Below are 576,716 nucleotides of genomic sequence, written 5' to 3'. Positions count from 1 at the left end.
GTTATTTATCCAAATAAATATTGAAAAAAAATACTAGCAAAGATGGGAAAAATAGAAGATAGTTCCCTATCCTAACATCTTCAAGGTAGTGACAAGAAGACTGAATTTGCCTTTCTTCTTTAATTATTTCCTTTTCTCCCCTATAGAATTATGACAATATTTAAATTTGTGCCTAGCCTTTGTAAAAGAACTCAGAATACTTGGATTAATGTCAAAATTCTTGCTTTCTCTTGAAAAGTTAGGAGATCTGGCAAATCTGGACCCATACTTCTTTCCAGCAATAATCAATTACACATTACTTATGGCTGCTATATTTAAATATGTCATATGCTCTCCAATTTACCACAGTCTTACCATTTCCTATATTAACACTCAAGTTTTCCTTGGTACATTGGTTTACTTTCCTATTCCAGGTAAATAAGGGAAGGTTTTTTTTTTTTTTTCCTAACATTTCAGCCCTTGAATTGAATGTTTAATTTAAACATCCCAAGCCTATTTGTGTTGTCAATCAATATGGCAATGGAAACAATATGCTGATGTTTGAAATAGAGGCAAAACTAACTTTTTTTTGCCACTTCCTTGTTTACTAGCAATTGGAACATCAATTATAAAACATATTTAACCTGAAAAATGAGCAACTGGTCATTTTGTTTGGCAGCTTTCCAGTTCTTCATGAACTGGCAGAAACAAAAACTCAAGAAGTCACTCAGATTAGGAAGTACGTATCTGCTGTCACCTCATCTTCAGAGTCTTTGTCCCTGGGTTCTATCCTTGTGGATGGAGAAAGTCAGATAATCAAGAACTGTCCAGAATAGTTGAAAAGGTTCTGAATGGTGACAGCCTGATAGTCTGCTGAGATCACTTAAAATGTTGTTCTCTCTTGGTGGATGTGTGCTGCATTCTTTTAATTCTATGAGAATCTTTTTAGTTAAATGTAACTAATCTCTTACTTTCTAAATGACAAGTACCAGAATTGCTATTTTTTTATGTCTCCAAGCACATAAAAAAGAAAAGACAACAGCATAGCACATGTAATTAGGACCTAATTACTTATTAGGTTGTCAGGACCTAAGGAAAGAAGTTCATGCTGGGCAAAACCTTCCTGTACCCCGACCTTATGTAGGAATGAATAAGAATAATGTAAATACTACATTTTATAGGTAGGTAACTCAGAGAAGCTAAGTGACGTTTCCAAGATTACACAGTGGTAGTAAGTAGTTAATTTGTTAATTTACTAATGTTTCTATAATATTATTATTCAGACCTCTTTTTTCTTGAGTAAATCAATTACTAGGCCCAAGAAGCTATGATTGTATATATACGATAGAGAATGGCACTTATGCATGTGCATATAAAATTTAAAGCTAAAACTAAAACCAAATGGACAAACAAGAAACCACCAAGTTCAAATTTATTTCTACTAGGCTGATAAAGCAGCACTTGAGCTCATTTGGAGACATATTGTCCAGATGCCAACACTGAGGCTCCTACATAAAACTGTTAAGTGAAAACGAGAGAAATCCTTCAATGGCCTGGTGTACTGCTATACGCTCTGTCTGCTATCTTAATACAACACAACAGATGGTAGCATTACAAAATGCCAAAATGTGTGTGCCTGTATGCTTATGTTAGTGTCGGAAGCTTATATATATCATCACATCTCACTGTGCTGTGGCAAAAAAATATCCATGAGAAACATAGAGTTATTCAAAAATGACCATATTAATATTAAAAAATACTTTATGAAAATGGTAAATAAGTGTTAAACTATCCTGATAGCAGATCATACAGCAAATGTAATTTTGTATTTTGTCAATTCAATGAAATCCTGAATCAATAGTCACCAATTTTGGAGGAGATTTATTATGGATTATCAAAATGAGATATAACACTATCTTGATAAATTAGATATCAAAAGAAAAAATAAAAATCTATATGAAATATATGGAATAGCTAAGTGGTTTTTATAGCACATGCTGTTTATTCATCCAAGTACTATGGATCTATTCTTTCAGTAAATATGTTTGTTAACCTACTATCTGCCTGTTTCAGTCTCTGGAGACAAATTAGTGAAAACAGGGTCTCTGCCCAAATAGAAGAACTTAGACAGGGATGCCTGGATGGCTCAGTGGTTGAGCGTCTGCCTTTGGATCAGGGTGTGATCCCAGGATCTGGGATCCAGTCCCACATCAGGCTCCTTTCATGGAGCCTGCTTCTCCTTCTGCCTATTTCTGCCTCTCTCTCTCTCTCTCTCTCTCTCTCATGAATAAATAAATAAAATCTTAAAAAAATAAAACTTAGACAACAACTAAATGCTTAAATATGTAACATTATTTCAGGATAAAGAGATAAAGACTGATGGGCAGAACTATTTTGATAGGGTGGTTTTGGAAGAGATAGTATCTAAGTGGAGATAAATAATGTGAGAGGAAGAACAATGCAAATATCCAGGTTAAAAGTATTCTAGAAAGTGTAAAGGAGAAGTAATGAAGCTGCTTTGAGTAGCACAAGTGACAAAGAGAATACGAGATGGGGTCAGGAGATTAGGTGAGGTGACTTGTATCTAGTCTTTGAAATTATGGTGTTTATATTTCACTCTAATGTGATAGGGAGTGATTGGAGGTATGTAAGCATAAAATATAAAGTGATAAATTTTATAGGTATAGACTATAATGTGAGGACTGACACAGAACATCATATTGCTTCCTTTTTTAAAAGATTTTATTTATTTATTCATGAGACACACAGAGAGAGAGAGAGAGAGAGAGAGAGAGGCAGAGACATAGGCAGAGAGAGAAGCAGGCTCCATGTAGGGACCCCGATGTGGGACTCAATCGCGGGACTCCAGGATCATGCCCTGAGCCAAAGGCAGGTGCTCAACCCCTGAGCCACCCAGGCATCCCATTTCTTAATTCTAAATATAAACCTAAATATACCAAGTCCTAGGGTGCCTAAAAGAACTAGTTTAGGGGATCCCTGGGTATGTAGGGGAACCTCTACATTTTTATTAAACTATCTATGAAAGAGGGATGCCTGGTGGTGAAGTATCCAACTCTTGATTTCAGCTCAGGTTATGGTCTCAGGGTCATGAGATCAAGACCTCTGTTTGGTTCCATGCTCAGCATAGAGTCCGCTTGAGATTGTCTCTCTCCCTCTGCCTCTATTTTCCCCTTGCTCTCTGTCTCTCTCAAAATAAATTAATAAAATCGTAAAACAAAACAAAACAAAACAGGAATGCAGAGCAAAGCCAAGGGGAAGAGGATGCAACCCTGTATGTTTTAAAATTTAAATTGCTATTAATGTTGCAAGTTTAAATGGTGCCACAAATATTGCTTCCATTTGCAGATCTTTAATTGACTTTTCATATGTTTAGGATTTTTACTTTTTTTTCCTTTTAAAATCATTCTCCAGACATTTTATTCAGTTTTATTTTCAGTTTATTTTTATTTACCTTTCGTTTCTTGCTTTATGAGTACTCTTTATATTAACAAAATAGAGATTTACTTATAATATGTTGTCTTTTACAGTACTACATTATGAGGAGAGCAAAGAACTGTCTTCTTCCATTTGTCTCTACTGATCATTCAGATATTGAAATATCTAAAAAAATTAAAGAAATTAGAATTGACCCTTCATTTTGGAACGAGAGATTTACAAAAGTAAATTTCTCTCAGAAAACCCAGTATCAGGGAGCACTCTTGTACTATTCTACACAGCACCATAATTTTATTTGAACAAATTTTCAGGGGAAAAGAAAGAGTAATGTTGTAGAACCTTGTCTATCATGATTGTACTTGATGAATATCTTTTGGACATGAAACTAGTCTAAGAGTTGCATATACCTCAGGCTGCTTACAAGCAGTGGAACTGAATGAGGAATTCCAAAATAATCAAGAAAATGAATCCATGACATACACATAAGATATAGGTAAATACTGTATTTGGATATGTCTTCCTCACTGTAGAAAAGGGGAAAAGAAAAAAAACCTAAATTTGAGGTCTGTTGGAAATACAATCAAAACCTTTTAACAAAGGGAAGAGGAATACATTCTACTTATCTTTCAGAAAATCATTCATTGAAATCATTTAAAAAGACAAAAATAGCTTGGCATCCTCAATGCATAAAAGAAATATGATCACTATAGGAAGTAAAAGCCACCTATATTTTCACAAAATTATTTTTTGGGTGCCTACAATATATCCAAGACTCCACTTTGGTAGAGGGCATCTGATTACAAAGGTAAACAAAGACAGACAGGCAGCTCCCGCTTGCTTTCTTTCTTTCTTTCTTTCTTTCTTTCTTTCTTTCTTTTTCTTTCTTTATAAAATATTTTATTTATTTATTTATTTGAAAGAGAGAGAGAGAAAGCAGGGGGAAGGGCAGAGGCAGAGGGAGCAGCAGACTCTTCACTGAGCACGGAGCCCAATGCTGGGTTCCATCCCCAGACCCTGAGATCCTGACCTGAGCCGAGGGTAGCTGCTTAACCTATTGAGCCACCCAGGTGTCCTAGGGAGCTCCTGCTTTCATGATTTACACAAGAAGAATAACAATGACTAAGTTGTCAAAAAGAAAAATGAAATTAAATTAAATCTTTAATCAGTAGATGGTACTTGATTAATAATTGTATTCTTAATCAGTTCTTTAGTTCTCTATATTATTTCGTTAATATTAACTACAAAATTTAGTGTATGTGTATAAATACTTCCCCAGAAAAGCAATAATTGAGTCAGGAATGTGTGAGAGTGGGAAGTAGCCAGGTAAGTAATGTTTAAGAAAAACAATATGGGTAAAGACACTATTACAAAATTCACATGATATGTTTAAGGAACCAAAAAAGGGCTAGTGAGATGAATGCACAGAAATGAGAGCAGAATGGAGAAGGTATTATATCCAATGACCAGGAAGAAGTAGTTAAGATTAGATCATGCCAGATATTAAAGAACACATTGATAATTTTAATTATTATTCCATGAGCAAAACTGACACCATTTAAGTACAAAACAGATATGCTGAGATATATTTTTGAAAATTATCACTGCCTAATAGAAAAGATGACAGAATGGTGGATGGATGATGGACTACAGTGAAAGCAGGGAAACCATTCAGGAAGTCATGTCAAAAGCTTATGTGAGGAGATTAGTGGAAAGATGAAGAGAAATTTAAAAAAAATAAAAGACATTTTGGATGCCAAAATAACTTGATTTATGGTAGATTAGATGTGGGTTAAAAAAGGGAAAAGTCTTATCTGGTATGAGTCTTAGATTACTGGTTTGCATAAATGGATGAATGTTACCATTTACTGACAGTGATTATAGTAAAAGAAAACACTGCCATAAATGTTATTTTAATAGGGAAAAGCCTTTAGTCCGTTATAGGACATAATGATTCTAAACCATATTTAAGATAATTAAATGCCAATGTCAGGTGGGCTTTTAGATATACTGTTCTGAAGCTCAGAAGAAATGCCTCAGTTAGAAGTTTAAATTTACATATAATCAGCATATAGGAGATCACTAACACTGTGAAATGAATGAAATAATCTAAGGAAGGACATTGAAGGAGAAGGGAAGGGAAAAGAACATGAGATTAAGGACTGAGAATGTCCAAAATTAAGTGGCTGAGTAGAAGAAGACAGTAAAAGAAAGTGTTTGGAGAAAAAGGTAAGAGAAAATTAAAGAGAACACGGGGTCCTGAAACTTAAAGGAAGAATTTTCAAAAACACCAAATTATAAACAAAATTGATTGTTACTAAAAAGGACAGAAAATTTGTGGACTGAGAAATGGCCTTAAAATTTAACAACATGAAAAAAATAAATTTAACAACGTGGAGATTATAGAATATTTTTTTATTACAGAAGAATTTTACAAGTGTTACTCGAGAGGAGTAGGAGTTATGAAAAAATAAACTCAATTAGAGTGAGTTGTGTATACATGGGTGCTAAGAGTTACAGAACAGAAATAATGAGCTCAGACAAAAAATATTAAAGAGAATAACTGCAGGGAAAGTAAGAGATAACCTAACTAAGGTTTTAGAGAGAATTTAGAGAGAAGGTATGTATGTGTGTGTATGTGTGTGTGTAAATCTTTTTCTTTTATCTTTTAGATTTTAGATTTTGTAAAAGCTATGAAAAGGATCCACTCCACAAAGGACAAATATTGAAGAGAGCAGAAGGAAGAGAGAGGTAGTCGGGAGGAGGGAGAGATAGGGGCAAAGATAATAGTGTTAAAGCTTAACAAGAAAACAGGATAGGATGAAATCCAAAAGCTTCTGTAGTGAGGTGAGTTAAGGGGAGGAGTCATGAGTAGAAGGGAGGTGAGATAGAACTCATTCAGATATCAATGGATGGGGCCTTTGCTCTATCTTTAATTGAGAGGTCAATGGCTTAAAGAATTATTGGAGGAATAGTTGAAGCAAGATGTAGGAATAGGATGCTGTGGTTTAGGGTAAAAACTTCTTTAGTAAAGTAGTTAAGATTAGATCATGCCAGATACTAAAAAACACAGTGATAATTTTAATTATTATTCCATGAGCAAAACTGACACCATTTAATTACAAAACAGATATGCTGAGATATATTTTTGTGCTGCCTGATTACAACAAACTTGAGTGTGTGATTTTGGAACTAATTGAGATGAAGTTAGTATACTTAGTTTGGTGCAGAAGAGTCAATGAAGAAATTGAGAAGCTCTTACATTGAAGGATTTGTCCACAGAAATGAGATCACCCATTGTGATAGAAAGGAAAACAGGGAGCTGAGGTAGGGAATATGAGTAATAAGGAAATGGAATTGATGGCAGACCTAAAGCAGAGGCCATAAAAGAACACAGTTTATCAATGAGTAAATGAACCACAGACTGTAATCAACAATGGTACCAAAAAAGAGGTATCCCTCCTCATTCCTACAAAAACATAGTATCTGAGACAGCGAATACTAATCTCTTGAGATCAGATTCTAGATTGGCTGTGCTCACTTCGGCAGCACATACACTAAAACAGATTCTAGATTGGTGTAATCCAAGGAAGTGAAAAAAATTTCACACTAGAGGATGAAAATAAGGAGGGTTTTGCTGATTATTGGATACCAGTAACAGAAAGCACTGAAATGTCTCAGGGTTTGGGAGGAGAAAAGTTATATATGGTAGCAGTAATGGGATACAGAATATTGTGGATGACGCTGGAGTCGAATAGACAGTGGCTAGATGTGGAATAAGGCTGATAATGTGTGTGTATGTGTTTGTACGTGCTAATTATTGAAAACCTGGATGAAATACAGGTGGATTTTGTCTCATAGAAGGGGAAGATATTGTGCCTAATGGCTAGGAAGCTCTCTTTCTTGACAAGGTAATAGCAGATCCCCAAACTGCCAACTCCGTAAAGAAACACCAATGGAAGAGAAAAAGAGAGTATACAAAAAGAAACAAAGACAACAGCCTTAGATGGAAACAAAACCAGGAAATAGAATTTAGGGTATCTGGAGTGATAAAAAAAGAGAAGCAGAATATTCACAACATAATAAATAAGAAAAGCCAAAGCCTTATGGATTTTTTTCAAATTCCACTATAATAGAATGTCAAAGGTAAAGCAAATATTTTTCAACTTAGCTATATGTTTTTAATATATAGGAAAATAAATCAGAGTTCAGAAAAGTCCAAGGAAGACTTCCACATTATTAGTTGTAATGCTAATCCTAAAAGACCACCTGAGAGACAAAATGCTTTCTTTTAAAAACTAAAACGTTTTAAACAATAGTGAATAGTATGAATTTCATTTTGTCTCTTGAGATATAATTGACATATTAACACAAGAAGAGAACATATTCAACTGTTAACAAGTCATCTTAGTGAGGATGGCGATTTTTATGTTTTATTTATAAATATGTGTATTATCTCAAAATACTGCAACCAGAAAAAGAGCTCTTAAAAGATACTATATGTGTATATTGTGTGCAGAAAGAGAAATTTTATATAATTTTATCTAACATGTAAATTCCCCAAATCTTTATTTTAACAAAATGATATACCTATGCAATGCTTATTAATGCTTGTATTTATTTGTGTGTCCTTTTCATGCAGAGGACAGTTACAGCCAACCTTACTCATTAGTGCTTGTTAACACAACTGCCACCGTCTGCCCACCTGGACTCTGGTGCTTCCTAGTTATGCAGGTCACTCATGGCTTGCCTAAGAAACAGATGGTCTCTTTCAAGTCTATGCCCTATTTAGGTGTTAAAAAAATAAAATAATAAAAGAAAAGGATATAACAGACATTGCACCACTCCAAGGAAATTGGTATGTAGATTTGGAAAGATGTGCACAAAGCAAGTTGCTAAAGTCTATATTTGGAGATACTGCACACATACGTATAAAGTACTATGCATTAGAGTATACTTATGTGTGGATGTATATGTCCATCTACATACACACATACAATGCACATGTAAATGTGTACAGACATACTAATGATGTGTGTATGTACAGATATGCTTCTATATGCCTAAAGATGCACAAATCTATTAGCAGTTTATTTCTCTGTGTAGGGCATTTGGCCTGGGAATCAACTTTCATTTCTTCATTATATAAGATTTAACATTTAATTGAAATTTTCCACTGTGGGACCATGACACAGTTGATATGAAATTCCAAACAAAGTATTCAAATACAAGTGTTTGAAACAATTATCAGGCTCTGGGTCATTTTTTAAAAGTTCAGTGAAGAGATTCTGTGTGCAATGAACTGCTGAATATCAGTAGCAGCAGCCTCTGGAAAATTACAACTGGGGGATGCCAGCTAAGGAATCCTATAGGACCCAGCAAAATGCCAATGAGAAGGATCTGCTTCAAGCATATCCAGGTCCAGAGTGGAAACCTAACTTGGAAATAAGCGCAATAACATTAGGGGAAGAGCTTTATTATTCCTTGAATTCTACTCCCTGTGGTTTGAAGAGCTAAGCCAAAACTATAAGAGATGATTAAAATGAGATTTAGTTTAACTAAATGCAAAGACGATGCCTGCAATGAGCAGCACTACATTCAAGAGAAGAGGAAAAAGTTTACCTTGGAATGAAAAGTGTTGATTAATATATCAAAATGGATGCTCTAAGAATTGAGACCGCGTTGTTCCACTTTAAGCAATTGCTTACTTTTTGTTACCTAAGAACAACCGGAAGAGGTACCTGGTCTCTCAGAGTTTTTTATGCACTGGAAGTAGAAAAATTTACCCCATTCAGCAGCTTAAAAAGGCAAGTAGAAGGCAATAAATAAATAAATAAATAAATAAATAAATAAAGGCTTTGATTAAATTAAAAGCAGCAACTCTTTTCAACACATGTTACATTCACTTCTGTTTTAAATATTTTATCAGAAGCAATCACTACTAGTAATTAAAAGGTACATACAAATAGTGAAATATTAGCAGAGCATGTATTCTCTATTAAGCTATAGAGTAGGTAAAAATGACAGAGTTTGGAACTCAATGACTGAGTCTAACTCTAAAATAGTCATTGTAAAATATAATAAAGATATGTTCAAATATGTTACATATACGTATATACAATGTGTGTATATAGATCAAATAAGTGATATATTGCATCGTATCCTTTATATATCTCATGATACATTTTGTAAGAAAAAACAAATAACGGTTTTTGCCTTGAAAGGTGGAAAGCATCATAGAAGAACTATTTGACCTGAGTATTCACAAATGAGACACTGGCCCCAAACGGTGCATAAAAGCATTTTACTGCACAAATGTATAAGAGATATCTTGATTATGTTCTGGAAATTAGCTATATTAGTGTAATTGGCATAGAAAGAGAGGACAGACATGGGAACGGATGGGATATGCGGCTGGCTTGCTTGGTTGAGGAAAGATGGTGTAGTTGTTAATGTCATGATAAAGAATGCAGATCTAATTATATAACTAATGTGGAAGTGAAGAACCATTTTAACGGAATCAAAAAGTTGGATTAATACCTGTTAAAAGTATGTCCTCATTATATTTATTGTACCATTTATTGCGCTTTACTGACATTTCTAACTGCACTTACAAAGTTATATACTAACCCTCAGGCCTCTTTCTCTTCTGCTGGACTGTTGAATTCCTGGAGCCATGGGCTATTTTCCTTGCAAAAGGAAAAGTAGGCTTTGGAAGATGAAGGAACACAATAAACTAGAGTTTGGCTGTTATTTGGGAATAGAGGTGAATCTATATAGGAGAGACATTGGACATTAGGGATGTTTTGGGGATAGTAATCATCACAAAATTGATCTTGATGTTACAAAATTAGCCAATATTTCTCAAAAAAAATGTGAAAGGCAAATAAATGGATCAGGAATGGACCTTTGGGGTCTACAAAATTTTTAAATAAGTCATAATTTAAAGAAAATATTTTATTGTTTTTGTTTATTCATTTGTTTTGTTTTTAATATTTCACATATGGTATTTATCTTCCTCAGCTGACTTATTTCACTTAGCATAATGTACTCTAGGTCCATCCATGTTGTAACAAATAGCAAGATTTTGTCCTTTTTATGGCTGCATAATATTCTACAGACTGTGTGTGTGTGTGAATGTGCAATACATCTTATCTATCCATTCATCTATGCATAGGTACTTAGGTTGCTTCCATATCTTAGCTATTATAAGTAATGGTGCAATACACATAGGGGTGCATGATTTTCCACATTAAAATTTTATTTTTTCGGGGGGGGGGTAAGTACCCAGTAATGGAACTATTGGATCATATTGAATTTCTATTTTTAGTTTTTTGAGGAAACTCCATACTATTTTCTACAGTGGCTGCACCAATTTACACTCCTACCAGAAATGCACAAGTGTTTCTTTTTCCACATATTCTTGTTAACACTTGTTATTTTTTTCTCTTTTTGATTTTAGCCATTCTGAATTCCCATTGTGGTTTTGATTGCATTTCCCCGATGATTAGCGATTTCGAAGTTCTTTTCATGGGTCCTTTAGCTATCTGTACATCTTCTTTGATAAAGTGTCTATTCAGGTGCCTTGCCCATTTTTCAATCAGATCATTTTTGTTTTGGACATTGAGTTATAGGAGTTCTTTATATATTTTGACAAGCAAATATCCAAATATCCTTAATATCCTTTTTAAAGAGCCCAAACACCTAAATTCATATATTTTATAGAATGGTTCTTTCTATCACTCAATAACTGTCTGTGTGGGAAAGTTAGGTACACTAGAGACATATTATAAAACTGAAATTTTACCAGTTTGATGGCTATTCCTATATCATTTCACATCTGGCCAGAAGTAATACATGTCTACCTGGATTAAGGGTTTGAGTGTAAAAATGAGTTCATTTGTGTAGGATCTTGTTTTTATCCCTTGGTTCAATGTATGCACCATAAATTTACAAGCCATAAGCTTCTGGCTTAGAGCTATTGTGCAGTTGGAGAAATCTAGCATCGCATATATACCCCAGTAGATACAGTTTGAACTACTGAGCAGTTCACATTTTTCTGGTTTGACATTTGTTTCCTGCTTCTGTAGCTAAAATTAGAAGACACCATTCTGAGAACAACTAGGTGGCTCAGTGCTTGAGTGTTTGTCTTCACACTCAGGGCCTGATCCCAAGGTCCTGGGATCAAGTCCCACATCACTTCCCCTCAGGGAGCCTGTTTTTCCCACTGCATATGTCTCTACCTCTCTCTGTGTCTTTCATGAATAACTAAATAAAATCTTTAAAAAAAAGAGAGAGAGGGATAAGACACCAGTCTGTGTGAGTATAACAAAGGTAATGAAAGTGAAGAACAAAACTCTTTTTGAATGTGTTATATTATACTCCTCTAAAGATAAGGGTTGAAGTCTACTGAGCCAAGAGAGGAGGCACCATCTGTAGTGACCGCTAGATGGAAAAGAGGGTAGCCACTCAAAGCAAGGAAACACTAATAGCCTGAGGATGATGCTGACGCAGCAAGTTCAGCACACCCAAATGTAGTAGGATCTGGTTTTTAGCAACATATAGTTATCAATTTTTTAAGATATCCAACATCACTGGTACTCGCTGTCATTTTTTTAGGTATTACTCTCCTTTTCTTATTTTCTCTTTCCAGCTTTTATTTGCTCCCTTGGTTTTTGCATGTAGTAGCAACATTTATTTCCTTTTTTTTTTTTTTAAGATTTTATTTATTTATACATGAGAGATACGGAGAGAAAAAGACAGAGAGAGAAGGAGGCTCCATGCAGGGAGCCTGATGTGGGACTTGATCCCAGGACTTCAGGATTATGCTGTGGGCCGAAGGCAGGCGCTGAGCCACCCAGGGATCCCTGCAACATTTATTTCCATATATAATATACAGAAAGGTATCTATTTTCGAACTAATCTTTTTTAAGTGAGCTTATTAATACAATCATATAATTATGCACAAAGGAGACTGTGATGTTTATCCACTTCAAAATAAAAGTTACGTTAATCTTTGGGGAGATTCAATCCTTTTTCCTTTTTATAAATGCTCTCACCTTAACCTAAAATTAAATTATTCTACCTTTATCCACAACATAAAGAAGATAAACTGTTACACCCTACAGAGTAAAGGTGCTGTTAAAAATAAAATAGATAAACATCATTTTTACTTTTATCATCAAGAAAGCATTTGATCAAAACATTTTAAAGGTTATTTAGTACTATTCTATGGAAGCTAAAGTATCCTAATCAGTAATTTAAAATGTTTTCTTGAATAACTATAGATCTGTTTCACATTCAAATTAAAGGCTTAAATTTACTTATTTTCATTTATCTAAGCAAAATATCCATATTCCTAGAAAATTCAGGAAAAAGTACAAACAAAAAAAAATGATGTGTATGATGTCTCTGATGATTAAACCAAAACTATATTAAGACTAAAGATTATATGCAAGTTGAGGATGAAATTTAATATCAGCAGCTAGTGTAGATCTTATTAGCTACTCAAATTTTTATTTTCAGGAATGAAAATACAAACTATAATAAGACTTTGGATAGGAAGAGGAAAAAGAATACCTGCACAAGATAATTTTTTATTAAGGCCTTTGTTAGTTTGTACTCAGAAATTTAAAAATAAATAAATGAATTAGAAGAAAGAAATGCAAATGTAAAAAAATTAACTTTATTTTTCCAGTTTTGCTTTCAGCACTGCTTAGTTAATAACTCTTTAAAAATTATAATTCAACCTCTCTTTGTAACTGTATTTAGACATAAGTATGGATTATTTAAATAAAGATACTAGTAAGTATCTGTCTATATGATCCTACATTCTCCACTTGTCAATCCACTTTTTTTAGCGAAGTAAGGATAAAGATTAGGGGCAAATGGTAACATATTAACACTTTTACACATGTTCAGTGAAGCTGTGGCAGTGACAGACCCATGTTAGAGCAAAGAATGGGGGTAGCTCAAAGCCACATCTTCCTTTTATCTCTTGCCTGCTTCTGTGGGTCTTTTCTAGATGTCAAGAATAAAGTAGGGAGAAAGATTAAAAACAGACATGACATTTTCTCTGGTACCGTTGACATTTTAAAAAACATATCCAAATGCTTCCTTAGTCAGAAAGATCTATTCTAAAATTAATGCACAAAGTGCCACTTTCTAAGTGACTATACAAAGATTATAGGTTCTGGTTTTCTTCATATGCAAAATTTCATTGAATGTTGTGTATAATTTACAGCATTCTTAAATTTTACACTTTCTATAAATCCATGTCCTCAGAGTAGGATGGTTTTCCACAGTGAGGTACGTGAACATTGAAGTTATTTTTAAATTATTAGTATTAAGTATGATTTCCATTAATTCATGCTGAGTATCTTTTATTTGCCAGACATTGTGCTAATTGGGAATATTTAATACATAACATACAATTGCTCTCTTCAAAAAGCTCATTACTAATGTTGGAAAGAGACAAAAATAAAAAAAAATACTAAAATGAGATAAGCATTTATAGATTAGCTGATTATTCCTTAGAGGAAGATAAAAATTTGGAAGATTACTATACTTATTTATTTACTGAACTGTTTATTCTACTGAGTGTAGAAGGCAGCATTCTAAATGGCCCCCAACATTGCTAGCTCTTGTTAGGACACATTGTCTCCCAAAGCTAATCTATATGCTGCTTGAAAGAATTTTGTAGATGGAATTAATGTCTCAAAAGAGTTGACCTTAAAATAGGGAAGTTATCTGAGTAAGCTCGACCTAATTACATGAGCTCTTTTAAGGCACAGAGTTTTCTCTGGCTGGTCACAGAAGAAGACGTCAAAGAACTGCAGTTTTGCTGGATAAGAGAAAACAATCACTCATGTGGTAAACTGCCTACAGGGTCACATGGCAAGGAGTGAAGATGGTTTCTAGATGCTGATAGTGATCCCTCGCTCAGAGCTAGCAGTAAAATGGAAACTCCAGTCCTATAGGCACAATGAAATTAATTTTGTCAATAATCAATAAGATTGGTAGGGAGCCACAAGCCCCAGATAACTGTACCTTTTGCCTTGTTTTCAGCTTAATGATACTGTTGGGGGAGTTTTTCTAGAGGATGTGACCACTAGTGGGCCCGTGAGCTAAATCCAGGCAACTGAAGGCTCTTTAACTCCTTCCTGGTCACTGTCATGTACATTCTGCTCTCTAATCCCATAGTAGGAGCCATTTTCAAGCATGAAGCTTTGAGAAAGCAATGTGTTGATGAAGCCACTTGGCCTGAATATGAGACTAACCCTAGTTAAAGCCTCTATGAATTTTTAAGATTCTGGTGGGGCAAGATAGAGATCCACTCATCTTGCAGCCATCCAAGAGAAGCCTTGGGATAAGTTTCCTTCATTTATAAGTCTGGACTGGCCTGCTTCTTTCTTTGGTCTCTCCCACCCTTTGTGTAAAGGGTCCAGTTTCACATTTCTCTCAGGAAGCTCTCAAAATTCTGAACCAAAGGGTAACTGAGCAGAGAATCTAGCCACATTGTGCCTAGAGTTTGTGACCAACAGAATTCTGGGGAAAACTTGCTTTACTATATGGTCATGATTTGGAGTCTCAATTTCTTTTCTTTCTACCACATTTCTCTATCATGAATTTTTAAATTCTCTTAGAATAAAAAAAATGTGACTTAGCTGATCAAGAAATAAATGAGTTGGTATTTTAGGCAGTGGAGTTTAAGTGGAAAAGTCATGAGTTTTGGTGTTGGGAGGATTGAAATTGAAATAATTAAATTTCTATAAGTTCCAGTTTTCCTATGTTAAAAAAAAAACCTGCTGAAAAAAATTCTCATTTATTTGGATTAGTCCTAAGACTTTATATGTTAATGAACACGAGATTACTCAACATATGAAATGAAAACACACTGGCTAAACTATGACATGAATTACCTTTAAATTTTTAACTTAATTTTTAAAAATATAAAAATATATAATAATTTAAAAATATAAAAAATATATAAAAAGATCCTATGGATCCTTCCTTCTTGAATCTGACATCCATTCATTCCTTTCCATTCTTACTTTCATCATCCTAATAATCTATTAACTCATACCTGAATTGCTAGAGCCCTATATCTTATCTCTACTTCAGTCCATACCAAATGTATTCTAGTCTATTAAAAAAAATCATTAACTTAGGTTCTAAATATCTGTGAATTCTCATAACATAAGCAAAAACTTGTTACATAAATGCATATAGTTATGTTGAGAATAAACATTCCTTATCTTTCATAAAGTCTCAAAATTTCAAGTGAGTCCTTGACCTAAAATGTAACCACAAGTTCTGCCTTCTTAAATATTATTCATCATGCCATTTCTCTGATCTAAAACTTGGGACAGGGGATCCCTGGGTGGCTCAGCGGTTTGGCACCTGCCTTCGGCCCAGGGCGTGATCCTGGAGTCCTGGGATCGAGTCCCACATCAGGCTCCCTGCATGGAGCCTGTTTCTCCCTCTGCCTGTGTCTCTGCCTCTCTCTCTCTCTCTGTGTCTCTAATGAATAAATAAATAAAATCTCAAAAAAAATAAAAAATAAAACTTGGGACAATTCTTCACTGCTGAAAGATTAAATATTTTGATCTGACCTTCTTTTTAGCCTCTCTATGGCTTATGATGACCTATCTGTTCTCAGGTCTTCTTCCCCTTCAGCTAGAACTATGGGTAGGTTCAGATCTAGTATCTGTAACAGTGTTGTGTAGATAGTATAATCTGACTTATTTATTGAAACTGCTTGTAAATCCTTAATGTAGATATATTTCATACTTTAATTCAATAAATGTTGATTGAGCCTTTATTTTGTATCAGGCATTAAGCAGTGGCTTATTCTCCTTCACTTCTATTCAGCACCCCTCTCGATAAATACTTGGACAGTCCAAAGACAGTCTTGCTTCTTCTCATAGCCATCTCACTCAAAATATAACCCCATCCTCTTTATCAATTTGAATCCCACACATTATTTCAGAATTTAATTTATAGTTGCTTCATTTATGTTTGTTCTATTATCATGCAGTAATGTTACCTTCTACCAAATTTCTAGAGCATTTATAGTTAATCCTACCTTTTTCAACATAATGAAATCCTACTTTGTATTGTCGCTTTAAAAAAATACATATATATATATGTCTTACCACAATAACACATAAATAAACTTGAGTTTGAGTCATGTGTATCTAAGTTTATATAAATAGAATGTTTGGTATTTACAAATTTGCCTAAACATAGTAAAAACAAATATTCCTCCTGCTTAATCACTGCATTTGTTTAGACATAGTTTCTTTCATTATAAACCAAAGTAAATCTCTAGGGCCCACTGTTTCTCTTTTCTTTTATTCCTTTATCTATAGCTTTATCATTAAAGTTAGTATCTCCTATCTCCATACATTAAAATAATCAATAAGAAAGCTGTTTGGATACACTTAACTTGTGACTATAGAGACAGCTTTGACAGTTGCTAACTGTACAAGCTTTGGTATTAGACAACCTGGGTATAAATTCTGTCCCCTGCCTTTCAGGTTTTTGAGCTGGATCAAGTCTCTAGCAAGGCTATGATTTAATTAGGTCATCTAGTTAGTTCAAAAACAAAATCTTTTTGCTCTGTGGTTTAACATTAATGTCTATTAATGTCTACAATGCAATTCCATAAGCATTAATTCTTCTTATTTATCATTTTACATAGGTATCTTGAATGGCTTCACTGAGCTCAGTTTTGTTTATTTGTTTATGAAAAGGCTCCACTCACACAACACTTGTATAAAAGAAAATTTTTATTTCAAAAAAAATTAGAAAGCAAAATTCATTCAACAAGGATAGCTCTTCTTATTATTTTTCAAATCCAGGAGGCTAAGAATTCTGAAATATAACTTTCATTATTACTATATGGAGTGTTCTCATTTTAGTTATTACAGCATTTGAAAGATATTGTTTGATTTTCCATAATCCTCTGCATCTTCCATTTCTGATTATTAGTTTTGGAGTGTATCCAAGATTCTAGCCAGCTTGTTTTAAGTTTGGTGGAGATCTTGCAAACCAAATAGAGCATACCTATTCTACCTTAATAAAATCTCAAGGCCGGATTATACTTCCACTAACTCTACCAACACTTATTTTCCCATGCTTTGTTTTCATACAGATGTACAAAATCTGTATCTTGAAAGAAGTAAGTGTAAGAGCCATTAAAATAACTCTGCAATTTATTTTATAAAATAAATATTCAAGTCCATATCAAGAATACATTTATTATTAAATATTTAATTGATAAACTATAAGAAGAAAATGAACACTATTTTAAAAAGTAACACCTGGGAATAAATTCCTATATAATTATTGCTTTTAGAATAAATATGGCTTCTAAATATATATTAATATAATATTTTATTTGTGGTGATTTAGCAATGGTAGAATTTTAAGCTGTCAAAGCCACAAAGCCAATTTGTGTCCGTGTATTGGAGAACACCTTGCATTGAGTAGAGATAATGTTAGTTTAAAAAAACTATCATTTTTTTAGTCTATTGAATCCTATAACTTTTATTACATCCTTTATTATACTAATGGTGCTATGAGGAAAATGATCTCCTACGTGGAAACATGAGTTAGATGATCTCCAAGTGCAAACATGTTCAATGAGTTTAAAGCTCATATACAAAATCACATACACAGTAAGTGCTAGAGTTCAGACATGAGTTCAGCATATGTCACTTGCAGTCTTTTCATTACCCAGTGCTCAGCATTAGATTCTTCTCTGGTTGGAGAATCACTTTTATTTATATTTTATTACATTGAATAAACTATTGCTTAAAATGTACTATGTAGGCACATCTTTAAGGAATATATTGTATATACAAAATATAGGCATATACTTACAATTGAAATTACAATTCATTGACTCCATTAAACAAAGTAGTCTATTGGATTTCAATTCCTCCCTATTATCTTGGAAAATACGAACATAAGTGCATATAGATTGTTGAAAATAAGTTTAAGGGCTTACAATGAGATTTATTCATCTTAGGATGCAAGTTATTAAGATCCTAAGAAAAATATTGCTTGAATGGGTATGGTATTATAACCATGCAGCTACCTGGCTTCTCAATATGTGTTTTCTCATTTGCCTAAGACTTTCTGTTGGAATAAGCATTGGAAAGGGAGTTCAATCAAAATGTTGAAATCATATCAAATGTAGACCCATTTTCCTTGTTCAAATTTCAACCAGATGTTCTTTTTCTGATCTCCATTTCTGCTGATACTCCATTTAGCCAATGTTTGGAGTTGCCTTAACTGATACTTGAATGATACTTGTGCATGCTTAATGACTTTTGCTTTATGGTTGGGTCAATCTCATATAAGCATCTTCTACTTCTCACAAGAGTTTGGAGTACAGTAAATGTTGAGAAAACTAATCGTTACTCAGGAAAATTAAAGGGCTTTCGAACCTATAAAATGCTGCCTTGTTCAATGCCTAAGAAACTCAAAAGTAAAAATCAGTGGTGTTCTGAGATGTTTTTCAAAGTTTACTGTTCTCTGAAAAGAATGTTAAAAAAATAAATCTATCAAAGCTTGTATAAAAGTCACCTATCAAAAACACAGCTATTTTTCCACTGAATATCTCTTGTTCACAAACATATCCTTAAAGTCACTAGTTAAAGTCATGTCAATGAAAAGCATTTTGTCTACACATTCAGCAAAAGGAAAAAATATATACTGCAATCATTATTAAATTTTTAAACTAAAAGGGAAAAGAAAGAGAGACAATATGGATGATTATGATCAGACATGGAGAGAGAGAGATAAAGAAGTAGAGACTTGGCATTAAGCACTGAAGATATTTTTCCTATTAGGTCCAACTTGTCAGGAATATTGTCTATTATAAAAGAAGTGTTTGTTGACATTTTAATTACAGCACTGAACAGCAGGTGAGGAAGTGCGATGCAAGAGAACAACACACAAAATATCTCAATGTAAAGGAGAAATACTGAGCTATGTATCAATACTGTATCTATCAAAGTACTAAAATATAGCTTCAGTCAACTTTCTACAAAGGTATAGGTAGGACTGGCATCTTAAAAACCTGAACTAGTAGGAGAAAATGCTGACTTCTAAGATGGAGGTGGGAGGTTATAGATGCTATTGGAGAAGATCCTAAAGGCAAGGTTCTCAAACCTAAATTTTAATGAGATATACGATGTGTCTTGGTAATGAGATAGATGACCGAAATCAGTTGTGAGTTCAAGCACACTTTTATTCATATTGCTTTTCTCTTTGCTTTTGTAGAGGGGACTATTCCAAAATGCCATTTTTTAGTGTGCATTAGCACTGATCTTGAATTCGATAAAACTCTTAATTACAGACTCTACAGTCTCAATTTTTTTATTTGTAAAAATAAAAAAAAACAGGATAATAATAATAACCTTTAAAGTAATTGTACAAATCTGGTGCCTGTTGAACAAATGTTGAAGATGTTGTATTAGTCAGCATCCACCTAGGGAAAGAGAAATTTCTTTCAAAATGCTTTAAATAGAAGAAGCTTGACACAGTAGTAATGGAAGAGCTGTGAAGAGAAACTAAGGATGGTGTATTAATAGCAACAGCAGATCACACTACAAACTCTAAATGTATTATAATGTAAGGATGTGGTAACATGGACACCTAGGGAATGGGTAAGCTAAAGGCTACTGGCACAAGTTAGAGCCTATTTATTAGAACGGGGACATAGAGGGAATATAGGCACTGCCAGAGAAAGGAGGAAGAATACCTGGTTCACCACTGCTTCCTATTGGTTTAAATCAGCCATAGGAACCTGGCAAATGAGCCTATAATCAGTTCCCCTTATACAGAGCCCAGCACCCAATAGGCAAGGAATGCACTTGAGAAAAAACACACAAGGAACCAGTTGGTTATTCACATACGTGTTTGGTAGATGGTACATTTCTGATACCTGCCATTCACTTATGAAATATTTTTAGTATCCTGCATGTTCCAAAAAGTATGTCTTTTGGTAAATTAGTTTTCATAGAATGTTTGCATATTATAAAAATATAAAGTTATATATAACATATATACGCTCAAACAAGTGAATTTAACAGTTAAACAAGATTGTCTATTTCAGAATTTTAAGAACCTCACTCTGAATGCAATTCTTGTCAAAGGCAATTTAGTATTTAGTCTCCCAAACTTAATGACCTTGGAATTTCTTATCCTTGATTGAACATTTTGATGAAACAGGAATCTTTCCCTTACTCCTATAAACTCTATCAAATTTATATAATTTTGATCTTCATTGCTTATTTTGATATTATTATTAGACTATATCACGGCTGGGCAGCCCGGGTGGCCCAGTGGTTTAGCGCTGCCTTTGGCCTAGGGTGTGATCCTGGAGTTCGGGGATCAAGTCCTGCGCCGGGCTCCCTGCATGGAGCCTGCTTCTCCCTCTGCCTTTCTCTCCCTCTCTGTGTTTCTCATGAATAAATAAATAAAATCTTTTTTTAAAAAAAAAAGAATATATCACAGCTAATAATACAAAACAGGAATTACAGGATCAGGAAGTAATTTAAAATCATATTTTAATTTGAAATTCTCAAAATATTCACAGGTATTCAATAGTAGCTGTTTTGAACAATTAATGAACATACATAAATTGTTTCAGGAATCATCATTGGCCCCAGATCGTTAGAGACTAGTGTAGGCTATTTCTGCAAAGACAAATTTAAGCAGAAACTGATCCTGACATCTTATTTTCACAGCTTCATATCTTGCCATTTCCCAGTACTTCTCCAGACCTTCCTTATCTTCATCCTAATCATTTATCAAGAATTTCCCTGACCCAATGATTTTTACCTTTAGGGCTGCCCCTCCTAAAATGCCCTGACATCTCTTTGCATCTGCCACAAATCAACCAAGTGCTTAATTCTCAATTTAAATGTTGCATGTATTACGAAACCTGTCCAGCTGTCCTTCTATGCAAAATAATTGCTTTTTCCATTTGTTATGATTGTACTTATTAATGTCTCTTTTATGTCACTTATCACACTGCATCATAGTTAGCTAGAAACTTCTCTTTCTCCTCTGATATGATATAAACCCCAAAGTTAAAGATTACATTTCATACTTACCTATATCCTCAGTTATTTGCACAACAACTGGGCCCTTGTAGTCATTTAATGAATATGAGTATTTATTAAAACGACTTGAACTTTGACTCATAAAAGTATACAAATAACAAAAAAAAAACACATAGATCAGAAATTACTATTTGCTATATTGTCTGGGAAGCTACCTGAGTATTTAATTCACATTGTATGTGAAGGCATAACATTGATCTATATATCCTATTAAAATATTATTCCATGGGCAAACTTTCTTAGTCCTCAATCTCCACTAAACAAATTTATTATGTACCCCAACACCTCCATTTTGGTATTCATCTAAGTACTTTCCCTCCTGTGTACAAATGGATAGCCCTCTATTTTACCCCCAAGGCATATTCAAGCTTGAAAAGGGCTGTAGTAATCCAAAAAGAGTAGTGTACGCTGTTCATTCCAGCAAACCATGACTATCAAAGAGAATGCCAAAGGGTATTATTCATTAAGAAATGAATTAACAAGGCTTTCTGCAATTTTGCTGCAGATTTTGCTTTAACAAAAGACTAAAAGAATGCATGATGCAGTGGATCCAAAAGCAAAAAATACATTCTGGCAACTATTCAAATGCAAATTCAGCTATGCTGAGTGTTCAGGTGACAGCCCGGGTTGTTTATGTATTGTCTATCATTGTAACAGTGAAGCACTCAGACAATCTAATTAGGTTATTAAAATTACCTGTTTGAGAAAGACTAGATTTCTCTGAAAGCTTCTATATAAAGCTATTTTTGGATGGCACAGAGAGGTGTACTAGGATCTTTTATGCAAAAGGAAAAAAACCATGAAAAAATCAAAATAGACAAAACAAACAAAATGAAAACCAAAACACACACACACACACACACACACAAACACACACAGTTTCTTAAGTCAGGAATTATTTACGGTTTCTGTATAATTATTACATATGAGTTCAAATTGTTTCACTTTATCCCACATATTATGTTTCAAGTTTTTGACTCTCCCTTACTATGCATTAGTAGTTTGAAGCATTCCTTCATTACCAATTCACCTGATCTATCATGTGTATCTTTCCTATGCCTACATCATTATCCTTTAGTGACTCTTGGTTTTGCCATTGTCTTTAATCCTCTCTACTATAAACAACTCTAGAAATTTTAATGGTGTCAGCAGAAAGTAGAAGCAAAATCTTAAGAGGACTGGGCACTGCCTGCTGCCTGAATTTCAGAGTAAAAGCTATGATGCCAAAGTAATCTCTTAGCAACTAATACCCTTAACAAATTAATACCCTCTGTAGGTTCTGCCCAGAGGTATTTCTAATTGTCTATCCTAAAATGCTCAGTTAAATGAACTTTAAATACAATTTTAATTCTAGTAAAACGGACCTCTCTAGTTCAAACACTCTTAAAGAATGTCTTCTGTTTCCATTTGTTAATATTATATAAACCATATGAATGACAACAATGATCCAGTAATACTTTCGAGTTAATTATTATAGCTGAGATGGTTCCTTTCATTTCCAGCCTAGGCAATGTGAAAATAAGCACTTGAGTTGTCCACCCAACTAGATTTAAAGAGTCAGCAACAAGTTAAAAAATAAAAAATATATAATGTATCTAGTATAATTTGGACAACAAAAACAAAATGATAATTATATTTTATGTGTTTTTTTTTCTTATTTTCTGTACAAAGAGAAATATAGATTTGGGCAAAAAAAATCTAACAATAATAAATAATAAAATAATAATTCTAACATTTTCTACATGATTTGGTGTTATTATCTTTGTCTAGTTACATATAGGATGGTAGGAACATTTCATTTGTCAATGTGAAAATAAGTGGAATAAATCTCTATGGATCTAATGTATACTTAGAGTAAGTTGAATTCAGGGATCATTATATTTTATAAAAATTTTAGTCATAATTTCAGCAATTCTCACAGCATAATGTATTGGACATTTACCTTTGCACAGTTGGCACAGGGAAAATTGTTGAATAAATGAAATTTAAAGAATGGTAATTAACAGAAATACCTAACCCATTTAAAAAAGGAAAGAAAAGAAAAGTAATGTTCTTAAAACTTGAGACTGATCATCAAAGTAGCAATCTACATTATGGCCCAATCTGTTTTTGCAGATGTAACTCTACTAGATCCCTACACCTATTTCCTCTTCAGTCATTGCAAATATTTGCAATTTTCAGGACACAATATGCGTGTAATCACATTTACCTTTTTTGACTTTGTTTTCTCTCTCCACAATGCCCTTTTTGCTATGCGCAAGATACTACTGGTTAGACTTCTGTTTCGAGGCATTTCAAAATGTTGTTCTATTATTGAAAAATAGATAAAGGTTCTATATCTCTTAAAAGTGTATAAGTGTTGTACAGTTAAGTGACCAATAGAGCTGAAAGGCAAAAATATAAGGATTTGCATCTCTCAGAAGACCTAAGAAGAAACAGACCTCCTAGATTAATACTGGGTTTGAGCCCAGGTGTTCAGGATTCTCTGCATCGTTGACTGTTATATACCAAGTGTCTAAAATAGTGCCTGACAAATAATAGGCTCTCAAATATTTGTGGAAGGAAGGTAGGGAGGAAGAAAGGAGAAAATAAGGGGGGGAGGGCGGAGAAAGTAGAGAGGAAAGAAGGAGTCCTATGCATGATTTCACATATATATATGAAATTTTATATCCTAGGAGAATTTTTATTACTCTTTACTCTTGAGGGCATTTTATCAAAAACCTCTTCTTTTCCTTCCAAAATTATAAGCCTCTATCCCCTACCTATACTATAACCCTGCCAAGTAGTCATATGAAGATTAAAGATGTTAACTGCAGTACTATTTGCCAGTTAAAAATAAATAAATAAAAATAAAAAAAAACTAGAAACAGGAACTTCTTGGGAACATAGTAAAGTGAGAGGACCCTAAATGCAACTCGCCTGAGGGATACAACTAGATAACACTCACATCAGTGTAAAAAAATCCTGGTAAGGGACTCAAAGAGTTGCAGAACAAAATCCACAACTAAATGTACAGAGAAGACAACACTGAAGACGGTAGAAGGGCAAAGATGTAGTGAGCTAAACTCCATGGGTCTGGCCACCAGAAGGAAGGAGCCACAGGTATGGAGAGGTGTGAAAACAGATTATCATACTGGGCAACTGCACAGGGAAGATGAATCCCCATACCATGTGGCTAAGAAAATCAGACATGCCAAATTATCTAAGTTCTTACAACCAGCTGGACTTAGAGTCTGGAACTTTAAAAATCATAGGGTTTGGTTCTGAGAGAGCCTGGAGGGTGGTAGGAAGCAGAGTCCCTGCCCTTAAAGAGAAAGCACCACAAACTGCCTTCAGAAATACAGCACAGAAGCAACAGTTTGAATATCACCTGGGACATACATACAGGAGGGAGAGCTATTTATACATCTCAGAGTTTCCTGTGGGACTTCTCCAGGAACACAGGAGCTCCAGGTACCATTTCCCTCCCCCACTCTGCAGAATAAAGAAACGGCCACCTCCAGGAACCAGTGCGATGTTGAAATTCATTATCTGACATGCTTGCACAGCACCATACCCCCTCCAAAGTGGTCTGCCTCAATCCTGGTGCTGTAGGTCTCCTTTCCCAGAAGACCTGCATGAATTTTGCCAACACTGAGTCCCCTAACTACACGAGTTGCAGGACCTCAGTCCCATGGTGGTGGCTGGTCACCTCCTACAGAAAATGTACACACCTTTTTAAAACTGAAGCCCTATCCATTGCACCCTTTGCTGACATGCTCTGGCTACCTTGTTTTCAGCAGTGGCTACACATTGCCTGTTGAAACAGAACAGCACCATCTTTTTAAAAGTGTGCAGCCTGCCTACTACTTTCAGGAGCAAGAGATGTAGCTAACTTTCCTTACACAGAGAAAGAGAGTTACACAAAATGAGGAGAGAGAGAAATAGGTCCCAAATGAAAGAATAGGACAAAATCACAGCAAGAAACCTAAGCAAAATGGAGATAAGTAATCTGTCTGATACAAAATTTAAAGTAATGATCATAAAGATACTCATTGGACTTGAGACAAGTGGAGGGCATCAGTGACTCCCTTACTCTACTCCCTTAGAGATAAAAAAGTAACCAATCAGTGATAAAGAACACAATGAGAGAAATTAAAAATATACTAGATGGAATAAATAGCAGTCTAGAAAAGGTAGAACGAATCAGTGACCTGGAGGACAGAGTAAAAGAAAGTATTCAAACTGAGTAGGTAAGAGAAAAAAATATATTTATGCAAAATGAGAATAGACATAGGGAACTCAGTGACTACATCAAGCTTAAAAACACTCACATCATAGGAATCCCAGAAGAAGAAAAATGAAAAGGGGGACAAAATATTTATTTGAAGAAATAGTAGCTCAAAACTTCCTGAATTTGGAGGAGGAAACAGAAAATCAGATCCAGGAAGCACAGAAATCAACTCAAGTAGGTCCACACCAAGACACATATGAATTAAAACGACAAAAAGGAGTGACAAACAATTTTAAAACAGTAAGAGAAAATAAAATTTTTATGTATAAGGGAAACCTCACAAGCCCACCAGCAGATTTTTATATAAAAACTTTGCTGGTCAGAAGACAGTGGCTTGATATATTCAAAGTGCTGAAAGGGAAAAAAAAAATCTTCAGCCAAGCATACAATATCTAGTAAGGCTATGATTTAGAATAGGAGAGATAGAGTTTCTAAGGCAAACAAAAGTTAAAGGGATTTATGACTCCTAAACTAGCTCTGCAAGAAATATTAAAGGGGTTTCTTTGAATGGAAAGGAAAGACCATAAGTAAAAGTAAGAAAAGAAGGAAGTGCCAAAGCATTAAAAATAAGTATATCTATAAAAATCAGTTAAGGGATGCATAAAATAAAAAATAAATAATAATACACCATGTACCCAAACTATGGGGGGAAGAGAAGAATGGGTTCAACTTTAAGCAATCATCAACTTAAGATAGAAGACATTATATACAAACCTACAGTAACCACAAATAAAAAAACAGTAATATATATGCAAAAAAGTAAGAGAAAGGAATCCAAGTATATCACTAAAGACAGCCAAAGTATGGTGAGAGAAGAGAGTAAGGGAAGCAAGGGACAGAGAAGATCCACAAAAACAAATGCAGAACAAATAACAAAATGACAAGAAACACATACTTATCAATAATTACTCTGAATGTAAATGGAATAAATATTCCAATCATAAGACACAGTGTGACAGAATGGTTAAAAAAAAAAAAAAAATGACTCGGGGCAGCCAGGGTAGCTCAGCAGTTTTAGATCCGCCTTGGGCCCAGGGTGTGGTCCTGGAGACCTGGGATTGAGTCCCACTTCAGGCTCCCTGAATGGAATGTAGCCAACTTCTTTCTTTGCCTGTGTCTGTGCCTCTCTCTCTTTCTCTGTGTCTCTCAGGAATAAATAAATAAAATCTTAAAAAAAAAAAAGACTCATCCATATACTGTGTACAAGAGACTCCCTTTATACCTAAAGTCACATGCAGATTGAAAGTGCGGGAATCAGGGATCCCTGGGTGGCTCAGTAGTTTAGCGCCTATCTTCGGAGCAGGGTGTGATCCAGAAGTCTCAGATGGATTCCCACATCAGGCTCCCTGCCTGGATCCTGCTTCTCTCTCTGTTTCTGCCTCTCTCTCTCCCTCTCTCTCTGTGCCTCTCATGAATAAATAAATAAAATCTTAAAAAAAAAAAAAAATGAGGGAATGGAGAAACATTTATCATGCAAATGAATGTGGAAAGAAAGCCAGAAAGCAATATTTACATCAGACAAAATTGACTTTAAAGACTGTAACAAGAGACAAAGGACATTATATAATCATTAAGAGGACAATCCAGCAAGATGATATAACAATTGTAAATATTCACACACCCAACAAGGGCACACCCAAATACATAAAACAGTTAGTAACAAATATAAAGGGCCTAACTGATAGTAATACAATAATAGTAGAGGAATTTAGCACCCCACTTATATCAATGGGCAGATCATCCAAACAGAAAAGGAACATGGAAACAGTGGCATTAAATGACACATTGGACCAAATGTGTTTAATAGATGTATTCAGACCATTCCAACCTAAAACAGCAGAATACATATTCTTTTCAAGTGCCCTTGGAATATTCTCCAGAATATATCATATTTTAGATCACGAAAGAAGTCTCAACAATTTCAGACAGATCAAAGTCATCACATGCATCTTTTCTGACCACAGAGCAATGAAACTAGAAATCAATCACAAGAAAAAATCAGGGAAAAGTACAAATACATGGAAGTCAAATAACATTCTACTAAACAATCAATGGGTCAACCAAGAAACAAAAAAGAAAGTTAAAAAAATACATAGAGACAAATGGAAATGAAAACACAATGATCCAAAATCTTTGGGATGCAGCAAATGTGGTTCTATGAGGTGAATTTATAGCAATATAGGCCTATCTGAAGAAGAAAAAAAAAAAAATCCCAAATAAACAACTTAATCTTACAACCAAAGGAGCTAAAAGAAGAACACACAAAACCCAAATCCAACCAAAAGAAGGAAATAATAAAGATTAGAACAGAAATAGAAGTTTTGTTATGGAAACAAAACAAACAAAGGAACAGATCAATGAAACAAGATCTGGTACTTTGAAAAGATCAACAAAACTGATAAACCTCTAGCCTGACTCAAAAAAAAAAAAAAAAAAAAAGGGATCCCTGGGTGGCACAACTGTTTAGCGCCTGCCTTTGGCCCAGGGCGCGTTCCTGGAGACCCGGGATCGAATCCCACGTCGGGCTCCCGGTGTATGGAGCCTGCTTCTCCCTCTGCCTATGTCTCTGCCTCTCTCTCTCTCTCTCTCTCTCTCTCTGTGTGACTATCATAAATAAATAAATAAATAAAAAATTAAAAAAAAAAAGGGAAGGAAGAGAAAGAACAAACAGAACAAAGAAACAAATGAACACAACAAAATAAGAGAACTACAAGCCAATATCTCTTATGAACATAGATGCAAAGATCTTCAACAAAAAATTAGCAAACCAAATCCAAAAATATATTTTAAAAAATCACTCACCACCATCAAGTGTGATTTATTCCCAGGATGCAAAGGTGGTTCAATATTGGTAAATCAATTAACATGATACCTTCCATCAGTCAGAGAAATTATAAAAACCATATGATCATTTTGATAGATGCAGAAAAAGCATTTGACAAAATACAACATGCATTCATTATAAAAACTCTCAAAACAGTAGGTTTAGAGAACACACCTCAACATAATAAAGGCTATATATGAAAAACTGACAACTAATATTATTCTTAATGATAAAAAACTGAGAGCTTTTCCCCTAAGGTCAGTAGGAACATTTGTTCTTTTGACCTCTTTCACTGATGAAAGAAATTGAAGAGAAAACAAAGTAATGGACATAAAGTAATTCCATGCTCATGGATTAGAGGAACAAATGTTGTAAAATATCCATACTATCCAAAGAAGTCCACATACTTGATGTAATCCTTGTCAAAATAACAACAGCATCTTTTACAGAACTAGAAAAATCATGCAATCCTAAAATTTGTATGGAACCACAAAAGATTCCAAATAGCCAAAGCAATCTTGGAAGAGAAAAACAAAATGGAGGTATCACAATCCCAGACTTTTAGTTGTATTACAAAGCTGTAGTAATGAAACAGTATGATACTAGCACAAAAATAGAATAAAATAAAATAAAAATAATTTTTAAAAAAGGATGCACAGATCACTAGAACAGAATAGAAAGCCCGGAAATAAACCCCCAATATGGCCAATTAATCTTTGATAAAGGAGGAAAGGATACCCAATGGAAAGACATTCTCTTCAAGATATGTTGCTGGGATGAAAGTCTCCTAACTCTGGGAAATAAAAAAAAGGTCGTGTAAAGGGAAGTAGGTGGGAGGTTGTGGTAACTGAGTGACCGGCAATGAGGAGGGCACTTGATGGGATGAACACTGGGTGTTATACTTACTATATGTTGGCAGATTGAACTTCAGTGAAAACAAAACAAAACAAAAAGATATGGTGCTAGGAAAACTGGATTACATGCAAAAGAATGAAACTGGACCACTCTCTTACATCAAACACAAAAATAAACTCATGGATTAAGGATCTAAATGTGTGACCTGAAACTATAAAAAACCAGAAGACAGCGTAGGCAGTAATTTTTCTGACACTGGCAATAACATCATTTTTCTAGACATTTCTCTTGATGCAAGGGACACAAAATAAAAAATAAACTATTGGAACTACATCAAAATAATAAGCTTCTGCACAGCAAAGGAAACAACCAACAAAACTAAAAGACAACCTACTGAAAGGGAGAAGATACTTGCAAAAGACATATCAGATAATGGGTTAATATCCAAAATGTATATTGAACTTGTCAAACTCAACACCCAAAAGATGAATAATCCAATTTAAAAATGGGCGGAAGACAAGAACAACCATTTCTCCAAAGACATATAGATGGACAACATACACATGAAAAGATGCTCAACATCACTCTTCATCAGGGAAATACAAACCAAAAGTACAATGAGATATCACTTCACACCTGTCAGTCTGCTTAAAATCAACAATATAAAAAGCAATAAGTGATTGCAAGGATGTGGAGAAAATGGAATCATCTTGCACTGTTGGTGGGAATGCAAACTGGTGCAGCCATGGTGGACGACAGTATGGAGGGTCCACAAAAAAATAAAAATAGAATGACCATATGATCCTGTAATTGTAGTATAAGGTGTTTACCCAAAGAATACAAAAACATTAATTCAAAGGGATACATGCACCCTTATATTTATTGTAGCATGAGTTACAATAGCCAAATTATGGAAACAGCCTGAGTGTATACTGATAGATGGATAAAGATTTCTTATGTATGTATATATACACACATATACACACACAAATATATATAATATATACAAATATGTATATAAAATATGTACATATATAGAAATGCATTCATATATATGTATTTAGCCATAAAAAGAATGAAATATTTCCATTTGCCACAATATGGATGCATCTACAGATAATACTGCTAAGCAAAATAAGCCAAAAAAAGACAAATACCATGATTTCAGTCATATGTGGTATTTAACAAATGAACAAAGGAAAAAAAAGAGGGGGAGACAAACTAAAAAACAGACTCTTAACTATAGAACACAAACAGATAGTTACCAGAGGGGCAGTGGGTGGGGGCATGTGTGAAATAGGTGAAAGAGTTAAGAGGGCACTTATCTTGATGAGCACTGAGCAATAAATGGAATTGTTGAATCACTATATTGTACACCTGAAACAAACATAACACTGCAAGTTAAGCATGCAGAATCATTTTTTTAATTAAAGAACTATGTTAAATAACTATGTTATTCAGAATAGGAAATAAAATCTGATTTAATAATACAATGGAATTTTGAACATAATGAAGTATATCAAACAGAGAAGACTACAGGAATCAATGTAGATAAATCTCAAAATCACAGTTGTGGGGCACCTGGCTGGTTCTGGTAGAGCATGTGACTCAACTCAGGATTCTAAGCTTGAGCACCATAGTAGATGTAGAGACTACTTAAAAATAAAATATTTTTAAAAAGTCATGAAGTGGAGCTAATATAGGAAAGTTATAAATCTATATATGTACTATATAATACTAAATATTTAAATATTTTAAAACCCCCATAAAATAACAGAATATAGGATTTTTAGATATTTAAAGACAAAAAACTTAAGAACACATCCAAATGCATAAGAGTTACTATTACTTTAGGTATAGAGGTTGTTAGAAGGGGCAGAAGGTGGGGCTTTAGTTTTTGGTACTGTATTTTACATTTGAGGAAAAATAAGCACATATTCAGAGTGAAAATGTTAATGAAGCATTGCATAAAGTTGTTAATATCTATTCAACCTTTGTAATGTATTTATAGGTATACCTACTATATCATTTTCTACTACTTTTTGTGGTTCAACACTAGTGACAATGAGAAACAATTTGTACACTTTACAGCAAAGCAGCCCATTTGTCTTTCTCATTTCCTTTGTAAGAGCAGTATTTAACTATGGTATAGTTATGGTACCTTCAATAAATACAGAATAAGCTTTGTTATGTAAAAATCAAATTAGTGTATTATTTACTCAGAAAGGTAAACACCAAATGATCCAGGTAAAAAGTATATCAAGATTTCCTTATTGAAATTATAAGTCTGTTTTTATGGGATCCCTGGGTGGCGCAGTGGTTTAGCGCCTGCCTTTGGCCCAGGGCGGGATCCTGGAGACCCGGGATCGAATCCCATGTCGGGCTCCCGGTGCATGGAGCCTGCTTCTCCCTCTGCCTGTGTCTCTGCCTCTCTCTCTCTCTCTCTCACTGTGTGCCTATCATAAATAAAAAATAAAAAAAATTTAAAAAAAAAATGAAATTATAAGTCTGTTTTATAGATTATTAACTATTTTCAGCAGTTTAAGAGGAAAGAATCTTAAGAATCACATAAGGAAAATCATGCTAAAATGTGCCCAAAGGGGCATAAATTGATGATTAAATATTTGCAAAGCTTGATTGAAAGTTAAATTTATCTCTATGTCAAAATTGCAACTATTGCCAAATTTCAATGTTGTATTTTTTCTTCCATTTGATAAGAATGTTGCTTAAGTGCTTTAATTAGCCTCTTAAATTACTTCTTAAAATATCTGGTGATAGGGAAATAAGGATATATTTTTAAATTTAAGCATTCTTATGAGAAATTGATATATTTAGTTTACCCCAAAATGCCAAGGCAGTTACTAAAATGATTTATCTATTATTCAAATAAATATCTGAGCAACTCCAATCATAGAAACTTTACCAAAAATGTTTTATTTTGTTATTTTATGACTTTCAATTTTTTTAAATATTTTTATTTATTTATTCATGAGAGACACACACAGAGAGGCAGAGACATAGGCAGAGGGAGAAGCCTCTATCAATGTGGGACTCGATCCCAGGACCCTGGAACCACGAACTGAGCCAAAGACAGAAAGAAGCTCAAACACTGTGCCACCTAGGCATCCCAACTTTAAATTTTTGAAGTGTAAATAGATATACCAGAATTCTATTCTTAAAAAAATAGATTATATGCCAAAGTTAAATAGGTAAAAGAAATTAGGTGCTTCAAGATCTCAGAGTGAGTGATCTCATTTCTCAAGAATGAATTCCTCAAACACTGACATTGGGCTTTATGTCCCCTAATATTATGGAAGAATAGTATCTGTGCAAATTTCTTGGTGATGAGACCTTCATGTATTCCAAGATTGTGTAGTAACACTCGAGTCAAATTCCAGTCTCAGAAAGTATTCATGTCCATGCTCCTGAAATACCCTGGGAAAGAGAATGTCTCACCAACTTTGCTATTCCAGTCATCCCACTTTTCATTCCAAGTTTCCTGGTATAATAAATAACTAAACCATTCAGAATTATGTTTATCATCTTTCCAAATTATGGCAAGTAAAGTCTTTTTCTTTCTTTCATTCATTCTTTCTTTCTTTCTTTCTTTCTTTCTTTCTTTCTTTCTTTCTTTCTTTCCTCCTAAAATTGTTTTAGTATTTAAACTATGAACTTATTTGCCTTCAGAATCCACTAAAAGATGATCCTTATCAACCATGCGTTTGACTGCGACACATTATTTAACCTGTTTCTTCATCTGTGTGATGGGGTTAATAATAGGACCAATGCAGAAAAACTTTATTTGTAATGAGAACTACATAGTTAATATCTGCAAAATACTTGAAAAAGTGCCCAGCATTTAGTCAAATCTAAATTAGTGCTTGCTAAATTTAAAAGATGAGGGGGATTGATGGGTATTTTATCAATTGCTCTGGCAAATGATGTTTGCTATTGTAACTTTTTAAGTAATGCATCATCAGAAAGTTGAAACACAGCAACATTTTCAAGGCTATAATCCAATGATCACCTCTGACATGATCACCTTTGGTGATTTTTTTCAGTGGTGATGAGAGGCAAAAATTACAACTCTCCACTCCATTTGGATCTGTATTATATCCACAAATCATCCAGCAGCCTCTGACACTAAGTTTTACTATTTAAACAAAAAGTTTCTTCATCTAGTCTGCCTTTTAAATACAAACATAACTAACATTAGTATTATGAACTATTAGTTCATAGTGTGAAGAAGTTTATCTGATTGTTTTTCTCCATAAAATTTAGGAATCCACCATCTGTAAGACATGGATTACAGAGAAAATAGAGATACTGGTGCTACTGAAAAGCTTGAGGTTGCAAAAGAAAAAATATGTACTGTTTTTATCAAAGGATTTGTTTTATTTTTCAAAACCTCATACAGGAAAATTGACAAGAGTAAGAAATAATTTTCCAAGGCCTGTGATCTATTATTCCATTTCCCTGGGGAAAGTCCATGAAAAACACTAAGAGAAATGGTTGAATAGGAGTCAAAATGTGAAAAAGAATGCCAGACTCTGCTTCATATCTATCACTGGACAAATTAAGCTTTTGGCAGCAATAGGCTGGATAACATATATTTCTACCCCTTTCCTAAATTGACCTCTAAATTATAATTTTTCATATTGAAAAGCTTCGCACAACACTGATTTGTGCTGAAGAAAAGGAATGTCAGTAAAATTGATGTATTAATAAAGCTATTATGAGGTAGAGAATAAAAATTCTAGCAACCTAAATGTGTGCTTTGAGAAAATTAGAATTTCTTGTAGACTTAGTTTCCTAAAACATAAAACAAAATAACTGGGGCAAAATTTCAGTATCTATGTGAGTTTCAAGATCCTCAATTCAATGAGTGATCTTCTGGTTCACCTTTAAAGCAGTGTCCATATTGGCTTTAGAGAGGGTCTAAGGATAGACCTTTCTTTCAAAAACAAGAGGTCACTACCATTGACATCAATAAAAATTTCCTTTGTCTTTAAGCCTGCATTGCTCACATATCATATCTTCTGAATTATTCCAAGAACAGAAGGAACAGTTTGATGTGAACAAGAGGGTAAATGCTAGTGCCATAATTCTCAGATGCCTGTCACAAAAATTGGAGACAGAGCTCATTGCAATCAGCGATGATTTCGGTAAAGGAATAATAAAGAGAAAAGCTGTCACTGAAAGTGGTTTTGAATAAAGGAGGAATCTAGAAGAAAGAAATAATTATTATTTTGAAATCTGACATCTTTTTATATCCTGAAATTCCAATATATATTGACTGATTTTTTAGTTTACTTGTTACATGTAGGCAGAATAATGAAAGCTATAATGTCAAAGACTAAAGTGAAGTACACATATGACTGTCACATCATCATCATCATCATCATCAATTATATTGTTGAAAACCTACAGGGTATATGATACTATGCTATGAATAATTGGTTTTCTTCTCCCCAGTTTAGCTTAGAATGTTTTTCCCCAATTGTTTCAGAGAAAGGAAAACTCTCAATCTATCTCCATTCCTGAGACTCTATCTTTCAGATTAGGCGAATATAGCCTGAAAGTGATCTACCATCACGAGAAAGAAAAACATATAAGTAAATGTTTCCTGCTCTTGAATGTCCCTTTATTTTCTGATATATGATTTTCTCCTTCCCTTTGTATTGTGAACACAAAACTAGGACAAAATTTAAAACCATACAAAGAACTTCATCCCCCTCAGATATGTGAAGCTATAAAACTGATTGACAAATTTAAAAGTTATAATTATGTAAGCACAAAGAGATAACAGACCAATTTACAGAATTAGTGAAAGGCATGATTTTTATTATACCTCTCATATATTTCTTATATATATTCTTCATATCAAGAAGGATAAATACGAAAAGACATATCTAGATATACTATAGTAAAACTGCAGGGAAAAAAGTAAAAACAAAAAAAACAAGAGTTAGAATAAAAGACAAATTGTCTATATGTAAAAATATTTAGACTAATGTCCAACTTCTTGATGCACCAATGGAAGCTGGAAATCAGTGAAAGATCTTTAAAATGTTTGGGAGAAAATGAATGTAAACCTTAAATTGTGCACTAGTGAAGCTATATTTCAAAAATGATTAAATGAAAAATACTTCAAACATAATCTGTACTTATTATCAATAAATTCAAGTAAAGAAGGAGTATATTCCCTAAAAATGCTTTAGTGAAACCAATAAGATGGTCTGAAATGCAAGAAATAATAATAAGCAAACAAAATGTCTTTAAACTTTCTTTTTAGGAATTCTAAACAGAAATTACAAATAAGAAATCAGAGCTCTTGGGTGGTTCAGTGGCTTAAGCATGGGACTCTTGGGCTCAGCTCAAGTTATGATATCATAGGTCGTGGAATCAACCATGCGATGGGCTCCCAGCTCAGCAAGGAGTCTGCTTGAAGATTCTCTCCCTGTACCCTTCCCCCACTCACCTGTGTATGTGTGCAGGTGCTTTCTCTGTCTCTCTCTCTCTCTCAAATAGATAGATCTCTTTTTTAAAAAAGCAAATAGTAAAAATAAAAAATCTCTAACTTATGGACTCAGAAAAACACCAGATATAATAAACTAGAAAATAAGAGCAGAAAAATGAGAAGAGGGTAAAGCATCCGGATGTGAAACACCCTAAGATCTTTGTATTGTTCGTTACAAAAAGATATTGATTGAGAAAGACCCCCTCAGCCTAGGATGTAGATTGCTAGAAATAGTATCACTCTAAACCTAACAACAAGAAAAAGCTCTCTGAAGTCATCAGAAGTCTGAGATCATAGGACAACCAAGTAGCCTGAAATCTAAGACCTTAGAAGAAGAGAAACCGCCTGAGTCCCGGCTGACGTGTGACTATGCAGAGGAGGAAACCATTGCAGAAATTATATGAGAGTAAAAGAATATAGCTTTCTTATTTACAAATTGCTAGTGACTAAGTATGAGTTAGGATGAGAATATAGAAACTATGGCAGTCACAGCTACAATAAGAGGAGTTTATACTGATGAAATAAAACTTTCACAGGCTCTACCAAGGTCATAAAAGAGGACTGTTACAGGCAGGAAACTAGAGAAAAATTCCCTTATTGATGAGATCTCCTCAAGATGGATGAAGGCATCAATTCCAGTGAGGAATGGGCCTCCACCCAATCTATTATCACTATAGAAGAAAAGTCTTCTGGTGCCGGAGAGCAAACCTCATTGTTGGCAAGGGACAGATGAAGAGAGAAGGTGATAGGGTAACATCTTTCAAGTACTGTAAACATTTAGAAACTGTCACCAAAAATGTGTTTCAAAAATTAAGATGATGAAATAAAGGTTTTATAAATGGAAAAATACCTACGGGAATACATTTTCAGTAGCCATATCCTAAAATGAAACTCAAAGGAAGTTCTTAAGGCAAAAGAAGCATGATATGAAAGAGTAGCTTAGATCTACAAAAAGAAATAGAAATCTCCGGAAATGGTGAAAATAAAGGAATATATTTTAAAAACTTAATTATTCTAAAATTAGTATGTTAGGCAAAAATACCAACAATATATTATGTGATTTATAACATATGTAATATTGAAATGTATGGCGACAACAAAACAAAAAATGAAAGTGCAGAACTGGAAGGATGAGGTTTAAGTGTCCAGGAGTAGGCATAAAGAAGATATTACTTGAAGGGGGATATGACTGAAGATTTATCACTTAAACCCTAGAGAATACAAATATACATAATAATCTAAAATCATTCGATTTGGGGAATAAATTGAAAAAATACAATGTTAAAATCCATGTAGCTCATTCTATCTTTATATCTGGTAAGGTAAGACCTCCAAAGTTGTCCTCCAAGATTGTCTTGACCTTCACATTGCCATAGAATTTAAGAGTAACCCTATCAGTGTTCACACACACAAACACACACACATACATTAAAATGTTGATTGAAATTGCATTACGTATTGACAAGAGTATAATATCTAAATGTTATTATATTTTATGAATATAATATCTAATCTTTCAGTCCAAAATGATGAAAAATCCTTCAATTATTTGGTTTCTTTTTTTATTGGAGTTCAATTTGCCAACAGAAAGCATAACACCCAGTACTCATCCCATCAAGTGCCCCCCTCAGTACCTATCACCCAGTTACCCCAACACCCCACCCACCACCCCTTCCACCACCCCTTGTTTGTTTCCCAAAGTTAGGAGTCTCTCATGTTCTGTCACCCTCACTGATTTTTCCCAGTCATTTTCTCTCCTTTCCCCTTTATTCCCTTTCACTATTTTTTATATTCCCCATATAATGTTTGTCCGTCTCCGATTGACTTAGTTCACTCAGCATAATACCCTTCAGTTCCATCCATGTTGAAGCAAATGGTGGGTATTTGTCGTTTCTAATGGCTGAGGAATATTCCATTGTATACATAGACCACATCTTTATCCATTCATCTGTCGACGGACACCGAGGCTCCTTCCACAGTTTGACTATTGTGGACATTGCTGCCATAAACATCGGGGTGCAGGTGTCCAGCCGGTTCACTACATCTATATCTTTGGGGTAAATCCCCAGCAGTGCAATTGCTGGGTCTTAGGGCAGGTCTATTTTTAACTCTTTGAGGAATCTCCACAGTTTTCCAGAGTGGCTGCACCAGTTCACATTCCCACCAACAGTGCAAGAGGGTTCCCCTTTCTCCACATCTCTCCAACACTTGTTGTTTCCTGTCTTGTTAATTTTCCCCATTCTCACTGGTGTGAGGTGGGATCTCATTGTGGTTTTGATTTCTGTTTCCCTGATGGCAAGTGATGGGGAGCATTTTCTCATGTGCTTGTTGGCCATGTCTATGTCTTCTTTGGTAAAATTTCTGTTCATGTCTTCTGCCCATTTCATGATTGGATGCTTGTTTCTTTGCTGTTGAGTTTAATAAGTTCTTTATAGATCTTGGATACTAGCCCTTTATCTGATATGTCATTTGCAAATATCTTCTTCCATTCTGTAGGTTGTCTTTTAGTTTTGTTAACTGTTTCTTTTGCTGTGCAGAAGATTTTTATCTTGATGAAGTCCCAATAATTCATTTTTGCTTTGTTTCCTTTGCCTTCATAGATGTTATCTTGCAAGAAGTTGCTGTGGCCAAGTTCAAAAAGGATGTTGCCTCTGTTCTCTAGGATTTTGATGGATTCTCATCTCACATTTAGATCTTTTATCCATTTTGAGTTTATCTTTGTGTATAGTGTAAGAGAATGGTCTAGTTTCATTCTTCTGCATGTGGCGGTCCAATTTTCCCAGCACCATTTATTGAAGAGACTGTCCTTTTTCCAGTGGATAATCTTTCCTGCTTTGTCGAATATTAGTTGACCATAAAGTTAAGGGTCCACTTCTGGAATCTCTATTCTGTTCCATTGATCTATGTGTCATTTTTGTGCCCGTACCACACTGTCTTGATGATCACAGCTTTGTAGTACAACCTGAAATAAGACATTGTGATGTACCTGGCTCTGGTTTTGTTTTTCAATATTCCCTTAGCTATTCGGGGTCTTTTCTGATTCCATACCAATCTTAAGAAGATTTGTTCCAACTCTCTGAAGAAAGTCCATGGTATTTTGATAGGGATTGCATTAAACGTGTAAATTGCCCTGGGTAACACTGACATTTTTACAATGGTTATTCTTCTAATCCATGAGCATAGAATATTTTCCATCTCTTTGTGTCCTCCTCAATTTCTTTCAGAAGTGTTCTGTAAGTTTTAGGATATAGATCCTTTACCTTTTTGGTTAGGTTTATTCCTAGGTATCTTAAGCTTTGGGGTGCAATTGTAAATGGAATTGACTCCTTAATTTCTCTTTCTTCAGTCTCATTGTTAGTGTATAGAAATGCCATTGATTTCTGAGCATTGATTTTGTATCCTGCCACACTGCCAAATTGCTGTATGAGTCCTAGCAATCTTGGGGAGGAGTCTTTTGGGTTTTCTAGGTACAGTATCATGTCATCTGCAAGGAGGGAGAGTTTGACTTCTTCTTTGCCAATTTGGATGCCTTTTATTTCTTTCTGTTGCCTGATTGCTGAGGCTAGGACTTCCAGTACTATGTTGAATAGCGGTGGTGAGAGTGGACATCCCTGCCATGTTCCTGATCTTAGGGGAAAGGCTCCCAGTGTTTCCCCATTGAGAATGATATTTGCTGTGGGCTTTCCATAGATGGCTTTTAAGATGTTGAGGAATGTTCTCTCTAGCCCTACACTCTGGAGAGTTTGGATCAGGAATGGATGCTGTATTTTGTCAAATGCTTTCTCTGCATCTTGAGAGGATTATATGGTTCTTGATTTTTCTCTTGTTGATATGATCTATCACATTGATTGCTTTATGAGTGTTGAACCAGGCTTGCATCCCAGGGATAAATCCCAGTTGGTCATGATGAATACTCTTCTTAATGTACTGTTGGATCCTACTGGTTAGTATCTTGTTGAGAATTTTTGCATCTGTGTTCATCAGGGATATTGGTCTATAATTCTCCTTTTTGGTGGGGTCTTTGGTTTTGGAATTAAGGTGATGCTGGCCTCATAGAACGAGTTTGGAAGTACTCCATCCCTTTCTATCTTTAGGAACAGCTTTAGTAGAATAAGTATTGTTTCTTCTCTAAACGTTTGATAGAATTCCCCTGGGAAGCCATCTGGCCCTGGACTTTTGTGTCTTGGGAGGTTTTGGATGACTGCTTCAATTTCCTCCCTGGTTATTGGCCTGTTCAGGCTATTTCTTCCTGTTCCAGTTTTGGTAGTTTGTGGTTTTCCAGAAATGCGTCCATTTCTTCTAGATTGCCTAATTTATTGGTGTATAGCTGTTCATAATATGTTTTTATAATCATTTGTATTTCCTTGGTATTGGTTGTGATCTCTCCTTTTTCATTCGTGAAATTATTTAGAGTCTTTTCTCTTTTGTTTTTAATAAGGCTGGCTAATGGTTTATCTATCTCATTAATTCTTTCAAAGAACCAACACCTGGTTTTGTTGATCTGTTCCACAGTTCTTCCAGTCTCTATTTCATTGAGTTCTGCTTGAATCTTTATTAACTCTTTTCTTCTGCTAGGTGTAAGTTTTATTTGCTTTTCTTTCTCCAGTTCCTTTAGGTGCAAGGTTAGCTTGTGTATTTGAGTTTTTTTCCAATTTTTTGAGGGATGCATGTATTGAGATGTGTTTCCCTCTTAGGACTGCTTTTGCTATATCGCAAAGATTTTGAATGGTTGTATCTTCATTCTCATTAGTTTCCATGAATCTTTTTTAATTCTTCTCTAATTTCCTGGTTGACCCTTCCATCTTTTTAACAGGATGGTCTTTAACCTCCATGTGTTTGAATTTCTTCCAAATTTCTTCTTGTGATTGAGTTCTAGTTCCAAAGGATTATGGTCTGAAAATATACAGGGACTGTCCCAATCTTTTGGTATCAGTTGAGACCTGATTTGTGACCCAGTATGTGGTGTATTCTGGAGAAAGTTCCATGTGCATTTGAGAAGAATGTGTATTCACTTGAGTTTGGATGTAAAGTTCTGTAAATATCTGTGATATCCATCTGGTCCAGTGTATCATTTAAAGTTCTGGTTTCTATGGAGATGTTGTGCTTAGAAGATCTGTCATTTGCAGAAAGCGCTATGTTGAATTCTCCCAGTGTAAGTTTATTATTATCTAAATATGTCTTTACTTTGGTTATTAATTGATTGATATACTTGGCAGCTCCCTTATTAGGGCCATAAATATTCAGGTTTGTTAGGTCCTCTTATTGGATAGATCCTTTAAGTATGATATACTGTCCCTCTTCATCTCTTACTACAGTCTTTGGGATAAACTTTAATTTATCTGATATGAGGATTGCTATGCCAACTTTCTTTTGAGGACCATTTGAATGGTAAAAGGTTCTCCAACCTTTCATTTTGAGGCTGTAGGTGTCCTTAGGTCTAAGATGAGTCTCTTGTAGACAGTAAATAGATGGGTCTTGCTTTTTTATCTAGTCTGAAATCCTGCATCTTTTGATGGGATCATTACGCCCATTCATGTTCAGAGTTACTACTGAAAGATATGAATTTAGTGTCATCATAATATGTACTCAGTCCCTGGTTTTGTGGTTTATTTCTTTGGACTTCCTGTTTCTTTTACAGAAAGAGTCCCCCTTAAAAATTCTTGCAGAGCTGGTTGGTGGTCACATATTCCTTCAGTTTCTGCCTATCTTGGAAGCTCATTATCTCTCCTTCTATTTTGAATGAGAGCCTTGCTGGATAAAGTATTCTTGGCTGCATGTTCTTCTCATTTAGGACCCTGAATATATCCTGCCAGACCTTTCTGGCCTGTCAGGTCTTTGGAGAGGTCTGCTGTTAATCTAATATTTCTCCCCATATAAGTTAGGGATCTTTTGTCTCTTGCTGCTTTAAGGATTTTGTCTATATCCTTGGATTTTGGAAGTTTCACTATTAAATGTCGAGGCATTGAACAGTTTTCATTGATTTTAGGGGGGATCTCTGTATCTCCTGGATCTGAATGCTTGTTCCTTCCCCAAGTTAGGGAAGTTCTCAGCTATGATTTGTTCAAATACACTTTCTGGTCCTCTGTCCCTTTCTGCGTCCTCTGGAATCCTAATTAAACGTAGATTTTTCCTTCTGAGGCTGTCATTTATTTCCCTTAACCTTTCCTCGTGGTCTTTAAATTGTTTTTCTCTTTTTTCCTAAGCTTCCCTCCTTGCCATCAACTTGTCTTCTGTGTCACTCACTGTTCTTCTACCTCATTAACCCTCGTCATTAGGACCTCCAGTTTGGATTGCATCTCACTTAATTGACTTTTAATTTCGGCCTGATTAGATCTATATTCTGCAATCATGAAGTCTCTTGAATCCTTTATGCTTTTTTCTAGAGCCAGCAGTAGCTTTATAATTATGCTTCTGAATTGGCTTTCTAACATAGAATTGTAATCCAAAATCTGTAACTCTGCGGCAGAGGATACTGTTTCTGAATTTTTTTTTTTTTTTTTTTTTTTTTTTACGGAATTCTTTCTAGTCATTTTGCTCAGTGCAGAGTTGCTAAAAACGAGTTGTACTGGAAAAAGGAAGAGAAAAAAAATAAGAGAGGTATCCTCTGGTTCTATGTACTGTAAATCCGTCGACTTCCCCTGGAGCTTCCCAGCACTGCCCAGTCCAGAACTTGCTCTTCCCCCGTCCTTCCAGCTGGTCTTCTGGGGCAGGGCCTGCTGTGCTGGTTCTCAGGTGTGTGCACCTGGGGGAGCTTCCCCCCTCCACCTCGCCAGGTGCACGGCCCAGTGGGAGCTGTTCACCCCGTGAGGCCCCTGTTCCCTGGAGGCCCCGCCCCCCCAGGCACAGGGTGACCCCAGGAGGGACATCACCACCGGCGGCGGCCAGGTCCCCAGCCCTGGAGTCAGCTCCCCAGGAACCACCGCAGTCTCCCGGTCCGCAGGGGCCTGGGTGCTCCCGGGGCGGGGGGCGCTGCCCTGCACAGCTGGGGGCCCCGGGGCAGGAGCGTCCTCGCCGTCCTGGGCCCTCCCCGCCTCCGCCTGTCCCGGGGGGAGCAGGAGCCCGGCCGTGTCCCCGGCGCCCTGGGTCGGGGCCTGCGCTGCTGGTATCATGCTCCCCGGGCCGTGGCTCCCAAAGGCAGCAGGTGCAGCACCCCCCCGCCCTCAGCCCCCCCGACCCTCGGCTTCTCCGCAAGGCCCCCCCCAGCCCCCGCCCGACCCCCGGCTTCTCCCCGAGGCCCCCCCCAGCCCCCGCCTGACCCCCGGCTTCTCCCCGAGGCCCCCCGAGCCCCCGCCCGACCCCTGGCTTCTCCCCGAGGCCCCCCCGAGCCCCCTCCCCACCCCCGGCTTCTCCCCGAGGCCCCCCGAGCCCCCGCCCGACCCCCGGCTTCTCCCTGAGGACCCCCGAGCCCCCCCCGAGCCCCGGCTTCTCCCCGAGGCCCCCCCATTCCCCCCGACCCCCGGCTTCTCCCCGAGGCCCCTCCATCCCCCCCGACCCCCGGCTTCTCCCCGAGGCCCCCCCAGCCCCCCCAACCCCCGGCTTCTCCCCGAGCCCCCCCAGCCCCTCCCGACCCCCGGCTTCTCCCCGAGGCCCCCCCAGCCCCTCCCGACCCCCGGCTTCTCCCCGAGGCCCCCCCAGCCCCTCCCGACCCCCGGCTTCTCCCCGAGGCCCCCCCCAGCCACCCCCCCGACCCCCGGCTTCTCCCCGAGGCCCCCCCCATCCCCCCCCGACCCCCGGCTTCTCCCCGAGGCCCCCCCAGCCCCCGCCCTCTCCCAGCTCGGCCGCGGGGTGCAGCCTCTCCCCGGGCCCCCTCCTCCGTGAGTGACCCTGGGAGCCTGGAGGCCCCGCGGCCCCTCCCGGTCCTGCCCGAGGTCCCTGCGAGCGCTTCTCCGCGGAGGAATCGGGGGTCGGTGAGGTTCCCGCTGCTCCGGGCGGGGCTCCCCTGTCCCGGGGGCTCTCCCGGGGCCTCAGCCCAGCCCCCGCGGGGCCTCCCCCACTGGTTCTTTTTTATTTTTATTTTTCCACCTTCCTACCTTGTTAGAAGCGCAAAACCTTCTCTCAGGAGCGTTCCCGCTGTTCTCTCTGTAAATCTCGGACGGAATTCATAGGTTTTCAGGATGATTTGAAAGTTATCCATGTGAGTTTTTGGGGCCGGGTGGGGTGAGGACCCTGCTCCTCCGCCGTCTTGCCCCGCCCCCCAATTATTTGGTTTTACTTTGATTTTGCCTCTATAGTGATTTGTAGTTGTGCATATAAATACATAAAACCTCTTACTAGTTTTGTTCTTAGTTACGTAAATTCGGTGATATGTTAAGTTTTATATTTTTATTTATATATATAACAAATGTATATTTATATTTTTATGAATTTCATATTCTACATGTTTGTATATATAAATACAATTGATTTATTTCCAGGAAAATTGCTACTTCACTTATAAACTCCAAGAATTAATCTGTTTTCTCTTTTGGGTTTTCTGAATACAAAAAGCAAGTGTTATGCACACTGACATATTTTTATTTCTTCCTTTCCAATATGTATAACATTTACTTATTTATGTTATCATATGATAGTAGCTGGAAATGATGATGAAATGTTGAATATATGTGATGGCAACAGAAATTCACACCCAGAAGAAAAACTTGATTTCAAAGGAAAATTCTTTAACTCAGTGATTATTGTGGTATTTGTTTTTCTCTTGTCATTCCTGTCACTAGGTTAAGACGTTCCTCTCCTTTTTCTAATTTGCTAATATTTTTCTATAAAAAGTGTTAACCTATTAATGTATTTTTCTGCATCTATTTAGATAGTCACATGACTTTTATTTTGTTAATGTGACGTTATTTTCATTATCTACAGTTAAGGAAATTTTATAATCTTGATTTGGAGCAGCAATATTTGCTTAGGTGTTTAGCATTAATGTTCATGCAGCTTATTGGCCAGTATTTATTTTCCTTTCTTGTAATGTCTTTGACAGTTTTAGGGATCAAAAATATATATGTCTCAAAAAAGTGATTACAGAATTATTTATCCAATAAGGCTATCTGGCCAGGATAAGCAGAAAAAGCAGAAAAAGAAGAAGGATGAGCAAAAGGGAATTTGTACATACGTATACACACACACTTATATATTTAACTCAGGGAATTAATTTTCTCTAAGAGATAGTCTTGATATTATTAAAATTTCAGATGAGGAAAAATTTTGCATAATTTTATATTACTAAAACTGCATATTAGAGACCAATTTATTTTAAGATGCACATTGCAACATCTGGTAAATCTGGCTATAACTATGCATAATTTGAGAAGGGAGTTGGACCACAGTGTACATTTTTGGTCAAATATTTAATGTGTCCTGGGGGTATACTTAATTTTAGTAATGTTCTGATAAATTTCAGATGTTTTTAGGGTAACATCTAAAAGACAATCATATATATTCTTGAAATGCTGAGCTGCCCATTCTGTTGATCGTATTTGAAACATAGGAAGAGTACCAAGAATAAGAAATGTGGTGCTATGAAGGAGTGGGCATAAGTTTTTGGAGGAAGTAATACCCTCTTCCAAGAGGAGGATGCTTTTGTCCTAAGTGCAGATCTTGAAGCGCAACAGCAGAAATTTCATGAAGAGCTTATGTGAAGTATTCTAACCTCAAGGAGGAAAGCAAGTCTTCCTCTCCTTTCTCTCACCCACAGGAAAATAATTCTCACTTGGATCAAGGTCTTAATGATTGTTCTCTAATACTAAGCCTAAGACCCACAATGAGAAGAATATGTTCCTTATTTGGTTTGAGTGGTATTTTACAATGGGATGTGACTTTGGAATGTTTTGTTTTGCTGTTCTCTTTTAGGTTCTTTCCCCAATAACACTGTGCAGTCAGATAGCCTGGTGCACCCTCTTTTACCTCTTTAAATGCTTTCTCAGGCAGCCCGGCTGGCTCAGTGGTTTGGCGCCACCTTCAGCCCAGGGCATGATCCTGGAGACCTGGGATCAAGTCCCACATCAGGCTCCCTGCATGGAGCCTGCTTCTCCCTCTGCCTGTGTCTCTGCCTCTCTTTCTCCTCTCTGTGTATTCTCATGAATAAATAAATAAAATCTTTTAAAAATAAAATAAATGCTTTCTCTGTATCCAATTAGATATGTGAGTATTAGGAAATAAGTCAAGGAAAATGGCTTAATCACATCTCAGACAAATTTACCAGAGAATGGAACAATATAAAGATTTGGGGTCAACACTCCAGGAAATAACAATTACTGAATTTAACTCAGTGCTAGAAATAAACCTCATGTGTCTAGAATGCCGGCTAGTAGCATCTTAAGCTCCTGAGACCTAAGGATATTACTCAAAGATTTTTCTAACAGAGCTAATAACTTTTATTTATTTAATCATAAAGAATTGTACAGTAGACTGAGTGCCAAAAAAGACTTAGACATAAAATTATCCATGAAATTCAAGGAAGAAGAGATCACAAGTAACAAGAATTAAAAGAGAAATCCATTTAAGAAGAAATATTCCGTGATTAACTGCATTCTGAACCCACTCAAGGTTCCTATATTATGAGAGAGACCATATTCACATAAAGGATAACTGTGTGAAAAGATTTCTTTTGGGGTGTTGGGTGGTTCAGTGAGTTGACCAATTTGATTCTTGTTTTCGGCTCAGGTCATGATCTCAGAGTGGTAGAATCCGACCATCATTCTCAGTAGGGAATCTGCTTGAGATTCCCTCTCCTTCTCCCTCTTCCCCTCCCCCTGCCCAGCTCATGTACTCTCTCAAATAAATCAACATTTTTTTTAAGATGTCTGTCTCTCTCTCTCTCTTACACACACACACAAATACAAACACACAGAAACATCTCACATTCCTGTGCCCATTTAGATTGCATTCAATTCCTCTTATGTGAGAAGATGAAAATATGAGGAATAAGAGAGATACAAGGTCACTGTCTGTGCTCATGTTATGATTTGTTCAAGTGCGCCTAGGTCTTGATGCATATTTGGACTGGATTTTTATACTGAGAACATATATTTATGACTCTCAGGAATAATTAACACATTTTTCCTTGTGTCTTTGTAGCTTTGAAAAGGAAAGATCTGGAATTATGGTAAAGAAGGGTCATCTCCCAATTCCCAATGCAAACATTTATTTGCTTGTAGGACATGACTACATTACCATTCATCTATCCTCTAAAATAGAGCTTCTTCCAAATCACTTTGTATTCCTTATTAGTAACTTCATACCCTATAATGAACAACAAAGTACTTGGAAGCACTAGATACTTATGAAATATTTTTGAACTAGGCATTGGTTAAAAGAAATAGAATGAATTAATGACACAAGAAATTACACATTATCTCTGGAAGACAATGCAATTTTTGTCTATTTTCAAATAATCAGGATAGCTTTGCTATTCTTTTCATTCATTTGTAGCCATTCTCTACTCAATAATTGACTAATTCAATATCCTCTTTACAGACTGATTAAGACCTTTTATTGCTAGTAAAAATGGATAAAAAATATATTGAAATATATTACTGCTCATAGAAATAAATGTGTTGCTTTCTGTTAATAATTACATTCTTTCTTATAATTCATATTCATAGAATATGGTCATAGAATTTTGTTAATTTAATCAGCTTCACAAAAAACAAATGGTCACTGAAAATGTCAGTCAAATCAGTTGCCTGCTTAAATTGATGAGTCCATTCAGCTAAAGTGGATATTCTACTACACAATTATTCATAGAGCTACCTTTGTAGCTATAAATGATCTGACATAAAGCAAAAGAAGTTACAAAACTTAAGAATGAATGTGTTGTTCTTCGTGTGTGAATGTAATGTTCTATTTACAATCAAATCTGATAAGATGTCAATTAGTTCCTTGACTTATTTCTGAGCTGCTTGATGCAGAATGGTGTACAATTTAATTCAGTGCTCCTGTGTCTTGGAAGATAATAGTCAAAGTATATTATTCTAAGAACTTTTATTGAAGTAATAAATAGAATTTAAAATTAAGATTTAAAAAAAAAAAAAAAAAAAAAGCTATCGGGATCCCTGGGTGGCGCAGCGGTTTGGCGCCTGCCTTTGGCCCAGGACGCGATCCTGGAGACCCGGGATCGAATCCCACGTCGGGCTCCCGGTGCATGGAGCCTGCTTCTCCCTCTGCCTCTCTCTCTGTGACTATCATAAATAAATAAAAATAAAAAAATATATTTAAAAAAAAGCTATCTAACATAGACAGTGACTCTGTCCCAGTTAAATCAGTATTGTAGGCACGGAAATATGCACTTGTGTAGATTGATGGTTCTTCAGAGAAATGACCTAAGATGTCAAGAGAAACATTAGAGAATGGAAGTCTTCAAGGAAAATGTCTCTGTGATTGCTCTCACATTGAGATCTTTGCTCATCTTTCTCAGTTGAAGCAGCTTGTGAAGATTGCTGACAGGAAAAATGTTACAGATAAGAATTCAGACCATCTGAAGAATTTGTCTTTAATACAACCATGTGCAAGGGAAAGTCCATGATATGAGTGTGTGAGTAGACAGTAGCTGTGAGTGTGCAATGTAGCAGAATTTTCATAGTACTCCTCCAAGTGTTCCTATGAAACAGATTATGATAGGTCTACCCCTGGGGAAGAAGAGAAAGTTGTGGCATAAGGACTTGCTCTATCCATAACCAGGCATCTACTTTTCACCTACAATTCAAAATGACATGAAAGAATTTATGGAAACTCTTGACACTCTAGTTCCCTGTGGGAGTGCAGAATTGCTCCACCTCCCAACCTACTACATCCATTATAACCCAGGGCAATTTTAAAACTCTTAGCTCTAGAGCCCCACTTTATTTGTTTGTTCATTTTGCTTTGCTTTAATATACTTCAGATATCATTTTCCATTATGCCAATTAGAAATGAAGAAAATGATGTATATAAGAAGTGGTTAAATATTCTATTTATTTTTATGAAATTAAATGGCATAATTTGCTTTTTAAGTTATTGCTATAAATATTTAGAATAGAGGAGAAGGTAGTAAAACTAATGTTAGGAGATAAGATGATGATGGCTTGAGGAGGACCTGTGGTCCTTATAGGAAACAGATAATAAACCATTACTGATGTTTCAGAGGTGTAAGTGAAAGGGTCCTGGGAGTTCGGACCATGTAAAATATTTTTAGACAAGTTCTTATTTTTGCATACACTGTTTTATCACTTATGAGATTCAAGATGTATCTCTTTTCTAAAGACGTTAATGACCATTAGCTCTCAATAATAAACAACTGGGCATTACTTTCATAAACAAACATTTCTCCATTATAGTACTTTTGCCATAAATCTTCTGACTCTTTAAGGGCAGGTATATTTATGTTTGCCAAATTTTTATTCCTGTAATTTAGCATGCTGCATAGAAAATAGAATATACGATTTTTGGTCATGAATGAAATTTATTTAAATAAATTTTTAAAATTAAGTATGAATGACTCAAAAAATTGAATAGGTAATGATGTTATTACTTAAAGGATCATGAAGAGAAATATGTTGTGGGGTTTTGTCTGTTATGAATATTTTGGAACATTAAAATAATGCTTTCAAGGGATGCCTGGATGGCTCAGCGATTGAGCAACTGCCTTCACTCTGGGCGTGATCTCAGAGTTCCGAGATCGAGTCTCAACATTGGGCTTCCTGCATGGAGCCTGCTTCTCCCTCTGCCTGTGTCTCTGCCTCGATCTCTCTCTCTCTGTATGTCTCTCATGAATAAATGAGTAAAATCTCCTAAAAAAATAAAAAATAAATATTTCAAATAAACCACTGTGAATGCCACCTAGAATATTTGTATTTATAGTGAAGATATGATTGGAAATCACCAATTCAAAGACAGTATTTAAAGTCATGAGGATTAAATGAAATAATCATATTAAATAAAACAATCATGGAAAGAAAAAAACATATAAATCAACAAAAATAAGAGCGCTTTCACTGGACTTGAGCAAAACTAATTCAATGAGAGACACAAGAGAAGATAGATTCAGAAGGATGAATAATAGTAACTAAAGCTAAAAGAGGACACTAGAGAGGATACTTTCACAGAAACAAGGGGAAAAAAGCTTCAGAAAAAAATGTGTAAAAAAGAAAAGGGGATGTGTGTTTTATTGCACTAAGCCTTAGGGGACAAAAACCAAATATGTATCCCACAATGAAAGACTATGGAAAATACAAGAAGATAGGAATAAAGCACAAGACAGTCATAAATTTTTATTTTATTTTTATTTTTTTTAATTTTTTTTAATTTTTATTTATTTATGATAGTCACAGAGAGACAGAGAGAGGCAGAGACACAGGCAGAGGGAGAAGCAGGCTCCATGCACCGGGAGCCCGATGTGGGATTCGATCCCGAGTCTCCAGGATCGTGCCCCGGGCCAAAGGCAGGCGCCAAACCGCTGCGCCACCCAGGGATCCCAGTCATAAATTTTTAAATGGTGATAGCTCAAAAATTAGAAGACAGAAATTATTCTAACTAGGTGAGTCATCCAAGGCGTGCCTAAAGATATATTACTAGATCATTGTGTTGAATAACCACCAATATTCCAGATAAAGTTGGATGTTTAAGATGTGAGAGTACCATGTGGAAAGAATAAGAGTAAGAACGTCAGAATTTAGAAACCCACGAGTGTTTAGAATGAATGCATCATAGAGTCTAAAAGATGGGGCTAAAAGTTAAGTGGATCCCATTAATAGGATTCCACTCATGAACAACTCCCTAATCTATGCTAAGGAGATCTGGCTTTGTCCTAAATTTTTAAGAAAGCGTTGACAGATTTTAAACAGAGGAGTTAAATGATCTGATTTTTATTTTATAAATACCATCATGTCATAAACATTGCAGTTGGAAAAATGGGAGGTAGGGAGCATCTTTAGGAAGCTGATTCTTCTCTCAAGAAGAAACCATAAAATTCAGAACTAAGATTATGAGCATATGGAAATAATGCCAGCCTGTGGAGTTATAGAAGAGAAAGCAAATTGAAAGATTTTAGGGATTTGTATACAGCCTCTGGCAAGTCTCAGCATCTCAGAGCTGTAGGGTTTTGAACAAAACTGTGAATCTTTTGCAAATAAGTCTCATACTTTAAGAAACAGATTTTGGCTTGCCTTTTGGCCCTGCATGAGAGTCTAATAACCTCCAAACTGAACTGCTTTTTATGAACTAGGTATTATCTGATCCAGAGACCCATACATATGGGATATGCAGCAGCATTCCATCATCAAGTGGAAGCAATATGATGAACAAACAGTCCTATGATGAACAAATTTTTGCATGGCTCCAGTATGTACAAATTTTAGTTGCTATAGCTTAGTTAAGTACCAGTCTCCCAACAACACAGCTCACATTCCAAGTACTATGGTATATTAACTTTGAGTAACTGCATAAAAAACAATCTTCATTGCCAGCTCTGCAATTCACAAATCACTATGTAAATAACATGTTCATCATGATCAGTGACCAATAATGTCACTTTTTCAGTCTGTTGAAGATTCGTCATGCTGTTATTTGGTTCATGCTGAGATAGGAAAGAAAGTAGTCATGTTGTCTTTCTGTGTCCCGGCTATAAACCTACAAGTCCACTCACAAAAAGTGTCATTTAAAGAGGAAATTTTCCAACAAAGATGAAACTCCAGCAAAGTAATGAAAAGTGATATTGCTGGAAGTTAAGTTTGAGTAAGACTTCCATAGAATTATAGAAGAAATAGTAATGTCAACACTACCATCATTGGAGAAACTAAGTATGTGGAACCTAGAGAATATGAAGTCATTGATATAATTGAGGAAAATAATAAAAAGGATGATGATGTCCCCAGGAAAGATCATATTAAAAGGACCTTCACAGGGATCCCTGGGTGGCGCAGCGGTTTGGCGCCTGCCTTTGGCCCAGGGCGCGATCCTGGAGACCCGGGATCGAATCCCACGTCAGGCTCCCGGTGCATGGAGCCTGCTTCTCCCTCTGCCTGTGTCTCTGCCTCTCTCTCTCTCTCTCTGTGACTATCATAAATAAATAAAATTTAAAAAAAAAAATAAATAAATAAAATAAATAAATAAAAGGACCTTCACAGATATTTCACAACATTCAAAGTGCAAAGGAAAAAATGTTCGAAGCTGATACAAACTCAGAGGTATGACAATTCATCAAGGCATAGAATAGTAAATTATATGATAGAAAGAAGGCCAGCACTCTTCAAACTATTCTTGATGAGATTTTACAAGGAAATAATACATTTTAATTTTCAATGTTTCTAATTTTTTAAATTACAATGTACTAAATATATATTAGTTTTACTATTTTTTCAGTTGCCTATACATTTATAACCAACAGTAAGTTTTCAATGCCCTGACAAAAATTTAAAAGTCACAAAATAATCATTGTTTTTCAAGCTGACACATTTGCTCAAAAAGTTATGATCATTCTGTTACCATAACATTTCTTCCATTTAAGTTTTTAGATATTTTTTAACTTAAATTTTTTATTATTCTTTTTTTTTTTTTTTCAGACTCAACTTGTCGTCACTTTTACAGTCCTGTACTACTATGCAAAAATTTGCTAAGGACTTCAGGAGTGAAGGACTTTTACTCCACCAAGTAAATAACCCTAACCAGCTTGAATACTAAGGACAAAAGCTACACGAATAGAAAATGTAAGAATGAAGTAACAAATGGCAAAGATGGCTTCATGGTCAGTTCAGAAATGGGCACTGTAGTTATATATACATATACAAACCAATTAGTCTTTCCAACCTCTTCCCTATTTTTTATTTTTTATTTTCATATACTTAATGTTGGTGTTGTTTATCTAACAACTGGGTACAAAATATGTAGAGAGGATTTTGACTGGACTTAAAGAAAAATGAACATCAGTCAGAACTGAACATGGAGGCAGTTGTACTTTGTGTCTATCCACTTGGGAAGAGGGAGATAGTGTCTATAGAAGTGATCATTGTATCATTTTATTTATTTAAAGATTTATTTATTTGAGAGAGAAAGAGAGACAGCAAGAGAGCAGAAGGAGGAGCAGAGGGAGAGAGAAATCCTAAAGCAGACTCCCTGCTGAGTGCAGAGCCCTAGGTGAGGCTAGATTCCAGGACTCTGAGATCATGACCTGATCTGAAATCAAAAGTCAGCCGCTTAACCAACTGAACCATCAAGGTGCCCCCAATTGTATCATTTTAAATGGAAACCAGATGTCATTGTTACTGCATACAATCTTGAATATGAAGAGAAAAAGTGATGTGATTAAGTAGCATAACCAGATGCTGAGTAACTGATGGTAATTTTCTGGGTAATTTACAAGATGGCTCTTGGCTTTCTGATCTCGGTTATTCTATAAAACTATTTGTCTGGGAGTGGGGTACAGGGTAGTATTTTTCTCCATAAAACTCTGAGTGAAGTCATTTTCTTTTCTTTTACTCTCCCAATTGTTTCAAACATTCTAGACTCTGCTTTCCCTGCATCCCCTAACCACTTGAGCCCTTTTCTATTATTGGAAGGGGATGGGATCCCACAAACTGCATTTTTCAAGCTTTTCAGCCAACTGGTTTCTGGTTCTATTCTGCAAATGTTAGGAGATCAGATGTAAAAAGTAGGGGAGAAGTGAATGTCTTTTTTTCTTCTGGGTTCTAGACCAGTCTGTAGCATCTGTAGTATGGGCTTCCAAGTTCTCATCAACACTGTTCAGCTCCTGGTGGCAGAATCAGAACTGACATGGGACATAGACTTCAATCAGCTACACTGGGTTCTCAGACTTTAGACCCATCTCTTTGTGCTTCTGCGTTATTGATCCAAGTAACATTGCTTTCCATTTTCTTTTTCTTCCCTCAAACTTTCTTGAACAATTTTTTTTTAAATTTTATTTTATTTATTTATGATAGGCACACAGTGAGAGAGAGAGAGAGAGGCAGAGACACAGGCAGAGGGAGAAGCAGGCTCCATGCACCGGGAGCCCGACGTGGGATTCGATCCCGGGTCTCCAGGATCGCGCCCTGGGCCAAAGGCAGGCGCCAAACCGCTGCGCCACCCAGGGATCCCTTGAACAATTTCTGTATTAAATTTTCTCTAATAAAGATGTATAGTGTATTCAGTTTTCCTAATAAGATAGGAATGGTTATTGTTGAATATTGAGCTTTGGGAGTTTGAAGAAATCAATTATTACAACAATCTTCCAGTTTAACAATTGTCTAGATGGTGAAAAATAGGTTTATTAGTGATAATGATGTGTAATCAATAATGCCAAATGTTGCCAATATTTCAAGTGAGGTGAAGACTGCAAGGGAACCATTGAACCTGCAATCAGATGCTTACTTTCAGTATATTTAACATAAACTACCCTTTTATGGGTAGTTTGGGTTTTCCTTACCCTAAAAGCAAATTTGGCATTGAATCAAGATCCCCTTTACTTGCAAAGTAAGTCTGGGTAGTATCTATGGAAAATAAAAACCCACGTTTGTGGAAAAAAGTAGTTGTAGATTACTCTTTCACAATTATATAATAAAGGGAGGAGATTTATGGAATGGCATCATAAAATGTGGAAGAGTTATTTTTTGATATTGGAAGACATGGGAAAAAATGTCAGTTTTGAAAGCAGAAGAGAAAGAATAGACAAGAGGGAGAATATTAAGATGCCAGCAGAAGGAGCAGGGAGATTAATGACCAGTTCCTAAAGGAAGACTGGATCAAGCTCAGAGACAAGAGCAACTAACCTTGGTAAAGAGAGTCTCTCATTTCTAGGACACTCATGAAAGAAGGGAGGCAGAAGTAGGACGCGGATGAAGAGGTAGAAGTACAGGTGAATTAAGAAATTCATGTAAGATTGAGTTTCCACACAACCTTTGGTTTTTGTTTTGTTTGGTTTCCATATGGAACAGATCTCAACCCAACCCTCATTGAAAAGCTAGGATAGAGTAAATGAAGGTTGGCAAAGTAAATAAGAGGATGATTGGGAAGAAAATCAAAGGACCTAACAGGGATGAAATAGGAATTTCTAGTCACAGTGAATCAAACAGCTTCTAGAACCAATCATACATACCATGAGTATGGCTTACACTAATTGTGGGCTGTATTCCTATATGTTCTTATTATATGTTATATGTGTAATTTACCACATCTTTTAACCAGTCTATCCTCAATGAGTAGTGTTTTCAAATACACAGGATAAAACCATTTAAGTATACATTACTGTGTAAAAGTTTTTTTGGAGGACTATTTTTACATTAATCTATATTTTCATATATAAACATATACACTGTATAATTCAAACAATATTTAGAAACATTATGTTATGATATGAAAGTACTAGTTTGGTAACCCATAGATCTGAAGAGTTGTTCCTGCTGTCTTTGTGAAGTTTTAGGCAAATAATTTGCCATATTAATTTTCTATCATTGCTCCACCAAATTACTACAGACTAAAAGACTTAAAACAACACTAATTTATAATCTGATTTTTCTAGGGGTCAGAAGTCTAAAATTCATTTCACTGGGCTAAGGTATTTCAAGTTGGTGGCAGGACTATACTCGCTTTAGAGGGTCTAGGGGAGACTTTGTTCCCTTGCCTTTTTAAGGCTGCCTGCATTCTGGCTCACAGCCCCTTCATACATTTTCAAAGCCAGCAGTGGACAGTCAAGTCTTTCTCACACTTAACTACTCTAACAATGACTCTCATGACTTTTCTCTTTCTTTTATAAGGGCCCTTTTGTTTATATTGAGCCTATCCAGATAATCCAGGATAACCTCCCCATCTCAAGATCCCAACTGAATCGCATTGGCAAACTTCTTTTGCCTTGCAAGATAATATTTCACAGGTTCACAGATTAAGTGTGGACATCTTTGGGGGTCAAAGGGAGCATTATTCTACCACATGTGCCTTCTTCAAATCTTTCTATCATCTGTAAAATGATATAGGTACACCAGAACACATTGAAAGGAAAACACTACCTCCCTTCTCTACTCTATAAAAAACAACATATTGAGGATGAACTAAGATCAGATATGAGAACATCTGCTTAACCATAAAGAATTTTTTAAAAACTAAGTCTTCTTATTTAACTTTTATTGGCCTTAGGTTTTTCTGGACAAAATCCAGAGAAATAAATATTGTTATTTTCATTAACGATAAAACAAATTTGGGCTATAGTTTTCAAGAACATAGTCATAAAAGAATATTTGCAAAATACAAGGTATGATGATGTCTAGGCCATAGTTAATAGTTTGCATGCTCCATGAGGTATAAACTGGCTGAGAATGGTTCAGGCTATGTGCCATATTGTTCTATTTTAATTTGCAATTTAAAGGGTCTGTGGGTACCTGGGTGGCTCACTTGGTTACACATCTACCTTCAGGGGATTCCCCGGTGGCTCCGCGGTTTAGCACCTGCCTTCGGCCCAGGGCATGATCCTGGAGTTCTAGGATCGAGTCTCACCCACATCAGGCTCTCTGCATAGAGCCTGCTTCTCCCTCTGCCTCTCTCTCTCTCTCTCTCTGACTCTCATGAATAAATAAATAAAATATTTAAAAACAAACAAACAAAAACATTTACCTTCAGTTCAGATCATGATCTCGGGGTCCTGGGATCAAACCTTGCATCGGGCTCCCTGCTCACTGAGGAGTCTGCTTCTCCCTCCCCCTCTACCCCTGCCCCCTGCTCATGCTCTCTCTCTCTCTCAAATAAATAAATATTGTTTTAAAGGGAAGGCTGCAATATAACAAAAAATGGAGCTTCTACTAGAAGTCATAGGGGATGCCACTCTTGCTTCTTTATTTTTCCTTCACTTCCCCTAAATAAAAAACATGTATTGCCTTTCAAGAATCCACCTGAAAACAATTCCCACCCTATTATATGAATAATTTCCAGTATTATCACAGCAAATGTTTGGAAACCAAATGCTTGACAAGACCATAGCAAAGGAGATAGAAATATAGTTGTCCTCCCAGAAAAATGATTGCTCCAGATGACAGCCAATATTGAAATTTTCTACAGCAATCTATTACTAACTTTTTAACTCTTTTCCCATTTAATAATAACAATGATAATAAATTGTGATTTACCATGTTCTAAGCACATAATGCAATCAAACATTTCATCATTTATTTTAATAACTCAAGACTCATTATTAATACTATTATTATCATTACATTCTACAGGTGAATAAATTGAAGCCAGAGAGATGAGGAGAATTGTCCGATACCACATGCTATAGGTGACAGACTCAGAATTGTAATACTTGCAGTCTTGCTTCAGAGCTTCATTCCTGACAGGCTCTCTACAGTTGCACAAGTAACAGCATTAGAAAAGACCACACAGCGTCCAATTTTAATTTTGATTTATGATTCTTACAAGAGAACTCCTTTAACTAGTCTTGACAGTTAAATAAAGAGGTTATAGAATATTAAGGATTGCTCTTTTGCACATTATTAGTAGACCAAAGGATAGAATTTGACTGTGAAATCTCTGATCATCTTCAATTGTCTAAATGACTTCAGAATAAACCAAGTACATATTGACTCACTGGAGAGATCAATAGTAACTGTATGGTGGAAATTACACCATTCAACGACCCATGTTACATCAATATCTGCAAAAGAGTTAGGTAATGCTGTAAACTATCTCAGAACTGTTCTGCTGCAGCCCTAGAACTGCTCTTTAACCAAATCATCTGGGAACACAGAGTCAGCAGAGATGGTAAACAGCTCATACAGCCTCTATCAGCAGATGACTTCATGTCATGTGCTAATGACACATGCAGCATAATTAGGAAATATCTGACTAAAATACTAATCTCATGAAATTGTATTAGAAATATAACCCAAATGAATGGATTAACTGTGTGAATTTGGAGACTTGAACACAAATGTTTATTTCTAGCAGCTCTTAAAGACCCACAAAAAATAATTAAGAAAAAGTATTTAAATACACAGGGTCTATAAGGATACAGAAGATGAAGTAGATGAATAATATTAATGGCATTGTTTTAAAGAAAGAAAGCAGTACTTGACTTATCAAAGCAGGGAAGCTGGAAAAAAAAAAAAAAAAAAAAGCAGGGAAGCTGGGCAGCCGGTGGCTCAGCGGTTTAGCACCGCTTCAGTCCAGGGCGTGATCCTGGAGACCCAGGATGGAGTCCCATGTCGGGCTCCCTGCATGGAGCTTGCTTCTCCCTCTGCCAATGTCTCTGCCATTCTCTTTCTCTCTCTCGCTCTCTCATGAATAAATAAAATCTTAAAAAAAAAAAAAAAAGCAGGGAAGCTGAAATCTAAGTGTATATGTTTGGGAGGGTGAGAATCTTATAAGAATTCATGTCACAAAATCCCAGGAAGACTTAGCATTGCTGTCTAAGGACTTCTTAAAGTGGGAGCAAAGGGGTGAATCTCAAAAAGATGAATTGGTTAAATATCTTCAGAATAAGAAGTTAGACACTATGGTCCTCTCTCCCTTCCCACATCGAGTCATTTGCTCCATCTGTACTCCAGTATAATATATGGAGCTTATTTCTAGAAAGCTTGAAAACAGAGAACTGGGAACTTGGTCAAGTATATTAGCGATCAGAAGTAAAACACTATAATGAACACAGATAAAATACAAGTCTGCATAACGAAGAGGGAGACCTGGTTTCCTTGCCCACCAGGCTCCTGAGCCAGCTAATATCCTCCAGGAAGATGAGTGAAGAATTATTTTCCTAGGAAAATTAATTAGCTTAAGGGAAACACTAGAAATAAAGTCAAGGTGGGAAGAGGGATTGCTAATGAAATGGTAGGCTCTCTAGCTAGCTATCAGGTGTGACGGGGATTAAGAGTTGATTTTATTTTATATTTTTTACCTACAAACACAAATCTCTTAATCTATTTTGTATGCCTTCTTAAATATCAGCAAAAATCCGAGCATGCTAAGATTAAGAAAATCCTCCAATATGGAAGTCAGAGAGCTAAAGCTTGTGTTAAAAAAGAAAAAAATTAAACTATACTCAAATAAATTAAAATAAATCAGTGGAAAAAGAGACCTCAAATTTAGCAGAAAATTATAACTATATATATATGTATTCTTAAAGCAGAATATAGATCTATATTTTTACATATATTAAAATGTATTTATTTCTATTGATGTTGATACATAATATGTAGAAAGAATAACCTTAGAGTGATTTGACAAGCTACAGTAAGAAAATTTAGAGAACAAGCAATTAAAATATTGTGAATTAAGAGGTGCCTAGCTGGCTGTCAGAGCATGTGACTTTTGATCTTGGGGTCTTAAATTTGAACCCCATAGTGAGTGTAGAGAGTCCTTAAAAAATATGTGAATTAAAATTAGGATTCTTTTTTTTTTTTTTTTTTTTTTAATTACCAAGAGGGTTCCTGGGTGGCTCAGTCAGTTAAGTGTCTGCCTTAGGCTCAGGTCATGATCCCTGGATTTCTGGGATTGAGTCCCATGTCAGGCTCCTTGATCAGCAGAGACCCAGCTTCTCCCTCTCCCTTTGCCTGCCACTCCCCTGTTTGTGCATGTTCTCTCTCTCTCTCTCTCTCTCTCTCAAATAAATAAATAAATAAATAAATAAATAAAATATTTTTTAAAAATTACCAAGAGATTAAATAATATATTTTAAAGACTAGCATAGAAAATATAACAACAAGTCAAAAGACAGAATATAATTTTTTTTAAAAAAAGTAGAGACCAGGGGTGCCTGGGTGGCTCAGTCAGTTAAGCATCTGACTCCTGGTTTCAGCGCAGGTCATGATCTCATGGGTTGTGGGATCAAGCCTGGAGTAGGATTTCACGCTCAGTGGGGAGTCTGTTTCAGATTCTCTCCCTCTCTCTCTCCCCCTCCTTCCACTTTTGTGCACACATGTATGAATATTCTCTTTCTCTAAAATAAATAAATCTTTAAAAAAAAGTAGAGATCAAATTAAGTGTCCCTAAGAGTGGTCTCATAGGAGTTTCAAAAGTGAAGAAATAAAATGTTTAAAATATTGAGAACTTTATGGAATAAATATTTCTAGAACATTCCTCAAAACCAAGAGAGTTCTGTTTATTAATTGCAGTAGCTTTTCCGATATTCAGCTTTCCTAGGCTATAGTCAGCCCTAGGTATTTAAGCACTAATCTAGGTGTTGCTGTGAAGATATTTTGAAAATCTTAAGTAAATTCTCTAGAATCACTTGATTTTAACAAAGAGAGATTATTTTGGATAATCTGAAAGAGACTGACCCAATCAGCAAGAAAGAATAGAAATTCTCCTTGTGGATTGTAGTTTATGATTTTCCTTTCCTGGCTATCTTCACTGTGGATTTTGGATTTATCTAAACCCATCAGTGAGTAAATCTATTTATAATTATATGTATGTGTGTGCATATATTTATGTGTGTACATATGCACAAATATGTCTCCTAATGCTTTTCCTTCTGTGGTTAAATTTTGACTGATACACAGATTGAAAGAGCTGACTTAAAGACTTCATTAATAGAATAATAAAAACATACATCAATACATGTCATTGGAAATTTAAAAAAAGAAAAATCAGGAAAAAAATGGAGACAGAAATGTTGTACATACACAAGTTCCTAGAAAACAAAATAGCATTGGACTTTTCAACAACAATACTAAAATGTAGACTATGATAAAGAGATGACTTCAATTATCTGAGGTAAACTTTTTTACAAACAAAAATTCCATGGTCTGTATTATGGGTTGGATTAAGTTGCTCCAAAATTCAGATGTTGAAGTTCTAACCCCTAATACCTGAGAACATAACCTTTCTTCTAGAAAGTGTTAAGATATACCTAGTTACATCTTAGCAATGAGGTCATAATTAGTACAGGGTGGGCCTCTAAGCTGACTGATGTCCTTATAAAATAAGAAAATTTGGATGCAGAGACACATGGAGCGAAAACTATATGAAAATAAAGGCATAGATCAGGATGATGTTTCTACAAGTCAAGGCACACCAAAGATTGCCAACAAACCACCAGAAGCTAGGGAAGAGATATAGAATGGATTCTTCCTCATAGACTTCAGAGGGAACCAACCCAGAGAACACCTTGGACTTGGACTTTTGGCCTCCAGAACTGTGAGACAATAAATTCCTCTTGTTTAAGCCCCTCAGATTGGGACTTTGTTAAGTCAGTTCTAACAAACTAATAAAGCATAATTAGCAAGTGAATTATGAGTAATGTAAAATATAGACACTTTCAGAAGTGCAAAAATCTCAAATATTTGCCTCTCATGTACTCTCTTTGACACATAGATATAAAGTAATACAACAGGAATAAAGGAATCACATAATGAAGAAAAAACTAGAGAATATTCCAGAATGATGCTGAAGAAATATCTGAGGATATCAGTTGTGCTGCTGGCAGGTTTCTAGCAGGTCTTGAAAATAACCAGTTTATATAGGAGCTGAAGGACAGAGGACTTCCAGAGGGAAATGGAAAATTCCCTGATGTGGTAAACCATATTAGAAGAGATTTACAATTCTTTTGGGGAAGATTTGGGTATTGAGAAGCCTAGACAGATGAAAACAAGGCAATTATTAGCCGCAAAACAATTATACAAGAATGGAAAGGAAATCATAGTACAATACAGAGTTTGTCCATGAAAAATATCAACATAATAATAATGATGTAAAACAAATATTAATTTAAGTAAAGATGTGATAAATAAATATATTTGAAGATGTGGGCAGAAAATATGTGTGAACATAGATGTAAAAAAATGAAACCTAAAACTTCACTGCTCATGGTTAAAGGTCATTCAATAATCCTAATTTTAGGTAGCAAGAAATAGTATGAAAATTAAAAATTGAATGGTAGATACCTAAGGAGACAATTTAGAGGATATTTTAATTAAAATCCTTGGAATAGTATTTCATTTTTAAAACTTTATACATTTAGTAAATGAATACCATACCATTTCATAATGATCTTGCTCAGTACATTATTCAAATCAATAAAAAATGGGAAAAGTCCATATATTTCTCAGCCGACTAACTTAAGCACATTCACTGATAAAGCAAAAGTATGTGTATAAACACAAACATGCTGATTAAATAAACTATTTCTCTATGAAGACTTCTGTAATCTTAAGAAAACATAGTATTGAGTTCTTGTGTACAACCATTAACTCAAGAGAAATAACAGTTTTACAGAAATAAATTGGGTAATCTGTATATAAATTTGATTTCAGGTCTATATACAAAAATTTCCATTGTCTGAGTCCTCTATTTTGTTTATCCACTCAATAGTTGCCTTAGTTGCAATATTATCTGCCTTATTATCTCCATGATAGGGCATTTGGGTGGCTTCTACTTTTTAGCTATTATGAATAATATTGTTATGAATATTTGTGTACACACGTTTTTAATTTTCTGAAACAGATTTGTAAAGTCATATGATAATTCTATGATTAACTTGCTTTTAAAGATTTAACTATTTATTTTAGAGAGTGTGTGTGCAAGTGAGAGGAAGGGGAAAGGGAGAGAAAATCTCAAACAGACTCTCAGCAGAGTGCAGAGCTCAACTTGGGACTCAAACTCATGACCATGAGATGATGACCTGAGCCAAAATCCAGAGTTGGATGCACAACTAACTGAGTCACCGAGGAGCCCCCTATGATTAACTTTTTGAGGAACTGCCGAATTGTTTTCTAAAATGGCTGTATCATTTTACATTCCAACTAGCAATGTATGAGTATTCCAATCTCTCAATATTCTTGCCAACACTTATTATCTGCCTTATTATATCCATGATAGTGTTTGTGAAGTAGTGCTTCTTTAGGTTTTGATTTGCATTTCCCTAATGACTGTGACGTTGAATATCTCTTTATGTGCTTATTGGCCATCTGTATATTTTCTTTAGAGAAATGTGCATGTTCATTCCTTTGATCATTTTTTAAATTGGGTTTTCTTCTTACTGTTGAGTTTTTGTTCTTAATTCTTCTCTACCTGATGATTACAATCCTCTTCCATAGATGTTGTTCTTTGAGGAGCATTTAACTGGGGCAAAAATATATTTACAGTTTCTGGTGACTTGAAGAGGTTTATCTACATAACTCTTCCCCAGACCTCGTTAGCAATTTTCCAACTATATTTCTTTTAAGTTCTGTGACCTTTTAAAACCATTAACTACTGTATATTAGTCTGTATAAATTGGTACCTCTGGCTATCTTGTTATAATTGTTGCCAATTATTTTCTTAAGTGTTTCCTAAATCCTCTATTCATCTATTACTGCCGATTTTTCTCTTAAATGGATGTTCTTTTATGTACCATTTTAGTTCCATTGTCATTTATATATGCATATTTATCTAAGTTATATATGTTTTTATATGTTTCTACTTATTTCTTATTTTCCTAACAATTATTCTAAAGTTTACAATTAATCTTGCAATTTATAACAGTCTAGAGATTAAATTAATATCATATTAATTTCAATAGTATATAATTATTTCCCTATACCTTACATTCATTTGCTCTCCTTTATGTTGTTCTAATCATGAAAATTAGATCTTGATTAATATTTTTGCTTTATGCAGATGATTTTTAAATTAGGAGAAAAAACTTGTACCCAAAAAACACACTTAGATTACATTTTATGTTTACTTTATATTATTGATATGTTAAATATATTGTGTTTATGTTAGTTATTATTGGTGCTCTATATTTTTCCATATGAATTTATATGAATTTACTGTTAGATGTCCTTTCATTTTATCATTCATCCTGAAGGATTCTCCTTAATATTTTTCATAGGGTGGGTTTGCTAGTGACAAATTTCCTCTGTTGTGTTTCATAGTGTTTTTTGTTTGTTTGTTTGTTTTAAATCTTGGAATAGTCATAATTTCTCCTACAATTTTGAAGGATAGTTTTGATGGTTACTGAATTCTTTACTGTCAATCTTTTTCTTTCAGCACATTGACTTTATCAACCCACAGCCTTTTGGCTTCATGTCTTCTGCTGAGAAATCAACTATTAATCTTAACTAAGGATCTCTGTACATGAAGAGTTACTTCTCTCTTGTTCTTTTCAAGATTTTCTCTCTGGCATTGGCTTTAGCAGTCTGATTATCATGTGTCTAGGTGTAAAACTCTTTGGATATATCCTGCTTGGATTTTGTTGAACTTCCTAGATGTACATATTCCTATTTTTCATAAAGTTTGGCAAGTTTTTGGCCATTATTTTCTAAATATTTTTTCTGCCACTTCCTATCTCCCACTTTTTTTTGAGATGTTATGCATATGTTGATCTACATAATGGTTTCCCACATTTCTCTGAGATTTTATTTACCTTCATTCTTTGTACTTTTTGTTCCTCAGACCAGATATTCTCAATTGATCTATTTTTAAGTTTGCACATTCTCAATTATGCTTCCTAAAACCTTATGGTGAACTCCATAATGAATTTTTCATCTCATATAATATATTTTTCAACTCCATAATTTCTATTTGGTTCTTTTAAAATAATTTCCATATATTTATTGATATTCTGTATTTAATGAAACATTACCTTCAGTTCCATCAGTTTTTTTCAAAATATTTCAAATAGGTGATTGAAAGTCTTTGTCTAATAAATTCAGCATGTCAGCTTCCTCAGAATAGTTTCTATTTACTGTTTGTTTATGTACTTTTATCAACTAATTATGTGAAATCTTCACTTTTTCATATGTGACCACCTAAATATATGTTCAGTTAGCTTAGTTTTTCACTAACAACTAAACAGATTTTCGTAAACACATGGAACCAATAAGTCTCCTAGTCTTCTGGGAGAGTCTCTGAATTTGGGTTAAGGCATATCTTCAACACTCAGACCAGCAGTTGAAAGCTATGCATAAGCCTTAATTTCTTCCTTATACAATGTCTCAGACAGCCAGAGGTGAGCCCAGCACAGCTCAGAACATGTGCACAGCCTTATCCATGCTGGTGGATTTCTATATTCCCAGGAATATATCAGAGTTTATCTAATTCTCCAGCCTTTCCTTTTTACCTTTTGCTTTAACTACTGCTTGCCCTAACTACTACCTACTGCCTCAGGAAGGGGTAAGTTAAACAATTGCTTCTATTTGATTTGACAAACAACATGGCACCAAAGACTATTCATGTCTTTGGATGAGCTCTACGTGAGGTCAAATAAAGACATTTCAAAAGAGGATCTTCCAAGAAAACACCAAAGTGATCAAATAATGATCGTTCTCTACAAATGGGGTTGATAAGAAGCTTTTACTTCAGTCTGTTCCCTCCAGTGACTGCCAGACTGCTGAATCTTACCTTGACTGTGAGATGTTGGTTTTTAAGGCTACTGAGGAGTTGATTGGGAGTGGGAATGCAACAAGTTACAATTTCTTAAAATTCACTTTTTTTGCTGAGATTTGATTGTCTTTGTTGCAATAATGCTCTCCAGGTTATTGTAAGAACAAGAATAATCTTCAGAGTTCTGAAAAATGGTGGTTCTGATGATTTTTTCAAGTGTTCCTATTGTTATTAGAGAGGGGAGAATTTCTGGAGGATTTTCTTATGCCATGTTCACTGATATCCTCTACACACAGAAATTTATAATTGTAAGGTGTCTATGATATCAAATGTAACAAGATGGGATCGACCTACATTCTACCATCTCAACCTAGAAACCATATGTTTGGGGGATCCCTGGTGGCTCAGTGGTTTAGCATCTGCCTTCGGCCCAGGGCCTGATCCTGGAGTCCCGGGATTGAGTCCCGTGTCAGGCTCCCTCCATGGAGCCTCCTTCTCCCTCTGCCTGTGTCTCTGCCTCTCTCTCTCTCTCTCTCTCTCTCTGTGTGTGTATTTCATGAATAAATAAATAAAATCTTTAAAAAAAGTTAAAAAAAAGAAACCATATGTTTTCCAATTTAAAACATTCCATATAAGAGCACAAAGTGTTAGGATTTATAGTTGCTAGATCCTAATGATAATACTGTTTTTTAATAAAAAGAATCAGTAAAATATTAACTTATTTACACAGTGAAACTCTTGAGGAATTGAAAACAAATCAGTGAAATACTGAAATATATTTTGGAGTTTCAAAGGAGCAAGATTAGTCTGTTTACTTTTGTGTTAAGAATGTGGGGAATTTGTCAGATGTGGGTAGTAAAGGAAAGAACTGTTATATAACTATTGGCTTGGCAAGTAAGTTATTTTGTGGGCTGCAATTGATTATACAGTAAATCAACAAGATAAGCCAAAGGTCAACAAGTTTATGTATATCAGCTATTAATGAGGAGAATAGTTCCTCGATTAGACTAGAATAATTTTTAGGGAGAAGATAGATTGTACTAATAGCTTGCATAATTTTTTTTGGCATCAGTTTGGATAAATAACATATAATGAAACTATTCCTTGAGAATAGACTATGGATTAACACAACACTGGGGTTGTAAAAATATGGCCTTTGCAGTCCAGAAAAGAATACCCTTCCCCAAAATCATCTACTGGTGGGTGATTGTGTGTAGTAACAATTTATTTTCTTTCTTTCTTTCTTTCTTTCTTTCTTTCTTTCTTTCTTTCTTTCTTTCTTTCTTCTTTTCTTCTTTCTTTCTTCTCTTTCTTTTCTTTCCTTCTTTCTCTCTCACTCTCCCCTCCCTCTCTCCTTTTTACTTGCTTCCTTGCCTTCTTTCAGCTTTAGCATTTGGGGATTTTGTTGACCCTGGAGGGACAACGAAAGGAGGGTCTCTCCTAGGGTCAGCCAATTCCTAGAGCAGTTAACAACTCACCTGGGAGGGTGCCCATATACAAACCATCTAATCCAGGGTTCATGCCCTCAATTACTACCTTTATTGGGTTTCCACATTCTAGATTACTATTTTCCTGCTCTAATCACACCAAGGTCAATATGGAACAGACTCTTTAGTCTGCTTTCCCTGACCTCCCCATTTCTTCCTACACAAACCATTATAAATGCTCTTTCTCATGTTTTTCCCCTCACTCTTTCTTTTCTTTCTTTTTTTTTTTTAAGATTTTATTTATTTACTCATGAGAGACACAGGAGGCAGAGATACAGGTAGAGGGAGAAACAGGCTTCCCATGGGGAGCTTGATGTGGGACTTGATCCCAGGACCCCAAAGGCAGATGCTCAACAATGAGCCACCCAGATCCCCCAACCCCTTTCTGACTTCTGATGCACCTTGCTCCTTCTCTGTGGCCTTGATTGGCATACAGTGCCTCTTATTTCTAGGAAACTATAAGTAAAAATTTCTTATTTCATGACAATCATTTCTGTATCAGCATGTTTTACTGACTAAAACATATCTTGTTTATATATATTCTGTGAGTTGTTTGTATATGACTCAATAGGCCAATAAATGGGAAATCAAAATTGAGATCCTTAGCTTGGAGTATATATCATCTGTTTGCATATCTTGAGTTTGCTAAAAATTTATTTTTTGTTTATATTTGAGGTATATCTGCCCTGTGAAAAATCATGCATATTCTTTGTAAAAAAGAACTGTTGCTTTTTATATTTGAAGATATATATTTTATATGAGAAAGTTTCATGGACGACAATGGGTAACATATGTTTTTTCTTGAATCATTCAGATTTTTATATTAAAAAGAAGGTATGCTGTCACTTTTTTAGATGACCTAAGAAATTAAAAAAAAAAAAAAAGACCTCCAGCAGAATCCTCACCCTTGAGGATCTCTTCAGATGAGGCAAGATTATAAATTATCAAGAACACATGGCAAGTTCAAAAGATACATATGCTGGAAAGAATCAGACCATTCTGAAATGAGAAGAACAGGACAGACATCAGGTAGAAATAAGGTCTAAATTCAAATTTGAATTAAGAGTTAAATTTTAACATGCAAATCAATATAAACAAGACATTTTAGGGGCACTGGCTGGTTCAGTAGGTAAGCATGCAACTCTTGATCTTGGGGTCATTAAGTTCAAGCTCCACATTGGGTGTGGACTTTACTTAAAACAACAACAACAAACAAACAAAAAGACATTCTACAGAGGCAGCAGCATGACCAAGAAGAAAAAGCAAGAAAATATGCACATATTTCAGCTCTGACACTGAGTGACTAAAATATTAGTCATTACTAAAGGAGAATTGGAAAAAAGAAAGATAATTAGGGGAAAATATATTTTTTGTGATTACTATTTTAAGGATGATCAAATATCACATTGTTAGATTGTTACATCAGAAAGTAATACTGAATTGGTGGCATTCATGATTTCAATTCAACTTCCCCAGGAGCCATGTTCTTTCCCAGGTAATTTTGTGGTGTGCTCAGAGACGGAAAAATATTCCATGCTCATGGATTGGAAGAATTAATATTGTGAAAATATCTATGCTACCCAGGGCAATTTATACATTCAATGCAATCCCTATCAAAATACCATGGCCTTTCTTCACAGAGTTGGAACTAACCATCTTAAGATTTGCGTGGAATCAAAAAAGACCCGGAATAGCCAGGGGAATATTGAAAAAGAAAACCAAAGCCAGGGGTATATCACAATGCTGGATTTCAAGTTGTACTATAAAGCTATGATCATCAAGATAGTGTGGTACTGGCACAAAAACAGACACATATATCAATGGAACAGAATAGAGAATCCAGAAATGGGCCCTCAACTCTATGGTCAACTAATCTTTGACAAAGCAGGAAAGACGATCCACTGGAAAAAGGACAGTCAATTTAATAAATGCTATTGGGAAAACTGAACAGCCACATGCAGAAGAATGAAACTAGGCCATTCTCTTACATCATATACGAAGATAAACTCAAAATGGATGAAAGATCTAAATGTGAGACAAGAATCCATCAAAATCCTAGAGGAGAACACAGGCAACATCCTTTTTGAACTCGGACACAGTAACTTCTTGCAAGATGCATCTATGAAGGCAAAGGAAACAAAAGCAAAAATGAACTACTGGTACTTAAGCAGGTTATAAAGCTTCTGCACAGCAAAAGAAAGTCAACAAAACTAAAAGGTAGCCTACAGAATGGAAGAAGATATTTGCAAATGACATATCAGATAAAGGGCTAATATCCAAGATCTATAAAGAACTTATTAAACTCAACATCCAAGAAACAAACAATCCAATCATGAAATGGGCAGAAGACATGAACAGAAATTTCACCAAAGAAGACATACATATGGCCAACAAGCACATGAGAAAATGCTCTGCATCACTTGCCATCAGGGAAACACAAATTAAAACCACAATGAGATCCCACCTCATACCAGTGAGAATGGTGAAAATTAACAAGACAGGAAATAACAAATGTTGGAGAGGATGTGGAGAAAGGGGAACCCTCTTGCACTGTTGATAGGAATGTGAACTGGTGCAGCCACTCTGGAAAACAGTGTGAAGGTTCTTCAAAGAGTTAAAAGCAAGCTACCCTACAATCCAGTAATTGCACTGCTGGGAATTTACCCCAAAGATACAGATGCAGTGGAATGCCGGGACACCTGCACCCCAATATTTATAGCAGCAATGTTCATGTTCACAATAGCCAAACTGTGGAAGGAGCCTTGATGTCCTTCAACAGATGAATGGATATTTCTCAGCCATCAGAAAGGACGAATACCCACCATTTGCTTCGACGTGGGTGGAATTAGAGGATATTATGCTGAGTGAAGTAAGTCAATCGGAGAAGGACAATTATCATAGTTTCACTTATGCAGGAAATATATGAAATAGTGAAAGAGATTATAAGGCAAAATGAGTGGGAAAAATTAGAGAGGGAGACAAACCATGAGAGACTCCTAACTCTGGGAAAAGAACAGGGGTAGTAGAAGGGAAGGTGGCGGGGGTATGGGGTAACTGGGTGACAGGAACTGAGGAGGGTACTTGATGGAATGAGCACTGGGTGTTGTACTATATGTTGGCAAATCGAATTTCAATTTTAAGAAAAAGGAAAAGAGAGGAAAAAAATTGTGGTGTGCTGCAGGTTGAGTTCCCTGTGATATAGATTCTGAGATGCAGATTAGTGGCAGGAAGTGAATTAGTGAAAAATCTTGGGCTCAATACTAGTTGAATGAATCGAAAGGAAGGAGAAATGGACATAAGTTGAATTGCAATGCAGTTTCCACAGAAGCCTTAGCTGATCTGAAAATGAAATTACTATTTAGAACTATTTATGTCTGGGCTAAAAGATTTTAACATTTCTGTGTCAATCAATCACTTAATACTAGCTGGAGAAGGAAGGAGGCATGATATTTGGTACGGCACTATAGCTATGGCATTTCCTAAACTAAGCTGACACCTGAAGAAGCCTTCCAGAAGCACTCACATCTACTGAGATAGCTGTTTTTTTCATTCCTGAAGGGAATCTGAACAGCTTTTGTCATGCAGTGCCTTCCCACTCAGATAGATAGCAATGTGATATGATTTGGGTTAGCCATGTGATATGATTTGGACAATGGCTGTTAGTAAATCCGACAAAAGCAGAGGTTTGAAAACACTTGAGTGATTGAGCTTGTTCCCTTTGTTCCACCTGCTGTGTAATTAATATGAGAATATGATCAGGCTGGCATGCTGAAGCTGGAGATAAAGGAATGGCTGAGTCAAGGGCTGCAAGCCATCTTAGCTGGGACCATCCTATTACAGTAGTCAGCCAGCTGACCACTCAAGCTTCTTCGTGAGCCAAGATCTACAGAGGACCTAGAAGACCCTGAGCAGATGGAGACAGATTCATAAGTGAGTCAGCCCAATCGGATGTACTATGTGGATGTGTGGGCTGAATCAATGTTTCTTGTATGCCATGGAGACTCTGTGGTTGTTTACTATTCAGCATTACCATTGCATTACATAACTGACATATTAGCTAAACACAAATCATTATGATAATAAAATTCATATCTCATAACTCATTCTGATATTAGGATTGCTGTATGCGATAAGTTTATGGCATGTATACCATTTCAGAGGGAGTCTCCTTAAGAAGTATTATAACTCAACAATAGATCTATGGATATTTGAAAATGGTAGATGAGGACAGAAATTATTATACTTGTTCAACCAGGAGGTCTGGAACTGCAACATCACACCTGCTCTATATTTCTTTTTCTTGATATAATTCAAAGAAAATGTAATTCAGAAGCAGTTAAATGTAAAGAATAGCATAAAAGTATAAAACCAAAAAAGTATTTCCTAAGAGTCCTACATTTTGGCTTGATAAGGACATAGTATGTTCAGTGAATTAATTCTCAGGCCATCACTTTATATTTTGCATTGGATATCCTTGAATTTGTTGCAACAATTACACTTTACATTTCTAGATATTTAATTAACTCAACTATTAAGTACAAGACATTATATTATTCCAGTTTCCCTTTTAATTAAAATGTCAGATTTGTTTATTCTAGATTGGGTAAAATATGAGAAAATGTTGAAAAGAGTCATAGCTCCAAAGAAAATCAGTAAGTTAGTTTCAAGGACCCTATTTCATAATTCAATATGAATCATTAAATAAGAATCAATCAATGCTTCAGTGTCTATCACCCTTTCATAATTGTATAGTAAATAACGTGGTTACGCCTTTAAGGTGCTTTACCTTTTTCTTACAAAATTCAATTAGAAGGTAATTTTAATTCTCTTGTCAATTTCAATGGAATTGGGGGTAGGGGGGTATTTAAATGACCTGTTCATTTATGAGTCTTCTTACAAAAACTAAAATTATAAAACATTCTGGTTAATTCTTCAACCTTAATGATTTTAACTACCTACAACTAAATTAGCCAGTAGGCTTTCACTCAGGTACATAAATAAAGAATTAATTAACATTTCAAGGTATTATTTCTATCATAAAAAAACAGAAGTTTATTCATTGAAATAGAATGGTAGGGACTCTTTGCCAGAGTCAACTTTTTACTTTTTACCTAACCCAATCAACCTCACAATACAATTGATTTCTTAAAATAGACATATTTATATAAACCTCAGGAACCAATAAAGAGACAAAACTATTTTTTTTCAAAACTAATTTTTAACATAAATATTACATTTGGCTTCAATTCTTTTATATTTCATAGAGTCTATTATTTTAACATTTCGAATCTTTTTATGATAATTGTGGTTAACCATTATCATAAATAGTGATTAACACAATGATAATCTTTTAACACACTACTTAACATAATTGATAATTATAGCAAATGAGAAATTCCTGTTGCCCTATGCAAGAAAAAAGTTGGCAGTTGTCAGAATTAAGAAGAAGGAGGAAGAGGAGGAGGAGGAGGGGAGATAGAAGAAGAAAGAAGCAGCAACGGTGGTGGTCAATTGGTCTGCCACATAACAGCGTCAAAGTTACTATTTTATTTTATTTCGGGCATTGTTTTTTAAAAGCTGAACAGTAACATTTCCTAACCGATAACAATTCTGATATAATCTTAATACAGGTAAAATGCCTGGTTTTGTGCTCTAGCTTTGACATTTACTGAGCTTATTTAAATTTAACAAGCAATTTTTCTTCTTCTATAAGATAAAAAATAATAGTTATCTCCAATAAATATGGTAATCATCAATTACAAAGTAAAAATATGATCACATGTTATTATAAATATATAATATATTAAATATTATAAATATTTATAATATTACCAATGTATGTATGTATGGACTGCTGAGGCAAATAATATATATGTATATATACCAAAGCAAATAGTATATACACATTCATATACATACTATACACACCCATATATACACATGTACACACATATACGTAGTGTACACACATATATATACTAGTTATAAACATATACCAAAGTAAATAGTATATATGTGTATATTTAGTAAAAATGTGTACTTTGGTAAAACTTTACTAATACCATAGGCAGTTGAGAAAACAGCTACTTTTATGTAGTCTGGAAGCCTTCATGTCAGAGTTTGCTGTTTACCAGATGCGATACTGTGCTTAAGAAATTGCTAAAAGAAACATGGCATGAAAAGATCCAAACTTTTTAATAAAGCCCTGTGTAGTCTGGGTTTCCTACCTATCCAACCTCATTTATGCCACTGTAGGATACAGTGAGGTCATCATTCTACAGAGCTCATTTTGATCTCAAGACACTCACATGGTTTTTGTATGAACACGTTTTCATTCCTTTGGTTCTAGCTTAATCATCTCGTCAGAAAACACTTCTCTGACAGCGTTATCTAAATAATATTTCCTACCACACTATGCTTTTCCCATCCACAATACTTTTTTTTCCTCGTAGCACTAATAATCATAATTCATATCTCTTTGTTAACGTTTTTATTATCGGCCTCGCCCACTGGATCTGTTTATTTACTGCTGCACTACCAGCTACTACTGTATTATATACGTAACAGATACTCATTTAATATTTGGAGAATGAATAAAAGAAATCCAAGAAGGAAGGAAAAATAAAGGATTAAATGAAGCAATGACAAAGAAAAACAGAAAATCTTCCAAAGTCAACACTAAGTCAAACAAATGCAACAATATTTTTCATCACTCTTTTCCAGAAAATAATTCATAAAGACCTGCAGTGTAAAATAGAAAGTTGTATGCCAATGAAGGACAATTTTACTTGGGTTAAAAGAAAGAAATTTAAAGGACAAGCTGGTCTCGGAACTATAGTATTTAAACAATCAAGTTTCTAGGAGTCTATTGTAAAATTTCCTAACAGTTAATGTAATACTCACTTAGGCCAGTTCACCTATTCAAACATATCGCTCAATTAATTATTCAACATTCCAAGTCACTAGTACACTCCCGATCCATTAACTCTACTATCTTGTCACCATCTATCACTCTATTCAAGTCTCTGCATCTCTATTTTACCTGTTTGGATTCATAGATCCATCTGTAGAAACTCTGTTCACCCCTGGCAAAGACACATTCTGGTCAGTTCCAACTCTCTACTTACTTTATTCTATGGTTGTCATTTACAGCTGAATATTGAAAAGTACACAGCTATGCTACCAATTCTCAATTCTAATTCACAGAATTGTAGGTCATATATCTTAAATAGACCCATCGTACTTGAAGTACAACTCCAGACTAAATGGACTTAACAAACATTTGCAGAGCATTCCATCCCACATTAGCAAAAGATACATTTTTCTCAAGTGCACATGAAGCATCCTCCAGGACAGATCATATATTGTGTCACTGAAGAAGTCTAAACAATTAAAGAAAATTTAAATCCTATCAAGCATCTTTTCTAACCACAGCAGTATGAAGCTAGAACTCAGTAACAGGGAAAAAAACTGGAAAATTCACCAATACGTGGAAATTAAACAACATGCTTTTGAACAACCACTGAGTCAAGGGAGAAATCAAAGGTATTTTAAAACAAATGGAAATGCAAACACAATGTATCAAAACATAGTGAATGCAGCAAAAGAAGTTCCAAGATGGAAGTTTAGAGTGATAAATGCCCGCATTTGATAAAAGAAAGATCTCAAATAAACAACCTAACTTTATGCCTCAAGGAACTAAAAATTAAGAACAAACTAAGCCCAAAGTTAGAAGAAGGAAGGTAAGGTAATAGTTGTGTTAATTAATCACACCACAATGTGTGTGTAATCAAATCATCATGTTGTACTCTTTATATATTTTATATATACTTTTTATGTTAATATACAACTAATGTATATTTTGTATATTATCTGTATAGTTGTACATATACGTACATATTTATATATTTATATATAGTATAAAGACGATATAGTCTATATAAATAAAATTGTGTCTACACAATTTTATACATAAATACATATATTGTGTATATACATGTGTATATTGTGTATAGAAAATATATTGTGTATATATGTATGTGTATCTTTATTTTTATAATAATCCTTTGACTTCAATTGATCTCCAGATATTATCTGCAATTCTCTTCATAAAAGAAGTTAATGAAAGAGTTGTCTATCGCTATTGTTTTACTTCATGCATCAGTCAGGGTTCAACCCAGGGAAACAGAATCAGTTGTGTGTGTGTGTGTGTGTGTGTGTGTGTGACAGAGAACTTGTTTACTGGATTTTTTTTTTAAGATTTTATTTATTTATTCATGAGAGACACAGAGAGAGAGAGAGAGAGAGGCAGAGACACAGGCAGAGGGAGAAGCAGGCTCCACGCGGGGGGCCCAAGTGGGACTCGATCCCGAGTCTCCAGGATCACACCCTGGACTGAAGGTGGTGCTAAACCGCTGAGCCACCCGGGGCTGCCCCTGTTTACTGAATTAAAGTAAACTGCGGACTGAACTGTCTCTATTTGTCTGTACTGGAACTTGAACTCCATGACAGGCAAGAAGGAAGCAAAGATCATAAGCAGGCTGAATCCTGCATGCATAAGCTAGAACCTCACAAAATCATACCGAAATCCATAAGAAAACCATGAGGTTTCCTGTTACCTCTGTTCTTGGGACACGGACTCTTGCAGAAACCAGACTCTTGTCACAAAGCTAAATACACACCAGTGGTTGGTAACTGGAGAAAGGTAGAACAGTTGTATGCCCAGTTGCTTCTTCAAACCAATGGGGAGGGTCAAAAGATCCATAATAAGTGTGTGAGCTGCAAAATGGTTTCTGTTTCCCTTCTGCCTTTCAAGCCTCCCAAGAATCTCTCGGGTTGTTCACTCTAACATAAACATATAGTAAAGAAAATTCTGGGAAATATAGTTCAGACTGGCTAGGTTGACATATTACAAAGCTCTTGCAATTCCCAATCCACATTCTACACTCAACTAGACTATATCAATTAGTTTTCCCTACTAGCACTACTCTGAGATTGATTTCTGTTATTTTTTTAAGTCCTCTCAGCAGCTTTTTGTATGGTTTTTGATTTAAATAATTGATTAGAATTGAAATTTTGGAGAGGGTCTGGAGATTAGGTTTCTTTCTGATGCTAGTATTTCCTTGCATGGGAAGAGAAATGACTGCCTGAGAGAAATTTTCAGTCATCGGTGCCAGAGGTTATGCTTCTCAACCAAGATAAACCAGGAAGCTACATGGGTCTTTTTTACTTTCCCAGAAATATGTCAGAATGATGCATAAGCATATTCTAGAAATGTAAGACAATTAATATCTTTAAAACTTCCCTGTTGGAATTCAGATATTGTACAATCCTGAGAGCTGCCCCTAATTGACAGTGAGTTGTGATTGAAGCCATAGGGATATATCTTCCATAAAGTCAATATATAGACAAGTTCAGCCTAAAATTGCTATTCAGATATTGCTAGCAGTTGGCATGAAGCTTTTTTTTTAAATCAAATTCACTTACATAAAATAGTTCAAAAATGAGCTAAGAAACATATTACATAATGAAAAGAAGGGGGTAAATTGGATTTGTCCAAGTTGCTCTGTTCAAAGAAATAATAATTACTCCAGAACATTATCTTTTAAATGAAGAGCTAACAACTTCTGAACAAATGTTTAGCTAAGAGTGTATAAAATATCTCACTCATGTTTTTTTTTTTTTTTCTTTAAGAAGTGTCTCTATACTCCATACACATGTATATAATTTGAGTTTTGGAAGCACACATTACTTTTGCATTTAAGAAATCACATTTTTAAGAAAAGTGTAGTTCAGAGGAGGAAAAGCAACAAAAATAAATAAAACTAAATTTTATAAATATATACACACACACAAATAAACCCACAACAGGGGCAGCCGGGTAGCTTAGCGGTTTAGCGCCGCCTTCAGCCCAGGGCGTGATCCTGGAGACCCGGGATGGAGTCCCGCGTCGGGCTCCCTGCATGGAGCCTGCTCCTCCCTCTGCCTGTGTCTCTGCCTCTGTCTGTCTCTCTCTGTGCCTCTCATGAATAAATAAATAAAAAACCTCATATATATGTATACGCACATATGTATGTGCATATGTATGTGTATAAATACTTGTAGTGGATTACAATGCAGTCAATAATAATACAGGATAGGGCAGCCTGGGTGGCTCAGCAGTTTAGTGCCACCTTCAGTTCAGGGCATGATCGTGGAGTCCCAGGATCGAGTCCCAAGTTGGGCTTCGTGCATGGAGCCTCCTTATCCCTCTGCCTGTCTCTCTGCCTCTCTCTGTGTGTGTGTGTGACTATGGTAGATTAAAAAAACAAAACAAAAAACAAAAAACAAAAAAAAAACCTACCGGTGGGACTCACAGGAAAATTATCTTCCCTGCTACAATCTGAAAAGATCTAGGATATATTCAAATGACATACAAAAAATAATAGTGGGGAAAAAAATAATAGTGGGATTCAAAGCAAAAGTAGACTTACTATATATATATATATATATATATATATATATATATATATATATATAACAGAAAAAACTAGATTTGGAGGCATGGGCACTTTATATATATAGGTATTTAGGTATTACATAGTATTTGTAGTAAGCATATATTATTTTGTAATAAAAATGTTCACAGAGATCCCTGGGTGGCTCAGCGGTTTAGCGCCTGCCTTCAGCTCAGGGCATGATCCTGAAGTTCCAGGATTGAGTCCCACATCGGGCTCCCTGCATGGAGCCTGCTTCTCTCTCTACCTGTGTCTCTGCCTCTGTGTGTGTGTATGTCTATCATGAATAAATAAATAAAATCTTTTAAATTTTTTTAAAAAATAAAAAATAAAAATGTTCACATTTCATGTTTATGATATATTGATATCTGTTAAATCATCTCTTACAGTCTTTAGCAGTTCCTTATTCTTCTGTATCAAATGCTTTCTTCCCATAAGTAAGTTTGTTTGGTTTAGTACTATGAAAGAGGATGTAGTAAACAGGTCAAAAAATGCACTACAATGATCATTTAATTGTATTCAAGCCAATTATAGCCCTTAAATATATATTGTCACTCAGTTGTTGGAGTACAGATTCATTGCAAATTAACTTAATTTGTAAGAATTTCCACCAAATGATAAGAAAAGATTTATACATTATAATGATGGTAATATTTTCGGTCCTGTATTACTAATAACAATAATAGGCATTGCTTATTAAATGTTCTGTAAACCAAGCACAATATTAAGCACTTTTCATAATCTATACAATCTTATCTTCAAAAAACTTAACATTTGCTCGCAGTATTAAATAAAGTATCCTGCTTTATTGGGCTAGACACAGTAGACCTCACCTCCAAACACAGGCCTCTCTTAACTCCAGTTCAATTCTGAAATTTTTTCATGGTTCACATTAATATGCATGTGAAAATATGGAAACAATCTTATTTTTTAGGAACTCTCAAATGTTGGTTGGATTTTGATTCTCTTAGATGAAACTTCTAGTATCGAGTGACAATAACCTCAGAAAACCAATATAATTAAAGGACAGGCTTCAAGATATTCACATTAGGTAGTATCTATTTCATAATTAATTTGGTGGTTTCATTGTGTATGTGATAAATCACCCAGTAAAAAAGCAGTTTTAACTCAGAATGAACATGTTACCCGCACTGTACTGTAATTATTTACTATCTTTTGGTGTCTCCTTCCTGAATAATTCTTTAAGAATCCATGTTTTACCAAGGAGTAATCCCCGCTTTTGCATTCCCACAGTCTTTTGCATGCTTTACCTCCAGAGCTCTGTTCGTTTTCTTATACGATGACATTACACAAATAATTACAACTGATCTAGACAGACAGAATTGGCATGAATCTTAGAAATCAGTTCACCTAAATCTTTCTCTTTTTTTGGAAGAAAGAGAGAAAGAGATTGATAAAATAATTTGGGAAATTCATGATATTAGAGAGAAAAAGATGGCTGGTATGCAATACACAGAGGCAATAGTTCTTTGTTGATGTGAATGACTTTGAAATTGGAAAAATGTGAGTTCAAGTCGTAGGTCTAATGGTTGGCGTTTGTGAAGCCTTAAACAGACAACCACTTCTGTGTGTATGTTTCCTCAGTTTCCTAGCTTGCTGAGTTGTAAAAGGTTCAGATCAGTGCTTTTTACATAGCAGGTACTCTGCAACTGGTACCTACAAGAATACATTATTGAATTAGTTACATACAGCTAATGAAAGAAATTATGCTAGATAATTTGCATCTGTCTCTTAGATTCTCTCAGATATCACCATTCTTCTAGTTCCTATGACAGGATATCTTGTAGTAGGTTTAAATGTTTCCTTTCTTTGATTACATCTTATTTGCAACCGTTTCATCCATTCATTTCTAAAATACTTAATGAGGAATAACCATGTCCCCATCATTTTTAAAAATTCTGTGGGTATAGGTAAGGACAAAATGCTGGAACTTCATGTTAATTAACTCTTCCCTTCCTTTAATAGGTAGAATTTTATAGAATAAAGCAACAGGTTCTGTTGTCCTCTGGTTTCTAGTTGGGTTGGCCAATGAGTAGTATCAATATTTTATCATGGGCAGTAGGGGAATTAAGTGCAAATTTTTATTGTTAGCATCCTCCCTACTGAACAACAGCTTAGTTGCATTCAGGTAAATCCATCTCCTGTTATCCCTACAGGTTTACCCATCCTAACAAGTCCCCACTGTGTTTTACCATTGTATATTGATTCTCATTAACCATGCCCACACTTTCCTCTGGTCTCTTATATAACCTATTTGAGTATGGCATTTGCTTTCTGCTTAGCCCTGAAAATATATACTTCCAATCTAGAAGGTAAATTCTCTTTTAGGCCATGAGGCCATTCTTGATCAGGGAACTCTGGGAACCTAGGACCTAGTGGGTCGAAGAAACTAAAACTGTAACTGGGGATACTTAATGAATTACCTCTCCACAATTACCTACATACACAGAGCTATGAACTCCTTAATGGGAATACAGTAAATCGTACAGTGCTCTGTACTTCTAAAACTTACATGCCAAATCAGTTGTGCTGGCCTGTGCATTTCACAGTTAATATATGACTCTCCCTTCTTCATAACCTTTCTTTCACCAAATCTGCAGTTCTATCAAAGATATCACTACTCTCCCAGTCACTCAAACAGGATATGTTATAGTAATTTTTAATCAATTTCTCTGTTTTATTGCAATCATTTATCCATTAATTTTTAAAGTGCTTAGTGAACAAGTCCTCTGTGCCAGGTAATTTTCTAGGTCCTTGGATAGAGATAAGGACAAAATAGGGGAGCTACACCTTGGAAGAAGAATAAACAAGTAAATGAACACATGAACAAGATAGATGTAGATTGTTATACTACTAAGAAGGACAAAATAATGGTGTAGAAGACATAGTTGTGATCACTGCTATAAAGATTTGTTTTTAAGTTGATATGATAGAGAATAAAATGTTAGGGGTGATGAGGCTACTGTGAACTGGCAACTAAAAGATGATCCCAAGTCTGCCACATAACAAAGCTTAAAAAAAAAAAAAAAAAAAAAAAGTTGCATTTCAGCCAGAAAGACAAGTGTGAAGTCCCAGAAATAGTAAAAAGCTTGGAATGTTCCAGAAGATTTTAAAAAGCCAGTATGGATAGAGTATAATGAGTTGTAGAATTACATGGAGCAGATAAATCGAACTTTGCACTCCATAGTAAGGAATTAGAATTTTATTGTTAGGATAATAGCAAGTCATTAATATATTTACTCTGAAGAAATATGATTTAAATGAAGTTTTTAAAAACTTCTCTCTGGCTATTTTGTGGAGATGAGCAGTGAGGGAGGAAGACAGGAATCAGGAAAAACAGCAAAGAGGCAAGGTGGTATTCTCAGAGATGAAAGCTGTAGAGAAATTAAGGATCTATTATGGAATTAATTATGCAGAATAAAGGAAAGGATGATATCTGGAATGACTCCTATAATTCACCTTCTAGAATCATGAGCTTGTTGGTGATATTAACAGATGGGGAAGACTGAGTACTGCCTTGTTCTGTGCATGCTATTTCTGAAGTCTTTCTGATATACGCCCACAACATAAGCCATTTCTCAACAATCCCCTTCATTCAAGTGAATTAAGCAATGGTTTCTCCAAACAGTCTTCTACAAAATATTCAGCAGATAGTTTATGGATTTATATTGCTGAAATAAGGTTCCAGAAATTCCCTTTCTCTCCTTCCTCAAAATACAAAAAATAAAAAACAAAAAAACAAAAAAACCCGCAAAGAATCCCTCTTAGACAAGGACAGGACTCAGGACTCATAATCATGGTTTCTAAAACTTCTCTTCTAGCCTTATAATTTATTCATCTATTTCTCTTTTTCATGTACTATAACACATTAGAACTCAATGTTCTCCATAATTACCAGCATTTTCCTATATCTGTTCTTTTTCTCCTCTTAACTCTGAATAGAATGTATTCCCCATTGTCATGTGATCTAATACTTATTATCTGGAGTCCAATGCAATTTCTATTTTTTCTATCAAGGTCTCCTTTTTTGTAAATGAACAAATCTCCCTCTCTTCTGAGAACCCATTATGCTTTGTCCCTTTTCATACCCCTTAACTCTTGCTGCCTTATATTATCATTTGATATGACTATGGAATATTCTCTATTATAATGTATGTTCATTATTAGAAAAAATCTGATTAAACTGTTCATACCCCATAGCATTTACCCATATTAGTCCCTCAAAAAATGTTAAATGACTAGATGAACAAAAGATTAGGAGATGTTTAATAAATCTAAATGTCTGTTAAATTGAAGGAAATTAACAGTGATGGGTCAAATTGATTCATGAGATACATTGAATGAGTCAATGAAATGTGACTCAGATGTTAGCCAATGTTACTCTGTTCTTCGAAATTTAAGCAAAATTGGTTACATCCATCTATCTACTTCCCATGGGAAGTACAATAACTTTCTCAATATTTTCATGCATTTGTAAAGGCCTCTAGGTAATACAAATGTTTTTGATTTGGGGTTTTTGCTCAGTCTTTCTACAGCTGTCTTTCTTCTTCTGTTTCATAAGCTAAACTGTGTAAATTGATTCGATCTCCATGATTAAAATTAAACATGTCAATAAGCACAAGAACAAAACACTAAAAATGAGCAAATATATGTCTAAAGCTTTATCCAGCTCTCATCTTCCGTGTTCCCATCTCTCAGCACCCCTTTGCCCAGAACCTGTACCCTTCACCCGAGTTTCCTACTTCCTCCATTCCCTACCCAAAGCAAACAAAATTCAGATTCCCTCATTTATTATGCTCTCCATCTCCAGCTCAGCCCCAGACCTCCCGCATAGCTAATGTCTCTGATTAAGCAACATCCACAAGTTTCACTGACAGAGAAACTAGCAGTTTTAAAACTTTAGACTTTCTTTTTCTTTTACCAGTTTCTACATGGAAGTTAAGAACCAAGTGGTTTATTTTTTCTCTGGTATAATTTACGTAAGAAAACACATATGCTAACACATGCACACACTATCATTCTCTTATACACATGTACATGTGCATGCACGCATGCACATTTCAGAAACCACAAGTGGCTATTTGGGTTTTAAGTTTAACCATTTTTTTTCCAAATTACTAAAGTTCAGGTGTTCCAAAAATATGGCCCTGCATACTGGTAACTCACCTATAATAAAACACCTTATAAATAATGTATATAAACCTACAAGAAGCAAAAGAAGTTTTGCGAGAAGCAAAATAAAGGAAACTTTTTATACATATATTCATTCTTTGGTCATTTATTCTAGCATGTTTTTTAAGTGCTTACTATAGAGTAGCCCTTATGCCTAACACTGAGATTAGAACAGTGGACCAGAGACTCACGATACTGTCCTGGTACCCGTAGTCTGACACAGAAGACAGAACAGGAACACAATATTACAAAGGTTCCTGGTGATAAAATAGTAGAATAACACTTAAGATCAATAATTAATTTATTCTGGAGAAAGTGTTATAGAATAATGAACTAGGGAGGCTATGTTACTCCAAACATGTTACATATTAAATGATTGATCTATCTCTAGATAACATCAGGAGGGTCTAAGTGACTATCATTTTCTAAGTTTTACTTTACTTTAAAAAAAAAATAATAACTGAGGTCCTTTTATGGTTCTGTTCTTTCAGTTATGAGAAAGTTGATTTTATTCTAATAAGGAAGTATTCCTTAAAATATATTTAGTTGTATTCTTTAAATGCAAATAAAATCAAAGGTGATTATTAATTACATAGAAACATAGGTGGTATATAGCTATCACAAAATAATTAATGTCATATGTGATTAAGTGGTTTGGAAATACTGATAAGAAACATTTTAAGAAGTGGGATATATGGATGGATATAATTCAGAACTTCAGCTTTTCCAAAAGATGACAGTTATTTAAGTTTGGAACTCAAAATAACTTAATATCTTAAAAATATCCATATATGAGTGTATATACATGGATATATAATGTATGTATATGTATGTATGTATAATGTATGTATAATGTATTATGTATGTATAATGTATAATACTTCCCTCTTAGGACTGCCTTTTGCTGCATCCCAAAGGTTTTGAACAAATATATATTTATAACACATAAAAATAACACAAAAATCAACATTTTTTAAAATTTAAATTCAATAAACATATAATGTATTATTGGTCCTGAAACCTCTGAAGGTAGAGATCAGTGATTCGTCAGTCTTATATAATACCCAGTGCTCATTACATCATGTGTGTCCTCCTTAATGTCCATCACCCAGTCACCCCTCCTCCTACCCCTCCCCTCCAGAGAACCTCAGTTTGTTTTCTATGATTAAGAGTCTCTTCTGGTTTGTCTCCTTCTCTGATTTCATCTTGTTTTACATTTTCTTCTCTTCCTCTGTGATCTTCTGTTTTGTTTTTTAAATTCCACATATGAATGTGATCATATAATTGCCTTTCTCTGATTCATTTACTTTGCTTAACACAATATCCTCTAGTTCCATCCACGTCATTGCAAATGGCAAGATTTCATTTTTTTTCTGATGGCTAAGTAGTACTCCATTCTATATGTACACCACAGCTTCTTTACCCATTCATCTGTCCATAGACATCTGGCTCTGTCCATAGTTTGGCTATTGTGGACATTGCTGCTTAAATATTGGGGTGTAGGTGCCCCTTTAGATTACTACCTTTGTATCTTTGGGGTAAATACCCAACAGTGCGACTGCTGGGTCATAGGGTAGCTCTATTTTTATTTTTATTTTTTTAAGATTTTATTTATTTATTCATTAGAGACACAGAGAGAGAGAGAGAAAGAGGCAGAGACACAGGCAGAGGGAGAAGCAGGCTCCATGCAGGGAGCCCAACGTGGGACTCCATCCCGGGTCTCCAGGATCATGCCTTGGGCTGAAGGCGGCGCTAAACCGCTGAGCCACTGGGGCTGCCCTAGCTCTATTTTTAAATTTTTGAGGAATCTCCATCCTATTTTTCAGAGTGGCTGATCCAGCTTGTCTTCTCAGCAACAATGTAAGAGGGTTGCCTTTTCTCTGCATCTTTGCCAACAGCTGTCATTTACGGACTTAACTTTACCATTCTGACTGGTGTGAGGTGGTATCTCATTGTGCTTTGGATTTGTATTTCCCTGATGATGAATGATGTCGAGCATTTTATCATGTGTCTTCTGGCCATCTGTATGTCTTCTTTGGAGAAATGTCTGTTCATGCCTTCTGCTCATTTCTTGGGTTATTTGTTCTTTGGGTGTTGAGCTTGATAAGGTCTGTATAGATTTTGGATACTAGTACTTTATCTGGTATGTCATTTGCAAGTGTCTTCTCCCACTCCGGCAGTTGTCTTTTGATTTTTGTCGACCATTTGCTTTGCTGTGCAGAGGCTTTTTATCTTGATGAAGTTTCAATAGTTCATTTTTCCTGTATTTCCCTTGCCTTTGTAGACATGCCTACTTAAAAGTTGCTGTGGCTGTGGTCACAAGGTTGCTGCCTGTGTTCTCTTCTAGGATTTTGATAGATTTCTGTCTCACATTTAGGTCTTTCATCCATTTTCAATCTATTTTTGTGTATGCTGTTAGGAAATGGTTCAGTTTCATTCTTCTGCATGTGGCTGTCCAATTTTCCCAGCACCATTTGTGGAAGAGACTTTTTTCCATTGGATATTCTTTCCTGCTTTATCAAAAATTAGTTGACCATAAAGCTGAGCATCCATTTCTGGGTTCTCTATTCTGTTCCATTGATCTATGTGTCCGTTTTGGTGCTAGTTCCATTCTGTCATAATGATTACAGCTTTGTAATAGAACTTGAAGTCCAGAATTATGATGCCACCAGTTCTGATTTTTTTTTAACATACCTCTGACTATTCAGGGTCTTTTCTGGTTCCATACAAATTTTAGGATTATTTGTTCCAACTCTATGAAATAAGTTGATGGTATTTTGATAGGGATTGCAATGAATGTATAAATTGCTAGGCAGCATAGATATTTTAACAATATTTGTTCTTCTAATCCATGAGCACGGAACATTTTTCCATCTCTTTGTGTCTTCCTCAATTTCTTTCATGAGTCTATAAATTTTCTGAGTACAGATCCTTTGCCTCTTTGGTTAGGTCTAGTCCTAGATAGATATTGTGTGGTTTTGGGTGCAGTATTAAATGGGATGGATTTCTTAATTTCTCTTTCCTCTGTTTCATTGTTAATGTATAGAGATACAACTGATTTCTGTGCATTGATTTTATATCCTGACACTTGGCTGAATTCCTGTATGAGTTCTAGGAATTTTGAGGTGGAGTCTTTATGCTTTTCCATATAGAGAGTCATAGACTATCATGTCATCTACAAAATGTGAGAGTTTGAATTCTTCTTTGTCGAAACAGATGCCTTTTATTTCTTTTTGTTGTCTGATTGCTGAGGGTAGGACTTCCAGTACTATGTTGAATAGCAGTAGTAAGAGTGGATATCCCTGCTAAGTTCCTGACCCTAGGGGAAAAGGTCTCAGTTTTTCCCCATTAAGAATATTTGCTGTCGACTTTTCATATATTATTTTTATGATACTAAGGTATGTTCCCTCTATGCCTATACTGTGGAGAATTTTAACCAAGAAAATATACTGTTTTTTGTCCAATTGAGAGAATTATATGGTCCTTGTCATGTCTTTTATTAATGTGATGTATCATGCTGATTGATTTACAGATGTTGAACCACTCTTGCAGCCCAGGAATAAATCCCGCTTGGTATGGTTAATAGTCCTTTTAATGTACTGTAAGATCCTCTTGGCCAATATTTTAGCAAATATTCTGCATCCATGTTCTTCAGCAATATTTGTCTGTAACTCTCCTTTTTGGTGGGGTCTTTGGTTTAGGGATCAAGGTAATGCTGGCCTCATAGAAAAAGCTTGGAAGTTTTCCTTCCATTTCTGTTTTTTTTGAAACAGCTTCAGAGGAATAGGTATCAATTCTTCTTTAAATGTTTGGTAGAATTCCCCTTGGAAGCCAATCAGCCCTGGGCACTTGTTTGTTGAGAGATTTTTGATTATTGCTTCAATTTCCTTGATGGTTATGGGTCTGTTCAAGTTTTCTACTTCCTTCCGTTTCAGTCGTGGTAGTTTATACATCTCTAGGCATGTACCCGTTTCTTCCGGATTGCCTAATATGTTGGCATATAGTCTCTCATAATACCTTCTTATAATTGAAAAATATTTCTTTGGTGTTGGTTGTAATCTCTCCTCTTTCATTCATTATTTTGTTGATTTGGTCCTTTCTCTTTTCTTTTTAATAGTCTGGCCAGGAGTTTATTGACCTTATTAATTCTTTCTAAGAACCCTCTCTTAGTTTCCTTGATCTACTGTTCTTTCGGTTTCTACACTGATTTTTGCTCTAATCTTTATTATTTCTCTTCTCTTGTTTGCTTTAGGCTTTATTTGCTGTTCTTTCTCCAGCTCTTTTATATGTAAGGTTAGATTGTATATTTGAGACCTTTCATGTTTCTTTAGAAAGGCTTGTATTGCTATATACTTCCCTCTTAGGACGGCCTTTGCTGCATCCCAAAGGTTTTGAACAGTTGTGTTTTCATTTTCATTTGTTTACATGAATTTTTTAATGCTTCTTTAATTTCCTGGTTTCTCCATTCCTTTGTAGGATGCTCTTTTGCCTGCACATATTTGAGTTCTTTCCAATTTTCCTCTTGTAATTGAGTTCCAGTTTCAAAGCATGTGGTCTGAAAATATGCATGGAATGATCCCAATCATTTGACCCCTTGAGACCTGATTTGTGATCCCATATGTGATCTGTTCTGGAGAAAGTTACATGTGCACTCAAAAAGAATGTATATTCTGCTTTAGGATGGAATATTCTGAATATATCTGTAAAGTCCACCTGGATCAGTGTGTCATTCAAAGCCCATTTTTACTTTTTGATCTTCTGCTTAGATGATCTGTCCATTGCAGTAAGGAGGTGTTAAAGTCCCTACTATTATTGTATTATTATAGATGTATTTTTTAAATTTTGTTATTAATTGGCTTATATAATTGGCTGTTCTTATGTTGGAGGTAGAAATATTTACAATTGTTAGATCTTCCAATGGGATGGATTCTTTAATTATGAAATAATGACCTTCCTCATCTCTTATTACAGTCTTTGTTTTAAAATCTAATTTTTCTGATATAAGGGTTGCCACTTCAGATTTCTTTTGATGTCCATTAGCATGATAAATGGTTTTTCACCCCCTTACTTGCAATCGAGAGTTGTCTTTGGATTTAAAATGAGTCTCTTGCAGACAGTACATTGATGGGTCTTGCTTTTTATCCAGTCTGACACCCTGCATCTTTTGATTGTGGCACTTAGCCCATTTACATTCAGAGTAACTATTGAAAGTTATGAATTTAGGGCCATTGTATTACCTGACATGTCACTGTTTTTGTATATTGTCTCTCTTCCTTTCTGGTCTATGTTTCTTTTGGGCTCCCTCTTCACTTAAAGGATCCCTTTTAATATTTCTTGTAGGGTTGGTTTGGTGTTCACTAATTATTTTAGTTTCTGTTTGTCCTGGAAGCTTTTTATCTATTTTGAATGCCATCCTAGCTCTATAAAGTATCCTTAGCTGTATATTTTTCTCCAGGATCAGGCCCTGGGCTGAAGGCAGCGCTAAACCACTGAGCCACCCGGGCTGCCCTGTCTCTTTTTTTCAGCTTCTTTATTCTCCATCATCTTCTCTTCCATATCACTAATTCTTTCTTCTGCCTCATTTATCTTAGAAGTTAGGGCCTCAATTTTTCATTGCATCTCATTAATAGCCCTTTTGATTCTGACCTGATTAGATTTTAGTTCTTTTATTTATCTAGAAAGGGAATCTTTAGGGATGCCTGGGTGGCTCAGTGGTAGAATACCTTCCTTCTGCTCAAGGGGTGACCCTGGAATCCCAGGATTGAGTCCCACATCAAGCTCCCTGCATGGAGCCTGTTTCTCCCTCTGCCTATGTGTCTCTCATGGACAACAAATAAAATCTTTAAGAAAATAAATCTCAGTCTTTTGTCACCTAACTTAAAAAAAAAAAAAAAAAGGAGTCTCTAGTGTCTTCTATGAATTTTTCAAGCCCAGCTAGTATCTTTATAATCATTATTCTGAACTCTAGTTCTGACATCTTACTTATGTCCATACTGATTATGTCCCTGCCAGTCAGTACTGCCTCTTTTGTTCACTTAAGGTGAGTTTTTGTCTTGTTATTCTGCTCAGAGAAGAAAAGATGAATGCGAGAACAAAATACTAAAATGTCAACAACGACTCCAGAGAAATATACACTAAACAAATCAGAAGACACTTGAAACCCAGAGAGAGAGAGAGAGAGAGAGAGAGGGAGGGAGGGAGAGAGAGAATATAATCAGATAGGTGAACAGAATAGAGCAATACACTGGATCCTCTGTGTATTTTTTTGTTGTTGTTAGAAAACTGGATCTCAAAATTGTAATGAAAGAAAAACTTATAGATATATAACGATGATAATAAAAAAAGCACAATAAAGGTTAGAATGTTATTGTAAAAATGAAAATTAAAAGAAAAAAAAGAAGGAATATAAACAGCCAGGTGAACAGAACAGAGCAATATACACTGTTTCCTGAGTATATTTTGGTCAATTTGTTAAAAGAAACTATATATCAAAATTGTGAAGAAATAAAAACATATATATACAAAAATAAAATTAGATACATTGAAAGGACAGAATGTAACTATAAAGATGAAAATTAAAAAAGACTTTAGCAAAACAGATAAACAAAAAAAGACAAAAAAAAAGAAAATAGGGTCAAACAGGTGAAGAGAACCATACACTAGATTCTGGGAGTATTTTGGCATGTTAGAAGACATTGCATCCCAAAGTTGTAAACAAAGAAAAATGTATATCTACACAAAAATAAAATTAAATACAGTGAAAGGATAGAATGTAACTGTAAAAATGAAAATTAAAAAAAAAGATTTAAAAAAAGAGTTGATAAAATAAGAAATTGTTTGAAAAAGAAGTAAACATTGGAGTAAACTTGGTCTTTGCTGGGTGTTCTTTTTGGTCCTCTAGGGTAGAGGCCTTTTGTGTTGATTCTCAAAAGTCTTTGCCCCCAGTGGAATTGCACAGCTTTCTAGGAGGCCAGGCTGAGTAATCTGCTCCAGATTGCTCTGGGTGGCCTTAGTTCCCTGAAGCCTTTCTGCACAGCTTTAGGGGGGGTGAGTGAAAATGGTGCCTCCCAATCTCCAGTCCCAGAGCTGAGAGCTTGGGACCCCACTCATCAGTGTCCCCTCAAGGAAGAGCAGTCAATCACTCCTGTCCCAATGCCTGGGAACTCTGCCGCATTCAGGAACCCTCAGTCTTCCTATGACCCTGAGGATCCTGAGGCCACACTGTCCTAGGATTCTGCCCTCCACCTTCGTCACCTGAGCACTTTTCAGGTAGAGACATCCCTCACCAGAGAAGGCTTCTAAAAGTTCTGAATTTGCACTCTGCTGCTCTATCATCTTCTGGTCACCAGCTTACAGAGTCTCCCTCCCTCCATGGTTTATCTTCCCATATATTGCCTCAGATTCACTTCTCTGTGCTTCCTACCTTGCTGAAAGTGGTCACTTTCGTCGGGCTCCCGGTGCATGGAGCCTGCTTCTCCTTCTGCCTATGTCTCTGCCTCTCTCTCTCTCTGTGTGTGACTATCATAAATAAATAAAAAATAAAAAAAAAAGAAAGTGGTCACTTTTCTATTTGTAGAGTTGCAGCTATTCTTTTCTTAGATCTCTGGTTGAGTTTGCAGGTGTTTAGAATGATTTAATAGCTATCTAGCTGAACTCTGGGACCAGATGAAACTAAGGTCCTCTACTCCTCTGCCATCTTGGACTCTAAGCATTCTAATGAAGTATATTTCAAGGTAATGAGATTGTGAGTTTTACTTTAAATCGTGGTTTATTAAAATTTATATCTTTATGTTTTATTTTTTTCTATTTTTATTTTTCTTGACTGATAAAGACAATAGAAGAAAAAATATAAGTATATATCTTAGCACAGAATAATATAATAATACCGTAGACTGGGTAGCTTAAAAAATTATTTTCATATAGTTCTTGAGGCTAGGAAGTTCAAGGTCAAGATGCTGGATGATTTGGTTCTTGGTGAGAGTTTTTTCCTGGCTTGCAGACAGCTACCCTCTCCCTGGAGGGAGAGAGGGAGAGAAAGAGGTATAGGAGGCAGATCTAGTGTCTTCCTCTACTTGCAAGGACACTATCATCATCAGGGGACCCACACTCATGAACTCATCTAAACCTGTTATCTCCAAAAGCCCCACCACCAAATACTGTCACAATTAGAGCTGGGACCTCAACAATAAATTTTGAGAGGATACAATCAGTCCAAACAGTATAACCATGTAACCATGTGTTCTAATGACATTGTTACAAGTATTTCAGTTTCCTTATAGTTTTCTAGGAGTGTTTCCCAAAATATATTCTTCTATGATTAACCTAAATGACTATATGATAATTCTTTATTGTTTGACGATGGCTATAAATTGCTATTTTTTGTTTTGATATTTTGTCTTATTTTAGGTAAAGTTATTGGAAATTTAGTTTTTTTCTGATGTGTTAAAATTATCAGTGAATATTTCTATCTTAGTATGTTTGGCCTGCTATAACGAGATATCATACAGTGGATAGTTTGTAAACAATAGAAACTCATTGTTCATAGCTCTGGAGACTAGGAAGTCCAAGATCAAGGTGTTGCCAGATTCGCTGTTGGGTGAAGGTCCTCCCCCTTGTTCATATAAGCTGCCTCTTCACTGTGCCCTCACTAAGCAGAAGGGGTGAGGGAGTTCTCTTGCCTGTCTTCTACTATAAGGGCACAAATTGCATTTACAAGGACTCCTCCCTCATGACCTAATCACCTCCCACAGGCCCCATCTTCAAATATCATCATATTAAGGATGAAGTTTCAATATGAATTTTGTGAGGATACATTCAGTCTATCGCAATTGCTTAATATTCAAGGATGATGGTAAAAAAATTTTGTTATGCATATTTTACACAATGCCTAACTCTAAAGAAAATGTAAGGTGCATTATACTGATGATTTATAATTCTGGCAAATGTAATATAAAAGGTATATCTGTATTATATATGCTTAATGAATATTTATTGCATTTTAAATATCAGTAAATACTCTTTCTGCTTGCCACAGATCTACTGAATGTTTGCACTTGGTAAAAAATAAACAATCTTCTGACAAATCTAAATGATTTTCCAATTCCTACATATGAAGTCAAGTACCTAATATAAAGGGAAAACTCTAAATGTTGATATTTCTGTGTGCACTGTTATATTTTATTTCAGTTTTACTTCAGGATTGTCTAACTCAATTTCTCCTCCTCCAAACAGCTTCCTCTTCCACATGACTTTCCATCTCATTTTCTATGTACTCCCTTCTTTCCATTGCGATGACAAAGCCTTCTTTAAAAGCTCACAAAAACAGTCATTTTCTTTTCTCTTGAATTCTAAACTTTCCTAGGCATATGTGTGATTTTGTTCCAATCTCTTTCTCCTCTTTTTTGCTAATTTTCAGGCTCAGTAGTAGGCACAAACTCGTTTACACCTTTTTGTTGAATTTCACTTTAATCTTTATAAAATATTTATGTTTACTTCTGGAAACTATTTTATCAGATTAAAGTCTACTTTATCAGATATTAATGTAGTGATGACTTATTTTCTTCACATATCTTCTTTTCATGACTTATTTTCCTGATGACTTATTTTCTTCACATATCTTCTTCCTAATGACTTATTTTCTTCCCATATCTTCTTTTTATAATTTCAATAACAACATGTCTGTGCTTTTAAATTTAAAGTGAATATTTTGTAACAACATACAGCTGGGTCATGCTTTTGTATCCATTCTGAAATGTTCTACTTTTCAGTTGAAATAATTAGTCATTTAAAGTTAACTCTAGGGACACCTGGGTGGCTCAGCGGTTGAGTGCCTGCCTTCCACCCAGTGCGTGATCCTGGAGTCCCGGCATCAAGTCCCACATCGGGCTCCCTTCATGGAGCCTGCTTCTCTCTCTGCCTATGTCTCTGCCTCTCTGTGTGTGTGTCTCTATGAATAAATAAATAAAATCTTTTTAAAGAATAATAAATAAATAAACTTAACTCTATAATCTTGCTAAAATTGTTTTCTATTCGTCACTGTTTTTTTTTCTGCTTTCTTCTTATCATCCTTTCTTTTGTATTAATTACATATTTTTAATATTAAATTTTATTTCCTTTATTGACTGTTCAACTATGTTTTGTACTTGGTGTTTTAGTGTTCTCCAGTGATTACAGTGTGTACACCTTATTTATCATTGTATACCTTGACTTGCTATTATGTCATTACACATATAGCCTGAGAACCTTTCAACAATATGTCCCAATATAGCTTTCTCAGTCCTTGGTAGTAGTGTACATTTATTTTTCCATGTCCTATACACCCCTCCATTCAATGTTATTAATTTTGCTCTAAATAATCAATTTTATTTTGAATAAGTTAGGAAATGAGGGGTGAATTCTGTTACATTTCCCCATATATATGCTCATGCAGTATTCACCATTCAAATAGATCCAAGCTGCCTTATAACATTTCCCATCAACATAATTAACTTACATGAATACTTTTTATAAGTCAGTTCTATTAGAGACACATCACAGAGCTTTTTTTTCAACCTGAAAATATTTTATTTTGTATTCATTTTAAAATTCCAAGGCTTTAGCAATATGAACTCCAATCTCTGTTTCTCCCACCTAGCAAGACCACTACTTTGTAAGCCTCACTTCTTGTTCTATGGTTTCAAATAGGCCTTTATTCAAAAAGCCCGGATAAATGGAGAGCTCACTTCATATGTTTCCTTTTTTCAAGAACCAAAGTCCTATGCTGTCCCTTCTTGTCCAATGCAAAAAAAAAAAATTGTACAGTTTTATAGTTGTTTATAGTAGCATATTTATTTATTTTTAAATATTTTAATTATTTATTGTTTTATTTATTATTTATTATATTATTTTTTATTATTGAGAGAGAGAGAGTGGGTGGGGAGGGGTAGAGTAGGAGAGAGAATCTTAAGCAGATTCCATACTGAACATGGAACTCACGTGGGGCTTGATCCCACAACTATTAGATCAGGACATGAGCCCAAATCAAGAGTCCACCACTTAACTGACTAAGCCACTCAGGCACCGCAGAATGTTATGTTTAATATCAACCAAGATCAGAACCAGAAATTTCAAGCTAATGCTTTGGAAACATCTGCAATAAATTTATAAGTCCTCATTCATATATAAAAATAGACCAAATTTTGACCATGAACAGATTGTGCTCACTGAAATGTGCATTTCTGCATTCAAAATTTTGTCTCTTTTTGTATAAATTAAACCTTTATAAATTGTTAATTTGGTAGAATATGAAGAATTTTAAGAAACTCTCAAGCTTTATGTCTAATTTAAATGCATTTTGTTACTATTTAGTGATATGCTTTCTATTTTAACTTGTAGTAATTTTGTGCTAATAGGTAATGCAATATAAATGTCATACTGATCAACACTGTCACTGGTCTCCATATACTTATAATTATGTTTTTATATATTCTTATCGATTCTTTGAGGGCCTGAGGGAAAATTTAAATCAATTATAATATCTCTTACTATTTGGGTACAATCAAGGTTTTTTGCCATTAAATAATATTGATCTAAATCTTGTGGAGCAAATCTCTTTGTTTTGATTTCTGCACCCCCTCCACCTCAATATTCATTTCAGGTAGATTCTATATAAAGATGAAGAACAAAGGATAAGGAAATTAACCTAGGGAAAATAAAAGTTATTGATAAACATGATACCAAAGTTAAGTTGTAAGGTTTATTCTAATACTGTTAGGCATTTGTATACCATTGTTTGATTTTTTTTTAAGATTTTATTTATTTATTCAAGAGAGACACAGAGAGAGAGGCAGAGACATGGACAGAGGGAGAAGCAGGCTCCTCGCAGGGAGCCCTATGTGGGACTCAATCCTGGGATCCAGATTATGCCCTGAGCCAAAGGCAGATGCTCAACTGCTGAGCCACCCAGGTGTCCCTACCATTGTTTGATCTTAAAGCTGAACTAACATTCTGAGCACATTTGCAAAAAGAAAAAATATATTTATTTTGAAATAAAATTCCAGATTCATTTTTGCTCCTTTTTCCAAATGATAATAAGTTGAATTTTTAATTACAGAATTTAGGAAACAAAGCAATTATAGGATTTTAATTGCTAGAAGAGGATTCATTGGCATATAGCTAGCACTGCATCACCTTCTTTATAAAATTTAAATCTAAAGTCTCTGTAACAAGCCTCGAAAGGGGAATTAATTGAGAGTGCTTCTAGGGAGAGTAAAGTAACTTGTGGAGTGGCCATATACTTATATACTTATAGTAAGCGCCATGAAGCTAAGCAATTATTTCCTCTTGATTTGTCTCCATGTACATCAGCACTGGTTTTCCAAGTAGATTATTTATTGATTCAGCTACTAGTATTGCACACTCATTTTATGACATCGTGTTAGGCACCAATAATACAAAAATGAATAAGATGTTGTCCTTGCCCCCAAAACTCAGTGCACACACTCATTTATAATAGAATGCTACAGTTACAGAAATGGCTAAACAGAGCACTGCTGAAGACAGAGGAAACTCCACCCATATATTATGTTTTAACTTAATAACTCTTATTGAATGCTCACTCTATGTCAAGCACTACACTAGAAATCATATTAAAGAAGATTGTTGAACTTGAATCTTACAACTAAATTTTATATTCAGTTCTTAGCTGAAAAATCATATACAATAATTTCATCTTTCTGAAAGTTCTTTCTTCCATCTGTACTACAGGAATAATAATATCTATTTTTTAAAAATAATTATTAAACTTTAACGTAACAAGCCTAATATCATCAGTGATACTCTCTACCCTATCTAAACCACCTCCACTCAGGTTCCAAATCCCCATACTAGTACAACTCACAAGTGGAAAGTTTCTTACATTCTTCGGGCTTTAACATCCCATGGCAGATGCTCTCAGATGCACCTCTGCCCTCACATGAGCCTTTAAAACCCCACTTTAGGCCACAGACTACTCTCACTTGCAGCAAGCTACCTTCCATGGGCTCACTTAATGACTTTTGGACAGAAAATTTCAAGAAGAGAAAGGAAGGGAAGAAAAGGGGGCATGTGGGTGGCTCAGTGGTTGAGTATCTGCCTTTGGCTTAGGTCATGATTCCAGGGTCCTAGGATCAAGTCCCACATAAGGCTCCCCAACAGAGTCCCTCTGCCTGTGTTTTTGCCTCTTTCTATGTGTCTCTCATGAGTAAATAAATAAAATATTTTAAAAAAGAAAAGAGGGAAGGAAAGGAAAGGAAGCTGTGCATAGTCTGCAATATAACATAAAATACAAAACTTTTAAAAAGTAGTTGTACCAATTTCTACTCCAATCTACAGCTCAAGTAATTTGTCCATAAAATGTATTGTTCAAAATAATATACTTTTGAAAATGAAAGAGTGGCCCTTTAAAAAAAAATATGCTGGGACAATTAACTTTAGCCAGCATTTTATTAGGTAATCCAAGATGTGTTGTCACCCAATGCATGATAATTTCTATTTCTATACATCTTCAGCCACACTTAAAATTGTGATTAATTTAAATACTAATCCATTAAGTTAGTGCAATAGTAATACCTCATTGTGATCTTAGTTTGCATTGCCCTGCATGCTAATGCCACATATTAATATTTTTTGATCACTGAGCTATCTTCTTTGGGGAGAACATATACAAGTCTCATCTATTTTTATAGAGGGCTGTCTTTATCATTAGTTTTTTTTTAAATTTTTATTTATTTATGATAGTCACACAGTGAGGGGGGGGGGGGCGCAGAGACATAGGCAGAGGGAGAAGCAGGCTCCATGCATCGGGAGCCCGACGTGGGACTCGATCCCGGGTCTCCAGGATCGCGCCCTGGGCCAAAGGCAGGAGCTAAACCGCTGCGCCACCCAGGGATCCCTATCATTAGTTTTTAAGTATTATTTCAAGTTTCTGGATTATGAATCTTTCACATTTACTTTTTCAATCAAAATAAATTTTATTCCACATAAGCACATTCCAGATAAGCGGGAAACCCATTAACCCATTTGGGTGTCTCACTCAGAATTATTATACATTCCAAGACCAGGGTGCCAGATATTCATTCAAACATCATACTCAAGTGGAGAAAACTTACTCAATAGCTCACCAATCCACCACTGACATTGTTACTACTAGAACTACTATTCTTGTTACTACTACTATTCTTCATTCACACAAATATCATGTCCACTCTGCAGTCATTCCTTACCATTCCAACTCCATGCAAGGATTTCCCTTTCTATTCACATTCTCAGGCATGTTATCTAGAGCACAGAGCTTGGGTTAGGAGAATGGGTTTGGAAGAACTTTCCGAATTAATCATAAGCTCCTTAAACCACTTTCCCACCATGATCTTGAGTTTCTTGTTTGAACCTAGGTCACTACACTATGCTAGGCCAAACCACATTTCATACAGGTAATCTGATTAAAGAAGCTGCTTTGTCTATTTTTTCCACTGAGACCCAGCTGAGGACATCCTAGCTCAGCCCCAGTAGTAACTCAAGAGAAACAAAAACTGGCAGCCGCCTCCCCTTCACGTCTGACCTTTCCAGGTGCTAGTTTCTGTATTTCTGGATCTGAGCACTTTTTGTCCCCAGCCCAGAACACTGGAGGGAGGATTTGCCTGTACTCACAGGAGACAGTAAAATACCAGTGAACTGACACCATTTCTTTCTCCCTAAGACAACCCTCATTCAGTGATCCCCAAGAAACTAGTCCGTAAATAAATAGCACAGAACCCTCACTGCTTCAGAGAGAAAATTCTGAGTCAGGAGTTAAACTGAATTGAAATGAAGTTTCTTATTGTGGTAACTGACTTCCTAACATCCACATTAACTCCTTCTCTTCCCTGTATCACTTCCTCACTCTCCTGCTGGGCGACCTGGACCTCCTCTCGCTGCAAATTACTAAGGCTGAAATCTGCCTCAGCATTAGCTTCTAGAGGACCCCAAATGAGGAATTCTAACTTCGTCTTCCAGATAAATGTAATCTGCTGAGTCTTCAGTTATCAATTTTGAGAAGAAAGATTCTCGGGGAGTGATACCTTGACAGAACCAGAAAAGGTTTTGTTATACCATAATCTAAATGCAATGATTGCCCATGTCTCTACATCTGCCTCAACAGGGGAATTTCGTAGTACATTTTCACTAGACAAACAAAGCTCAGCTGTTGAATTCAATAAAAGACCACATATCACCCCTGATTTCTGTTCCTTTTCTCAGATTTGTCCTTTAGGCCAGGTCGTTCTTACGCAGAGTTGACATTCAAATACACACTGGCACATTTGTTAAAATATTTAAATACTTCTATGCTGATTGCCAAACATCCATCTTCTGAGCTCCCCAGCTTTTCACTCCTCACGGCCTGGGCTACTTTGATACCTTCCGTGGGATTCCAAAATGCCCCATGATCAAGGAAGAAAGGAGTAAATGCCAGGCCAGAAGGACTTCTAAGATCCGTCTCTAGGATGCAGGCCTAGTTTTATAGCAGAGATATCCTCTGACTGGTCAGTGCCAGTGTGCTTGGGTAGGCAGCCGGTTAAACATTTTGACTGTCAATACAACTCTTATCTCAGCCTGCATTTGCTTAGTTAATACTCCTTTACCCTTCACCAGGACCTTACCTGTCCTCACAGAACCCCTCCATGACCAGTTTTCTAAAACAACAAAATTAACATACCTGGTGATAAGCTGCACAATGTACAAAATGAGGTAGTCTAAAAAAATCGGTAACTATCAGGCTTACCAAAATTAAACTTTTTTCTTTTTTTTTTAAATGCAGTCCTACGCTGACTTTTTAATATGCTAATTAGGTTGTGTGTATTCAAGTACGGACTTCAGCAGGCAGTGTTTCTGCAGCCTATTTAACTAGTGGTAGACATGTATTAATGTTCTACGTGCTTAACATTAGAAGGGCACTAGTATTTTGATGTAAAAAGCACAAGGTACACAGCAGCAGATACATCACAGTCTCCGGAGACACAAGTATTTTGGGTGGGGAGGGGAGGAGATGAAGAAGTAGAAGGCAAAAAATTAAAATCAATTCAATCAAGCAACGGTAACAATATAATATAGAGGTTTATAAGCCAAAATGTGTTTTTTGACAAGTTTTTTCAGAAACATAAAGAAGCAAAATTATGTAATCTGAACTGTCTATATGCACATTTCCCCAAAATAGGCTTATTGAATTTAAATTAGATGCTTCCTAAACAGGCATCATTTCAGAATGACAAGCCAGTCCCAAACAGCTAGAGAGAAACAACTCTAAAGAAAGTTCCCCCAAGTTCTTCGGAATATTCCGACCAAAGCTTATGGGGGTGACGCCAGGCGAGGTAAGGGCACTGGGGCCTCCTTAGGCTCCTTGGCCGGGAGCATCTGGGGCCCGGAGCCGGGCGTGAGGGGGCTCCTGGGGACGGCGGAGAGCAGAGCCCCGTAGGAGGAGGGACGTGGCACCCCCATCCCGGCCTGGGCAGAAGTATGGGCCGCTGCTGCCCCGGGTTGGCCCCTCGTCTCTACACCCGGTGAGCTCCCCCGCGCAGCTGCCCCCACACGGGTCGCGGGTCCCGCGGAAGACCCCGGCCTCCGCGCCTGAGCCCCGCCGCCCCCACACCCCGGCGCCTCCCCCCAGCCCTTCTCCACCCCGAGCGGTGCTCCTCGGAGGAACTGAACACCCGAGGCCTGGAGAGCAGGGAGCGCCTGTGGGGACCCCCCCCCCGCGGGACGCAGGGAGCCGCAGCGGTCGGGATGCCCAGGGCGGGCGCAGGTGCAGCCCCGGGACGGCTGGGGTCCTGGGTGCGCGCCTGGAGAGGGGGGGCTCGGGGCCTGGGGGGGGCTCGGGGCCTGGGGGCAGCTCGGGGCCTGGAGAGGGGTGCTCGGGGCCTGGGGGGAGGCTCGGGGCCTGGAGAGGGGGGCTCGGGGCCTGGAGGGGGGGGTTCGGGGCCTGGAGGGGGGTGCTCTGGGCCTGGAGGGGGGGGTTCGGGGCCTGGAGAGGGGGGGCTCGGGGCCTGGAGAGGGGGGCTCTGGGCCTGGAGGGAGGGCTCTGGGCCTGGAGAGGGGGGGCTCGGGGCCTGGAGAGGGGGCTCGGGGCCTGGGGGGGCTCGGGGCCTAGGGGGGCCTCGGGGCCTGGAGAGGGGGGGCTCGGGGCCTGGGGGGGGCTCGGGGCCTGGGGGAGAGCTCGGAGCCTGGAGGGGGGCCTCGGGGCCTGGAGAGGGGGGGCTCAGGGCCTGGGGGGCGGCTCGAGGCCTGGAGAGGGGGGCTCGGGGCCTGGCCGCCCAGCGACGCTACCCCTGAGCCCCTGGGAATCCCGGCGCACTGGTGTCGGAGATTCACCCCGCCCACCCACGCGGCCAAACCCTGAGTCAGAGTCTGGGCGCACGCCCCCCACGGCCGGAGCCGCTGCACAGGAGCCCACACCCCTCCCGCACCGAGGCGCCGCACCCGCGCGGCCGGCGGGGCCCAGAGTGACGGCGACCTTCACCCTCGGCCGCAGGGACACGGCGACGACAGTGTCACGCTCCCCGCAGGCTGCTCCGCGGGCGCGCTCCCCGGAGCCTCAGCCCTGCCATCACCCCCAGGGGAGGGCGCAGGGGACTCCCCGCCGCATCACCGAGTGCCCCAGCGGGACGCCCGCCTTGGGTCTGTAACGCCCAAATGTTAGGTGTGAACCGATGATGTCAATATAAGATAGTTCGAGGGTAAGGCACATGCAGCTCTTGCTATGCCGTTTGAATAGGAAAGCTGAAAAGTGATTTCTAGGCTGCTGCCAGCCTTAGTGTAATATAATCCACGATTATCCTTCAGCTGTCACTCATTATGGGATTTTAATTTAATTTTAATATTATGTTTTATGGACTTCTATTGTTCTCTGCTTACTTGGTGAATCCAGCAATTATTTATAACAAGAAGACTGTAGGTTTAAAAAATAACTTGTTGAATAACATTTCAGTTAATGAATGCTCCGAGGTTTGCTACATGTTATTCTTGGAGCTGGGATAGAGGATCTGGATTACAGAGGAATTCACAAGACTTCAGAAATAATGTTAAAGTTAGTGAGGCATGCTCAGATTATGATTAACTTGCCAACACCTGGCTGAAATGATGTACAACACAAGTTCATAAAAGGGTGAGGAAGAATAAATTATAATTTGTTGGGCATTTTTCCTTTTGAACAAAATGAAATTTTAATCTAATGAATGCCCGAAAGAGAATTTAGAAAATGGTGTACTTCATACCTCTAACCTATATACATCTTACATTGGTGTGTGTGTGTGTGTGTGTGTGTGTGTGTGCACTTGCATGCCTGCAAACATAATATATTAAAAGCTGGACCTGGGGTGAGTGAGACAGAATAGAACAGAATTGTAAATATCCCTTTTCCCTGTACATGATGAAATAAACAAAAAATATTAAAATAAGATTGTCATATATATATGTAATGTTGGTATAATATATAAGTGATGTATAATATAGGTATGTAATGTTGGTATATGTTTAATACCAATACTAAATAAATAAGAGGAAAATAAAGGAACTGTCAAGGGGGAAAAATGCAGCTATTAAACAAAAGACTCTTGGTCAGGTCTACTTGGTCAGGACCTCCTCTAGCCAAACAGCACTGAGATAAGCAGGTGAATGGAATTAATCTTAAGACTTCTTACCAGTGCCTTCCCACCTCAAAGTTGATTGGGATGGAGATGGGTGAGTGATGAGTAGACTGCTGTGGAAAAAATGTGGGGCAAAAACATTGAGCCTAGAAAGTGCTGCATACTAATGGTACCAGGGAGTGAAATGGCCACGGAGCATGTCACTTGACAATCATGTGAAAGACTCTGGAAAGTGAGCAGAATCTCATGAGACTAAAACCTGATGGAATGGAATAAGCCTTGATGATAGATATGTGATAGCCTCTAGAAAGAAATAGCACAGAAAGGCTGGCAGGGCTATAGCATTGTCTAACCTCAGGAATTAGGCCGTTCTCTAGAATAAAATTTGTATGCCCCCTGGAATTTTCAAAAGCTTTACTTAACCCAAACCAAATTTCTGCAGCCTATGTATTTTCAAGACATATGGTTTAAAGAAAATTGATTAGAAAACAACACTCGGCTCTAATATTATCATGCTAAAAAAGATGAATTGCTTTCACTTGATGATTCATAAATGTCTTTTTTTCATAAATGTCTTTTAAGGTATGATCTTATCTTAAAATGTATCTATCAGTCTGTTCTCCATCCATTCATCTATCCATGCATGTATGTATATGTAACCATCCTTCTCTGTATAGAAGCATACAGAAATGTCTATAATGATGTTCACCGAATGGTGACAATAGATTTACCCCAGAGATATATTTGAGTTATCAGTTGCTTTTTTTTGAGGCTCTTTTGCAATTATAGGATTTAATCATTACTATAAGAAGTAGAACAAATAAATAGAAAGCTGCATCTTTCTCAGCACTATTGAGAGAGTTCTTACAAATAATTTTTAAAAATTGCATTTCCAAATTTTTTAAAAGAGAGCAAGGAAAACTAGAATATTTCTTTCTATCTCAGCTTTATTGAAATATAATTTAATATTTCTAGCAGTAAACATAGTAGCAACATAAAAATGTAAGACTTTAAAGAGGTGATAAATAGAGAAATATACTTGGCTAAACTACTTTTAATATCTATAATTTTTGTTATTCGTTGTTTTCTCTCTTTTTTTTTTTAATTTGAATTTTCTCCTGTTCTTAGTCAAGCTTTGTTTCTGATACAAGTGCAGAAATGAAGGATTTGTGTTGAGATGCTTATGTTTGTTGCTCTCCTGCTGGTTTGTAAGATCCTGTATGTGCATATATGTGTGAATGAGTGAGTCTGTGAGCATGTGCACATGTTGTATGAAGAGAGGGAAGGGACAGAGAAGACAAAACAAATAAAAATATCGACTCAAGGGGTTTTGAAAACAATGGAGATTTACATTTATAAATCATTATCTTACAATACAATTATAGATCACAAGAAGGAAACTACCTACAACTCATGAATTAACACTTGATTTAATTAGTTTTTAATTTTTTTTAGTTTTTAAAATTATTTTTATCTGTCATTTTGCATGTTCATCCATAGACCTCACAGCTGACAATAATGCTAATGCTATTCAATTTTATAAGATCTTGTTATTCCTATCATTTTGCTTTGACAAAATATTTGCAGCATCATTTCCAAATTTCTTTTGTCTTTGAAACTCGGCTCTAAATCAAAGTAAAGTTGGATTTTACTAATATTCCGTATCAGCCAATATTTCCATTTCAATGCATATGGCTCTGCAAAATGCCTGCAACCCATCCAGAAAACAAATACCCAGAATCTTTAGTTCTTTCAGAAATAACCTTTAAATACCTGACTTCAGTGTACTATGTCAACCCATATCATCAAAGTTAAATCATTAAATTCTAAACCAAAGTGTAAATTCTAGTGATGTGTTATCATCATGTACTGGGAGAAATCACTATTTATATTTCAACCTTTGGAAAACAATTTTCTTAAAATTTGCAAATTGCCCATCAAAGGACATTAATAAATGAAATAGAGTTGAAATAACACTGAATAAACTTAGGTGTTTTTCTATACTTTTAATTTCTAAAAAAAAAATAAAAGAAAAAAAAAGAAAGAAAAGAAAAAAAAAAAAAAAACAGAATGATCCAAAGTGTTGCTGAACATTTCAACTGTGCAACATCTATTTAACTATTTATTATTATGTGGGCTGACTTTATACCTTCATATATTCCATTAAGTGTGCATATCAAGATATTAACCCATGCTGCTTTGGTAAATCCAAATTCTATGCTTTCTGAAGAAAAAGCTGTGACATTTCCTGGGGTCTTAAATGCTGGTTGTAGTATTTTTTTCAAATCTGTAGTGAGAAATAATACAATTAATTGTTAGTTGTCACTTTTGAGGAACTCAACCATCAAGAAACTTCCAATAAGCAGTAAAAATTGCCAAAAATGGTTTTGTAAAATTCTTTGGATGATTTGCATTTCCTCAAATAATGTACTGTAAGTCATCAGGCTGCTGAAATATTGTCAGCGCTACAGAATGTAATTATATCAACAAATAGAACTTTAGTTCTAGAAGGAAAACAAAGCTCATCTCCAATCACATTTTAGGTGTGAATTTAGGTCAAATGATTTTGTAAAATTATACGGTTAGTGATAGAACTTAGAAGAACTCTAGGTTTAGCACATTTTTTCACACTGCTTCTCTAATTGTTTTCAAATCTTGAAATCCTAACAATAACATAAATTAAACTTCTAGACCTCCACTTTCTTTCAAAGCTTCAGACTACATATGGATCACTGAAGTATGCATGTGCACACACACACACACACACACACACGCACAAACAGCAGAACAAGGAACTTTAAGCTAATTGTATTATTTTGTTTTTAAGAAATAATTCTGGTTTCACACTGAAGAACTGTCTAATGAGTAAAACAGACCATATAAAATGTACAATAAATTGCTTACAAATATAAAAAGTACATCATTTAAGGTTTTGATTTATAACCCATATGAATGAATCATATATATTGATATATACTTCCAAATGTACTTCCAAAATGCTGCTACTAAATAATAATTAAAAATAGAGGGCACATACAGGCTTTAGGTTAATATTGGAAATAAATGTCATTCTAGATTTGAAAAAAAACAAAGAAGAGAAAGCACATAAAATATGTTCTATTAGGAAAAAAAATTCTTATTCATCTTGGAAAATGGCATTAGGCAACTTCAGTTTGCATTCCTTGCCAATTGTTCTATGTTAGTACTCCACTGTTGATACAATTGTGAAGGGATCTATACGCATCAATTATTTTGCATTATGTTTGTAGATAGTTTATATATACTTGTATTATGCATTCTTCATAAATTAAGAAACCTATTCTGAAAACAGTACTGCTGGACAACTCATGGTATTAGCGGATTTTGCTTTATTGTTAGTGAAGTTTAGGTGCTTTGCTATACTTTATTATTACCTTTTAACCTCCATTCTAGATGGTGAGGCAAAACAAAATTTATATTAAAATATGGATTTGGTAGCAGCAATTACAATTTCAGGGACTTTCTGAAAGAATTGTAATTTCTTCGCATAAAATTGAGATTATTTTATTATTGTCATTTAATAAGAAATACTTCTGGGGGAACCTGGGTGGTTGAGTATCTGCCTTCCACTCAGGATGTGATCCAGGGATCCTGGGATCAAGTCCTCCATCAGGATCCCTGCAGGGAACCTGCTTCTCCCTCTGCCTGTGTCTCTGCCTCTCTCTCTCTCTGTCTCTCATTAATAAATAAATAAAATCTTTTAAAAATATATTTTAAAAAATAGAAATACTTCTTTGATATTACATTAAAATATATTTCATATTTAATGATTGTGACAAACTGGGCTTTTCAAACTAATGTATAGCACCTTCCAGAAAAGAGCAATGTGTAAGGGAATAATTCATTTATATTCGGAATAAATATAATGTTCCTTTTTCAAGTGTCTGTTTAGTCAGTGGTGATGTTTAATCACTTTTGTATTAAAAGTACATTGATATGGCAACTGTTTAGAAAGATTTTCATGCTTTATATGATAAAACTTATAATTAAAAAAAAAAAAAAAAAACGTGTTTCGCTCATCAAAGCTGTTTAGGTTATGTCTCCAAATAACCAGAAGGAAGCACTCCTTCTCCCCTGTCATAAGAATTTCTCTGATGAATATATTTGAGAAGTACTATATTATAATAATACAATAGTCCTAGTAGTTTTAGGATTTATAGTAAAATCTTTTCCAGTATTGAATATCAGAAAAACCTTTCGTAGTTCAGGAATATCAGTAGACATTGGCAGAGCTTTCAAGGAAAATGGCAACATTTCTCCTAATTTGTACATATGTGTGAGAACAGACAGGGTATAAAATTAGGATAAAACTACATCTGTGGCATAAACTGGGAAAACCTGTTAGACATACCATACTAACAAAAGTATGGAAAAAATATTAAAGTGAGATTTTTTACTCCTTGTGAACTAGAACACAAATAAAAGTAAAGCGTGAAAAGCACTGATACCCAATAACTGAGGGGGGGCTTGTGGCTGAGTGAATATACCGTTACACTTGAGTGAGGCTGCCCTGTGGCTAGAAAATCTTGCCAGGAAGTGGCACAGATGTCACTGGGCCATGAATCCTGTGTGAATGGCTGTGCCAGACAAAAGAAAGATATTCGTTCTGCAAAGAAGTGAAACTTTTTATTGTGACTACATGAAATCTGCCTCCTCAATACTCTATTTTAGCCACTCTGGAATAGAATCTATGGCTCATCTCAGATGCCAAGCACAAGGTTGGGATAAGTGCTGAGGACACATGGTAGCTCAAGGGAAGCATTCCATGACTGCCTGGCAAAGTTTAACATCAGAACAAGGGTGGGAAATGACATTAAGTCATTCATGTTATTTTATAACTTTACATAAATTAGTGGATTTACAAACATTATTTCAATTACTATTTTTGTCCTTTTTAAAATTTTTTTCTTTTGATTTTTGCCTCATTGCCATACTTTATAGGGTACTTTGTTTTTCTTTGTAAAGTCTTTTAGAATTTTGTCTTTCTGTGCAATGATTTATGTCTACTAACTTGTATTGAGCTGCTGATTTCTTAATTAATATTTACTTTACTTGGCACTCAGGAGGGTGAGATCATTTAAGAATTTAGATCTATTTTGGAAAACTTGTCAGCAGTTATCAATTTGAATCTTGCTTCTCCATTCCCCCATTCTTTTTTTTAAGATTAATTAATTAATTAATTAATTTATTTATTTATTCATGAGAGACACACAGAGAGAGAGAGGCAGAGACACAGGCAAAGGGAGAAGCAGGCTCCAGGTGTGGAGTCCGATGTGGGACTTGATCCCGGGACTCCAGGATCACACCCTGAGCCAAAGGCAGGTGCTCCACCACTGAGCCACCCAGGCATCTCTCCCCCATTCTTTTTACTTATTTATTTTTTCTAGAAACCTTTTTCCATTTTTCTGAGCTTCCCATTCCATCCTTCATGCCTCCTAACTACCGTTTCACATTCCTTTTTGTCTGTCTGTGCTGGACTGCTAGTTTCCCCTGCTCCATCTTCCACTACTGCAATCTTCTTCTCCACATGGACTTAGAAGGATGTAAAAGAACTGCTGAAAATTTTTATTTCAATAGCAAATTATTTCTATTTCAGCCATGTTTAGCAAAGATATTGTTAAAGATGCATACAGTGCCCTTGAGAATAAGGTTCTGTCTCTTAATTCTCCTCCAATTCCCGTACATATATAATACACTGAAATAACTACATGCTCATGATGGAGAAGTTGCATGCACATATGCATACACTTAGTGTGAGTAATCTGAACATACAAACTACTATACGCAGATAAGTTACATTCACATAACAATTCTAGAATTCAGATCATCTTATCTTTAAAGGTGAGAAATTATTATTATGGATATAGGGTTGCCTCTTCTCTGTCCTGATGATTAGGCTGTGTAAAAGAACAGTCGTTTTGTTGTTTTTGTTTTGAGAGAGAGAAAAAGAGAGAGAGCATAGAGAGGGGCAGGAGAGAGAGAGAGAGAGAGAGAGTCTCTCAAGCATGCTCAGAGCCTCGGGACAGAGGACTCAATTTCATGACCCTGAGATCATGATCTGAGCCAGAATCAAGAGTCAAAAGCTGACCTTACTGAGCCACCCAGGTGTCCCAAGAGCAGCAGATTCTTCAGGAAATTAATTATTTTTGACATTTATCCATCAACAATGTATGGTTTGATTTTCTTTCTCTCTCTCCTTTCATCCTCTCTACTTTGCTTTTTGTGTGCCATCTTGTACAAAATAAAGGAAAAAACAGAATTGACATAAGGCAGAAAAAGTAGAATGTGTGTGTGTGTGCCTGTGTATGCCTATGTATGTATTTATTTAGAAAAAATATATAATTTCTATATCATTAGATGTTGACGTGAGTGAACAAGAAGTACACAGGTATTATTAGGTTAGGCCACCAAGTTTGATACAATGGATTGATATTACTTGTTTTCATTCATTTTAATAAGATAGATTGGACCTTTTAAAAACTAAAGAGTTAAAATTTAAACATCTGTACTCCTTGAAAAATTGGAATTCTTGAAAACTGGCAATCTTGGGTCCATGATTCTATTAAGCAAAAATGTGAGTGAGTATATCAAAAAGTATCACAGCTAGATGAGTGTCATTAATTTTAGTTCTTATCACAGTGTCTACTTCATTTATTCACATTACTTATCTATCACCTGTGGCATTCAAGTCTGTAAATCCTCACAGGAATTCTTTGGAGTGGGTTCCAGGCTCTATCTTCTCCTCTCTGTAAGCTTTCTCCCTAGATTGTTCCATCTATTCCCATGATTTTTCATTTCTACCCAAATTAAAACAACCATCCTCACCCACCTGATGTGATAGTTAAAATACACTAATTTATCACACAATACCCACAGCTCAGTGGCTTGACACAGCAAAGGTTTATTTCTTGCTAATGCAAAATAGGCTCTCAATACAGGTAACTCTGTCAGACAACTGATCCATGCCACAAATTACTGATTCAGTATGTTTCTGTCTTGTGGTTCCATCATCTTACATTTTCAGGCAGTTGATTTTTATGTATCAACTTGACTATGTTAAGGGATGCCCAGATAGCTTCTAAAACATTTCTGAGTGTGTCTATGAGGGTGCTTCTAAAAGACAGTAACATTTGAATTGGTAAACTGGGTAAGGAAGACATCCTTTACCTATGCAGGTGGGCATTGTCTAATCCTTTGAGGAAGGGCCTGACTGGAACAAAAAGGCAGAATAAGTCTAAATTTGCTCTCTCTCTACTTGAGTTAGGGCACCCATCTTCTCCTGCTCTTGACTATTAGAGTTCCTGGTTTTTAGTCCTTCTATACTCAGACAGGAACTTACCTGGTTGGCTCCCTGGTTCTCACATCTTCAGGTTTTAACTAGAACTACAACTGCAACTTTTCTGGTTCTCCAGTTTGCAGATGGTAGATTATGGGATTTCTCATTCTCCACAATTATGTGAGCCAATTCCTCATAATAAATATCTTTCTATAAGGATACCCTTTATCTTTTTGGAAAACCCTGATTAATACAGTAAGCTTCCTCAATTACCTACAATTTTTTATTTTTATTTTTATTTTTTATTTTTTATTATTTATGATAGTCAGAGAGAGAGAGAGAGAGAGAGAGGCAGAGACACAGGCAGAGGGAGAAGCAGGCTCCACGCACCGGGAGCCCGAGGTGGGATTCGATCCCGGGTCTCCAGGATCACGCCCTGGGCCAAAGGCAGGCACCAAACTGCTGCACCACCCAGGGATCCCCAATTTTTGTTTTACAAAAGGAAAGATTGTTGACTGTATCCTTTGCTGTGCAGCCACTCTGGAAAACTGTGTGGAGGTTCCTCAAACAGTTAAAAATAGACCTGCCCTACGACCCAGCAATTGCACTGTTGGGGATTTACCCCAAAGATACAGATGCAATGAAACGCCGGGACACCTGCACCCCGATGTTTATAGCAGCAATGGCCACGATAGCCACACTGTGGAAGGAGCCTCGGTGTCCATCGAAAGATGAGTGGATAAAGAAGCTGTGGTCTATGTGTACAATGGAATATTCCTCAGCTATTAGAAATGACAAATACCCACCATTTGCTTCAACGTGGATGGAACTGGAGGGTATTATGCTGAGTGAAGTAAGTCAGTCGGAGAAGGACAAACATTATATGTTCTCATTCATTTGGGGAATATAAATAATAGTGAAAGGGAATATAAGGGAAGGGGGAAGAAATGTGTGGGAAATATCAGAAAGGGAGACAGAACGTAAAGACTGCTAACTCTGGGAAACGAACTAGGGGTGGTAGAAGGGGAGGAGGGCGGGGGGTGGGAGTGAATGGGTGACGGGCACTGGGGGTTATTCTGTATGTTAGTAAATTGAACACCAATAAAAAATAAATTAAAAAAAAAAAGGAAAGATTGCTATAGGATTTCAAACCAGAAATTAAATCTATCTGCAGTGGAAGGGACCTATGTTCTGCCACATTGACCAAAAACAGTCAACTGCAAGAGTCTGAGAATTAGTTTTTTGTGTATGGGCACAGGAGAGGGAAAACAGATACTGGTGGGAAAAAAATGAAGTTGCGCATCTAGAAAATTGCAGCACGTTCCTCCTGTACCCCTTTAGACTCCCTACTCCCATCTACAGTCTATTCTCTTCACAAGAACCCTGATGATACTTGAAAAAACAAAGTTTTATTTTTTAGTCACCAGCTTAAACATTCTTCAGTGGTTTCTCATTACTCTTTGGATAAATTTCAGTGCTTTAGAAATGAATTATAAACCCTGCATTATTGGTTTCATTTTATAATACTCTTCCCACTGAATACTATTTCCCAGCTGCTCTGGACCTGCGTTAGATTCTGAAACATTGCAGGTTCATTTCTACCTGAGAGCTGTGGTTGTTTTTCATCGGTGTATTTTTGAGCTAATACTATCCTTTCCCGAATTTAAATTTTGGGCTGTTAACATGCAGTGCAATATTGGTTTCTGGAGTAGAATTCAGTGATTCATCACTTACATACAACACCAAGTGCTCATCACAACAAGTGCCCTCTTTAATATCCTTCATCCATCCTGCCCATCCCCCATCTACAACCCTCCATCAACCCTGTTTATTTTCTATCATTAAGAGTCTCTTAGGACTTGTTACCCTCCCTCCTTTTTATCTCCTTCTCTTTTTCTTTTTCAATTTAATAAGTAAAGTGTAAACTTTCTGTTCCAATATTTTTTATACCTATTAAAATAAATTAGAAAATAAATACTTAAACTAATATCCTTACAAAATGTACTTCCTTGATGAGGACTTGAGTCATCCCTGGAATTCTTAATTCTTAATGGTCATTTGGAAATACCCTAATTTGATCACTAACCTATATATTAGAGTGGGTTCTTCTGCAGATGGCTAAACCATCCCCCCCCCCCCCCCCAGTGTCTGGGCATACATTCATACCTTGAAGAAATGTCTTGAATATATAAATATTTTATTAAGTAAATAATTAGCTTAGTAAATTTTCATACAAGATATTTTTACAGGGCAGCCCCAGTGGCCCATTGGTTTAGCGCCGCCTGCAGCCCGGGGTCTGATCCTGGAGACCCAGGATCCAGGCCCATGTCAGGCTCCCTGCATGGAGCCCGCTTCTCCCTCTGCCTGTGTCTCTGCCTCTCTCTCTCTCTGAATAAATAAATTAAAAAAAAAAAAGATATTTTTAAAACTGGAAAACTATCTTTAAGGGGATTTTTGCAAGAAGTATATAAGTGCCCATTACAAAATAGGTCTTTCTACTTACTCAACCACACCTCCCTACAGAAACAATGATTGGTAAGAATAATATTTAGTAATTAAAACTCTTTAACACTTGCAGTGATCCAGGTACTTTGCTAAGGGCTATACATTCATCATGTCCTGGAATCTTAGTATCTCATGTTATCAATAAGTAATTTCAGATATATTAGCAAAAGTTCCAACATCTGTATGTAGCCTAGCAACAGAAATCTTAATAGGGCAATACTGAGTTCACTAAAGTTTCAGAGACTATAATGTATGTTCTATTATTTTTCCCTTTTGTGTAGACACTGAGATATAGATAAGGTTAAATAAAAAAAAAAAAACTTCCCAAAGTTTTCTATATTTAGAATATGTTCGAATTAGATCGTATTCTAAATCTATCAAACAGCAGAACATCAGACTCAAAACTTCTACATTATCCACATCTAATTCCATTTCAAGGCAAGATATATTTAATTGGCTCTTGTCCCACAAAATCATGGTTCGATACCAAGATGACTTTGCTGCTAATTCATCCAGTAACCTAGTCCTAATAACTGAACTTATGCATTATGGATTCCATTTGAACTACACTTCTTATACTTTAATTCAACTTGTTTCAGCATACCAAGTTTATTTTACTTGATCTCAATTACACCTAAATTGTCCCAATTAAATAAATGTGCATATGAATAAAATCCATATTATTTGAAATAGCACAGAAAATGTGAGCTGTTTTAGATTTATAGCAACAACAACAAAAACCTTTTGAACAAAGAAATAGGAGGTAAGGATAAATTTTGTTGCTATTAGTTTCCATATCATAAATAGTGCATTTGTCATTTTATCTTTAGTTTTAATGTATATTAAAGCCATGTGTAATGGTGAAATATTGCTCATTGGTATTAAGTGGCAGAAAATACATTCAGAGCTGGGAAAAAAACATTTTAAAGAAATCTGATACATTAATTTCAAATATGTCAAATATTAATTTCAAATATGTTCATTTATTTCAAATGTGACAAGTAATTCTAATTTTCCATGGCTAGGAAGAACAAAATCTACCATAAAGTTGTAGGAAATTAAGAAAACATAAAATTCTATTTCTGAAAATACCAAAGCACTATTTAATTATAATTGAATAAAGATTTTAACAATAGGTCAGAACTTATCACTGGTATGATTCAATGGAATCAAATACATCACAGCTGAACCAGCTCCTGGTGTTTGAGTTGGGAGAAGCTATGGATAATAAAAAAAGAATCTTCAGGTAACATAGGAGCAAATAAGTTAGTGATAAGGAATTTTAGTAAAATAGCAGCAATCCCAACAGATGCATATAAATCAAGATTAAGATATCTTGACAGGAAATTCAATAGGTACAGGTGAAGACTTCACTACTGTGGAAAATAACTCATAAAAAGAAGGTATAGTGGTTCAGTTTTTTTGTGTGTTTTTTTTTTAAGATTTTATTCATGGAAGACACACAGAGAGAGGCAGAGACATACGCAGAGGGATGGCTCCATGTGGGGAGCTCGATGTGGGATTCAATCCCAGGATCCTGGGATCACGACCTGAGTAGAAGCAGACGTTCAACCATCGAGCCACCCAGACACCCAGTGGTTCAGGTTGAGGACAGTAGTTCCCCAGAAAAAAAAATTAAATATAAAAATTAATAAGAATCAAAGCCCATAGAGATACTTCACTCCCTAAGTCATATTACCAGAAATAATACAAAGGATTGGACCAACAGCAAAACAATTTGTGAAGCCTAAAGATTGTATGTTGTATGGCAGGAGCTAGATAGATATCTTGAGTCTATAGGAGATGAAATGGCCCAGGTATGGTGAGAGTTATAAATTAAAAGTTGGGTCAAGATAAAGTTTAATCTAATACATCTTATAAAGAAGGTGATAAAAGTATTTATTTAAAATAATGAAAAAAGACTATAATTTCTTCAGTTATATGTGTTATGCTTCATTATTCAAATTGTTAAAAATCTTTGATCCTTGAGATACTATCTAAAAAGATAGACACAAAACTTTTTTTTTTTTTTAAGATTTTATATATTTATTCATGAGAGACAGAGAGAGAGAGAGAGAGAGGCAGAGACACAGGGAGAGGGAGAAGCAGGCTCCATTTAGGGAGCCCAACATTGGCCTGGATCCTGGGACTCCAGGATCACACCACACCCTAGGCTGAAGGCGGTGTTAAACCACGGAGCCACGGGGGCTGCCCCACAAAACTTCTAAAAATGGAAAATGTCTTTCAATGAAATACAAACTCTCATCCAAGTCATTTTATATATACACAGAGTTGACTATGACAGGGTCCTTACTGTCAAGGAATTCATAGTCTGGTGGAGAAAACAGTCTAATAGAGAATAATTCTAAGGCTCAGAGAATTCTTCTATGAATTTAAGATTTACAGGCAAAAATGTAGCTGTGTTTCATATTATTAATTTAAACATTCTGTACATCCAGGATTAATAAATGACAGCTCACAAAGTGAACCCAGCCCTCCATCTGCTTTTGTAAATAAAATTTTATTAGAATGCAGTCATGCTGAATCATTTACATCCTATGACTGTTCTTATGCTTCAGTGACAAAATATAATACTAACAGAGACCAAAGGGCCTGAAAAACCCAAAATATTTACTATTTTGCCATTTACAGAAAAAGTTTGCCAACCTATGCTGTAGATTAAAACTATACATAATAATTAAAATGTAAAACATAAATATTTAACAATCTTCCAACTATTTTTCAATAAAGACTCTCGTTACCTGTGGGAAACAAACAAATTGGTCTTAGGGAATTTTACAAGAGATCTCAAGGTGATAATATTTAGTTTTGATTTTAAATTTACATGAGCACACCTAAGTTATTTGTAATATAATACAGAAAACTGAGGTTTTTGCAGGTAGAATGAAAAAAATGATTACTTTCATATATTCTTCCACTATTAAAAGTAGTTCTCTCTTTTTTTTGTTAAGATTTTGTTTATTTATTCATGAGAGACACAGAAAGAGAGGCAGACACTAGGCAGAAGAAGCAAGTTCCTTGTGAGGAGTCTGATGCTTTACTGGATCCCAGGACTGTAAAGGCAGATGCTCAACTGCTGAGCCACCCTCATGCCCCAAAAGTAGTTCTTATTAGGTAACAATTTCATAACTACCTTATTCTTAATTGATTATACTTCTACAAAGACTCTCTTTATATCTTGCAGTTAAATAGAAAAACTAGGAACAAATGAAACAGGAAGTAATTACTAATTGTCTAAATTCACCATTTTCAACAAGGTGATACTACATATAAGACTGGCTTTTCCTCTGAAGTGGCCTGGCTATGCTGAGTTACCTATAATAGCTTTCCTGGGAAAGACAGGAAAGAAATGTGTTCAAGACAAAGTACATGCAAGCAACTGAGCTTGTGCTTTTATCTGGAGCTGTTTCACCTGATGAGGCTTTTTCCAACTCCTCTCTCCCTACTCTAATGACAAAAGTACAAATTCCTCTCTAATCAGCTTATTTGTTTTGCATTCCCCCAGACTCTCTATCTCTGCTTCTGCTCCTATTGACACCAAACTAACTTTAATGCCCTATGTATTAAAACTTCCTTCTTTCTTCTCTTTGAATTTCAAAATCAAGTTATGACATAACCATTTTATTTTATGTACCATCATAGATACCAAGCCTTTGCAATGTCCCTTTTTTCACATAACTTCAAGCATGGTTATGACTAATATAGTAAATGTTGCTTATATTGTTATAGCCTGAAGACTCATTTTAAGTTATCATAATGCCCCTTAAATATGCTTTATTTTACTATGGTGTGTGAGCATCTTTTTTTTTTTTTTTTCCTTTGTGGGATGATTAGCGTAAGGGAGATGGGAGATTTATCTTAGAGATGATTTTTTATGGACTATATTTTATTCATGTGAACTAACGCTCTTAAATTGTGAGTCTTACTATAAGGGTCAGTATGAAAGACTTCATGTAAAATTACAAAAGCACTTTTAGAATCCGTGAGATTGATTGAATCATAAATATACAAGGAAATTCAGTTCATAAAACATCACTGGACTGTTAAGTTAAATCTATAAGGATTCAAATGCTAACCGTGTTAACTAGAGCTATCTGTGATAACCAAATGCAATTCTAGCTGCAATTTGAGATAATTCAAAGTGTTTCAATACTATAGAAGTAACTTAAAATATAAAATACAAATGTTTAATTAATAAAATAAAACACAATATTATAAGTTATCTAATTATTTTTTATAGTTCTTTAAGATACATTCTCTTCCAACACAAGTCTTGAAAGATAGGACTAGTATGCAGAGAAGTTAAAACATTTTCCCAAAGAAATGGAATTAGCATCAAAGCCTGAGGAGTATTACTACAGTGCTTTTTTTCAGATATCAAGCTTCTATTAAAATCTGATATGACACAATGGTGATTTATAAACAATCTATTATATAATAAATATAATGCAATATAATGCAATTTAATTATAGTATGTAATGTCTCAAACTATTTGAAGAATATTTCTGCAGCTGGAACAAAAAGTTTCCATCACTCATGAGGTAGATGGGCTGGGCATGTAACAGACAACATGATGAAACTTATATCTCTTCCTGGAAGTCTAGGGAGTTGAGGAACACCTCTGCCTCTGTGAAAGAAAGAGAGAATAATAATAGCTTGATAGTTGAGGGCAGCTTGTGTGTAATTTTTTATAGCTACTAAGAGAGAAAGAAGCAATTGCTTGCTTTTTTTTAGGGAGAAAAACTAGTTTCTATGCTTATAAGTAGTTAAAAAATATTTCTATAGTTTTTATCTATCTGACATTTTCAGGCCGTGATAGCCAACACTCTTAGAAGTAACGAGCCTGAAAAATATTATATTAGTTCTAAGTAAATTGGATTGGCAAGCCTTAAGTTGTCTGTGACCATATCAACAGGCCTATTTCTCCTCATATATCTAATAAAGCGCAACCCAATGATCACTAATATTATTAAAAGTGCTAGATATATTTGGTATCAGCAAAATAATCTTAGAAAGTGACTTTTGTTTGCTAATTTTAATATTAATATCACTGAAAGAGGGAGTGTACCAGCAATGTTAACCACATATTAAAAGAGACTGAATGAAATTCTTTCAATAGAACAGTCAAATATATACAAAAAATTACCCAAGCCATAGGTTTACAAATAAAAAAGAGGATATTACTTCAATATATCAAAACATGTGACATATATAGGCATCCAAATAAATTGGAGATATATTTTACATGCTGCTACATACTATAGATTGGGTAAGAGATATGAGTTTGTAATATTTTTTCAAGATGATGATAAATGAGAGAAGATTATTCTTAGAATTTGTCTATACCATCCAAACAAGAATGTCATCTTCTTGAATGATATATTGAATTTTCTACAATGAATAATGATTGATGTCTACCAATTTATTGTTCCACAGGAAATGTTTAGTAGTCTAAAACAATACAATGTAGCACCATAAATATATTCTATATCCCCATATAGTGAAGATGAAAATTGCCACCGTTTGATAAGAAATGTTGTTATAAAATCTATGAAGATTCAATCCAATATACCAATGAAAAAAATAGAGCATTTTGAGTTCAAAATGGAAAAAAAATACAAATACAAAAGAAATAAAACTTGTATTTTGGTATGCAGATTTCAAATACCAATAGATGCATTTTTAAATAATTCCAGTTGGAAGTATGGAATATTAGCAAACCATGTTGCAAATTTTAAGATGCCAAAAACTATGTTTAAAATCTTATAGTCATATGTCCACAGATCAATAATTCTCAAGTTTACCATGAAAGAGATACACAAAGAAGTTTGCTAGATTTCTGGGTCTATTATCCAGTTCCTTAAGTCTATGATGAAGCTCAGCAACAAGAACCTGTAGTAATTCTGGTCCAGTGAATCCACAGATCAAACTTTAGGGGAAAAGAAACAAACAAAACACACTACATTGATAATACATCTTCATGGACATTGTGTGAGTACATAAAAATAAAAATAGATATTAATGTTCAACTTGGATTTTCCTTCTATTATTTGAGAGGGATGGAATTAGAACCTTTTTGGGTTCCTTGAAGCAGGATAGATTAAACTTAGTAGGATCCTCATCATACTTTAAGGACCAAGTTACTATGGTCACCTTAAAGGATAAGGAGAAAAGTTACACAGAGATGTGACACAGAGAAAAACAGTCATCTGTGCTTCTTCTCACAAAGAAACAATTTAGAATATATATAATTAGAGTTAGGAAAAATAAACAAAATAAAACAAATAAACAAAAAGCAAACAAAAGAAAGATCCATATAATTAAAACCAGTAGCCAACCAATGGCAAGAACAATTGTATGTACCTGACCAATGTACCTCTCACCCGGATTTCAAAGCCCAAGGCCTTGGCTTCCTGAAGCAGGTAATATACTACTCTTGATGCCAGTTCTAAGTGAACCATACTAGCAAGTTACAACTCCTCTGAAGCAATCTCAAATAAAAAGTTTCAAAAGTTTAAGAAATTAAGAAACAGCTTTTCTGTATCTATCTTAGCTTTACAGCAGAATCCTAACTTGAGCCTAACCTCTGCAGGTCCTGTGATGATAAACGTCTACAAGTTGTAGAGGGTCAGTGTGTCAGGTTCCCAACTGCATTATATGATATATTCCATGGGGAAAACAAAACCAAAACCAAAACAAAAACCTCATCCAAAAAGAGGTAGTCACATCTTTGAAGGTTGAACCAAGAATGTACTTTAATGCTAGAGAAGATACGCTGAATGCCTTGAATACCTTAAATATGTTGTGAAGTCAGATAATATCCACAAGAGCTCCCATGGAACTCATTCAGCGAAGCTCTTTGTTCAGATCTTTAGTACATGTCTTACTCGTATCACATAATAGTTTACACTAGAAATGCATCCGTAAAATAAAAATGAGCAAAACAAAAAAACAAAAAACAGTCCCTCCTTTGAGGGAGCTTACATGGTTATAGGGTAGATTAGTGGTTGGTGATTTGGGTCAGATTCACCCAGACTGCCATTGTGAGGAACTGACAGTTGAACAGGGTTTAAATTAAGTAAATTTCCTGTAGGCAGAGAAAACAGATAATGCAAAGGCCTAAGGAGCAGAATATGTGAAGGGAAAAATGGATGATGCCACCAACAGCCAGATCATAAAGGTAGTCTAATGCCACTGCAGACAATTTCGGGGTTTGCTATTTTGAGATAAGGAGATTGAAGTCTGTGGAAGAGGTCAAGAACTAATAACCAAATGAGATCAAATCAATACTGCTTTATTACACATGATTAAGTGAAAGGAGAGAGATTGAGACTTTTAACGGAAAAAAGAAAAAAATGCAAAAAAGAAATGTAAAGTTTAAGAGATTGGTTTCTGGAACCATCTTCCTTGGATTCATATTCAGAATTCATCATTCACTAGCTATGACATTTGGGTAAGTTATTTAAATTTTATTTAAGTTTTCTCTACCTCAGTGACCTCCAATAATAATAGTTTATTGTGAAGAATAAGTAACTCAAAAGATCTAATGTTGTACTGCGTATATATTAAGCATACGATTAGTGTTATTTTTTCCACTGTTGTTATTATTTATTAACTTACCAAAGGTTTTGAACAAAATGCTATTAAAAGACAACTTCTTCATAATTTCAAAGCAATCGGATATAAAGCTAACACTTTAGCTAAATATTATCTATCAGGTTTGACTTTGGTTTGTAGCTTTATTCACATCTATAAAAATTTTATTTTTAAAATCTATAAAACAGGTACCTCTCAGCAGCTTCTGCATCCAGTGTAGAATTATAAGGAGTTCAGACATAGCAGACGGTTTTCTCAATATGAACACATATCAGATACATGAATGTTCATAGCAGCACTATTCTGTAGTGAAAGGTTGAAACAACCCAAATGTCCATCAACCGAGAAAATTAACTAAATGTGGTAGAGCCATACAATGAAATACTGAGCCATAAAAAGGAATGAAGTATTGATACTACAATGTGGATTAAACTTGAAAAAACTCTGCTAAGTGAAAGATGGAAGACTACATATTGTATAATTCCATGTAATGAAATATCTAGGATAGGTAAATCCATACAGAAATCAGGTCCGCGGCTCCCAGGCACCAGGAAGGAGGAGAATAGGGAGTGCCTGCTTAATGGGTATGGGGTTTCCTTTTGGGATGATGAAATGATCTGAAAGTAGAAGGAATGGTTGCACAACAATCTGAATGTGCTAAATGCCACTGAATTACACAGTTAAAATGGTTAATTTTATGTTACACATATGTTACACATATTTCACCTCCATAGAAAATCTTAAGACTGTATACCACATAAGTCCTTTTTAACTTGTTACTTAAAAAATAACATTCAAATGAATATATATATATATACACACATATATATATCAGAAAGTATGATATCGCTTATTGGTAACTGTGCAGAAATCACTGGAAATAAACAAGAAACTATGCTTTGACAAGCAATTGTAACTCAGTAAACTCCGGGTCAAGCCCATAATTGTGATAGGTTTGAATTTTAAGACAACTTTCTAGATACTAAAGGATTTAGTAGGAGGTCATGTCAGGGAGCCAGAAATTGAAATATAAGGAAAATGGCACACTTGAAATAGTGTTTGAGAGGACATAGCAGACACCAGAAGTGTGGTAGAGAATGATAATAGAGAATATCCCATCTCATGAACTAAACATTTGTGTATGTCCAAAGTTCACATGATGAAGTCCCAACTCCCAACCTGATAGAATTTGAAGGTGGAGCCTTTGGGAGGTGATTAGGTTTAGATGAGGCCATAAAAGTAGAACGCTCAAGATGGGATTAGTGCCCATATAAGAAGGAGAAGGACCAGAGCACTCTCTGTTGCTCTTCCACATGAGCACACAGTGAGAAGGTAGCCATCTATATGCCAGGAAGAGGGTTCTCACCGGGAACCAAATCTGCCTGTACCTTAACCTTGGACCGCCCAGCCTCCAGACCCGGAGAGAAATAAATGTATGTTGTTTTAAGCTACCTGGTCTATCTACGGTATTTTGTTATCACACCCCAAGCTGATTAAGACTCTAGTACACAAGCCTTCAAAGTTCTTGTTTGTTTAATCCCTAAAGGGTTTATGAAAAAGAAGTACATGACTCACATTTTAAAATTTAACAACTGTGCCTAATTGCATGTTAGCAAGTGAGCACCATATCTGCCCCTGCCCCCCTCTCATTCTCTTTGCTCCATCACAGAGGTTGGGAGCTTTAGAATTACATTTTTTTTAAAAGTATTTGGTAACAGAGTCCTGAGAAACATTCTGCCAGTAAGATCCATTTGCACAAGATGAAAAAACAGGAGGGCAGAGGCCTTTTTACTGTTTCTGTAGCAGAGATTTAGGCTGCAGTAGCCACAGGTTTTTAGGTAAATTCAACACATTTCCCTGCAAACCAACATCCTTAATACTGTAGAAAACTATAATTACTAGTGTAATTTCCTATGATTTTTGCAATTTCTTATTGCAAAAATGAATGAGTGAATCTGAATCTGAATCTGAAACCTGGTGGAGGTTTTCCTGATTTTTACATCATCTATCCCTTTTAATGGTCCTGTAAACTACTTTGCTCAATTCCAATTCTGCTTAAAATATATGGAGTGGTTTCTATTTTCTTTACAAAACTCTGCTTCATCTAAAATGTATTAGTTTCATATGTGCAAAGTATGTATTCCTGACTTTTGTGTATTACTGCCCATACAATTTACATATATTTTCATGAAAGTATTTAGAGCTACAGGTCTAGCTTGTCCAATACCTGAAAACATGCACAATTTGACCTGGTGATAAAGTAAGCCCAGTCATTAAAATAATCAACCAAGTCAGGCTTAATGTCCATCAGAAAAGTCACTCTTCCCTAATCTTATTTCTGAATATTAAGATAGGTAACAAATGGTAAATGATAGAGATAAATACATGCATACATACATACATACACACACAAATATGTAACTGTGCCAACATTTTGGCCATAGATCACCACGATGTACTCAATTTAATATCCTTACAGGCATGTTATTATCACAGGGCTCTTCTAATGGCTCAAGCTTTTTCAGTTGTCTGTGTTTGCTTTCTTAAAAGATTTTTTAGCTTTTTTTTTTCTCCCCTATGGCGATGTCTCATTGATAGATGAAAAATATTCCTTTTTTTTCTGTTAAAATGGGAAATGAGTTCTTGTGAAAGGAGAGTTTGGAAAAGAAACCGAGGATCAGAAGCAGACTAATTTAGGAAACAGCACAGATAAAAGTTGAGGATCTGGACAATTGTTCCCTTTAAATTATTCATGTCCATGCACTTCCTAGAAAACCAGAGGTGTGTGTTAAAAACTACTGCTTCAGCAGCATATCTTTATTTCCTCTGCCTCCAAAATAAAAGGTTCTGGGAGACTGAATAGTTATATATTAACATTAGATAGGATTTTCCATTCTGTATAACAATCTTAGAAAGAATTTGTGGTTTTTCAATACTTGAATGAATGTGCTTAGTGCCTACCACAGGTGAACACTTTGAAGTAACATTCATTTAGTTTGATTTATTAACTACCATAATGTTGCACTTCAATATTAAACATATTTTGAGGGCTACTATTGCGTCTTGGAGAATGTCCTCTTTTTGTCTTATTTTATATATACTTCTTTTTAATAAAAAATATTCATTAATCACTTATTATGTGATAACATTGTAGTGAATTACAGACGCAAGAATGAACTAGGCTCCCTTGCAAGAGCACTCAGTCTAGTGGTTCAATCTACTGCAGACAACGTGTCTAGAGTTAATTCCTAACACACAAATCTATTGATCTCATTCTCAGCCAGCCTTTCTGTCTACCATCAGAAAACACCATTCCCCTCCCCTCTAAAGGAAAAAGCATGGAGAGTTTCAACTAGTACGCTGCAAAAAAAAAAAAAAATACATTATAAAAATAATGTGTTAAGATTTTCTAACATTTGCCAGATAATAAACTCAGCTCTTAGCAAAAATTATGTGACTAAATACTCAAAATATACTATGAAATGTATATTTCCTCATTTTCCAGAGGAGTGGACTGTAGATTAGATAATTTTAGAAACTTACACGAAGTTCCACATTATTCAGTATACAAATTTAGTTCAACTTTGCTACTGGTTCCAGCTTATTGCCACCAATGATTCTAATCTTCTAATGCCAATTCCTACAGAAAAGGAATCCTGTTTATCTCTCCATCACATACAATTTTGCTTCAGATACAGTAATGTGCTTACTACCTCTCCTGTAATACAACAAATATGTTTTGCACTTTGACCCTAAGATATTCTTAGATTATTTTACATTGGCTAGAGTATCCATTTCACATATACATTTCAAATATAGCCCAAGCAAATTCTGTCCTTTCTATTGAAGTTAAGATAAAATCCTACTTCCTAGAAGTATTCCACATTGACTTCCTCCCTTTAGCAATTGCATGTAAAGCAGTTATAATGTATATTACACTCTTATCAATGTTGGTTCTAATACAAGGAAGTATATTAATTTATTTATATCAATTGCTATTAAGGATATTTATTTGTTTGTTTATTTATTTATTTATTTATTTATTTATTTATTTATTTATAATTACTGTATTTATTCGGATGCCTGGGTGGCTCAGTGGTTGCGCACCTACTTTTGGCCCAGGGCATGATCCTGGAGTCCTGGGATCAAGTCCCGCACTGAGCTCCCTGCATGGAGCCTGCTTCTCCCTCCCTCTGCCTATGTCTCTGCCTCTCTCTCTGTGTCTCTCATGAATAAATAAGTAATTTTTTTTAAGATTTTATTTATTTGAGAGAGAGAGAGAGCATGAGCATGAGCCAGGGGAAGCACAGAGTGAGAGGGAGAAGCAGTCTCTCTGTTAAGCAGAGAGCAGGATCCCAGGACACTGGGATCATGGCCTGAGCTGAAGGTAGACGCTTAACTGACAGCCACACAAGGTGCCCAAAGGATACACTTTTTTCTTTAATTTTACTTTGTAGCCTCTACTTACCAAAAGTTTCTTTTGCATTAATTTTCAGAATTCTCACCCTTTATTTGATTAAATCTATTTTCCTTTTCTCTGTGTATGCGTGTGTGTGTGTGTGTGTGTGCGTGTGTCCTTAATTGGTTTCAAAGTTACATGCATTTTGCTTTATTTATTTGACTGCATATAAATATCTTAGCATGAATACTTAACCTAGTAATATTCAACATTAGCTAATTTTTCTGTTCCTATCCTGAACAAAAACAATACTGCAGATATGTCTGTATTCTCCAGGGCATTATGGATATTAACTTAGAGCTATTTATTTTTTCTATAATATTTATAATCATAGTATTATTACTAAAGATCATAGTTAAATTAGTTTTGATAAATATTTTACTTGTTTACCCTTGTTTGTGTGTAACAATCTTTCTTTTTGTCTTTGATTTGTTTCTTGCTGGCAGACTCTCTTCAGTGGTTTATTTAGAAAAAAAAATAAGAGTAATAAATTCTATTAGTTTTTATAAAGATGAAAATTCACTCTTTCTTTCAATGAAAGCTTAGTTTATTATAGAATTCTGGGTTGATTCACTATATCTTCAGGTCTCTGTTGCTCATGATAAGCCTACAAGCAGTCAGAGTCTTTCCATTTTTTGGACTCTGTGTTTCCTCATTATTAAAAATATATATTTAACTTTGATATTCTGAAAATTTATTACTATGTATTTGGCCGCATGTTTGGCTTTATTTCCCCTGATTAGGATTAGAAGTGATTTTTCAATCTGAGAACACATGTCTTTTCTCTATTATAAAATGATTTAAACCATTTTATTTTTCATTTGTGCCTCTTCTCCATTCATTCCCTGTTTCTGGAATTCCTATAAAATGGATATTAAAACTTGTCTTAATAGATCTCTTATCCCTTATCTCTGAGGAAATCTTTATGAGTACCAAGTCTTCTGTAAAAGACTTCATTATTTTACTGGTCCATTTTCTTACGACTATGTTTTTCATTTCTAGAGATTCAATTATTTTCTTTCAGAGCTGCTATTTTTCCGCCAGACCCTCTTATTTTTGTTTAATTTATTCTTTTGTATTGTAACAGACCCTTTTTTTCTTAAAGATTTTATTTATTTATTTATTTATTTATTTATTTATTTATTTATTTATGAGAAACAAAGAGACAGAGAGGTAGAGATACAGGCAGAGGGAGAAGCAGGCTCCATGCAGGGAGCCCAATGTGGGATTCGATCCCAGGTCTCCAGTATCGTGCCCTGGGCCGAAGGCGGCACTAAACCGCTGAACCACTCCGGCTGCCTTGGTCCATTTTTAAAGTCTAGTCTCTGTATTGTTATATCTATTAACTCTTTCTGTCGTGTTTTTTTCTTCTATTTTTTTGTATCTTTTAATAATAAACTCATACTTAGTAGTTCTTGATTTCATGGGAGTATCACAGACCTTGGGGTATACAGGACCTTTGTAGGCATAGTTTTATTTGATTCTGCTGGAATCCCATGAAAGCCAAACTTTTTCTTTTTCTTCTTCTTCTTTTTCTTTTTCTTTCTTTCTTTCTTTCTTTCTTTCTTTCTTTCTTCTTTCTTCTTTCTTTTTTTCTTTCTTTCTTCTTTCTTTTTTTCTTTCTTTCTTTCTTTCTTTCTTTCTTTCTTTCTTTCTTTCTTTCTTTTTTCTTTCTTTCTTTCTTTCTTTCTTTCTTTCTTTCTTTCTTTCTTTCTTTCTTCTTCTTTCTTTTCTTTCAGGGTGCCAATCCCATGAGAGTAAGATTAGTTTAGAAAAAAACACATATATCCCGCAGAGTCTTAAGATTTTGATTATATAGAGATATGAACCTAGCTCGTCGAGTTGACCTTATTGGCTGAGGCCACCTATTTGTATGTTTTTATTTTCTTCATTATAACATAAACCTCTGTTACAGAAAAAAATATTTTTTTCCAATTTTCTTTCTGTCTTATACTTTGTAGATACTAAAAATATATATGATGTTTATTCAACCTGAACAAAACAAATTAATACCATGAAAGTCTTAAAGAAGACATATGAACCCACGGTTTATATTATAAATGTTATCAATGAAATAATCTTCAAACAAATATTTTTTAAAATAGAAGTTCAATTTCTCCAGTATTTTAAATGTGGTTTTCTATCATGCAAGTGAGAAAATAGTACAACTATATTTGCATAAAAGCCTCTAAGTTATTTTTCAAGTTTTTCTTTTGAATTTTATTTATTCACGAGAGACACAGAGGAGAGGCAGAGACACAGGTAGAGGGAGAAGCAGGCTCCTCGCAGGGAGCCCAAGTGCAGCACTTGATCTCTGCACCCGGGATCATGCCCTGAATTGAAGCCAGATGCCCAACCACTGAGCCACCCAGGTATCCCTTTTTCAAGTATAATGGTGGTGTTCTTCTAATCCCTCCTGCAAATATTTATTTTCCAAAAAAGCATTTACCTCCTTCCCCCCAATAACAACATGATAAGTTTATATTGAGGGAAAACTAAAATTCCTAAAGGAAAGAAGCTACATTCTAAGTACATTAATTATAAAAATAGTTTTAAATGTTAATCTATGTGCAAAACAGTACCCCAAAATGAACCTTCCCTTATATTCATCCTACAATAGAATAACACATAGAAGATGTTAGGAGGAAATCCCACTGTTGGTAATCAAGGCCTCCCGAAAGAATGGCATTTCTATAGTTTGGATCATCATAGAATATCTGTCATAAAGTAAAAGAACCAGATACATCATTAAGATATTTTATGCTCGCATATAGAAAATCCATCAGCATATAGGACAAGTTTGCAACAGGGCAATAAGATTGTTGCTTAAACTCTTTAGAGGAAATACATCTGAATTCTTTGCTATAAAGATGAAAAATTTAAATCAAAGGCATTAGCATTAGCTAGATGTGTGATCATGGACAAATCACTCACCCCTTTGTCACCTAGTTCCTTTATCTATATAATGAAAAAGAGACACTTAAATATCACTAAGGTCCATTGTAACACAAATAGCCTAGATTTCAATTGCCTAGTCCCTAAGAACTCACTAGAATATGAGATTGATGCTGGAAAGAACAAAACTACAATAATGAACCTAAAACACATTTACTGTTTATGAAAGAACTCCTCCTATCAGAATCCTGAACCCCTAATCCCTTTATTCCTTAAACATTCTATTAAAAAACAAAAGTAGGATCATTCTAGATACCTAACGAGGACTCCCCCCACCCCTAGCTGAACTGCTAGCAAGTTGTCTGCTTCCTGTAAGGGGAAAAATAATAAAATAAGTAATAAAATTAAAATAAAATAAAATAAAATAAAATAAAATAAAATAAAATAAAATAAATTGAAGACTTATTTTCATCAGAATAATTTCAGAGAAATTGAAAAGTTTCTGAGAAATTATCATCAAATTAGAAGTCTGAAATTTTGAAATAAGCAGAATTAGTTTTATCTCCAGTCCAAAGAAGTTTAATTACAAAATTGCTAGACTTGATTTTAATATAGAGCAGCAATTATTTGGGTTTTATGGGTCATTTAATCTAAAACACTAATGTATCTTCTTTAAAGAAAACAACTAAATAGTTCTTTAAAGAAATAATTTCAACTATGATGAATATTTTTTAACTAAGAAAATCTATCAAATTCTCCTCTCTTTCTCATTGCATCATTTAACTAGAAAGTTAAAGAGTAAGTTCCTCTTATAAGATATAAACAGAAGATATTTGCATAAGGTGGGTACCATTTCAAATCTCGACAAGATAACTAATGCCGTGGTATAGTGTCATAGCTCAAATTCTTCTATCCAGTTGTTACATTTCAGTAACTGCTACCACTCAGTAGCTATAGACTTTGAGAAACTTCACTTTTGTCCTTAGTTTTCTAATCTATGTAATGGCACCCATAGGAATACTAGGTACGTTCAATTGGAAGAACTATCAAGAGAGGAAGAAAGAGAAAGAGACATAGAGATAAAGAGACAGAAACAGAGAGACAGAGAAAAAGACAACAGAGAGAGAGATTATTTCATCTAATGCCTGGTCCAAACAAGTTACTTAAATACCTTTGCTATTTTTCTTCCAAAGATCATTCTTGTTATTATTTTTACTATTGTTTTGTAATGAAAGTTTAGTTTAGCTTTCAGACCCAACATTGTGAAGTAACAGATTTTTATATACATAAGTATACCAACTTAAATCCATTTTATTTTTATGGGGAAAAACACATTAATGGACAACAGTAATTTTTCTGTAACCTGGGCTAATTTCTTTGAATTATAGTTAGGGGATTAGTCATTCCTTTGATCACTCAACAAAACATGTATTGTAATTTACTATGTACCAGGTCCTGGTATGATGCTGTAAAAACAGTAGGGACCAAAACAATGTAAACACCTGCCATCACAGAATTTCTATTATTGGAGCAGGAGATAGGATAGACATATGTATATATCCATATATGCATATACAGTGTTTATCAGATAGTGAGGTTTTAGAATGTAGGAAATATAACTGGGCAAGGACACAGAGATTATAGGGTAAGTGAGGAGAGGAATTCATTTAAATAGTGTGGCCAGAAGGACTCTGACCCAAATGAAATGAGAGAGCAAGTCATGAGAATACAATGAGGGAGAAGAGCCAGCATGATAACAAAGTTAAGTTCCTGAACAAAGATTGTGTTTGACATGTTTGTTCATAATACCAAGCTAGCAACTTGATTGAACCAAATATAGTTTCGGGGATCCCTGGGTGGCTCAGCAGTTTAGCACTTGACATTTGCTCAGGGCATGATCCTGGAGTCCTGGAATTGAGTCCTGCATCAGGCCTGCTTCTCCCTCTGCCTGTGTCTCTGCTTCTCTCTCTGTGTGTATCTCTCATTAATGAATGAATGAATGAATGAATGAATGAATGAATAAAATCATTTAAAAAAAGAAACAAATGTAGTTTCATATTTCATAAAACAGTTATGTAACATCTGGCACAAAGTAGGCACTCAGCATATGATAATTACTATTATGAAATGAAAATATGGGCTACATAGCTGTATGTGGATTTGGGGGGACTAAAAATATTTAGAGAGAGAAATTCTCTATAAAAAAATGGTTGAGGGCCCTTGAAATAAAAGAAAGTACCAAGAAGAAAAACATAATTCAAAAATAAAATAAAATAAAAATAAAGAACAGACAAGGGAAACCTAAATATAAAAATAAATCATTTTACTACCTGTCCAAATGTAAGGAACAGAAATGTGTGACTTCCTAGAGATCTTTACAATTAAGGCCATCATGTCATCCCTAAATCAGTTTCCACCACTCTATTAGAATGTACATGTTAAAAACATATATAGAATCAATACCTTATATGGGCTTAAATGGATAAATCCTATACATTTGTCATTCTCTTTTGTCATGTTATAGTATTTAGACATTATCTTAGAACAAAGAATCTCAGCAGCTATTTGTTAGAAAGTGACAGTGAAAAAAATCAGGAAATATGAAGTTGAATTGAAAACATCTAATACCTTCAAAATAAACCATTAATAAGTTCACCTGCATTTAAAAGACATATATTAAAAAAAGACATGTGTTAAGCATGTAAGTGTACGATGTAGTTCTTGACACCTGGAAAAGGGTAGAGGATGAAAAGTAAATAATTTAGTTTCAAATGACAAACCATAACGGTAGCATAAAATGAATAATAGGAACATCAGCAGAAAGGAGAGGAAGGATCCATGGGCTATATTCCTTTTGACAGAACTAACATAACTAAACAAAGAACCCATCTCTCAGAGAAAAGATGGGGGAAGAAAGGGGAAAAAAAAATCAGAGGAGCAAATACCATAAGCCGATTCTCTCTGTCAACCACTGTCCAAAGGACTGAAAGTATTGGCCAAGGACTTCAGTATTAGCCCACTGGTGAGACCATCACTCTGTTGAGTTGCTGCTAATAGCACCTAATTAGGAAAGCAAGTCTAACTCCTATGAGCCCATGTTAATGAAGCCATTTTCAGACTGCAATTTCCATTACGATAAACGTTTTGCTTGTAAGTAGAAAATATCCTGGTCATCTGAATGTGACTTAATCATTCATGTGATTTTTCTATTTATCATTAATATGTTGTCATTCTATTTATCAGTCTCTGAGGTTGGATAGTGTGACTCTATCCTGAAAGACATTTGATGCTCACATGCATCAGGATACAAGATCTGCAATATTGAGTTCATATCAGGAACCCCAGTCAATTCCCCAAGGATACAGCCTTTTACAGACTTTGAAACATCAGCAAGGCTTTCCAGGAGACCCTCCACTTCATTTACATACTTTATTTAAACTCTCCTCCATTAAATGCATTTTATTCTTTTACCCGTCTTTGACAAAAATCATTTTTTTTATATTTAGAAGTTTTTTTCTCCAACCTGTTAAAATCTCATTATTGCAGGCCTTTAAAATCATTTTAAAACTACCCTCTTCCCTGGAACCGCTGGCTGAAAACTCTGCTGGTGTTTTTAGCTCTCATAACACTTTATATCTGTGTGTGTGTGTGTGTGTGTGTGTGTGTGTAACTGTTTTATCTTATTTTCTACTTGTATATATTTTTTTCTGTTTAAGTGATTGCTAGCTAGTTGAAGAAAGATAAATCTGATAAAGAACCATTATCCATAAAAAAAAAGAACCATTATCCAAAATATACAAAATACTATATTGTTGGTAAGTTTTATTATTGAAATCTGAATTCTTTTCACTCTTTAGAATACTTCATATTTTTAAAAGATTTTATTTATTTATTAATGAGAGATACAGAGAGAGAGAAGCAGAGAGAGAGAAGCAGGTTCCATGCAGGAAGCCCGACATGGGACTTGATCCCAGGACTCCAGGATCACGCCCTGGGCTGAAGGCAGGCACGAAACCACTGAGCCACCCAGGCATCCTGAAGACTTCATTTTTTAGAATAATTTTAGCTTCCCAGTAACATTGAGAAGAGGGACAGAGATACCCCATATAGCCCCTTCCCCTAACAAGGCACACATAGCCTTTCCCCGTATCAACATCCCCCATCAGAGTGGTACATTTGTTATAGTTGAGGAACCTACACTAATATATTATAATCACTCAAAGTCCATAGTTTACATTATGGTTCACTGCTGGTGTTACGTATTCTATGGTTTGGGATAAATGTGTAGTGATAACTATCCATCATTATAGTATCATAGAGAATATTTTCACAGCCCTAGTAACTTTCTGTGTTCTACCTATACATCCCTTCTGAACCCTGTCCCCAACCCCTGACAACGCATTGATCTTTTTACTCTTTCTTTAGTTTTGCTCTTTCCAAAATATCATAGAGTTGGAATCATAATATTGTAGCCTTTTGAGATTGGCTTACTTCACTTAGGAATATGGAGTTAAGTTTCCTTCATGGCTTTCCAGGGTTTGATAGCCCAATTCTTTTAGCACTGAAAAATAATCCACTATCTGAATAAACCAGTTTATTTATCTATATACCTACTAAAGAACATCTTGATTGCTTCCAAGTTTTGGCAATTATGAATAAAGCTGCCATAAACACTCATGTCCAGATTTCTGTGTGGACGTAGGTTTTCAACTCTTTTAACCAAATACCAAAGAATGTGATTGCTGGATTGTCTGATAAGGGTGTATTTAATTTTGTAATAAACCACCAAAGTGTCTTACAAAGTGGCTATACCATTTTCCATTCTTACTGGCAATGAATGAGAATTTTAGTTGTTCCAAATCCTCTTCAGCACTTGGTCTTGTCGGTGTTTTGAAGTTTGGCTATTTTAATGGGTGTGTAGTAGTATGACATTCTTTTACTTTTCATTTCCCTGATGACATATGATACATCTTTTCATATTATTTGTTTTCTTTGATGAGGTGCTTCTTAAGATCTTTGGCTCATTTTTTAGTCAGGTTGTTTTTTATTGTTAAGTTTTAGAGGGAGATTTTTGCATATTTGGGGTAATGGTTCTTTATCAGATTTGTCTTTTGGAAATATCTGTTCTCAGTCTGTGGCTTTTCTTCTCCTTCTTTTGACATTGTCTTTCACAAAGTAGAAATTTTTAATTTTAATGAATTTTACTTTATCAAATTTTTTTAATGAATTGTGCCTTTGGTGTTGTATCTAAAAAGTCATTGCCATAACCAGTTTCATCCAGGTTTTCTCCAATGTTAATCCTTTTTTTTAAAGATTTTATTTATTTATTCATGAGAGACACAGAAAGAGAGGCCGAGACACAGGCAGAGGGAGAAGCAGGCTCCCCTCAGGGAGCCCAATGTGAGACTGGATCCCCAGACCCCGGGATGATTCCCTGAGCTGAAGGCAGATGCGCAACCACTGAGCCACCCAGGCGTCCCTCCAATGTTCGTCTTCTAGGGGTTTCATACTTTTGCATTTTACATTTAGGTTTGTGATTTAAGTCATTTTAGTGAAGGATGGAAATGTATGTCTAGATTAATTTGTTTGCTTGTGGTTGTCCACTTGTTCCAGGCATCATTTTTTTTAATTTTTATTTATTTATGATAGTCACAGAGAGAGAGAGAGAGAGGCAGAGACACAGGCAGAGGGAGAAGCAGGCTCCATGCACCGGGAGCCCGACGTGGGATTCGATCCGGGGTCTCCAGGATCGCGCCCTGGGCCAAAGGCAGGCACCAAATCGCTGCGCCACCCAGGGATCCCCCAGGCATCATTTATTGAAAAAAATTATCTTTATTCCACATATTGTCTTTGCTTATTTGTCAAGATTGGTTGACTTCATTCATGTGAGTCTATTTCTGAGTTCCCTATTCTGTTCCATTGATTTGTTTGTTCTTTCACCAATACCACACTATCTTGATTACTGCAGCTTTATAGTACGTTTTGAAGTCAGATATAATCTGTCCTCCAACTTTGTCCTTCAGTATTGTTTATTCTGGGCCATTCTTGGGAAAAAATGAATTATATATCTTTACTGTATCAAAGGCTCTTTAAGCATTATATAGGCACATAGGGTTAATTGCCAACACTGTATAATTTCATTTGGGTACTATTTCTCACAGAGAAAATATCACCCTTAACATTCTTTCATGTCAAATAATAGAGAAAATTACACATTGTTCTAAAGAGACAAATTTCCACTTAATAGGAATGATTTCTCTGGAAAGGATGATAGTCTCATTCCATATAAAAGGCAGGGATTATTTCCCTTCTAGCTACTAGCTGTCTGACTGTGCTTAGCTATATGAATTTGCTTAGCATAAAGTATCAAAGGCATTATAGGTAAAATTGGTAAGGGATGCTTTCCCTGGTTAAGCTTGGCTATGTTTGTTTTAGCTCCAAAAAAACTACCATTTTACATAACAAAGAGATGGTATTGTTGAATGTGTTATTCTTCAATACTGTTTCTAAGCCCTGAATGAAATGTAAATAATTCTCAGAAGGCCCTTAGCCCAGTTTTGTAGGCAGAGCTCAGTACAGGAAGGGAGACTGGTCTGAAGCCACATTAAGAATCTACTGGAGAACTGTCATTAGAACTTGGGAGCATCTGCAAACAAGCCTGTACCCAAAACAGAAGCTTATGTCAGTCTTAATCACTATGGAGTGACACTATTAGCTACAGCAAGCATTTTTAACTAAAGGAATTTCAAGGCTAACCCCAGCATCAGGTCAAAAGAAAACCATCTTTCCTGGTAAAAAGGAAAGCATAAATGATGTACAAAGTTGACATTTTAGAATTCCTTCAAAATTAGTTTTAAGATAATTTTTTCCAATTAGAATATAAGCCACAAAAGAAGAGATAAACAAACTTTTTGTATCACCCAATCAGCTAGCATTGTGCATTTTCCATGTTGTAATTATAAGTTCTAAGCAGGAGACAATCTTGAGTCTTAGCAGTAAAGATATTCTAGGAACAGTTGGGGCAGACCTAAGAGAAGTGGCTGAGGAGCCTTCTAGGACACTCCATCATTAGCAAAAAAAAAAAAAAAAAAAAAGAAGCCAGCCGTAGGGAGTTGGACCTACTTACATACAGCCAGTTTTTCCAGTAAGGAGCTGGTGATTCTGAAATATTAATTGTTCCAATGTGTCCTCCATCCTAGTTCCTTGGAGTTCTGTGAAGACACAGATAAGTTAAAAGGTTAAAAGCTATTTGACTAAAATATTTATAGCAGTTCTTTGTCTCCAACCTGATGTAGTGTAACTCAGAGGATTACACAGTGCTCTCTCGCAGTTTCCTCCAAACCACCTAGTTCATTTGGCATTCAGACCTTTGTACATAAGCAGAGGCATTTGGCTGGGTGACCATAGCTCATGGCAAGAGATTTTGGTACCCAGTAAAAGCAGCAATACATTTCAGAGAGGCCCAAATGGAGAATGTAAAGATGAGTAGATTAGTGCCAATGCCCAGAGGGAGACAGCAGCAGTGGTGGTGGCAGTTGGTGGGAGCAGACTTGTTTGCAAGAAAATGTGAAACACTCTGTAAAATACCAGGCAGGGGCCTTTGTTGAGCACTAACGTTCTTCCATCTGCTCTAGGGATAGGCTGCCAGTGTAATTTCTTATCTGCTCACAGGCTGGTAAAACTTAGGAAGACAAGGTAAAGGTGGAGTTAGTGTAACATTTTTGGTTTCTATACGACTATTCTGTAATATTTGGAAGTTAACTGATTTTTTATGCATGCAATGGTCAAAACTTCTGATTTTAACCTTAACAAGTTTGTGCTGTATAATATATTATTAGCATGATTTTAAGGTTATAATTAAAGAGCCAGACCAAATAATCTTATCATTCTATCCGGAATCCAATCAGATATAATCTTAATGTCCCTAATATTTGTGGTGCTCACATACTAGAAAGAAAAATACGTATATGAATAGAGGATAGCATTATGCCAGAAAGATTAAGTAGGTAGAACAGAATTAACAGGGATATGAATACTCCAATGAGATGACATTGACGGTTCTCTAGAGGCAGGTGGGAAAAGACTCTAAATAACTGAAGAAAACCCCCCCAAAATTGCAAAACCAAACTGAGCAATGAAGAGAGTTCTATGAAAATTTAGAAGTGCTCGAGGGATTGTGAGAATTGGCTGAAGATGGGGTTTAAACTCAGAAGGTAGGCTCCATGAACTTCTACTTTAGGAAGTCCCTTTTTATATCACAGTATGTAGAACTTGAAATGTTCACAGATAACAATGGCAAAAGCTGCCTTCTGTGCCAAAGTCAGAGGCCTCTGGTCACCAGGAACCTCGGGGCACCAACACATAAAATGCATCTTTAATTATATTTTTGAATGACAGGAAATTCACGCATTTTATGTGCCACAAATTGTTGCAGACCTGGGATAGAATGTTAAACAATAGAGTCCATATTCTCATGGAGTCTATATTCTAGAAAAGAAGATGGAGAGTAAATCAAATAATCACACAATATATACAGTATGATAGTATATTTAATCTAATCTGAAATATTATTGATTGTAAAATGTGCTATTTTGTATTACTATGAAAAAACTAATAAACTACAATGCAATGCTTTTTTTATTATTTACATTTTTAAAAATATTTTTAAAGATTTACTTAGATTCCATCATATAAACACTCTTGGTCATACATAGAAAAATAAATACAAGTGAAATCAACTGAATAGTGTTTTCCTAGAAATGTGTTCTATTCACAATCAGCCTCCCCTTGGTGGTATTGATGTCATCACACACAGACACACACACATACACACACATACATATTGTCATTCTCTGTGTTATCAGAAATGCTAATGCTCTTAGATTTCTTACAATGCACTCTATTTTTGCTTCCAAAATTTTCTTCCAAGTCACTGAACTCCATTCTACAATTTTGGTGCCAGTAATTTCCAGCTTAGCATGTGAAAGGCAATTTCTGTGCACAGAACTCAGTAACAAAATATAACTCATCTTCATCTATTGTTAGTATCTTTCTTTTTCAGATCATAAAGAAATTCATTGTTACTTTGCAAGTAAATCTGGAGATGCAGTGAGTCCTCCATTGACTTGTACTTGCTGTACTATCAAATTCATGCCACATTGCTATTCACATGCATTTCTGCATTCACATTATTCATTTTGTTTTACTGCCAAACTAGTGTCATTTAAAAAATATTTTTAAATGGCAATTAAGTTCAACAAATGTAATGCCAAAAATGCACATAATTCTACAATTTACAAGCTCATTTTAAAGTGATAAGCCAGCAAAGGTGGCAGAAAAGTAGTCGTTAAGAAGTAGACAAGGAAACCAGTTTAGCCAAGAGAACAAAAACCTTCACTGTGTTAAAAACTACTAAGATGTCAAGATAAAAAGGATTTTTTAGAATCTTATCGTGTTTAGTGACAAAAGGGCAATAATGAACTTAGAAGTAAAATCTTTTGGAGGAGTTGCAACTACATTTGCAGCTTGGAATGTGTTTGGGAATAAATAACTCTAAAGAAAAGGTTAATAAGTGTAGTCAATTCTCTTAACAAGTTTAGCTTTCGAGAGCATGAAGAGAATGTAAAAGTTGCCTAGTTAGAAAAACAAGCGAAATAGAGGTAATTATGTATTTTGTTTTAAGATTTGGGAAGCTTTGGCACATCCAAGTTCCATTAGAAATGAGCTAGTAAATGTGGGAAAGTGGCAGACAAAGAAAAAAAAGGGATGATCAATACTGTGCCTTAGAAAACATATAGACAATGGGGTTGGGCTGAGAAGTTGTTGAGAGATCTGTCCTTTCATTTGAGATTAGGTACAGGATAATGGTTACAATCATGGACTCAGCTTTTGTGAAAATAACAGTGCTTCGTTCTGGTTGGCCTTCAGCAAGTTACTTAAGCACTGTGACTCAGTTTCTTCATCTAAAAATGGGGATAGATAATGCTACCCATTCTCACAGGATTATTATAAGGATTATACAAACTTGAAATGTCCTTGGAATAATTATTTTATTTGTAATATCCTTACAATAGAATAAAACACATGTTAAGGATTTATAAGTTTTTGTTATAGTCCTCTTATTCAGCAGATTTGAATTACTTGTATTGAGAGAACTGGCTACTTCAGATTGATGATGACTCTATATAGATCATTGGCTAAAATGAAAGATGTCAGTGATTTCCTGAAATCTGTAGCATATGTGCTATTGGTATTTTCTTTTTTAAAAAACAAAAATACTTTATTTATTTTTTATTTTTATTTTTATTTTTATTTTTTATTATTCATGAGAGATACATAGAGAGAGGCAGAGACACAGGCAAAGGGAGAAGCAGACTCCCTGTGGGAAGCCTGATGTCAGACTCCATCTTAGGATCCTGGGATCACGACCTGAGTGGAAGGCAGACGCTCAACCACTGAGCCACCCAGGTGTCCCTGTGCTACTGCTTTTGTCACCAAACTATGCCTTTCTGCATCTCAAAAAACTATTATGGATTAAAATTGAAGAAAAAAGCAAAAAAAAAAAAAAAAAAGAAAAGAGAGAATTTAATAAGTAGACTCACAATTCCAACCCTCATCTTTTGACCTCACCTTCTAGAAAATGTGGGTTTCTAAAATGTTGTATGCTCTTTGTGGTTTATAAAATGAATTTCTCTCCCTCCTTTCCTCCACCTCCTCCTCTCTCCCTCCCCCTCTCCCTCTTCTCGGCTTTCCAACCTACAGAGTAATAAATGATCCAGGATTCCAGATTCACATGTTATAGGCCCATTTGCACAGAGGAGGTTTATCAGACACAAATAAGGACACCAGAAGAAAATCTGATTGTTCTGATTTGGTCCAGGTGCATATACTGGATCCAATACTCCTGGTCAGACAGTACGATCATTTGCATCATTTACCAGTGCAATTGCTAGGGTCCTATACATGTAATGCCATAGGAAGGACATGAGTTTCCTGAGAGGACAGCTTCATTCTGAATGGCACAGACAACCCAAAACTGTCTATCACAGAATGGTATCTGTATCCCAAACTTTCACATTCTGGTGGAAACCCAATTTTCTCTCCTGATGTTTAATGGCTTAAAAACCAGGAATACTACTGAATTCCTTCAGTACTACCCATTTTGAAGTCAAAAATTATAAGGCTACAGAACTCATTGTTGAAGAAACTGAGATCCAAAGAAATGGAACTACGTTGTTTTTTATGACTGGATTTTTTTTTAAATTCAATATAGTTAACACACAGTGTTATATTAGTTTCAATATACAATATAATGATTCAACAATTCTTTACCTTACTCAGTGCTCATCAAGATAAGTGTACTCTTTCATCTCCATCACCTATTTCACCCATCGCCCCACTGCACCCCCTCTGGTAATCATCAGTTTATTCTCTGTAGTTAAGAGTCTGTGTTTAGGTTTGTCTCTTTTTTCATGGTTCATTTGTTTTGATTCTTAAATTCTGCATATGAGTGAAATCATTTCGTATTTGTCTTTCTCTGACTTAATTTGCTTAGCATTATACTCTCTAGATCCATTTATATTGTTGCAAATGGCAAGCTCTCATTCCTTTTTAAGGTTAATATTCCATGGTGTATAAATACCACTACTTCTTTATCCATTCATCTATTGATGGGCACATGGGCTGCTTCCATAACTTGGATTTTGTAAATAATGCTGCAATAAACATAGGATGTGTGTATTCCTTTGAATTAGTGTTTTTGTATTCTTTGGGTAAATATTCTGTAGTGGAATTACTGGACCATATGATAGTTCCATTTTAATTTTTTGAGAAACTTCCATTACTGTTTCTAGAGTGGCTGCATCAGTTTGCATTCCCAAAAACAGTGCAAGAGAGTTCCTTTTTCTCCACATCCTTGTCAACACTTATTTCTGGTTGTTTTGATTTTAGCTATTCTGACAAGTGTGATGTGATAATCTCATTGTGATTTTGGGTTTCATTTCTCTGATGATGAGTGATGTTAAGCATCTTTTCATGTGTTGACCATCTGTATTTCTTCTTTAGAGAAATTTCTGCTCATGTCTTAGGCCTTTTTTAATCTAATTATTTGGGTTTTTTATGTTATGTAAGTTCTTTATATATTTTGGATACTAACCTTTTGTTGGATAAGTCATTTGCAAATATCTTCTCCTATTCAGTAGGTTGCCTTTTATTTTAATTTGTTTTTACTGTTTCCTTTGCTGTGCAGAAGCTTTTTATTTTTATATAGTCACAATAGTTTATGTTTGCTTTTGTTTCTCTTTTCTCAGGAGACGTATCAAGAAAAATGTTGCTATGGCCAATGTTAGAGAAATTACTGCCTGTGCTGTCTTCTAGGATTTTTATGGTTTTAGGTCTCACATTTAGGTACCTAATCCATTGAGTTTATTTTTGTGTATGGTTTAAGAGAGTGGTACAGTTTCTTTTTTTTTTTTTTTTTTTTTTTTGCAGGTTGCTGCTCTTTTTTCCCAACACCATTTGTTGAAGAGATTGGCTTTCACATTGGATATTCTTGCCTCCTTTGTTGAAGAATAATTGACCATATAACCATGCCCCCCCCCCCCCTTGGCTATCTATTCTGTTCTATTTATTTTTTGTAAATTTATTTTTTATTGTTCAATTTGCCAACATATAGAATAACACCCAGTGCTCATCCCGTCAAGTGCCCCCCTCAGTGCCCATCACTCAGTCACCCCCATCCCCCGCCCACCTCCCCTTCCCCCACCCCTAGTTCGTTTCCCAGAGTTAGGAGTCTCTCATGTTCTGTCTCCCTTTCTGATATTTCCCACTCATTTTTTTCTACGTTCCCCATTATTCCCTGTCACTATTTTTTATATTCCCCAAATGAATGAGACCATATAATGTTTGTCCTCCGATTGACTTATTTCACTCAGCATGTTCTATTTTTTTTAAGATTTTATTTATTTATTTGACAAAGAGAGAGCACAAGCTGGGAGAGTAGCAGAGGGAGAGGGAGAAGCAGGCTCCATACTGAGCAATAAGCCCAATGCAGGGACCTGGGATCATGGCCTGAGCCAAAGGCAAGTATTTAACCAACTGAGCCACCCAGGTGCCCGTCTGTTCTATTCTATTGATCTATGTGTCACAATACTCTTGATTATTACAGCTTTGTAGTATAAATGGGATTGCTTTCTTAATTTCTCTTTTTGCTGCTTCATTATTAGTATAAAGAAATGCAATGCATTTCTATACATTGATTTTATGTCCTGTGACCTTACTGAATTCACTTATCAGTTCTAGTAGGTTTTAGGTGGTCTTTCAGATTTCTTACATAGTATCATGGGCATCTGCAAATATTAAACATTTTACTTCTTTATCAATTTGGATGCCTTATTATTCCTTCCCTTTGTCTGGTTGATGTGGCTAGGACTTCCAGTACTATGTTGGATTAAAGTGGTGAGAATGGACATCCTTGTCTTGATCTGACCTTAGGTGAAAAACTTTGTTTTTCACCACTGAGTATGATAACTGTGGGTTTTTCATATATGGCCTTTATTATGGTGAAATATATTCACTCTAAACCTACATTGTTGAGGGTTTTATCATGAATGGATGTTGTACTTTGTTAAATGTTTGTTTTGTACCTATTGAAAAAATCCTATCGTTTTTATCCTTCTCTTAATGATAAGACATATCACACTGACTGATTTGCAAATATTGAACCACCCTTAGGATCCCAGGAATAAATATCACTTGATTGTGGTGAATGATTTTTTTAATGTGTTTTGGATTTGGTTTGCTAATGCTTTATCAGAGATTTTTGCATCTATGTTTATCAGAGACATTATAGTATCTTTATATGGTTTTGGTATCAGGGCAATGGTGGTCTTATAGAATGGATTTGGAAGCTTTCTCTCCTCTTCTATTTTTTGGAAAAGTTTACAAAGGATAGGTATTAACTCTTTAAATGTTTAGAATTCAGCTGGACACTGTCTGATCCTGGAATTTTTAGGGGGAATTTTTTTTATTACTGATTCAACTCCATTGCTGGCAATCAGTTTGTTCAAATTTTCTATTTCTTCTTGATTCAGTTTTGACAGGTTATATGTCTATCCATTTCTTCCAGGTTGTACAGTTTGTAGGCATATAATTTTTCATAATATTTTCTTATAATTCTGTGCATTTCTGTGGTGTTTGCTGTTATTTCTCCTCTTCCATTTCTGTGTTTGTCCTGTTCTGGTTTTGTTTTTGTTGTTGTTTGTTTTGTTTTATTTCTCTCTCTTATGAGTCTGACTAAAGGCTTTTCAGTTTTGTTGATCATTTTGGTTTCATCAGTCTTTTCTATTATGTATGTTTGTGTGTATTTTAGTTTCTATTTTATTTATTTCTGCTCTAATCCTTACTATTCCTTTCCTTTTGGATTTACATGTTCTTTTTCTAGATCCTTTAGATATTAGGTTAGGCTGTTTATTTGAGTTGTTTTGTTTTGTTTTTGTGTGTGTGTGGTGGCTTTTGTTTCTTTGTTTCTTTTTTTTTTAAGATTATTTATTTATTTATTCATGAGAGACACAGAGAGAGAGGCAGAGACACAGGCAGAGGGAGAAGCAGGCTCCATGTAGGGAGCCCATCGTGGGACTGAATCCCGGTTCTCCAGGATCACACCCTGGGCTGAAGGCGACGCTAAACCACTGAACCACCCAGGCTGCCCTCTTTGTTTCTTCTTGAGATTAACTAGTATTGCTATAAACCTTCCTCTTAAAACTGCTTTTACTACCTCCCAAAGATTTTGGACTACTGTATTTTCATTTTCATTTGTCTCCATGTGTTTTTTTATTTCCTCTTTGTTTCTTGGTTGACCATTCATTGTTTAGTAGTATGTTATCTGATCTCCATGTATTTGTGCTCCTTCCAATTTTTTTCTTGTGGTTGATTTCTAGTTTCATATTATGTTCAGAAAAGATGCATGATATGATTTCTATCTTTTTGAATTTGTTGAGGTTTGTTCTGTGGCCTAATATATGATCTCTTCTGGAGAATGTTTCATGTGTACTTAAATAAATGTGTATGTGTATTCTACTGTTTTAGGATGGAATGTTCAGAATATGTTAGACCCATTTGGTTCACTGTGTCATTCAAAGCTATTGTTTCCTTGTTGATATTTTGTTTAGATGATCTGTTCATTGATGTAAGTAGGGCATTAAGATCCTCTACTACTATCACTCCCTTTATGTTTGTTACTAACTGCTTTATGTATTTGGGTGTTCCAATACTGGATGCATAAATATTTACAATTCTTATAGGTTCTTGTTAGATTATTCCCCTTATGATTTTTTAGAGTCTTTCTTTGTCTTGTTATATTCTTTGTTTTAAAGTCTATTTTGTCCAATATAAGAATTGCTATCTCAGTGTTCTTCACATCCATTTGCATGGTAAATGCTTTGTCATCCACTATACTCATTCTGCACATGTCTTCAGGTCTGAAATGAGTCACTTATAGGCAGCATAGAGGTGGGTCTTGCTTTTTTATCCATTCCATCATTCTGTCTTTTGATTAGAATGTTTAGGCCATTTACTATCAAAATAATTATTGACAGGCATGTAGTTTACTGCCGTTTTGTTACTTGTTCGTGGTTGTTTTGTAGTTTTTCTATGTTCCTTTCTTTTCTCGCTCTCTTCTGCCACCATTGGTTGCCTTTTTTTAGTGATACATTTGATTTCCTTTTTATTTTTTGCATATCTATTACTCATTTTGGTTTGTGGTTACCATTTGGTTGTATATATGTACATGTATCTTCATATATCAGTCTATATTAAGTTGACAGTTGATCAAGTTTGAACCCATTCTTTATTAAACTGGAAATGTTTTTCTCCAAGGTATACGGACTCTAGTGGGTATAGGATTAAAACTAATTCTACCAATTCATTAAAATCTTTTAAGTATTCCAATCATTTTACAGAAATTGACAAGCTGTTGCCAATGTTCATATGGAAATACAAAGAAAAGTGAATATTCAAACCTATGGTGAAAAATAAAATGCTACAGAGTGAAAACATGCTGATGTGTTATCTTACTCCAAAGTTCAGTAATCAAGAGAAATAGCTTATGAATAGATTCATGTAGATTAATGAAATGGAATTGACAGTGTATAGCCACAGGTAATATTAATGAAACGGAACCTCTTCCCTAAATCATATACAAAATGTGACTCAAAATGGTTCATGTGATTAAATAATACTAGAGGAATCCTCTAGAATTTAAAAACAGTTCCTCTAGTGCTCATTTAATGTTATAATTCCATTTGCAAAGTAAATCTTTCCTTATTAGACAGGAGTGGCCCCCCAGAACAAGAAGGGAAGATTATCAATTGAAAAAAGAAAACACCGCCACCAGCAAAATGCTTTCCTGCTGTCTTTCCCCCCTCAAAACCTGGATATTGCCAATAAGTAATACTAATATATTTAAATTATAGTTATACTATATTAGCAAGGATCTTGGACAGTGAACTATCCATATGCTTTATTTTGCATTTCTTGATTGTTAAATATTGTTTTTGTGCCCTTCTTTTTAAGCAATAGCTTATAGATATTATTCTGATAAAATGTGGTAAATATATCTTTAGTTATGTATAAACAATTACAAGATGCTGAAATGTATAGCTATATTTTAAAATCAATTTTATCAGAATACACATTTATTTTTACCTATTTAGATATTGAATATGGTATACTGAATATAAGTTTTTATATATACATGAAATTAATTTTGTTTGTTATTTGAACACATTGATTTATTGGTAAAAGCTTATTGCCATTGGAAGAGCCAGATAATTTTGACCAAAAAATAGAGTGAATTTTAACAAATACTTACAATAATGAGCAATTAACATGCTTTAAGTTTTAAACATCTGAGTAAGGTAATTTGAACTATTTTCTCAATTTTATGTGAATTTTCATAATATTGAAAAAAATATGTTCTATATATTTTTACCTCTGCAGAAGATTACAAATAAAGTGAAATAAAAGGGTAATTATTTTTCTTCCTTGTCTTAAACATTTGAGAGGTTTTTTGAGGTAAAATTCATATGCTATAAATTTTACTGAATGTAAGTGTACAGGATAATAATTATAAGAACTTTTTGTATGATGTTGAAGTGTTAAGAGCAGAACACCTTACTGTTTTTCCTGGTCTTATAAAGGAAGCAGTCTTTCACCTTTGACTATGATATTAGCCATAGGTTTTACGTACTTTTTGTGATTTTAATGGAATTCTCTTCTATTCCTATTTTTTTGGATATTGTCAAATGCTTTTCCTGAGCCTATTGAGGAAATCACATGGGGAATTGCATTAAATGATATTCAAAAATTAAAATAACTTTGCATTCCTAGAATAAATCCCATATGGTAGTGGTTGAGAATTTATTTTTATACATATCATGAGATTTGATATAATATTATTGTGTTAAGGGCTTTCATGTCTATATTCAAGAAGAACGTTGATCTGGTTCCCTTTTCTTTATTTCTACCTTTCTTTCCTTCTTTCCAACCTTTCCTTCTTCTTTCTTTCTTCATTTCTTTTCTCTTGGATCTTTGTTTACCCTTCATGTCATGATAAAAGTGTCCTCATAGAATGAATTAGAAAGTATTTCCTCTTCTTTAATAATTTATGAAGGGTTAGTTTTATTTCTTCCATAAATGTTTGAAAGAATTCTTTGTGTGGATATTTTTAGTTGCTTGTCTTAAATTATAAACAATATAAGCTTACAGATGATATCTTTTCATATTTAGATCCTCCAAATCACCTAAGCATGTCTTCATTAACTGAAACATTACCAAAAAAGTCAAAGACTTGAAAATTATAGTTCACAATATTCTTAGGAGGATGAGTAAACAGTTACATTGGAGCTAAGAGTAAGTAATGAGTGTCTGAAAGTACATTAATGACAATTGAAGCTCATTTTAATTGAATTAAAATTTACAGAAAATAACTATTACATCATTCCCATGCTACTTCGAGTTTTGATAATGTACAACATAAAAGTCAAAATGCATTTTTAATGCTAGTGCATTTGCTCATACTGTGTTTTGTGTGGTACATGTTTGTGTGTCTGTATGTGAACTTTAAATATGAGTTATAGTGCCACTTTTTCTTATGACCACAAAGAAGTTTAAACCTAGCTATCCTCTTTCAGTTTGCAGGATCTTTCAAGTAAGCCTTCTGTTTTTCAACTGTGGTGCTCTTATATTTGCTAATTCTTTAAATTACTTATTCATTATTTTGTGGAATACCATCTCACTAGATATCTGACATTCTCAAAGAAATATGATACAGCTCACTTGAAATAATTGTAATTTTATGTTAAAATACTGTTTTTATGTTGTGAAAGTATGTACTATATTTTTAAGAATAGATAAGCCAAAAATATGTCAGATGTTAGAGTTTTTGTTCAGTCTTAAAAAGTTATATCTGAATCAGAAATCTAATACTGTTACATATTTATTACAAAAGGTAAAAATTAACTTAATTTTTAAGACATTGAAGGTGTATCAACAAATGACATATGTGCTACATAATATTTTTTCTCACAAATTTAAGATTTCTTCCCAACAGAATCCTAAATGATACTTCAAATGCCACCTTCTTTATGTACTGCTTTGATAACATTACTCACCTTTTTAAAATTATAGCCTTTGCATCAGGACAAATTTCTTTATTCTCGTCTTCGGTTTTGCTAACTATGCTTAATCATATAAATCTCCCTAAATTACAAGTAACTTTGCTGCTTCTGCTTTAAACTATGTGACCCACTATGTTTGTAAAATGATCTGACTCCTCAGATTTAGTGTCTCAAGAACTGACATAAGGGATATTTTGTCTTATGTATTAGTGAAGAAAAGCTCCTTCTATTCAAAATTACAACTATGTATCCTTGGTTCTCACAAAACTCTAGGACTCAATTTCTCAATTGAAAATTCTTCACATAGACCACTTAGTTTATAAAGCTTCACTTCCAATTTAGACTTTGGATAGACCACAAGTAATTGAACAACAAAATAAGCCTTTCTGTAGCCCTTATTTGATGCTAATAATAAAAGTAGTTTCAATTTGTTTTGTGACAAATATATACAAAACAATACTGTTCAAGGAATTTTATTAAAATATTTCATTTAATCCTACAATTTAGTTATTATATTCATTTCACAGTAGAAGTCTTACCTAAAGCTGCACAGCTAGTAGTAACTAAGACAGTCTCAGTCTGACTATAAATCTGATTTTCTTTCCACTGTGTTATTCTTTTCTATTCTTCACCTTTGTTTCCCAAGACTAGAAGCACATATGGATTAATTCAAATAACAAATGTAAATCCTAATTTCTTACAGCTTCTTTAAGGAAGCTAGGATGATAATAAAGGGTGGGTGGCAAACTAAGGAAAACAAATTTCCTTAATATGTACTAAATTTCATATAATGTACTAAATGCTTACAATATGTTAAGGTTGCCATTTTCTCATTGCCACCTTTTGAGTTACAGATAATTAATCTCATTTTAGAGTTGAATAAACTGAAGCTCAGAAAGGTTAATTGCTTTGCACAAAGAAACAAAGCTAATAAAGAAGAACAAAAATACAAACCTGAGTCTCTGTAATGCATAAACCTCTCTGCCTTCTTACTCACACATCGATGCTCCTGCTGATTAACATTTTATAAAAAAGAAAAGCTAATAATATTATGGTCTTTTTTTTTTCCTAAGGTTTTCCAGTTTCATTCTCCATAAAGATCCTTTCCTTAGCCTCGATTTTCTGCAATAATTATGACTATCTTCCACGCCCCCACACTATACAGGTACTCTCTAGTATTGAACTCACATGCTTTAATTTTTTAAACATTTTAACATGGGCAGTTTCAAATATAGTATAATGAATCCTCATGCATCATTTACCACGCTCCAAAAAGTATCAGTATTTGTGATCAAATATCCTTGTTTAATCTGTCTCCACGTACACTTTACACTATCATTCAGCTTTTCAGATAGCATTTGAATACAGCGAAATGCACAGTATGAAATATATAATTTTGATAAATGGGAACATAGGATCCACATTGTCAATAAAGACGTAGGATATTTTCATCAGTCCAGATATTTTCTTATGTCCCTTGCTGGTCTATCAACATTGACTCCAGAGATAACCATGATTTTTTTCACTATAAATTAGTTTTTTCTGTTCTAGAATTTCATACATATTCACTCATATGTATATACTATTATGTGTGCAGATTCTTGGGTTCACCATAATATCTATGCATTTCATCCGTGCTGTTGTGTCTATCAATAAATTGTGGAGTTTTTTTTGCGTAATATTTACCCATGATATGACTATACCATACATCAATTATCTATTTTCCATTTGGGTTACTTGTTTTGGGCTGCTAAAAAACTGTTGTGAGGTGCACCTGGGTGGCTCAGTGGTTGAGCATCTGTCTTCAGCTAAGGTTGTGATCCCGGGGTCCTGGGATCAAGTTCCACATTATGCTCCCTGCAGGAAGGCTGCATCTCCCTCTGCCTGTGTCTCTGCCTCTCTCTATGTCTTTCATAAATAAATAAAATCTTAAAAAAGAAAAGAAAAGAAAAAAAAAGAAAAGAAAAGAAAAGAAGAGAAAAGAAAAGAAAAGAAAGAAAAGAAGAGAAGAAAAGAAAAGAAAAGAAAAGAAAGAAAAAAAAGAAAAGAAAAGAAAAGAAAAGAAAAGAAAAAGAAAAGAAAAGAAAAGAAAAAAAAGAAAAGAAAAGAAAAGAAAGAAAAGAAAAAAAGAAAAGAAAGAAAAAGCAACTGCTGTTAATATGTGGGTCCAGAATCTTTCAGTGGACAAATGTATTTATTTATTACCTGGAAATGGGATTGCTGGATAAAATTATTACTTTGTAAAATTTTTTTCAAATCTTTATTTCCAAATTATAATCTTTACATTCTCATCAGCAATGAATGTGAGAGTTCTGGTAGCTCCACATCATCATTGACATCTGAGTGTTGTCAGCTTTTATACATTAAGGCTGTCTAGTAGATGACTTATTACTATCTTATTGTGGCTTCAATGTATATTTCTCTGATGGCTAATGATAAAAGTCATGAAGATGTTCTTGTGGATTTTATTCTAAATGCTTTATTGTTTTAGTTTTTACAGTTAGGGATATTCTCCATCTTGAATTAATTTCTGTGAAAAAAAAAATTTCTGTGTATTTTATAAAGTAGGGTTTATAGTTTTCTTTTCATATCAGCATATATAGTGGTACCAGTACCATTTGTTTAAAAGAGCCATATAAGTATGGATATATTTCTCATTTCTCCAATCACAATTATTGGCCTCATTCCATCTATTCTTAAGCTAACACCACACTTACTTCATTTTGGCATTTTCATACTACTGCTATGTCTATCTAGCTATATAGCTATCTATCTAATATTCTTATTCTGAGGATTGTAATATATACTATTTACAAAATTAAAATTATAGTGCTCTGTGTTAAATATAGGAAAGTTGCAACAGAACAGTTTTCCAACACTTTTTATTGTGCAATTTATATCACATATTTTCTGTCTACTTATGTTGCAGTCCCCTAACTAACTAACTAATTAGTTAATTAATTTTTGCTTAGCAGTCATATGCCTTTAAAATAATTTAAGGATATATATTCTTGGTCTTTTGTTTTACCTCCTTTATTGAAGGATAATTAACATACAATCAACTACACAATCCCAGATTTTAAGCTACACTACAAACGGTGGTATTTGAAACTATATGATCCTGGCACAAAAGTATACACATAGGTGAAGGGAACCAGACAGCCCAGAAAGAAACCCAGATTAAATGATTAAGTAACCTACAAGGAAGACAAGAATATTCTGTGGCAAAAAAAAGACAGTCTCTTCTATAAATGGTGTGGTGAAAACTGGACAACCACAAGCAAAAGAATGAAACTGAACCACTTACTTACATTATACACAAAAATAAACTCAAAATGTATTAAAGACCTAAGTGTAAGACCTGAAACCATAAAACCCCTAAAAGGCAGTAATCTCTTGGACCTCACTCCTAGCAACATTTTCCAGATATATCTCTTCAGGCAAGGGAAACAAAAGCCAAAATTTAGACTACACCAAAATAAAAAGGGTTTGCACAGCAAAGGAATCTATCAATGAAATGAAAATGCAATCTATGGAATGAGAGAAGGTATTTGCAAATAATATACCTGACAAGGGATTAATTCAACGCCCCCAAAACAAATATTCTGATTTAAAAAAATGGGCAGAAAAAAAAAATAAAAAAAATAAATAAATAAAAAAATGGGCAGGGGAAATGAATAAACATTTTACAAAAAAAAGAAAAAGAGATGGCCAACAGACACATGAAAAGATGCTCAACATCACTAATCATCAGATCATCAGGGAAATGCAAATCAAAGCCACAATGAGATATCATCTCACACCAGTCAGAGTGGCTATTATAATAAAGACAAGAAACACCAAGTGTTGGTGAGGATGTGAAGAAAAAGGAACCCTTGTACATGGTTGGTGGAAATAAATATGGTGCAGCCACTATGGAAAATAGTATGACTGTTTCTTCAAAAGATTAAAAATGTAAATACCATGTGATCCTGTACTTTTACTACTGGGTATTTGCCCTAAGAAAATGAAAACACTGGTTTGAAAAGATGTATACACTACTGTTTATTGCAGCATTAGCATTATTTCCAATAGCCAAGACACCGAAGCAACCATTCATTGATAGATATGAATGAATAAAGAAGATGTGATATATATATCCACTGTGTATATATCTCTAAGCATACACATATATACAATATATATTATGTATATGTACATGTGTATGTGTATGTATATACATACAGGTGCACACACAATGCAATGTTACTTAGCCATAAAAAAGAATGAAATTATGTCATTTGTTGCAACATGGATGGATCTAGCAGGTATTATGCTAGAAGTGAAATAAGTCAGACAGAAAGACAAGTACCATATGATTTCACTTTTATGTGGAATCTAAACAACAAAACAAATGAACAAACAAAACATAAACAGACTTCTAAATACAATGAACAAACTAGTGAATGCCTGAGTGGATGTAGGTAGCAGAAAGGGCAAAATAGGTGAAGGGGATTAAGAGGTACAAATTCCTAGTTATAGAATGAATCGTTCATGGATATGAAAGGTATGGCATAGGGAATATAGTCAATAATAGTCTAATAACTTTGTAACTACATTTATCAAGGTGAGTGCTGGGTAATGTATAGAACTGTCAAATAAGTATGTTGTATCCTTGAAACTAATACAACATTGTCAACTTATTTTCAGTTAAAAAATGAGAAAAAATACAATCTACAATTTAATAAGTTTTGATACATGCATATGCTCATTAAACCATTAAAGCAATATGATAACAAGCACGTCCAACACTTCCATAGGCTTTCTTTTGCCTCTTAGTAATTCTGTCTTCACATTTGTTGCCATCCCCAAACAAGCAATCATTGAGCTGCTTTTTGATACTATAATGTGCATTTGAACGATTTTGTATAAATACAAAAATTGATACAAAATTTATCATTTGATCTGGTTTCTAACTGAATATAATTATTTTATTTTATTTTATTTTATTTTATTTTATTTTATTTTATTTTATTATTTTAAAGATTTTATTTATTTATTAATGAGAGACACAGAGAGAGAGAGAGAGAGGCAGAGACACAGGCAGAGGGAGAAGCAGGCTCCATGCAGGGACCCTGATGTGGGACTCGATCCTGGGTCTCCAGGATTACACCCCGGGCTGCAGGCGGCGATAAACCGCTGCTCCACCAGGGCTGCCCAATATAATTATTTTAATATTCATACATGTTCTACATACCAGTAACTCATTACTGAGTAGTATCCTGTTGTATGAATATTGGAAAATTGTTTAACCATTGAATTTCTGGTGGGCATTTGAGTTGTTTGAATTTTTGGCTATCACAAAAAAAATTATGTCTCCTAGACTTGAATGTCTGTTTCCTCACCCAGATTAGAGTTTACAGCTGTCATTTTATCAAATAAACCTTCTGCCCCTTGCTCCCTCTCTTCTTCTTCTGGGACTCCTATGATAGGAATGCGATTATGCTTTATGGAGTCACTGAGTTCCCTAAGTCTACATTCATGATCCAATATTTTTCTTTCTCTCTTCTTTTATGCTTTATTATTTTCCATAATCTTATCTTCAATATTACTTATTTGTTCTTCTACTTCTTTCATCCTTGTGGTCGTTTATATCCAATTGGTTTTGCATCTTGGTTATAGTATTTTTTTATTTTCGCCTGACTAGTTTTGGGATCTTTTATCTCTGTGGTAAGGGACTCCCTGATGTCTTCTATGCTCTTTTTAAAGCTCAACTAGCATCCTTATGAGTAGTGTTTTAAATTCCAGCTCAGGCATAATACTTATATCTGCTTTGATTAAATCCATGGCCGTGACCTCTTCTCATTCTTCCTTTTGGGATGAATTCTTCTGTCTTGGCATTTTGTCTAGGTCTTTCTTCTGTGTGTAAAGTCTGTTATGTTTCCTGTTCCTGAAAGCAATGGTTGTATTAAGAAGATGTCCTATACTGTCCGGGGCCTGACGCTTCAGGAAGTGCTTCTGGTGTATACTGTGTCCACTCTGCTGTTGTGTGTCCACTCTGCTGTTGTGTTTTGGTTGCTCTTTGATTCAGGTCAGACCTCTGCAGAGTTTCTTTTTTGCCTGCAGTGGAAAGTGTTTGGACCTTGTCCACTGTATGACAAGTTTTAACTAGGTATGTTTTGGACTGCTTGTTAAAAGATGCTAGATCCTATTTCCGCTAGAGCTGAGGCTTTGCATCTTTCTATGATCGGTAGACTTGGTGAGTGCAGGGGGTTTATGCTGGTCTTGCTGATGCTTTGACTCTATGGCACACTTGCCCTAATGAAAATGCACTTGCAAAACACAGAGGGGCGGAGCTTGGTGTTAGTGGCTCAAGCCTCCACTGTGAGCCCTGTACTGTTGACTGAAGTCTGTCTGTACTGATGGGCGAGGGTAAAAAATGGCATCAGCCCACTCTCTCTTACCCAGAGAGGGGAGGTCACACCCACTACTATTCAGGAAGCCATCAGAGAAGAGCAAACAATCTCCCCTCCTTTGTCCCAGGCTTCTCTTCCCTCAGAATCCTGCCTTTACCCTGTCTGTGTCCAAGCCATCTGCCACCTCAGCAAGGTCGTGCTTCCATGTAACTGGCACAGAAACAGACACATGGAGCAAGAGAACAGGAGAGAAAACCCAGAAATAGACCCACAACTATATGGTCAACTAATCTTTGACAAAGCAGCGAAGAATATCCAATGGAAAAATAGTCTCTTCAATTAACGGTGTTTGGAAAAACTGGAAAATGGCATGCGATGAATGAAACTGGATCCTTTCTTACACTACGCAGAAAAACACATTCAAAATAGATAAAAGATCTAAATGTGAGACAGGAAACCGTCAAAACCATAGAGGAGAATCACAGACAGCAACCTCTTTGACATCAGCTATAGGACTTACTAAACACATCTTACTAGACACATCTCTGGACACAAGGGAAACAAAAGCAAAAGTGAACTATTGGGACTTCATCAAGATAAAAAGCTTCAGGAGGTACTTCTCTGGGAAGAAAGGGGAACCCTCATACACTGCTGGTGGGAATGCAAACTGGTGCAGCCATGCTGGAAAACAGTATGGACATTCCTCAGAAAGTTAAAAATAGAACTACCATAGGATCTGGCAATTGCACTACTAGGTTTTTACCCAAAGGATACAAAAATACTGATTTAAAGGAACACATGTGCCCGGATATTTATTGCAGCATTATCGACAATAGCCAAAATTATGGAAAGAGTTCAAATGCCCATCAACTGATGAATGGATAAAGAAGTGGTATATAATATACCACTTCTTTACATATATATGTAAATGAATTATTCATTTTATAGGTGAGCATTATATATTATATATAATTATATATATAATGGAATATAACTCAACCACCGAAAAGAATGAAATCTTGCAAATTGGGAGGATATAGATGCAGCTAGAGTGTACTTTGATAAATGAAACAAGTCAGAGAAAGACAAATACCATATGATTTCACTCACATGTGTCATTTAAGAAACAAAACAGATGAACATAGAGGAAGGGGGAAAAAAGAGGGAGACAAACCATAAAAGACTCTGGACCATGGAGAACAGAGTTTCTGGAGGGAAGGTGGATGGAAGATGGGCTAAATAGGTGATGGGTATTAATGAGGACACTTGTTATGATGGGCACTGGGACTAGGTGTTATAGGTAAGTGATGAATCACTAACTTCTACCCCTGAAACCAATAATACACTATATGTTAACTAACTAGAATTTAAATAAAACCTTGACACAAAAAATAATTATGCTGTGAACATTTATGTATAATTCTTTGTATGGACATATATTTTCTCTTATATACATGGGAGTGGAATGGCTGCATCATATTGTAGCTGTATATCTAACAGGATAAGAAACTACCAAGCTGTTTTCTTAAGGGGTTGTACCATTTCATGTTCCTTTAACAGTATATGAGAAATCCAGTTGCTTTACATCTTCACTAATGTTGTTTCCTTCAGTCTCTTTCTCTCTTCAGCTGTAGGGATTCTAATAGTTGGGTAGTGGTATTTCACTACCACACTGTAATGTGATAGTTGGTATAATTTATCTTCCTAATAGACTGTGAATTCTTGATGTCAGGCATTGAGTCAGTCTATGAACCAATCACTTAGCATTTTATCTTCAAAAGTTGGTGCTTAAATAAATTTATTTAATTAAATTGAATTTTTAGTATGTAAAATCATATATTTTATAATTTCTCCTTGTATTTTGTAGGTCAGTGGAAAAAATGAACATTTCAGTAATTTCAGGATTGGCCTTGTAAATAGCTTTCCTTTGACTATTCTTCATCTCAAACTCCAAAAGCACTATAATATAATTTTTATGTTCTTAATTCACTCAAATCTTTGAAATTATGAAACCCACCCACACAGTTTTATTTTTAAAGTTATAAGTGAATAAAATTCCACTTAGCTCAATCTGCAGTCATATTTATTTCCTTAAAGATAAATGGGCATTTGTAACTGTTTAGTTCTTAAAAAATGTGTGTCGTTAATTTTATTTATTCCACTATTATAGGGATCAATTAAAAATATTTTTTTTTATTTTACATTTTGTTTAAAATGTATTTTGCTCTTTCTAAAATTAATTTTTCATTCTTTTGAAATGTAAAACATACAATACATACAAGACATCAATAATTGAGAAAGTCCTGAATATATTTTTCTATCAATAATACATTCTCAGGGCAGCCCTGGTGGCTCAGCGGTTTAGCATTGCCTTCAGCCCAGGGTGTGGCCCTGGAGACCTGAGATCAAGTCCCACGTCAGACTGCCTGCATGGAACCTGCTCCTCCCTCTGCCTGTGTCTCTGCCTCTCTCTCTCTCTCTCTCTCTCTCTTTCTCTCTCTCTCTCATGAATAAATAAATTAAATCTTAAAAAATAATGATAATACATTCTCAATATACTGTTTAAACAGAACTATTCAGTATTCAAAATATATTGTTAAGTGGAATCATTATTCAATATTTGTTGCTTTTACTCCTCCCCAAATTTTTACATATCATCATAATTTCCTATTACTGATAAAAGGTTTTCATTTGAATAAAAATAACATAATTAATATTAAGGATCATTTTCTGCTATAAACTGAATGTTTATGCCCCTCTCCCCCATCCCACTTGAATTTCAAATGTTGAAACCCTAACCCCAAGGTGGTGGTATCAAGAGGTATGGCTTTTTGGAATGATTAGGGCATGAGAACTGAGCCCTCACGAATGGTACTAGTACCTTTATAAAAGAGATACCGGAGGAATCTTTTTACCTTTATGCCATATGAGAACACAGTAACAGGATGGATGTCTATGAACCAGGATGGGGTCCCCGACCAGACACTGAATTTACTGGCAACTTGATGTTGGATTTCTCAACCTCCAGAACTTTGAGAAAGAACTATCAGCTGTTTATAAGTCACCTAGTCTATGACACCTTGTTAGAGTAGCCTGAGACGTTTTCTACCTGGAAAGAAAGAGCAATTTTTTCACAGAAAAAATAAAATAAGATAATTAGAAAGCCAGGCACTATAAAATAAGACCAAAAAATAGTTAATTTCTGATGGCAGAGAACTGATTCAACACATATGTATCATTAAAGATAGACTGAGATATATTTAATTCAACTGTTTTTTTAAATCTATACTTCCATATGTACACCCAATGGAATTTTGAATCCCCCTTTACAATCCAGTATTTAAACATTAAAAGAAGAACGGAAGATTTAAAAAAAAAAAAAGAAATAAAAAGCATTCATTATAGAGTAAGGTTTTTGTCTTAATGTGAACCATCTGAATTGCTACCATTTTGGAGAAGGCTGTACTGTCTGCTCAGAACACTGTGGTTTTGTTGCCTGAAACACTGCTAGCAGGTGGTAAAGATGAGGACAAGACAGAAAATGGAACACATGCCATTTGAGAAAGAATGGCCCGCTCTATCTAGTTCTAAAAATTATTAAATGACAATTCTACAATATGTTGTGTTGGAATTTGATAGCCTACTCTACGATGTCCTAATAAAAATAAAAAGTACATTTCACCAAAAGTCTGTAAATATTGGTGTTTATATTCTCTACAACACTAAGCTAGTAATATTTAATAATGATTAATGTTATTACTGAAAGCCTTTCACTCTCAGAAGCTGTATAAGCTGGCAAGGTGGATTAGTGACACATGTTTCATTTTTGTTATATTGAGACTCTATAAAATGACATATTCAATTCCTACCTGAGTTGACTCAGGTCTTCATTTTTTTTTAATATAGATAAAATTGCTTACCGTAATGTTTATTGAGGGTTCTCCTTTGAGAGATTTTTTAAATACTCAGTTGTTCCCTAATGTCCTGGGATTTTTTTTTTTTTCCTGCTCAGGAGTTCTTTCAACAAGGTTGACTGATTTCAACTCCAAGTCAAGGTTTATTTAAAGTAGAACTTAATCAATCTCCTACTTCATGGAGGGTGACCCTAAAATGTCTAAGGACGGAGTGACAGAGGAGATGACAAATTAAATTTCAGTGCTCACCACTACCTTATAATGTCGATCAGTAGACCAACTGCTCCATATCCTTTATCATCTAGGATTTTTTTTTACTGCTGCAGTCATAACTCAGAATTAAATTTTTAAATATAAATATATGAAGTCTGACATGTTTGGGAATTAAAGTGACAAAGGATGCAACAGTGACTATCAGATATCGTCCATCTGCAGAATTTTACATATGATATTATAAAGAGAGTAAATGCTAAGAAAGTTGTGGTATTAATATACTAACTTCTACGGCAACAATCTTTAATAGTTGTCAGTTGCTAGGCACTCAACAAATAGTCATTAAATGCCTATCATGTGCTAAGCATTGTTATATGTATTCCCGGGATACAACACAAACAATGATGTGCTGACTTTAAAGACATTACAAAGGCTTAGATCTACCTAGTTCTTGAACCCATCCCTGAGCAAGTATAGAGCAGGTAGCAGGAAATGGGATCTGAAATAAATTCAGCTGCAATTAGCAGAGTGAACCTCCCTTGTTGCTATGAGCCACTGTGTTGAATATATTCAAGTAAGCTCACTGTCTTCATCATCTAACCTTGACATGGACTTTTTGTTTGGATGATTTTATCCCCAGTGGGATTAGAGTCAGGCCCTGAGTTTCAGCCTGTCCTTTTCATGCAGGATTCAGAAAACCTGCCTGGACAAGGCGGATAGTTGGCTGAGAATTAAGATGTATGGTTCTATCTGATTCTGAACATCACTACTACCTAACAGTTTGACCGACTTAGTACAATGGTTTGTTCACCTTCCTGGCTCTCGTTTCTAATTTGGATATAGCTCACATTCAACCTAATCATTTAATTAAAAAAAAAATGAGCAGACTAAGCTGTGAGATCCAAATCTGACCCTCCCTTGTTTTTGTAAATTAAGTTTTTGGAACATAGTCACACCCATTCATTCACATATGGTCTATGGTTGTTTTCATGCTAGGACAGTAGACTTGAGTAGTTGCAAAGCAGACCATATGGACCACAAAGCTGGAAGTATTTATTGCCTGTCTCTTTACAGAAAAGTTTGCTGAGCCTTGCTGTAAGACTTCTATTTGAACAGTTGTTAACTATACACATTATTTTTCTGACAAGTGGATTTGCATTTTTTACTATCAGTCTAAACATTTTGGTTTTTTTTTTCTGCCCAATGTAATTTCTGTAGTTCCAGCATATCTCCCCAAGAAGCTTACCTGATGTGTAATATTAAGTTATTTCCTTATTGTTCACTGTGTAATGTTTCCTGATAGCTACTCATAGGCAAAATGATGATAAAGATAATGAGACTAATAAGAGAAAATACTTCTTTTCACAGGTACCACTTCTACTCTTTTACTTCTCTTTGAAAAAGAGACCATGAGGACTAATTAATCACCGTGTTAGATTTATAAACCCTTTAACAGAAATAACCTAATATTTGTTTTATTACTCTCTGTAGTTGGATTTCTTTTTGCTCCTTTTCTTGCATGGAAATGAAGCTGAGGATTCCGGAATTTGGACCTGAGAAGCCAGTTTAAGAGCTTAGGTGTTGAAACCAACGAGACTGAGCTTATTTCCCAGCTCCACCTCTACGCTCTGTATATAAATTATCATATTGCATTCCAAAATTGTTAATTACTAAAATTAGTTCAAAATAAATCATTATGGTGTTTTCTATATGATCAGCAACATTGACTGCAGTGAAGCTACTTAGCTTTTAATTAAAATTTTATTTTATTTTCCTTGAAAAATGATTTTATATTTTGAATATACATACATATAGATTTCATGTAGGTTTGAGTATATATGACATTTCAAAGGCTGTAAGTTGTCAGTATGTTCTTGCCACAACCAGTATCATTTGTTATATTGAGCATCCTCAAAGGGCTTGACAAATAATAACATGCTATATGAATGAAACAGGTAATGAGAGTGTTCCCTCCACGCTTGAAACCAGACAATCTTTACTGTCAGCAGTGCTTATGTAGAACATGTAAGAGTTCTTTAGAACTGTTGATCACATTTTATCTTGATTTTTGCTAGAAAAACTAGCTTTAGTATCCTCTATTTTCATGAACTACCCACAGAGGGATCAAGTATAGCTCAGTATCTCTGAAGGTGCACATCTTAAAAAACCTTTGTAAAAAAATGTATTTTAGTAGTAATTATACAGAAAAACAATTCTATCTCCAAATAGTACTGACCCTGCAGTTAGATGTTTTAATAGAATATAAAAGTTTTAAAAGATAAGCATGCAAATATTTAAAAGAAAATTCAAAACTGAAAATTATTTTTAAAAGTAAGAAAAAAACAAGTAAAGGAATACAAAGGAAAATGCTCAAATAAAATTGCAAACATTTGTCATGCTGTTTGGTATAATAAAAACAGTAATGGTGAAGAATAGTAGACCTTATTAATAGCGCACATATCTTCTGGACCCCATACATGTCCAGATTGAATGTAAACAATTCATAGTAAATATATTTACATCATAAATAAATATATCTTACATATGTAATATTTATCTTAATATATGTAATACATAAAATACTAATAAAATATATTTACCTTATTGCACTGGGAAGGAAACTGAAATTAGATAGGAAAAAGATCATCTGTGTGTGTATATGTGTATGCTGTGTTTATTCAGCAAGATGATGGGAAAGGTAGTTCTCAAGTTATTAACAAGTGGTTTAATCTGAGTTATATGTGAAAAGCTTTAATTTTTTTCTTTTTACTTTTCTATATTGTTAAATATTCTATTGAAAATATATTATTTTTGAGAATATATTATTTTTAAAATAACAAAAAGCTATTCTTTCCAAAAATTGATCTTGCCTTACCAATAACCACACATTGCTTAAAAGTATAAAGCTGAGTTCCTTGGTGCGCATATAATTTCCCTCATAGTCTGACTAGTTTTGTTCAACAATCTGATTCTTAGATTTCTCCACGTAATATATGTGTCCATAATACCAAAATATTTAAAAATCTCCAAAGGCCATTTCTTTCATGCTTCCATGTAATATGTTAATTGTTTTCCTTAGGTTTTATCCTCCATTTAATTATCCATCAAACCAGTGCTCAAGCAATATCGTCTAGCCAACTCAAGCCAAGTGAGAGCCAATCCAGAGCCCAGAGAATCTAACCAGACCAAATATAAAAAGTAACATTGACTCTTTAATGTCTCCATTTCTTTAGTTGTAATTGCTATATCTCTCTTATTCTTCAAGTCTAAATCCTGGAGATTAGAACTAAATCAAGATCAGAACTCACTTTTTTTTTTTTTACTCTTTCTTCTCTATAATCTGATAATCTCTATGAAGTGATAGCCAAGAGGACAAAAAAAGACAAATAAAAGCAACTTGTTTTGGTTATGTGCTAACTTCTTTTCCTTTGATTAGACAATCTCCTATCATGTCCATCCTTACTAATTTCCTTAGTTCAATTAATTGGAGCACCCTCTGTGTTTAAACAATATGCGATATATTGAACCACTACCTTTTATCAGTCAGGACATATTAAATTCATAAAATACAGTATTTCTGAAATTAGAGATGTCTCTTTTTTAAGACTTTATTTATTTATTTGACACAAAGAGAAAGCACAAGCATGGGGAGTGGGGGAGGGAGGAGGAGGCTCCCTGCTGAGCAGGAAACCCAATGCAGAGCTCAGTCCCAGGACTCCAGAATCATGACTTGAGATGAAGGCAGATGTTTAGCCTACTACTGAGTCATCCAGGTGCCCCAAAGATGTATCTTAATATGAATGGAATGGTGTTTTAGTGTTATAGGTAAAGTTTGATAGGAAAATTTTTAATTTTGTAGGGTTATATAAGATAATGCTATATCTTACAATCAGCATCTTAAAATTGATTGTGTGTGAGAGTGTTGTGTGTGTTTTGGTCAAATCCTGTAGAATGTAAACTTCTTAATGAGAATGAACACCATGTCTCTGGTATACTTGGCACTTACTAGTCATCCAATTATCATTAGTAAAATTATTAAATAAAATGCTGTCTGCAGCAACATATGTGGATGCATGTGGTCTCATTGGAATGCCAAGTGCCTATACTTAAATAGTCTAGTAAAACCTGGAACATGTTCCAAGATCTGCAACTAAGAAGTATATGCACATCTCCAAAACTGAGTATAAGCAGAGGAAGACAAGCCCAGCCTAAAAATTCTAATTAGAGATGCTAGTGAAAATTAGAGAAAACTCCAGTTAATCCAAATTCATGTTGTCAAGAATTTTGCAAAAAAAAAAAAAAGTATGATCAATATTACCAGAAATTATAAGTACATGGTCTAATGGCAGGTGTGTAGAAAGTGCTCTATTGTAAAGTTACCATCTTTGGTTAGTATGGAAGTAATGTCTCCATTTCTTTCTCTTTTCACTTTTCTTTTTCTCTACTTTTCTATCAGTTTTCATAAAGACTTCTCTTAGTCCATGAGTTTGTGTGTTGATGTGAGTTATAGGCTGAATAATAGTCCCCCAAGATGTCAATACCTGGGTCCCCCCCAGAACCTAAGAGTGTATTTCCTTGCATGGTAAAAAGAATTTTGCCGATGATTAAGGGTCAGGACATAGAGATGCAGAGATTATTTTCAATGATCCGGGTGAACCAAATGTAATCATAAGTGTTCATATAAGAAACAAAGTGAAGGTAGGTTTGGCTATAGAAGAGAGTGCGAGAGAGAAAAGCAGCATTAGGAGGGAAGCAGAGATTGGAGGGATCCAGCCATAAGCCAAGGAAGTAGGCAACCTCTAGAAACTGGAAGAAGCCAGGAACAAATTCTTCCTTGATACCTCCTGAAGAAAGTAGCCCTGTAGACAATTTGATTTTAACTCTATTAAGCTTGCTTCAGACTTCTGACCTCCAGAATAAACTTGTTCTTTCTTTCTTTCTTTTTTTTTTTTTTTTTTTTTAGGTTTTATGTATTTATTTGACAGAGAGAAAGTGAGAGCACACAAGTAAGGGAAGCTTCAGGGGGAAAGGGAGAATCAGGCTCCCCACTGACCAGGGAGCCCAGATGTGGGGCCCAATCCCAGGACCCTGAGATCATGACCTGAGCCAAAGGCAGGTGCATAACTGATTGAGCCACCCAGGTGCCCCCAAACTTGTTCTGTTTTAAGCCACTAAGTTTGTGATAATTTGCTACAGCAGCAATAAGTAAGCTAATACAGGGTCCTGCAAATTTAGTTTTTAGTTCTCTCCTAACTATAGTCCCTGGGAAATTTCATCTCTGCCTGAAATTGCAGTCACTATCTATAAGCAGTTGATGCCCAAACCCCTTCTCTGATGAAACACACCTATCTAGATCTTATACATGGAATTTTAATACAAAAGCCCCCATTCAAGGCAGATTCTATAATGTTTGACCAACCACTTCTTTACAGATTACATTTAATCAACCACCAAATCTAAGATTTCATATCCTAATTGTTCCTAATTTATTTATTTTAAGCTCTCCTTGTCTCTCAGAGCACCATTGTGGTAAAACTATCATGTTTCCATACTGTTGTAAGAGTGACATTTTGAAACACATTTAATTCCATCAATTCTCTTCTCCTAATTTTTTCCCTGTTCTTAATTTGTAAGAGATTCTATTATTAATAATATAAATCTTATTTGGTAAGATACATACATCCTTTTATTCCTTTATAGTCTTATGTCAATATGGAATAATCTCCACATATATGCTTTAAATGATATTGATTGTTTCAGGCTAGTTATTTTGGAGAATATCCTTTGCTCTGGATACATGTGATTGTTTCCTCATGAAGCTATTAGCCTTGTTCTTTCATCTCCTGTATTTCCTATAAGTGAACATTAGGCTTTTGGGCTGGAATAAATTCAGACGAAACATTTTAAGGATTCATATTTCCTGGGTGATTTTGGTTACTTTATATTCTTCTACACTAGGAATACCATGGTGTGAAGATACAATTCTAAAAATGATCCTCAGTTTGATCACTTCAGAAGTTGTATTTTTAAAATTTAAAATTTATAATTAATATGTAGAGTGATAATGGGCTTGTTTATATCTTTTCTAACAGTTTCATGTAATGAATATAGCATTCACTGACTATGATCAAATGGATTATAACATGGATTATTATAAAATGGTGATGTGTGTGTGTGTGTGTGTGTGTGTGTGTGTAGAGAAAGGAAGAGAGGGATTTTAAGCAATTGTCTTAGGGAATTGTGGTGACTGGCAAGTCTGAAATCTGCAGGGCAGGTCAGCAGGCTAGAGACTAGGAAAGAGCTGCCGTAGTTTCAAGTGAAAAGGAAATCTAGAGATAGAATTCCTTCTCCTCCAGGAAACCTCATCTTTTTCTCTGAAGCCCTTCAACTGATTGGATCAGACCCATCCACACTGTGGAGTATAAACTGCTTTCCTCAGAATCTACTGATTTCAACATTAGTCACATTAAAAAAACAAACAAACAAAACACACACACATCCACAGAAATACCTAGAATGGCATTTGACCCAATGGCTGTGCACCACAGCCTGGCCAAATTGACACATGAAATTGACCATTATGGTCATATTCAGAAGATATGCTAAATTTCCATTTTATATGTATATGTTTAAAGTGCCATGCTTCACACACTCAACCTCCCCAGTGACTCTGCTTTTTTTCTCATTGAAATAAATATCCACATTTAAATTATTTTTTCTTGTTTTTTATTGGTTGTGTTGTTTATAGATTCATTAAACTTTCTGTTCACCCATCCATCAATATTTTTGATATTTATTAAGATGTATGATATATTTAAACTAGACTCTATAGGAATTATAATGGCCATAAGTTAATGGCTTCAAATTTTAATCTAGAGATGGTCTTTATTGATGGTCCTCTTTGCTGGTCTTATGCACCCCCTTGTAAGACCTTAAAAATAGCATTACAATAAAAGCTATGGACAGAGTGTTCTTCTTTGAGAGTGAAAATAATCTCATCGTACTACAGACAAATACTTGACTGAACCCTATTCTCCAAGGAGCACACTAGATCCCAGAATGTTAAATATCCCATAAAGGTGTAATATCCCATTCGATCTTCATCTTCAGTCAATAAGACATATATGCTTTCAGGAAGGTTAATGTAGGCTTTCAGAAAAGTAGAAAAAGTATAGTATCCCTGAGATACTCCTTGACTACGAGTGAAATTTTGTTTTAATTCATTCATTTGGTTTCAAAATGATATCAAATACTTAAAATCCTCACATTCTTTCAAGAATTATATGGAATCTCCAAATTTTCCATCTCAGTTCTCCTGCAACTTTAAACTAAGATAATGCATCAGCATGTCCAATAACTGAGAGGAACAAGTGGTAAGCCTTCTTACCTATCATTCAGGTACCACTTCATTTATCCTGACCTATTCCAATTATTCCCTCATTTTATTATTTTTACATCTACTACACTCTGGATAACTTTGTATTTATCCTTTAAGTCTATAACTTTGACCCTCAGATTGTGGCTGAGGCTCAGCTCTTCAGCTGCTACTTGTTTTAGGTAGAATGCAGCTCTTCAAGATTTAATTTAAAGCTGCAGATTGGGGCATCTGGGTGGCTCAGTGCTTGAGCGTCTGCCTTTGGCTCAGGGTGTGATCCTGGAATCTGGGATCGAGTCCCACATCAGGCTCCCTGCATGGAGCCTGCCTCTCTCTGTGTGTGTCTCTCATGAATAAAAAAATAAAATCTTTAAAAAAGGAATTTAAAAAAATAAAATTGCGGATTAATTGGCTGGTGTTATATTGAGTCTTTTCTAATCCCTTGTTTATATGCTTTGGACACAAGACTTATTCTAAAAATAATGTAACACTCTGTGTGGACTGGCAACAATAGGAAAGGGATCATTTGGACATACATATAACATCTATACCAGAAACTCATACCTCTCATGTGTTTTTAGAAACCACTGATAACTTTTAAAAATTCTACAAGCTTTAGTCATTTCATTGGAAGCTTTAGTATTATTTAGAAATAATGATTATAAAAAAAAGGAAATAGTGATTATTCTATTGATTGTGAGGAGCATAGAAATAGCATAGTTACTTTGTTCCTTATATTATTGATACTAAAGAAAATAAATGATACAAGAAAAGTTCTATGGCTCATAGTAAATATGTATCTATTATTGGAAAGGACCCAGTAGAGTTACCTGTTTAGCTTTGGCTCTGACCTTCAATACATCCTAGAGTTTCAGAAAATATTCTTTCACTAAAAATGAATGAAACTGAAGCAGAGAATTTCAAGAAAGAACTTGAGCCACAAGGGATACGCCTGTACACAGATTAGCATGGCTGGAAGTTGAACAAAGGGGCAGCCACAAGCTTTCTCCTGACCTTTTCCCTTCACTCAGTGGCATTTATATGAGCTTAGACTGCAAGTATTTTAGAGATGGCAGAAAGCAGATCTGGACACAGCTCATGCTATACTGATTATTTTTGCTCCGAAGAAAAATGTAGCAAGTTATTTTTTTCTTTTTTTCCCCTTGACCCCTGACATAACTATAAAGAAGAAAGAAGAAGAAGAAGAAGAAGAAGAAGAAGAAGAAGAAGAAGAAGAAGAAGAAAGAAAGAAAGAAAAGAAAGAAAAGAAAAGAAAAGAAAAGAAAAGAAAAGAGAAAAGAAAAGAAGAAAGTGAAAAGGAAAAGACAAGAAAAATAAGAAAAAGAAATTAACTGTCATAAGGTAAATATTAGAAAACAAAAAGTACATTCTACATTCTATATTGGTAGATGAAAATCTAGTTTTTGATACTACAAGGCAGTTAAGTTGATTGGAATTTAATCCTGTTCATCTTATGAAGAGGAAGTTCTTCGTGCCAGTTTGTAGAGAGAAAAATTTAGGGAGCACTAGGACAAAAATAATTAAAAGGAAAACCACTGGGCACCTGGGTGGCTCAGCAGTTGAGCATCTGCCTTTGGCTCAGGTTGGGATGAGTTCCTCACTGGGCTCCCCTCAGGGAGTCTACTTTTCCCTTTGCCTATGTCTCTGACTCTGTGTGTGTGTGTCTCATGAATAAATAAATAAAATATTTTAAAAAATGGAAACCATCTTTGTATTCAGTAGTGACATTTCTACTAACGCCATTTTAGAGTTTTTTTCCTGTATAGGTATTATACAGTAAGAAGAAAATGTTAATAGTAGCAAAATTAATCTATGAGGAATTATTCTATGTTAACATTCTTGTTGAACTTAATTCCTGGAAACTTTACTAGCATTGATTTTTGACTTTTTGACAATTGTTTCTATTAAAGCAAAATTAAAGTATACATAAAGACGCACACGGATTATAATACACACACACACACAGCCATTGACCTTGATGCACAAAGAAACAAAAAGTGTCCATAGCAAATGCTATTGCTGCCCCATCCCATATACTCTCTCCCAACTGACTTTGCCACCTAGTTTTATTTAATAGTATCTACCTCACCCTCAGCTTTTCATTTTAAGGCCTTCTTTCATCCTGTCTTCTGAAAAAAATGTTTTTAACCATTTGACTAAGGTATGATTGACATGTAAAAGGGCATACAAATTTAATGTATACAATTTCTTGAATTTGGGGTAAGTATACATCCATAAAATCATCACCACTATCAAGGCCAGAGACATAGCTATTACATCCGAAGTTTACTCCCGTCTCCATTATTATTATGATGATTATTATTTTTGTCAGCATAGGTGGTAAGAACATAAAACATAAGAGCTACCCTCTTAGTAAACTTTGAGAATACAATACAGTATTGTTGAGGACGTTGTTGGTTACTGAGAACTTGCTTGGATACAATTAGGGACAACTTGTAAGTTTTAGGGAGCTGGTATTCCTCAATTAACCCTCAAACAGCGGAAACTGGGGTCATCAAAGCATCAGTGCAAGACCTCTCTTCTGGAGGGACGATTCTGAATCTTGTCCCACAGTTTCCCAGAGGATCTTTAGAGGACTGAGCCAGAACTCTAAAACAGCAATTATATTAACCCAAGCTTCTCTTCCCCGCCTTACACTCTCTTACTCGTACTTTCTGAGATCACTTCTCATATACATTACCTGTACCCAAGTTCGTATCTCTGAATCTGAGTTTTATGGCCACTTGAACCTGACATAGTGGAACAAAACAATTATAGTTGTTCATTTAAGTTACTTCTGTTGTTCAAAAAGTCAATGATAGAAATAGAAAACCCGGTGAAATTGAATTCTGACAGGATTGTAAGATGACTAAAATATACTGATTTTCAATTTAATTATTTTCCCTTTGCAGATCAAAGGACTCCCATGGTAAATGCAACTATATTAAAGCTATCTCAGTAAAAATATTTTAAGTGAATTATACATTTGCTTTTACTGATGTAGAATAAAACAATTCTCCAGTTACAAAAAAAATTGAAAGTTTCCTCCAATTAATTTTAATAAGATTTCAACTATTCATATTTGTTAGTTGTCCAAAAAAAGGAAATAACTCTAGTCAGTGTATTTATCACTATTATCACTAGTATCTTTTCTATTGAAAAAAAAATGTGTATTTGGTTTAATCTTCAAAATTACTCAACTATCTTCAAATGAATTCTATTCCAAGTAAATTTTATTTTAGTTTCTCTCTTCTTGCCATAGAGAATAAAGCACTTCCCTAAGGGGGTGGGGGAATAAACTGAGGTGATTCACAATACCTGCCTTAAGATAAATTTGTTTTATTTCCTTTTAAATTAAATTTGGATATTTATTATATCCATAATACAAGATCACTTACAATTCCTGAGAGTGAGATTGTGCATTCAAGGTTGCCCATAGCCCAGCTCATTTTGAGTAAATGTAAACAGTAATATCCATACTTTTTTATTGGCTAATGCTATAAGGTGGCATCTGTCATCGGCATCCTCATATAAACTCACCATTGCTACAGCATCTGTTCCATCACACAATGTTCTATTTCTGTGTCTCGCACATCTCACTAGAGAGGAACAAATATACTATTTTAAAATAAGTTGCCAGTGTTTCTAAATGAGAACTCAAATCATCTTGCCAGAAATGTACGTGACAGAACAGGAATAAACTGTGACTTGTGACTTGAATGATTATAAAAAATAGGTTAATTGTTTCATTTATATTTAAATATTAAGATTATACAATTAAATAATTGGAGCACAAGTTTGTGCTCCACTTTTCATCTTTTTTTCCCTAGTATGTGTAACTTAGTTTTCATTTTGGATTGTAAATCTATTAATAAATATCATGAGAGTGTGACAAATCTTCTTGAAACTTGGTAAATTCAACATAGCTAATTCTCTATGCCAAATATTCTCCTGGGACACAATGAATTAGAATTGAAACATGAATTCATTTATCTGTTCATCCATTCATTCTATAAGTATTGTTTGATCATAATATGTGCAGGGACATAGGGATAAAATAATTTAAAAAAAAAAAAGCAGTGGCAGAAAAGTGCCTGTTTTCATGAATTTTTCATCCTGGAAGAGAAAAGTGGAGAATAAGAATAAATAAATAAAACATTTAATATATATCAGATGGTGTAAGTGCTGTGAAGGGAAATAAAAGATATAGGGTAAAAGTTGCAAAACAGAGTGTTACTTTAGAAAGTGATTTGGGAAAGGTTTCTGATTCAGTGGAAAATATCTCAAGTGAAGTTAATAATTGAAATCAAAGATTCAGGAAATAGGTAGTTATTTTTCCCTTGTAGAAAAGCTGATTGTAAAACACCTTGAACTGTTAAAAGAAAGTAATACACTTGTGGCAAAAACTAGTTAGGGAAGCCATAAGAATCAACAAGATGAAGAATCTGCAATCCCAAAGCAGAGGGTAAAAATATGTAAGAAAATCTCAAACAGGCCAGTCCCTAGGAAGACTTTCTACTGTGCTTCAGTGCAAGCATGTATTTTGATGCAAACCCTCTACATAGTTTATGCAACTTAATGTAGGAGAGACTGCATTTTCTTTGTTTAAGAAGTGCAGCATAAATTATTACCATGATGTTAAATTATTCTTCTTACTGCTTTACAACTGTTTGAGAACATTTTGCATGAGAAAAATATGTCCAAATATAAATGAAGGCCACCCAATGTGTGAAAGGTAGCAGCATTCTGTGGCACATGGTGTGTTGCTCAAAGAAGGAAAGGACATGACAAATTTTCATTTAATCATGTATTTATTCCATTAATTTATTTAAACAGTATTCACTTCAAACTAAGTAGATATGCCATAGGACTAAGAGTTCAAGTTTTATTGCTGTTCACAGAACATAAACTACTGCCATTATTTCATTTTAATTGTAAAAAGGCTAAAAAATAGTTCTGAATTTGTAGAATATAAATGATCAGAAAACCATGTTGTATTTAAACCAGATTTTCAAATAATAGTGGATGTAAGCTTCTGAAAAAATAAATAAATGAGTAAATCAATGGAAAATTTGAACAAATACAACCTTTTACTATGATGTTAAGATAGGATTTCCTTTCGTCAAGCTTAGCATTTAGTTATAGCAATAGCACCTCTAAAAATAGTGGGGAAGTACCAAACAGGTAATAGTCAGTATTATAACTAAGACTCAATCTGCATATTATCTGATGGTGTGTGCATATTGTTGTGAGAATCATACACCTTCTAGGTCAAAAGATCTGGATTCCAACTCTGTCACTGCGATTTCCTAACAGGGTAATTTTGAGTTTCAGTGTGTTCATCTCTGAATAATCAACTATGCAAAACTTTCTGAAGGGAGACAGAGAAAAGGAGAGAGGCACAAATGAGGCAATGCTTGTAAAAGTTACCGAAAGTAGTTTTGGTTTTAATCACCATTAGTAACAGTATTTCTGAATGATAGTTTTATTGATTTCTTCATCTCTTTATTGAACAGATGTGAATTGACCCCCAATTATACGGCAAGTACTGTTCTGGGTGCTGCATATATAGCACATAATAGACCAGTCCTCTGCTCCTGGCAAGCTTATATTCTATGGGAGGGAACAGAAAATGAACAAATAAACAAGCATATCAACTACCAGGTAAGATTAGAAACACTGCAAAAAATAACGCAAAATAAGATGGTGCAGAGTGACAGCCTTTTGGGAGAACTATTTTATTTTATTTTGTTTTAAAGATTGATTGATTGATTCATTTTAGAGAGGCAGAGACTGGGAGAGAGAGCTGTGAGGGGCAGAGAGAGAAAATCTCAAGCAGACTCCCCACTGAGTGTGGAGTTGATTGGGGCTCGATCCTACCACCCATGAGATCAGGACCTGGGCCAAAACTGAGAGTTGGTCACTCAACCAACTGTGCCACCCAGGCGCCCCTGGGAGAACTGTTATAAACAGGCCAATCAGGGAAATCCTAAGAGATGTCACATAATGAGCGAGATGCATGAAAGAAGAGTGAAAACTATGAAAGCTTTTAGATAAGAGAGTTTCAGGAAATTGTTCAAATAAATGTAAGGGAAATAAACTCTGTGTATCGGAAAAAGCACAAGAAGACAAGGTGAGGGAGGAGCAGTATGATAGAAGGCAGGACCAGAGAGTTGTGGAGGAGGACCTAATATGGGAAAGGAGATGGGGATAATCAGAAAAGATAGAATGAAGGATTTTACCAGGATCTGAAGGAAAGTTGATTTGTGTACAGAAGAAGGCAGAGCATCCATGATGAGGGAAACATGGAAAAGGAATTGAGTAAAACAAGCATGAAAGTATTGAGGGAATTAGGATCATAATGTGAATTGTAATGGGATAGTGAGTCAAAGTCAGAGTTTAGAAACAAGCAGCTGTAAAACAGTTCTTTGATGTAAAAAATTAATTGGCAATGATAAAAAGGATGGATTGAAATGATGAGCATCTGAGGTCAAAGGTTCCCATGAGATGTAAGCCTAAGTAGGCTAACTGCTTTAAGAAATGAGCTGCTAAATCTCACTGGGTTTGCACAAATAGTTTATCTCTTGTGTAAAACACAGAGAGGGCAGACCCTCATGGGGGTGCTGCTCTACAGGGTCTTCCATTCCCCCAGAGTCCTGCCAGATGGTGGCTTCACTGGCCTCTTAAGTTCTTGAATTCCTCTCCTTTCAACCAACTGATGGGAAGAGAATAGCCTGGGGTTCAAGGGCGTTTCTTCTCTATTCTGGGAAGGGGGACTGATTGCCTCGTATTCAATTAGTTGGACCTAAGTCAAGTGGCCACACGTTACTGAAAAGGAGCCTGGAAATTACGGTTCAGGTGTATAATCAGGAAGAAAACCTAAAACAGAGAAAATATAGGCAGAGGTTCACAGACATTAGGTATAAGTAGATAGCATGAAAGAAATGTAGTCCAAAAATATACATACTAGAAAGAATAATAGCATATGTAAAATAAATAGCACAAAGGAAACTTTGATATCATAGGTGCTATCTCTCTTATTTTAACAGTCCTATTAAAATAAATATGAAAAATAATCATCAAACAGCTTTTCGATAAGTATCATTAGGGCCAACTTTTTATAACAAAGTGTTCTTTTATTAAAATATTACCTTTAGAGTTAAATTTCATATTTTCCGGCTTTCTACCCACTCTTAGAGTATATCAGTGTGGACTGTGACATTTCAATAATGGGATTATTTTTAATCATTTATTTTTCCCATGTTCTCTAAGTGAATAATTCTGGTTCATTATGTCCTCATTCTAAAATGCAATATGTGTATGCATCTGTGTGATTGTTATTTATTGAAAAACTATTTTTTCTTACCAATTAGAAACTTAAAAAGAGCTTAAAATGAGGTTTTCCTCTTAATTTAAGGCAGAAATATAAAAATAGCTACTTCGTATCTGGAACTATTTGGAAGCATCACTGAGAGCAAGATTTTAAAATATAAAATGATATTCTTTGAAGATAATGTAATAGTTGTGAACTTATCCAGAATGGTTGTTAAAATCACATTTGGCCCTACAAATCTGACCTGTAGGTACAGATTTGGCTTACAATGACCCATGAAAAATTGATCAAATTTTCCTATGCTCTAAACATCTATGTAGTAGTAGTGCTGTGGTCATTATAATAAAACAATCACATTTTTTGAAGTTCACTTTGACATTAGAAAAGTATCCTCAAGCAAGCACGTGATCCAGGTAACAATTCTCTTGATCAAGGAAACATGACATAGAATTATTGTTGATTAAATTCAGGCATAGCAGTAATTAAACCTATGTGTGTAAAATAACTCTTGGCCTTACATCTGAAGTAAAATCCTACCATTCTCTCATATTTATTCTCTCTCCTTTCTCTCATGGTATTATCTGATATCTAAAATCTGACTAAATCTTGTTATTTAAAAATATTAACTTCTGATATAAGCAGATTCTATTAATGATAGTACTTGTAGAAATCGGTGTTTTTTTAAAAGTATTTTTCCTCATATATCCCCCATGAATACATAATAAAACAGTATTTTCAAGAAAGTTACTAGGTTGACGACTAAATGGTAACAGTTTAAAATAACTAAACAGTTTGAAATTTTGAGGCATTAGATATTGGCATTTAAAAATGGACAGGTTATGTCAGCTTTTTAAATTATATCCAATGAGATCTAAATATCATAATGATTGGATACAGGACATCACTAATATAAAAGAAATACACAAACAAGTGTAATACTGCATTGCATGATTTTTGCTTCTTTAGATCATATTCAATCCCAATTCCTTCATCAAATTTTATTCACATATATACAATACGCTTAAGTCTTTGTTGAAAGCCTTTTATTATTTCTCTACAATAAAATATATTAAATATACATGTTATTTATGTATAATTATTTATGTATGCATATAGGTATTATTTATGTTTGTTTGTTTGTTTACTTATTTAAATTTAAGGGCACTTTGGTGGCTCAGTCAGTTAGGAGTTAGGAGTCTGCCTTGGGCTCAGAACATGATCCCAGGTTCCTGGGACAGAGCCTAGCATCGGGCTCCCTGCTCAGTGGAAGCCTGCTTCTCCCTCTCCTTCTGCCCCTCTGCTGCTTGTGCTCTCTCTCTCTCGTTCTCACTCTTTCTCTTTCTCTCTCTCTCTCTCTTAAATAAATACAATCTTAAAAAAATTTAAATTATTTTTAAAATGTCTTATAAGCATAAGATAGTAAATGTTAAAAATTATTTTAAACTGACACACCTTTACTATTCTATATAAATGTAATGAACAATTGATCAGATATTCTATCATGTATCCATGGATGAATACTATTTATGGTGAGAGTAATGTGGAGTTGAATTTTTTAATTAAAAAAATAGGTCTGAACATGAAACTATTTTCATAAAGTATATAGATTTGAACAGACTTTTTATAAGCCTAACTAAATTCTTTGAATCTCTTCTGAGTTTTGTGCCAAAAATCTCATGCTGATTTACCATTAAAAAATATTTCATCATCTGTCATCTGATAACTAAATTTGGTTCTCCTTCAGTTCTGTTAAAAAGTATGAATTGGAAACAACCTGAAAAACCATTTGTCTTCTAGTCATTAGTCTTTTATTTTCTCAATTTTAACGCCAAAATCTAGTTTATCCCCTGTATATATACCAGAGAGAGAAAGAGAGAGGGAGGGAGTGTGGGAGGAAGAGAAAGAGAAAGAAAGAGAGAGGTACTGAGAGACAGAATGAGGGAAACAGTGGAGAATTTTACATCCTGGAACAACATACCATAATGAGCCTTAGGATGGGTGAGAAGTGTCCCTTTTTAGTATAAAGCGTAGATAAATGTATTAGAGAGAGGAGATGTAGAAAAGAAACTGCTTCACTCAGAAACCTTATCAGTCTTAGGAAAGAATCCATATGGAAGTGAGGATCAGGAAATTAATTTTCTTAAAACCATCTGTGCTTGTATCTTATAACCCCAGGCTATGTATACCCCAGTTGGAAGACAACTGGTCTAAAGAGGCTGTCTGCAAACTGGAGACAATCCCTTGGAGAATTTGAATATGCAGACTGACACTATTTCCTTCCTTAGTCCCTTTTTGAGGGGGGTCACATGTCACAGATGACATGTGATATGTCCTGTGTAAAGAGTAGAAGTTCTACATCCTAGAATGATTGACAGTGTCACACTTAATCTTATATTTGCCTCAGCATAACTTAATGAAGTTTGCATGTGCACAGCCGAACGGACTTACACACTATATGTTTTGTAGTTTTAATTAATACAATACTTACAAAATGGACAAGTGGACTACAGAGATTTCTGCAAAACAAAGACATATTAAAGATAACATATGATTAATAATCCAAACATCAACAAACATCAGAAGATGGCAGAAATCAAGTTCAATCTTCTGGTAGACCACACTACAAGACAAAAACAGTAATGGTTTAAACTGACATGACAAGCAGACACCAAAAAATTTCTATCATGAGAAGACAATGTGAAGTGTAAGTGTACTTAATGGAATCATTAAAATACGTTTTATCATTGTTCACACCTCTGTATTTTTTGTGGCTTATAATGTACATACTTGCGTTAAGTAGGAAGTATGTGTACATAGTTTATAAATAAATAAATGTATTTTGTAATACTTTTCCAAAAAAATTTTATTTTATTTTATTTTATTTTTTTCCAAAAAAATTTTAATGATGGAATGTGGTATCAAAAAATTGGGGGGACCGTGCTCATTTTGGCAGCACATATACTAAAATCGGAATAATACAGATATTCACATGACCCCTGCACAAGGATGACATGCAAATTTAAGCATTTCATATTAAAAAACAAAAAAATTGGAGAGACCACTTGTCTAGAGAAAACACTAGGATTAACTTTCTTATATGATAAAAAAGAACAAAAGCTTAGAAGCTCCCTATCTGGAAATTTTGTCAGCTATATTTCCTTTCTCTTTTTTTGCACTAAATGACAAATATACAAATGGCAAATAGAGACTTTGGAACAGTCTATTTCCAGTGATGCTTATGACAACATAATTATGCTATTCTATATGTGTAGTGTCAATGATACTATGATTTTCACATAATTTGTATGTAAATAATTAAAGACAATGATTTTTTTGGAACAGTAGCATATAAAGATTGGAAAAAGATATGTAATTAGACGCAATTTTCTTTTAAGGTGAGTCATTGCCCAGCAACATTCTTACTTAATATAAATTCCAACGGAACTTCCAGAGTATTTGAGTCATGACCTGAATACTGCTTTGTCTGAACCTGGTGTTCCTATCACAGAGAAGCAGAAGTCTTCAAAGGAAAAAAAAAAATCAGTCTCTACCAATTTTACAAGTTGGTTATAGCTATAATAATCAATTCCTTCACAGAGACAGAGTTTGCATATAAGATTTTTTTCGTGTGTGTGTCTGTGTCCTTATAGGACCTGCCCTGGGCAGGTGTTCAATTTAGTGATAATATTACCATTAATGCATATTTTTCAGTTTAAGAAACATGGAACAAATATTTTTATTTCACTTCTGCCAAATTATAGAAACGTAATTTCTAGAAGATGCATGACTTGAAAAAAACCCTATGCTTTAATATAATCAATGAGTACCGAAAATGTCTTCCATCTAGTTCCTTATTTCAGATGTAAGAATTGCACTCCACACAAAAAGAATACAAAGAAAGTGCTAAACAACTGAAAGTAAAATTCATACAACTTAGGACACAAAAGCACCTGGAAAAGAACCAGAATGAATAAATGAATTTATCTGCACTACTCTACTTAACAGTTCTCAAGCTAGCACATGTGAACAGACTGGACAATAAGACTGAGGCTGAAACTGACTTTGAAAACAATGAAAAATCCAGGTTTAGAAATGGCTATAGGAAAACATTTTTTAAATCATGAAAATGGCCTTTTATTAGGCATTGAGCTATTTCAGCCACATGTGCAAACACAATTACAGCGATTTTACCAGTAGTTGTGTGCAAATTTGAATAGTAATTATACACATGTACACGGTTTCATTAGAATTTAATGCTTATCTTTCCAAAATATGATATTAATTAAAATTTAACTGTTTTTAGGTAAGTAAAATAAAATAATGATACTGATTTCAGTTTTCTTAACTAAAATATTGTTTTTTCTTTTTAATTTAAGCTTCTATTTAGAATTGGTACTCAGGATACCGTAAAAATTTTTCATTAAGCAAGGAGGAAGAACATATTCCACTTAAAAAATATAGCCCAACATAAACCCACAGCCAAGTACTAATCTAGATTTAATAGTTGATATCATTGTGACTTTTGTGATTTCCTTAGGGTAATGCTAAAAAGCTTTAAAGCAGTTTGCCTCAAATGGTGTCTCTCCTGAGTCTGCTACTCATCCAAAACATAACCCATTAAAAACTGTTAAGTAAGAAGACAGGAAAAATTAAAGAATAGGAAAAAATGCATTGTGCATTAATTTATAAAATCTGTATTATTTAAATATATTTTGTGTCACCAGATTGAAAATCTGTATGTCCTCTAAATGCAAAGATACTTAAAAATCAGCATTTTAGGGGTGCCTGGATGGGCCAGTTGGTTAAGCATCAACTGTTGGTTTTAGATCAGGCCATGATCTCATGGGTCATGAGATTAAGTTCTGGGATGAGCTCCGTGCTCAGCAAGGACTCTGCTTGAAACTCTCTCCCTCTGCCCCTCCCCCCACTCGCACTTTTCTTTTTCTTTCTTTCTTTCTTTCTTTCTTTCTCTTTCTTCTTTCTTTCTTTCTTTTCTTTCTTTTCTTTCTTTCTTCTTTCTTTCTTTTCTTTCTTCTTTTCTTCTTCTTTCTTCTTCTTTCTTTCTCTCTCCCAAATAAATAGATAAATCTTAAAAAAAAACAACAACAACAGCATTTTATTTTGAACATTTTGCAAGTAAATATACCATGATCTTGGAATTTAAAGATTCTTTTTTTTTTTTAGATTTTTTTATATTATTATTATTCATGAGATACACACACACACAGAAGCAGAGACATAGGCAAAGGGAGAAACAGGCTCCATGCAGGAGCCTGATGTGGGACTCGATCCAGAGATTCCAGGATCAGGCCCTGGGCACTCAACCAGTGAGCCACCCAGCCTCCCCACCACCTTCTTAGATTTTTTGGGGAATTTGAAGAGATTCTTAACGCATTTAAGGATATATGAATAATTTTAACATAGAGTAGTTATCCAAAAATCACAAAGCATGATAATTTGTGAAAAGTTATTAGCGATGAATAAGGGGGCTTAAGACATTTAAAAATCAATTTAACTAATCTTATAAACATGACTTGATTATATACACATTATTATATCTCAGATTATTCTAGACATTGACAGCAAAAATCATTAGTACAGGTTTTCTGCTACTAAAGACTTTATGTAATACAAGAGTCATTATATCACTAACCCTAATAACAAAATGCAAGAGGAGAGAGTTATTTATTCTTTAAGGTTTGGTTTATTGGCAAATACTTGAAAAAGAAGTAGTGTTTGAGAAGATCATTATAGAATAAGAAGGAATTCCGTAGGCAGAAAAGTCGAAAATATATTGCATTCCATCCCATTGCTAACACCTCATATTTTCTCATTTCTTCTTCATTTCCACATTTCAGAATTATCGAAATCATTTTAAAACATTTTTTAATCTCTCAGGTTTTGTTTGGAAGGACATTTTCTGTGAGAAACCATCCATGAATCAACAATACTAAACAGTTTTCCTCGTTATTCAGTTTGAATATCTTGACTTTTGATCAAGGAATTTAAGCTGCTCATAGTTACTCTCATAACATTATATTTGGTCCATTGCATGGTTTATTTTATGCTTTTTAATCTTATGCTTTTGGGGGGTTCCTTTTTGTTCCATCTTTTACTGACTTCTTTCTGCAGATTTAAAAATTAAGATGCTGGGATCCCTGGGTGGCGCAGCGGTTTGGCGCCTGCCTTTAGCCCAGGGCGAGATCCTGGAGACCCAGGATCGAATCCCACGTCAGGCTCCCGGTGCATGGAGCCTGCTTCTTCCCTCTGCCTATGTCTCTGCCTCTCTCTCTCTCTCTCTCTCTGTGACTATCAGAAATAAATAAAAAAAATAATAAAAATTAAAAAAAAATTAAAAATTAAGGTGCTAATTTCAGTTCACCTACTTAAAGATACTGACATCTATTTTTTAATGATCCATATTTATATTAAATAACACAGTTAATTTTTAGACTCTTTTAACTCATTTTCCTTACATTATTTCCCTAACATTTTCCCCAGTTCATATTTAATTTATTTTTAAGTCACAAGCTCCATATTTAAAACAATAAATTCAAATTCCAAGATAAAGAGAAAAATTTATCTTTCCAGATAAATAATTTTTTAGACTTAAACATTGTATTTTGGAGTTATAATAGTTATTTACATACATTAAAAACCTACCCATTCCCATAGACTTTAGTATTTTTACACATTTATATTGGTGTTTAGCTATTGAATGTTCATAGTTATTTCTTAGCTCTTGATGGTATGGAAAAATTCTTCCAAAAATTTTTGATGAAAATATATTTGAGTGTTAGTGTTTTGAAGCAAAGCAGGACTTGATGTTTCCTTCACACATGAACAATTATCTTTGCAAGGGATTCACCATTTTCAATCACAGTCATTTTCCTATTAAACCTCTATTGACTTTGCTGCACTGCCCTCCTGCATTTATTGTTGCATAGAAAAAAAACAGAACAAAACAAAACAAAAAAACCTCCATGAAGTCTTTAGAAAAAAATCACTGTAGAAGTTAACAATAAAGAAAATGAAAGTTTAATGAAAAATTAGTTGTAAAAGGAGAACAACTTCACTTTGGAGAAAGGAGGGACAACAATATTTATCCCTTGCCAAATACCTAAGTATTTCACAGTTTATCAGCTTTACAGACATTATGGAGAATATGTTGACAATATCTAGTTAAGATTAAAATCTTAATCTTACACTTACAACCCTTTGATTCCATCTACAAATATATAACTTTAGATGCATTTTAACAAAACATGTGCAAGAGTCATTACATTGCCAACAGTGGAAAAAGTGGATAATTAAAGTGTACATTAACCCATTTATCAGAATACTGTAAAACTACATAACTAACTGAAAGAGATACATCTATATATAAATTGAAAATATAATGCTAACAGTAAAAATACAAATTAAAGAATGTTATATATGGCATGGTAAATATTTGTGAATTATTTAAAACCACACAAACTATATTTTCTTCATTTAATTTAATTTTAATTTAATCAGTTTTAAATGCATATGATTCACAAAGTTCTATAAAGTTTATTAATGAAATAGTGGCTCAGTGTCTCTTCCCCTGACTTCTCTTTTTCCAAAATCAACCATTTTTGACCCTTTTGGCTGATTTTTTTTGTATATATATCCCTATATCTCTAAATAAAATACACATGCTTTAGCATATCAATTTTTAAGGTTATACATTATCTATTGATCTTGCAATAATAAAGATAATAATTTAGTTTTCTTTCATCATTCCCCTTAATTGCATTTCATCACCTCTTTCAGTCACACATATTTATCAAAATTTTTGTTAGATTTACATTCAGTATTTGCAGTTATTACTATGTGAATACTATCAGCAGGTCATTCAAGAGGTATCAGTTTATTAGTTGTCTTTTCCTTAAAATGTTGTTTTCCCTGAATAACTGTATTATTCTTTCTACCTATCACTAAAATAACCCCAAGTTATTTATGTCACGAATATTGTTGAATTAGTATGCATCAGATATTTTTTCAATTTTATCTTCTTAAAGAAATCTTTCAACAACCTTCTGATCTCTCTAATCAGGACTGTTTGGCCTCCATACCTGGAATACAGATCTCATCTTGGGATCATCCTTGACCATATTCTGAGAATTCTATTCTTCTTTACCTCTGTGCCAGGAATGTATTTTTTGAATACACATGTAATTATTTCTGGTTTCTACTCTTATTTCAGTTGAACACCTCATCCAATGTCTTCTTAAGAAAAATTGAACTGGAAGTACTAAGTAGAATAAATTTATTTGGTCCTCACACATATTGATAATTCAGCTAGATGTAAAATTTAAGGTTGGGAGTATTTTTTTCTTGCAAGTTATGCTCCATAGTGTTCTACTTACCAGTGTTACCATTCACATACTTAAAGATATTAAGCTAAGTGAGACAAGTCTGTCAGAGAAAAACAAATACCATATTTCCATTTATGTGGAATCCAAAAAAACAAAACAAATGAACAAACAGACTTTTAAATAAAGAGAACAAACTGGTGATTATTGTGGGGGGGGGGTAGGTGGGTGTATAGGTGAAATAGTTAAAGGGGATTAAGAAGTACAAACTTCCAGTTATAAAATAAGTAAGTCACAGTGATGAAAAGCACAGCATAGGGAATATAGCGAGTAATATTGCAACAACATTGTACAATGACACATAGGGACTATACTTATTGAGGTGAGCATTGAGTAATGTATAGAATTGTTGAATCACTATGTTGTACACCTGAAACTAATATAGCATCGTATGTTGATTATACATCAATTAAAAATAATTAATGATAGATACTAAATAAAGTAATTCCGATTCCTGACATTTTATGTGTATCCTTTTTTTTTTCTCTTTCTGGAAACTAATAGATCCTTCTCTTTTTCATCATTGTCCTTGAAATGTCATAACATTGTGTCTTTGCCTAAATCTATTTATTCATTTTACTGATCATTTGGTACGGGTTATGGGCTTTCAATATCCAGACTTGTGTCCTTCATTTTTATATGTTTTATATTAATTATTAATTGGGTGATTTTCTTTCATTATCTTTTCTCTCTTTCCGGAATTATTTTAGAATGTTTGACTTTCCAGCAAGGCCTCTGGATTTCTTTTTTATTTTTTTCTTTAGTCCTCTGGATTTCTTATATTCACTCTGCTACCCCATGTTTTTCCTTGTTTCATTTTCTTCACTATGTAACCAACCCTTTTGCTGAGTTTTTCATTTCAATCATATATATTTAGTTTTCAAAAGCTCTTTTTTGTACTGTTCCTTTTTTTTTTGTCTTGTTCCTGTTTCATGGGTTCAAAGCAGAGTGAGCAAAGAAGGATGGCACTTATGGAGTTCCATCTACAAAAGTCATGTATGGTGGCTGTAGTTCCCAAAATGTTGCCCTTACCTCACTTGATATTCACATTCTTGTGTAATCTCCCCCTCTTGAATGTGGGCTGACCTAGTGACTTGCTTCTAATATATTGAATGGGCAAAAGTGATGAAATATAATTCTAGAGATTAGTTTGTAAAAAATTACAACTCTTGTCTCTCTCTCACACTCTTTCACTGCTCAACTTGCTCACATTGATGAGTCAATATGTAATTTTGAAGAGACTGACATGGTAAGGAATTAAAGATAGCCTTTGACAAAGAACCTGCAAGGAACCAAATCCTGCCAACTACAAAGTAAGTGAGATCAGAAGTAAGTCCTTCACCAGTTGAAGCATTGAAATAACTACAGTTCCATCTGATACCTTGATTTCAGCCTCTGAGGACATTACCCACACATTACAGCTAAGGTTTGCCTAGTTTCCAGATCTATGGAAACTTTGAAATGACCAGTGTGGTTTCAAGCAACTGAGCATTGAGGAAATTTGTTGCCTCATATTAAACAAATAATATAACACATAAGAGGCAGGAATACTAATTCTTATCTTCATTCTGTTTGATATAAACTAGAATAAGAGCTTCTGTTTAACTTTTTTCAGAGACTAAAACTCCAGGTTTGAGGGGAGGAAGGAAGAGGGCAATATACCTAACAGCACAGATTGGGGAACAGGATCTGGGAATCTGATTCTTTTTAAAACACACTTTCAACTAAAACTCATGTTTTTATTTCATTATTCCACTATCTGAGTTACCTAATTCTACCACCTGAGTTTCAGAGGCCCTTTTCAGACTTATACCAAAAACCAGTCTGCTTAAATAAAAAAGAATGAAATCTTGCCATTTGTAATGACATGGATGGAGCTAGAGAATATCATGCTAAATGAAATAAGACAAATGTCATATGATCTCATTCCTATGTGGAACTTAAGAAACAAAACACATGAGCAAGGGCGGGGGGGGTGGGGAGAGAAAATTAGGGAGAAGCCAAGAAACAGACTTTTAACTGTTGAGAACACACTGATGATTAGCAGAGAGGAGGTGGGTGGAGGGATGGGTAGAACAGGTGATCGGGATTAGGGAGTGCACTTGTGATAAGCACTGGGTGATGTATGGAATTGTTGAATCACTATATTATACACTTAACACCAGTATAACACTATATATAAAATAAAATAAAATATAACAAAATAAAATAAAATATTGAAAGAAAAAAATCAGGCTACTTATTAGTTTTCCCCCCCCGCTGTTGATTAGGCTTCAGTTTCCTTGGGACTCTTAGATTATTTATCACTCATCCAATTAGAGTCCATCTTCCAAAATATTTTTCTGTTGTCTCCTTTTCTCTTCTCTTCCTCCTTATGACTTTGTGTTTGCATTTTTAAGTCTGTTTATTAGTAATTTTAAAAATCCCTTTACTAGTAATTTTAAGAGTTTCAGAGGCAATCTACAGTGAATACATGTATTCAATCTACTATCTTTCTTACTCTTTCCTCTTTTTTTTTTTTTTTTTTCTTTTTAAGTAGGCTCCATGCTGGGCTTCATGAATTCATGACCCTGAAATCAAGACCTGAGCCTAGATCAAGAGACATATATGCTTAACCAGCTGAGCCAATCAGGTGCCCCTCAATCTATTATGTTTATGTAATGCACAAGATCATCAGTATTTTTAATGACTTTAAGAAAATAATGGTACTGTAAATATTTATTCAGATGGAGTTAATGGTACATGAATATTATATGTGTTTTTTTTGCAATTTAAAAATATTTTTAATGTCAAATTTAGGTTTCAAAAATCCTATATTTGTCTACATTATAGAATTCTTGAATTTTCATAGTACTACATTACTGCAGTATAATAAAAGTTTTAACCCACTTAAAGTGATCAGAAAATCCAAAATGGAAAGTTATAAAAAGGGACTTCAGTTAAAATTCCTGATACAAATTAATTAAGATGGCTGAGTTTTGCTTTCCATGAGCTTTCTTTTTTCCTTTCTTTCTTTTTCTTTCTTTCTTTCTTTCTTTCTTTCTTTCTTTCTTTCTTTCTTTCTTTCTTTCTTTTCTTTCTTTCTTTCTTCTTTCTTTCATTTTTTCTTTCTTGCCTTTCTTTCTTCTTTCTTTCTTTCTTTCTTTCTTTCTTTCTTCTTTCTTTCTTTCTTCTGGAAAAGAAAGCTCTTTGTACACACACATAAATATGATATTTTTCCAACATTGTGGCTGGAGAAACCAAGTCATAATCCTATGCCCACAAGTGTGATGATGTTAAAAAAGAGATCTGTTTCCATTTTTCTCAGACCAGCCGCCTGACATTTTAAAAGATAAGAAGCACTGCTCAGCTTGAATGAACTCAAAAATATCTCTGCAAATGTATTTGAACTCATCTTTTGAAATGTCAGTTTGGGACGAAGTGATATGAGTTACTTATTCTGGTATAAGTGTTAAGAATCTAAAACAATTTTTTTTTAAGAAGAGAAAATGATGTTGAAGAATATATTTTTCAGTAAATCAAGGAAGTAAAATTTTGTGGCTATTATTTCATTAAGAAATTTAGTTACCTACTATTAAAATACTTTAAGTATAGAAATATATTATAGATCTATATATCAAGATATTAATTTGATTTTTAAAATTTTCTCCTTCAAGTATTCCTTTTTATTTATTCAACATTCCACTGGCTATTTCACTTGCTGTTTTGTGTTTATGTGAAACATTCTTGTGTGTTCTAATATTTTCTTTTTTTAGATTATACAATTGGATCTGATTCATCCTTTTTGTTGTTGTTGTTGTTGTTGTTGTTGTTGTTGGATAACATGGAGGTGTAATTGGAGTACTAATTAATCATATATCATTAAAAATCACCGGTGAAAATTGACTTATCATATTGCCCAAAGATTGCACATCTTTGGTAATTACTCTAAAGATGTGAAACTTCTTTTCTTTTCTTTTCTTTTTTTTTTTAAGATTTTATTTATTTACTCATGAGAAACAGAGAGACAGAGAGGCAGAGACACAGGCGGAGGGAGAAGCAGGCTCCGTGCAGGGAGCCTGACATGAGACTCGATTCCGGGTCTCCAGGATCAGGCCCTGGGCTGAAGGCAGCACTAAACCGCTGAGACACCCGGGCTGCCCTGAAACTTATTTTCACACAGGAATTTGTACAGGAATGTTCCTAGCAGCTTTATTTAGTAATGGCCCAAAGTTGAAAAGTACCCAAATGTCCTTCAGTGAGTAAATGGTTAAACAAATTGTGGTACATCCATGCTATAGAACACTACTCAGCAATAAAAAGGATATGTATATGTATGTATGTATGTATGTATTATGTATATGTATACATATAAATAAAATTTTGGTGAACCTCAAGGAAATTTTGCTGAATGGAAAAAAAAAAGCCAATCTCAAAAGGGTATATACTGCATCATTCCACTTCTGCAACATTGTAAAATAGCTTAAAAACATAAATGGAAAATAATTTGTTAGTGATTTCTAAGGGCTACAGGTGGAGAGACGTGCGTCTATAAAGTAGTAACATGAGGGGATATTTTAGTGATGGTACGAGTGTAAACTGCACACACACACACACACGAGTGCATCTATACCTTCTGAAATGTGAATAAGTCCTATAAATTATGCCAATGTCAATTTCTTGGTTTTAAAATCGTATTACAAATGTGTTATTATGCTAGCATTGGGAGGTTTAGGAATATAAGGAAGGGTTCATGGAATTTCTTTGTGTATTTCTTTGCAATGTCTTGTGAATCTTATTTTATTTCATTATTTCAAAATGAAATATCTACAAAATTTCACTTCTGCTAAAATAATTTTGATAGGCAGAACCTTAAGAGACAATGCAATGCTTAAAAGTTTGCATTTTGGGACTCTGTCACATTTTGTGAATACTAATGTTCACTTTTATTCACCTTCCAATGGGAGGCTTTCAAAAGCTTTGTGCTCAGACTAGTCCACTGTGTAAGTCTACAGGAAGATTACATACACATACATGCCCATGAACAAGAGCTTGGAGGTGGTTTTTAAATATTGAATGTGCATTTTCATTTTATCTTTTGGGTTATTTTTATTATTCTTTGCAAACATGAAATGGAATCTGATTCTAGGATACAATACTAGGAATATATTTTGTATAAGTAAAGGAAAATTTATACATATTTATATTGTTTTTATCTCTGTAAAAAAATTAAAACCCTTTTTAAATTAATATTTTAAATATACATTTATAAAATAATACACCCATTTTCATATTTTATTAACTTATATTTACTAAAAATTTCAAGCTTAACAATAAAAATTATTGGTAGGTTCTAAACAAATATTTCAATTAGTGATCTTGTTCATGCTTAGGCCCTTTGTTGCATTATGTTCTTCCTTAGAGGCCATCAGTACTGACAAATTCATTTTCAATTATAAGACAAAAAATGCTCATGAAATCAACTAATTTTACTACAAATATTTACTAATATTTTATATTTACCTTATATCCTTTAATCACTTAAAAGTAATTATATATATTTGTTGTATCTATATAGCTTTCATGTTTTTATAAAAGTTTTATTTATATTTTTTATAAATTTATTTTTTATTGGTGTTAAATTTTTATAAAAGTTTTAAAAAGCCAGGAGGAAACATAAAGGAAAAAGTGTTATTTCAAAAGCTAACTCAATTTTTAGCCAGTAGAACTAGGGAAATCTCTCTATGATTTTCTTTTTTTAGTTATATTTGCTGAGAATCTGTAGGCACAAGATTACTGCAGAAAATGAACTTGCAAATTTTCTGTTTAAGAAAAGATAAGAATTTAGGTACTTGAAGAAGGAAAAGATAAAGAGTGTAAAGGAGAAAGCCAGGAAAATGGATACCGGGAACAAATTTGATGAAAAATTTTGCTCCAGAGAAATTTTCAGTGACATTTCAGGCCATCCAATTTTAGAACACTGAAGTCAAATATCAATATTTAGTGATTCTGTGTTACAATCTTCATCTCCTTTTATATAGGTTAATAAAATTAGCTATTCAGAGCCTACATTTTTTTTTGTAGCAAAGGAAGAGGGACATTGCCAATTATGAGGTAAACCAGTGTGAGAAGAAAACAGGAACAGAACTGCCATCAACCAAGCAGGAGTGTTGGAGATTCCAACAGGAAATGCATTGGAAAATGAGGTACACATTAGAAATTATACCTCTCAACATTGACATAATACATGGAAGTGTCCTGGAAATGCCACAGAAATTATTATGTCCTCTCAACTGTTTTCAGAATAAAGCAGCAGCTACTTGAAAGAAAGTTATGTACTAATTTGTGGTAATATAAGGTTCTTATCACCTTATTTCAACTCTCCTCTGTCCTTTTCTCCTTCTCTTATTTTTTTTCCTGTTGTGAATCTGAGTGTGTATGTGTAAGACTATATACAAATTTTCTTCTGTTTTTTTTTACTTCTGTGTTTCCATTATTATACAAGCAATAAATGCTTATTATAGAAAATACAAAAATAAGAAGTGGAAAATAAATCCAAATGATTCCACCAGTCATATACAGACGTCATTAATGACACATAACTATAAATTCTTAAAAAATGCTTTATAGTGTGCCTTTATATTCTGATATTTTAGAGTTCTCTTTTTATGTATACGTATGTTCTTCCAAACATTTATTTTTATTTTTATTTTTTTTAAATTTTATTATTTATTTATGATAGTCACACAGAGAGAGAGAGAGAGAGAGGCAGAGACACAGGCAGAGGGAGAAGCAGGCTCCATGCACCGGGAGCCTGACGTGGGATTCGATCCCGGGTCTCCAGGATCGCGCCCTGGGCCAAAGGCAGGCGCTAAACCGCTGCGCCACCCAGGGATCCCTCTTCCAAACATTTAAATGGCTCCATGATGTTTCACTATTATACAGATGTATTTAACACTTCTCATTGAACATTAATTTCTACTTTTTACTCATTAATTATAGAAAGAAAGGAATATGGCAGTGGAGTAGGAGGACCCAAGTCTCTCTTCTTCCCATTAACACAACTTGATAACTATTAAACCACTTTAAATACCCCAGAAATAGACCTGAAGAGTGATAGAAAAACTCTACAACTAATAGAAGAAGACACATCAAAGAAGGCAGGAAGCACAGAGTTGTAGTTTAAGGGAAAAATGAATCATGAGTGCTGTGGAGGCAAGGGAGATACGGTCTCAGAAAGAGGCAAGAGAGAAGTAGGAGCACAACAGTGAATGCACAAGGAGAATGTTTCCTCAAAGCCATTGGCTTGAAAATGAGAGGGGCTGGATTTTGAGTTCTTGCAACCAGTGGGCTTAAAGTCTGGAATTTTAAAGGTCAGCTGAGTTGGCTGGGATAGAGCCCTGAGGGCACTGCACTGCTCCTGAGAGTAGTCAGGCTAACAACCTGGGGGCAGACAGTATGGAAACAGTGACCTGAAAAATGTCTGGGGCTAAAGATAGGAGATTATTTGCTGTTCTAAGAGGGCTTCCTTGATAGGTAGCATTCAGGGATACATCTCTCCAGGAACAAAGGAGCTGGCTGGGGACATTTTGCTCCCCCACCCCTTAACACAACACAGAGCAACCTGTGGGGAAACAGCACAACACCCATGCTGGTTTCCTAACTTGATTACACCAAGCCCCACCCCTGCACTCTGGTGGGACTACCCTTCTCAGTCAGGCTTGCCTCAGTCTCAATGCAGTGGGCCCCACCCACAGACCACCAAGGCAAACCCCTGCCCACACACCTCCCAACCAGAGCTCTGCAGGGTATCAGTTTTGGTGGAGATGGTGTCAGATCTCATTTCACAAGCCGACCAATGCACACTTAGTTAACACTCACCACATTCAGGCCAGAAACCAAACACTGTCCATAGCAGGCAAAGAGAGCCTCTGAAGATGATTGGCTTGAAGGATAGAGCAGCCAAAATACAACATCAGAGCACACATAGTACACACTGGAGATACACCCTGAAGCACCAGCTCTGTACACTCTGTGACCTCTTCTTCATAAGGCCATTACCTTCAGGAGCAGGAAACATAACTGGCTTTTCTAATACACAGAAGAAGGCAGAGACTTAGAAAAAATGCCAAGATGAGGAATTCATCCAAAATGAAAGAATACGGCCACAGGAAGAGATGTACATGAAAGAGACATAAGTAACATGCCTGATGGAGAATTTAAAGCAACAATCATAAAGATACTCAGGGCCTGAGAAGAGAATGGAAGATGAGTGAGACCCTTACCATAGAGATAAAAGAGTTAAAAGAGAAACAGAAATGAAGAGTGCAATAAACAAGCTTGGAAACAGGCTTGATGCAATGAACAGCATGCTGAAAGAAGCAGAAGAACAAATAAGTGACCTAGAAAACAAAGTATGGAAAGTAATCAAATGAACAAAGGAGAGAAAAAAGAATTACACAAAATGAGGATAGGCTTCGGGAACTCAGTGACTCCATCAAATCTAATAACATCTATATTATAGGTGTCCCAGAAGAAGAAGAGAAAAGGGGGCAGAAAATTTATTTAAAGAAATAATAGCAGAAAACTTCTCTAATCTGGGGAAGGAAACAGACATCCAGATCCAGGAGGTGCAGAGAACTGCCATCAAAATCAACAAAAGTAGGCCAACACCAAGACACATTGTAATTAAATTTGCAAAATACAGTGATAAAGAAAAAAAATATCTTAAAAGCAGCAAAACAACAGAAGTCCTTAACTTAGAAGGAAAAACCCATAAGGCTAGCTGGAGATTTCTCAACAGAACTTTGACAAGCCAGAAGAGAATGGCATGATACATTCAACATTCTCATTGGGAAAAATCTGTAGCCAAGAATGTTTTATCCAGCAAGGCTATCATTGAGAACAGAAGGAGAGATAAAGAGTTTCCCAGGCTAATAAAAAAGAAAGGAGTTCATGACCACTAAACCAGCCCTGCAAAAAATATTAAAGGGAACTCCTTGAGAACCAAAAATGATAAAGATAAGAAAGGATCAGAGAAAATCTCCAGAAACAATGACAAAACAAGTAATAAAATGGAAGTAAATACATAATAATAGACAATTCAGTAAGTTATAACTATAGTAAATATTATCTATCAATAATTACTTTGAATGTCAATGAACTAAACTATCTGATTAAAAGTTACAGGGTGTCAGAATGGATGAAAAAAACAAGACCAATCTATATGCACACTACAGGAGACTTATAATAGACCTAGATACATGCAGAAGCAAAGGGATGAAGAAACATTTATCATGCAAATGGATGCCAAAAGAAAGCCACAGTAGCGATATTTCTATTGGAAAAACTAGACTTTAAACCAAAGACTGGGGATCCCTGGGTGGCGCTGCGGTTTGGCGCCTGCCTTTGGCCCAGGGCGTGATCCTGGAGACCCCGGATCGAATCCCATGTCGGGCTCTCGGTGCATGGAGCCTGCTTCTCCCTCTGCCTGTGTCTCTGCCTCTCTCTCTCCCTCTGTTACTATCATAAATAAATAAAAATTAAAAAAAAAAAACTATTAAAAAAAAATTATAAAAAATAAACCAAAGACTGTAATAAGAGAGAAAGGAGGGCACTATATAATCATAAAGGGGACAATCTAAGAAGATATAACAATTACGGATATTCACGCACCGACATGGGAGCACCCAAATATGTAAAACAATTAATAAAAAACATATGTAATATAATAATAGTAAGGAATTTTAAAACCCACTTATATCAACAGACAGATCATCAAAACAAAAAATAGACAAGGAAACAATGGCTTTGAATGACACACTGAATCAGATGGACTTAACGATTATTCAGAACATTTCACCCTAAAGCAACAGAATGCACATTCTTTTTGAGTGCTTGTGGAACATTCTCCAGAATATATAACTTATTAGGTCACAAAACAAGCCTCAAGAAATACAAAAAGACTGAAGTCATAATGCACCTTTTCTGACCATAATGCAATGAACCTAGAAATCAACCATAAGAAAAAATCTGGAAAGACCACCAGTACATGCTACCAAACAATGAATGGGTCAACAAGGAAATCAAAGAAGAAATATAAAAATACATGGAAATAAATGAAAATGAAAACACAAAGGTCTAAAATCTTTGGGATGCAGCAAAAACAGTCCTAAGAGGGAAGCATATAGCAATGCAGGTCTACTTTGACAAGCAAGAAAAGTCTCAAAAAATCAACCTCATCTTATACAAAAAGGAGCTGGAAAAAGAAAAACAAATGAACAGAATGCCCGCATAAGAAAGTAAATAATAAAGATTAGAACAGAAATAAATGATATAGAAACTGAAGATGCCATAGAAGGTATCAATGAAACTAGGTTTTTCTTTAAGAAATAATTGATAAACTTCTAGTCAGACTTATCATAAAAGAAAAAAGACCAAATGAGACATAAATAAATAAGTAAATAAATAAAATCACAAATGAGAGAGGAGAAATGACGATGGATACCACAGAACTACAATTTTAAGAGAATATTATAAAAAACTATATACTGACAAATTGGATAACCCAGAAGACATGGATAAATTCCAAAAGACATATATCCTACCACAACTGAAACAGGAAGAAAAAGAAAACTTGAACAGACTGATAACCAGCAAAGAAATTGAATCAGTGATCAAAAAGCCCATAACTACATAAAAGTCTAGGACCAGATGGCTTCACAGGGGAATTCTACCAAACATTTAAAGAAGAGTTAATACCTATTCTTCTCAAACTTTTCCAATAAATAGAAAATGGAAGAAAACTTCTAAATTCATTATATGAGATCAGGATTACCTTGATATCAAAATCAGACCAAGACTCAACTAAAATAGAGAACTATAGCCCGATATCTCTGATGAACATGAATGCAAAAATTCACACTTAAAATACTAGCAAAATGAATCTAACAGTATATTTTAAAAAATCATTAACCACGATCAAGTGGAATTTATTCCTGGGTTCAAGGCTGATTCAATATTTGCAAATCAATCAATACAACACATCACATTAATAAAAGGAAGGATAAGGGCTATATGATCATTTCAATACATGTAGAAAAAGCATTTGACAATAATCATTCATGACAAAAACTCAAAAAAGTAGGCTGGGGAAAACAGGTATTAACATAATAAAGGCCATATATGAAAAACCCACAGCTAATATCATTGTCAATGGGGGAAAAACTGAAAGTTTTTCTTCTATGGTCAGAAATACAACAGGGATGTCCACTCCTACCACTGTTACTTAACATAGTACTGGAAGCCCTAGCCACAACAATCAGACAACAAAAAGAAATAAACACCTTCCAAATAATCAAGAAAGAAGTAAAATTTCACTATTTGCAGATGACAGTACTCTATACAGAAAACCTGAGAGACTCCACCAAAAAGCTACTAGAACTGATAAACAAATTTAGCAAATTCTCAGGATATAAAATCAATGTAAAGAAATCTGTCGCATTTCTATACACCAAGAATGAAGCAGCAGAAAGAGAAATTAAGGAATCCATCCCCAAACAATAAGATACCTAGGAATAAACCTAACCAAAGAGGTGAAAGACTTGTACTCTAGATACTATGAAAAACTGATGAAAGAAACTGAAGATGACCAAAGAAATGGAAAGATATCCCAGGCTTATGGATTGGAAGAAAGAAATATTGTTAAAATGTCTGTACTACTAAAAAAAAAAAATCTACACATTTAATGCAATCCCTATCAAAATACCAACAGGATTTTTCACAAAGCTAGAACAAACAATCCTACAATTTATATGAAAGCCAAAAAATTACCCCAAATAGCCAAAGCCTCCTTGGGGAAAAAAGAAAAAAAAAAAAAAACAGCTGGAAGAATCACAAATCTGGACTTCAAATTAGTTTACAAAGTTCTAGTAATCAAAATGGAATGGTATTCACAAAAATAGATATAGATCAATAGAACAGAATAGAAAATCCAGAAATTAACCCATATCTATATGGTCAATTAATCTTTGACAAAGCAAGGAAGAATATCCAATAGGAAAAAGACAGTCTCTTCAACAAATGGTGTTGAGAAAACTGAGCAGCAACATGCAAAAGAGTGAAACTAGACCATTTTCTTACATCATACACAAAAATAAATTCAAGAGGGATTAAGGACCTAAATGTGAGACCTGAAACCATGAAAATACTAGAAGACAGCTCAGGCAGTAATTTCTCTGACATTGACAATAGCAACATTTTTTAGATATGCCTCTTGAATCAATCAAGGGAAACAAAAGCAACAACAAACTATTAGGACTACATCAAAATAAAAAACAGACAAGACTTCTGCACAGCAAAGGAAACCTTCAACAAAACTAAAAAGCAACTCATGGAACAAAAGAAGATATTTGCAAATGACATATCTGATAAAGGATTAGTATCTAAAATATATAAACAACTTATAAAACGCAACATCCAAAAATGAATAGTCCAATTAAAAAACGGGCAGAAGACATGAATAGATATTTTTCCAAAGGAGACATACATATGGCTAACAGACACACGATAAGATGCTCAACATCACTCATCAGGGAAATGCAAATCAAAACTATAATGAGATATGTCACACATGTCAGAATGGCTAAAATCAAAATCACCAGAAACAAGTGTTGGCAAGAATGTGGAGAAAGGGAAATCCTCTAGTGCTATTGGTGGGAATGCAAACTGGCACAGCCACTCTTGAAAAACAGTATGGAGGTTCTTCAAAAAGTTAAAAGTAGAACTATACTATGATCCAGCAATTGCACTACTAGCTATTTATCCAAAGAATAAAAAAAATAATCAAAGGGTTATATGCACCCTGATGTTTACAGCAGCATTATCTACAGTAGCCAAATTATGGAAACAACCCATGTCCATCCACTGATGAATGGATAAAGAAGAATAGTGTATGTGTATGTGTATATATACGTGTGTGTGCATATATATAATGGTATATATAATATATAATGGTATACATATATAATGGAATATTACTCAGCCATCAAAAAGAATGAAATCTTGTCATTTGCAATAATATGAATGGAGTTAGAGAGTATTATTCTAAGTGAAATAAGTCAATCAGAAAAAGACAAATACCATCTGATTTTATTTATATGTGAAAATTAAGAAACAAAACAAACAAGCAAAGTGAAAAAAATGGGAGACAAATCAAGAAACAGACTTTTTTTTTTTAAAGATTTTATTTACTTATTCATGATAGACACACAGAGAGAGAGAGAGAGAGAGGCAGAGGGAGATGTAGGCTCCTTGCCGGGAGCCCAACGTGGGACTCGATCCCAGGACTCCAGGACTGCGCCTTGGACCAAAGGCAGGCACTAAACCACTGAGCCACCCAGGGATCCCCAAGAAACAGACTTTTAACCATATAGAACAAACTGATGGTTACCTGAATGGAGATGGGTGGGGAAGGCGAAATAGGTGATGGGAATTAAGGAGGACCCTGGTTGTGATGAGCACTGAGTGTTGTATGAGAATGTTGAATCACTGTATTGTACACCTGAAACTAATATTACACTGTATGTTAACTAATGGGAGTTTAAATAAAAACTTAAAAAATACCATTTCATTTCATCTTTAATCCATTTCTTTGCTTAATCTTTAAAGTCTATAATTGCTAGATATAAAGCCATCATATTTTTTTAATTTTTAAATATTTATGATAGTCACAGAGAGAGAGAGAGAGAGAGAGAGAGAGAGGCAGAGACACAGGCAGAGGGAGAAGCAGGCTCCATGCACCGGGAGCCTGATGTGGGATTCGATCCCGGGTCTCCAGGATCGCGCCCTGGGCCAAAGGCAGGCGCCAAACCGCTGCGCCACCCAGGGATCCCAAGCCATTATATTTTAAAGGCACTTGATGATATTGTGAAGCTACCCTACAAGAGATGTTCTAGATTCACTTCCCACCAACAAAGTATGAGAGGACATGCGATCATCATTGTTAGCTTTTACCTAGAAGTACATTCCGTGGACAACCAACAGCAGCATCGAAAGCTTGATTGCACGTGTACCCCTTATTTACTTATGCCATTGAGCAAATTGATCAGTTTTTCCCCTAGGAAAACTATAACTACTTATATTATGAAATATGTTCTTGTATGAGTGCATTATATATGAATTTCAAGTGAGTGCACTGAATTTAATAAAAAACTCCCTCAGCATATGAAAGCTGTTATGACTTATTTCTCACATAACAGCAAACACTTTTGGAATCCAGAAGATGGTTAGAATAGGTGAGTTTTAAGTGAAATGAGTTACTCTCACAATGATTCACATCAATCTTATGGCTCTTCTGAGCACAATTTTCCTACTTCTTCAGCCCCGAGAGTCCTTATTATTTCACTGTCCACATCTTCATGTGATGCCAGTTGCCCAAGATGCTGGAGGCAAACAACAAGCAAAGAACTTCATGGCAGGTCGGTTTGGTTCCTCATCAACTACAGCAGCACTGGCCTCCTGCTGCACTGAAGTGTCAGCAATCTCACACATTGATCTAGGAATGATTAGAGAATAAAGCAACCACCACCACCACCACCACCAATAAAAACCTCTTGGGCTCTCTGTAATTCATTTAAATATCTTGCTCCTATTCTTTGCTACAAAATTCTCTATTAATACTTGTTGACAGTGGAGGATTTTATCATGCTCTTGATATTCATAAAAAGACAAAAAGATTTCATAAAAAATGAGGATTGAATATGATAGAAACATATTTATTTAAATTTTTTAAGATGTAAAGGTGACATTTATTACAACTGATGAGCCAATATTGACATATTGTTATTAACTAAAGTCCATAGTTTACATTAGAGTTCACTCTTGATGTTGTACCTTATGCATTTTGACAAATACATGTTATATTCCACCATGACATCATCATACATGATAGTTTCACTACCTTAAAAAGCTGTTTTTCTCCTTAAAATTTTGCTTTTATTATAATATTTTATGTATTGTTAAGTAATGAGATAATTGATATATTTAAACCCTTATTAACTTATTAAAACTATCCCTTATTTTTAAATCAAATACTTGATAATCAATTAAATTGAAATATAACTAAATCATACATTAATAGTAAAAATGGGGGTCATTAGTAGGGAGGAGTGATTTGAGGACTTCGAAAAACTTGTTAAACAAGATTAACTATGGATAAAAATTAAAATACTATCTGTTTTATGCTAATTACATTAAAATGCAACATAAAAATAATGAATACATTAGCATTTTCTTGGTGTGAACTTTAAGAGCTATTGATTGCTTAAATATATTTTAGCCTTTTCCTTTGGGGTCAAAATAATTAACATCACCATATATGTATCCTCTTCAGGAAATCATGGACTTGACAAATTAACTTCATTAGTGTATCTTATGGTTTCATTAGGCTATCCTGTAATTTCGTATCTAAAATCTACCATGGGTTAAAATTTTGCTTTGCTTTTACTTTTTCGCCAAAATTCTCCCAAAGAGAGCATATAGCTAACTGACAAAAACATTTAAAAGAATAATGTAAAAAACAATTACCAATACTACATAATATTTTAGGAAAAAAAAATGCTCTTTGGTTTCCAAAGTCTTACTTATTTTTGTAAAGACTTGCTATGTCTCCTACCATAGTTTAATAGACTTTGGGCAATCAGTTTGTGCTAATGTTATCTGTCTACACCTTGTTCTTGATTTGGTCCATTGTCTCTCCATTGTACACAAATGGCATGCATGTTTTTGTTTATATGAGACAGTGTTTTTCCCCAAATAATGCTTATATAGGCTCCCTTGTTTTTTATTTCTCCTATTCATTGATCTGACTTGAACTATATTATTTGACTAGTTGCTTTTGGATTTAGGTGAACCTAAAGATTAGAAATTTTTTCATTAATTGTTCCCATTAATACAGAATTTGGGGGGGCAGTCCTCTATTCCTTTTTCCTTCTGAAAAACTGGTTTCAAATTTATTCTTTACTTCTGTTACAATTTTCTTACACAGAGTGAGAGCCATGGGTTAAACTGCCACATCTTAGTAGCTGTGAGACTGTGGGACTGCTCACATTGCCTAGCCTCATTTCCTCAGTCTTCTCATCATTAACATGGGGCTAATAATTATAGTGATATGGTTGAAATGTCAGCATTAAGTAAAATAAATTAATGTAAAACAACATATAATGAATGCCTCACACATAGCAATTTTTCAGTAATTACTGGCAATTCTGCTTATAATTCTGCTTATAATTGCTTTTGTTGTTCTACTCTGAATTCAGTGGATATATATTCAGGGTTATTAATATATTGAACTTATCTATAATACCTTTTTTTAGGATAATAACCTTTCAAGGTGTCTTATCAAGGTGATTCTGAGTTTTCTTCATGAAAGCTTAGTAAAAAGCCACATCCAAGGTAAAATCTAGGGAGACTTCAGCCACTTTCACCTTCTGAAGCCATAGCAGTTATCCCAAGCAAGAGAAATGCAAACAATAGGACTTCCAAGCTCCTACTGATATTTTAGCCTGTTCTGGTGCAAAGCAGTAAGTATTAAGGAAAAAGACAAATCTAGTTTTCCTGCAATGTAAGTATGCTAAGAGAGTGCTAAGAGAGTATCTACATTCCACAAAAACAACACATGACCAGATATAAGATCTCTTTAAGGCCCAAATCAAACCATCCTCATTGCCTTGTCTGATTAACTCTTTCATTGCTGTAACTGGAGATCCATTTTACAGCTGTTCATTCTTTCAAGGATATATGACAAACATCATTAAACCACGAAAAGATGGCTGCTATTTAAGGTGAAGAAAACGAAGGATTTGGTTTTCTATAGTCTTAGCCACTTAAGGTAAGGAGTTAACTATCTTGGGTAGGAGATGACATCATTACCCACCACAGTGAACAGTGTCCTGAATTTTTCTGACATACCCAGTTTAATTCTTTTTTATCCCAATATATAAACTTGGAGTTGTTTGAGAATTTGTTCCAGTTTTTCATTCAGAATATGTTGCAATTGTGTTGATTGACATAAATCATAAGCTATGGATCCTTGGAAAAGTAGAACCAAATCACTTCTTTTTGTGAAAAGATCAGTTTGGAATGCTTATTCTCTTTGGATACTGGATAGGATTTTTGATGACAGAGATGTGTATGTGTGAGTAGGTGTCCAGAGGAGGTTGTTAAATATTTTTAGGAGATGAAACTTCTGTGAGATGTAGTGACAGGCATAAAAAAACAAAGAGGTGTGAGGCAATTTAAAGGACACTGAATTCAAATTTTAAGATAAAGCAAAATAGAAATATTATTTAAGATATTGGTAGTAGAATATTTTCAATCTTAGGCTGCGGAAATCTAATAATTTTGTAATCAATAATAAATAATTGGAGATAGGTGAACAGGTTGGTGTAACAGAAATGCAAAGGATATGCAAGAAAAGGGAACTTGAAGATCATTTTCTCCAAATCCCTCATTTTTTGATGAGGATACTGAGACCTACAGAAAGAAGTAACGCGACAAGCTCAAAGTCTCATTAAACTGCTTGTATTTCATATTAGCATTATTATGTATCTGTAGGCATTAGATAACTTGGTTGATATTCTGTTTAGGTATGTTTAAGTAAATCAACTATGATTTGGAGGGAGGAGTTTACATTTTCAATGTCAATGGTCTTCAAATAGAAATATAAGATTCAACTTTGCCCGTCACCGTGAGGGTTTTTTTTTTTTTTTTTTTGCCACACTGAAAGGCTGATTTCACTGCCATTTCTTTAAATTCACCTCTTGCATTTGGAACACACTACAATAAAAGAAGCTGCTTTTAGATTTCTGGTGCCAAAAGGTTTCAGGGAAAAAAAAATCAAAGATGAGCTTCCATCTCTTTATAAAATTGCATCACTGCCTCTTTATTCTTTCATCTTTACTGCACATAGTCAAGCTGAAAATAAATGCCATCACCTAAAGATGATGAGAAATTTATTGCGGAGACAAACAGGGCTCTAGAGGTCAGAGCTGGTGAGCGGACTCCCCTTCATTAGGTGTGAATGCAAACCCCATCTTCACAGCAGTCACCATACACAAAATCGAACGAGGTACCTTTCTTCCCAACTCACACTTCGTACGCACATGCTTTAGTTGCAGCATTTGCTACAATCCCCCTCCAGATGTGCCTCTTTGGGAGCATGAATGAGCACACTGAAGAAAAATACTGAAGCAAGAGAACACAGAATAGAGGCGAAGCACAGAAAAAGTCAATTGCTTTAAACCAGGGTGTGTGTGTGTGTGTGTGTGTGTGTGTGTGTCCGGTCATTAGTTTGCAAGTCTCTCCTGCAGTGGAAAACACGAAATCAGAATAATCTTTTGGCACCCCCGGCGTCACGTGGGCCGTGCCAGCTTCCCCGGAATTCACGGCCCAGGGCTGCGAGTCTAGGAGTCCTGAAGTTCTAACACGTCCGACCAATGAGATCGATGGGCTGAATCCTCGCAGCCCAGGTAACGGGGCGCGTTCCGGGGCTCGGGAAGTCCAGTTCTGTGACTCCCCGAAAGCTTCAGCCATACTCACGGTGTCCGTATGGAGAGATCCCACACTTCACTTCTGCAGGAGACGCCGCCTGAGTAGCCACGGCAGCCGCGGGCGTCCTGGAGGCCCGGGCGGGGGTGCGGGGCGGGCACCGGCCGCGGCCCGCTGGGCTGATGCCCCCCGCCTGCGCTGGCCGCCCGCAGCGCGCCGAGCCCCGGGGCCGGCGCCTCCCAGCGCCTCCCAGCGCCGCCGTCTCCGGGGGATGCGCCGTCCGGAGCTCCCGCCCCAGCGCTCCGGGGGGCAAGACGCGCTTTCCCGGGCCGCGCCAGGCGACGCTCCCCGCGCAGCCTCCCGATCCCGGCCTCCGCGGGGGTGTGACTCGGCGTGAGCCGCTCGCACGCGCCGCGGACGCTCCCGGCGGGGCCCGAGCCGCAGAGGGCGGGGGCGGGGCGGGGGCGGGGCGGGGAGCGGGGGCGGGGCGGGGCGGGGCGGGGCGGCGGCGGGGCTCGGACGCGGAGGCGCGCTCGGTGGCGGCGCACAGCCCAGCTCGCCCTCCGCCTCGCGCGCCGCCTGCCCGGGCCGCGGGCTCCGCAGCCGCCCGGCGCCGCCGGCTCCTCCCCCGCAGCTCCCCCGCCGGCCCCCGGCCCCCGACGCCCGCAGCCGCTCCTCCGCGCGCCTCTCCCGCCTCGTGGCGCCTCCTCCCCGTGACCCTCGGCCGCGCCGTCCCTTTCCTCCTGGGTCCCCACCGAGGAGCTCCTCCTGACTTCGCCGAGAGCCTCTCGCCTCCCGCCGCGCCCGGGAGCGCATCCTAGAGACCTTCCGCCGGGCAAGCCCCGAGAGGCAGGGAAGCGGGACGCGGGAGCTTCCCGACGCCCTCGGGTCCGGTCCGCACCTGCACCGTCAGCCGGAGCGAGTGTTTCCTCGGGCCCCGAGGAGGAGGGAGACCGGAGCCGGCAGCAAACTTCGGCCGCCGCGGAGGACCCGAGCCGCGCGCCGGGACGCGGAGGACCCCGCGGGGAGCGCGCAGGACCGCGAGCCTCCCGCGCCCGCCGCCCGGGGCCGGGGCCGGGGGCCGGGGACCGAGCGGCGCGGGACAGCGGCGGCGGAGGCGGCCGGGGACAGGATGCGGGGCTCGGGGCCCCCGGGCGGCGGCGCCCCCGGCACCCCCGGCGCCCCCGGCGCGCCCGCGTCCCTGGCCGGCTGCTGCTCCGCTCCGCGCAGGGCCCCCCTGTGCACGTGCCTCCTCCTGTGCGCCGCGCTCCGGACCCTCCTGGCCAGCCCCAGCAGCGAAGGTAGGGCGGGGGCGGGGGCGGGGGCGGGGGCGGGGACCGCGGCCCGGGGCGCGCCCCGCATCCGAATTCGCAGGTGTCCGCCGCGCGTGGCTGCGGGCGCCGGGGCCCGAGCTGGTGCGGACCCGGGCTGGGAAGTTGCAGGCGGGGGGAAGCGGGGTCCGACACCCGCGCCCCAAGGCGGGGCGCGGCTGCTGCGCACTTGAAGCGCGTGGGGAAGTGACATTTCGGGCTCGCAGGAGCGGGACCTGCGGGAGGCGCAGCGGCCGCGGGGTCGGGAGGGAGCGCGGGCCTCGCGGAACCGTTCGGTGAGGCCGGTGATGGGCCGCGCCGTGGCGGTGGCTGGCTGCTGCTTTTATTTTTTTATTTTATTTTATTTTTTTTTTTGGGGGGGGGGAGTGCCTTCTGGAAGCTGTTATTTAGGGCATCCCCAGCTGCTCTTCGGGGTGGGTGGGGAGAGCTGCTATTTGTCGAGGGAGGGGAACGGCGAAGGACAAGGACGGGAGGCGCCCCACGCTGCGGGGGGCCCTTCACTTCGGGGGCTCGTGGTCGCGCTGAGAAAGTGGAAGAAGGCGGGAAGGTGGGATGCGGGAGGCGGACGGGGCGGGGAGCGTTGCTGCCGGGAAGTTGCTGCGCAGACCCGCGGGGCTGCTGTCTCGGCCGGTGTCCGCGGGAGGGAGAAGCCCCGCGCCCCCCCCCCCCACCCCGTCCTGGAGCCCCCAGGCGTCCTCCCCACCCCCAATCCTGCGCTCCGGCCCGGGGGGGGGGGTCTCCGCGTGCCCCGGGCGGCAGAGCCGGCCCCGGGGGAGCAGCACCTGCGCGGCGCCCGCTGCTCCCGCGCCGAGCTCCGCGCCTGGGCCCGCCGCCCTCGCTCCCCCCGCCCCGGCCCCAACCCCCGGAGCGCGCCGGGTCCCTGCTCGCGAGCTCCTGCCTCGAGGATGGCGCTGGGGGCTGGGGGCTGTGGCATCTGACACGCGGGGCCGGGCTGCAAGAGGCGGTGGGCTCCCCCCGGCCCGGATGCTGGGGTCTCGCTCCGAGGCTCCGCGTGCCCCGAGGAGGCACAGGACGTGCACACAGCCTTGCACTCCCAGGGCTGGGGACGCTGGCCCGGAAAGATGAAGCCGCAGCCTTCGGGTCGCGCGTGTCCCCGTGACTCGCACGGGTGGTGGGGCTGCAGCAGGACGCGCCGAGCTGGTCCAGGAGCGCTGCCAGCCCCGGGGACCGCGTGGAAGCGGGGCCGACCCCCGGCCCCACCCCATGAACTTCCCTCTTGATCCTTACGCGTGGTCGTACGTCCGACCTAGACCCTGAGTAGCTCGCTCTGCCCGTGCATCCATCCGTCCGTCCATCCATCCATCCATCCATCCATCCATCCATCCATCCATCCACCTATCCAGGCATCGAGCCGTGGCATCGCCATCTCCCAGGCTGAACCCAAGCGATTTGCATTTTCCTCCCTTCCCCAGAAAGTTGAAAAAGTGTTTTAAGTCGTAGTCCTTGGATTAACCCCGCATGTTAGATTCATTATGCGAGAAGTCCGGAGGATTATGACACGGCTTGGAGTCCTTTTCTGAACTGTCCTCTTCCACCGGAAGGGGCATCTGGTTTAGACTGAAAGAGTAACAGTAATGGTAGTGCCATTCATCCTTTCCCAGGATGAATTTCCCGTTATATTTCAGTGTTTTTTTTTTTTTTCCCCCCAGGTGTGATGAGGGAAGGGGTTTATGTAGAGATGAAAGGGAGTAGAAGCTCTGGGTTAGGGAAGGGGAGAAAAATGAAGTCTCAGGGAGGGTGACGCCGAGTGGGCACAGGGGCCGAGACTGCGTCCAGGGCAAGAGGCAGGGGGAATTGAAGGGAAGCCAGGAAATAGCACCGGCCTCTTAAGGTGATGTAAGCAGAGCTCAAATCTTCTGGAAGGTAGACTGGTTGATATCACAGACCTAACAACCACAGGTTGTATCGTCCTTATGCCAGCTACTAGAACGCAGCACAACTTGGGCTGTAGCGAGGTGGGGCTAGCGGGGGTCTATCACTATTTCACACAGTAGGAAATAAAATCGTAATGATATCTATGACTTCGTCTCATTCATTCCATCTCTACCCAACAGTTTTCCACCTTCCCATTAGTATCCTCTCAGAGCATTGCTTCTGTTCTATAAAATTTATGCTCTCCCCTTCTTTTTTGTCTCTCCATGCAAGTATTATTATGAATCGAACAATAATATATTAAGATATTGATAGCAGTTTATTTATTTAAAGATTCCAACTGGAGTTTTTGTTTGTGATTATTTCTGGGAGGTCTTTGGAAGATCAGTGGCAGAAAGATTTGATGTATGCACTGCATCCATTAATAACTTGTTCTCTTATACTTTGTCTTCTGCAACCTATGGGTACTTAGTGATTTCTCAGACTATTTGTGTGTGTGTGTGTGTGTGTGTGTATAATATGTTATATATGTGTATGATATGAATGTTCCCTTTCTGTGAGAAAAAATTCAAGGCAGATAGAAATAAAGGTGAGTTTACATTCATAATTAGGATTCTAGGCATTTTTAAAATTTAACTTTGGTAGACACAAATAAACAGAACTGAACAGAAAAAGCCAAATATATATCTAGAATGTTAAATTGAGTTGGAATAAATGTTAGGATATGTTGGATAAAAGACAGTAAGAGGAAAATGTACTCTTTAGACTGAATTCTAAGATAAGATAAATATATCTTTAGTTGTCTTTTTACGTATATTTGGCATTAATTGCATGTGGAAGAAACCTTTGAAGTACAGTGTAATACGAAACAATTTTATTATAAAATAATCCAGAGGCATATTTAGCAAGAAACTTATCTCTAAGATTGATCAAGCAGGACAAACATTAGCAAGTATATCAACAAGTGAAAATGTTAATAGATTTAATAAGTAGAGAAAGCATGTCCACTGTTATGAATATTGGAGGTGGCCCTGAACTTATTCAGTAACTGCCACTTTTTGCTGTCTGGAGATATATTTGTAAACAAGCATTATTTGACAAGTGCTTTTCGCAGCAGGGATTCTTGGCCAATTACTGCTGAACAGCTCTGCATTGAAAATGATTCACCCGCAGTGAATCAAGCTTAATTCATTGAAGCTACAGTCAGTAATGTCCCAGTAAAGTGCTTCTGACAGTTGTCAGCAGTTTGTATTTGAAAAGTCCAGTTTCTTGTCTCTGAATGTTTTGTATGTTTCAGAAAGTGGGGTGGACGGGCTCTTGGGAGAAACACACACACACACACACACACACACACACACACACAGGGCGTAAAGAATTTTAGGCTAAACTGTTAAACAATCATAAAATTGTAGATGTTTTCAATGGGAAGAAAGGAAAAAAGAGTTGGTGTTAGAGTTTTTCTTGGTTTATAATAGGACCAGGCCCATAAAACAGATTAGAGGACATAATAGATTTGTAAAACTAAATGGCTTTGTTTTGTGGCCTTGTCATCCTGTTATAATTCATCTCCTTTTAGATAAAACGGCGGGACCCCACAGAAAAGGGACAGTAAAATCATTCCCTCGCCAGGACACTACTGAACAAAACAAGAGAGCAATTATCCTTATTTGAATCTTAGGTGATTGGGAGGAGAAGAAGCCATAAAGAGTTTGGTTTTTTGCTTCATAAACCATGAAAGGGGGGCAGAGGGTTGACTCTTTAATTTTAAGCTTTTTTTTTGAGGTAGACAAAGATCTTAGGTGTTAGGGTGACAGGTAAGAGGATTTCATTTCCTCATATAAGACAGAGAAAAGGGTGGACAATACCTGTATTTACAATGGAATTTTCTTTTTTTATTGAAAATATTCTTTTTGTAATATGACCAGTTATAAATATTATTAACTCTTTATTTCAGTCTACATAGGATATAAAAGAGCTTAATTTTTTTTATTTAGAAATGCATTACTGTACTTTCCATTATTTATACAATTAATACTCGTCTCTACAAAATGTGACCATTTAGACTATTTCTACATAAGATGTCAAAATAGGTGATACAGCTATTTATAGACAAACATCCCCAAACTATTTACTTAAATATTAGACTTTATTCAGTGTTGCTACTGTTGCGAAAATGACTATGCTTTAGTTATTTTCACTACATTTTTGCTAATTGACTTGACCACTTGAATCTCCTTTGTTTGGAGTGCTTTCTTATGTATTTGCTTGAATGAGTAATTAATTTCTCTTTCATTTGGAAGAAACCTTTCTACTTTTGACTATAAAAATAGACTATGATACTCATTATTATGTTGTATTAACTAACTATAGCTACTTTTACTTGTATGAGTAAAGCTTAATGTTCTTTTTTTAAAAATTGTGCTGCTAATATCTTAAAGATATAACTGCTGTAGAAAGTATTGGTGACTCTTTATATTTCATTTTTTGCATTTAAATTACCATATATATTTCATTTTACTAATGAGTAGTTTGAATTTAAATTAGCAGAGGTAACCTGATTATTGAAACACGATTGATGCCATTTTTGACCATCTTAGAGTAGTTTTACAATTGTTTTCATAAAGCATCAAAATTAACTGAAGTTTGAATATGCAGCCTTGCTTATTATAAACCATTAAAAATTGATTGCAGTATTTGTCCATTTTTCCTTTCCGGGAAGAATAAATTTTTACTATAAAAGCAATATGGAAGCTAAAAATGTAAATTATCAACTTAGACACTCAGAATGGTTCTTGCAGTTCTAGTATCTCTGGTGAGTATGTATTTATCTGTAGAGCAGAATAGATCCTACTGGTAGCTCTACTGGGTAAATACATGTTTTGTTATTTTGGCAAAATTTATATAATCAGTTGGTTAGGTAGTGATTTCTTCAAGGGAATTATCCTAGTCTACTGTATACATAAGCACACCTAATGGTATTTTAAATTCACATTAAAAATTTTATGCTATGTTTTATTCCAGACTAGGTGGTACACTTAACGTTTCTATGAGTGTCTACAAAGGTAGCTAAAAAATAAAAATGAGTTCTAAAGGCTTTGTAAATACAGATTCAAATGTTTCATATTTTTAAGAAGCTTTATATATATATATATCTTTAAAGTAATAAACACAATGTTTTTTATTCAGTAAAGAGGTATTTGTTATAAGAAATAGATAAGAAAATCTCAGATCTATTCATAATAATTTTTAAAGAACTATATAGCAATGAGAAAACTGGAAGATTTGCCAGTTATTCATGTGAAAGTCTTTTATTGGTTCTATTAAAAGTCTTTAAATTTAAAACTAAATGATTCATTGTTAAGTATTTGGTTTGAACTTCCAAAACAATTAGTATAAGTATTTAGAACAGTCTCCCTTTATCATATATTTACTTTTCTCTTTTTAGTTTCTGACTTTCCAGACATTTCTTTATACAGAGTTATTGAAATAGATTTGAAAGTGTTTGAACAAGTCAAAAAATTTACTTAGATGAAGAAAAAAAATGTTTAAAATTTTAAATTCAAATTTTAGAGAACAGTTCATTTTTGATAATACATTTATTAACATATGCAAGTATCATAATGAAGAGCTTTCCACAAAAGCGGTAAAATCAGTAATGCCATAAATTGTGCTATGAAATTATTGTTCATAAATCAAGGTACAAATAGATAGTGGCACAGGTATTCTTGAGTATTGAAAGCTGATTGGAATTTTCATCTTCTGATGCTATAAATTTCCACAGATATAGGATTTATTTATTCCATTTATTCTGATCACATAAAATCAAGAGGTGGCTCTAATTTAAAATTTATATTACAATAATAATAGAAAACAATGAAATGATTTAAAATGTAATTCTAATCAGTGCATTTCATGAGAAATAAAGATTTTTAAATTCCCTTTTAGCTTCTTTCATTATCATCTATAAAATTCTTACTTAATATAATCTGTTAGTGAAAGCAATAAATATTTAAAAAGGAAAGGCACTGTAAGGTACATAAGGATTTGTATGGTGTCTGGTGAAATGTGTGGTAATTTATAGTCTTGTTATTTTTTTTTTCGTTTTGTAAAAGCTTAAATCTTTCAACTATCTCTAATGAGAATCTCAGGTGTTACAAAGTCATAAAATAAAACTAATGTAGTAGGTGTACCACTTGGGGTTTTTGAAAACTCTCTGGTTTAGCATGATGACATTTATTAGCTGTCTTAGTGTGAATATAATTTTTAAATGTTTTTTTTTTTTTATCTTTAGTGATTTAAAGAAACCCTAAGAAGCTATTTCTACTATTTAGAAATTGCTGGAAATTTCTTTTTGAAAATGTGTGTCAATTTCGCCTTTAGAACACCATTTATAATGTACTGCAGTTAAGGAAAACCTAGTAGGTTCTGTTTGTAATCAAGGTTTATTCCAGCTCTTCTTTTCCTGTAAGAACTACAGTCTTTAGTCTCTGATCAGCTTATGGGTTACTTTATTAGTATCATTTACATTGTTTCATAAACTATTGGAGAAGATACAAAATTTTGTTGGTCAAAAGTCAACCCTAGGACATGCATTCTTTCCTCATGTGTTCATGGCTTTAATTGTGGTATATTTGTTAAGCAGAGTGTAGTAATTTGACCAGGTGATGGTGCAGGTGCACATGGACACATTTGGGGGTGTAGAGAAAGATCACAGTGAGGCTGAAACAAAGAGTAAGGAGGAGTGTCAAGGTGGTATCACTGTGACCTTGATATTAATAAAAGTGCTTAGGTTTTATTTTGTATATTATTTTTAAAAATACCATTACCCTTCTCCCCCACACACATATTCTAATTTTATATTTTTTACTTTTACTCTGAGGATATAAATCATAACCTAATGAAAAAAAAACCTCTTTAGTTAATTTTGACATCAGTTTAGTTTTCTTTTTTTTTTTTTATTCTTCTGTTTCTCTGTAAACTCTACTGTTTTGTTGAGTCATGCCAAATACTTGTGGTGTTAGACACCCCGCAGATTAAATAATTGGGATTAAAGTGTCTGTGATGATTCTAATTCTGTTTTAGTTACTGGACTATTGCCCAGGCCATCTTCTCCATCCATCACACATGTCTTCGGTTCCAACTAAACTGGGCCCATAACTCTGTTAAGTAAATGATTCTGGTTAAAAAAAAAAAAAATCAAAAAGCCAAAACCTGAGGGTTGAAATATTTTGCATATGCTTTGTGAGAAAATGTTCCTACTTGGAAACATGTTTCGGGCTAAGTATTGGAAGATTTAGAGAAAATACAGTCTGTTCTTTTACTGAGAAATGGGTTGTGTCTTTTTTTTTTCTCTTATAATAATGTCACACTCTTATTTTTATCTGCCACATCTCTGTTCCCCTATCCCCCTTCTTCCTTCAAACCCTCCTTTCTTCCTTCACTTCCTTTCTCTCTCTCTCCAATCCTCCTTCCTCTCACCTTTCCTATCAGACACTCCATTCATATAAAGTCAAAGCAAGATAAGAGGATACTAGCTCATGCCTGTTATGTTCCAACACCCCCAAGGAAGTCATGATGTCAAACTGGGTGACAAGCAAGTGTCTTCTGTTAAATTAATCATGGGACTCAGTCTCTAAATGGAAAGAGCATATCGTGTCAAACTAAGTCATACATTGTTTATTTAATTCATACATCAGAAATACAAGAATTTAAGCTGTCTCTCTGAGTTTTGTGTTTCTTATAAGATAGCTCACTTATTTTCTTTGCACTGGCTGTAACTTCCTATTCCAAGATGCTTGTTAATGTCTTTTCTGTGGAAAGACAAACTCAGCAGGTAGATCCGGCTGGCACTGGTTTAGCCCAGCAGTCCTCAGCAGGAGCTTTCTCTGTGAGCCAAATTCTGGCTTTCACCCAGAGTCCTCCCTTGCCTTGTGTGCTCTCTGAACAGGTGAGGCTGGCCACCTGGTCTTGTGGAAGATAGCAGTGGACTCTTTTCTCCCTCAAGAGTTTTAATCTGGGCAGTGTAATGACCCTCCTACAAAAGTATACAACTAGCCCTCTGAGAAAAGCAGAAAATACTTGGAAACTGCTGTGTCTGAAGGATTTGAACCATGTCCAGTTTCAAACTATCATATATGATTTCTCTGGAACGAGGAGCAAGGCAATAATAACAGTAATAACAATAGAACTAATTAATCTTACAGAATTGGAGTCACTTTTTTTGATTTAAGCTTATGAAACAAAAATAAAAAAATGATTAAATGTTATACAATTACAGAAAAATAAGCAAATACAGAAACTTTGACTTTGAAATTCAAAAAAAAAACACTAGTCTTGTTTTTGTTTTTTTTTGTTTGTTTTTGTTTTGTTTTTGGCTGATATCCATTGCTTCCCAACCCTAATTTCTAAGTTCTGAGGACCCTCATTTAGGTTTTTTTTTTTTTTTTTTTTTTTGCTTCAGTTCATTTATTTGTAATTTGGTCCTGCCTACTTTACATGATTGTTGTAGAGAACAAACAAGATGAAACAACTTTCTAGTTAGTAGAACAGTTTGTAAATGAAAGTTTTGGGAGTGTGTCTGGTTAATACTCTGCATAGTGCATGCATGTTAACACCGTACTTCCTGGGTAAGGATCAGGATACCTGAGGGCATTGTGTGCAACAGTTTTGTTTTTAAACTTATGAGAGGAAACTTTGTTAAGAAAAGGAATATAAAAATATCTTACTTCTGCAAATCTAACAAATTATGGATTTAATGAACACTTCATCAATGCCTTAATACCATGTCCTTGAAGGCCCTGTAGTTTGATTTTAGTTAACTTCACAAAATTATACTTCTTACTGGATAGTGTAGAATGGGGAGATATAAAGCCCATGAAATGAGCTCTATCATGGATTAGTAGTATGGTGCTGAACCATCTACCTCAGATTCCACATAGTTGAAATGTTAACACACACTCATAGAGTTGTTGCAAAAATAAAGTAAAAATATATATATGTTGTTTAATAAAATTCCTAGAGCAAAGCAGGTAGACAACAGATGTAAGTTCCCGTATTTCCCCCACTACTAAATATAGGCTCTTTGAGGGAAGATTTCACAATCACAGGTCATCATATCCCTTGCACTGGATGATTAAAGGGAAATTGGGACAGGAAAACAATCTAAAAAAAGAATTGCATGTGCAAATTTTCCATAGAGCTATCTAAAATAAAATTCAATGACATGATGTTGTCTGAATTTTCTCCTGGTTTCCTCATTATTTGCTTTTAAATACTGGAGTTTGATTAGGAAAGAGAGGAAAAAACATCAATATAAGGATCATGGGTTGTAAATGTTGCATTTTATCTCATTATTCCCCAGGTAGAAGTCATATGTTGCTTATTAGCCACAAAACATATTAAGAGATAATCTTAGACCTTTTAGAAATGTAGTCCAAGCACAGTATTTTGTCAGTTTTACCTGATAGACAGATAGATAGGTGAGTAAATAGATAGTCATTGAGAGGACCCAATGGATAGTTGGGAGAATTAAATTCTTAGAAGTTTCCTTTTTTTTTTTTAATTTTTTTTACTTTTATTTTTTAAATTAATTAATTAATTTATTTATGATAGTCACAGAGAGAGAGAGAGAGAGAGAGAGAGGCAGAGACACAGGCACAGGGAGAAGTAGGCTGCATGCACTGGGAGCCTGATGTGGGATTCGATCCCAGGTCTCCAGGATCGCGCCCTGGGCCAAAGGCAGGCGCTAAACCGCTGTGCCACCCAGGGATCCCCTCTTAGAAGTTTCCTAAAAAAAATGACCGACATTATAATTTGACACCAATCTTTTAGTCTGAAATATAAAATTTTCTGGTCTGTTCAATTCAGAACTTAAAATTGTATGAGGAAGTATAACATTTTTATATTTTTAGAAAGGTTTTAATATAATTCTGTGAAGGCTTATCTTTTTTATATAGGTGAACATAAACAGGTGTAAGGAAGTTTAGAATGTACTGTTTTTAGAACTGCTTATGAAATGTATGAGTATATTTGCATACTAATGAGAGCATATACCTGTATATCATAATCATAGCTAACATTGATTATTGACATAGTGTTTCAGACATTTGTACTAAGTAGTTTATATATATATATAGATTTCTTTTCATCAAAACAAGCTCATAATAATAATGATAATTTTATTATTATATATAATTACTTATTATATATACTACTGCTACTACTAAGTCTTAGTAGTATATAATAATATATACTAATATCATAATATTAGTATATGTACTAATATATATAATATAACTATATAATAGTATTTTGGTTTTACACATGAGGAAAATGAGCAGGGAATGATTAAATAACTTACAGTTACAAATCTGAAAGTGGTAGAAATCTGCATTCAACCGCAGGTAGTCTGACTGTAACAATTCTAGACCAGGAGAGACTATTGACTAAAATCCTCCAGACATCTAAAGTTATTTTTGACCTCCTCATCTGAGTAATGGCTTATTCCGCCAACAGCAGGAAGTATAGTGAAAATACATACAAAACTTCATATACAGTTCAAAGGATGTTTTCTGCCCAGTTCACTTGTAGCCCTGACCACTTTCTGTGTAGAGTGTCCTAACATCCCAATCCAGAAGGGCTGAAGACAACTCCTGGAGGCTGTGTGGCCTGTGAGGCTGTCTCAGCTTACACTGAGATGCAGACAGGCAAAGCCAATAGTTTGCAGAACTAAGCCAGTGGCTGTGTTCAGTTAAGAGACTTTGGACCTAGGTCAGCTTGAGTTAAGATGACAAAGAGCTTTACTGGCTTTGGAGTTGTTTCTTCTACTGCACCCCAACAGGAAATCTGATTTGCGTTTCTGCTCAGTGCTGTATACCTCCCTCAACCTGTCCAACAAGGGAACCTAACAGGCACATGGGAGACTGTGTAGCCCATCCAACAGCCCTACATACAGTGGCACTTGAGCAGGGTGCACAGCCGGTGTCTTTCCCCATCTATAAAGCAAAACTGTTGGCCTTATTTGACCAAGTAATTGAAGACACTGTCATACCTGATTCAGGTATGCAAACGATGAGCTATATACATCCCTGGGTCCTGTCCTGACAAGTTAGGGAAGCAAATTAATAACCTCATTTGCTACTAAATATAGTACTCAGTCCTGACCGTCTAGTAAGTCTTACCAGAGATCAGGGCAGCTGTGGACTCCATCTAACAGCCTCACTATGTATACAACAAAGCCAGCAGTCCTATCCAGCTGTTATCAGCCAACAGTACAACCCCTGTCCCCATCCTCAGAGCTCAAACAGCTACCTGTCCCAAAATAGACCATAATAGCAGGCATTACCTGTGCAAGGACATTATCAAGAGCCACACTCAAAAATCCCAACTTAGCTGACTGATGAAGAACTGCATTTGTCAGAGCAAACCTGTGAAGTCTGGAAGAGGAGCCCCATTACTCAAATGTGCAGATACAGTGTAAGGAGTCTGGGATCACAAAAAAATCAGATAAATATGAAGTTACCAAATACATCTAATAAAGCTTTAGTAATTGACTCTAAAGAAATGGAGATCTATGAAAGGCCAGATAAGTAAATCAGAATAATCCTCTTAGGGAAGTTTAGTGAACTACAAGGAAATATGCACAATTAAATGAAATTAGGAAAACAATTCGGGAACAAGAAGTTTGACAAGGAAAAGCTGTCAATAGAAATGAAAAATACAATAACTGTACTGCAGAATTCAGTAGAAATTATCAAAAGTAGACTCAAGACTCAACCATACAAAAGAAGAAATAACTAACCTAGAGAATAGGATATTGGAAATCAGTCAGAGGAGGAAAAAAGAAAGAAGAAAACCTACGATGAAAAGAAATAATATTTACATTCACGTTATGGGAATTCTGGAAGAAGAAGACAAAAAGGGACAGAATATATATTTAAATAATAATGGATGAAAACTCTTTGAACTTGCAAAGAGAAATAGACATCCAGGTCCATGAGGCCCAAAAGACTCCAAATAGGTTGAACTGAAATAGGGTATGCTGAAACACATTATAATTAAGTTTTCAAAGATTAGGAAATAATTTTAAAAGCAGCAGGAGAAGAGAGAGATGTTTCATACTAGGGAACCCCCATAAGACCTTCACCAGTCTTCTCAGCAGAAACCTTTCAGGTCAGGAGAGATGACATATTCAAAATACAGAAAAAAAAAATACCCGTCAATTAAGAATTCTATACCTGATGAACCTGTCCTTCAGAAACAAAGGAGGGATAAAGACTTTCTCAAACGAACAAAAGCTGAGGGAGTTTATTACCACCAGACTTGCCTTACAAAAAAAGCTCAAGGGAGTTATGTGAGTCGAAGTAAAAGGGTGCTAATTAATAGTGTAAAAACACAAAAGGTTGTGCAAATTTCACTATTAATGGTAAATATATAGTCATAGTTAGATTCTGCAATATGGTAATAATGGTGCATAATTCACTTACAAGTTTAGTTTATTTTTTTAAGTAATAAAAATAACCATAACTACAGTAATCTGTTTCTAGTTACACAATTATTTTTTTAAAGATTTTATTTATTCATGAGAGACACAGAGAGATAGGCAGAGACATAGGCAGGGAGAAAGAAGCAGGCTCCATGCAGAGAGTCTGATGTAGGACTCAATCCCTGGTCTCTGGGATCACAACCTGAGCTGAAGGCAGCCGCTTTACTGCTGAGCCACCCAGGCGTTCCCCCTAGTTACACAGTTGAAAAACATGTAAATTGTAATAGCAATAATCTAAAATGTGAGGGAGAGGAAAAGTATAAAGTTTAGGGATTATATTGAAGTTGAGTTGTTATCAGTTTAGAATATGTTGTTAAACCTTAAAATTGTTTATTTAAATCTCATGTAACCTCAAGGGTTACCATGTGGTAATTTCCCAAAAGAACGTGATAATGAAGTCAGAGCATGCTGATACCAAAAGACATCAAAATACACACAAAAAAGAATGAGAAACAAGGAACAATGGAGCAATAAAGCATTCAGAAATTAACAAAATGACAGTAGTAAGCCCTTACTTACTAATATAGGCATACCTCAGAAATTCTGCTGGTTTGGCTCCAGGCCACCACAATAAAACAAATATCACAATAGAGCAAGGCAAATGAGTTTCCTAGTATATATAAAAGTTATGTTCACACTATACTGTAGTTCATTAAGTGTGCAATAGCATTATATATAAAAACTAATGTACATACTTTTATTAAAAATACTTTATTGCTAGCCATCATCCGATCTTTCAGAGAGTTATAATCTTTTTGCTGGTGGAGGATCTTGCCAAATGTTGATGGCTGATGACTGATTGGAGAGGTGGCTGCTGAAGAATGGGAAGACTATGGCAGTTTCTTAAAATAAGACAATTAAGTTTTCCACATCAATGAACTCTACTTTTCACAAATTACTTCTCTTGCATGTGATGCTGTTTGATAGCATTTTATCCTCAGTTGAACTTCTTTCATTTTTTTTTTTGTTGAACTTCTTTCAAAATCAGAACCAATTCTCTCAAATACTGCTTCTGCTTTATCAAGTAAGTTTATGTAATATTCTAAACCCTTTGTTTATTTTGGCAATTTTCACAACATCTTCACCAGGAGTAGATTGCATCCCAAGAAACCACGTTCTTTGGTCAACCATAGGAATATCTCCTCATTCCTTCGAGTTTTATTATGAGATGGCACCAATTCAGTCACAGTTTCAGACTCTACTTCTAATTCAATTCTCTTGCTATTTCTACTATATCTGCTGTGACTTCCATGACTGAAGTCTTAACTCCTCAAAGTTGTCCATGAAGGTCTGCAGTCAACTTTCTCCAAACTCCTGTGAATATATATTGATTTCTTTCCATGAATCATGAATGTTCTTAATGCATCTAGAATAATGAATCCTTTCTGGTAAACTTTCAATTTCCTTTGCCCAAATTCATCAGAGGAATCACTATCTATAGCCTTTGCAGCATTGTGAAATATATTCCTTAAATAATAAGACTTGAAAGTCAAAATTACTCCTTGATCCATGGGCTGCAGAATGGATGTTGTAGTATCATTAGGTATGAAATAGCATTGATTTCATTGTACATCTCCATCAGGTTCTTGAGTAATCTCATGCATTCTCAATGAGGAGTAATATTTTGAATTTTTTTTTTCTGTGTAGTAGATTTCAAGAGTGAGCTTAAAAGATTCAGTAAGCCATCTTATAAACAGATGTGCCTTTGTTATCCATGCTTTGTTGTTCCATTTCTAGAACACAGGCAGAGGAGATCTTAAGGGCCCTAGGATTTAGGGAATGGTAAATGAGCATTGGTTCCAACATAAGTCACCAGCTGTTTTAGTCTGTAACAAGGGAATCACCCTGTCTTTGAAGCTTTCAAGCCAGGCATTGATTTTACCTTTCTAACTATGAAGGTCCCAGATGACATCTTCAATATAAGACTGTTTGTCTACATTGAAAATTTGTTGTTTGATAGAGGCACTTCTACAGATGAACTTATTAGCTGATCTTCTGGATAACTCACTGCTGCTTCTACATCATCACTCTGATGAAGATGACAAGAAAGCAGCAAAGGTACAAAATCTGTCTAAGAATGAAGTGCTCATGGTGAACATAGGATCCCTGTCAACTGGAGGAAGAGTTAGCGCAGTCAAGGCCAATTTGGGCAAAATCGTTTTGACTAATCCTGTGTGCACAGAAGTAGGAGAAAAAATTGCCCTTAGCCGGAGAGTTGAGAAACACTGGCGTTTAATTGGTTGGGGTCAAATAAGAAGAGGAGTGACAATCAAGCCAACAGTAGATTTGTGATTTGCTTCTATGTTATGGAGAGGGTTTCTTTGCTTAAATCTCAAGAAACTATCTCTGCCAGCTTCTAACTTTTGTTCTGCAGCTTCCTTATCTCTTTCAGCCTTTGGAGAATACAAGAGAGTTATGACCTTGCTCTGGATTCTGCTTTGGTTTAAGGAACTATTGTGGGTGGTTTAATCTTCTGTCCGGACCCCTAAATTTTTTCTTTCGTATCAGTAAAAAGTCTATTTTGCTTTCTTATCATCGGTGTCTTTACTGGATAGCACTTGCTATTTCCTTCAAGAAATTTTCCTTTGTAGTCACAACTTGGCCAGCACTTTTGTGCAAAAGGCCTAGCTTTTGTCCTGTTTCCACTTTTGACATGCCTTCCTCACTGAGTTTAATAATTTTTAGCTTTTGATTTACAGTGAGAGATATACAATTCTTTCTTTCACTTGAACACTTAGAGACCACTGTAGGGTTATTAACTGGCCTAATTTCAGTATTGCTGTGCCTCAATGAATAGGGAAGCTGGAGGAGAAGGAAAGAGAGCATGTGCAGCCAGTCAGAGGAGCAGTCAGATCACACATAACATTTATCACTTAAATTTGCCATCCCCTGTGGGTGTAGTTTGTGGCATTCCAAAATAATTACAACAATAACATCAAAGATCTTTGTTCACAGATCATTGTAATAAATATAATAATGAAAAAGCTTGAGATAATGCAAGAATCACCAAAATGTGACACAAAGACACAAAATGAGCAGATGCTGTTGACAAGATGTTGCTGATAGACTTGCTTGATGCAGTTGCCACAAACCTTTGATCTATGAAATATATAATATCTACGATATACAATAAAGTGAAGTGCAATAAAATGAATTACGTCTGTATAGTGATATATGTCAATTATTTTTCAATAAAACTGGAAAAAAATATATGCTAAGAAAGAAGAAAGAAAAGAAAAAAAGAAAGAAAGAAAGAAAGAAAAAGAAAAAGAAAGAAAGAAAAAGAAAGAAAAGAGAATCCCTCTCTCACAAAGTGTTATCTATTGCTAATCATTACCCCTTGCTCTCTTAGGAATAGAAGGCAGTTTTAAAAACACAGTTTTGCCTTAACTCATAGTATTATATTTTTTAGGCAATACTACTTTTACCAAGTGAGGGGACTGAAGGCTTCAGTGAAAAATGTATTTACTTTTGTCTTTTATCCAAGCCAACCCCTTGGGTGTTGTTTTTTTTTTCTTTTTATATACAGAGTCATATTAAATATTTTATAATCGCTCTTATGTAGTTTATATTATTACTTTATAGTTTATCAAATGTTCTAAGCTATATTATTTTATAGGAATCTCATTTAAAAAAGCCTGTAGATACATTGGATAAATCATTGTCATAAACAAAGGAATCGAGAAAGGAAAGTATGATCTATTAAAAAATCAGAACTAGTTGTAAAGCAAGAGTCATATAACTGCAGAACCAGGACTCGACTTTAGAAAGCAGTATAACAAAGTTGAAAGAGTACAGGCTCTGGAGTCTGGTGGAACCATTTAGAGCTGTGTGACTTAGGGAAAGCTCGAAAACCTCCCTGGCCCTATGCTTACTTGTTTGTAAAATGGAAATATTAATACAAATGTTGGAAAAATTAAGTGAATTCACATTAATAAAGTGTTTTGTTAAAAGTTCTGATACCTCATAAACATCATATATGTTATATATTACATGTGCTAAAAAAAGTAGTGTGAGTTCGCACTCCTATATTTAGCAAGATCTAATTTTCTGCATTAGTGGGTACTGTCTAGTATTTACTGTAAATGGAAATACCAGAAGAAAAACACTTCACTTTAGTTCAATTGCTGAAGCAACCCTTGGTTTACTCCCTGGGTAAATCCTTTAGTGGCTCTCCAGTGACCTCATGCTAAAATCTAAAGTCCTTAAGCCTAAGTACAAATCTCTGTGATTTGCTTCTGGCCCACCTCTCCTGCTGCTTCTCTCCCTGTCTCCCCATTCCCAGGCTTCTTGCTCTCAGTGTAATTGAATTCTGGATACTTGGTAGGAAACACTCAGGTCTTTCCTTCACCTAAGTAATTTGATCATTATGCTGAGGTGCACACGGCAGGACCCCCCGCCCCATTTCTCTAAGATTGTGTACCAATTCTTATTCCATATGTAGCTTATCACACTGAACTGGAATTGAGTTTTTCCTTGTTTGTACAGCTCTGATATTTGATCAGAATAGAAGTCAATGTAAAAAGTAAAGGTTAATCAGAGAAAAAAATTCTTTTCTGAACTAAGAATTTCCTACTGACAGAGATAGTATGATTTGCCAACCAAAGCAAGTTAATTTCCAGATAATTGGCAGTACAGCTTTTTTTTTTCCCCTTTACCACATGCATCAATATGCAGAAAGATTTGCCTGTCTGTAAACTTAGTGACAGCAAATCCCAGTGTCTGACATTCCATATTCCATATGGAATATCAGCAAAGTATGTTACATCCTATGAATTTATTTTTAATGAATGCATTTTATTAAGTCATGTCTTTGTTTCTTTAAAGACATTGCTTTTACCCACAACCATTGTCACCTCATTACTGTTTTGTTGGTAGAGTCAATGTAACTGTTTTCCTAAATTCATAACTAAAGCATTTCGAATCTCTGGTATTATAGAGTCTTTTCTGAACTGAGAAGTTTGCCAACTAAAAGATTGTATGATTTTGCCAATCCAGACAATTTAATACCAAGGAATGTGGCATTAGAATATTTTAAATTAACCAAAAACATCAATGAGAGGAAAGTTCTGCTGATTAGAACATGACTAGAAAATAATTAGTAAGTATCCTGTGGTCCCTATTTCTTTGTTCTTTAATCAGCTATGGTTTTCTCTTCCTTTCTTCCTTATGAGAAATTGTCAGAAGTCATACGAACTGAGCCACTATCAACCAACATAAAATATATATTTTTTTACTTTCAGCATGGTTCGATTTTATCTCTTGAAAAACAATTCATATAAAACATCTGTTTCTTAATGGTTTACATTTCTTGAGAGTGGATGGATTTACTCTTCCATTTGTTCTAGATTTCCTGGATTATTTAGACTGGCACTTACTTTATGAAGCACTTCAGATTTATAACTTGGTAGAAATTCCTAGTATTGCAAGAAAAATGGGCAAGATCTACCATGTGAATAAAATTACATTAAAAAATAAACTTATTAAAGGAGAAAGTTTAGAATGTAATAATGAATGGCTTTTTAAGCAGAATTTGGTTAGTGTATTTAATTCTAACCAATATCTGGTTAGTGTACTTAATGGACTATCCCTTTTGAATGTATTTTTATTTATTATAAAAATTCTAGCAGATATATCAGAAATATCAGTGGGTTAGTATTGTATTCTACTGAGCCAAGAATCCTTCAAAGTGAATCTTTATCTAGGTTGGAGGGATACTAATGATATTTGCTATGAAGACTATTACTACATAATCTCTAATTCTCATAACAACCCTGTGAAATGTGTATTATTATTCTAGTTTATTAGTGGGAGTTTGGATTTAGGGGAGATTAAGTAACATACATTGGGTCATACACAAAATAAATTTGGGAACAGGGTAGGAACCAGGTAAGTTTGATGCTGAAGCTCTTGATTGTACCCACTACGCTAGAGATTACATTTATCTGAATGCACTTGGTATTATGATTTACACTTTATACATGCATACAATTTGTGGGGGAAGGAATCATGTTTTATTTAAAAAATAATGTTTATAAGAAATCAATATAAGAATAATATAAATATAGGCAATATATATAGAAACATGGAAAACTTATATCAAGAAAATCTCTCTACCATCAATGCTAAAGCAATTAGATAGAGATATTTACATACAAGCTTTCTGTTATAGAGTTATTTCCTGCTAGAAGACTTGTCAGTTTATATCAGGAAAAAACATTTTTTTTTTCCTGACTCTGGGATTTCAGAGAAGCTGGTCACCATGGTATTTGTGTTTGGGGTTGTTGAGAAATGGCATGAATAATAGTATTTTTTTTAAAGATTTTATTTATTTATTCATGAGAGACACAGAGAGAGAGAGAGGCAGAGACACAGGCAGAGGGAGAAGCAGGTTCCATGCAGGGAGCCCGACGTGGGACTTGATCCCGGGACTCCAGGATCACGCCCTGGGCTGAAGGCAGGTGCTAAACCACTGAGCTACCCAGGGACCCCCATGATAGTCTTAAGAATTATTCCAAAATACACGGACCTGATTTGCATTTGATAAATTCTTAATATGACATTGTTGAAAGTGAAGGACATAATATTAGTAGTGGTTTTCAAACCCCCCCCCTTTTTTTTAAAGCCGTAGAAACTCATGGAAAATAAATCACTGTGGAAGCTCAATATATGAAGCAGATAACAGACTTGTTGGGTTTCCTGGCAGTGTTTTTATTTCTCTCTCCCTTCATCTGTTTGTGCCTCTGAGATGTCTCTTTAGAACCACATTGGCCATCATGAGTTGAGTGTGAAAACCACTATGTTAAAATATAAAAGGAATGTTGCATATGAGATCAGTATACTATGATCCTGACTTGTAGCTTTCTGACAATCTAGTCAAAAAACAAGTTATAATATGTAGTAAAGTGTACTTTAAAATTTATTTATTTATTAGAGAGAGAGAGAGAGAGAGAGGGAGAACGTGTGTGCATGAGCAGGAGAGAGGCAGAGGGAGAAGGAGAGAATCCTCAAGCAGACTTCCCTTTGCGTATGGAGCTGGCCACGGGGCTCAATCCAAGGACACTGAGATCGTGACCTGAACTGACATTGAGAGTTTAACCAGCTAACTGAACCAGATACCCCATCGTGGTAAAGTTTACTTTGAGCCAAAAGTTCAAATCTAGTGTCCTAACCTAGAAGTGATCCTTACAACCAACCTCAAAACATTATTAAATGTACTACGTCTGGACCCTTCTAGACTCACTAAATGAAAATTCATTAAGGTAAATTTTGTAGAAGTCTATAAGTTTAGAACCTAGTAAGCTGTAGAACATCCATAGATAAATTCTGATTTTTGTTTCTGTTAAAGAGCCCTTACTTCAAACAGAGATACACAAAATGAGATCTGTGGCCTGGGGCTGATGGCAGCCTGCAATGGAATCAATACAAAGATTAAGTGTTAGCTTTTCCAGACTCTTATGGTGATTTGATATTGCCACAATAATCCAACTGTGCTATAGGTAAATTTGCCACATTGAATGGAGCGTAGCCAAGTTCTAATGTTTCTGACTTGAATTGAGTATAAGAATCACTTGGGTAGTGGGGATTTTCTAAGATGCAGTCTCCTGGGCTCCACCTAATATCCCGATTTTGTAACTTTTAGAAGGAGCCAATGGATTTACATTTCTAAAGGGCACTGTAGGTGATCCTAATGCTGATATAGACACACCACACTTAAAAAAAAAAACAATTAGTATATCTATTGATATATATATATATATATGGCACACATAAATGATTAACACTCAGAAAATGCTATATAAGTGTGTTTTTGTTAATAATCTCAAAAAGGAGACCATAAAAATGTGCTAAGACTAGAAGTGATGTATTTTTATAAATCAGATAAGGCCAAAAGTGACATATAAATAAAATGCAATAAGAAAATGTAAGATAGAGATAGAAGTTAGAAAGTTGTAAAAGCAAATACCAAAATGCAAAAGAAAAATATATTCTAAGTATGGTTTGCTATATAGTCAGTGATAAAGCCATTGATATCAGGACTGATCCTTGAGGTATATGATTTTTTTAAAAAAACTTTTACATTTTTAAAAATATTACACTCATTTTGAATGTGTTTATATATACCTGTAAATATCAAATTCAGATAATTATACCCTAAAAATGTCTGATTCAGAGGACATGGAAGGATTATTTCACAGGTAATACGCATTTAAGCAAGTGTCTACTCTTGGGACCAAGCAATGGAAAAGTTGAACAATCAGCAAGATACTACCTGTTTTTTTTTTTTTCACTAATGTATCCCCAGGGCCTAGAATAGTTCTTAGTATTTAAATAGAGCTTAAATAAATATTTGTTGAATGGGTGAACCCCCATTCATTGTTGGTGCCACTTTCCATAGAACTGAATAGAGGTTAAAGCCGTGAGCTAGACTTTTTCTCAGTTGTTTATATATTATTTGTATTACATAGGATTGTATTAGGTTGCAGAGAAAAACTGTTTATCAGTGATTTAAGATATAGAGGGCTTGTGTTTCAAATGTTTGGAAAAGAAATTTAAGGGTAGAAGTTTGGTGATATGGGTTCAGTGACTTATGATTTTAGGACTGGAATCATTGTGGGATTTTTGGCTTAGAAATCCCACAATGATTGTCAAGCTTATTGTCTCATGATTGCAAGAAGACTGATACATCTCCAAGCATCACATCCAGTTCAGAACAAGAAGAGAAAGAGAAGAGCCAAGAATCATTCCAGCAGCAATATTCCTTCATCCAGGACAAAACTTTCCCAGAAACTGGCAAGCGGATTTCTATTTTTATATTATTGGCCAGATCTATGTAACAGGGCCACCAGATCCAATGAAGGCTAAGATCATAGAAACGTGACTATCATTATTGGATAAGGACAATCATGACCTGTTGTATGGTGCTAGGCATATTGCTACTCCAAACATAGTAAGAATTTGATACCAAGAAAGGAGAAAGAATGTAAATATTTAATAGCCTGAAAAGCATCTTTGACAATACTACAGAAAAGTGAAAGTACTATTACTTTATTTCTTTTCTTCCTTTCTTTTTATGCCTTTGTAAAAGGAGAAATAGCCAAATTCTGAGGTTATATTTTGACCAAAAAATAGACTTAAGGACTGGGTTAACTAGGTAAAAATGACTGCTACTAGATAATCTTATAACCTGCTAAGATAGATAATTCATTGTATTTAATAAACTGACGTAAAATTTACTTTCCTTTCTTCATGTATGCTGCTAGCTATTTTGAGTTGAGTGACTATGGCTGGATACTAAAATGTTTATATTCAGCCACTTAAATTATTGGCCACAAGATTTATTTGTACTTCTGTCTGTATTGCTATTCATTTTGACTAGTTTTTCATGATAAATCATTACCCAAAGATTTTTTTTTGTAATACCATTTTTTTTCTGTTTCAGATAATAAAGAATCTTTATGTAGGCTTTACAGCAGCATTAAATTTTAATGAAGCTGGAAAGACTGGCATAAGCATAGTGACTAAAGTTGACAACAAAAATTTGGGTCACTTTTCATTTTACAAAAAAGGGGCTACTGGGCTACTCAGTTTTTTTTTTTCCTCATCTTTTTGGAAATGCCATCACTTTAAAATGCATACTGTGAATTTGTGCAAGTTCCTGTTTTAGTTCATGTTCAGATCCAATCATCATTTATCCTACCCTGAAGGCTTGAAAACTAATGATTATATAGATTGTTTTGCAGTTTGTGGTATTTCAGTCAAGCATTAGGGATAATTAGGGACTGGGATAAGGATGCCTTGAAAACAAAGATTTAGCTTTGCATATATTTTCCATTCTATTTTTATGTGTTTTTTGACGTCTAAGGACAAAGTATAGTTAAACAAATATATGCCCTGTTTTGCCCCCAATTAACATGTGTAAAGCATAATGAATAATAAAAATCTAGAAAAGAGGTTCATAATTACTTTGTTGCTTACCCTTTCACTTTCAAGAACCTTGTAACTTAGCTGAATCTTTGGAAATTTGATACCAAACTTGTAACTTACCTGAATCTTGTTGGAAACTTGATACTGAACTCTAACTTGCCCAGGAAAAACTAATGTCTCTCCTGTTTAGGTTAATATATTTGAAGATTTTCATCTTACATACAGTACTATTAAAATGTTATGGTAGATGCTGGCTTTTGTAACATACGATTCACAATTCACTGATTTAATAAAACACATTGAGATATAGGAGTTAAGAGTTTCAAAGGAGTAAACCTTTGAAACCTTTGGATTCAGCAAGCCCAACATCAGGAAAGTGTGATATAGAAGCAAAAGAAAGAGCTTTGGAGTTAGATATGACTTGGATTTATATTCCAGCTATGTGCTTATTAGCTCTGGGACCTTGGACCACTACCCTATTTAACTTTTCTCAACTTCAATTTCCTTATCTGAAAAATGGAGGAAAAACATATCAAAGGATCACTGTTAAGACTAAGTGATATACTATATATTAAGCATAGACACATATAATTTTATTAGTGTCAATCACTGATATTATAGATATAAAAATTGAATCCCTCAAAGTAAAATCATTTCTATAAGCTTACATAGTAGCAAACTGGAACCATAGAATTAATGACTATTCTCTGTGCAGCAAACCATTCAAAAAGTGAATTGTGAATAAGCACATTTATTTCAAGTGTTGAAGATTTACACTATTTTGTAAGAAATAGCTTCTTATATATACAGTGTGGTGTGGAACTAAGCAGCTATTAAATGAGTGTATTCTGTGATGTGATGATTTTCAAGCCTGTTATGTCATCTAATGTTGACTTTTCTCTTTAGAAGAAAAACAATATGTAAAATTTGACAAGTTTGGTTACCACACCTGACAAGGTAGCTGCTGAAAACCATATGGTTTTGCTCTCTTTATACCATGTGTCCTGTGAATGTAACAGACTGCTCATTAGTCATAATTTAGCTGTCAGTGGATTTCAGTGTTACTTTTGCCTAAAAACTTTGTGCGGAATCACCAATGGATACTAATTCTGAATTGCTCTCTTCCATCTCCCTGGGTTTATATTTTAGAGTATATTAACAATTCACAAATCTTTAGTATACAATTCTGATTAAGTTTTGCTCCTTTCAGAGTTTTATGCTTCATAGTCTGAAATTCTACTGTTTAATGTTCAAAGAACAGCAGCTAAAACTTCTCTTTATAATGATGAAAAATATTTTGAAACAAAATGAACAAAAAAATATAAAAGTAACAAGATGAACAGAGGAGAAACTATTTTGAAATATTTTATTTACTTATTTATGAGAGACACAGAGACACAGGCAGAGGAAGAAGCAGGCTACATGCAGGAAGTCTGATGTGGGATTCGATCCCGGGACTTCAGGATCATGCCCCAGGCCAAAGGCAGGTGCTAAACCATTGAGCCACCCAGGGATCCCAATTTTGAAGCAATTAAAGGCAATACTTGTTCTTCATGGTCCACAACTAGGCATAATAAGATTGAAAGGAACAACAAAAGTCTTTTTTTTTTTTTTAGAGAAAGGGGAAGGGAGGGGCAGAGGGAATCCCAAGCAAGCTTCACCCTCAACATGGAGCCCAAACCAGGCTCAGTTTCCTCAATCCTGAGATCATGACCTGAGTCAAAATGAAAAGTCGGACTCTTTAACTAACTGAGCCACCCAGACGCCCCAACAAAGGTCAATTTAGGTATCACTTCTAATCTGAGTTTAAGTAACTCACATGGGAATGTTATTGGAATTCTCCTAAGAGACTATTAGAAGTTTCAAGGCATGATGATAGGAGAACAGACTCTGGAATAAAAGAGACTGGAGTTTGCCTTCAAATTCTGCCATTTAGCAATTGTATCAGTAAGAATGTCTTCCCCTGCAAGTAACAGCAAATCACTTCCTCAGTGGATTAAGCAACAAAATTGATTTCTTTTCTGACATAACAGAAAGTCCTAAGAGAAGCAAGTTTCAAATTTAGATAGATTAGCTACTCTATGATATAATTTGGAACTAGATACTTCCCATCCCTTCACTCTGCCAACCTTAATCTCTAGGTTTTGCTCTTTGCTGATTCGCCTTATTTTCTCTAGATGGCTGCATTAGTTCCAGGAAATACACCCACACCCGGCAACTTTCAAAGTAGCCAGGAGTTTCCTTTTCTAATATTTTCTTCTCAAAAACTGCCTTCTCTTCAGATCACCTTCACAGCTCATTGGACAGAACTGAATCAATAGTGAGTCCACATAATGGAACTGAAAATAAGTTCAGTATTGCCAAATTGTGGATGAGGAAGGAAGGAAAAGCCTGAATGAAACTGGGAGGAAAATAGAGACCAATCCTGGAAAGATTTATATTAAAAAAAAGTGAAAACTATAAAATTTAAAGTAGGAGGGTGACATGATCATATTGGTTGCTTAGAAAGATCTTTCTAAGAGTAGTATTTTGAAGAAATTGTCAGGTATCATGTCTTTCTACTGAGACACTAGTGGAGACAAGTGAAAAATTATGGTGAGAATTTGGCTGGATTAGTTATGCTGTAGAATGAAACACAACAACCAGTTCAGGGAGTTAGATATAGTATATAGTTAGATTGGGTGGGATTTTATCATTGATTCAATGTGGGAGTGAAGGTGAAGGAATACAAAGATGATTCACTGATTTCTGAATAGAGCAAGTAGTTCTATGGCATTGCATTCACTAAAATAGGGACTATGGGAGGTGATATTTGCTTTTCTCATGCAGGATAAGTACTTTGTTCATTTGGGGATGACTACATATCATGAATGTGTTAAAAACTGGTAGGCAGTTTTATAAATTGATCAGAATTTCAAGAGGAAGAAATAGACAAAGTATATGGATTTGTGGGGTCATTAACATCTACATTATAACTGAAGACAGAAATTCCAGAGCCCCTCTACAGGGCTCCTTGTGTAAGGATATATGCTGATACCACCTTTAAAGCAAGCAACTAACCAATAAAAGATTTACTAACCATTTTCCATCCTAAATAGTCTAATTCAGTATGTACAGACTAGTGCCAAGCCATTTATTCTTTCAGAGAGCTTCTTTTATTTTTATTCCTATGTTAAGTTCTAGTCAAGAATCATTGGTATAGAGTGAGAAGTGAAAATGATCTACAAAAATAGAGTATTAATCAAAACCAAGGTTTGAAGGGTGACATAGGAAGAGTAGTTTATAATGGAAACAAATAGCCAGAGAAGTAGAAGAAAATCACAGAAATAAGTTGCCATTGAAGATAAAAGATGAGAGAGTTTGTCCATGGGTGGTGTCATGGCCAAATGCTGGCAAATTAGGAACTCAGAGCTACATGATTATCACAAATCAATTTGGTAACAGACGTTTTGGTAAAATAGTGGATTTGAATCCAAATTGCAGTCAGTTAAATAATGAAGAGAATATGCAGAAATAGATAGGAATGTTGACAACTCATTTAATAATCTGAATTTAGAAGAGGGTATTAGCTGGAAGAGAATATGAGGTGTATTTTTAAAGCTTTAACCAAAATTTTACAAAATATTTTGTGGTTAATTTATGAGAGACCTGACTTCCCAAAGGGTATATTTATTAGATAATGTTGATGACCTACTTGAGGTCACTGTTAATTTATAATATATATTTTATATTTATTTGTATAATTGATTATTAGTTTTTTCTCAAGCAGTGTTCTGCAGCCATAGTTCATGTACAAATAAAGTAAATTCATTCATAATTAGGGTTTAGATACGGCCTTTGGGTATCCAGAGAGAAAGATAGGTGTAATCAAAGTATTTTAGATCTAGGCTCTAAATAAGGGACTTGGATGCAGGAAGCCAGAAGAAGTGCTTGTGGTTGTCATTAAGACTTCAAGTATTGCTTCTTGCTTTCTTCTTTCCTTGATTTCCCTTCTGGGCTCTAAATGAGACTGGAAACTATCAGTGGGTTTTTTTTTTTATTTAATTTTTTTATTTGAGAGAGAGAGAGAGAGCACGAGTGAATGCATGAAAAGGGTGGAAGAGGCAGAGGAAGAAGCAGACTGCCCCCCTTAGCAGGGAGCCCGACACAGGGCTTGATCCCAAGGCCCTGAGATAATAACCAGAGTGAAAGGCAGACACTTAACTGACTGAGCCATCCAGGTGCCCCATCAGTGTTCTTATTGAGCCTATAGTTTTGTTGTGAAGATAAAATGAAAGAATATATATTTTACTTGATAGAATATCTGGCACATAATATGCACTGAATAAATTCCCTTCTTCATATTATTTTTTTGTAAAAGTTTATGCACATTGGTTGCTCAGAATTGAAAAAAAATTCTCACATTCATCATCTGCTGAAATACTGTTGGTTATGGATTTTTACCTTCAAGTAGAGGGGTGCCAGAAATCTACATAACACTCCTAAAGTTATAATTTTTACCAAATTTACAAATTTAGTTTTCCAATGGGAAACACATGTACTCTTTCCCTGCATTCATATTGTCAACTGTTCTTTGTTCCCTGCAGCAGTTGTCAAATTATAAAATTTAGCCTGGAAGCAAGAAATCACATCTGTGCTGATTGGGACTATGGAGAGAGGCTGGACAGCTGTACATCTGGGGTTTATTCCCACAGATCAGTAAAATGTGTGCTATAATTGAATCCAGTAGCTTTTCTGATATTGTTAAATGGAAATCAATAAGCAAGCATCAGTCAAAATTCTACTGTTGGCAACCGGACTTTGATTCACTGCCTTTGAGGAAGAGTAGTGCCGTCCTATCTGCTACTAATCTAAAGTATTCTCTCTTCATACTGTGGTAAAGGTCCAACTACCCTTACAATTGTTTTTGTTTGTTTGTGTAAAGATTATGGGAAAAACAGAAACAATGTAAGAGTATAAATATGCCACTGGCACTCTATTTTACCTTCATGTTATCAAGGATCACACATTCAAGGTCTTGTCCAACTAATGGTGCTGGGATTGAATGTCCTTGAGCTGACTTTTGACTCTTTAAAGTTTCAAAACACCTTCATCCCAATGTATTATTTTCCTAGAGAATCTAATAAATTTGTTTCTGCTTTTGATGACTAATATTAGCAAGATGTTAAGGAGGAAGATATGGAGTCACAATGATACACGGAAAGTTATGAATATTTGAAAGTTATAATCATTGAAGAGCATATTTGAATTATTAACTCAAATTAATCTTTGTTAGAATTGTGAGGTTGAGAATTTAGAAATCTTCTTATGCATATTACATTTTAGCCATTCTGTCCTTTCCTTCCCCGCCCTTGAATCCCAACCAAAAGAATGTTAGCAACTCTGTGACTGTTCTGAAAGTAAATTCTTGAAAAGCTTTTCTGTTTGTTCAAGAAAGCATTAAAATTATCAGTATGTAGTAATAAAAGTATACTTGATTATTTCTAATTAGTTTCACTTATAATCTATTATTTGGTTGGATAGATAACTTATTTTTACTTATTTAAAAGTTCCTGTATTAGTGAATTTTTTTTCCTATATTAACTTTAGGAATTTGTAATAGACTATATACTCATTGACCCCTGAAGAGTTGTTTCTCCTGGAGAATCAGTCTTCTTAATTACTGACGAGTATACCAACTAATATGCCCATCTTCATTGTAATTATAAAATAATGAGGGAAATGACCTTGAAGATTATCTTTCTGTTTAATAGTGTGGTTTTATTTTAAAATATAAATAATAGAATAAAAACATTTTCCATAAAATTTCTGATACCTAATTAATGTCTTCCAGAGTAACTGTGGTATCAAACATTCCCTCTAATTATATTCATTAGTGGCTTCTCCCAGACAAGTTTTAATTAAGTTGTACAATGAAGATCAATACTCATTGTGTATTCATTGCAATTTACAACAAGCATATATACTGTTCAGAACAATTTAATTACTGTAATTGTTGCACAGAAGATACTTAGTGACTGTGCTCCATTACTGCCAATCTCCCCTTTTAATAAATTCAGTAATGAAATCGGGTAATGAACTTCTGAAAATTCCCATTTATATATACCCTATGTCTAAACTTCTGCTTTTTTATGTAAGTAGTTTTAGTGGGGGGAATGGAGGCATTGATAATATCAGTGTCATAGTGTTTTTTCAAGCATGCTGTCATGAATGTTGACGAATTATTAGGGCATAAATAAGAATACTTATAACAACAGCTATATTAGTTATATGAAAAATGACTTAAGAGTGTTAGGTAATAAGAATAATCTATTTGCCCCTAAATACGATTTCAATTTTTATTACTCTTATTTCCTTAAATAATAGTATTTTAATTTATTAGGAATGCCTTCAAATATGCTAACTTCTATTAATGAGAATCATGCAAATGCTGTACTACACAATGAATGTGAAAGTGTATCATCATAGGGGTATACCAGGGATTCTTAACCCTGTCGTTAGTGAAATCTAAGCCAGATAATTCTCTAGTGGGGGGTGAGGGAGTTTTGCTGAGCATTGAGAAATGCTTAGCTGCATACCTGGTTTCTTCCTGTGAGAAGCCAGTAGCAAATACTCCTCCCATCCTCCAGTTTTGACAATCAGAAATGTCTCCAGACATTATCAGATGCCCATGTTGAGAGTCACTGGTGTATGTTGATACAGACACATCCTCCTGATCTGCCCACTGACCAAATGATTCATTAATAAGACAAACAGCAATTCAGCTCTTCTGAGTGCAGGCTTGGTTCATAAGGATGAGTCAAACATGGTATTCTTTTAAGTGAACAATACAATTCTGTGTATTCAGTGTTTTGGAGATCATAATTGGGTGCTAATAGACTATCTAGTAATAGTGCCTTATCTAGATTTAAGAATGAAGAAGAGAGATAGATGGCTTCTTAGAGAAAACAGTTCCTGAAATATGTTTTGTTGGACAAATGAAGTTAGCAGTTCAAAAAAGAGGAAGGACATTTAAGACAGCTAAAGTAGCATGTGCAGAACTTGGAGGTATCTGAAATCTAACATTCTCTATATTCTGATATCTGTACATCTATATATCTACATATATCCCTATATTTCTATCTCTATATTAATATCTCTACATATCTAACTATAATTTTAATTATTTTTCCTGAGGCATCAAATTCCAATTTCCTCTGAATTATATGAACAAAATTATAATATAGTAATTGGCAAGTAATTGCCTGAAACATCTAATTTTACTCTTTTTAAAATTTCCAATTTAGTAATCATATGCATAAGTATCTTCTTTGCTTTGTGAATTTTATGAAAACATCTGTTTCCAAAACAAAAACAATTTTGGACAGTTAGAGGGAAGTGACATACATGTATTTCTTATATACCTCCTAACCTATTTCTTTGAAGGAAAACGTTTGACAAGATCATCATTAGAAAGATAATGCACATTTTTATTGTATTTTCATATGTTTAGTAATATATGCCAATGTTGAAAATTCTTAATAAATGTATTAACAGCTAAGCTGGTATTTTGTATTCAGTTCATTTAATTTCACATACATATATGTGTGAAGCCAAAGAAGAGTTAAGAATAGTAATTTAGATTAAAGTTAATTCAAGTGAGGGCAACTAAATTTTAGAAAGAAAATTTTAGAAAGACATCTGGACTTCTGTTGGTAATAATGAATCTTTGAAGATGCACATGTTACTAAGAGGTCTACAAGGAATGTGGTGTTTCTCATGGCAGGCTAGTTATGAATTCCTAGAATTCCTATTCACATCAGTTTGCCACTGCAGGATTAAGTTCACTTCGACTGCCATCATAGTAAAAGGCCTTTAGCTTGCTGATTTGCTCTACTTTATCAGGTCTACACAGATATGTTGCTGCTCAATATCAAAGGTGAATCAAATGAATCATAAGGATGAATAAACATAATGATTTAGGTTCTGCACTCCCCTGGTATTTAGTCATGTCTAGACATAGCCCCAGTGTCCCAGAAAATCCAAAATGAGGACAAGGACATTTAAGTTTAATGTAGCTTTATTCCCATGGAAACTAGAAAAGCCAACAATAGAGTAAAAAGAGTATGGATCTAGATAAAAAAAAATAGATTTACTGGGATGACTGGTAGATTTGCAAGGTCAGGCAGTAATGAAACAGTTTGGTTTTTCTTTTTTTTTTTTTTTTGGTTTTCACTGTTTTAAACAATAGTTTTCAGCTAGGCCAATTTCTTCTAAAAAGAATAATCCAACAGATTATTTATTTTATTATTCTATAAAGCCACTCTGATATGTGTAGGCTAAAGATGATACAAACATTCTATAGACATGGACTGTTTTAGAGTTAAAGAGATCAGAATCTGAGTATATTAAATACACACACATCATAGAAGGCTGTCATATATATATGGTATTGAGTATATTTCTGTGTTTTCTGAAAGTTTTAAACTTGTGATTTATTTTTATGTAACCAGTATTATAGACTGTTAACGTAGTGTATGAGATATATATGTTTGCATATGTTACTTGAAATAAACCAATGGAAGGACGCCTTGGTGGCTCAGCGTTTGAGTGACTGCTTTTGGTGCAGGGTGTGATCCCAGGGTCCTGGGATTGAGTCCCATGTCGGGCCCCCTGAGGGGAGCCTTCTTCTCCCTCTGCCTATGTTTCTGCCTCTGTCTTTCTCTGTCTCTTATGAATAAATAAATAAAATCTTTTGAAAAAAAGAAATAAACCAATGGATAATGAGGCTTAAATGCATATAATTTCTATAGTAGGTAGAAAATTTTCATTTCAATTGTGATCCTAATTGCCTTGGTTGCAATAATTTTATCTTATATTTTCTTTTGGGAGTGTCGTAACACATTTCTCAGCCTATCAACTATTACGACTTTAGTACTCACTCTAGCTTTATACTTAAAGATAGAACCTTTTTTTTTTTTTTTTTTTTAAGAATTGGTAGCATTTCAAAGTAGTGGTTTTTGAATGTATGATAAGGAAGCTTCAGTAATCTCTGACTAGGGATAACCCAGTTGTTTCCCTTTTGGGTACTTACACCCTGCTCATTTATAGTGGTTTAGCTATCTGCTGGGCCAGGTAGATCACTTGGGATAGGCATAATAGGTTGGAAAAATAATGATCTGTGATCCAGGTCTGAAGCAGTTTGCCTACTCAGCATCCTATAAACTAGTTTAATTTGGGGGATGTAGGGAGGCGATCAGTAGATAAACCTGTTGAAGTATAAACAGTGTGTGTGTGTGTGTGTGTGTGTGTGTGTGTGTGTGTGTGTGACTGTGGGTGCATGTGTGTGTACACACGCTTTCATGGCTTCCTTTTGTAGTAATCATATTTAGACTTCCATTCTGGGAGTTCCAAATATTTTAGGATATCCAGCCATAGTTGAGGTTGCATTTCAAAAATGTAGCTGATAGTTCCCTAAGAAGCACATTGTGGACTATGGTTATTTGTAAGTAGAAGATATTTTTGGGAATGCAGTGGACACATAACTCTGGCAACAACCCTGAGAGCTGCTATAATTTTATTGGCTTGATGAGAGGTGTGTAAATTTATTTCTTAACTTGTAATTTGGATTACAGATTTTGGTTAATATCACAAAAAAATCTTATAAGCTTGGGGATAGTTTATTTCTATTCAATGTAAATTATTTGTTAATTGCTTCATAATACCTTTCCAGGAGAAAATATAATATATTTAGTCACAAATTTATGGCAGTTTAATCCCCAAATTGAGAGCCTTTTAAGGAGTGGCATAGTCCTTATGGTTTTCTATAGACCTTCATTTTTTTTTCTTTTCCTTTTTACTATTTTCCTTTAATTCTTGTTTGACAAAAAAGAACACTTAGAGTAATGACTTGTTTATGTATTTTTGTTGTAATTGTTCCCCAAATGTTTATTCAAAATTACTTGTTCTTCTGCATCCAAATAATGCTTTCATTAAATTATAACTCTTATGTTCATGATAATGAATACTTAATTTAATTCCAGTTATGTAAGAAATATGCACTTTAATAACGCTACAAACATAGTGATGCTTTTTTATACACTTGACTCAGTTTTGTGTTCTTTTTCTTTCAGTGAATTTATTGGATTCACGTACTGTCATGGGGGACTTGGGATGGATTGCTTTTCCAAAAAATGGGGTAAGCCTTTATGAAATTTTCCCTACAACTTAAGCTGAGTAGACATCATGTTAAATGGCACACATGAAAATTCACTGAACATATTTTGATTTGCTGTTATCCTGGGTATATTGAATAGGAAATAAAAGTTAATATGTCAATGACCAGTGTTGATTCAAACACAATTTATTTTCTATTTTATTCACTACATTGGGGAATGAAAATAATATAAGAAATTCCTTCAAATTTTCTGAGTTTAAAAGTTTCTCAGACTATCAAGTCAGTCATCAGTCAAAGGTTTTCTTTCAATTCTTGGCTTTTTCTTCACTAAAACCTTTCAGAAAAGGTGCTTCATTGGAAGAATTTTATAAACAGCAGTTGACTTTGCTAGTAGTTTATTTTACTGGTGTACATTAGAAATAAAATATTTTGGGCAAAAATTAGGTAAAGATGTTTTTAAACCAATATGCATATTAATGTATAATACTAACAATACATATTAAAAAGTATTCTATTATCTTCTGCTCAATTAAAAATACATCTATATTAGCAGATGGAAAATGAATGTAAGTAAAATATTCTGTCAGAATCATTATATCACAGAGAAAATATTAACTATATTGCATGACTATTATATTAAGAAAAATTCAGATTCTGAGAGATTTTTATTATCTGATAACTTTAATATTTAACTATCTTTTAATTTTCAGACTCATACTACCCAAATTCATTATAGAACCATTTTGTGGCAAGGACAAATAATATTCTTCAATACTCAATTTTGAAAAAAATAACTTAAGCAATTTGAATATTTAAAACTTTATAGTATAGTGTATATATTTAATTCATTTAGAAAATTAGTCACACTAATAATAGTTCATGTGACTTCCAAGGTTAATTTCGGTTTAATTAAGTAATCTAATATTGTCATGACCCAAACAGTTAAAACTTATTTTTTTTTAATTTGATGAGAAAATCAGGTATGTTATTTAGTCCCTAACAAAGAAAATTATTATGAAGGTAAAACAGATGGTATCAGTTGTTCTAATTCATAATTTATATGCTAACATCCTAATCTCAGTGTGATTTCTCTTCTTTCATAACATGGTATCTCTTTTTGGTTATCAAAAATTGTGGTTGCATTTAGATATATATCATAAATAAAGTATATTCATTTTTTAAGATATTAGGACATAACTATAAGCCAAAGGGGGAAAGAATATTACCAAGTAGATCTAGCCAGTTCAACATACTGGTGTATATTCTGTTAGTCTGGCTCTTTTTTATCCTTCTTATGTTCTTTTTTCTTTTCTGTTTACCTCCTTCCACCCTTCAGCTCACATCATTTTCTTTCTTTGATCTATCATCACCCTTGTACAGGTAGAGGGCTGGTTAATATCCATCTATGAGAACCTATAGCTATATATTGTACTCTGCATTTTTTCACATACCAAAAATGATTTGTTACATAAATATTTTAAATTGCTCTTTCTCGGAAGATGGCTAATAGGTGGGGTTAAAGTTAATTTTTAAAAAAATCATATCCCCTTTGAATTTAGTTTTGTGTGTCTCCTCTTTCTATTCAAAAGTTAGTCAGAAAAGGTTTGGTTGAATGCATCTTTGAAGGCGATTTGTAGTTGCTTTTGCAACTAAAGAAGTTTGGGGGAGATTACTCAATTTTGTACAGGAATTTCGTATAAAACAATTGCTTCCTTTATAACAACATAGTCCTTTCATATCTGGAATGAGCTCTTTTCATTCTAACAACTTTGTGCTTTTACTTTTTGTTACAATTGTTAGTACACTATTGATTTTGTTCAGTTTTATCTTTTTTAATTTTTTAAATTTAATTTTTGTTTTATTTTTGAAAAAGAGAGAGAATGTGTGAGCGTGGGGAGGTGGGTGGGCAGAGGGAAAGAGAGGATCTTAAGCATCTCCACACCTGGACACAGTGCAGAGCCTGACATAGAGCTCGATCCCATGATCCTGAGACCATGACCCGAGCCAAAATCAAAAGACCGGTGCTTAACCAACTAATCCACCTAGTGTCCCTTGTTCAGTTTTTTAAACAATGAATTTCATTTTCAACATTCTTGCAATGTTTTATGTTTCTTTTGTCATTGCTATGCCTGATGTTAATATTAAAGAAAAAAAATGTGCAACTGTCCAAGTATATACTTGTCCACACTTATCCAAGTGTACAGAACGTAGGTGTTTTTACTTTGTGTTATGTCACTCAAATACAAAATAAGGGAAATTTAGAAATTACATTTTAAAGAAAATGAATATTCGAAGTGTAATTCTAATTAGAATTAATTAATATATAATTCTATTTTTAGTAAGCTGTGCCCTTTGTAATTAGATAGGCAATCTAATTCTAAGTGAAATATAGATCAAAAGCCATGCCATCAAAAACTGTGGAGTTAAGGTTCTCCATAAAAGCCATGAGAGAACTGGCAAATATCATCAGAATCAATTTTCTAGAACTCCAGAAATTAACCAGTCTTGGAGCAATACAGGGAACATTTATTCAAGAAAAATAGTGGAATCTTATTAGAACAGCAGCACTAGCTTTAGTATTAAAAAAAAAAAAAAGGAATATATTAGGTAAAAATTTTTACTATTTATTGGAACTGGATATTTCCTTTTTTTTCCCTTTCTTTTATTTTATTTTAATAGCTTTAGCATTTTAAGGTGCCTTGTGTTCTTTCCTGCCCCTTTAGCTGTGAAGTAGCCTTGAAAAGCCAAAAACCTGCTGTCAAGGTAAAAAGCAGCAGGCTAGCAGGCACTGGAGCCATGGAGTGGGGACAGGAGAGTCTTCAAAGACCTGATCATAGGGAATTGTCATTATTTGATCTGATAGCTTCCTGGAAGACTGTTTTTGTAAGGCTATTTTGATTGATCTGACTCAGAGCTCCCCCAGTCTGAAAGCCTTTATTATATACTAAGTAAATAGGAATATTTTTTTTCAAACTTTAGGCCTTAGGAATAAATATTTTATTTATTTACCCCAAATCTGCACCTAAGAATTGGGCAAGTATTTAAGAGAAACACTGTTATCCAATCCTTAAAGTCATGCACTTCTTAGAAGCAATCATTGCTCCTATGATACTTTTTCTATGCTTGTTAGCTCCTGGGTTTTTTATAGCTACCTCATATTTACTACTCTGCAGTGTTTCTACAAGTTGGCACAGGTCCTGACATAAAAGAGAACTTCAGTAAACATGTATTGTAAGGATAATTTACTTTATTGTTTTTAAATTTATAAAATGGAGCACAACTTACTGAGATATAGTTTTGCATAAAGATTTAAAAAACAGAACTTGGCACAGTTTTGGCCCTCAATAGCTATTCTTTCTTTGACCTTCTACTACATTTCTATTCTCCTTATACCAAGAGATTATCTATTTTTCCATATAAATATATCCATTTGAATTCATTGTTAGCACTTCAAGATTGAGAAATTTCACCCGAAATCTGAATTTCCAGCTTCTTTGTGTAATTGGAAGTTTCAGAATGCTGGAACCAGCAGCCTAATACGACCTCAACAACTGAAAGCTAAATGAAGTTTGCTGTTTTGTGAGGGTACAAATTATCCTCTTTGGCTCAATTTCCATTTAATATTCTTATTTAAGTTGCCAGTCTGTAATGTTAGCAGTATTTTAGAGTCTATTTTTTAAAAGATTTTATTTATTTATTCATGAGAGACACACAGAGGGAGCGAGAAAGGCAGAGACACAAGCAGAGGGAGAAGCAGGCTCCATGCAGGGAGCCTGATGTGGGACTCAGTCGCTGGTCTCCAGGATCACACCTTGGGCTGAAGGCGGCACTAAACCACTGAGCTACCCGGGCTGCCCTAGAGTCATTTTTAAATAAGGTTAAATCATGGGGGCGCCTGGGTGGCTCAGTGGGTTAATGGACCAACTCTTGATTTCAGCCTAGGTCATGACCTCAAGGTTGTGAGATTGAGCCCAAGTCGGACTCTATTCTCACAGAATGGAGTCAGCTTGTCCCTCCCTTGCCTGTTCCCCCACATGTGTGTGTCTGCACGTATGTGCATTCTGTAAATAAATAAATAAGTAGATAAATAAATAAAATCTTTTAAAAATACTGTACAATCATCAGGGGTTTCTTTTGTTTCAGGAGGGTCTTTAAAAGAAATCTCTAATTATTACATACTGAGTTGTTTTTTTCCTAGATTTTGAGTACTTCATCTAAATCAGGACACACATTGTTTGAATTTGGATTTCAGCATGCGCTCTTTAACCACAGTATACGAGAGACACCATATGTGTATGCACATGCACTTCATGCACACACACTTCATGACAGTAATTTATACTCTCCTTCCCCTTTTTTAAAAAATCTGAACATATCTAGAAGTACTATGCTATATCGAGGTTTGCTTTTTATGCAAATTTTCCACATTCATTCATTCAACAGATATGTATTGAGCACTAAGTATGTGTCAGTGACTTTTCTAAGCACTGAGATATAGCACTGAAGAACACAGAAGTCCTTGACATCCTGGAGCTCAAGGAAGCATTATTATCTTTAGAATGAGTAATCAAAGTGTGTTAGAACAATGTGGTGGGTGAAATGCTTTCTAGTACTTTCTTTACTTTCTATAAATGTACAAAAGTGGCAGAGAGGTGACAGTATTTGCTCAAGGTGACTCTGTGTCACACTGGGAAGAGAACGTATATTATATTTGGTGCACTGTGGTGTCATATCACTGTTTCTAATTGTCTTCCTATGAAAAAAATACTTCTGCAAGTACATAAATCCATTCAGTACTAACAATGACAATGCAAAAAAGATACTTAGTATGCTTCTTGTGGATGAGGGAAAGGAGGTTCAGTAAGGGTAAGTGAATTGCCCAAGGTTAGGCAGCTGGTAAGAGACTGATTCTATTTCAAGCCCAGGTCTTCCAGGAGACTGATTATTTTAAACCAGAGGCAAAGTCCTCCAAACAGTTAGGTCTCCAGAGACATGACTAGGTTTTGGATGGTGCCCAGATTTCTAGTTTATAAAAAGAGGATTGATGCTGAAAAGGAAATTCACCTTTAAAAAGTTTTAAATGAGCCAGAGTTGGTTATGTTCTATTCATTGCCAAATCATAAGTATTTGAAAAAATGTATAGCACATAGGTGCAAAAGTATGCTGCATTTGTTATATTGTGTGTATATAAAATGTGTATATACCTATACATATATAAACACAGGTAGATCATTAAAAGGATGAATTAACTTGACTCCTAGCTATACCTGTAATCCACTATTGTTTTGAGGACCTCCATGAATCTTAGCTTTCCTAAGGGCTAGGTGGGACTGTATGGCTACTCTATCATTAGTCTCCCAGTGTTGTTTTTAGGATAATATAGGATAATCTGTTTCAATGCGCCACTTGATCCCTAAAGGATCAAAGAAATAGAGAAGACTTTGGTTAATTCAAAAGCTGCTTCTCTATTACTGCTTCCAAATATATCTAGAGGGGATCTGTTGGTGGCTCAGGGGTTTAGCGCCTGCCTTCAGCCCAGGGTGTGATCCTGGAGTCCCTGGATCGAGTCCCACATCAGGCTCCCTGCACCCTGCATGGAGCCTGCTTCTCCCTCTGCCTGTGTCTCTGCCTCTCTCACTCTGTGTCTCTCATGAATAAATAAATAAATTCTTAAAAAAAAAAAAGAAAAAAACCAAATATATCTAGAAAGCAACACTTTGGTAGTTATTATTTTTTTTATTTTTTATTTTTTTGGTAGTTAAAAGCAGTAGCCATTCACCTATCTTTGGTATTTGACTGTTGAATGAAGTCATTAGACTTCAAGGATTTTCATCTCCCAACAGCCTATATCATGAGACTCAATACTCTAATGTCACTTTGGATAAAATTAAGGGAAAGGGTTGTAAACTCAAAAAAAAAAAAAAAGTTTTTTTCCAGAATGCTTTTAATTAGAAACAGAAACAAAAATAAGCAAAACACAGATTGTTGTAAAATATACATAGTCACACTCTCAATTCTAAACTCTACTGCTTATTTGAATAAGATTTTTTTTCCTCCAGAGCACCTATCATTAATTTTCTATATTGAGGTTCTAAACCTTTTCAGTCTCAACCTATTAGGAGGACATAATTTAACTGCAACAATGATTTTTAAGAATAAGACTGAGGGATCATAAAGAGGCCTTGAGGTTTTTTTTTTTTTTTTTAATTTCATGATGGATTGGATTCTATTGTCATCCTTGTATTTTTTAGTGTTTCCATAAGATTTTATTTTAAAATACTTATAAATTTTATAACTATTTTAATTTTTTAAATGAATAGACTTTAAGAGAGAAGTTTTAGTTTTACAGAAAAATGAGCAGAAAGTATGGAGAGTTCTGGGGTACCTTGGTGGCTCAGTTGGCTAGGTGTCTGCCTTCAGCTCAGGTCATGATCTCTAGGTCCTGAGATCAAGCCCCACATCAGGCTCCCTGCTCACTGGGGAGTCTACTTCTCCCTCTGTACTCCCTCTCTTTCTTTCTAAACAAACAAACAAACAAACAAATAAATAAATAAATAAATAAAATCTTTAAAAAATGTATGGAGAGTTCCTATATACCATTTCAATATCCTCCTCACTATTTCCACTGTTATTATTGTATTGCTTTAGTGTGTTATATGTTTTACAATTGATGAACCAACATTGACACATTATTATTAGTTAAGGGCCATGGTCTCTGTTAGGGTTCACTCTGTTTTACATTTTGTTGGTTTTGACAAATACAGAATGATATACATATACAATTACACTAGCATACAGATTGGTTTCACTGCTCTATCTCCTGTGCTCCACCTATTTATTCCTAGCTCCCTTTCTCCCTCTTTCTTTTCTAACCCCTGCCAAACACTGATCTTTCTACTGTCTCCCTAATTTTGCCTTTTCCAGAATGCTGAGTAGTGGAATTACACAGCATATAGCCTATTCAGCTTTGCCTCTGTCACTCAGCAAGATGCGTTTAAGGTTCTCCCGTATCTTTTTTGTGGATTGAGAGTGATATATTTTTTATCATAGAATATCTATTTTTTGATACCCAATTTGGGACTTTTGGAATTCACATTGTCCTATAATTATAAGAACTCCCTTTTCGCAAATCTTCACTTTCCCAGAAAATGGCATGTATAGTAGCAAATTCCACATCTAGACTAGAAAAAGATAAGCAAAACCTTTAAGATTGTATTTTTTTTCTCTAAAGGTAGAAGTCATATTGTATATAAATCCCATTTCAATTAAAATCGTGAAAGTATTTAGAATAGATGAACAAACTTCATAGTAATCCGCTTATCCCAATTTTCTGATTGAATCATTTGGTTGAATAACAGTGGAACCAATGAACTCTTTCTCAAATAATTATTTTCTAGGGGCGCCTGGGTGGCTCAGTTGGTTAAGCATCTGACTCTTGGTTTCAGCTCAGGTCATGAATTCATGGTCACATGATCTCAGAATCCTGGGATCTAGTCATGTGTCAGCCTCAGCGAGGAGTTGGCTTGAGATTCTCTTTCTCTCTCTTCCTCTGCCCCTCCCCTACTCTCTTGCTGTCTCTCTCTAATATAAATAAATAAATGCAAAAAATACAATAATATAAATAAAATAGCTATTTTCTCATTTAAGACTTTCGTCCCCCCCCCCCCCCCGCTTTTTTTCTTCCCTTAAATCGTCAATCTTGTATTCATAGCTTTATCAGCCTATCTGTGCACACCCTGAAGATGTGTTTTCCTTCCTTTTAATTACATTAAATTTACTTTAGTCATCTTCTGGAGCATTTAATATTGATTAATCTATATACTCTAAGCATGGATGTAAACAACATTGTTTTCTGAAAAATTTTAGCAAGTATTTTCAGGACTTTTTCTCAGGAGAATAAAATTAATGGTCATGATGTTTGTTTAGAGCAGATTATGCTCTTACATCTTAGAAATTCCACTATTGCTCTTTTTTTTTTTTTTACATGTTTTTCTTACAAAAGTTTACAAGATACACCTGCCTCCTTTGCTTTAGTGGAGCCTGCCATTTCCCCACTGAGTTCTCTGTACTTCCTGTGGCACACAATGGGCAAGCCACCATATTCCCCTGGGCATCACTTCTGAATTGTCCTGCAAGGTCTTCTTTTATTTTTACTGTCTTCTCTTTCAGTCAAATAAACTAGACTTTACTGTGAAATATTTTCTTTTGCTGATCATAGCAGCTCTTAGAATCATTTGCAATAATTTATTCATTTGAAAAAGATTTCAGAATATTGACTTAAATCATATTTGTAATAAAATAGAGACAGGGTAATGGGCTCTCTGCCTGGGGGAGAAAGAATGAGCAATAATATTCCATACAAGATGCTTCAAAACAGGAGTTTATGGTTTTCCCTGTTTTAGTGCCACTTTGTTCTGTTTTCTGAATTTTTTGAGCTAGGGAACCTGTGTATTTACTTTTGAAGTTGAAAATAACTCAGGTTTCGATTATTCAAAGTGGCCTGTGAATATATTGTTAGTGTTTTATGTGTATTCACTTGAATCCAGAAGAACTTAAGCTGGATTTTCTGTTCTGAATCACAGATTTACCAAAAGTGTGGCAGGGGGTGGGGGAGGGTTGTGAATGATTCACTTTCCCCAAAATTAAAGGCAAAGGATGAGAGAAGTATTTGAACACTGATAATCTCTTTTATCAGGGTAAGTTTTGCCAGAATCTTATTTTGGCTTTGCTTTCCACTGAAGGAGAGGAAAGATAATGACGAGCATTGAGGCCCACACTGAGCATGGAGAGGCTAATAAAGATTAACGTAATGCTGAAGTGGGTAAAAAAGAACACATTAGTGGATATAGAAAAGTACTTTATTTGGACAGTGATAGAAAATAATTCTAAAGGGAATGGATATTATACTATATAATGCAAATGCCAGTATAATGAAGAACAATCCTGTTCCAAAGTAGCTTTGTATTCATTATTTTTTAGAAAAACAAAAAGAACACCCAACCCGTAAGGTAATTAAGATAAATAATTTAAGGAATTCAAGATCGTCATTAAGCATACACTGAAGTTTAGAAGAAGCACAATTTTGCATTTAGATTTCCCACATGGAACCTTAGCAATTATGAAGAAAGTTCTTTAAAATGTCCAGCTCTGCCTTGGCATATAAGACAAATTTAGTCTTTGACATACGCAGTTATATTGAATGAATTAGCAATAGTCACAGTATATTCCTGCAAAATGGTATTGAGACATGCTTGTAATATTTATTTATTTATTAGGTATCACTTTACTTGTTCAAAGTCGCTATAAAATAATTACAAATATTTTCTTCTTTAGAGGCTCTCGAAACACTTTCCCACATTATAAAGGATACTCACAAATATAAACTGGAGAATGGGGATCCCTGGGTGGCGCAGCGGTTTGGCGCCTGCCTTTGGCCCAGGGCGCGATCCTGGAGACCCGGGATCGAATCCCATATCAGGCTCCCGGTGCATGGAGCCTGCTTCTCCCTCTGCCTGTGTCTCTGCCCCTCTCTCTCTCTCTGTGACTATCATAAGTAAATAAATAAAAAAAATTTAAAAAAAAAATAAATAAACTGGAGAATGACCTTATCCATAAACTACTTTTGTTAATCCTTCCTCAACCTACCTGAAATCACCTAGCTAAAGGCTTCATCCTTCACACCATAGTGTAAGTCCTACTTCGGCAGAAAAGTATGGCTCTAAGATTAATTATTTTCCTCCCTGTTAGCAAATCGTGCTGTGAAATCCTTCTTCTTCCTCCATCTCAACCCCATCTCCTTTTTCCTCCAGATTGAAGTGTGTATAGCTATGTTATCCATACTCAACACCTTGTCTAGTTTTGTACTGAAACACTTAATTCTTCCCATTCATTCCTTTTTTGTTGGCTTTTTCTATTGGTCTGTATAACAAGCAGGGAGTGTAAATGTGAACAGTTTCAGATCATTTCTAAAGAGTCACATACAAGTTACTGTCACCTTGCCTGTGATGTGAGACACCTGTGCACACACTTGCATCAGTCATTTCCCAATATTGTTTCCACCTGTTTCATATTGGGTCCTCATAGTTCCCTTTTCCTCATTATGTACATGAGGATTTCTAGGTTTCTGTCTGTATTTTCTTTGCCAAATGATGTGATACATGTGAAACCTGGACCTAAAATCCTTTTCCTTCTGAAAAAAATGTTCTGCTCTCATTGCTCTTTGTACCAGTTTCCATATGTGAGTATGATGATTTTTTTTTTTACTCCCATCTTCCCATTCATTAATGAAGATGTTAAATAAAACTGGGCCTTGCAGAGGTCCCCAGGGTCCAAATATTGGGTATTTTTCTAAGTAGTTTGATTGCTGTTTATCATAATCTTCCCCCCCCACCATTCTTCAGCTGTTTTCAATTCATGTGACAGTGCTCCCATACAAGTCAATTTGAATTAATTTTGCAAGCAAAATGCTTTATGGTTCTGAGTACATAATCTCCCTCTCCCACAGAGAAAAAATATACTGTAATCATCCAGCATTCCTGTTGATTATTTCCATTAAAGGCAGCAGGGGGAGAGAGAATGCTCAAGACTCCTCTCATGTTTAAAGTTTTTGAGGCTTTTGCTATTCATTGCCTTATTCTTTCTCACCCTCCCTCTCTCTCTCTTTTTATTTTTTTTATCTTTTTTTTAATTTTATGCTATTCATTGCTTGCACTAATGCAGAATGTGATGGTCCAGACTGCTCAGCCTGGAATCTCTGTCTGCTGGAGCCTAGCCACTGCAATCCTGCAATCCTTGTGATCTTACACCCCACCACACGTTCTCCCAGATGAACTAATTTCTCTCTTTTTAACTCCTCAAAAGATTCATATAAATTTCTACCTCTAGCATTTTGCACAAATTGCTTGTATTGCTTTACCTCCCACCCTCCATATAACCCATCTTACTGCTAATCATATTCTTCAAGGCCAGCTGAAGTTATAAAACATGAAATCTTTCATTACCACTCAGGACAGTGACTACTTTCTAGCCTGAATCAATATAGCACTTATTGTGTATTGAATACACTAAAATTTAGACATTTTAGATTTGCCTATTTTTTGTGTGATATTGTAAGTTTCTTCAGTGTAAAGACTTGTCTTTACCTCTAGCATGTCACCTGATGCCTTGGATGTAACTTTAGATTAACTATATCTGTTACTGGTTGATGAATAAGTAGGCATCTGAATCTTAAGGAACTGATGGTTGTTTGGACCCAAAAGGCTGCATATTTTTGGGTAAAAATAGAATAATGGAAAGAGACATCAAAGTGTGCATTTAGGGGTTCTAATTCATTTTGTGTCATGCTAATTCACTTTGTGTCATGCAACCCTGAGCCAAGATTATTTAATTATGCAATTTATTTTACCAAAAGACTAATATATACCAAGCACTGAGATTACATTGTTAAACAGGACTCAGTTCCTCTTCTATACAAACAGACAAGTTTGAATGACATCACCTAGAGTTGGGAAATACACAGCCTGTACAAACATATGCACACTCTGGGGTCCTTTCTCTATTGGGCTCAATCCAAATTACTAATATATGTACATATTGGCCTCCTTAGAAGCAGTGTAGTTGACATGGAGACTTTGAAAACAGTTAAGCTAGATTACAAATCTGGCTCCACCCCTATTACTAATGTGTAGCAAATTGGTTAATCTCTGTATCTCTATTTCCCTCTTCTGTAGATTATGTATAAAATTTCCTACTTACCAATGTTCTTATAAGGATTAGAATGAGGTAACTGCAAAGTTTAGCACACTGCCTGGCCTTTATTAAACAGTGTGTAGGGTTGCTATTACTCTTTATCTTGGTTTCTGTTCTTTTTTGTTCTTATTTTTATTTTCCCCAGGAAATACTTATTAACTGATATGTTTATAATGTTATTATGTCTTGACCATTATCTTACTATGTATATTTGAACTAAATTTTTCTGAATACTTAAAGATGGAAAAATATACTCACTTGTTAAATAAAGCATCAAGATTCTTTATTAATGAAGACTTAAGTGGTTTTACCAAAAGTCACCTGGCCATTTATATGGTAGTACACACATAAAGTTTTCTAAAACATTTGTTTTCACTGATGAACACTTGACATTCACAAAACAAAATAGGAATGTGCACTAATTGTAGCAAGAAGCGAAAATTCACAGTGAAGGGAGAAAACAATTATCAAAAACAGAATGATCATTTTGTACATTGATGTGTAATATGTTTTGAATATTTGTGTCCTCATGAAAATTCATATGTTGACATCCCAGTGCTCCATGTGATGGTATGAGGAGGTAGGGCCTTTAGGATGTGCTTAGGCCATAAAAGTGGAGCTCACATGAATGAGATCCGTGCTCTAATAAAAGAAATGCCACAGGGATCCCTGGGTGGCGCAGCAGTTTGGCGCCTGCCTTTGGCCCAGGGCGTGATCCTGGAGACCCGGGATTGAATCCCACATCAGGCTCCCGGTGCATGGAGCCTGCTTCTCCCTCTGCCTATGTCTCTGCCTCTCTCTCTCTCTCTCTCTCTCTCTCTCTCTCTCTCTCTCTCTGTGACTATCATAAATAAATAAAAAAAAAAGAAATGCCACAGAGCTAGCAAGCCCCATTCTGTTATGTGAGGACACAGTGGGAACTCTGAGACCTGAAAGAGGTTCCTGATGTGATCATTCTGGCAACACATTCCAGACTTCCAGCCTCCAGAACTGTAAGAAGTGAAAGTCTGTTGTTTAAAACCCACCCAGCCAGTGTCTATTTTGTAATAGCATCGTGGACAGATTAATACAGCAGCCTAAAACAAATCTATGAAAATTTAACACTCTGAAAATTTAAAACTCTGAGGAAAGATATATGTATCTTTACTCTAGAGCAGGAGTACAATGATATACCGAATAAATATTCTCTATTTTCAGAACAACTTAGGTGTCGTTTTGCTTTTTCTCTTAAGTAGGATATAGGGAAAATATTTCATTTGAAAATTATTAAATAAAATATTATGCTTATAATAATAATTTCCAAAGAAGTATTTTCACTTTGTAAATTGCCCAGATAATTAAAGCTGATTCAGCTATTTATTATTCCATTGATCAAATTTTAGTTGGTTTCAAATAATATCAACAAACTTTAGCTAGTTTAAGAGAAAGAACAGAATTTATGGTTAATTCAGAAAACCCAAGGTCAATTGAATTCTTGAAATAAGGAAACCAAGTGACGGGGCAAGATCCCATGAACAGGGCAGTGGTTGCCCCCTCTTTCTCTCTGTCTCTGATTCCTGGTTCTGACCAGTTATTTCTTCATTCTATCTGTAAACCAGGTTTTTTTAGTTCACTTTGCACGTGGTTTTCCCAGAATTCTAAATTTGATCTCCTGTATTAAAAAGACAAAACTTCAGACTGGAAGTGTTCCAAATTCCACATAGAGGGAGTTTGATGGGTTCCACTTGGTTCATCTGTCCATCACTTTTGCAAACATCTCTAGCTAGGTTGAGGGAGAAGGATAAAATTGTGTAGTAAAAATGCCACTGTGGCTGTTGGTGACTATCTCTATGATAAGGAGAGTAGCTTAAAGAGTATCTGGGCTCCATCTCAATTTGTGCCTCTTAGGAATTCTGATAAGGAAGCATTTCTCTCAATATAAAGTTGTGTTTTCATTAAAAAAAAATCTGTTATAAAAAATAATCACTAATGTGAAATATTTTATTCTAAAAATTTACAGTGAAGTTAGCCATTTCAGTACATAATTTCGATCACGTCTATAAAGCCTGATTTCTACAATACACAAGAATTTTACTCAGCATTCAATATTTTGTTGGAGTGGTCTACTTGATTTATTTAAGCTCTATTAGGTATTTAGTTGGTCTATTTGATTTATTTAAAATTTTAGTGTTACTTGTCCCACTTTTCTTAAATTTGGGGCTTCATTGTAGTTACTGATTCAATATTTTTTGATTCTCATCATTCTTTATATTTTAATTTTAATTGAAGTATGGTTGACATATAGTATTAGATTAGTTTCTTGTGTGCAATGTAGTGATTCAACAGTTATATACATTTTGAAATGCTCACCCAATATGTGTATTGCAGTATTATTGACTATATTCTCTATGCTGTATGCATCATTCTTTTCTGTAACACAAATATCTCTGTGCTTCCATGCTACTTTGGCTGCATATTTTTTGTCTACATAAAATTATTATCAGTAGGCATAAACTAATAGCATCCTATTAGCTCATTGTTTCCTTAGAGCTTAAGAAAATCACCGCTCGTGATTGCTGACCTGTTTTTGAAAGTCCCTGTGCTGCAACTAAAGCCTAGTTTCTCACTTATGAGCAAGTTGCAGATACAAATTATAAAAACAAAAAACAAAAGAGTGTTCTTTAAAAATGAATTTATATTTCCTGAAACTGTGAAAACCACCACCACAAGAACAGTGGCAAGAACAATATAACAAACAATAATGGTAACAATTTGTGAGATTATCCCAACTTTAATTATCTCAGTTTACTCATGTATTAAAAAATAATTGTTGGCAGTTTTGACGATTCTTTTAATGACCACATTTTGTGCTTTTATGATTCTGAGTTTGATTTGAAATCTGCCAGAATAAGTGATAATAATATGTACAAAGATATTAGCACCAAGAATTAGTTCATTGTTGGAATTTGTGTAAATCTAATGCGATAAATCCTGTGGTTCTAGGTGGGGTAGTCAAGTCTGAGAACTGAGGTGTGAATTCGTTGAAATTTGAAAATTTAGGTACTGCTCTGTATTGAATGTTTTTGTTACCTCCCTCCCATTCATATGTTAAAATTCCTAATGTGATGATTTTAGGAGGTGATACTTTCAGGAGGTAATTAGGTTCAGAGAGTGAAGCCCTCAGGATGGTAATAGTGCCCTTATAAGACGAAGCAAGGGAGAGAAGTCTGTCTGTCTCACTTCCTATCTATATCCCCCTCTCTGTCTGCCATATGAGAATATAGCAGGAAGGTGTCTGTCCTTTTGTAAGCCAGGACGCAGGCTCTCCCATACATGATCTGCTGGAGCCTTGATCTTGCACTTTCTAGCCTCTAGAACTCTGAGAGATAAGTATTTGTTGTTAAAGCCATCTAGTCTATAGTAATTTGTTACAGAACCTGAACTAAGACAGGTGCCAATTTGTATTTATCTAAAGGAGTCATAAGGTTTTTTTTAAAAGACTTTATTTATTTATTCATGAGAGACACAGAGAGAGAGAGAGGCAGAGACACAGGCAGAGGGAGAAGCAGGCTCCATGCAGGGAGCCCGACGTGGGACTCGATCCCAGGACTGCAGGATCAGACCCTGGGCCGAAGGTGGTGCTAAACCGCTGAGCCACCCAGGCTGCCCGAAGTAATAAGTTTTAATGTGGTCAGACACAAAGAGCAATGAGAATCATGGGAGATTGATCTCTCTCTCTCTCTCTCTCTTTCTCTCACTGTCTCTCTTTCTTTCTTTTGATCAAACTACACATTCCATAAAGTGAATATGCATTTAATAAACAAGACAGACTTTTAGGCAAATAAATTAAGGGGGACTAGAACTTCTGAATTGATGCCCAGTACATCTCAAAGTAATGTTTTACTAAAGATTGAAAAAGGAAATAAATGTGTTAAGCCAAAGAAATTCTATACTCAAATAAGTTTGGGAAATATTAAATTAAATGGAATTAAACAGTTTTCTCTATAGGCTGCATTATACTAAGCCTTTAACGTATTAATGGCCATGGAGGTTATCCCACATTTGATCAGGAAACATTTTATGCGCTGTCTCAAGAACATCTTTGTGAAGGATGTTTAGTGGAACACAGTTCAGGAAACATTTTATTCAAGTAAAGAACTTCTTTTAAAACTTACCTGAATGCAGTGATACAGAGAAATAGGAGTAAGGGAATATGATTTTCTCCTTTATCATAATGCCATATGGAACAGTGCTATGAACCATTTTTCTACACATGACTGGAAATTTTGTCTAAGGCACCATAATAACAACTAGCTAGTCTGCCACTGAAAATTACAGCCTACACACAGTTGGATGGGCCACATTAGGCTTATTCTACATTCATACTAAAGAGACACAGTGAGCTTGGCATGCAAGCTACTGTTGGAGATTTCAGATCCATGGTCAGTGAAAGAAATTCCCTCTTCATTTACATAAATGAGAAACTAAATAATTTATTTAGCTCATGTTTTTAATTAAACATCTATATAATCTCATCTTTTGCTCCTTGGTAGGACAAAGAAAGAAACTGAAAAATCCCATGGAAAGTTCTATTGACTTCATGTCTTGTAAAAATAGTGTATACTGCATCACACATGCACAGGTGGATTTTCTAAATAAAATTTGGATTTGAAATTGTATGATCTTGCATATAACCTTGAAATTATGATTTTGGACTTAAGTCCAAAAGTCTTGATATAGTTGTGGGTTTATGTATTTATCAGTTTGTCCAACAAATATTTATCCAACAAATCATTTGATGTAGAATTATACTTGGTACTCAGGATGCAGACATATAACAGACATTAACTTTAAAAAAAAAAATAAGTGTTAACACTGGAGATTACATCATTCTACAATTGAATAGATAAAACAATTCAAGTCTTGTAAAGGTTTTTAACATTGAAATTTAAAACTCTAAAATCAGGGATCCCTGGATGACTCAGCGGTTTAGTGCCTGCCTTTGGCCCAGGGCATGGTCCTGGAGTCCTGGGATCAAGTCCCACATTGGGCTCCCTGCGTGGAGCCTGCTTCTCTCTCTGCCTGTGTCTCTGCCTCTCTCTCTGTGTGTCTCTCATGAATAAATAAATAAAATCTTTAGAAAAATAAAATAAAAAATAAAACTATTCAGATAAATGATATTTAAATATTCAATAAAAATAATGAAGTAGATAATAGTGCTATTTTCTATGGACTTTGGGAAACAGGGAGTTATTCTTATATTTAATGATGTATTAGATATCTACTGCAGTATTTATCAAACCTTAGATGTTCAAAAATATTTTTTGTTATTGCAGTAAATTGATGTTTTATTTCTCCCCTGCCAATGGCAAATTTAAATATCAAGTCATGTTTTACATAATGCCTCTTTTCAAAATGTAAAATTGTTGCTCAAATATAACTTAGCTATATATGATATTCAGTTAACATTTATTGAAGCACATTATTTAAATAAATATTAAAATAACTGCTAACAGATCCACATCCTAGGATCCAGATGTTGGCCATGTCAATTGGTGATTCCAAAACCAGGTTCACGTTATTTTTTCATGTAGCTACAACCACAGCAACAAGGAGATTTTTAAATTTAGCTCCTTTTTTGCAATGGCCTCCTTTTGTGAATTAGGTCAAGTAGGTCAGTTACTAAATCTTTCTAGAGATGAGAATACTGACTTACTCATAGGAGAACTGGGAGAGAAATATTAAGCACTGTTTAAGTGCTTGATATCTTAATATTTCTAAATGTCATAGTTGGCATCATTTGCTAACTGGAGAACATAACAGCTTGCTTTCTTTGTTATATACTATATGATTGCATCTGCACATGAAATGAGGTGAAAATCATTCATAGATGTGTGTTACCTATATAGTCATGTAAAAAGACAAGTGATCATTTTATATATTTTATATAATAAATTGGCAATGTCAGAAAAAAATAGATTCATAAGGGACGCTGCTCTCTATATGCCTTTCACTTGTATTATCTCAGTCTATTGATACACTTAGTGGATTTTGCCCTATAACATATCTATGTACTTTTTTTACATTTTTTATATAGGAGAGCACATATGATCAATTTTACTTAGTTCCATTATAAAGGAAAACCTTGTTTTCTTGATTATCTAAATCTTAAAACCATTAGTGCTGTACTAATCAGAATAATCATGTACATTAAACATTGAAATCTGAGGTGGTCATTTCATCTATGCCAATTACTATTTTTAAACAACAGTTATTTTTATTTTAAAAAATATTTTTTAAAATAAATATTTATTTATGTATTTGAGAGAGAGAGAGAGAATGTGTTCACACAAGGAGAAGGGGGGTAGAAACAGATTCCTCCCTGAGCAGGGAGCCCTATGTGGGGCTGCATCCCAAGGACCTTAAGATCATGACCTGAGTTGAAGACAGATGCTTTAATGACTGAGCCATCCAGGTGCCCCTAAATAACAATTGTTTTTAAATGACCATTTTGTCTTGAATATTTTAAGTTCCTTTACGGATGAAATTATTTTCAATAAATTGTGTCCTTAAAGACATCTACCTTTGAATTTATTAAAATATGAAGAGAAAGATAACAATGGGAATCTGTTCTGTTACAATTTTTAAAAGAAATGCAATTCTTAATAGAAATAAAATGAACGTCCCTGTCCCATCTATAGTCAGCAAGCTGCACATCCATTGATGTGTGACAACCACACTCCACAGTAAATTTGTAAATCACTAACATGAAAAGCATTGAATAATGACAAGTAAACTTAAAAGCTTTCAACTTTTGCTTTTGAAATGTCACCAGGATTGTCTTTGTATTTAAATTCAGTAAAATTTTTATTATGTAATTATTTTATCTCCTACTGAAATTTTCCTGAATTGGAATCATTCTTTCCACTCTACTCGTACCTCTATTATCATTAATTTCTTCAGGTTTTTCAATTGAATTCTGTTTTCTGATCTGTATTATAATTGGTAATAGTGAAATGTGAGGTTAGCTGTTAGATCATGGATTTTACTTTAATTGTCCATCATTTATTAATTACTGGTGGAACAGCATTTTTTGAAGTTTTACATGGAACTTAGTATTTTTGTCAAGTAAAACCTTAGTTTTCATTGTTAATTATAATAATCATACTGCTATCAAAGCATATGGTTATTAAAGCACATAGTTCATTTATTTCTCATAATAAAATACTCTATCACAATCATTAATGTTATTTCATTAGGAATTTTTGTATATTGTCCTATGACACTCAATAGTAGATAAGATCTATTACCATTATATGATAGGGAAGAAATAGTGCTATTCGGGCAGTTATTATGAAGCCATTTAGCCCAAAGTTTTTATGCCTCAGTCTCTATGGAGAGACGTTTTGAATATACCAAGAATTCCAAAATCCTGGAGCCTCCTTCATACAGCTTTCTTGGAAAGCTATAACAGAGACTAAATACTTCCTTTCTAGCACTTATCAGAAACTCAACATTTTATGATATAATATCTTACCATTACATACCTCCTAATAGAGTGTGTGAGGTATAAATATAATGTAAAAAACATGCAGTTGTCTTTGTTTACTGTTGTGTCTCCAGAGCATAGTACATGATCAGTATAATTGTCGGGTGAATGAACAACTACATGATTGTGTAGTTGGCAGGGGAGTTTTTCCTCATTTGCAGAAATATGGATTCAGATCCTTGGGATTATTGTAAATGAGCTGTGAGTACGAGGCATCCTTAATTATGACTTTAAGTGTGCTTCTCGTAGAAACAATATCATATATATTAATTATATAGGTTAATAGCCTTATGTGAGACCTGTGACCTGATAAAAGTGTTTTATTATAGGGATATGATTTCTAAGGTTCAGATAGGTTAGTTACAAATAATTTGGGAGTGCTACCTTTTCATAAGTTAACTGCCTCAAGTCATGTTGTACAAATCAGTTGATGATAAATTGTTGTATAAAGAATATACACCCTTAAAATTACGTGTTTGACAGAGCCTAGTGTTGCTGAATCTCTAACATGACACAGTATAACCTTGAAGTTCAAATATTGCACAGTTTTCTTCAAAAGCCAGAACAAGTTTATTCTGGGAGGCATCATTCATTACTTCTTTTTTACAGACAAAACCCAACAAGCAGTTCCTAGAATTGTAATTATGCTGTTTACCAATCAGTGATTTAAAAAGTAAACTCAGAGCACTCCCTAAATAAAAACTCATTATCACTATTATGACTAACTTCTATTATCACTATTGTTTCACTAAAAAGAGAATTCTCGGGGAACTCAAGTGACTTAGTGGGTTAAGCGTCTGACTCGTGGTTTCAGCTCAGGTCATGATCTTGGATTGTGAGATCAAGCCCTGAATCAGTAAGAAGTCTGCTTGAGATTCTCTTTCTCCCTCTTTCTCTGCCCCCCCCCACTTACTCTCTTTAATATAAATAAATCTTTTTTAAATTTAATACATAAAAATTCCAAAATAATAAGCATATAACCCCAAAAGGAAGAATATTTCATTAAATTGAAGAAATTTGTTTTATAGAAATACTTAGCACATTTTTTCTCACTTCCTTAAGAATTAGTAAAGGCTCTGTAATGTTCATTGGCTAACATTTGGGAATGAGGTGAAATTTGTGTCTTCATTTACAGACTGGAACATTTAACTTCTGTCCAGGGTTTTTCCAAATCGGCCATGTTCCCTCTGCCTTGAACACAATTTGGTTAAATTTGCCTAGGTCCGTATGTGAACAAGTAAACTAAATTAAAGCATAAGTGTTTTTCTAGAAAACTTACACTGCTATGATATTTACTATTATTTCTAACCCAGTAAGAATCTACTTGGTAGATTTAATCAAAACTGTGATAAGTTTATAGTTCATCTTTGAGGACTATACCAAATGAAATACTATTTAGAAGTGATTCTAAACCAAAATGTTACATTTTTTTTTTTTTTTTTTGTAGAATAAAGCAGTCTGAACAGAATACAATCACACAGGACTAATATAAGGGTGCCTAGAGCATGTTAGGCCTGACTGAATAATTTTAACTGTAAGATTCTTATCTGAGATTTAATCATACCGCTAAGGCTGCAGCAAAATAGAATCTAAGTGAAACTTTAATCTGAGGATTTAATGAACTGTAGCCTCTCCTTTGAAGCCAGAGTACTGATGGTAATATTTGTTGCCCAATTCACCTACCCTATGTTTTCCCAAATTTCTAAATGCTCAGAACCGCATTCACATACACACACAGAGATATTTATAACCTAGTAGTATTAGATATAGAAAATACCCAGAAGATTATTCCAGGATTATATATGTCAATGCAGTAGAAATCCTAATAAAAACATTACATGTTAGAACTCTGTGGAAGAGTTTTCTGGGAATTCCTTAATATTTGAACTCATATTCTTGTCCCTGGACACATGATTTTGTTTCTAGTTCTAGATCTTAACTTTTCTCATGGATTATGATATCTGTACCCTTTTCACTTTGTTTTTGGTGCCTCCATTCATTGTCAATGAAATAAGATTTATCATAAATCTTTTTTTTATAGCAGTACTGTGTCCATTATAAATGGAGAAATGAAAGAGAAACTTCAAGCTGCTCATAAGTCAGATGGAGAAAATAAATTGTAAATATTAATTGAAAAAGATAATCACCCATCTATTATGTTCCAGTGACTGTATTTGGCATTGGAAATCAAATATGGGTGTCTTATCCCATTGAATGGGAATTCTGTGCACATAGATATTATCTAGGAAAACCTGGCCTATTAATGAGGCTCACTTGGTACATCTCTTGCTGAATATTTAATACGGTCACCTTTAAGGTATTTTAGCTGAGGAAAAAAAATGAGTTAAGGTGGTTTAAATAGAAAAAAAAAAGTACCCCAGTCATTATTCATCTTCCATTAGAGGTACCTTTTCAAAACCAGGCTGCAGAAATCAAATTCAATTACTTAATATCAATATATAGCTTTTCTAGCTGTATATTTTTTATGGTTAGTGATTCTAACTTGGATAACATTTAATATTCTATTATTAAATACCAAAGCTCCTTTTTAAATCACTTTCTTCAAACAAAGATAGTCCAGACTTTTTTAAATGCTTAAAATTATGTATATTTCTATGTTTATCTAGTACTGGTTTATAAAACTCTGAAGAATATTAAACTTTTAAATATAATTTGCTAAAGACATAATTTTTCAGTTATGTAGAAAACATTAAACTGTTTATAATAGATTAGTGTAAATGTCTCCAAAATAAAGTATTATCAACAAATGTATGTATGTAAACAGCTGGCAGGTTGTCAGTGACATCACTGACACCACTTACTGACATCACTGACACCACTTACTGACATCACTGACATCACTTTATTTTTTCCATAGGCCTCTTTGTGGCAACATTTTGTGATTGGGACAAGTATGTATTTTATTAATTTTAAGCTCTACTTAGTTATGAATGGAATGTTTAACTATGGCAACTTTTCAGAATTATACATGCATTCATCTCATAAATATAAGTGTAAACTTTGTCGTTGAATGTGAGAAAAACATTAAACTAGCACATTTGGGGCATATTAGTTATTCTGTAAAAACCATTGCAGGAATGAACAGTGTCAGCAGTAAAGTTGTATGAAGCTGTAAAGTAACTACTTAGAGAAAAATCTTCAAGAAGAATTTCTACCTTCATGCTATGAGGTGGTTAACTCTCAAATATGGCTCTAAATTCTCCTGAGAAGTACACTGAGACCTTCAATTAAAGCAAAAAAAAAAAAAAAGTGAATATAACTATGTATATTATATTCATATATATTATATATATTGGGAGAGGATTGGGGTGAGTGAAAGGGAATCTATGTTCCAGCATTCAAACTTTACATTTTGTGTAGCCCAACTAATTAGATCTTATCACAATAGAAATTTCAGATACCGTTATGTAACTTTAACATCTTATTTTACATGAAAAGAAGCTGGTTAGAGCAAGCCTCAACATCACATGAAATACAGTGTGCTTTTCTTTGCATGAATCATTGAAGTTTTTAAATGTTATGTTTTGACCGTTTAATAAAATTTTATAATCTTCTGAGACCTCCATGGGCTTGCCAACTGTCACTTACCAGTGATAATTAGGAACAGAAATACACAGATAAATGAAATTCACAGTGATTCAGGTAGCCTCTTTCCACTGGATTCAATTCTCTTTGGTATAAAACCTTTCCTGGAGCTGCCAGCTCTTAACAACATTTGACAGAATTCAGTTTAACCTTCTCTTTCTTTCCTTGCCATTCTTCTGGTGGGAGTTATTATTGAGAGGAATAAAATAGTGGCCAGAGCAAAAGGCTGGCAACATTTCAGGGTTGACATGCCAAGTGTTCTCTGACTAAATTGCTCCTAGAAAAAGGAGAGAGAAATAACTCACTTGAAAGTTCTTTCTGTTCCCCTGCTGTAGATCCCAGCACATCACTGAGTAAAGCAGTGAGAGTAAATCAAATGGCTGTTTTTATTTTCATGCATTTATTCTTTTATTCACTTTTCCATTCTTTCATTCTTATGTACATTCACTCAATAAATATGTATTAAGTTTGTACAACTCTCCTGGCATAATTCTAAACATTGGGGATACACAAACAATTGACAACAGGTTTCTTTGTCATTGAGTGAATCTATTGGAGGATGTAGATATGTAAACTGACAATAGAATATAAATTAGGTACTACAAAAATGTATCACAGGGAGTGGCCAGAATTTAAGACATTATTTCATGGCATTCCAGTAAGTAGCTACAACAAAGCAATTAACAGTCAACACCATAACTAGTATTTCCCAAAATATGTGCTGTGGAGCATTCAGCAAAATGCTCATATGTGTTATGAATAAATGAGTTCTCTGGCAACGCAAGTGTAGAAAATAGTAAATATATAAAACTTGATGGTATACTTTACTGCATAGCTTTACTATACAGATATGTATACTATGAAATTATATATGTGCATAGAGTTCTCAAAGCTTTTGATTTTAATATCTTAAACCGGAATACACTAGGAAGAGCTCTGTCTTGTTAAAAAAAATTGTTTTTACTTACTTGAAAAGATGTATGCACCCCTGTGTTTACAGCAGCATAATTTATAATATCCAAGATATGGAAGCAGCCCAAGTGTCCATTGACAGGTGAATGGATAAAGAAGAAATTGTGTATCTATCTATCTATCTATCTATCTATCTATCTATCTATCTATCTATCATCTATCTATCTATCTACACATATAATTGTATATATATGTGTATGGCTGATATATATATATATATATATATATATATATATATATATCAGCCATAGAAAAGAATGAAATCTTGCCATTTGCAGCAACATGGATGAATTTAGAGGGTATACTGCTAAGTGAAATAAGTCAGTAAAAAATGACAGATTATTATATGATTTCACTCATATGTGAAATTTAAGAAACAAAAGGAATGAACAAGGGAAAAAAATACAAACAAAAAATAAACATAACTATAGAGAACAAACTGATGGTTTCCAGAAGAGAGGTAAGTGAGGGGATGGGTGAAATAGGTGATGAGGATTAAGAGAATACTTATTGTAATGAGCATTTAGTAATGTGTAGAATTGTTGAATCACTATTTGTGCACCTGAAACTAGTATAACAATGTATATTAATTATACTAGAATTAAAATATAAATACATAAAAATTAAGAACATTAATTTTCTATGAAATATTTAGTGGGATTCTAGTTGAATAGAAAGTACTTTGAGTGATAGTACTTTAATAACTACTTTAGCTTTAATATTTAAAGAGAAACAAAAATAACGTACAGAATAGGATTTTGGGAATAAAAAAAATATAGCTGTGTCTTGAAAAGAATACCAGAGAATGAATTTCTTTATTCCATTTATTAGTTTGCCTAGGAATGACTATTTTCACGTAAACTCTATGTTTTCCTTTGGGGGACATCATGGTGTAGTGACTTAAAATATGAACTTTGAAGTCAAAGACCTCTGAATTCCAAATGTTATTATATTGTTCACTAATTATGTAACATTTTCCCCTGATCTTTCATTCTCTGTTTCTCTCTCTCTCTCTCTTTCTCTCTTGTGCATGCATGTATTAAGTTTTATACGGATTCATAACCTATGTAGGTTTATATACTCACCACCTTTACAATACTAAACAGAGACAGTACCACCAAGATCTCTCATATTGCCCATTTGTGACCACATTCATGTGTCTCCTGCTCCTTCATGTCCCTGTCCCTATGCTCTGGCAACCACTCAGCTCTCTTCTCCACTTCTAAAATCTTATTTCAAAAATACTATATAAATGAATTTATCAAGCATTTAACATTTTGAGATTGAGTTTTCTCGCTTAGTTTAATTCCTTGGAGATTAATTCAAGTTGTTGTTTGTATCAATAGTTTGTTTCTTTATACTGCTGAGTAGTATTCCACTGTATACTTGTACCATAGTTTGTTTAACCATTCAACCACTGAAAGTCATCTAGGCTGATTCTAATTTTAGAGGTATTAAAAATAAATATTCTGTGGACATGCACATGCAGATATTTGTGTGAACATGCTTTCATTTACCTAGGACCAGTGTGGAAGAATGAACTTGCTACATTGCATGTTTAGCTTTATAAGAAACTGCTTGTTTTACAGAGTGTTGTACTATTTTACATTCTCACAATGTATAAGCAATTCAGTTTCTCTGCATCCTCAACAACATTTATGGTTTCATACACGCACAAAAATTAATACATTTCAGGTAGGTGTGTAGTGATATCTCAATATGGTTTTAATTTAAATTTCCTTGATATTTTAGTGACATTCAACATCTTTTCATGTATTTACTTGCTATCTGTGCACCCTATGCAGTAACATGTCTGTTCATGGCTTGTCTATTTTTTAATTGGATCATTTATTTTTTATTGGCAGCTTTTGAATCAGTTGCTAGATACAGAATTCTCTGCAGACAGCTTTTTTTTTTTCATTCAGCATTTTGAATACATCATTCCATTCTCTTCTGGCCTGCCTTGTTTTTGCTGAGAAGTCAGCTGATTATTATATTTCTGTTCTCTACTTGATGAGAGGTTTTCCCCTTTGCAGCTTTCAAATTTTTTTTTAAGTTTTTTTTTTTTTTTTTTTTTTTTTTTTTTTATGAGAGAGAGAGAGTGCATGCACGGGGAGAAGGGACAGAAGAAGAGTGAGAGAGAGAATCTCAAGCAGACTCCCCGCTGAGCATGGAGTCTGACACGGGGCTTGATCTAACTATCCTGAGATCATGACATGATCTGAAATCAAGAGTTGGATGCTTAACCTACTGAGCTACCCAGGCACCCGTCAATTTTTTTTTTTTTTTTTTTAATGTCTTGGCTCTCAGCAGTGTTACTATAATATGTCTAAGCATGGATCTTTGTGAATACACTCATTAGGTTCAGTGGGCATTTTGGATTTGCTCATCAATATTTTTCCTCAAATTTAGCAAAATCTTGATAAGTTATTCAAATACCATGTTTCTCATTCTATTCTCGCTTCTCTTTTGGGACTTTGATTACATATATGTCAATATGCTTTATTTTGTTCTAGAGGTCTCTGAAGCTCTGTCAGGTTTTTTAGTAAATCTTTTTCTATGTTTCATATTAGATTATTTTTATTGATCTATTCTCATAAATTTAGTGAATTTTTCTCTGTTAATTTATATTTTTATCACCATATGAGTATATGGATGTTGCAAAACATAACTTCTAGTATTGTTTTGTTTATTTTTTAGAGATTATTTATTTATTTATTTATTTATTTATTTATTTATGTTTAAAGTATAGCTTTACTGATGAAAAAAAACATTTCCTCTATCATGTTTTTGCAATTGTTACATAAAAGAATTAATGTTAACTCTTGTTCAATGATGTATAGTATGAATATAATACTTTTTATTCATTCTTATTGATGGCATGTATGTTGTTTCTAATGTTTGGCCAACAATGTTGGAGATAACATCTTGACATATATATTTCTAGTCACATGTAAACATTCTAGTTAAAAAAATAATAATTTGCAATATATTTCCAGGCAGCTCCCCAAATTTTGCTACTAATGTATACTCCCACCAGTAGCACAGAAGAGTTCCTGTGCCCAATAGCCCTTCTAAAACTTGATTCCATATCTGCTACTTTTCTCCTAATAAACACATACTTAAACGTTTAAATTTCTTCTATATTAAGTATAACTAACAAAAATTGGAATAGAGAAATATCAGCAAATTTCTTGAGATCCCCAGGAGCCCACTGAGCCATCTTTACTAGGATCTGTTAGTTATATACCATATAAAGTATTAGTTGTATAACACAAAAGAATAAATGGATGTCAGAGACAATTAACTCTTGTAATTATGAATATATTTTTTATCATATCAAAAGCTCTGTTTGTTCATCTACAAATACATATGGAAGTATCAAATAACATCTAACATTATTAGGCTAAAAAATTCTGTATTTCTGCATCATAACAAGCCTTATCTGTTATCTGTAACAGATTTACAATGTGTATTTACTCTATGTATATTTCCAATTACCAGAATATATTGGTGAAGGGGATTGTGTTGATAAGCAGAGAAAAAGACAATTAATAACTTGTTTAATTTTACAATTAACATCACACTACAAAATTAATATCATTATTCCCATTTATGGTTATTAACCTAAGAAAGAGACAATTGCTTGAGAGAGAAGAAACAATATATGAAACAAAGAGATATAAACAATATTTGAAGATAAGAAAAAAATGTAGGCAGAATCCAAGTAGAAAGAATAAACGTAAGATTATCTTCCCTACTATTGCAATTCCACAAATACTGTAAGGTTTCGTATTTGCTTAGAATCCTTAGAAAAATCTATTTTCTAAGTTATTTCCAAATTACAATGATAATAAAATTCAGTAAAAAATATTTAGATTGAATTTATAGGTAAAAATAATTTCTATAAATGTTAGTCATCACTGTCTTCAGATAGAATTCTCTGTCACTTGCCATCAGGGAAATACAAATCAAAACCACAATGAGATCCCACCTCACACCAGTGAGAATGGGGAAAATTAACAAGGCAGGAAACCACAAATGTTGGAGAGGTTTGTAAGGGAACCCTCTTACACTGTTGGAGGGAATGTGACCTGGTGCAGCCACTCTGGAAAACTGTGTGGAGGTTCCTCAAACAGTTAAAAATAGACCTGCCCTACGACCCAGCAATTGCACTGTTGGGGATTTACCCCAAAGATACAGATGCAATGAAACTCTGGGACACCTGCACCCCGATGTTTATAGCAGCAATGGCCACAATAGCCAAGCTCTGGAAGGAGCCTCGGTGTCCTTCGAAAGATGAGTGGATAAAGAAGATGTGGTTTATGTATACAATGGAATATTACTCAGCTATTAGAAATGACAAATACCCACCATTTGCTTCAACGTGGATGGAACTGGAGGGTATTACGCTGAGTGAAGTAAGTCAATCGGAGAAGGACAAACATTATATGTTCTCATTCATTTGGGGAATATAAATAATAGTGAAAGGGAATATAAGGGAAGGGAGAAGAAATGTGTGGGAAATATCAGAAAGGGAGACAGAACGTAAAGACTGCTAACTCTGGGAAACGAACTAGGGGTGGTAGAAGGGGAGGAGGGCAGGGGGTGGGAGTGAATGGGTGACGGGCACTGGGGGTTATTCTGTATGTTGGTAAATTGAACACCAATAAAAAATAAATTAAAAAAAAGAATTCTCTGTTATAAAATTCCACAGTCTAATGGAGGTAAAAATTAAATTTGCATTAAACTAATGATCAAAAGCATGAAAAAATACACACTGATCTTGAAATTATCATTTTAGAACTATCACTAAACATTTTAAATGTCCATTTTAAGTTTTTGGAAGAAATGTGTAGTTTTACTCAAAGAGCTTTTTTTTTTTTTTTTTTTTTTTTTTTTTTTGAGATCCATGTCTTGGCCAGACAAGGCTCGAAAAATACAGGAGGAGGGATTTGCAATGGACCTAAAGCTGTTCCTTCTTTTAGTTGAAAGAGAGAAGTACAGGGACTCTGAAAAAATAAACGATTGAAGTTCCAGCTCCTGATGACCACACGCTAAATGTTAGGTGGCCTCATTTTCTACAGGATTTCATTAATACAACTGTGGCAAGTAGATGCAGTGGACTTTAGTCCATATTATGGCAATATAGTCACTTTTACTTGAATAAGCTCAAAGCTCCAATGTGGCTGTTTTCCAACAAAAAATGAGATGGAAATTTGTGTTGAATAGCCACTGATTACAAGAACATGATTAATGTGAAATATGGAATTGATTTATGGGCACTGTTGTCAAGGCCTACATCACAAGTGCAATATTATCTATTGAAAAATGAGGCCAGAGTAAATACTAGAGAGGACAGACAATATTATATTTTCTGGTATCTTTTATAGGCTGGATAAATAATCCAGAGTTGCAAATGGTTTACTGAAACTTTTTTTTCTTGCCAGAATGGGAAGGACATAATTGTATCTATTTTGCCTGAAACATTAAGTGCACCAAAGGTTAATATGCTTTATTTTCATTAAATTGAATCCCAAGTAAAATAGTTTTTTTCCCCCCTCATTTACGGAAACTTTCATATTGTTTTGAAATGAAAGCTTCTCCACAGAATTTGTAGCTATGTGTAAGAGGACAGTATTTATATTAAAGAGAGTAGTAATGTCACTCTGAAATTTTAAGTGTTATTGAGGTGATATACATTTAAATAACATTAGGAGAATCTTTTCTAACATCTCACAATGACTGTCAGGGAGGAATTTTTTACAGCATGTGTGTGACCACTGTGAAATCCTGAGACATAAGAGAAACATATGACTTTTTCGACCTTAAAAAGAGTAAATTTATACTCTTGTATGGAATTGAGATCACAATCATTTCTTGAGAAAGATAGACACTCACAGACTATGTAAATTTTTATTATAAAAACTTTTTTTGTTTCAGTACATGAAAGAGTATTAATATTCCAATGGTTTTACATATTATTAAATGTTGGATTGATCATCTCTTAATATAATATGCTAGAAAATATACAGTGGTAAGCTACTATAACTTAAGCAATGTAACAGATATGGAACTAAACTAAATTAGTTGTTTATAAGTCTATTTGGTTTTAGCTGCTATTAAAATTATAATTCAAAAAAATAAAATATAAAATTATAATTATAATTCATGGCAGAAAGTCACTGACATACTAGATAACATGTATCATATTTAATGGGATTGCTTTTTGAAAAACACTAATGAAATCATTTAAGAATTTAAATTTAAATTTTTATTCATTTGTTAATTCCAAGCATACTTATCCACTTAGCTCTTGCTACCTTTGAAACTATTGACCATTTGATAAGTTTGAATTTATTTCCCTAAGTGAATTTGTCAAGGGAAAAAGCCAGATTTTAAAACTTAAATATTTATAACCTGTTTAATCATTTTATGTGAAACTATTTTATAGTGAGTATGGAATAACAATAAATGCATAAGCAATTGTGATATAGACATTTTCTTTTCTGTTTTTAGATTAAGTTCATTATAATATTTACTAGGAATTACTGTTTTTTGCTAAAGTCATGAACTTCTCTGTGCATATTTTAGCTGATATGGGCCTTTTGATTTTCCCCATGTCCAATTCATTTCATCTGCATTTGGATAATTTTTTTTTAACAAATAAAGACTTTGTTTTCTTTCTTTTCATTTATTTTCCTTTAAAAAAAATTGCTGACTGCAACACTCAAGAAAAAATAACTATAAATTGTTTTCCTAGGGCAAAAGAAATCTCCTCTTTGCCATTCATGTTTATTTAGTGTTGATTGTATATAGATGCTTGATTGTCTATGGTTCCCTGTGAAAATATTCATATAAACTTGAAAGTTTAATTTCTCTTTCTCAAGTGTTTTTGTTTCATGACTTGAATTTGAGCCCACAAATATTTGTACAATTCCACTGACAATAAAGTAATTGACTTCACCTTTATTATTCACAGAAAATTGAGTCATCTCTAGTAATATTTCTATACCATACTTGTCAATTTTAAGGATTTTTAAAAAGATTTGAAAGAAAGAGAGTGAGAGAGAATGAGTAAGCAGAGGGAGAGCGAGAAGCAAACTCCCCACTGAGTAGGGAGCCCAATTTGGCCTTAATCCTAGGATCTTGGGATCATGACCTGAGCAGAAGGCAGACACTTAACCAACTTAGCCACTCAGGTGCCCCTTAAAGATGTTTTAAGCAACTCAAATGCCTATCTGATGCAGTCTTTTTCCACTAACATATTATTGAAGAAATGGAACAAGATTGTTGATTCAAATTTTTTTTGTTGAAAGTTGATATATTTTGTCATATTTACTTTACTAAAGAACCATGACTATTAGAAAGATTGAATATCTGAAGCAGAAACTTTATACTATGTATTTTATTACTTTTAAATAATTCTGTTCTTATGGTTATACGTAAAAACCAAGAACCTTCTGGAACTCAGTGGAACATGCATGGCCTTGATCCAAAAATTAGGAAACTGATCAAGGAGGGCTGAATGCTGTGATTCTACAACAATGGCCCACAATTTTATCTTTTGAAAACAAAATTACCTAGTTTATTAGATAATGAAAAGTTTTATCTCTTGTTGGTTAAAATAATCTCAAGCACTACTATGCTTTATGCGTTATAACTTTATTCTATTATAACTTTAACCACCTTTAATAGGAGAAAACAGGGACACCTGAGTAGCTCAGCAGTTGAGCGTCTGCCTTTGGCTTAGGGCGTGATCCTGGAGTCCCGGGATCGAGTCCCACATCAGGCTCCCTGCATGGAGCCTGCTTCTCCCTCTGCTTATGTCTCTGCCTCTCTCTCTGTCTCTCTGTGTCACTCATGAATAAACAAAATATTTAAAAAAAAATAGGAGAAAACAGTGTCAGAGAGTTTTGACCAGATATTAATTTGGCATTAATGAGTATATCAATCACTCTAAGCTTCAGTTTACTTATCTGCAAAATAATTTGGTTGTATTCTTTATGATTATTCATGCACATAGTACCTAATAAGAATATTAATCTCAAATGAGGGTTGACTAGCTCTAGCTATAGACTACTTTTCCTGTACTATATTAGTTGTGAGGTTTTCACATCTCCCAGGATCACATTTGATTTATATAACAAAATGTCTTTCAAAGTATTATGATCCAAGGTGAAGTTTGCTCTTCTTGACTCAGTGCTTAAGCATTTGGGCGGCCACTAGATAGGCCGGCAGACTTGGAATTCATATTTGCACTCAACATGTACTAGTCATAATAATACAGTATTTCTTCGTGATGAGGAATGGCTTCTACTTGACAGTAACACACCAAAGGTAGTAATAATAAACAGATAAAAAAAAAGTTTGTCCTGATAATAACAGGATTCCTCCACCTTTTCTGCCATTAATCATGTTCCCAAGTCACTTAACTTTGAGGATTTTCAGGCTCAGTTTCTCTCAGAGCAAATGTCCTGGATTGAATGTCTTAAATTAAGACTGACTTTTCATGCACACAGACAAGTGAGATCAATTGTACATCCATCAGAAAGGAAAAACATAATAATTTTATGTAAGCATAGTAAGTCTTACAAAATGTTATGGGGAAGAGTATTAGTATTGTTTATCATGTACCTGGGGAAAACAAAAAAATAAGCAATTCATTTAGATCTTTATTTCAATGTATTTTACCCAATTTTAATCAGTATAGCAAAATCGAAAAAAAATAAGATGAAGTAATGAAGATCTTTGATTAGTTTGAAGATTCTGATTTTTTATACTGTATTTCATCTGGTTTTTACATAGCAAGAAGCTTCTAGAAATTCTAGACTTTAGGTAAACATATTATGGGGTGACAATTGGAATGTGTTGTTCATTGGTTAAAATGGTTAAAGTGCCTTACTTCAAATTTGAGCATATTGCCACACTATTTCCTGGGCATTTTCTAAGGTCATGGAGAAGTAGTGCTCTTTTAAAAACAGCAGTTAATTAGTAATTTGAAATCAGGACATCCTCAATGAAATTAGGAAATATACAGTATACACAGATAACAAGCACACACATATGCACACACTGCAGATCATAATAAATGACATCTAAAAGTATTTTAAATATAATGGGAAGCCCAGAATTAATTTTTTGGAGCATTTCAAAGGCATTATACGAAATATTGTAACATAAAGGATAATGGGCAGTTATCCATATATTCAAAGAAGCATTTATGTGGTAAACAAGGTCTTGCTACAAAGTTATGCTTTGGGCATATCACAGTAAAAGTGAAAATAATTGATTCTTAGCTATATTTTTATATCTCTCTGCCAAAAAAAAATCACTAAGATAGTCCTAATGTTATTTGACTGAAATATGAAATAAAGTGCAGTGTCACTGACTCATATGATATATTCTGGGCTTTTACTCTGAATAGTGAAGAAGATTAGTGAGTGAAAAGTGAAAAGAATATTTTTAAGTATATCATAGAAAAAAATAACATTTAAACTAAGCTATAAGTTAAAACTGTTAAAATATAATGCTAATGAAAAATAGTTCCATAGGTTAATACACAAAAGTGAAAGCCAAACAATTGTAGTCCAATTGAATTATTGGACTAAGAGAAAATGTCTTAAATGCTTACAGCTTTTAAAAAAAATATTTTATTTATTTATTCATGAGAGAGAGAGAGAGAGGCAGAGACACAGGCAGAGGGAGAAGCAGGCTATATGCAGGGAGCCTGACGTGGGACTCAATCCCCTATCTCCAGGATCAGGCTCTGAGCTGAAGGTGGTGCTAAACTGCTGAGCCACCTGGGCTGCCCTGCTTACAGCTTTTTATTGAAGACTAATTTAAAAGACCCATGAATTTATAAACTCTCCTTTTCAAATTTATGAAATTCAGACAGGTTACACAGAACAAAATTTATCTTTGTGTGAAACAACCCAAAAGACAAATCATACAATTGTTTATTTACCATGATTGAATTATTTCATATTTTGAATTGGCAGATCTCTGCACTAAGGAGGAATGTGTATATATTTGATATTAATTCAGTCATACAAAATATAGAAGTGCCCTAATCTGTGCCCTTGTGCTGTCAGACTCTGAGATACAGTAGAGAATAAGAAATCATGTCTCTACTCTCATATCTGTGATTCAGAGTATTAAAAAATATATATGTGTATATATATATATATATATATATAGAGAGAGAGAGAGAGAGAGAAAGGAGGGGGAGAAGGAAAGAAAGAGAAATGGGAAGGGGGGAAGGAGAAAGGAAGGAAAGAAGGGAAGCAAGGAAGTTAGGAAAGAAGGAAGGAAAAGAAAGAAAGAAGAAAAGTTTAGTGAGGTGATGCCAAAAAAAAAAAAAAGTGAATTTTGTTTTGACAGAGTGGGGTAGCAGTTGATGGCAGTGAATCAAGGAATCCCACACACATATACATCAAGGACAGAGATGTGCCAACAAGAAAACAGAGGTAGACACAGGCAGAGGGGACGCTCAGATGGAAAGGGTGGTCCTCTGAGAGTTTGGAATTTTGTCAGGTATTCAACTTCCTCATTTCTAAAATGAATGGTAGGGCCAGATCTTTTAAGACCCCTTCTAATATTTTATACTGGACATTAAATGACTGGAATAGAGGGTTTGAGTTATGGGTAGTTCTGCTTTGTATGGGAAAGGTTGGTAACTCTAACATTTGTATGTTTATCATGATTCACACATGTTTATGAAAATAAGTCCTTTTTTGTTTGCCACAACTCTCATGACTGTAGCTGGCTTGAGATACCTGGTCAGGCATAGGATTTGAATCCAACTGACTTAGAGTTTTCAGTGCCCATCAGGCAAAGGAACTAGCCCAAGCTGACTGTGTAAAACCAGTTCTTTAATCTTAAAGTAATAGGAGTAAGGAGGAAAGAAACGTAGCAAAAAGCACGGGCTCAGAGGGTGGACCTTGAGGAGTGGCTAGACTTGCATTCAGTGTCCACCTTTTCAAAATGCCTTCAAAATGCCCAGGTACGGGATCCCTGGGTAGCGCAGGGGTTTGGCACCTGCCTTTGGCCCAGGGCACGATCCTGGAGACCCGGGATCGAATCCCACGTCGGGCTCCCGGTGCATGGAGCCTGCTTCTCCCTCTGCCTATGTCTCTGCCTCTCTCTCTCTCTCTCTCTCTCTCTCTGTGTGACTATCATGAAAAAAAAAAAATGCCCAGGTACGTTGCTTGCAGTAATAAAGGAACAGCAAATACTTTTATTAAACCATGGGATCGGGACTCCTGGGTAGCTTAGTGGTTGAGTGTCTGCCTTTGACTCAGGGTGTGATTCTGGAGTTCTGGGATCAAGTTCTGCATCAGGCTACTCACAGGGAGTCTGCTTCTCCCTCTGCCTATGTCTCTGCCTCTCTCACTCTCTCTGTCTCTCATGAATAAATAAATAACATCTTTAAGAAAATAAAAATAATAAACCATGGGATCATAGGAAACCCAACAAAATTGAACCAAAAATGTTGTGTTTTCAATTTGTGGGCTTCATTATATGGCTATAATTTCCTTAACATGACATTTGCAAAGATGTACCTGCCACATTCTTAAATTTTTGGTATTCTTTCTTTTTATCCCCTTTGTTTCTTCTACATCAGTATTATCTTTGCTGAGGACATCAAGATGCACACTTTGTATTAAAAAGGAAGAAAACTTGGAAGAATTCAAAGTTTTAGTTCAACTAGCAAATCCAAAATAGATGATTTTTTTCGTCTATTTCTTAGCATATTCATCTACATAGCAGCAGATATTTATGGGAAATTGTATGTATTTTCTAGTTGATTCTCTGAATGGCTTATGGCTATAATTATTTAAATTAAAGTATTTCTGTTCATTCATTAAAAACAGAAAATGTGAGCCTTCATTTATATTTTGGACACTTGAAAAGAAAAATAAATAAAATCCCACCATGATGGATTCTAACATCAAAGAAAATTATAGTTTTTCTCTTCTTAATTGAGAATATTCAGAGAAGTAAGATGCTTACGCACATACTTTGAAATTATCACCTGAAGCAGTAACTATTAAGCTGTCTTGTTGAGTGCTGCTTGGCTTGCATTTTTAATAATATTTGTGGTACCTTGGACTTTGTACAGACAAAGACTGTGAATTGCTTGCCTTATAATCTTGGAAGATGCTGTTGCTCTGATTCATTTTACTTGTCTGAGTCCTCTACTTGCTAGCAGTGTCCTATTGGAATATATGATGCAGAGATAGTTTTTGCATAAATTATTTAAGGGCAAGGATTTGAAATTCTGTTTGTGTTTTGTATTGGAAGATATAAAATAGTCTAAAACAGAGATAATGTAGCATTTTAATTTTGTTTTCCTAGAGAAGAAAGTTTTTGATGCTTTTTTCCATTTTACTAATTCAAAGAATATGTATTTAACTTTGATATGTGAAGTTACTTGTATGATTTTCATTTGGTTAGTTGAGGTATTCTTTTGCATGAAATATTAATAATGGCATTCAGTAATATAATAAAGAGATTGATAGCTGGATCACTTCAGGAAGATAATGTAAATAGTTTAGTGACGGACTGCTGAAAAAGAAAGCTGTTTTGGAAATCTGAAGCTAAGTAGAGTTTATGTACATTTTGAGGGAAGACAAAAGTGAGATTAAATGAAAGAACTAAGGCTTCACATAACACCACGATGTGAAAGTGGTTCAGATAAAATCTTGATGTCTCTCTCTCTTGTGAATTTCAGGAGCTCAGCAGTTTTCTCTCATTAGCACCTTTTACTTCTGTCTGTCTGATGGCAGCTAGAATTTTGAGAGGGACCATCTGAGGTACACGATTTATGTGTGTCCCTTGTGACTCCACATTTTTCACATCTCTGTCAGTTGAACAGAACCAAGAAACAATGCTCTATTTAATTTCATGTCTAAAGAGATGAAGTTCTATGAAGTTTATTATAATATTTAATGTCTGAAATCACATTCTGGATTTATTGAAAGCCAGTGTGATTTCATTGCTCTGTTTCAGGGTCTTTTTTTAAAGATTTAAAACAAATATATATATAGTTTTATGCACGCAGATTCTATACAAATTTAAACAACTTCTTAAATTATAATAATAATGTTTTTATGGAGAATAAGAAATTTGGTTCTTTGCTGTTCAGAAAATGATTATGGTTACATCACAGTATTAAGACTGAAATATTTTATTGGGTAAGAGATCGGTTTATTTTATTTTTATTTTTTAAGATTTTACTTATTTATTCATGAGAGAGAGAGACTGAGAGAGAGAGGCAGACACAAAGGCAGAAGGAGAAGCAGGCTTCATGCAGGGAGCCTGACATGGGACTCAATCCCAGGATCACACCCTGGAGTGAAGGCGGCGCTAAACTGCTGAGCCACCCAGGCTGCCCAAGAGATTGGTTTGGATCTCTTTGACCTAATACTTTGGCAGCTACATAAATCATACTAATTTTTTTCTGTATCTTGTATATATTCAGAACTCTTAAGGTCATTACACATAAAATAACATGTTGGTTAAAATAATTAATGCATTCCCAGAATATAACAAAAACTCAGTATTCAAAATGACAAGGCTTTTTCATATATACTTTTTATCCCTATTTTATATCTGTCTCTTAGTTTATGCTTCATTGATAAATCTATGAATAAACATTTAGCTATCCCATTTGCAAAAGAATCCTAAATAGGTTGAGTCAATGAAATAAGTATCTACTATTAGTTTTAAACTAATGAAATTTCTTTCAAGTATTATTATAGTGATGAGTTATTTATAATAGGACACAATAAAATAAATGTGGATTCAAGTTACATTTTTCTACCTTCTTTTCCACATTTATTGCTTTTTATTCACTGTTATCTTTAAAAAATGTACTGCCTTTTTCTGTCACTCTTTATCTACTCTGTTAGTTTACATACTTAAAAATCTTTCAAATATACGTACTTTCCTTTCAGTTCTCCTTCTTGATAACAGCACTCACATTCTATTTACTTTTGCCTTTTCTATGGAACATATGCCTTTTTTCTTTTTTTCCACTCAAATTCATATGTATTAACTTTTGAGTTAGCGCAGACAATGAACAATGTGCTATTAATTTACCTAATTTAAAAAGGTATTTAATAAAAAGTTATCATCGTAGAATTCCTTCCCCCAATACCGCAGATTAAGGCTGCAAAAATTTCTACATATGAAATAGTTTTTGATACTTTTTGCTAGTTATTTTCTAAATATTAAAAATTGTCTATTTTATGTTATACAGTGGGAAGAGATTGGTGAAGTTGATGAAAATTATGCCCCTATCCACACATACCAAGTATGCAAAGTTATGGAGCAGAATCAGAATAACTGGCTTTTGACCAGTTGGATTTCCAATGAAGGTGCTTCCAGAATCTTTATAGAACTCAAGTTTACTCTGCGGGACTGCAACAGCCTTCCTGGAGGACTGGGAACCTGTAAGGAAACCTTTAACATGTATTACTTTGAGTCAGATGATGAGAACGGGAGAAACATCAAGGAAAATCAGTACATCAAAATTGATACCATTGCTGCCGATGAAAGCTTTACAGAGCTTGATCTTGGTGACCGGGTTATGAAACTGAATACAGAGGTCAGAGATGTAGGACCTCTAAGCAAAAAGGGATTTTATCTTGCTTTTCAAGATGTTGGTGCTTGCATTGCTCTGGTTTCTGTGCGTGTATACTATAAAAAATGTCCTTCTGTGGTACGACACTTGGCTGTGTTCCCTGACACAATCACTGGAGCTGATTCTTCGCAGTTGCTTGAAGTGTCGGGCTCCTGTGTCAACCATTCTGTGACAGATGAACCACCCAAAATGCACTGCAGTGCTGAAGGGGAGTGGCTGGTGCCCATCGGGAAATGCATGTGCAAGGCAGGATATGAAGAGAAAAATGGCACCTGTCAAGGTAAGAATTTGCCTGCAGACTGGCAGGTGCTGTCTGCTTCAGCTAGATCATATATATGTATTTTCTCCAATGATTATGAGCAGATGACCTTTTACTTTGCTAATTTATGGAGATTATTTCTCTTGAAGTTTGATTTCTCTCAGAATTTTAAAGTTTCTGGCAACAATTTAAGATTTAATGTAATATTTTGCTGAATATATATAATTAACACTCAGAAAGTCTTACTTGCAGTGTAGTATTTCATATTCATTTTGTTTTCAGAAGTTTTATTTTTGAGCAACTCAACCCAAAGGATTTTTTGATTGTATGAGTATTGTCTGCTACTCTACTGCTATTTTCTCCCCATGAAGAGAAAATAGTACCCTTACCTTGCTGCATAAAATTCAAATGCAAACACTAGATGAGACTTGTTTGGCATGCTTTTAACTGCCTTTAAAAGATTCCTCAGAAATAAGTTTGACCGTATAAACTCCATATGATAATATTTGTCAGCTAACAGCACTTAGTTTACTGTATTGTTTACATATAATTCCTATTGGATGTTTGTTTTTAAATAAAATACGTAGCACTCAAAAGAATAACTTTTGGAGATAGAGCCAATACAAAAAAAATTATTTCAAAAAAATTTACACATGGGGATTTTTTTTCCTGTTTTAATTTTTCTTTTAAATTGAAACTTGAAATGGGTGACGGGCACTGGGGGTTATTCTGTATGTTAGTAAATTGAACACCAATAAAAAATAAATTAAAAAAAATAAATAAATAAATTGAAACTTGATCATGTATACTTCCCTCTTCATCATGTATCCTTCCCTCTGCATTTGAAAATATCCTCATTTTGCCCACAGTGTGGTGAGTTAAATTTAGATATTTAACAATGGCTTTTTGGAATAGGTTAGCACTTTATGTCAAAGTAAAGAACAGCTTATGTGGAAGAAAACATTTTTACTTAAAAAAATTCATTCGTCCTTGTAAACCTTCATTTGTTTTCACCATGCTGTGCACAGGCTAAATAGATAATGAGAGTTACTGTTAACTGAAGAGAAAACTAAATGCTGAAAAGTACCCTAATCCAACCTGGTAGCTTCAGGTGCATTTTTCCCCCTAAATCCACTATATAATGTGAATCAAACTTGCTCAAGTTTGTTCAGGCCTGAGTGTAGATTGATTATAGAACCAGGGAATCAAAACTGGGGAAATGATCAGTAAAAAATAGTGACTTTGCTGAATTATTTCTCTCTAGAAATACATTGCACCATCTTTAAAGTTCTTATTTTGTCTTCCTACAATATCCTCTACAATTAAGGTTATCGTTATCTTTTTATGTAGTCTACAACTCTCTATACCTTTGTATATGTATATACATATATATGAAATTTTATTAAATCAAACATGTTTTGTAAATAATTTTAAACTTTTCAGGAAAATGAATTATCTTTTATTTGGGATTGGATATAAGGAAAGTTCTAACTAACATTATCTTAATTTGTCTTCTTGAACTGTCCTTTTAGTGTAAGATGATGACATATATAATTATAGAATCAGAAACAGGAGATTATAATCTGTTGAATTCATTTCATTATTTTGTCTAAAATATTTGCAATATAAATCTTACTGTTAAAAATTTTGTTTACTAGTATTATAAAACAATTGTTCTATTTGATTATTTGTTTATGTCACTTTAGAGGATGGTATATGGGCCCTTTAGGTCAGATCACAATGACCTTTGCCTTCATCCAAATGGACAGATAGTCCTCTGTATGTTTAGAGGATATTTTTTTATTGTTACCAGGATTAAAGGATTCTGTATATGCTTATTCTGAAAGTGTTTTAGAGAAGTAGGTTTTTTGACAGAATGTTTCTTAGTCTGGGCACTCAGTGGGTATCTTTCTCTTCTCATACTTTCAATAATTGAAGAGTAGAAACCTAACTGGAAGACAGTGGAGTGAACTAGAGAGATTACATTGTAGAAAACTTCACTTAGCTGGACTGTCTAAATTCATTCATTACCCCATCCTGCTAGTAAGAATAAATAAATGTTGTGGGGTCATGAAGGCTATGAGATTCACAGTCCCAGAGGGTATTCCACACAATGTAGTCCATATAAATGGTGCCTCTTTTTTTTTCCCAAAAATACAGATGGTATGTGGCCACTCTATGAGGAATTTCAAATGTTTATTCTAGAAATAATTTACATCATTGAATGAATAAATAAATATTGAAAGTCTTGTTTTGGACAATTAAGGTATCAACGATATTCCCCAGGCACTTATATCTACGTGTAATATGAAGATGCAGATGAAATATTTGTGTTCTGTGTGTATCATAAACAAGTCAACCGTAACTTTAAATCACTCTGTGGTCTTAACATACTATCCCCAAACTGTTAAGTGAGGATCTTGTTGTTTTTAAACTAGAAATCTAGGAATCATCCTTAACATCTCTTCCTACTCACTACCTGGTTTCTACCTGTCACAAAATATTCATAGATATTACCACTAGGCCGTCTCTTAAACTCATCCACTTTTCTCTATTTCTTTTCCTCCAATCTATAAGCATATCTTACTGGAACTTTACTTTCAAATATAATGAAAGATTTGATATAATAATATTTTGATTTTTGAGGCATGTGAATGTATCGCCTCTACAAAAACACAAATCTGGTTGTCTCACACACCCATCCTTCTCTGTCCCCACTTTACCCCCACCTCAAACTTTAAATACATCAATGATTTCTTTTAAGATAAAAGTTTTTACAGTAGCTTAAGATCCTGCATGATTTTGCTCCAGACACATCTTAAACTGTGCTTCCTCCTCTTCTCTCAGCCCTAGTCACACTGGCTTTCTTTCACTTTCTCATAAGCAATATGCCCACTTTCCCTGTGATTCTGTTCCTTTTCCTATGATTCTGTTCCATTGCCTGAAACATTCTCTATTTCATACCTGATTAGCTCATACTAATCCTTCAGTTCTCTCTTCCAGCACCCCTTCTTCTGGGAAGCTATCCCTGACTCTTCAAGATCAGGCCTATCTATTATATACTTATATGTCTTCCCTTCATAGAACCATTTAGAGTTATGATTTTGCATCTTTTTGTTAATTTATTACTTGATTAATGATTCTCTTCACCCCCACTAGATCACACACTCCTTGATGGCCGGGGTGGTGAATGTTACCTTAAGAAACGAGAAAGAAATCAAAAGGCAAGAAGAGATGAAATGAATCTAAACATAGAGTAGAATGGACAAAGTTATAAAAGAATATTGTGCTTTAAAATTGCAGTAGTCTTCCCTTATTGGAGGGGGTTACATTCTAAGATCCCCAGGGATGGATGAAATAGTACCAAACCCAATATATACTATAGCCTTTTTCCTATAGTAAAGTCTAATATATAAATGAGGCATGATAAGAGATTAACAACAAGGAATAATAAAATATAACAATTATAATAATATACTGCAATAAGGGTAATGTGAATGAGGTCTCTATTATACTCTTTCTCTCAAAATATCTTGTGCTCACCCTTCTTGTGATGATGCGAGGTCATAAAATGCCTACATGATGAGATGAAGTGAAGGGAATGACATAGGCACCGTGACCTATCATTTGGCTACTATTGAGCTTCTGACAATATGTCAGGAGAATCATCTCTTTCTGTTCTGCGATTGACTACAGGTAACTGAAACCACCGAAAACAGAAGAGTGGGTAAGGGAAAACTACTGTATTGATTTCTTTTTTACCTTTGTATTTATCTGTAGAAAGTTTGAGCACAAAATTGACAAATGTGTCTCTTAAACCAGTCATTTCTTAGTCCTAAGATTCTCAGGGCAAATACTCAGGTTCTTTGTGTTAAGCCATATATGGTTGGCATATGATGTATGAACTGTTATAGAGACTATCTTAGTAATTTAGACCTCAGAACATCACATCCTAAAATATATTTGTAATATATGCTTATTAGACATTTACATTTAATTACTGTTTCTTTGATAATCAAAATATGTTGGGATTTAATTACGGATATGACTATATAAAGAAGCTGAAGTTTGAGTCAATCCATTGTAGTGATTATCCTATGTTAATATTTGGTAAGTCTGTGCTAGGATTTGATCAGGTGTTGGTGTCAGATCATGCTCATGTGACTTGATGTAAGGCATGATGTACTTGACCCAAGGTCTTCTAGAGACTACATTCAGGATTCAGAATGCTAGGCAGCTCATTAACACGTGGCTTCAAACCCAGAAGACAATCAAGTGATTCAGGAATCCCTGTCCATTTAGCAATTCATGATCTATCATCTTCACATCCCCTTATTTAACCTCCTTTAAGGGAAATTGACAACCTTTCCCATAATAACCTGGTTTTAATGAGGTAACAAAATACTCTGGTTCCCATTGTATTAACTTAAATTATAGAATGCATTTATTTTTCCAAGGCTTACTTATATGCTCAAATTTTCAACTATAAACTGTTTTAAGGATACGATTTATTTCTTTGAAATGTTATTTTCAGAAACTAATAATGTATTAAGTCCATTTATATAAGTATGTTTTCCTACTTGTTATTTCTTATTATTTCTGATAAAATCTGGGCAATTTTTTTTCCCTTAAGAGTCATATGAATTTTTTTTGAATACGAAATTATTAGCAAAAACCCATTTTGGAAGTTTTTGCTTTTTATTGAAGTGAATATGTTTGACAGAAGTAATTGAGTTCACATGAATCAAATGTTGCCTGCTGAGTTCTCTTGTGATTATGTTGCTGACTTACTCAGATGCAAGGCAAGACCACTAATCTTCATCAGTTGCTAGTGGAATGAAGTAGTAATTTGAAATTACCCCTAGATAATTATAGTTTCACTTATATCAAATGGAGGAAAGAGATTTAGATTGTGGGTCACTGCCAAAACCAGTCAGAGTGAAGAAGGTATATAGTGCATGCTAAAATACAGGGTAAGTGAGGTTACATGCCAAGGGCTGTGGAGAAAAAGCACTTATTAATTGTCCAACTGGGAAATGATTGCATAGCAAGGAAAATGTAGCGAAAATACTGAGCTCAAGAAAAAGCCTTGATTCAGAAACAGTACAGATACTGCAGGGAGTAGTATGTCGATCATTCATACTTCTGGTGCATATTTATGTTTGAAACAAAATTGACTGGAAATGTAGTGTATTAGGTGCTTCTGTAATTATGCTTTGGAGAGCCTAGTTATTTTTAATTAGGCATATTACCAAAGAACATCAAAGGGGTTGAACTTTTGGTTCTATTTGGTATGCTCTTTTATGCAACAAAAGGAAACTAATCTTAATTTCAAAATTTTAACAAAAGATGGTAATTATGGAAGCACAAGGTGTGTGTGTGTGTGTGTGTGTGTGTGTGTGTGTGTGATGCTTCTGAGGACCATTACCAAGACAATTAAGTGGTTAAATCGTTTCATCCATTTGCAGGTATTATATATGAGAATAATAGAATAGATTTTTTTTCTTTTTACCCCTCAATGGTCTTGGATTAGTTTTGTTGCAGTTTTAGAGCATACCTTGTATTTATTTTTGATCTTGCTTTTTTTTTTTTTTTCTTTCCTAAATCAAAGTTGCTCAGCACTGGTACTATTGATAATTTGGGCCACTGGTTACAATTGATATTTTTTTGTTGGGCAACAGGTTGGTCCTATTCTTTGTAGGATATTTAGCAGAATCCCTGGCCTCTGATCCACTAGATGCAGTAGGATATTCCACTCACCATTTTTTTTCCCACTCATCATTTTGATAGTCAAAAATGCCTCCATGGATTGTTAAATGTCCCTGGGGGCAAAATCATACCCAGTTGAGAACTGCTAACTGAAATATACTCCTTCTGTTCATATAAATAGGTGAGATGTGCTGTTAAAACTAAATATGTTTACAGACTGGTTACTTTTGCAAAAACGAATATTTTTCTTAAAATTCTGCAGAATGAAGGATTGTACATTCTGAAATGTGATTGATTTAACTTGAATATCATGGGTAATATGCTGCTTGTGAGAGGCAGCATACTCTAGTGGTTTGGGCACATAGATTCTGATCAGAATGCCTGAATTCCAGTCCTGCCTCTGCCATTTATCAGCTCTCTCTGTGCAAGTGATTGAAACTCAATTTCTTGCTTTCTTCATCTCGAAGTTATAGCAATGCTATGAAACATTATATGGAAATTACTTACTGCCTAACACTGTATTTATTCAATGAACATTATCTACTCTTTATATCTATCATTAAAATAAAATGTATTCCCAGGAGTATGTGCCTGTCTATTGTAAAATACAGGGTAGTTTCAGGTTAGAAAAATGCTTTCATTTTTTCAAAATAGATAGTATATTCTTGAACAGTATAATTTATCAAAGAATAATCCTACATTTGTCTTTATTGAGTGATCAAAACTGTGCATATATATTAGAACTGCCTTTATAAAGAAGATTTGCTCTCTGATTAGCTATTTCACTCATTCTCTAAGTTATGATTAAACTATATACTGTATTCCATGTGTACAATTTGTATATCCTAGGAATGCATACATATAGGTATACAAACATACATATAGACTCATATCTACAGTAATTTATGAGAGTTACTAATGGCAGTTTGAGTGTGCAAGTTTAGATAGGCAAAAATATATAGGTAAGAAGAAAACATTTCTCTGAAAAGTTTGGGGGAAGCTGTGAGGGAAGTGCTTTTAACAGGCAGAGGGAGCTTTCAGTGCAGAGATCCATTATATTAATCAATTCTGCATGTATCTCTTTACTTTCTACAATTATACTTTAAAGATGTATTTGAATATTAAAATTAGAGTAATAAAAAAGCTGCAAATTCCTGAAATTACCTGCTGAAAGTCTGTTCATATACATGTTATACTATCTTAAGGATAGAGAATTCCTAATAATATCTAAGTCAAACACAGTCATATCAAACATGAGACAATTCAGTAGTTTTGAGTAGCATGGTGGGTGGCTACTTGTGAATTACTACACTCATTGAAAGAATGAAATGTTTTTCTTTTTTAAGAACTTAATGTTTCATTGATCCAACAATGGCTAGTAATTTGTGAATCTTCTGTTATATGTACATAGCAAAACAAGGAGACTTATTAATGTATAGTGTTTACAGAGTGTTTAGAAGAACTAAATTACTAACTAAAACCCAACTACTGGTCTGTTTGTCTCCAAAGATTTTTGTTTTTGTTTGTTTTAATTTAAATTTACTTAATTTACATATAGTATATTATTAGTTTCAGAGGTAGAATGTAGTGATTAGTGATTCATCATTTGTACATAATACCCAGCGCTCATTACATCAAGTGCCCTACCTAATGCACATCACCCAGTTATGTCCTCTCCACTCTTCTCCCCTCCAGCAAACTTCAGTTTGTTTCCTGTAATTAAGAGTCTCTTAAGGTTTGTCTCCCTCTCTAAGTTTGTCTGATTTTATTCTTCCCTCTCTTCCCCCATGATCCTGTCTTGTTTGACTTCCACATATGAGTTAAATCATGATAATCGTCTTTCTATAATTGACTTCTTTCACTGAGTATAATATCCTCTAGCTTCATCCACGTGGTTGCAAATGGCAAGATTTCATTTTTTGATAGCTGAGTAATATTGCATTGTATACATATCCCACCTCTTCTTTATTCATTCATCTGTCAGTGGATATGGACTCTTTCCATAGTTTGGCTATTGTAGCCATTGCTGCTATAAACATTGGGGTGCAGGTACCCCTTAGGATCACTGTTTGTATCCTTTAGATTAATACTTAGAAGAGCAATTGCTGGATCTTAGGGTAGCTCTATTTTTAACTTTTTGAGGAACCTCCATCCTGTTTTCCAGAGTGGCTATACCAGCTTGCATTCCCACCAGCAGTGTAAGAGGGTTCCCTTTTCTCTGCATCCTTGCTAACATTTGTTGTTTCCTGGCTTGTTAATTTTTTAGCCATTCTGACTGGTATAAGGTGATAGCTCATTGTGCTTTTGATTTGTATTTCTCTGATGCCAAGTGATGTGGAGTATTTTTTCATGGGTTGTCTGTTGGCCATTTGTAGGTCTTCTTTGGAGAAATGTCTGTTCATGTCTTCTGCCCATTTTTTAATTGGATTATTTGTTTTCTGGGTGTTGAGTTTAATAAGTTCTTTGTGGATTTTGGATATTAGACCTTTAACTGATAAGACATTTGCAAGTGTCTTCTCCCATTCTGTGTGTTGTCTTTTGCTTGTCAACTGTTTTCCTTTGTTGTACAAAAGCTTTTAGTTGTGATGAAGTAAAAATAGTTCATTTTTGCCTTTGTTTCCCTTGCAGGATAAAATTTTAATCTTGATTTGCACTTCTACTTTTTCACTCATAAGAGAAAGTATACTAGTGAAACTCTTGAGTCTCTCCATCCCACCCTTTCCCTCATCTCTCTATGCTATACCTCATATTTACAGTAATACTAATAACTACTTTGTGAATTAACTCTGGGTAGGTCTCTAACATGTTTTATTATGATGATGGCACATTCTGTATTATTACTGTACAAATGAATTATAACATTAATGAATTAGAGCTTCATCATGATCATATGGATAGATAATTAATGATTATATTTATGCTCAAGTGGCTTATACTGCACAAAACACTCCTTGATAATAAACATTTATTAAAATGAGAAGCACTGGATAGGATATTTTTATTATAATAAATTAATATAGAATGATAATTATTATAGAAATTAATGATACAGATCTTAGAAAGGCCATATCTTAATTGCTATATTCTGATTTGATTTAAAATCCATAATGTTTAATGTTCTAGGAAACCAAAGCATAATCCCTTTTGTTTTATTGTTTGCTTTTTTCTTATTATTTGGATAGCAGAAAAAGGACTTTCATGAAGTCTGATAACACCAATCCGTATAGCTGATAGTTTTGTGTACTGAGAACTTTAATGTTGAAAACTCAGAGTGTCTTTCAGCAAACATCTCAGTGTCTGCTCTCAGATTTTCAAGAGCCAAAAGTTGAAAAAAATAATTCAAATGAAAAGAAACAAGGCAGCCAAACCCTTTCATAAAGTAATTAAGTAAACTTAAAACATTAAAATTGCACTGTAAAATCACAAGGAGTTTTTGTGTGTAGTGCTAATGACATTGAGGTATAAGGTGATGTAGGCCTCAGTTTGAATCTCACTCTTCCATTTCAAAAATATGTGACTGTGGACACCTGTGTGAAATATGAAGTAATATAATATGTACCTATAAAGCCTGCCTATAAGTACATACCAAATCTGCCTGTTTTGGGAGTGATATGGACCAGTGACATCAGCATGACCTCATAATTTTTAGAAGTGAGAAATCTCATTTCCTGCTCCAGAAAAACTGAGTCTGAATCTACGTTTTAGCTAGATCCCTTGGTGCTTTTTTACATGTCTTCAAGTTTGAGAAGCACTGATTTAAAGGACTCTTAAAGTGAGTACTCTTTTCTTTGTTTTATATATTTGGAAACTGAGGTACAGATAAATTAAGATCCTATAACTACATAGAACCGTATAACTATATAAGAAATATATTTTTTCTATTCGCTTTGGATATTTGTCAAGATATTTCACTATTCATATTGTTTTAGAACGATTATGCATTAATTATATCTTTATCTCCTCCAGATATTCCTGAATATAGTTTTGATATAGACTATAGTTGTATAACTTTTGACAGAATTAGATCTAATGATATATTTTTTTTTAATTTCTGCTAATTATATCTTGACTTAGGAATCCCATACTTGCTGTCTGTTCTTTCTACTATTAAAATAAATAGGCAATATTGGAAAATTAGGGGAAAAATCAAACTACAGCAAGTATAGGAAAGAAGTACAAATGGCACCCATGTCCTAATCACTCCAATTTAAGAATTAACTATTCATTTTTGGGAGGCTTGTCTTTTTTCATTGACCTGTAGGAGTTCCTCACATGATTTGGCATTTTCTTCTACTGATGAAGTATTATTGTGGCCAAGTTCTATCTAATTTTGCCATTCTCAAGAATTATAGTACAACACAATAGTTTAAACCATATAATTACTGGATGTCCCCACCATAGATTCTGATTCCATTGTGTAGTACTGGACCAGGCTGTCATTTTTTTTTTTTTTTTTAACTTCCCAGGTGATTGTTTTTGGTCCCCACCCACCCAGGTGATTATAATGTGCAATCAGGATTGAGAAATATTGTAATAATTAGTGTTAAGATTTCATGACTTATAGTGGCTAGTGTAAATTTACACACCAAAATTTACCCGGGGAAAGCCACAGATTTTGATTCTTCAAGATTAATTTCTTTTCCCCATCAAGAAAGTCTTTTCCCCATCAAGAAGGTCATGCACACAGAAGCCTCTTTGGCTGTCCTAGTACACATGGGCAGTGTTTTATCCTATGCTTTTTTGAGGATGTAGCTAGCCCTTCAAGGTTCTGGGTTTTCTGAAGGGCTCCCCACTTAATAAAAGACTATGACCTTTTTTCTTGTACCCTAGAGCATTAAAATCCAAGTCTCCTGGTTTCCCACAATCCACCTCACCCCACCTGGCCTGCACAGCAGCAGGATCAGCTCTAGCAGGCTGCACAGCAAAGCATGCGTTAGTCCCTTTTGTTTCTGCTCCGTGGACTACCCATCCCAGACTTTAAAAAAATACATATTACTTTTCTTATAACTACTCTACATTAAAATAAAACATAACAAATTAACCCGAACCTTCTGTTTAATTTGGCATTTCTAGTTGTTTGTAGTTGGATCATATTGAGGTTTTCTTTTACCCTTTAGATGTTTAGACTTGGGAATACAATTGTATATTTAACTTCAGATTATTCATTATATTACTGTACTTTGTACAGTATATAAACACAATTAATTAGAATGATTGATTTGTAGTTTGTAATCACATATAATATCGATAATTATCCTGAATTAAAAGCACTAATTCTTTTTAGGGCCATATATCTATTATAATTAGTATGTTAAATGTTTGGTGTTCTAGCTGTATAAATTTATTTAATGCACCTCCTATATGGAATAACCTTGAAAAATAGACTTAACCACTTTTAAGGATTGCATAGTATACTAGCTTTCTAACTAAATAAGAAGCAGCTTAACCTGTAGGTATCAATCTATCTAATTGATTTATTAAATATCTAGTTTATGCTCCTTACAGGAGAAAAGGCAAGTAGACTGTTTACCTAAACGGTATAATTTATTGCCTTTCAGTATCACTTATACATTAGTCTAGAAGGACATGCCAATTATTATAAAGTGAGAAGACATGGAACTAGTCCTGACATAGTTCTTTCTAAGTGTATCATTAATTAACTGTAACAATAAAAATATGAATCCTAACTATCCATGATCTCATAACTGGTTTTCATTACATGAAAAATGCTTTTGTGTCCTTTATTATTTCTGGATGTGGGTCACATCTTATCTCCTAGTATTTTATTCTCTTTGCTCTTAAATGTTTTGTCTGTGCTTAAGGCTGACCAGTAGGAATTCGTGTATAAGAACTGAAGTTATTTATTGATATGCTTTGATCTTTTCTGAACTTGAAGATATCCTGCCCATTTGAGTGCCATTAAAGTATAGTTTAAAAAAAAAAAAGGAAAGGAAAGGAAAAGAAGGAAAAGAATGAAGAGCCACAGTTTGGGGTAAGTAACAATTAGAGCAAATGATAATTTGACTGATGGATAACTCCATTTCTTTGATGGAATTGTTAGCAGGAATCAGACTTGGAGAATGCATGCTTCCAAAGTTCCTGCTGTGTGATTGTGAAGGAGAATAATAACACACTACTCCATATGCATAAGGACTTTGCCTCTGATGAATTCAAAGCATTTTGAAAAGATTCCACTAGGACATTTCCTAAATAATGGGAGGGACTAGCAGAATTTTGTTTTCCATTTTATGGATAGGAAAGTGATGTGATGTGATTGAGCTCACCTAGATTTTGTGTTCTCATGCTTCCCTTTCCAACACTATACCTCTAGTTTTATACCTTACCATCGAAAGGCAACATAATTACTAGTTCCTGTGAAGTTTTTCTGATACTCACCTACTCCCAGTATCTTCCAATGCTAAAAGCTTCTTTTTTTAGAACCAGACTGACCTGAATTATTTATTTATTTAAAATTCTCTCTAGAAGGTTTTGTGTGTCATCTGTTGTTGCTCTCTTGGTTGAAGCATGATTTAATATGTCAACCCTGGTTTGCTTAACTGGGCTTTGATTGTCTTCCATACTTTACTTAGGACTAGGCAGTCTCCTTTCAAGCATGTTGCTGCCCAGATAAATGAAATGTCACCACAGTGAGTACTCCTTGCTTTGTGACAGCAGTAGCTTTTTTTGACACAGTCAGTGGTTGCAGAGAGGGTTGGTAGGGGAATTTAAAAAGTAATAATAGAGCCAACTTAAGTCAAGTCCCGTTCAGGCCCACACAGACAGAAGCAATAGATAAATGCACTTAAACTTGGGGAAACTTCACTCTTCAGATGAAATGAAGTTAAATCCAAAATAGGAAGATTTTTCCACTATGGACAAGAGGAAAACATCTATGAGCAGTTTCTTGAAAATAATAGGGATAGCACTTTGTTTTTATTTTTTATTTTTTTAAAGATTTATTTATTTATTTATTCATAAGAGACAGAGAGAGAGGCACAGACACGGGCAGAGGGAGAAGCAGGCTCCATGCAGGGAGCCTGACGTGGGACTCGATCCCGGGTCTCCAGGATCACTCCCTGGATGGAAGGTGGCACTAAACCACTGAGCCACCGGGGCTCCCCAGCACTTTGTTTTTATAGTTTGATTTCTTCCATGCTTTGTTGTCAGGCCAGAGATGTTACTGCTCTCAGGACATAACATTAGAAACTAATCTACAGGAAAAAAAAATTCTTCTTTACCATCTCCTGCAATAACGGTATTGTTTATGATTTCAAAACCTGGATTAGATTTTAAATATTGGAGGCTCATGAAGCTTAGTACCTGGCAAAAAGAAAATCCTCAATACATACTATTTAGCTTTGAAAGTTAAAAGCAATTTCAATGAGATAACCCTAGGCAAAGTTCTGAAGTTTGTTTTTTTGTTTTTGTCATTTATTCTAACATGCATTGGTGTTGCTACTGCCCGCCAGGGATGGTGACCTATCCTCCTAGGACACATGGAATATTGGAAAGTGGGAATACTCTGTGCAGTATAGTCTGCATTCGTCAGCTACTCAGGTCAGGGCCTTATTTAAAGACTCAAGGTTTTTCGGTGTTTGTATGAGAAAGTAAGTGTGAAATTTTTTATCTCAATTTAAGGGGGAAATAAACTGGACTAACTGGACATGTTGTAAGTAGTTAAATAAATATTACAGGAATGGAGAGCCCATTAATAACCAACATTTTTCGGGGACTGAAGAAAGAAGAAAGTTGTCATTCAGGAAGATTCAGGAAGCACAGAGTTAGACAAATATCTGAGTTTTGAAAAAAAAAAAAAAAGTCTGATGAAGGTGAAAGTCTTAATTAAGGGCAACCTGTGTCTTCAATGAAAAGATTGGTCCGAGCATTTCCGTGATCAGATCTCAGGAGACCTTGTTATTTTCATCTGAAGTTAGAAGAGAATGGAATTAAAGTTGAGGGGAAAAGGACCTTGTTCCTAGAAAATATAAAAGTGGGCCAATGGGAATAGTTTGACTTTCAAGCGAGTGTCAAAACTAGAACTAGAAATAATAGGGATCCCAGGAAATAAGGACCTAAGATTCTGAACACTAGAATTGTCAGGATGTCTTAAATGGAATGATAAAGCATGAAGAAGGGTTGATATGATTGCAAAGATCTACTATGTTCCAATACTATTAAACATCTTATTCACAGTCTCTCTTGTTTTATGTTGACCACATCCTGTGAGCTTTAGTTTCCAGAGCAACTGAAACTCAGATTAATTTTATTAAGATCATTCAAACTAAAACTAGCACACTGACATTTGAATCCAAGTGTGACTGTTCCAGAGTCTGTGTCTTTCCACTGTAATATGTGTTATCTATTACAATAATTAAGCTCCACTTAATTTTGTCACCTTGATTCAAATCCCACGTGTACTCATTCTATTGCCTGTGTCAGCTGCATTTTAGAAACAGTGGCACCCCAGAAAGACCTAGGAGCCACCATAGTCATCTGGAAGAGATTCCCTTCCCTAAATCAGACCTCAAACTGAGGAAATGGCAGGCGATTTGAGGTGGCTAGGAAAGAGAAGTAACAGGGTCAGAAGAATGGAAGACATAGAGCAAAGCAAGTCTGAGAGAGCAAAGAATGAGTGAGAAGAACACGTTACGATTCTGAGGTTTTTACCCTGAACAGTTTAAGTCCTATTTACACAAGTAAATAATCAAGGACCTAACTAGAACTTACACCATGTTTCTTATGCAAATATTCATATGGGAGGGGAAACATCAACTTTTAGAATAAACCCTATATACAGATATGTTTCAGAGAGAGTGTGGATCAGTGAGTAAAGCTCTCTTGATCTATTTCTGACTTAGATTTGTGCATTCTTGAGTACATAATTTTTTTTTTTGCCTTGCTGGTCTTCTCCTATAAATAGAATAGGAAGCTTTAAAAAAAAAAGGTTTAGCCTTTAGAATATTGAAGTGTTATTTTATCCAAGTTTTGTTTTGTTAGTTTTGCTTTGTTTGAGTATGTGGTATGGAAGAAAAAAAACTGGATTGTATAATATGAGTAAGAAGACTTCTCAGTGTTCAGGCTTAGAACACCAGCTGTGCCTCATGGACTTGGTTGGATCTTTAGATTTTCATCTTCACAATAAAGAAACTGAATGATTCTTCATCTACCACCAATCCTCATATCACACAGTTAGCAGGTATGAGGTTTCTGACTGAAAGAGACTTCCATTTTGAAGCATTTTCACGTCAGTCTTGATTGTGAGAAGTTGAAAAGGGACAAAACAAATTTAAAGAAAAAAGAAAGAAAGAAAGACAAAATGAGCAAACAGACCTTCATAAACAAAATAGTACAATTAAAATAATGTCATTTCTCTTTTGACTGATTTAAATTAAACAATCAGCCTGATTATAAAGGCAAACATCCTTATGCTCTAATGGATAAAACAGACCTATTGCAGGAGAAAAAGTTCATATTTATTTATTTTTAGACCCAGCTACATGCCAAATATATAGAAAACATTTCAACTCTGACAATAACCCTGCCATATATATATATAATATATATAATATATATATAATATTTATAATACATATAATATGTATATTATTATGTCTATTTTATATTTGAGAAAATTAAAGCTGATACAGATTAAATATGATTTCCAAGAACTCTGAGTTAGTAGTTAACTTCAAATACACTTTTGTTTGGCTTCAATGTATATTAACTTTGAGAAAAAAAAAAAACATACTGGCTTTCCTAAGTCACCAGAAGTTCCCACATTTTATTTTTTAATTGAAAAAGAGAGGAAACTTGATTATTAGAGTTATGTGGGGAAGAAAGGACAAATGTGAAGATGATTGTAGCACTGATGGAGAAAAATAATAACTGTCACTTATTTTAATAATAACTGCTATTTGATTTCAAATTGGTCACATTCAAAGCCCAATATTTATTTGGTAATAATTATAGTAAAAGATATAAACAAAACTAGTTCTACTTAGATATAATACTAAGAGAATTGTGATACTAAAAGAATTGTAACCAAAATCAGGATTTTATACTTATTATATAACTTGTATATGAGATTTACTTTTGGTGGAAAAATATTAAATCAGTGCTTTTACAAGTATAAAACACTGATAATGTATGACCACCTTGAAAGTACAAAAGATGTATTCTCATATGATCTGATATCTATCTAATCAAACATCATTAATATGTTAATGATACTCTCTCATTGTTTACATCATGAAAATAATCTAGTAACTGAAGAAATATGACTGGAAACAAATTCCCTCAGAATATAACATCCTACCATCTTTCTGTCTTATTCCTTCTTTCCCTTCGTCTCTCCTTTCCTCTTTTCTGTCTTTGTTTTTGGGAAACACAATTTTCATGTTCCAAAGATGATAAATTTCAGATTTGTCGTGTATCTGAAGTTAAAAAAAAATGCTTGAGTTCTTTCCTTTTCTCAGTTTTAGAATTATAAATATTACTTAGCCTTACATAGTAAGGTTTAAAAAGGAAGAGAAACAAGTCCATGTCTGCTATAGAAAAATATATGTTTTTTTCTCTATTTTGTCCAATCACTTTCATGTTTATAACAGAATTCTTAAATGCTTTTTAGAACTTGTAGATTTATAACAGCTAATTACAACAAAGTGTTCCATATTTCCTGTATGGAAAAGATAGACCCAAACCAAATATAACTGGTTTCCATTAAACCTCACATTTCTCAGTTTTTGCCAAAGAAGTCTCACTTGATTTCGTCTCAGAGACAAAAAGATTTGACTTTTTACTTATATTCTGTCATTTTAGCTTCTCCATTGCTAAATGAACATATCCTATTTAAACAAAGGAAAGTACTGATTACTTTAGCTCTTACGGTAATTAAAACACACTCGGCACATATTTTTCCTCATGAAAATGGTATTTGACCTTGAAAAACTCTGAGGCCCAACTCCCAGACAGGATTTAAAACCAGGTTAATGTGTGTGTGTGTGTGTGTGTGTGTGTGTGTGTGTGTGTGTTTTCTTTTCTCCAACTCTTAATTATTCTTTTCTAAAACCACTTTGGTCTTGCATTGTTTTGATTACTTCTACTTATATCTTCTCAATTTCCTTCTTTCCTCCCTTTATTATAAATTTCTGTTATAAATTATTCCCTTCATTTAAATGTCTACTTTTTGAGAGCACCTTAATTCTTCAAGAGGAAGCTATTTTTGGAATTGTTATTTCATATGCTTCTTTCTTTCAGAAGAGGTCACTTGATTCTGTTTACTTAGAACCAAAGGACAGAGAAGGATAGATACTATTATGATATATAAAGACATAGCTTGACTCATAAATATCTGTTAAATGTGTGTAGGCATTTTTTTGTAAAATAAATTCATCCTTTTTTCTATTATTAGACATAATGTTTCAAGGGTATTGATGATATTAATAATAATAATTATAATGACAACATACCTAATAATTCTATAGCAAATTCTCTATGCCATACTCTTCTAAGCACAGCACATTTATTATATAATTTCACCTTCACAGAAACACACACAAACTCTATGAATTAGATATAATTTTTCAGTTTTACTGAAAGTTGATGTAACAAGGGTCACAATTGTAGTAGTGAGGTCAGATAAAAACCTAAGTCATTGATTTGAGAATCTCTGTTCTTACCTACCATATCACACTGGCAATGGAGAGACCAGCTCGCTGTTTTATAAGCATCCCTTTTATCCTCCCTTCAACCTTTCCCTTGATTTTTCTCATCAGGAGATAACCAGTTAAAAAAGTAAAAAGATGGGCAGCCCCGGTGGCGCAGCAGTTAGGCACCGCCTGCAGCCTGGGGTGTGATCCTGGGGACCTGGGATCGAGTCCCACATCGGGCTCCCTGCATGGGGCCTGCTTCTTCCTCTGCCTCTCTCTCTCTGTGTCTGAATAAATAAATAAAGTCTTAAAAAAAGAAAAAATAGAAAAAAACATATGTAATCATTAGATGAGTGATAAATATTTAAGTAGACTTCGTAACAATATTCTTTTTTTTTTTTTAATTTTTATTTATTTATGATAGCCACAGAGAGAGAGAGAGAGGGGCAGAGACACAGACAGAGGGAGAAGCAGGCTCCATGCACCGGGGGCCCGACGTGGGACTCGATCCCGGGTCTCCAGGATCATGCCCTGGGCCGAAGGCAGGCGCCAAACCGCTGCGCCACCCAGGGATCCCCGTAACAATATTCTTATAGAATGTTCATTTGATTAAAAGTCTCTAGAAATCTTCGGCACTTGATAATTTTTTCTCGTAAAGAGAGTAATTCAAATTCAAAAAAATGTCCATTAAGAATAACATTTACGTGTATGCAATTGTCTAAAAATAAACACAAATTGTTAAGAACTAAGATAGCAGTATTTTCATTCCGAAGTATATTATTAAAAGTAGTAGAAACTCTTTCCTATTAGATACTCAGTTTTTGCTCACATTTATCTACCCTTGTTTCCTCTGCTAGTTTTAAACATGCAACGGAGAAAAGGTTCATGTGTATAGGTGTACTTTGTCACATTTGAGCATTTTTTTGAAAAGGGCCTGGGAGCTATGTCATGCCATCCAAAAATCTAAAAAGAGTTATGTTCTATCATCAAGTTTTGCAAGAAATTTTCTTGAAATAAGGATTTGAAATATTTTTAAACTTAAAAATACACATATAATAACTTAAATAATATAATTAAAGAATTGAAGATGGGCATTTTCAGTTGAAGATTATTTACCTCTTCATAGTCATCATTATGCCGGTCTCTCCAATAGTGATTTAGTCACAAAAGAAAAAAGCATTATATTTTGAATAAATTATTATATTCTGAATAAATTAATAGGCATTTATGTAGGAAGAAAATATTCCCATTACAGCTTTTAGATATATCTTGTCTATTTAATTCATTTTATTATTTTAAGAGAAAAAGGATAATTCTTAGTTACATGAGCAGAAGGATTGGATTTAAACTATAGGGATTTACTATGTCCAGTTGGACTGATCATATATTGATATTTCAGCTAATTTCCTTCCTAAATTAATACGTATTGTTAATATGTTATACAGTTGACTTATAAACACTATGTATTTATTTATATTGAGTATAGTTTACTTATACAAAGAATATTACATGTTATATATATTGAATATATATATTTATATATAATTCCATTTTTCATCATTTTCATATTTTCATTATGTTATGTGAAAAACAAGAAATATACTTTCCTTATTTAACAAATAAAATTTTACAGTCTGAAGGGTGATAACCACAGCCATAGGGAAAAGTGCTGGACCACATTCAAATTAGCCTTATTGTTCTATAATATCTTACTGGAGTACAAGGTTAATTAGTACCATAGGCAATATGCATTATTCATCACTGCAATCAGGCTTTTATTCTGCTGGGTTTTTATCGACTGCAAATTGTTGTTCTTCTCATAACAAAACCTTGATAAACTATTGTCATATTTAATTTTACTGAAATATATTGGTTATACATACATTAGTTCTTGTACTATAAATATTCTGAAGATGCCATGCCAGCCCATCTAAAAAACAGACAGTAAGAGTAAAAACTAATGTCCTCTTCTATGAAAGGACATAAACTTTCAAGACAATGAACATAAATTGTTGCTGCTAATTGTAGGATTTTTTTTAACTTTTAGTTGATTTTTCTCAGTATTCTATAGATAAAGCTTTAATAATATCATATATAGTGGCATTAGTTATTTATGAATTATTTATTTCAACATACATTTTCCTCATATACTTATAATATTATTAATTACTTTTCTCTCTCTCAGTAGAATATAAACTATCTGATACCGGGGACTTTGTATATCAATAGCACATGGAACAATGTACTGACCTATACCTTAAACATATTTTTTAATGAATTTAATAACCCTTTGTGTACATTTGCAAATAAGAATATATGTCTGTTGACCAACAGTGTATATGACTTCCATTGTAAAATTAAGAGCAAGGAAAGAACATCCTTTTTTCAATTCTTGTTCCTGTCTGTCCTCTTCTATTATATAAAGGAGACAAAGATAGAAGAAAGTAAGAGAAGAGGTAATGGCAGAAGGCAACACAGAAATGATTATCTATTATGTAATCCAAAGTTGTAGAATCAAAACATAATCATATGGCATGAATCCCAATTCTCATTTTCCTTCATTCTACACATTCCAGACTGAATCTTCAGTAAATGTAAGTAAATTTAGGAATTTCTCCTTTTCTTCTGTATTTCAGAAGTCAGATCATTAACCACAGACAGCACAGATGCAAGCCAAGAGATACTGAAATGCAATTTTAGCTTTTTTTTTTTTTCCCACCAGAGACTATACAAGTTACTTTCACAGATTGCTTTGTAACTCACTTATCTGAAGATTAGTTATCAAAAATTTTTTTTTGCAGCAAGACAATTTCAGTCTATTGCTGTTTTGATAATTTGTCCATAAACAAATTCTTTTTTTGTCCTCCATAGTTATGATTAGGGAAAGTTAGGAGATTCTTTTCTTTTCTTTCATTTTCTAATTGCAAATAGCTTCTGATATTCAAACAGTGATTTAGACTTTGACTTCCGGAGGTAGAGAATATTATTTACTTAATGCATAGCTTTCTGTCTAATTTAGTTAAAGTCTAAAATTTAAAATGCAAAGTTGGTAAAGGTATCGTTAAAAATACCTACTCCCTTGTCTTAGCCTAAGAATAGAACTGTAATCTGGAAAATTAGTCATATAAGTTGTTTGCCTCGTGGAAACTTCTACACTAAGTTACTATGTTAACAATGTTGGTTTTAAATATACTAATTTATTCATTCCTTCAGAACACATTGAGGATTTTTATTTATTTATTTTACTTCCTAAATTAATTTAAAAATGTTTAAGGGAAATTCGGGTTCTGTGTAGTTGAAGATGACATTTATTTGTAGCAAAGAAAAAAAAAGGTTTATACTCACACCTGTACATACTTCTGTACAATCAAACATACTTCTTACCTTTTCAGTTTAATTTTATTACTTAGGTGATCTTGTTGGAATTTTAAATGTCTAAATGTAAAGAATTACAAACAAAACATTATTAAAACTGTTGAATATTTATCTTATGAGTTCAGCATAAGATATAAAGTTCATTTAGAAGCCATCCATTAAAATGGTATGAAATAGTCATTATGTCAGTGAATTAATAATTCCTAGCCTATTTTTTTTACTAAAGGAATTTAAATTCATTTAAGGCATTTTTAACTCAAAATCTGATGCTGAAGTTTACATACTGTAAAGACAAACAGGATTAAAAATATCCCCATGGCTGACATATTTTGGAACTCATTGCCTTTAGTCTACATAATCTATACAAATCCATGGAATGAAAAATACCAGTTTAAGTCAAAGAACCCAGATTTATGAATGAAGACAAAAATCATTCCTGATTTTTCAAAAACCATCTCTGCTGGAAACATGACTGTAGTTAAATCACTTTCCTTGCTAAAGACTCTCATCAGTCTTTGAAAGACAGATTGGTTCAGTACAGTGCTTTTCAGAATGGATTTTCTAGACATATTCCTCTGGTCTTTAAAGATCATTTATTAGGATGTTTATATAAACTCTATATTTTAATTTCTATAAAAATCTTAAAAATGTGCTTTAGTGCTTCCAGGCTGCTATAAGTAAGTACCAGAGATTGGGTGGTTAATAAACAAAACACATTTATTTCTCATAGTTCTGGAGGATGGAAAATCCAGGGTGACCACGCTGGCAGATCTGGTATCTGGTGAAAGCCCTTTTCTGGGTACAGACTGCAGATTTCTCATTATGTCCTCATGTGATGGAAAAGACTTCCTCTAGAGTCTCTTTTATAAGGTATCAATTCCATTCGTGATTCAACCCTCATGACCTTAAGAGCTTTCAAAGACCTCACATACTAGTACCATCATCTTTGGAAGTTAAGATTTCAACATACAAATTGGGGGAACAAGGGTGCAAACAGTTATACCATAGCAAAAAGTAATATAAGTATTTTCTGAATCTGAGTTCTAGCAGAATATGCATTTTCTTTAGGTCTACTCTTGTACTATTTCAACGTATCCATTTATTCAGATTCAATTTACTTAAATATTAATTATTTAGAGTTAAGGTAAAAAAGATGGAGCCAGAATTATGCATGGCCATGTAAAATTCAAATGAAAATAGTGTTTATTATATAAGTAAATGTATTATGGTCTTTAAAAATTCAAAATAATTGAATCATCACTTCGCGTTAAACTCCAAAAATTCCCTATGTAAAGACAGACGGCATATTTGAGCACAGCATTTTAGTTTTAGCTAAATAGCATGATGTTTCACATTAATTAATTAGTATTGTTAATTTGAATTTTATTGCTGTAGTTTGTATTAACTTTATAAAATTACTTGCCATTATAGTTATAGCAACTATATACCAATAAGTTTGTTTTAAACTTTATATTTGTATAGACAGTCTCTGACTAACAATGGTTCAACCAGTTACAATGTTCTTGACTTTGCAGTGATGCATAAGCATTCACATTCAGTACTTCCAATTTTGAATTTTGATCTTTTCCTGAGGTAGTGATGTATGATACGATACTCATGATATTGGGAGGGAGCAGTGTGCCATAGCTCCCGCTCAGCCACACCATCATGAGTATGAAAAACTGATACATTTCTAACCATTCTGTACCCATACAACCAATCTACTCTTCACCCTCAGTGCAATATGCAATAAATTACATGAGATATTCAGTACTTTATTATAAAATAGGCTTTGTGTTAGATGGTTTTGCCCACCTGTAGGCAAATGTGAGTGTTCTGAGCACTTGTAAGATAGGCTAGGCTAAGCTATGATGTTCAATAGGTTAAGTGTGTTAAATGAATTTTTAACATAGGATATTTTCAATGTATTTGAGTTTATTGGGATGTAACCCTATGTAGGTTGAGAAAGATTTGTATATATTATGTAAGGTAGAGAATATTAAATTTTTTCTAAAATTAATTACTGAGGGCAGCCCAGGTAGCTCAGCAGTTTAGCACCACCTTCAGCCCAGGGAGTGATCCTGGAGTCCCAGGATCGAGTCCCACATCGGGCTCCCTGCATGGAGCCTGCTTCTCCCTCTGCCTGTGTCTCTGCCCCTCTCTCTCTCTGTGTATCTCTATGAATAAATAAATAAATAAATAAATAATCTTAAAAAAATAATTATTGAGAGAATTTTTCTCTTTTAAAAATTGACAATATTATTTAAGCTTTAGAATTCTCTCTTTAAAAATGAAATCATTAGATTATTATCAGGCTTAGTACTTTAGTTTATGCACATTTACCATCAACTCTTTAGGATATTTTCTCTAAAATTAATAGAGGGAATTAAAATTTAAAATTTTAGAAACAGTCTCATAATCTTAATCTTGTGCACAGTTTTGTATTTGTCTAAGTTACTTGTTCTTTAAATGAGAATCACTAAAGAATTATTTTTAACACATCAGTGTGTGTGTGTCTACATTGGTAGGCTAATTCAAGAAGTCCTATTATTGTTGGATTGAAATTACTCTGCTCAGAAAAAACAAAATTTATCATTTCAGTTTTCTTAATAGATACATAGTTGGTTAGAAATCAACTCTTGAAAAAATAGAAATGATTGAGTTTGAATCACATGGAATGGAACTTCTAAGTACAGGTGTATATGATCCAGTAGAGCTAAAGAATCTTTATGAAATATGAGGAAAACAAATACAATGTGTAATAATAGGAGTTCTACTTCTAATTTTATAATTTGAAAATATTTTGAAAGCATAAGTTATATATATAACCAAACATTATAAATATAATGGGACTCATTTGTTTCAATATTCATATATCTTACTTTGAATCTTAAGCTATACATTGACTCTACCCTGAAATGGCAGGTACATATACATGTAAACTGGCAACATACTAAGATGAAACGGCAGAAATTCCACATTTTCATGTCAAACTGCTAATTTTGTAGTTAAAGGAAATCTTTCCACAGGGTGCCTGAGTGGCTCAGTTGGTTGGGTGTCTGCCTTCAGGTCAGGTCATGATCTCAGGGTTCTGATTCTCTTTTCAGCAAGGAGTCTGATTCTCTTTTCTCTACACTTTCCCACCTCTTGGGCTTTCTTTCTCTCTCCACCTCTCATAAATAAATAAAGTTTTTTAAAAAGAAAGAAACTACCAAATCTATTGGCTATAAAAGTATGTTTCATATAAGAATTTTTATTTTAGATTGACATTCCAAACACCAAATAAAATCATTGTTTTTCACATTAAAGTGCATTTTTTAGTTGAAGATCTGGTTGAAGATCCAGTTAGTATAATATTTGATTATTTCCAAAAAATATACTCTTATAATTTTTTAAAATATTTTATTTATTTATTTATTCATGAGAGACAAAGAGAGAAGCAGAGACACAGGCAGAGGGAGAAACAGGCTCCATGCAGGGAGCCCGATGTGGAACTCCGTCCCAGCACTCCAAGATCACACCCTGAACAAAAGGCAGACGCTCAACCACTGAGCCACCCGACGTCCCTACTCTTACCATTTTTAATAGCAAGCTTTAATATGGGATTCTCTACATAAGAAAGCTGTGATTATAGGCTCCGGATGCTAGAATGAGTAAAATGCAATACTACTTTTGGTGTGGTTCTCAGTTTATTTTTTTAAAGTTGCTGCCGAATTATTGCCGAAGTCTTGATACTAAATATACATGTATTTGTTGGTAAACCTCAAAGATCTGTTTTCTGTTGTGTTTTTTCTGCTTCCCCCCCCCACTTTAAAACAATCAAATAGCATACATGCTTTTAATTGCAAACAGTAAAATCTTTGCCCATGTAAAACTTTAAATGCATTCCTTACATGGAGGAGGTCTTTACAAGTTTGCACTGCACTAATTACTATCAGCATTCTGTACTGAAGACATATTGATGGCTTAAATCATGCAGAGCATGTGCAGATGAGCAGTGATCTGAACAGTATGTCTGACTCTCTCTGCTTACTGGGACTGCCCAGGCCCGACCACACCCTGGTTCCTTAAGAATAAATTGCAGCTGCTCCAGGTTCTGCCTCTGATGATGGCAGTAAAGAGGCTGAACACCGAGTCCCTGGCTTACCTGTGCCTTTCCACCTTGCTCTTCCTTCACCATGTGGTTCAGTGATTGACCTTTCTATGGAAGAGAGGCTGGAGGAAAAATTAAGAGGAAAAAACACAGCCACCGTTTTTTTCAATGTAAAAGTTTGGAAGTAACAAGGACTGTGTTTTGTGCAGGATGTATGCATTACAAAACCAAGCTGGGGGTGGGGTGGACTTATATTAGGAAGAGTGTAATTATATTAGAAACTTACTAGGTTATGCTACAAGACTTCAATCACATATTTGAGAAAGGTGTGGAGATTAGCTAGAGATAAGAGAGATAAAAAGTAGATATAGATATAAACATATTGATAGGGATATTATAAGAAATAACCTATTTCATGCATTAAAACTATATATAAATACCTTATATTTAATTATCCCATAAATATTAATTGAAGGTAATTAAGTGCTAGATATTCTACTACTAGGGACACAAACTGAACAAAGAACAAAAGGTTTCTGAGTATAGAGACTATTTCTAACCTGATTGGTAACATCTATCCTGGTCTGAGAGAAATGTGACTAGATTTTGTAAAGGCACTTTGGTTTTCATGCTCAGTTCATACTTCCCATTTGACCTATTTCTTTAAACTAATTTCTAGAAATTACAGCTGGATTTCTATGATATTTTAAATTCTAGATACTTAGCTGAATTTCCTCATATATGATGTAAGTTTTTGACTAAACTAAAGCCTCAGTTGTAAATAGTCTAGTCTATTTCAAGTTTAAGTATAAATAATAGTGTATATACAAAATTTGCTTGAACTCTTAGGCAGAGGAATAATAATAAATTGTCTTTAAATTATCATTCTGTAAATTAACTGATTGTGGAAGAGCTTCTCCTGCATTAGGCTCTAAACACCACAATTGCTTATGACCCTCAACAGATGCATAGTAACTTACTTCATATACTATCATCATGCACACATGATATAGAAAATGTACTTATATCTCATAAAAGTGATGTAATTGTCACTTATTTATAAAAACCTTAGAAAGGAAATGCCTAATTATCACATGCATGAACATAGCTAAAAGCATTAATCAAAGAAGATTATCTTGCAATTTATGAAGTCATAGATAATGGTCTTTTAAAAGCAGGGATTCTCATACAAGTTTTGAAAAACAGTATATATGCAGTTAATATGAAACTTACTTTTAAGTAAATAAGTTAAAATTATAGTGATAGCAAATTAAACTTAAATCTGTGTTTGGACAATAAAATAATAATAATTAGGAAAAATAAGCCTTACCTTCAGATATGATTTTTAGCAAATGCTTCTTTCTTTGGTTGAAGTAAAATTCCACATGCCAACATTCTATTAGCAACAGTATTAGAATGATTTATATGTGTTCAAGAAAAGTAGAATTTCTTTTCTTATTTCTGTGATGTATAAAATTCATCTCATTCTGTGTGGAGAGAGAATGTCATTCAAACTGATGGACATGGAGTGAGGTAGCTAGGGACTGAGCTTTTGCATTGAGTATGAAGTCAAGTCCTGAACTCCCAGTGGTACTACTCCAAATGTTCGCCTGTCCTAACTTCATGAACTTTCCGTATGTGTCTAGGGTGAGAAATCTCCCAAGTGAATAGAGTTGTAAAATAAGTGACAATCCATAGTAGGAAATAAAGAAAATATGCCAGTCTCTGGTAACAGGTAGCTTTAGTTCCTCATTTTTTGTGTGTGTGTGTTTTACACTCAAATTTGTGTGTAATTTAAGGATGGCACTTAACCTATTGGTTGAATCAGAGTTGAGACAGATGACTATAAAGATGATGCTTCTTTGGGCAAATGATAATTGTACATTCATGTACTGCATACCTTGTGCTTGTCTTATTATTATACTTTGCCATTTTCCCCACATGGGTAGAGAGCTCTGCCTTAGAGATATTTTTGGTAACCAAAAGCTTACACCAAAATTGTAAAATATACCCTTGATTAATTTTATATAATAATTTCTAATAGAATTCTCTTTGCCTATGGATAATGGTGGTGAATTTGCTATTGGGTTTAATAATAGGGTTTTTAAAAAATATTGAGAACTAAATCTGATTGTAGACTTCCTCCGTTCCCTTCAAAGGGTGAGGGGAAGAAGTGGCATAATTTATAAGGAGAAGTAAACCACTGCAATGCTAAATAGAACTCTTCCATCCTTCTGCAGAGTGTTTAGGGGGAAACAGAGACCTGAACAGATATTTTTATATAGATAGTTTCACTAAGCAGTTGAGTTTTCAGATAAGCTAAGATCTCCATGTTGAGTTATGGAAATAATAGGTGGAGAGACTAGATGAGTTCTTATCATAAAGTTGCAGTGGAGTGAGGTTTTGGGCAGCAAGAAGAGGAGGTACCTGAAGTGCTTTCCTTTTTCATTAGGAAAGATTCAATTTTGTGGTGATTGATTTTGAGCTTCTTTTCTCATCTATTCATTTGTTCCAGTCTGTATGTGCCTTGTGTTGATTATTCCCTCCTAAAATTGCTTGATTTCTTTTTTTTAATAAATTTATTTTTTATTGGTGTTCAATTTGCCAACATACAGAGTAACACCCAGTGCTCATCCCGTCAAGTGCCCCCCTCAGTGCACGTCACCCAGTCACCCCCACCCCCCGCCCCCTCCCCTTCCACCACCCCTAGTTCGTTTCCCAGAGTTAGGAGTCTTTATGTTCTGTCTCCCTTTCTGATATTTCCCACACATTTCTTCTCCCTTCCCTATATTCCCTTTCACTATTATTTATATTCCCCAAATGAATGAGAACATATAATGTTTGTCTTTCTCTGATTGACTTATTTCACTCAGCATAATACCCTCCAGTTCCATCCACGTTGAAGCAAATGGTGGGTATTTGTCATAGCTGAGTAATATTCCATTGTATACATAAACCACAGCTTCTTTATCCATTCATCTCTCGATGGACACCGAGGCTCCTTCCACAGTGTGGCTATTGTGGACATTGCTGCTATAAACATTGGGGTGCAGGTGTCCCGGCGTTTCATTGCATCTGTATCTTTGGGGTAAATCCCCAATAGTGCAATTGCTGGGTCGTAGGGCAGGTCTATTTTTAACTCTTTGAGGAACCTCCACACAGTTTTCCAGAGTGGCTGCACCAGTTCACATTCCCACCAACAGTGTAAGAGGCTTCCCTTTTCTCCGCATCCTCTCCAACATTTGTGGTTTCCTGCCTTGTTAATTTTCCCCATTCTCACTAGTGTGAGGTGGTAGGTATCTCATTGTGGTTTTGATTTGTATTTCCCTGATGGCAAGTGATGCAGAGCATTTTCTCATGTGTGTGTTGGCCATGTCTATGTCTTCCTCTGTGAGATTTCTGTTCATGTCTTTTGCCCATTCATGATTGGATTGTTTGTTTCTTTGGTGTTGAGTTTAAGAAGTTCTTTATAGATCTTGGAAACTAGCCCTTTATCTGATATGTCATTTGCAAATATCTTCTCCCATTCTGTAGGTTGTCTTTGAGTTTCGTTGACTGTATCCTTTGCTGTGCAAAAGCTTCTTATCTTGATGAAGTCCCAATAGTTCATTTTTGCTTTTGTTTCTTTTGCCTTCGTGGATGTATCTTGCAAGAAGTTACTGTGGCTGAGTTCAAAAAGGGTGTTGCCTGTGTTCTCCTCTAGGATTTTGATGGAATCTTGTCTCACATTTAGATCCTTCATCAATTTTGAGTTTATCTTTGTGTATGGTGATAGAGAGTGGTCTAGTTTCATTCTTCTGCATGTGGATGTCCAATTTTCCCAGCACCATTTATTGAAGAGACTGTCTTTCTTCCAATGGATAGTCTTTCCTCCTTTATCGAATATTAGTTGACCATAGAGTTCAGGGTCCACTTCTGGATTCTCTATTCTGTTCCATTGATCTATGTGTCTGTTTTTGTGCCAGTACCACACTGTCTTGATGACCACAGCTTTGTAGTACAACCTGAAATCTCCACCCCAAGATTGCTAGAACTCATACAGCAATTCGGTAGTGTGGCAGGATACAAAATCAATGCCCAGAAATCAGTGGCATTTCTATACACTAACAATGAGACTGAAGAAAGAGAAATTAAGGAGTCAATCCCATTTACAATTGCACCCAAAAGCAAAAGTACCTAGGAATAAGCCTAACCAAAGAGGTAAAGGATCTATACCCTAAAAACTGTAGAACACTTCTGAAAGAAATTGAGGAAGACACAAAGAGATGGAAAAATATTCCATGCTCATGGATTGACAGAATTAATATTGTGAAAATGTCAATGTCACCCAGGGCAATTTACACGTTTAATGCAATCCCTATCAAAATACCATGGACTTTCTTCAGAGAGTTAGAACAAATTATTTTAAGATTTGTGTGGAATCAGAAAAGACCCTGAATAGCCAGGGGAATTTTAAAAAAGAAAACCATATCTGGGGGCATCACAATTGCTTGATTTCTTATATTATTTTCCTAGATTTATCCTTTTTGAGGGCTAGCAACTGTCTTTTTCCAATTTAGACCTTACTTCTTTATGGGATAGTATTTATCCAAATTATAGTCCTATACCAGCCTCTTGACCTTATCTCTAGAAAGGAAACGCTGTGAGACTAGGGATTTCAAGTTACCATATCTCTAACACTGAGCTTAAACTGAAGGTGAGATGCCAGATAACACATCAGAAGTTTCTGGAGATTTATAGGGAAAGTCAATTGATGATGGACCTTCACAGAAACACTCAGTATCACTGGGGTATTACTGGAGCATTCTGCTGTGATATTCAGTACTCTCTGAGAAAATGATTTGTAATGACTACACAATATTCTACAATTATATCTATCTATAGAATATATTTAATAATTTTCCTATTAAACACAGACTACTTTCTCTTCCTTGTGAATAACATTTTGATAAATTTCCATTTAAGTAAATATTTACCTTTATAATTCTTTTCCCTTTTTTAGATATCATGTTTTATTGGACAGATCTTTGGTTCACTATTTCTAAAATGGAAAGCTAAAATAATACTTTAGAAATGTGGAAGAGTAAAGAATGTGAATTGTCATATTTATACATTTAGTGAGTAGTAAATTAGGGAGAAGAAAATTTGTTGAACTTTATTTTGGTGGGGCCCCTGGGTGGCTCAGTGTTTGAGACTCTGCCTTTGGCTCTGGGCATTATCCCAGGGTCCTAGGATGGAGTCCTGCATTGATTCCCCGCAGGGAGCCTGCTTCTTCCTCTGCCTATGTCTCTGCCTCTCTTTTTGTGTCTCTCATGAATAAATAAGATTTTTAAAAAATAGTTTGAGCAAAAACCTATTCAGGACTGAAGAGACGTCCTGTTTGTTTGTTTGTTTTGTTTGTTTGTTTTATAAAAATCTCCCCTTGAGTAAAGATTTTACGAATAAGAATGTCGGTTTACAAAAAAACATGAAATTGCACAAAACCTCATTAGACAGGAGAAGTGGTCAGGATAGAAGGAGGTGAACCACAGGGGCAGCCAGTCTGCAGCAGGGATGGCCTGGCTGGGGTGAGGAGCCCAGCTGGAGGCTGCCTCTCATGTCCAGGACTTGCAGATAAGAGCAGGCAGGGAAGTCTAGAGGCAGAGGTTAGTGAATTTACCAAAAACCTTTGCTCTCCAGTTAAGTTTCTAGGATGCTGATGCTTTCCTCAAACAAAGTGTATTTATTTTTTTAATGTATAGCCCTAAGAGTATGAATGTGCTTGGATATTTTAAAAGCTTTTGAAATTTATTCAAGTCTACCTTACAGAACTGCTATGATGATTATTATACAAATAATATGTGAGAGTGAAGGACCCTCTATTTTGCTTCTTTCTGTTTCTACTTCCCTACACACACATGCTTGTCCTATAACCCAGAGAAACTCTTTGTCAGAGAACTAGATTTATAGCCATAATTGCTATGCAAACTTTTCAACTAGCATATGGCTTGTTATATTATTAAAAAGGACCAAAATTGATAAGCATGTCTTGTGCACTAAATGTCTAAATTCTTTTCCTTTATTTCATATGATACTGGATGATTCATTCTTCAAAGCTATTAGATGTGATAAGGGCTTAAGTTCAAATGTAGAGACTTGATTCTACTTCTAGAACATATATTCATCTCTAGAAAGCTTGCATTGGATGTTAAATCATATATTAAAGTGACAGGATAACAAAATGAGTATGATAACGTGATAATAAATAATAAAATTCTTCTATTAATAAGTGTATACTTTAAAACTTACTGCATAATGATTTTAGGAGAAAACTTTCTGAAGATTAAAAACAATCTTCGGTCAAAACCACAATGAGATACCACTTCACACCTGTCAGAGTAGCTAAAATTAATAACACAGGAAATAACAGGGGTTGGTGAAGATGTAGAGAAAGGAGGAACGCTCTTCACTGTTGTTGGACATATAAACTGGTGCAGTCACTCCAGAGAACAGTATGGAGGTTCCTCAAAGAGTTGAAAATAGAGCTATTCTACAACCCAGCAATTTCACTACTAGGTATCTACCCAAAGGATGCAAAATACAGATTCAAAGGTTTACATGCACTCTAATGTTTATAGAAACATTATCAACAATTCCCAAACTATGGAGAGAGCCCAAATGTCCATGACTAATGAATGATTAAAGAAGGTATGGCATATATATCCAATGGAATATTACTCAACCACAAACAAGAATGAAATCTTACCATTCACAATGATGTAGTTGGAGCTAGAGTGTATTATACTTTGTAAAATAAGTCAGTTAGAGAAAGACAAATACCATATGATCTCATTCGTATGTGGAGTTTAGAAAGAAAACAGATGGACATATGAGAGTGGAAAAGGAGAGAGGGAAACAAACCATAAGAGACTCTTAACTATAGAGAACAAACTGAACATTGATGAATGGAGGAGAGTGGGGGATGGGCTAGGTGGGCGATGGATATTAAAGAGGGCAATTGATGTCATGAGCACTGGGTGTTGGATGTAAGTGATAAATCACTGAATTCTACTCCAGAAACTAATATGGCACTGTATGTTGACTAAAATTCAAATTACGATAAATAAGCACTTAATAAATATATTTGTTTGAAAAAAATAAATAATAGCAATCCTTCGTACTTTTGGTATGAGCCTAGAAGCAACATCATTATTTAGGGATAAGATTTAAAAAGGAACATGAGAAATTCATCACCAGTCAATAAAAACAAACAAAACATTATTCAAGGTACAGAACAATATTTCACAGTTACCCCTTTGCATAATTAAATTATTTATTCTCTTCTCCTTAACTTGCATATTTTCATCAGAGCTCTATAAAGAGATCATATTTGATGCATGAGAAAATGGATCATACTTTATAGCTATATTACAATATGGAATTCACTAAAACCTTCATTAGCATCACAAGTTATTTCTAAACTTATATTCAGATATAGGACCAGAACAGAAATAGAGAAATAAGAATATCCCAATCCTTTCATATCACTATGTGCTTCAATTGCAGTGTTTCTATTAATTAAAAAATTACCCCAATAGAGGGAAGAAGTTTATGTAAAAAGTCGAATTTATATTAATTATTTGGGGTGGTTGCATTTTTGACATGGACTATTTAATATGGTTTTGGAAGGTTGATTCTATTTTGTTGATTTTACAATACAGAAATAATATTTGGAAACGTAATTTAACTTTGAACACAAATATTGACAAATTATTATGCAACTCTAAGACCCAGAATTCTGACTACATTGAAAAACAAAAGTTAAAAACGCACACATACAAAGACTAACCTCTGTGACCAAAATACATATTTGTACTGAAAAATAAAATACACACAAAACCTCAAAAATCAACTTAAGTTAAAAAGTAGATGCCTGTGAGTGCTGGAGTTAAAAGCAAGGTGTAAGTATTGGAAAACATGAGTACAAATGGTAACCAAAGTTGTTTGAGAAGCAATGCCTCTCTTCCTTAAATTCTTTGAAATTGTTATTTTTTTTAGACTTATTAAAGCTTTGGTGCTGAGTAAGAAAATGTTAAAGAATTGATGTATTGACACTTTAATTTACCTTCTTAAGCAGACAGTTTCTTGAGTAATCGCCAACGCAATGATATAATAGTCCTCTTATAAATTTTATGATACTCCATTAAATCCATTTTAAACCTATCGATTTAGAGCATTTATGGAATATAGGGTTTTTAATTTGTTTTTTACTTGTAAGTGAGCTATATTTTGCATTTTACCTGTTAAATGGTCCATATTACTTACAAGTGGCCCACACTATGCATTTTTATTATTAAGGATTAATTTTTAAGATACTTTTAGATAAAATCTCCTGTACTCATATTTTCCCCTTTCTGCTTCTCCAGTAACTTTATAATTTCTCTGTCCCTTCTTTATCACTTTGTCTCATGAAGAAATATTTCTAAAAAGAAATGTTCTATTTACCAAGTTAAGAGAAGTGAGGGAGGGAAGAAAGAAAGAAGGTGGATTTTGAAAGGGAAGAGGAGGAGGAGGAAATGAAACCCGTGAATATTAGGGTCTTGTTTCTCTTAGTAATATCCTGCCCAGTCTTTCCAGAAACAATGACATTCTATCACTACTTACTTCTTTCATCTCCACTGCCTTCTAAATGTATATCATAATGTAAATTTATTGTTAAAATATAATAAATTAACTGAATCTTAAGAATCTTTATTGGCTTTAGCTAAAGAAACTATGGTATAGTTACAGATTGAATGTAAAATCATGCTAATGGTATAAAATGCACAAAGTCAATGAAATGCTGCCTAGGAATACCATGATTTTTTTGGACACAGAATATTACAAAATATTCATAATAAGTTATATATTCCCCCTAAAAAGGTGGTAGGATGTCCACTTTTTAGCTAATCTTCATCCTTAAGCAATGGCCTTTAAAAAAAAAAAAATCCTAGAGAGAGGAAACTTAGATGATTGATAAAGATCATTATGGAAAGGAAAGATGAACTAAAGTATTAGTCCATTTCAAGACTCAGGAAAGGAGTCTCAGAAGAACATTCATAGGTATATGTTTATAAGGCAGCGCGGGGGGGGGGGGGGAGTGGAAAGAGGTGATCCAAATAGTTCAAAGCCATCATCCTGGGGACCTCTAACCAAACATAGCAAAAATTAAGACTAGATTTAGAAAGCCAGATGCTACCTCTTGACTTTCAATGGCTCCTTGACTTCATTAGTGCTACAGTGAGGTTGAATAAAATGAAGATGAGGGTTTGCCAAACAAAGATTAGTAGTTATTGTATAAGATACCAGATATTTAATTAATTTCCAGATACTTAATTTTGGGGTGAAATGGCAAAACCTTTACCCATATTAAATATAAAAGCATGATTTTTTATTTGTATATTCCTATAACAAGTCATTGATACATGGTCACATTTAAGTTTTTTTCTTTCATGCCTGAACTATATTCCAATTTATATGCATGTTTTGAATAAAAGAAAATAATGTATATCTTTAATCAACAAAACCATTCCTTTTTGATTTACTTTTAACTTGCCTGATTTGAATTAAAATTGTCCAAGAAATATTCATATCCTCTAAAAAAACTGAATTTGAAACTTCAAACATAACATGACTTTAATAACCTGGGAGTAAGGAGGAGGATCTGTAAGTTTTATTCTATTAACGCATTGATTTTCCTCTTTTTTGATCCTTAAATGCACACTTACTTTGCAAAGGTACATTTTTTCCTCTTACTTTTAAATCACTTTTTTATTTTTTAATTTTTAGTTTTTTAAAGATTTTACTTTTTATTCATTAGAAAACAGAGAGAGAGGCAGAGACACAGGCAGAGGGAGAAGCAACTTCCCGCAGGGAGGGAGCTTTGATGGAGGACTGGATCCCAGGACCCCGGGATCACGCCCTGAGCCAAAGGCCAGACACTTAACTGCTGAGCTACCCAGGTGTCCCATAAATCACTTTTTTAAAAAAGAAGCACTTGACGGGATGAGCACTGGGTGTTATTCTGTATGTTGGCAAATTGAACACCAATAAAAAATAAATTTATTATAAAAATAAATAAATAAAAAAAGAACCTCCTGGAAAGTAGTTCCACTAATTCATATAAAACAAAAATAAGCATTTAAATTCATGATAGGAACTAATAATTTGACATTTACAAAATATTTTTATTGTATTTGGCTTCATAAATATTATATTTGGGGTTAAAAACTTTTAAAATATTTATTAGAATATAATGAGCGTAACCTGAACACTTTTTATTTCCCTTAATATTGTGATAACTTCGTTGGTGATTAATCTATTTTCAAAGTATATGTATTATACACTTTGTATAAATAAGCAAATTATTCTTTGAAATAGAATAGGTGAGTTGGATATTGCTTTTTAAATGTTTTAATATTTTATCTTTTTATGCTTAGAAAAATTAAGCAGAATAATTTTTTAATGTACATCATGAGAAAGGAAAATAGTCATTTAGTGTAAGAATATATTCTAATTCTTAATGATTAAAATGGATTAAACTGAAGGAGCACCTGTGTGGTTCAGTTAGTTCAGTGTCCTGGAATCAGCCTCATACTTAACCGGGAATCTGCTAGTCCATCTCCCTCTGGTTCTCCTCTCCTTCCTCCCCACCAGATCCCTCCCCAAATCTGCCTACTGCCCCCTAAATCTCAACCATATCTCCTCTTCCATTCCCACACCACCCATGCTTGTGCTCTGTCTCTCTCAAATAAGTAAATAAAATCTATAAAAAATAGATTAAACTGAAGATCACTATGGGAACACTTATTATGATCTTGAAAGTAATATAATATTGATAACATTGAAAAATTCATTGAAGGTAAATTCATTTTTTCATTATTTATAAGAAACTAGTTCCTTTTAAGAAGCACAAATACATTTTAAGGATATTATCCCCATTAATGTGATACTTATGCTTTTCAAGACAAATATTTTCCTGAAAGAATATCTCCTCTGAAAACTGAATAGTCATTTCACAATTTCTGTTCGTGTTTTCCTTAAGGTGAAATAAAACAGAATATTGAAGAATGAAGATTGGATGTTAAATGAAATTTAACCATTAATAAAAATATCTAATTTCCTGTTGCTCATTTGTAGTAGTTGGTATTTAAAATAGAATTGTGGGGACGCCTGGGTAGCTCAGTGGATGAGCATCTGCCTTTGGCTCAGGGCGTGATCCTGGAGCTCCAGGATAAAGTGCAACATCAAGTTCCTTGCATGGAGCCTGCTTCTCCCTCTGTCTGTGTCTCTGCCTCTCTCTGTGTGTCTCTCATGAATATATAAGTTAAATATTAAAAAAAATAGAATTGTGGTCCAAATATAATAAATGATTATTTGATATTTCATGACAAATCCTGAGTATATTTAATCTTTGCTATCACAAGTCAACATTTTCCATGATTGAAGATTATTAAATAAAATGCAACAATACTTTGGTAGATATAATTGTGTTGTGTCCAAAAAGTGCTATGTATTTAATTATTCTGCTTATTATACGAGTGAAATAAATCTACTTCCATACTTCTCCCTCAACAACTGCTATTGGAACTCTTTATTTCCCGAAGAATATATGTATCTCTAGCAAAATTTGAAAGTTATTTGAAAAGGACCCTTGTCACCTAAAATGAACAGATAGATTTTCTTCTAGAGCAAATAAAATACTATAGTGTCAGGACCACACATTTATCCCATGACAGAAAAGAGCACGTGAGTATTTGTTTTTTCATCAAAAATAGTAGCATCATTTCAGTATTGATTATTCACGAATGTAAGTTGATTTTCATTGTTCCTATACCAAGACTTTGAGAATGGAAACAGCCCATAATTCATTTTTGCTACAAAAAGTAGTGGAAGAGGAGGATTAGTTTAACAGTTGGCCAAATGTAAAACAGGAGGGTCAAAACAAAGGATGAATGTGAATCTGAATGTATAGGGCAATGTCAATGAAAGTAGCACAAAGTAAGAAAAAGTTTCCCATCCACCCAAACATAGAAATTTCCAATGATCCATATTTTGTGTACCACTGTTGGTGAGCACAGCATCTTCTTCTAGTTCTACAGTTAACAGGCACAATCATAGTCTATATTTAATGTTCCTCGGAATATGCTTTTAGATACACACATATACATTCAGATGTTATCTACCGTGTTTCTGTTTGAATCATTTAAAAGAAATTGTATTTTAATTTCATTCATTTTTCTTTTTTTTAATCTCAGGATGTCATACTACTAGTAACAGGTCGGCTAAGGTTGAACTTGAGCATTTATTTTTTGTCAGAGACCTTCTCTTAGTCTATATCTTTTCTTTAATATAAACTCAGGAGCCTAAACTCTGGTGTTATTGATACTAGCTTACATGTGGCAATATGTCACAATATGCTTTTCTTCCAGTTATAAAATAAATAAACAGGGAGATTCATTGTATAGCACATGGAATATAGTTTTTTTTGGGGGGGAGAATATGGTTAATAAAATGGTAATAATTTTGTGTGGTGGCAGATGGTAGAAGGATTTATCATGGTGATCACTTTGTAATGTATATAAATGTTGAGTCACTATGTTGCACACCTGAAACTAATACCATATTGTATGTCAGCTACACTTCAATTAAAAAATATGTTTTTTGCTAAGGCAGAGAGTGTGGGTTTGACATATTATAGCCATTCTAAGACCAAGTATTAAATTTAGGAAAGAGCACTAGTGTTCTCTTACAATTCTGTTGATTGATGGAAGTGGGGTTACTAAGAAGTTCATTTCTGGTGGTAAGTACTCTACCAAGTTCATCCATTTATGCCTCATATAATGAAATACTTAAGAACCAAAACTTTTCAAGAAACAACATTTATTACAATGACCTATAAAAAGCAAAATTATTGTTTTATTCCTTTTGCTTTCATAGCATATTAGAAAAAAATATTTTTCAAGTATCTGCTAATTGCCAGTTTGATGAATGCACAAATAGAAATGTGGAGTGAGTGTGCGTAGTCAGTATGATTCTTTCATACTAAGTATGTGAGACCTAGAAGAGCATGCCATGCATAAATATGCATTCCTGAAATTCTCATTTAAAAACATAAAGCTACATTATAAAAAGATAAAGAGATTAGCAAAAAATAAATGTTTAAAATCTGTTTTCCAAAACAACCACTGGATATTTTAAGTGGTCTTTAGTATATTATAGTATGGGTAGGAAAACCAATATATAAGAATTAGTGGGCTGTCAGTTGCATTTTACCCCTGTTAAAGATATGAGTGGTGCAATACAGACAGGCCTTGCAACCACAGAACTAGGTGTTGCTAACTGGCAGATGTTTCTAGCCACCTCAGAGCTTTAGGGCCCTTATACTCAGTGCCACCACTGTGATTTAAATTGGAGTAGCACTTTGCTGCCTCTCTGGATTTCCATCAAAAAAAAAAAAAAAAAAAAAAAAAAAGCAGAATGACAGGAAATAAAGAAAAAAGAAAGTGGTGGGTGGAATTGAAGAATAGGCATGAAATTGATTTAGCAAATGGTTCAACGTTGACATTGCAGCCTTAATTCCTGAAAAAGTTTGATATGAAAAGGTGTTTCAGAAAAGTCTTAGTTTCTTGGAGTGGAATTTTATGGAACCTTGTGAGGTGGTACTTTGTGCATTACAACTGAATATGAAGTGTTAAGTGATGTTGTGCATAATATCTATATGCATCTGCCAGAGGGAATTGTGTGTTTAATACACACTGCAATTTAATCCATTTAGACTGTGATTATATTGTGACATGTACATTGAACATCTTTGTTGCATGAGTGAATTGCTAAACAGAAAGAGGAGACCCCATTGTCTTCTAGTTACACAGTCATGAGAAAACAGGGACAGAAAGCTCTTAATTACCATACTTCTATGTTGTAGGACATAGAAAAGTAGGACCCTCACGGAAGTCTCTTTGTAATGGAAAGGATAGTGAAATTATGAAAGACAGGTTTGAAAAGATATTTTGAAGGAAGTGGAGAATTCAAGATTAAAAGCCAAGAATTGGCTAAATGGAACACTGCAGCATTTCTGACATACCAAAATTTAAAAAAAAGTTCATCAGGGTGAAAAAAATGAGATGGAAATAGTCTCCTAGTTATATTTCTAAGGTATGATGAGAAATAATTTTTTAATTTAAAAATAAAAAATCATATTTAAAACATTTAAAATCATAAACTCAATTTTCAATTTGAATTAGCATTTTACATATATTCTGTTCAGTTTTAATTTCTAACATAAAAGAGTCTTTTAGAATATTTTTGGTTATATTTTACTGTATCTGTATATCAGCTAGAGTTTAGAATTCTCTTAACTTTAAAGATTACCTTGTTCTTTAACATGAATGGAGCTAGAGTATAATGCTTAGTGAAATAAGTCAGAGAAAGACAAACCATGCGATTTCTCTTGTATGTGGTACTTAAGAAACCAAACAAGTGAGCAAAGGGGAAGAAAAAGAGACAAATCAAGAAACAAATTTTTTAAAAAGATTCTATCTATCTATCATCTATCTATTATCTATCTATCTATCTATCTATCTATCTATCTATCTATCTATCTATCTATCTATCATCTATCATCTATCTATTTATGAGACAGAGACAGAGAGAGAGCACATGATGGGAGGAACAGAGGGAAAGGGACAAGCTGACCTGGGAGGCCAAGTGTTGGACTCTATCTCAGTATCCTAAGATCATGACCTCACCCAAATCAAGGGTCTGAGCCCAACTGACTGAATCACCCAGGCACCTCAGGAAGCAGATTCTTATTCACAGAGAATGAACAAATGGTTACCAGAATAGAGGTGGGTGGGGAGATTGGGTAAACTAGGTGATAGAGATTATGGAGAGCACTTGTCATGATGAGCACCAGGTGATGTATGGCATTGTTGAATTGTACACTTGAAACTAATTTAGAACTGTATGTTAACTATACCAGGATTAAAAAAAATAATAGAATTATAATTGCTTCGAATAAAAAACAAAAGAAACAAAACAAAGGGACAAAGGGATAAAAGAGACAGAGACAAACCAAGAAACAGACTTAACTATAAAGAACAAACGATTACCAGAGGGGAGAAGGGTAGAGGGATGGGTGACATAGGGGACTGGAGAGTACGTTTATCATGATGCGTACCGAGTAATGCATAGAATTATTGAATCACTCTATTGTACATCTGAAACTAATATAGCACTGTATGTTAACTCTACTGGAATTAAAATAGAAAACTTAATAAATGTTTTTAAAAGTTTAAAAAGTAAAAAAGAGTAATTGCTTTCTGGTATTGTTTCTTCTGCCTTACCCGTGTGCAAGTTTTCTAAATGTGATGAAAGCAAAACATTGTTTGAAGTATAGTTGTAAAAATAAATAACTAATAGAGTCCTGCATTTTCTGAAATAGAGATTGACCAAAAAAACTTTAGGGTAGAATAAGGTAAATTAGAGACTGAGCAAAGTGAAAATTATTAAGGCCATATTGAAAATCTCTTATAAATTTTTCTGGAGCACATAATTATAAGTTCTGAGTCTCTTTGTTATGTAAGAGTGCAAGTCTAGAAATTAAATACTTTGTGAAGGCTTAGAAAGAGAGTTTTTAAAGTAAAATTAGGTTGAATATACTAGGCACCAAATTTAAAGTGCTTTTTTTCCCCAAGATTGCTTAATGATAAAAGATTTAGCTGGCTAAATTTCCATTAACTCTGATCCATTTAGTAAATGGGTCACCACTGACATTGCAACTTATTTCCTGCAGAAGTGTGTTATATAAGGGTGTTTTAGAAAATTCTTAGTTCCTTGGAATGAATTTTTAGGGAGTCCTGTAAGGTGTCACTTAGTATATTGTAATTGGATATGAAGAATGTTGGTAATTCTCTATAAAACACATTATATACTTAGCCAGGCCCCTATCTAATATTTTAATTAACTATACAATATTTGGTGATAGGGGCGCCTGGATGTTCAGTGGTTGAGCGTCTGCCTTTGGCTTAGGTCATGATCCCAGGGTCCTGGAATCGAGTTCTGCACTAGGCTCTATACAGGGAGCCTGCTTCTCCCTCTGCCTATGTCTCTGCCTCTTTCTGTGTCTCTCATGAATAAATAAAATCTTAAAAAAATTGATAGATTCTGTGTAATTAATAAGGAAAATTATACAAAGCCACAAGATTTATTTCAGGCTGCAATTGTGTGAACTAGTATCATATATTAACAGTGAATATATTTCAAAACAGAGAACACTGTGTATAAGAAATACCAATAATAGGAAATATAGGCAGTTGATGAGTGATGCCATTCCTTAAATTCTTAATTCTTTCTATAAGTGTATATGTATACCAACCTAAATATACATATATTGCTTAATTTTGTTATACTTTATTTTTTCCATTTAATCAAATACTAATATACTTTGTAAGGTCAGCAGCATCTCAAAATGTTTAAAACATTTCAAAAGGATATCAGCTGCTCTTCTGGCTGAGTAGCTGTACGTGAGTAACTTGTACGTGAAGCTAGAAAAGATGTAAAGTTTATAGAAGTAGGACCAGTGTAAATAGAGCTGAATTATGCTGTCATTCACACATGCTTCCAAAAGGATATGATAAAAAATACACACACAGACACACACATCAAGGTCTATAGAAAGCAAAATGTATAGAAGCAATATATAGATTCAAACAAAGTTCAAAATCACACGGAAATGAGAGAGAAAAGGAATGAGTAATGTTGGTAGTCTCTTGGTGTAATATTTAAATTTCTAGTAATGGAATGCCAGCAATTATCCACAACTGAATAGGGATTATAACTTAGAAAGGTTAGTTGAAATGGTTCTAACATTTTAGACAAAGCCTTTCTCTTAGACTGAAGAACTTCTTTGGATAGTTTGCTTTTGAGGCTGTTTGGTGTCTATACTCTATGAGCACCACCAATCATACGTAAGACATGCATTTCTCTTGAGTTATTTGGGATGGTGAAATCACAAATATGTGGACAGGGGTAAAATCTGGGCTGAATGATATCTTCTTCTTCTTTTTTTTTTTTTTTTTTTTGTTTAAAAGTTTATTAAGTGGGCGGCTTGGGTGGCTCAGCGGTTTAGCACTACCTTCAGCCCAGGGCATGATCCTGGAGACCCGGAATCGAGTCCCACGTCAGGCTCCCTGCATGGAGCCTGCTTCTCCCTCTGCCTGTGTCTCTGCCTCTCTCTCTCTCTCTCTCTCCCCTCTCTGTGTATTCTCATGAATAAATAAATAAAATCTTTAAAAAAATAAAAAAATGAAAGTTTATTAAGCATAAGGGAGATTATCAGATGATAAATTAGTTTAACACTTAGTACCCGATAATTTACAAGGGATTTGGGATAAAAAAAATAGCTTGAGAGGAAAATTTCTAGTGATTGTGGAATATAATACTCGTTTTGATTTATTAGCATTGGACTTTCTAAATAGATGGACAAATTCTGAAAACATGCTTTTGAAATCATTTAGGTCCTACAACTTTGTATCTGAAACTCTCTCATTACCAATGTTAAGATTTTTCAATAGGACAGAAATGGGGGAACTACCTTTATTCCCCTCCAAGGATAAACTAACTGTGTTTTCTTGTGCTAATTTTAAAATATTCTCATCAAAAAGGTACTCACTACGAGTCATTAGTTGGCACATTGATTAAGAGCTGGGCATGTGGTTTTGGTATTTTCTGCTACACATATTGGCAGTTTTATGCTGACTATTCCTTACCTTCTCATAAGACTGATATCTGGAGAAATTTGCTGATAAATCTGCAAATATAGTTGCTTTTTATTGTAGTTCTAGTTCCTAAGCCCTAACCATAATATATTTTTTTGTTAATGGCTTTTCTTGAAAAATAACGATAGTCCTTTCTGTCAGAATAAGAAGCTCCTGTGTGCTGTGATTGAAGAATGCTGAATGACTTTATGCCTCCAAATAATTGTGAATGCTCTGTTTTCTACTTCATTGTTGAAGGAACTCAAGACCACTCTTTAAGTTCATTCTTGTAAATATTTTCTGTTAAGAATAATCAGTTAAGCTTCCGTCAGCTATCAACACGTTAGCAACACCCAAGAAATAAAACTCAGCATATTTTGGACAAGGGATCCTTCTGCCAGATGGAGCCCTGAAGTAAGGATGAGCCAAGTGTTCCATATAAACTATGTATAAGGGATCCCTGGGTGGCACAGCGGTTTAGCACCTGCCTTTGGCCCAGGGCCAATCCTGGAGACCTGGGATCAAATCCCACGTTGGGCTCCTGGTGCATGGAGCCTGCTTCTCCCTCTGCCTATGTCTCTGCCTCTCTCTGTGTGACTATCATAAATAAATAAAAAAAGTAAAAAAAATAAACTATAATTTTTTTAAAAATGGAGATTGGAGGAGGAATAAAAGGAGTAAAGGAAATGAATATATATCTTCTTGAAAGCATTTTTACTATGATCATAATAGTTTAACTAAAACAAAAGTTGTATTGCAGTATTTTTAAAAAAAATTAAAGATTTTATTTATTTATTCATGAGAGACACAGACTAAGAGGCAGAGACATAGGCAGAGGGAGAAGCAGGCTCCTCATGGAGAGCCCGATGCAGGACTGGATCCCCTGACTCTGGGATCACGCCCTGAGCCAAAGACAAACGCTCAACCACTGAGCCACCCAGGCATCCCTACTGCAGTATTTTTAATTAGTGTCTTTAATGTCTGAAGACTTGTGAGATTTTTCCAAAAAAATTGGTCTTTAAAGTCTGAAAGAACTCTATATGATAAGCTTGACTTTGACAATTGTAATACAGTGGGGGGGGAAATTACTGCCTTCAGTAGGTCAGTAGTGTTTTGGCATGCATATTCCCTGACCACCTGGCATAATAAACCATGTCTCACCCATGCATGTACATGCAGCTGAAAAATTCCCTTGTGAAATTTTTATATGATTTGCCTATAAAAAAACCCCCAAGTATCTAAAGTTTTTTTTCTTATGCTAATAATGAAATTTAGTTTTAAGAAAAGCTAATTGCATTTTCTTTTAAACTTGAGGCAATTCAGATAGTTCCTAAAGGTCTACAAACATTCATAAACATTCAGGCTTATGTTGGAGAACCCTAAAGGTCTTTAAATTGTGCAAGAAAAACAATTGAGATGCTTGGCCTTAGAGGTAAAATGTAAGCTCTGCTCACTTCATGCCAATAACATTCTAAATACAAATGCAAAAGAGGTACTTTTCAGTAGTAATAGGATATTTGTAACTGGCTTATGTTAATTGCCCAAAATTATCATTGAAATAAAACCATAAAGAATATCTAATTAAACTTATGTACCTTCAAGTTTACTTGGACCACAGTTGAGGAATACCATCTAATTGTGTCTATAGCATAATTTCAATGCCTAGCAAGTCTGTTCTTTCAGGGAATAATGGGAGTGACCTTTAAATTTGACTAAAAATTTCAAATAATCACAAGAATCAAGAGCTCTGTTGATTTTAAATGAAGGTACAAACTTTCTGATAATCACAGTTAACCAAATTACAGATATTGATTAGGTTAACTCTGATCATTGTCAGATTGAATGGTCACCATAAATGTCTTCCGATATTACATTCCAGTGGGAGTCCATAGAAATACTACTGTATTGAAAGCAGGAAAGCAATTATTTTTAAGCATGTAAGTGGATCTTCAATTTGCTGGTATATCAATCTTGCTTAAAAATTATTTCCTAGAATGGTTTTTCCCCCCAACCTTTTGTGGTCCATTCTACCTTATGGTTTCCAAGAAATATACCACAGATCAATACATGTATTTGGCTTTTAACATAATGGAGGTACATGGAGCTGGTGATGAGTTGAGGCATTGAAAAAGTTTAAATCAATACTATATGTCTTAATTTCAATGGCCTAATGCTCTTGTTGCGCTCACTTTCTGCTTTTACTTTCCATGTATTTATATATTTGTGAGAAATTAGAAATTGACCATGAGATCGTTGAACCACTGTGAAGAGCCTAAATTCAGAAACATACATGACAGCTAAGTGTTGCCATGCCTTAGCACATTGTACTCAGTCTAACTCCTGCCTGCCCCTTGCTTATGAATGATTCATCCGAACAGAGGGACAATGGACACTATCTTGGCTATTTCATATACCGATGACTATGGATAGCATAGTCTATGGATAGTAAGTACCTGCACTTTGCCTAACAAAGTGGTGGCAGGTTGCCTAACAAAGTGTTTGGCATTCCAATAATGCTGCTGTCATGAGTATAGGCATCTGAAGGCTCTTCCCCTTTTAAAGTCAGGAATATGTTTAAAAATTCATTTCTTTTGAAGGACAGGGAAATTGAGTTGCTATTTTATAAAATATGTGTACTTTTATCTCTTAACAGTGTCGCCGTAGGTACTGAGAAAATTCTTTGTCCCTATTTCCAAGCCCTAAAAGTCATCCTGTGTTGGAATTTTAGTTTGAATTCCTATTCTTAAGTAATAACAATAAATTCCTGTACCTTTAATAATAAAATCGATTTGAACTTACATTGTTTTCAATGTGAGAGTTTTATTCTAATCAAGAGCTTATAAATTAATGATTTGAAGCACTATACATGGATGGGCAAAAGATCCCTAAGAGATTATTTGAAAATCAACATGGAGCCTTTTAACCATAATCAAAGCACAATGTTTCACTTAGAAACGCTTTTTTATTCAAAACACTGAAGGCACATCATCTATATTCTGTATTAGTTCATTTATCCTCAGAATGCCTTTAAGTTACTTAAAAGACAGGGAGTATTAGTCTAGGATACTTATATGAACACAAAGATTCAGGGTTAAGCTAAAGATTATATTTCCTTTATCATTTCTCTACTCCTTTTTACAGAATAGTTTCCAATCAGTCCAGCAGCATTCTGGTTAAAACACAGCTTTGCACTTAGAGGAGGGGCACAGAAAACTGACAGTGAATTGAAATATAAAGAAATACAAAAAGAGAGAGAGGGAGAGAAAGAAAGAAATACAATTGCCTTCTCATATCTTCCCCAAAGTGGACGGGGCAAATGGACTATTAGGATAAGGATGTTAATCATGAGAGTGATAGATACTTGTATGAAATATTTCACTATTGATGTCATGGAGTGAAGATGTTATCATTTTGAAAATAAAATTATTTGAAAAGATCTTCGGAATAATCCAGGGAAGGAAGAAAATCTTTATTCTTCTGGGGTGAAAATTAAGCTGTGATACAGAACAATGGCTACGTATTCTTTTGTATAGGAAACCTAGATTTCAGAAAATTACATTGCTAAACCGCACATAGAAAACAGCCTGTAGAAATGCAAAACGGTATCTGGATTAAACATGTCCATTTTCCTTCAGAGATTCCTTATTTGAAAAGATTTATGTGACTAAGGCAATAGCCAAATGATCTGTCTACATTCTCTCAGGGATTTTGGGGTACCTGATAGAAACAATCAATTTGGTTCAAAAGAGTGAGCTGTAAAGTTCCAGGGTTCAATACATTATAATATTTCACACTTCCTAGCATGTCACAGCCATAGAAATTGACCTTTCTCACTGACTGCCAATGTTTTTTTGTTTTGTTTTTGTTTTTGTTTTTGTGAATAAGAGGTTATATTTGAAGATTATCCCATCAGATGTTTGTGGAATTAGATAATACGCTTATACATCAGCAGTAAAACTGTCAAGTGTTTTACTTTGTGACTGTACATACAAAATTTTAAAACTAGTATACTCATGTAAAACATATGCTTTTTCAGTAATCAAGACATTTCGTCCTCTCAGAAACCAACCATGTAAAAAGAAAACTGCTAGCAACTGCAGAGTCAGTTCAAAATTGTTTTGCAGCTATATGGTATGAATAAATGCAGTCTAAAAGTCACTGAAATTGCTGGCAGCATTTTCTTTTCTGTAAGGCTTTCTAAGACCCTCAGCACATCCACATACCCATAGGGGTTTTCACAGAAGTCCACATGCCTTTGCACAAGCTCAAGATACTGGGGAACCCACCCAGGGAGCTCGGCTGACTAATATTTATTAAAAATGAAGAGCCTGTGAAATCACTGTGAAAACACTGTTTTGTGGAGAGACCACAGAAAAACCTCAAGGTTTCTGTTGGGAGAAGGGATTGTGCGAACTCTTCCAGGAACAGATGATTTCCTGCCCCAGAAGAGCTGGCTGATTTACAAAGTGTACTATGGATGGGGAACTTCACTGCTCACTGCTGGTGTGACAGCTGTGGGAATTGAAAATTTAAGTGCTTTCAATCAAAGCCTTACAGATTTACTTTGAAATTATTTCTAAAATTATGAAAAAGGTTTCTGTGTTTTTGTGCACTTTATATATCTCTATGAGTTTCTGTAATAATACACCAGATTCTAAGTTATAAACCGTTGTTCATAAATGAATGAATCGAAGAAGGTGGCTGAAGAAAGAGAAATGAGAAATGGGTGAAATTTACAATGAAAAGTTTTACCTTAGAGAACCTTTCATTTAATAAAAGAGGAAAAAAATGTGTCAGGTAATTATTACCTGTTTTAGAAACAATCCTTATCTTTTATTTTTAAGAATTCTTTAATGAAATTTGCTTTGGGCCAACTTTGACATCTTGAATAAAATGTTAGGTCTCCAGGCAGAAAACCTGAGGTTAAATTCTAGTAATAGATATTCTATAATTATTTTCTTCTCTTGCAAAAAAGGACATAAGAATAGATTCCCAAAATGACTGCATTTGTAATAAATTTGTCCTACTGTGCTTAGTATTTAAGGTGTTCAATAAATATTACACATGTTTACACACACATATACACACATACATCAAAAAGTCAGCTGGGAGATATGATATAAGTGAAATATTCAACTGATGCTATATTTAATTTTTTTCTCAGCAATACCAGTGTGCATTTTAGATTCAGTTTTTATCAATGAATTGTGGGAAATTTAAATACATATCAAATGTAACTTGATGCAGGTGTGATTTGTTGTATCAATAAATGCACATATAACTACACCAACACACACCTAGTAGAGAAAGATGGAATATAAATTTTCTGAGCGGTATGGCTTAAGAAAAATGTTGGCTTGGAAATTTTAGAATCATTTCAATAACTCAATCAATGATGTGGGAATATTGCTACATTTTCTTTTTTCACATTACCCAAAGTTTTCAGCTTCTTCCGTTTATCCACCTCTGAAGCCCCATGTGGGCGCTAGAATGTCACTGAATCTATACTTTTTTCCTCCTTGAAGTGTGCATGGCTGGCTCTGCCTTCTACTTACTTATCAAAACTCCTTGTTTAATACAAGTATCTATCTGGTCTCCTGGATTAATGACTTCGTGAGATGATCTCCAAGAATTTGGTTTCGTGGTTTTACTATTTTTTTGCTCTTTCCTTTTGTGGCCTCAGTGCCTAGATCAAAGGCTGGCACATCATAAATACTCTAAAAATATTTACTGAATGAATGGTGATGATACTGATTATGCATTTAATATTTATTAAATACTTATGGGTCAGAGTTGGTAAAAGTATTTAACTTTAATTTTTCAATGATATTAGTTATAGATCATCATTTGTTCTTCATAATTATTCCCAACGTATCTGCCCCCAAAGTTCCTAAGTGAATTTATGAGGTTAAGGTGTATGGTAACAAAGTGTGAAAAAAACATAGGTATCCCATGATGCGTAAAGAAAGTTCTGCAACAATTTCTATTACCATGTCCCTCCCCAAGTCTATTTTCATTTTTACTTCTAACTATGAAGCCTAGAAGAGTCCATGTAAATTTTAGTGAACTTATACATGAGTCCTAGTTTTCTAAGTTTTATCATACACTTTATCCAAAATGAAATGAGAGAAAATGAGACCTACAGTTGCCCAAATAAAAGAAAAAAAGAATATATATCAGTTAATGATTTTTTGATGGAGAAAGTGAAGGAAAACTCACTTCATATGGAATTGGACAGAGCATTGAAAGGTTTTCAGACTACAAAATCCTCTGCTACTAACCTTAGTTGATGCGATAGCTTTTAATAAATACTTACTGAGGTCTTAGTCAATACAAGAAAGCAAAAATGGATCCAGTTCTTTTCCTGGGCTATAACATAGTATAGGCCACTTGTCTATAGCTAAAATAAAATCAAACTAAGTCCTGAAGCGAACAGTCTATTTACTAAATTTTACTCGTACTCTGAAAATAGCATTAGAGATAAAACTAGTGTCAATTAATATGATTATATTACTCCTTAAATTCCTTAGAATCCTCTAAATTCTATGAAGTTTTTCCCAGTTGAATTGGATCACCATGTACATAATACTGTTGGATAAAGTGTTTTTACCAAACACAAATATATTGTTACTGGTAGAAACAGCTTAATCTTTCTAATTCAATATTCCTCTTTGGCCCACACTTGTTAAATGCTTATTTTTGTGGAGAGAAGAAATTATATTGGTCATGCTGAGCCTATTTCTAATCCTGCCAAGTACTCCTTAGAGTGTTCTCGGCATGTGACTGGACTCCCACTAGTGAAAGGGTGAATTGTCCCTGGCTTAGCCCTGCCACTCATGAACATTTTATTGACATCATAATAGTTCTTGCAGGATCTCTTGAGGCTATTCCATTTAATCTGACTGGTCGTGAAATAGCACATATCCACACTTGCCATCAAATTGGCTTTATGCTTTTTTAAAACTGATATGTCAGTAGAAAGATGTGTTTTCCGAATGAGGAATGGCTGCTGAGGGTACAAGTCTTACTGATGTTACGAAATATCAATAGAATTTGGTGAAGTCTGGGTATGTTCATCAGCATTGGAGCATTTTTTTGAATCACTCTATTTTTTTAAAATGTGGTTGGAATTGAGTTAAAAGTGTTGTTGAAAATAAAATCATGAAAATTTGGAAAGCTTTATATATTTGTCATAGCTTTTCCTCCTTATAATTGATAACTTATACAAAATAAAAAATTTCTAAACAAATGCAGATTTATAAATGCCAAATCAAAAGTATTGTCTCCTGGCTGTTATCCTAGTGTTTCTATTTGACCGTCTGAATACAGCATGTATCTCTTTGTAGTATTAGTAGACCACAAGGTTTGGAGTTTAAAAATCCACACTAAATAATCAATTACTGTCAGTTGTCAGAATATTTGAATGATATCCTAAGAGTTTGATGAGGTAGCTCAGCTTTGAATAGTATGTCAGAGTAGTGAAATACATGAAATTAAAATTTTGCTCATTTGCTTTGAAAAAGGTGATACGGTTTTACTTCATCATTTGTTTTGAGCTCATGGCCACAGACAGAGAGGGGAGCACTTTTCCTTTTTCTTTTTTTTTTTTTTTAAGGTGAAATTAAGATCTTGTTTCAAAGGTATATATTTAAGACACTTTCCTGGGATCCCTGGGTGGTTCAGTGCTTTAGCGCCTGCCTTTGGCCCAGGGTGTGATCCTGGAGACCGGGGATCAAATCCCACGTCAGGTCCCTGCATGGAGCCTGCTTCTCCCTCTGCCTATGTCTCTGCCTCTCTCTTTCTCTCTCTCTCTCTCTCTGTGTGTGTGACTATCATAAATAAATAAAATAAAAAAAAAGACCTATTAAGAAAAATAAGTCTTTAAAAAAAAAGACACTTTTCTAATCAGTGCTCTGAATCATGGTGTGTGTATAAATACAGCCTTTGGATATTTCTCCCCGGTGATTCCAAGCTGCCATACCCTTTCCTTAATCCTTCTATGTGTGCAAAAACTGAACACATGAATCTGTTGCTATTGAAGAGGCACCTAGAAGGAAAATGATTAGGTCACAGAGTATGTTCCACATTTTAGAAGGACACTAAGAAAAATAGACTCCTATGGGTTAATGGAAGTGAATTCACATTGAAATATAACTGGGCAAAGCATAAAAACAACATATATAGAATATATAACTTCCCTAAGATGGACACAACATAGCAAATGTACTCTTTGCTGTGTAGGGGGAAATGCTGGCATTTTATTTTTTTTAAAGATATTTATTTATTTATTTATTTATTTATTTATTTATTTATTTATTTAATTATTTATTTATTTTTAAGGTTTTATTTATTTATTCATCAGAAACACAAAGAGGAGAGAGAGAGAGAGAGAGGCAGAGACACAAGCAGAGGGAGAAGCAGGCTCCACGCAGGGAGCCCAATGTGGAACTTGATCAGGGGTCTCCAGATCACACCCCTGGCTGCAGGCGGCGCTAAACCACTGAGCCACCCGGGCTGCCCAATGCTGGCATTTTATACCTACAAATAAATTTTCTCCATCTCTGAAACATTACCTATTGTGTGGAAGCACAGAGAAATTTGTGCTGGAAATCCAAGGACCCAAATGCTTACCTTTCAATTACATAACCAAACCTTAAAACAATTGCTAGACATAGGGTACATTTTCACTAAATACTGGCTATTTGAAAAATAACCAGATAATTTACATATCTATCTTTAGAATGCAAGAACTCTTTTATACAGTAAAAGAAAATTCATAATGGAAATGTATTTAATGACAAATATATTTTGACTACACATAAAGGAATAGTTTATTAATAAAATATAGGTGAAGTACCTGAAAAAACTAGAGTGGAGTTTTAGGAGAAATGACATCTATATAGTATACTTTTATTATAATCATCTACATATTTTTATTTTACCATTTTTTCCTTGTCCAACTATTAGATTTTGATCAAGTACTATCTTACTTCTCATTTTGTTAACTTTTAGGACAAATTAAATTGCACATACTTGAAAATAATCATTACTTGATAGAGCTGAATGTTATTCATATCATGAACAGTATAGTCAAAATTACAGCCAACTAAATAATAAAGTCTCATAAAATTAATGCAAATAATAAACAAAATGGAAATCATATAGAAGCTAGATATTAATATTAATATGAGATTTTAAGTGAGGCTGTGTATGTTTGAAATTTGCAGAAATGTAAATTTCAGAGATTTTTCTTTCCTTACTTACCTGGTGTCTTCAAAGGGTATATGATATTAGAAGGATAGGGATAAAAGGGGAATACTTTTTGGGATGCCTGGGTGGCTCACTGGTTGAGCATCTGTCAGCCTTTGGGCCAGTGCCTGGTCCCTATCCCGAGATCGAGTCCCACATCAGGCTCCCTGCAAGAAGCCTGCCTCTTCCTCTGTCCATGTCTCTGTCTCTTTGTGTCTCTCATGAATAAATAAATAAAATCTTAAAAAAAAGGAGTACTTTTTTGAAATGAACATTGAAATTCCTAGGTACATAATAATTTTTCTCATGTACGAAAGACATCTTTTTGCTGAGTTACCCTGAGATATCCTGCTGAAAGTATAATGAAATTCACTGAGAATTTTTTTTTTTGCTTACTTTGCATAGCTTCTCAGAAATGTACCTAATATATAAAATAAAATCAAACTTCACTAGAGTTTCCATTAGGAGAGTGCATATTGCCATATTACTAAAGACTTTCCACTTTGAAGAAAAATATATTATTTAAATTTTTAGACCGCTGAGAATCTCTTCATATATAATGGATTTCAAAACATTTGAGTCCTACATCTGACTATTTGATATGTGCAGAGCAGTATTTATACAGCTAGAGAGATTAAGGAAGATGGCCCAATTTCACAAATATTTATTTAGCACTTTATGCAAGCTACCATGATCCACATTTCTTCCTCACATAACATTTTAGAAATGGATTTTAGCTTATTCTCTTAGTAGATATTTGGCTAGACCCCCAAATTGGCTGGAAATACATCAGAAACCAAATGTATCTAAAGATTTCTGAGGACAATTTCTGAGGACAACTAAAAATTTTTTTTGAAGTAGTTAGAACCTCAATGATAATAAAGGTGATGAAATAAGAATTCCTGGAAATGCAACTGTTGAGAAAAAGAAGAAGTTGAGAAGTTTCAAAAAAATTTTTTTGAAGTAGTTAGAACCTCAATGATAATAAAGGTGATGAAATAAGAATTCCTGGAAATGCAACTGTTGAGAAAAAGAAGTTTAGAAAGAAACAAGGCAGTAGTGTGGAAATCAACATAAACTAACAATCATTTTAAGTATTTGCTCTTTAAAAATATTCTTCTTCCAAGTTTGCATATTTGATTCAAATGGCCTTCCAAAGTTGAACAATTCTCTAAAGGAAAGAAGATGGCGTGGATATCCATTGATCCATGTGCTTACTCAAATTCTCATGATAAAATATCTAGTTGACTTTCTGCTTTCAATCAGTTTAATGTAAATTTGTGTAGGACATAGATTCCAAAATGCCAACTCATCCCTAAACTCATCTCTGAGATTTTAAACCTACTCTATTCAGAGAACAAAGTCTAAAATACAAAATATTCATTCTAAGGCATTTATCAATCATTATTTTCACCCTTTATCCAACACACTTCTTCACCCATCTTCAAGGGATAAATGTCTTTAAAGCAGGTAATATATGGACTATATACAACCCAGCAACTCACGATTATATTCTTGAATTATAAAGCAACTGGTCTTAAGTGAACATTTCATAGAAAATGTATTTTGGATTCAGACTCATTCTTTCTTAAAATAAAATATGATTTTTCGCTATGAATTGTGGACGATATTTAATTGGGTAAAAATAATTTTGGTTTGTGCTTTATCTTTTAACAGACCTAGAAATATGGTTGGAAAGGAAAACAAAACATGCAGAGGAAAACCCTTGCACATGATTGGTATTTTTAAAGAATCTTAAATAATGTTGTGACCTGACACTAAAAGACACTTTTACAAGTATTTTTGTCTCACAGTGTGAATTAATCACTAATTGCCTTTGTGTGATGAGTTGAAATTGGTCCTTTCTTCCTCATCACTGCCTAAGACATCTCACCTCCCACTTCTTAAAGAGGTCGGGGCCTGGGCCTCTCCTTGAATCCTAAATGAGATTTGTCAGTCAAGCGTAGCAAAATCTAATCTCATCCAAAGAAAAAGAAGAAAACGGACCAGAAAATGATCTGATTTTCCGATTTCATGGCCAAGGTTACCCTGGGAAGTGATGAAAGTGGCATTTAAAGCCCGTAACTAAGGTGGTATGCCAAACTTCGCAGTAATAAAGGATAAACCGTGTGGAAAGATATCGCTTTAACAATTTTACAGTTGCTAAGTGTGAAAATTGTAATGTGGTCAAGCTCCAGGAATCCATGGCAGTCGGTTCAAAGAACTGGAACAATGCTCAACTAGACAACATTCTCGGCTCCTGTAACTTAAATTCTGATGAAGTCAGCGTCTGCTGTTCTGACATCAGGCCACAGGCTCCAACAGCTTCATTAGTGAGGTTGGTGTCTTTTTCTCCCCCTGCTCTCTGAAAACAGTCTCACTGAGGAGACAGGTAGAAATGTACTGAGGTCTGAATCATGGCTCAGCTTGCTTCTGGTGACTATCATTTACAGTGTCGTGTGTTGCCTTCCACCAGTTTGTAGGAGGCGAAAATTGCCAAAATATACGTGCAAGTGCAAGTGCAGACTTGATAAGTATTTTACTAAAAATTTTAACATGTAATTAATCACCACTAGCTTCTGATGGTCAGGATAATTGTACTAGTGGCATGGGAATAGCTAAGTTTTTAGGACTCTGAAATTAAAATCACGATTAATCAACATTACTTATTATACAGATTGCTAACTAGTATAACCAATATGAGTAAAAGTGAGGAACTTTCCAAAAAATACACCCTAGAATATCTAGTTACCCATCAGCTCTTTTCCACACTGAGTGACATTGCTGTCTTTATTTTAATTAGTTTTACATTTCCAACAACACATTATTCTTGTATCAATGTTAACTTAAACTTTGCATATATTTATGTGTTAGCTATAGCTATTTATCATCATTCCTGCCTCTGAGGCCCTCCATCTGTAATCACATTATTATTGCCAGAACAGTACCTTTTAGAATTCTTTAAGTGTGGGTCTACTGGTAGTAAAAATCCTCAATTTGTTTATCTGAAAACCACCTTGAATGTTTTTGCTGATTATAGAATTCTAGGTTGCTGGAATTATCTTCGAAGACTTGATGACATCATTCCATTATCTTCTCATTTCCATGATTTCTATTGAAAAGACAACTGTTAGTGTACCTTTTCTCATTTGAATGTAATCTTGACTTTCTGTACTTTTACTTGATATACATGGATAATCTATCTATCCATTCCTCTATCTATAACTTTGAAAGATCTGCTATTTTTTACTTGACTTTGAAGCTCAGTTATCTTCCAGCAGTTCCATACATTTTGGCAGAAGACAGGATGCTCCTAGGAGAGATACAAAGGACTTTGTTATTGACAACATTACCACTAGTGAGACTATTAGGATTGTGTCATTTTTCTAAGCCTCGAATCCCAGATAGAGATGCCAAGGGCCACATGACACCTGCACTCAGTGGGTTGCATTTCAAGTGAGAGACCTTGACTTGAGGAAACATGAGAGTTTATACCTTTACCTTTGTATATTGGAGCATGTAGAAATCTGTCTTTGCTCCAGAGTGAGGCACTAGCTTTATTATTCAAGGTTGTTTGCTATATAAGCATCCATATATAAAAGTCTAGAACAAAGCCAGTTAATGCTTCTGCTTGTAGGACACTCAGAAACATGAAACAGACAATTTCCCCAAACGCATTACTTTGTATTTTCTTGCTTGGAATTAATAGAGTTTCTTGAATTTGTGGTTTCACATGCTTTATTATGTTTGGAAATTTCTTAGTCATTACTTTATTAAAAATTGATTCTGACTCATTTTATCTCTCCTCTTTTTCTCTGACTCCAATTAGAGATATGTTGGTGTTTCTTAGTGTATTATTATCTTTGTCTCATACTTTTTCTTCTATATTTTTCATTCTTCTCTGTTTCTAGATTTCAAGTTGGGATTTTTTCCTCTTACTTGTGACTCAGTCACTGACTCTTCTACTTTATCTAATTTGCTGTTGTCCTACCCATTGAGTTCCTAATTTTGTTATACATTCCCATTTTTCAATAAATGTTATAAATTTCAAAAAAGTTACTGTATTTTTCTAATTGGACACGTTGTTATATATAGCTATGTTAAAATAGTTGTATTTAGGGCAGCCCTGGGTGGCTCAGCAGCTTAGTGCTGCCTTCAGCCCAGGGCCTGATCCTGGAGACTGGAGATTGAGTCCCATGTCAGGCTTCCTGCATGGAGCCTGCTTCTCCCTCGGCCCGTGTCTCTGCCTCTCTCTCTTTCTCTCTGTCTCTCACGAATAAATAAATAAAATCTTAAAAAAAATAAAAGAAATAAAATAGTTGTATTTATAGTTATTTAATATTCATATTATCCAGTATTGTCAATACCGTAGTCTGCATGGATCAGTTGATATTGCTTGTTGTTTTGGGCTGGCTGACTTTTATTCATACCACCCTGCTTTGTGGTCCTGGTTATTTTTGATTATGTATTATATATTTTATTGAAAAACTGATTATTTAACTTGAAGTGTGATAATATTTTTCTCTACAGAGGATATTCTCTTTTGATCCAGGTTTTGTGGTGATCTGAAATTATTACAATCCATTTTCAGCAATTGAGATATCTGAAGCTGAGCATGATTCTTTTTTTAAAAACTTATTTAAATTCAATTAATTAATGTATAGTATATCATCAGTTTCAAATCATCAGTTGCTTATAACACTCAGTGCTCATTACATCACGTGTCCTCCTTAATGCCCATCACCCAATTGCCCCATCCCTTCACTCCACCCCTCCAGCAACCCTCAGTTTGTTTCCTAAAGTTAAAAGTCTCTTATTGTTTGTCTCCCTCTGATTTCAGCTTATTTCATTTTGAAGATAAGCAGAATTCTCTATGATTGCCTCTGGCTTACCGACTGTGCAGCTTTTCAGGGTCACTTTCCAATGCCATAATATTTCCTTGGGATCCCTCAGCCTCTGCCTTTGGGTGTCCCTAAATTCAAATATCTTTCCCTAACCATATGTGGCTGTCAAAAGAGCCACTTAATCTCAGTTTGGGAATCAAAAATACAGTTAGCAAAAGAGTCCCTAAACACAAAGAGATATTTTCAAGTATTTTTTTTTCCTGCTTTTCTTTCTAGGGTTTTTTCTTTTTTCCTAAGAGGGAAAATTAGCCTTAATAGCCTATTTTATCATAATAAAAAAAAGGAATCTCAAGAGTATGTTCTAAATGTTTTTCTCCTACCCAGAACATTGTTTAGCACAATAGTAGGAAAAAAATAAAAATTATTGGATTATGAACTACTTTAGACTATGTCAGAGAGTCTAGTAAATGTATATTGACTGACCTTTTTAAAACAACTTCCCTGTATCGTTTGTTCTTTTTTATTACCCACTTTCTTTGGTTCTCATCACCAAAGTAATAGCAATAAAGTCACTCTTGTTCTTCCTTTTTTTTTCCCCCGCTTGCCTTTGAATCTTCATTATTTTGTCCAATTGATGAATAGGTACCTGCAGGTAGCAGAGAAGTCCCAGGGTGGAAAAAGTCAAATTTACCCCAGCATGCCTCCATCATTGCCATCTGCTTACTCCTGTGTTTGTAAGGCACTCTTCTCCCCCAATCCACATAGACACCTACACAGACCTCTTTCTCTCCTTTCTCTGCATTGATTCATCACACCAGGCGTTTGTGAGCATCTGTTATTACAGTTTTCACAGTGGTGAATGCTATATTTAAGGTTGCAGTGACATTTCCATTACAGACCTGTTGCTTCCAGTCACATGGGAACTTATGAATGATTATCCTGTTAGGGAAGAGTTTGAAATTTTCAATAATGTATTATGCATACAGAGTACTTTGCAAGTTGGGCAAAGTTATTTGAAATTAGTAAAATAGGGGCACCTGGGTGGCTCAGCAGTTGAGCATCTGCCTTCATTCAGCTTGGGGCGTGATCCTAGGGGTCCTGGGATCGAGTCCCACATCTGGCTCCCCTCGAGGAGTCTGCTTCTCCCTCTGCCTATGTCTCTGCCTCTCTCTGTGTGTCTCTCATGAATAAATAAATAAAATATTAAAAAAATAAATTAGTAAAATATTTCATAAAGCCTTACCTCCTAAAAATAACGTTCCTTCTGGTGATTGATAGAAACTCAATGGTTATTTACAATAGTAATATTAACTCTTTTTTTATATAGAATTAGATTTTAGGGATCTTGAAGTTCATGCACATTGTAATTTGTTCTTATTTCCCGATAATATTAATAAAGGTGATGATTTTTCAGGTGCCTTTAATGCCATTCCGTTAGAATTTCAGTTGTTAACTGAACAAAATTAAAAACCTGGTATTATGAATCACTTTTTGGAATCAGTGGACAGTTGCTAAAATTTCTGCAAGTATGTTTCATTCAGGAGATATTGAACTACAGAGAAAACTAAGTGTTCAAAAACAAATAAGAACCATTAGAAAAATAGATTGCTTAGTTAAATCCAGAAAAAATAGACCTAAATGCAAATATGCAGTGAGCTGTATTACTAAGCACATCCCCCTTTTAACCACAACTTTCAATTTCTCAATATAGCTTTTCTTGATCCCTCTGATTATGTTCAGAATATAAGGAGGTATTAATGATAGGATACCTAAATATTTATTTAAGGTCCAATAGTGGCAACTTGATCAATTTATTATTTTTAAGTGCCTCTACCTTTATGATATATAACAATCAGAAGCAAGCATCCCAGCACTCCTAAGCCCTGACTGCTCTCCTTGTGCTCACAAAATAAAAATTAAAAATAACGAAATAATTTAAAATTTTTACTAAAGTGTTCTTTAGGACAAGGGTCATTAAATGCAGAGTCAAATCCCATGTTAGAGCTCATTTACTTACATATTTCTATTCCTACTTTCAAGCTACAGCTCAGAGTTGATTATTTGTGATAGATACCTTCTGGTTCGCAAAGCTATAAATATTTAATATCTGGTCCTTAACAGATCCCTGCTTTAAAATACTGCTGAGTATGGTGAATGTGGCATTTTACTATTTTCAGTCTTGCTGTACAATTAGACTCCTGCAGTAGATGTGTCAAATTGTCACTAATGGTCTACACTGATCTGTTTGTGCCAAAAAGTTTTTATTTCAGACCGCGTGCATTGATCCTAGGAAACAAAGTCATTGACCCCATATGCAAACTTCTATAGAATCTAAAAAAGAGTAATAACTTATACGTGTTACACTATGGTATCTCTTATCATATAGAAAACCATCCATTGTTCAAAGAATATTTTTCTCTTCCCATTTTCACCTTGTTCTCTATTGGTATTCATCTAGGCTGAGCTCTAATATTCCTTGTTTTGTGTTTTGTATATTATTCATATTGTATTATGTCAGTTTTTTGTGCTAGTAGTTAAATTGTATAAACTTTTTTCTCCCCTCTGGACTTCTAAGTCTAAGAAACGACTGATAAGAATTTGCTCTACTTTTGATAAAACTGCTCACCACTTAGCATCACATAATGATTTCATCTTTCTGCTTTAAGCTGTGATGGTCAAAACAAGTATCTTTGTAGTTATCTGATGGGGAATGATGGGTTACTTTGGATAATGGAGATCCCATCCTCTATGGGGTTATCAGACCCATGAGGACTGCCTTCAGTAATTGATCCAATTCAAAATCCCATCCAGACCATATAAGCAGGTAGAAGAAAAATGTGATAAAGAAACAGAGAGCAGATAGCAAGGACACAAGGATAGGCTCCCAGATGCCTGATTCCTTCTGTTAACAGTACTGACATTGTTAAGGCAAAAAAAAAATTAAGTTTGGGTAAACTTTTGCTGCTCTGATGACAAAATTATTAATAACAATAGCAAATACATACTTCTATGACTGCAACATAGTTTTTCCACCATGGTTGAATTTTCTATCCTGTCTGCTTCAACACAATTTAGAGAAAGAACACAGATTGGAAACTTAGGAAAAACAAAATCCTAAACACCGTTTTTATTTTTAAAATTAGAAAAAAAAATAAAGAGTGGAAGAGGGGAGGGGAAGAGGAGAGGAGAAATAGAAGGAGAGGAGGGAGACAAGGGAGGAGAGATAGGACAGGGAGAGAAGTAGGGAGGGGAGAGATGGGAGTCAGAGAGAGAGCAAGAGAGAGAGAGAGGCTTACAGTGGTACTTTGAAGTCTTTGGCTCAAGTCATCTTCAAGGCCTTTCCTTTGTGTAAAAGTGCTCCTTTTCTCCCATTAAACAGAAGTCAGTAGTCAGATCTGACTACCACTCCACTGTGTTCAGTGACTAACACTTGAAAAGGATTTTTCATAAAAAAAAAAAAAAAAAAATGAGTGTTAAGTGATTCTGGTATGGGGGTGGGGGTGGGAAGATTGCAAACTGTATACTATTTCAGAAAGAAAAGGTAGAAAAAAAAGTCATCCGAGAAGGAAAACTCCATTAAGTGCACTTGGCTTTCTGTCTTGCAATGTGGCAACCTAAAAGCCTTTTTGAAACCAGCTAGATGTTAAAAAACTTTCTGCAATATTTGAATCATTGTATCATTAGTGGTGTGAGAAGAACCTGCTATCTTAAATTTATGTCTGCAGGAATCTCTTAAAATGTTTCCCTTCGTATTATATTAAAAAAAAAAAATGAACCTGCTGCTCTGCGTTTTGGTGTTACTGTAATTTTTCAGATTGTCACCATATAAATTATTTTTTATTATTTTTTATTTTTTTAAAGATTTTATTTATTTATTCATGAGAGACACACACAGAGAGACGCAGAGACACAGGCAGAGGGAGAAGCAGGCTCCATGCAGGGAGCCGGACGTGGGACTCGATCCGCGGTCTCCAGGATCAGGCCCTGGGCTGAAGGCAGCGCTAAACCGCTGAGCTACCAGGGCTGCCCTATAAATTATTTGTTAAACAGTCACTGAAAAGATATCCTCTGGACACCAAATTAAGGGGAGGATAAACAGTTCAGAGGGGCTGAAAATTGTTGCTTATTGAACTAGAGAATTGCCAGTGACAAAGTTAGACTGGTGTCGTATCAACCCATTGTTCACATAAAGTGTGCAATACAAGAGACAACTTGATTCTTTTGAAAAAAAAATGCTTTCATGCTCATATTTCCTCCACTTAGAAAATTAGATTTTCAGAAAACTCTTTGGGCTTTAAGAATATAATCTTTGTTTTATATAGTTAGCCCCCTTATCCATAGGAGATACGTTCTGAGACCCCCCCAAGAGATGCCTGAAACCGTGGATAGTACCAAGCCGTGTATTTACTATGTTTTTCCTGTACATACATACTTATGATAAAGTTTAATTTACACACGAAGCACGGTAAGAGAATGACAGCAATAACAGATAATAAAATAGAGCAATTATAATCACATACTGCAATAAAAGTTGGTGGATGTACTTTATTTTCTTTCAAAATTATTATACTGCACGCCTACTACTTCTTTGTGATATGACAAAATGCCTATGTGATGAGGTGAAGTGAGGTGAATGATGTCAGCATTGTGACATAGCATTATACTGCTATTGACCTTTTGAGCATGTGTCAGAGGAAAGATCTCTGCTTCCAGACTATGACTGACCACAGTAATTCTAAGCATGGAAAGTGAAACCATGGATAAGGGAGGACAATGAAATATAGTATAGACACGTTTCTCATTGCTGCTCATCTGTAAATGACAGTCATGATAAGTGTCTGTGAATTCCCGACATTTGTTCCAGTGTGATTAATTTCTTGCATGGTGCTGTCTTCGTTAGTATCTTCCTACTGTCAGTAGAATATCCTTGTAGAAAGATCACAATACATAAGTCCGTGTTTGTACATTTTAAATTGAAGGAATGATCTCAACAGCATAGTCTTTCAGAAGCATTTGTTGGGAAACTATATAGGAGGTGCATGCACACGTTGTTGTAAAATGAGGTTCGATGATATTTAGCTTATTTTTTAGCTTATTGTGTGATTGATCATAAAAGAGAATAAAAAGTGATATAATCGCTAATATGATTCACAATCACAATAACATACAAAGAGTGAAGCTTTAGCAGAATTATTCGGGTTTTGAAGACAGTGTGCTTCCAAGAAACTTGTTTTAAAAAGTTGGAAAGTCTAATTTATAACTTCCTTATTTCTCAAAAACTCTTTTTTTTCTGGTACCATTTAATTGGAAGGTGTTTTTCAGTGAGATTGAAACTTCTTTACTGATCAAATTGCAGCGGTTTTCAACTTCTTGAAACAGTTATCAGAACATCCCATTCCTTTCATCTGTTTTCAGTAGAATGTTAACAAACTATTGAATACGACTATGGAAGCAAATGGAATTATGATTGTATTTCTATTTCACATCTGCTTAAGAGCAATTAAAAAAAGATGGTTTCTGTCATATTCAGACATTATTTGTGTCTCCCTTATGCTGACTGACACTTAAAAGGCCTATCTTCACCCCTTTAATAAATTATATTTGAATAAGTGTTTTTCTTGATTTTTTGGTCTTCTTTTCTTCTCTCTCTTCCCTATTCTCTCCCCTTGCTCCTTCTTTTTCTTTTTTTTTTCTTCCTGCTCATATTTTAAGAATTTTAATTATATTTTTAAGAAACTTCTAGCATGACATCTTTGACTCATTCTTGGATAGAATAATGATGGAATGGAAGGAACTATTTAATATCATACGTAATTAATACCTGTTACAGTCATAAGAAAGGAGAATACATTTGTATCTTTCTCTAGACCCATGGACACTTTAGCTAGCTCTGAGTATCTCGTAGGAGTGACAAGAAAAATGCTCTTCAACAAATGTTGAAACCATTTGTACATTTTTTTTTTGCCATTTGTTCAATAGCACAAGCTAGATCATTCTTGCTACACGTTTCTACAACCTTATGGTTGCCCTTAACAGAACTATTTGTCATTAATACACTTAATTACGCTTTTTGAAATTATTGTTCATTTAGCCTATATAATCTTTTGGAATGAACATCTCTATGAAGTGTGAATTTATTTAAAAGTAAGTTATCCAGAAGCAAGATTTGCCTCTCAGTTTTTCTATCTTGTGATGGAAAGGAACAGAATGTCTTATGCTTGTTGGAGTGAAAGGTGATTTGAGATGTGGGTTTGAATCACTGACTTCAAGCAAAAATGGAGGAACCTAGTCTTAGGGAGACTGGGAGATGGGAGCTTCAGACACAGATGTTTAGGAAAGTTAACTTTTCTCTCTTCCAGTCACAGTAATAGCTAACATGTTTTGAGCACCCACTACCTGGCAGGCTACACTGTTTTCTACTTTGTATTAATTTATAAATCTTACCAAATTCTGGGAGAAAGATACCCTTGTCCTCATTTAGCACTACGGAATTTAAAACAAGGAGAGATTCATTTTTCCCAGTTTCTGAAGCTGGGACAACGGGGCTCTAATCCAGTTAGTTTGTTGAGCCTCGGGACCTCTTTCCCCTCATCACATTATAAGGCCCCTCTACCTCCAGCTGATTTGCTTTTTAATCCTAATATTAAGATACTGCCATTTAGTTTCTATGTTAGAGAGGGTGCCAGCTACCCTCAAAACAAAGAAACATAAAACACATCACCTCAAACAAGAGAGAAACTTCCTTTTTTCTTGGTTAGCAGTCATGTGTAGGTAGACAGACCACACTTTATGAGATCATGAAAGGATGCTGGCTGGTAGAAAGTCTCTACAGTCCTCAACATGGGATGCTAATCACTGTATCTACAATAGTTACTACATCCCTCACCATTTTTTTCAGTCAGAGACAAGGAAACAGAAGAAGCCTAGAGCAGGGCCTTCAGCTTTATGGAGATATCTAGGAAGTTATAAATCATTTCTCTCATATCCAATCTGCCTGAACATGGGCATATGATCACATCTATCCGAAAGTTATGGTGAGAAATATCACTAGCTGGGTAGCTATCCACCCAGGAAGTTCTAGAATCAAGAATAGAGAATGGCATAGATTTGTAGGTCAGGTGTCTGTCTCTGGTTTGAACTCCAACTGTCAATCTGTTTTGTCATGTTTTATTTGCTTTTTCTTATTCCCTTGCTAATTCTAGATAGTGTATCTACAGATCAACCAATGTATTAGCTTTTCCATATCAAGTAACTTCTACATGCTTTGATAGTAGGCTAAGGGACAAGGCAGAAATTTGTTAGAATCAGTTTACCAGTAATATTTTCATATCCAGGTATATGGATTAAATAAAGAAGGGAGTAGAAGGTAAGGAGATTTGCTTATTAAATGTGGATCTCTAATCAACTTTGACTCTTAACATATTCAATCTTTTTTGGTGAGAGACTTTGTATGAGTTGATGTGGAAGTGACTCAGACCAGAATGATATTTTCAGTTAGAACCCTGAACTTGTTCAATGAATTCGGTGCTGTCAGTGGGACTCGTGTTGGTCTATATTTAAGTTTTCCATTTTTTTTTTTAACATTAGAAGGTTGCACTGAGGTTTTTAAACTTTTTTAATATAAAATTAAGTTACCTGGCAATTAAGATATCCCAGACCTCCTTGTGATTTACTTCTTTGTTCCAGTTGTTCCCTTGCAGATTTTTGTTTGTTTAAAAGGAAAGAAACTAAATGGCCAGTTGAGCAATAGGGATTCAAATCAGATTGTCAGGGATCTCTGGGTGGTTCAGTGGTTTAGCACCTGCCTTGGCCCAGGGCGTGATCCTGGAGTTGAGTCCCACATCAGGCTCCCTGCAGGGAGCCTGCTTCTCCCTCTGCCTGTGTCTCTGCCTCTCTCTCTCTCTCTCTCTCACACAAATAAATAAAATATTAAAAAAAAAAATCAGATTGTCTTAACAGAACTTTCCTTCTTTTGAGAATGTTATTTTATTTTGTAATTTTTTTAAAAAGTATAAGATGAGAGCATTTTTTTTTTAATGGTTTTATTTATTTATTCATGAGAGACACACAGACAGAGGCAGACAGAGGCAGAGGGAGAAACAGGCTGCCGTCAGGAAGCCCAATGTGAAACTTGATCCCAGGACCCTGGGATCATGACCTGAGCCAAAGGCATACAACTCAAGCCTCTGAGCCACTCAGTGCCCCCAAGAGCAATAATAATTAAAAAAAAAAAGTATTTATTTGAGAGAGATAAGAAGAGTGAGAGTGCATGTGAGGAGGGAGAGTGGCAGAAAAAAAAGGGGAGAGAGAGAATCTCAAGCAGACCCCCACTGAGCATGGAACCAATGCCAGGCTCTCTCTTTGACCCTGAGATCATGAACTTGAGATCATTATGTGAGCCAAAATCAAGGGTCAGACACTTAACCGAGTAAGCCACACAGATGCCCCAAGATGAGAGTAATTTTTTAATAAGACATCCTTATGTAGGTGAATGTATGTTTGTAGATTATGACTTTTTTGTGACTCGTTTGTCTATAAGGTTCTTTTCTGATCATTATTTTCAGTCTCCAAATGTGTATTAATACTAGTATAAAAGGGTGAGAGAAGGATGCATGGAAATTCCTAAATCTTCCATTTCCAGTATATATATTTTAAAGCAGCAATTGTGCTAGAATATTTATTTTCAGTTTTTCCTGGATATTTTGTTTCATCTGTCTGTTTCTTAAAACCTGAACTCTGTAAGATCTCAAATATTTAACTGTTTAAAAATTTGAAAAAATAAACTATTAGAAGAAATCAATTGACTAGACTCAGAACTCCCAATATAGAAATTTTCATTACTTTTAATGTAAAATTCAGAATTGTGTCTTGCTGATTGAGTCTGGAATCACTTTTGGGCTCTTAGGTACATCAAATATGTAGAAAAGAACATGTTTAAAAGGATACAAGTGACAAATGGTTCTAAATTGAAACAATCAAATCCCCATGAAGAGAGTAAAACTGAACCTTATTAATAGACATTTATTTCTGGGAATTTTGTTTATTTGGGAATTATCTTACATTATAAACATTATTCTGTAGGCTTTGCTATAGTTTCAGGGGGTTAATGCCAAAATGGCAAGGTGTAACTTAGTTTTGCCATCTGGAAAACTAAGATTTTTCTATGTCCTGTATTTTCATAAAACATCTTCTGCTTATCACATAGCTATATAGTAACTACAAGACTTAATGATGCACATTAGCTTTATTCCATAACTTTAAGATGATAATGTTCCAATTTGGATATAAGCCCATGCTCAGTTGAATTATGAAAAATCAATTGGAGATAAGTGGTCCATATCCTAATTTCTTATAACTGAAAATGAATTTGGTTCAGTACCTTCCTTTATTTCTACCACAGGGAAAATACAGATATTCACCATCTCTCTCATGTGAGAAATATGTTCTAATTTTTGAATCCCAAGGGTATTATGGAAATTTTGTCCCTTGAAGTCATAGTCTGACCCAATTAGAATATGAAAATGATTAATTCACTTACAATTTAAAAGATGTAAAACTGGGTTGTTATCACAGTAGCACCATTCTAAGATATGCATCAATTTTATATATCATGATAAATCAAGTATAGGATATTTGAAACCAAACTTCATTAATTTCAGTTTTCATTTTCCTTTGGGTGTCATGCATAGCTAGTAATCTGAGATCTAAGTGTAAAGATTTTCGTAAATTGTTCCTTCTAAAACTTCTCCTATATGACCAAAGAACTTGTCATATAGAATCTAAAGAATCTAAAATACAGAGGATTTGGAGTATTTTGGATTCTGTATTTTAGATTACTCTGTATTTTAGATTCTCTATATTTTAGATTCTTTCTCTAAAATTGAAAGAGCACTAACGTTTAATTTTATGTGGATGAAATCATTAAATTATTATAAATGCATACATTTTGGGATTGTTGGTTATAATTTGATTCAAAACTAAATTTAATTTATTTCAACAATATCTTTAAAATATATATCTAAAATTCTGTGGCTTTGTGAAGTGTTAAGAAAAATTTCTGTCTGAAAGAGTACAGTAAAATTTACTGCTCAAAAGTTGCTGGATTAATCTTTCTAGTGGGTATGGGAAATTTGTGTTTTATCTCAGACAATTAAGAAAATGTATATGGTTTTACAATATAATAGCTCAACAGTAATGGAACCTCTATATTGTGGATTTGGGAACTTGTTTCTATATAAGATCGTGTCAGATGCAGTGATTTTCTTGCCAGTCAGTAAAGAGTCAATTACAAAAGATTTTGATGCCTGTCATACTTCAGGGAAGTTAAATGAACTGAAAGAAGTCAGATCACAGTGATAAATTGTTATCTGTTTGCTTCAAAAGAGATCAGGAAAGGGTGATTGTCTGCCCCAAAGCACTGAGCAACAGATAAAGATCCACCCTAAGTAATAATAAGTATATTCTATCATACTCAGAAGAGGTTCAAAATACAAGTAATAATTCATATGTGAATGTATTGGTCAAGTATAAAGTCTAAGAGCATGAAATGGTCTGATATGTTATTGCTATTGCAAATCATACTGCTTATTAGTGTTTTTTTAAAGTTAAAGTTCTTTAAGACATATTTCTCCATGAAATTTCAGTGTACTTTTTTAATCTAAAAAGACAATAGAAATCTTCCTTTAAAATATTTTATTGTAAAACTATAACACCTAATTGAACAACTTTAACCACCAGAAAAATAGTAATATTAATAAAAATTATTGTTAATTTAATTGTGTCTATGTCAGAACATCTGCAAAATTTAGGTGTCCAATTACACTTCATGAGGTCAGTTGGTCAATTAAACACATTTAAAAGACTATAATTCAAAAATTACCCTTTTGATTTTAGAAAAAAAACTTTTTTAATAATTATTGATGATGAAGCAGTGAATTTAGAATTCTTAGTTTTAAAAAAGAATTTAGTTTTGTCACATAAAAATCTTGAAAATTAGAAATTTAGAAATCTTCCTTCTCTAAGGTGTTTGGAAGTGAACATAAACATCTACCTAAAAAGCAAATGTGCACAAGAATGAGATTGTACATTTATTTATTTAAAACTATATGTATAATATTAGGATGTTTGCTATACAAACATAGAGATTTTACAGTTATGTTCAACATTAAACTTTTTGATCAAAACACCTAATTGCTAAAAACACTAATAATTTGCTTTGTGGCCAGTACAATTGTTATATTTGGTTTATACTACTCCTTTTGTGGGTATTTTCATATTTTTAACAATTTTCTGTACTACCTGCTTTATTACATATATACTTAGAGGAAAAACTCCCCAATTAGTTCAATTAGATTGATTTTTCTAATCAAAATACTGTCTGCTATCATATGACTCTAGCTATTTATACACCAGGTGTTATTGATATTTTTCATAAATCAATCATACCTTTTTTCCTTTCACTAGAAGTATAAGTTCTGCATTCTAGTATACAACGTACATTTTAAAACTATGGTATTATTAGTATTTTTTAAAACCTCCAACTCAATATTAAATAATGGAATCCTCAAAATATTCTCTTGACATTTTACATGTATTGAATTTTTCTACAGCTTTGAAATAGAAAATTTTAATAGTTTGGGCACAGTGATTAAGAGTGATTAATTGTCAAGTCTAGAAAATTTATAGTACTAGCTTTGATGGGCTGAGAAATTGGATGAATAGATCCATTTTAAACAGACAAGGTCAATAAATGAATTTATCTGTTCCTCTGGAATCAGAAATGGAATTTACTTGGTAATTCTTATTCTAGGGCATACGTGCCTTCAAAATTGTCCAGTTGTGGAAAAATAGCCACCCTTCTCCTTCTTATGCGTCTTTTACCTCACTACAGCATCCATCTATGTCCTGTGATTTTTGTGATTTTTCTGTCACTCTCACAGACAAACATTGAAGATCTTTAATCATGTCAAGGGGAGCAGAGCAAGTTATCTAATATTACAATAGTCTCATTATCGATTAAATAATATTAGTAGATTAGAGGGAAAGCCCATGGTAAATAAAAGGAATAAAAGATAAAATAAAACAAACCCAGTATTTGGTTTTCACTCTCACATAGAATTTCATGTTTAATAGTGTGATCTTCCACAGAACTATCTGTGGCATCCAAGCTCTGTCCATCAGCAGGGCGAGCTATTTCCTGGCATTGAACAAAGGAATTTAACCATGAGTATATTCAAAATTTTGAAAAATTTCAAAATACATTACAAAAAATATGATCACAGATTTTGCTTGAGTGGCCATTTCCATTGAAAGAAAAACTTTCCGGGCAGCCCCGGTGGTGCAGCGTTTTGGCACCACCTGCAGCCCAGGGTGTGATCCTGGAGACCCAGGATCGAGTCCCACCTCGGGCTTCCTGTGCGGAGCCTGCTTCTCCCTCTGCCTCTCTCTATATATATCTCTCTCTCTCTTTATATATTTATAAATAAATAAATAAAATCTTAAAAAAAAAGAGAAAGAAAGACTTTCCATTACAAATATTAGAATCCACATTAGTTGTTGTCATCCATAATGGTCACTTTTCCAAGGGCATAATGTATCTACTTCAGCATGCTTTATTGTAAAATAATCTTGATTCAAAGATATAAATATTGCATCCATACTAGAAACATATCTCTCAAAGTCTCAGTCAACCTGTGTGATTTATTTGAAATCATGCTACAGATCTAGGCAAAAATTGCCCATAAAGTAAATAATACATATGTGCATGGAATAACATTTATATATCTACTTCAAATGACATCTCCATCTGCTTAATTACTGTAGGAAATGTGAACAATCTGAAAGTGTCAGAAATGACAAAAAACTTTATAGATGTGTTTTCTTTTTGAAGTTGAAATGTATTTCACAAAGGTGAAATAATGTCCCTTGGGAACCCTCATGTTGTTGGGAATGGAAACTGGCATAGCCATTATGGATAATAGTAGGAGCTTCCTCAAGAAATTAAATCCAGAATTAACACGTGATCCAGAAATCATATGTCTGGCTTCACATCCAAAGAAAATTAAATCACTATCTCAAAAAGATATCCTATTCCCATGTTTATTGAAATATTTTTCATGATAGTCAATGTATGGAAACAACCTGTGTGTCCACTGACAAATGAATAAAGAAAGAAAATGAAATCCAGTTATTTGCAACAACATTGATGTACCAAAAGGACATTAGGCTGAGTGAAATAAACCAGACCAAATGCCAAATACTTCATGGTACCACTTATATATGACAACTTAAAAAAAATAAAAGAAATAAATAGATTTGAATTCAGAAACAGTAGCATGGTGGTTGCCAGGGGATGGGGGAGTCAGAGAGAGTTTGATAAAAGGACATAAACTTTCAGGTACGAGATGAATAAGATATGAGGATCTAATGTGTAACATGGTAACTGGTTGATAATACTGTGTTATACAATCACAATATTCTAAAAGAGCAGCTCTTACATATTCTCACCCAACCGCCCCCCAAAAAGCTAAGGTAACTATGTGAAGTGATGGGTGGATTTATTAACTTGATTGTTAGAAACTTTTCAAAAAGTGAAAAACAAGACTTTTTCACAATATGTACATAAATTAAATCATAATATTATACACTTTAAATATATTACAATTTTCCCAATTATACTTTAGTAGAGGTGGATAAACATGCTTTTATTTTGTTTTAGCAGTGTATTATTGCAGATTGAAAGAAAACAGGAAATTCTGTAAGTTAATTTCTGTAAACAGGTTTTCCCAAATGTTCTTAATTTGTGTAACTGAATTATTTTATAAGTCTCAGATACGTGGACAATGTCAGAGATACTATGAAGATCTTATTTTGATTTTTAAAAATCTAGATATTTAAAATGTCATAAATTTAAATGTAATACAATTTTCAGTTTCACTGAAAATATGAAGCTACATTCACAAAAGATCATAAAAATGTGTATTAATTTCCTAAGCTTTCTTTCACAGAATAATTTAGTAGGAAATGTGTTATGTATTTGGGAACTTGAACCATTTATGAATTATTGAGTAAATTAAATGCGTGTGGTCACAGACATTTTGTGTTAGTTATCTTAATTTCATTACTGATCCTTCTGGAGACACCTTTATAGCATATTAATGCAGAGTGCAGAATGAGAACTTATCTTAGCTAAACCCTTCTCTGTTGCTTGGTTGAAAAGCTCTCTTGATAGTTTAATTTCAAAGTTGATATTCATAGTTTTAGGTATAATACACTGGCCCTCATCAAATAATAAAAGAAAATACGAGATAATGCACTGCTGTCTTACTAGCAAACAGTATAGAAATGATACAAACTTAAGTTCTGATTCAAACACTTTTACATGTGTGTCACTTTGAGCAATAATTTAATCATGCCACATCTGAGCTTCTAAATACTAAAGTCAAAACAATATTATTTATCTTGCCTTGCTTAGTCATGATATAATGAAACAGTTTTATAAATTCTAGAATTCTATATACATATAAAACTAATGCACAGAATCTTCCAAATGGAAAAAACAGTATCATACATAAATTGACTTTTAACATTTGTTAAAACTTCAAGCAGCAAATTTTCCAAGGATAAAAAGCATAGAGACTGACTGTTCTTAGTTACTTTTACAGAATTGTTTGTCTCAATATGATTTGGTATTTAGAATGAGGTCTTGAATTAGAATAATTGAAGTGGGAAGGGTATGAGATTACTCATACAAGAAATATTAATAGGAAACTTGACTGAGTGTATACAGCAAGATAAAGAAGAGTCACAATGAACATTCACTCATTCATTTACTCATTCACTTATTTATATTTTTAGCATAGTTCTGCTTTTGACCAAAATGATGCCAGCAGAAGAAAAAAATGATTGAAAATTATAAAAATGAACTGTGTCTGATAAATGGCTAATTACATGATGGTAATGAAGGCAATAAAATCTGACTCCTAAGATTACAAAGGCAGCCTAGAGCTGTAAAGTGCTCAGAACTGAAAAGCAGTTGGAAATCATGTATGAAGAGGTTATACTTTTTTATGAACTGAATTTGTTTTATGAACTATGTGAAATTATTAGATAGGAAGCGTAAGAGAGAGAAAGGGATAAGGCCAATGAACAGATTCAAAGAAAATTAGAAGGTATACAAGAAAAAGAGTAGAAAAATTCATCAATGATCTTAAAAGGGGAAGAGAAAATCCAGGAGATGGGAAACATAAAGGAATTTCAAAATAGTGGAGTTAATGGAAAGAATAAAACTTCAAAATAGTATAAGGCTACTTAGCAGTCTATTCTTATATTGAAAATTTCATGTTTTAGAAACCTGGTAACTGAATTATATCTAACTGAATTGGAGATGATAATATCAGTAAAATATCATAATTTAAGAAAAAAAATTAAATGAAATTCTTTCAAACAGAGAATGATGATGGTTGAAGTGTCTGAGGAGTACTCATCACCTTTTGGGAGATTAAAAAAATCACATTAAATTTCATTGCTAGTTGATAATCAATTGAAAATAAGTGAAAGCTTTTCTATTTATTAAAATATAGTTGTGGAAAATATTATTTTGTTTATGCAGGATTTTTAAGAGAAAATCAATAACTTCATTTTAATGTGCTATTCCTTTGTTTAACCAGTATATGTTTATTAATCACCACTCTGTGTCCATTTCTTGAGTTTATGACTTTCCTCTTGTTTCGCCGGGTACAATAAAGAGAAAGACTAGAAAAGTAAACAAATACTTAGATATTTGTCAATTATGTTAAATGCTATAAAGAAAAATAAACATATGAGGATTATTTCACATTAAGCCACATAGGAAGCCCTCTGAATAAGTATTTAAGGTCAGACATCAAATATGAAACAGAGAGATTTATTTGCCCTATATAGACTTGGCCTCATTTAAGATCATAATCTTATGGGAAAGGTTTAAGTGAAAGTCCGATGACCTAAAATAAATTTCATTGCCTAAGTGAAACTACTTTTTTCTCTTATAAATGAAGCCTGAGGACACTCAGTCCAGGAATGACATGGTACCTCTTTATTATCAAGTACCCAGATTCTTGTCATTTTTGCAAAGCCATCTTGCTTATATAGCTTTCATTCTTTACGAACTTCCTGGTTTAGCCTTAGATGACCTCCGGATTACCAGCCACCAAATCCATACTCTAGACAGGAAGAGGGAGGAAAGGGCAAAAAGAAAAGAAGACATGCCTTCCAGTTAAGTCAGCACTATTTAAGGCGCTTTTCTGGAAGTAACACACAAAATCCACCTTTATCTTCATTGCATTCTCCTCAACTCCATTCTATGAGGAGAATTGTTAAAGGTGACTTTATAGCTAGGCACACTGGCACACACAGTATAGATTCTATTCCTCAGGCAAAGGGAGAGAATACTTAGTGAATAGAGAGCTGGCTGCATTCACCTTGGTATTATTAAACATTGACATTAATAATACACACATGGAGGCCAAGGCTTAGAGAGGTTATTTCTATTAAAGTCCAATACTTAAGAAAATGATCAGATATCTGTAATTTAGAAATTGCATTACATCCATTTTTTCTCTCCATGGTGATAAGCTATCATCCTAATACAAACTCCCAATTAATGCCGGATTTCTACAATACATTCAACGATTTCCACAGTTTATGCTGGATTTCTAACCGGTCATCCACTAAAGAAATCCTTAGTTCTACATGGATCGCATTATTCCTTTACTGTCCTATGCAAACACACACAGATGCATAAAAATACACGTTTAGACACATGGACGATGGCTCTGTATTTCCTACCAGTTGAATTTTAAATTATTTGCCTTATTGTCAAAGTCTTTCATCTTATTTGGAATCAACTCCTTACAGTAACAATCTTTGACTCTATGACCTGCTTCTTTTACCTGCATAAAGATTATGCTCATTAAAATTTACTTGTCATAGCTCTAAAACAGCTCCATAAGTATTCTCTAACTGCGTAAACTACTCTTGAATTCCATTTTTTGCAACAGTTTGTACTAATTTTATTAATTTCCTTTTTAAAAAACTCTCAAGGGCAAAAAAAAAAAAAAAAACTCTCAAGATAAATTGGTTTCTCCAGCTAGAATGTAAGAAATCTGAAACCAGAGTCATTTTATTATACCACTTTGTATTCACCTGGCACCTGTCACAATAAAGAATACATAGTATTATTTTTAATTGTTAACTTTTAATTGCTTTCTTAATTATTATATTTACCCATACTAATGTAAACCTTGAATATCAGTGTTTCTAAACTTGTATGATTATAATGTCATTCTGAATTAGAAATTAGTGCTTTCTAATGGTAGATTTTAGTTCGTTAGTGACATTTACCAGAGCTTTCTTTGTAAGAATGGATCATTGCATTGCCTGGAATATTTTTATTATAATTACCGACACTATATCAATTCAATTTATTGAGTTCCAACTAGGTATGTATTAGTAGACTAAGGTTATGTATGTCCACATCATAGAATATCTGTAGTGGAAAGATCAAGTAAACATACACAATTTTTCTTTCTCTGTCTTATTCTCTCTTTATTTGAAGGATAACCTGATACACTGTCTCTGTGGGCACAAGCATTATTTGCATATATATGCACACACATACATACATACACAGGCATGTATGTTTATAAGCCTCAGAAGAAACAATAAATTTATTGACATTGATGTTAGTATATCAGTATAGTTATTACTTCATATAAACCTGATTGAGCAAAAATTAAGCTTAGCAAAGCTATTTCAAATATTGAACGCACTTGGGGTTTAGAAAGATTATGGATTTCTGCAAGTGTGCTTATAGTCTTTCTTTTCATAAGTATTTCTTGTGCATATATGTCAGACATTGTTCTAGTTGCTTCTCTTATGTCATATGATATAGCTTTTTTTAATTAAAAAAATCTTACATTCACCAGGAAACCAATTTTTGAAGTTGTTAGATGTTTTAATTGAAAATAGTTTTTTAAACACTCAACCTCAGGAATGGCTTGTACATTACCTGAGTGCTTTCCTAGGCCCATCTCTCGCATGACTGTTTATCACTGACTTTGTGGGCAGGAGGTTAATTGTAATTGCATGGTCACCTGGACTATCCTATAATTTGAAGTAGAGTCCCTCTGCTGTGTCAGGCTCGACAGTATATTATTTTCAAGCATTAGTGCCAGGATGCTCTTTAAATCGTCTATGGAACTGGGGAAGGAGTGATTTACGTGCTCCATTTACTACTCTCTTCTTGCTGTCCGCTTCAGGCCACTCTCTTACAAATAACAGAATGTGAACAGAATTAAAATTCAGATGCAACCAAAGATGGAAAAAATAACCCGAAACAATAGGAAATGAAAGTAATCCCTGCTCTGCATATTTGTTGACAAGTATGTAGTATGTGTATCACTGGGTATCCTGAGCTACTTATTTCTCTCTTGAAAATTCTTGAATTAAACATTAAAAAATAGATTTTAATGAATGAGTGGATGTACAGATTGAATTTCTTCAGTTTGTTGTTTTTTTAAGCAGCAGGGGAAACCAACGATTTTTTTTTTAGTCTTAAGATAAAAGGAAAACAGAGGAGGAAGTGACTTTTATGCACAGTTCTTGTGCATAAAATGTACTTGAGTAAACTAATTAGATTTTTAAAAGTAAAAATGACTTTAAAATTTTTGCTAAAAAAAATTTTTGCTAAAATTAAAGCACATTATATTTTTAATCCGATTTTCAAATAATTTGGCTAAATTTGGAAGCTACTCACTCCTTCTGAGCTGTTTTGGCTCACGATACCTAGTATTTTATCAATGTGCAATGCTTAACTGTCTCTCCCTTTTATAATTATATTTGCAAACATCCACAGCAAGATGATCTCTCATTACATAAGAAATGGCGTAGGAAACATTCTGTATTCTCCACTTACTGGTCAAATGATTTCCTTTCAAGCTGACTATAGCTTAAATTTCCATCAACATAATAAATTAGCGAATAATAAACCCTTGAGCAATTTTTTAAATAACTAAAATGTTTAAAAATAAGGATGTCCAGAACATTACTCCCTAGCACATTCTAGTTCTAGCAGAATTTATCGCTCACAGATATTTATACCAAGCCATATGAAGTTATTGGTTAAAAATCTAAGTCTGATTTTAAAAAGAAATGGTTCAGGTTTTGCTAGTTTAGTTCAGTTTGGTTACTTTTTCCTTAAAAAAAATAATCGAGGCTGTACTTTTTATCCTGAGTCCTAACCATCTCCAAGGGTAACATTATCCTTTTGTACTTCCTGTAAGTAATGTGTTGGTTTTTTTTTTTTTTTTTGAGGGGGGTAGGGGAGATCTCCAATTCAGTATGTAATAATGTTTTGTTAGCTTCACAATAATTAGGTTATTAGAAAATATTTTATGTACAAATTTATTACTCTTTTTTCCTACCAACATAATTTTTCATAATTTATCCCTTTGATAAAAAAGATCCAACTTGGGATGCCTGGGTGGCTCAACGGTTGAGCATCTGCCTTCGGCTCAGGGGGTGATCCCAAAGTCCTGGGATCAAGTCCCGCATCGGGCTCCTGGGAAGAACCTGCTATTCCCTCTACCTTTGTCTCTGCCTTTCTCTCCATCTCTGTCTCTCATGAATAAATGTCTTTTAAAAAATCCAATTTATTTAATTTCATTGCAGAATAATATTCCACTATAGATTGTTTCTCATTTTTTCACTATTGCAAGCAATAGCACAATAGATAACTTATTATGTGGCCGTTGGCTCAGGGCATGGTCCCAGGATCCTGGGATCGAGTCCCATATCAGTCTCCTTGCAAGCAGTCTGCTTCTTCCTCTGCTATGTCTCTATTTCTCTCTGTGTCTCTCAAGAATAAATAAATAAAATATTTTTTAAAGTGTGCTTTTTTCCTAGTACTGTACACAAATTCTGTTTTTACCACTTACCAACTATTGGTTAATATCAATATTGAAATGATTTGCAACCTGAAGTCTGTAAGTTGGTCGCTGAAATTCACACTTCCCCAACTACAGATGGCAATGCACATATTTTTCATGTTTAGTCACAGTAGAGAGCTTTTTTCTTTTTCCCTTTCTGAAATTCCTATTGCCATATTTCAGAAATGTATCAACTGAATCAATTGTCTTTTCCTTATTGAAGGTAAAGAATAAGATAGAAAGCAAATGAAAGAGATACTACATTTTTCTAAGAAAGTGGAAAGTGAGACTGCAGAACTTTCAGGCATTTGATTCAGTTGACACATGGGTGATATGACCTACAAATAAACAGTGTGGCTTCCCTGGCATTTTGATGACCTTCAACTGATATCAAAATTCATTGTAATTTTATTTTCCAGGCTGATACTGGATTATGGTAGATATTTATTCTAATAAACAATTGCAGCTAACTTCTCTTCTTTTACACTTTATAAGCTGTGTCTTTGTAAAATATTAATTTCTAATAAAACACTAGAAATAAAATTATTTTGAGAGTATTATAATTCCTTGAAATCAAATTAGAATTACAATAGATGGGTTGCCTTAATGGTTTGCCCCTATTGCCATTTAATTACAGCCAGCCTAAAGGGGCACTAAACCCTAAACTAGTTTCTTTTTTTTTTCTAGTTTCTTTTTAATTGAAATATAGGTGACACACATCATTACACATTATATTAGTTTTGTGTGTACAACATAGTGACTTGATATTTGTATACATTACAAAACGCTCACCATGATAAATGTATTTATTTATTTCATAACTGGAAGTTTGTACATCTTAATCCCCTTCATGTTTTCCCCTTCCCCTACACCGCTTCCCTTTGGCCATCACCAGTTTGTTTTCTGTATTTATGAGCCTGTTTCTATTTTATTTTGTTTATTAAACACTGAACACTTGAGAGTGATATTCTATCTTCATATTCCTGGCTCTTAGAACAATTCATTGTGTGAGTGTGTACCCTGATATGTCTGAGACAGCTACATTTCTCTCCCTTTTGGTGTAGTATTTTCCATTCTCAAAATTATTTCAACTCTGACATTTTACCAGATCCCAATAACTTTTGATAAAAGAAATAGTAACACTTATCAACTGAATACCTACTATGTGCCAAGTATTAGGTTAAATACTGATGTGATTCATCACAACAATGCAATGAGATAGATTGTAGTATTATACTATATTTTATAAGGCAATTAGAATTCAGCAAGGGTAATTTGCCCAAAATCTAGCAGAATCAAGTTATACAAAGTCTTAGTCATCTCTGTGACCTCAATGCCTAACATAGTAGCCAGATACCAAGAGATTTCCAAATCATCTTTGTTTGGTGCCTGAGAGAAAAATACAGAAGATTGGATTCTGAAAAATCTCATGGTACTTGTTTAAAGCAAAGAAATGAAGAAATTTGATATGTGATAGCTTTGATTATTCTTACACTAGTCCTATATTGGTATATTTATGGTTTATTCACGCCAGGGGGCTTCTCTTTGAAAAAATGATGAGTCTGTGTGTTTTAGTAAGGTCATTTTGTTTTTATTTCTTTATGTTTTTCATTTGAGGAAGTCTGTACTTTTAAATGTGAACACTTTAAGGCAGAAATCACTGCTCTTTAGAGTATAGTAAATAGCTTCTCAATGGTTCCAAAGGGTGTAGTAGGTTACTGAAATGGGCCGCAGATGTGGATCTCTGTAGTTTAAGAGCAGGAGGAGACTTGTAGCAAACAGATTGATAACTGCTGTAGACAGAAGAAAAAATATATGAAAATGTTCCAGCCTAAACATAAAAAGCTATATATCGGATTCAGGATAAGATTTAAATCTGTCATTTTAAATTGTATTTCAGGGATCCCTGGGTGGCGCAGCGGTTTTGCGCCTGCCTTTGGCCCAGGACGTGATCCTGGGGACCCGGGATCGAGTCCCACGTCGGGCTCCCGGTGCATGGAGCCTGCTTCTCCCTCTGCCTGTGTCTCTGCCTCTCTCTCTCTCTATGACTATCATAAATAAGTAAAAATTAAAAAAAAAATAAATTTAAATTGTATTTCAGAACCCTGAGACAAAATAATCAAAGATTTGAGTGAATGAATGAATGAATGAGTGAATGAATGAAAGCATAATAAATTTTTAAAATTTTAAGCTACAGTGATAGCAGCACTACATGCCAAATGCCCCTCCATTAATACCACAGTTCCAAAAGATATCTAGTCAATAAGTCCTTTAGTACATGGACTTTAAAAAAATCCTCTGCTACCTTCAAATATAGGTTCTCCTTAAAGCACAGGATGCATACTGTAGGATTCTCACGGAACATAGGAGATGACATGCTATGTGGGATATTTTTAAGAAAGGAAAAAAATAAGACACCACCTCACAAAATGTATATGTCCAAAAGCTTCTCCTTTGGTTTGTAGGAATAGCTAATAGATCTGTCATATTTACGCATATACTTAGTGTTTCATCTGCCTTACAATCCTCCCACCCCACCCCTGGGAAAATGTTAGCGTGAGGACTCAAAAAAAAAAAAAAAGTATTCATTACTATGGAATATTACCAGGATTTGATTCAAAGTTAAGCACATTGAAATCGCAAAGCTCATAAAAATCAAAATGTGCTATATATGCATCTGCAAATACTTCATTTCCTTTACCTAGAGGTTATTTTATAATATTCCATTTGGTTAATCCAAGCAAAATCTGACCGGTTCCAAATAGGAATGCTGAAATGTATATAACACAGCTTTGATCTTAGGAGCTTAGGGTTTGCAAAGAAAATACAGACACAGACAATTAGTTATAAAACTGAACAAAGTGAAAAGGGGTATATAGATGTATAAACTACAAATAGCAGAGGAATTCATGTTTGTTAGAATATAAAAGTGTAAGGGAATAATCAAAGGTATCATGTGTCGACAATTTAAACAAATCACATCTCTGTCTCCCTTGACACCTCTGGCTAAGTAAACAAAGGACAGTATCTCTTTTGTTCTCTAGACTCCTTCCTCCTTTGACTCAGCTACTTCAAAATATTTTATCTTTAAAATTTCATCTATATGTATTTCAATTTCATTATAGCCAATCAAAAATATAGTGAAAGAAGAAATATAGTGAAAGCAATGCGGACAATAAGATTTTTACATATGTTTACCAATTTGCTTGGAAAGGAAGACTAAGTTATTTCTCGAGTCAATTTTTAAAATTATTTCTAGGCATTTTGGACCTTGACAGTTACATCTAAGCTTCCAATGCGTTTGCGGTGCTGGTTTAATAATCTTCACTCTTGTGATGTGCAAGTGGTGCACCCACCCTTTCTCCTCTTCTTTGTTCTAGGTTAGGAAAAAGACTCCTTTGAACCTGAACCCTTGCCTGTAGGCATCCTGTGTATTCAAATCTCTTAGCGAGTAGTTTTCTTTTTCTTAGGATGAGCTAGAAGCAATTAAAAAAATCAAGAGGCATCTGAAAATTCACCAAAGCTATTTGGAATGTATTTTTATTATCTATGTAAAGCCTCAGTTCTGCAATGATAGCTCCTGGTTTATGATATCTGAATAATTTCATAAAGGAACATACTGTACAGCATCAGATTTGTAAACTCAATTAAAACTGCTTTCCTATTTGCACATTTGGTTATAAATTTCTTTTTCATCACATGGCGACACAACTTTGTCTCTCTCATACGTGTCTTTTTCCCAGTTAGCTGGACATCTTGTCACTTACTGTTTACAAAAGCTGACAGCCAAAGAACTATAGGAAAATTAACCAGATCCCCTCTGTTACAATAACAAGGACAGGTGAAATATCAGGCCAAGTGAAAGAGGACTGCCAGTCGTTTTCTTGCTTTGCTCTGGTTCAAAGCTCAAGCGCTATGTCAGTGTGATAGTATATTATTAGAAATTATTTTACATGGAGTACTATGGGATAAGGGAAAAATAGTTAAAGTTTTTAATGCAGTATTTATGGGCTCCTGAGAATAATATAGTATGTTGCGTTCTACCATACAATAATATGTTATATACTGTATCATATATCATATTAAATCTACTTTTCAGTTACATATAGTATGAGTAATACTATATTACTTTATTATTATTGATAATAAATAATATGTATAAGTATTAGTCTAACTACTGATACTCTGTGATTACATATTAAGATTGGAAAGACAGAGTATTTAAAAAAAACTGAAATCCACTGACTGGTTCTAAATTAGCAGCCACCTAATGCTTTTCCCTTATACCCCTTGCCTCATTTTGTTAATCATCCTTCTTAGGCTCCCTTAATATACCTTGAAGCCTCAGGATATTACTTATACTGAATAAGTGATTTAAAATAAAAAGTGTAATGTGACACCACCTTATTCAGACTGTTGTGTAAGTTCCATGGAATCATTTCAACTGCAGCGAATTGGATGGAAAGGAAGTAAAAGGGAAGAGTTACTGAAGAACAGATCACACAGTCTGTGTGAGGAAAGCCTCATGGGGAGATGATGTGTGACATGAACAGCCCTAAGTCAATCATGAACTGAACGGGTGCCCGTGCTGGCTCTGTTACACTGATTTAAAATCTTATGTCATTCACATATCTGTGTTAAGGAAACACAGAGGCTTCTGTAATGTAAATACTGAATGTACTGGGTGACACTTTAAAAACCTGTTCTCTATTAATCACAGAGCTCCTACGTTATTTAAAAATCTACTTGCAAGTCTCAGTACTCTGGATAGCTAATTTTAATGACAGAGATTTGGAGAAGGGTCAGAATTACTCTTTTACTTATACTTAAATACAGAAAAGGCTTTTGCTTACCAGATAAAAATGATAAGGACAGTATGAGAGACTGTTAGCTTTGAAGAAATCAAGTGCAATTCTTGATAATATGTGTACTTACAGAGTTCATTTACAACTATTAATTACTTAGAAGAACTCAGCAGATCAAGAGGAAGCAGAAAATCCCCATCCTGTAATATTCTAGAAGAACTGGGACACAAAAGAACCAGAGTCTCCTTGGAAAGTACAGAACACGTTAGAGGCAGTGCCGGGACACACCTCAGCACCTCTAGCATATTTAAATCAGTTAGTCTGATCTTAGGCCTTTCTCTGTTGATTTCACTTCCACAGATGTGTGTTGTGAGTGTTACAGCTGTTTGTTAACTAAAAATAATTTTTAGATGGACTTTGACATTTAAAATGGAGGAGAAAGTTAAGCTACATCATGATCTTCAGAATCAGAGCTTTACAAATCAAGCTCTAGAGCCTCTAAATCTGAGATGCACAGTGGGCTGACCAGCTGCTGCTGTGCTTGCCACAGGCCAGAATTTTATAACATGTTTATGGCAGACATTGGGAAATGGATTCGTCAGGGTGGGAATGGTAGCTGGGTTACATAAAGAAGAGGAAGGGGAATGTTTTGTTTATTTTTGCTTCCCTATTGGGCAAACATTAGAAACAGTGACTCTCAAATGATTAGGATCAGAGGAGTTTAGGTTTGGTATTCCTATAAAGCCTGTTTCACAAGCTCAGCTTTCCTTAATTTGGGTAGAAACTTAGATTCAAAAAAATTGTAATGTAATAGTTAAAATATAGTGGGTTCTAGGTTATGAAACAAAGACTTTTGCATTGTAGGTCTCATCTCTTGCTTTTATTCACAAAGATAACATGGTGTGTTGAGTAGATAATTGAAATTTGCTGAGATAGGAGAACTTAAATGGTCCCAAAAAATGAATGAATGGATGGATGGATGGATAGATAGATGATAGATACATAGATACATAGATAGATCTCCGTGGAAGATCCTGGAGTAATCACTGTGGAAAATGAAATCTGCCACAGAAGAATGATCTAGAAAGTTCAGTGAAGAACAAGGGGGACACTTACCACACGTAGAGGCCCATTGGTAGGAGAACATGTTAAAGGGTTTACCATTGCCACTGGACAATTAGTGTTATCAGGAAAGAATCATGTTTGAAGCACCTGAGTGGCTCAGCCAGTTAAGTGTCTGCCTTCAGCTCAGATCATGAACTCGGGGTCCTGGGATCAAGCCACACAACTGACTCGCTTGTTCAGCAAGGAGTCTGCTTCTCCCTTTCTCTCTATGCTCATGCTGTCTCTCAAATAAATAGATAGATAAATCAATAAGTAGATAAATAAATAAATAAATAATCATTCTGTTTAAAAAAAAAGAAAGGATCATGTTTTTTAGCACTAAAAGGTAAAAGGGATCATATAAAAAAGATTGAGGATCTGGGAATGTTTGCTTATAATCTGAAGTAGACAGGAATCACAATAGTACATTTTCAGAAGTTATGGAAGTAAAAGGTAGGAAATCAATAAAAGGGTAATAGACAAAGTTATTTTGATAATATTCATATGGTGAAAGATGAACTGGAGGTTCAAGTGTGATGATATGTGCAAAGCACTTATGATGGACCTGGCATTTTGTCACTCAATAAATGTTGAGTATTGATTTTTACTATGTGGATAAATACAAAATGTGATTTCCACTGAATTCTTTTGATTCTTATGATAAAATCACAATGAATGTTAAAATGATTAAAAAAAAAAACAATAATTATTGAGATACCTCCCCAAAGTGGTAGAGAGGTAAATCAGTTGATGCCTGTTTTTGGCAGCCTTTTAGTTACCTTAAGGGAAACAAATACAGATAAAAATATAAAAAACTCAGAAGTGCTTAGAAATCTTCATGTGAAATATACCACTATACAATATGATTTATCAGAATATGGAATGATTTCGTTTCAACTTTAAGACCAAACATGTCTGAAGAATGTAAAAAATAAAAACTTCTACTATTTGTTTGCTTACATAAATGAAAATCTATCAAAAATAGTTAGTTGTTTCTTGCGATCATTTGTAACTTCTTATTACTTTATACTGGAGCCCTAAAATGTGGGTAGAGCAAATACATATGACATAAATCATCAAAATAAGTTCTCCCAAATGTCATATTTCCTAACCACAAATTACTCCAATTGTCCAAACCGCACCATAATTTGAGAATCCTTCTTTCTCTGCAGGCTCAGAGCCAAATCTGTTGGCACGCTTGATCATAGGACTAAAGACTCTCAGTTCTAGTAAACCATCACACATCTGGGTTTTGAAAACTCAGAGATTTTTTTCCCCTGAATTTTGCCATTAGATTTTTAATGTTTGAATACAGGATAGATTTTGAAAACCTTAGGTGTATTGATTTACGTTTCATGTTTATGATATATTAGATGATTAAATGATTCATCATAAATTCTATATACACTTAAAAATGTCATTAACATGTTTATTAAAATTAATAGTTACTGACGTATTTATTTCTTATGCTTATTTTCTCTATATATTCATCTATCACTGGCAATACCATGCTTACTGATACCTTAAATATTCTTAATAGTAACCTATGTTAATGATGGATTTAGTGCATTTTAATAAGAAGCTTTAAGTATAGTGGCATAATCACTACATTCCAAAAGATGATTTTTAATTGTCCCTATCCATTTTCATCATCATTTTTTATTAAAATGCCATGATGAGGGCAGCCCCGGTGGCGCAGTGGTTTAGCACCGCCTGCAGCCCAGGGCGTGATCCTGGAGACCCAGGATCGAGTCCCGCATCGGGCTTCCTGCATGGGGCCCGCTTCTCCCTCTGCCTGTGTCTCTGCCTCTCTCTCTCTCTCTCTGAATGAATAAATAAATAAATCTTTTTTAAAAAATAAATAAATAAAATGCCATGATGAGCTGATGAGAATTGTGAATAAAAGAATACAAATGTTCCCTCAGATAATTTAAGAGATTATTTAGTTTTGGCCATCTCTGAATAAAAATTGGGACAATACAAAGCCGGTGACACTTAGTCCAACTGAGTATGGATTTTCCTTCAGGAAAAAAAAAAAAGGAAAGTTGGGGAGAGGAAATGGAGCTAAGTTTCTTCTGGGGAAGAAAGGCTGATCGAGTAGAATCCTTTCCTGGATGAAGAGAATATAAAGGATAATAGCAGGTTGGGGGGGCAAATTTCTCATTGAATAAAGTTGAGTCTGAATCTCAGTTCTGCTCTTGGGTAGGTTTCAGGAGTATAGTTGATTTAAGTGTAAAATAAACATGATATTATTTACCTCATGAGTTTCTTGAGGAAATGAAGTTAAAGTGTATCTTAGTAAATTGCTCAGAAAATTGAAGACACATAATTAGTAACTAAAAAGCTGAAAGCTATGCTTTGAGTCTCTTATATCCTAAGCACCCAGCCAAAGATAACTAACAGTGTCTGGAATTTTGTGTGGTGGGTGTTGAATGTGAAGGGCCATGTGTTCTTCTTCATTTACACCCTTCCCCATGGAGATTTTATTCAGTCCCCTGGCCTTAAGACTTCATTCATTCACTCCGGGTTTACTCCAGCAGAAATTTCTTTCCCCAATATCAGACTCGTTTATCCAGCTGCAGAGTGGAATTCTCCATCTGAATATCTCCTACTTCTTACATGTAATATGTCTAAAACTGAATTCCCCATCTTCCCCTGAAAACCTGTACCAACTGCAAGCTTCTCCATTATCACCCAAGGACAATTTAACCCTTTTAATTTCTTAAATCATGCTTTGCTCCTCTCTTTACCATCACATCCAAAGAGTTAGCCAATACCATTGTCTATTTTCAACTGTGTGCAGTATTCAATGGTTTCAAACCACTTCCACTGCTATGACCCTGAACCAAGCTGGCATCATCTTTCTGGTGGATTACAGGAGTACCCTCAGCTTTTTTCCTTGATTTCCCTCTCATTCATTAAAGTCCGTTCCCAAGGCGGAAGGCTACAATTATCCTTTAAAAATCCTATTATGTCACTTTCCTGAGTAAAAGTAAGAGTTTCTACAATAGCCTTCAAAGCTGTTCATTATCTGTTGCCTGTTATCCATTTGACCACCCTTAATATACTTTCTTTCATCAACTCGAATCCAGCCACTCTGGCTTCCTTTCTGATCCATGAAATATGAGACATGCCTCCTGATTACAGTCATGCTTTCTCTAAGCTCATACTTGGATAATTTGCTTGCCTCCTTTGCTCAATCTTTGCTCATTCATCTCCTCAATAATACCCAACCTGTCCATACTTCATCCATTAAGTGATCTTTTAATTCATATTTAAACACAGGCATCACTTCATTTATGCAGCCTTCCATGACCCCTTTACATTCTCCACCACTGTGTTTTTCCTATTTTTTATTCCCATAAAACCCTATTGTAACACCTTTCAAACTTCTCTCTTTTTCACCTTCATACATAACTGTGAATAGTACATGCCTTCTTATCGTACTCAATAAAGTGCCATAATGAATTAATTTATGTGGAGATGGAACTCCATCGTATGTGCTAGAATGAAATATAAAAAAGATGAGAGATGTACTAGAAATAAAGTAGCAGAGAAAAGAAAATGGGTGGCAATTAGAAAAATTAGATTATTTTGGTCTAAAATTTGGAAATGAATAGCCTTATATAAAATAATAAATTTATGTAACATACACTATTTATAAACCAATGTATTAGTCTGAGATACTAAGAAGTGATGTTCTATATGAATGGAATAACTGATTGACTAAAAACTTTTGTATAAATGACCCATAGTGTCAGCTAAGATTTATAAAACGTTTCTTACATCATTTGAAATTCAGTTATCTCTTTCATTGCCTTTTAAGACTGTAGGTTTCTATGGACTTGCAGATATAGAGTAGAAAGATATTAAATGATTCTGAGTATCTTATTGAGACATATACACATGCACACATATGCACACAGTGTTTTATGGCTTGATAAACTGAAATTTTCAGAAGTTATCATTTTGCCAAAATTATTTGATGTAGTCTCTTTGATGAAATCTTACCATTACCATACAGATATTTTTAAGATATCAAAACTGACCATTACAAATGATAATCACATTTGTAAAAACACCTTTAAAAAAACCACCTATAACATATTAACCCATATATGCTTGAGAGATATTCTTGAGGTACTAGATTGAGATTTCAAAGATCTCATATGAAGATAATGTTTAAAGCATTTTCTTAACCAGTATTATTCCAAACAGATGACCCCCCACCACCACTCCCCACACACATTTCTTTGGGTAATAGTATGTTATCTCAGTTTGCCATAATCAAATACCCTAGATGAGTAATTTAGATAGTGGAAATTTATTTCTAGTAGTTCTAGAGGCTGAGAAGTGCAAAATCAAGGTGCTGGCTGACTCATTTCCTCATGAGGGCTCTCTTCCGAGCTTGCATTTTCGTGTGATATCCTAATGGTCTTTGTTTTTTCCTCAGTGCATGTACGCAGAGAGAAACAGAGAGATGTCTCTGTCTTCCTTTTCTGACAAAGCCACTAATCCCATCCTGAGAGCCCTGTCCTCATGGTCTCATCTGTCCCTAATCACCTCCCAAAGGCTATACCTCCTAATAGCATCACATTAGAAATTACGGCTTCAACATAAGAATTTTGAAGGGGCATAAACATTTAGTCTATAGCAAATGCTCTTCTTTTAGTATCAGTATAGGTTTCATGCTGTAAAACTATAAAACAATGCAGTAGGTTCATAATGTAAAAATGTAAAAATATAAAATATCAAGAGTGATATACATACAATGTAAAATCACTAACATTTAAACTCAAGTCTGTGTGACCTTGAAGTCTATGCTCTTCTAACCAAAGAGAAGAGAATGTGTGGCCATATGGACTGAAAGAGCTAAGAACCAGCACTGTGAAGAGCACAGTAATGAGAAAATAAATAAACAAACAAAAGTAGTGAATTAAGATCAGGCTAATATCAGTCTGGATTACCCGAGATTGCACACAGTACACTTAAAGTGTCCTCAGCAATCCTCCATCCTTGAGAATGGTTAGTTAGGTAAAGACTGAGTTTTACCCAGGAACCAGAGAGACAGTGCCTCAAGGTCTGCTCTCACCAGAGCAATCGTGAGAAAGCTGAGCTGTATTACCAGATACATCCTTGTTCTACTCCTAAATTCTTCACTTAATACTGGCTGGTTTTAAAATCTTAAGCACATTGCTTTGCCTTGTATTTATAAAATGGAAATGTTAATCCACTGACTTCATATCATCATTGTACTGATTAAATGATATGGATCTGTGTAGCGTTCCACTCACTGGTATGAGTGGACATGATGAATATATGTCAGTTTGTTTTATTAGTATGACTACTGTCATTATTTCTATGTGATGTGTTTATAAGAGAATACATTTGGTGATATGGTGACACGATGGTGATAATCATAAAATGACAATGAGAAAGGAATATGCTTGAAAATATAATTTAATATGGGTTAGGATTGTAACTTGAAAGTCTAAGTTTTCGTATTACAAAATAAAGATACTGCTTTCTAATCATCCCTGAAATCAACCATTTAGAATTATTGTTTTTCTGGCTGCTTACTTTTCCTTCCTACTCTGGCTTCTAAAAAAAAGCCAGGCCCCATTCTGGTTTTGAAATTGAGATTGCCAGATAGCTAGCACATAATAATAGATGCTAGGGATGATTGAGTAATTCTATAGCACTGATCATAATAAACTGAGAAGAAATAAAATATGTGAGTTAAACATAGACAAATAAAAGTAATGTAACATATGATGGTCTGAAATATATTTGAGAGTTTTCCTGGGTGAAAGTTTTAGAAATAAGGTATATTTTTAAAAGCCAGCATTTATTTACCAAGCTATTTTGGGCATGAATTTCCCATTCTGTGAATAAAGAAATTTGCCCTTAAATTTGACATCTGAAATTGTTTAATTTGGGACACAGTAAGACATTTGCACACTGAAAATTAGGGGCAACTAGAAGACTGCTTTGGCCAAATGAACTGCATTAACCAGTTGTTTTGCTAATTCACAGAACTTCAATTAAGAAGAACAGTATTTCATAGATATGAATTGAATATTTACAAAATGGTTTGATTCATTTTAATTCTCAATGTACAGTTTGCAGAAAACTGGTTTAAAACAACTGCATGATGTTCCTTATACTTAATTGTATTTATATTTATAGCTGAAATTAGCTAAATCTTATACTACGAGTATACTTTCTTACAAATTACTGTGGCTGTTTTTAAAATTTTCTTTTGTTTTAAGGCAAATTACAATTTTCAAACACTTGTTACAGTTAATCTCTCCATATCTCTCTGTTTTTTAAAGAACTACATTGTTAATGTTCTACTTAAACTCAAGTGATGATCAATCTGGGCAGTAATTCTATGACTATACTGAGAAATAACTTTTCCTTTTGTTGTAGTTTTATTTTTAAAGAGAAAATGTAATCACTAATGCATTTATACCACATATTATGGTTTATTATTCATTCTAAAATAGTACATATCAAAGGAGATGTAATTTTGTTACGCAGCCAGTATTGTTTTCTGAGTTACTGAACTCAGGTGCAATGCCCAATGGCATTGGAGAAATATTCATAACAGAAAACACTATTTTTACCTTAGCTGTCAAGACCAAGACCCTGAGCCAGGCATTGCATACACTTTCCTAACAACTGTTGTGTTGGATGCTTTTATCTATTCATGGAAGTTTTATTGCATTAACAGGAACATATTCTCTTCATGATTCATAACTGGACTTATTTTATGACCATCACAGACGTGAGATAAACAAACTCACTTTCACTACTTGATTTGAGAAATAATGGTTACTTCAAATCAAATACACAGGCCATAAGGTTTCCTTTCAATTACAGGATAAATCATCGAGCTTAATATTTAAACAGTACATCTCTCCTATCAAGGCAATAAACATATTATTACAGATAATGTTCAGAAAAGCACATGGATTGAACCATTCAACAATGAAGAAAAACACGAAAGGCTGATACAAGAATATTTCATGATGTTTCAGCAGTGTTTAATTTTTATCATGCTCAACATGAAATAAAGTGAAAAGACCTAGATGTCATCAGATTCCAGCATTTGTACAGAAAAATTATCTGTGCTTACAATGAGAGAAAATATAAGTGGGACACTTGAATCCTTTTAACTTAGAGAAGATAGTATATGTCTTTTTAATCAATAAAAAATTGCTAAATGTCATGTTTTTAGTGAGATATCATTTGTCTACAGATTTCCCCTTTCATACAATTTTCCATACTAAATTTATTCTCAGAAACATAGATATCTAGCTTTTCTCTAAACTTATAAAATAATTACAAACATTAATTTTGCTTGGAAAGATATGCAAGAATTATACATTTTGGATAACCAATTGACCCATAAAAATATGTTGAAAATATTTGCAAGGCATAATGTTAATTTTTAGGTACTCTATAAAGAACTAAGTAAAGTCAGTTTTCTCAATGTTTCATAACCTAGTCATCTCCTGGATTTTGTTTTGTTTTGTTCTAATCCTTTCACCAATTGAAGGCATAATATGAGAAAGTACCAGAAGATTTACCATTTAAAAATTAAAAGTCATTTAATTTGATTTAACTTAATTTATATTTTTCTGCACTTCTAAATTACAAATTCATTGAGATCCGGATTCATCAGATATATTTGATAGTTCATGCTTCCTAACTTACAAATTATTTAAAAAGGAAAAGTTGTTCAAAAGCAACAGTTGTACATAGGGTCAAAATGACATAATAAAGCAGCTACGCATAGGATTTGTTGATGTCAGGATTAATTCTTGTTCAAATAGATAACTTTTGTTTGTATTCATGAAAAAAGTAAAAATAATGTTTAAGAGTAGAGAAGGTAAAATGGTTAATACAAAAGTATTTTATACTAGGGTGCCCAGGTAGCCCAGTCAGTTAAGCATCTGCCTTTGCCTCCGGTCATGATCCCCAGGTCCTGAGTTTAAGCCCTGAGTCCAGCTCCCTGCTCAGCATAAGCCTACTTCTCCCTCTCCCTCTGCCCAGCCCCTCACTGCTTGTGCTCTTTCTTGCTCTCTCAAATAAATAAATAAAATATTTTTAAAAAATATATATGTATATATATATAAAATTTATACTAACTTTACATAAATATTTCAGTGTATTCCTTTTGATCTGTTTCTTTAAAAAATTATTTAAATTCAATTAACTTATAGTGTAGTATTAGCTTCAGAGATAGAGTTCAGTGATTTCATCAGTCTTATATAATACCCACCGTTCATTACATCAGGTGCCCTCTTTAATGTCATCTTTCAGTTACCTCATTCCCCCAATTCTCTTCCCCTCTAGCAACAAGTCTGTTTCTTTTAACAACGGAAATACTTATTACTAACTCTCAAATCTTTATCTAATTAAAATGTTAATAAAATGGAAAATATGTGACCAAATATCAAAAGTGTTTTGCACACACACATATACTGCCATACATATTCTACACACACTGTTATTAAAATGAACTGATGTAAATTGATTCATATTTGTTTGTTTGGGAGAGCAAAATTGCCCAACACCTTAAGTATCTATTGAAAATGTAAAGATATGGGAAAAAGCCTGTAAAATTAATAATTAAAATAAAAATTTTAAATTATCTATTACAATTTATTATTGTAGAGGAGTTCATCATAACTAAGGGGGAAAATAATCTCTGCTTTGAGAGATATCATGAATTCTATTATCTCCACTAAATATTCATCTTTATATAGATAGATGGTAGAAGTCCTTCAAGAATTGCTGAGTCTTCATTTTAATGGAGATTCAACTAGATAAATACAAAGTGTTATGATTTATAACTGTCCATAGTTCAGGGGTCATGTGTCAGTGCATTCCAAACCACAAGGAGCTTCATGGTTTAGTTACTATATCTTAAGCATGTCCATGTTGCCAAGGTGGAGAAATTATATCATCATATCACTATAGAGTGTCTTCTAAGAATACTCTGCAGGACTCTTGGTATTTAAACTTATGAAGCTAAAATTAATTTAGTTTATTTTATCTTATGAAACATATCACTTGTCAATTAATAATTTTAATTAAATATAATTGAATTAACATGCTTTACTTGAGCAAGACAAACATTCCATCCTAGCTTATAACATAAATTGGTTATAATGATACATATTGTCTTCAGTATCTTTTAAAAATTGAGCATTTTCTAACTTTGCTAGCTATTAGTTATGAAGTATATAAATTCTAATCTTAGAAGTAAAGCAGGAGGAGATCTTGGTACATAATATATTTTTACTAAATTTAAGGATTTTTTTAACTTTTAGGAAGGTAATAGTTTCTTAGCTATGAGAGGGAGGTCAGTACTACAATTGATCATTGACACTACAAAATACAGCATTTCTATAATATATTTTATATAGAAGATGCATAAAAGATACAGATTTAGGAACATTAAAATGTTAACATAATGCAATCCTAAAAATTTATAAATTACAAATGTAAAGATAAAGAGAGATTTAATGTATTTATCAATAGTATTCCTGTTGTGGAATAAGTCCCCAAGATGGCAGCAGAGTAGGGGGACACTAGGCTCCTCTCAGCCCACAAATACAACTAGATAACTATCAAATTATCCTAAATACTCCAGAAATATGCCAGAAAACTGACAGAACAAATTCCATAACTAAAGAGAGAGAAGAGGGCACATTGAAGAAGGAAGTGTGAAGACATGGTTTAGAGGAGAAACAGATTACAGCTTCTGCAAAAGGGAAGAAACGGATCCAGAAGGGCTAGAGAGAGAGAAGCACACAAAGGGAAAAAACAAAGAGAACGTTTTCCCACAGTCATTGGCTTGGAAAATGAGAGGGGCTGAATTTCATCAGTTCTCACAAACAGCGGGACTTAAAATGTGGAGTTTTAAAGGTCAGTGAGCTTGGCTAGGATAGAGCCAGGAGGGCACTATCCTGGAGAGAAGGCAGGCAAATGACCCAGGGGCAGACAGCATGGAAGCCACAATGAGAAAAATGCCTGGGGCACACAGTGAGGAGATTATTCTGTCTTCTTAGAGAGGAGAGCATCCCTTAGAGGTAGCATTACAGAAACACTTCTCTAAGAAGAGAGCTGGCCAGCACTATTTCCCCTCCTGCCCTTCAGCATAAACACAGAGCCACCAGCACTGGTGGGGGACAGCACAGTGCTGAGGTTGGTTGCCAACTTGCTTACATTAAGTCCCACCCCTGGGCTCTGGTGAGACTGCCCCTCTCAACCACACCTCAGTCCGAGGGCAGCAGAAGGCCAACACAAATGCCTGCCCAGCCCATGTCTACCAACCAGAGAGTACTGCTGGGCCTCAGTTCTGGTGGAGTGGGTGTCAGGTCTCATTCCACAAGTAGATCAGAGCATACCTAGTTAAAATTCTCCACATACAGTCCAGGGACCAAACACTGCCCACAGTAGGCAAGTAGAGCCTCTGCAGATGACTGGCCTGAAGAATAGAGCACACAAAACACAACAGCAGAGTGCATGCAGCAGACACTGGAGAGGCTTTCTGAAGCTCCAGGCCCTGGGCACTACATGACCTCTTCGTCATAAGGCCATCAGTTTCAGGAGCAGGAGACATAACTGGCTTTTCTAACACATAAAGAAGGTGGAGGCTTAAACAAAATGCCAAAACAGAAGCATTTATCCCAAATGAAAGAACAAGATAAGGCCACAGGAAGACATCTAAGGGAAATAGGTATAAGTAACATGCCTGGTAGAGAATTTAAAGCAGCAGTCATAAGGATACTCACTTGGCTTGATGAAAGAATAGAAAGACTTCAGTGAGACCCTTACCACAGAGAAAAAGCATTAAAAAAGAATCAGTTAGAAATCAAAATGCAATAAATGAGATTAGAAACAGGCGTGGTGCAATGAACAGCAAGCTGGCAGAAGCAGACGGAATGAGTTAGTGACTTAAAAGACAAGATAATGGAAAATAATAAAGCTAAACAAAAAAAGAAAAAGAAGAATTTTGCAACACAAGAATAGACTTAGGAAACTCAGTGACTCTATCAAATGTAATGATATTTGTATTACAGGAGTCCCAGAAGAAGAGAGAGAAAAGATAACAAATTTTATTTCATGAAATAATAGCAGAAAACTTCCCTAATCTGGGAAAAGAAACAGATATCCAGATCTAGGAGGCACAGAGAACTGCTATCAAAGTCAACAAAAACAGGCCAACATCAAGACATACTATAATTAAACTTGCAAAATATAATGATAAAGAAAAAATCGTAAAAGCAGCAAGATGAAAGAAGCCTTTAATTTTTAGGAGAACATGCATAAGGCTAGCTGGATATTTCTTAACAGAAACTTGGCAAGCCAGAAGAAAGTGGCATGATATCTTCAAAGTGCTGCCTGGGAAAAATCTGCAGCCAAGATTATTCTATCCAGCAAGGTTATTATTCAGAATAGAGTAAGAGATGCAAAGGAGAGACCAAAAGTGACAAAGACAAGAAAAGATCAGAGAAAATCTCCAGAAACAATGACAAAACAAGTAATGAAATGGTAATAAATATATAGCTATCAATAATTACTTTGAATGTAAATGGACAAATTGCTCCAATCAAGACATGGAGTATCAGATCGATAAAAAAAAAAAAAAAAAAAAAAAAAAAAAGCAAGACACATCTATATGCTGCCTACAAGAAACTCATTTTATTTACTTATTTTACTTTACTTTTTGATAGAGAGAGTGCATGCACATGAGCATGGGAGGGGCAGAGCTCCCTCTGAAATAATAGCAGAAAACTTCCCTAGAGAGAATCTAGGGAAGATAGAGAATCTTAAGCAGTTCCACGTTAAGTGTGGAACATTGTGTTTTATTTTTCTTTTGTTTTGAGATGTATTTGATTTGTCATTTTTTTTTTGATTTGTCATTTGATTTCTTATTTGTTTCATTGCTTGTGCAGTAGTGTGTTGTTTGATATTTACATATTAAATATTTAGTATTTACATTGCAGATTTCCCAGCTTTGTTTTATTGTTGATCTTTCGTTTTGATCATTTTTGATCATTGAAGTTTTTGATCATTGAAATTTTAATCATTGAAGTTGGAAAATATACTCGATATGATTTCAGTCTTCTTAAATTTGCAGTATTTGTTATGTCTTTTTTTTTTTGTCATTTAACCAGGCAATTCTTTGGTGTATACTTGAAGAAAATGTGTATTCTATTTTTGTTGGATATATAATGCGTTATGTATCCAAAGATATATTATATATGTACATTATACATCCATCAAATATATATATATATATATATATATATATATATATATATATATATATATATATCTCTTTTGGAAACATGCATTCCAAAATATGTTTCAATTAAAAATGGTCTAGTTTAAAAAAAGGAACTTTAACTGAGGCTACTCATTTAAAATAAAGCGTATTAGAGGGAATATGATGGGGGGATAGATGAAAAAAGGTGATGGGGATTAAGAGTACACTTATCATGATGAACACTGAGTAATGATGTATAGAACTGTTGAATCACTATTGTACACCTGAAACTAATATAACACTGTATGTTAACTATACTGGAGTTAAAATAAAAATAATTTAAAATAGTATTCTTTTCTTCTCTGATATTATTTTCTAATATTAAAATCGGCCTATTGCTTTCTACCATTTAAAGTTATATTCGAAAAAGCCAGGAATTTTAGATTCTTGAGTGGGCTATTTGCCCTATTTCTGTGTGCAAGAATTCAAGAGATGTTGCTAAATTTTAGAGTTCATACTTTGAGATCTAGCTTAATGTATCATTGTTTTAAGTCATTACATATTTTTTAATACTGAGCATATCTTTTAAGTATAAAGGTCTGCTTTCATTTTTAAGTTTTGTTATAAATATTGAATTATTTTGAGTTGTACATTTCTTATAACATGTTGTATAATGCTGTTTTTCTTAATAAACACATCTTTTAAATTTGGGCTAAACTATTCTATGGGTACTTAATTATGAAAAATCTGTTTAAAAAATAAATTTGAGGGGATCTCTGGGTGGCTCAGCAGTTTAGCACTTGCCTTCGACCCAGGGCATGATCCTGGAATCCTGGGATCAAGTCCCATATCAGGCTCCCTGCATGGAGCCTGCTTCTCCCTCTGCCTGTGTCTCTGCTTCTCTCTCTTTCTTTCTCTCTGTCTCTCATGAATAAATAAATAAGATCTTAAAAAAAAATAAAATAAATAAATTTGAGGGAAGCCTAGGTGGCTCAGTGGTTGAGCATCTGCCTTCAGCCCAGGGCATGATCCTGGAGTCCTGGGATCAAGTCCCACATTGGGCTCCCTGCAAGGAGCCTGCTCCTCCTTCTGCCTGTCTCAGACCTCTCTCTCTCTCTGTGTCTCTCATGAATAAATAATAAAATCTTTAAAAATAAATAAATAAGACTTTGCTTATATACTCTGATTCAGACAAAAATCTGAATTATCAGATAAACCATTTTTAGTAATTTCGAGAACTTTTAAGAATTTTCTAATTAGATTAGGCAACACCTTTTCACAACTTTGACAATTGAAATTCATGTATTGATGACATGCTTTTTCTGCTTAGATTTTTTGAAAACTATTTTATTAGATTTAATTAACATCCTTGTTTTCTAAGTGATAAATATGAGAGCTGGAACGTTGGTGGCTTTTGCAAAACTTCTAAAGTAGCCAGCATAGATATAGCACATATTATTATTTACTGGCCAAGACTTAATAGTTAAATAATTCAGCTTCATCAGCTTTTATTAAGTTCTTTTATGTCATTTAGACTCTGAGCAGGACACAAATGTACTATTTACACAAGAAATACTGATGAATATGTATGCAGTACAACAAACTATGCTATGTATGATGAAAATCAAATGAACCGTTTCCATTTTCTAGAATGTTTATATAGAGTTTCTCAACTTAATTCAAAGCAGGTGATAAACTAACTTAGGACACAATTTTTGCCATATGCCATAAGATAGATGTCAAATATATAGTTTGTAGGTCTAAAAGATGCATAAGGAAAGAATATGTAGCCATGGAGATCATCACAAACATCATGGAAAAGGTAGCACTTAAAAAGAACCCTGAAGCATGGACAGAATAGGAATTATTAAATTCCTATTATTATTCCTAAATTATTTCCAAAAGAAAAATAGTTTCTTTCCCTCCAAATCAGTCTCATGAAATATATCAACCATAGGATGCATTTTTGCCTCCTACTCCTTGTTCAACCTAAATGGACTTGTGTAATATTTTCTAAATAATGTTTAGGTACTGTACAATTGTCATTTGAAACAATTTTACCCCAAAAGCTTCCTTTACCTTTAAGTGAAATATTTCAAGTTGGAGTACTTGACATCCCAAAACTACAACATATTTGGGAGACAGAAAATAAAAATTACCAAAAGAAGCAAAATTGACTCTTTTGCATTTTAATTATGACAATATTTAACAAATACTGATTTATTTAGATGAGTAGTACAATTTTGTTGAACTCCAACTTGAAATGTTTCACTTTATTTTCATTTTTATTTTCTGACCACAATATAAATATTCCTTGCCAGAGTGCTTGACAAAAGGGATGTCCTCAAAAAAATAAATACCCATTTTTTTCCAAATGCATTCAGATTAAACCCAAATTCCTTATCATGAACTACAAATCCCTCCTCCCCACCCCCAACATGCACCTTACACTTCTTGTCTTTTGGCTGGAATTCTTCTCCTGCGGTATGAAGGATAGAGGAGTTTCTCAAGTGCAGAAAATTATAAGTAGGTTAGTATGGATAGAGATAGTGAATGTGGGAGGAGACCACATTCGATTGATTTCATAGATATTGTGTGGAAACTTGCAGGCTATGCTAGCATTTTGTACTAAAATTAACTGGAGTTTCCCAAAAAGGACATGATCAAATGCTGTTGAAAGTATGGAAACAAGATGACTGTAATCTTAACAAAAACAATTTCAGAGGAGTGAACTGGACTTTGCCAATGTGTGATTTCAAATAGAAGTAGAGATGCATTTATGGAAAAGTAATTTAAGAAAATGTTTCCAGGGCAGCCCGGGTGGCTCAGCGGTTTAGCACTGCCTTCAGCCCAGGGTGTAATCCTAGAGACCTGGGATCGAAGTCCCACGTAGGGCTCCCTGTATGGAGCCTGCTTCTCCCTCTGCCTGTGTCTCTGCCTTTCTCTCTCTCTCTCCCTCTATATTTCTCATGAATAAATAAATAAAATCTTTAAAGAAAAAAAAATTGTTTCCAAAAGGGAACGAAACTACTTGGTAGCTACAGGAAGAATTGGGATCAAGTGAGATTGATAATTTACTCTTGTTTTTATTTGTATTGTTTTGCTTCACTTTGTTTCAATTGAAAATTTTTGGAAAATTGTATTGGGCTCATGTGAGTGATAGGGTGAGAGAGAAAGACAGAGACAGAAACTGAGAAAGGTTGAGAGAGACTGAGCAAGGGATAGACATTTGGAAGATTGCCCTCAGAGAATAGAGATGAGGTTCCTAATTCAAATAAATATATTTTCCTTTGATAGAAGCAAAATCACATTTGCATTTTATTTTTTTAAGATTTTTTAAAAATAAAGATTTTATTTATTTATTCTTGAGAGACACACAGAGAGAAGCAGAGATATAGGCAGAGGGAGAAGCAGGCTCCCTGCAGGGAGCCCAATGTGAGACTCCATCCCAAAGACCCAGGATCAAGCCCTGAGCTAAAAGCAGATGCTCAACCACTGAGCCATCCAGGTGCCCTTTTTAATATTTTTTTGTTTATTTATTTGACAGAGACAGAAAAAGAGAGAGCATAAGGACAAGCAGGAGAGGAACAGGCAGGGGAGAGGGAGAAGCAGACTCCCTAAGGGGCTTGGTCCCAGGACCCTCAATCAAGACCTGAGCCAGAAGGCAGATATTTAACTGAATAGCCACCCAGGCACTCCCACATTTGCATTTTAATGGGTAGAAAGGTAGAGAGGGTGGCTACAAGTGAATATAGGTTTGGAAATTCCGTGGTAGGAAAATAAGCAAGTTCCTCTAATGAATTCTATTTTCTCAGCACAGAGACAAATATAATGAGCTAGGAATCACAAAGGAATAGAGCTTCCAAGGTGTAGGAAGAGAGAGTAGAAGCTACAAAATAATCATGTTGATGCTGAAAAGTAAAGTTAACTGGGGAAATAATACTAAGATTGTCTAGCAGCCTTGCATGTCCTATCTGGATTCGCTGCCATGATTCGAAGGCAATGGATAATTACTTTTATATGTATGTATACATATTTTTTTTTTCTTGGATAACATTGAGCCCAGAGCTTTCTTCTCTATATCTCTATTTGGATTTCTTTAGCCACTTTAAATTAAATAATACTTTAAATATAATCTTGATCTTCCCCCAAACACATTTCATTTCAAGCATTCTCTGAGAAAATGGTACCAGTAGGTCCTGTGCAGTTTAAGCAAACACCTCATAGTCTTTCTTAGTATTTCCCACTCACGTCTGACTCACTACGTATATCCTGAAACCTCACTGATTTTACCTCAGACTGATCCCCTGAATACACCTACTCTCATCTATCGCAACTGGAGCCACTCTTGTTAAACACATCTTTTTCTACACCAGTGCAACAGACACAAAAGGACCAATTGTCTCCATCACGTTCCTCTCCAATCCATTATCAACACTGCTACACAGTGATCTCTCAAAAATCATTGTGATCTTAACATTTCTCTGCTTAAAATATTGTGATGATCTCAAATATTATAAACTGTAAGGTGTGTTTTGGTATCCTTTTCCCTGTCTAACTTTATCTCTGCTGCTTTAATTCTACTCTCACCCTGATTAATTTTTTAGTTTTCTCTATCTCCATATTTGTTCACCTGTTTTGGTCTTTTGCAAGGATTTTGTTCCTCTAATGCTCCCCTAATGTAAATTGGTTAATTTTCCTTTAATTTTTTTTTAACATCTCAGCAGAGTCTCGGCTTCCTGAGAAAGTCTTTTTTAACATCCCAGTCTAAATTGGATGCCAATGTTCACTTCCATGCTCTTTCTTTTTTCCAGCATAGTAATATTGATAATTATTCATGCAGTACTTTTAAAATTACAAAGGCAGATCCATGTCTATCTTGCCTACCTCTGTAATCTAGTACCAAGCAAAATTTCTGGCCCACTACACCTGCTGAAAGCGTTTTGTTGAGCTGCTGACCAGAAATATACACTTAGCTACTTTTATACATATATATATTACTTTCTGCTTCCAAAGTTTCCAAGTTTCCATGGAGGGTTAAATAGTGTTGTATATAATATCAAAATAAGTTTCTAGGTTAAAAAGCATTCAGTAAAAGAAAAGAATTAATTTTTTGTTTCATAAATAATCATTGATTCCAAATATGCAGAATGAATTGACACTTCATGTCTTTGAAAGTAAATAGTGTTTAAAAGTGAGAATGGTTTTACTGAGGAGGATAAAAGAAGAAAGAATGGATAACTTAGCTAAGAATGGTATTGGTGGCTTATAGCAATCTTATTATAAGAAAAATAATATTATAAATCTTTTCCTAATCATTTAACTACAAGAATGCCCCTAATACTATCAAAAAGCTCTTCTTATCTTCAAATACTTTCACATTCTCTCTGAATTTATGAGCATTAAGGTTTTGCTATCGCTATAATTAGATCTACTGAAAAAGTACCTTCTCATTTTTGCCAATTTCTGATTATTCATGGTGATGGCAGAAAGACTTAGCATGGATTACTAAAGCTCTAAATCGTTTATGGCACATGAAAATTAGCCCAAATTCATTATGTCTATCAAAAATTTCTATTGGAATAAAAGTTCACCTTTGAGCTTTAGCAAATTTCCATTGATGCTTGAATAAATGCACTGAAGTAAATGTACTAAGTTTTGAAAATAGAAAGAAAAGTATATGGTTGGCTAGTTTTATGTAATCTAAACCGTAAACATTAATCAAACCATCTATTTGGCGTCTTTAATTGGCCCATATTGGACAATTGGAATACAAGTTTGGCTTTGTTAGCCATTGAGAAGAAAGAAAAATACAAAAGGGTAGAGAAGGAGCATAATAAAAAGATTTAGTTTGTTAGTACTTACTTGACCACCAACAGAAATGTTAACAAAAATATCCAGAAAACATTTTTTTATGTGATTCTGAATAGTTCAGTTACAGTCTTCATTCCATGTCATTCATTCATTTATACATTACATGATAATTTATGATCGCCTACTGTGGTCAAATGCTGTGATAACTGTTATGAATTCAAAATTGAATAAGACACAGTTTCTACCTTTTATAGATCATTGCAATTTGTAGAGTATAAGTATGACTGATATTAGAATAGATGCTTGTTGAATCAAATACAAGTTCTAAAATGGAGTAAAATGTAAAATAAAAGCCTACATCTCACTCCCCTTGAAATCAATATAATGTGAATGATACACCAGCTCATCCATGCACTCTCCCAAATCCCACAAAATCTATGAAGCCCTTCACACTTACCAAATAATTTATTAATTCAATAAAAAAATTTTGAGCACCTACTGTATAACATGGCATTCCATAAGCATAGGAAAATTCACATTTCTTCAACAAAAGTTGTATTAATGAGTAAATGAAAATTATACTCCAAGCACTACTTCAGTTTTAAATACATAGAAGTATTTACCATTTATAATACAATTTCTTATAAGCTCCTGCAGCATAAAAATCACTAAAAACACAGTCCAGACATGTTTAATTTAAATACTTAAATATTTGATGATCTGAATGAATAGCCTGGTATTTATGATTCAGAAGCTTATGAAACATTTTTGAAATTAATGCCAATATTGTGTTGTATGTAATCTGTGTATACTAGTCAAAGTAATGACATTATTCACAAAACAAACACTGCATCTGTTCCAGGGAAAAGCTTAGTCTCTTATTTCTTTTGACAGTGTGCAGACCTGGGTTCTTCAAAGCCTCACCTCACAGCCAGAGCTGCAGCAAATGTCCACCTCACAGTTATACCCATGAGGAAGCTTCAACCTCTTGTGTCTGTGAAAAGGATTATTTCAGGAGGGAGTCTGATCCACCCACAATGGCATGCACAAGTAAGGAAACCCACTGATACTTGGTGATGCTAACTTTCACCACTTTGAAAAGAGAGCATGATGGAGCCTGTTGCATCCTATTACCATTTTCCCCAAAACAGGCATAACTGTTTAATCTTCCAAAATTGTTTTCTTACCAAATTTTCGATTTTCTTAAGTAAACTTTGAAAAGTTGGAGTCCCTGTTATCACTCACTATTAGAAGCATTCCTATTCCCTAATTTCAAATTCAAACAGAGACAGATGTAGATTTCTTTCTTTTATTTTCTTTTAGTGTTCATGAGAGCTAAACATGACTTTGATAAACCCATTTTCCTGTTCACCATAAACTTTTTTTTCCATTCTTTGTCTTCTCTGAAGCCAGGCTTCTGATCATGTCAACATGTCATAAATGGTACTTTTGTCATTTCCTTCCCCTAACCTGTCCAACTAAAGTACAAAGGCCAGCAAGAAGGTCATTTATAAAAGAAGACAGGAAACACTACAAGAACATGGAGGACTGGGGTTTGGCAAATCGGATTTAGGAGACAATTATAATACCAAATTTTTAGCTAGGACTTTCAAGCAGTTTTCATGTTTCTTAGAAGTGAGTGTTCTTAACTATTAGTAATTATATGATCACATAATCATATAATTAGAAGGATAAATAGTAATTTAATTCCAACATTTGCAGTGGAGGCATTCACATCCATCGATGGTTTTGGTGTTTTTGTTTTTCTAGTGTTCCACATGTTTCTGCGAAGGAAACACATTTATGTATTTGTTTTCTTGATAAAAATACTTTCATAAGTTTTCCACAGTCACAGTCTCTATGGCAAATCAAACAAATTATCAAAATGGAAGAGAAGAATGTCTATCTCTTCTCTCCATAAGATTCAATATCCATGACCTTGCCTTGTTTTATTAGTTTTGATAGAGCAAACTCTAGTCCTCTCAAAGATGATGACACAAATTTTTGAAACCTACTATTCATTATAGTTCATGTATTCTAGTATGAAATATAAACAGATATACAATTCCTTTAAGCAAATTAACACAAACTGAAATTTTGTCTGAATTTCAGCATCTGGATTTCATAGTGTGAGACATAAGTTCATAATTTCTCAATTCTGATATTAATTAGCTCACATTGCTAAAGATCATTCTTTTATCACAAGACTGATCATTTAATAGGTTAGATGATTACTAATTATAAACCATTCCTTTTTAAATAAGTAAATGGTATCATTATATATACTTTTGGTAAGATGCATTTGAATAGAGGAGATATAAACTATGATTGAATGTGATACATTTTGGTTATAGTAGACATTATTTTAATTATTGGAGCAAAAGAATGCCCAGAGAGTAAGGAGAAAATGTGGCCAGACAATAGAGTGGTAAATTAGGGAGAGAAAACCATATATTGAATTATCTTTTAAATTTCATTAATTTTCTAATAGTTATTTTCCTTAAGTGGTCCAGCCATGATCTTTTCTTTCTCACCATAAAAGTGAGTCTCCCTTTCTGTAAATTCACTAGGATTGGGATGAGGGAAAGACTGTGCTTTGGTGGCAGGGACTGCTTAGTCCTCTTACAGGACTTGAGGCTTCAAATCTTCTGTTTCCAGGTGTGCGAATTTCTAATACTGTGTTTCAAAAGAACACTAATATGTATGCATTTCTCGAAAAGACTATTGGGACTTGTGTGGAAGATCTTTCTAATATGTAATCTGTGAGTGTGTGTGTTCAGTTTTTAGTTGCATTCGTAGCACCACAAATAATGCATTTGATCCCCTTACACAGATGACTTGACTGATGTTCACACGTTCACATGAACGTTTTGAATTTTGCTTTCCCTTTGACTCCTTTAGAATTAAATTTATGGCTCCAACTCCTTTTAATACATATATATATATATATATATATATATATATATATATATATATGAGGAAAAATACATATCAGGAAAATAGAATGTTATAAATTTACAGGAAAAGTAAAACAAAAGATTCTGGTGATTCTGCCTAATTCAAAGTACTTCTCATAGCTCTATTTATGGGTCATGTATTACATCTATTAGCAAGGCTGTGGATTTTCAGTAGGTGATTTTTTTTAGGTGTCTGTAATCTGAGCCTCTTTTACCTCTACTATAGGTCTTCACTTGAATGAGTTTCATTTTGACATTAAGAGGCATATGCATCCCCATCAAATGTTCAGAGAGTCAGAAGTAAAGGAAGAGTCAGACTCTGATGTACTTTTACAGATTTAGAGAAAGCTGTTAAATTTGGTTATATTTCAGATGACGGAGATAAAAGTTTGATATCTTTCTGAACTAGACATATTTCAAGTATATTTTACTTTTTTCTCAGAAGTAAACCTGTAACATTTTAATCTCAAATGACATTTTCTCTGTATCTTCCCACTATTAAATAAGCTAAAGTTTACAGTAAAAAATAATACTTATATTTCCATCGTAAGTAATTGTTTCAACTTAAAAGTAATTGTGTGTGAGGTTGTATGTATGGAAAATTTCACAGGGTTCAATCAGAAATATAGTTGAGGTGGGGATTATTTTGCCAAAAATGGCAACTCGTGGGTTATGGGGTCCTTTAATTTAAATGACATTTTGTAAATATCAGATAGCTTTTTTTTATCACTTTTAAATTTCCTCCTTAACAGTCATGGCTTAATAAATCTTAGGTAGAAATTAATATTAATTTCTATATTTAATACAATAAATATTAAAAGAACTAAGCTAAGCCCTCTCAAGTAGCTTAATTTATGCTTATGTACCATTCAGCTACCCCCATAGTCCATTCTATTCCTTGTGGAGAAGTTTTACTTATTAAGTCTGAAATAAATATAAATGAATTTTTTCTTTGGGCACTTGTGACCATGTAACATTAAAAACTGAAGTTATATAATTTAAAATTGACTATAGAGATAGATATTATGCAATTTAGTTTTTAAAAGACTTATTTTTTTAGAGCAATTTTAAGGTTCACAACAAAATTCAGAGTAAAGACTCAGAAAGTTTCCATATACCCCGTGCTCACGTACATGCGTAGCCTCCTCACTTATCAATTCCTGCCAGAGTGGTATGCGACTGTCACAACTGATATGGACTTAATTTTAGTTCTCTTTAGTAAGCTAATTATTCATTCCAGAAATAAAATAATATACAGATGGATATTGTTTGTTATTTATACATGAATTTGTTCTGCTGATCCTTCAATATCGGAACATTTTCATTCTTCCTCTCATAGTGCTTTTGAGAGTCATTTTTAAAATAAATTTCTGATTTCCTAATAAGGAAAATTCACAACAGAGCCACAGTATTAAAACAATACCAAAATAAGTGAAGTTTCATTACACACTGCAATGTCCAACTACTTAAATTCTAGGGTTTTTTCTTGATATAAGAGGAAGATTTCACATGTCATTGATGATATCTGTGGATATGTAATTTATTTTGAGGTAGGCCGAGGCTATTTTCCTTGCTGCAGAATTTGTAGTCAAGAGCCACACTGACAAATCCTATTTTCACTTGTGCTCATTACTCAGTAAATCCTTCATGTGTACTTCCTAGGTTTCTGGGACAGATCTCAATAAGGAGGTAATCAGTTCAGTCCCCAAGGAGAATTTTTCCTTGGATTTGCCAAAGGACTTACCACTTTTTGAATATATAAATTTTTATCTAACATTATTTTTGCATACATAGTTTTACTCCATAATTCTTTGCATTTACACTAAGCAACACATGTATTTTAACTAAACATGTGGTTATAACAATGGCAAGATAAGTTATTTCTGTAGACCATAAACCCCACAACTGTCCCAACAAAACTATCACAAAATTTTTCAAATTATTACAAATTGATGATTCTTGCATTCTCCCTATTTAAAAGATTGATTGCAAATCTTTTTTTTTTAATTTCCTTGAGACCAGGGATTTGTGTAGTAAGCGATGCCTAATTTTATCATCTTAAAATATGTTTTTCTCACTTTACTTTGCAAACCAGGACCCCCCTCAGCTCCTCGGAATGCCATCTCAAATGTTAATGAAACTAGTGTCTTTCTGGAATGGATTCCTCCTGCTGACACTGGTGGAAGGAAAGATGTATCATATTATATTGCATGCAAGAAGTGCAACTCCCATGCAGGTGTGTGTGACGAGTGTGGCGGTCATGTCAGGTACCTTCCCCGGCAAATCGGCCTGAAAAACACCTCTGTCATGATGGTGGATCTGCTCGCTCACACAAACTATACCTTTGAGATTGAGGCAGTGAATGGAGTGTCCGACTTGAGCCCAGGAGCCCGGCAGTATGTGTCTGTAAATGTAACCACAAACCAAGCAGGTAAGTGTGATGTCCAACCAAATCGTGTACCTTAGGCTGAGTTTTGTCAATTATCCCCACAGCTAAGTGAGGGCTGAACTGTATGAGATCTGTAAGAGAACTTCCCATAAACCCGAGGGTTAGGACTTAAAGTAGAATACATGTCAAAATGCTTTATTTAGTTTTAAACAAATAAAAGCTACAGCTTTCTCGGCAGACTCATCCAATGGACAAAAAAAAAAAAAAAAAAAAAGGATATGTTTTAATTGAATTTTTTCAATTAAAACGACGTTTCTGGCTCAGATTCATTTATATCAAGAATATTACCTCAAGTTTCACACATACAATTATGATAACTCAAATCTACATATTTTGTTGTTTTGTTTACTTCAAGTTTTTTATTTCATTAATTCAACAGATAATCAGGCAGATTTATTTTCTTGCTTGTTTGTTTGGCATCATAGCTGAATTTTCTTTGCATATTGAAATAGTTTTTTCTTATTATTTCTCTTATTTTTATAAAAATGTACAAAATGAATTTTTTGATAATCTTTTTATAAAATTTAGAATAACTGTAAACTATACATGAAAACACATTTATGTTCCCTATGAAGATCTTAGAATCACTAGGGAGTAATTATTAGGAAGGAGGGAGTACAGTTTTGCTTGAGCTACTAATTCCCTGCTAGTTTCTGCTCAGATATTCAATTTTAAGTAAGTTAATATAAAGGTCTTCTTTTCTGGTAAAATGAACACCAAAGATAAACTATGATTAAACTAATAATTCAACTTATTAAAAAAAAATAATTCAACTTATTGTGTGCCAAGAATCACTCAAAGCTTGTGGGTGACTTAGGACTTGTTTTTGTCAACAACAGTTATGCGGGTGGAATGAGGCATTAAATGTCACTTCCCTCTATTCTCTGGCCACAGCTCTCAGTTCATGGACTGTCACCTTCTTAGTACCCCAGTTGGACTTTTTCAGTGAAGATACCCTTGCCTTGTGTACTCATAATGAAATAGGAAGTGTTTGACTAAATCGAATTGGACTTAGTTCATATACATTAGTATATGTTTGTCAGTTGTAGAATGACTGCATTGACAAGAGAATGCTGTTGGCAACCATGTGCTGCCCACAATAATTTGAATTATTGAATGTGTCAGGTAAATCATGTTATTACCTCTTGAGAATAAGAAAATGCATGCAGTTGAATTAATGGTTGCTTCTGATTGATCAAATTGAGGGAAATATTCAAGAGCAGCCTAGATGATATGAAAGCAATTGAATAATTCACTAGGAATCATTCTAATTACTCTAGATATTCTTATCCATGTTGAATAGATGGTCACAGCATCTTTTTTTTTATTCCATGAGAGAAAACATTACACACACATAAATGCTCCTTCCCTAAGTGAATCCTTTATATTTTTCTCCATTTGCTCCCTAACCTAAGGTGGAACTAATAAAAGTAGTAAAGAACTGGATAGAAATAGTGAAAATTAAATTTTCCTTTGCTCTAGACTCATCTGCCAACAATACTGGTATATATTGATATTCAACCACAGTATCTAGTCACTATTGTTCAGTAAATGTGAACTGTCTTCTCACATCAAAAAAAAAAAAAATACCGGCTTTATAATATGATTTCTGGTGTCTCATGCAACTTCTCATTTCAACTTTGCTTGGTTCTGTGTGTGAGTCTTCCATTAACATACTAAAAACATATTGAACAATCACTAAGAGTTATATTCCTCAGGGAGAACAATTTCTAGCTTGTATAACCTCATCTTACGTAAAAGATATTTCTCTGATGAACTAGGTATAGAAAATGACTGTATATTTTTAAAATGAAGTACTTAATAAATATTTGCTCTAGTTGTCTTTGACTTGCTAGTCTATTCAAACTGCAAAGTGTGCTTTTTGATATTTAAATACCTTAAATACCATGAAAGAATAATTTTCATCCAACTGTTCAAAGGCACAGCTATCATATAAAATAAACATTTGTATTCAGAGCAGACATTTTGTTGACTTTTGGTTGCTGCTTTTTTTCCAAGTTCTCAGGATACACATACTGTAAAAGCCTTGCAAACCTATAAAAAATAAAAACAATAGGTTTTTCTTAGTATCTGACATTCCAGACAAACTAAGTCTCAATTTTCACAAAAATTGTTAACTTTGAGTAGCTCCTGTCTTATATTTAATATCATGATTACTGCACATTTAGCAAGTACCAACATTATGGGAAATGAGCTGTAGTAGGTACTTTTTAATGTTTGAGTATGTTAAGCATTAAATGGAAGCAAATTATTTGTGCCATATGTGTTTTTTTATATAGAATTTCTTTCAGTGAATTTTAACTTTACTTTCAATCTTTTTAAGGAGGTTTCTTTGTGAAATGAATTTCTTTCGTAATAGATTCATTTCTGATTTGTAATTTATTTTGGCATTTTCTGATTTATTTTTTGTGCCATGTAACCAATGTGTTGTTGCCTAAAAAAAATGACCATCCTTAAAATAAGTAAATAAATATTTTTCTTGGTGTCTTCCTGAGGACTGTAGCCCAGGAGATAGTATTTTAAATTGCTCTTAAGAACTGCTCCAAAACATGTTGGTTTATAGAGGATTATGTGCATAAGGAGGAGGAAAGCATATCCATCCCTATGAACAGTTCTTCGTAGTTGTGTGTCACAAGGTAGAATTTGTTTTGTTGCAAAAATTAAGGTTTACTGATTTCCATGTAGTCATGTGAAAGATCTTTATGTCATCTTAATGCATTCTGTTTCTATCGCATCGGATTATTCAAAAATACTGCCATCCTACATCTGCTTATCTGGCTTTCTGGTTCTTTTTGTTTTTGGTTTCTCCTTGAGGTCACTTGAGATAGTCACAGAGAGGTGACAGCAGTTACCTATTGCAGTTTTACTGCATAGTCTGAACTGTCCAGATTCAAAAATATATTTATAAAGTACAAGAAGAAAAAATAGCAATTGTTTGCATTATGCTAGGAGCTGAAATTGATTAGGTAACCCCAGCTGATTGGGTTATAAAAGTAAATAATGATTTTGTGCTGAAGATAGTGATTAAATGATAAATTTATGGATGTTTATACAGCAGTTAAAACATTTCCCCACTCATTATATCATTATGAAGTCTAGCACCTTGCTCTTGTGAGAAGTTGTAAAATTCAAATGATACTTTTTTATATGTCATTTAATAGTAAAGTCAAAATATAGAGTTTTAGGCACCTGACTGACTTTTGATCTCAGGGTTGTGAGTTGGAGCCCCACGCTGGGTGAAGAGATTACTTTGAAAAAAACAAAACAAAACAAAAAAATAAATTAAAAGTTTTAAAGAAAGCTGAATATTATAATTAGTTGGAATTTATAGTCCTTGTAAAATGCAGCAAATAGTAACAGGGAAGCATTGTAAAATTGTGAGGATTTTCATGGTCAAAAACAAAATAATACATCTGAAAGGGGAAAAATGAGAAAAAATAATTCACATGAAGGTAAAGAAATGCTGTCTGTGGAGGAGTGAGAAATGATAGGAAAATACAATGGGAATACATTAATTTTGTAAAGAACTCTTAACAAATATGTTGCAAAGTGAATAAAATTATGGAAATACAAGCTATGAATTTTTTAAATTCTTAAACTTAGAAAAGGGATATTGAGTGAGTTCCTCCAGCTACCTGGTGAGTGTATGTCTATTTTATGCAATATATGCTTTCAAAAAGTTGAATTACTGGTGATAATCTTTCCTTCTTTCTTTTTTTTTTTTTGATAATCTTTCTTTCTTAAAAAAAGGTATTTCGATTATTTACATAACATTTCTATTGTTCTTCTGTTTTATTTGTTTAGGTTATCTAAAATTTCTATCTTCTAGTTAGATATAGGTAGATGGATGAATGGATAGATATATAGGTAGATAGAATGAGTAATATTTCAACACATAGTGTGAATATTACAATTAAAATTCTATTAACAACTAGTATCTTCTAAGTTTCATTTTTTACTTACAAAACATTGTGTGTTACATTCTTCTATAAACATATTTTTAAAGTTTTATTTTAAAATAATTTTGCACTAGGCATACTCTATCAAGGTATGCTATTAAAATATATACAAATGTAAAGCTTTTTAAATATATAGAAATGTATATTTTATCCCAAGAAAGAATAAGCTCATTCTAACTCAAAACAGACAAATAAAAGTCTAAATTACTAGTATTTTAATATGCAAAGATACAGAACCCTAAGTTTGAGGTAAAATAGGGCAAACTGTGTTTTGAATTAAAGTTAGGCTCATGGAGTCTATCTTCAGAGGGCTCAGTTGACATAACGTGAGTTGCAAAATGCAAGAAACATTTTGTGGGGGATGTCCCAATCTGTCCCAGACTATCAGAAATATCACTATAAAAGATGTCCCTATGTTTTGATGGTTTTTATTTCTTGGTTCTTGCAAAAGTGTCTGGCGTACATGATAATCCCATTTAATCAAGTACTTTCAGTTTGATACTACTCATGTAGTAAACCAGCATGATATATATTATAGGATGGTGAGATGATCAGGGTTTCCTGAAGACTAAATTATGCTGTAGAGCTGGAAATTTAAGAGGATGCTGAAAAAAGATGGGGAAAGTACATTGTTGCTCTTGCCAAGTTGGCGAGAAATGTTTTATGTGTTTAGAGATGTTTAAAAAAAAAAGTTTATTGTAACTCGATAGACCATTACTAAACAATGGTGAAGATGTTTATTCATTTTCATCAGTGGAGAGTCCAAATTGGCTGTATTTGTTATCACCACCTGATTAAATGCATTGTTTGCCAAGATTAGTTTATCTTCTACTCAGACCAACAAGTCATTTAAAGTTTATAACCCCCACCCTTTATTCTTCCATATTTTTTATGATGGCACTAATTTCTGCACACACATACCCCCATAGATACCATAAAGATTTGTGCTTACTCTTTTGGTAGGATGGAGGTGCTTTAGTTTGGCTATTACTATAGTTTCACAGCTTTTCCTTCATGGGCAAAGAGAGGTTTCTTTCTTTCTTTTTTTTTTTTTTTTTTAAGAATTTTATTTATTTATTCATGAGAGACACACACACACACAGAGGCAGAGGGAGAAGCAGGCTCCATGCAGGGAGCCTGACGTGGGACTCGATCCCGGGTCTCCAGGATCACACCCTGGGCTTCAGGTAGCGCTAAACTGCTGTGCCACCAGGGCTGCCCAGAGAGGTTTCTTTCAGATGCAAGATCTTCCAACTATATACTAATGATCTGGTGAAAGAATCAAAGGATAAGATGGAGAAGGCATCACTATACCAGTCGTAATATGGGCTCAGAACAAAATCTCATTCATCACATTACCCCCATAACATCCACTTAGATCAGTGTTCCTTAGTGGTATTTGAAATCCATAGGAATTAATGTTAGCTCAGGCACAGTATTCAGTAACCTGTGGAAGTTCTGGGCTTTTATCTTTGCCCCTGCCCATTTATTTAGAAATGGTCAGAAATACCTTTCGGAGAAGCTAAAAGGCAGACATATAGTGTTAAAAATATGTTGCTTTGCAAAATCCTTCTTTAAAGGCAATCACTCTGTACTAAAAGTGAAAAAGAGGGTGGTTGCCTGAGTACAGAATGGTTTTAAGTGTTGTTTGTTGTTTATCCTGGTGACTTTGTGGCAGAGGTTTGCTGCCCAGATTCGTGAGAGTATGGTGTTAGAAATCACTAGCCCAGGGAAAGATCAATGTTCTAAATTCTACATAAGGTTTCTATTGAATGTCTATCACATTTGCAGTATTATAGAGTTAAAAAAATGTAAATTGGACCATTTTAAGTCACAAACCGTGCATAAACTAACTCAGGTCTGGGAATTGGTGAGATACCTTGACTTACTAGCTCGCTAAATTTTGATTTGTATTTCTCAGACCTTCATATATTAATGGCACAAATAAAATGACTCATACTTCTGGTCTTTGGATACCAGAGTACTAAGGCTTGTTGCCATTCAAATCCTGCTGCCTATTATGAAATTCATGCCCACCTCCTTCTGATGGAAAGTGGTACTATGTGGCCTCTGTAACAGCTAAACCTTAAAGAAATCAATAAAATGTTTTACTGCAGCTTTAATTTCTGTGTTTTCAAGTATAGAGGACAGAAATTATAAGCATTTTGTTTATAAATGTGGCACTGTCATGAATTTATTTCTTATCATTATGACAAAGAAACTGTCTTCTGGATCCTTCCTGAAGATGTGATTAGTGAGTCGTTTCATAGGTCTTGAAAAATAAATCCATCTTAACGCTTCCATTTCAGAAGGTCATTTAATTCCTTCTTCTAAATAAAAGAAGAGATTCTCAGTTTTTGAGCTTTATTTAACTTTGGCCACTTTTCAGTCCAGGTTTTGGCCAACAAATTGAAGAAACATTTAGTACTTGTGCCAGTGACATGGAGAAATACATTGAATACAGACTCTATAATCATTCTAGCTTGAATTTTATTATTTCTAGCTCCTATGAATGTGAGAAACTCATAAAAATCCATTTTACACACATTTCCTAAGTTTTGGCAAATTTAAGTTATGGAATCTCGTGAGTCTCATATCCAAGAAGCTTCTTGCCCCCAATATGGACTTGATAACTGGCTTTCAAGAAAATGTTGGTGTCCTGAGTTCAGATGGAGTAATAGGTTTGGGCAGGAAGAGAATTGGTTCCATCTATCAGTTAACAATCTTAGATAAGGTGTGGGCTTGGTAATGAAGGTGTGAAGAAACCACTTCCTCAGTCAGGTGTGGAACGACTGCATCCAGTAGCAAGAGAGACTCAGTAAATTTTAGAACTTGGGAATCTTTTGAGTCATCTGAATTCTTCCACATATCTGCATTCCAATGCTGAGGATTTCACTTTTTCTTCCAATCAGTGGCCTCATTTTCTCATAAGGCAGTGCAATAAGTTCAATAATTTTTACAATTCAGGAATTCTATGAAATAAGACTTGGATTTTGATGTGCAGGTCTGTTATCATTTTTCACTTGAGTAAGAGGACTTTTGGCAGGGAGACCCTCTGATCATCTCAATATGATTTGAGCTGAAAATTTAAATTGTAAGCTTCTTATTTTATTTCTTTGAATTCTGCAGTGCAGTCAGATATAGCCAATTCTCCTCATATTTCTTTTTCTCATACTTTTATAGTACTAAAACAGATGGAATTTGGTCACTCAAAATATTACTGTCAAGAAGCCCTTTATTCGAGGTGACCACAGGTGATGAAACATGCCATAATAGGCCAGCCATTGTTAGATTACCACCCCTGAATACTAAATAGGTCCTTGCTACATTAAAATACCACTAAGTCTAGTTACAGAGTCTATATTCCCATTCCCTTAAGGACTATTGCCTGGAACATTTTTCTTTGGGGAACAATTTTTGTTTTTAATGTCTGTTTTCTTAGTTGCAAACAAAATCTACGCCAGCTGATTTAAACAGGAAAGGTCCTTTAATATAGGGTATTAAGTGGCTCATACAATCATTGAAAAGAATAGATTCAAAGATTAGAGGCTATGTTTCTAGAAGAAATGCTTGATACTCTACAGCTGAATTAGCCTGATGAAGGGAAACATTGCCACTACAGCCATCAAGCAGTAAGTGTCAGAGACTTGACTTTATTGCAATTGATAGTGCCACTAGTAGCATTGCTCTTTCAGAGTCTCAAACTTGTACTGAAAAATGGTCAGTATTGTCACCAGAAAATATTCATATTTTGCTACCATCTTCACCAGCAGAAATTAAAAAACAGAACTTCATGAAAAACCTGATTTCTCAATTTGCTTATTTGAATCAGTATCTTGCCTGGGCAAGTCTGATGGATCTCAAGCTGAATACCTTTGTCCTAGAAAAAAGGAAACTGGATTTTTTTTTAGTTCAGATTTCTATATTGGAGAGATAAGATTTATTACCTCGGTTTTATAAATACATAAAGTGACATTCAATGAATTTATTCGAATTTGGATTAAAATTTCTACATATCAATTGCTGGATAAGTTATCTCTAATATTTTGGGAAAATCTGATTTCTCAAGTAAATAATTTGCCCTTTCTCTCTCTCTCTTTCTCTCTTTCCCTTATTCCCTTTTTTCTTCCTTCATTATTTCCTTCCTCCTTCCCTTTGTTCTTTCTTTCCTCCACTTATATATTTGTATTTCAGGTGTTGAGGGTTGAGTTAATAAGATTCCTCAACTCTTGGCATATTACCATCTTTGAACTATGAAAGGCTCTTACCTGGTTTATATACTTTCCTATGTACCACTTTTGTCTTAAATCCATTTGTCATTTCCCACACTAAAGAGCAGATTCTTTATATGATATGGGGATTTTTGTTGTAGTTGTTCATAAATATTCTTATCAAATATTTATTTAATATTGAATATATATGTTTTTAATTTAATTCAATGGTTATTTTAAATATCTTACGTGGTCAACTAATTTTTTACTATAATCTAAATATTTCACTCAATAACAGAGATTCAGATTCTCTGACTACACAATTTGTGAGCATTCCTTTTTCATTTTAAAGTCCTAATATAGTGCATTTCACTCAGCATACATAAATTTTCTTTTAGAAAAAGAAAATTAAAAAGGAAAATATCAAAAAATGGGAAACAACAAAACTAGTAGACCACATTTTCAATTATTTTGTCATTTCCCCATACAATATACTTAATATAGTTTTATTGTCTTCAAAATGAGATACACAAAGTAGAAACTGTGTGTGTGTGTGTGTGTGTGTGTGTGTGTGTGTGTGTGAATCTGTTGCACAGAGTAGTAGATGAGTGTTTTGGTTAAGCTTCTAGATCATGGAGCAAGACTTTCTGCTTTTGATAATGTCATTGCCATTTACTAGCTGTGTGACATGAGAAAGTTACTCAGACCTCCCAGATACTAAATGATAGCATCTATCACAGAGGATGGTGTGAGGATTAAATGAGTTAATATCTATAAAACAATTGGTGTGCTGCCTAGCATGTAATAAGGCATTAATAAGGGTCATATAATAGCATTTAAGAAGCTTTTCAGGGGCACCTGTGTGGCTCAGTGGTTGAGCATCTGCCTTTGGCTCAGGTCATGATCCCTGAGTCCTCGGATCATAATCAGTCCCATTATCAGGCTCCCCCCAGGGAACCTGTTTCTCCCTCTGCCTATGTCTCTGCCTCTCTGTGTGTTTCATGAATAAATAAATAAAATCTTGAAGAAAAGAAACTTTTCACTAATGTTCTATATACTATCAGTCCATGAGAGAAACTATGGGATAAATAGGTTTTAGACCTTATGAGTATTATATAGACAAACTCAATAGTGAGGTTAGATACAAGGGAAAAAACATTCAAAAGCAAAAAATAAATATATACAATCACTAACAAAACAGGTAACAACTTAAAGGAGTAAAGCATGAATATTATTAAAAGGAGTAAAGCATGAATATTATTTTTCCATTGGTGACTCTATCTTCAATGATGTCTTACAACACTGAGTTTTATATTAGTGTTCAAGTTTTTCTATGTTTGATAAAATAACCAGAGAGATAGCATAAAGACAAAAGAATGAAAGTATCAAAGCAAGAGCAAAAATGAGGAAAATACTAAATAAATAAATAAATAAATAAATAAATAAATAAATATCATTGGAAATAAATGAAATAAATAAAATGATAAATAAATGAAAATAATAAAAATAAATAAATAAATGAAAGCTCATTGGAAAACAATAACAAAACCCCAAACAAAAAAAGAAAATAGGTAATGCTTTTTATTTGAATCAAAATATATTTGGAAAAATATTAAATTTGTTAACTACATAATTTTTGTGTGTGGATTGACATTAATTGTGGAAGTTTATTTCAAAGTTTCAAAGGAAAAATATCTAAGAGACAAATGTTTTGTGTAATTTCATATCACGGATGTCTCTACATTCGACCTTGCACCGATGCTTCTCTGACCAATTACTGTTACTATGGCTATCAACAAAAAGCTTCTCATTTTGCCAACTGAAGCTGCCCATCTAAATTGAAACTTAAGTGAGGTGCAAGTTCTGTGCTTGATTCTATGCCTATTTGCTGTTTTGAAAACATTGCTCAAAGATGAGACTCTGATTATTTTGTCCATAACTCATCTCTGATTTATTTAATAAGGATTAAGTGGACAGGCTGCAATATTTTCAGAAGCCATCAGAGTTCTTGTTTGGTTCAGTGGCTTTGAGAACTTGCTAAAGATTCACCTGGTTTCTACAAAGGCACTTCAGAGTCTTCTGTTGCTTCTTTCTCCTTTCTACCTACTGTGGTGACAATGGCAGATAATGATGCCTAACATGTTTCAGCACTTATTGTGTGCACATTGCTATGTGAAGAACTTTATTTGCATTTTCTTCTTTGATCCTAGCAGTATCTTCATGACATAATATTATTATTATTCCCATTTTTAGGATGAAGAAACTGACGTTTAAAGATGTGAAGTGATTTGCCCAAGGTCACAAATCTAGTAAGTGAGGGAATAGGAATCTAAACCAAGAAATTCTTACCCTAGAGCCACAATACTCTGAATCCCTAGGAAGTATTTCACATGCTGTTCCTCTATCTGAATTCCTATTTCTTATATCCTTGTTCCAGATAGCTCAGGCTTCAGATCTGCTTAAATTGCTGCTTCCTTGAGAAAAGCTTTCTCTTCTCTTCACTTTAGGCATGCTTCTCTAACATATTCCAGAGCACAAAGCACTGTAATGATTTCTTCTTTTGTCTGTTTTTCCGGAATCTTTCCTTATGGGTCACAACGGTGCCTAATAACTGTTTGTTGAAACAATTTATAAATGAATGAATGAGTTTGATGGTTTCTGTATTATTCAAATTAGTATTGTAATTCGGTTACTGGTACTGATGATGTGTAATGTGTTTTAAAGATTTTTGGAGTTCTTCAAATAATTTTATGCCAGAATTTTGTGTTGTGTGTCATTTACTTACTTACTTACTCTTAAGGATCCAGACAGAGCCCTAATTGTAATTCATAGGTTTACACTCTCCAGGACTCTAAAATAAGATATTAATAAGGTCTCTCACTTAGCTTGCCTGTCTACTTTCTTAATCTTTTTGATTTAAACACTCTAATCTTGACAAAAGGATTCATTGAGTAGGACTGAACCCATTCTAGAGAAGAATTTTATATAACAATTGCCATGCTATTTAAGGGTAATGCATGGTATTTGTGTTTAAGGATTACTTACTCTTGAACTCCACATCCTAAATTTGTGACTAAGTATATCTGACAGAGGGCCTGAGAATCTACACATTCTCTCTCTCTCTCTCTCTCTCTCTCTCTCTCTCTGTCACACACACACACACACACACACACACATACACACACACAAACACACACAGCCAAGGATTCTGCTGTAAAGTGTGTTTGGCCCCCATTTTAGAAAAATTATACTTACCAGAGGTTCTGATATGTTTCCTGTCCTTTCTGTTTAGGCAAATAGTGACAACCCCTTAATGAGGTTTATTTGGTGTTGCCTCTCCCTAAAGTTCTCTACAAAATACCTGCTGACAGTCTGTTTTTATACCAGGAATGATTTTGTTACCATTCTTTCTCTCTAATCTGGAAACTCTCTTCTGCCCCTTGCTTACCTGCAAACTGGTTTTAAACTCTGCTCTTTTGTGTCCATTCTGGTTGCAAACTAATTCCCTGTTCAACAGAAACATGATCAATGATCCATTTCCTCTGTGAACCATCAAACATTCTTGTGGCTCAGCTCAGAATCAGAGCATCTCAGCATTTGAACTATTCAATCATTTGTCTCATTGGCATGTATGCTATGAACTTATTTGCGTAAAGATGCATATTGTAAATTGATATGCATAGAATATCAACTTCTTTAAAACCTTATTCTGAAGTGCTATTTCCCTTTATTACTAGTCCTTGAGATCAGAGTTCTAAAAGCCTTCCCAATGGCTTGGTATCATGCAAATCTTCCTAGTGTGCTCTTTAGATGTAGTATAGTAGTGAAACCACAGTTGCAAAATATTTAAATTAAGAATATGCATGAGTCCTTTATTAAATTATAAGCAAAGTTCACTTAGAATACTGAAACATTTTTTTTGCAGAACTTGTTGAAATAACTTGTTCATGTTATTTTCCTGAAATTGACTATTACACATTCAAATACCAAGTATGTGTTTAGTACCTCCTGCATTCATCATTCTCTATTGAGCATTCTGAAAGATACAAAAGTAGTTGAAGACATGCTTCATCCACAGAGGATTTTGTTTGGCCACTGAAGAATTAAAGAATAAGGTCTAATAAAGTAAAACAATTATAAAGGAATTAATGACAATGTGGGCATTAAGTTCAACAGCCATAGCACCATACTCATCTTTGAATGACAATATGGATTGACTTGTCGACTTCACATTATGTTTTTTTTTCTATTTCGCATCCTTTATTACATGTATATTTGTAAGGCATTAATTCAAACCCATTTAGTCATGATATGTGGGTGCATTTACTCAACATAGATGATAAACCATTTTTGTAATTGCCTTTGCATCTATTTAAGTGACCATGCCTAGTTTGGTAAACATCAATACAGCATAATCAATCTTTACTGATAATGGCCTATTGTAGAGTGATATACTAGCACAAAATGAAGTGGGAAAAGAAATATCTTAAGATTATTTTACTGTGGGGAGCATTTCATTTACTTTGTTATATCTAATTGTATTAATAATTGACAGTACATTTGATACATTATTGGAATACAGTCAGAGCAAATTGCCTGTTTTGTAGCTCAATACAATGATACCAATATCTTCTTTATCAAAATAAGCATCTAGCTTGACAAATTTTTTTGAGGATGGGAATGTTTTCCATTAAACAAAATATACTTTGAGTGCCCACTTTTTGATCTTACTTTTCACAAATTCTCCTCCATCAGGAATAAAAAAAGAGGCTAGTTTATTGAATCTTCAAGCTTAGACGGCTTGAGGATATGACCTGCATGCAAACTGATGCTTAAATTATGAATAAAACAATGATTTCCTTTGGGCTTGTGGTGGTTTGAACCAAATATAAATAAATATTATTGAGACTCTGCAGTCTCTCTGTTTTTGTTATATCTGCCTATTTATATGTTAGAATGGCTAGAAAAAGAGACAAAAAATAATAAGCATTGGTGAGGATGTGGAGGAAAAGGAACTTATGTGTACTCTTAGTGAGAACGTAAATTGTGTAGAGACACGGTGGAACAATATGGAGGGTCCTCAAATATTAAACATGGAAATAGAATATGACCCAATAATTCCACCACTCACTCTTTACACAGAGAAACTGAAATCTCTAATTCAAAAAAGATATATATACCCTTCTGTACGTAGCCAAAGTATGGAAGCAACCTAAATGTCCATCAATAGATGAATGGTTAGAGGTGCTTGGGTGGCTCAGTCAGTTAAATGTTGGACTCTTGCATTAGGCTCAGGTCATGATCTCAGGGTCACGAGATGGAACCCTGTGTCACGGAGCCTGCTTAAGATTCTCTCTCCCTCTCCCTCTGCACCTCACATCCTACTCTCGCTCTCTCTCTCTCTCTAAAAAAAAAATAATAATAATAGATGAATAGATAAGGAAAATGTGTAACACACACAGCCATAAAAAAAATGAGATTTTGACATTTGAGAGAGCATGAATGGACCTAGAGGATATTATGCTAAGTGAAATGGCAAATACCATATGATTTCACTCGTATGTGGAATCTAAAAACAAAACAAATGAATACACAAACAAAAAGCCAAAACTAAGCCTACAGATACACAGAACAAATTGATGATTGACAGAGGCAAGGAGGGTGGAAAAATGAGCAAAATGGATAAAAAGGAGTCAGAGATACAGGCTTCTAGTAATGAAATTAATAAATCATGAGAATTAAAAGGTATAGCATGGGGAATAGAGTTAATAATATTGTAGTAACATGGTGTGGTGATAGATGGTGGCTATTCTTGTGGTGAGTATAACATACAGAGATGTTGAATCACTATGTTGAACACCTGAAACTAATTATGTGCCAACTATACTCAAAAAGTTTGAAAAATAATAAAGTACTTGAATTTAGAGGGTCTCTATTTTTTTAAAATAGTTATTTTTCTTTAATAAAATAGTAAACAATATTTGAAGGTGAAAACTCATTATCCTATAAATTATTAATCTTTCAGGTTATAATTTCTGTCATCAACTGCCTACTCATATCAAAAAGGTGTCTTTTGTTATTAGTTTTACTTAACTAACCCTATATGTTGTAGATATAAAAGGAAATACTTCTATTTTAGAAGGAAAAAAATAGTCTCTAAAGAGTAAATTGGTACTGTTTCAAAGTTATTATTGGTAGTAATGGGAATTGTGGTGGTAGCTTAGTGATTTATTTATTTTTGTCTTGGTTGACTTTAAACAATGAAAAATTATGTGTGAGAATAAAAGGATTCAAAGATTAAATGAATAATTTTTAATTTCCCAATATGATGCCAGTATTGATATTTTCAGAGAGAAGCTAGTCAGTTAGTTCAAGAGGTTCATGGGACTTATGTCTATTTTTCTAGGGACTAGCCCTGGAAACATTAGTGGTCCCTTAAAACTATGAATCACACCTTATATACAGTATAATATATTATACTGTGATATTATATATATCACACTACTATATATAGTAGGGGACCTTAATGTCATGTAGTCTGATTTTTTTTTTTTTTACTTTTTAAAGTGCTGTTATTATTTCTAGCCCTACCACTTACTTTATCTCTTTTAAAGAAAAAAATCCAGCACTCTATGCTGCCTTTAATCAAGATAGATAGTATTCACAAACTTGGTTATTACAAGTCAGCAGAGAAAAATAAATGTGTTTAGAAAATTTCTCACAGTCTTTTCCAGTTAATTCCATATAAGATGAGATTCTTGGGTCAAAACTGTTTGAACTTCTGTAAGGACTAACCATGACTGTTTTGAAAAGCTATTGCTTATTTTGTTAGAAAATGACTCAATAGTTCAACTAGAATCTGGTTTGACAATAATTTACCCTCCCTTGATTTTCTTATTTGTTTTTGTCTCAGTAACATGAATAGTTTTTTTTCATATTAAATCAGAATTCATCATAAAATTATTGATTAAATACTCTCTACATTTATTTTAAAGATACTGACAATAATAACGATGATGACTGTAAAAACACTTCTATATGCTGAGTTGTTCCAATTTTATAGAGACGTGTTAGCTAATTTTCTTAAAAAAATCTTAAATAATTTTGGTGAAATTGGAAATAGCAACATAATTTACCTTTTATTCCTGAAACTGGTCCTCTTTCCCAAATAGATATGAAATAGCCCTTACATTACTCACCTGCATTCAACCCTCACCTTTTGTCCTGAGAAACTAAAGGGATCTCACATTTCATCTGACACAGCCATGTCTTTGTTTTTTTTTTTTAATTCTCCTATATAAGAGCCATTTTTCCTTACTTAATACTTTCTAAAATACAAATAACAAAAGGGATCATCCATTATCTTATTTATCCTTCATACCAATTCATTGATGTATTTAAGTTGTATCTGTATTTTACACACAATTAATAGACTAGACATTTAATTTTGCAAGTAACAAAAATTCAACTAGAATGTATTTAAACAACACAGAGGATATATTTTATCATTGAAAGGTACCAGTTTCAGGACTAGTTTGGTCATGGATCTGGCTCTATTTCTCTGAGATTTGTACTGCTTAACCCTCTTCTGGTCTGCCTTGACTCAGATGGAATTCTCCCATGGTAGCAAAATGGCTGTAGCAATTCCAGACCTCATAAACATATAGCACATCACACCAGGATAGAAAATTTTCTTCCTCTATTTATCAACTGAATGGCTTATTTAGGAAAGCCTTGGTTGGGATAACTGGGCTTTTCTCCATGTGGTCTTTCAACCTGTTAGCCGGTCTCTTTGTTGAAAACAGGTTCCAAGAAAAATAGGACATGATGATGAGTAAAAAGTCAAGTAGGGCAAGTCAAAAGGCTTGTTCCATCAAAAAGATTCTGCAGTCACATTAATGACTTTGGTTTATTTTCCAAGCATGCAAACTCTCTAGTGCTCTCAAACATTCTCATCTGTTGTCCTGACTGCCTGGCATTAGATCATTTTTCTCTTGCTTTTCCCTTTGAGTGGAAGACAAATCTCTCCCTTTATGCTTAGATTTGTTAGAGGTGTGGTCCCCTGGGGAAACAAACAGGAGAGTCAAGTTTCACTCTGCTTTAGTGCCAACTCTTTTATATAATTCTAAATAAATTACCTTGTTTGTCGCATTGAGGGTTAAGGAGCTATCACTTTTGAATGTCTCATTTATGCTTTCTGTTCCTGACTATTCAGTTCAGACTATTGCCTGTAAAAACTTAAGGGGGAGATAAGCAATCTGTACAAAAAGTGTCTGTTTTCAATCATGTATTATTGGGGAAGGTTTGGAGTCCTTTTTGAGATTTTTCCCTCCCTCACTTCCACATTGGACCATCACTAAATCCTACCCATTCTATTCTTAAATGAATGTATAAGTCAGTTTTTTTCCCACCCATTCCATTGATAATACTATGATCCAAACCACCATAGTTTGGTAACTAAATTATTACAATGGTCTCCGAATCAATCCCTTTGCTTTCCCTTTTTAGACCTCTGTAGTTTATTTTCCACATAGCAGCCACCGGAATCTCTTTAAAATGTATCAAATGATATCACTTCCTATGCTCAAAACCCTCTAAGGACTCTATTTCCCTCAGAGTTAAAGATATGTTTGTAGTATTTGAACTTTCGCTGCTTCTTTGGATGACCTCATCTCCCAACAATACCTTTTTACCCACTCAATGTGCAGGTAGGCTTGTCTCCGTGTTAATCACTGAGCTTTTCAGGCATGTACTAGCCTCAGGACTTTTATAGTTGTTATTACTTCTGTCTAAAACCATCTTTCCCCAAATAGCCATACTATTCCCTACTTTGGCATCATAAACACATTTTTTCTCTAATACCTTTTCAGAAGTGTTTTTTGTGACCATTCTATTTAAAAATGTATGCTTGTGCTTGTAAGCACCCCCGTGCACATGCACGTGCACGCACATACGGCTCACCCCGGTCCTTTTTTTTTTTTTTTTAATTCCACATATTTTTTTCCCATAGCACATATCACTTTATAACACTTTTTAAAAGATTTTATTTATTTATTCATGAAAGACACAAAGAGAGAGGCAGAGATACAGGCAGAGGGGGAAGCAGGCCCCCCACAGGGAACCCTATGTGGGACTGGATCCAGGTCTTTGGGATCTTACCCTGAGGCAAAGGCCGAGACACTCAACCTACCAAGCCTCCCAGGCATAGCTCTAACATTTTATTATTTATTGAATTTGCATGCTTTTTCTTTTTTTTTTTTTTTTTGGTCTCACCCTGAGAATGTAAGTGCCCTTAGTGCCCTTAGTGCAGGAAGTTCACTATAATCTCTTGCCAAGAAAGGTACATGCATATAGAATTTGATGAATATTTGTTGGAATAATGTGTGAATGAATGATAAAAGCCTTAAAGGTATCTTTTCACCATAGATATTTGTCTTAGGAAATTGGAAGATATATTGTTTTACCAAGCACAATCATTACCTCTTCTTAATGCTCTAATTGTTGCTTATCTTGCTTTAAAATATGTCATTCCATAATTGAACAGCATAAAATCCCACATGAAAGACATCTCCTAGGGATCCCTGGGTGGCGCAGCGGTTTGGCGCCTGCCTTTGGCCCAGGGCGCGATCCTGGAGACCCGGGATCGAATCCCACATCGGGATCCCGGTGCATGGAGCCTGCTTCTCCCTCTGCCTGTGTCTCTGCCTCTCTCTCTCTCTCTCTCTCTCTCTGTGTGACTATCATAAAAAAAAAAAAAAAAAAAAAAAAGACATCCCGTAGCCTCCTATTACCTCCACTTTCTGACTGATTAGCTCCTACTCAATCTTTATTTCCCATCTAAAGTGACTTCTTTCAGGAAGCTGTCTTTGAATCATCAAATCTGAGACGAGGCCTTACTTCAGGTTCTGGCACTTTCTTCACTTGCATCAAGTATGTTGTAATTCGCTTTCTCGTCTGTCTCCCCCACTATGCTCTAAGCTCCTTGAGGGCAGAGATTATGCATGCTTTAGTCATAACTAAATCCACACTGTCTAGGATGGTTCTAATACATAATACGTGAATAAATAGTTTAAATGATTAAATACATGAATGTAATTCATTGAAATGCCATTAATTTTCAAAATCAGGAATTATTTTTTAAATGTCATTTTATTAATAGAAAACCTGTTTCCTCTAAATACTCATACCAATTCTTCCTGACTCTTCAAGCACCCAAAAGCAACTCTGGTTTTCAAATAGAATTATCCTAATTTTGCCAACATACAGTCATAATTTCTTCATTTTAAATATTCATTTTAAATATTAATTTTAAATCTTGCCTGACTTCCTCTTAAAATACTTAAAATACTATTGTACTTATTGTGTATGCATTATTCAACTCTACAATTAAATTATTTCATAAGTTGTTACATCAAAATCATTGTTAGGTAAAACTATCCCAGCTTTTGGGTTTTTAAGTTCTTTGTAAGATTGTGTAAATTATTATCTATTTAGGTTAGGTTAATCGAGTGCCCTAAAATAAAACTGTCTGCTGTCCTTTGTGTTGTGTTATCAATTCCTTGAGACAGAATTCACATATCTTCTTTTTTTCTCTCTCTCTTTCAATTTGTAGGCATGCCAGTCATTTGAAATTGGTTCTGAATTAAAAAAAATATGGAAAATAATCTACATATGGAAAAAATGATGAGTTTTGAAACTTCATTATTTATAATGAATAAAATTGAGGCCAATCAATGCACATTTGCAGAAATCCTATGCTGTGCATTTTAAAACACTTATTACTTTATTTAGTATATGACTGGAGTTTCTTTCCTACTTTTCATGATACTCTGAAGCTACAGTTTTGTTCTTCTTCGAATAGGTGAAAGGCAAAGCTTTATGAGGTCTATGAGTAAAATTACATCTCATATTATAATATATAGTCTTTAATGTTTGTGGAATTTTTTTCTGCATGCATACAAAAACAAATAGAATAACAAATCATTTACTTAACCTTAATTAAGGAAGTGGAGATTTATAGATAGATTTTATTTAAGAGTCAGGAAGGATTTTGCACTAATTTGCTAAGTTATCTTTGATGTCTACATTTAAGAGCTGTGGCCATAGCTTTTTTTTTTTTTTTCTAAGAATATCTGTGCACATAAACATCTGTTATCTGGCAAAATATTAAATCTTAAACATACTCCTACCTATGCTAAGAGAAAAATGTTCATGTAATGTAAATAACTAAATTACAAGAGAAAAGTTCCACAAAGGTTTTTGTATGATTCATATTGTAGAAAATGACTTTTGACAGCATCTGAATGGATTTATATTTAAATGAGGACTGTAGAAAATGAAATAATTGTCAAAGGCTACACAATCATCAGAAGGGCCAAGCTGAGGCACAGGTGTCTGGAATCCCTATCCAGTGCTCTCCAAATTTCACCTTGTTGATTTCTTTGATCTTCTTCCTAACTAATGGTGCAAATACTAATTTATTTATTTATTTGTTTGTTTATTTATTTATTTATTTATTTATTTATTTATTTATTTATTTATTTATTTTTATTGGTGTTCAATTTACCAACATACAGAATAACCCCCAGTGCCAGTCACCCAATCACTCCCACCCCCCGCCCTCCTCCCCTTCTACCACCCCTAGTTCATTTCCCAGAGTTAGCAGTCTTTACGTTCTGTCTCCCTTTCTGATATTTCCCACACATTTCTTCTCCCTTCCCTTATATTCCCTTTCACTATTATTTATATTCCCCAAATGAATGAGAACATATAATGTTTGTCCTTCTCCGATTGACTAACTTAACTCAGCATAATACCCTCCAGTTCCATCCACGTTGAAGCAAATGGTGGGTATTTGTCGTTTCTAATGGCTGAGGAATAGTCCATTGTATACATAGACCACATCTTCTTTATCCACTCATCTTTCGATGGACACCGAGGCTCCTTCCACAGTTTGGCTATTGTGGCCATTGCTGCTATAAACATCGGGGTGCAGGTGTCCCTGCGTTTCATGCATCTGTATCTTTGGGGTAAATCCCCAACAGTGCAACTGCTGTGTTGTAGGGCAGATCTATTTTTAACTCTTTGAGGAACCTCCACACAGTTTTCCAGAGTGGCTGCACCAGTTCACATTCCCACCAACAGTGTAAGAGGGTTCCCCTTTCTCCGCATCCTCTCCAACATTTGTGGTTTCCCGCCTTGTTAATTTGCCCCATTCTCACTGGCGTGAGGTGGTATCTCATTGTGGTTTTGATTTGTATTTCCCTGATGGCAAGTGATGCAGAGCATTTTCTCATATGCATGTTGGCCATGTCTATGTCTTCCTCTGTGAGATTTCTGTTCATGTCTTTTGCCCATTTCCTGATTGGATTGTTTGTTTCTTTGGTGTTGAGTTTAATAAGTTCTTTATAGATCTTGGAAACTAGTCCTTTATCTGATACGTCATTTGCAAATATCTTCTCCCATTCTGTAGGTTGTCTTTGAGTTTCGTTGACTGTATCCTTTGCTGTGCAAAAGCTTCTTATCTTGATGAAGTCCCAATAGTTCATTTTTGCTTTTGTTTCTTTTGCCTTCGTGGATGTATCTTGCAAGAAGTTACTGTGGCCGAGTTCAAAAAGGGTGTTGCCTGTGTTCTTCTCTAGGATTTTGATGGAATCTTGTCTCACATTTAGATCTTTCATCCATTTTGAGTTTATCTTTGTGTCTGCTGAAAGAGAGTGGTCTAGTTTCATTCTTCTGCATGTGGATGTCCAATTTTCCCAGCACCATTTATTGAAGAGACTGTCTTTCTTCCAGTGGATAGTCTTTCCTCCTTTATCGAATATTAGTTGACCATAAAGTTCAGGGTCCACTTCTGGGTTCTCTATTCTGTTCCATTGATCTATGTGTCTGTTTTTGTGCCAGTACCACACTGTCTTGATGACCCCAGCTTTGTAGTACATCCTGAAATCTGGCATTGTGATGCCCCCAACTATGGTTTTCTTTTTTAAAATTCTCCTGGCTATTTGGGGTCTTTTCTGATTCCACACAAATCTTAAAATAATTTGTTCTAACTCTCTGAAGAAAGTCCATAGTATTTTGACAGGGATTGCATTAAACATGTAAATTGCCCTGGGTAACATTGACATTTTCACAATATTAATTCTGCCAATCCATGAGCATGGAATATTTGTCCATCTCTTTGTGTCTTCCTCAATTTCTTTCAGAAGTGTTCTATAGTTTTTAGGGTATAGATCCTTTACCTCTTTGGTTAGGTTTATTGCTAGGTATCTTATGCTTTGGGGTGCAATTGTAAATGGGATTGACTCCTTTATTTCTCTTTCTTCAGTCTCATTGTTAGTGTATAGAAATGCCACTGATTTCTGGGCATTGATTTTGTATCCTGCCACGCTACCAAATTGCTGTATGAGTTCTAGCAGTCTTGGGGTGGAGACTTTTGGGTTTTCTATGTAGAGTATCATGTCATCGGTGAAGAGGGAGAGTTTGACTTCTTCTTTGCCAATATGAATGCCTTTAATGTCTAATTTAAAGAGCTTCCTATTACTTTAAAAGTTCTTTATTAACAGCAGTGATATTTCTTATAACTTTTATAGAATTGTTTCCAACTCATGACCGGGACATATTAAATAAAATCCAGTTTAGACAAAAAAGATTTTCAGATATCACTGAAACCATGAATTCATGCTTGTTAATGTCATTATTAAATGCCTAAGAAAAGGATCATGTGTGTTGAGTGACTTTCCAATGGCTTTGCCTGGAATACAGAATGAAAATTGTGTATTATACAAGAACACATATATTGTAAGTGACAGAGAGCACTTATCTTCATTTTTAAAAGTGTTACCAATGTTGTCCAGCTTATTTGCAAGTGTAAATGATATATGCATGTTTACATCCATAATGTGAGTTCTTTTTGTTAAATAGTAAACATTAGTTACAACCTAAAGAATAAATATATAAAATAATACCTTTGTGTACTATGCACTGACTTTTTTATTTATGGTTCATGGCTATTAAGTACAATTTTAATTCTCAAGATTGCATTTATTATCCCCAACTTTTTTAGACATCTGAGTAAAGAGTTTGTTTCATTCTTTCGATACCTAGGCATAGAGATTTCTGTGTAAGCTTCTAATTTCCAGAATAAAAATCATAGCTATGGTAGGATATAAAAACATGGCCACAAATTCTTAAAACTCCTTCCATCAGAGGTAGACTGTTATATCTGACTTGGTTTGGGATTTTTCTTGACTAAAGAATGAGGTTGGAAGTAATGTGTAATTTCTGTAGGCAAGGCCTCTAAAGACCTACAGCTTTCTCTCCCACTGTCTTGGAACTTTGAGACTATCATGTTCCGAGGAAGTCTGCTCTAACTTTCTTGGAAATGTGAGAGCACCTGAAGAAAGAGGTCGCCAGCCTTCCCATATGAAGCCCTAACTTGAAAATGAGATAATCTGGGACAAACCTAGTGCCCACCAGTTCTGCAAGATATATTTAGCCATGACAGCAAATCTAGGAAAGGATAGCAGAAGAATCAGCCAGCCAATGCTCAGAATTATGAGTAATGGTAAATCACTGTTGTTCCAAGTCACCAAATTTCTTTGCAGTAATTGGTAATCAACAAAATAGCCAACATCTGTGGTGTGCTTACAAAATATTCCAACTGCTCTAAGGACTTAATGAACACTACTTCATCATTATCCAGATCACTCCTCCTTAACTAGTGGAAAAGTGACATATTAAAAGATTGAAGTTACTTACATACAACTAGTAGAGACATCAGAATTTGAATCCATGCAATTTTGCTTCAGAAGCATTCCATTAACCATTATTGCTGTATTAGTTACCAAAAATGATTCAGAAATCAGCACAGATGATTCAGTCTTAAAAGACCAGAACTTCCCCAATTGCCTTGTTTAATGTATGAATATGCATAAATTGTGCTATTTATCTATCTGTCTGTCAGTCTGTCAAACTATCCCTTCATCATCTTTGGTGTACATAGGCTTCATTCCTCCAGTGCAGCCATGTTCTTTCTAGCTAACTACATAATTATTCAATATCAATTATATCCTGTCACTGTATTTCTGCAGACCTGACCTGAGTTTTTTTTAAGATGACATATCATTAGCTTTTGTTCTTATTTTGTTCCTTCTTATATTTCATATTTTTATGTCCATATTCTCAAATTTAAGATTCTTATCTATCTTTTTAAAATGTACCTCATTTTTGAAGCTGTCAGTGAAGTTTTGTCCCATGCATTAAATGTGCCATTTGTGTCTGAGGCTGCAAAGTATATAGATCTCTTATGAAAGTCATGACTTGAGCTCAATAGTTTGACTAATAGCCTTTATCTGCTCTCTTGTGATATATTTTAATGATTTTTTTTGTGTGTAGAACATAGTACATTTAAAACAAATACTTTTAAAAAGAGCACAAGACAATGTTGAGGAATCATTATTAATTTATCTGCTATTTGTTCAGTAAACCTGTATATCAAAAATACATTCATGATAACAAATTGGAAGTCCTTTGAAAGAATGATAATATTATACATTTAGATTTATAATGATATAATTTTTCTGTGCAAATACCTATCATTTACAGGGATACAGTTTTAATATATATGAATAAATTGTAGAAAAACAAACATAAGAACAACAAAATTATGTAGCCAAATAGGAATATAGTGATATATTGATAGAATGATATGTCACTCATTGTGATTAGATCTGTTCCTCACTTAAAATCTTCACCACAAACCATCCTAGTTTTTAGCCTTAACTTGATTTAGTCTTGATGGCTAGATGTAAATTGGCACTATCTCTTATTGGTAATTGTTGGTTTGTTAATAAGTGAATGCAAACCTGAAAATTTTAAAATTCAGCGATATGGCACAGCATTGCAGGGACATTTATAATAAATGAATGTGTGGCGATCATGTGAAAATTTATAGTAAATGTTTATGTTTTTTCCCCATGTCTACAGATATTTTATCACACCAAAAATATATGACAATTATATCAAATTTCATGGTATAACTATTATGAAATGGTTACATATGAAATCTGAGAACAAAGTAAAAAGAATACTATCTAATGAAAAATCACTGTTATAATTCTTCATCTCTCTTCTTTCATCTCAAACATTCACACACTCAGATATGCATACATACACAAACACACACATACATGCTCACACACAATCTCTTCCACCATTACTATTGCAGACAATGAGACAAACATATATTTAGTTTAAGTAACTAATTCCCAGATGTCAAATAAATGCAAGTTATTTGGAAAAGTTAATGTAAATCTAGAAGACGAAGAAGTTTATTGTTTTCTTTTTAACCTAACTGTGAAGATAATGAATAATACTATCTTATATTTCAAATACCTGCATTCATATAAAATATTAAAATATTAAATGCACTTTTGTTATGTATACACTCTATATAGCTGTTGACCTTGAAAAGTCATTATTTATAACTAAAAGTTATTGATTATTTAGTATGTTCCAGAGACAAGGCTAAGTAATTTACCTTCAGTACTTATATAATTCTCCAGTATCCCAAGTGGAGTTTTCATTTGAAGCTAACAAAACTGAGGTATAAGGAAACTAAGTAATTTTTTAATAGTATAGTTAATGATGGAACTGAGATTCAAACTATGTCTGGCTATCTCCAGTCAGGTAGTTAAACTCATATTTGGTAATGTGAATATAGTATTAAATATTATGTATTTGAAAATAGACTACATAATATTAAGTTCTGTACTATATACATATTTAATCTTGCTAAATATAGACCCATTACCAGGATCTATGTACATGCATAAGCATATATTGCTTAAAAAATCAAGTCATGCTTATTTTCAAGACATTATATCACAACAAACAATAAAACTTGAAAGCAAGTTCAGAAATATATTATTTTCAAATTTCTCAGTCTGAGGCTCAAAGATAATTCTATACGGAGGATGGATTGTTTCAAAATATGTTTTTGGGCGGATTTTCAATTTCTAACATTAGCTCCAGATATGAAGCCTGCTTCCACTTTATTTTTTTTTAATATTTTGTTTATTTATTCATGAGAGACACCGAGAGGCAGAGACATAGGTAGAGGGAGAATCAGGCTTCCTGCCGGGAGCCTGATGCTGGACTCAATCCCAGGACCTGGGGATCATGCCTTGAGCTGAAGGCAGATGCTCAACCACTGAGCCACCCATGCATCCCTTTAAAAAAAAAATTAAAGATTTTTATTTATTTATTTGAGATAGAGAGAGAGAGAACACTCCCACTAAGGTGAGGGATAAGCCAATCCAGCTGGACGTGGAGCCTGACAGGGTGTTCCATCCCAGGACACCAGGATGCCAAGGTAGATGCTTTACCAACTGAACCACCCAGATGCCCCAAAGCACTTTTATTTTTTTGGCGTGTGTGTACTAACCATGTTGGATTGGATAACTGAATATCTAGTATTTCTTTGATTTCCACTCTATCAAAGAGAGACAGTAAATGCATACATAGATAAATTTGGGTTTTTATTATATTTTTCCTATATTTAGAAAATTTTATAGTGTTCAATAACCTAACAAAATACATACTGTTATACTATGCATTTCCCTCTTATAATCCTGCATGAGATAAGTAACAAGAAGATTTAAGAATAGTCCTGTCTTAGAAGTAAATCTCCTATATATGATAAGTTAAAATTAAGACCATTGACTTGATATGCTTATTAGAAGATATGGCCTTATCTCCAGCTAATCATTCATACCTCCACTGCGCAATTGGTAAAATGGAAATATTTACAAATATAGTAAGACATATGAAAATATCCAGAGAGCAGTGATTGTGCATTATAGATCACAATTGAGGAAAATTGGAAATGTGATTTCCTATAAATCTGCCTTAATTTTTTTTAATTACTGTTTTGCTTCTTTCTTAGTTTTCATTGTAGTGATTGGATATGATAATTGTGAATATTAGATCAGAACATTTGAATTGATGCCCATTAGTGAGATGTATTATTTCTCTTACTTAGTTCCTAGATCCAATTTGAATTAAGATCCAAACTTAAGTATAGAGCATGGTTATATTCCTTGGATCTATAGTACATCTTTGGCTCCTATATACTCTCCACAGGTAAGAACTATAATAGTTCAGGTCTCAGATTATACTTTTCTTGCTTCCCTTGTTTACAGGTTTCAGAATGTGAAATGTGTTGGATTACTAGTCTCATGAAAAAACAGGTGTGAAAATTCATAGCATTTTCATTGTATGGCATTTAAAATTAATAAAGAAAAGTGTTTTTTTAATATTTGGAAGGCTAAATTTATATTTAAATTCATATTAATGCAGATGTTAACTCACTTGATAATAGTATGAATATTAATCTCATATCCTTGAGTAAAATGGGCATAAATAAATTTATTCAATAAATGGCTGATTAAATCATTGAACAATATTATATATGGATGATATTTACAAAGCCTTATTTCTGTTCATATATTTAGTCTTCAAAAAAAAGATTTTATTTATTTCATCATGAGAGATACACACAGAGAGAGAGAGGTAGAGACATAGGCAGAAGGAGAAGCAGGCTTCATGCCGGAAGCCTGATGTGGGACTTGATCCCAGGACTCCGGGATCACACCCTGAGTCAAAGACAGATGCTCAATCATTGAGCCACCCAAGCGTCCCCATATGTTTAGTATTAATAATTGTGAATAGCTACTATTAGAAAGATACTATCCTAAGAATATTTGAAATACAGAAATAAATCGTAATTCCTGCCTTCAGTAAGCATGAAGTTTAATAGGAGAAATTACATATGTGCACAAGCAACTAGAACATAGACTTGTAAGTAGTTCTGTTAAGGAGATTAATAAATTAATGTGGACATTTGGAAGCAATAGCTATTATTTCCAGATGAGAGAATCAAAAGGTTTTATGAAGGAGGTGGTGTTTGAATGGGGTCACGAAATACAGATAGAATCTAGACATCTTGTGTTTGAAAAGAACATGTTGGACTGTGGAAATATACTCAGTAAAAGCAGAGAAATAGTGTCCAAAGAACATGTAAGGAACATAAAATGTTCTGGTTTGATGGTACTGTGTATAAGATAATGAGACTATACATTTGGAAAGGTATGTTGGTATAAGATTGTGGAGGGCTTTAATACTAAAATAAAAATATTATATTTAATAATCTATACATTGAGGGACATTAAAGTTTCTTAATATGAAGCCAACTTTATTGCTTCAAACCTTTTTAAGATAAAATAATTGAAAAGAAAAAAAATTAAGTGTGAAAAAACTCCTTACATTATAAGTTTATATTGCCATTTATCATATTATAGGGAACTAATTTAAGAAAGTTACTCTTCTCCGATTGACTTATTTCACTCAGCATATGGTCTCATTCATTTGGGGAATATAAAAAATAGTGAAAGGGAATAAAGGGGAAAGGAGAAAAAATGAGTGGGAAATATCAGAAAGGGAGACAGAACATGAAAGCCCCCTAACTCTGGGAAATGAACTAGGGGAGGTGGAAGGAGAGGTGGGCGGGGAGTGGGGGTGACTGGGTGACGGACACTGAGGTGGACACTTGACAGGATGAGCACTGGGTGTTATTCTATATGTTGGCAAATTGAACACCAATAAAAAATAAATTTAAAAAAGTTGCTCTTAAACAACTTCCTTTACAAATGAATCTAAATTTCATACACTTACAGGTTACACTGGCATTTCAAAAAAATCTAGGCCCCCCAATGTACTAGGTGTAGTTTAGGCTAAAACATCTATATTTTTAATAATAATACACACTAATTCCAATGCTGTATGTGCTGAGCTATGTTAGAAAACCATTACTTTAGGTTATGAGACTCCTCATTGAACGGAAAAGCTATAATGCACGTAGAAAAAATACATTGACTTGAAAATATGGGTACTTGACTCTTCTTCTGATCTATGTATTTTAAAAATGATCCTTAGGGGGAACTGTTGGTTTGGCTCAGGCATGATCTTAATGTCATGGGTCCAGCCCTGAGTGGGGCTCTGTACTCAGCAGAGTCTGCTTAAGATTCTCTCTCTCCCACTCCCTCTACCACTTCTCTCTACAATCAATCAATCTTTAAAAAAAAATTATTCACAGCAAATATTAGCTCAACAGAAATAGAATTTATTCTTAAATCAAAGAGAAATTTGTTTCAGCAGTGCAAGAAATAGGGGGGGATAAATCATTTTATATATAACTTATAGAGTGTTTAGTATAGTGCTTTCATGAAATAAACCTTTCAATCAATTACATGTACACAGTGACCCTATGATGTAAGCATAGTCTTTTCCCCATTTAACAGTTGAAGACCCTGAGTTTAGGAGACTTGCCTAAGTCACAGAACTTGTAAACAGATGACCCAGTATACAGCCAGGCAAGCTGATACCAAACTCATTCCATTAACCAAATACAGTGGAATTTCTTTGTGTAACGTCCAATGTCCTCTTACCCCTTCCATCCTTACCCAAGAGGTGAGCTCACAAATTAAAATACCTGTACCTTATAAAAGAGTCTGTTTTTCCGACCTCTAAGTATAATATTATCAGTGTGTGCTGAAGGTCAGTTTTAAGGCTGTCATTTATTTTTATCTGTCTTTTGTTGGTTACAATAATTTACATCACACTCTAATAAAACAATGATATTTATAATGTGTATGATATTTATTGCTGCAGTGAGATAGCAAATAAACTCCTGGGGTTATACATTTTCATGTACTGAGCAGTTTAATCAGATTGAAAGGAAGAAAGTAATGATTTCATGTATATCAACATGCTTCCATGGCTTGAAATGGAAAGAAAATTTTCATTTATTACTAATCAAGTTTGATAAAGTGGATAGGTGACATTTTATAAATCAACTAATAGTGGTGTGTGTGTGTGTGTGTGTGTTTATTTAGCATGCTTTTTCCGTTCATAGCTGATATACTTTGATAGAATCATATTTGACTAAAATAATTGTGTTTCATGCACCTTTTATGTTGATTAAAATTTTAATTAAACATTTCCAAGACCCATTAATTACTTGGCTCCCTTCAAGCTCTCCCATCATAAATTAAGCAGCATACGTGATTAGTTAAAAATACAATCTTCTTGTGACACACTAATCAGCATTAACATTTCATCAATGATTCTATAACGAAGTGCATGTTTTTCCTTTTTTATTCGTCTTTCACAAATTGGAGAAAACAGAACAGCTACCAAAGCATGTTTAGAACCATAGGGTATTTTATGCTACTCTTTTCTTCCATTCCAAAGGAAAAGAAAATTGAAGAACAGGGGAAAGAAAGGTTCAGAAATAGAACCACAGAAATTAATGCTGTGAAATCTGCCAACGTTAGGCAAAGCAGTAAAGATCTGCCTCTAGTATAGAAATTCCCTTTGCTGTTTTCTGAGAGGTCTTTCTTTCAGTGCCAGACTGGCAGAGCACTGTTCAGGCATTCACTCTGATTGCCCCTATTTTCAAGCAAATTTGCATAGTAGTTATTCATACTGATTCATGGTTTCCTTTAAACAAGTTTCTCATTCCTCCCAACTTTCCTTTTGGCAGCCTTTACTACCCAGTTAAGTAGGCAAAGAATGCACTTGTGAATGGCTCTGAAATCTGATCTTTCCTTGAAGAGGAAAAGAAATCTTTCCAAATTCAGTTCATAAACATAAAGATGAGTAGATTTTATCATCTCTGTTTTTCAAATAGAACAAGTCTTAGCCTGCTCCTGCATTAACATTTGTCTGGTGGGCATGTGACATTGATTTGAGCTTTTTAACACATATGGAAAGATTTTCCATTTGAGGATTTGCTTTTCTTCCATATTTGCTGTGGGTCCATTGAACATTGCATAGGACCGATATTTCTCACATGTGCGGAATATTCTCTTTGTCTTTGAGAATTTTTCTTGCTGTTCTGTATCTAATTATTTCAGTATATATGAAAATATAGTACTTTCCTTTTTGGTCATCATTAACTTTTTTGTCTGTTTTTCCCACAACAACTTTGTGTACCTTTTCTCCTCAGCACTTCCATTGCTCCCATTTTTTTCCCCAAACAAGTACATGAGATTAAAATGTTCTTTTAATTTTTCATTACTAAGCAAATGCCCAGGAAACATGAGCAATAATTAGCAACCCAACCTGATACCTTTACTTAACTGGTTGCCCACAACTACTATCACCACTAGAACTTAGCTTTGTTCTCATCTAGCTCTTAAATCACAATTATATGACCAAAATTAGCTTGATAAAGAAAGCAATGATTTGATGGCCTATTAGCTGATCAAATCATTATGTTACACTCCTTTCTCATTCTTTACTTCTTTCTCGACACATAAATTTCAGTTCAAAATTTTCTCAAGTCTCAAGAAATTTTAAGTCACTTTGGCCAAGTTTTGCTTTGAAAATGCCACATGTTATGCACTTGTCTGTTTACAGAATCTAGAGTGTTCTATGATTTGACGGTATTAGGAAAAACCATGGTGTATTTGAGGGGTAAGAACACTGCCAACAGTCATCTGAATTTAGGGACTATTAATTCAATAAATTTAATAAACATTTTTCTCCCAGTTCTTTGGTCATTTTTTTTTTTAATTCTGTGCTTTTTCAGGGAAATTTCATTGATCCAAAGAGTTAGCAGAAAATTAAAAATCTTGATATTGATTTATTTTCTCATATATTGGAGAGAAATGTAGATAATAAGTAAATTAAAACATATTCAAAAATCTCATTACTCAGTGGAATATTTAGTATTGGTATAAATTTTTACTCTGCTAATTTTATATTGTAATTTCCACATGTAAACAATTTAAGGACAAATCATGTTTCTCTGTGATTTTAATTAGGAATTTAAAGAACGTATAATTTTTCATGTATCCTGATGTAGAAAAATGAGAGAAAAAATAGCTTACATTATGAGTATCAGAAAATGGTGAACCTTGGAACACAATATTGCAAACCTGTGTGCATTTAATGTCTAATATTTACTTAAAAGGCAAAGTCATAGGCAGCTCAGGTGGCTCAGTGGTTTAGCACTACCTTCAGCCAGCCAGGGCATGATCCTGGAGATCCAGGATGGAGTCCCACGTTGGGCTTCCTGCATGGAGCCTGCTTCTCCTTCTGCCTCTGCCTCTCCCTCTCTCTGTGCCCCTTGTGAATAAATAAATAAAATCTTAAAAAAAAAAAAAGAGGCAAAGTCATTTGAAAAGAAAACATTTCTTTTCTCATTACAGTTCCAAAAATTATGGCCATTCATTACCACTGGGTTTCTTTTAAAAATTTTTCTAAGTTAGTAAAACCATTTCTTATATGGACAAAGATTGGAGAGAGAAGTTCCTAGAAATTATTACTCAGTGAGAATGGAAGACTTAGGAAAGAAAAGTAATGCTGACTAGCTCACTACAACTTTCTTTTCTGAAGGGGATTTTTCTTCTTCTTCTTTTAAAAATATTTGTTATTTTATGTTATTTTACAAAAAAAAGGGGGAGATAGTATATAGAATACAAAATTAATAGAGTGCAAAAGCTGTTTTTGGTTCTCTTTTGATCTCTCTGATTTCTTCATCATTTCTGCTCTGCTCTTTTCAATTTAAACACAAACATTACTCACTCATTTTAGTTTTATTGTTTGCATTTAAGGAAAATGACACCATTGGTTTAAGTGAGTGTATAGACACTAAAACTTTACTGTCTAATTTTCAATTTATGAATTCCCACAGCCATGGAATATTTATTATTTATATTGTTGTAGTTTGTGTTTTAGCTGAGCTAGCTAATATACTTTGCTTTAAACAATGATTAATCTCTGTCACAAGCTTACTTAAAATAGTTATTCTCTTTCCCACTGCATTTCAGTGTGTGTGTGTGTGTGTAAATTGATAAAGAATAATATACAATATGTTTTCATAACTTGGCATTAAATTTCTTATATGAATTACATTTTATTTACTTCTAAGAATAAGCATATTAATTAATCTATTTGTTATTTATTGTAAAGGTTAAATATCTCATGAAGAAAGAAATTTGTATTATATTTCTTGGTTTAAAATGTACAGAAACAGATTATAAATTTTAGCTACTTCTAGACTAAGTAGCAATCAATGAACTGTTTAAAAAAAAGCTTACCAGTAAAGTATATAGATATCGTCCACACCATTTTGAATAAATGTACATGAAACTTACAATGTAATTTTTAAAAAACCTCTATAGTCCATTTTCCTAATAATTCTAAAAAATTCACTGGATAGATTTCAACTACTCGAATATCATCTTCACCTATAAAACTATTTTAAAGAAAAGAATATGAGTTTTAACTGTCAGACTAATATGATTTTGTGATAGATATATTAACTAGCTTGATTATGGTGATTGTGTCTACCTATATTAAAACATCATTGTTGCACACTTTTAATATATACAATTTTTATTTCAATCATAATTCAATCTGGAAAATTTTATTAAATTAAAAAAATATGACTGTTGGAAATTTACAGGACAAAATGATAATAATTAAACTAGAGGGAGATCCAGGAGGAGTTTTTTGAATATCCTATAGCTGCTTCCTCCTAGAGTTTTTCAGACTCCTCCCATTCTTGGTCACATTCATCTTTTGTCTTAATTGGCAGCACAGCACCATCAGTCATAAACATATGAAATAGCTTATTTATATGTACCTGACCACAATATCAAGCTTACTCTGATTGTGCCAGATGTCTTGCTGTGTTAATGCTATTATTCAGTGGGGGGAAAAATCCAATGTTAAGAGCTCTTGACTATAGTCATAAAAAGTTGCCAAAAGTGCTTTTGATAAAATATTTTTACCATGCTCAAAAATATATTTGACTTAATTGCTGTTTTATATTGTTTAATTGTTTCTTAGCTATAAACTCACTTATTAAAGAAGTGCCATTCTATCCTCTGAATGTCATATTTGGCGCCAGAATTCTGTTTCTTAAATATACTTTTTATATAACTTTGAATTAATACACCTTGAATCTGCTTTAATTAATTGCTAGAAAAAATGAAAGTGTTTATTTTAATAGCCATTTGGGATTGTAGATAGTGATTAAATCTAATAGAATGGTACTGTCAGAATTTTGTCCAAATTATTTTACTTTATAGAAAAAATATTTTGATGATTTGAAGATACTTCAGAAAATGTTCTAAGAACATATATGGTTTTACTTTTTGTTCTTCAATTATTCTTTAAAAAGTCTTTTTAAAGCTACCATTGAATAGTCAATTCATGTGATGCAAAACATCTCACAGAAAGCAGCTGCTTATACAAGTGACTGAAGCCACCTGTTCTGTTAGCCTGGCCTTATCATAGAAGGATGGGCACTTCTGAACACCCTCTGGGGTGTTTTGTAAGTCTTTGAAGTATCATTAGAGGGTCTGCAGTGAGGAATAAGGTTTCACTGTTCATGCTTCAGGCATTAGTCAAAACAGGAGAGATATTTTTCTCTCATGCATGAATACACTTTAAGATTACATAAACTTATGCTTAAAAAGGCAAAGCACTACTTGTATTTCAATTTTAGTCAGGGAATAGACAAGGAAAAAGTAACAGAATTTGTACTGCAGGATTCTTTGTCATAGTTATTTTGAATTTTTTTAAGGGGTATTATAGTCTTTTCTAAGAATAGAAAGTGAAAAATTGGGAAATTCAATGGAGAAATCAACACAAAGGTGACTTCATTCTGTTGAGAAAATCATATTGACTTGTTACTATATCACTGTGATTTTCTGATTCAAATACTGGACCAGAGTTTTAATCACTATTCCCATATTTAATAATTTCATATGATTCATAATTATGGGAAAAGTTATTATTTCTAATATTTCACATGATCACACATGTTCTGCTTTACTTTGAATGTGCAAGTAACATAAATGACAATGATATTTTTACATTGTTCTAAAAATCTGTCCCTCCATATATGGTCACAATGGCTTTGCCTATGGAATACTGGTTTATGGATCGAGGTCCACTAGACACTGAAATGTAGAGTAATAGTGCTCTGTGTTTCACTTTTAATTTTAGAAATTTGTAAGGGTGAAACAATTCAAAGAAACACAAGTACATAAAGGAATTAATGTACTCAACCATAGCTGAAATATATAGAAACATCTCCTCTCATTAGCTTAAATTTTCTTTCACTTTCTAAAAATGACACTAAAAATTCTATGGTTAAATTGATTCCCATTATTTCTCTTTCAACTTCTTCCTAGAAGAAATCATGATCCTCAAGTGTGTGTGTACTGTTTGCATGCCTGTTTTTGTAGTATTACTGAAAATATAGTCATCAATTAAAAAAACACACTTTAAAAATTAAATGCCATGACTTTTTTTCATCTTTGTTTTATAGACCTAATTTTTTAGAACAATTTCAGGTTGCTGGCAAAATTGAGAGGAAGATATGAGGATTCCCATATACCTCCTACCTCCACCCATGAACAGCCTCCCCTTTTATCAACATCACCCACCAGACTGGTACTTTTGTTGCAGTTGACAAACCTACAAGGACACATCATAATCCTTTGGGGAAGGATCTATCTATCTATCTATCTATTTAGGGTGGGGCACTGGGGGAGGGAGAGAGACAATTCCAAATAGGCTCAGGCTGAGCATGGAGCCTGACACAGAGCTCTATCTCACAACCCTGAGATTATGACCTGAGACAAAATCAAGAGTGAGATGCTTAACCGAGCCACACAGGTGCCCCTTAATGTCATTAATGTCATACTTCTATAACACCTTTAAAACTTATCTACGTTGATACCTATGTCAGTTTCCTAGGATTGACCTAACAAAGTACCACAAATTCACTGACTTTAACAACAAATTTATTGTCTTTCATTTCTGAAAGCTAGAATTCCAAGATCAAGATGTTAATACAGGCCATGTACTCTCTACGGGCCGTAGGGCAGGATCTGCTCTAAGCCTCTTTCCTACTTAGTAATCATTCCTTGGCTTAGGGTAGCATAACCCTAGTCTTCACAAGATCTTCTCACTTTCACAAGGTGTCTAAATTTCTCCTATTTTTAGAACACAGTTATACTGGATAAGAATTAGCTTAATCACCGTATTTCCAAGTACAGTAACATTCACAGACACTGAGTGTTAGGACTTCAACATCTTTTTGGGGAACATAAATCAATCCATAACAATATTTACATATCAATCTTACTGAATATAATTGCTATGATTGTGCTACAGTATATCTATGGCTTCACTGAAGAATAGTTAGATTTTTCTGACTTCTTTTTCCATCATAATATCCATCTCATGGTCTAATTGAGCATGGTCTTGCGGAGTCTAATATATAGAATTAGATTTCCTCTATTTTACACTTTCTCATATTCAAATTCGAAGGTATACAAATGTAGATATTTTTAAACATGTAAATCAAAGCAAAAGACTCCCCAAATTCTCAGAAAGGCTTGGGTTTTATCAAATTTTTAAATTTTCTTTGTTAAATATATCCCATTTTGTTTTCATTTGCATTTTCCTGATTTTCTTTAAAAATATTTAAACTTGTCATATAAACTTTGGGGATTTGGGTTTATTCTATTAATTGCCTTATAAATTTTAAACTATATTTATAGGAGCACTGGTTGGCTTGGTGATTGAGTGTCTGCTTTTGGCTTTGATTGTGATCCTGGGTCCTGGGATCGAGTCATGCATCAGGCTTTTCACAGGGAGCCTGCTTCTCCCTCTGCCTATGTCTCTGTCCATCTCCCTGTGTCTCTCATGAATACATAAATAAAATCTTTATAAATAAATAAAGAAAAACTATTTTTATATTGAATTATAACTTTTTAAATTTGCATCCATTAGATAGCAATTTTACTGTTTTTAATCAATACAAATATATATTATTAATCTGTGGCCTTTTTAAAAGTTTTGCTATACTTTATTTTTTTATTTCAACATGTTCAAAATTATCTATATTTTCCTTATAGTTTGTACTTTCTGTGTCAATTTAAAAGTATCATTTTTAAAGATATACTTTCATCTCAAAAATTATATCTGGATAATTCACATAAAGACCTTTATTTCTCCTATAATTTATTTTATTGTATGTTATGATTCTAATGTCATTTTAATACAAATGACTTATTTCTCAATGTCATTTCTTATTTATTATTTCTTTATGGATTAATAATAATGTTACTGTAATATAAATGCACTCATATATACATAGCTCTCTTCCTAGACTACATTTCATTTCAATTATTTATAATAATTATAATATAGTTATAATAACTGTAGTAATCTGTGATGTTTCTATCCTCTATCATTTTTGAGTTAGTGGGTTTTGTGGCTATTCTCCCCTTTTGCCTTAGGTTGAATATATATATATTTTTTTTCATTTCTATGGATTTACTTCTGGTTCTGTTGAATAACCTGTTTTCTGTGTAAATTGTAGTATATTTGTAAATTGTCTTCTTTTCTTCTCTGGATCTCATACAGTTTTTCTTATATTTGTGGTTTTTAAAGTTTCCATATGATAAAATTGACGTTGAAATTACTTTTGTTTATAGTTCTAAAACACATTATAACTGGAGATGAGGATGTATGATATTCACCTGTTTTCAAAGCTGGTCATCATTGTTTCTTCAAATCTCTTCTCCTGGCTCTTCCTGCTATCTTCTTTTGAAATCATGTTAGATAAATTTTGATTTTTTTCATAACATCACCCATGTCTGTTCCTTCTTAAGAGGTCATTTTTAAATATTTTTAAATATTTTTTTAATTTTTAAAATATTTTTTAACTATTTGTCATTTTGTCATAAATTCTTCAGATCAGTCTTCTTCCTTTATCTGGTTTTTCTTTATCAGACAAGAATAAATTTATTCAAGGAATGCCAAAAACTCCAGTACTTTTTAGTTTACTTCCTGTCCAATCTTCTGCTTTTCTAAGTCAATGGGATCATCTAGCAAAGAACTCCTCATTTTCAACTATGTTAGCAAAGAATGAGTTATGAATGTACAGTTTTAAAGATTTTATTTATTTGAGAGAGAGAGAAAGAGAGAGAGAGAGAAAGAGAGAGAGATTGAGAACATGAGCAGGGTGAGGAGCAGAGGGAGAAGTAGAATCCCTACTGAGCTGGAAGCCTGACACAGGGCTGGATCCCAGGACACTGGGATCATGACCTGAGCTGAAAGCAGTTCTTAACTGATGGAGCCACCCAGGTGCACCCATGAATGTACATTTTTTATTTAGGATTGTCTAAGGAAATATTAGTAATATTTAGTAAGCTTAAGCAGTCTTCTAGATTTTATCAAATTCTGCTTGAAAAGAAGCCAATTAAATTGTGTCACTTTCAAGTCCATCATTTAGAATTAAAATATAGTCTGTTTGTCTATCTATCCATCATCTATCTATCTATCTATCTATCTATCTATCTATCTATCTATCATCTATCTATCATCTATCATCATAGGTACCTCCTCCAAAACCCCCATTTTCAGAATAACAACTGAGACAAAGGTGTCATAAATTTGACATCAACCATATTTACGACCAAATGTCATAGTATTTATTTATTTACAGAAGTATTTGGAATATCTAAGTATCATGGTCTCTGCCCAACAAATACATGACTGGAAGCTACTATTACCTCCTGACAGGCACTTTGAATGCATTGTATCCAATGGAAACAAAGTAAGCTTCTTAAAATGTAGGCTTGGTGATATTACTCTTTATTGTAACTATTAAGTATCCCTAGTTGGTCTAAATAAATAAATAAAATTAATAAAATAAAAATATATAGAAATATTTATTAATAGATAAATATCCAGATATATTCAAACTCCTCAATATAGTTATAGGCTCAGTGTCATTTGTACCTGTTACCTCACAGTCTCAATTCTCGTTCACATTTCATAATTAGTGCTGCAACCATACTGAAACATCCTATGCTCTCCCTCTCTCTCTGTCTCTCTGTCTCTCTCTCTCACACACACAGGCACACACACACACACACACACACACATACACAATGTCCCTTTGGCCATAATATATTTCCTATATTCCTTTAAATAGCTTATGTCTAGATGTTATTCATTTAGAAGTCATTTTTTTTTGGTAAAACTTGCCTTATTCTCCAGGTTCTATGGGTGTGTTTTTATGGTACACTATCTGAAACTGTAGTTACTTCCCACAGTGCTACACTGTAATAATCTTTTCTACTTGTCTGTATCCCTCCCTAGTATCTAAGTTCTATGAGGTCAATGATTGAGTCTTCCTCTTTATTGCTGCAGTATCTTAGTACTCATCAAAGTTCCTAGCAAAATTTAGGTAAAAAAAAAAACAGGTATTCATTAAATAAGCAAATGAATAACTGAATAAACAAGTAACTTCTCTGAGTGGTTATTGTAACACTGTATTGCATATAGACCTTTCATTGGCTTTACACTAGTAGATGCTATATAAAGTAATTCATACTTCATACTACTACAATAAAGCTGAGGATAGTAAATATATTTAGAAAGTAATTAACAAACAACTGATATAATTTAAACAAGCAAACATCTAAATTCATCAAAGGCCTTATAAGTCATGTTGGGAAAGTGTTATTTTATTAAAAATATGATGGATATGTTAGAGGGTTGACATGATCTGAATTATTTCCACCACCCTTTTGTTTTACAAAGATCAATTTGATAGCCTTGTAGTTAATGGCTATGTAACTTGTGTGGAAAAAGGGACACCAGTTAAGATATTATTGCAGTATCCAGGAGAGATAGTGTTGGTCTGCATAAAAATGGTAGCAAAGATGGTAGTACGTTTTGAATGTTAAATTTCAGAAGAGACTCAGTTTTTAGTAGGCATTTCAAGCATTTCCATTACTTGAAATACTAGAAGAGTTAAAGAAATTGCTAGTCTTGCTATTTGCAGCTGTATTTCTATATGGATTTGAAGTAGTGAATTGAAGTACAGCTATTTGAACTAAGATTAATATTTTTGTACGAGAACATTAATCCTTTTGTTAGTTTGAATGATGAATGTAGTGAGTGTTCTCTGGCAAGGAGAAGGTCACTGAGTATATGAACGGCCGACCAATCTACAGGGGAAAAAAAATGCTAAAATTTTAGATGGCACATCTTACTTCTTTCATGCTTGCAAGTTAAGGATGGAGTACACATATTCTATTTAGTGTGGTGAAGTGAAAACTGCTTGTAATAAAAAATGATGAACTTCTACTTCTCATATATTAATGTTTCACTTTTATGGCTAATTCTGTATGAAATAGCTAAAATTTTGGTCTGCAAAGCAGCAGTTCCAGATGTAGTTAGCTTTTTTTGATGATAAATTTCCTTGAGAATGCTCATAATCTTGTTGGCATCCTCACACACCGGAAAGTTGTATGATCAAAAAGCAGCAATATTTGAAGGTCTCTTGATATTCATTATTTGGAGAGTTTTAAAGACTATTTATTGATTGATTCTTTTGAGAGAGAGAGCACATAGGCAGGAGGAGGGAGAAGGACAAGCAGACTCCCTGCTGAGCACAGAGCTTGATAAGGGGCTCGATCCCAGAACCCTGAGATCATGACCTGAACCAAAATCAAGAGTCAGATGCTCAACCAACTAAGCCACCCAGGCTCCTCTCATTATTTGTTTTAAACCGACTTCTTCTATCTGTGATCACCAACACTCCTACATAATAATTAAATGGATTAAATATAATTTGGTGTCTTAAAACATTAATGTATTTGTCCATTCAGTTATGAGCCCTAGAGTCACATATTGCATCAAGAGGAGAAACTCTCAATTATTCTGAATAATGTGTATGAAAATTAAAATGTACATATACCAAAATTTAAGTCATAAATCAGAACACCAAACTCAAAAGGGTTTTAATAAAAGATTGATTTAAAGTTACCACAGTCTTGGCTTATTGATGGCTTATTGATACTACATAAAAGTATGTACCCCAGATATGGGCCAGGAAAATAAGAAACATTTGCAAAGTAGAAAGAGAATCCAAAGGAAGTATTCTATTAATTAGAAGTGCAGATTAACAATAAAACAGCAAAGGTGAGAGCTGTATGCAATTTTTCTAAAACTCATCATTATTTCTTTGCCTGCTTTTCTGAATTGGCTCACAAAATAAAATGTGTTAAATGGCTATTACATGTAAAATTGGAGAATAAAGACCTTTTCTATACTTTCCAGTGGGCAAAATAAATATCTTAGGACAAAAGAATTTTAAGTTTTTGAGAAAAAAATACAAATACTCCTAAAAGCAGCCAAGCAAAATGAATCAGTAATTGGAGTTGTTTTCAAGTAAATAGTGATGAGGGGCCCAAGGAGGTCATAAAGTAGAATTACCAAGAAAGAAGGTAAATACTGGCTAGAGAGGCAAGAAAAACAAAAGAAATAAAATATATGTTTGATTCAGAATGAAAAAAAAGTAAATCTACTATTTCTGCACTATCCATTTTATCTAAATTCATGAGAATTAAACTGCTGTATGTACTATTTCTAGACATAATAAAAACAACCAGAAAACAAGCAAAAATGCAATGACCACCACCACCACAAAACCACGATGGCTTTGAATGATAACTGTGCAGAATTGCATATCACTTCAACTGTCTACACTTAATTCTTATTTGGAAAAACAAAATAATATCTATATTTCATAGCTATAAAAATATCATCTCTACAAGTCTACAATCTGTGTTGTGTGAATAAACAGTGTTCAATAGCGTTTGATTTCTTCTTTTCTATTGAAATTTTATGAAGACTAAATAAATAAGATATTCAAAAAGAAGTGCTTGGTATCTACAGTAATAATATTACATGGGGCATTACTGTGTAAGAGGCACTGGCTAGATTATATAAATATGGTATCTTTAATTTTTATAACAACTTAAATATAGATATTATCTTGATTTTATAGAACTGAAAAGAGGTTAAATATAGATAAATAGCTTTTCCTAAATTACTCAGCTAGGAAGTGGCGGAACTGAAGTTTAAGTTTGTTCTGTGCTATTCTAAAGCTGAAACTGTTTGCATTACACATACAGCCTCATTACTTGGTGGCAGCATTAGTAAACTATTTAACATACAAGTCAATCACAGAAAGGCTTTCAAACTAAAAAAGTCAACAACCAGTTACTAAAGAGATGTTTATTGTTCTAGCACTAGCCAGACCTATAGACAACCTGCACACATATGTGTGTACCTATCATCTCCTTCCCTGCATACTCACACATACAGACACACATCCTCCCAAATCCTAGAAATATAAGGTGTTTGTTTGTTTGTTTGTTTTTAATATAAGGCTTTTTTAAGGAGAAATTAGCTATTAAACATTTCCCTCTAATGGAATTCCACCCTACTGTCACCAGTTTTGCCATGCTAGCGCTGAGACCCAGCAACATTTCTATCTTGCTCAATGGCTTCCCCTCAAATTCCATCAACTGGGAGATTGGAAGGCTTTAGAGGGTAGAATGTTTCTTCCCATTTACTCGCTGTTCCAGGCATAGATTTCCTGGGAATTGTTCTTTGTCTCCATAGCAGCAGTTGTTTCCAGCCCCCAGTTCTGTAGGCATTTGCTGAACCAGCCTCAACTCACCCCTTCAGAGGCCCTTCTCTAAGCCTCTGAGGTACCTGCAGCAGCTAGGTCCTTGGTTCTCGTATCCTCCAATTTTCCCTTTCTTTGATGTAGGGATGATAGCTCCTTACGTAGTTCTCAATATTTCCTTTTTATCTGATTTCACATTTCTAGGCCAGTGTAAACTACTTTCTAGATTAAATTCCCTCTGTTGAAATACTAGCATGAATTTTTTTTTAATTTTCTAATTGAATCCCAAGGAATTCAGTTGTAGTAATTTCTTGGAGAGAAAATTGATTTATACTTTAGATAACTTGGTCAGCTTTATGTAATCCAGAAAGGAAAGATTCAGATATGGATACCCTTAAAAAAAAAAAAAAAACTAATGAAAAGCAGACACAACTGTAAAGTAGAGCGTCTCAGTCTAGACAAGTTGAAAATAACTAGGGCAAACCCCAGGATACTGCAGCGGGACCTTCTCATCCACTATACCTGACATTTCTGATTTGCTCTTCTAAAAAGCAAGTTGCTGAGGTATTTGAGGTTTCTAGCATTGTTCTTTGAAAAGAACTGTTGGAAAATATAGTTTGTTCAAATAGGAACTTGAAAGGGTTTCTAACGTCTGAAGTTCACTGTAGAAATGTCCGTGATCTGGTGAACTCAGTAGAGATCTGAGACTTGCAAGTTGTCATCCCAAGTGTTAGGCAGTGACTGTGTGACTACAGACAAGTCACTTACCCTCCGCTGCCTGGCAGCTCTTCTCACCTTACAGGGGAATTGCCAAATAATGATGATTTTCCAGATGACACCAGGTGGCTACAAAATTTCTTACTGCTATCTCTAAGAAAAAAAAACATATATGGTTGTGGTAGGCATATTTAATTTTATTCTGCTCTAATATTCCTAGAACTTAGGTTTTTAAAAATGTAGTGTGTTTATATGGAGTGCATTATAACATATATTATATTTAAATATATAAGTATGTATGAGTATCTACACATTTGTAGGCTAAGTTCCTACACACACACACACACACACACACACACACACACACACACTGTGTACACAAGTCGGTGTTCATTTAAAGATCTGTGGAGTCCAAATAGCATAGAGGTTAAGAGTAAATCTCTGTAGTAAATCTCTGCATGGAATTTCTTACAAAGGGAATGACACTGGAAATTTGTTAGGAATTTTTACTTCATCTGTGGATAATGGTATCTAACTCATGTGGTTATATGAAGTATTAAATCAAGTAATCCATGTAAAATGTCTAGTAGTCCTGATACACAGTAAAAGCTCTATATTTGTTCGAATAAAAAGATCATAGATCTTTTACATTATGACAAAGATATAATCAAGTTCAATCAAATTGGCTGGTAGTTTTTCTTGATAATTACTCTACTTAGCCTAGATCAAGTTTTTTAAAAGATTTTATTTATTTATTATTTATGAGAGACACAGAAAGAGAGAGGCAGAGACATAGGCAGAGGGAGAAGCAGGCTCCATGCAGAGAACTCGATATTAGACTCGATCCCAGTACTCCAGGACCATGCCCTGAGCTGAAGGCAGATGCGCTTAACTGCTGAGCCAACCAGGTGTCCCAACCTATATCATATTTTTTAATTGAGACAGATTTTCAGTCTGGCAGGTTAATGTTTCCAGACGTTCCAAACTACTTTTTTTTTCCCCAACATTTTTCACAGACCCTTCCAAGTTAGTATTTACATATAATCTACTTTGTTCTAAATGTTTAGTTGTTGCAGTGTATTCCATAGGATGGATATACTGTGACTCTTTTTTCATTCAGATTGCTCTTTTCCTCCTCAAACCTCCATTTCTCCCTTTTTCCCTCCCTCCCTTTCTTTTTTTTTTTAATTTTATTTATTTATTCATGAGAGACACAGAGAGAGAGAGTGGCTGAGACACAGTCAGAGGGAGAAGCAGGCTCCCTGCAGGGAGCCCAATGTGGGACTCCGGGATGACACCTTGAGCCAAAGGCAGATGCTCAACTGCTGAGCCACACAAATACTCTCTCCCTTTCTTTATTGCTTCTCACTTATCTCTTTATTTTTCCCTATTATAAATAATGCTATATTAAGCATTAATTTGTACATCTGTTTATCTAGTGGTAAAGATAAATTTCTCTAGATATGAACATTTTAAATTTAAGTAAATACCATAAACTTACTTTGCAAAAAAAGCTGTGCTTTTATAAATGAACTACAGAGGTATTGGCTTTCTAACACCCTTAATAATAGAAGATGATTTTAGATTTTTTTTTGACTTTGCCAACTGGATGAGTGATGCTTTAATTTACTTGAAGCAAAACACTTTTCTCATACATATTGATCATTTGCATTTTTTCAATTAATTACTCTATATTATTTTTTATAGTAAAGTATTAGACTGTGCTGATGATATAAATAATGTGATAACTTGAAATTATTAGAAAATCAATAAGCAAGTATATTGACAAGCATTTCAACTTTAAAATTGTTAACTTTATGTGCAATACAGTAATATATCTTTGATAGTTTAATTGTGGAGAAATAAGTTTGGAAGCAATAAGTCAGAGGAAAATGACATTTGCATGAACAGTAAATAATGGCCTGGGCAGATGATAGACAGCCGCCGCAGACCTACTTGCTTCTACTACACTTGGTAGGTTGCACACAAGGCAGCCATCAGATTCCTTTTATCTTTCTCTCTCTCAACCACGACCACCAAATCCACCACAGGGAGATAGGCCACCAGAAATGGCTCTTAAGACCAGGCTTTCCCTTTTTTTTCTTTCTCCTTCGCTCTCTCTTCCCAGAATTGAGACCCCTCCTCATGGTGGTACTCCTTCCCCAAAGACACCTCTTGATTTAACATATGCGTGGCCCACTAATAGGCTCTGAATTGTGATTACTAGATTCAGTGTGATGTGTTTTGACATTCTGTAGCTTTAAAAGGGATGTGGGGATCTACAAACATGGCAGTGGGGAAGGTCTAGTCTTAATATTAATGTATCTTAAAAAAGATACTGGAAATATGTATTGAATAACAACAGAAATAGTTCATTTAATTGGAGTATTTTTTATATATTATAAACTAATAGGAAATAAATTTGTATCTCTTCTGACAGAAATAGAGAATTTCACTCTGTTTTTCTTTGCAAAGATTTAGGAAGAATGTTAGTAAATTCTATAAAAACAATAGATTTGTATATTTTCCACAATCTTTTTCTTTCTGCGTCATTATTACTAAAAATTTTGTAGATGTAGTATTAAAGTTTAATATTTATCCAGGTCTCAAACTGTCTTCTGGAATCTCTTTTATCACAATGCTTCTTTCTTAGAGTATTATTCATAAATTATAAAGACTTTTTATTGAACTAATATTCAGCTTGTTTGATAACATCTATGTGAAATCTTTTCAGTAATATTTGTATTGACTATTTATAAATATGATGTAAATATGATGTTAATGGTAACATTTCTGAAGTTGGAAATAATTCTTTTCAAATTATTTAAGGAATTATTAAGAGACAAAGAACTCTGTTTTACTTAACTATTTTTCTTTTAAACTCTATTTTATATAAATAAATATTACAGTAGCATTCACAAAAATTCAATGTCAGAACATCTCCTGATATTCCTGGCAAGTTTTTTGAAGAGAGATATTATTTTTTGATAACTAAGAAATAGGCAGCTATTGCAACCTTATAAGCATTGCAAAAAGATACATGAAGTAAAGCATATATAATACCATAGCTACACATATGACAGAAACCTTCATAATGTAAACATATTTTCTACTTTTTAAAAACATCAAGGGTATTTATTTTACCTAGATCAATTAAATATAGTTCATCCCAATCATTTTGCTTTTATTTTGGTAAATGCAAACATAAGAGGAAATAGACTAATAAAGGCATATTGCACACAGATTGAACTGTGCTACTGGAATTACAAAAAAAAAAAAAAAGAAAGAAAATCAGAATAGTTTTTAAAAAGATCCTGAAAATCAGTTCAAACTGCTAAGAAGACAAGCTAAAATAGCCCCGTTATCTGCCTTACTGTTAACTAATCATTGATTCATATACATTTTCTTCCTAACTCAAATGTTTTTATGTCACTTAATGTCAGCATTTTATAATCCTGCTCAGATTTAGGAAGGAGTCTTCAACTAGACCTTGTAAATAAAAACTACTAGACTATCTAGAATTTTAAAGAGTAATTGATCCTGATACTTGGTGTCCCATGGTGGGGAGGAGAGGGGGGAGGAAAACTTTTCTATGTTGAACAAAGATTGTGTACAATTGATCTTAGGATTTAGGAACAAATAAAATACATCTTGATTAGCCTAACTTTTATGATAAATCTAACAAATGCTACAATGATAAATATCAAGTTTATTTAAGAAAGCAAAACAAAAAATAAAAATAAAAATAAATTTTAAAAAGGGCAGCCCGGGTGACTCAGCAGTTTAGTGCCACCTTCAGCCCAGGACCTGATCCTGGAGACCCGAGAGTGAGTCCCATGTCGGGCTCCCTACATGGAGCCTGCTTCTCCCTCTGCCTGTGTCTCTGCCTCTCTCTCTCTCCCTGTGTCTCTCATGAATAAATAAATAAAATCTTAAAAAAAAGAAAGTAAAGCAACTTTTGCATATCTGAATGTACCTACAAGTATTTCAAATCTTCCTGCCTCTTCCAGATACGACTCCTGAAGTATAGTATGGTAGTGTCAATGGTGAAGCATGTAGACTCTGATTCCAGAATCCCTGGATTTGATCAACTCCAACACCATTTGTAACCTCTCGCTGCCACTGTATTCTTATGTGTAAAATGGGCAAAATAGTGGTACCAATCTCATTGGCTTGCTTTTTAGATTTACAGCAGCCAGTATATGTGAGGATCTAGTATATTTTAAATGAATTTAGAGTACAGTTATACAAGACGTGTATGAGTCTTGGCTATTTTAGCTCTTTATAATGTAAATCATTTCAACCCATCACTTTTATCTGCCTCTTCCTACTCACCTAGAGTTCTGAGTCTTTACTTTTCTTTCATAATTATACATTATTATAATCCCTTTGCTTAAAATTTACTTTTAATTTTCTTTTTATTCTTTACCTATTTTGTGCAAATATTCTTGCTTTTCTTTGTCTTTTCCTTTTTTCAATTAAAACCACTGGCCATCTTGTAACTAACTCTAAAAATTAACATCAGCCCCAACCTGCTTGATATCTCTGTAGAATTTGTGTCTACTATTGGCCTCCAGACTTTGGAAATGTATTCAGTTGTTGAACAAGGAAATCTAGATGTCTGGCATGAAATGCATCTGGTAGGGTAATGAAATGTGATACCAAAGAGCAGGCTCAAGGTCTTTGTATGGCAGGCTAAAGGGCTTGAAATTTACAGGTGATGGCGACAGTAGCATTAGTGGCAGTTTAAATTGACCAGCAAGATTGCAAGGCCTTAATCTATGGTGGCATTTTAGTAAAGATGAAGAAAGGTTTCAAAAAACATATTAGCAATGACTCAGTGGATATTTGGGATAATTTAATTTGTTATTAATTTAATTTGTAATCAATTTAATATTTGGATATAAGGAACTTGAGATCCTTGAAGTTTTCAACTATGTAGGTGTTTATTTTTCACAACATAAATGAGGGATATTGGGGATAGTCATTGTAGGGTTTGAGTTTAAACATTTATAGCATTTTAATTCCCTTGTAGAAAGAGCACAGCTTATTTAAGAAAAGACAAAACAATTTATAAGTACCTAATTATCTTTCCCTTTATTCCCGTGAAAAGGAATGACTTTGTAGTTTCTTACTATCTCATAAGATCCACCAATCTCCTTCCCGTCCCATATATCCTACACAGTTTGGCAGAGGTATCACCTTATGATGCCACTTTCATGATATTAGTTTCTTTATAAGTGTGTAAATAGACTGAATATCTATATTTTATATAAACATGAATAGACTGTGTGTGTGTGCTGCTATGTGCAGGCGCTTGTGAATTTTCTTGCCTGCAACACATTTTAATCTCAGTCTAATTTACAAAATCCTTGGTACTTTGGACCTAGAATCACTATAAATTTATTATCCAAATGTTTGTTAGTGTAAGTACTCCAATCCAGAAGTCAAGATCTTTAATATCCATGTAATTTATTCCCTTTTGCCATTTTGCATATCTGAGCCTTTGGACATTTTTTTTTCCATTAAAATTCCTTTTCTCTCTTATTTTCTACCTGTCCATATCCTATCATTCAAGTCTCAGTTGAAAGCAATTTCCATCAAGCCATTGTGACCTCACTTTTTGTGATTTCTATAGATTTTTTTGTTGTTATTTATAAAAAGATTTTTATTTTTTATTTGAGAGAGAGAGCTAGCAAGAGATAGCAGGAGGAGGGAGGAGACAGAGAAGCAGGTGAGCAGGGAGCCCAACATGGGGCTCAATCCCAGGACCCTGAGATCACGAGCAGAGGTGAAGGCAGACACTTAACTGACTGATCCACTCAGGCACCCCAGATTCCTTCATTGTTATTAAACAATAATGTATTTATCATGCACCATCAATACCAACAGCAACAGTGTTAGCAATAGCAATCACAGACATTTATGAAGTGATTCCTGTGTATGATTGCTTGTATTGGGAGTTAGGGTGTAGAATTGTAGAAGATTGGTCACTATCTTCGAAAGCTCAACAACAATACAATCTATCCTATAAAATCAGTATTACAGCATTAATCTGGTTTTTAACTTTTTTAAAAGATTTTATTTATTTATTTGAGAGAGAAAGCATAAGTGGGAGAGGAAGAGCAGGGGGAGAGGAAGAAGCAGGCTCCTCGATGAGCAGGAGCCTGATGTGGGGCTTGATCCCACACAACCTGAGGCAGAGGCTTAACTGACCCTGCAACCCAGGTGCCCCTGGTTTTAAACTCTTATTTTATTTTCTTTCCTGCTGTCGCCCACGCTACGTTGCCTATTTGCAAACATCACTAAATGTGATATAACATTTTCTTAGCACTTAGTCACTGTACTTACATTCCTTCAGTCCAAATGGTCCCTGTCCTTTTTGTCTGGTAGAAAAATTTCCGTTTTAAGACTTAGCTTATTTAAATTCTTTCATAATGCTCCTCAACTCCATGTGGTTATTCACTGCATTCTTTTTGTTTCCACAGCCTTCAGTCTATATTTTAGAAGACAGATATGGGAGGGCATTCCAAACAAGATAAAAAATTTTAAAAATACATATATGTATGTATTTATAAACATGTATACATATTCAAGTTTACATTAATATTTATATTCATATGTACAATTAAAAGAAGTAAATGGGCTTGATTAATTGATTAATTTAACTGATGTGTGAAATTCACCTTAGAATCGATTGAAATGGCAAATGTGATGCAATAATCTGATTTCAATGGAATATTTTGAGTTGGTGGTATGATTATTTGTGGTGGCCTCTAGATTATTAAATTAACAGTTTATAGATAAATCAGTAACATTTTGAATGTAAGCTTCATGTAAGAATGAGACTTGCTTATGTTGTTCAGTGCTATTTTTCCAGCAATTAAAAGAGTTCCTGGCACATGGTAGCCTCTTTGTAAGTATTTAATTAAATGGAAGATTGAATCTACTGTGGTGTTTTATGAACAGATAAATAGTTTTCAATTCTGAAACCAGAGGATTTCGTTTCTGACACATTTTTTAAAAGACCAAATATGCAGTCTCTCAGATTTGATAAGACATCACAGAAAAGAAAAAGGAAATGGTTGCTTAAATTTTAACTCTGTAAGTCCTGATGTGTCTATTTTTGTATAGATATTTCATTATTTTAATATTACATATAATATGGCTTTGAATCCCCTGTGACCTTGTGAGTTAGTTGAGACAAATATAATCTCAATTTCTGATTTTACTACTTTTTGGCAGAACTTAAACTGGATTCCAAATTCACTCTGGAATCCAATATGGAATCCAGTTTATTAATGGGAAATCTCATTAATGAATTATAGTTAGCAGGAGTGGTTATATTGCTTCTACATCAGAAATTTAGGTCTTTCCTTAAGCATAGATTTTCTTAAAAAGTATTCTAAGTTGGTGCTTCTGGTAAAATATAATCAATTGTATTTTAATATTTAATAAAAAATGAAGTCTTTACTCTCTGTGGATTATCCAAAATTCGACGTATTTTTTGGATGTATTCTTCTTACAGAAGAAACAAATATTTAATCTTAATGTTTGGTGATACAAACATTTAAGGGTCTTAAAGACCTCTTGGAAAGGTTTCCAGGAACTTGTTAAGACTGATGGCCACCAAATACAATAAGAAATAGTCTCTGACTGGCAGGAAGCCAGAGGTTCTTTGTGAGAACCTATAAACCCAGTATGACAGCTCTGTTTGCCTTCTTTGCAAGAATATTGTGAGCTAAGTTTCAAGAATAAGTTTGAGAATAATGCCTCTGTAATGCATGGATAAAGAGGGGAAGTAAAAATATTGTTTTTTAAAAATATTTTTATCTTATGTAAATCTTCATGAAATGGCCCTTTCACTGTATTTAAGCATACTTACAAAAATTAGCACATCATTCATAAATTCCTGGCAATGAACACTGTAAAAAGAGATTTCTTTCCTCCCCTACCATGTTATTGTGATGGAAATATACAGATCAAAAGCCTGGTACCATTTACTCATGAAAGGATAAAAAGAAAAGAGATGAGTACTAAATTATGGGGAAAAAACAACCTTAGGCATTATGTAATTGATCAAAAAGTCATTAAACCCTCCAAGTCCCAGTAGGTGCAAGTTAGTTATGGATAGATAATCTCATGTCTAAATAGCCAAAGTTAGTTATGGTTGTTGTAATTCCTATATTCAGATGGTTTCATGCTGATTTGGCTGTTTAAAATATGTACATTTAAAAATAGCTACAGTGCTGCTAAATCCAAGAATATTTTACTGAATTTTGTCCATATTTTGAAATAAGAAATACTTAATTTTTGTTTCAAAGTAATGAACTTCTGATACACATGCAGTGCCAAATAATCATCATTTTTGTATTTGTTTTAAATTCAATTAATTAAGATATAATGTATTATGGGTTTCAGAGGTAGAGGTCAGTGATTCATCAGTCATATATAATACCCAGTGCTCATTATATCACATGCCCTCTCTCCTTAATGCCCCTCATCCAGTTACCCCATCCTCCCACTCCCCTCCCCTCCAGCAACCTTCAGTCTGTTTGCTATGATTGTCTCTTATGGTTTGTCTCCCTCTCTGATTTTGTCGTGTTTTATTTTTCCCTCTCTTCCCTTATCATCCTCTATTTTGTTTCTTAAATTCCACATGAGTGAGATCGGATGATAATTGTCTTTCTCTGATTGGCTTATCTCACTTACCATAATATCCTCCAACTCCATCCATGTTGCTGCAAATGGCGAGATTTCAAATCATCTTTGTTTTATCAGATTCTTTGGATTACCCTATCGATACCTCCATCGTTTTATGTAGGAATGTTTTAATAATAAGTCAATAGAACATTGAATTTTCTAAGTACAAAAGAGTTTCATAATAGAAGAGAAAGGGTATAGATTTAACATGAAAGTGCCTCCAAGAAGCTGTATATCACTTTTGATTACACTTTTGTGTCACGCCTTTTGGTGCTTGTTTGTAGCACTACATTAGTAGATTTTGATAATATTGATCAGAAAACAGAAACATTTCTCCAAGTAGTAAATACTATATCCATACTATATCCGTAGAATACAAGCAATTTTGTTAAAATTATTTGTAGAGATCCTCCAAATTTCTCAGTTCTATTTCATCAGAACAACTCTGCCTCAAAAGTTGAAGCTTTCCAAAATGACCTATCTCTTATAACTGCTGGTCTCACCACTAAATAGAACTTGTTCTTGTATACAACTATTACATAATTAATTGCCGTTGTCTTTCTCCATTGAGAATATTACTGTGTCTACCATCAGGTGAGGAAATGTTTTAATTTAATTATAACAGTATAATAAATGGTTAGGACTCAAGAGTTGGGGAAAAAAAGCATATTTAAATATTTTTAGATTATGTACTTTTCATTAATGCAGATATTTAATAGTCAAGACATATTACCATGTGTCAGGGCTTCTCTGATCAAGTCGAGATTAACTTTTCTTTGTCCTTCCAGTGCTTCATTTCTATGCTTGTAGAATTTTTTTAAGTGTCAGAGAACATAACAGACATATTCTGCTCTAGCACATTAATTTTACACAGAAAAAGGCTCAGTGATTTGCTCCTAATGTAAAATAGTGGCAGAGCTGGAATGGAAGCTCTTTATTTTCTGATCTGAGGATTTTAGCAACTATAAGAACTTTTCAGAGAGTAGAGAGTAAAATTTTCTACATCTAGAAAAATGCTTGAGAATATTTCTAGAATCTGTCAATATGATTAGATATCCCAGCTCTCTCTTTATGGTCATGTGAATTGGTACCAAGGTCTGTAATGTTTTGACTTCTTAATTTCTTTTACACTCTAAAAATCCTTTGAAGATGAAAAAGACCAGATCAATGCTATTAGGATTATTATGCCTTCAGCATATGTCTTCATCTAAATGCAGCAAATATTATTCCTGGTCCATAGTGGTCTAATCAATGCAGCTGCTTCCTCTCTGTGCTGGGAGACCTCTATTAGTGGATACAAATTGACTACTGATCCCAAATACCTATGACACAACTCTTAAATTCTCCATGGCAGTAAGTTGGGATTTAATATGTGGTAATAAAGCATCCTGAATGTTCATGAACTTGCCCAGGATGTATATTTATTTTATGACCAAGTGTTAGTCAGGATTTGGAAACTACCAGTGATTTGCCTTTCCTTTTATGTGGTCCTTGTAAGGTAATATTGGCCCTTAATGATAAATTCCTTTACCTACATACACCACAATTTACATACAAGGGAGGTAATGGGGGATATTATAGGGACCCTTATTTTTTGTGTTGTGCCATTTATATACTTTATTTTAATTTCTATATCTTAATAAAGCATGGTGTCTGGTTTAAGCATTTTTTAGAAGAAATGGGAAATTCACATAAATTATTTCTGAACAGAGCATGCCCTGGTTTGGGTTCTTCAGGGTTTTAACAAAAATTAGTAATCATTTGGTTTTAAGATTACAATTTAATTCAAGGGGGAATTTTTTTTCTTATTCCAATAGAATTTTTAAACAGTTGATGGGACATTGCAGTAATTTCTGTAGAAGGCCCATGATGAATGGAAAAGTGATTTGGAGGTGAAGCAAAGGAATGTATTTTTAAAATATTTGGTAATGTTTCAAAGAGAATTAGATGAATTTTCAAGAGGAAAAAAAAGCTGCATAAATGAATGTAAATGGATATTAAAGGTCTGTGTTTAAATAACCCTATGGAAAGTGTTTGGAAATATGTACATAAAATATAATTTGATAGGTGCAATTAACAGTTCCATAATAGAGACATGATCACAAATATATTGCCTTAAAACATACTATTATGTGGAAAGGCACAGCCTACAAAGTGATATAAATTAAACCCAAAATATGGCAAAAATCAAAATATATATACATGTGGTAGATTGAATAATAGCCCTACAAAATATTTATATCTTAGTCCTTAAAATCTCTAAATACGCTACCTTAAATGACAAAGAGGCTTTGTGGATGTGATAAAGTTAAGGATTTAAGGTTAATAGATTGTCCTGTATGATTAGTGTAGACCCAATATAATTATAAAGTTCCTTATAAAAAAGTGGAAATAGAATGAGAGCTAGAGAAAGATATGTCTGTGGATCCCAAAGCTGGAGTGGTGTGCTCGGAAGGTAGAAGGGGCTAGAGACATGAAATGCCAATAGCTTCAAGACACTGGAGAAGCCAGTGAATAATGTCCTTCTGAAAACTTCAGAAGGAATGCAGCCCTATTAATATTTTTATTTTAGACTTTTAACCTCTTTAAAGGAATACATTTGTAGGCTTTTTTAGCCACTAAGCACGTGGTAGTTGTTGCAGTAATAGGAAATTAATACAATAGGATTTTTTGCCAGGGCTGGGTTAAAGTGTATCTGGCTGTCTGGGTGAGTGGAATCAAGAATTATATGCCTGTATTCTGGCCAAACTATATTTATCATAATACATTCCAAGGAAATATCAAAGATATTAGTATGGTCTTAGGACTTGGTTTCAACAAATAAGGGTATAATAATTAGGGCCTTCGAATATTTTGTTGTATGTATATTACTTTTTAATATGAAGCCCTCCCTAAATTTTTCCTTATGTCTGTATTCTAATGTTAAGAACAAGTAATGTGTTTGTTTATTGATGTCATTTTTAAGGTCACCAAAATACAGAAAACTATATTAAAAATAAGTATCATGTTGTATTTTTGTGAACTAAAAAGAATGAATTTGAGTACTCAATTGTACCAAGTATTTCTTTATTTCAGTCTAGGTTAGGTACTTAATTACATATGATGCTTTGAAATAAGTGGGTGAAATTGTTTTATATGTGTGTGCGCATATATAAAATACATATATATACAGACATACATATAGTATATCAATACATATAATCTATGTTCATTTAATATACATGCATAAGTATATATAATGAGATGCTTAGTAAAATTAATTTGAAGAATAATGCTTCATTCTATATAGAGGCAGCAGGTGAATTATCTTTAGAATCAGACATATCTGTGTTTAAGTTCTAACTCCACTGCTTAAGAGCTATTCGTCCTGAAAGTATAGATGTACTCAATGTATTTATATTTATGCATTACATATATTTATATGTATTTTTGTGCACATATATACTTACATATGTATTTGTGTATTACATATTATATATACATTTATGAATTTATATAATATTTTTACCTATTTTCTCAACAATTAAGATATAGTTTGTTCTAGGCAGATATAACAGCAATAGTAGGAAGTGAAAATTAGTGGACTAATGGCAATGAATGAAGAAAAATGATGAAGGGTTTGATTGAAAGAACTCAACACAGCAATCTAGGGCTACTGAAGATAATTCTCAACCAGAATATATTCAATCTAATGACTGTTGCTTCTATTAATTAACACTCACTATAAACAGGTGCAAATAAACCTTGCTTCCAGTATTTTTGAGTGATTTTGCTGTATCACAAATTTCTCTGCCTTGTTTCACTTCCTTATCTCTGGTTATTTTCAGCATTTACACACATGATGTTATAACTGTCAATTATGTATAAGCATGTCTTTGAAGAATACATTAAAATTATATTTATTGCAATTCTTAGTAATTTTCACCTGCCCTCATATTCAAGAATTGGTTATTCTTGTTTCATTTTTATTCATCAGATAGATTCGAACTTATAATGTCTGGAAGGCCACTTTCAGGTTTACTCCTTTTAGAATTCTAAATAAAAGCTAACATAAAAGTAAAAATGGCATTTGTCACAGTCTTACATACAGATTTTGAAAAACCAAGATTCCATTGTTTTCAATGATAATATCACATTTTTACCACCTATCAGAAATATCTTGTAGCAGTTTCCTGTTTCATTGGCTTTTTAATTGATTGGATCTTTTTCTTTTTTCTTGAGCACCTACCATGTGCTTGTTCTCTTTCCAGTTACAGAGGATACAAAGACAAATGAAGCCACTCACTGTACTCAAGAGTTATATAGTTATATAGTCTGGGAAGCAGGTAAATAGATCTCAGAGGAATGGTTTTACTTTCTGCATCTGTGGTATATAATATTTTCCCAAATGAATTATTTTTAACATCCCAGTTTTTTTTTAATTCTTTTTTATTATTATTATTTTTTTTAATTTTTATTTATTTATGATAGTCATACACAGAGAGAGAGAGAGAGAGGCAGAGACAAAGGCAGAGAGAGAAGCAGGCTCCATGCACCGGGAGCCCGACGTGGGATTCGATCCTGGATCTCCAGGATCGCGCCCTGGGCCAAAGGCAGGCGCCAAACCGCTGCGCCACCCAGGGATCCCAACATCCCAGTTTTATGATCACTCGCCAGGATATGTGGAGTTGTTGATTGCAGAAGTCCAAGTGACTAGTCTCTGACACCTATTAGTTTTTCAGTAATAATATGAAAGAAGGAAGAGAGAAGATTAATGGAGGATTTCTGGTACTAATCTTTTTCCCTATGGCAGCCTCTTAAAAGACCCTGTGACAGAGACAGAGGTAGATGGCTTGAGTTTTGGGGAAAGGAATGTGCTGGGACAAATAAAGGAGAGATTTACATGAAATCCCAACATCCCTCTGGTGTGACTCTAGAGTGCAGACACTGCTTGTTCTACTGTAACTCCTTGCAAGTTATTTATTCTACATTAAGTATCAAAGTCTATTAAATATATATATATTTAAATATATGTAAATTAAAGGATATTCATGTCTGTTTGTATGATAATTGCATGATAATATTTGAGAGTTTAACTGGGCATTTCTGAGTGGTGGAGAAGACTGAGCTGTGTCTACCATGCACAAAATTTCCCAGAATCCAGAGTCCATCTTATCTGTGGTGCAGCAAATGGAGAGCAGTCATTATCGATGTACCACTAATGGTTGTGAGGGTTGTGATTTATCTTGGGGCTTTTTTCCAGGAGAAAATTTTCCAGTTTCATCAGTATGGTATATACACACATATATAGAGCTCTCACACATTTGAATGTTCTCTTCTAGATGTGTTATGGCGGACAAAATTGTTTTGAATCATTCCTTGTTATGAAACTCAGAGTAGACACAATTATATGTCATCAAGTGCAACTTTATAAAATGCATCATCCTGGGCATTTTACAGCTAGAATTTTGCACTCTATTTTATTCATTTATGTATTTATGTATATATGTATTTATTTATTTACTTTTGTTTTTTGGTAAATATGAACACAAACCACTGTTGCAGTAGATCCAAAAAGATGAACCTTATGCCATTTGAACTTTTGATGACAAATGTATAGTGCTATATTTTGTTGGCTTTCAAAATTTCTAGTGATCACTGTGAGGAAAAAATGGGCTTACATGCAACTTGAGCATTGCTGAGGTTTTCCACAACTTGGAGAATATGTGAGTTTGATTCCCTTAAATTAGTCCCATGGTAAGAGCCAGGGAATTAAATATCTGATAACATTACTAATTTGGAACAGAATATATTGATTTGGCTTTTCCCTGGACTTTAAAACATTGACTTACTGTAATCATTACTCTTTTATTTTTTTCTAGTTATAGGCTGTCATGTTACTGCTAGAAATTATACTATTTAAAAGATATTGTGATTGGGATGCTTATTAAATCAGCTGATAAGTACCACTCAGTTCTCTCTGGTTATTTTGTAGTCATAAAGTTTAATTTTTTGTTTGTTTGTTTGTTTCTACTGGCACAATTTCAGATTTTAAAGGAGTCTTGGCAAATGGCCTCAGAGAAAATATATTTAGGAAAAGAAGATGTGATGGCCTTGAACTTTAATGGTACACTAGGAGCCTAATCTGTTTTTATAAACAATCAATAATAAATGATAGCTTATTATCATGGTTCCTGTTAAATAATTCTTATTGCTTGCATAGCTATATAAAATTAGGACCAATGGGAAGAGATAAAGGGAAAAACATGAGTTATTTATATTTATGATGTGTTTATTTTGCTCCTTAAAATGGTAGATCAGACTAGTTTAAAATGTGAAAATCTTGAAGTAATTAAGAATTGAAGTTTCCACTGTATTTCTTTGTTACTGTTGGTGGATTATTCTGTGGTGAAGACCTTTTATAATGTGTGTTTATAAGAAAATATTTTTTTATGAAAAAAGAACATGAGTTATAAGAATGTGTTGACTTAATTATTATTTATCCATCTCTGAAACTAAATGTCATATCTTTAATTGAAGTTTAATATGGATAAATAATATTGAAAATTATATATAGGGCTATGTTCCCTTGGATATAATGTAACTGAATAATACTGTGTTGATTAAAGTTTTTCTACTGTGTCACATTATTTACTAGATAGAACTTAATTTTATTTAAAAAGGGTACTGTAAAAATTGTTTAAACTCTGTTTCTCATAAAATGGGTACTGCAGTTATTGAGATTAAATAATCATTGACATGAAGGCCACTTTGTGTACTAAAAATTCTATTAGAGAGTAATAAGCAATAAATGGAAAATAAATTCTATGATAATTTATTTGATGCGGAATTAATTTTGTTATCCAGACAGAGGCGTGTTGTCATTTTACACATAGTTATATTTAATACTTGTTTTTGTAATTTGCATGATTGTTTTGGAAAATGGTGACAATAAATGCTAGTGCATAGTTTCTCTGTTTTTATTATTCCCATTTTCTTTTCTAATTAACATCATTGTGAATATGACTTCAAAATGATATTTGAAGCATATGGTTTTATACTATTAAGTCTAATCATGCCAAAAATTGCTTCTTTGCAATTAAGTTCCTTTTCTTTCTTACTGAAAACAATTAACTTTCAATATCTTATGATTTTAAAGTCTGAAAAAAATACACTCTACCTAGTGGGACATCTTAGTTCATAGGTTCTTTTTATTAAAAAGGATATCATCTCTCTAGAACTAGTGACATTTAAGGCTAGGTTTTTGTGGAAGGGTCTTTCAAAACCTCTCTAAGATCATATATCAAAAGATCCAGTGGCAGTCTCTTAAAAAGGAGTGATTGTAGGTTTTGTCTGAATGAGCAGATTGAATTTTTATTTGAGAAAGAAACCGCTAAAATGCCCTCTTTCTTTAGAAGAGAGCATGGATACCAGGTGTGTTGAGAATTTTTTTTTTTTTTTGTCAGTGGTATCAAATGACAATGTAACGATAAGTAGATCTTAAGTATAGAATAACTGTGTATATATGTATATGTATAATTTATTCTCTAAAATACAAAATATATGATATTTAGTGTGTATGTATTTCAAAATATCTGCCATACTTTTCCATTTTAACAACTTCAGATATGTTTATAATTTTATTCAATTGCATTTCTTACTTATTTTTTAAAAATGTAGTTTCTTGACTTATTTTCTTACCTTTAAATGATAGATGTGTACTCTATAGCTCTAAAACTGATGTAGTTTCTGCGCTTTGCAGGCATTTTTCTCAGCACTACCCAAATATTAACTCACATGCTCTAGACTAAGTTTGATGCATTTTGGTACTTGGGGGAGAGCTCTAAGTGTGTTTGCAGTGTGCCCGTCCAATTATGAAAGTAGAAATGGAACACTGTCCAACAGACAGCACCAATGCAAGATTGGGATAAAAGAGGAATTATTAAATAGCCTTGGTATATTTAACTTCAGGATAAATCAAATTCAACAGATAGTAGTTATAGTTACTCATGATAAGAGGATAGAAAATAATATGGTGTCAGTTTGTCCCAGTGATTAGCTAGACTTCTAGTGTTCTTCCTATTTCATTTTACCTTCATTCTATTTCTCATGAATTTATTGAAAAATTTACCATTTAGTTTTATTAAAATTGATTTTATGAATCTCTTATAACTTATTTTACATCTACAACTTTCTTTTATATTGAACCACTAAAGTATGGTGCAATACAAAGGAAAAAAATCAAGTCCATTGAGAGAGATTTTAGTCATTAATTTTCTTTTTTTTTAATTTTTATTTATTTATGATAGTCACAGAGAGAGAGAGAGAGAGAGAGAGAGAGAGAGAGGCAGAGGACATAGGCAGAGGGAGAAGCAGGCTCCATGCACCGGGAGCCCGACATGGGATTCGATCCCGGGTCTCCAGGATCGCGCCCTGGGCAAAGGCAGGAGCTAAACCGCTGGCCACCCAGAGATCCCTAGTCATTAATTTTCATACTATTTATTTCAGTCTACATAAGGAAAAAATAAATAATTACCCATTCTCATAAGAAATTACTGGAGGCATAGAAGATTTGAAACAGAGACTAGTTAGGCGAAAGAACATGGTATGTGCACAAGGATGGAAGCAGATATGAGATATAAGAAGTTGTGTTTCAAACATACACAGACACAAACATACACAGACACAAATATGTACACTCTAGGAGACTTATTGCTATAAAATTGATGTACCATAGACTGCACAGAGAATGCACAATTTGATAAGTTTTAATGTATGTATACACCTATGAAACATCACCACAAACAAGATAGTGAGCATTTCCACTTCTCCCAACAGTTTCCTTGGGTTCTTTCATAAGCCAGTCAAAAAAAAGAATACATATAGTATGACTTTATTTATTTAACACTCTAGAAAATGCAAATGGATCCACTGTAACAGAAAGAAGATCATTGCCCATTTCCATTCTTACTTGCCAAAGACTGTAAGGATCTAATATCATTCAGAGTCTGTTCTAATGACTAATCAGGTTACAATGAAACAGACACAAAGAATTTTCAGATTTTATGGAGATTGCACTCTAGTTGGACTAAACCAGAATATGTGTAAATGAACAAACAAATCAGTTTACACCAAATGATAATGGATTAGGAAAATATCAAATATAAGAAGAAATAATACCCAAATGAAGAAAGGCAAATATATATGGTAACAGAGATCAGAATATAACAGTCAATAATAGGGAGCTGAAGTTTAAGGCAACAGCAGCTCAAAAATCATCAATACTTATCCAGTCTCTAACTTCAGTTTTCTAAGTTCATATAATTTTGTTAAAAGAATAACTAACCCTAGCACACTTTACCTTTAGTAATTTCCAACTTCCACTGGTAAAATGATTCAATCAGAGAGTCTTTATTAAAAACAGGGAGTCCTTGGTCCAAGTCTGACAACCTGAGTCAGAATTTCCTGGAAAGAAACCTAATAATCTGTACTTTTAGTGAAAACTGGCCCAGACCTACCTGGATAACAAGAAGCTCCTAAATATGATGAATTGTGCATGGCAGAGACAGTAGTGATTTCCAGCTGGCAGATAGTGACAATCCACCTGGTCAAACTTTGACCTGGGAATCAAATCGTGGATAGTTGTATATTTTAAAACTTGTGTGCAAATAAACTAATACATTATTCATGTGAGGGGACTTTTGTAGGAAAGTAAAAGAAGTGCCATCTGAAGAAATTTTAACACATTCATGGACTGTCACAGACTGAGGATTTCAATGTCGTCTTGTTTATTTTTCACAAAGCGTTAAGACCCAAAACATAGGGAAATAAGTCATGTGCATGGAGTTTATTTATTTATTTATTTATTTATTTATTTATTTATTTATGATATATTTTAAATACAAGTAATCAACACGTGATCCTATCTATAATTTGTCTACACAAATAGCATTGGTTAGAATGACTGATAAATGGTATTTTCTTATTCCATTTAACACAATTAAGTTTTATGTTTTCATAATTCTCTTTTTTTAAGATTTTATTTATTTATTCATGGGAGACACAGAAAGAGAGTGGCAGAGGCATAGACAGAGGGAGAAGCAGGCTCCCTGCAGGGAGCCCAATGCAGGACTGGATCCCAAGACCCTGGGATCATGACCTGAGCCGAAGGCAGACGGTCAACCACTGAGCCACCCAGTCGCCCCTTCATCATTCTCTTTTAAAGCTATTTTTAGAGACATTCAATACTAAATGAGCTATTAATCATTTTAACACTTAAAAATTCAACACCTTTTAGTGCAATAAAAAAATCTATGACTATCAAGGAAGTTTACCTATAACTATTCATTACTATAGATTCATGAAATTCACCAGACATAGAATATAATACATCTTATCTCTATATGTACTTTGCCTTTTGGAGGCAAACATTTAGAACATTTAGAATATTTAGAATAGTGACACATTCAGAAAAGAAGCTACAAAGAATTTTGATTGATACATGTTGAAAAGCTTATAGAATTATGGAGAATTTATTATTGAAGTCTTAAACAATTGTCTGCTATTTTACAACTGATATTATTACAAACAGTCTTTATTTGGTACCCACTATATACCTGGCATTATGCATATGGAATCATATCTCAACCTTACAAAAAGATGATTGAATCACTCTTACTAGTTAAATATAAAAAGGACCTTTACAGAGATTAAGTAATCTAAACAGGGCCACACAGCTAGAAAATGGTTGGCTGCCAAAGGATTAGAAGCCAATTTTGTTTGACTTCAAAGCTATGCATGTCATGTCACTCTTTCCTATGTGGAGACAGCATGTCTTAAACTAGATTTCTGTATTTTTGAAGAGCTAGATGGCATGCTGCTTTACAATAATAGCAAAGTTTTGTATATCATTGCCTGAGCTGCTGAGATGTTAGAGATTTTTTATATTATATCATTATCAATAAGTCAGAAAATGGATTAGCAATTCTTTAACCACTAGACATATATACTGGCATTGAACAATTAAGTAAATGAATGGCAGATGGTGGGAACAAATGTGGGAGTGCAAGGTTACAGATAAGTAGTGTGGAAGCTTGAATGTCCTCATTCCCTATCAATTTATGCCCTCTGCCACCTTGTCCTTCCTTCCTCTCCTTCCCTTTCCCTCTTACTCATTTCACTCCATTGCTACCTGACCTGTGTTGCAACTGATTAGAGTTGGTAACATCAGTATGTATTCACGTTTAGCTTAATATATGTGTGTGTGTGTGTGTGTTTGTGTGTGTGCAGATAGATAGATATAGATATACACAAATTGATGTAAACACATTTATTTCCTAGTTCTGTTACCTGAAAGGAGAAGCAATGACACCCCAGTAGGAAGGAACACATTCAGAAATTGGCTTCTAAAAATGTTCTCCAATAAAAGAAGCCAGTGCTCCTAAGGGAAAAGACTGATTCTAGAAGTAGACAGTAAATAAGCAAGAGGAGCCTGGAGCATCTGATTTGGTAGTGCCAGAAACTAAAACCAAAACAAAATAAAACAAAAAACTATAGGGAAAAAAAAGAAAACTATCAAACCCACAATGATAAGGGTATGCCAAAGAAACATAGGAGCTAACTGAAAGACTAATCAATGGTCAAAGCTTTGACAATTTTAGTTAACAAAATAAAGCATCCGATTTTATACCAAAGTATAAAAAATCTGTGTCCATATTAATGTAAATACATGATTAAACAAACAAGAAAAAACAAATAAGGAAGAATGGGCAAATCTGTGCAGAAGAATTCCAAATAATTTATGCAAATACTCCAACCTTAAGGAAGTAGAATGTAACTCCCCGCTCCTTAAGTGCAGGTTGCACAGAGTGACTTCCTTCCAGAGATTACAGTGCAGAAAATTGGAAAAGAAGAATAATTTTACAGTGGAGAAAACTGATTAACTGATAAAGTACTGCAGTTGGGCGATCAAGGTTAACCTAATAGTGATGATATGCTGATATTATGTATCTTTAATATGATGCAATGAAATGGAGCTTTACGCTTGTAGTGTTTCTCCAAAAAAACTCATAACCTCGGTCTAGTCATATGGGAAAAACGTAAAATCAATAACAATTGAGAAATAGTCTAATACTTGACCAGTATACCTCAAAAACCCCAAAAGCACAAAATCAGACAAAGTCTGAGGAAGTATTACCACCAAGAGGATCCTAAGGGGACATGATGACTATATTGTGTAATATGGTATACTGGATGGAATATTGCAACAGAAAAAGGGTAATAGGTAAAAAACAAGGAAATCTGAATAAAGTATGGACTTTAGTTATAATAATGTGCCAATGTGTTCACTAATTGTGACAGATGTACTATATATACTGCTGTAAGATATTCCTGATATCTTATACAAGGAAACACTAGGTGTGCGTATATGGGAACTTCTTATACTCTCTTTATAATATTTATATAAATGTAAAACTATTTTAAACTAAAAAAATTAAGCAAACAGACAAAAACATTAGCCTGTAATAGAAACTATTACTAGCCTGAAGGATCAGTATCATGTTTACCATACCAGTACTTAAAGGTCCTCTTCACTATAGAAGCTGTAATGCACAATTTGGAATGTTTCCACAGATCCAACATGTGAAGTTAAGAATTTATGTAAATTTTTTGTTCTAATCACAATTTGATGCCTTTAGTATTTTTGTGCTTCCTACCCTATGTCAGTAATAGTTGTATCATTTAACATCAATCAACAACATTTCACAGGCAGAAACGCTCTAAGTCATCATTCTTATTTTGTCCCAGGCTAACTTAATAAAAGGTTAAGTGGGTAGAACAAAAGTATCAGTGGGGAAGATAACTAGGATAATTAAACATGCTCTTGATGCTGACAAATCTGGTCACAATTGTTTTAATATGCATGATATCTATAAAATACTATGCAAAAGTAAAGTGCTGCCATTCACAATTTGTGCATCATGCCCCCAGGAGCTGTCAGTGTCCCCACTTTCATCAGCTTTACCCATTTGAGGCAGAGATGGTCTCATCACAGAGGAATTTATTCCTCAACGGTTCTAACCTGAGTATGGTCTTCTCTTCCCATTCCGACCAAGCTTTAAAGAATACTGTTTAGCCTCTGAGAAAACCGAGTTTGAAAAACAATGTTTTTTTGTTGTTGTTTTTGTTTTTGTTTTTAAATCAAGCAGTCTTTGAAAGCCACACAATTTCTGTTTAACTTCATGGATGTAAGTAAATAACAACGTATTCTGCTTCAGACCGCTTATATCTACGCTAATATTTATTTGACGGCTTCACTTTGAAATAATTATTTTATTAAAGAATTAAGATTTTTAAAAGATTTCATTTATTTATTTGAGAGAGAGCACTAGTACGGGAAGGGGCAGGGAGAGAGGGACCAGCAGACTCCCTGCTGAGCAGGAAGCCAAGGAGCAGACCATGCAGGGCTGGATCCTGGGACTCCAGGATCCTGCCCTGAGCTGAAAGCAGACACTGAACCGACTGAGCCACCCGGGTGCCCCAAATAATTAAGTTTTAAAATAAAACCCAAATCCCCAAATAATAAGATCCTACTATATGCACCTTAGATGAGACAAACTCAGTTTTGAATGATACATGATGATGTATGTATTTCCCATTCATTCATTCATGCATCCATTCAGCAAATATTTATTAAATTTCTAGATGCCAAGTAATTTTCTGGTAATTTTTTATAGCAATGAGCTAAACCAAATTAATTCCTACTAAATGGAGTATACATGTTATATTCAATTTATGAATAGAAAAATGACACTACCATTAACTTGTTACTGTTCCTATTAGAGTATATTTGTGACTTTGCTATAAATACTGTGATGAACTCGGGGGCCCATAGTCTGCTCTTTCTTGTTTCCATATCTTCTGGATGCTTTGTCCATAGTGGCAAATATGGCATGACTTTTCCTTCCTGAGGAAATCGATAAGGACTCTGAACCTTGCCACAATACAACTGTGAGAACTACCAGTCAATTATAATTTCCATGGCAGTAAACAAAATGCAATTTCAGAGGTACTTTTAGACAATTTGGTTTTATATGCACACTGTGTGTTCTGTAGCATTGCAGAAAATTCTGAGGAACTGGACATGTTTAAGAAAACAAGATAAAGCTAAACATATGAACCCTCTGAACCTGAGTATCACAGAGCTCTGTGATTGAAAGAATAAAAGTACACAATGAAGTACCAAAGTCATTATCGCCCTATATGGGTTTACAAAACACTAGATAGCTAATTTTTCTCTCCTACAGGTCGTATCTGTTTTCATTTATTTTCATTTTATTGAAAGACATACTTCACCCTTGAGTTTCATGGTTAATTTTGTTGACATAGTAAAGTAATTTTTATTTTAAAAGGTTTACAATAAACCTTTTAAAAGGTTTTGTTTATATTACTTTGATTTTTACCAGTGGTTTACCTATACATATTTATTGGACCCTCCTTTGTCCCAGGCATTGTTGTTCTAGGTCTAGGAATTTAGCAGTGAATAAAATAAACACTATCCTGTTGTCATAAAAATTGCATTCTACTTGAGAGGATTGAAAAAAAGCAAATCTACAATTCAGATATGTATATCAGCTAGTGCAAGTGCAAGAGCTAAGAAGAAAAATAAAGCCCTAAAGGAGCAGAGAGCAAGGTGAAAGAGGGGGAAGAGTGGGCATTGGTTACTTCAGTCATAGAATGGACAGGAAAGGTCTCGGTGAGAAAACTACAGGATAGGCAACTAGCTCTAGAGAAGTCAGGGTGGAAGCACCTCTGAATGACGGAATGCCAAGTGCAGAGTTCTTTGGCAGAAGTATGTCTGAAGTGTTCTAAGAACAGAACGCTGGGGCAGAGGAGCTAGCAGGAGGTGAAGTAAGAAACGATGCAGGGTGCCAGACGATGTTGATCCTTCTATGCAATTCTGGATTTGTCTTCTACTCTTGACTGAATAAATTATATAATGTTATTCGTTATATATTTACACTATATAATATATAAATTGCATATATTTAATATATAATTTTAATCTCATTGGATGTTTAATAGTGTTCAGACAGGGCTATCCACTATTCATTGGTTAGACACTCTTTACTATTGCTGAGATCTTTTCTACCTTATTTATGTTCATTATACACATATGCATTATATAATATGTATTATACATGATGTCTCTCTCTCTCTCTCTCTCTCCATACACACACACACACACACACACACACACACACACACACACCATCCATTAGTCCATGATGATCTCTCCTATGTCCTATCAAAGCTAAAAATGCCAAAAAATAGGGACGCCTGGATGGCTCAGCAGTTGAGCATCTGCTTTCGACCCAGGATGTGATCCTGGAGTCAGTCCTGGGATCAAGTCCCACATGGGGCTTCCTGAAAGGAGCCTGTTTCTCCCTCTGCCTGTATCTCTGCCTCTCTCTCTCTCTTTATCTCTCTCTGTGTCTCTCATGAATAAGTAAAATATTTTAAATATTGGCAAAAATAATCTACATCAAGAAAAATATTAGTCAACATATATCTGTGTTATCAAACCCAGAATCTATACAAATCTCTACAGATTGACAAAATGGTTGTTGAATCAAATATCCATATGTTTGGAATCCAGATATTAAAATAGCATAGATTTTTTTTCTATTTTAATCGGAAATTCATTCAATAGGCACTGACAGACAGCATTGAACACCATAAGTAATTGTTAGTTCTAATAAAATATTTGGAGGAAATGGAAATGAAGGAAAATGTTCCTTTTTTATTAAACTATAACTGATATGCAATATTAAATTAGTTTCAGGTGCACAAGATAGTGAGTCAATATTTTGTTATATATTACAGAATGATCACCACAATAGGCCAAATTATCTGTCACCACGTGAAATTGTTGCAATATTCCCTATGCTGTACATTACATCCCCATAGCTTATTTCTTTCATAACTGTAAGTTGATATATCTTAATCCTTTTCACCAGTTCACCTGTCTCCTCATCCCTCTACTCTGGCAACCACTCTTTGATTTTCTGCATCTGTGAGTCTGTTTCTGTTTTATTAGTTTGTTTTTTTTAAGCTCCACACATAAGTGAAATCATATAGTATTTGCCTTTCTTTGTCACACTTACTTCACTTAGTATCCTACCTTTTAAGTCCATCTACATTGTCACAAATGACAACTGACAAGTCAACTTGGGACGCCTGGGTGTCCCAGCGGTTGAGCGTCTGCATTCGGCCCAGGGCATGATCCTGGAGTCCCAGGATTGAGTCCCACATCAGGTTCCCTGCATGGAGCCTGCTTCTCTCTCTGCCTATGTCTCTTCCTCTCTCTCTGTGTGTCTCTCATGAAAAATTAAATGAAATCTTTTTAAAAAGTCACCTAGTATACTACTGTTTAGATCCATCCTCGTTGTCACAAGATTTCATTTTTTATGGCTGAGTAAAATACACATATTATACTCACATGTATATATACCATATATTTCACATACACATGTATATATACCATATATATCACATAAGTATATACAACATCTTTGATATATAGTCATCTATTAATGGACAATTTGGTTGCTATTGTAAATGATGATGCAAAGAACATAGGGGTACATGTATCTTTTCAAATTGGAATTTTCATATTTTTGGGTAAATACCCATAAAGGGAATTACTAGATCTAATGGTAGTACTTTTTGCAATCTCTTGAGGAATCTTCATTTTCTTTTCATAGCAGCTTCACCAACATATCCACCAACAGTACACCAGTGTTCCCTTTCTTTTTCACATCCTTGCCAACACTTGTTATTCCTTGTCTTTCTGATAATAGGCATTCTGACAGGTGTGAGACAGTGTCTTATTGTGGTTTTGATTTGTATTTCTCTGATGATTAGTGATATTGAGCATCTTTTCATATGCCTGTTGACTGTCTTCTTTGATAAAATGTTTATTTAGTTCCTCTGCTCATTTTTTTTAATCACAGTATATTTTTGTTATTGAATTGTGTGAATTCTTTATATATTTTGGTTATCAACCCCTTATTGGATATACAGTTTGCAAATATCTTCTCTTATTAAGGAGGTTGCCTTTTCATTTTTGTTGATGGTCTCCTTTACTGTGCAAAGATTTTTAATTTTATGCAGTCCCCCCCCCCTTTTTTTTTACATTTTTGCTTTTGTTGCTTTTACCAGGAGAGACGTATCTAAAAAATTACCACTAAGATTCGTGTCAAAGATATTACTGCTTATGTTTTATTTTATGTTTTAAATCTTATATTTAAATCTTTAATTCATTTTAGTTAATTTATGTGAATAATATAATGGTCAAGTTTTATCCTTTCAACTGTGGCTGTCCAGTTTTCTGAACATTATTTATTGAAAAGATTGTTCTTTCCCCATTGTATCTTCTTCCTTCTCTTATCATAAATCAATTGGCCATATACGAGTGAGTTGATATCTGGACTTTCTATTCTATTCCATAGATCTATGTGTCTGTTTTTCTTCCAATATCATGCTATTCTGAACACTGCAGCTTTGTAATACAGTGTGAAATCAAGTAGTGTGATACTCCTAGCTTGTTACTTTTTTTTCAAGACTGCTTTGGCTATTTGGGGTATTTTGTGATTGTACACATTTTAGGATTATTAGTTATAGTTCTATAAGAAATAAAATCGGTAGGGATTTCATTGAATATGTAGATTTCTTAGGGTGGTATGGACATTTTTAAAATATTAATTCCTCCAACCCATGAGTATAACACATCTTTCCATTCATTTATGTTGTCTTCAATTTATTTCCTCAGTATCTTATAGTTTTCAGAATATAAGTTTTTCACCTCTTTGGTTAAATTTATTCCTAAATATCCTTTTTAATGTAATTGCAAATGTGATTTTTCTCTTAATTTATCTTTCTGAGAGTTCACTATTAATGTATAGAAACACAAAAAATTTCTGTATATTAATTTTGTATCCTGCAACTTGAATAAAATAATTTATTAATTTTGGTAGGTTTTTTTTTGGTAGAGTCTTTAGCTTTTTCTATATATGGTATGTTATCTGCAAAAAGTGACACTTTTTTTTTTCTAATTTGGATGTCTTTTATTTCTTTTTCTTGCCTAATTTCTATGACTAGGACTTCTAATATGATATTTAATAAAAGTTGTGGAAGTGGGTATCCTTTTCTTGTTCCTTATCTTAGAGAAAAAATTTATTAGATTAGGAAAATGTTTATTTTATCTGCTACTATTTTCAAGAAATATCACAAGTTTAATAACTTATTTTTGAAGGCAATCCCCATTATATTTAACATATGATTTATTAATGATTTTAGGACCCACATGATTAAAAAATTATTAAAAAGCATTAATTTTATGAAAATATAGTATTGATAATCACGTGTGTTAGTACAATGGGATATATATTATGCAAGGTTAATGAATTTTAGAAATGTGGAAGATATATAAGTTCATCAGGAATGTCTTTGTTATATAAGATAATTAAGATACTTCATCTATCTTTCTTAACTTTATAGAGAAAATGTAAAATTAAGACTCTTTGTGACTATAAAATGGGTTTTGCTTGTTTTGTTTTGTTTAGATTTTATTTATTTATTTGACAGAGAGAGAGCTCAAGTAGGCAGAGTGGCAGGGAGAGGAAGAGGGAGAAGTATACTCTCTGCTGAGCAGAGAGCATGATGGGATGATCCCAGGACTCTGGGATCATGACCCCAGCCAAGGCAGGTGCCCTGGGAATACAGTTTTAAGAAAATTTTCAGGATACTTGATTTATATTTGCAAAACATTTTACAATCTGTAAAACTTTCTATTATATAGAGAAAGTAAAATCGTTTTCAGGTTAAAAGAAAATTTAATTGTTTAGGTAGTTCTTGTTTAATTGTTAATGGTAGTTATACGACATATAGCTCATTGTAATTTCAGGGCTCTGTTAATCATGTTCCTCTTTATTTGCACTATTTTGCAGCTCCATCTCCAGTTACCAATGTGAAAAAGGGGAAGATTGCAAAAAACAGCATCTCTTTGTCTTGGCAAGAGCCAGATCGTCCAAATGGAATCATCCTGGAGTATGAAATCAAATATTTTGAAAAGGTGAGAGTAATAGAATAAAGAAAGTCCTTTCTTCTTTTTTTCAGTTTAGCGACCACAATTATCCAATTTTTAGAAAAGCATGTTGCAATTTTATGTGTAAATCAATGACAATTGATTCTACAGTCATGATTATGGAGGTTAGAAATGTATAGGGAGCACTCTTTGTGTTCTTCTGGTGCCAAATAGTTTATGCTGCCGGACTACTGCCATGTAGTCTAACATCAGCTTAACTAGGTTTCACAGCATTAAAAGATGAAGTCATAGGACATTTTGAAAGTGTTGTAAACACTTAAGTTCTTGACCTTCAGCAGTCACTGCAGTGTACCGCAAGGAAAAACACATAGGGTTATAGCCATTAACCCTGCATAATTCCTGTGCTTTTAAGGAGGTATGGTTAGATACGATGTGAATATAAAGTATAATTTTTAAATGCATATAAAAACCTAATACCATATTATAAACTTTATTTTAAAATTTGAGGGCACAAAATCAGAAATGTATGCTTCACATTTCCTACATGTTCTCAATTTCTTCTTCCCTGAGTTGTATCTTGGGTCCATTCTTGCGTGTTTTGCCATAATAGTCTAAAGGCAATAGTTATTCCTCTTCCTCTTTTCTGAATCCATAACCAAGTGAGCCATTGATAAGGAAATAATACAGATGGAAAATAAAGGTCAACCTAAATTTCTAAACTGGATCTATAGTATAGAGCTTGGATATGTATCATCATAAGTGTTTTCCTACACTTCCCACACCTATATTACTTTTATTTTTATACAGTCTGGATCTGAGTGGCATACATTACTTAGAACAACCTGACTTCTAGTAAAGGTTATTAAAAATAGAAATGAACTCAAACCAGACTCTCACTGGTGGGTAGGAAACTCTGACTCAGGAGTGTGTATTCTATCAAAGTAGGGGTAGAAAAGATCACAAACACATGCACAGAAGAAGATCCCAAAAGAAAAGGAAAGGACTCAGCCGCACATACTCAATTGCTTTCCCTAAACTCACAGAGCCATCACTTCTCTTAGAAGGAATAGTGACGGGAGTAGGAAGAAGTTAAAGACTTACTTTGCAATCTCAAAGAAATTGTCCAAGCTAGGGCATTGGTAAAGAGAGAGGGAATAAATGGTTCTCCTTATACTAATGCAAAAATATCAGGAAAAAAATACTTACATTCTATTAATGAGAGTTACTTAAAAATTCAACATTCTGTGTATATGTGTAGATGAAAGAATATAGGTAAATACATTGAAATGCATTAAACTAATACATAGTATTATAGAGATTTTTTAAATGTTTCTTTTATTCATTTTAACAATTACCTGTGTAAAGATAATGACAATAAACCCTAGTGTTGGGGGTGGAAGAAGAATAATGGAGATGTCTTCATATCCTTTCTAGGTTTTGAATACTGTACAGTATTCTTATATTGTTTTTATCAATAGGTAAACAGTAAATTATTACTTTCGAAGGATTACATAGTTATCCTAGGAGTGACTTGCTGGTGGCATTACAAATACCTATTAGATCATTAGAGAACATAAGTGAAGATACTTATATTTCATAAATAATGTATTATCAAATATAATATTTACTAAGAACGTCTTATGAGAATGCCTATGAGACCAAACTATTTTGGTATAAGGGCACCTGGCCGGCTCAGCCAGTGGAGCATGCAAATCTTGATCTTGGGGTTGTGAGTTCAAGACCTATGTTGGGTATAGAGATTATTTAAAAGTAAAATCTTAAAAAACAACATAGTGAGATATGGTTTAGAGTATTTATTGTAAAAAAAAGAAGACAAATCAAGTAAAATGTATTGATATTAATATTGCTCACTGATTCTTGTTTTCTCTGGGAGTAGTAGTCTACATTGCATTGTAAATTCTAGAGGTCTACAATCTAAACACATGCTATATCCAAAAAAATAATTTGTTAAATTAAGGCTTACATTCTTTATTCGTTTTTTGTAAATTTTATTACTGCATACTAACGAAAAGCTGTTTTATATATATATATATATATACTGATTTTTGGTAAGTTATATTCATTGAGTTATATTCATTGTAATTGAGGTTGATTTTTTAAAAAGTTAAAATGCATAATGGCATTTAAAAATAATGACGCACCAGGGTTATTGGCTGGCTGGCTCACTTGGTAGAGCCCACAACTCTTGAACTTGGGGTGGTGAGTTCAAGCCCCAAATTGAGTATTGAGACTACTTTTTAAAGATAAATTTTAAAAGGATTTATAAAAAAATTAAAAACCTAATGCACCCAAACTCTATATTTTAATGTACATTGTAGATGAAATAAAGCTTAACAGCAAGAAGAATAAAATTTGACAAATTGTTCTTTCTCTATATAGTTAGTTGTTCTTACCCCTGAAGCAACTAGTTGGATCAATGTCTGGTTTTCTTTTTAGTTTCTAATGAAATTACCCTATTCTAACCCTTAAGATTTACCTTTATTTTTTTTTACTATTACTTACCAGCATGTACATGAATCTCATATGCATAATACTCAATAAAAACAAGGATTTATCATCTTTTTCTCTTTTTTCTTTAAGCAGAGTTTTTCAACAAGTGGTGGGGAGAGTCCTTTTCTCTTAATATTCCTTCTAGTGAATTTTATCCATGTGGAATTATTTTCTTTATAGTTCAATTTTTAAATTATCCTTATTTCATGAAAATTTAGTTTTACATTTAATATCTTACATTTGATGCTGTATTAATACATTCTATTATCTGCATAACTCAATATAAGAAAAAAATAACTTGGGAAAATATTTCTGTATATAGTCTCAAAAAATGAATAGCAACTTGTCCACTCACATTCATTAAAAGCAGCAAAACTTTCATCTAGTACATTATTTTGGGGAAGTTATTAACTTCTCTTGGTCAGTGTTTTTCTTTTTACACTGAAAATATTCACAGAACTTTTTTGCCAAGCTAAATTATTGAGCATACCAATAAAATACCTGAACGTTTTTTTTTTTTTTTTTTTAACACACTCGGGGTGGGGGGTGGGGAGAAAGGAAAAGGATAATGAGCTTTTATAGCATGTACTGAGGTAGGGGTCCTGATAGGTTTCCAGAGCTCATTTTGAACCTTCAGAATGACACCACCATCTTATTGGATGGCTCTTGGCCAGACACAGGTGGCAGAGCTTTCCAGGGCTCGTGCATTTGCCAGCTGGCATTACTGCCTGCGATTGCCCTGCTCTAATAGAGGTCATTGGGCCTCTCTGCTCCTGCATGGTGATGGGCCCATTGCCATCTCTTAATTAAAGGCAGAGGCAAAGGGAAGCTGCCCCTTGGCAGAGTGTTTGCCAGCTGGCTCCTTCTGCTGAGGCCCTCCCCTCACTGCATGTGAACAGTGTTTGCTAAGCAGCTGGGGAATGTAGCTCATTTGCTCAGCAGGAGTGTGAAGGCAGCAAAAGCCATTGCCCTGACCAGGAATTGGCAGCCTGGTGGCCATGGGTGTTGATGATATGTATATAAAGTTGGTGATAAAAAGTAAATTATAATACAACAGTGACTGAGTGGAACAGAAGCAAATTTTGGAACTACTTAGGTAATTCAAAATGTACATTTATGGATTTTGATCTCTTACATATATGATTTGGTGAGTCCCTCTGATATTAATGCATTCAGCTGACCCTGAGAGACAACGTACAATTAGAACTCAGATAAGGAACTACTTAGATATATATGTTAGTATATAAAACAGAATGTTGCATAATTTTGTGCAATTGATATTAGAACCTGTATTATTTCAAGCAGAAGCAGCATGCCAGTTTCCTCGGAATGTTTCCCCTCCCCTTCATTTGGCGAAAGTGTCAACTTCTAATAATTTTACAAGACATAATTGTTCCTTCAATAGGAGTTTACAGCAAATTCTTTGATTATTTTTTAATTAAATTTGCCATCATGCTACAGACTCAAGTCACATTTACCTAGAACCTGTTATGATGTGGAGATTGTGCTGGGTGCTATGTGCATCATCTCTCTCCATCTCTATGTGCTCACAATGCTCTTAAATAAATAATTTTATCCCAATTTAAGGAAGAAAAAGACAGGTTGAGTTGTGCTTCCATATTTACACACTTCTTTAGGCAATAGCATGGCTTGAATTCTAACCATGATATTCCTGTGTTCTTTTATAAAACAAAACAAAAACCCTCTTACTTCACATTATAAATGTTAATATTTTATATAAAAATCATATTTATATCAAATATACCAGAATCTATAGTTTTGTCTAGATTTTTTTGCCTTATCTTAAACAAAATACAAATAATAGCATACAGATATTGTATCATTTCTTATTGAAATCACTGAGGAGTCATAGCCAAAGTGAAAAGTATAATCTTATTGAGAAAATCTTGCATATTGGGTCTTAAACCTGAGCAGCCATATATCAGTAACTACAGCAGTTTATAGAAACTATTTACCTCCTTTAAAGGGACACAACAAGAATTGTCTGCCTTTTTTTACTGCTTTATTCCCAGCATGTAGAAGGGGTAATAGAGCATAGAAGACAAAGTTAGTAAATGTTTGTGAATGAAGAAAATGACTGACATTACTAGGTAAAATTTTATAGGATTTAATGACCTACTTTAAATCCTTGCAAACGCTAGTAATATTTCTAAAACACCTTAAAGATTTGGCACTTACAAGTCAATGCACAAAAAAATATAAATAAAAAATAGTCATCTTTGTGGAATGAATCAGAAAACCTGTTTGCATTAGAAATTAGAACATAGATTTAGTTAGAAATTTGGATGAACTTAACCCTAAGAAAATTCTGTATATTTGACTGTATTAAATGAGGAATGGTAAAACTGTTTTTAAAAAGTGTTTGATAGATTGTATATTTTAGATTGTATTGGTTAGAATAGAATGTGATTAGCCATTGATTCTGATGTGTCAAATTAGAAAAAAAAATAAAGGATAATTATGACAATGAAAACATGTAGTCTTTAGTTTATGAAGTGTTTTCACACGCATTACTTTTTTTTCATTCTTATGACATCACTATGAGGATATCCAGGCACTAATTTCTTTCCAATCTTACAGATAAGGAAACTGAGGATAAAAGTAAAAATGGACTTGCTGTATTTTATTTTTTCTAAAGATTTTATTTATTTATTCATGAGACAGAGAGAGAGAGAGAGGCAGAGACACAGGCAGGGAGAGAAGCAGGCTCCATGCAGGGAGCCTGACATGGGACTGGATCCTGGGTTTCCAGGATCACACCCCGGGCTGAAGGCGGCGCTAAACCACTGAGACACCCTGGCTGCCCGACTTGCTATATTTTAGCACATGGTTTCTGTGTCCACATTAAAGTTTCAGGATGGTATGCTGCTGTTGATGGTAACTTCAACAGAGAAGGAGCATCATTTGCATTTATTTTGCATTTTAATTGTGTTAAGAAAATTAAACAATCACCATATTCCCTATTGAGATGCTTGAGTAGCAATTATTATATTCTTTTCAATTTTTGAAGAATTGAAAAATTGTTTTCAATTTTTCTCATTTCAGAAAAAAAAATCCTTTACATGTTATGCCCATTAGTTCTTAAGAAACTCAATACATATTTCTATTAGTAAATAAAATTTTCTGAAATGATCTAGAAAATGATAGTTTATAGTCAACAATCAAGATAAGTAAAGATTAGTTCCTAAGAATGGGGGGAATCTCTAACCATTACCTATGATTAAGTTATCCTGTAATATCTATCAGAAATGTAATAATTGTGAGGATACCTTAAGGAAAAAAGCAAGGGTAGCCAATAATTTACACAGAAAAATACATGGGAGGAGAAAGTTCAAAATAGGGACTCTGTGTATTTAGATTTTTGTAGGGCCAAGATTCAGTGTGTAGGTTTGAGATTCAGTGTGGCAACTTCAGAGGTAAGGAAAAATTACATTTGTATGGTTAGTCTAGACTCTGGTAGTTATCAAAATAGGAACAGCTTTCTATTTGTTTCAGTTTCCAAAACTACCTTTACTGTAATATATTTTTTCACTCCATCTCCATTTACTACTCATCCAGCTTAAACACAGAAGTGTGAAAAAATGGAAAGATTTTTGTAAAGAAAAAAATTGCTTATTTACAGTTTTTCTTTAGTAATCCCTGTTTAGACTTAATAAATTGAAATTAAAGTTCTCCAGCAAAGTCCTCATTCCCCTTCCCAGGTCCTAAATATAATTAGAAATCAAATTTACCAGAGATATAAAGTATAATTCTTACCTGGCAATATTTGAGACATTGCCATCTTTCTCTATGAACAGGAAGCATGTTTGATGTACTCCAATAAAACATTTATGAGAAAAATAAGCACACAATACCAGTACTAAAATAGAGTCTATAAAACAATTCATCTCCTGCAAATCATATTTTAAGATTTTATAAATTTATTTGTGCTGAAGACAAGTATGGCGGATGAGGGGAGAACATGTTACCCACCATCGTTGAGTTTTAGGAAACACTTTAAAATTTCATGTATATAGCACACCTAGGATGTATATATTTTTTTCTAAAAGATTAAATTTGTACGAATATCAAAGCTATTAGTTTTGGATTCATTTTCTGATTTATGATTCTAAGTTTTATTGTCAGGAAGTAATTCATATGTTGACTTTTTTTTATTGTATGTGCACGTGTAACCCAAGGACCAGGAAACCAGCTATACAATCATCAAATCTAAGGAGACAACTGTAACTGCAGAAGGCTTGAAACCAGCTTCAGTGTATGTCTTCCAAATTCGAGCACGCACAGCAGCAGGCTATGGTGTCTTCAGTCGAAGATTTGAGTTTGAAACTATCCCAGTGTGTAAGTCATTTTAATTACTGTCAACTCATGTCTCTGTAATGGTTACCAGAAAAGAGTCAGTAGATCAATACTCTCCCTGGGCACTCTGTCAGTCTCCTGCTCCTCTCTCTCTCTCCCAGGCATGACCCCTTCGGGTAGGAAGCATCTGTCATGCTATTATGGTAGGTTAGTGGGTTAACACATCGGTCCCTGCTCCTCATCACATTTGGTCTCCTGGGAGATGAAACATCAAGAGATCCTTAAGAAATGTTTAAACCTGCTTTTAAAGACTTTCTTTCCACAGCTGCCATACTTTATTGAATTATTGCCATTGAGTTTTACTTGTTTTATTGAACAATGTTATCAGGCTTAGTCTTTCTATGAAAATTCTACCAGGAGTTTGCATAAGTATTAAGTTTGGCAAGAAAATGGCAGTCTCAGCAACCAATCTGATTGTTTTGGAAAATCAAAATCTCTGGCAGTATCCCTGAGTAAAGGGCCTAGAAATAGTTCTGGAAGACACTTCTTGTACCATTTTTTTTCTTTTTTTCTTTTCTTTTCTTTTCTTTTTTTTTTCTTGTACCATTTTAAGAATAAAATAGCATAAAACATTTTTTTCTCTTTAACCACAAACAAAATATTTAAATTACTTGTCCTAAAGTATATATTAAAAGCAAGATTAGAAGAAAATTTACTTTTATTTATAGATGAAAAACCGACACTATTAATATTTTGTTATGAAGAAAGTAACACAGAGGAGTAGTGTGAAATGTCAAATATGTGTGTGTATGTATTTTCATTTGGTGCATGACAGTTAATACTGACTTTGATGAGTTACCAATACCGAGGAAATTCTATCTTATCATTCAGGTATGTTAGGACAGAAAATTACCTGAAAATCATTAAAAAGATTTTCTAATTGGTTACTCAATTCATAAAAATGATGCATGATGTTATTAATTTGCTTAATTTTTAAAATTTATAAATTTTAATTTATGTTATACCTAGGACATAAAATTGTTACAAGGGGATTTTCTTTTTCATCTACATTATCTTATATGTCACTCACATAGTCCTAATGAATGCAAACAGTAAGCACAGGATCACAAAATCTTTATTTTAGAAAGGTTATTTGTCTTGAAGATTTGGATGGGAAAACCTCAGAAGTCTTTCTCTCTCAAGCTTTATATTTTATAACTGCCTATTACCCACTTTATTTTAATTTTGTTACATATATAAATCATTCCTTTTCCCAATAGCAGTGATAAAGAATACCAATAAATAAACAGCATGAATGAAACCATCCAGCCCATCTAGTTCACTCTTTTTATATGGTTTCTTTTAACATAAGTTATCTTGAAACTTTGAGACTATCACTGAATCTTTCTTAACTCCCACTTAACAAGATTTACCAAACACCTTTGTGTTTCTTTTATGATTTATTTTTCTCCAATGCATCACTTCCTTTCATTGAATTCTTACCTTTTTAATTCAAATTTGTATAACCCAATTGCTGGGATAATGCTATTCTGTTTTTTAAATGAAATTTTTATTGAGATAAGTGTAGTTTTATATGCAAATGTAAATGCAATGCAGAGTTATCTCTTGTACAATTTTTTCAGTTTTCCCCAATGCTAATATTTTTAAAATATAGCATAATACCACATTCAGGATATTGACATTGATGCAATCCACTAATCTTACTCACATTCCTTCTACTCCTTTTTATGTATATGTGTATAGACATATGTCTATTAAGTTGGATACGATTTGGTCAGTGGTGTAGATTTGTGTATCTACTATCATAGTCAAGATACTAAATAGTGCCAACATCACAAAGATCTCTTGGGTTGCCCTTTACAACTATACCAACTGCCTTTGGGAATAGCTCCTATCCCATAACTAATCACTGACAACTCTTAGTTTCTAAACATCCATATCTAAAAATATTACATTACAGAAATGTAGTAAACATGGAATCATACAGAATGTGAAAGTTTAGAATTGACTTAATTCCCTGGCAATTCATCTAAATTGTTATGTATACCAAGTTTGTTTCTTTTTATTGTTGAGTAATATTCTATGGTATGTGTAGACCACAGTTTAACAGTTCACCTGTTGAAGGACATCTGGGCTAATACCAATTTTTGCTATTACCAATAAAGATGCTATGAATATTCATGTACATCTTTTTGTATCAATATATGTTTTCAATTCCCTGGGATATACCCAAGAGCACACTTGCTGTGTCATATGGTAATTTTATGTTTAATTTTGTAAAAAATTGCCAAACTGATTTTCAGAGTGGCTGTACCATTTTATAGTCCCACCAGCAATGTATGAGTGATCACTTTCTCCACATCCTCATCAGCATTTGCTGTTCTCACTGTATTTTTCTTTTAGTCATTTTGGACAGGTGGGCATGATATCTCATTATGGTTTTAATTTGAAATCCCTGATGGCTAATGATGTTCAACATCTTTTCATGTTTGTATTTACCTGCCATGCTATTTTAAATATCCCCACTAACTTCTATGTACCGATATTACATATCAAAAATCGTAGCTTTGATCTAATTATCTTAATCAAGAAAATTAATAGTGAGTTACAGCTGTGGTAGAAAGATCCCAAATTCTCAGCCTGGCCTTCAAAAGCACTTATAACCTGGCTTTAAATCTTTTCAGCTTAATGATTAACTATTCAAATATATGGCTAAAATATAGAGAATACCTATGTAATATTGTTTTGCAACCAGGAGTACAGGAAGCAAAGTGAGGTAAACAATGTGATTTCTCAGGGTATGCTACCTTTAAGTTTCCATGGATAATATAAGTATATAATGATTGAAAAAAAGAAACATTATTTACTAAAGAATATTAATGTTTATAACTAATATTCTTTTAATAGTAGTGTTACATTGCCCCAAATTTGCTTGTAAGCATTCCCAAAATATTCCTCAGCAATTCTTCCAAAACTACATGACATATAAAAAATTAGGAAATATGAGTGATTAGAGATTTTTATTTTTAACAATTAAAAAACTTAATAATATATTAAAACACTAATCATAGATCATATTGGGCTTACAATTTTACCCTGATGTTAAAGAATGAAGTATGAAGGCATTGACAATACCTTATCAATTCTATATATTTAGTTAGTTAGTTGATATATTGGGGATATTATTGATGCTGTCAGGTCAAACAAAGGAATAAATTAGTACAAAATCTTATTTTAATTAATTATTTTATTTATTCATGAGAGACCCAGAGAGAGAGGCAGAGACAGGCAGAGGGAGAAGCAGGCTCTATGCAGGAAGCCCAATGTGGGATTCGATCCCAGGAGCCTGGGATCACGCCCTGAGCCAAAGGCAGATGCTCAACCACTGAGCCACCCAGGTGTCCCAATGGTACAAAATCTTGATGAGTTATTTTTTACTTGAAAAAGCTCACTAAACAATTAATACATTTGAAAATAGTAAAATATTTAAAGCCCATCAAGGAAATTAGAAAATGCTGAACATTTTTTAAAAAATGAAAATATATTATTAAATTCTTCCTCGTAGATCCTTAATTTAATTGTCTGTTATACAAAAATATCTTATATAAGTAAACAGTAGATAACAACATGTAAATATGAATCTTTGTGATTTGGCATTACAAAAATATTTTCAAAAAATAATTTAAGCATTTGAAAATGTTTAGTATACCATTAAGTTAATTTTTTGCAATATCTTAGCCCATACTATGTATATTTTAGCCTATTGTTAAATTAGATTAGTTCTATAAATTATTAAAAATGAAGCATTTGATGATATGAAGCATCCATATTTTTTCTCAAAATTAATACTTTGGTTAGTGTGAAATTATCCTATTTTATCCCTACTTCTGATTAATCATGCTGTCTCCTTCCAAAACTGAATCTTAGAGTTTCCAAAATGACATATTGAGGCCAGAAAGATTTGTTAGAATTTGGTTAAAAGGGCTTTTGAATGCTAGTTGGAGAATTTGGTGTGGTTTTTTTTTTATATAGATAGTAAGAGTTTATGAACTTCTTGATCAGAGAAACATGATCAAAGTGATATTTTTAGATATTTATGTGAGTACATAGAAGGCAAAGGGAACACCTAAAACACTAATGAACCGTATGTCAGCAGATATGAATCAAATAGATGAGTGTTGGATGAAAAAACTTAATTCATGTATAAAAACAGAGGAAACACAAAAATGCTTATTACTTAATGGGCAAGTCAGAGTTAAGAAAAATTTAGTGACAGTTAAAAGAAACCAGAAGAAAGGAGATAAAATTAGTCTGGTTTGTGGTTTGATTTATAGCATCTTTGTTTATTGATGTGGTTTTGTTAATGCCCTTGGGGGTGGATGTGGTATAAAGGTTGATTTTAAACATATTGTTTTTATATGAAAATAACAATCCAAATAAAAAGAAAGAAGTCCATTTTTTTAAATAGAGTGTTGCTTTGAAGAGAAATAAGAGTTGGAAATATAAATTTGGGACTTACCAGCTTTGCATGCAAAGAAGTAAACATGAGAGGTAGGAAGAAAAGGAAGAAGGAAAAGAGAAAGACAGAAAGAGAGTGAAGAGCTAAGGAGGGAAATGTGGAGGATTAGGAGCCAGCACTCATCAGAAATTGTTCATGCATAAGATGTGGGGCGAGAATGTGGAGCCAACAGAACTGACAGAGTAATACTTCTGAGTGGGAAAAAGGGAAAACAGCTTATCTGATGTCCTAGAAACCAAGAGGAACAGAGTCTCAAGGTTGAAGTTTATGTTCAGAAGGGTTAAATGCCTCATTATCGTCCATGGTAAAGTAAATGCAAAAGTACTTATTGCATGTAGCCAGAATATCACATGTAGAACTCATTGGCCAAAGAAAAGAAGTTTCAGAGAGAATTTACATTCTCAGTTATCAGACAATGAGGCTAGTTCTAGATACGTTAGTCTAGATGGTGAAAAATAGGAAAGAATAAGAGTGATAAAGAGGATCAGATAACTATATGTGGAAATATTATCTACTATTTATTTAAAGCTGGCAATAGTTGCTAAATATTATCTCTAAACAGAATTATAATGATCCAGGAAAATTATTCCTATTTGGAGATTAATGAAATGGGACTTGATAAGGGTAAGTACTTTGCTTTGGCCCATATACCTAGTAAATGTTGGACCTATTTTCAAATTTAAGTTGAACCAACATCAGTAAGTTTAAGGATTTGTTTCCCCCCAAAAGAATTATCTATTTAGGCTAGGAGGTAGCAAAGAAGTAGCCTGTAAGGAAATGAAATACTCTCCTGGAGGGAAATCATTGAAGGAGGCACATCTTTGAAGAGACAGGAAGGATTTTAACCTTGGATTTATATAAAGCAAAGGAAAACTGAAGAACCATAGAGTTTTACAGTTTTATTTAACCATGGAGTTCAGACTTGATCACTCTCTTTTACCTGTAAGATTATAGATAAATGTTTCATTTCTGAAACATGAGAAGTGGTAATGAATTAGTGTTTTGAGAAAATGAGGAACTCATGATGGGGGTGATTTTGTTAGGAAATTAATAAGAGAATCAAAATAAAATAATTGGAATAGCATTTAGAGCCCAATTAAATAACATATTATGAACCAAGTCTAAGAACATTCCTCTTGCCAAAAAGAAAATTAAAGAACTGAGAAAAAGCAATGGTATGAGTAATCTGAGTTTAGAGATTAATAAAGCAAATCTTGGAGAAGGCATAGTGGGATAGTGAATTAGCTTTGCCTTACCCCATTTATACTGCTCACCAGCATTGAATTCCCTACCACAGACTTCAGCATCAGATATTAGGAGAGAACAATCAAGATAAAGAGCCATTGAACTACAACTATTATTATCCAAGAAAAGAGAGGGTACATAGATTTTGATCATCAATAATAATCTTTCTTGAACATGAAGAAGCTACTGTCAATATTTGGTTTGAAGACTGGTCCGAAAGCATAGAAAGTATAGATAAAGTATAAGAAGGAGTCAGAAAGCCAGTTTTGCTTTGAAAGACTCAAGGGAGAGGTGACAATAATAGAAAGGGAAGTGTTTGGATGTCCAAAACTATTGATTAGGCCAAGATCTGGTAAGGAGTTATAAGAAACAAAATGTGGAAAGTATAGTTGTTATTACTTTTGATGACTTAAAATTTGTTATGAAGGTGAGCTAATGCCACTCTGAATTTATCAAGATGATTATATTGTTAAACAATAGTAAGTATCTTATTGAGCATTTCTTGAGAACATTAGTAAAAGTTATTTTATTCTATACGTTTCTTATTTTAATACAATACAGTTATCAGCACAAAATAAATATCCCTGTGCTTTTTGAAGCATAACTATCTAATCATGTCCATTGCCCCTTATTATGGTAATTGTACTGTTAAAATATAGGATATTTAATCTAAATCCATGTATTTGAAAGATTATGTAAATGAATCCACTCTTACTGCTGGCTTCTCAAAGTTCTATATATATGCCTTGATATCTTTCAAAAAGTAGTGCTACACATAAAGTATACTCACTGTTTATATTCTGTTTGAAATTACAGTTTTTAAACTTGCTTTCAGAATAATGACATTATATTAACTTCACTGAAGTCATAGCCACAACATTTTGGAGTTTAACCTATGTCTATGTGGGCGGGGGGGGGAAACACAAACCCTGTCTGATATATTGATTTTTTTTTTCCTAGAGAACAGCCACATGCGGATTCTAAAATGCCAAATTTCATATACTTAGCATCACCTATTTAGATGAAGGTGTTTGATCTCAAGGACTAAGTTTCATTTTATCTTGCAAACCCCCGATCCCTAGATAAATACTATGCAAACAATTACATTCATTTTTTATGATGACAAGGAAATAATCATTGACTTAGTGATTCTTTCAAATTTCCATTTGGAGAGTAAATATTTTCTCCTAGAGATGTCTTTTCAATTACACACCACTGAGAAGAGATATGAGGGGGAAATCGCGGCCAAGTGTGGGGGATTGCTTAAATCACGCATCGATTACTGACTATTAAGCAGCTCTTATTTGAATGCATATGATCTCTTTAACCTCGGGCTTCCTTTCTTGTGTCTCCTATCAGCAGTTGCAGCATCCAGCGATCAAAGCCAGATTCCTATAATTGCTGTGTCTGTGACAGTGGGAGTCATTTTGTTGGCAGTGGTTATTGGCTTCCTCCTCAGTGGAAGGTAAGAGAGGAAGCTGTGATTCTGAACTTTTGCCCCTGATCTCTTCTTTACCTTGATCTGGCCATTTGGCTGTGAAGCACATCCCACAACCGTATCAGTCAAGCAATGTATCAGTAGATAAACTCAAGTATGATGTATTTTTAAGCTTTACCTTGTCCATGTTAAGTGCTAACTTTTAAGTACAGAATTTCTCTTTTTTCAGATATGCTCACTTCACAAGAGTTAATTATTAACTTGTTATGATTTATTCTACCTTTAACCATCTTTTTTCTGATATAGCATTTTAAATGTGATTTTTTTCTCTCAAAATTATTTATGGTTGTCTGCTTCAATTTTAGTGTTGGGGAAGGCCTTCCTGGTAAATTCAGAGGAATAAAACTAATAATTCTACTTAGGCAGCATTCAATCCTAACAGAGTGATGAATACAATACAGACACTCTGGCAGACCAACATTCTGAGAAATAATCAGCCCTCTTACATGACTGCTTTTATTTTCAGCCTCTGAATGATTTCAACCTGAATACATCAATAGTGTGTACTGATTGAAAGTGAATTTTACTGAATGTTGTATCGATACATTAACATGTGTGTTACACATCTGCATTTTTCATTTTGAACAAAAATAAAGGAGGTAGAGGCCCAACAACAACTTTTGTAGAAAGTATTTCCTGATGCTGAGCTGAGCATAATCAACCCTCTGAAAAAAAAAATTTTAAAACACAGTGAGTAAATACATCAACACATCAACCTACAACAGACATATTTCCATTTTTTTTATCCAGGCCATTGTTTGAAAGGATATTCAGTAATTAGAGCTGTCCATTTGAAAATGTTTTGGAATGAGACTATTGCAGAAAATTTGATGAAAGTCTTCATGGAAATATTTAGACTTGCCTAAAGATGTGAAATTGTAGTGTTAGGTCCAAAAAAAGTCAGAAAATCAATATTCATATTGATTTTCTTCCTGTTCTACTTATTTATTTTTGACTCTTCAGCACATATTCAACTCATAAATATACAGAATTGGGCACTTTTCAATATACTGAATATTGTATTCTGAAAAGATTTATGACTATATCCTTAAGTTACAGCAATCTATATTCGTAAAACATTGTTGAAAATATTCATTTGAACATCCTTTCTTTTTGTATCTGAACATTCATTTTCTTCTAGCTCCTGTTTATTCAGGAATGTACAAAATTTCCTTAAGAGTATATATAGAAATCCATTGCTTACTTTTAATGTTAGATTAGCAGTTACACATTTTCAGAATTTCTGGGTAGGAAGCAGTCTGTGTTCTATTGAGGACAACTAGCCCTATTTGACCAGAAGGCTGGATAGCTGGTGCCCCACAGTTCTTTTCTTTCTGAAGTCACCCGAGAAGAATGCTGTGTCCCTGCTTCCTGGAAGATATAAATTTTGTCATAACAACTTTGCTCAGATTTTGATTACATAAGATAACTGAGTGTTTGATAGCTATTAAGAAAACCACCGCATCATATGAGTCTTTTCTACCTCAAAAGGGTAGATAACTATGATACAGTTTCAGAGCTTGTTTATAACATTTCTTTACTTCTAACTTGGATAAGAGTTGTCTTCTTCCTTTCCAAAAATCCAGAAGTGTTAGTTATAGTTAGGGACATGCAGATCATAAGAAGATACTGTATTCGTTGGGTCCACACCTAGAGGAAATGAATAAAACCAGATGAATGATTTAAGAGCTAAAATCCAATAAATTTGTGTGTTTAAGGGTTTATTAAAGGACAAATCAAATATATAATGTATCTATTTATTTAACCTTCATATTTTAATGTGAATTTACTGACTACATTCAGCTATGAATTCTTGCTTACTTGCATGTGAATGAGACCTTGTTCTCAAAAATGTTTCCTCCCCAATCTATATACAAAACTGACTTAAAAACAGTTTACTTTGTTGCATCTGTAGCATTAGACAAAATGTTTGAGAAAAGATTCATATAACCTATTACTTGGTAACTGAAGGATAGATAGTAATGCTTTAGGATGTGGCACACCCACACATGTGCACTACATGACTTCTATATGTACCTGGATTTCCTGTGTAAGAATAATTAAATTTTAATATAATTTATCAGTTATAGGAGAATCACAACTACACCCAAAACTTAATTTTCAGCATAACTAAACCTGAGACACCTTATTAATTTGTACATTTTTATTCATATTACATTTTGTCTTGATTTAATTTTATAACACAACTTACTGTGCAGAGATTATGAATTTTTAATTTAAAGGAAAATAAATTTTACTCCCCAAAATCTGAGATTTGCATTTTATTACCAGCAGATTTCTTTGCATGAAATTTTCATTACTTCATTTTGTTGAATGCACATTCTTGAATTTCGGGGGGTATTTGTCTTATGATAAAAACATCTGTGGACATCTTATTCTACTTTTCATAGATAAGTTATTTTAAGATGTTTTATATAAATATATGTACTCAAAAGCTAAATGAAATGATTTTTGAAAGTCTTTTCCTATCTCATTCAAGACAATGAGCTTCACAATTTGTGTCTGAACTAGGGGAAGTGTGCCTATCACATAATACCTACAGTGTCCTGAATTAACTCAGTAAAGATTTATCAAATAAAAGAAAAATTAAATGAAGAAATGTAGCTGAAACCTAATAGTATTTGGGAAGTTATATATGAGTACTGACAAGTTGTTGAAAAAAGTCTACTATAGAATTGGTCGGAAGACATTGAATTACATATGTTTTTCCCTCCTTTCCTTGCCAAAATATTACTAACACACACAAAAATACAATGAAATTTAGACTATCCTCTTAACTCTGAACTATTTTATCACTTTTTAATCTGTTGAGTTTATTAAGAACCAGATATGTGCTCCTAGGTAAAATGTATTTTGATTACAAATAATTTTACTTGTCAGTGGTTGTATAGATAAACTAATTTTTCCATGTTGCAGAAATATTAATATTATTTGAATGCAATATTTATTGGCAATTTATATTATTTAGGAGAAAATATGTCTTAAAGATACATATTCACTGATAATTTGTGTTTTTATTCACACCAAATCAAAAATATGAATACTATGGAACTAATCTATTTCAAAGAAAAAAATGAACTTTTTTTTGTTCTAAAATAAATGAAAGATAAATCAGATAGAGAGACTTTTTTTAAAAAAGATTTTATTCATTTATTCATGATAAACATAGAGAGAGAGAGGCAGAGAGAGAAGCAGGCTCCATGCCAGGAGCCTGACACGGGACTCGATCCTGGGACTCCAGGATCAAGCCCTGGGCCAAAGGCAGATGCTAAACCGCTGAGCCACCCCAGGATCCACATACTTTCTAATCTCTTTAGGCTAAAATTGATTATACAGAACCTTTTGGAGTCTTCCTACCTAAATATAATTTAAAATAATGTAGGCAGATATCCATCTTAAGTGAAAAAGTTTCATTTAAAAAACAGAATTATAGCATCTTAGGATTCTATCAATCTTACGTTTTGTGTGATCTTCCTTTAGAGGTGCTAAATATTCCATAGAGCATTTTCTGCAGGGTTTAGATTCTCCTTTTCACTTCCTCTATCATTAATTTGAAATGTTTTTTTTATTGGACTACAAAAAAATTGATATGTCCTCAGCAAACTATGAGCCAATTACTCTAGGATGAGTATAAATTAAACCTCCTGATTTGTGCAGTATGTTGTAATTGTTTTTTAAAATTTCCCCCTTTAATCAGAAATGACAATGCACATTGCTTTCTTATAATAAACTAATTTTATTATTTTCCCCTTATAGATACTACTACATAGATTTAATACTACTACATAGATATAAATTATTTAATAAACTAACTTTTCCATTAATGGTGGTCATGCCCATACTCCCAGTTACATGTTTGAGAAAGACTTTTACAATCTTCTTCTCCTGTTTTCCTTTCCTTTGAAGATGATCACTGATTACATTGTTACTTTTTTTCTCTGTCTCCATTTCAAACTTGGGGCCTAATCCTTAATTACTGGTTATTTCTCAACCTGATATAAAGCTTGTGAATTTATTTATTTTTAAATCATTTTTAAACATTTTTATTTGAGAGAGAGAGAGAGTGAGATTGAAAATAGGAGGAGAGGAACAGAGAGAAAGAATCTCAAGCAGACTCCACACAGTGTGGAGCCCACAGGAGGCTCCATCCCACAATCTGAGCCCCAAACAAGAGTTGGATGCTTAAAATAAGTTAAATCTGTCACCAGTTTTAAAAGTGGAAAATAAAATTTTAAAAAACCTATGAGGTGGAATAAAAAGTGGAAGAATTTCCTCAAGCTGCTTAGCCTTTGATGCAATTTTAAGGCTATTCAGAAATGACTTTAATGTTATGATGCTCCTAAAATGATAAGGTTAGTCTGAGGGGTGGCTTAATGGCTGTGAAAAAGATTATTTTCTGGGCAAAGGTCTTCCCTTGTTTGGCCTGTTCATGTTCAAATCCCATGGTTGGACATATAACTGCTAAATCCTATTTTCCTCTTTGTGAATGAAGCAACCAAAACTCAATTCACTTGAAATGTCTCATAGTTTCTTCTTTTTCTTTTTTTTTTTAAGATTTTATTTATTTATTCATGAGAGACACACACAGAGACAGAGGCAGAGACACAGGTAGAAGGAGAAGCAGGCTTCATGCAGGGAGCCTGATGTGGGACTCGGTCCCGGGTCTCCAGGGTCATGCCCTGGGCTGAAGGTGGCACTAAACCGCTGAGCTACCAGGGCTGCCCTGTCTCATAGTTTCTGAGCTGAAAATTTTTCAACGGATAGTGTACTTAAAGGCTAACCTATCAAAATTAAGACACTGAGGCCACGTTAAAAATGTAAAGGAAAAAGAGTAGATTTATATAAAATGCTGCTTTAGGGTTTTTTACTTAAAAATAATATTAAAATTTAGGGGGATCCCTGGGTGACTCAGCGGTTTAGCGCCTGCCTTCGGCCCAGGGCATGATCCTGCAGTCCTGGGATTGAGTCCCACATCGGACTCCCTGCATGGAGCCTGCCTCTTCCTCTGTCTCTGTCTCTGTCTCTGTCTCTCTGTCTCTCATGAATAGTCTTTAAAAATAATAATAATAATATTAAAATTTAGCCTTTTGTAATTTTTTCAAATCTCTTAATAATAATATGTTATAACTGACTTATTCTTCAAATAATCCAAACATTTATTGAACATCTATTGCACATCAAATATCAAGATAAGTCCCGGGCATGTGGAATCAGAAGATAATGTCTTTTTCTCAAGGTATTTCCACTTTAATTTAGTAGTCAGATCAATGGACAGAATTTTGTAAGCAGAATCGCAACAGTTATGGATAAAGACAAGGATTTAAACTGGAATCCCTCCCTCATGGTAACTTTTGTTTTCCTTTGGACCACAATGATGGTCTGATGCATTAATTCAAGAAAAATCTGACTTCTTATTACATGCCACCACAATTTTTATGTTAAGAAAAACAATAGTTTGATGGTAAAATCCACTGTACTTAGGAACTTTTCTTCAAACTTATTTGGAGCCAAATAAAATCATTATGCAGGCATTTTGAATGTAATTTTTTTAATGTAATTATTTAATTCAGACAAGTGCCAGAGCTCTGCCTACTTTTTTATATCAAAGCATAATAGCTTCTCTAGTGAATGGTTTTTAAAAGGTATGAAGTATTCTAAAACCTTCAGAGAACCCTCTTTGCCTAATGGAAATAACATAATAATGTTCATAATAAGTACAATATGGTCTAGCATGAATTACATACTGCCTCCCAGGTATTGTTCCAAGGGTTTTTACATGTAATATTTCACAACACCATATCTCATTAATAGTTCTATCTTTCAATTATGCTTGATAAAATTATCTTCTTGCAGTTTCTTGATCATTGTAAAAATAGTTCAGACTTGAGGCTTTTGTATTGGCTCTTCTGGCTGCCTAAAACTCCCATGTTCCAGAGAGGCACATAGCTTCCTCCTGCTTTCACATCATTGCAAAATTCTATCCTCTCAATTGAGCTTACTGAAATGAGGGCCTGTGATTCCTTCCACTGCCTATCAGATCTCTCTTACCTTGATTTACCTCTTCATAACACTTAATTGTAGTGTTTTATTTATATACTAAGTATAAATTTCTCCTGTTAGTTTTTTTTTGTCTGTAGATCCAAGATGGCAAGGATTCTTATCTGTGCATGATTTCTCCTCCTCGGAGAAAATATCTAGAACACAAATTACTGTACACAGTTAGTGAAAGTCTGGGGCTTGAACCTAGATCTGACCTTAGGGTTTCTGTTCTTCACTATATAAGTGCATTATGATACATAAGCATTAAACTGTAGATTTTGGTGAAACTCTGAACTCTTGTATACAAAGTCACTGATTCTCTGCCTCCAAAATAATAATATATTTTTTTTAATTTTTATTTATTTATGATAGAGAGAGAGAGAGAGAGAGGCGCAGAGACACAGGCAGAGGGAGAAGCAGGCTCCATGCACCAGGAGCCCGACGTGGGATTCGATCCCGGGTCTCCAGGATCGCGCCCTGGGCCAAAGGCAGGCGCCAAACCGCTGCGCCACCCAGGGATCCCCCAAAATAATAATATTAATTATTATTATTTAAAACCTTTATGGGGATCCCTGGGTGGCTCAGCAGTTTAGTTTCTGCCTTCGGCCCAGGGTGTGATCCTGGAGTCCTGGGATCGAGTCCCACATCAGGCTTGCATGGAGCCTGCTTCTCCCTCTGCCTCTCTCTCTCTCTCTCTCTCTCTCTGTCTCTCATGAATAAATAAATAAAATATTTAAAAAAAAAAAACTTTCCAAAAAATAAATAAATAAAACTTTCAAAACTGGTCAATATATAAATAAAGCCTCTCCTAGAAAGTACTGTCGGTGATATTTTGACACTACAGTAAATAAAAAATAAACTGGATTTTAATGAATTGTCCCTCAGTCCTTCACTGAAAAATAGTGCTAGATAAATGATTTATTCTAGAACTACACGCATTCAATGTCACCAATTTATGACCATTCCTGATTTGTGATGATTGGTTAATTTCACCTCTCTGTTTCCTCAAAACTTTTTTTTTTTTTCCAATTGAAGTAGTTTTAGTTCATCATTTTATATGTCTCTTCAATAGATTGGTGCTCATCTTGAATGTACGGATTATAGTGTAGATTCCCAGTAAATACCCAGTGACTTTATTGCTGGAAGAATGAAACTGGAGTTCAGAACTCTTGAAAATATACTGCAGACTACCCTTTCAGCATTACCACTATGCATTTTTGACCTGGACTCCTTTAGTCACATATGGCAGAGGCTAAATTCAAAGTGGCTTATTCTAAAAGATAATTATAAATCATATGAAAAGTTCCAGATATATATAAAAAAAAACCCTAAAGTACAGAGACTTATTGATCTAGGTGCTAAAATAGTGTCTGCTATGCAATTGGAGGCATATTATTGAAGAGTGTTGTGGCACAAATACGGTATTTAAAGTTACTCACCAAAATGAGGTTATCTGGGGGAGCCCAGCAACAGTGACATTGAGAGATAGAGTGAAGGAGAAAGATCCATCAAAGGAGATTGAAGAGTGACCCATTAAGTGTCAGGAGACTGGACAGTTATTGGATCACTGAAGCAGGAATGGTCACTGTAGTGAGCCCAGCTCTGACTTTACAGCTCTTGCCTTTCACTCTCAGAGCTCATACGGTACAGGCTCTGATAGGAACCTAAAAGCTGGCTCCATAGACTAAGTCAATCAATAGCACTGGGACCTTAAGAAGAGAATGGAGAAATTCCACTGCGTGGCCCAGCAGAGTAGGAGTCCACACCTGAATCTGAAGACAGGGTACATGAACTAAGCACATGAACTAAGAATGCAGAAAGAGGATCTCTCTCTGTGCCTTTTTTTCTTATACTTCATTTCATGTCTCAATATTTAAACCTACCCACGTCAATATGCACATTAACCACTATTTTCTATCACAAAATCTTCCTTAATTCCCTTAGCCAAAACCTTTTTTCCTTTGGCTAAAGTCTTAGAGCAAGGTATCAATATTTCTCATGAAATTTAAACTTTCAACCACAAATGATAGTATATTGAGTAAATATCTTCTTTCTTCTTCAGTGACTATTTAGAAGATAAAGACTTCTGTGGCTCTCCCACATAACCTAATTGAATGAATACCTCATAAATTATTGAATTAAAACTAAACAGTGCATCAATCTCCATTTGAAGTGCTTTGTCCTTATTAATCAAACTAATGTTGGTAGTTTAGAAAATGAGAACTGTTAGCAACACCGACATAAGTCTAATACAGTACCTAATCCATAAGTACACTTTCTTCCCAATTACTGAAATATTTTGTGCCATCACAAAATAAATACAGTGATTTCAAAGAAGTATTACATAGGAGTTAAGAAATCTTCATCAGGGGATCCCTGGGTGGCGCAGCGGTTTAGCGCCTGCCTTTGGCCCAAACGCGATCCTGGAGACTCAGGATCGAGTCCCACGTCGGGCTCCCGGTGCATGAAGCCTGCTTCTCCCTCTGCCTGTGTCTCTGCCTCTCTCTCTCTCTCTCTCTGTGTGTGACTATCATAAATAAAAAAAATAAAAAAAAAATCTTCATCAGATGGGGTGCCTGGGAGGGTCAATTGGTTAAGCATCCAACTCTTGATTTTGGCTCAGATTTTAGGGTCATGAGATTGATCCCTGTGTCAGGCTCTGTGCTCACAGGGCTTAAGATTCTCTCCCTCCCCCTTTGTCCTTCTCCCCAACCTGGCGCATGCTTGCTCTCTCTCTTTTGCATGTGCAAATAAATTAATAAATCTTTAAAAAAAACAAATCTTCGTCAGCTTATATTATTTACTTGCCCTTTAGATATGGTAATGCTAATATGATGATATACCTGGTAACATCAAGTAGCAATAGTTTTTATTAATGATAGTGTAGGTTTGTATTTCTCTCCTGATTCTCTTCAGATCAGAGGTATCATGAATACGTTGTGTTTTAGCATTTTTAACATAACAAGGGCCATATAGTTTTGGAACTTGGTAAATTTTGGTAAGAAAAAGTATTATATGAAAATATTTTATCTAATACTATTTTGTCTTAAAATAATGATAAATAGCAAAATATTTATAATCACACATGCAATCACTGATTTTAGGAAAGCTCTCATTAAAAGCAAATCTCAGTGGTTTATGAATTAACAGTAGATGTGACTTTATGAAACTGTGATAAATCCAGGCATGTGTATTGATTTAATATCTGAGAGTTGTTATTCCTTCTATTTTCTCATGATTACATGCTTTTTTCTTCAAAGGCTCTGAATCAAAGATAATTAGAGAGAAGATCATAATTTATTAATAACTGACAAATGGGGATCAGGGCAGAGCAGTGCCAAAAAGACTAGGAGCATAGCAACAACTAATTGCCCACTGTGGGAAGTAAATCGTCCTAGGAAACTGAACCCAAGAGGGTTACCTGTTCAATTGCTCAACATTATTGAATATCCCACCTGTGACTTCTCACAGATCAAACACAGAAACATCACTGCCATTCTCAGGAAGTTATATTGAGGCAAACATTTAGAAGGAAAACTCTATGTTACCAAGATAAGCTAATATCATTGATTTGCAAAACTAAAAAAAAAAAAAAAGATTACAGCAAAGAATCTAAAGATTCTCAGATTTCATCAAGTATGAAGCATAGGGCAGGTCAAAAGCCTAACTACAAGGGCAAAATATGCTTTTTGTCTGAAATTCCATTTGCCTGAAGCTCAGTATCAATAAGATATGAAAGAGAACATGCTGGCATGCCAGGAGACACATGGCTCTAATAGAAGACTGCTAGGTTTCTGGGAATCTTACCACATCTCCCTGAGCCCACACAGGCTTTCACAGGAACCTGATACCCAGCTCTACAGAGAAAAATCAATAGCACTGCCCTAAGCCAAAGGATAGACCGTCTATTCAACAAAAACTCAGTTAATTTCCTGAGCCATGTCTGAGAGTATATCCATTGCTGAGAAATGAAGCAAATGACAATAAAATGTTCCAAATGATTTTAAGCACCGGCTAAAAACCACATTTGTTTAAGATCTGTGCTCTTTTTAAAAACTTGCATAAACCTGCAAAGAAAGAAATGTTTCTAATGGATTAGCAACTGAGTTTCAAACAGCCGCATTTTTTTATTGTGCTATGGGAGGAATTGAGGTTAGATATATCTGATGTCTGTGATAGTTTTAGTGCTACAAAACATATTATATTCTAATTATCTTGCTTACCAAAAAATCTTTTTGCTTTAGCTCACTTCTTGCTTCTCATTATTTCTTACTCCCCTGACTTTTTAATCTTACAGAAAAATGGCAGTGTTCTCTTAGATCTTGGCATGCATTTGCTCTTAATAGTCTACAGGCATTTCTCTACTCTCTTGAAGCCATCAATACCACATAACAATGTCAGTGAATTTTAATGCTTATTTTGGGGATTCTGCTCTTTAGATCACTCTTTCATTTGTTTATTTTTTTAATGACCTGTTATCTTTTCTTCCCATTCTTATGGTCTGGCATTGGATTCCACATCTCCATCATGGTCATTATTGAGTTCTCTTGAGTTAAGGTAGATCTAAAGGAGAAAGATGGGTTAAACTTCATCACAGGTTGTTTGTTTTTGTCTCCTCTTCACACCACCACATACATCTTGAAAGACAAGATGTCAAGGTGGCAAAGTGGGACCTGTTTGTGGTGATTAGTGAAGGAAAGACTGTTTTTTTTTTAGGTTGTTCTTAGACCAACAATATAATTCCTTTTCAGGGTCCCTCCAGACTGAACATTCCATAGGATTCAAATATCTCATGTATCTCACAAACACCTCTTCTCTCCCCTCCCAGAGCTCTCCATGCTTCTGACATCTGGAAATCCTACTGCTGCTTTGACATTTCTATGCCTGTTTCATTGATTTTCTTGAAGCAAATTTGATAGGCATTGTTTAAACCAATAGATAATATATACAGTGTGCCAACATTAAAAAAATATATGCTGAGTTTCAACTGAAGTCAATGTAACTCTGCTTTAGTATTTTAATTGTTTAATATTTTGACTGTTTAATACAAAGAGATACCTGGTACAAAATACGGAGAAATAGTACAGGTAAGAATGTAAAGGTAATCATACAGCCAATCATAGAGCAAATATTTGAGCAAACATCTTTAAAATATGTAGGAATATAAAATTAAGTGAAAAATTGTATATGTTAATATTATTTTTGTCTTAGCCTTCTAGAATCCTTACCACAAATCCTCACTGCTAAAGTTGTTTGAGAGATCTTCATATGCCAATAACATACTACTTTTCTAAGAATACCAAGTTCAGCACAAATATTTAAGCAGTGTAGATATTAAATCTGTAAAATTATTCTGATTCTCCTAAATTTTTTACAGTGTAATTGCCAGAATGTCAATCTATAGGTCCAGTCTTCCTCAGAAAACTTTTAAGATGAAATTTAGCCATGCAAATGACTAATTTCTGTCTCATCATGCCAAAGATGATGTAAAAATCCAATAAGTTATCCTCAAATCAGCATGAATTCAGTATGTACATAAGTGATATTGACCATTGTTTATATATAAATTTTGATAAGACAAATATATGATAAATCAGAATTCTACATTTGTATGACTTACATGTTTTCTAGTACATAAGGACCTCTTGATTTATTTTGATGTCACTATCTGACTCTCTGATCTAGTCCTATTCCAGCTATTTCAAATGTACATATTGTGGTCTTCTAGATTTATCTCTTCTCTAGCCATTTGTAATATCATGGGACAGCATAAACCCAGGCTTTCCTGGAACCCTAAAAATCTATAGTTGATCATTTCAAACCTGTGCTATTTGTACCATCACTCTCTAGCTCCAATGGGAAAATACTTTTTCTTTGTAGTTTTATAATATAGTCATTATAGATCTTTTGACACCAAATGCTTGTATTTTTTCATCATTTGAAAATTAATTTAAACCTTTGGTTGCTGGATATTAACCAATGTAGCATTCCTTTTTATTTAATATTTATTTATTTTTAATCGAAGTGTCATTGATGTGCCTGCCACACACTATTATACTAGTGTCAGGTACACAATATAGTAAACCAACAACTATATATATTATGAAATGTTCACAATGTTCATGTTCACCATACAATATTTTTGACTACATTCCCTATGCTGTGCATTTATTTCATCCTCATGACATTTATTTTATAACTGGATGTTTGTACCTCTTAATCCCCTTCATCTATTTTATCATCCCCAACCGTCTTCCTCTCTGATATTTTGAATGTCTATTTTACCATCCAGTGTTTTTCTGCCCAAGCTCTGAGGCTTCTAAATGTTGATCCCAGAAATTGAGATGTAAAATCCTACGTACATCTCATCTTTCTGGCTGCAACCTGTGTAGTTTGGCCCTTTGTTTCCATCATTTCCCAACACCAGGGTGATTGAATCCTGCTGCTATGTCTCCAATCCTTTGAAAACCCTCGCTCTTAGAGGACTCCTAAGTAACTCAGTTTGGAAGTCTATCAGAGGATCATCTCAGTACATCATATATCCTGAAGTGGAAATCACTATCAATCCTGCTTCCATCTGCCCACCCATTATATTATAATTCCTTAGACATCAAATATGCAAATTGCTGGATTGCTTTAGCTATGTTCCAACATGTCTTCAACTTTAGATTAATGTCCATTTCCTTAGATGAGCATCCTTAGATATCATTATTTTGACATTCCCAAGGTCTCTTGCTGTCAGCCTTTTCTATAAATTTCAGTCTACATTTAGCACTGCACTTTACATAGTGGGCACAGTTAAGATGATTGTCCTAATATCTTACTAGCTGATATTTTATTTATATTTGCATTTCTTAATTTTCTGATTAAAAACTATAGAGAATATGGAAGACAAAATACAGAAAGAAAATCATATTTATCCACCAGAAGCAATCAATATTCATGTTTTGCACACGTATTAAGATCTTTTTATATATAAGGTTTAATTCATAACTTATAGTTTTATTTGCTATTTTCCTTGACAATATAAAAATATAAAATTTCCTTGTGTGATTAAAAGCATTTTAAAAGTAAATTTTAGTAGATCTTTGATACTCTAATGTCTAACTTTTTCCATATGCTTTTCCTTTGGTATTATTTGTTTCTTTTCTGTTTTTATTGTTATGAGGAGAGGAGTTACTATATCTGTCTTTGATGTCCATAGAATGTATTTGTATAATTCAAAATAAGGATTGATTCATAAGAATATGAATATTTTTAAGATTGTTGATACATAGTGACAAATGGCCCTCCTGAATCATTGTACAAATTACCATTCCTTCCATCAGTGTGTGACATTTCCTGGTGGTTCACAAACTAGCCAGTCTGCTAATTTAACAGGAAAACAATAGTTCTGTATTTTTAATTGCATTTATTTTTGAAATTTAATATGTTTATTAATATATATACAATAACTGTAGGCATCGGCTACTTTATTTTTTTAAGATTTTATTTATTTATTCATGATAGACATAGAGAGAGAGAGAGGTAGAGACACAGGCAGAGGGAGAAGCAGGCTCCATGCTGGGAGCCCGATGCAGGACTCAATCCCGGGACCCCCAGGATTGCACCCTGGGCCAAAGGCAGGCACCAAACTGCTGAGCCACCCAGGGATCCCCCATCAGCTACTTTATTACCAGTTTCATAAATTATATATACATGCTCTTTACCTATTTAAATTAATGGGATCTTAGTTCTTCATATAGTAAAGATATATTATTAGAAGTGTCAAGTTTTGTTTACTTTTTAGTAATATTTGTTTTGCATGGGATGCAATTGTTAATTTTACCTTTATCTCTACCTTGTAAGTTTAATGCTGATATAGTGATTCAACTCTGAAACAATATTCAACAGCCATAATGGAGGGAGCTAAATAAATCAGAACTTACATATGCTTATTCTTTGATTAGTTTCCTCTTTTTGACCCACTTGTTTTTATTTTATTTTTTTATAATAAATTTATTTTTTATTGGTGTTCAATTTGCCAACATACAGAATAACACCCAGTGCTCATCCCGTCAAGTGCCCCCCTTAGTGCCATCACCCATTCACCTCCACCCCCCGCCCTCCTCCCCTTCCACCACCCCTAGTTCGTTTCCCAGAGTTAGGAGTCTTTATGTTCTGTCTCCCTTTCTGATATTAGTGAAAGGGAATATAAGGGAAGGGAGAAGAAATGTGTGGGAAATATCAGACCCACTTGTTTTAAAATGATATTATTTTTTCATTAAGACAAATGGCTGTTTAAAGCAAATGTTACTATCAGAGCTGTGCTTAAAACATTTTTTTAAGCTGGCAAAATTAACATCACTTTTTTCACAATCTGTCCTTACTTTTAACTCTCTACTTCTCTCAAAACTGCAAATAGTTAAGCACAGACAGGTTAGTCATGAGAGTCACACACTCCCCTCAAATAAGCTTTAGAGATAGACCTGTTTCAGCAGTGAAATGACTGGGATAGAAGAGCTCAGTGGTTACTTTAGGCTTCTACAAATGGAGGTAATTGATGTTTGCTCAGTGATGGCATCATCACACAGAAGAAAGCAACACATGATTCAGTATTTTGTATATCAACACTATTATTGTGTCAGAACAGAACTAAGATGCCAGTTGATTGCAAAGATAAATCTATGTAATTTTCCTTTATTGAACTAGTAAAGATTATTTCTTCTGTGGAAATAAACAAAAAACACCCAAATGAGAACAAGCAAAGACTATTTATTAAGAGATTGCTATAGCAAGGGAATCAACCACCATCACTTGCATCTGGCAGAAACCCAAAGACAGGCAGAGGAGTGTAAATGCTTTGTAATGAAAAGAAGGAAAGGCTTTAGTTTTGCCACGATTGGAAGTTATTGTCATGTGGTAGATGGAAGTGGTCTAACTAGAAATAGAACATCCTGTGGGATTGATTAGAGTAGCATGTTTGACTTCTTCTAGTTGGTCCTAAGTTGGAAGAGTGGATAAAAATTAGGGAAGTTGGTATATATTGATAAAGTCTGGACCAATTGACCACTCGGGTCAATTACTACAGAGCTTAAATGAAACTAGTTTAAATCAGTATCACTTTGATTTTATTCATTTGTGAAATAAACCATATAATTTTGAAGTTAAAGGATAAAAATTGTTTAAGATGAATTTTGTCTTATCAGATAACTTATGAAATAATATATCTTTACAATGTCAGAAAAGTGAGAGATAAGAAAGAAAAAAAGGGGGAATGAGGTTGAGATAGAGGTGAAAAAATGCATTTTTAGTGGTTTTAGTAGAAAACTTTTCCTATTACCTACCTGTTTGCCAGTTTTTGAGGTCAAATATCAGTTTATAGTATGTCCTACCTATATAATGCCCACAATATCTATTTCTTATTTGCTATCTGAGGAAGAAGTTGAGCTTTTAGAAGATTATAACTGAACTGAAGGGAGAGTTCATCCACCAGATGCACAACAAGCCAATAAAAACTTACACTAAGCTTTTGAAGTGAAGAAAGATAGACACAAATTTATTGGTGTGGTTCTATCTGAGAGAGTAGGGAGCTACTGCTTAAAAGTCCTGAACTCCCTGATGGCTTTCAAGTGAGGATTTTAGGGGCAAAGTTTGGTGCAGCAGTCTTCTGAAAATGTGGACACCATTGACTGGAGGCCTAGGAGGTCATGCTAGTAGGTGTTCCTCTGGTCTTCCAGGGACCATATCCTCTGGTCCCTGGAGGTTTGATATGGTTTGTTCCATATCAAAAGACTTGAAATCTAATTTTAATATATAATTATATAATATATATATATAATCTAATTATATATATATATATAAATTTCTAACATGAAGAATATATAAATATTCCTTCCTTCTCCACCTTCTGTCCTGAAGTTAACCCAAGAACTTCCCACTAGAAAATGAGTAGTGGGAGTCAAGGGGCAGGGGCCAGGGTCCTCTGGGGCTTGCCCAGCCTATGAGAGCCTGGGTAGGATTGGTTGTGAAGGTGCTGAGCTCATGGCCCCAGACTCCCAACGGCCTCCACCTCCTTTCTGCCCTCAACCCTCCTGGCTCTGGCCCAAAAAGTGATTTATTTGTAAATTATCATGGTTTTCTTCATTAAAATGGCCATTTGTGGACCAAAAAAATAATAGGAATATATATATATATATATATATATATATATATATATATATATATATCTTTTTTCATGTTAGAGATTTCATTAGGTATATATATCTTTAAGGTGGTGCTGATTAACTACTTGTCCTACAGCTTCCTTTGAATAATAAGCAATCATTCCTATCCATTGAGCTTCAGCCTACATGTTCTGGCCAGTTGAGCCATCCTTAGGGGTGATATGACCTCTAATGTACATTTTTCCATCTGACCTGACAAGATGGACATTAGCTTCAAAATATAGATATTGATAAGAGTATGTAGACTAGATATAGTAAAAAGGCATCAGTATTTTATTGACCATATCTAAATTATAGCTTACACATATTTATGTATATATTATATTTATATGCATTTTCATGTATATATAAATCCATATGACATATATAAATGTGTATATATGTGTACAATAATATAGTAGTGACTTTTAGTTCTTTAAATTTGAATAATATAAAAAACATTTAAGCAATGTATGAAAAGGTGAAACTGATTTTTCTGTTCAAAATATCGCACTGGAACCACTTTTTGCAAAAGTACTAGGTGTATTGTGTAACCTCTTTTTGTTATGACTCACTAAAATAGATTTTTCTAAACTTGGTGACCTGTAGGGTTTGCTTTTTTAATGGGATTGAATGCTTCTTACTTTCATAGCATGGACATTCTAATAGTGAGACATGTCATTTCAAAGTAACATAATTAGTACTATATTTTTAACCATTGGTACAAGAATAGAATAGAGAATATGATTATCTTCACTTTAATGAATACAGAAATATTGTTACAGAAATGTTAAATTTAAGTTAGTGAAGAGAAATTGTATCAGTTCATTGAGTGAAGAGAAATTGTATCAGTTCATTTAGTGTGTGATAAGGAAGGCATATAGGATGAATGCACATGGCATGCCTGGTGCATTGTGACTCTCTAGACCTCTACAAGGCTTTCTACAGCCTCTACCTGTGACCTTCGCCAGCCTAATCCCTATTCCTTTCTACTATTTTTGTCATGAGCTTTCTTATTTACAAATATTATATATGTTTATATATAAGTAATATATATAATATGTAAAATTATATAAACAAATGTGTATGTGGTTCTGATTTACTCCAGCTCAGTGACAGTTTAAAGAAAATCTTTTATGTCAAAATATCTACTTCTTGAAAGCTCTTCTGACAAATCTGTGGCAAAACTGAGCTTTGTTTTCATATAACTTTATGTAAGTCTTTGGTCTAATAATTACAAGGGCAAAATAGAGATGCTGAATACAGATAATTTTATAGTTTGGTTATTTTGGTTGAGATATTATGACTTCTAATTATTCCAGGAAGCTATTATTGAAATATAGAAGTTCAAAAGAGTCTATTGTTAAACATTAAACTTGCCATTAAAAGAAATCTGTAAAGATAGATGTTAGAAAAACAAAATAAAACAAAACAAAACTTGAGGTTTAAAAAGAGAGAGCAGGTCTACGGCCATACCACCCTGAACGCGCCCGATCTCGTCTAAAAAGAGAGAGCAGGATGAAACTTACAGTTACTTAAAAAAATAGTCTTCATTTGTAGATAATATAAATTAACACTGTAAACAAATTGCAGAATTATTTAAGGTACTTACCAGAGAACAAATTGTTTTTAAGCACCTCTAGGCACTTCAGAAGTTTTTATTAACATGCAGACAATTAATATGCTAATTATGAACCTTTCCCTTTGTATTCATAAAACAAATTGCCCTAAGAATGTTATAAGGCACATCATTCAACACAACAAGTATTTATTGAGTACCTATTGGATCAGTGGTTGTCAAACGGGAGGAAATTCAGAATCCAAGCTTTTGAAAAATAATGATACCTGGGATCCCACAACTAAGCTATTTTGATTTAATTGTTCTAGGTTGAGCCCTGTTGATTCTTTTTTGGTATTTGTTGGTTTAAATATCATCTGTTGCTTTAATCCCTAGGTAGGTTTAGAATCATTGCATACTGTGAATAGAAAGTTGTTTTTATATAATTCCTTATTCTGAAAGCACAGCACATAGATTGTTAGTAAATGTTTGCTAATAAGGAGAATCATTGTGTCTATTACTGCAACAAAAAGTGTACAAAAGGTGGTTAATATTTGGTGAAATTCACTTTGAGTGCCTAAATATACACTGGAATAAGCAGACTGAATAAATCTAACATGTTCAATAACATTTGCTAGCTGCATCAATGCCTTGAACTGTGCATTCATGGAAGAAGAACTTGTTTTATAATGATCTTGGGCCCATTAGAATGATTAAAAGAAATACAGCAAATCTTCATTAAGGTATAGCTTGGGAAATAGATCAATTGAAATGTCGTCTAAAGATAAATCCTCTGAAGCTTTCTTTCTACTTTCATGTAGTGTGTGATATCCCTGGGTCCTAATAGTTGTTTCCAGAGTAAGAAATAAGGACAGTTCCTGATTCCAAAGTTAAAGCCAGTTAGTTTTTTGGTTTGCTTGCTTTTGTGACTTCATCCTTCAGGAAAGGGATGGCTGCACCTGGCACACTTAGATCTGTAGAGTTTTGGGTTTTGCTTTTATTTTAGAAATCCTTGAAATGTGTATAATTTATTTAGGTCAGTCACTTATATGATTTGAACTCTATTTTATACATGCATTTGACTAATAGTAGAGTTTGGGTCATTAAGTAATTTTATGACATCTATCCTTTCATACTTCCAAACAAAATTTGATATATTTTGCTATAGTAAAGGCTAGACCCATATACAGGCATTTTAGGTGCTATATGTAATTGTGAGTTAATCTATCCACTTTTTAACATAATAGCAAGCTATTGATAGAGGAAGAAGGAAAGGTCTGTTGCAGAGCTGTCCATGACAACATGTGAAGTTTTCAACAGAGAAGAGAGGAATGTGGCTGTGGGAGTGGTTGGAGGGAAAGGACCTGGAAGATGTGAAAGGAATTGGGCTTCCAATGCAGTATAATGCAGTAACTGGTGCCCCCATATGACCTCCACAGCTTGGGTTCAGGTGCGATCTTGGGAAAACTGCTTCTTCTTTGAGTCTCAGAACCCTCAGCCCTAAGATGAATATACTAATAGGACATTTCTGGCTTGAAAGAGGAAATACAAGAAAAAAGCAAATGTGTTGGAAAGATACTCCTTTTGTGTTTGTCCTATACTCTCACACTACTACCATACTCACAATGCTTCTGATACCAGGTATGTGGGTTTTGTTTGTTTTTCCATGCCAAGCAATTCTCAATGACATCAGCTGGGTGGACTGCAATTCAATTCAATTCTGACAGGACCTGGAGTTGGCACCACAGGGTAAGGGCTCAATCCTACAAGGCTGCCCTCTATTTCAGACAGCAATCACAAGTAGTCTGTCCCTGGGTGCACACAGCTTCTGTTCTACACTCAGGGGTTCTCATGACCTGTTTCCTTGAGTTCGATCATTTGCTAGAACAGGTCACAAAACTCTGGAAACATTTACTTACATCTACTAGTTTATTATATAATAAATGATATGATAAAGGGTACAGATGAATAGCCAGTTGAAGAGATACATAGGGCAAGGCCTGAATGCAAAATCCTGAAGCTCATGGAATTGAGGTGCATCACCCTCCTGGTGTGTGGAAGCTCTCTGAACTCTGGACTCTTGGGGTTTTTATAGAGACTTCATCGTGTAGACATGATTGATCATTAACTCCATTTCTAGCCCTTATCTTCTCTCTGGAGAATGAGGGGTATGATTGAAAATTCTATACTTCTACTCATGACCTAGATGTTTCTGCTGATCAGCCTCCATCCAGGAGACCGACGAGAATCACCTTATTAGTACAAAAGACATTCCTCTTTTTTTCAGATTTTATTTATTCATGAGAGAGAGAGAGAGAGAGAGAGAGGCAGAGACACAGGCAGAGGGAAAAGCAGCTCCCTGCAGAGACCCCAATGTGGCATTCAACCCCAGGACTGCAGGATCACACCCTGAGCAAAAGGCAGATGCTCAACCACTGATCCACCCAGGCGTCCCACAAAAGACATTCCTAACACCCAGGGAATTCCAAGAGATTTAGAAGCTTTGTGTCAAGAACCAGAATAAAAGACCAAATATTAGAACAAGATATGCTCTTTGTGATGTGATTACCAGGAAATTACAAGAGTTTTAGGAGCTCTGTGCCAGGAACTGGAGTCAAAGAATAAATATTGGAACAAAAGATTCTCCTGGCACCCATATCTATAAGGTTTTAGGAATTCTGTTTTGGGAACTGGGAAGTAGATACTATAAATATATATTTCTCATTATTTCACAGCAAGATATGAGAATGACAGGCTTGGAACTTGATAAGACTCAAAGATCCACTGATGTTTCAAAACCCATCTATCAGTGATTCTTGCTTAGGTATGACAATTGTTAGTAAAGCATGTTAGGAGGTAAAAGGAAGGCACCTATAATTGTTGGTGAGGGATAAAAAGCTCTATAGTGAGAAAGAAACAGAGAACTAGAAAAGAAGTTTGGAAAAATTACTGCGTATAATGATATCCTATTCCAATGTGTCTAGACTATGACTTGGAAATAGTGATTGAGTTGCACATATAAATCCCTGATTTACTCAGTTACTCAAAAACACAATTCAATGAAATAAAAATAAAAAGTACTTTATAACCATTTTGCATTATCTTCTCTTTATGGTGGAATAATTTTATGCCTTTGTGCCAGAAGCATGGGGAATGAAGAGTAGAGTTTGGGAGCCATATACCTTATAATCATGCTTTTTATCCCTTGCTCAGTATTTGCAAAAAATTTCTGCAAAATTTTAGCCTGGCTTCATCAGGTTATCAGTACAAAATCTTAGAAGAGGGAATTAAGACACAGATGCAAAAGATACTGCATTATAAGATTTTTAAAAATCTATAAAATGATCAACACTGTCAATATCGATTATCAGTGAACAATGTCCTCAGCTTCTTCTGTTATAAATACATGTTACATATTGATATTATTTTCATCATTTAAAATTGTTAGATGGGATCCCTGGGTGGCACAGCGGTTTGGCGCCTGCCTTTGGCCCAGGGCGCGATCCTGGAGACCCGGGATCGAATCCCACGTCGGGCTCCCGGTGCATGGAGCCTGCTTCTTCCTCTGCCTGTGTCTCTGCCTCTCTCTCTCTCTCTGTGACTATCATAAATAAATAAAAATTAAAAAAAAATTAAAAAATAAAATAAAATAAAATAAAATTGTTAGAGTGTAAATGACAGTATATTTTGATAAACCTCATAACTGGAAATTATTTAAATAATTTGTTTCACTTTCTTAAGATTATAAAGTGAAATATCCACAAAAATTGAAATCAAAGAAAATTAAAATTGCCCCATGATTCTAATAACATTCTAACAATAGCTCTCAATAAAACATTTTTGTCATGATTTTGTTTCTCTGCACACTAATTAAAAATATATCTGTGTGTGTGTATACATATATATATATATAATCATATTGATTTTCACTGCATCAGAGTCCACAAAAGCATTTCGTTTACTTCAAAATATTCATTAGTTATTAAATTCCTTCAATTTGACCAGCCTCATGCATATTTTCTGCACCTCACTCTTTGTCCTAAGACCAGATTATTATAATAATATCAGTTTCAAAACTTCTCAAGTTTCTGTGGCCTGGGACAATGCAAAGAGCTTCACACATACTATGAAAACTCATTTTTCAAAACTTCATTATGTGGTTCTTGTCTCATTTACGTCCCTGCCTGGTTTACCCAAAAATCCATATAGTAATGGATACATCCAGGACTGCTCCTATTTTGACTAAAAACCCCACGATCTTAATTCTTTAGCTTCACAATGGTGTCAGAAGGTGAGAACTTTTTTATTGCTCTTTGATAGGTTTTGGAGGATTGCTTTCTAAAGGCCTGGTGACACTTTTCTGGGTGGACTAAGCGCTACTCTGTTTTCCCTAACACTGAGTACCACCAGTTGTTTTTGTTGTTGTTTATTTAAAATGGATAAACTACAGAGTCTCTTTGTTTTCTTCTTTTTAATTTTCTTTTTAACCAATAAACTGAAAATATTTGTTACCTAATTAAAGTACCTGTTTTATGAAATTACTCTTTCTGCTTTTCTCTCATTTATCTATTAGGATTTTAGTGTTTTTCTTATCTGCTTGTATGATCTCTTGTTTAAGAATTTAAATCATTTATCCATAGCCTGTAGTCTTGGTTCTCTGATCTAGTATCTTAGAGAATTTCTTCCCTAGGGTTATAATCACCTTGCTTTGGTAGGAGGGAGGTTATCTTACTTACACTGACACACTTCATGCATATATTGATCAACTCTGTGTAAGTCCAGGCTAAAGTAATTTTATTTGAATCTTCCTTGGGTCTGGAAAGCTTCTGTTATCATATTTTAATCTTCCGAAGGACAAATCGAAATATCTTGTTAAAACAAAGGCCAACAGTTTTTTTTATTATAAGACTGGAAAAGCTAAACTATTTTCAACTTGGATAATAATGATCTTGTTTTGACTGCATGCAGTTCCTTACAGCTTTCCAGGTGCCACAAAAAAGGAGAATGCAGATGTGCCCTGTGTGGAGCCATAGCTCATAGAAATTAGATTGGATGCTATTTCTAGCACACTTTGGTTTCTATTTCTGAATTATCTCTGAGGCTTGTAAGCATGTTCAACTTGTACTTCAAGTATTTATCGATTAAGGAAAGAGCATGTAAGCCATCTGTGCTGAGGTGTTACTGTGACAGCATCCTCACGGTTTATTTTAAAAGATTTACTTAGGAGGTTACTCTTACACTTCAGATATTCATAGAAAAGGAACTTCAGCTTTAATCTTATTAATAACATAATAATGCATAGAATGCTCTGATCATCAAATCCTTAGAAAATATATTTTATGGAATTGATTTTTTTAATTGCATTAACCATTCTGTATTTATGAGTCAGTCTCAATATAATCAGCTATTTAGTTATATTATAAATGGAAATACTTAGTATGATAATATTATATGGATCATGAAAAAAATAATTCCTCTGAGATAATAAGAATCTAGTCTATCATTTTGATTATGATATTACTGGGAGTAAATAGCTACTGCTTTTCTCACAAAATATATGATATGCCAGATCCTGATCTAAGTGAATATATATATTCTCTCACTTCATTTTCACAAAACTGTTGAGATAGGATCTGTTATTATTCCTGTTTTATAGCTGTCAGCTGAAACACAAAGAGGTTAACTAATTTACCCAAGGTAATTTATTTGTTTCATCTTAAAACAAGTCAGACACTTTCAGTGCAAAATCTAAAACAAGGACTCAGAAAAATATAGAAGTGCAAGCATTTGATTTTACATGATTTCATATTTTCATTAAAGTTTATTAAAACTTTAAATTAAAATTCTAGTGATAAGTAAGGTGATGTCAGTTCTTCAAGACTAAAATTGGGGGATATGCTGTTACAGAGAATAGTATGTGTATGTGTGTGTGTGTGTGTGTCTGCATTAACTTGTACAACAAAAACCGTATTATAATTTTTCAAATTAGGATGACTGAAACAATATTATTTTTTGAATCATTAGTGTGTTTTTTGAGTCTCAGAACACAGGCCGAGTATTAAATCCTGTTGGGTAATGGCAAACCACAGTGACATTATCACCTTCCTAAACACAGCTCTACATGAGCTTATAAACTCTGTACCCTCAACCAGACATATGTTTGTACTTTATTAGGAGATTACATCATCCTTTTTTTTTCATCATTGAAAAGTTATCAGATACATTAGTTATCAATTACTATTTATTAATTATTTATTAAGTTGGAACTGTGCTGTTTGAAATTAACACATATACGCAAACCTGCCACATTAATAACTAACAGTAAATTGAGATTATTGTGCTGTAGTTAACTACCAATTACAGTAAAAAAATTGACTACTTACTGGTGCTATTTATTTTGTTTAAACTGTGAAGAAAAAGAAAAGCTCAAAGAATCATCCTCATCTTGGGAAACTAATAGCCTAAGAAATGAGGAAGGCAAACATTCTTTAAGGGCAGAGAGTCAATGTGTTCGGTTCTGCGGGCCCTACATTCTCTGCCACAACTAGTCCACTGTGTCATAATAGCACTAAACAAGCCACATACAAGTAATGAGTATGTGTGTTCCCACAATACCCTATTTCCAAAAATTAATTACAGATTTGGTTCATGGGCTGTAGTTTGCCAAACTCTCATCTGAGTGCTGATACAACAAAAACAGAAAAGTTAATTTATATAAGAGATCAGTAAGTGTTTAAGATATTAATGAAATAATATGATTATAAAGAAATACATTAATATCTGCCAAAGTACTTCACAGATGTTCTAACTACTCTTTAAGTGTTTTAACATTTTGATATACTTTAACTTTGAATTTCATTATCTCTACAGTGAAATAATTTTAAGGCATATTTTTTAAAATGTATTATAACAAATAGTCAAAAAGAAACAAATGTCATAGTGGCCATTTTTATTTACTAGGATTCCATTTTAGTGACAGCCAAATTCTCCGACAATCAGTAGCCCTAAAAATTAAAACATCGTCGGTTTTCAAAAAAAATATGTATATACACATATATGGAACATTCTCTACTTTTCTTTTGAAAAAGAGACCTTTTGGAATTTGATTTGGAAATACTTTTCTAACTTTGTTAGCATTTCCAAATTTGTTGTATGTTTATATTTTATTTTCTTCTCCTTATTTGTTATAAAATAGAGTAGATACATTTCAAGTAATTACAATTCAAAATAGATTTTAGACAAAACCCTAGGCCTGCTGGTTTATGTATCATTGCTGAGCTCATTTCGCAGTTCTCTTGAAATCACTAGAAATGCTATTCATAAAGTATACTGGCAAGTGAATGCATTGAAGCACTAAATAACTTCTATGTTATATTTTGCGATCAGTTTATGTGGTTTCTAAGGATAAGGTGCATTTTATTAAACAATTTACTTGGTATTTTCTGGATTTTTATGAATATGTGGCTAATTTGAAAGATTCATAAATGTTGCAATATCCAGAAAAATGCATGTATTATATATAGTTTGCTTTTTTAATATGGCAATAGCTCTACAAATATATATTTGGAGAGGCATTTTTTAAGTTGAATATATAAACAAATTGATAGTTTTCTATAGGTGATTGGAGAAGTCACGTAAGCATAACAATTTAATAGGTTGTGATAAATAATGCCAGTAGCATATGAAATCAGTGGGTCAAATTAGCAGGACGTTATTCTCCCTCCTAAATTTGTAGGCTCTATGCAAACATGTATTTAAAGGACAATTTAGCAAGTCTTCTGAGTATAAATTTTGCAGGGATTTCTGAGGAAAGATGTATTTTAAATGGACTTACATCTTTATTTGTATGTCTATCTTAATTGCATAATCAAATGCATTGGCTCATTATATTTCCTACTGAATAAGCATTTTAAGTAAAATAAAAATAACTAATATAGCTCTGTATTTCTTAAATCCATAAAATGCTTTTTAATTTGAAAGGCATTGTGGAATAAATTTAATTGTGATACATTTAGGGATTTTTGCTTTTGAAAAGCAAAGCAGACACCTGTCTAAATTCATAGTGTCTTTATGCTATAAGGGAGTGGGATCTCTTCCTTATCTTGGGCTCTCTTGTTTGCTTTTCAGTTGCTGCGAGTGTGGCTGTGGAAGGGCTTCTTCCCTGTGCGCTGTTGCCCATCCAAGCCTAATATGGTTAGTGTTCCCCTCCCACTTTCACTCCTATGTAATGTCCCACCTCTATGTATTATCGTCAACATTCCTTTTTTTTTTTTCTCCATTTGTGTACATTTTAACAGTTAGTGCACCAGTTATGCCTCAAAGAAGAGTAGATTGAAACTGATTCCCAAAGGGGAATCTTGGATAATAGATAATTTCAAATAAAATATACATATAGCATATCATCCTTATGTCAAGCATTCATACTTCTCTTCTGAAGCTTTTACTGTGGTCCTGATTTAAATCAGAAGTTGTAAGATTGTAGCATCTGTTTTACATTTAACATGTTGCTGTTGTTTGTTGTTCCATTAAGATTAAAATCGTATCATGTATGGAAGTGGGATGCTACTTCTTGGTGAAATGCTGTTTCAGGTGAAATCACCATTTCTCTCTCCCAGAACCATGGAATGACCGTAACTTAACTGGGATCTTCTATTTTTTAATAATCATTGTGGATACACGTGGCATTGGAGAATAGAACCACATGTAATTCTAAATGGTTTGTTTAATATTTTTAAGCTTGAATGATTTCAGATCTTAGAAGTGATATTTTTAATTTGATACCAGTGAAGCAAAAAATATGCACATTTTTGGTATCAGTGTCCAAATGGGATAGTCTTAATTACTTACAAATGCAAATCCTAGATATATATCTGGGTTATATCTATGAAACCATAGGCTAGGAGGAAAGATCAGAGACCTCTATCCACAGATTTAGAGGGTCTCCTATACAATAGTGTGCTATCTTGTAAATACTGAAATAATGGAGATAATTTCTTCCCAGATTAAAGAGTCTAAATCCCTGCATTATTGTATTGAGATGTTACCTGTAGTCAATGTTTGCCAGGACAAGATTTTCTGAAATACATTTTAGAGAAGTATGTTTCCTTGGGGGCACGTTAATTTGAAACTTGCATTCTAGTAAATTTATTTTTGTTGATTAAAAAAACTGCTGTGAATATGTGTGCATGCGTGTGTACATGTGAGACATGGTGGAATGGGTACCAATGATCTGAGAACAAGAGAAAGTAACAAGCAGATTGAAAAAAATCAGAGATCTTGAAAAAAGTTTTGAGGTTAATATAAAAAGCACAGATTTGTTTCACATGATTTAACTTACTCTTCAAATTCTTTTTTTAGCATGGGTTTTGGTGGCAAACCAAAAAACCCTGAAATTTCGCAATGGCCAAAGTATAATATAAATTGCTTTACATTGTGACTTTTAAAAAAAAAAAAAAAACGTGCTATGGAAAGGTAAAAACAAGAAAATAATTGCTAAACTGTTCAGGCTACTTGAGTCTCGAGTATAGTTCTTGAAAGAGATATATATCATCACTGATGCAGGATAGGCAAAGTTTGCATCTTGGAAAAAAAGATGGACATCCAAGCCTACTTTAAATAAATCTCAAAGATAATCTTAATGCAAGTATAAAAATTTATGAAGACATGATTTAGAAAGTATTGGCAAAAACAGTTTCGCTAGATTTTAAAGGTTTGATGTTAAAAATAGTACCTTTTTCTACTATACAGTTGGCTTCAGGAAGTTTACAAAATAAATAAGAGGGAGAGCGGGAGGACAGAATGCTTCCTTCACAAAGAACATATCAAAAATCCTAAGAAAACAGAAACATTTTTCTAATATTTTTCTTCAAATAATGTTAATAATTATAAAGACAGTGAGTGCATTTGTGTGTGTGTGTGTGTGTGAATGCAGTTATCCAAAATCATTACTGGGAAAGAATGGAAGCTTAAAATGTTTTTATTGTTATGTTTTCCGAAATTCCATTTTAGAATGGAATTTCAAGTCACTATGAGGTTTCAGCTAAAAATACTGTTCAGATTAAAGCATTGAGGAGAAAACAACCTTTTATAGTGGAAATTAAGAGCTGAGAAGAATAATTTTCCGGATAGAGTCAGCACTGAAATACTGAAATTACTGCAATCTGAAAAATCTTGACCTGAAATCTTGTCACTTAATTCCATATGTATAATCACATCAGTATGAGTCAATTACCACATAAATATTTTCCAAGAAACATTCTATCATCAGCATTTGTGAACAGACATATTTACAATTATAGAGCAAAGGTTGTGAGACATTTTGAGGTTTTGAAATCTCACTCTTTTTCATTTCTGGGAAGACAACTCATGTATCTTTAGTTTTGACCTTAATGTAATCCAATGCATATAGATTAAAATTACCTCCTGTAAATTCACTGGCTTTTAAAAGTAACTTGACATACTTTATGGAAATCTTAGGGTCTGAAAGGCATAATTTTGAAACCACTGATTGAGAATTTTGATTCTGCAGTTCAACTCTACTTAAGCTTCCTCAATTCTCCAGAGGTGTGAGTTTGTTTTTGGTTTTTTTTCAGAGGAGTGAGTTTTGTTGTGTTACATCTCTCACCAGAAAACCATGCTCCATAATTTTTTTAAATGCATGGCGTACCATTTATAAGTTGACATTGATAATTAGATGTTGCCACCTTTGATCTCAAATTATTTTTCATCACTTGAGTTGTCCACTTTGTGTGCAACTGTACAGTTATATATAATGTTAATATTTAAATATTTTTTCTTCTTTGACTTCAATCTGCCCAATAGTAGAAACTATCTCTGAATGAAAACCAGATACCTAGATTTTAGATACCTAAGATTGCCTACATTTTTAGCAGAGACAGTTTTTATTGGCCATCTTTGACTTTATGCCATCACAACTGGCTTGAGATTCTAATTATTGTTTCACTTCTCAAAGAAAATTTATTTTTACAAATATCCAGTGTTGAATGAATTGTTTTTTAATGTAAATAAGACACTAATGTGAGTAATTTCTAAAATAACATTATCATTTATCCCTTAATATTCATTTGTGTTTGTTTGCAGAACCCAAAATATGCTTATAGCATAATATTTATTTTAAGTCCATCTGAAAGATCCCATGGTCCCAAAGTAGGTTTTTCTTGTATTTCTTAAATTCAAACATATGCCAGACTATTTTCCTCATTCATTAATTTTCATGCTTTTGAGTGTTTTCTTATCACTTACTGCTTTTTCTGAAGTGTTCAAGTGACAAGGGAAATGGAGTTTTATATTCTGAAAATAGAGGTATTAAAGGTTCATTTTCTTTTCTTTGATTTTTTTTTAGGGAATCAGTCTTACTTTTTTAGAAATTTTTGAAAATATGAATCACAGATACAAGGGAAAAACTCTAGCTTCTGTCATAATGCAGAGATTAAGAGCAAAACCTAAACCAAAACAAATTTCTCTGATCAAAAAGGATCACAAATTACATTGAAATATTATCTTGGGGTGCCTGAGTGCGTCAGTCAGTTAAGCATCTGACTCTTGTCAGGTCTTGATCTTAGGTCTGATCTCAGGGACCTGAGTTCAAACCCCACAGTGGGCATGGAGCCTACTTAAAAAACAAAAACAAGACTATCTTAATGTTTCAATGAACAATTTTTCTTTCCCTATATTAACTGAATGTTTCTTAAAAGTTGAAGTAAGCAAATTTTTATTTCCACATACATACAACAGAGATTATTTCATTCATCTTTACATTTCTGCCAAGGAGGAATGTGGAAGTACTAATCCATGTTATAGAGTTAGGAGAAAGACATAGAAAATAAAATTATCCCTTATAATTCTAGACCCCCATTTAAAGTGCTCATAGCAGGCAGATATAAGGCTTGCCTACAATATATAGAGAATATATTAAATTCTGATTGAAAGCTTGCTATATAAAGTACGACAATGAAATGCTCCAAAATCCCTTTTTATAAAACTTGTGAAACCTCAAGGAAGAAATATTATAGATGATATTAACTGGATTTTAAATGAGAAATCCAATAGTCATACTCATGAAATAGTTTAAGAAATAATGGGATATTACCTACTCTCACATTAGAACAAAATTTACTGAAAAAAAAAAAGAGTTTTCACATATCATACTTTATGGAATGTGTTTTTATGTCAAAATTCTAAGCCAATTAAAATTTAACTCAATATTGAAAAGTCTGCAATTTGTCTCTGAATATTTTGAAGTATTTGAAAGTGTTCAAGTCTTCCTGTTGTTAATTCTAAAATTATTTGAAGAGTTTCCTTATGAGAAATTTACAAATTCATATATCCTATACTATTTTGGAAGGTGTTATTTCAAAGGTTTTCTTTCTTTGTCTTTTAGAATATGGAATTCAAATATGGTAAGGCATAAAATAAGAAAGAATTTAGTGTTTGTTGTTGCCTTTAATCACAGAGTGGTTAGTATCCTGATAGAATGTGAGATGGGAACCTTGCAAGCTATGCCCTCATTTTGTGTAGTATAATCACTCCATTCCCATATCCCATGGAAAGTGTGATTTTCAGCACGAATACATTTCTCTTGAGAAGTATGCTTGAGAATTTTTAGTAAATAATAATAGATCACTCACGTTCTTTGTGTAACTTAAATCTATTTATAAGGTACTCAAAATCATAGTAAGCTGGTATAAAAATGAGGAATATATGAATGAGAGTCAAGGTCTTGCAAGCAATGTAGCTTAAATATCCAAAATTTCACTCACATTCTTTCACTTTCTTTACATTTTCACTCACATTCTTATTGAAGAATTTTGCCCTGTAAAGCAAAACTTAATCTATTGCCAGTATTCATTAGATATATTAATAAGCTGATGTTCATATGCTTCTTTACTTTATGAGGCTGAATTAGCTGCTTTCATTAAAAGTATTTTTACTCAGTTGAAGAGAATCTGTAAGTGAAAAAGTTAAAGTATTTCCTTAGAAGCTGTAACTTATTCTTCTTAAGATACCATCAATAAAATTCTTAAACAAATTATACAGTGGTTGAGGTCATTATTATGTAAGAATATAAGAGTGTGCACATATGGAAAAGGATGGTTTTTAAAGAGGTTTAAATTACAAGATTTTGTTTTCCATAAGTAGAACATATCAACTCTATGTCTGCTACAACCTGTTGCCTTTTTAATATTTTTTCCTTTAAAATATAGGTAAAGCATTTTTTAATCAACCTGGATAATAGAGGGGCAACATAGGAGTTTACTTTTCTGGCATAGGGACTGCACATACTCACGAAATGCAGAACTATTTCTTCTCCCATCATTGCACCCCTCCCCACCTTATTTAGAATTCAGTGGCAAAAAAGTGTTTTTTTGGTTTTTTTTTTTTTTTTTTTAGTTTTTCTGTAGGCTAATGCAATGGAGAACTCTGAAGCACTGGAAGCTGTAGTTGAACAAGGATATACAATCTCCTTTTTGCTTTCACTCATCTTTCCTTATTGGACATAAGGGTGCAATTTAGTAAATTACTCATTCTGTGCATTGCTTGGTACTCTGGAGGGCTTGACATTCACTCTAATTTATTATCAAATTCTTAATTTACATCCAAGAATTAAATTACTCATTGGTACATCCATCCATACATAAAGATTATTGCTTATTCTTTCATGTATTATGGAAATTTCAAATATCCATATTTAAATGTTATGGTTGGGGTTCAGTTTTTAAGATCAGAATTTGTATCATCAAGGATGTGTTATCCAAATTTTCAGGACAAGTATGGAAAAAAATAGACTGATTTCTAAATAACCTATAAAGTCATTATTATATTTATATAATAAGTGTCTCTCTAGGTCTCTTTAATAAACATTAATAAATGAATATTAATTAGGCTACATTTAATGTGATTTCTCATGCCCACCTCTACTATTAAACAGTAAGACAGCACTGTTTTCTAGTAGAACAGAAGTATAAATGACAAAAAGATGATACCCCTAATTACAGACACTCCAGATATTTTTAGTACAATGATATCAAAGCTCATTAAAATTGGGATATGGAGCAAAATGAAAAAAAAACTGTTTCTTTTTCATTCAGAAAAAAAAAATTGGTTCCAGAAGGTAGGAGGCATAATTTATGTACAGAATGGCATATTTATTGACTGTTTGTCTGATGGGTTAAAATTATGCATCTGGAGCAGGTACAGAAGATGATCCTGAATGAACAGGCATCCTGCAATACTTTGTTAGCGAGGCTGAACTGCTGCTTGAGTGCTAGTCTCTGCCAGCTGCACTTTCACTTGCTGTATCTTGTTGAGACTTGTTTTAACGATGCTTTTGGGGGTTCCAGAACTTAATTTTATATGTTAATGTGACATGCAGCCGTATATGTTATAGAGCTCCAGAGATGCCCATAGTCAAAAATAACTCCTTTCTATTGCCCTCCTGACTCTCACCCTAGGTATTAAAATGTTAACCATCCTCACCAAGGTATTCCCAAATCACTTTTTAGATGAGATCCAAAGTTTTATTTCCATTTTCACATGAGGAATTTGCATGCAATTTAAAAATCCATGAGGCTTATTTAATGATAAAGACTATTTGAAGATACAACTTTGAAAGCTTTTTTTTTTTTTTTTTCTTGTGAAGGTAGGAGAGTTGAAGGTAGAATGAGTGTTTGTTTTCTAAAGTAAACTGCAAGAACGTGTATACTTTTCTGGTCTCTTTAGAATTCTTCTAACGAAGGTTTTTTTGTCAGTATTATCTAAATAATATAAATCTCAGGATGGTTTCACACAATTGTAGTTAGAACATTGATTTTAAAAAGTATCAAACTTCTCTTTAGAGACATGCATTAAAGATTGAAAGAATAATGAAATATCTAGAAAAATTATTAACAATGCATTAAAATAACTTAAATGTCAGACCATATATAATTATTGTATGATTTTATATGTTTGTTTTTTTCTTTCCATTTCACTGCAGTGAGTTGATTCAAGATGTCTTAAGGACTCTTGGATGACAAATGCATCTAAGTGTTACGAGTAAAATTTGAAAAGCCACCAGATCCCCATTGTGTATTTTTCCTCACCCAGGACGAGCATACCTATTAAGTATATTACTTCAAATTTACTCGAATTTCACTTAGCTATATTTTATTAATAAATTTCCAGTTTATTAACATGATAAAACAAAAATAATTGTATTTTTCTTTCAAAAATGACAAAAAGATGGAGTGTGTTATCTACTTTGTATATGTAATTATATACTAGGAAATGATATAGAATAAAGTGTTTCATTTTTATATCAAAATATACAAGTTTTAAAAAAATACCATTGGATATGTAAACAAGGTACCGTCCTCATTTGTATGTGTTGATTGGACATTTCATTTACATCACATAGTAGTTTTCAACCAATTCTGTAGTGAAAATATTTTGTGAATCTGCCATTTTGGCTTGTTTTCTTTATGCAGAAATAAATGGAAATTTTGTTTTTATTAAATTTAATTTTGTTATGAGACCTTATGAATATAAATCCACCTCTTACAATTTCACTAAAAATAATTTATTTTCATTTGAGTCAGTTGTTTTAATGTTTTATGGTTAATCATGTACCACATCAGCTTAGTATTCATCAATGTATTTCTTCTCTAAATATTTGTCATTGTGTATATGCAATCAAATCACTCATTCATGTATTCATTCATCAATGTGACAAATATTTTTGATGCCAACTCTGAGACAGCCACAAGGTCACTGTAGAAATTTATATATAAATGCTAGTTGCTGCCATTGAAGAAACTGACAAATAGGAAGAGATCCAGGAGACATACTAAAATTATTATGTTGCACTGAAATGGTAATCACAATGTGAGAGGACTGTAGAAAGTTATTAGGCTCACATGGGAAAAGAATGCATTAAGTTGGAGTACCAGGAAACAAGAACACGAAGAAGGCAAAAATTGAACTAGACTTTGACCATTGAAAATTGTTAGGAAGACTATCCTAGGTGTAGGAACCAGTATGTGTAAATATGTGGAAACATGGAGAAATATCTTGAGGACCTGAAGATAGTCCAGTATACTTGAAGATAACAGAGATAGTGTAGGAAATATGCATTAAGACTATGTTTAGGAATCTTTAACCATTTTATTGAAGACTTTGCAGGAGACAAGTAACAAAATAGAAAGTAGCTTATTTACAGTAATTTGGCTACAGCCATTTCTAGTAGAGTTTAGGAAAACAGTTACAGAATGCAGGGGCATCAGTTCAGAGGCACTTACGGCAATCCAAATGAAAAATAACAAAGCCTTAATTGAAGAAGCAGTAGAGCTAATGAAAAAGAAGAGATGAATTGTAAGACTTTTATGTTATACAATGCTTGCGATTTGGCAACTAATCTGTTGTGAAGTACACAAGAATAGGGCTTTGTTCTTAAAGAGGCCAAGGCCTTGCTAGTGATATTAACAGGAAAAAAAGGGAACAGATCAAGACTGAAAATAAAGAGAAATATACTGATTTGGTTTTCAGGTCTATTGAATTTGTATGCCAGTGGAACATCCCAATAAAATAAATCTATGAGGAACAAGAGTGTAACTTGCAAAAGAATTAAACCAGAATAGAGGTGATAATTAAAGTGACAGAAATGAATGGATTGACAGCAGAGAACCAGAGAGGTTCACATAAATGAAGAGAGGAGCAAGAAGCATTAGAAAAGGAGTAGTTAGAGATTTCAGTCCATCATAAATAATTAAAAACTAAGATAGAGTCAGGAAGTGACTGTATCATTAGTGAACCTTCAAGGACAAATTTCTTTCCGTAACAAGGACAGGTTGCAAGGACTTCTAAATTAGTAAGTAGTTAAGTAACACAGGAGAGAATAAGATTTGGGGAGTGGAACTGAACTGAGAAAGGTTGCAGGATGTGGTAAATTTGGTAGGGATCTAAGTGGATTGAGAGAAAAGCCAATGGAGCAACTTAAGACTCCACAATGAGAGAGAAAAAAAAATAAAAATAAAGTGATAGAGTAAGATACTGAAAGGAGGACACTATTGAATCAGAGGCATATTTTGGGCAATTCATTCTGCTTCTGAGGTGGCAAAAAAAAAAAAAAGTAGGAAAGGGAAAAGAAAATTTTTGAAAGTGTGGTTTAGCGAAGAGGTTTTTTAAAAAAAAATGACTTTGGATGGCTTCTGACTTCTCAGTGAAATCTGGGCAAGACTGAGAGATACTGGTGGGGGAAATGTGATTCATCCAATAGAAGGATTGATGTTTTTTCATGCTACTAGTGTGAAAATCAGTTAGGGCTGCAATCATTTCAATTGTGTTTCATGCTTCTGGGCTGTATGTGATTCAACACTTGGAGATGTGGTTAATTGTAGCTTACTCTGTTCCAGGCGGTGTGGTTACAGCAAAGCAAAACAAGATCCAGAAGAGGAAAAGATGCATTTTCATAATGGGCACAGTAAGCAAATTGTAAAAAATCAAGAGAAAACAAAATAGAAGAGATTTTACTGTTATTTTCTTTATCTTCAGACAAGGAGATTTGTAATAACTGACCATAATATTGTCTTTACAAAATGTAAGTGTTCTGTTATGTTCTTGTAAAGCACATGGGCTTGGGGGCATTGCTGCCTGACTCTAGACAACAGCTGGAGGTTTGTTCAATTTTTAAAAGTACACCTTTATTATAATTATTTTTTAAAAAAAACCTTTTCAATCAATATAAAAAGCTGTTATGTTTCAAACCAAATTTCCAGGCCAAATCTAATATTTTTGCAACACAGTCAGTAGAAACTTATCGTTAAATAACACCATTAAAAAAAAAAACACCATCAGATGAAATGAATAAAATTTCTTAATATTTTTTTCTTCTTTCTCTAGCATTATAGTATGAATTTCCCTAAGCAGCTCCTGTAGCAACAACCTTTGTTCAATGATTCGAAAGACTGTCCTTTTTAAAACACAGAAAGTCATTTTGATAACATGCTTTAAAAATTAGCCTAAATGAGTTCTAATTAATTGCATTTTAATATGTACATTTTTTTCATAAGTAGTATAGCATTTGTCGATGTGCCAAGTAGATAATAAAGTTTCTTTTGTTTTTGTCACTCTGCTGTGACCATAAAAGTCAAAATCATTAAAGCCATAATTCATGCTGCAAAGCATTGAATCTATTTTCATAAGTCCTGTATTATTTAATGGTATTTAACCTAAAAAAAAAAAAAACTCGTGAAATTGATAGTCATTAAATGTGATGAAACAGAGGCTCACAAAATGTTAGTCTTGTATAAAGTCATGCAGTAACAGGGGTAGAGTGAGAAATAGAACTTCTCTTTTTCTTTTGACTTCTGTGTCAGCCTTACTGGATCAAAGTACCAGAAAAATTATTTAAAATCATTTTTTGTAAAACCAAAATTAACTATCTGTATGGTATTTTTAAAAATATATATTATTTATTTACTTATTTGACAGAGAGAGAGAGAGAGAGAGAGAGAGAACACAAGCAGGGGGAGTAGCAAAGGGAGGGAGAAGCAGGCTCTCCACTGAGCAGGGAGCCCGATGCAGGGCTCTATCTCACCACCCTGGGATCATGACCTGTGCAGAAGGCAGATTAACCAACTGAGTCACCCAGGCATCCCTGTGATGGCATTTTAAGTGCAACGGAATAACAAACAACAATGCAGTAGCATTCCATTGCCCAGTTTAGTAAACAAAATTATCTTAGTTTGGCTCAGAGACTCTGAACATTATTGTGGAAAGCTATATCTATTCAAATATGCTGTCATATATGTATTTCATGTACATGCCAAAAACCCAGATTTTTTAAATGATAAAAATGGCAAGCTATACAAATGACTCCAATAACTCAGGAGAGGAGCTATCCTTGCAGCTTGGCCATTTCTAGGAATTAGGGATTTAAGCCATAGTTGCATGTTAATAATCTTTATGATTTCATTCATCCATCACAAGCACTTGTATTTTATTTTATTTATTTTTATTTTTTTATTTTTTAGCACGTATATTTTAATGCACAATTGTCTTTCCAGTTAAACTGCCGGGAGTAAGAACTTACATTGATCCACACACCTATGAGGATCCCAATCAAGCTGTCCATGAATTTGCCAAGGAGATAGAAGCTTCATGCATCACCATTGAAAGAGTTATTGGAGCAGGTACAACACTGTTGTAACCCAGACTTTTATTTATTTGTATTTTTTAAATTTAAATTTTAGGTACTTAACATACAGTGCAATGTCGGTTTCTGGAGTAGAATTCAGTGATCCATCACTTACATACAACTCATCCTAAGTGCCCTCCTTAGTACTCATCTCCCATCTAGCTCATCCCCCACCCACCTCTGAACAACTTCAGTTTGTTCTCTTTTGTGAAGAATCTCTTATGGGCTGTTTTCCTCCCTCCTTTTTTCCTTCCCACCCCCCTTCCTATACATCCATCTGTTTTCTTTCTTAAGCTCCACATATAAATGAGATCATATGGTATTTCTCTTTCTCTGACTGACTTATTTTACTTAGCATAATACACTCTAGCTCCATCCATGTCATTGCAAATGGCAAGATTTCATTTTTTTGATGGCTGAGTAATATTCCTATATATATATATATTTTTTTTTTTTTTCCCTCATCCATTCATCAATCAATGGACATTTGGGTTCCTTCCATAGTTTGGCTATTGTAGTTAATGCTGCTATAACATCAGGGTGACATATTCCTTTGAATCTGTATTTTTTTATCCTTTGAGTAAATACCTTTTAGTGCAATTGCTGGGTAGTCGAGTAGTTCTATTTTTAACATTTTAAGGAACCTCCATACTGTTCTCCAGAGTGACTACATTAGTTTCCATTACCACCAACAGTGCAAGATGGTTCCCCTTTCCCCACATCCTCACCAACACCTGTTGTTTCATGTGCTGTTAATTTTAGTCATCCTGACAGGTGTGAGGTAGTTTCTCATTGTGGTTTTGATTTGTATGGTGAGTGATATTGAGCATCTCTCTTCATGTGTCCGTTAGCCATCTGTATGTCTTCTTTGAAAAAGTGTCTATACATGTCTTCTGCCCATTTCTTAAGTGGGTTATTTGCCTGTTGGGTGTTCAGTTTGATATATTCTTTGTAGATTTTGGATATTAACCCTTTATCAGATATGTCATTTGAAAATATCTTCCCCCATTCCATAGGCTGTCTTTTAATTTTGTTTATTGTTTCCTTTGTTATGCAGAAGCTTTTTATCTTGATGAAGTCCCAGTAGTTCATTTTTGCTTTTGTTTTCCCTGGGCTATGGTGACATGTCTAGTAAGAAGTGCCTCCCTCCCACCAAAGTCAAAGAGGTTTCAGCCAGTGTTTTTGGATTTTGATGGTTTCCTGTCTCACATCAAGGTCTGTCATCCATTTGAATTTATTTTTGTGTATGGTATCAGAATGTGGTCCAGTTTCATTCTTCTGCACATGGCTGTCCAGTTCTCCCAACACCATTTGTTGAAGAAACTGTCACTTTTCCAGTGGATATTCTTTCCTACTTTGTCAAAGATTAGTAGACCATAGGTTGTGGGTCCATTTCTGAGTTCACTCTTCTGTTCCATTGATCTGTGTGTCTGTGTTTGTGCTAGTACCACACTGTCTTGATCACTACAGCTTTGTAATATAGCTTGAAGTCCAGAATTGTGATGCCTCCAGTTTTGTTTTTCTTTTTTTCAGAATCGAACTCCATGAGCATGGAATGCTTTTCTATTTCTTTGTGTCCTCTTCAATGTCTTTCGTAAGTGTTCTATAGTTTTCAGAGTACAGGTCTTTTACTTCTTTAGTTAGATTTATTCCTAGGTATCTTATGCAACAAACTTCTGCATGCTGATTTTATATCTTGCAACTTTGCTGAATCAAGTATGAATTTTAGCAATTTTGGGGTGAAGTTTTTCAGGTTTTCTACATAGAGTATCATGTTATCTTCAAATAATGAAATTGACTTCTTCCCTGCTAATTTGGATGCCTTTTATTTCTTTTTGTTGTCTGATTGCTGAGGCTAAAACTTCCAGTACTGTGTTAAATATAACGGTGAAAGTGGACATCTTTGACTTGTTCCTGACCATAGGGGAAGGCTCTCAGTTCTTTTCCCATTGAGGATGATATTAGCTGTGAGTCTTTCATATATGCCTTTATGATATTGAGGTGTATTACATCTATCCCTACTTTGTTGAAGGTTTTTATCAGGAAAAGATGCTGTATTGTGTCAAATGCCTTTTTCTGCATCTACTGACAGATTATATGGTTCTTAGCTTTTCTTTTGTTAATGTGGTGTATCATGTTGATTGATTTGCAATTATTGAACCACCCTGTGGCCCACTTGACTGTGGTGAATAATTCTTTCAATGTACTGTTGAATTTGATTTGCTAGTATTTTATTGAGAATTTTTGCATCCATGTTCACCAGTGATATTGGCCTTTAATTTCCTTTTTAGTCGGGTGTGTGTCTAGTTTGGAGATCGAGGGAATGATAGCTTTGTAGAATGAGTTTGGGAATTTTCCTTACATTTCTATTTTTTGGAACAGTTTGAGAAGAATAGGTATTAACTCTTTAAATATTTGGTAGACTTTCCCTAGGAAGCCATCCAGCCCAGGACTTTTGTTGTTTTCTGTTTTTTTTTTTTTTTTAAACATTTTATTTATTTATTCATAGAGACACAGAGAGAGAGAGAGGCAGAGACACAGGCAGAGGGAGAAGCAGGTTCCATGCAGGGAGCCCAATGTGGGACTCGATCCTGGGTCTCCCTGATCACGCCCTGGGCTGGAGGCCTCGCTAAACCCTCTGAGCCACCAGGGCTGCCCAGGACTTTTGTTTTTGGGAGATTTTTGATAACGTATTCAGTTTCTTTGCTGGTTATGGGTCTCTTCAAATTTTCTATTTCTTCCTGTTTCAGTTTTGGTAGCTTGTAAGTTTCTAGGAAGCTGTCCATTGCTTCCAGGTCATGAAGTTTGTTGGCATATAAGCTTTCATAGTATTATCTTATGATTGTTTGTATTTCTTTGGCATTGGTTGTGATCTCTCCTCAATCATTCATGATTTTATCTATTTGGGTCCTTTCTTTTTTTTTTTCTTTTGATCCATGTTTATATATAGAATGTATATGTCCATGTCTTCATCTAACATAGTATGTTTTTAAATCTTTTGTAACTGACTTGCTTTCAAAATAGTATGTAATTGATCATATTTTAATTCTTCCTTCTGTGGAGCTCATATTTAAACCTGCAAATGTTTGCTTTATAAGATTAAAAAAATAAATAAACCAACAAAAATTATGTATTTACAAATATAGGATTTTATCATCTACTGTTTTTCTATTCCATATATAATTTCTAGTGTCCAAAACTATTTACATAGGTTAAGCACTCAGTTATTCCATTTATGAATCATCCCTTCCTTAAAATTATTTCTTTTCTGTCCTTCTATAAACTTTCCTCCTTTTCTCTTCACATTAATTATGGCACTGTTAATGTAGAAAGAGAAGGAAGATGGAAGAGATTTTCAATCAGTTGAATTTAATTTCTCTCTAATGTTTTCATTAAGGTTTTTGTAGACGAGATGGATGAAGCTAATAACCCCCAGAGTGTTTTATGATCACCTGTAGATGATTTTTCCCAACGCACCACTTATTCTCTTAACACTGATAATGAAGTTTGGACTCCTCCATTAATTCTGTTTTGTCTAAACCTTAATATTCTAGGAATACCATAGCATATTACTTAAGTAAGGATTTAAAATGAGTTTGTTTTTCCATCTTTATGACAAGGTGAATTTGGTGAAGTTTGTAGTGGACGTTTGAAACTTCCAGGAAAAAGAGAATTACCTGTGGCAATCAAAACCCTGAAAGTAGGCTATACAGAAAAGCAACGCCGAGATTTCCTGGGTGAAGCAAGTATCATGGGACAGTTTGATCATCCTAACATCATTCACTTGGAAGGTGTTGTGACCAAAAGTAAGTAAAGTAAAAATTCTATGTGTGTGTGTGTGTGTATCATGAATATCTGGGTATCTTCTATTATGTTATTATGAATTTCAGGATAAAAAGAAAAGTAGCCACAGTAATGTTATTAAAAATATCTTTATTATAATAGAACCTGAATTTCTATTTAGTTTTTCAAAACTTATGTATTAACTCATTTATTATGAATTCACTAATAGGGAAAAAGGAACCAGATAAAAGGAGTAGTAAATGTATCAACATTTTTTTTTTCTGGCTCTTTCACTTTTTATCCTAATAAAATATTAACTTTAACATTTTGATTGTGACATTGAAGTTTAACATTTGATAGAGTTACTATAACCATAGGTGCCCTGCCACTTTTAAACTGTTCTTTAAAGACAGATGTATTTCTTTCATTCATTTTTTTTCATTGAGATCTTATAATAATTTTAGGGAAAGCAGCAGCCACAGAAGGTTGGAAAAATTCCTTGAGATTAATCATTTTCTTAAAGAAAATTTAATTTTTACTCAGAAATTATCTAAAATTTCACATCTCTTTTAAATATTTATTTATGTCTTATAAATGTGCTTATGTGACAAGCTTCCCATTACAAAGAGTTCAAATAATTTTTCATCATCCAATCAAGTATTTTTGGGTCACATGCAGTCTTTATTTAAATTCATTTTTTTCTTTGTTATTTCTATGTGTTCTACTCACCACTTTCTAAATCATCTAAAAATTTTAGCAAGGAATATTCTTTAGACTTGCTTTTAATTATTTGTTCACCTTCCAGTTGCTAATAATCACATTTTGCATTATATATGCTAAATATGCATATCAGCAATATGTATTCAATGAATGCCACCAATTTAAGTAATTTCAATTTATTAGATAGCCAATTATGCCACTTATCGACATAAGTGGATTGAATACCCACTTATTTAGCTTTTAAATATGGAAAACAAAATAGTAATAATAGAAACACAACTTTTTCACTATATAGACAAAAGAAGCAAGTCAAAATATTTGTATTTAACAAAATATTTGTATATAACAAGTTAATCCAAAATCATAATTTATTCACAATAGGTCACAGATGAGAGAAGGTAGCAACCCCTTACAATTTCTAAAACCAACCAAAGTGTAAGTTACCATATTGACGATTGGCTGAACTTTTGAATCAGCTTTTATTGCTAGATTGTTTTTTCCCATGTTTTAAAGAGATACACATTTCTAGTAAGAATTCTCCTTGAGAAATGTAGCATAGGAATAAAATAACCTGCAGAAAGGGAGGTTTCTTCAAAACTTAGGTGTGTTTCTTCCTCCAGATGCATATTCATTACTACCCCCTATCAAGGGGGGGTAGTAACTCAAAGAATAACATTGTATTGTATTGTATTGCTTTCTATTGCTGGAGTAAGAAGGACAACCTAAAGTCATATCACACAATTAAGTTCCTAAAGAAAGGTGAGAGGCTGGGACAAGAGAAAGAAAGGTAGAGAATAAGGAAAAAAATACAACTTTTTAGTAATATGAGAAATTAAAATATTTTACAAAAATTGTACCCAATGATGAATGAGCAAGACTATTTGTAATGAGAATATGATGTAAAAAAGATCATCCCTGGTACAATAAAATGAAATCAAAATTTGAATATGACTATATTGTATCTGAAGGAAAGGTCCTAAAAGGACATGAGTGATTGCTTGTGGCACTACTGTAGGAACAAGAATTATAATGATAATTGATTATTTCTTATGCAGTAATGATGCTATATAATATAAAGCATATTTCTTAATTGTAGTCATGGTAATAATAGTAGGCAAATATTTGATACATTTCATTTCTTTATCTCATTCTTAACACGGCTGCCAAATTTAACTTCCTCAAATAAACTCTGACCATGACCTCTTCAGGATAAATGTGGTCTATAGGCAGCCAGTTTACCTTCTGTAATGAGTTCAGATTTAATGTTTGGAACAGTGCCAGATCACTATTACTATTATGGAAGATAGTATTGCATAATGGTCAAGAACATGGACTGTAGATCTAGCCACATACTGTAATTTTGGTTCTGCCATAAACTATGTGACTTTGAAAAAGATAGTTAGACATTCAGAAAACGTAGTCCTCATCAGTGACATGGGGTAAGGAAAGATAGTGAATTGAGGGAGGGGACATGAATACAGGTAAAGTCTAGAATGGGCAGGGCAAAGAACAGGTACTAAAACAATATATAGCGTTACTTTCTCCTTATATCTCTTCCTATGTTCTAAACTCCTTCACATGCATTGTTTTGTTTTGTTTTGTTTTTTTAAGTCCATTTTAACATGCTTGATATTTTGACCTGCCTACATTGCCTCTTCCTCTGGAACTTACACTCTCATATTCACCACCATTTCAATTCCTTCAAAACCCTTTCAAATTACATCACATCCATGAAACAATCCCTCATCACTTCACCCTAAAGTACTCCCTTCTTCTTTTGAACACTGTGCCAATGTACAGATTTTTGCAATTGCCTGTAATGATCCTTCATTTGGCCAAAACTCTTATTCAAATCTTTCATTTCATTTTGTCCCTTTTGCATATATTTTTAACTCCCTAGCTAAAAAAATAAAATAAATAAAAAATAAATAAAAAATTTTAAAATCTGATCCTTGAAGACAGAGACAGTATCCTAAATATTTATGTAAGCCTATCATACCTAAAGCTAAACCAGTCCATAGTCATGTTAGTTAACATTTTGAGCTTCAATATCACCAATAAAAAGGGGAAATCATACCTAACTTGTATGATTGTTATACAGATTGAATTAAGGTATATTTGTGTGTATGAACAAAACTGCAGGTAATTAGAATAGTGAATATTTATTTTAATCTAAGTGAATACATCAGATACTAGTGGATAAGTCCCCAAAATTATTAGTTTATATTCACCTACTTTTATAGATCCCTGATTTATTATATAAACTGTTTAATGTGAATGGATCATGGCTGAGGCAAAGTAAGACAACTAAATTTCTCACATTCAGTTAACTTAATTTGCCATATATTTTATACACACTTGAAACCTATATCAACAAATGATCTTATCTGAATTTTAGTCTAAAAAACAATACTGTGGTTAGGAATACAGATTTGAAATTTCGAATCTCCTAATAAAATATTCTACTTGATGTTGCTGCCATGAAACTAAACATATACATAAAGCAAAATGAAAATATTAAAAATATTTCTGTCTTGTTTTCAGTTCTGTGTGAACTCGAACTGCATTTCCCCTTAATAAATGTACCTCTTGATGTTCAGCTGAGGAAGTCTTCAACTTGTTTTTAATTTACCATGTTGCAACTCACTTTATTTGTGTCCTTAATTTCATGCTCTCTGATCTGATGCTAATTTATTCAACAATTATTCTCAACCTGCAGCACACAGATAATGAGACATAAGTGCAACTAAATCTTGTGATTTTTCTGATTGAAACTGAGGTAGGGAGTCTGAAGTAGCACTCCTATGGGTGGTGTCATCATGAACCTTCATCTTTCCCCTATTACTGCCCTACGTGCCAGAAACATAGGCCCAAATTCAAATTCATTCTGTGATGTGTTGTTAAACAGGGCATATCATAGTTATATATTCTAGAGAGACTTCCTGACAAATGATGTAAAAAACCCTCAGATCTAGGCTTAATTGACTCATTCACAATACAAGATGCTTTAATGAAATATATACAGTGCCAATTTTACTATTTGTAGAGATTCAAAAATAAAGTAAAAATGGGAAAATAATTTTCTCATTGCAGCACCTTTAAGTTCTTTATGATTTATCTTTCCCCACTTATGGAAATTATTATCAAAATTGACTAAAGGAATACTTCTATTGAGTCTTAAAATGATTTATAGTTATATTTCCTTTTTTAAGATTTATTTATATATTTATTCATGATAGACAGAGAGAGAGAGAGAAAGGCAGAGACACAGGAGGAGGGAGAAGCAGGCTCCATGCAGGGAGCCCGACGTGGGATTCGATCCTGGCTCTCCAGGATTGCGCCCTGAGCCAAAGGCAGGCGCTAAACCGCTGAGCCACCCAGGGATCCCCTATAGTTATATTTTTTAATCTAGGGTCATGGACAAATAAATTTGGTTCTTTTGTAAAATAAATATATTTAAGCAAAATATTAGAGGAACATTGGAGGAATCTCTCCCTATTTCTTTTTATTTCTATGTCTGAAGAGATAGCACATTCAATGACAATGGATTGTTTAAATTGTCAGACAATTTTGACTTATATAAATTTGTTATTTCAAATATAGTATTTCATTTTATCTTAAAAAAGATACTTCCATTTTGCAGGCTCTTATTATATATTATCCAGGAACATTTCAACACTCTTCAAACTAGCCTTTCTACTTTTGTCTTTTCTCACATGAGCCCATTCCACAGATGTTATACCAGGGTAGGTTTTACTAAATCACTGCTTTCCTCTGATGCTTCATCACCAAACAAGCAAATGAAGCAAAACGTATATACTTTGATGCTTAACCCACTATAATTTTAAGCCATAACTGCATCTTTTATTATTTCCTTTCTATAAAAACTCTGTCGAGTTCTTGTTCTACCCCTTTGAAATATTCCATTCAGCCCGAGAATGTCCTCTCCACTTTCCTTGGCTCTACTTGACCTTCAGGATGAATTCAGATGTGGCTTTCTCCACGAGATCAGTGTCATTTATCTTCATTTTTCTTTCTATTCTCAGTGTCTGCCTTGCATACAGGAACCACTAAATAATGTTGAATAGCTCAGTAAAGAAAAGCTCCCCAGTTCCACAAATAGCTCAGTAAAAGAAAGCTTCCTGGTTCTACATTAGAATTTAAGCCTCAAAGAGCAGAGATTTTTGTTGCCTTGCTCACCAATATGTTCAGATCAGTGCTCAGCATGGGTAGTATTTCATGGATCTGTTGAATGAGTAAATTCTCAGCCAGAGACAATCTTATACACTCTAGTTGCATTTCTGTGCACTTTATCTTGCTATGCGTAGTATCATAGTTATCCCTTCTGCACGTTTTATCATCCTTACTACAAAATAAGCTTCTTGAAACTGGTATGTTTATAGCTCCCCTAGTCTCTATCATAGGGCCAGACACATTAGGTAATTTTAAAAACAGACATAAATGATATTAAATGAGTGAATGACTAAATGCAGTTATGTAAACATTTAAAACTAGTTAAAGGTATATATAGTTTATATTTTATTCTTAAAACCTTATTCTATAAAACTATCAGTCTTTAGAAAAAATAAAATTCATATGAAGGGAATTGTTTGATCATCTTTTCACAGGATTTTGAATATAACAGCCATTACTACCACTAACAATTAACATTGCTTTAAGAATTTACTAAGCTTAATTCTCTTAATTTATTATCTCCTTTAATCTGAACAATAATGCTATGGTTTAGACACTAGTATTTGTTCTCATTTTACAGATAGGGAAAATTGACTTTAAAGAGGTCAAATACCCCATCCAGTATCATAAAACTAGCATAATATAATGCCACATTTTTAAAAAAGATTTTATTTATTTATTCATGAGAGAAACACAGAGAGAGAGGCAGAGATACAGGCAGAGGGAGAAGCAGGCTCCATGCAGGGAGCCCAATGTGGGACTCGATCCCAGGACCCTAGGATCACACCCTGAGCTGAAGGCAGGTGCTCAACTGCTGAGCCACCCAGGCGTCCCATAATGCCACATTTTAAAAACAGTTTTGCATACCTTCCAAGCCCAAGCTCTTAGAGTTTATATTACCAATCTCATATTTCAACACTCAGCATACACTTGACATTTATTTATTCAATGATTTTAACTGATCACCTAATACATGTCTTTTGCTATTAATCAGGATACAGCAGAAATTAAACAGACTGAGTTCCTGCCTTTATGAAGTTTGCTTTGGGTGGGAGAGAGAGAAACTAAGTGAATAAATACATTTATAATGTATTAAATGAGAAAATAAAGCTAGATGAGGAAATTAAGGATTGCTTCTATTGAGGGTTGGGGATTTCTATTTTATTTATTTCTATTTTATTTAGACCTCTCTGATAAGGCTTGAATAAAGTGAAGGCCTTACAGATATCGGGGGCAAAATATTATAGAAATAAGGACCAGCAAGTCTCAAATGAGACTTGTATGGGATGTTCAAGAAACATTAAAGCCATTATTGCTTCAGTGGAATGAGGGAGAGTAGACTGGAAAGAGCTTAATTTGGAAATGTACTAGGAGGGTAGATAGTGCACACTTTGGTCCCTGTAAAGACTATCTCTTAATCTGTGCTTTGCAGCCTTTAGAACCAAGATGTGATGGAATCTGGTATCTGTGTACAAGATCAGTCAGGCTGCCATGTTAAGCATAGAGCCAAGTGTTTAGGCTGGGAGACCATGGGAGGCTACTGACATTATTCATACCTCATTATGAATTTTTTTTCATTATGAATTAGATTAGGATACTGATCTAACAAGATGATGGTAGTAGTTGAATTCTATATATATTTTGAAGACAATCACAGGAAGGTTTCTTGTGATTTAGATATGGAGTATAGGGAAAAAGAGAGGAGTCAACAATAATTATAAATTATTTGTCATGAGTTCCTCAAAGAAAGGAATTGCCATTTATGGGGAAAAGATTAGGAGGAGCAAGACTGTGGTTAGTAATCAGTACTTCAGTTTGGACAATTTACATTTGAGAGGCCTGTAAGCATGCAGTGATTGATTTACCTTTAGTCCTAAAAATGAAAATGTTTGAAGTATGAGTATGCTTGAATTTTATATTGTGCATTTCACATAAAGAAACAAAGTCTAGGGATGCCTGGGTGGCTCAGTGGTTGAGTGTCTGTCTGCCTTTAGCTCAGGGCGTGATCCCAGGGTCCTGGGATTGAGTCCCGCATTTGGTTCCTTGTAGGAAGCCTGCTTCTCCCTCTGCCTATGTCTCTGCCTATCTCTCTGTGTCTCTCATGAATAAATAAATAAAATCTTAAAAAAAAAAGGTGTGGGGGGAGAACAAATTCTATGAACCAGTGATAAACCAGGTCAGCCCCAGTGGCCCAGCGGTTTAGTGCCGCCTTCAGCCTGGGGTGTGATCCTGGAGACCCGGGATCAAGTCCCACATCAGGCTTCCTGCATGGATCCTGCTTCTGTCTCTGCCTCTCTCTCTCTCTCTCTCTCTCTCTGTCATAAATAAATAAAATCTTAAAAATAAAAAAAAAAAGGTGAATAGAAATAAAATCCAGTTCATTAACTCAGTACCTGTTTTTCTTTGTTAGGGCATAGAATGAGGTTTAAGAAATACAAAATAATTATTAGACATTTACAAGTGCTCTTCCTGATAAAATCTAAACCCTGCTTATCTGAAAAAAATAGAACTATAGAAACAAAATTTATTGGTTCATAGATTTGTTATTAGTAAATAAAACAATATAGTTTTAAATTATTTTTAATTTATTATTTTTATATAGTTTTAAATTATTTCACCTATTAATAAAACAAGCTGTCAGATTTCTTAATTCTTGGATTCCCCACCTCCTCTGAAAAGTCCATAATTTCTGACACCATCAGTAATCATCTACCTTCACTAATGTCTGAACAATTCTAAATCATTATTAATTTGAGAAATGAGAAAGCTTATCAGTGTACAGGATCTGAAATAGAGGATAGTATTACAGAAAGTTTTGAGTTTCTATTTATAGAGACATTACTATTTTCATGTTCCTGTTTCAGATAAGGTATATAGACCTTTTATTTTATCATCTTTCTCCAAATTAAAATTACATAATGTTATAAATGATTTTTCCCTAAAATGTTATCAACAACTAAGGATAATAATGGAATTAAAATACAAGTACCCTTCTAATTGCCCCATACTTTGTCCTCCATCCTTATCCCCTTAATAAGCATTATCTCTTCCAGTTCTAAGCATAAGATTCCACTTTCTGGTTAACCATTAATAATTGAACCACAATATTTGACTTATCTCAAGTTTCCCTTGGGGTCAAAATAAAAGTAATTTCAAACAGCTGCAAGTTTTAGTATACTAAATGGAATATCATCCAAATAGAATGACAGAGTGAAATAAAACTGTAGATATGTAAGTATAAGCAGAGGCATACTTTTAATTATTTACAAGTCTTGTAAAATATTTCTAAGAGAAACCCAGTGACAATTATTCTCCAGTGAATTATGATGCTTCTAAATCAAATGCTCCCTGAGTAGAGCCCTAAGTGGTATCAAGTGTTTATTGATGAGCTAATGGTTTCAGAAAAGCATGTGGTATCAATGCAAATAAAATAATAAGCCCAGATTTAGCTGCAACTTTTGCAATGTGGCCTAGTTTACGGTTTCTCAAAATTTTATGTGCCTCTGAGGATATTGCTAAAATGTAGAATTTGTTTCAATAGATCAACTTGAGCATTAAGATTATGCACTTCTAATACGCTCCCCAGTGATAGCTCTGCTGACTGTTAGGGCAACGCTCTGAAAGACAAGGGCTAGATCAACACTCCCCAAAGTTTGTTTCACTTAACTCTGAGATACCTTATGGAAAAGGATTACTTTACCAAGGGTGGCATTTCTCTCCTGTCTTGGATTTGTGATGGACATTAGCACCAAAAAAATCACAGAATAAGGAATCAAACTCAGTTTTTCCACTGCAGTAAAATAACCTCCCATGTCATGTATCTGTCCTCTTATGTTTTCAAGTGTATATTGTTCATTATAACCACATGTTGTACAGATGATCTCCACAACTCTTTTGTCTTGCAAACTGAACATTTATACATGCTGAAGAGCAACTCTCCCTTCCTTCTCCAGCTGCTAGCAATAACATTTCTACTTTCTGTTTCTATGGGTTTTATTGCTTTGTATACCTCCATATAAATAGAATCCAAGACCATTTCACTATAGAATATTTCAGAACACTCAGAACATATGTAAGTAATAGTCATATGTAAGGATATATTATTTACTGAGAAAAGCTAAATTCCTCTAGATCTGCCATTAGTGGCTGGATAGTTTGTCACGGCAACAGTCATGATTACCAAGTTTGTGGATAACACAAAAGAGTAAATACTTGTGAGATTTTAAACTAAAATTTTAATTTTAAAATAAGTGTTTTAAAAGCTATAGGCATCATGGTGTGGAGGAAAGGAAAACATCCTTTATAGTCAGGTGGACATAAATTAGATTCTCAGCTTTGGTTCTTATATATTGGCACTAGTCAACTCACGTCATACACTGAATCTTTTTAAGCCTCACTTTCCTTTCTCTGAAAAATTTATTCTGTAATACCACTGTTACGGAATTTAATAAGATTAAAAATAACATTGTGCCTTATAAAGAGTGAAAATTCAATAAATCAATAGATTGTAGCTCTTTTGTGATTACCAAAACTGAATGACTAAATACAAGGTTGGTGAATTCCACAAATAATATGCTTCTATTAATACTTAGACTGCCTGAGCTAGATCTTTGGTAAATAATATAAAATAATATAAAAACTCTGCTCTGTGATTAGAATCATGTTTTGACATGCTTTCTGAGCTCTTTTTATATAGATTTTTGATAATATGCTTTCAAAATTATTGGCAAATCTATTCTTTGTCTGTACTTTGAGCTGGATAATGGAAAATGATTTCTACAGTTTTATTGAATTTACAAGGGTTAGAGTGAGCCACATTAATTATTGCTATGTCATTCTTGCAGGCTAGCAGGAACTGAGACAAAACATAAGCCAAACTAAATATAATTAGCATTAAAATGACTCAAGCATAAAAAATAATCGAATGGGTCCTAAAGTGTCTTATTCTTGTCAACAAAAGAAGATCCTGCTTGTTTGCAAACATTCATTTTAATTGCTTTTCTCCCATATTCTAAAATGTGAGAAGTGTTTTAGTTCCCTATCATGCTTCTCAAATAATATTTTCGTTATTGACATTACAACCTACACTGTCATAAATAATTAATCTGACTTTTAAAACTAGGTGATGAAATCTAAGAAATCTTACAGAACAAATGCCAGGTGCCCATTTCCCTAAAAAGTAAATGTATTTTTTTCTTTCCAAATGTATATTATTCAAAGTCTAGAAGTCTTCTGATCAGTTCATTCTCTTTCCAGTGTAATTTTTTTTTATTCTAAGCTCAGTGAATTTGGATTGAATTTATGGAACAAACTCACCAAAGAAAAATATTTTTTTACATAGGACTTCCATCCAACTTACACTCAATATACCTTGGGTGAGAAATACTAAATATTTACCACTGACCCATAATGGTAAAAGAAAAGTAAGAGTCTAAAAATTAAAGGGTAAAAAAAAAAATAAATAAAAAAAAATAAAAAAAAAATAAAAATTAAAGGGTAGATAAAATGAAGAAATTCTACAAAAAAAGTAGAAGAAAACTGAAAATTTCATAAGTAGAACTATCAGGGAGATGCTACAATCATAAAGGAGTGGGGTCAAATTGATAATGATGGACTAAGATCAGAGTATCAGTTTGATAGACAAGATACCTACTCATATATTATGAGCTGAGAGGTGCCAATGAGGGAAATCTAAGACTATTTTCTCTGAATATCTGTTGGAAATCAGTTCTTCCAATTCCAATTATACTATGACAATTCCCCCAGTGGATTTCTGTAAGTGAGAGTCAGAGTCAGAATAAAAGAGCTACCCAGGCTGATTCCAGAAAATGTAGGCCTCCTTCTAATTGGATCAGGGCTGAAGTTTAGCTGGTACGTACCCTTTGACTCTATTATCTCTAAATTTATTAGAATACTTTGTTAGTGTTTGATAAAAAGCTGGTGCCAGGATTACTCATATGTCCCCTTTGTATGACTACTCAGTTTCATCCCTGGTTACATCTGAATTCCTGAAACCAGCCAAATGAAGGGGTGATGATGTCTGGTACAGCAGGATATTCTGGATACTCCAGCACTATAGCTGGTGGAACTTCTGACACATATGTACCCATGCCAACGCAGGTGTCAAATATTTTGGCTTTCACCCTTGGGGTGGCATATTAGTTGTGGACTTTAGAAAGAAAAGGGGCTTCAACATTAATGAAAGTCTGTAATGGGCCCTCTGATGTGAGAATGGGACCACGAGGGTCCAAAACAGAATTTAGTCTCTTTTTAAATCTGTCTGAATTAAAACAGGTGTGGCAATATAATTAAAGTTAAATTAGAAGCCTTTCTCTACTCATGAGCCTTGATTAAAATTATATTAAAGAAAAAAAACTATTTATAATCTTTTCTTCTGTTGTGTTGTGACAGACATTTACAAATACATTATGAACCGTATTTCTTTTTATTTTTTACTAGTGTAGGCCCAGTCAGTTTTAAAATAAAGTCTTTCCCAGTTCATCTCCCATCACTTTTGCATCGACAAAGTGAAAATCCAGAGCTCTACCCATATTTGAACTTGATGGGTTCTTTCATGACTTGTCAGCTTGGCACATGCTGCCTCTTCTTCCTGGAATATCTGTCACCTTTTATTACATCAGTGACCCCTGCAGTCTTCAAAGTTTAGATCAAATGATATCTTCACATCCAGTGCTCCTTCTCTGCATATGTGGCGTTTCACCTAATACAGGCATCTACAAATAAATTACTTTTATAAACATTAAACAGGAAGAGAGAAATGTATCTGGCTTTGCAATATACTCATAGCATTTCATTAAAAGAATATTGCTTCTGAAGTATTTTAAAAAGATATAGTTATCTAAGTAAGACAGTCCCACCTTATTATTCCAAATAATACGTTTTAAGTGATCTTGATCTTGAAATGAAAAAAATCTTTATTCCTAGTTATTTCTTTTTCATATGCAATTGTCTGACTTTCTATAGCTTTATTTGTACTTCTAAATAGTGTTGTATGAATAAATATGCATGTTCTAATTCTATGACTTGAAGTAATGATTTCTTAAGTAAAATACAGATGTCTTTCTGGAGAATGCCACTACATTCATTATAATGCAATCATTACAATCTCCTGATTGTACAAGCGTTGTTTCCCCTCCTAATAAAATAAGTTAATTAATAGACATAAAAAAAATTAATAGACATATAAGATAGCATTTTTTGACATAAGATCTCTTTTTACTTACCTCAAAATACTTTAAACTAATACAAACTTTACGTAGCATGCTTTATTAAATAGGAAAGGGGCATGCTTTAAAATATAGTGAGATTAATGTGAAGTGATAAAACTAACACTCATGTTTTAGATATTTTCTCATATAAAGAAGGATTTTGGGTCATGTATTTTTAACCTTGTATCACAGATATATTGTATACAAAGTGCCTGAATTTTATAGGGGATAAAATACGATCTATTCTCATAGACAACTTATATCCAGCAAAAAGTTTAACCAGCAAATTCTAAGTGATAGGCCCTATTCTAAGTGACTTGCAGATCCTTATGTCTTGCTGGATGCTCACCACAACTCTACGAGTTAGGTGCCATTAACATCCATCTTTTACAGATGGGAAAATCAAGGCACAGAGGTAATGATTGATTTGCACAAGATTGCATCATAATAAGTGATTGATCTGGGATTCAAAGCCACACAGTGTGACTCCACAGTCTGTCCAGCTAATCTCTACCTTGCACCCCTGCATCAGACATGAGAGAGGGAGGAAACAATGATTACAAGAGAAATTTCCAGATAGCAAGAGAAATTAGAACAGAGTTGAAGAATGAAAAACACTGGATTGACAGAGATTGTAAGTGTGTGACAGAGAAGGGAGAGTGAGGTAGGAATGAGGAAAGGAGTTACAAGAATAGAGAAATAAAGTTAGCAAAATACAACATATATTCAAGGGATCACAAGCAGTGCAGTTAGATGGGATAAGAGCTTTTATTCAGAATTGTGGAAAAGATAAATACATTCACAATTCTTTGCTGGATATTATTTGGCACATTATACCATTACCTCTATTAAAATAAAATGTATCTTTAAACTCATTTTTACATAAATTGATTTTAGTGTTGAAAATTATGTATTGTTATATCTTAAAGGTCAATCTGTTATTAATCTTTTGATAAGTTTCTTCTCACTGCCCCCTCACATTACACGAAGATACCATCATGTCATGAATTTACTTGCTACTCAAAGTGGACACTTTTCAAAAGAATTATATACAGTATGAACAAAAATAACACCTTCTAGTAAAGTTTTTCTGGATAAGAATGCAAAATCAAAAAGTTGCAGTTCATACCACTGTTTTCTTTTCAGGCAAACCAGTGATGATAGTGACAGAGTACATGGAAAATGGCTCTTTAGATACATTTTTAAAGGTAGGTCTGAAACAAATTTAATTATTCAAAGTGTTGCTTGTATGTTGACTATGACATTGAAGCTGAAATTGAGCCACTTTTGAGCAGAACTTATAAATCAATAGAAATATCTGGAGTCGGAATAGTCATACTTCAAAAAATAAACTTTGGTTTGTAAATTGTCCTTTCTAGAAGCTTAAATCCAAAATCATATGTCCCTACAGTTCTATTTAAGTGAATGTTAATTTCCTTCCCCCAAAAAAATAAAATAAAAAAAATTGAAAGAAAGACAGGAGAAAGGAAGGGGAGGTGGAAAGGAAGGATAGAGGAAAGGGGAAAAAAAGAGAAGCATTTTTTGCAAGTACCTAACTTTCTCAGAATGTCTAATATCAGGCAGAGTAAGGAAAAGTCGTCTAAAAGGTCCATGCAAATCATCTGTGTTGATGAAGAAGTTAAACGGGCTTATAACCCATCTGAGAGCCAGCCACGACTTGTGCAGGTGCAGTGGTCATATGGTGACAGACAATATCACTAATGCTGTCAGACCTTCTGTGTTGCAGGAAAAGATTCTGTTTTATGTGCAAGCATCCAAATTTTACTTGTTGGAAACTCGTTATGTTACCAAATAGCTCGTGCCAACGGTGTAACATATTTGCAGGCCCAGTTGAACCTTATAGGCTGTCACTTTTCCACATTTCCTATAGTGACTCCTACCATTGATTAGGGGAGGTGACGGCACAGTGATCTCCAGCCTCCCCCAGATTCTGTTACCGGATTTCTTATGCATGTTTTCAAGTTCTCTAGTCTCTTACGGCTGTATCATCCCTTTATTGCAAAATAATCATCTGTTGGGCCTTAGGCTGTGTGGCTGCACCTAAGTCCGGTGCCCTTGACAAAGACAGCAAGCTGCCAAGAGTCACCAGTGTTGTCCTGGTCATGGCTCTGGCACGTCCCTCCTCCCACGTGTGCCCATGTGTGCCTGAAGGATCTCCATCTCCTGCCACTTCGGGCTCACCCCAACGTGCCTTTCCAGCTAGCTTATCTTAAAGCACCCAAAAAAAGTTACAGTGTTTGTCTAAGGCAGGTACTAGGTCAGAATGATGAAATACTGCCCCCAACGACTGAGAATAAACGAATTGCAATGCAGAAAAGGGCAACTAACTTCGATTTTTGACAAGGGCTTTCAAGCCTTGAGAGGCTTTGACCAAGCAGAGGACTGATCCAGGGTACAAAGTTAATGATTTATTTCATAACTCCTTCCATCCTCCTTCAGTTAGAAATTGCATATGAATTTGGTGAGAGTATTCATTTGGGGTTTGAAGGCAGATCCTTTCAAATCTCCCCCCAGTGATTGTTGTTGCTGGATTAATATTTCGACATCATTTTAATAGAAAAACGATGGGCAATTCACCGTGATTCAGCTCGTTGGCATGCTGAGAGGCATCGCTGCAGGAATGAAGTACCTTTCCGACATGGGTTACGTGCATAGAGACCTTGCTGCCAGAAACATCTTAATCAACAGTAACCTTGTGTGCAAAGTGTCTGACTTTGGACTTTCCAGGGTGCTGGAAGATGATCCTGAGGCAGCCTACACCACGAGGGTAAGATCTAACAGAATGCATTTCTGAAACACTAGACTAGAGACATTTAATTTTTAACGATTTTTAAAGGAAATAGCAAAGAGGACATTCCTCTCACATAGGAAGACAGAGAGAGAAAGGGCTGGTGGGAGGGGGAGTTAAAAAGTCCAGATAATTCTACTTGTTAAATATCTGCAAATTTCCCTTTTAAACTCAAATAAACAAAGTGTTCACTCTATGGGGCATAATAATTCAGTTTTCTTCCTACAGATACAGGAAACAAAAACTTTGAGTTCAGAGTGAATACAACATTATAAAAATTAAACAGTTTTAAAGGTAAAAGAAAGTTAAAGAGAGAATCTCCTACATTAAAAGCAATAAATATTTTATATATATGGACAAATAAATGTGTATAACATTATTGGGTAGCTTAAAGTCTCTGTACTATAGTGTCTATATTTTTTAAAAGAAATACAGAAATATCTAAACCTACCATTTAAGGATTCACATGGTAGGGAATAAAAGAACTATTCCTTCAAAAAGTTGTGATTTACTGGAGGTATTTTAATGCCTAATTACTTCCCTGACATGCTATATTAACTGTTAGGCCCACATCTATGGAAAATTGGTCACTAACTCATGTTGTCATAATTAGCATAAATCAACGTCCTCTTCCAGCAAAGTAATTGCTTCCTGAATCGATATAGTATGTATCTGACGATTTTTTCTGTGGACAACTGTGGGTATTTGGTACAACAGAATTTTCTGAACAGTCTATGTATTGCACCTTTTGAGTTTGAATCCCTTATGAGAAACTGTATTTGGTTAATTATAAATCTTTTCAATGTCAAGAAAACATGAAGTTAGATATCCTTAATGTTCCAACTCCCTGTGAAGCTAGGAATATTTCTCATCATATCTTTTTCACTATAAGATTCAGTTAACTTTTGTTTCAATACAGAAGAACACTTCTGGCATCTCACATTCTTAAGATATATGTATTACACATTTGTTTCTTTAATTCAATTTTTTTAAAATGGCTTCCACTCATAGTCTAACAACAAACTCTTTTTGTAGATTGTAAGGCTGTTTTTGTTTGTTTGTTTTGTTTTTTTTTCAGTATTGCTTTGTGATTCATGCATGTTTAGGGACTTTACTATACTGAAAATCAAGAGTAACTTATCTAAGCAAACAAAGTCTTCTAATGGTTAGCTTAATAAATCAATCAGTTAATTGATGGGATATCCTTCTTCTTCTAGACCTAATTATCATTGTCATTATTAGCCTTAAATGAAGCCTCAGTTAAGAATTCTCTTGGGATTAGGGTTACACTTAATAAACTTAGCCTAAGCAAGAGGGAGTTTATAGAAAAATCCATTCCCAGTATGATTGGTTGATGTCTTAGTTAAATGCATAAGATAGATTTGTCAAGGTCTGTGTCAATGTAATGTGCTGGGGTGGGGAGAAAAGGGTGGAAGGGGAGGCAGAGTTCCCAAGACCCTTAAGGCTTACTCCTCTGAGATGAGCCATGATAACAATTTGTGGAGAATCCATATACTAAGAGATAAGAAGATAAGGGAACTTCAGATAATTGTGACATCAAATATGATGGTCAGAGGACCAGGAGAAAAATTCTAGGCTCCACTTTAAAGTAATCAACAAAGTATATTTTTAAGAGGAATAGTGATAATACGTAATAGAATATCACAATGACATAGGGCCATGTCTAATGATGTGATTTTACCCATCATTTAATTACCTATGAATATTTAATTAACAAAAGTATGTATAAGGAAGGTCTTCTTAAAGTGGTGTTACCATATATGTAAGGAGCAGATAATTTAAACACAGTTTGAGTAGTCCAAATTAACCTGAGCTCACAGAACAATTTCAGACATTACCTCAAACTCTTATTTCCTCATGTCCTGAAACTTTGGTTCATAAAGAGCAACGTAAGTTCCACTTTTGGTAGTGTATGAATTAAATTATTTCTTCTCTGCAAAATGGGATGGCAAAGGCTGCTCTTCATCTTTTATACAAGAAAATATTCAAAACCTATGCCCTTCCCCCTTTGATATATTTTTGCCTGTGGATGAAATGTTTGGTTTCCTGGGTTTGCCTACAGGATACAAAGTGTTTCTTTTGTGAACTAAGAGGAAATCTCCCAAACCCTTTTTTTTTTTTTTTTTTTTTTTTTTTTTTACCATGTAAAAGTCTCCAAATGTTGGTAATGTCAAGTTTTTCCCCCACAATCTAATATTTCCATAATTTTTAATTCGGTTAAATTGAATGAGATACCTGTCTCTTAGGTGAAATTAAAAACAGCCTATAACAGAACAAATACAAAAAGAGGTTGGCAGAAAATAAGAGAAATCAAGACTAAAGGAAATTGCACAATGACAGAAGAAATATAACTATATCTGACTTTCACGCTTGTCTTATTAACTGTTAAACCTCTCAGGGTTGCATTCAGCAATCAAGACTTACCATTCATAATTCCTATGTTAAAGGAAAAAAAAAAACACCCTGGGAATTTGAGTCCTTTACTCTTCGTTAGAAAGTCATGAAAGTATACCTTATTGATTTGCTTGACTGCCTGCTTTCCCCTCTCAGAGCTGCCATCATGATACTGTAATTGAGATGTGGGTCCTGTATGTGTTCCAGTAGTCAAACAGAATTTAAACCAGAAACCTTCCGGACAGCCAATTAGTAGTCAGTCTACAAGTGCTTACGGGCTGAGATATGTGAAAAGAGACTGCATGCTGTCAAACAGATTCACTTAAAAATGCTACATCTCTTTCTAGATCTTTCCACCAAGAAAGCAATATCCTGAGTTTCATTTGAAAGATGTGGGAATTCTTTTATTCTTTTTCCATTTTAGGGAGGCAAAATTCCAATCAGATGGACTGCTCCAGAAGCTATAGCTTTCCGAAAGTTTACCTCTGCCAGTGATGTCTGGAGCTATGGAATAGTGATGTGGGAGGTTGTGTCTTATGGAGAGCGGCCCTATTGGGAGATGACCAATCAAGACGTAAGTATGGAACTACTCTCCCTCCAGTTTGGGATGAAATGCTTTGTTCTCTGAGTCAGGAGACAGAAAATCTTTCATTTCTCACAATGACAGTTGCTTTAAAAAAAATGAAATACTTTGCTTACCCTCTGATCTGTTTTGTTGTTGTTGAAATAGCCTTTATGCAGAAACTCAAAATAAGTTAGTACAAAGGATAGGAAGTCACTATTACATAAAAGCTCAGTCCCTTGCCAGACAGTTTTAGCTGTATTATAGTGACGGTTCACTCATTTTATGTCAGTACCATTTTCAAAGATGAAGAACGAGCCATCAGAGAATGAATACTGACAGCCAAGGTTTTATGATTTGCATTTGATAAAGGCAGCTAATACTCCAAACCAAAAGGATGAATGATATTGATTTAATAGTGGATGCTCTGAGGGAATAGAAAATAATAATCTGTGTTTCTTTAAATTAAAAAAAAAACATGTAAGAAGAGTTGGATTGTCTATTAATTCGGGAAAAACACAGATTTTTTTTTTTATGTAGAAAAATAATGCATGCTTAGAATAGTAGGATCCTGAAATGAAAAGAGCTATGAAAGAATCTTCTATTCAAGTTCAGATGTTTATTATGTGATGCCTGACACATGGCTCTTTGGTCTTTGCTTTTGTAATTTTTCATTGTTACTATTCAGTACAGTCCTTCCCATTTTGGATCACATTGAAATTTGATATTTTCCCTTCAACTTACCAACAACTATGAAGACAGCTAACATTTATTGAGCCCTAACTACGTGCCACATACTGTCTTAAGTGCTTTATCAACTACCTCATTACTTCTTTCTAAAACCGGTATATGGAGCAGTCTGAACTCAACATCATACTGATTTAAAACATTTATTTTTCCTCCAATTATTTCTTCCATCCATGCTCTGTAAAATCTCCTACTCCTATGCCTTCAGGGGTTGGTTATTAGACAAATACTATAGTTGTTCAACTGCATTTTGTTGAAACAACAGTCCCATGCCAGTAATTAAGATTCAATTTCAGATATAAAAATTCAAGTCCAGTCTAAATCAAAGTCAATGCCATATCCATTTCAAAGCGTTTTCCACAATTACAGGGTCAGCGTGATCCTCAGCACCTAGACTCGGAGGGAAGAATGGTCATGTGTTTGCTCCTCTTCCTCCTTCGTCAAAGTTTGTATCTAGATTTTTCAGGGTTGTCCTTGATGGGTGGATATGTAGAAAAGAAAGGGCAAGATTGTTTTTCTGTGAGTTTACTGATGCTTCCTGCCAGGCTCATACTCAAACCTCAGTTGTCTAGTGAGGTACGTGTCAGAGGTCTTACACAGACCCCTGGGGAAGGCTTCTCCTTGCAGGTCGCTAGAGGATGAGGATGCACTCCAACAGAATTCTCTGAGTTCCTCTCACTCACTGTCTACCCACTTCACGATCTCTCACGGTACCATACACATGTGCACTTCACCTGACGGAAACCCATTCTAGTGGGATGCTTTCCCGTTGTTCCTTCTTTTGGACCATTATTGCAGACTGCTCCAGACAGCCTGCCTTCTTCACATTTCTCTGGGTGAGAAACCAGGGTCACACTTCAGTTTTTCCAAGAGTTATTTCATGGCATTCTTCTCTGATAGCAATAGTAAATTGGGCTTAATGCATCCCCACCTCTCAATAAGCCTGCAGCAAGGCAGCCAACCTCCTCTTTTTGTAGTTACCTAAAATTGCTACAATTGGTTTTCTCTGTGTCCCACTCATTTGGCTTTGGGAGGGAGTACTGACTTATATTTCTCTAAATTTTGGAGAACATAGTGTCTGTTCTCCTCAGGTTTGTGATTTTAGGCCGAGGGCTATGGTTAAGAAAAAAAAAGTATCACGGAACAACTCATCAGAAGACGCTATTATTTTTCCTGTTTTGCAGTTAAGAAACTGAGCTTCGAGAGATTAAATGACTTTCTCAAGCTCACAAAAAATAATAAAAGTAACACCAGAAATTTCAACATGATTCTCTAAAATTTGTGTACCAGACTACCATGCTGTCTCTGATTGAATCAGTGTCTACTTCTTCCCTTTTGTTTTCAACCAGTGATCCTAGATCAGCCACCTGAATATTATAAGATACTATATATTTATCAATACATAATGATTACTCTGGTTTTTATAGTCTAAACAAAGACCGCACTTATTTGCTACTTACAGTTCCCCAGATAAATACCAAATACTAACTTGAACAACAGTGCTCTTCACAGTCTGGCTTCTAACTTTGCTCAAGGCTGATTTTAATGCCATTCTCTCCCTTTAATTTTTGTGAAAGTATTTTATTCCGGCATACTACCAGCAGGGCTAGTTCTTTCACTCAAGGAAAACCTTTGTCCCCTATTTGCCTAGTTGACCTCTTCTCAAACTTAATATTTTTTGAATTCTCATTCTGTCACTCAGAATTATTAGTCCTTCCCAGCTATGTGTATGACATTGTCATCTACAGCATTGTCATCTACATTATTGGCAATTATATCTGATATAGTCACATCTGTCATAAAGAAAATTATAGACTACAAGAAAACATGATGCTGGGTGAATGCACTGTAAGTGTTTCTGTTGATCTTGACGGGATGTGCTCCTGTTTCTGGGATTGGCTGGTCTATACTGGCACACCTTGACTCTAATCCATGTGGCTTTCATCCTCTTCTGGAGACTTGCAGACTAGCCTGGTGTGAACTCTCTGTCAAGTGACTGAAGGGCCAGAATGATCCCAATTTGCACCTCATTTGGTAACATATCTGCTAAAATCACATTAGCCAATCCCATAATCAGGGGATTGGCCCAATCACACTGCCCACTATTAAAGTTACATGAAGTTACATGAAGAAGGACATAGAAACAAGAAGGTATGAAGGATTTGGGAGACATTTTTTTTTTTTATTATTTCAGCCATTTGTGATTCTTAACAGTCTATCAGATAACTTATTTCAAACTACTAAGAAAAATAAAAGGGAGTGCTGATATAATATTCTCAGGAAATTATAACAATAAAAATTGATATAATTAAATTATAACAATAAAAATTAATAACCCAGCTTTGGCTGGGTTTTCCAAGAATCTAAATAGGATTAACAGCAAATGACTATATAATTGCATATTTTTCTAAAATGTCTGATTTTAATAAAATACAATAAAAGCTATATATTTTCTCAGCAAAGTTCACAATCATTAGTAGGATTTAGTTTCTATGTATAGTACTAAGTATGATATCCTCAATTGCTATCCCAATGTGTATTCAAGAAACATGATGGATCTACTGTATTTGAAAGTCATGATCACTGAATATTTCTTTGAAACAAATTCTCAGAGAGCAAAATGGAAGTACTGATTTGGTGTTTTTAATGATATATCCCACAATCTCTACATTGCAAATACTATCTGATTCTAAAAGGGCTTTGCAACAGGAAAATATGACATTACCAAGGCATGCAGAATATTCTAAGTCTCTCAGAGGATACTTTCCACTATGTCAAGGGGACAGAATGCTGCAGGTGGTTTCTTTTGATTTAGGATTGCCTCTGTCATCACAAAGAAGAAACATAACAACACATAATAAAAATAAGCTGGAATGACTAAGATATTTTAATACCAGACCATGAACTTTGATTCAAACCTAGGAAGTTAAGATAATATCCTGAAGTCAGTAGAAGCTTCTTTATTTGATAGCAAACATTTTGAATGTCAACATTTTTCTGAACTTAAAATCAAAACCAAAATAAAAAAATAATTAATTGCTTTGCATGTTTATATCTAGTGACAGTGTCTTTCTCTTTTATTTAGTGGGAAATGTATGAATGCATAGAATATATAAAGCACATAGATTACAAAATGTTTTTAAAAACTCATTTATCTTTCTCAGTCTTCTCATGTTAGAATTACTTTTGTTCCTTTTTTTTTTTTTTTGACAGTTTTCTATTACTATTTCTGTTGCCCTAGATCTCACTCTAAGGCAGCAAGGATTTTTGACCCCAAAATGATGTCAACCTACGTTGTGGGTGTACCTCTCATCTTTCTGTTCTTTGTGTAGTTTCTGATGGGACAATATATATAGATATATAGTATATATACATACAAAGATATGTACAAAGATATATATATATATACACAAAGATATATACATGTATATATGCATATATACATACAAAGATACATATATCTTTAGTTGTTGGAATAGTTCATGATAAAAGGATATTTTACGACATCACACAGAATGTTATAATTAACTGGAGTATGAAGAATTTCGTTTTCAGATAAATACGGAAAATTACGAAGGTTTGGCAGTGAACAAATTATTTGACTTATGAGCCTCAGTAGTATAGTAGTATCTAAATGAGTGTATTTGACAAACACATATTGGTCTTGAAGATAATATTAGTCTTCTAAGGATAATGCTGCCTGCCCCTAGAGGAAAGTAATTATTTTAGTAACTGGTAGCCTCATGATAATACATATCCCTTTGGAAAAAGTGACACAAAAAATATCAGTATTTAATTTCAAAAATCCTGTACCTTGCTATTTAACAACAATAACAACACAAACATCTTGAACTGAAAGCCAGTCATTTTGGAATCTATAACTCTTGGTCAGTTGCAGTGATTACAAAGGGAATGGACTTGATTTTTAAGATCTCTTTAATCACTGGAACACTACTGATCTAAGATTGATATACTAAGAAAAAAAAACATACTCAAAATACTTTGAATAAATATTGGAAACAAAACAAATCCTACAAAAAATTGTAGATCTGGAACTATTTCTCTGGTATCTGAAATTATTTCCAGGAATATATTCTTAAACTCTAGTCACTTCTGAAGAGCATCATATCTCACAATAACAAAATGACTCATATGTAAGATTCCAAGTAAATACCTAACAACATAGGCACTCACACCTATATAGAACTTAATTCATCAGAACACAAAAATCTAATTCCATGGAGTAAAATCCATAACTCTCCCCAATTATTTTCTTGGGACATATTTACTTCTAATTCCAGTGGTGTGACTCAGCACCAGGATAGGAAGACCGCAGGTTCACTTGCCAGAGAGACTTCAATGTGAATCTTACCATTGCAATTTCTTAGCTGTAAACAAAGGCAATAACTAACCTTCTGGAGTCTCAAGTGTTTCATCTATAAAACATGTATGGTAATTCCTATCTTACAAATATATGGTAACAATGAATGCAGATAATATATATATATACAGTTTGTACTGTAGTACCTATGATATAATGCCTGGGCTAGTCTAGGTCCTCCAAAAAGCCTGTGCAAAGAATGAATTTGATATACATTAGTAGGATGAAGAAGCAACTCTTGTAAGGAAAAGGGATGAAGGATAGCTGGGAGAGATGTCAGACTGTGATAATGTTGCAATCATAGGAATAACATAGAAATAAGCTCATCTTATTATCAATGCCATGCTCAATAATTGACTGAAAATAACCCATGCAGACCCTAGCGTTGGTGTAAATGTGATGATAGCTTTAGGTGGTTTAGGGTTAAGGATTGTTGGTCAACTACCACCCAGAGGGTAAAGATCTGAGGAGACAAATTTTCATGATTGCTACACCCCACACATTTGCAGCACAGACCTACTTCCCCACATGGGTTCAGGGAGTATCTACTTCATGGTTCTGTGGGCTTTTCTTCCTGAGGGGAAACTCAGAAGAGGCAGCTTATTTATTTATTTTTTTTAAGAGGCAGCTTATGAATTAACTATAGTCCCTGTGGTTTCAGTTGATCTCAGGACCTCACCTAGTCCTTTGCCTCTGCTTCCTCCACTATCCATTCTGGATTCTCCTCATTTATCAATTTGGCAGGTCATGGTGGCTGAACTGGTAGCCTGAATCCATCTTTTGTTCTTGGGAGTTAGCATTTACAGGCCACAGTTGTTACAAAAGAGTAACAAGAAGCCCCAAGTATATCACCTGGGTTCCACAGGTTATTTTTCCCTACTCTAATTGTGTGAACGCAGCTTACATGCCTTGTGAACTATGTGTAGTGGTTGCTGGAACCAGCCCATACCAGCTAGCAGATTTTCAGAATGAGATCATACTGACAGTTTGCACTTGACATGGAGGGAGTATTTATACCACATAAACAAGAAAATGATACAAATATGTTGCTCACCCCACCCCTCAAGGAGGGCCAGTTGTTAAACATTTGCCAGTACCTCACTGAGTATGTGATACTCTGACATATTCTTCCCTAGAAGTGGATGCCCTCATTGAGTGCTGTATGGGATTCAGTGTTTGTGGATCAAGCATTGTAAAGTTTGTAATGCTGACTGAGGCTCTTTGGGAAGCAAAAACAAACTGTACCCAGAATGGGTATATGTATCTGAAAGGATGAAACCACTGACCTTCACATGACAGAATGGTCCCAGTAGAGTCAACTTGCCACCAAGTGAATAGTGCCATGTTGGGACTCAGTATTGAAGTTTTATATATTAGGAGAAGCAACATTCTTAAAATTGTGTTCAGACTGTTGATTTACATGTGAATGCCAAGAAAATGCGTAGCTCGTAATAATACTTCAGATGTAACACATATGAACTGGTGCCAAATTGTAAAACTTCTGGTTGTCTTTTTCTTTTTTCTCTTTCTTTCTTTTGTTTATGTCATCCATCCACATAAACAAATGTAGCAGTAATAAGAAACCCAATTGAGATTATAGTTCATTGGTTATACATTATAAACTGTATGATAAAATGAATAGCTTAAATTGCACTTTGATAAATTTCAAGCATTTCACAAGCTACCGGAGTATGAATGCTAGTCATTTCTCCCCCAAACTATGAAGGAAACGGTAGTTAAAAATGAAAAAAAAAAAATTCACTGTGTCCAAATATAAAATGTAAAGTTATAGTTTAAATATACTTTGAAGATAGAGTCTAAAGATGAATTTAGAATTAAATTCAATGACCTAATTCCCAGGCCAAGTACTTAAGTTAACTTAGAGACATGGTATTATATTTCTGTGTATATATGTTTACGTGAAAATAAAACTGATTAAGTAATACATTCTGGAAATAATGTCTCAAATCAAACAACTTATAAAATTACCTTAAATCTAATGACTTGGTTTAATTTATTCATTTCATAGTTATATGTGAACACTAGTGCTCATTGGAAAAAAAGACAGTATTTACAAAAAATAGGTGCTAAAGGAAGAATAGAGCTTACTGGTAGCAGCTTTGGGAAAAAATTCATGGAAGAAATCAGATTTTAAGTAGGTAAAAAATCATTGTTCTTACTGCATAGTGAAATATTCATGACTTAAACTATACTAGGACATTTTATTTTGGTATATATGTTATTAAAGACAATAGCCCAGGATTGACATCAATAATAAACCTTATAATAAGCAAATTAATGAATAAATGAACTTCCATCAATATGTAAGTTCAAATGGTCCTTTTTATTTTTGTTTATTTTTATTTGATCACCAGTGAGAATGAATGTTTTCTTAAAATTTATTTAAAATTTTTGGTTAGTATCTATTTCTCACAAATCTGTTGTTTATTTCTCAATATTTATGAACTTTTAACACATTAGGTTAGGCTAATCATATGTTACAGTTTGTAATCGTTTCTACTATGGTTTACCTTTAATTTTTTATATTGTTTTTGATTTAGGTTCATTAGGGTAGTAGGTAACTCTCAGGAATTTCACTCAGAGTCATATAGTAATTTATCTGATTATTTTTGGAGTCTGGTAGTACTTTTGAATTCTCTGCCTGAACTTAACTATTTGTACTTCCCAGCAACTATTATTTTATGCCCTTCCCAGGGAGATATATACCACATCTAACTTCAAAGGGGTAACCAAATGCTGATGACTCTCACATTTACATTATCATCTCAAATATGTCCTGCACCCTAGCCAGATTCCTGCAAATTGCCATCTGGGTGTTCCCTACTCACCCCAAACAAAACACGCTCCAAATTATACTTGTCAACCTTTCCCACTCCAATAAATGTGTTCATCTAAAGTAAAGAGCAACAACCATCCAGTGTGATAAGTCTGAACTTGCCTTATCTCACATATGTTCTCTCCTCTCTCCTCTTCCCCTATGTCATAAATGTCTCTTAAATCTGCCATTTCAACTTTCCATGTATCATTGCTTTTGTTCAGATGCCATGTCCTTTATCATTGAGAGACTGTTTTTTTCCAATCTTTCAAAATTGTTTTTGTAAATTTCCTATTCTAATAATTATTCATTTTTCCATTTGTCAAATCAAATCTAAACTCTTTGTCGAAAAATCTAATTAGCTTTAATATTTGAGGAAATATTCACAATAGGAATTTGAGAAATGTGTTTATCATTATTGGTTTTGGTATCATTTAGATATTTGAATTTTCTAGAATGGAACCTGTATTATGTTCAGAAGCATAAACAAATTTCTTCTATAGTTAGATATTTTGATGGCAGCAGCATTATGAATGTTTTTTATAAAACAATTTCACAATTAGACCAATACTCATATGTGTGGTTTTATATAAAATCAATGATATTTGTAATGCCTGTGCAACTTAGGCAGTCATTCCAAATTCCTGACAAAAATAGGTAGATGATAATAAACAGGCAGACTTTGACATTATTAAATGATACATGAGATAGTTATGCTAATTTAGCCTTTGACTTATCCATCATTTACCATCCAAAAGTCTCTTTTGAAGTAAAATTGCCATTCTAGTGCTTTAAAAAATGTGGATCTGCCCATAATTTTTCATTAAAAAGACATTAACTTTTCAGAGAAATCACTAACAAATGTAATCCCTATTTGATTACAGAATGCAAGGATAAATAAAACATGAACATTATTTTGATGTCAATTAATTTTACAAATCACCCTTCATCAAGATTTTATGTAAAAATGATTACCATTTATTTTCTTTGTAATATATGAAGAAAACCTATCGTTTTACAGTGTGATAACATATTTACTTTTTTATGTTGTTTTGCAGCAAATGGAAGTAATCAGAGATTTTAAAGATAGTGATGCTGGTTATTACTGCAAGAATAAGACTAAGAAAGGATGAAAAGTAGGAAATTTCTCAAGCTACTCTGTACTAAATTTGTGGTGTTGAGTAAGGTTCTGTTTTGCTTTACACAGGTGATTAAAGCAGTAGAGGAAGGCTACCGTCTGCCAAGCCCCATGGACTGCCCTGCTGCTCTCTACCAATTAATGCTGGATTGCTGGCAGAAGGACCGAAATAGCAGGCCCAAGTTTGATGAGATCGTCAACATGTTGGATAAACTGATACGTAACCCAAGTAGTTTGAAGACACTGGTTAATGCATCGAGCAGGTATGAAGCCTGGCTTGAGGTTTTCCTGGTGGAGTTAATTCAAATTGATGCCATAAATATTAAATCAATAAAATCATTATTTATACCCCCAAATCTATGGATCTATATGATACTAATTTATGTAAATACAATTTTTGCATAATGCTAGTCTCTTACAATGTATTATTCTTAAATAATTTAAATAGTTATAAGCATCAACACCTTATCTGACAGTGTAAATGCCAGTTTCAAAAAAGTGTTAACTGTAGCCAAGTTTAGGTAACATTAAAAAGACTCAAATGAGGGGTGCCTGGGTGGCAGAGTCAGTAAAGCCACAGACTCCCTATGGGTGCAAGGTGGTGATCTCTGGGTTGTGAGATCCAGCCCCACTTCAGGCTCCCAGTTGATCAGGGTTTTGGCTAGAGATTCTCTCTCCCTGTCCCTATGCCCCTCCCACTCATGCTCTCTCTCTAAAATAAATAAATAAGGCCTCGACAGCAGTGAGCACTTTTCACTCTTGGCAGACCTCCTCTTTGGGGCGGAATCCATTACAGGCCTGAACTCAGCCCAAGCAGCTTGCCAAAGAAGCCTCATCTTTGCTGCTGTGCAAACCCTGAATCTGTATTCGTCATGGGGAGCACAGCGCATGTTGGCGTGTCATAGTCTTGGGACTATGTTTCTATCTTGGCCATCTTCAGAGTCTGGCATAAAGTTGATACTTTCTAAAAATCTCTTAAAATCAATCATCAATCAACAAAATAGAAGTTTCCTGAAAAACTATTTTTAAAAAGCCCAAATTGTTTATTTTCATGTGTTTTAGATGACACATAACTGTAGATGAGGCAAAATGAGATTCTAAGATCATAGGGAAAAGCTAAATAAGCACTGATATGTTGTAAACCAGAGATATCTAATAATAATTACTCTAATTTCTGTGTTACAGATTTTAGTGTCTGTCATATTTTATGAACAATGACAATTCCTTCAGAGATTCTTTGCTCTTATTTGGTTGTACACAGATATGTGGCTAATCATTTACTGTTCAGTTGGAACAAGACCTAAATCTGATAAATGAGTAATTTATAGGAAAAATTGTGTAAACAAATGAGCATTTTAAAAAATTTTCTGAATGCACATGAATATATTTAAATAATGCTGCATATATGTAAAACATGCTTTTCTCTTTAACCTGATAAATTACAGAATTGTCCTCTCAAAAAATAAATAGGGTTTGATTCTATACTTTAAAAAAATGACCAATTGTTATTTTCACTTACTTGAGGAAGTTTTTTATTTTTACAAAAAGTATAACCAAATTGGCTGCCTATTAGCATGAACTAAATGAGAAATAATTTGTTGGTAAAGTTACATAAGTTCTATGATTCCAACATAACATTTGTTTACTAGGCAAAAAGTCATTTTTAAATACAAATGAGGAATGAATCTTCAACTTCTGTTCAAGCATCATTAACTTTTTGTAGTAGCAACTGGAGAATTTATCTTCTTAGTGAATATTCCTTATGTTGTTCCTGAAATATCTGCTTTTAAATTATTTACTGTCATGTAAAATATTAAGCATTTCTTTCATCTACTTGCTTGAATTATGCTATCACAAATGGACATAAAGAAAGGAAAATTGTAAAGAGACGTTTTGGTGTTCTAAATTGTGTTAGTCTATATTGTATCATTGTAGATTAAGAGCGGTTTAAGAATCTCCAAAAATGTTTCATATTTTTTGTATGCAATATATAGAATGAGTTTACTAGGTTTCATTTAAACAGATTTGGCTTAAGACTATCCCACTCACTAGCTATTGTTTGTTTAGTCATTTACAAATCTTAATTCTAGAAGATATTAGTTCCTGATCATTCTTTTTTTTAATATTTATTTATTTATTTATGATAGACATAGAGAGAGAGAAAGAGAGGCAGAGACACAGGAGGAGGGAGAAGCAGGCTCCATGCTGGGAGCCTGACGTGGGACTCGATCCCGGGACTCCAGGATCGCACCCTGGACCAAGGCAGGTGCTAAACCGCTGAGCCACCCAGGGATCCCCTGATCATTCTTTTTTACATCGTTCCCACCCATGTCAAAAAACTTGGTGATTTAGGTAACCTCGGAGATGATATTTGAATACCTCTCAGTACATTGAAATGTCCTCCTTCAATGATTCTGAGCACTAGCCTACTTTGAATTCTCTCTCACAGTCATGTTCTACAATCTATTACTAAAAATTTCAACTCTTCCATAATTTCAACTTCAAGATCCTACTCTTCTTGTATTTCTATCTTCATCAAACCTTTGACCCCTATGACTCAAAGGTTACAAATCACAAGATACCCATTTATTCATCCAGATATTTATGTGTCCACATTGTGTCATGCTATGGGCTGGGTGCTGAGTATACGGCATTGAGCAACACACTATTAGAGAAGAAAGATACTGAACAAAATGAAAACAGTAAAAAAAAAAAAAAAAAAAAAAAACTTTGGTTTTGCAGTAGAAAGTAGGAATAGAATTTAGGAAGATAACTCAGAGGCTACAGTAGTTGTGCAGGTAAGACATGAAGTGGCAGCAAATGAGATAGAGAGGAGTGGTCAGATGTGCAATATATTGGAGGTAGAATGGATAGTACACACAATGATAGATTGTGAGGGGTTTGAGGACATGGAAGGAGTGAACTATTGCATTATATACTAGAGGGGGGAGGACTTCAGGTGGAGTTGGATGTGAAAAAGATGACAAGGTGGCTTCAGACATGTTGGGACAATATTCCTATGAGAAATATGGAGGTGTGTAGTAGCTGTACGAATGCATGAGAAACCTAGGCTGGAGATAAAAATTGGAGAAAAATAGTTGCTACATGAAACATAGAAGTGAGTAAAATTGCCTGGAATGAAATTCTAGCATGAGCAAAGAAGATTCAGAAGCCAAGTCCTAGGTCCCTCCAAATTTTAAAGTCAGGAAAAGGAGTAGTAACAGGCAAAGAAGATTAAAGAGAAGTCAAGGTGGGACCCCTGCGTGGCTCAGCAGTTGAGTGTCTGCCTTTGGCTCAGGATGTGATCCCAGAGTTCTGAGATCAGGTCCCACATCGGGATTCCTGCATGGAGCCTGCGTCTCCCTCTGCCTGTGTCTCTGCCTCTCTCTCTCTCTCTCTCCTCTCTGTGTCTCATGCATAAATAAAATCTTTAAAAAATAAAAATAAAAAAATAAAGGGAAGTCAAGGAATATTCAATGTAGTAGTGGCCAAGGAAGAGAGAGAATTACTTTTTCCTTAGGATACATTTCCAGAAATAGTTATCATCATCATCATCATATTATTATTATTATTGGCCAAAAACTATGAGCTCAGTACAGTTAAGAGCATCTCGTGGTTGCATTGATCCTATTCTGTTTTCTTATGTATTTGGGATTACATTTTGTTTTCCCAGTTCTATCACTCCTGGGGTGAATTAACAAGCACCCTTATGTAAGAGCATAAAATCATGATAAATAACTTCTGGACTTCCTGGGAAATTAGCTTAAATGAGCTTGAATTTCTCTAGCAAAATCTAGGAGCAACTGGCTTTACACAAATTATTCCTCATATCTAATTTTGGTAGCATTTTATCTATTATTTTAACAAATGAAAAACAATAATAAGAAGTAAATACATCTAAATCACCACATGGAAGTTTCAGCTAATGTTTTATATGTATCACAGAACATTTACTTATTAAGCCATTACAAGTTTTCACTGATTTTGGATAAAAAAAAATCTGAATAGTCTAGTTTTGTGTTCTATATTTTGAATTATTTTCTTCCATGTTAACATTAGTATATATTTCCCCTAAAAATATAAACCCCAGATCCATTGATGGTGTGCTAACATTATGATTTGTTATAAAAGAATTGAAGTGTTGTTCTTAATATTACCATTTTCTATATTTTAGGGTATCTAATTTATTGGCAGAACATGGCCCACTGGGATCTGGGGCCTACAGATCAGTAGGTGAATGGCTAGAAGCAATCAAAATGGGCCGGTATACAGAGATTTTCATGGAAAATGGATACAGTTCAATGGACGCTGTGGCTCAGGTCACCTTGGAGTGAGTAATTTTTCTGATAATTTTTACCTAATTGCTGGGGCGAGAAAAATTGTTCGGAATCCAATCTGGATGAGGTCAAGGGAAATCAGTTAACCTTTGTCCATGTGTGACAGCTTTCCAAGAAGCCTCTTCTTTTTTAGCCTGTATTGTTAACAACTGCATGGTTAATGCTACTTGTGGCCAGTATCTTTGCCTCTTTGCTTCAAACAAATAGCATTATAATATTGGAATAATTGGAATAACAGCTCCTTGGCAAAATACTGGCATTTTGTGTTGTGGAAAAGATGTTTTCTTGACAAAGTTTTTATACTGGTACCTATGTTATATGAATGTAACTACAAAACAAACTGTAAGCACAATTGGTGTGTCTAGTCCTACATAACCCCAAAACATATTCTCAAATGTTGGCTGTGACGAATAACCGGGTAGCAACAGCTTCAACAAAGCTTCCCAGGCAGGAATCTCATTTAATCTCTCAGTGGTGCACCTTATATCCTTGCAATCCAAGGGTATATTAGATTCTGCCTCTGATTTCTTGTTTGGTACAATCTCAGTGGAACCAATTGTGCCCTCTTCTGTTTGCACGTTTAAGATAACATTTATCGAATCTTATTAAATAAAAAAATTACTAGAGTTAAATATTAACTTCTTTAAGGTTGTAAGTTGTTTGTATTTTATTATATACTCTGTATGTGTAATTATTTTAGCCCAATATTTGTTATTTGTAAAAATTAACTGTTGTTATGGTGATTCCATCTAGATTACATTAACGTGAATAATGTTTTAACCTGTGAATATAATGACAATTTACTTTAACTTACCTGCAAATTCAAAGGTTAAAATATTGTAAGGATTAGAATATAATAGAACATTCTAACACATTGAATCATAGTCCTTATTCCATTACTTCACACAATTTGAACGCTGAGCAGTTGTCTCTCGCCGTTTCTAGTCTGGCATTCTTTGCTTCATTGAATTCACTGCCCATCCACACAAAAGGTAACAGGGTACCGTCATTTGTCACCAAATAATGTCACATTCTCAGCATTTCTCTTCCTCATATCTATAACTGTTGGACCTAAAATCACTACTCAGCATGCTCTCTTAATTTGCTGAATCTCATCCTCATCCTCACCACCAAATTGTATCTATTTGATGACACGTATGCTTTGCCCATTATTTCTTTGGATGCTCAAAGAACTCATTTGTCCTATATTTAAAATAGTAAACAGAAAATTTTGCTGATGATTTAAAACTATTTTTACATGATTGCTATTTAATTTTTCAGTAAAAATGGTCATTTTAATTTATTAAAGTCATTTGTCATTTTATATTAAAATGATACTGTAGGTATTTCTTCTACCCAATGTCAGATTACTTGTAAATATATAATAAAATTATTTGCATTAAATGATGTCTCTTTTTTTATTAAAATAGCACATATACATAAATGTATATATAAATATTTACATCCACTATCTTTTTGCTTCTCCTTTCACAGAATAGTTTTAATAACAAATAATGTTTTTTGAGTTAACTACCTCTCTTTTACTTTATCTTTTTGGGGCCCCAAAATGTTGAATATTTTAACATTATATTTCAGTGTTTCACTTTTTTATTGTTTTTAATTATTTTCTCTTGATTTACTTGTCAACTCCTCTGTTCCCAAACATTCTTCATTCTTTATCTTTTCTTTCAAGACTTATTAACCTTCTCCTATCTTCTAATTATGGTTCTCTGCCCCATTTCATTTCTCTAATTGTCTTTGTTTGATCAATATCTCTCTACTTGGTTCAGCTTTTTCTGTCTATTATTTTGATATCTTCTTGCCTCTTGCCATATTACCTCCTTTAAGATATTTATCTTTTGATTTATTTACCTTAACTGGAAGAGTAAAGTAAAATTAGGAGACTCACTAACATCTTCCTGTCCAGAGACGCTGGTCTCCATCTGTCAGTTGCTTCAGATTCCTGGGCAGATAATTACCCATTCCTTAATAGGAACTGAGCCAACAAACCTCAAATCCAGTAAAGTTGATTTCCAGCACCTTTAAATATATGTCCTCTTATTTATTGTGTTTTTAAACATATTTTTTCCTATTTGACAATAACATATTTATGAAAATATCATTTAAATAACTCATGGAACAGTGAGTAATCAGTTACTTGTTTGGTCAGGAATAAGAGCAAAAGTTTATCTGTGCATCTTGCTTGCCTTTCACCAAAAAAATTATTAAAGATACATGGCAAAAGAGCCGGGATATCAGCAAAGACAAAGACAAGTTCTTAAATATTTAGATAATGATTTTTTATACATGGTCTTTATCCAGTGTAAATACTAATTTTACGAAGGCTGCATAATGCTATAATAAAACAATAAAATATTATCATCAGCGTTATTGCCAAGGCATAATAGAAACTAAGAACTGGAAGTATACCTGTGATAAATGGTTAGATGGGGGAAAAAGTTAAGATCAATTAGTATAAGGAAAAAGGTCAAACTGCCATATACTTAAGTTAGAATATTATGTTAGAATTTATGCCATCAAATTTATTTTCATCGTGGGTTTAGAAAAAGGAATAGAAAATATTACCATTTTTTCAGAATAGCAAAGTTTGATAAAAATTTAATTTTGTTTGTTATTTATTTTATCTTTGTTTTTTGCCTTTTTTTCTCCTTTTATTTTTCCTTTTTTTTTCCCCCAGCACATGTATATATGGCTTAATGTGGAAAAGAAATGAAAACCTTAACAGTCCTAAAATTAAAATGTGTTCAGCAATGTGGTTTTCAACTTTAGATGTCCTGTCTGTCATTCTCTGTGCCTAAATCTTTCTATTCTGTGCACAATACACAGAACCATTGTTGTGGCAGTAATGGTGTAATCTGTACTATGGTGTGTAAATGCAGTGAATTGTGGCTGACAGGGGGAATTGTAAGCTCACGGTGAGTTGCAAAATGAATCTAAAGATCTGTATTAAGGACAGTATAACAGCTGCTTTTAAAACTTATTATCAGACCAGTACTATCAACTTTTGATTATTCAGAAGATGATCAAAATCCCATGAATTTAAGTATTTGTCAATTGTGTGTAAGTTGAAGAGATTTACGTTAGTATCATTTATTAAAAAGGGGTCTTACACTACAGAAATGGAAGTTTTACAAATCTAGTGCCAAAATTAATCACAATAATTCAAGTAGATTTCTTAACTTATCAATAAAGATATTATGCATAATTTACTATATACATGAAATACACACAGGAGTACTTACTCCTCTACATTCTACATAATTAAGCTAAAGTTTCTAGTCTGGTTCATCATTTCTAGTTCATAATTAAGCTGAAGTCTCTAGTCTAGTTCACAGTCTCACTATGTGTCACTCACGAAAATCATGACCAGTCATGGTTAATCTTTGCCAAATGTAAATATATTTATCTTGTACAGTAGATATATAAATATTATCAGGATTCTCTAAAGGATCCAAAAAAATTTCAGAACTACACCTGCAAGGTCAAAATAAGGCAAAAAGAATAGTCACTGAAATTTAATGAATATTTATTCATTTCTCTTCTCCCTTCTCCTATCCAGCAGTGTTGGTGGGGTAAATACCAGTGATATGGCTAAAAGGTGTGTAAAGCAGAAGGGAGAAGAAATGAGGGAATTACTCATCCACAAATGGGTGAATGAAATCCTGAATAATCAAGAGTTGCTCCAACATCAAGTAGACACCTCTTGTTGTTCTCTATTTTTCATTCTGCCACTTCAGTATCATATAATCAGTGTTTTCCATGATTTAATATTAATTATAGAGTAACATTTGAAAATATGCTGAAATGTAATTACATAAATGGGAATCCATTATATTTGCAGCTTTTCTAAAACTAATCATGCTTTGTTGACAAAAGCCAAGTTATTTTTATGTAGCAATACTCTTCTTATCATGTTTAAATTCATAAGCCTCTGCTGAAATATAGTTCATCATCATTAGAATTGGCTTTGGGTATTACCTAAGATTACACATGGTCATGATACATTTAGTATAATATTTATAAAGGGGATACATTTAAGATTTTACTTAGCTACAAAATTTCCTATATAGAAAAATCAAATGAATAAAATAGCATATCTTGTATCATTTCCAAGAATTTTTATAAGTAGAGCAGTAACTTTATCATTAAATGTAAGATACTTTAATTTTTATCAAATTTATCTCACTTTAGTATGGCTAACTTGACCATTTAATGTATACTTTAAAGGGTAAAATGGCAATTTTTAGACATCATTGAAGTATGAGACAATCCTTAAGATACTTTAATGCACTTATCAATATTGGGATAGTTATTTAAGCTTCACTAGAAATGTTTTTCTAACACTATTTTAATCATAAATTCTCATATAATTAGAAAAATATTAAACAGGATTTTTTTAAGAAACTTCTTTGCTACTGAGAACAATTTTAACTTGCATAAATGATCTTCCTTCTCTCCAACCTTTTCACTGAAAATCACATTGCATAAAGGTATATGTAGGTTGCATGCATTATAATCATGCTATTTTCTAAATCTCTGCACATTAATTTGATAGCTTTTGAAATGACAAGTCAGATTTTAAAAACATCAGCATTCCATTAAAGATACACATAATTTATGGTAATATATAAAATGCAATGCTGTATTTTTATAACTCCATTCCTTCCATGGAAAGAGGGATTGGGAGGAGATAAGTGGAGGGAGCATTTCCATGGTCTGACCTTCCATGTGTATTTTAGGGGATAATCAGATCATAAATTGACCTTGAAAAAAATCTTATATTTAACTCACTGGAAAAATTTAAACAAACTGAACTTAAAATCTAGATGTATGAAATGGTTTGAAGAAAAAAAGGTTTTATTTGCCTATAAACACAAGCTCTATAACTGCATTTATTAATCAAATATAATCCCTCCAAATCTCTGTTCTTTAACATGATATAGATGTCGTAAAAAATTTAAATTTCCAAAAGCACTGAACCAAGAGTCTTTCTTGTGGTCAAGATATTTTGAGAGAATGAAGTTATATTTACCTATACTATAACAATAAATTAAACCAGTGGAAAAGAAAATAAATCAAACCAGTGGTTTGATATCAATGAGACAATCAAGTGTTGAAATGTGGAGCACATACCTACACACCGCACACACATCCACACACACACCCATATACATGCATATATCAAAGTAAGATTTTGGTATTGTATATTTAAAATCCATGCAGTTTTAGTGGGAAACCTATAATTTCTTTCTCAGGTCTTTCAGAATAACTTGTAATTATTATTTTCAAAAGCTCATTCCTAATAATTGGATTAGTTATATGAATTGTGCAATATTCACATTCTAAGAAAGAACATGTTTCCACCCTAAGTATCAATTGCTTCTTTTTTTTTTTAGCTATTTGCCATTTGCTAAAAGCAGCCTAAAAAATCAAGAAAACATAAAAGGAAAAAGAAACCTAAGATATTATTTAAACAGGCAGTTATTTCCAATACTAATATATATAGGAGCCTAAGTACCCATTTTTAAAATTTCTATTCTCTGAGATTTAAGAGATTTACTTGTTTCCAAAGCTATCCAATTTTACGTATATGTTATATAAAGAATTTGAAGATACTTCGAATGCAAAAATATCATTTAAGTATAATGTATTCAATAAAGTAATTAAAGAAATCTAACAGGGCAAACAGTTTTGTCGCTTCAAAATCTTGATTTGTTATTTTTTTCCTATAATTAATGTTATCACTTACCAAACATACCTGAATAATTATATTTGCCAAATACATACTCTAGGGGAATAGAATTTCCGAATATCCTATAAAATAACAATTAAGAACCATGGGCATTGACCTTGAGCTCTATAATATGCTGTTACTTTAGAAACCTAAACATTTGTAATTTTATTTTGAATAATAAGCTTGTTTAAAAGAAACAGTAGAAATGTATTTTGATTGAAAAGACTTTCTGATAGTGTGTAATCTTCAGAATGCTCTAAATGCCGGTAGAGCCTAGGTATTATCTGGTAAAGAAAGAAAGCTCTGGCGCTTTGGTTTCCAAGTGAAAAATGAAATATTTAGAAGTGTTATAAGAGCAATGTAGTGATCACTATCCTTTAAAGGTATCTGTTGTATTAAAAGGATTGTACCAAGTGAGTCATTTGAAGAGTTTGGTCTTCAGCTGCTTAACTGTAACATTTTAAAAGTATATTTTATGCTTCTTTTAGAAAAAAAAAAAAATGGTTGTGCCTATTGTAGGTCCAGATTTTCAAAATTGTTCAATGAAATTGTACCTTTAATTTAAAAATGTTATTAGTAAGCACGTGCAAATTTGTTTTTCCACCACTCTGTGCCACCAAAATAATGAAGCCCCAAAAGGGGGCAAATATACATCATAGCACTCCTTATCATCATAAATTAAATGTTTGACTGTAAAAAGGTACAATTTGGGAGCCTACCTTTGAAAATTGGACCCCGTGTCTCTAAATTGGGACTGTACTCTAATTAGTGTCTGCAAAATGTTTGTGTCTTTGCCAGCGTGAAATATTGAGGTGTGCTACCAATTGAATCACTACATACATCCAATGTGTGCTTTCTTCATGCAGGGATTTGAGACGGCTTGGAGTGACTCTTGTTGGTCACCAGAAGAAGATCATGAACAGCCTTCAAGAAATGAAGGTTCAGCTGGTAAACGGGATGGTGCCACTGTAACTTCATTTTAATGTCACTTCGTCAAGTGAATGATTCTGCACTTTGTAAACAAGCCCCGAGATTTATTTTAACAAAAATAAATAAATAATAAATAAATAAATAAAAGGGGGTGGGGAGGGAAAACTCCGTGATTTCTAAACCGTAGGAGAGCATTTGTTTCAGCCACAGAATTTGTAATCAGTGTTTTGCTAAAATCTCCTTATCTTCTGCAGTGTCTTCATTTTTCATGAAGCAAATATCACCTACGTGGAATAAAAACATGAGGTTAAACATTATTTTATGTTGCAACAAGCAAATCCTTTCCACTCCTTCTACACAATTTTGTAAATGAAAAATGTAACTATATAGAGCATCTTTACAGACTGAATTAAGGCAGCCCCTTTCAAAACTTCCAAGAATCTACTTGAAAGGAAAAGTTTATAGCCATCTGTGGGCTAACAAAAGCTGAATTTACTGAAGTTTACTTCAAATCTGAATTGTCTACAGAAGTGTATTGAAGAGCAATATGATTAGATAATTTCTTAATAGATACCTTCTTTTGTAATTTTAAAATGCTGTTACACAGCGTTAAGTTATAGACTCTAGTGTATAAATATGTTGCTTGATCAAGGACAAGTACAATACAGGGTGTATATTTATTTTTCTGTGTTATAAAATGTACTTTTAGTTGCTCTTCTAGAAACTACTAGGTAATACGTGTGTATATACTGTATAATTTGCTGTATACCCAGGAATCAATTTAAGTTGCAGTTTTGTGTGTGGTGCTTGCACATGTGTGCGTTACCATTCTGCTTGCATTTTTAATAATGTTTTAATTTTAACAACATATGAGAACAAGTGTTCCAGAGTGTCATATGAATAGGAGAAGTAGGGAAGCACTAAAACGAAAATTTAACACAAGCTTGTGTCTTTCTTCCTCTCATATGTCCAAAAGCTACTAAATCTCTTTATTCACTAACAGGAAATGTCTATAAGATTAAATCCCCTTTGGCTTTTTGAAAACACTTTGTGATATCTGTGACAATGCAGTTCTTCTAGCCATTAATCTTGCACCCCTGTAAGAAATTTCACCTTTCTGAGTCCCAGAAAATATCTTGTCAAGCAAAGTTGACACCAAGGGCACATTTTCAGCAGGACGTAGAAGGATTTAACTGTGCAGGCTCTGTTAATGTTGTTAAATCCAGGCACATAGCACTAAGCATTACCCCTAAGTGTTAATCCTTTGTAACCATTTCCCTGTGGTTCAGCTCTAGAAATTTTGATACTAAGGCAGCAATGGAATGATTAAATACATCATATATATGTATTTCCCTCAGAATTGTCTTTGTTTCAAAAGTTAACAAGTTTTATTTGTCAATGACTGCTTATCCATTTGGTAATTTCATCTTGTATTCAGTTTCATCAAATTGAATTGATAAATCAGTCCAAAGTATTATTTAGTTGATATGTTCTATGTACATGTACCACTCTTGGTGAAAACTAACATTCGTGTTATGTTATACGGTTTGTTAGAATTTGAACAAAACTGAGCTCCTCGGTGAAATAACGATTTTTTTTTTTACAGTATCGCATTTTGGAATGACATATGATTACTCAAGGAGCACAGTCTTTGAACAAAATATAGCCTATTTATGATTATCAGGGCAATAGTATATTGGAATAGTCTGGTTTAATGAAATCTGTAGAAAATATACCTGCATGATATTAATGGTATTCTCTCTTCCAAGCACTTGTTTTAGTTGGATGTTAGAATATACAAGAATAAATCTTTAAGGAATAACTTCTTTCTACCTTGCCCACCTTTTACTTAAGCAGTAAGGTAACTCTTTGCTAAAGAACTGGCAAAACAAAACAAAACAAAAAAGCAAAAAAAAAAAAAAAAAAATTCTAAGCAGTTCTCAGATGGTATATTTAGTCCAGCCCCATTATGGCTATAATTACTTATTAGGTCTATACTGTACCATGGGTCCTAACAAAATACACATCAAGTATACTTTAATAGATTAGTGAAATTTGCAAAGAAAGTAGAGGAAGGTCGATTTGGCACTGTCTTGATAAAATCACAAGTAGTAGGCATCACCATTATGAAATACACCTTTGTGCATTTCAAGAAAAGAACTGACATGATTCATTTTGTACAAAATAATTGGAGACTGTTGCACTTTATTGAATTTTGTAAAAACAGAAAAACAAACAAAAAATTAATTTAAGTGATAGAGTAACAATTGAGAAACTTCCAAGTAGGAATAGACATATTGACTTAAAATACAAACTATCATAAATGTTAGGACTAGACATAATAACTCACATATAGCAAAGATATTTTCTGAATTGTCTTCTACATTTATATGTTCAAAATTGATTTAGAGGTCAACACAGATATATCTAAGTGATTAGAATTTAAAGTTACAAAAAAAAAAGAATTTAAAGTTACAATGTAGATTTCTTCTTTTTCACAAAAGAACATTATAAATTAATATGGATCAGATTCCTTTGCAATCTTGGTATTCCTTTTGGAACGTAAATGGAGATGAAAGTTAGACACATAGATTTCATCTATATCTCACTTTGGTTGAGAATTTCTAAGGAATGTCAATCTGATTTTAAAAGAAATAGACTTTCAAATAAGAAATGCCCTCTTCCACATTAAAAAAAAGGAAAGAATTCCTTTCTAAAATATTTATTCACCACTGGATATGTCACCAATTGGGAAGTGCCAATCTCATCTATAAATGTGAGAAGTGGAACAAGAAGAAGAGGCAGCTCTTGTGAAATGCAGCGAGGCAGTAACCTAGGGCGAGGTTTGACAAATCTTGATTGTGTGATTTCCTATCCTTTTGGTTCATTCTGCCACCCACCAGACAACTAAAAATAAAACACAGGCTCAATAATTTTAGCACATAAGATAGCTTTGTCAAATAATACATAATGTTATTGTAACTATCAAGTAGCAATACCCTTAAAGCATGAGTCATTCTCAGTGTTGAACCTGGAAAAATAAGTACAAGCAGGGAGTCTTTTTCAACCTACTGGTAACCTGTTGAATTCACTCAATTACTATTTTTATCAATCATAGTTTGTTTCCTAATCTTCCCATTTGCTCATATGTTCTTCTTGGCCATTGAAATATCTGAATTGTATGTAAAAATGTAAAGATTTTGATTTTTCCATGTAAAAAAAATATGCATGGTCTTTTATTTCTTCTCTTTTAAGCACCAAGTCAGTGTTCTAAAGTTGTATAATTACTGTAAAAATTATATTCCAATACTCTATATAAACTTAAATGTGGCCAGCATTATTATTTCAGAGTTGCCATACAATACAGAACATCCTTCACTTAGTTTGTAAAGAGTTTTAACCAGTGTGCAATGGTGAAGAGATAGTTTCACCTCATAAGTTTAAAATGAAAAATTAATATCTGTTGAACACTTATGTGTTTGCATGTCTGCTATTTAATCTCTATGTGAAAGTCAAAAAAAAATTTTTTTCAAACACCTGTTCTTTCTCCCATTTAAAGTGGGCTTGCAGAAGCACAAGTAGAAATATTTACCTGTAGAAAAGATTTTTGTTTGTAATGGTGCGTGGGATAGCAAATTTGCTTCAGATGTTAGAAATTTACTAGATGTATGATGTTGCATAGTAAGATAAGGTCTTTTTCCCATTTTTGTCTTTCAAAAAATAGGAAAAAAAAGCTAAGTATGATAGTAAACTGTCTTTTCTTATGTCCCACCAGATGTTTAACCTCAAAATAAATAAAAAGTAGGTACAATATGATGATGATGATGATGAATAAACAATCAAAATGCTAGTTCCATTTGAAATTAATAACTAGAATAAGTCATCATTTTTTCAACTCTGTAGCACAGCTGGTTACATTGAATATTTTTCTCTATTATGCTGTTAATTATATAGTAATGTATCAAAGAAGAAATAGATAAGAACTTTCTTTTCATGTTGGTTTATAAAAAACATCTTTTTACACATAAATGATTGAATGTTCTTGTTCAGAATGACCACAAAATTATTGCTTGGGAGAAGACACAATTCTTTAAAAAGAGAGAGAGAGAAAGAGAGAGGGGAAGTCTATTTATAATAATGAGAATCAAATGTCATTTGCTTCTTCTAAATGTAAATGAAAAAAATTGAAGGTGGCAAAATATGTCATGTGTATTCAGTCTGGGCCATATTAACAGTAGAGATTTTAGTGGTCAACATATTTGTGAATCCTTAGATTGCTATAGTTTTACAGTTAATATTTTTACAGTGTGTAAATTTCATTTATAATAGTCTGAGAATAAAACTTAGTCATTTGTTAATATGTTTATTAAATTCTCTTAGTTTCAGACAGGTCAGAAGCAGCTGTATAGAGTATCTTATTCTAGGCTAGGCATCAGGATATCTCAAATCCCTGCCTAAGCATTAATTCAAGAAAAGATTAGCATTTCTGTATTTTTCCCCATTTGAAGCTCTATGTGCATTTGGTTTGTGTACATGTTTTTGTAGTGTAAGATATGAAATTTTATATTTTTTCAGAAAATAAAAAACCCTTTGAATACAGTTAAATCCGATTGTCATGCTTGACCCTCCCCCAAAAGATTCTAAACTTACAGCGTTTGTATAATGATTTTCGGTTAGTTCTAATATAAATGTTTGAATTTCCTATGCTAAATATTTAAAATGCAATCAGCATTCATTTTCTTCGAAGACACGTTCATGAATCTCTGCATTTGAGTATTTGCAACTAGAGTTTGACATAAGACTGTAGGACATGAGCATAATTATTGGAAACCTAATTAGAAGTTGATTTGTGACAGTGTAATACAACATTACTTGCAAAAACAGAAAACTGTGTGTACCATCTGCAAAAAGAGACTTTCTGCATCTAGCATGAGGTGGTCATCTTCTCACTTCCCAGCATCTATTTATGGCATAGGGGGGGGAGTTGCATTCTTCCAAGAAAGGGTGTCAATAAGTACAAATGCTCCCTCTTTTTCTGTATATATTATATCGTATCAGTCTTCTTTTGTAAAAAGCATACCCCATTCTGCTGTATTCAAGGAAATTAATAATCATATTTGTAAATGCATTTACATTCATGAAAAGTGACATCACCATACCTATGGAAATAATCTTTAACACCTTTGCCTATGCATAGAATCAGTATTATAAGATATATATATATATATATATATCATATATATATATAATTATATTTGTAATTTAATATTTTAGTAAAATTAGTAATAATTTAGTAAAAATGTATATATATCATTTAATATCTTAGTAAATAGCCTCATGTAAAGACTGAGTATTTGGTTACCAAATAGACTATTCTTGGCTCTGCTTTGCTGCAAATGTAAAGATCTTATGATAAAATGGATTTTTCTCCCAATCCTGTGGACACTCTTGATCAGGTAGGAGCGATGGTGTGGTGGTGGGAAGTAAATGTTTAATAAGAAGGCACTATGCTGTCTTAGAATTTTCCACACACACCTTTAAAATGGTTTTATTGTTTGCACTTTACTGATGAAGAAACCATGACCCAAAGTCATTCAGAAATTGCCCAAGTCATGACTGTTCTTCAAAGGCAGGATGAAAACCACATTTATTTGAAACCAAACTCACAGACATTCTACTATAATATTCTGATTCCAAAATGTTGATAATGCTGTCTAGATAATGGAATCATTTAGGCCAGTCTCCTGCTTTCATTGGTGCAAGAACTGAAACTTATCAAGAAAGAAATTATCTGAACATTTCCAGAAACTGAAGTGTACACCTTGGGGGGGGGGGGGGGGGGTGGTCAGGATTTAACGGATTGCATTTCTAACTTATTTGTTTTTTAGAGTAAGCCAAACCTTGGGAGTCAAAAAGCTTTCCTTATTTTTAATTCCTCCACTGAGCAGGAGCACAATTTAATTCAGTGAATCTTTCTAATAGGCATAGTTTTCTCAACTACAAGTACAGAAAATCATAATATATATTCATTATTTCTTCCAGCTATAATATCTACTTTACTTGTAGAACTTTGAAGTCTACAAGTGATTCATGACCAAATTGTTACCAAAAGTGAAAAGTATTTATAATTATTAAAATTCAGAGTAGCCATTTAAGTTAAATAAGGTTTTACATAAAATATTAAATGTAAGTTTACTTGAATTTGCAAGCTAAAAAATAACAAATTGGAATAAAACTCGAAGAAATGTTGAACTATAATTTTTTTCACAGCAAGAATAATTAGTTCTTTAATCATCCCTCGATAATGAAAAATATTAACATGTTGAGGTTATTAGTTTCAATTTGAAGTTTTTTAGTGATCCTAAGTTTTTAGAAAGCAAAAATTTGTATTCAATCCTCAAAACAGTCCTTTAAGTGAGAGGTTTATTCTGTTTTTCTTTTTCTTTTTTTAAGATTTTATTTATTTATCCATGAGAGACACAGCAAGAGAGACAGAGACATAGGCAGAGGGAGAAGCAGGCTCCCTGCAGGAAGCCCGATGCCGGACTCAATCCCAGGACCCCAAGATCATGCCCTGGGCCAAAGGCAGATGCTCAACTGCTGAGCCACCCCAGGCACCTCTGTTTTTCTTTTGAACAAAGGTAGAAATCAAGGCTATGCAAAGCTAAGTGAATTTCTGCAGATGACCTACTTCATTAAATCCCTTCTCTCTTTTGAAGTTAATTCTCTGCCTCCGAGTTCTAGATGTTACTCTCCTATCTACTTTGACATCAGTTCCATCAATTGCACCTGGTCTTGAATGTTTTCGCCCACCATTCTCCATGGTTCCCTTCACCTACCCTCTATATGTATGTGAGGGAGCCTATAGCAAGTGGTTATCTGGAGCCAGCATGTCAAAGCCTGCTCTGTCATTTGCTAGTTGTTTGAACTCAGGCAAGCAATTTAACCTCCCTGTTTTCAAGTACCTCATCTATTCAATGAGGAAATCATTTGGCTATTATAAGACTCGAAGAATACATATACAGCAAGTGAAAATAGTGCTGACTTCATAATAATTGCTTAGTAAATGTTATTTATCTTTACATATCTTCTTTACTGAAATCTTTCTTCTCTATAAATGCCATCAAAACTTTCAAATATACATAAAATTTGATAAAATTTTCATTAATTCCCCTGTGCATATAAGCCAGTTTCAACAATTATCCACTAAATGCCAATTTTGTTTTGTACGTAACTTCAGAGACTATTCTCTCCCAGATTAAAAAAAGGAAGCTCGGACATTTTATCATTTTGTAAATAAATATTTCAGTGTGTATCTTCAAAATAGAGGAATTATTTTAATATAATCATAATACTATTAAACTATCTAAAAATTCACAATCTTTCAAAAATATTTTCACATACCCAATTGGTATTCCCCTGTTTTATCACACCTTTTATCTTGTTTTTTTTTTTCATAGTTTCCTCAAGTCAATATCCAAATGTTCCCTTTGTTTCCTATAAATTGGCAATTAGACTCACAGATTCAGGTGAGTCAGATTCAGGTTTCTTTTTATTTTAGGAAGACACAGTAGTGTGTATTTGCATCAGTGCTCACTCAAAGTAAGCTATCTTTCTGTGATGTTAAGAATAATTGAGGATCATTGCCAAATTATTATTCACAAATAATTTTGAATTGGTGATTTTCATCATTTTTTTCATTTAATTGCCACGTGACTTTTATAAAGACTAATTTCTCTTTATCAACTATTTAGTTACTTTGAGATTGAGTTTATATAGACAAAGCAGAGAAGTTGATTAGTGTTATTTTTTACTGTCTTTATTTTAAAATGGTCACAGGCTCAAATATCCCCTCTGTAAACTCATGTCACCTCTACTAATGTTCTAACAGCATTTAGAAGGCCCACCTTAAATATTCCCCCTTTCTTAGCATCCAAGAACTCAATCTTTCCTGCTTTGTCTACATTTCTGGCCATTTATTCTCAATTAATTTCACTAACTTTTATTATTCTGACATTATTTTTTAATTTTTTAAAAATATTTTATTTATTTATTTTACAAAATTTGTGAGCACAAGAGAGAATAGGAGCAGGCGGAGGGTCAGAGGGAGAAGCAGACTTCCTGATGAGCAGGGAGCCCAATAAGGAGCTGATCCTGGGACTCCAGGATCATGACCCACACCGAAGGTAGACGCTCAATCAACTCAGCCACCCAGGTGCCTTTCTGCTATTCTTTTAAATGCTGAAATGGCAGGATTGTGTTATTTCTATTCTTGCCATTCCATATTATACTTGCCCTATAAGTTGCATCAACTCACAACTCCTCAATTTTAACATATATGGAAATGGATTTCCATATTGAATCTCCAGTGCTGATATTTCTCCAAAGATATAGTTCCATGTGAATAAACTTATACTGAAGATTTCTAATTGACTATAATATATGCCTTTTAAAATGAGCATATCTCAACTGACCTTACCTTCAACACAACTTATACTTTCTTCCATAAGTGCAGTACTTGTCATAAGATTTTATTAGTATCACATTAAATATGTTCTTATATACATTACTAGCAGATACAGAAAAATAAACAAAGGTCAAAGGTAGCACTAAGTGGGAAACATAGCCTAGAAAATTTAATGTATCACCCCAAATCAAAAGAACGCTCTTACTTGGTATTTTATTTTATGCATTTTTTTATGAAGGGAATTAAATGGGAATCTTACACCATTGAGCAATCAATTATAAACATTAAACAGTAATTTCATTCAAAAATTTTCCACTGTTATAATTTGGGATCATGAAATTAAAAAAAAAAATTGGAAAGCATCAGACTGACTTTTCCTTTGTCCAAATAGATATACCCTATAGAGAAGGTTCTCTGAACCATGTCAACAAATAAATTGACTTGGATTATGCTGAAAAAAATTTTTAAAGATAATAAAAACTTAGTCACAGTCATTTGAAAAGATAATCCTTGAAGGGTTTCCACTCCTATAGAAGGATAAAGTAAAATGATTTACTGCATTTTCCCTGGAGTGGTAACAGCCCTAACCATATGTCCTATGGAATTCAGACCAAACAACAAATGTTTTTTCCAATCATTCCTTTTTATCTACAAATATGTGAAATGTAATTATAATGGATATTAATATCAAATAAAATATTTCAGAAGGTGCAATCTAAGTGTGTTTTCAGGTGAAATATATTGTAGACTTCTCAGTCCTTTGCTTGGCTCATGCTGAAGAAGGCACCAGGAGTTATGATCTAATTTTTGTGTAAAGCCCAAGTCTTTCTCAGGATTTTCTGAAAGTTCCCCATGTTTAATCATGAGCTATTCCTTTATGTCCTGTCAAAGCATATGGTCATAATACAGCGGAGAGCTTCCAAAAAAATAATTGTTCCTTTGTGTTTTATAAGCAAAGGGGTTCAAAAGTCAAAGTCATATCGGCTTTGAAGACATTGCTTCTATTATCCTCTATTGGAGCTTCACAAAATATTCTAGAAATACAAAGATTCACCTAAGTTTAATTTAAAGATTCCCCAAATGTTTGATCATGAGACCCTTTTGGCTTTTTGCAGTTATTACTATTCTCACATGGTAATTCTAAGAGTACATTGTCATCCATGTGAACACTTCACAAGTTAACTATAAGAACGTTATATTTTTCTCAAGTAATGCTACTCTTGGGAAGCACTGATGAGAAGATAACCACTCTGAGTTGTATGCGCACCAGGGCCACATAGCTACATAATATTCCATCCATAATCAGCTTACTTTTCCTGGAGATCAATGCCATAGTGAAATTGTGATGCAGCTGAGGAATGGCATAGGCTCTAAAACATATAGAACTAATTAGTCAATTTTACTTACTTTGAAATATGTACTGTATCTCATCAATTTCTGATACATAGGATGTAGTCTTGAAATAAGAGGTTACTGAATACAATATTAAAACAACAACAAAAAAATGAACCATGACCTTGGTCTCATTACTCTCATTACCCTGGCAAAAGTAAAAATTAGAGAAATGTTCACATCTTCTATGCCAAGGAAGGCAACAGACTTAATTTAGGGAAGAGAGATTGTCCTAGAAAAAAGAAATTGGTAACAAAAGGCTGTTGATAGATTAAGTATCTTAGTATAAATGAGCGCATCAAACTCCACATCAACACTAAGGGACTGAAGAAAAAGACTGAGCCAGAAACAAGACTGAAAATTGAGAAAGTCTCTCTCTCTCTCCCTCTCTCTCTCTCTCTCTCTCTCTCTCACACACACACACACACACACACACACATTTTGTTAAACTTTAAAGAGGATGTTATGTGGAAAAAAGAGAGGTATAAAAGAAAAGAAGTACATACAGGTATCCCCTGCTTTCTGAAAGTTCACCTTATGCCACTTTCCATTTATGAAAGACCTACATTAATACAGACATTTTTTTTTATAAAAGCAAAAATCCTCTTCAGATTTCTATCAGCAAAAACAGCACCAATGTAGGTCTTTGGTAAAAATGAAATGGCATATTGCAAACTTTTGGAAAGCAGAGAACAGTGGCTTTAAGCCATTTCAGCTCACAAAAAGTTTAGTAAGAATATTTCTGTATAGTGGAGGAAATCTGTACATATAGGAAAATCAGGAAATAAATAAAACAAAGAAAATACATATGGAAATTTACCTAGATATTTCCAGAGAACTGATCCAGACCCAAAGATCTTAAAGCAAGCATCATTAACCTTTTAAAATATTATTTAATATCCTTAAATAATAGCCTTTGGGAACTGGGGAACTCTGTAAAACTTCAGAATTTGTCTATGTATATTTTAGAAGGAGAATTCTCATAGTTGTTATTGAATTCTCAAAGGATTCCAAACCATAAAATATTAAAAATCCTGACAAAGTAATAATGGAATATTTTCTAGTCAGTGATTTCTTGTATCTGTAAGCAAATAATTTGTAATAGGACTTTCCTATTATTTCCACTTATTTTTCCAAAGTTTAATCTAAGTCCTAGGGAGTCATTCTGAGATATGCTCCTGGGAGATTAACTTATTTGTATGTCAAAGCCAGTAGATAGAAGATATTGATAGTAATAGCTTCATAACGTGGTGGGACCTAGAGATAACATAATCTGATTTCTATTCTTCCAATGAACTAAGTAGAAAACTACACTAACACTAAACAAATTCTATGTGGCTAAGACAATGATATTCTCATATGGAAAACAATTTTTTTAAATTGTAAGAAGTCACCTAACTCCTAAATTAGATGGATGTGAAATCTAATGCATTTGTTTTCACAACAGGATTTTTAGCACAAGTTTCATTGTGTTAAACCTAGACTTAGAGTTGAAACTTTGGTTGATCAGACAAGTTTTAATGGCCTGTATAGATCCAGTGTCCAACACTTATTTATTTATCTTCTCATTTGTTTAATTACTCATTATGTTAGATACTCAAGATCCAGACCATGAACTCGAGAGTCCTATAGATGTGGTTTAAATTCTTGCTCTGTCACTCACTAAGTGTGTGACTCTGGGAAAATTAGTTTAAATCTCTCTGCTTCAGTCTCTTCATTTGCAATACAGACAAAAACAAATTTACTATGAGTATTTTGCTCACCCCATATTCTCTATGTTCCTGTCACATGGATTTTTAAGCTACTATCTACCTCAGAAACTTTGTATGTACTGTATCCCATACCAGGAACACTCTTCCCCTAGACCTTCGTATGGCTCATTATTCTTATTCTTAAGATCTCTGATTAAATGTCTATGGGAGTTACTCAACCTGTCTCAAAGTATCACACCATGCCCCATCTTTTTTCATTATGGCACATTGTTTATTTCCTTCAAAACACCTTACAAATATGTATTTATTTTGTTTGTATATCTTATTTGCTTATTATCTGTCTTTCCCAAAGGAATATAAGCTGAATAAAAGCAACAACCAGGTCTATTTTACTGACTGCTGTATCTGTATCACCTAGCACAGTTCTTGGACCAGCATAGGTATTCAGTACATACTGTCTGAATGAAAGACATAATAAAATAGTCATCACATTGTGGCACACAGTAAGTCCTAAATAATTGCTAGTGATTATTAGTCTTGGAGATTTAGAGATATCAAATGCTAATCAGTTATTCCTTCTAGATATCCTCCTGAGACAAAAAACCAACAGGAGGAATCCTTATTAAATGAAGCCTTTATAAGTCCTAATATATGGGGCTCCATGGCACAACTGAATTGAAGATCTGACTTGAATTTGAGAACAAATTGAAGCTTTATTTTTTCCTCTCCCAATCAAAACTTCAGAAGTCACCTGTTAGTAAGATTAATTGCAGAGGTGACTTCAAAGACATATATATACACTCTTCTTACAGATTTTGGTTTACTTCACAAATTCAGTTTTTGCACTAGTAGAAAGTGGTAAGGATTATGGACAGTTTTTTGAGTCACCAAGTGTTCTTCTAGAAGGCTGCCCAAAGCCTGGTCAAGATGTATCTCTTTGCCACTAAATTTTGAGGCAAAGTTACTCCATGTACCAGCACATATGATGTTACCTAGTGAATCTTTATATCTCCCCAATAAAGAACAGCAAGGAAAAGGTGAAATAAGAAAAAAGGGTGCTCTTCCAATGACTTTTCTAGGAAAACAGAATTGTTTGAGGAATCTTGTCTGACACTAAAGAAGAAATGTAGGGAGAGGAGGTAAGTGTTAACTATCTCCAATTATTGCTTTCAGGTTATTATTTTTATTGTTATTTTCAGAATGATATTTCTACCCTTGAGAAACTGTAACCTATCAGTGTGAGTCATACGAGTAAAAAATAAATAAGGAAATTATCATATGTACAAGGGATTTTAAGAATAAGTAAGAAGAAACGTTGATCTCCTAAGGAAAGGCCTTTTCATGGAGTTTACATTCTAGAAGTGTTAAATATGGTAATCATTAGCCAAATGTGGTTATTTCATTATAAATCTGAATTAATTAAAATTAAAAATTTAACTCTTCAATCTCACCAGCCATATTTCAAGTGCTCACATGTGGCTAATAGCCATACTGTTAGACATTGTAAGTATAAAACATGGCCATCATTGTAGAAAGTTGTATCAGACAGCACTAATCTGGAGAATTGACAGTCTTATATGTTATTCTTGTGTGGGATATCTTGAAGAGGGCAAGAATAGAGTAAAAAACTAATTAGCCTAGAGAGACAGTGAGAGAGATGAAAAATGCTTAAACTCAGGATATAGTGGTAGGGGTGCTGATATATAAAAAGGAGCTAATAAAAAATTAAATAGAATCAGTAGGACACATGGATGGAATAATACCATTGGTTAGAAAGAGAAGGAGGAGTCCAAAATGTTTGGCTTGGGTGACTATCACTGCTTACCATAATTAGAATACAGAACATTTTATCCTGTGTGTCAGCATGAGCTTCAACAAATCTAGCCTAGTTCTTTTCATGGTTATTTGTCTGACCAAAGACAGAGACAAAGCTTTCATATCACATCTCCAGGTCCCTGTATCTTAGGTCTGGCCTCAGTGCTGGTTCAATAAGAAAATGTTAATGTCCACACAAATAAGCATTAGCATGCTACACAGTGCAGTTATAATCTATATCTGGAGGGGGCGGGGAAACAGTCAAAAAGGCATAGACATCAATCTACATTATTAAGAGAACCAGGCTTAGAAGTTTAAAACTCCATTATTACCTCAAAGATTTCATCCCAAACAGTGGTTTACTTAGTTGCTGTGTACATTTGAATTTAAAGGGATAATTCTTGAGACTACCCCCAGAATCCCGGAATAAAGGAGAAAAAAAATGTTCAAAACAGGGTGAGGGAGGGAAGGATTATGATCATCACTCTTTGGAAAACACAAAACTGCAGCTTTGAAATGAAGCTTTTATTTCCCCAGGTTCTAGAAGTCCCATCAATGCCTTGGGCAATTTCATTTAAGACTACAATTCATGTAATTCAAATTACTAGGAATGATTGTGAAAGTGGTAGAGAGTGACTGGGGGGTACAGAGGGAAAGGAAGTAGTGATACCAGCTGCTCATTCTCCCAACTCACATCTTAATTTGCATTCCCAGAAAGGAATACCTGAGGCAATGACTTGGGTGCCTGAGATTTGGGGGGGAAGATGATTCCAGAAAGCAAGAGTGAGGAAGTGGGTAGGAGCAAAAGCCAAAAGATAAATCTGTAGAGACCAAGAACTCCATTTCCACCAAGATGTCTTGGAAGCTTGGACAAACCCTGGAAATGAGCCTCTGGAAAATCAAAGATCTGTTCTTTAGTCCACCAGCTCTCATCCCACATTGACTGAAAATTGCCCTTAGGTGCTTATTCATCCACAAACTTTCCTGCTGCATTTGCACGCAGGTTCCTGATTCTTTTGGCTTCAGCGACGGCCCTGAAGCAGAGAAGTAGAGCTTTGTACAGCACAGTCAAGGTGGACAGTAAGTCAAGGTCTTACCACAAGACAGAACTATTCACCATAGTTGTGGATAAAATCAGTCAGATGAAATAATGAGACCCAGGACACCACAAGGGTTGGCTGTAAGCCAACCCTTGCACTGCTCCGATCCACTCAGGCCTGTCTATTCTTTAGGACACCGCTAGCCCCAATGGCCTGTGACCAGTGCAGCCCTGCAAGTTCTGTGTTCAGTAAGGCTTGATGCTTAAAGTTTATTTTTGTCATCTTTGAACTTGCATTCTGTAAGTAAAATCTAATGGAACAATGAAGCCTGTGTGTGTGAGAGAGAGAGAGAGAGAATAAAAAAGGAAAAGGGTACTTGGAGATTAGGTTTCTGGACTAATCCACCTCTCGCCATCTCCATGGGAAAAATTCTGCGCCACCTGCTCCCCTCTCTCTAGCACAGCAAGTACCTGGTTCCCTCAGCCCAATGTTGTCACACACACCCCTTCACCTGTAGTGATTAGGTTATATCAATGAAAGTAGGCTGGTGCTCCACCATCCCCTGGGTACAGGTCAGAGAGAATTGGTGTTGTGTTCCATGTCCCACAGTGTCTTGGAGTCATAATAACAATCACCAGCCTGGTCCTGGTTGCTGTCACCATTGCAGACAACGAACAAGGCAAGGACCAGCCTCTAGTCCTCCCACAACCCAGATACAAAGTGCTTCCCAACATAGAACTTGCAATACTTTGGAAGTCATCTGCCCATCGTGGATTGGGACTGTGAGCTCCTCGAAAAGGAAAATGGAATACCTACCCATGTCCTTCACCTGCCTGCATGGTGTGTTCGTGTCACTGCTGGCAGGAGGGCCAGCCTGACATCCCAGAGGTCATTCATGCACATGCTTAATTGAGAGGGCATCTTGGCACCTGGGAAATTCTTTGTTTTCCCTCGGATGCCCCCTATTGAAGAGAAAACAACATTAAATAGCAAACTATTATTATTGGTCAAGAGACTGGTCAAGAGAGAGATTAGAAGAAAGAAAGAAGTTTTAAATGGTATTTTACTATCTTTACAGTTTTTTTCTGCTTCTTAGACAAGGAGATCTGTGTTTTCATTTTGAATCAGGCCTCACAAATCATGTAGCCTGCCCTGTTACAAGGAAATAACCAACCATAATCTCTAAGAAAGGAAGCAGTATAGAAGCAACAAGCTGCAGAAAACTACATCCAAAGCCCTAAACGATAGTCACCTCTACCTTCCTCTGCCAGCCTATTCCAGTTTTCCCTCATTCTCAGGCATTACAGACAGTAGAGTTTGCTTGTCTGAGTAGGAGACCTACTATGAACCCTGAGTGGCTCTTTATTGTCTTGGTCTTTTCTTTCTCCAGTTGTTGCAATTTCCTATTCAAAGGCATAGAAGCCCAGAGACATTCCCCAGTGATTTCTTCAAGTTTGACATCCTTCTCTTTGTCCCTACTATGTAAGAAGAATCTTAACTCCATATAATTATGAGGGCCAGTCATACTTGTCAAAGTAATACTTCATTTGCCTGTTGGTTCAGTAATCAAAACTCAGGTTCAGAAGAGGATGCTTTCCTTTCAGTCCCAGACCAACATATTCAATATAGCAGGGCCCCAATACAAACACAGATAATATAAATTCTGTAAGTTGGTCACTGCTTTAGTTTGCTAAAGCTACCATCACAAAGTACCACGAATGAATAACTTCAATAATGGAAATTTATTTTTTCATAATTCTGGAGATAGAAGTCTGAGATCGAGGTGTCTGCAGGGGTGGTTTCTTCTGAGAACTCTGTTGCTGGCTTGTAGAAGGCTAACTTCTCTTCCCTGTGTCTTCAGATGGTCTTCCCTCTGCATGTGTCTGTATCCCGATCACCTCTTCTTAAAACACCACTTAGTACTGGATTAGGCTGCACACAAGCGACCTCATTTTAAGCTAATTACATCTTTAAAGACCCTATCTCTAAATGCAGTCACATTCTGAAATATTGGGGTTATAACTTTGACATATGAATGGGGTGGGGGGGCAGGCATGTTTAAGGCTCAAACAGTCACCAACTCTGATGATAAATCTTACTTTCAACTTTTGGTTTCTGAACCCAGATATGCTAGCTACTGGTGCTAAAGCAGCATGAATTAGATCCGGAATTATCATAAATATCCCATCCTAGAGGATGGCACCATGACTTTCCACTGTTTCATTTCCCCTCTGATGCCTTAGATGAGGGCCTTCCAGGGTTCTTTCTGGCTGACTACGTCAGAGCTGTGTGTCCATAGTGAAATCAGTGGATTCTGTGACCACACACTCATAGTCTCTAATTCCTCATTGTAAAATGGATCCTTGCGTTGAGGTTCTGTTATGTGGCATCCATTGTCAGGAAGTCAGGCATACTATCAGCACTGCCCTAAGGGTTCTGACAGAGACATTGTAATCAGGGTAGGCAATCAGTCTACTTATGTCTGGTAGAGGCATAGAAGGATAGAAGATACGTCATGTGATTGATTTGTGCCCAAGCAGTTGTTTGGTTATCAAGTGTTCACTGTCAGGAAAACAGTAACAAAATCAACCTTTAAAGATGACAATGTAGGGACACCTGGGTGGCTCAGTGGTTGAGCGTCTGCCTTTGGCTCAGGTTGTGGTCCCTGGGTCCTGGGATCGAGTCCCACATCAGGCTCCCTGAGGGGATCCTTCCTCTCTCTGTGTGTCTTTTATGAATAAATAAATAAAATCTTTTAAAAGTAAAGAAAGGAAGAATACAATGTAAAGGGGGCAACGCTGTTGGGCTCTACATGACTTAAATCCCTGTCACCATGACCCTTGTACATTGAACCCATGGTAACAAGCACTGGAGAAGCCACGGGTAGAGTTAGGCAACATCTGCTAGGTCCCCAACTTGGAAGTGTCTATTCCACATCGCATGCTCTGTGGTGGACTGATTCAGTGTAGAACACAAAAACTCTCTCACTGTATGTGCTCATTCCCCCAGATCTGGTCAGCATTCACTTCTCCAGATGTCCTTGCCTCTAATCCTTTACTTTGCCTTCCAGGTCCCCAAGCCAACCTATCAGGCCATTAACCACTATCCAGACTCTCTGTATATCATAAAATCACTTGAGGCCATTTCTCACTCCTTCAGAGCATACATCCAAGAGTTCTTTTCACAGATCTGCTCAGTGCAGCAACAGTCTACTTTCAGTTAACACCAAAACAGCAAGCTAAACAACTACTGAAACCCTAAATTTTCCTCAGTCATCAGAGGATCCAGGCTCCTTGAGTCACATAGGTGGAAGGCTGAGAGATGTCAGTGGTGCAGAAGTGGTTGCATGGGAGATTGTGCCACCATTTTATGAAACAGACTTAAGTTCACCAGATATGATGGATCCAAAATGCCCTTTTGAGGGGGAGGGCAGGATGGCAGAGGAATAGTTGCCTCAACTTACCTGGCCCCACCCACTTACCTAGATAACTTTCAAATCATTCTGAAAACCTATGAACTTGACCTGAGATTTAAGAGAGAACAGCTGGATGCTACAGAGAGAAGGTTTTTGCTTCTAACAAGGTCCTGGATATATTTTCCAATATACTAGATATATTGAATATATATACTAGATACCCTTCAATATACTCGACTTAATTTTGGGAGATATACAAGACATGTTTTATTTTGTTTTGTTTTGTTTTGTGTTTTTTCTTTTCTCTGCCTCATTTTGTTCTACAATGGCAGAAGTTAATAGCTTCTAAAACATGATCAGTATGCACCCAGAACCAAGTGATATACTGTGCTGGTTCATTCTGTGAGATTCCCTATTCCCATTCTGCCCCTATCTTTGTCGCATTTATGTTTTGGTGGTCAACGGTAGGGCCTTCTACAAGTATTCTGCTTTATATAAATTTGGATTTCAATTTGATGTCAGAAAGCCAATTCAGAAGCACAATTATAAAGCTACCGGTAGCTCTGGAAAAAAGCTTAAAGGAATTGAAAGACTTCATGACTGCTAAATTTAGATTTAATCAGGCCAAAATTAGAAATCAGTCAAATGAAATGCAATCCAAACTGGAGGTCGTAACAATGAGGGTTAACAAGGTAGAAGAAAGAGTGAGTGACATAGAAGACAAGATGATGGCAAGGAAGGAAACTGAGGAAAAAAGAGAAAATCAATTAAAACACCATGAGGAAAGGTTAAAGGGAAATAAATGACAGCCTCAGAAGGAAAAATCTATGTATAATTGGGGTTCCAGAGGGCGCCGAGAGGGCTAGAGGGCCAGAAAGCATATTTGAACAAATGATAGCTGAGAACTTCCCTAACTTGGGGAGGGAAACAGGCATTCAGATCCAGGAGATATAGAGGTTCCCCCTCCCTAAAATCAATAAAACCATTCAACATCTCAACATTTAATACTGAAATGGCAAATTCCAAAGATAAAGAGAAAATCCTTAAAGCAGCAAGAGACAAGAGATCCCTAACTTATATGGGGAGAAATATTAGATTAACAGCAGACCCCTCCACAGAGACCTGGCAGGTCAGAAAGGGCTTGCAGGATATATTCAGGGTCCTAAATGAGAAGAACATGCAGCCAAGAATACTTCATCCAGCAAGGCTCTCATTCAGAATAGAAGGAGAGATAAAGAGCTTCCAAGATAGGCAGAAACTGACCACAAAACCAGCTCTGCAAGAAATATTATGGGGACTCTGTAAAAGAAAGAGGTAGCCCAAAGAAATAATCCACAGAAACAGGGACTGGATAGGTATTACAATGACACTAAATTCATATCTTTCAATAGTAACTCTGAATGTGAGTGGGCTAAATGATCCCATCAAAAGATGCAGGGTTTCAGACTGGATAAAAAAGCAAGACCCATCTTTTGCTGTCTACAAGAGACTCATTTTAGACCTAATGACAACTATAGCCTGAAAATGAAAGGTTGGAGAAATACCAGTCAAATGGTCCACAAATAAAGCTGGGGTAGCAATCCACATATCAGATAAATTAAAGTTATCCCAAAGACTGTAGTAAGAGATGAAGAGGGATACTATATTATACTTAAAGGGTCTATCCAACAAGAGGACCTAACAATCATGAATATTTATACTCCTAATATGGAAGCTGCCAAGTATATCAATCAATTAATAACCAAAATTAAGACATACTTAGATAATACACTAATACTGGGAGACTTCAACACGGCACTTTCTGCAAATGACAGATATTCTAAGCACAACATCTCCAAAGAAACAAGAGCTTTAAATGATACACCTCAAACATGAGGAGGTTAAAGGGCATCCTGCTAAAAGATGAATGGGTCAACCAGGAAATTAGAGAAGAATTAAAAAGATTCATGGAAACTAATGAAAATGAAGATACAACCATTCAAAATCTTTGGGATACAACAAAAGCAGGCCTGAGAGGGAACTACATTGCAATACAAGCATCCCTCAAAAAATAGGAAAAAATTCAAATACACAAGCTAACCTTGTACCTAAAGGAACTGAGGAAGAACAGCAAATAAAACCTACAACAAGCAGAAGAAGAGAGTTAATAAAGTTTTGAGCAGAACTCAATGAAATAGATACCAGTATTGTGGAGCAGATCAACAAAACCAGGAGATGGTTCTTTGAAAGAATTAATAAGATAGATAAACCGTTAGCCAGTCATATTAAAAACAAGAGAGAAGAGACTCAAATTAATAAAATAATGAATGAAAAAGGAGAGATCGCCCTAATACCAAGAAATAGAAATGATTTTAAAAACATATTATGAGCAGCTATATGCCAATAAATTAGGCAATCTAAAATAAATGGATGCATTTCTGGAAAACCACAAACTACCAACTCTGAAATAGGAAAAAAAAAAAAAAAAAAATAACCCTGAACAGGCTGATAACCAGGGAGGAAATTGAAGCAGTCATCAAAAACCTTCCAAGACACAAAAGTCCAGGGCCAGATGGCTTCCCAGGGAAATTCTATCAAATATTCAAAGAAGAAACAATGCTTATTCTACTAAAGCTGTTCTGAAAGATAGAAAGAGATGGAGTACTTCCAAATTCGTTTTATGAGGCCAGCATCACCTTAATTCCAAAACCAGACAAAAACATCACCAAAAAGGAGAATTTTAGACCAATCAATATCCCTGATGAACACAGATGCAAAAATTCTCAACAAGATACCAGCCATAGGATCCAAAAGTACATTAAGAAGATTATTCATCATGACCAAGTGGGATTTATCCCGGGATGCAAGGTTGGCTCAATACTCATAAAACAATCAACGTGATAGATCATATCAACAAGAGAAAAAACATATGATCCTCTCAATAGATACAGAGAAAGCATTTGACAAAATACAGCATCCATTGCTGATCAAAACTCTTCAGAGTGTAGGGATAGAGGGAACATTCCTCAGCATCTTAAAAGCCATCTATGAAAAGCCCACAGCAAATATCATTCTCAATGGGGAAGCACTGGGAGACATTTTCATAATATCAGGGACACGACAGGGATGTCCACTCTCACCACTGCTATTCAACATAGTACTAGAAGTCCTAGCCTCAGCAATCAGCAACAAAAAGAAATAAAAGGCATTCAAAATGACAAAGAAGAAATCAAACTCTCCCTCTTCGCAGATGACATGATATGGTACATAGAAAACCCAAAAGACCCCACCCCAAGATTGCTAGAACTCATACAGCAATTTGGCAGTGTGGCAGGATACAAAATCAATGCCCAGAAGTCAGTGGCATTTCTATACACTAACAATGAGACTGAAGAAAGAGAAATTAAGGAGTCAATCCCATTTACAATTGCACCCAAAAGCATTAGATACCTAGGAATAAACCTAACCAAAGAGGTAAAGGATCTATACCCTAAAAACTACAGAACACTTCTGAAAGAAATTGAGGAAGACACAAAGAGATGGAAAATATTCCATGCTCATGGATTGTAATAATTAATATTGTGAAAATATGCTACCCAAGGCAATTTACACACTTAATGCAATCCCTATCAAAATACCATGAACTTTCTTCAGATAGTTGGAACAAATCATCTTAAGATTTGTGTGGAATCAGAAAAGACCCCAAATAGCCAGAGGAATATTGAAAAACAAAACAAAACCAGAGCCAACGCATCATAATGTCGGATTTCAAGTTGTCCTACAAAGCTGTAATCATCAAGACAGTGTGGTACTGGCAGAAAAACAGACACATAGATCAGTGGAACAGAATAGAGAACCTAGAAATGAGCCCTCAACTCTATGGCCAACTAACATTTGACAAAGCAGGAAAGACTATCTACTAGAAAAAGGACAGTCTCTTCAATAAATGGTGCTGGGAAAATTGGACAGTCACATGCAGAAGAATGAAACTCAACCATTCTCGTACACCACACATAGTGATAAACTCAGAATGGATGAAAGATCTAAATGTGAGACAAGAATCCATCAAAATCCGAGAGGAAAACACAGGGAACACCCTTTTTGAACTTGGCCACAGCAACTTCTTGCAAGATACTTGTATGAAGGCAAGAGAAACAAAAGCAAAAATGAACTATTGGGACTTCATCAAGATTAAAAGCTTCTGCACAGCAAAAGAAACAATCAACAAAACTAACGACAACTTACAGAATAGGAGAAGATATTTGCAAATGACGTATCAGATAAAGGGCTAGTTTCCAAGATCTATAAAGAACTTCTTAAACTCAACAGCAAAGAAACAAACAATCCAATTATGAAATGGCCAGAAGACATGAATCAGAAATCTCACAGAGGAAGACACAGACATGGCCAACACGCACATGAGAAAATGCTCCGCATCACTTGCCATCAGGGAAATACAAAGCAAAACCATAATGATATACCACCTCACACCAGTGAGAATGGGGAAAATTAACAAGATAGGAAACAACAAATGTTGGAGAGGATGTGGAGAAAGGGGAACCCTCTTGCACTGTTGGTGGGAATGTGAACTGGTGCAGCCACTCTGGAAAACTGTGTGGAGGTTCCTCAAAGAGTTAAAAATAGACCTACCATACGATCCAGCAATTGCACCGCTGGGGATTTTCCCCAAAGATACAGATGCAGTGAAACAGCAGGACACCTGCACCCCAGTGTTTCTAGCAGCAATGGCCACAATAGTAAACTGTGGAAGGAGCCTCGGTGCCCATCAAAAGATTAATGGATGAAGAAGATGTGGTCTATATACACAACTCAGCCATTAGAAATGACAAATACCCACCATTTGCTTCAACATGGATGGAACTGGAGGGTATTATACTGAGTGAAGTAAGTCAATCGGAGAAGGACAAACATTATATGGTCTCATTCATTCAGGGAATATAAAAAATAGTGAAAGGGAATAAAGGGGAAAGGAGAGAAAATGAGTGGGAAAAAATCAGAGAGGGTGACAAAGCACGAGAGACTCCTAACTCTCGGAAACGAACAAGGGGTAGTGGAAGGGGAGATCGATGGGGGATAGGGTGACTGGGTGATGGGCACTGATGGGGGCACTTGATGGGATGAGCACTGGGTGTTATACTATATGTTGGCAATCAAACTCCAATAAAAAATATATAAAAAACAAATACCTTTTTCTGTTGTATGATGTATTGCTACTATACCCACTGGGCCTCATGAATTAATGGGACTGATAACACGCATAACCTCCATTAAGTCATGAAGTCACTTATCATCAGTCTGCACTACTGTAGCCCAGCGGTGCATCACATCAGTTGAATGCTAGAATGACTCCATCATCCAGTGTGTCATTTTGCCTGTACCTATCCCAAGTCAGGTGAGAATCTTTTTGTGATATCACAGCACGCCGCTTACCATCAGCAATGGGATCTGCATTACATTCTAATGGTGAGAGACTTCGAGGGTTACACAGGGCAGATAATTGAAAGGACTCATAAATCCCACAGGATATATTCATGTGAGGATTTAATGAAGCTAAACAATTTTGTACAAAACAGTAGAAATAAAATGCAGGTAAACATGAGCTGAAATATTTTTAGGCACAGCTCTCTGGTGTCCTTGTTCTTTAACCCTGGAGTGTGAACTACTAAGACATAGATGAGGAATCCTGGTTTCAGGAGGGCTGAGGCAAAAGTTTCCAAGAGGGTAACTTCTTGTATGTCCCAATGGACACACACCTAAGCCAGCTGCTAATTGATTTCACTGGGGTAAGTCATCAATCTACACATCCCTAAACAACAAAAATAAGGTGGCTTTAGGTGCAGAGGACCTTTCAAGCATTAAATAGCTCATTATAACCTACTAGCTAGCCTATCTCCTCCTTATCTTGGCCTAGAGTCAGTATCAGACTTGCAGGCAGCCCCACAGATAAGACAGATAAGTAGTTCTGCTTTGAGATAACATTATCTTACAGAGTGACCTAGTTCCAGAATTTTATTCTGAACTCTTGCTTCCTAAGAATGCTTCTGGTTTTAATTTCTTAGTTTTTTGTGTTTTCTCCAAAGCATAACCTGGGTCAAAGTCATGGCTGCAGGTCATTTATTTATGAAATTCCTAGAATTCAGAAGTTGGTGAACAGGGAAAGTGAGAAGGAAAAGAGGGAAAAACATCAGAGTGGGTGCTTTATTGAGGTTTTGAGATAGAGAAACTAAAGGTATCCCATGAAAACCTGCTTTTTTTTTTTTTTCACTCCTTTTCCTGCTTCTATTTTTGCTAAGACCTAAACAACCCTGCCTCACACAGGCCTTATAGAACAGATAATGTATGTCCTTGTAAAGGTCAAGGAGTTAAGGATTTCCTTAGAGTCTTCCATCCCAATAGATAATATCTAAGGACTAACCAGGTTGGGTCATCATGAACATTTTCTTTTCTTTTTTAAATTTAATTTAATTAATTTGTTTTTGAGCGTGAAAGAACACGTATGCTCACAAGCTGGTGTGCAGGATGGGGAGCAAGGGTGAGAGAAGGACAAGCAGACTCCGAGCTGTTGCAGAGCCCTACTTGAAACTTGATCTCACAACCCTGAGATCAAGACCCTTAACTGAGCCACTTAACTGACACTTCACTGAGCCACTCAGGTGCCCATCATGAACATTTTTTAAGGCCACTGACTCATCAAGACCCCTGGCTCAGGACATAAGTGATTTATGGAAGACACCTAAACACTCATCTTTGTTCCTAGATGCCTGAGAAGGTATGTGCACTAGACCACAATCCTCAGTAAAAATTCCAGACTTGAAGCAAAGATAAGACGCTTTTTTTTTTTTCCTGAGTTACCAAGATACTCTGCATCTGTACTCTATGTCTTCAGCAAACTCTGCTTATTTCCTCTTGGCTTGAATTTGGCTTCTTGCTGCACAAAGCCAAAAACACTCTTGTCCCTGTATACAGGATGCTCTCTGGGCCCTTGGATCCAGCCAGCCTGCATCAGTTCAGCTGGCATCACCAAGGAGGATAAAAAATTTCCTCGCACGAATGCCCGTTTGAAGGATGGGATACAGGGGCACCTATATAGTAGCTCTCATTCATGTTTGTTTGAAATTTGCACCTTGGAGTGGTAACTCCTTCATTCACTCAGGCTGCACTAGCGTGCAAAGGGCCAGACTGTAATTGCTCTGAAGAAGACCAGAGCTGTAAATATGGTCCCGTGGCAGAAATCTTTCAGGAATTTTGAGATCCTGTTGTAAAACACAGCCATGATTAAAAATTAAAATTCCATAAATTTATAATTAAATAAATTACATGAAGTACAAAAGTAATTAAAGTAATTAACACTCAAAACCCATCCTGTCCTAATTATTTTCTATTATCTACCCCCTTGTGATCATTTTTCTATTATCTGCATGGTGAAATGCTAACATGTTGGAGTGCTACTGTGTATCTCTTCCCAGAAACACATTCAATATGTCATGCAGTAGCTTGAAATTCGCTATGGTGAAAATATTTACACCATGGAAATCACAAAATGTTATAAGTCAGGGCTTGATTCCTGCCCTCTCATGTAGCCCCAGCTTTTGGTTACACAATTACTAGACTGCCACTGCAGACAAGTAATGAGAAACATGTCCTTGAGATGGGAGACAATCAGGATAAGTTGCAATTATCCATCCCATGTGGTTGAAATAAAAAAGGCAAGGATATGCGACATTGGTAGTTAAAATAGACTTTTACACTTCCAGTCTCCCAGACTTTATTCCAAAGTGGTTGTGATGCAGAGAATGTGGCTTCCTCTCTAATCTCCATGTCTACCTCAACTACCCTCCAGAGATATTATGGCTCCATTGGACATAGTTGACTTAATGCTTTTAAGGTGGAGAATATCAGGGATGAAAGGGAAAGAAATTAAGGGGTGAAGTGTTACCTGGGACACCAACCCACACCATTAAAGTTAGTCAGGATAAATGAAACTTGAGTAAGAAGAAGAAGAGGTGGGGTAAAAATCTTGAAAATGTCTTCAAAAGCTAAGGAATAGTGGCTAAAAAGTTTGGTGGGTAGTGAATATTGTATCTGACTTAAGTGTTCATAAAATGGGAGGGATTTTACATAAGAATGGTGGAATAATAATTGGCAATGTGCCCAGGAAGGAGTCTTGCTAGTAAGAGTTCTTTCTCATGGTAAGACTGTCACCTACCGTACCTTCTCACACATCACACCCATCCTCATTTTCTCTCTCTCATGTATACGTATCAACAGCAATGACATACTGAGAACTAGTTCATAAAGAATAAAACAAGTCCTATCTAAGGGTCTTCTACATATTAGGACATGTTTTTTGCTCTCTGTGTATCTTTTAATTTTTAATTTTTTAATTTGTAATTTTTAAAAATTTATTTATTTGAGAAAGAGGGAGAAAGAGGATGCAGAGGGAGGGGCAGAGGGAGAGAGAGAATCCCAAGCAAACACCCTGCTCAATATGGAGCCAGACATGGGGCTACACGTGGGACTCTGTGTGGGGCTCTGTCTCATGACCCTGAGATCATGATCTGAGCTGAAATCAAGAGTCAGATATTTAACTGACTGAGACACTGAGGTGCCCCATCCTTGTGTGTCTTTTTAAACCTCACAGCAGTTTGACAATTTAATATCATTCCCATATTACATTATTATTCCCACATTACAGATGAAGAAACTGAGACACAAAGAATTTCAGTAGCAAATAGTAAGTGGCAAAGCCAGGATACAAACTGTTCTCTCAAAAAAAAAAAAAAAAAAAAAAAAACAAAACAAAACAAAACAAAAAAAACACACACAACACTTTCTTCATCTTCTTAATCTAGTGAAATCTGCTATTACCTCAAGGAATAGCTGACCTTGTGGTTCTGTCAAGCGATGGATGACTTTCTACCTACAAGGCCGGTAAGCAGAGTGGTATTTTCCTTTTGCCCTAGAGCTGCTTCCAAACTTTTGCTCGTCCTTCTCCTTGAAGTTAAAATCTTAATCCTCTTGGAGAATATGCCAGCAAAACATCCTGTTTCTCCCATTTTGGTGTCATCATATGCAAACCATCCTGGCAGTCCTCATTCACTGACAAATTTAACACCCTACCTTCTTACAACATGTTTGGTGATTTCAAACCAGGGTCAAAAAAGCATATTTGTTCAAATTATTTTAAAAGGCCTCTTCCCTTTGTATGAATTTCAGCAGAGGCACTCACTTGGGCAGATGAATTAAAAAAGGAATTCCTTCTTCCAGATTGAGATCAGCCTCTGTCCAGAACCCAGGGTAGGAAGTAGAGCTTGGACTAGAATTCAGCCTGCTGACCCCTTGGGTACCAGATTATCCCAAGAAATTATTCCTGTAATTCCTTCCTCTTTTAATTTTTTTAAAAATTTCATCATTATCAACAGCTTTACCTCAACCCTACCTCTACCACCAACTCCCAGACACATACCATGACACCTATTATGAATAACTGTGTAACTCCAAAATGTTACTAAAGTGAGCCTTCTCTGACCACTACCTCTAATAGTTCTAGCTCACTTATCCACTCATTGTCATAACTCTCCACTTTCCAATTCTTTAATGTTACCATTTTCACTTCTAATCACTATCTAAAAATCTCCTTATCCAACTTAGATGTCATGATTCTCCATTATAATCATGAAATCATATCTATATTCACCTTTAAATTATTTGGCCTACTTCCCTCTTTCTTCTTCAGTTGGCAAAGTTGCAACTCTATTCACTGTCTTCTTATTGCCTGAAGAACCTGAGTAGGGAAAAGTAAGACAGTGTCAAGGGGATCATTATGTTTTTGGTCTCACAAATTTCACCGGGGCTCATAGCACTGTGTAGCAATCTTTATTGTATTTGTCTAGTTGATTCACCTTCATCTCTCTCACCTATTTAAGGATCTTTTTTTTTTTTCCTTTCCAGAAAAAAGCTCCTGTGCCCACATGACATCACCAATGCTGTCTTCTCTGTTATGTCAATGTTCATCAGGATGTAAACATATGGTATCATCCTCTATCCTAACCAACCATCCCTTAATTTCTTCTCTCTCTCCAGTTACCGTATTACTTCTCTAGATCATTAGGCAGCAGCATTTTATTAAAAAAAAAAATAGTATTTTTACAATAACATCTCCCAACTCACATGTTCTCCTTCAATTATGATTTTTTTGTCAAGTTTGTTAATAATATTGACAAAGAGTGATTTCACAAAATTATGTCATATGTCATTCCTGATCTTGCTCCTCCTTAGCAAGAACAACTAACAACTATTCAAGATAAGACACCACAGAGAGAATCCATGCTGAAGCAACTCCCCACCATACCTCAGGGACAAGACAGACTGTATTAAAAGAGGAAGATAAGCAGCTACACACATTGTCCCTTCCCCAGGCTAGCACAGCATCACGTGGAAAGGTCTCCCCTGAGCCTCTTGGTCCTCCAGCAAGAAAAGAGAAGCAGGGGGGACAACAAGCACCTTCCAGCATTGGAGTCACTTTGTGGGAGCCCCAACTCTGATCTCATACAACAGAATTACAGGATAATATCTGGGGCTTAACCACTGGGAATCTGACTGTGATGGAGGAGGTGGGGAGGGGTTTGCAATACTCAGCACGTGGATCTTGGCCATAAGGAGTTCATAACTTCAGTGTCCAAGTAGTAATCCCAACCAGTGGTTTTGTTCATCTGCAAAACCAAGTTGGGGTGCTCTGATTGAGGAATTCATCAAGGTGCAGGTCTACCTGATTCAGATCCTCAAACAGGGGGTTTTGCCAGCCCTGGAGTCTAGTTTGCCTGCATCTAGGCAAGAAACCAAGTCATAACCCCACCTTCTGTGGAGAGTATCTCTCAGTTTTATGTGACCAGACAGGCTGGAGGGAACACCTGAAACCTGTGTAGCCCAGCAACACTCTAGCGGAGACGCAATAAACAGAACTGATCCCCCAAGAGCAAAGTCAGTTCTCTGAATGGAGGTTTCCTGTGTTATGCACAGGTAGGGGGGCCAGTTCATAGCCAAGGCTACTTGGCTAAGCATACCTCTCAGGCCTTCCCAACTGGGGAGCCTGTTTGGAAAATTGAGAGTTGCTTGGAGCAGCCTTTCTCCTACCTACCTAGGTGAAGAAGTTAAGAAGTTATGATGTGGAGAACAATGGCAAAATAAATATTCCCCTATACTTAGGGAAAGAAATTTCCTTACAACTTACAGCCCATTGACAAATACTTGAGACAGAGTGATCTTCCTCCTGCAGCTCAACTCACTCAATGTTAATACTTTGCTAGAGGACAAAGGTAACCTTAGCTTGACATTAACCCAACCTCCAGGATCCTATAAGTCTTCTTTAGTGCACAAAAATCCCTTTGGAAATTTCTTTTACCTTTATCCCCCCAAGATATATATTAGCAAACGTCCTCCAAACATATGGCCCACTGATATGCATCTCAAGATTCTCAGGATTTACTAGGCAGCAATAAATGACCTTATCCTAACAACAGCTAGCCCTTTAAGGTCTTGGAAACCTTGCTCCCAAATTCCTTAGAGACTTATGTTGATCCCTAACACCCTCCCAACTTGAAAGTAAGATAATCAGCCACTTCTTACAACCCCAGTGCACCTCTTTTACCCACAATGTCTGTCTTTGTGCTTTAATAAAACCATGTTTGTGTGTGTGTGTGTGTGTGTTTTGTTTGTTTTGGTTTGGGGTTTTGTTGTGTTTTTGTTTCTGTTTTTGTTTTTGTTTTTGTTTTGCACCAAAAGCATCTCAAGAATTCTTTCTCTTGGACCCCAACATTTCAGATCCAGAAAAGATCCAGATCGTCATCCATCAGTATTTCACCCGAAGAGGAGCTTATAACACCTGAAATCTCTGTGTTCCAGTAATGTTTGGACTGAGAGAAAGTCAGAAAGATCCAATAGTTTACAGAACAAAGCCAGTGGACTTGCTTACCAGTGAATTTGGGGAATGGGTTGGCTTTAGCTAAGACAACAAAAGCTTTACTGACCTTAGTGATGCTGTACCACTGCACTCAAGCAAGAAAACTAATTCATACCCCTGTTCATTACCGAATATAGCCTTTGGCCCTCCTGACCAGAGAACCTAACCAGAGCACACGGGAAACTGTGTGAGTCATCCAATAGCCCTACTTACTCTGGCACTTAAACAGAGAGCACAGCCCATGGCTTTCCCCTTCTACAGAGGAAAACCAGTAGCCTCATATGACCAGGGAATTCAGTGCACACTCTTCCTGATTCAAGTCCCCAAGCAATAAGCCATATAGGCTGTGGGTCCTGTTTTGCTGTCCTGCCAAGGCAGAAAAGCGAATTCACAGTCCCATCTACAACTGTGTATGTACCTAATCCTAACCCCTCTAGTAAACGTGACCAGATTATGGAGACAAACATGAAGCCCAAGTTATAGTCTCACTTGGGTAAGGAACAAAATCATCAGCCTTATCCAACTGTTCTTAACCAGGGGACACCTCCAAATCCCTAATCTCAGAGCCTGAACAGTTACCTTGCCTAAAAATACAGCATATTAGTAGCTCCCACATTTCCAAATACATTACCAGAAAACACATAGTTGACTAGTGAAGGTCTGTCTCTGCTAAAGCAAACAGAGGAGAGAGGAAGTCTCTGGAGAGGAAACCAATTACTCAATGCACAGACAGATATTAATGTAAGAAATCAAAAGATCATTAAAAAATAGGTAAATATGCTAGGACCAAAGGAAACTGATAAAGCTGTAACAACTGATCTTAAAGAAATAGAAATCTATGAACTATCAGACAAAGAATTCAGAATAACCTTTTTAAAGGAGTTTATCGAAACTCACACACACACACACACACAAAAGGAAAGAAAGAACAGGAACTAAATGAAATTAGGATAACAAACAAGATGATTGACAAAGCAATAAAGATCATTAAAAAAACAAAAAAAAAACAAAAAACAAGCCCTAGAGGTGAAAAACACAATAAACTGAATAACTGTAACTCAGTAGAGTCACAGAAGCAGACTTGACCACACAAAAGAATCTGTGCAAATAGGAAACTGGAAGTTATTCAGAGGAATGAAAAGAAAGGAGAATAAAAAAGAATAGTGAAAACCTATAGGAATTCTTTGGCTGCAGGATACAAAATTAACAAACAAAAATTAGTAGTGTTTCTATAACTTAACAATACATTTTCTGAAAACAAAGAACTTAATCACATTTACAATAACATCAAAAATATGAAATGAATTTAACCAAGGAGATGAAAGTTCTCTACTCTGAAAGCTTCAAGACATTAAAAAAAGAAATCGACGAAGTCACAAACAAATGCAAACTTATTGCATGTTCATGTTTTGGAAAAATAAATATTGCTAAAATGTCAATTCTACCAAAAGCCATCTACAGTTTCAATGCAATCACTACTAAGATTCTAATGGCGTTGTTTTTTACAGAAGTAGAAAAAAAATCCTAAAATTTGTGTGTAACCATAAAAGACCCTGAATAGCCAAAGAAATCTTGAGAAAGAAAAACAAAGCAGGAATCATCAAATTTCCTGATTTCAAGCTATACAATAAAGATATAGTCCTCAAAGCAGTATGGTACTGTCATTAGAACAGATAAATAAAACAATGAAACAGAATGGAGAAACTGGAGATAAACCCAAGCATATGTGGTCAATTAATTGACAAGGAGGCCAAGAATACTCAATGAAGAAAAGACAGTCTCTTCAGTAAATGTGTTGGGATGATTGATTACTCACCTGTAAGAGAATGAAAATGGACCTCTATGATATACTGCTCACAAATAAATTAATTCAAAATAGGTTAAGACTTCAATGTAACACTAGAAGTCATGAAACTTCTAGGGGGAAAATAAAACATAAAAGTAAATCTGACATGGACTTTGGAAATGAATTTTTTGGATATGACATCTAAAGCACAAGAAACAAACAAAACAAACAAACAAAATACCCACAAGTGGGACTATATTAAACTAAAAAGCTCTCTACAGCAAATGAAACTATCAACAAAGTGAAAATACAACTTACAAAATGCTGAAAAAAAATTGTTAACCATATATCTGATATGGAATTAATATCAAATATAAAGAATTCATACAACTCAATAGAAAAAAATAACCCAGGGATTCCTGGGTGGGTCAGCGGTTTAGCGCCTGCCTTTGGCCCAGGGCATGATCCTGGAGTCCTGGGATCAAGTCCTACATCAGGCTCCCGGCATGGAGCCTGCTTCTCCCTCTGCCTGTGTCTCTGCCTCTCATTCTCTCTCTCTCTCTCTCTCTATGTCCATTATGAATAAATAAATAAAATCGTTTTTAAAAAGCCTAATTTTAAAAAGGAGCAAAATGGAGCACCTGGGTGGCTCAGTTGGTTGAGCACCCAAATCTGTTTTTGGCTCATGTCATCATCTTACGTGTCAGTGGTGGGATGGAGCCCCATATAGGGCTGTATACTCACCTTAGAAGTCTGCTTGGTCAGTCTCTCCCTCTGCCCCTCTCCCCACTTGCATGTTCTCTCTCTCCCTCTCAAATAAACAAATAAATCTTAAAAGGGAGTGGGTGCAAAAGATCTGAATAAATGTTTTTTCAAAGACTATTAAAATGAAGAAGTTCTACCATTTGATCACATGGATGGACCTTTAAGGCATTATGCTAAGGGAAATGTCAAACAGGGAAACAGGGAAATGACAAATTCATCTGTATTAGACATGAGGTTATCAAAGCAGAGGGTTGGGGTAAAGATAAATACTAGAGTCATAATGTGTAACATGTGTGATACATATGAAAGTTGTTAAGAAAGTAAATCCTAAGAGTTGTGATAGGCATTTCATTATATATGTAAATCAAACTATCATACTGAATGTCTTAAATTTATACAATGATAGATGTCACTTGTTTCTCAATCAAACTGAAAAAAAAAAAAACGTAGTATGGATCTCTATATTGACAGAGGCAATTGCCAGTTTTAGTCTTCTCTTTACTCAGCCTATGAAATATCAAATTCTTCTTTCTGAAACACTTTGTTTCCTTAGCCTATAGAGAAGAATCACAATTCTTGAAGTATCACTGGTTTCCTCTGTATTCTTCGTTATCATGCCCAATCTGCACTCAATTCACACCTAGGTTTATTCTTGTAAATAATTTTGTGTCACCCATGCCAATTTCTCTGAAACATTTGTCTTTAGAATTGACACTCTTTCAGTTACAGGCACGTATTCACCTGTCTGTCTGATGTCTCCATTTGGATATCTAAGAGGTATCATGAACTTGACAGATCCATAACAGAACTCTTGAGACTTGTGCTCCAAAGCCTATTACTCTCTTACTGTTTCCCATATCCATAAAGTAACTACCATTTACTCAGTTGCTCATGCCAAAATTCTAGAAACCATTATTGTCCTCTGTACCTAAATCCTATATATAATTTTTTAGCAGATGATGTGAAAATTACATTTAAAATATATTTCAAATTTGACCCTTTCTCATCTCCTCTATTTCCATTACATGTCATACCAACTAAGTGATCTTCTTGCTTCTGTTCTTACTCCTTTTAGCAAATTCTTCATAAAGTAACCAGAATTTTATTTAAGAAAAATTGATCGTATCATGTTAGCCAGATGTTCAAATTCTACAACTTCCTGTTCCAAAATTCTATTTTTAAATACATCTGACAGAACTTTAGAGTATATCCTCAATAATTCTTTGAATCTATCTTCTAATTTGCTTCTGTCTTTGTTTTTTAATTGACTTCTCTTAATTTTAGTCACTTTGGCTTAGCCTTCCTGCAGTACCTTGAGTATACCATGTTTGTCTCATCATTTTCTATTTTCTGTTGTTGTTGTTATTGTTTTTAAAACACTTTATTTATTTATACATGAGAGACAGAGAGACAGGCAGAGACACAGGCAGTGGGAGAAGAAGGCTCCACGCTGGGAGCCTAATGTGGGACTCAATCCCGGGACTCTAGGATCATGCCCTGGGCCAAAGGCAGATGCTCAACCATTGAGCCACCCAGGTGTCCCTGTTTCTGTTCTTGTAATATTCTTCCCGGTAGAAATTTCCACGGTTCTTCTTTCTCCATCACGCTTCTGCTCAAACTTTCTCTCCCCCACTCCATATGACTATCTTATAACCTGTTTGATTTGTCATCACAGAATTACTACTTGAATTCACATATGTGTTTTGTGCCTATTGTCTTTTAACTACTGTAACATAGGCTCTCTAAGAACAAAGATTATATCTGCTTTGCTTATTGCTATTATCTCAATGTCTAGATAAATAACTGACACACCGTGTTCAATGAAAGAACAAATTGATTAATAAGTCATCATTTGGCAAGGAGAAAGATGATTTAGATGGTGTTGCATTACACACAAAAATGAATCAGTTTGAATCTTTATTTAACAATGAGAAAGCTATGCGGTAAGAGAAATGACACACATTTGCCAGACTTTACTGTAATCACATACTTAATTATCTTATCTATCCTGCTGGATTGTAATGTCCAGAGAGCATCAAATGATATTTGTGCTTACCACTGCATCTCAACTGCATAATAATATACCTAAAGGAAAAATCAGCTACCCTGTAAAAACCTGTTAAATGAATGGATTTTAAGAAAACCCTCAGACTCAACCAATCTAGGAGGCTAGTGCAGTCATTAGGATATATCAGGGAAATTGGTATAGTTGAACTCTTTGGTAGTTCCCTTTAGATCATTTATTTTGTCTAAGGGGAGTAAATGCTTCTGGAAAATTAGACGAACTTCTTGTTTGTGGAAAATTATATCATTTCCCATAAACTATCACTGTAATGACGATGAAATTATTTGCAAGTCCATTACAGAACTAAAGCAAAAGATGGTGGGCATATGGGATGTTGAATTAATCTGATAAATGTCACCAGTATATTCTTAAATGCTTTTTATTGCAACAGAATTGATAATGAACAAAAAGCTAAACTCTGTTTCATAAACATTCACTGACTTAGTGAGATAAATGTTTCATACATCACTCAATAATTCAAGTACATGATTAGCACAGCAGTAAAAATTGATCTGTGTTGTTTTGAGTATTTTCATCTGTGATCAAATGAAAAAAAATTTTTTTTTTCTATTAGAAACAACATTTTCCAGAAATTTAGTCAGAAGTTTGAAATTAAGAATATAGTCACAGGTCCACCACAAGAAGGAAAGAGAATAGGGGAAAAAAGAAAAAAGGAAAAGATGAGATATTTACAGAATACAAATATCTGAAACAACTCAGTTTTCTTGCCTGCCATCTGCCTGACTGATCCTGTCCCCAACACTCTAACGCTCCTTCAGAACTGACCAAAATCCAGCAAACTCTATCATCCTGACAGGCAATAAATAGTTAAATGAAACAATGCATTTTAGGGATTTATTATTTAGATTCCTGGGCTTGCAAAAAATGTTCAATATTCATAGAACTTCCATTTTGTTTTTCTTTCTGGTATTAGCTATTTGTAGCTTCTACTTTCTTTTCCCTTAGCCTCCTTGCTCTATACATTCTCTGTCTTGCTCTTCCTCTTTCCCTCTGTCAGATCATTTCCTTTTCTCTTGTACAAGAATGCTATTTCATACCATGTAACTATTAACAGGTAATATTAACTGGAAAAATATTTATGTAAATAAATAGTATGTATTTTTATTTGATTCATGTTAAAAATGAGTAGCTCTAAAATACATTAGCTCAAGTAACAGTATTTTTAAAAATTGAGAAAAAAACACTATTAAAATTGTAATTGCTTAAATGTTGAAACTTACAGATTTGGGTTATAGGCAATAGATAACATTTGAGTACTATACTATATTTTATTTTTATTTGGTCACTTTTTATAGTAGTTCAGAAGTGTTAATAGCATGAATGTGTTCTCCATTACAACATGGTTAATATTTTATCAGAAAGTTATTGCCTTTGCCTTAAAATTGTTTTATTCTTTGAAATTTATTCTTTCTATATTCTTTCAGAAAATTTGCTATGCTGTAAGTGTATTCCATCTAGGAAACTGGTTTTTAATAACATACTATCCTTTGGCTTTTAAAGTCAGTGGAAAAATAATTTCTTATATGAAGTTTGTTAAACCTGATTTTGTTTTGACTGGAACTATTGCATTGTCAACAGACTACTCAACTTTGGTAATACAAAGGAAGAGCATAGTGTTTTTGTCATTCTGTAGTTTTATAAAGAAAGAGATTTTTGAAAATAAATGCTATTTGTAGTTAATGGCAAATAACTTTTTAAATTACTTTTCTATATTTTTAAATTAAAAAAATAGTCTAAGTTTTACGATTAAAAAATATGTATAATTCTGTGGGGCACCTACGTGACTCAGACAGTTAAACATCCTACTCTTGACTTCAGCCCAGGTCATGATCTTGGTCATGAGACTGAGCCCCATATCGGGCTCCACACTGAGAGTAGAGCCTACTTAAGATCCTCTCTTTCCTTATGTCTCTGCCCCTCCCCCACTCTCTCACATATATACTTTACATATATGCATATATAATTCTAGTCAATCTGATATTGCCATAACCTACTTACCTGAACTAAAAATAAAAATGGAGGCTTTTGCTAATTCCTTACATCCACCCCCCCAACACATATATGATAATAAAATGAATGTTATAACATGAATCTGGAATGGAAATGTTGCTATAATGAAAAGCTTCTTTATAATTGTGTTTTCAAAATATGAACACAGTTCTAGTTTTTCCTATAATATAGGAAAGAACTGTGTGATAAATAACATAAACAGCAAATCAGAGAAATTAAACTTGATGAAATATAAAGAACAGAGAAAAGGCAAAGAGCATAGCAGTTGGAAATCTGTCTCCATAACTCAATGACAAATACAGATATCCCTTCCATGTAGCATATAAAGCTCATCTTTTGTACATAAAATTGAACCCGTTTTATGGGACTTCAAATGTTTAAACTATAATATAATTTATATGGTTACTATAACTTGTAATTACATGCTTTTGCACTTTTTGTTTTCCAACCGGAAACAGAAATTCATTTAAAGTAGGAGTATTTGGAAGACAGACTTAAAAATTGATATTATTCTAATTATAAATACAACATTTTCTAAGGAAACACTATTATTGTAACATTTAGAGTTATTGATAAAAATGAATTACAAGATATTCACACTAGACAAAGGAGACAGTCATTATTTTTTATTATTAATGCTGCCTTTTAAAGCACTAGAGGCTAATAATAATAAAAATAAAATATATCGGGTGATTATTAGACACAAGATGTTCTTTTAAGTGCCTATATTAGATTTAATAACAGCTGTTTGAATCAGTTACTTTTGTATGTATCATGAAAAGCACAAGAAGTAATTTGCCCAAGATCACATAGTGGTGGAGCAAGTGTTTGAATTCAGTCTGGTTTCCAAATGTATCCTTTAACCCACTCTTCTTGTAAGGTTCTGTCCTGCTTGCCCCTATTATAATTTCTCTCCCAACTTAACTCTATTTTCTCAAATGAAGACTCTTGTTTTTCCTTCCTATCACATCTAATTGCTCCAATTTCCACAACGGACTCAATGACTATACAAATGAGCTGGAGCAGGAGTGAAAGTCACACCCACAACTGCTGTTGCTTGAATTACCATTTACTTTCCTTTCGGTTTTTGAATTTCTTGTGATTTTTTTCTTTTTTCTTTTTTCTTTTTTCTAAAGCATTTGGGGTGTTTTAATTATGTCATGTGGAATCAAATATTTATTCAAAACCTTCACAGATACTATAACTATAAAGTGGTTACTAAATAATCACGCAATCGATTGTCTTAGTGGTAAAACAAAACAAAAACAAAAACAAAACCACTTTCCCAAAGAGCAAAGTTTAGATTATTACTCACATAGAATAATTTTATTCATACTGAAGAAGTTAATTTTATTCTTATTTTTAAGGACTTTAAGGTTGGTAAATTTGGAGAAGGAAAACTCATTAACAATGTAAAATGTAGTCTGGTCCTCTAGGTTTCTTTAATGATTTAGAGCTCAAGATTTTTAAAAAGTTGAACAAATAACAGATAATTCCTACAGACTTTAGTCATAGTCCGTAAGAGTTTAGTACATACAGCTATGTGCCCTGGTGACTACAAAGAGGAAAAAAACCAAACAACACAAAATTAAGAATAAGCATATTTTG

At 34.5% G+C, this 576,716-nt stretch overlaps 1 protein-coding gene and 1 pseudogene across 4 annotated transcripts; both read left to right on the top strand.

Moving 5' to 3' along the window:
* Nucleotides 1-172,759: 172,759 nt before the first annotated feature.
* Nucleotides 172,760-172,860, top strand: LOC119865552 (annotated as a pseudogene).
* Nucleotides 172,861-197,926: 25,066 nt separating this feature from the next.
* Nucleotides 197,927-543,266, top strand: EPHA5 (EPH receptor A5). 4 transcript variants are annotated; one of them, XM_038556194.1, is made up of 18 exons: nucleotides 197,927-198,047; nucleotides 230,553-230,617; nucleotides 268,717-269,380; nucleotides 370,925-371,080; nucleotides 375,083-375,418; nucleotides 445,623-445,747; nucleotides 452,431-452,590; nucleotides 459,696-459,798; nucleotides 485,761-485,826; nucleotides 495,042-495,109; nucleotides 496,695-496,820; nucleotides 500,446-500,631; nucleotides 513,898-513,959; nucleotides 515,330-515,539; nucleotides 518,400-518,549; nucleotides 527,709-527,902; nucleotides 531,814-531,969; nucleotides 538,598-543,266. In XM_038556194.1, the coding sequence occupies exons 2-18, from the start codon at nucleotides 230,579-230,581 to the stop codon at nucleotides 538,701-538,703; spliced, it is 2,907 nt and encodes a 968-aa protein (XP_038412122.1). In that variant the 5' UTR covers nucleotides 197,927-198,047; nucleotides 230,553-230,578; the 3' UTR covers nucleotides 538,704-543,266. The 4 variants fall into 4 exon arrangements, with proteins under 4 accessions (XP_038412122.1, XP_038412121.1, XP_038412124.1 ...); XM_038556193.1 differs by having other exon boundaries at nucleotides 459,693-459,798; XM_038556196.1 differs by lacking the exon at nucleotides 485,761-485,826.
* Nucleotides 543,267-576,716: the final 33,450 nt, after the last annotated feature.

The sequence above is a fragment of the Canis lupus genome, chromosome 13 (assembly GCF_011100685.1).
Source record: "Canis lupus familiaris isolate Mischka breed German Shepherd chromosome 13, alternate assembly UU_Cfam_GSD_1.0, whole genome shotgun sequence".
Lineage (NCBI taxonomy): Eukaryota > Metazoa > Chordata > Mammalia > Carnivora > Canidae > Canis > Canis lupus.
The sequence above is the reverse complement of the archived record's forward strand: the minus strand, read 5'-3'. Positions and strand labels throughout refer to the sequence as shown.

What these genes read in the sequence shown, in the direction of transcription:
- EPHA5 (XM_038556193.1), top strand. Translation starts at nt 230,579, where the DNA reads ATGGGGGACTTGGGATGGATTGCTTTTCCAAAAAATGGG. An exon ending in GTTTGAAACTATCCCAGTGT is followed by an intron (nt 452,591 to 459,692) that starts GTAAGTCATTTT and finishes GTCTCCTATCAG; the next exon opens with CAGTTGCAGCATCCAGCGAT. An exon ending in GGAAGGTGTTGTGACCAAAA is followed by an intron (nt 500,632 to 513,897) that starts GTAAGTAAAGTA and finishes TTTTCTTTTCAG; the next exon opens with GCAAACCAGTGATGATAGTG.